This window comes from Emericellopsis cladophorae (assembly GCF_022114955.1).
Source record: "Emericellopsis cladophorae strain MUM 19.33 chromosome Unknown NODE_4_length_1054762_cov_117_872525, whole genome shotgun sequence".
Taxonomy (NCBI): domain Eukaryota; kingdom Fungi; phylum Ascomycota; class Sordariomycetes; order Hypocreales; family Bionectriaceae; genus Emericellopsis; species Emericellopsis cladophorae.
In genome coordinates, this window is record NW_026250929.1 from 60,728 (window position 1) to 592,403 (window position 531,676).

The 531,676-nt window shown below is 55.5% G+C and overlaps 176 protein-coding genes across 176 annotated transcripts; 84 read left to right on the forward strand and 92 right to left on the reverse strand.

The window, feature by feature from the left end:
• Positions 1 to 1,875: 1,875 nt before the first annotated feature.
• On the reverse strand, positions 1,876 to 4,074 carry J7T54_006382 (uncharacterized protein; the record flags this gene model as incomplete). The annotated part of the gene is made up of 1 exon (XM_051502807.1): positions 1,876 to 4,074. One exon carries the CDS (start codon positions 4,072 to 4,074, stop codon positions 1,876 to 1,878), a length of 2,199 nt encoding a protein of 732 aa, XP_051365193.1.
• Positions 4,075 to 8,278: 4,204 nt separating this feature from the next.
• J7T54_006383 (T-complex protein 1 subunit epsilon) lies at positions 8,279 to 10,154 on the reverse strand (the record flags this gene model as incomplete). The annotated part of the gene is made up of 5 exons (XM_051502808.1): positions 8,279 to 8,740; positions 8,792 to 9,908; positions 9,966 to 10,014; positions 10,071 to 10,088; positions 10,145 to 10,154. 5 exons carry the CDS (start codon positions 10,152 to 10,154, stop codon positions 8,279 to 8,281), a joined length of 1,656 nt encoding a protein of 551 aa, XP_051365194.1.
• A 591-nt stretch (positions 10,155 to 10,745) lies between these two features.
• J7T54_006384 (elongation factor 1 alpha-like protein) lies at positions 10,746 to 13,294 on the forward strand (the record flags this gene model as incomplete). The annotated part of the gene is made up of 4 exons (XM_051502809.1): positions 10,746 to 11,055; positions 11,281 to 11,781; positions 11,832 to 12,035; positions 12,132 to 13,294. 4 exons carry the CDS (start codon positions 10,746 to 10,748, stop codon positions 13,292 to 13,294), a joined length of 2,178 nt encoding a protein of 725 aa, XP_051365195.1.
• Positions 13,295 to 14,128: 834 nt separating this feature from the next.
• Positions 14,129 to 16,349, forward strand: J7T54_006385 (heat shock 70kDa protein 5; the record flags this gene model as incomplete). The annotated part of the gene is made up of 5 exons (XM_051502810.1): positions 14,129 to 14,269; positions 14,331 to 14,515; positions 14,566 to 14,806; positions 14,859 to 16,106; positions 16,158 to 16,349. 5 exons carry the CDS (start codon positions 14,129 to 14,131, stop codon positions 16,347 to 16,349), a joined length of 2,007 nt encoding a protein of 668 aa, XP_051365196.1.
• A 682-nt stretch (positions 16,350 to 17,031) lies between these two features.
• Positions 17,032 to 20,262, forward strand: J7T54_006386 (uncharacterized protein; the record flags this gene model as incomplete). Its single annotated transcript, XM_051502811.1, has 5 exons — positions 17,032 to 18,029; positions 18,105 to 18,424; positions 19,061 to 19,414; positions 19,489 to 19,961; positions 20,017 to 20,262. 5 exons carry the CDS (start codon positions 17,032 to 17,034, stop codon positions 20,260 to 20,262), a joined length of 2,391 nt encoding a protein of 796 aa, XP_051365197.1.
• Positions 20,263 to 20,417: 155 nt separating this feature from the next.
• J7T54_006387 (uncharacterized protein) lies at positions 20,418 to 22,306 on the reverse strand (the record flags this gene model as incomplete). Its single annotated transcript, XM_051502812.1, has 2 exons — positions 20,418 to 21,957; positions 22,014 to 22,306. 2 exons carry the CDS (start codon positions 22,304 to 22,306, stop codon positions 20,418 to 20,420), a joined length of 1,833 nt encoding a protein of 610 aa, XP_051365198.1.
• Positions 22,307 to 23,672: 1,366 nt separating this feature from the next.
• On the reverse strand, positions 23,673 to 24,695 carry J7T54_006388 (Nicotinamide-nucleotide adenylyltransferase-like protein; the record flags this gene model as incomplete). Its single annotated transcript, XM_051502813.1, has 4 exons — positions 23,673 to 23,796; positions 23,854 to 24,370; positions 24,442 to 24,507; positions 24,572 to 24,695. The coding sequence occupies 4 exons, from the start codon at positions 24,693 to 24,695 to the stop codon at positions 23,673 to 23,675; spliced, it is 831 nt and encodes a 276-aa protein (XP_051365199.1).
• A 1,509-nt stretch (positions 24,696 to 26,204) lies between these two features.
• J7T54_006389 (putative vacuolar membrane protein-like protein) lies at positions 26,205 to 28,137 on the reverse strand (the record flags this gene model as incomplete). The annotated part of the gene is made up of 2 exons (XM_051502815.1): positions 26,205 to 27,580; positions 27,645 to 28,137. The coding sequence occupies 2 exons, from the start codon at positions 28,135 to 28,137 to the stop codon at positions 26,205 to 26,207; spliced, it is 1,869 nt and encodes a 622-aa protein (XP_051365200.1).
• Positions 28,138 to 30,209: 2,072 nt separating this feature from the next.
• J7T54_006390 (uncharacterized protein) lies at positions 30,210 to 30,839 on the forward strand (the record flags this gene model as incomplete). Its single annotated transcript, XM_051502816.1, has 1 exon — positions 30,210 to 30,839. One exon carries the CDS (start codon positions 30,210 to 30,212, stop codon positions 30,837 to 30,839), a length of 630 nt encoding a protein of 209 aa, XP_051365201.1.
• A 267-nt stretch (positions 30,840 to 31,106) lies between these two features.
• J7T54_006391 (uncharacterized protein) lies at positions 31,107 to 33,065 on the reverse strand (the record flags this gene model as incomplete). Its single annotated transcript, XM_051502817.1, has 1 exon — positions 31,107 to 33,065. One exon carries the CDS (start codon positions 33,063 to 33,065, stop codon positions 31,107 to 31,109), a length of 1,959 nt encoding a protein of 652 aa, XP_051365202.1.
• A 981-nt stretch (positions 33,066 to 34,046) lies between these two features.
• J7T54_006392 (UBA domain-containing protein-like protein) lies at positions 34,047 to 36,179 on the reverse strand (the record flags this gene model as incomplete). The annotated part of the gene is made up of 3 exons (XM_051502818.1): positions 34,047 to 35,819; positions 35,871 to 35,998; positions 36,065 to 36,179. The coding sequence occupies 3 exons, from the start codon at positions 36,177 to 36,179 to the stop codon at positions 34,047 to 34,049; spliced, it is 2,016 nt and encodes a 671-aa protein (XP_051365203.1).
• A 3,974-nt stretch (positions 36,180 to 40,153) lies between these two features.
• J7T54_006393 (Oxysterol-binding protein-like protein) lies at positions 40,154 to 43,200 on the forward strand (the record flags this gene model as incomplete). Its single annotated transcript, XM_051502819.1, has 3 exons — positions 40,154 to 40,189; positions 40,248 to 40,324; positions 40,377 to 43,200. 3 exons carry the CDS (start codon positions 40,154 to 40,156, stop codon positions 43,198 to 43,200), a joined length of 2,937 nt encoding a protein of 978 aa, XP_051365204.1.
• Positions 43,201 to 45,426: 2,226 nt separating this feature from the next.
• On the forward strand, positions 45,427 to 46,889 carry J7T54_006394 (beta-glucanosyltransferase gel1; the record flags this gene model as incomplete). Its single annotated transcript, XM_051502820.1, has 3 exons — positions 45,427 to 45,556; positions 45,609 to 46,269; positions 46,319 to 46,889. The coding sequence occupies 3 exons, from the start codon at positions 45,427 to 45,429 to the stop codon at positions 46,887 to 46,889; spliced, it is 1,362 nt and encodes a 453-aa protein (XP_051365205.1).
• Positions 46,890 to 47,542: 653 nt separating this feature from the next.
• J7T54_006395 (dienoyl-CoA isomerase-like protein) lies at positions 47,543 to 48,484 on the forward strand (the record flags this gene model as incomplete). Its single annotated transcript, XM_051502821.1, has 2 exons — positions 47,543 to 47,903; positions 47,991 to 48,484. 2 exons carry the CDS (start codon positions 47,543 to 47,545, stop codon positions 48,482 to 48,484), a joined length of 855 nt encoding a protein of 284 aa, XP_051365206.1.
• Positions 48,485 to 48,545: 61 nt separating this feature from the next.
• J7T54_006396 (putative RNA polymerase II transcription factor B subunit 5) lies at positions 48,546 to 48,905 on the reverse strand (the record flags this gene model as incomplete). Its single annotated transcript, XM_051502822.1, has 3 exons — positions 48,546 to 48,590; positions 48,686 to 48,834; positions 48,887 to 48,905. The coding sequence occupies 3 exons, from the start codon at positions 48,903 to 48,905 to the stop codon at positions 48,546 to 48,548; spliced, it is 213 nt and encodes a 70-aa protein (XP_051365207.1).
• Positions 48,906 to 52,817: 3,912 nt separating this feature from the next.
• J7T54_006397 (uncharacterized protein) lies at positions 52,818 to 58,124 on the forward strand (the record flags this gene model as incomplete). Its single annotated transcript, XM_051502823.1, has 2 exons — positions 52,818 to 58,020; positions 58,081 to 58,124. 2 exons carry the CDS (start codon positions 52,818 to 52,820, stop codon positions 58,122 to 58,124), a joined length of 5,247 nt encoding a protein of 1,748 aa, XP_051365208.1.
• A 1,043-nt stretch (positions 58,125 to 59,167) lies between these two features.
• Positions 59,168 to 60,154, forward strand: J7T54_006398 (Mitochondrial substrate carrier family protein L-like protein; the record flags this gene model as incomplete). The annotated part of the gene is made up of 1 exon (XM_051502824.1): positions 59,168 to 60,154. One exon carries the CDS (start codon positions 59,168 to 59,170, stop codon positions 60,152 to 60,154), a length of 987 nt encoding a protein of 328 aa, XP_051365209.1.
• A 293-nt stretch (positions 60,155 to 60,447) lies between these two features.
• On the reverse strand, positions 60,448 to 61,006 carry J7T54_006399 (uncharacterized protein; the record flags this gene model as incomplete). The annotated part of the gene is made up of 3 exons (XM_051502826.1): positions 60,448 to 60,574; positions 60,647 to 60,870; positions 60,992 to 61,006. The coding sequence occupies 3 exons, from the start codon at positions 61,004 to 61,006 to the stop codon at positions 60,448 to 60,450; spliced, it is 366 nt and encodes a 121-aa protein (XP_051365210.1).
• Positions 61,007 to 61,544: 538 nt separating this feature from the next.
• J7T54_006400 (uncharacterized protein) lies at positions 61,545 to 63,947 on the reverse strand (the record flags this gene model as incomplete). Its single annotated transcript, XM_051502827.1, has 1 exon — positions 61,545 to 63,947. One exon carries the CDS (start codon positions 63,945 to 63,947, stop codon positions 61,545 to 61,547), a length of 2,403 nt encoding a protein of 800 aa, XP_051365211.1.
• Positions 63,948 to 64,474: 527 nt separating this feature from the next.
• On the reverse strand, positions 64,475 to 70,658 carry J7T54_006401 (uncharacterized protein; the record flags this gene model as incomplete). The annotated part of the gene is made up of 5 exons (XM_051502828.1): positions 64,475 to 65,698; positions 65,761 to 65,946; positions 66,014 to 70,410; positions 70,485 to 70,533; positions 70,626 to 70,658. The coding sequence occupies 5 exons, from the start codon at positions 70,656 to 70,658 to the stop codon at positions 64,475 to 64,477; spliced, it is 5,889 nt and encodes a 1,962-aa protein (XP_051365212.1).
• A 2,430-nt stretch (positions 70,659 to 73,088) lies between these two features.
• Positions 73,089 to 74,688, reverse strand: J7T54_006402 (ATP-dependent RNA helicase-like protein; the record flags this gene model as incomplete). The annotated part of the gene is made up of 3 exons (XM_051502829.1): positions 73,089 to 73,601; positions 73,652 to 74,375; positions 74,426 to 74,688. 3 exons carry the CDS (start codon positions 74,686 to 74,688, stop codon positions 73,089 to 73,091), a joined length of 1,500 nt encoding a protein of 499 aa, XP_051365213.1.
• Positions 74,689 to 75,235: 547 nt separating this feature from the next.
• On the reverse strand, positions 75,236 to 75,892 carry J7T54_006403 (Succinate dehydrogenase assembly factor-like protein; the record flags this gene model as incomplete). Its single annotated transcript, XM_051502830.1, has 1 exon — positions 75,236 to 75,892. One exon carries the CDS (start codon positions 75,890 to 75,892, stop codon positions 75,236 to 75,238), a length of 657 nt encoding a protein of 218 aa, XP_051365214.1.
• A 367-nt stretch (positions 75,893 to 76,259) lies between these two features.
• J7T54_006404 (Splicing factor 45) lies at positions 76,260 to 77,825 on the forward strand (the record flags this gene model as incomplete). The annotated part of the gene is made up of 3 exons (XM_051502831.1): positions 76,260 to 77,528; positions 77,590 to 77,673; positions 77,730 to 77,825. 3 exons carry the CDS (start codon positions 76,260 to 76,262, stop codon positions 77,823 to 77,825), a joined length of 1,449 nt encoding a protein of 482 aa, XP_051365215.1.
• A 269-nt stretch (positions 77,826 to 78,094) lies between these two features.
• Positions 78,095 to 79,394, reverse strand: J7T54_006405 (GPI-anchored cell wall organization protein Ecm33; the record flags this gene model as incomplete). The annotated part of the gene is made up of 3 exons (XM_051502832.1): positions 78,095 to 78,401; positions 78,455 to 79,289; positions 79,340 to 79,394. The coding sequence occupies 3 exons, from the start codon at positions 79,392 to 79,394 to the stop codon at positions 78,095 to 78,097; spliced, it is 1,197 nt and encodes a 398-aa protein (XP_051365216.1).
• A 2,854-nt stretch (positions 79,395 to 82,248) lies between these two features.
• J7T54_006406 (DNA-3-methyladenine glycosylase-like protein) lies at positions 82,249 to 83,289 on the reverse strand (the record flags this gene model as incomplete). The annotated part of the gene is made up of 1 exon (XM_051502833.1): positions 82,249 to 83,289. The coding sequence occupies one exon, from the start codon at positions 83,287 to 83,289 to the stop codon at positions 82,249 to 82,251; it is 1,041 nt and encodes a 346-aa protein (XP_051365217.1).
• A 1,623-nt stretch (positions 83,290 to 84,912) lies between these two features.
• On the forward strand, positions 84,913 to 86,015 carry J7T54_006407 (mannan polymerase II complex ANP1 subunit; the record flags this gene model as incomplete). Its single annotated transcript, XM_051502834.1, has 3 exons — positions 84,913 to 85,504; positions 85,550 to 85,597; positions 85,651 to 86,015. 3 exons carry the CDS (start codon positions 84,913 to 84,915, stop codon positions 86,013 to 86,015), a joined length of 1,005 nt encoding a protein of 334 aa, XP_051365218.1.
• Positions 86,016 to 86,598: 583 nt separating this feature from the next.
• J7T54_006408 (Vacuolar-sorting protein-like protein) lies at positions 86,599 to 87,428 on the forward strand (the record flags this gene model as incomplete). The annotated part of the gene is made up of 4 exons (XM_051502835.1): positions 86,599 to 86,776; positions 86,828 to 87,032; positions 87,089 to 87,297; positions 87,349 to 87,428. The coding sequence occupies 4 exons, from the start codon at positions 86,599 to 86,601 to the stop codon at positions 87,426 to 87,428; spliced, it is 672 nt and encodes a 223-aa protein (XP_051365219.1).
• A 348-nt stretch (positions 87,429 to 87,776) lies between these two features.
• J7T54_006409 (uncharacterized protein) lies at positions 87,777 to 88,822 on the reverse strand (the record flags this gene model as incomplete). Its single annotated transcript, XM_051502837.1, has 3 exons — positions 87,777 to 88,097; positions 88,166 to 88,491; positions 88,711 to 88,822. 3 exons carry the CDS (start codon positions 88,820 to 88,822, stop codon positions 87,777 to 87,779), a joined length of 759 nt encoding a protein of 252 aa, XP_051365220.1.
• A 1,668-nt stretch (positions 88,823 to 90,490) lies between these two features.
• J7T54_006410 (uncharacterized protein) lies at positions 90,491 to 93,091 on the forward strand (the record flags this gene model as incomplete). The annotated part of the gene is made up of 1 exon (XM_051502838.1): positions 90,491 to 93,091. One exon carries the CDS (start codon positions 90,491 to 90,493, stop codon positions 93,089 to 93,091), a length of 2,601 nt encoding a protein of 866 aa, XP_051365221.1.
• Positions 93,092 to 98,637: 5,546 nt separating this feature from the next.
• Positions 98,638 to 100,715, reverse strand: J7T54_006411 (Dual specificity protein kinase-like protein; the record flags this gene model as incomplete). Its single annotated transcript, XM_051502839.1, has 2 exons — positions 98,638 to 99,735; positions 99,783 to 100,715. 2 exons carry the CDS (start codon positions 100,713 to 100,715, stop codon positions 98,638 to 98,640), a joined length of 2,031 nt encoding a protein of 676 aa, XP_051365222.1.
• A 1,510-nt stretch (positions 100,716 to 102,225) lies between these two features.
• J7T54_006412 (Dual specificity protein kinase-like protein) lies at positions 102,226 to 102,797 on the reverse strand (the record flags this gene model as incomplete). Its single annotated transcript, XM_051502840.1, has 3 exons — positions 102,226 to 102,347; positions 102,417 to 102,496; positions 102,619 to 102,797. 3 exons carry the CDS (start codon positions 102,795 to 102,797, stop codon positions 102,226 to 102,228), a joined length of 381 nt encoding a protein of 126 aa, XP_051365223.1.
• A 1,827-nt stretch (positions 102,798 to 104,624) lies between these two features.
• J7T54_006413 (Peroxisomal membrane protein PEX29) lies at positions 104,625 to 106,142 on the forward strand (the record flags this gene model as incomplete). Its single annotated transcript, XM_051502841.1, has 3 exons — positions 104,625 to 104,836; positions 104,888 to 105,357; positions 105,541 to 106,142. The coding sequence occupies 3 exons, from the start codon at positions 104,625 to 104,627 to the stop codon at positions 106,140 to 106,142; spliced, it is 1,284 nt and encodes a 427-aa protein (XP_051365224.1).
• Positions 106,143 to 106,295: 153 nt separating this feature from the next.
• J7T54_006414 (uncharacterized protein) lies at positions 106,296 to 107,014 on the reverse strand (the record flags this gene model as incomplete). Its single annotated transcript, XM_051502842.1, has 4 exons — positions 106,296 to 106,426; positions 106,476 to 106,586; positions 106,633 to 106,650; positions 106,699 to 107,014. The coding sequence occupies 4 exons, from the start codon at positions 107,012 to 107,014 to the stop codon at positions 106,296 to 106,298; spliced, it is 576 nt and encodes a 191-aa protein (XP_051365225.1).
• An 805-nt stretch (positions 107,015 to 107,819) lies between these two features.
• On the forward strand, positions 107,820 to 109,766 carry J7T54_006415 (Carboxypeptidase; the record flags this gene model as incomplete). The annotated part of the gene is made up of 3 exons (XM_051502843.1): positions 107,820 to 107,977; positions 108,048 to 108,408; positions 108,456 to 109,766. The coding sequence occupies 3 exons, from the start codon at positions 107,820 to 107,822 to the stop codon at positions 109,764 to 109,766; spliced, it is 1,830 nt and encodes a 609-aa protein (XP_051365226.1).
• Positions 109,767 to 111,226: 1,460 nt separating this feature from the next.
• On the forward strand, positions 111,227 to 112,711 carry J7T54_006416 (uncharacterized protein; the record flags this gene model as incomplete). Its single annotated transcript, XM_051502844.1, has 6 exons — positions 111,227 to 111,372; positions 111,435 to 112,108; positions 112,161 to 112,203; positions 112,254 to 112,330; positions 112,379 to 112,474; positions 112,545 to 112,711. The coding sequence occupies 6 exons, from the start codon at positions 111,227 to 111,229 to the stop codon at positions 112,709 to 112,711; spliced, it is 1,203 nt and encodes a 400-aa protein (XP_051365227.1).
• A 2,516-nt stretch (positions 112,712 to 115,227) lies between these two features.
• Positions 115,228 to 117,068, forward strand: J7T54_006417 (Transcription factor-like protein; the record flags this gene model as incomplete). The annotated part of the gene is made up of 3 exons (XM_051502845.1): positions 115,228 to 115,261; positions 115,478 to 116,687; positions 116,738 to 117,068. The coding sequence occupies 3 exons, from the start codon at positions 115,228 to 115,230 to the stop codon at positions 117,066 to 117,068; spliced, it is 1,575 nt and encodes a 524-aa protein (XP_051365228.1).
• A 1,262-nt stretch (positions 117,069 to 118,330) lies between these two features.
• J7T54_006418 (uncharacterized protein) lies at positions 118,331 to 119,846 on the forward strand (the record flags this gene model as incomplete). The annotated part of the gene is made up of 3 exons (XM_051502846.1): positions 118,331 to 119,129; positions 119,183 to 119,348; positions 119,405 to 119,846. The coding sequence occupies 3 exons, from the start codon at positions 118,331 to 118,333 to the stop codon at positions 119,844 to 119,846; spliced, it is 1,407 nt and encodes a 468-aa protein (XP_051365229.1).
• Positions 119,847 to 120,248: 402 nt separating this feature from the next.
• J7T54_006419 (p24 family protein delta-1) lies at positions 120,249 to 121,065 on the reverse strand (the record flags this gene model as incomplete). Its single annotated transcript, XM_051502849.1, has 3 exons — positions 120,249 to 120,571; positions 120,628 to 120,751; positions 120,847 to 121,065. The coding sequence occupies 3 exons, from the start codon at positions 121,063 to 121,065 to the stop codon at positions 120,249 to 120,251; spliced, it is 666 nt and encodes a 221-aa protein (XP_051365230.1).
• Positions 121,066 to 121,755: 690 nt separating this feature from the next.
• J7T54_006420 (U1 small nuclear ribonucleoprotein C) lies at positions 121,756 to 122,564 on the forward strand (the record flags this gene model as incomplete). Its single annotated transcript, XM_051502850.1, has 5 exons — positions 121,756 to 121,765; positions 121,819 to 121,824; positions 121,895 to 121,996; positions 122,077 to 122,244; positions 122,323 to 122,564. 5 exons carry the CDS (start codon positions 121,756 to 121,758, stop codon positions 122,562 to 122,564), a joined length of 528 nt encoding a protein of 175 aa, XP_051365231.1.
• A 563-nt stretch (positions 122,565 to 123,127) lies between these two features.
• On the reverse strand, positions 123,128 to 124,621 carry J7T54_006421 (uncharacterized protein; the record flags this gene model as incomplete). Its single annotated transcript, XM_051502851.1, has 1 exon — positions 123,128 to 124,621. The coding sequence occupies one exon, from the start codon at positions 124,619 to 124,621 to the stop codon at positions 123,128 to 123,130; it is 1,494 nt and encodes a 497-aa protein (XP_051365232.1).
• Positions 124,622 to 126,092: 1,471 nt separating this feature from the next.
• J7T54_006422 (uncharacterized protein) lies at positions 126,093 to 126,412 on the reverse strand (the record flags this gene model as incomplete). The annotated part of the gene is made up of 2 exons (XM_051502852.1): positions 126,093 to 126,228; positions 126,300 to 126,412. 2 exons carry the CDS (start codon positions 126,410 to 126,412, stop codon positions 126,093 to 126,095), a joined length of 249 nt encoding a protein of 82 aa, XP_051365233.1.
• Positions 126,413 to 129,627: 3,215 nt separating this feature from the next.
• J7T54_006423 (uncharacterized protein) lies at positions 129,628 to 130,029 on the forward strand (the record flags this gene model as incomplete). Its single annotated transcript, XM_051502853.1, has 1 exon — positions 129,628 to 130,029. One exon carries the CDS (start codon positions 129,628 to 129,630, stop codon positions 130,027 to 130,029), a length of 402 nt encoding a protein of 133 aa, XP_051365234.1.
• Positions 130,030 to 131,346: 1,317 nt separating this feature from the next.
• Positions 131,347 to 131,982, reverse strand: J7T54_006424 (HD domain-containingprotein; the record flags this gene model as incomplete). Its single annotated transcript, XM_051502854.1, has 1 exon — positions 131,347 to 131,982. One exon carries the CDS (start codon positions 131,980 to 131,982, stop codon positions 131,347 to 131,349), a length of 636 nt encoding a protein of 211 aa, XP_051365235.1.
• Positions 131,983 to 133,603: 1,621 nt separating this feature from the next.
• On the forward strand, positions 133,604 to 134,506 carry J7T54_006425 (GTP-binding protein EsdC; the record flags this gene model as incomplete). Its single annotated transcript, XM_051502855.1, has 1 exon — positions 133,604 to 134,506. One exon carries the CDS (start codon positions 133,604 to 133,606, stop codon positions 134,504 to 134,506), a length of 903 nt encoding a protein of 300 aa, XP_051365236.1.
• Positions 134,507 to 135,580: 1,074 nt separating this feature from the next.
• On the forward strand, positions 135,581 to 136,705 carry J7T54_006426 (L-rhamnono-gamma-lactonase-like protein; the record flags this gene model as incomplete). Its single annotated transcript, XM_051502856.1, has 2 exons — positions 135,581 to 136,235; positions 136,308 to 136,705. 2 exons carry the CDS (start codon positions 135,581 to 135,583, stop codon positions 136,703 to 136,705), a joined length of 1,053 nt encoding a protein of 350 aa, XP_051365237.1.
• A 200-nt stretch (positions 136,706 to 136,905) lies between these two features.
• On the reverse strand, positions 136,906 to 138,969 carry J7T54_006427 (uncharacterized protein; the record flags this gene model as incomplete). Its single annotated transcript, XM_051502857.1, has 1 exon — positions 136,906 to 138,969. The coding sequence occupies one exon, from the start codon at positions 138,967 to 138,969 to the stop codon at positions 136,906 to 136,908; it is 2,064 nt and encodes a 687-aa protein (XP_051365238.1).
• Positions 138,970 to 139,960: 991 nt separating this feature from the next.
• J7T54_006428 (Cell pattern formation-associated protein stuA) lies at positions 139,961 to 142,137 on the reverse strand (the record flags this gene model as incomplete). Its single annotated transcript, XM_051502858.1, has 3 exons — positions 139,961 to 141,287; positions 141,352 to 141,484; positions 141,534 to 142,137. 3 exons carry the CDS (start codon positions 142,135 to 142,137, stop codon positions 139,961 to 139,963), a joined length of 2,064 nt encoding a protein of 687 aa, XP_051365239.1.
• Positions 142,138 to 151,977: 9,840 nt separating this feature from the next.
• On the forward strand, positions 151,978 to 152,850 carry J7T54_006429 (uncharacterized protein; the record flags this gene model as incomplete). Its single annotated transcript, XM_051502860.1, has 2 exons — positions 151,978 to 152,621; positions 152,688 to 152,850. The coding sequence occupies 2 exons, from the start codon at positions 151,978 to 151,980 to the stop codon at positions 152,848 to 152,850; spliced, it is 807 nt and encodes a 268-aa protein (XP_051365240.1).
• Positions 152,851 to 153,719: 869 nt separating this feature from the next.
• On the forward strand, positions 153,720 to 155,046 carry J7T54_006430 (uncharacterized protein; the record flags this gene model as incomplete). The annotated part of the gene is made up of 4 exons (XM_051502861.1): positions 153,720 to 153,907; positions 154,016 to 154,302; positions 154,365 to 154,496; positions 154,571 to 155,046. 4 exons carry the CDS (start codon positions 153,720 to 153,722, stop codon positions 155,044 to 155,046), a joined length of 1,083 nt encoding a protein of 360 aa, XP_051365241.1.
• Positions 155,047 to 155,118: 72 nt separating this feature from the next.
• Positions 155,119 to 157,322, reverse strand: J7T54_006431 (uncharacterized protein; the record flags this gene model as incomplete). The annotated part of the gene is made up of 3 exons (XM_051502862.1): positions 155,119 to 155,546; positions 155,605 to 156,876; positions 156,935 to 157,322. The coding sequence occupies 3 exons, from the start codon at positions 157,320 to 157,322 to the stop codon at positions 155,119 to 155,121; spliced, it is 2,088 nt and encodes a 695-aa protein (XP_051365242.1).
• Positions 157,323 to 158,636: 1,314 nt separating this feature from the next.
• J7T54_006432 (Clock-controlled protein-like protein) lies at positions 158,637 to 159,162 on the reverse strand (the record flags this gene model as incomplete). The annotated part of the gene is made up of 2 exons (XM_051502863.1): positions 158,637 to 158,847; positions 158,915 to 159,162. 2 exons carry the CDS (start codon positions 159,160 to 159,162, stop codon positions 158,637 to 158,639), a joined length of 459 nt encoding a protein of 152 aa, XP_051365243.1.
• Positions 159,163 to 162,801: 3,639 nt separating this feature from the next.
• Positions 162,802 to 163,845, forward strand: J7T54_006433 (Quinone oxidoreductase-like protein; the record flags this gene model as incomplete). The annotated part of the gene is made up of 2 exons (XM_051502864.1): positions 162,802 to 162,814; positions 162,869 to 163,845. The coding sequence occupies 2 exons, from the start codon at positions 162,802 to 162,804 to the stop codon at positions 163,843 to 163,845; spliced, it is 990 nt and encodes a 329-aa protein (XP_051365244.1).
• A 59-nt stretch (positions 163,846 to 163,904) lies between these two features.
• Positions 163,905 to 164,935, reverse strand: J7T54_006434 (uncharacterized protein; the record flags this gene model as incomplete). Its single annotated transcript, XM_051502865.1, has 3 exons — positions 163,905 to 163,999; positions 164,048 to 164,717; positions 164,867 to 164,935. The coding sequence occupies 3 exons, from the start codon at positions 164,933 to 164,935 to the stop codon at positions 163,905 to 163,907; spliced, it is 834 nt and encodes a 277-aa protein (XP_051365245.1).
• A 594-nt stretch (positions 164,936 to 165,529) lies between these two features.
• On the forward strand, positions 165,530 to 167,525 carry J7T54_006435 (Replication factor A protein-like protein; the record flags this gene model as incomplete). Its single annotated transcript, XM_051502866.1, has 4 exons — positions 165,530 to 165,576; positions 165,640 to 165,894; positions 165,945 to 167,375; positions 167,432 to 167,525. 4 exons carry the CDS (start codon positions 165,530 to 165,532, stop codon positions 167,523 to 167,525), a joined length of 1,827 nt encoding a protein of 608 aa, XP_051365246.1.
• Positions 167,526 to 167,711: 186 nt separating this feature from the next.
• J7T54_006436 (gamma-glutamyl phosphate reductase-like protein) lies at positions 167,712 to 169,104 on the reverse strand (the record flags this gene model as incomplete). Its single annotated transcript, XM_051502867.1, has 2 exons — positions 167,712 to 168,748; positions 168,804 to 169,104. 2 exons carry the CDS (start codon positions 169,102 to 169,104, stop codon positions 167,712 to 167,714), a joined length of 1,338 nt encoding a protein of 445 aa, XP_051365247.1.
• Positions 169,105 to 169,804: 700 nt separating this feature from the next.
• J7T54_006437 (uncharacterized protein) lies at positions 169,805 to 171,024 on the reverse strand (the record flags this gene model as incomplete). Its single annotated transcript, XM_051502868.1, has 2 exons — positions 169,805 to 170,637; positions 170,691 to 171,024. The coding sequence occupies 2 exons, from the start codon at positions 171,022 to 171,024 to the stop codon at positions 169,805 to 169,807; spliced, it is 1,167 nt and encodes a 388-aa protein (XP_051365248.1).
• A 548-nt stretch (positions 171,025 to 171,572) lies between these two features.
• On the reverse strand, positions 171,573 to 172,893 carry J7T54_006438 (Ketol-acid reductoisomerase; the record flags this gene model as incomplete). Its single annotated transcript, XM_051502869.1, has 3 exons — positions 171,573 to 172,547; positions 172,601 to 172,632; positions 172,683 to 172,893. The coding sequence occupies 3 exons, from the start codon at positions 172,891 to 172,893 to the stop codon at positions 171,573 to 171,575; spliced, it is 1,218 nt and encodes a 405-aa protein (XP_051365249.1).
• A 1,365-nt stretch (positions 172,894 to 174,258) lies between these two features.
• J7T54_006439 (uncharacterized protein) lies at positions 174,259 to 178,408 on the reverse strand (the record flags this gene model as incomplete). Its single annotated transcript, XM_051502871.1, has 8 exons — positions 174,259 to 174,411; positions 174,466 to 174,755; positions 174,813 to 174,906; positions 174,958 to 175,030; positions 175,542 to 175,675; positions 175,729 to 177,118; positions 177,190 to 178,331; positions 178,382 to 178,408. The coding sequence occupies 8 exons, from the start codon at positions 178,406 to 178,408 to the stop codon at positions 174,259 to 174,261; spliced, it is 3,303 nt and encodes a 1,100-aa protein (XP_051365250.1).
• Positions 178,409 to 181,726: 3,318 nt separating this feature from the next.
• Positions 181,727 to 183,076, forward strand: J7T54_006440 (uncharacterized protein; the record flags this gene model as incomplete). Its single annotated transcript, XM_051502872.1, has 2 exons — positions 181,727 to 181,781; positions 181,833 to 183,076. 2 exons carry the CDS (start codon positions 181,727 to 181,729, stop codon positions 183,074 to 183,076), a joined length of 1,299 nt encoding a protein of 432 aa, XP_051365251.1.
• A 3,792-nt stretch (positions 183,077 to 186,868) lies between these two features.
• Positions 186,869 to 187,711, reverse strand: J7T54_006441 (GTPase; the record flags this gene model as incomplete). The annotated part of the gene is made up of 2 exons (XM_051502873.1): positions 186,869 to 187,465; positions 187,607 to 187,711. 2 exons carry the CDS (start codon positions 187,709 to 187,711, stop codon positions 186,869 to 186,871), a joined length of 702 nt encoding a protein of 233 aa, XP_051365252.1.
• A 5,114-nt stretch (positions 187,712 to 192,825) lies between these two features.
• Positions 192,826 to 194,694, forward strand: J7T54_006442 (Quinidine resistance protein-like protein; the record flags this gene model as incomplete). The annotated part of the gene is made up of 3 exons (XM_051502874.1): positions 192,826 to 193,288; positions 193,347 to 194,383; positions 194,434 to 194,694. The coding sequence occupies 3 exons, from the start codon at positions 192,826 to 192,828 to the stop codon at positions 194,692 to 194,694; spliced, it is 1,761 nt and encodes a 586-aa protein (XP_051365253.1).
• An 85-nt stretch (positions 194,695 to 194,779) lies between these two features.
• J7T54_006443 (haloacid dehalogenase type II) lies at positions 194,780 to 195,580 on the reverse strand (the record flags this gene model as incomplete). Its single annotated transcript, XM_051502875.1, has 1 exon — positions 194,780 to 195,580. The coding sequence occupies one exon, from the start codon at positions 195,578 to 195,580 to the stop codon at positions 194,780 to 194,782; it is 801 nt and encodes a 266-aa protein (XP_051365254.1).
• Positions 195,581 to 198,585: 3,005 nt separating this feature from the next.
• Positions 198,586 to 202,775, forward strand: J7T54_006444 (Nuclear migration protein-like protein; the record flags this gene model as incomplete). The annotated part of the gene is made up of 2 exons (XM_051502876.1): positions 198,586 to 201,673; positions 201,733 to 202,775. 2 exons carry the CDS (start codon positions 198,586 to 198,588, stop codon positions 202,773 to 202,775), a joined length of 4,131 nt encoding a protein of 1,376 aa, XP_051365255.1.
• A 537-nt stretch (positions 202,776 to 203,312) lies between these two features.
• On the forward strand, positions 203,313 to 204,344 carry J7T54_006445 (OTU domain-containing protein-like protein; the record flags this gene model as incomplete). The annotated part of the gene is made up of 1 exon (XM_051502877.1): positions 203,313 to 204,344. One exon carries the CDS (start codon positions 203,313 to 203,315, stop codon positions 204,342 to 204,344), a length of 1,032 nt encoding a protein of 343 aa, XP_051365256.1.
• A 40-nt stretch (positions 204,345 to 204,384) lies between these two features.
• On the reverse strand, positions 204,385 to 205,215 carry J7T54_006446 (thiol methyltransferase-like protein; the record flags this gene model as incomplete). Its single annotated transcript, XM_051502878.1, has 1 exon — positions 204,385 to 205,215. One exon carries the CDS (start codon positions 205,213 to 205,215, stop codon positions 204,385 to 204,387), a length of 831 nt encoding a protein of 276 aa, XP_051365257.1.
• A 615-nt stretch (positions 205,216 to 205,830) lies between these two features.
• J7T54_006447 (Rhamnolipids biosynthesis 3-oxoacyl-[acyl-carrier-protein] reductase-like protein) lies at positions 205,831 to 206,628 on the forward strand (the record flags this gene model as incomplete). Its single annotated transcript, XM_051502879.1, has 1 exon — positions 205,831 to 206,628. The coding sequence occupies one exon, from the start codon at positions 205,831 to 205,833 to the stop codon at positions 206,626 to 206,628; it is 798 nt and encodes a 265-aa protein (XP_051365258.1).
• A 353-nt stretch (positions 206,629 to 206,981) lies between these two features.
• J7T54_006448 (uncharacterized protein) lies at positions 206,982 to 207,206 on the reverse strand (the record flags this gene model as incomplete). The annotated part of the gene is made up of 1 exon (XM_051502880.1): positions 206,982 to 207,206. The coding sequence occupies one exon, from the start codon at positions 207,204 to 207,206 to the stop codon at positions 206,982 to 206,984; it is 225 nt and encodes a 74-aa protein (XP_051365259.1).
• A 1,634-nt stretch (positions 207,207 to 208,840) lies between these two features.
• J7T54_006449 (uncharacterized protein) lies at positions 208,841 to 209,797 on the forward strand (the record flags this gene model as incomplete). Its single annotated transcript, XM_051502882.1, has 2 exons — positions 208,841 to 209,323; positions 209,390 to 209,797. The coding sequence occupies 2 exons, from the start codon at positions 208,841 to 208,843 to the stop codon at positions 209,795 to 209,797; spliced, it is 891 nt and encodes a 296-aa protein (XP_051365260.1).
• Positions 209,798 to 210,140: 343 nt separating this feature from the next.
• On the reverse strand, positions 210,141 to 211,988 carry J7T54_006450 (uncharacterized protein; the record flags this gene model as incomplete). The annotated part of the gene is made up of 2 exons (XM_051502883.1): positions 210,141 to 210,298; positions 210,350 to 211,988. 2 exons carry the CDS (start codon positions 211,986 to 211,988, stop codon positions 210,141 to 210,143), a joined length of 1,797 nt encoding a protein of 598 aa, XP_051365261.1.
• A 1,004-nt stretch (positions 211,989 to 212,992) lies between these two features.
• On the reverse strand, positions 212,993 to 213,812 carry J7T54_006451 (INO80 complex subunit-like protein; the record flags this gene model as incomplete). The annotated part of the gene is made up of 2 exons (XM_051502884.1): positions 212,993 to 213,392; positions 213,451 to 213,812. The coding sequence occupies 2 exons, from the start codon at positions 213,810 to 213,812 to the stop codon at positions 212,993 to 212,995; spliced, it is 762 nt and encodes a 253-aa protein (XP_051365262.1).
• Positions 213,813 to 215,222: 1,410 nt separating this feature from the next.
• On the forward strand, positions 215,223 to 215,899 carry J7T54_006452 (Haloacetate dehalogenase H-like protein; the record flags this gene model as incomplete). The annotated part of the gene is made up of 2 exons (XM_051502885.1): positions 215,223 to 215,314; positions 215,386 to 215,899. 2 exons carry the CDS (start codon positions 215,223 to 215,225, stop codon positions 215,897 to 215,899), a joined length of 606 nt encoding a protein of 201 aa, XP_051365263.1.
• Positions 215,900 to 216,231: 332 nt separating this feature from the next.
• On the forward strand, positions 216,232 to 217,539 carry J7T54_006453 (uncharacterized protein; the record flags this gene model as incomplete). The annotated part of the gene is made up of 2 exons (XM_051502886.1): positions 216,232 to 216,922; positions 216,977 to 217,539. 2 exons carry the CDS (start codon positions 216,232 to 216,234, stop codon positions 217,537 to 217,539), a joined length of 1,254 nt encoding a protein of 417 aa, XP_051365264.1.
• Positions 217,540 to 218,471: 932 nt separating this feature from the next.
• On the forward strand, positions 218,472 to 220,019 carry J7T54_006454 (Indoleamine dioxygenase-like protein; the record flags this gene model as incomplete). The annotated part of the gene is made up of 2 exons (XM_051502887.1): positions 218,472 to 218,920; positions 218,981 to 220,019. 2 exons carry the CDS (start codon positions 218,472 to 218,474, stop codon positions 220,017 to 220,019), a joined length of 1,488 nt encoding a protein of 495 aa, XP_051365265.1.
• A 746-nt stretch (positions 220,020 to 220,765) lies between these two features.
• J7T54_006455 (uncharacterized protein) lies at positions 220,766 to 222,121 on the forward strand (the record flags this gene model as incomplete). The annotated part of the gene is made up of 1 exon (XM_051502888.1): positions 220,766 to 222,121. One exon carries the CDS (start codon positions 220,766 to 220,768, stop codon positions 222,119 to 222,121), a length of 1,356 nt encoding a protein of 451 aa, XP_051365266.1.
• A 266-nt stretch (positions 222,122 to 222,387) lies between these two features.
• J7T54_006456 (cell division cdc14) lies at positions 222,388 to 223,354 on the reverse strand (the record flags this gene model as incomplete). The annotated part of the gene is made up of 2 exons (XM_051502889.1): positions 222,388 to 222,846; positions 222,899 to 223,354. 2 exons carry the CDS (start codon positions 223,352 to 223,354, stop codon positions 222,388 to 222,390), a joined length of 915 nt encoding a protein of 304 aa, XP_051365267.1.
• A 1,216-nt stretch (positions 223,355 to 224,570) lies between these two features.
• Positions 224,571 to 225,824, forward strand: J7T54_006457 (geranylgeranyl pyrophosphate synthase; the record flags this gene model as incomplete). Its single annotated transcript, XM_051502890.1, has 1 exon — positions 224,571 to 225,824. The coding sequence occupies one exon, from the start codon at positions 224,571 to 224,573 to the stop codon at positions 225,822 to 225,824; it is 1,254 nt and encodes a 417-aa protein (XP_051365268.1).
• A 441-nt stretch (positions 225,825 to 226,265) lies between these two features.
• J7T54_006458 (uncharacterized protein) lies at positions 226,266 to 229,091 on the reverse strand (the record flags this gene model as incomplete). Its single annotated transcript, XM_051502891.1, has 3 exons — positions 226,266 to 227,286; positions 227,497 to 228,804; positions 228,859 to 229,091. The coding sequence occupies 3 exons, from the start codon at positions 229,089 to 229,091 to the stop codon at positions 226,266 to 226,268; spliced, it is 2,562 nt and encodes an 853-aa protein (XP_051365269.1).
• A 1,127-nt stretch (positions 229,092 to 230,218) lies between these two features.
• J7T54_006459 (gaf protein) lies at positions 230,219 to 231,096 on the reverse strand (the record flags this gene model as incomplete). Its single annotated transcript, XM_051502893.1, has 4 exons — positions 230,219 to 230,252; positions 230,351 to 230,661; positions 230,944 to 231,048; positions 231,094 to 231,096. 4 exons carry the CDS (start codon positions 231,094 to 231,096, stop codon positions 230,219 to 230,221), a joined length of 453 nt encoding a protein of 150 aa, XP_051365270.1.
• A 445-nt stretch (positions 231,097 to 231,541) lies between these two features.
• J7T54_006460 (uncharacterized protein) lies at positions 231,542 to 232,624 on the forward strand (the record flags this gene model as incomplete). The annotated part of the gene is made up of 2 exons (XM_051502894.1): positions 231,542 to 232,521; positions 232,570 to 232,624. 2 exons carry the CDS (start codon positions 231,542 to 231,544, stop codon positions 232,622 to 232,624), a joined length of 1,035 nt encoding a protein of 344 aa, XP_051365271.1.
• Positions 232,625 to 233,217: 593 nt separating this feature from the next.
• J7T54_006461 (Fatty acid-binding protein-like protein) lies at positions 233,218 to 233,707 on the forward strand (the record flags this gene model as incomplete). The annotated part of the gene is made up of 3 exons (XM_051502895.1): positions 233,218 to 233,233; positions 233,290 to 233,490; positions 233,544 to 233,707. The coding sequence occupies 3 exons, from the start codon at positions 233,218 to 233,220 to the stop codon at positions 233,705 to 233,707; spliced, it is 381 nt and encodes a 126-aa protein (XP_051365272.1).
• Positions 233,708 to 233,828: 121 nt separating this feature from the next.
• J7T54_006462 (Nitronate monooxygenase-like protein) lies at positions 233,829 to 235,153 on the reverse strand (the record flags this gene model as incomplete). The annotated part of the gene is made up of 5 exons (XM_051502896.1): positions 233,829 to 233,937; positions 233,987 to 234,175; positions 234,224 to 234,309; positions 234,553 to 234,968; positions 235,030 to 235,153. 5 exons carry the CDS (start codon positions 235,151 to 235,153, stop codon positions 233,829 to 233,831), a joined length of 924 nt encoding a protein of 307 aa, XP_051365273.1.
• Positions 235,154 to 235,599: 446 nt separating this feature from the next.
• Positions 235,600 to 236,722, reverse strand: J7T54_006463 (voltage-gated potassium channel subunit beta-like protein; the record flags this gene model as incomplete). Its single annotated transcript, XM_051502897.1, has 3 exons — positions 235,600 to 236,367; positions 236,425 to 236,579; positions 236,632 to 236,722. The coding sequence occupies 3 exons, from the start codon at positions 236,720 to 236,722 to the stop codon at positions 235,600 to 235,602; spliced, it is 1,014 nt and encodes a 337-aa protein (XP_051365274.1).
• A 2,374-nt stretch (positions 236,723 to 239,096) lies between these two features.
• J7T54_006464 (CK1 CK1 CK1-G kinase) lies at positions 239,097 to 240,566 on the forward strand (the record flags this gene model as incomplete). Its single annotated transcript, XM_051502898.1, has 3 exons — positions 239,097 to 239,225; positions 239,280 to 239,349; positions 239,401 to 240,566. 3 exons carry the CDS (start codon positions 239,097 to 239,099, stop codon positions 240,564 to 240,566), a joined length of 1,365 nt encoding a protein of 454 aa, XP_051365275.1.
• Positions 240,567 to 241,395: 829 nt separating this feature from the next.
• On the reverse strand, positions 241,396 to 242,177 carry J7T54_006465 (p24 family protein alpha; the record flags this gene model as incomplete). The annotated part of the gene is made up of 3 exons (XM_051502899.1): positions 241,396 to 241,545; positions 241,607 to 241,912; positions 241,974 to 242,177. The coding sequence occupies 3 exons, from the start codon at positions 242,175 to 242,177 to the stop codon at positions 241,396 to 241,398; spliced, it is 660 nt and encodes a 219-aa protein (XP_051365276.1).
• Positions 242,178 to 242,636: 459 nt separating this feature from the next.
• Positions 242,637 to 244,472, forward strand: J7T54_006466 (SWR1-complex protein 4; the record flags this gene model as incomplete). The annotated part of the gene is made up of 1 exon (XM_051502900.1): positions 242,637 to 244,472. One exon carries the CDS (start codon positions 242,637 to 242,639, stop codon positions 244,470 to 244,472), a length of 1,836 nt encoding a protein of 611 aa, XP_051365277.1.
• Positions 244,473 to 250,178: 5,706 nt separating this feature from the next.
• J7T54_006467 (maltose O-acetyltransferase-like protein) lies at positions 250,179 to 252,264 on the forward strand (the record flags this gene model as incomplete). Its single annotated transcript, XM_051502901.1, has 3 exons — positions 250,179 to 250,881; positions 250,934 to 252,132; positions 252,199 to 252,264. 3 exons carry the CDS (start codon positions 250,179 to 250,181, stop codon positions 252,262 to 252,264), a joined length of 1,968 nt encoding a protein of 655 aa, XP_051365278.1.
• Positions 252,265 to 252,831: 567 nt separating this feature from the next.
• J7T54_006468 (Alcohol dehydrogenase-like protein) lies at positions 252,832 to 253,944 on the reverse strand (the record flags this gene model as incomplete). Its single annotated transcript, XM_051502902.1, has 1 exon — positions 252,832 to 253,944. One exon carries the CDS (start codon positions 253,942 to 253,944, stop codon positions 252,832 to 252,834), a length of 1,113 nt encoding a protein of 370 aa, XP_051365279.1.
• Positions 253,945 to 254,348: 404 nt separating this feature from the next.
• Positions 254,349 to 256,487, reverse strand: J7T54_006469 (putative transcriptional regulatory protein-like protein; the record flags this gene model as incomplete). The annotated part of the gene is made up of 1 exon (XM_051502904.1): positions 254,349 to 256,487. The coding sequence occupies one exon, from the start codon at positions 256,485 to 256,487 to the stop codon at positions 254,349 to 254,351; it is 2,139 nt and encodes a 712-aa protein (XP_051365280.1).
• A 372-nt stretch (positions 256,488 to 256,859) lies between these two features.
• Positions 256,860 to 259,010, reverse strand: J7T54_006470 (uncharacterized protein; the record flags this gene model as incomplete). Its single annotated transcript, XM_051502905.1, has 1 exon — positions 256,860 to 259,010. The coding sequence occupies one exon, from the start codon at positions 259,008 to 259,010 to the stop codon at positions 256,860 to 256,862; it is 2,151 nt and encodes a 716-aa protein (XP_051365281.1).
• A 395-nt stretch (positions 259,011 to 259,405) lies between these two features.
• Positions 259,406 to 260,035, forward strand: J7T54_006471 (uncharacterized protein; the record flags this gene model as incomplete). Its single annotated transcript, XM_051502906.1, has 1 exon — positions 259,406 to 260,035. The coding sequence occupies one exon, from the start codon at positions 259,406 to 259,408 to the stop codon at positions 260,033 to 260,035; it is 630 nt and encodes a 209-aa protein (XP_051365282.1).
• A 103-nt stretch (positions 260,036 to 260,138) lies between these two features.
• J7T54_006472 (uncharacterized protein) lies at positions 260,139 to 261,088 on the reverse strand (the record flags this gene model as incomplete). The annotated part of the gene is made up of 4 exons (XM_051502907.1): positions 260,139 to 260,454; positions 260,534 to 260,654; positions 260,702 to 260,752; positions 261,052 to 261,088. The coding sequence occupies 4 exons, from the start codon at positions 261,086 to 261,088 to the stop codon at positions 260,139 to 260,141; spliced, it is 525 nt and encodes a 174-aa protein (XP_051365283.1).
• Positions 261,089 to 262,373: 1,285 nt separating this feature from the next.
• Positions 262,374 to 264,836, forward strand: J7T54_006473 (R3H domain-containing protein-like protein; the record flags this gene model as incomplete). The annotated part of the gene is made up of 5 exons (XM_051502908.1): positions 262,374 to 262,512; positions 262,570 to 263,203; positions 263,254 to 263,595; positions 263,646 to 263,725; positions 263,776 to 264,836. The coding sequence occupies 5 exons, from the start codon at positions 262,374 to 262,376 to the stop codon at positions 264,834 to 264,836; spliced, it is 2,256 nt and encodes a 751-aa protein (XP_051365284.1).
• Positions 264,837 to 265,239: 403 nt separating this feature from the next.
• On the reverse strand, positions 265,240 to 266,378 carry J7T54_006474 (translation initiation factor 3 subunit F; the record flags this gene model as incomplete). The annotated part of the gene is made up of 2 exons (XM_051502909.1): positions 265,240 to 266,214; positions 266,271 to 266,378. The coding sequence occupies 2 exons, from the start codon at positions 266,376 to 266,378 to the stop codon at positions 265,240 to 265,242; spliced, it is 1,083 nt and encodes a 360-aa protein (XP_051365285.1).
• A 306-nt stretch (positions 266,379 to 266,684) lies between these two features.
• On the forward strand, positions 266,685 to 269,151 carry J7T54_006475 (U3 small nucleolar RNA-associated protein 25; the record flags this gene model as incomplete). The annotated part of the gene is made up of 4 exons (XM_051502910.1): positions 266,685 to 266,702; positions 267,012 to 267,024; positions 267,081 to 267,798; positions 267,855 to 269,151. 4 exons carry the CDS (start codon positions 266,685 to 266,687, stop codon positions 269,149 to 269,151), a joined length of 2,046 nt encoding a protein of 681 aa, XP_051365286.1.
• Positions 269,152 to 269,336: 185 nt separating this feature from the next.
• Positions 269,337 to 270,202, reverse strand: J7T54_006476 (54S ribosomal protein L8-like protein; the record flags this gene model as incomplete). Its single annotated transcript, XM_051502911.1, has 2 exons — positions 269,337 to 269,933; positions 269,987 to 270,202. The coding sequence occupies 2 exons, from the start codon at positions 270,200 to 270,202 to the stop codon at positions 269,337 to 269,339; spliced, it is 813 nt and encodes a 270-aa protein (XP_051365287.1).
• Positions 270,203 to 271,028: 826 nt separating this feature from the next.
• On the forward strand, positions 271,029 to 271,926 carry J7T54_006477 (uncharacterized protein; the record flags this gene model as incomplete). Its single annotated transcript, XM_051502912.1, has 2 exons — positions 271,029 to 271,049; positions 271,111 to 271,926. The coding sequence occupies 2 exons, from the start codon at positions 271,029 to 271,031 to the stop codon at positions 271,924 to 271,926; spliced, it is 837 nt and encodes a 278-aa protein (XP_051365288.1).
• Positions 271,927 to 272,598: 672 nt separating this feature from the next.
• On the forward strand, positions 272,599 to 273,824 carry J7T54_006478 (delta-aminolevulinic acid dehydratase; the record flags this gene model as incomplete). The annotated part of the gene is made up of 2 exons (XM_051502913.1): positions 272,599 to 272,859; positions 272,916 to 273,824. The coding sequence occupies 2 exons, from the start codon at positions 272,599 to 272,601 to the stop codon at positions 273,822 to 273,824; spliced, it is 1,170 nt and encodes a 389-aa protein (XP_051365289.1).
• A 1,214-nt stretch (positions 273,825 to 275,038) lies between these two features.
• J7T54_006479 (uncharacterized protein) lies at positions 275,039 to 276,992 on the reverse strand (the record flags this gene model as incomplete). The annotated part of the gene is made up of 2 exons (XM_051502915.1): positions 275,039 to 276,379; positions 276,438 to 276,992. The coding sequence occupies 2 exons, from the start codon at positions 276,990 to 276,992 to the stop codon at positions 275,039 to 275,041; spliced, it is 1,896 nt and encodes a 631-aa protein (XP_051365290.1).
• Positions 276,993 to 277,895: 903 nt separating this feature from the next.
• J7T54_006480 (Tyrosine-protein phosphatase-like protein) lies at positions 277,896 to 278,779 on the forward strand (the record flags this gene model as incomplete). Its single annotated transcript, XM_051502916.1, has 2 exons — positions 277,896 to 278,400; positions 278,451 to 278,779. The coding sequence occupies 2 exons, from the start codon at positions 277,896 to 277,898 to the stop codon at positions 278,777 to 278,779; spliced, it is 834 nt and encodes a 277-aa protein (XP_051365291.1).
• A 106-nt stretch (positions 278,780 to 278,885) lies between these two features.
• Positions 278,886 to 279,279, reverse strand: J7T54_006481 (uncharacterized protein; the record flags this gene model as incomplete). Its single annotated transcript, XM_051502917.1, has 2 exons — positions 278,886 to 278,966; positions 279,019 to 279,279. 2 exons carry the CDS (start codon positions 279,277 to 279,279, stop codon positions 278,886 to 278,888), a joined length of 342 nt encoding a protein of 113 aa, XP_051365292.1.
• A 1,619-nt stretch (positions 279,280 to 280,898) lies between these two features.
• Positions 280,899 to 281,255, forward strand: J7T54_006482 (uncharacterized protein; the record flags this gene model as incomplete). Its single annotated transcript, XM_051502918.1, has 1 exon — positions 280,899 to 281,255. One exon carries the CDS (start codon positions 280,899 to 280,901, stop codon positions 281,253 to 281,255), a length of 357 nt encoding a protein of 118 aa, XP_051365293.1.
• Positions 281,256 to 284,388: 3,133 nt separating this feature from the next.
• On the forward strand, positions 284,389 to 285,321 carry J7T54_006483 (uncharacterized protein; the record flags this gene model as incomplete). The annotated part of the gene is made up of 3 exons (XM_051502919.1): positions 284,389 to 284,824; positions 284,896 to 285,087; positions 285,161 to 285,321. The coding sequence occupies 3 exons, from the start codon at positions 284,389 to 284,391 to the stop codon at positions 285,319 to 285,321; spliced, it is 789 nt and encodes a 262-aa protein (XP_051365294.1).
• A 4,956-nt stretch (positions 285,322 to 290,277) lies between these two features.
• On the forward strand, positions 290,278 to 290,808 carry J7T54_006484 (uncharacterized protein; the record flags this gene model as incomplete). Its single annotated transcript, XM_051502920.1, has 1 exon — positions 290,278 to 290,808. One exon carries the CDS (start codon positions 290,278 to 290,280, stop codon positions 290,806 to 290,808), a length of 531 nt encoding a protein of 176 aa, XP_051365295.1.
• Positions 290,809 to 291,669: 861 nt separating this feature from the next.
• J7T54_006485 (peptide-N4-(N-acetyl-beta-glucosaminyl)asparagine amidase A) lies at positions 291,670 to 293,775 on the forward strand (the record flags this gene model as incomplete). The annotated part of the gene is made up of 1 exon (XM_051502921.1): positions 291,670 to 293,775. The coding sequence occupies one exon, from the start codon at positions 291,670 to 291,672 to the stop codon at positions 293,773 to 293,775; it is 2,106 nt and encodes a 701-aa protein (XP_051365296.1).
• Positions 293,776 to 294,850: 1,075 nt separating this feature from the next.
• J7T54_006486 (periplasmic beta-glucosidase/beta-xylosidase) lies at positions 294,851 to 296,751 on the reverse strand (the record flags this gene model as incomplete). Its single annotated transcript, XM_051502922.1, has 3 exons — positions 294,851 to 295,975; positions 296,041 to 296,217; positions 296,269 to 296,751. The coding sequence occupies 3 exons, from the start codon at positions 296,749 to 296,751 to the stop codon at positions 294,851 to 294,853; spliced, it is 1,785 nt and encodes a 594-aa protein (XP_051365297.1).
• Positions 296,752 to 302,381: 5,630 nt separating this feature from the next.
• On the reverse strand, positions 302,382 to 303,738 carry J7T54_006487 (uncharacterized protein; the record flags this gene model as incomplete). The annotated part of the gene is made up of 4 exons (XM_051502923.1): positions 302,382 to 302,919; positions 302,973 to 303,367; positions 303,427 to 303,531; positions 303,589 to 303,738. The coding sequence occupies 4 exons, from the start codon at positions 303,736 to 303,738 to the stop codon at positions 302,382 to 302,384; spliced, it is 1,188 nt and encodes a 395-aa protein (XP_051365298.1).
• Positions 303,739 to 309,426: 5,688 nt separating this feature from the next.
• On the forward strand, positions 309,427 to 310,693 carry J7T54_006488 (uncharacterized protein; the record flags this gene model as incomplete). The annotated part of the gene is made up of 4 exons (XM_051502924.1): positions 309,427 to 309,641; positions 309,694 to 309,903; positions 309,974 to 310,160; positions 310,220 to 310,693. 4 exons carry the CDS (start codon positions 309,427 to 309,429, stop codon positions 310,691 to 310,693), a joined length of 1,086 nt encoding a protein of 361 aa, XP_051365299.1.
• A 1,268-nt stretch (positions 310,694 to 311,961) lies between these two features.
• Positions 311,962 to 312,486, forward strand: J7T54_006489 (Non-classical export protein 2; the record flags this gene model as incomplete). The annotated part of the gene is made up of 1 exon (XM_051502926.1): positions 311,962 to 312,486. One exon carries the CDS (start codon positions 311,962 to 311,964, stop codon positions 312,484 to 312,486), a length of 525 nt encoding a protein of 174 aa, XP_051365300.1.
• Positions 312,487 to 312,899: 413 nt separating this feature from the next.
• Positions 312,900 to 313,293, reverse strand: J7T54_006490 (uncharacterized protein; the record flags this gene model as incomplete). Its single annotated transcript, XM_051502927.1, has 2 exons — positions 312,900 to 313,003; positions 313,062 to 313,293. The coding sequence occupies 2 exons, from the start codon at positions 313,291 to 313,293 to the stop codon at positions 312,900 to 312,902; spliced, it is 336 nt and encodes a 111-aa protein (XP_051365301.1).
• A 632-nt stretch (positions 313,294 to 313,925) lies between these two features.
• On the forward strand, positions 313,926 to 315,361 carry J7T54_006491 (eukaryotic translation initiation factor 2 subunit beta-like protein; the record flags this gene model as incomplete). Its single annotated transcript, XM_051502928.1, has 3 exons — positions 313,926 to 313,940; positions 314,304 to 315,129; positions 315,192 to 315,361. 3 exons carry the CDS (start codon positions 313,926 to 313,928, stop codon positions 315,359 to 315,361), a joined length of 1,011 nt encoding a protein of 336 aa, XP_051365302.1.
• A 606-nt stretch (positions 315,362 to 315,967) lies between these two features.
• On the reverse strand, positions 315,968 to 320,221 carry J7T54_006492 (Nucleoporin-like protein; the record flags this gene model as incomplete). The annotated part of the gene is made up of 4 exons (XM_051502929.1): positions 315,968 to 316,245; positions 316,294 to 319,707; positions 319,760 to 319,824; positions 320,175 to 320,221. 4 exons carry the CDS (start codon positions 320,219 to 320,221, stop codon positions 315,968 to 315,970), a joined length of 3,804 nt encoding a protein of 1,267 aa, XP_051365303.1.
• Positions 320,222 to 321,118: 897 nt separating this feature from the next.
• Positions 321,119 to 323,062, forward strand: J7T54_006493 (ATPase family; the record flags this gene model as incomplete). Its single annotated transcript, XM_051502930.1, has 1 exon — positions 321,119 to 323,062. One exon carries the CDS (start codon positions 321,119 to 321,121, stop codon positions 323,060 to 323,062), a length of 1,944 nt encoding a protein of 647 aa, XP_051365304.1.
• Positions 323,063 to 323,145: 83 nt separating this feature from the next.
• On the reverse strand, positions 323,146 to 323,753 carry J7T54_006494 (Trafficking protein particle complex subunit 2-like protein; the record flags this gene model as incomplete). Its single annotated transcript, XM_051502931.1, has 2 exons — positions 323,146 to 323,652; positions 323,703 to 323,753. 2 exons carry the CDS (start codon positions 323,751 to 323,753, stop codon positions 323,146 to 323,148), a joined length of 558 nt encoding a protein of 185 aa, XP_051365305.1.
• Positions 323,754 to 324,081: 328 nt separating this feature from the next.
• On the reverse strand, positions 324,082 to 327,421 carry J7T54_006495 (Malonyl CoA-acyl carrier protein transacylase; the record flags this gene model as incomplete). Its single annotated transcript, XM_051502932.1, has 4 exons — positions 324,082 to 325,190; positions 325,795 to 326,846; positions 326,900 to 327,286; positions 327,378 to 327,421. The coding sequence occupies 4 exons, from the start codon at positions 327,419 to 327,421 to the stop codon at positions 324,082 to 324,084; spliced, it is 2,592 nt and encodes an 863-aa protein (XP_051365306.1).
• A 1,429-nt stretch (positions 327,422 to 328,850) lies between these two features.
• On the forward strand, positions 328,851 to 329,949 carry J7T54_006496 (uncharacterized protein; the record flags this gene model as incomplete). The annotated part of the gene is made up of 2 exons (XM_051502933.1): positions 328,851 to 329,062; positions 329,121 to 329,949. The coding sequence occupies 2 exons, from the start codon at positions 328,851 to 328,853 to the stop codon at positions 329,947 to 329,949; spliced, it is 1,041 nt and encodes a 346-aa protein (XP_051365307.1).
• Positions 329,950 to 330,183: 234 nt separating this feature from the next.
• Positions 330,184 to 331,841, reverse strand: J7T54_006497 (Beta-apo-4'-carotenal oxygenase-like protein; the record flags this gene model as incomplete). Its single annotated transcript, XM_051502934.1, has 2 exons — positions 330,184 to 330,602; positions 330,656 to 331,841. 2 exons carry the CDS (start codon positions 331,839 to 331,841, stop codon positions 330,184 to 330,186), a joined length of 1,605 nt encoding a protein of 534 aa, XP_051365308.1.
• A 745-nt stretch (positions 331,842 to 332,586) lies between these two features.
• J7T54_006498 (37S ribosomal protein-like protein) lies at positions 332,587 to 333,911 on the reverse strand (the record flags this gene model as incomplete). The annotated part of the gene is made up of 2 exons (XM_051502935.1): positions 332,587 to 333,194; positions 333,248 to 333,911. 2 exons carry the CDS (start codon positions 333,909 to 333,911, stop codon positions 332,587 to 332,589), a joined length of 1,272 nt encoding a protein of 423 aa, XP_051365309.1.
• Positions 333,912 to 334,159: 248 nt separating this feature from the next.
• J7T54_006499 (uncharacterized protein) lies at positions 334,160 to 334,830 on the forward strand (the record flags this gene model as incomplete). Its single annotated transcript, XM_051502937.1, has 2 exons — positions 334,160 to 334,332; positions 334,614 to 334,830. The coding sequence occupies 2 exons, from the start codon at positions 334,160 to 334,162 to the stop codon at positions 334,828 to 334,830; spliced, it is 390 nt and encodes a 129-aa protein (XP_051365310.1).
• Positions 334,831 to 335,036: 206 nt separating this feature from the next.
• On the reverse strand, positions 335,037 to 336,904 carry J7T54_006500 (putative WD repeat-containing protein-like protein; the record flags this gene model as incomplete). The annotated part of the gene is made up of 2 exons (XM_051502938.1): positions 335,037 to 336,740; positions 336,791 to 336,904. The coding sequence occupies 2 exons, from the start codon at positions 336,902 to 336,904 to the stop codon at positions 335,037 to 335,039; spliced, it is 1,818 nt and encodes a 605-aa protein (XP_051365311.1).
• A 1,077-nt stretch (positions 336,905 to 337,981) lies between these two features.
• On the forward strand, positions 337,982 to 338,572 carry J7T54_006501 (uncharacterized protein; the record flags this gene model as incomplete). Its single annotated transcript, XM_051502939.1, has 3 exons — positions 337,982 to 338,113; positions 338,170 to 338,231; positions 338,284 to 338,572. The coding sequence occupies 3 exons, from the start codon at positions 337,982 to 337,984 to the stop codon at positions 338,570 to 338,572; spliced, it is 483 nt and encodes a 160-aa protein (XP_051365312.1).
• Positions 338,573 to 339,168: 596 nt separating this feature from the next.
• Positions 339,169 to 341,022, reverse strand: J7T54_006502 (uncharacterized protein; the record flags this gene model as incomplete). Its single annotated transcript, XM_051502940.1, has 1 exon — positions 339,169 to 341,022. The coding sequence occupies one exon, from the start codon at positions 341,020 to 341,022 to the stop codon at positions 339,169 to 339,171; it is 1,854 nt and encodes a 617-aa protein (XP_051365313.1).
• Positions 341,023 to 343,695: 2,673 nt separating this feature from the next.
• On the forward strand, positions 343,696 to 344,103 carry J7T54_006503 (uncharacterized protein; the record flags this gene model as incomplete). The annotated part of the gene is made up of 1 exon (XM_051502941.1): positions 343,696 to 344,103. One exon carries the CDS (start codon positions 343,696 to 343,698, stop codon positions 344,101 to 344,103), a length of 408 nt encoding a protein of 135 aa, XP_051365314.1.
• A 306-nt stretch (positions 344,104 to 344,409) lies between these two features.
• On the reverse strand, positions 344,410 to 344,867 carry J7T54_006504 (Vacuolar transporter chaperone-like protein; the record flags this gene model as incomplete). Its single annotated transcript, XM_051502942.1, has 2 exons — positions 344,410 to 344,774; positions 344,834 to 344,867. The coding sequence occupies 2 exons, from the start codon at positions 344,865 to 344,867 to the stop codon at positions 344,410 to 344,412; spliced, it is 399 nt and encodes a 132-aa protein (XP_051365315.1).
• Positions 344,868 to 345,556: 689 nt separating this feature from the next.
• Positions 345,557 to 346,189, forward strand: J7T54_006505 (dynein light chain; the record flags this gene model as incomplete). The annotated part of the gene is made up of 4 exons (XM_051502943.1): positions 345,557 to 345,577; positions 345,627 to 345,665; positions 345,754 to 345,828; positions 345,881 to 346,189. The coding sequence occupies 4 exons, from the start codon at positions 345,557 to 345,559 to the stop codon at positions 346,187 to 346,189; spliced, it is 444 nt and encodes a 147-aa protein (XP_051365316.1).
• Positions 346,190 to 353,148: 6,959 nt separating this feature from the next.
• On the forward strand, positions 353,149 to 354,048 carry J7T54_006506 (uncharacterized protein; the record flags this gene model as incomplete). The annotated part of the gene is made up of 1 exon (XM_051502944.1): positions 353,149 to 354,048. The coding sequence occupies one exon, from the start codon at positions 353,149 to 353,151 to the stop codon at positions 354,046 to 354,048; it is 900 nt and encodes a 299-aa protein (XP_051365317.1).
• A 558-nt stretch (positions 354,049 to 354,606) lies between these two features.
• On the reverse strand, positions 354,607 to 356,301 carry J7T54_006507 (uncharacterized protein; the record flags this gene model as incomplete). The annotated part of the gene is made up of 3 exons (XM_051502945.1): positions 354,607 to 355,155; positions 355,211 to 355,864; positions 355,927 to 356,301. The coding sequence occupies 3 exons, from the start codon at positions 356,299 to 356,301 to the stop codon at positions 354,607 to 354,609; spliced, it is 1,578 nt and encodes a 525-aa protein (XP_051365318.1).
• A 1,924-nt stretch (positions 356,302 to 358,225) lies between these two features.
• Positions 358,226 to 359,050, forward strand: J7T54_006508 (Arabinose 5-phosphate isomerase-like protein; the record flags this gene model as incomplete). Its single annotated transcript, XM_051502946.1, has 1 exon — positions 358,226 to 359,050. The coding sequence occupies one exon, from the start codon at positions 358,226 to 358,228 to the stop codon at positions 359,048 to 359,050; it is 825 nt and encodes a 274-aa protein (XP_051365319.1).
• Positions 359,051 to 361,420: 2,370 nt separating this feature from the next.
• J7T54_006509 (uncharacterized protein) lies at positions 361,421 to 362,992 on the forward strand (the record flags this gene model as incomplete). Its single annotated transcript, XM_051502948.1, has 4 exons — positions 361,421 to 361,472; positions 361,534 to 361,734; positions 361,787 to 361,983; positions 362,039 to 362,992. 4 exons carry the CDS (start codon positions 361,421 to 361,423, stop codon positions 362,990 to 362,992), a joined length of 1,404 nt encoding a protein of 467 aa, XP_051365320.1.
• Positions 362,993 to 363,393: 401 nt separating this feature from the next.
• On the reverse strand, positions 363,394 to 365,186 carry J7T54_006510 (uncharacterized protein; the record flags this gene model as incomplete). The annotated part of the gene is made up of 5 exons (XM_051502949.1): positions 363,394 to 363,485; positions 363,542 to 363,867; positions 363,926 to 364,068; positions 364,207 to 364,294; positions 364,354 to 365,186. The coding sequence occupies 5 exons, from the start codon at positions 365,184 to 365,186 to the stop codon at positions 363,394 to 363,396; spliced, it is 1,482 nt and encodes a 493-aa protein (XP_051365321.1).
• A 1,342-nt stretch (positions 365,187 to 366,528) lies between these two features.
• Positions 366,529 to 367,272, forward strand: J7T54_006511 (Puromycin N-acetyltransferase-like protein; the record flags this gene model as incomplete). Its single annotated transcript, XM_051502950.1, has 2 exons — positions 366,529 to 366,829; positions 366,881 to 367,272. The coding sequence occupies 2 exons, from the start codon at positions 366,529 to 366,531 to the stop codon at positions 367,270 to 367,272; spliced, it is 693 nt and encodes a 230-aa protein (XP_051365322.1).
• An 813-nt stretch (positions 367,273 to 368,085) lies between these two features.
• J7T54_006512 (uncharacterized protein) lies at positions 368,086 to 370,350 on the reverse strand (the record flags this gene model as incomplete). The annotated part of the gene is made up of 4 exons (XM_051502951.1): positions 368,086 to 368,395; positions 368,468 to 368,785; positions 368,846 to 370,262; positions 370,323 to 370,350. The coding sequence occupies 4 exons, from the start codon at positions 370,348 to 370,350 to the stop codon at positions 368,086 to 368,088; spliced, it is 2,073 nt and encodes a 690-aa protein (XP_051365323.1).
• A 6,796-nt stretch (positions 370,351 to 377,146) lies between these two features.
• Positions 377,147 to 378,538, reverse strand: J7T54_006513 (putative mannosyl-oligosaccharide alpha-1; the record flags this gene model as incomplete). The annotated part of the gene is made up of 3 exons (XM_051502952.1): positions 377,147 to 377,712; positions 377,770 to 378,357; positions 378,406 to 378,538. 3 exons carry the CDS (start codon positions 378,536 to 378,538, stop codon positions 377,147 to 377,149), a joined length of 1,287 nt encoding a protein of 428 aa, XP_051365324.1.
• An 802-nt stretch (positions 378,539 to 379,340) lies between these two features.
• Positions 379,341 to 380,927, forward strand: J7T54_006514 (U3 small nucleolar RNA-associated protein 15; the record flags this gene model as incomplete). The annotated part of the gene is made up of 1 exon (XM_051502953.1): positions 379,341 to 380,927. One exon carries the CDS (start codon positions 379,341 to 379,343, stop codon positions 380,925 to 380,927), a length of 1,587 nt encoding a protein of 528 aa, XP_051365325.1.
• A 1,313-nt stretch (positions 380,928 to 382,240) lies between these two features.
• Positions 382,241 to 387,661, forward strand: J7T54_006515 (putative helicase-like protein; the record flags this gene model as incomplete). Its single annotated transcript, XM_051502954.1, has 3 exons — positions 382,241 to 382,409; positions 382,464 to 386,058; positions 386,113 to 387,661. The coding sequence occupies 3 exons, from the start codon at positions 382,241 to 382,243 to the stop codon at positions 387,659 to 387,661; spliced, it is 5,313 nt and encodes a 1,770-aa protein (XP_051365326.1).
• Positions 387,662 to 388,372: 711 nt separating this feature from the next.
• J7T54_006516 (uncharacterized protein) lies at positions 388,373 to 392,044 on the reverse strand (the record flags this gene model as incomplete). The annotated part of the gene is made up of 3 exons (XM_051502955.1): positions 388,373 to 389,426; positions 389,484 to 390,989; positions 391,050 to 392,044. 3 exons carry the CDS (start codon positions 392,042 to 392,044, stop codon positions 388,373 to 388,375), a joined length of 3,555 nt encoding a protein of 1,184 aa, XP_051365327.1.
• A 7,194-nt stretch (positions 392,045 to 399,238) lies between these two features.
• Positions 399,239 to 402,629, reverse strand: J7T54_006517 (NiiA; the record flags this gene model as incomplete). The annotated part of the gene is made up of 2 exons (XM_051502956.1): positions 399,239 to 402,494; positions 402,568 to 402,629. 2 exons carry the CDS (start codon positions 402,627 to 402,629, stop codon positions 399,239 to 399,241), a joined length of 3,318 nt encoding a protein of 1,105 aa, XP_051365328.1.
• An 881-nt stretch (positions 402,630 to 403,510) lies between these two features.
• Positions 403,511 to 404,044, forward strand: J7T54_006518 (Vacuolar protein-sorting-associated protein 25; the record flags this gene model as incomplete). The annotated part of the gene is made up of 1 exon (XM_051502957.1): positions 403,511 to 404,044. One exon carries the CDS (start codon positions 403,511 to 403,513, stop codon positions 404,042 to 404,044), a length of 534 nt encoding a protein of 177 aa, XP_051365329.1.
• Positions 404,045 to 404,138: 94 nt separating this feature from the next.
• J7T54_006519 (BRCT-containing protein-like protein) lies at positions 404,139 to 408,684 on the reverse strand (the record flags this gene model as incomplete). The annotated part of the gene is made up of 5 exons (XM_051502960.1): positions 404,139 to 404,771; positions 404,820 to 406,637; positions 406,690 to 406,824; positions 407,415 to 408,381; positions 408,461 to 408,684. The coding sequence occupies 5 exons, from the start codon at positions 408,682 to 408,684 to the stop codon at positions 404,139 to 404,141; spliced, it is 3,777 nt and encodes a 1,258-aa protein (XP_051365330.1).
• Positions 408,685 to 410,435: 1,751 nt separating this feature from the next.
• Positions 410,436 to 412,691, reverse strand: J7T54_006520 (U2 snRNP-associated SURP motif-containing protein-like protein; the record flags this gene model as incomplete). The annotated part of the gene is made up of 1 exon (XM_051502961.1): positions 410,436 to 412,691. One exon carries the CDS (start codon positions 412,689 to 412,691, stop codon positions 410,436 to 410,438), a length of 2,256 nt encoding a protein of 751 aa, XP_051365331.1.
• Positions 412,692 to 412,946: 255 nt separating this feature from the next.
• Positions 412,947 to 414,356, reverse strand: J7T54_006521 (L-pipecolate oxidase-like protein; the record flags this gene model as incomplete). The annotated part of the gene is made up of 1 exon (XM_051502962.1): positions 412,947 to 414,356. The coding sequence occupies one exon, from the start codon at positions 414,354 to 414,356 to the stop codon at positions 412,947 to 412,949; it is 1,410 nt and encodes a 469-aa protein (XP_051365332.1).
• A 795-nt stretch (positions 414,357 to 415,151) lies between these two features.
• On the reverse strand, positions 415,152 to 416,064 carry J7T54_006522 (TATA-box-binding protein-like protein; the record flags this gene model as incomplete). The annotated part of the gene is made up of 4 exons (XM_051502963.1): positions 415,152 to 415,168; positions 415,220 to 415,634; positions 415,688 to 415,775; positions 415,832 to 416,064. 4 exons carry the CDS (start codon positions 416,062 to 416,064, stop codon positions 415,152 to 415,154), a joined length of 753 nt encoding a protein of 250 aa, XP_051365333.1.
• Positions 416,065 to 418,949: 2,885 nt separating this feature from the next.
• Positions 418,950 to 423,662, reverse strand: J7T54_006523 (uncharacterized protein; the record flags this gene model as incomplete). Its single annotated transcript, XM_051502964.1, has 3 exons — positions 418,950 to 419,049; positions 419,105 to 420,811; positions 421,708 to 423,662. 3 exons carry the CDS (start codon positions 423,660 to 423,662, stop codon positions 418,950 to 418,952), a joined length of 3,762 nt encoding a protein of 1,253 aa, XP_051365334.1.
• A 2,960-nt stretch (positions 423,663 to 426,622) lies between these two features.
• J7T54_006524 (uncharacterized protein) lies at positions 426,623 to 428,964 on the forward strand (the record flags this gene model as incomplete). Its single annotated transcript, XM_051502965.1, has 2 exons — positions 426,623 to 428,796; positions 428,847 to 428,964. 2 exons carry the CDS (start codon positions 426,623 to 426,625, stop codon positions 428,962 to 428,964), a joined length of 2,292 nt encoding a protein of 763 aa, XP_051365335.1.
• Positions 428,965 to 429,508: 544 nt separating this feature from the next.
• J7T54_006525 (uncharacterized protein) lies at positions 429,509 to 431,339 on the reverse strand (the record flags this gene model as incomplete). The annotated part of the gene is made up of 3 exons (XM_051502966.1): positions 429,509 to 430,283; positions 430,361 to 430,808; positions 430,880 to 431,339. The coding sequence occupies 3 exons, from the start codon at positions 431,337 to 431,339 to the stop codon at positions 429,509 to 429,511; spliced, it is 1,683 nt and encodes a 560-aa protein (XP_051365336.1).
• A 1,267-nt stretch (positions 431,340 to 432,606) lies between these two features.
• Positions 432,607 to 434,850, reverse strand: J7T54_006526 (uncharacterized protein; the record flags this gene model as incomplete). The annotated part of the gene is made up of 4 exons (XM_051502967.1): positions 432,607 to 432,778; positions 432,829 to 433,657; positions 433,716 to 434,405; positions 434,457 to 434,850. The coding sequence occupies 4 exons, from the start codon at positions 434,848 to 434,850 to the stop codon at positions 432,607 to 432,609; spliced, it is 2,085 nt and encodes a 694-aa protein (XP_051365337.1).
• A 1,165-nt stretch (positions 434,851 to 436,015) lies between these two features.
• J7T54_006527 (small subunit ribosomal protein S7) lies at positions 436,016 to 438,349 on the reverse strand (the record flags this gene model as incomplete). Its single annotated transcript, XM_051502968.1, has 5 exons — positions 436,016 to 436,468; positions 436,524 to 436,951; positions 438,075 to 438,119; positions 438,181 to 438,240; positions 438,298 to 438,349. The coding sequence occupies 5 exons, from the start codon at positions 438,347 to 438,349 to the stop codon at positions 436,016 to 436,018; spliced, it is 1,038 nt and encodes a 345-aa protein (XP_051365338.1).
• A 3,507-nt stretch (positions 438,350 to 441,856) lies between these two features.
• Positions 441,857 to 444,113, reverse strand: J7T54_006528 (Neutral ceramidase-like protein; the record flags this gene model as incomplete). Its single annotated transcript, XM_051502969.1, has 3 exons — positions 441,857 to 442,960; positions 443,013 to 443,543; positions 443,598 to 444,113. The coding sequence occupies 3 exons, from the start codon at positions 444,111 to 444,113 to the stop codon at positions 441,857 to 441,859; spliced, it is 2,151 nt and encodes a 716-aa protein (XP_051365339.1).
• A 1,288-nt stretch (positions 444,114 to 445,401) lies between these two features.
• J7T54_006529 (ATP-dependent DNA helicase-like protein) lies at positions 445,402 to 448,116 on the reverse strand (the record flags this gene model as incomplete). The annotated part of the gene is made up of 1 exon (XM_051502971.1): positions 445,402 to 448,116. The coding sequence occupies one exon, from the start codon at positions 448,114 to 448,116 to the stop codon at positions 445,402 to 445,404; it is 2,715 nt and encodes a 904-aa protein (XP_051365340.1).
• A 783-nt stretch (positions 448,117 to 448,899) lies between these two features.
• On the forward strand, positions 448,900 to 450,039 carry J7T54_006530 (uncharacterized protein; the record flags this gene model as incomplete). Its single annotated transcript, XM_051502972.1, has 7 exons — positions 448,900 to 448,953; positions 449,011 to 449,029; positions 449,086 to 449,174; positions 449,256 to 449,345; positions 449,396 to 449,448; positions 449,502 to 449,639; positions 449,691 to 450,039. The coding sequence occupies 7 exons, from the start codon at positions 448,900 to 448,902 to the stop codon at positions 450,037 to 450,039; spliced, it is 792 nt and encodes a 263-aa protein (XP_051365341.1).
• Positions 450,040 to 451,150: 1,111 nt separating this feature from the next.
• On the forward strand, positions 451,151 to 451,665 carry J7T54_006531 (putative cytochrome b5; the record flags this gene model as incomplete). The annotated part of the gene is made up of 3 exons (XM_051502973.1): positions 451,151 to 451,263; positions 451,314 to 451,440; positions 451,498 to 451,665. The coding sequence occupies 3 exons, from the start codon at positions 451,151 to 451,153 to the stop codon at positions 451,663 to 451,665; spliced, it is 408 nt and encodes a 135-aa protein (XP_051365342.1).
• A 726-nt stretch (positions 451,666 to 452,391) lies between these two features.
• Positions 452,392 to 453,300, forward strand: J7T54_006532 (transcriptional regulator; the record flags this gene model as incomplete). Its single annotated transcript, XM_051502974.1, has 1 exon — positions 452,392 to 453,300. The coding sequence occupies one exon, from the start codon at positions 452,392 to 452,394 to the stop codon at positions 453,298 to 453,300; it is 909 nt and encodes a 302-aa protein (XP_051365343.1).
• A 451-nt stretch (positions 453,301 to 453,751) lies between these two features.
• On the reverse strand, positions 453,752 to 454,309 carry J7T54_006533 (putative dithiol-disulfide isomerase; the record flags this gene model as incomplete). The annotated part of the gene is made up of 1 exon (XM_051502975.1): positions 453,752 to 454,309. The coding sequence occupies one exon, from the start codon at positions 454,307 to 454,309 to the stop codon at positions 453,752 to 453,754; it is 558 nt and encodes a 185-aa protein (XP_051365344.1).
• Positions 454,310 to 456,071: 1,762 nt separating this feature from the next.
• On the reverse strand, positions 456,072 to 456,740 carry J7T54_006534 (Zinc finger protein; the record flags this gene model as incomplete). The annotated part of the gene is made up of 1 exon (XM_051502976.1): positions 456,072 to 456,740. The coding sequence occupies one exon, from the start codon at positions 456,738 to 456,740 to the stop codon at positions 456,072 to 456,074; it is 669 nt and encodes a 222-aa protein (XP_051365345.1).
• Positions 456,741 to 462,556: 5,816 nt separating this feature from the next.
• On the reverse strand, positions 462,557 to 464,138 carry J7T54_006535 (uncharacterized protein; the record flags this gene model as incomplete). Its single annotated transcript, XM_051502977.1, has 5 exons — positions 462,557 to 462,834; positions 462,888 to 463,044; positions 463,091 to 463,534; positions 463,583 to 463,978; positions 464,121 to 464,138. The coding sequence occupies 5 exons, from the start codon at positions 464,136 to 464,138 to the stop codon at positions 462,557 to 462,559; spliced, it is 1,293 nt and encodes a 430-aa protein (XP_051365346.1).
• An 853-nt stretch (positions 464,139 to 464,991) lies between these two features.
• On the reverse strand, positions 464,992 to 465,772 carry J7T54_006536 (uncharacterized protein; the record flags this gene model as incomplete). The annotated part of the gene is made up of 4 exons (XM_051502978.1): positions 464,992 to 465,494; positions 465,550 to 465,566; positions 465,617 to 465,656; positions 465,712 to 465,772. The coding sequence occupies 4 exons, from the start codon at positions 465,770 to 465,772 to the stop codon at positions 464,992 to 464,994; spliced, it is 621 nt and encodes a 206-aa protein (XP_051365347.1).
• Positions 465,773 to 466,357: 585 nt separating this feature from the next.
• Positions 466,358 to 470,840, reverse strand: J7T54_006537 (Periplasmic beta-glucosidase-like protein; the record flags this gene model as incomplete). The annotated part of the gene is made up of 7 exons (XM_051502979.1): positions 466,358 to 467,313; positions 467,363 to 467,525; positions 468,360 to 469,313; positions 469,372 to 470,022; positions 470,078 to 470,150; positions 470,206 to 470,449; positions 470,498 to 470,840. 7 exons carry the CDS (start codon positions 470,838 to 470,840, stop codon positions 466,358 to 466,360), a joined length of 3,384 nt encoding a protein of 1,127 aa, XP_051365348.1.
• A 1,251-nt stretch (positions 470,841 to 472,091) lies between these two features.
• On the forward strand, positions 472,092 to 474,487 carry J7T54_006538 (Alpha-xylosidase-like protein; the record flags this gene model as incomplete). Its single annotated transcript, XM_051502980.1, has 2 exons — positions 472,092 to 472,265; positions 472,313 to 474,487. 2 exons carry the CDS (start codon positions 472,092 to 472,094, stop codon positions 474,485 to 474,487), a joined length of 2,349 nt encoding a protein of 782 aa, XP_051365349.1.
• Positions 474,488 to 474,649: 162 nt separating this feature from the next.
• On the reverse strand, positions 474,650 to 477,822 carry J7T54_006539 (Beta-hexosaminidase-like protein; the record flags this gene model as incomplete). The annotated part of the gene is made up of 6 exons (XM_051502982.1): positions 474,650 to 474,664; positions 474,715 to 474,801; positions 474,857 to 476,085; positions 476,133 to 477,416; positions 477,470 to 477,588; positions 477,761 to 477,822. The coding sequence occupies 6 exons, from the start codon at positions 477,820 to 477,822 to the stop codon at positions 474,650 to 474,652; spliced, it is 2,796 nt and encodes a 931-aa protein (XP_051365350.1).
• Positions 477,823 to 478,978: 1,156 nt separating this feature from the next.
• Positions 478,979 to 480,389, forward strand: J7T54_006540 (putative N-acetylglucosamine-6-phosphate deacetylase; the record flags this gene model as incomplete). Its single annotated transcript, XM_051502983.1, has 3 exons — positions 478,979 to 479,362; positions 479,420 to 480,090; positions 480,149 to 480,389. 3 exons carry the CDS (start codon positions 478,979 to 478,981, stop codon positions 480,387 to 480,389), a joined length of 1,296 nt encoding a protein of 431 aa, XP_051365351.1.
• A 1,748-nt stretch (positions 480,390 to 482,137) lies between these two features.
• J7T54_006541 (uncharacterized protein) lies at positions 482,138 to 483,800 on the forward strand (the record flags this gene model as incomplete). Its single annotated transcript, XM_051502984.1, has 5 exons — positions 482,138 to 482,205; positions 482,272 to 482,570; positions 482,793 to 483,208; positions 483,266 to 483,630; positions 483,683 to 483,800. 5 exons carry the CDS (start codon positions 482,138 to 482,140, stop codon positions 483,798 to 483,800), a joined length of 1,266 nt encoding a protein of 421 aa, XP_051365352.1.
• A 367-nt stretch (positions 483,801 to 484,167) lies between these two features.
• On the reverse strand, positions 484,168 to 485,373 carry J7T54_006542 (glucosamine-6-phosphate isomerase; the record flags this gene model as incomplete). The annotated part of the gene is made up of 3 exons (XM_051502985.1): positions 484,168 to 484,485; positions 484,554 to 485,132; positions 485,194 to 485,373. The coding sequence occupies 3 exons, from the start codon at positions 485,371 to 485,373 to the stop codon at positions 484,168 to 484,170; spliced, it is 1,077 nt and encodes a 358-aa protein (XP_051365353.1).
• Positions 485,374 to 487,940: 2,567 nt separating this feature from the next.
• Positions 487,941 to 490,998, forward strand: J7T54_006543 (Hexokinase-like protein; the record flags this gene model as incomplete). The annotated part of the gene is made up of 4 exons (XM_051502986.1): positions 487,941 to 488,542; positions 488,596 to 489,656; positions 489,835 to 489,877; positions 490,146 to 490,998. The coding sequence occupies 4 exons, from the start codon at positions 487,941 to 487,943 to the stop codon at positions 490,996 to 490,998; spliced, it is 2,559 nt and encodes an 852-aa protein (XP_051365354.1).
• Positions 490,999 to 491,342: 344 nt separating this feature from the next.
• Positions 491,343 to 492,122, forward strand: J7T54_006544 (putative nicotinamide N-methyltransferase OS; the record flags this gene model as incomplete). Its single annotated transcript, XM_051502987.1, has 1 exon — positions 491,343 to 492,122. One exon carries the CDS (start codon positions 491,343 to 491,345, stop codon positions 492,120 to 492,122), a length of 780 nt encoding a protein of 259 aa, XP_051365355.1.
• A 214-nt stretch (positions 492,123 to 492,336) lies between these two features.
• On the forward strand, positions 492,337 to 493,206 carry J7T54_006545 (uncharacterized protein; the record flags this gene model as incomplete). The annotated part of the gene is made up of 1 exon (XM_051502988.1): positions 492,337 to 493,206. The coding sequence occupies one exon, from the start codon at positions 492,337 to 492,339 to the stop codon at positions 493,204 to 493,206; it is 870 nt and encodes a 289-aa protein (XP_051365356.1).
• A 2,157-nt stretch (positions 493,207 to 495,363) lies between these two features.
• Positions 495,364 to 496,196, forward strand: J7T54_006546 (DNA-binding protein-like protein; the record flags this gene model as incomplete). The annotated part of the gene is made up of 4 exons (XM_051502989.1): positions 495,364 to 495,509; positions 495,566 to 495,661; positions 495,892 to 495,984; positions 496,055 to 496,196. The coding sequence occupies 4 exons, from the start codon at positions 495,364 to 495,366 to the stop codon at positions 496,194 to 496,196; spliced, it is 477 nt and encodes a 158-aa protein (XP_051365357.1).
• A 1,252-nt stretch (positions 496,197 to 497,448) lies between these two features.
• Positions 497,449 to 498,574, forward strand: J7T54_006547 (DNA-binding protein-like protein; the record flags this gene model as incomplete). The annotated part of the gene is made up of 2 exons (XM_051502990.1): positions 497,449 to 498,127; positions 498,177 to 498,574. 2 exons carry the CDS (start codon positions 497,449 to 497,451, stop codon positions 498,572 to 498,574), a joined length of 1,077 nt encoding a protein of 358 aa, XP_051365358.1.
• An 829-nt stretch (positions 498,575 to 499,403) lies between these two features.
• Positions 499,404 to 500,450, forward strand: J7T54_006548 (Nitronate monooxygenase-like protein; the record flags this gene model as incomplete). Its single annotated transcript, XM_051502991.1, has 2 exons — positions 499,404 to 499,446; positions 499,501 to 500,450. 2 exons carry the CDS (start codon positions 499,404 to 499,406, stop codon positions 500,448 to 500,450), a joined length of 993 nt encoding a protein of 330 aa, XP_051365359.1.
• Positions 500,451 to 500,555: 105 nt separating this feature from the next.
• J7T54_006549 (uncharacterized protein) lies at positions 500,556 to 502,376 on the reverse strand (the record flags this gene model as incomplete). The annotated part of the gene is made up of 1 exon (XM_051502993.1): positions 500,556 to 502,376. The coding sequence occupies one exon, from the start codon at positions 502,374 to 502,376 to the stop codon at positions 500,556 to 500,558; it is 1,821 nt and encodes a 606-aa protein (XP_051365360.1).
• Positions 502,377 to 503,073: 697 nt separating this feature from the next.
• On the reverse strand, positions 503,074 to 506,124 carry J7T54_006550 (Mediator of RNA polymerase II transcription subunit-like protein; the record flags this gene model as incomplete). Its single annotated transcript, XM_051502994.1, has 1 exon — positions 503,074 to 506,124. One exon carries the CDS (start codon positions 506,122 to 506,124, stop codon positions 503,074 to 503,076), a length of 3,051 nt encoding a protein of 1,016 aa, XP_051365361.1.
• A 2,342-nt stretch (positions 506,125 to 508,466) lies between these two features.
• Positions 508,467 to 510,404, forward strand: J7T54_006551 (Ribosome biogenesis protein-like protein; the record flags this gene model as incomplete). The annotated part of the gene is made up of 1 exon (XM_051502995.1): positions 508,467 to 510,404. One exon carries the CDS (start codon positions 508,467 to 508,469, stop codon positions 510,402 to 510,404), a length of 1,938 nt encoding a protein of 645 aa, XP_051365362.1.
• Positions 510,405 to 510,572: 168 nt separating this feature from the next.
• Positions 510,573 to 511,055, reverse strand: J7T54_006552 (uncharacterized protein; the record flags this gene model as incomplete). The annotated part of the gene is made up of 2 exons (XM_051502996.1): positions 510,573 to 510,838; positions 510,890 to 511,055. 2 exons carry the CDS (start codon positions 511,053 to 511,055, stop codon positions 510,573 to 510,575), a joined length of 432 nt encoding a protein of 143 aa, XP_051365363.1.
• Positions 511,056 to 513,344: 2,289 nt separating this feature from the next.
• On the forward strand, positions 513,345 to 515,707 carry J7T54_006553 (uncharacterized protein; the record flags this gene model as incomplete). Its single annotated transcript, XM_051502997.1, has 4 exons — positions 513,345 to 513,888; positions 513,946 to 514,171; positions 514,220 to 514,324; positions 514,378 to 515,707. The coding sequence occupies 4 exons, from the start codon at positions 513,345 to 513,347 to the stop codon at positions 515,705 to 515,707; spliced, it is 2,205 nt and encodes a 734-aa protein (XP_051365364.1).
• A 2,375-nt stretch (positions 515,708 to 518,082) lies between these two features.
• On the forward strand, positions 518,083 to 519,581 carry J7T54_006554 (alanine aminotransferase-like protein; the record flags this gene model as incomplete). Its single annotated transcript, XM_051502998.1, has 2 exons — positions 518,083 to 518,476; positions 518,530 to 519,581. The coding sequence occupies 2 exons, from the start codon at positions 518,083 to 518,085 to the stop codon at positions 519,579 to 519,581; spliced, it is 1,446 nt and encodes a 481-aa protein (XP_051365365.1).
• Positions 519,582 to 519,763: 182 nt separating this feature from the next.
• J7T54_006555 (uncharacterized protein) lies at positions 519,764 to 521,345 on the reverse strand (the record flags this gene model as incomplete). Its single annotated transcript, XM_051502999.1, has 3 exons — positions 519,764 to 519,962; positions 520,017 to 520,825; positions 520,887 to 521,345. 3 exons carry the CDS (start codon positions 521,343 to 521,345, stop codon positions 519,764 to 519,766), a joined length of 1,467 nt encoding a protein of 488 aa, XP_051365366.1.
• Positions 521,346 to 524,566: 3,221 nt separating this feature from the next.
• Positions 524,567 to 526,039, reverse strand: J7T54_006556 (L-pipecolate oxidase-like protein; the record flags this gene model as incomplete). Its single annotated transcript, XM_051503000.1, has 3 exons — positions 524,567 to 524,837; positions 524,900 to 525,143; positions 525,211 to 526,039. The coding sequence occupies 3 exons, from the start codon at positions 526,037 to 526,039 to the stop codon at positions 524,567 to 524,569; spliced, it is 1,344 nt and encodes a 447-aa protein (XP_051365367.1).
• A 4,557-nt stretch (positions 526,040 to 530,596) lies between these two features.
• J7T54_006557 (uncharacterized protein) lies at positions 530,597 to 531,490 on the reverse strand (the record flags this gene model as incomplete). Its single annotated transcript, XM_051503001.1, has 3 exons — positions 530,597 to 530,750; positions 530,809 to 530,862; positions 531,057 to 531,490. The coding sequence occupies 3 exons, from the start codon at positions 531,488 to 531,490 to the stop codon at positions 530,597 to 530,599; spliced, it is 642 nt and encodes a 213-aa protein (XP_051365368.1).
• Between the last annotated feature and the right edge of the window lie 186 nt (positions 531,491 to 531,676).

Genomic DNA, 531,676 nt, shown 5'->3' on the forward strand with positions numbered 1-531,676 from the left:
GTCGCGACAGCTACCGAGGTGCCTCGGACAGACGAGCACTCTTTTTTTTTCCTCTTCAGCCTGCAACTCATGTACGCGGCAGAGCGAGAGGATGCCATGTGCAGCCAAGCCCTGCACCCCGGCATGCATGGCCAGAGCCTGTCAACGTAATTTGAATTGATCGATTTGAATTGACTGTCTGTGCGAGGTATGAGGTAGCCGGAGCCAGCACCGCAACGATCCGAGCATTCAATTAGGCAAAAGCAGCCATCCTCGTCACATTGTCAACCCGTTCTTCCCAAAGGGAACGTACATGGATGGGGCAACAATGTGATCTGTCGGCCACGGGGAACTGTCCCGTCGCGGGAGGCGACGAATCGCAAGAAGCGGCAATAGGAAGCGAGCATCACGGCGCAATTATCCATCAATGATAAAGTGGAATTAGCATCTCCGTGCTAGCGGCACGAGCGAGTCCGGGGTCGCGCAAACCGTTCAATATTGACCCCCGGTTTTCCCCCAGAAGCTTGGTTGTATGCAGTGCGTACGGGGTAATTAATACCGCGTGGTGTCATTCTCCCGTAATTACGGATACTATGAATTTAATTAGGCAGCCGGTAGGTTTCTTCTCCAAATTCGTCGTGCAGCCGGTGAGCTACACCCCGGTCAAGCACGTGTCAACAAGTCAGTCAGTCGGCCATCGCGTACCACCTCTTCCCCTCTTTGCGCGCGCCCCTCCTCCCTACCTCCCTCCCTCTCGCCTCTCACAGTCTGCGCCAGCCTGTTGATTTGTCTGTCTGTCAGATGTCAGGTCCCAGATCCGCGGCTGTTGTTGCGCCTAGCAAAGGAACCCGAGTCGTCACCGTGTCACATTCTGGCGAGAAGGGCGTGTGTCAGCCGACCTCTTCGGGATCGACGCCGTCGCGGATGCGTGAGTGTCCTCTTCCGTCCGTCTCGGATCGACAGAACAAGGGCTGGTTTATCCGGGGACGGGAATCTGCTGCTGCTGCTGCCGCTTTCCAGTCCTTCATTCGGCGGTAGATAATTGCTAGGCCAAGGGTCCGTTCACCGCTACTCACGGCCAAGGACTGATTAGTGGTTGGGCCTTTGCTAGAGACATGGATATATAGTACTTGAATCACATCGACTAAGATAAGGGAAATGCGAAAGGTCTACATATCAGTGTGGCTTCGCCGACGGAGTCTGGAAACGTATTCCGGATAGATGGATGGACTCGACGGACCAGCCAGCCTGGATGCTCGATGCGCTGGCCCTTCCCATCACACGACCTCATCCAAAACAACCCACCATCAAACACACGCATACCGTTCGTGTGGTCGGTCGATGTGGGTGGCAAGTCAATGCTTAAACGTGGGGTTTCCCTACACGCCCCCCCCCCTTTCCCTCCAACGTAGTGTCATTGATAAGTGGCATGTATTACATATTTGTATTCGTAGCGTCGCGTTGAAAGTATTGATATTGCATGTGCTTCTACATTTGCATGGTCGTCTACGAAAGCGGGTTGTGCATGGCTGATGTTTGTTTGGCTGGCAAGATTGCCAGACACTAGTATCAAGAGGACTTTAGTATGGCACTGATTGTCCAACTTGTCGACAAGTCACTTGATATCCGGTAACATGTTAGACTGAAGCTCGAGCACTTGGACCTCTCAGCACCACAAGCTCGCCACGATGGACGGAAAAGGATGCTGACCGGCTAAAGATGCCCTGTCCTTCTGACGACGATCCCTTCTTGAATAGTTGTCGTTGTGCGTACTCCCCAAGCCTCTTCCGATCTGCACTGCGATGCACAAAGGGTTGCTGTCATGCAGGGGCGGGGTTCGGTTTGTCGAACATACACCTTGGCACATATCTGGGGATAGCAGGCCGTTGAGATTGATCAATCCTTCTTACTCGCCGCGCCTGTACCTATCCTCTTGTACTTCCGGGGGTCCTTGCGACTCATCAGTCTTTGATCACGCGTGCCTTTGCCGCCCTCCCAGAAGCCTCTGCCCTTCTTCCCAATGACGCTGCGCCCGCAGTAATTGCACGCCTCCGGATTGTAGTTCTGCTCGCGGCTGCACCAGCCGCAGAGCATCCGGTTCGCCCACTCGTTGATGTGGTCCTCCTTTGCGTCGTGGCAGTTGTCGCAAGCATACACCTTGTTGCAGCACGAGAAGCGGAACCAGCGGAACGACTTTTTGTAGTGCGCGCAGGAGCCGCGATCGGGGAGCTGGTCGCCGATGCGCAGGCCGAGACGCTCCTGCTTGCGCTTGGGTATGTCTGGTGGCGGCAGGGAACCGGGCGTGATGAGCAGGAGGCGCACCTCGGGGATCTTGAAGGTGAACTTGGCGTGGCACACGCGGCAGACGTTGGTGATGGACTCGCCGCGGACGGAGACGAGCTCCTGGTTCGCGGACGAGCAGTTTTGGCATGTGGGGATAAAGGGGCTAGGCAGCATGTCAGCTGCTTTGCAGCCCGACAAGTCGATGAACCCAGCTCTCGTCGAATGCTCGTGAATCAATGTTGGTCGGAAGGTGGCAGCATGGGGCGTTGTGCATTTGCGACAGCTCGACTTTCTCTCCTCGTTGGGCTTCAGGCGGTCGAAGTCATTCATCTCCTTGCAGCGCTCGCATTTGACATGCAGACTCAATGCGGTCATCTGCAGGAGCTCGATACCGTAAAGGGCTATGTTGGGGAAATTGAGCATGGTGCCTCGCTCCGGCGTCTCTTCAATCATGGGCGCCGCGGCTTCTTCTTCGGAGAACTCGACGTCCACGCCGCCGTCATCTGTATCCTCGGATTCAGAGGAGAGGGGCTCATCCCCCTGACGAGGTTGGGAATCCCACTCTGGTGGCCTTGCGATGAACTGGACGTGAGGCTTCTCTGCTTTCACACCATACAGCTCCGTATCCTTTTTGTCCACTGCCTTCTCTTCTGCGGACGTCTTGGGCGCCGACACTTGGGGAGCCAGTACTTGTCGCCTGACTGCTTCCACCTTGGCCATTGCCACTTTGTCTGGAAGTTGGTAAAGCCTGCCACATAGGTAGTTGAGGTGACCCATGAGGGTTGCATCTTTCTTCTCCGCGGCAATGTGGGCAAACAACTCCTCGATAGGCTCGGCCACAGCCTCCTCAACCTCATTGAAATGAATCCTGAGGTTCTGCAGGGGATACAGAAGGGGAACAATGAACAGCACAGACTGTACTTGCTTGATAGACAGCGGAAGTCGTTCTCTGTCCTCAATCTGTAGTGGCATGGTGAATACAATGCCGTCCTTGGACCTCGAGTAGCCTGGGACACCTGCCATGCGACTGTCGACCTGTCGAATCTCCTTGGCACGCCGTGCCTTGGCTTCCTCAATCTGCTGTGGCGTGAACCAGGGCTCAGGCTCGAGCGGTCGAAGCGCTGGTCTCGTCGTGTTGGCAGCAGCTGGTCGTTCTGGAAGCGTAGCTGCCGACGAAGGCTGCGCTCGGGGTGCGGGCTTTGTTGGTGACCCGGGCCTCGATGTCTCTGCCTGTGGTGCTGCATCGTTTTGTCCTTGGAAAGATACGAGCTTGATCGTCTCGACTTGCTTCTGTGACAGGAAGCTCTCCATGGACCTGTCAAGCGCATTGATGAGGCTGAGAAGTGTTGCGCCTTTGCCCCTCCTCTCCTCCACCAGGTTATCCCAGCCCTTCTCAACATTCAGACTTGAGCCCTTGGGAATGTTCTTGTTCTTTACCAGCAGAGATGGCTTCTGGTTGGGATACGCTTTCGGCACCCGCAGGTCACACTCGAGATCTGACATTTCAAAAGGAAAGTCAGGGTCCGATGGCTTGAGCTTGAACAAGAGTGATTTTGTCCCATCTGGCAGATTAGTTTCTATGGGTTTGAACCGCCGTCGTATTTGCTCGATACGGTACTCGCGTGGATCCTTGGTTTGTGATGAAGCTTCAGGTTTGCTGACCACCCGGGCAGTGGGCGCTTGGGCAATCGCCTGGTTGCGCAACACAGGTGCGGCACCTGTTCTCCCTCCTCTGGGTCTGGGTCTTCGGCGAGGTGACTGCGCTCCATGCGCTGCATTGGCTTGCTGTGCAGAACCTGTGGACGTCTCCATGTTGAAAGCTGTGTGTGGTGATGCGGTTGTTGTCACCAGGAGGCCGTGTCGCATAATTAGTGGTGACAAAAGGTATGCTTAGTTGCTAGTACAGACAAACAAAAAGCAGAGACGCGTCCAACGGTATATATCGACATTTCATTTTGCAGTGCTTCGGGGCGATAGTGGTTGATGATGATGTGATGTGACAAATGCTCGTGTGGGTCTCCGCAATGTAGAGGGACGTACATAGTAGTAGCTCTAACAAATTCTGAGTCCAAGCAGCGCAGTTGCTGTTAGCACAAACCAAGTCCCGTGATTCATCGTCATAATGGGTCTTGCTCAATCATCCAGGTGTCTTGAATGACCGAGCTGTCCTCAACTACAAGTTAATAATACATATAACATATTTAACATGCACCAGGGGGTATATAGTGGAATATGGCACCGCGAAGTTCAGTTTTGTATTCCGCTGAGCACCATGTCTTCCAGGCTGCATGGACACGCTCGATGGGTCATATCATGGCTCCTCCTCTTCGACCAGCCTCATAGCAATCACCTACCAGTTGACTTGCTGACGGCCAGTCAACTCTATGTTGTATGACACCATATCAGAGCTGCAGGGTGCCCGAAACGCGATATACTCCCTTCGACCCGTAGCATCCTCAGTGACTCACATCCCTTTCTCGCTTCAAAGCCGCAGGAACATCATGCGTTGGCATCTCGCTCACCGTCAGGCTCTCAAGTACAGCCATCATGATAGCCAACGTACTCTTTGATGCCCATAGTCCCTTGTGGGTTGCCTGGTGCGTGATCCCAATGCCATCCCGTGAGTGGTTGCAGCAGGCCAATCTCAGCCGCCCTGGTTCAGAGTGCCATTACCACCGCATCTTTGGGAAAGAAGTGTTCTTGGGACCCTTGGTGGAGGGGCGTGAACATGAGAAGCACATCCAGATGAGTGCGATCTCCTCCTGCACACTGCGGATGAGGCAAGCACAGCTTTGTTGAATACCCTGGTGGCACCCAGTAATACTGCAGTTATCGGCCCCCCGATGTGATGCAGCAGCCGTGGCCGTGACCTTCGGTCCCTTCTTGATCCACCAAGGCTGAAAATAAACATTGCACGGTATTGGTCAATATTACTGCCATGTTTCCTCGTACGCACGAAGGGACAGAGGACGCAGCCATAGGCGGGCCGTCGTTGGCGTCCCGTGGACCAGTAGGTTCCATTGCTTCTGAGGGGTGCGATGGCCGCTGCGTGCTGGCCCGCTTGCCAACGCAGCATTTTGTGTGGCAGATGACCTCTGTTGATATGCAGGCCGCCGGGCGGTGAAGGCGCCTCCACGCCCAGAGGACTATTACCGCCGCGCTGCTGTGATGGTGGTGGTGGCGTCCTCGACGAAGGGGAAGTCAGCCAATAGTTAAATCAATACATTGATTGATTGGTTTTTCGGATGCGGATTGGGATCTCGAGGCGGCAATTGAGCTGCATCGCGTATCCGCGCCGCTGGTGGCCTTTTCGGCATGGGGGTGAGGCGGGATTTCGGGAAGCAAGTCATCATCCCACGTCTCACCTGTCAGGTGCTGGAGGAGCCCATCGTGGATATCGTTGGCCATCGTCAAGTCGTTCGCAATGAGCAACACATGATGCACTATATAATTGTGCGCATTTGGCGTGGCTTCTGCACCAGGACGTGGTCATATCAGTGTTGGACAAAGCAGGATTCGGATAGTGAGCTTGACGAATGTTAAATTGAATTGGGTGTGTGACTTGGGCTGGCTATTATTATGTGGCGCAGTATTGTGCATCGCCTTCTCTCAAATACCATTGCCATCTCACTACCCTAGACGATCCAACCTCCGGCATGGATTTTTATTGTTGGCTCTACGCGCACATCTGCTTCTGATGCCAAAATGTGTTTCTCGAGCCTCTGAGTTTCTCCAAACGCTCACCATGCTATCACTTGCCATTCCGCTCTCGACGCATTACGTTATCTGCTCTTGTCCCTTAACCCCTCAAGTGTTCCGGATTCCTTCTCGCTGAAGTGCCACGAGGAGCTTTTTCAAATATGGCAACTGCTCGGCTGCCAGATTTCAAGGCATACCTTCTAACATGTAAGTTGCTCGTGGGTTCCGTCCGCGAGCTAAGTCAACGTCGTTATGTTATATTTTGCTTTGAGGGCCAGACTCTTCTTCCGGTCACCACTACATTGAAACCCTGACCTATGTCGATGATGATGAGATCTACGAGGGCTGGCCAATACATGCCCTGGGAGCTGAGAACACCCCTACCTAGCTCAGGTCTCAGGAGACCTTCGACCAGCGATGCTCCAAGATCCATTCCGCCTCCAAGTCTCCCAGACAATGGCCGTCGTAGGGCTTTGGGTCAACGAGAGTACGTGAATCATCCCCGGAACTGCGCGAGCCAGTCTAGTAGCTATCTCAATCAACCCTGGGCTGCACACCTATATCCTATCCGAGGCCAAGGCCCTCAAACTTAGCCACGACTGTCGTGCCATCGTGCAGCAGAAAGGGTTTCCAAATCTCATCCCCCTTAGCGAAAGAGAAGGACAACCCATGGGCTTTCTGGTCGCAATGAATACGGGCGACACTTTTCCTCAAGCTCCGAGAACATTTTCGGTATCCACTGAACAGCCATGTTCTTGCGGCTCGCGTAGACGCCTTCCCCATTTGCTGCCTTGCTCATGTGATCGGCACTGGCTACTCCGACTTCCTTGCGGCTGATGACAAACACGACCGTGAGCATGTGCATGACGACCAGTCGAGACACGTGATTCTGAGGGTCGATGAAAGAGTTAAACTCGTCAGTGGTGAGCTGTGCAAGTTTTTCGTAGAGGTAAAAATGTAAAAGGTAGCATAGGTCACTATAAGCACAAATATCAACACCAGGGCGCCGAACGCATAGTGAGTCAAGTCTGTCACGGCCAGCACCGCAGTCTCCTGTACGAGAGCCAGTACTTCCATCTCAGCAAGGCTTTGGCAAAGTGGCGACGCGTCGGGTAATGGCAATGAAGCCCTTCGACACCGCCTCATCTAACGGCTCTGGCTGCTGCCGGGGCGGCATAAGATCTGTGACCGTGTTGACATAGGTTGCCTCGCAAAGCCGTTGAAGAGCGACGTGGACTAATCTCCGCCCATTTCAGGCTCGAGAACGTAGCCTACGCAATGTCAATGCTGAGACTCCGTGGTATTGTTGAGAGGGAGCTACTCTACAGCCTCTGATCATAGTTAAAAGTCCGTAATGCCGTTAGCGATATAGGCGGAGTAGTATATCATGCAGAAAGTAGTCCCCAGTGTGGTGCCCCTGTTGGGAACAGTAGGCGGAGCTCGGCGTAACAGGAACTCATTGATCAGCTTGATCGCCTTGACGCCATGGATGAGAGCACTCTCCCTGTAGACTTGCTCATCTAGCATCCCGAGATGAGAAGCACCAAGCCGAGCATCGCATGGACGAAGAAGTCATACTTGTATAACTGAACCTCCATTCTTCAGCCGGTGTGACATGTTGACGACATACCTGATGCGACATCTGCCCAACCGCTTGCCACGCCTCATCTCCCTGAAGGGGGCAGCGTGCGGTATGCCGTGAGCAGAAAATGCTGGAAGAATCTGAGATCTTGCATTTGCAAAGTTGAAGGTGCTGCACAGCGCGGTTGTGGTTTCGGCGTGCTTTCGTATTGGCAATCCAGCCCTAGGCAGCTGCACTGACCGCATTCAGGGGCGGCCTCGTTGCACTTGGCTTTTCTTCGCTTGCAGGTGAAAGCAACCAGTCCTCGAATTTCTATGCCATTTGCGTGTAATGGGCCGGCACTTGGTGATCTGACGCGTACCGGCGCGGGCGGGGATGGCGATCTCTTGGTCGGGCAGTGTCTCGTTGGTTATGCTGGTTTGTGCTAGATGGCTTCTCCCGGATGGCGTGCGATTGAGTGGTGGGTTTTGTTTCCTTGTGCAAAGGAGTATTGCATAAGATTGACCTTGTATGAGGGGATTGTTTTGATGAATTGGTGATGCATGTCGAGTGTCGATCGAGCTTGGGCCCGAAGAGGGAATGATACCAATACTACATACCACATATGGAGCTTCCAGGGAGCTACTTGCGTGCGTCAACCATCGTCCCTGGTCCAAAGACGAATAAAAGTCGACGAGCTAATATTCATCATGAGATTTTTCGATCTCGGTTTCATTTCACTTGCGTCTACATCGTCTAGAAGTCGTTTTCGTCCGCCCCCGACACAATGACATTATTCACCTTCAGCACCATGCGACACAATTGCGTCGCCAACTGCAACTGCTGCTTCTTGCCAATCAGCGGGTCGATCACGAAAGCGTCCTTCATGTCGTTGTTTCCGCGGCCCATGCAGTCCACTCCCAGCTTTCCACGGCCATCAGGTCCAGCCTTCACCTGCTGACTCTTGACCTCCGCCAGTGTGGAGATGGGGTTGAGGCCGCTGTTCTCCGCCAAAGCCATAGGAACCTGATCGAGCGCTTCGGAGAAGGCGCGCATCGCGTATTGCTCCAGGCCAGGAGTCTTGGTCGCTGCGTCCTCTACCGCCAAGGAGCAGGCAATCTCGGCAGCACCACCGCCGTAGACCACACGGTTGTCGCGCACAAGGTTGCGTACCACACAAAGAGCGTCGTGAAGAGATCGCTTGGCCTCGTCGATGATCTAGAATTTGTCAGCTTCCATCGCCCTCGCTTTCGCCACTCTAATACTCACCATCTTGTTGCTGCCACGTACGAACACGGTGACGGCTCGAGTGTTGGCGCACTCCTCGATGACCAGCATCTTCTCTCGCGTGGTGCCAAAGGTCATCTCCCTGACGGTACCGGCACGGCCAAGCTTTTCGGCGGAGAGGTCCTCGAATCGGGGCACGATCCTGCCGTTGGTCGCAATGGCAATAAGTTCGATTTCGGGGCCGCCAACCCACCGTACGGCGGGGAGCTTGTTCTGTAGTAGCAAGTGGTTGGCCTCGTCGTCGAATCCCCACTGGCAGATGGCCAAGTTGGCGCCGGTTTCCTTGATCTGGTCGATCATCTCAATGAACTTCTCCCGCTCGTAATTCTGGAGCTTCTTGAACTCCTCGACGCTGGTAATATCAAGGTGGTGCTTGGTCTTGGGCTTGGGCGGCTCAAACGCGCAGGTCAAGATGGCAATCTTGGCATCCTTGACCTCGCTGGGCATCTGGGGATGCGAAAAGTCCTTGTCGACAATCACACCCTTGACCAGGAGAGTGTCCTCCAGCGCACCGCCGACCTTGCCGTCAACCTTTATCAGCTCAAAGTCAACGTCTTTGCGCTCAAGATCAGCTACACTCAACACAGCATCGACCGCAATGTTGGCGAATTGGTCGTGAGCTTTTGACACAATCTTGCTGCCCAAACTTGTGCGGGCAACCTTGACGAGGTTGGCCGTGTCCTCCTTGGTGAAGTCGATTACGTCCGAGATCTTGTCGAGTTCTTCGCATGCGATGTCGCAGGCCTGATCGTAGCCGTCGGCAATGCGGATGGGGTGGATGCCTTTGTCGATCAAGTCGGCAGCCTGCTCGAGCATAGCGCCGGCGAGGACTACTACGCCTGTTGTGCCATCACCAATCTCGTCATCCTGGGACTTGGAGAGTTCAACTAGTAGCTTCGCTACGTGGTTGCTGATTTCCATTTGCTGCAAGATCGTGGCACCATCGTTCGTGATCGTGATATCGCCGTCGGGGGAGATGAGAATTTTGTCGAGACCGCGGGGTCCGAGAGAAGTCTTCACAATGTTTGCTACTGTGCGTGCAGATAGAATGTGTGACTTAACGGCCTCGTTTCCGAACTGGCGCTTCTTCTTCCCCTGACTAAAACATAGTCAGTCGCTCGGTCTCGAATGGTTTAATCTCGGTGGGTATTCTTACTCTCTGACGACAATGAAGGGACGTCCCTGCTCATCCTTCATCACCGCCGCTAGGCGAGGTCAGCATCATTCTGTCACGGCCGTCCTGCATGAGGTGGTGCTGTACCATTCGACATGTCGAGATCTGGCCCACGTTAGCTTCAATTGCATCTTCCCCGCCATGAGGATTCTGGAGCTTACTCATGGCCATCTTGACTCTGGACCGTGTTCTTGACGAACACTAGGAATCAATGTAACGAGATAAGTCAGAGATGATAGATTCTCAGGTCTCCTCAGGGCGTTGTGAGGATGCTGGAAGCTTCGAATGGGGGTCTCTGCATCAAACCCGAATTTTTTGAATACAGCGGCAGCGGTGTCTCAGCAGCGCCGCCCGCCATCCATCAGGGGCCGCTGCAGATGCTCGTAGCGGTCGGCGGGAAATGAATAGTCCGGCGGAGTAGCTACGATAAGCCTGAAGATAAGAAATTTGCCCCACCATCAGGCTGTCATGGTGCCTGCCCAGCTTGTGCCCCTCATCGGCGTCACGACTCAAGGCAAGCTCCGTTAAGGGTCACTCGAGCTCGAGCTAGATGTTGACTTTGCAAGATTTTACTTCATCTCCGCCTCAAGGTCTTTTTACACTCCTTTCCGGTTATATCGCAACATATATGAGCTTATAGAAACTCGTCTTTCTTCTACATTTCGACTTTTTTCAAGCCACGTGCAGTTCTTTGCCACCGACGCTAGGGAGCCTGTCGACGGTCGACGAGCTTCAGCGCACCATTATCCACACCTAGCTGAGATGGCTAGCAGTCAGTACGTCGATGAGTTCGACGACGATGGCTACGACGATGAATATGAGGGCGAAGGCTACGGCGAGGAAGGCGAGATGAGTGCCGAGGACCAGGCTGCAATGACGAAGGGCACGGCAGATGTTCGCAAAGCCTTGGGGAAAGACTCGAACAAGGTCACGTTGGCGGTGATTCAAGACGCGTTATGGCACTACTTCTACGACGTAGAGAAGTCTGTGGCATATTTGAGAAAGGAGTTCGTAAACCCACGAACTACCCAGCCAGCCTCTAAGCCTCCTCCACCCAAGAAGGTTCCGGAAGGTACGTCATGTACTATGTTCTTTCCTGCTTCTCCAGAGTCTCCCTGGGCATCATATGGGGCCGAAGCGGGTGGCTACGGGAGTCCGCTTGCTGCAAGTGCGCTGTCAGCTTTGAGAGCTTCAACAGCACCAACACCCGTCTCTCTGGGCGCTTTTGACGACATGCCTTGGTTAAACACGCCACGAGATCGACATGCCATGTTCATGAAACCATGGCAGCCGAAAGGGGGTCTCTTGGGCGGTGGCGAGGCAGGGATGAGCAAGTTGCAAAAGCTTGCCGCAGCTAGGAAGAAGAAGCAAGACGAGAAGGGTGCCGCCGACAACACTGCTCAAGCCGAGAAAGATCTGGGAAAACTATCTCTGTCCGCAGCCCGCCAAGAGGATGAAGTGCCGGTCAATCCGCTCGCAAAGAGACAAAAGCTGTCAAAAGCCGCCGACGTGCAAGTCGGGGTTCCTGAGCAAGCCGAACTCGAAAATGAAGAAGCCGATTCTGAGCCTCCTCAAACCATACCATCGGTTGCTCAAGAAGAATCGGTTGTGGAGCTACCCGAGCCTACGTCCGCACCTTCAGCATTCGCACGCACCTTGCTTGGTCCTACCCAATCGGCCCCCAGAGACCCTCCGAGAGACTTGTTTCCCATACCATACACCCTGTCCTCTCAATACTCTGCGGACACCTTTTCCACACCTAGCCCCGACGACATTGTGTTCGCTGCACAGTCGCAAGGTTCGAATTTTGCGAAGGCAAAATAGTTTGCTAATATTGACCTGGTCTAGCGGGCAAAAAGGCCACAGCACAAGCAAAGGCCTCAGCCAAAAAGAATGAGGGGGCACAGAAGTCCAGCGGCACAGAGCAGGCAGCTTCTGATTTGTCAACCTTGAAGATCAGCGATGCACCTCCCCCAAAGACCAAAGGGCTCAACGTGGTGAAAGAGTTTGAGAATAGCGCTAGCAAGCGTAGCGTTAGTTTTGTTGTCGTGGGTAAGTATTCAGAAGACATCTCACAGACCAATGAACTGACATGTGTAGGGCATGTTGACGCGGGAAAAAGTACTCTAATGGGTCGGCTGTTGACAGAACTCAAGTTTGTCGAGCAACGGACTATTGATAAATACCGTCGACAGGGAGAGAAGATTGGGAAACAGTCTTTTGCTCTGGCTTGGGTCATGGACCAGAGAAGTGACGAACGCGAACGAGGAGTGACAATCGACATTGCGACCAACCACTTTGAGACGGACGTTACAAAGTTCACCATTCTCGACGCACCAGGCCATCAGGATTTTGTGCCCAACATGATCGCCGGTGCAAGTCAGGCCGATTTCGCTGTTTTAGTCATCGATGCCAATACCGGTGCTTACGAGAAGGGGTTGAAAGGCCAGACAAGAGAACACGTGCTTCTTCTGCGCAGTCTGGGTGTCCAGCGACTTGTGGTGGCGATCAACAAGCTTGACATGGTGGACTGGTCTCAGGAACGATTCAACGAAATCCTCTATGAGGTCACCGGCTTCCTCACAGGCCTAGGGTTTCAGGAAAAGCACGTCAGCTTCATACCTATCTCGGGGTTGAATGGTGATAATACTGTGAAGCCCATCGAGAACCCGGCGGCCGCGTGGTACAAGGGCACCACGCTGATTGAAGCTTTGGAGGCGTCCGGGCCCTCAGCAGCTCGTGCTCTGCAGAAGCCCTTGAGAATGGCGATTTCAGAAATCTTCCGGTCACAACAGGGCTCACAGGCCATAGGTGGACGCATAGATACCGGTACGATGCAAGTTGGCGATGTCCTCGTGATTCAGCCAAGTGGAGAAACTGCGCACATCAAGTCCATCTCTGTCGATGGCGAGACAAGAGACTGGGCTGTCGCAGGCTACAACGTCAATTTGTCGTTGACTGACATTGACCCGGTTCATATGAAGGTTGGGGATATTCTATGTCACCCACAGGATGCCATCGCCACAGGTGACTCCTTTATGATGAAGGCAATGGCGTTTGATCACTTGCTGCCATCGCCAATCGACCTGCATCGTGGTCGCCTGCACGCGGCTGGGCAAATACAGAGCATCATCGCGACACTGGATAAAGCTACAGGCGAGGTGATCAAAAAGAAGCCAAAGATCGTGCAGCCAGGTGGTGTCGCGCGTGTTAAAATAAAGCTTGAAACCAAGGTACCTCTCGAAGCTGGCCAGCGGGTCGTCATTCGAAGTGGGGGAGAGACGATTGCAGCTGGATTGATAGAGTCATAGGCCGCTTTATGATCACAAAGACAAGTTAGCAATACATTGCGGGATGCACGTATGCAGATGCTATGAACTTGACACGAGAGCTTTCTGGCGAAAGGTGTGCATCGCGCCGACACTGTGCTCGCATTGAAGGAAGGGAACCCCAATTGTGGTGACGGTTTTGAACCCCACTCCCTCCGTTGCCGTGGTTTGTTTGCACTTTGGATTGCCGGGAATGTTCTCGAATGCCGGACAAGCACTCACTGAGGTCTAACTGGCCAACGTCTACGGATGTATGCGTTTAACACACACAATTGCATCGGATCTGAACGTTTGAGCTATTGACTGCCACAACGTGTCAATTGACCACCGTAGCCGGAAGTAAAGTGTGAGGAGGTCGGGGAAGTCAGGTCGCGGAGTAGCAGAGCACGAATAATTGCACTGTGCTGCTCTCACCGCTGCAGTACTCAACCAGCAAAAAGTGCACAGAGACACCCGCGACCCTGAGGCTTTACAGTGTTGAAAACAGTGTACGACCCTTGTCACTACCACCCCTGTCACGTGGGGCAGCGCCAGGGGGGCAGGTGGCGGCAAGGCCAGTGATGAAATGTGGCCTTTTTGTGCGGGACGTCGTTTGAGGACAGCTCAGCCTTTCGAGATGAGCAGCGCTGTTGGACTTGTACATAAGACACACCTTCTTCTCCCACCAAGCTTCATCTTCCCATCTCCCCCCCAATCAGCCAGATCCGAAGCTTGAGGACCAGGTAGAACCTCGCTTCCGTGCATTTTCCTTCCTCACACTTCCTGATCGAGCTTTTCTTTCCACGTGCTTGATACACATCCCACATTTCTGCCACAATGGCGCGCTCGTCAAGGAGTACGCTGGCCCTAGGCCTGGGCCTCCTTTGTTGGATCGCCCTCCTTTTCTCCCCTCTCGCCATGGTGCAGCCTGCGGCTGCTGCCGATGAGGCAGAGAACCTGGGCACCGTTATCGGTATCGTAAGTGGGCGGCTTCAAGTGCTCGCGGCTTGTCCAAGATCGCTGACCGTACCTTCTACAGGATTTGGGTACCACCTACAGCTGTGTCGGTGTGATGCAAAAAGGCAAAGTCGAGATTCTCGTCAACGACCAGGGTAACCGAATTACTCCTTCATACGTCGCTTTCACAGAGGAAGAGCGTCTCGTTGGTGACTCGGCCAAGAACCAGGCTGCCGGCAACCCCTACAACACCATTTACGATGTCAAGTAAGGACACCTGTGCAGAGGAGAAGAGTCCATATTCTAACATTGCACAGGCGTCTCATCGGTCGCAAGTTCTCGGATAAGGATGTGCAGTCTGATATGAAGCACTTCCCCTACAAGGTCCTAAACAAGGATGACAAGCCTATTGTTCAGGTCGAGGTGAACGGTGCTCAGAAGCAGTTCACCCCCGAGGAAGTCTCTGCTATGATTCTTGGCAAGATGAAGGAGGTTGCGGAGTCGTACTTGGGCAAGAAGGTTACCCACGCCGTCGTGACGGTGCCTGCCTACTTCAACGTACGTACTGAGCCACTGGCACAGGCCTAGAGGCTTGCTAACGAATTTCCAGGACAATCAGCGCCAAGCCACCAAGGACGCCGGTATCATCGCTGGTCTCAACGTCCTCCGTATCGTCAACGAGCCCACGGCTGCCGCTATCGCCTACGGTCTGGACAAGACCGACGCCGAGCGTCAGATCATTGTGTACGATCTCGGTGGTGGTACTTTCGACGTGTCTCTGCTCTCCATTGACCAGGGTATCTTCGAGGTTCTGGCCACCTCTGGTGACACCCACTTGGGTGGTGAGGACTTTGACCAGCGTGTCATCAACTTCTTCGCCAAGTCCTACAACAAGAAGAACAGCGTCGACATCACCAAGGACCTCAAGGCCATGGGTAAGCTCAAGCGTGAGGCCGAAAAGGCCAAGCGCACTCTGTCTTCGCAGATGAGCACCCGCATCGAGATTGAGGCTTTCTTCGAGGGCAACGATTTCTCTGAGACTCTCACTCGCGCCAAGTTCGAGGAACTCAACATGGACCTCTTCAAGAAGACCCTGAAGCCTGTTGAGGATGTCCTCAAGCAGGGCAACGTCAAGAAGAGCGAGATTGACGATATTGTTCTCGTCGGTGGTTCCACCCGTATTCCCAAGGTCCAGTCCCTCATTGAGGAGTACTTCAACGGAAAGAAGGCTTCCAAGGGTATCAACCCTGACGAGGCTGTCGCTTTCGGTGCCGCTGTCCAGGCTGGTGTTCTTTCTGGCGAGGAGGGTACCGAGGAGCTCGTCCTCATGGATGTCAACCCTCTTACCCTCGGTATTGAGACCACTGGTGGTGTCATGACCAAGCTGATCTCCCGCAACACTGCCATCCCTACCCAGAAGAGCCAGATCTTCTCCACCGCCGCCGACAACCAGCCCGTGGTTCTGATCCAGGTGTACGAGGGTGAGCGTGGCATGACCAAGGATAACAACATACTCGGCAAGTTCGAGCTTACCGGCATCCCCCCTGCCCCCCGTGGTGTTCCTCAGATTGAGGTGTCTTTCAACCTCGACGCCAACGGTATTCTCAAGGTCTCTGCCCACGACAAGGGCACCGGCAAGAGCGAGAGCATCACTATCAACAACGACAAGGGCCGTCTCACCCCCGAGGAAATTGAGCGCATGGTTGCTGAGGCCGAGAAGTACGCCGAGGAGGACAAGGCCACTCGTGAGCGCATTGAGGCCCGTAACGGCCTTGAGAACTACGCCTTCAACCTCAAGAACCAGGTCAACGACGATGACGGTCTCGGCAGCAAGATTGACGACGAGGACAAGGAGACTGTAAGTGTAGATTTTGATGGATGATAAGACACAGTGACTAACGAGTGATAGATCCTCGATGCCGTCAAGGAGACTGTCGAGTGGCTCGAGGAGAACAGTGCCGAGGCCACCACCGAGGACTTTGAGGAGCAGAAGGAGAAGCTGTCCAACGTCGCATACCCCATCACCTCCAAGATTTACGGCGGTGCCGGCGGCGAGGGTGCTGATGGCGGCGAGGATGGCGAGTTCCACGACGAGTTGTAAAAGAAGTACAAAACAACGGAATAGATCAGGTCTGTTTTCAAGTAATCAAAGTGTTGAAAGGGGTTGTATTACGAGTAGTACGTACGGAGTACATGCGGTGACATTGTGCGTGGGCGTCTTCAGGGACTCTTGACGAAGATGGGTTATGCCCTGACATGTATTCGGAGTTTATTATAGCATTAAAAGTGCTTGACAGTTACCTGCAGTGAAGTACTTCGTCAACAAGTCTTCTTCGAATTCTTGTCATGAAAATGTGATAATATCCGCTGTCTATGGACACCCGCGTACTGCTGCGCGAGACGAAAGAAAAGGGGCAAACAAGATGGAGGCACTCGCCTTTCATCTGAAGATTCTCTTTTCCTCTTTCTTAATAGGTAGACCACTACTCTCACTGGCTTTTCACCTTAGTTCCGCCTTTGTTCTGTTCTTCTCATCATGCCTTCGCTTCCTCGTGGTCCGCCCTCTCCCTCTCTCCTTGCGACCTACGTTGCCCCAGACCGAGGCGACCACGCATCGGTTAAGGTATTTTCACTCTTTTGCAGCATAGTTATCGGCCTGTTGCTCTTCGCTTCGCCTCTTTGTTTCTTTTCCGTTTGCTGTTGAACTTGTGCTGCTCCAGATATAACCACGCCCACGGCTCCATCCGCATTTGAAAACCAACCAGTCTCGTTCCGCAATCGTCATGAGACCCCCAAAGACGACCACAGCTGGCGATGAGGCTGAGAAGTTCCTGGCCGAGATTGGTGCTTTTATGGCAGAAGCACGCGGGCTGTATCCCAAGAGCCACAACAAACACAAGCTCAGCTATCAGCACGCGAGACAGCAAATTGTCCATCTCCTGGACATGTGCGCGGGTAAAGGTATTGCCAAGGCTTGGGCTGGCCATCAATTCACCCTCTTCACCGGCGTGCAGGCGCAAACCCAGATACGGAGACCGCCGGCTAGTCTAAGGCTCTCTGTGAGCAAGCGCCTTGATCTACAGAGATGTATCAAAGAGCATGTTTTCGTTGAAAAGCTGAGACGCTTTCTCATGGCATCTGAGCAAGATCAGACCAGGATGACTCGCGAGTCCAAAAGAGAACACGACGACCAGGATGACTATTTCAGATCTCGATCCTCCAAGAAGGCCAAGAAGCATCGCCAGCGACCACAACTGGATCCAGATCTGGCTTTGGCGGACGAGGATGACAAAAACAGCGGCGATGAGATCAAGCTGGGGCACAAAATGGGAACGGGATCTTTACCGGGCAAGTCTACGCGAGCTGGCACTAGTGTCGAGCCCCAACACATCATCGACAAAGACATCGATCCGCGAACTACCGCGTCCGCAAGACTAGCCAACGAACTCTTCCCCGAGACCGTGAATCCTCAGCTCATGTTCACGCCGCCTGCCTCTGCGAGTCATGCCAGGGCCGTGGGCCGTGGTCAAGCACAAGACTTCACTACATCCCCCACGTCCAAGAGACGGTCCAAAGCACCATCCACGGAGCCGACGGAACGATGGTCCCCGCCGTTGCTCAGGAATCTCGAGAGCACCGATAGCGAAGATGACGAGACAGCGCACGGCGCGGCTGCCCATGGAGTGAATTCGGTCGAGAAGACGGAGCCGCAGCTCGGCCCAAAAGTGCTGGAGGACTTTCTCACGCTGAAGCAACAGATCCAGAACATCTCGAAGGACTCGTAGGACGAGTACAAGGAGACGCTCATTGGCCATCTGGACGATCTGGGCGCGGGAATGGCTGCCCCCTGCGCCAGTTTTGACCCCCAGCGAAACGGCTCAGCGTTGAGCCGTCTTGAGGCAGCATTCTTGTCCATCACCAAGCTCAACGCGAGGATGCCGGGTGATACGTGGGCAGAGTACCAAGACAAGCTGCGCAAGAATTTCTCCCAGCCCTCGATTCAGGGTATGAACTTTAGCAAGCTACTCAGCCAGATCGGGAGCATTGTCTTCCTCGGCGAGGAATCGACTGTGCTCAATGATGAGCATCACAGGGATTTCGACAGATTGCGCAGGGCGGCGAAGCTATGCGTCTGGCTGGCTGCGAGAACCAAGGACCCAGCAGAGCGAGAGAATGGTGGATTGGCCGAGAAGTGGGCACAGCACAGATTGAGGGACATTGACTATCTTGAAGAGTTGTCAAAAACGGAGGACAGGTTCTCTGCTTTGGAAGCTTTGGAGGAGGAATGAAGCGACTGCTGCTGGGGAGATGGAGACCGCACATACAGAGAAGTGAGCGTGGCTCTGGCACTGCATATCAAGAAAACCAAGGAATATGAACGGAAGACGAGATAGGCAAAAGAATTTCAGAACTACTTACAAAGGTAACTTGGTGTCAGAGTGATGCTCAGCAATTGACCTGGACCGCCACATTGACGCGGTAAATGAACGCACGTGACAGCGCGTCAAGGCACGATGCGCTGTAGCGCGACAGGATCCTTGGTGATGACATCAATGACACATTTTTGCCCCTTGAACCATTGAACCATTGAACCATTGTCTTGTTTTTATAACCTCAGCTCATTTGGGAAGACGCCAGACTACCGCTGGACAGTTGACTGGAAAGAACTTACATTGTCAGACATGGCAGCGGCCAAAAGATCGGCTCCTGAGCCAGCAACTAGCTCACGCCGTCGCTCGGGACGCCTATCGAGCACGCCCAATAAAAGCAACTACTTTGAAGATCACACCGATACCGAGAAACATGAGGCAGCAATTGAGCGGCCCAGCAAGCGTGGACGACCGTCGAAAAAGGACCCTCCCAAGGTCGTCAAGCAGGAGACCGTGACGTCTGAGGACTACCAGGAAAACGAGAACGACAATTCGGCGGAGGATGGGGAGGCCTCTGACGAGGAATACCAAGAGACGGATGGCGATGACGCGGAGCAGGACGAAAAAGATGACGACAATGGGGTCGACGAGGATGCGCCCATGAAAGTGACAATCATCCCACTCGAGCAGCTCCGCGACGAGGGAGGTGTTGCATACGATGATCAAAAGGTCCACAAGAACACGTGTCATTTTCTCTCGGATCTCAAAGCGAACAACAAGCGAGCTTGGCTGAAATGTAATGTCTTTGTGGTCCATTCTCCTCCTTCTCTACTTGCCACGATCAAGTGCTGACAGGGATGGCGCACACAGCACACGACGGCGAATACCGGCGCGCACTAAAGGACTGGAACACATTTGTCGAGGCCATCACCATGACCATCATCGACATTGACGAGACGATCCCAGAGCTGCCCGTCAAGGACGTTAGCTTCCGCATCCACCGCGACATCCGCTTCAGCAAGGACCCGACGCCCTACAAGCCACATTTCTCTGCGGCGTGGTCGCGCACGGGCCGCAAGGGGCCGTATGCGTGCTACTACATACATCTCGAACCCAAACATAGCTTCATCGGGGGCGGTCTGTGGTGTCCGGAGAAGGACAGTCTCGCACGACTCCGGCGGAGCATCGATGCGAGACCGGCTCGGTGGCGGCGCGTGCTGGAGAACCCGACCTTTAAGGACGTTTTCTTTCCCAAGATCAAGACGGGCAAGGGCAAGGAAGATGCCCTGGTTGATGCGTTCTTTGAAAAGAATAAGGAGTATGCGCTCAAGAAGAGGCCACAGGTAAAGAGTTCCTAACAGTGTTTTCCAACGAGAGGGATCGACTGACTTTGCGCAGGGGTACGAGATCACGCATCGGGACATCAAGCTCCTCCGGCTGAAGAGCTTCACAGTGGGCAAGAAAATCGACGAGTCCATGCTCTTAGCAGACAATGCGCAAGAACAGATCGGGGACGTTATCAGAGGCCTCGCCCCCTTTGTTGAGTTTCTGAATACCATTGTCATGCCAGACCCTGGTGCCGATAGTAGCGGTAGCGACGAGGATGGCAACCTGGAAGAGGAGGAGGACGATGATGGACTATGAGCAGAATATGTGATACCCCTCTGATTGGAATTACTTTTAAACTCATCGGCACAGGCTGTCAGATGAAAGCAACCGGGACGATTCTATTCAGTATGCCATGCTGGACACCCATTTATTTACTATGCATTCCAGTCATCACACATACATGTCCCTACTCAAGCTGGGCCGCAACCGCAGACGTTCAGCTTGGCGACACTGGGGTCGTGGTCCGAGACCTGGTCGTCGTAGGTCTGCCACGTGTTGAGATGCAGGTGTTCATACTGCGCCTTGCGGCCGACCGAGGGGCTGATGAACATGTGGTCGAGCGCCTGGCTGTTGGCGTCAAAGAGGTATGTGTACCTCTCGACGGGCTCCATGTCGACAACGTCCTCGAGGTCGAGCATGCCCGAGACCTCCTGGAAGGTCTGGATGGGCTGCACCTGGACAAACTCGTTGAAGTCGCCAGCAATGATGACGGCGGCCGCGGGGTTCTCGGCGAGGATGTCGGCGATGAACTCGGCGGTGATGGTGGCCTGCTGGTTGCGCTTCTCGACACCGTTGTTGATGGGCGGGCGGGCGTCGCCGTGGAGCGTGGAAGAGCCTCCCTTGGAGCCAAAGTGAACGTTGACGGTGAAGAAGGGCTTGCCGTTGCCCTTGACGGCCTTCCACTGGGCGGCCAGGGGCTTGCGACTGTTGCTCCAGGCGTCGTTGGTAGGATCGATGAGACCTGGGTTGAACTTGAGCGTGGGGCCCGCGAGGACCTCGTTGGCGTCGTCGACGCCGCCGGGGTTCAGGTTCATGGGCTCGACAGACTCAGGGCGGTAGAGGTAGGCGACGCGGATGTTGCCACCGGGCACACCGCCGTCCTGCTTGTCTAGGGGCGCGATCTCAATAAAGTCGTAGACGACGCCAGACTGGTTCTCAATCTCGGCAGAGAGCGTGGCGAGGGTGAGGTTCCCACTGACAACACCGTCGTCCGTCTCGCCGGAGCCGTCGAGCACCTCCTGGAGGAAGATGACGTCGGGTGTGAGCATCTTGTCCACAATCTGTGCAGCGATGGCGGGCATGAGCTCCGAGTCCGGGCCCAAGTTGCGCGCATTGTAGTTGGCAAAGGTCAGACCGCGGCAGGTCTTGTCCGACTCAAAGGAGACGGCCTCGTGCTCGGTGCTGGACTCGTTGACCGCGGCGACTGCGGTCAGGGGGAGGATGCGGTAGAACCCAAAGGCCTGGTAGACGAGACCGGTGATGTCGCCGAGGTAGTCGCCCATCTTGGTGTCGTCCGGGTTACGGGAGCCGTCTGTGGGGCTGCCGATGATGATGGCCTCTGGGTTGGCATCAGGGCCGTCGAGGACAGTCAGACCGCCGTGGTCGTTGAGGCCGGTGACATTCCAGTCACCACGGACCCAGACATCGCCATACTGGTTGGGGCGGCCGATCTGGTAGGCGTCCTTGATGGTCACGAGCTGACCGACAAGACTCTCCCAAAAGTCGAGCCCGTACGTCTCAATGTCGAGCTCGGGGTTGGCGGTCGAGAGGCGGGCGACGTCGTTGGGGACGCCAAAGACATCGCCCTCGTCCAGCGAGGAGAACTTCTCGGTGGGAGGGGAAGGGGTATCGACACCGATGACCCAGGGCTTGACCTCATTGTCGGACGACTGCACCTGGACGTTGGTGGGTGACTGAAGCTGGGTCAGGTAAGGGTGCAGGTTGTTGCTCCTGCGCTTGTCAGCGGCCGTTGATCGGGTAGCTCCCAGCTGCAGCTGGCCACATACCTGTACTCTGAGACCGTGCCATCCAGCGTGATAATGTCGCCAACGGCAACCAGGGGCTTTACAGTGCTACCATAGACGAAGAGGCCCTCCGAGGTGGCCGGGTCGTCGTCAGGGTCCGTGGACCGCAAGAAGATGCCATTCTGGTTGATGGCCGTGACGAGGCCCTCGACGTCCGTGACGGACTCGCCTTGGAGAGGCGAGAGGAAGGTCTTGCCATTGATCTCGGCAATGGAGACGGCAGACGCAGCGCCGACCGCTGCAGCGAGTGTCGCGACAACCTTGGAGACAGACATTGCGATGAGGGACCGGGAGGGTGACCTTGGAGCTCAAAGAGTCAGGCAACAGGGGGCGGGCTCCCAGGTCCTTTTTATCGACCATGTGAAATCATTCTGCCTTGTACTCCGTACGAGGACGGTCATGCAACTCGAAGGGTCCCCGCTGAGTGTCCTGACTGCCTGCCCTTGTCGATACATGTTGACCACGTTGATGGAGCAGCGAGACGCAGTTGGCTCGACGTCGATGCTAGCTGGATCTCTGGGCGCTCGGCGACTAGCCGTTGGTGGAAGGTCCCCAAGATGCGCCCAATTCGCCCCGCCGATTGGCCAGATGCCCGCAGAGGGCAGATGAATAAGGGGCCAGCCATCCATGCTTCACGTGCGTGCAGGACCTTCTGAGCCTCTGGGTGCGTCTTGGCTAGATAGGTGATGAGCGCTTCGTCGGAGGTCGCCGTGAGGCTCCCAGTCTGGTGCTCATCACTCTGTCACCGCCAGCGTCTGTTTACCAGATTACCCTGCACCCGAGGCACGCAAGCACGTGGGTCAGAAAGGACGGATATAATACACTCCAGAACGTGTAGCAGAGGCAGGTCAAGGAGAATGGACTTATTTATTACTCAATCGCTATCATTATTTTTCTTCGCTAAATGCTGATCCAAACACGTGGCCAGGAACGGCACGTGCTTATCCGTAGACCGCATTCCATCGCCAAGCCTCACCCACCAACAACAACTCGAGGCGCGGCTGCATCGTAGAGGGTAATGGCTAGAAGTATGCGCGCTCACTGCATAAGTTCCCATAAACTCTCTGCTATTGACCACTGCATACGCTCGGGAATCTTTCCTTCTCTAAGAGCCCTACTCTCTACTCGCACGAGTCAACGCTCGTTTGTCTTCCATGCAACGCTACCCATCATCTAACGCTCTGAGTGGTACAGGTAGTGTCTCGCTAGTACATGTCCTCTCCCCCTCCTGCTGACAGTCATCAAGCCATTGACCTGTTTCGGCTCCGACATGGCCAAGGCCAGGCTCGCCTCGCACCCACTCTGTATGCGCTCTCTACCAGTCCATTATCGCATGTACGTACTCGTCCATGGCTGATGATACCCGTCGCCCATCTCGAATGGCCGCCGGCCCCAGAAATGCAATGCAAAAACGCCAGATAGCTCCAAGACACGAAAGAAATTCCAGTGCCAGCTGTGCAGGTGATAAAGCTGATGTGAGGATCAAAACAAAAGCCTCCTAGGTTTTAGCCGACTGGGGAGCAAAGTGAACGCTGCTCCTGTGCGCGTGAGCGCACCAGTTTTCATGTCGCGTTTGTATTTGGCAGCAGTTGATGCCAGTGTGTTGTAAATCTTCCCCCAGGTATGTCTGGATGTGACGACTCAGCCCTTGCTTGAGCTGGCGACCGCCTCTTGTTTTGGTTTGCCCTTGTCGCCGTCATTGGATTGCTCAAGATCCCGGTATAAATTGTGCTCGTAGATGTAGCTCACGATCTCGTCGGGGATCCTGGGACACAGTGTTAGCCGGTGACATGTCGAGGACCGCAGACAAGCGGACACTCACAAATAGTCTATGCTCATGTCTCGCTTCAGCAGTAGTCGCACTTTGGTGCTGCTGATGTCATTCGTCACCACCTGGCGAATGACGTGGATGTTCTTCTCGTATGCTCGCAGGCTCGCCAGCGCCGAGTCCAGCTCTGTGCCGGTGCGCTCCAGCACGAACACGCCGTATGTGCCCAGGATGTGGTCGATGTCCTTGGGAGCCCAGAGATCGGGGGTGCTGAGAGTCTGGATCAGGTCTGCGCCCGCGAGGAGCACAACCTTGGCCTTCTTGCGCGTGCCGTCCTCGCACTCTACGCCGCCCATCACTTGGTTGATCTCGTAGTCAAAGTGATCAAGAACGTGCGCGGTCGGGATGTAGGTGGGCGACTCGCCCTCCCACGGATCAACCATGAGCCATTTCGAGCCGTGCTCCGTACCCAGCTCGCACATGCGAATGCGGTGGTGAGCGGGCGCGAGGCCCTTCTTTTTGTAAGCGTCAGACACGACTGAGAGATATCCACCGATCACGTCGAAGCCTGCTAGCCGTACTCTTGTCAGCCGGGCCGAAGATACAGGGTAGGTGGGTGTGGGATGTGTTGTGTGGACGAACCTTCATTGCGGGCGTGGTCGCGAGCCATGGGAAACATGCGCAAATGGAGGTACGTGATAGGCGAAACTAGAAACATTCGTCAGAACAGGCCGTCTTCAATAGGGGTCGTAATGGTATTCGGGTGTCGTACAGGAGCCGCACGCGACGAGGACGAGGGGGGTCCGACCGGCCTCGCATGTGCGCTTGAGTCGGTGCGTGGGAAATGTGTAGCCCTCGGGGGTCATCCGCTTGACATATTCGTAGTCGGCAGCCATCGTGGCTGCTGTCGTCGTCGCAGTCGCAGTTGATTGAGAAGAGGAATGCGTACGACTAGGAACGGGTAGAGACGCAGCAAAGTCGTCGTCACGAGGTCGGTTCCTGATGTCGATGACTGATGGCAGCGTCGGCGGCGGCGGCAGCGGTTCGGAGTTTCGGCCGGCTCGAAGGACCTCTAATGTTGCCAATGGTTGCGTGCGTACTGACAGCGGCAGCAGGATGTTGGCGGAGGAGGGACAGACAGGCAGGGGATGGAGGGGTAATTGAGTCGAGTCGGAGCTGTCGAGTTGACGTCGTCGGAAACGGTTGTCCGCGCACGCTGTCAGCGGTGGTCGTCGTAATAGTGCAGAGCGTACTTGTAGCCCAAAATGGAGTCAATTGCCCGGTTGAAAAGATGAGGCCAACAGTTTGGAAAGAGGAGAATTGAAGGAGACCTCGGAAGGGGCAACAAGATTGATTGACTTTGGCGCTGTTCCAGACTGGCTTGCCTACAGGGACCCAGTGCCAGCCTCCAGGCCGGCGAGTTCTTCAGTGGCTGTGCAGGTAAGTGCTGCTGCAAAGGCAGTAAAGTAGTAGAACAGAGGGTCGGTTTACTGCCCACGGGTAAAGACAAGTCGATCGCTGCAAAAGCCGGGGCCCTCAATGCGTAGCAGTGTCCATGTCTTTTATCACTACTGACACGCTGCTGAGACAAGTGAACGTCCTCAACAAAACTCCATTTTCTGTTTTCTATGTGTCCTTGTTTTTTTTTATATTAATCTCACTGCAAGCAGTCAATTGAGGACAAGTCCAGTCTCTCTGTCCTCAAGATGCCTATGCCGATCGCGCACAGCAGGTCTCATTCGGCCAGCACGTTTCTCCCGCAATGACGCGATCTTCGTAGTCCGGTCCTCGGGGGGCGACATGCAGCTATGCTTCCAAGACCACTAGGCCAGGATGCAAAATGCCTCGTGCAGCTTTCATGAAAACCCACCTACGCACTGCACAGGGGCGGCTTGCGTTAGTTTGTGCCATTTCGTACCAGACCCTGGACTCGTGGGCGTTAGTACCACATGCGCACCATACATGCTTGCGTCAGAGAAGCCTGGCCCCTCCGCCGTGCCATCAGTCTGCAGCACTTGGGTGAGACATGCGGCGTTTGGCTGGTGGAATTGGGCAGTAGAACCACAACGTGCATATTGACAAAAGTTTGCTGATCAGGTGACCCCAGTCGGATGTCAGGGCAGTCCAGTTCATTCTTTGCTGCGCCTTGCTTGGACTGTCAATTGACGATTGGGTGGACTTCAATGAAATATCATTCGATAACATCGTGTATCTACAGTAAAGATATGTATCTACTTCTCCACAGAGAGCCTCCCACGTGGCTGAAAAGAAGATGAATCAAAGATCGGTCGTGATCATTTACCCAGCCGGAACGCCTCTATCCCCCTTGAGGTGACTCGAAAACAGTGACCACGTCAGAAAGCTCCAGAATGTCAAACCTATATTCCATCGCTTGTCGTGATGCGTTAGTACCCATACCCGCGATTCTGCTGAGACTCCACGTCGTACCCATTCGACGGGCCGCGTTGGCTTTGTGGCGTTGCAGAGCGACCATATCCTTGAGGAGTCGCTGGCCTCATGCCCTGCTGTGCTCCCGGTCGATTGAAGTAGTCCCTGGACAGGTCCATTGGAGCGGTCATGTTTCTCTGTGGAGGTTGGAAGGGTCCCCGTGGGGGCACCGGCCCTGTGGCGCTTCTCATGGGCATGGGCTGTTGTCGTTGCGCAACAGGCGGGCCTCCATGGTAGGTGCTGACGGAGGGCGCGGGACTTGCACGGCCATCTGCGTTGTACGGGTCGAACCTTGAGCCAGGGCCGGGCCTCTGCTGTGCCTGTGGTGGCGCTGGACCACCTCGGTTCGGATTGTATGCATTGTACAGGTTTGGCCCCGGGCTAGCCCGCATGTGCTCATCGCGGCCGTACATGGGTGCAGGGCTTTCGGCCGCCGGTGTACGCGCTGACGAGGTCGAATTGGTGGCAGCATGACCCATGCCAGCATACGCGCCAAAGGTCCTCGCTGACGCCGGGGTACCTGGGTTGGAAGGTGGAAAGATGTTGCCCGGAGGAGTGACCGCAGGCAGCGAAGGTACGGTTGGCGTGGGAGATGGCGCTCGGCCTTGTCCCATGTCGGCAGCGGAACCGAGGAGAGACGCTTTCGATGTGTAACTGTAATCAGTGGTCGTGGAAGCCATTGTTGCTGAGCGCGATGGCATGAATCTCCGTTGCTGGGCCATGCTGTTCAGCTCGATGCCTCCTGGACTGGCGGGCCGGGAAGAGTACGCTGGTAAAGTCGTTGTCGTCTCGGTGCGGCTGAGCATGGGCATCTGTGGCAGCGAGTCCTCCTTGGACGGCGAGGGTCCGGCTGCGACAATGTTGGGCAGCGTCGGGAGCGTGCCCATGCGTTCGAGAGGCGCCACCTGCCCGCCGTCCTTAGCGGCCTTGAGCTCAGCTTGGAATTGTCGGTGCTGGCCCTTTGCCAGCGCCTTGTTGACTTTCTGGGTCACAATCTGCTTGAGCTTCTTGTTGACCTTGCGCGCACAGTAGCCGGAGAGACCACCATCTGAGCGGGGAATCCAGTGCCACAGGAAGAAAACATAGCACAGCACAGCCGCAATGAAGAAGATGACCGAGATGGCCCAGAGAATGAATGTCCAGCCCATGGCCGTCAATACGAGGGCCTGCTGGTAGTCTTCTTCGTACAAGGCGCCGATCTTCTCGAAGAAACCGATGAAGGATTCGCCGGCATTGCCCGGACTGACAGCTAGCTTACTCTCGTAGACAGCTTTGAAGGTGAAAGCGTTGACAACCTGGCGGGGGCCAGAGAGCAGCAGCACGCGGATCCAAGCTGGACATTTGTTGTTAGCGCTGACTGGCATGACAGACTGCTGGAGACACAAAGGATGACCAACCTTTTAGACTGAAATATGTAAACAAGGCCGTGTACTCAGCACCCTGCTTGGATTTTGTGAGCTCCGCAAAGACCAGAAACCGTTTGAAGCCCTGGCCCTCTCCCATACGAATCGATTCCCAACGCACAGCCAACGGGTCGAGGTAGCATTCGGCCACATTGCCACGCTTCATGACGCGCATCGCGCGCCATGCCTCATAGCCTAGGTTGACGAATGAGAGGAGGATACAAACCGTAAAGATCCATTTCGAGATAGAAAGGTCGATACCCGGCTTGATTGACCCTGACCATTGGTCAAAGATGAGTAAGTTGACGGCGATGAAGCTGTCAAGCCCATAGACAACAATGGAAGAGACAAGCATCACCCACAACCAGAAGTAGGCAAAACCTGGTCCGCATCCTCGCGCTTTGAAGTCGTTCAAACTGATGTACTCCCATTTCTGATCCGTGAACTCCCCCGACGTCTCCTTCTTGCTGTGCTTAAAGAGACCCATTGCAACAATTGATGAAGAAAAGAGAGATATGCCGAGATGTGTCCAATATGTAGCGGCGTGGGTGTGCGATTATTATAAGTGAGCTTAGCGATCGGACCTGCCGTGAGCACCAGTCTTTCTCGCCTGCGAGTAGACGGTGCTGCGCTTCGCCCTTTCAACGGCGCGACTTCGAGCGCGACTTCGACGATTCAGGTGGACTGTCAATCGCCTTGAAACTGTTCGGTCCCGTCTCCTAATGCTGAAGCGAAGTGAATAGAAATGCTATTGTTCAATTCCGCGGTGGCAAAAGAGTGTCGATTGCTGGTTTCGAGAGTCCCCCAAGTCACCAGACGGTCAAGTGATACTGAATGTTGAGTTAAGTCGGCCCTTGGATTTGACGAATACGCGTCGGCAACCAACGACACAATTGTCCAACGAGCGACGCCTGTGTTGTTTGCAGACAATTGTACCAAAGGGTTCGGGGCTTCAGTCGTGCGTGTATCAGCCTGTAGGGAACGGCACATCCATCGGCGGCAGCTGGAGCTTGAAGTATTGTAAAGGAAAGACAAGTCGAGAATAATATGCCGTAGTGGCTGGTAGTTGAAACGAAACGATGAATGAGTGAATGTCGCGGCCCCGGCGACCCAGAGCAAAATGATTGATTGAGACGAGCTCAATCAGCACAACAGACAGAACTGGAATGGAAGCAAGAGGAGGTCGACCAGGCGTGCGACGTCGCGGGTAGGATGCGGGCCACACTGAGATAAGGGGGGCCGCGTCTCACAGACCGCTCTGATTGGACGCCCCAGCTAATCTGAGGGAACCCAGGGGTAGGCGCCCTCCGCAGAAATGGATCGTCGTGAACCGGGTCCACCTCCCAAGTCCAGCCTGCCCTGCGAGCATGTACTCCGTAACTACAAATTGTAGTATATCTTCACGGGGTGTGGCTCATTCAAAATGTCTTGGGTTGATGCTTCGACACCACTCAACCCAAGGTGGAGCGACAAGAAGAAGCCAGGCACGTCAAGTTGTCCAAGGACTGGGGTGGTGCCTTGCAAACGCAGGAACGACATGACTGGCCGTGGGAGGCTCGTTGCTACTGGTGCACGCTGATCCTCTGATTGTCTCAGCCTGCCGATTGGTGCGCAGCATCTTGTAAGTTGTAACGCCTGAGTGAGCGAGCACCTTGCGAAGCAGAGTATACAGCAGCCAGAGGCTTGCAAGTCGCAGTTGCAACAACAAGTCTCGCGCGGCTCCCTTCACCGGTCTCAGGATTCCCAGTCTGTTATGTGCTCAGCGCAGATTGCACTTCCTCGAAAGTGCGAATTATTTGCCAAGCTCGTCGCGCGTATCGCCTTGAGGACTGTTCTCTTGGCCTTGTGGCACCCCAGGTTAATTAGCGCTTGGTCAGGCAATCGAGGACACCCTCAGCCGCCATTGGGCCTGGAGGTTGTACAATCATCACTCGACGTGAACCCTAGATGCAGCCGCAATGACGTGAAACACCTGGAGTAATCCAACGGCCGGCGTTCAATAGCTCGCTGCCATCAATCAAGCCGCATGTCGTTGCAGTGTGCTTTCGCGCCACGTATGTTGTGCTACTGGGCTATGGCAGGCTGGCATGGTCTCGCATTGATCCAGAGCCACTGTTGATAACAACCCTTGCACATCTGGCGCACGGCAAATAGCCCTCCAGGGCAGGTCCTGACCATCCTGCACGGAGCCGAAACGTCAGAAGAACCATATATGTAAATTAGGAATAAATTGGTTATTTGGCATTGTGACAATAAAAGAGGCGTCGAGCGTAAAGATGATGGATCAGGCGTCTTGCTGCAATGACAATCAGATGGCGCCCTGGTCGTCGTGTGGGTGTTTGGCAGTTGCAGGCTGACGCGCGGTTGGGAATCGGGATGTGGCTGCCTTATCTTATCGCTCCCCGCGCCATGACGCTGGCGGGCGGACCCCAAGCTCACATCTATCTCAATACAGTCTCGTTAGTTCCGTGACAGTCAAGGCGGTTGTCTACCACCAACCCGCCCTCCATTGGACCACATACACCACCTCAAAGACACCGCGACGTGTTATCTCCAGCTATGGCCTCCTCGACGCCGCCCCTTCTCCTCACAAAACGCCTAACGGCCTTCCTCTCCGCCAACACATCCCCCTCCCTCCCCAGCCTGCTCATCACCTCACCGACAGGCAAGCTCCTCGCCCACGCGTCACCCCACCCCGTCTCCGTCCTGCGCACGCACGCTACCGTCGCGGCGTCGCTACTTTCGATCCACGCGTCAAATCTCTCGCTAGAGGAGAGCTCTGAAGAGGAGGACGAGGAGGATGCAGAGGAAGTGTCGGCCAAGGAGATCACCAAGCCGCAGACCGTCACTGTACAGACCGACACGGGCGTCGTGTTGATACGGAGGCTCAACTGTGGGCTGCTGTTCGTCTGCATCGGGATACCAACCGAGTCGTCGTCCTCGTCAGCCGAGGATGCGACCGTGCAAGCCCAACTCGACCCCGGCGAGGCATCGACTTCTCTGACAGTCCCACCACCGACCGTCTCGACGAGCCCCAGCGATGCGGGGAGTCACCTGAGCAGCGCCGTCGGTGCGAGTGCCTCTGTTGCCGATGCCATTATAAGGAGACACGCGATCGAGTTGGCAAAGTGGCTGGATGACAAATTGGGCACGTTGACAGTACCGGATGAGGGCGTTGGCGGCGAATAGACCAAGTCTTTGTGTGAAAGAAGGTCGATCATGTTTTCACGGCGTTGGGATTGATACCAAGATGCATCACGGGGCTGAGCGTTCCTTCAGGTATATACATAAAAGAAAGATTGTATTCGGCAAGTAATGATTTCTCGCTCATTTGGGGCCATAATGCTAGCGTTGCTCCGTCCGTTGCTCATCCATCTTAAGAGCAATGGTTAAAAAAAAAAGTCCCAGTCCGCGACAGAACGCCCTTGAAATGCTCGCAAAAAATTCCAGAAACGCCTATTCTATGCTCATCCGCATGAGACCGTCATGCGTATCCGTCATGCCCTGAAACCCGATCCTGCCCTTCCCATTGACACGACTCCCGGCACTATTGCTTCCTGTAGCATTCTGCTGCTGAACACCTGGTGTGCTTCCCGAGTCGCTGGGCGCGCTCTGACTCCCGGCCTTTTCACCGCCGTTACTGCCTGGCCGTGAGCCCCAAGGTGCAACATCGCGTTGCATCGGACTCTGAGGCAGTGGTGAGTTATGTACGCTCAGGCCCGGGCTAACAGCACGGCGCTTGAGGCTCACGGGATCAAAGTCGTCATCGCGACGACGCTTGCTGTTGATGCGACGTGTGATCTCGGTCGCAGTAGGCGGCTGACCCGGATATGTGGTTTGTGCGCTGTCGGATCGTTCCGAGTCGGAGCGCCGCTGCGTGGCAAGCCACTGTAGAGGGCCTCCGCCCGAAGGCGAGTCCATGGACACATCCTCACTGATGCCGGACGATGAGCCACGAGGTAGGCCGCTGTTGGTTGGTGGCGGGGTCCTTTGGCCCGCGACGCTGCTTGTCTCCGAAAATGCCTCCCAGAAGTGTTTGCCCTTCGAGTTGCGCATGGCATGCTGCTTGAAGCTGCTGGACAGCCCGGCCGCAAGATCGCCCATTAGGTCACCCTCGGGAATGTCATCCAGAGTTTCTTGAGCGGGCGACGAGAGAGCTGATACCGGAGCATGACCTCCTGGAGGCGGCACTTCAGGCAGTGGCTGCTGTTGTATGGGGGTTCGCCGAGGCTCGAGGTCGGGTACATCGCTCTCACGCACTTGCTTGACGACCTCGGCTTCACGCCGTGTCTCTGTTTCCGCGGGCGCATTTTCTTCGAAAAGCGCTGCTCTGATCCGGGCAAAGGTCTTCGTCTTGGGCAGCAAGTTGCCTCGTCGGGTGACGGGCCGACGTACAACACTCCTTTGCCCATCGCCCGAGCCATCCGCATCAATAGATTTGCCGTGCTCATCGGCATCCATTCCCGAGATATGAAGCTGTTTTGCCTGCCAGCTAATGCTCTCCCTTCTGGCGGCAGATGCGTGAGGCGGTGGAGATCCCCCACCCTGATGGTTGAACCCCAGCCCTGCTGTACCTCTGCCCTTCTTCTTGATTGGTTTCCTGCCCCGTTGTTGCCGCTGCTGGAAGCTCATCAGGCTCCCCATCGCCGGCGATCCAAAACTACCGGTCGGCGCCGCTGTCTTGGATACTTGAGGCGTTGACACGTATGCCTCGTCTGTATCCTCATCCATGATATCGTCATCGTCGGACGAGCTCGATAGATCCGAGCACATGGCCCGTGTGCTGCCCAGGGAATGGCTGAGGTTGGTCTTTTCTTGGTTCCCCATCATCGACCAGAGGGATGTAGACGTCTGCTCCGGTCCTCTGGAGAAGTTGTCCCGTCGGCCTGGGATAGCCATCGACTTGCCCCCCATCGTAGGGGAAGAGTCCGGAGATGACTGCTCCGCCAGTGTGGAGTGGTGCAAGCTTGTCGCGGCGCGGGAGAAGTCCAGGCCTCTGGATCTTCTGGGTAGAATATTTGTCGGCGAAGCAAACGTATGCGCCTGGTCAAGCTTTGGCGACAGGGGCACAGGTTTGACTGAACCGAGCCCGGTGACTGCAGGCGGCGCCTGCTCTCGTTGTTCTTGTTGTCGTTGGCTTGTCGATGCGACCGGAGGCGTTGCTTGACGCGACAATGGCATGTGAAGAGCAAAGGCGCTATTGGCAGTCGCTTGAGGCCGGCGCGGCGTCACGGGCTGAGCATTGCTGGCCGGGGGAATACTGCTATCGTCCCTCGAGGCGCGGTGGGATGCTTCGATGATAAAGGGCGATGGGGATAGTTTGCTCGGTGTGCTGTTGCTGTCGGATAGGGAACGGGTCTTTGGTTTGGTCAGGGGTGACGGGCTCGCACTTTCCTCGTACATGGCGGTATCCATGCTGATAGATTCAAATCGCAAGGTAAGGTAGGGCTGGCGACGTGAACCAAGACGAGGAGATACTCAAGTTCGGGGACCCAACGCGGGCCCTCGTCGTTAAGAGTCGCGTTGGCGCTTGCGAAGATTGATCTGGGCTGTGGCAATATTGAGATATCGTGGAAGTTCACAGACGGCTGCCGTGGCTCTGAGAACGTCATTGGCGTCGTAAAGGGCACAATGCCTATGGCGAACGTGTTGGCGGCAAAGGTGATGATAAGCTGAAGTCTAGGTCCGGAATTGATGGGTAGAACGGATTGTGCAGGGCCGCTAGCATGGTACATTACCACAATGCCATATCATCACTGCATTTGAGCGCTATGACCATCCACTCTGGTTCGTACGCCTCGCGTGTACTCTAAACATGTAAATTATGGCACATCTCGGGATGATCTCTACTATATCGATGAGATACTACATCAGTATGAATCGCTAGTCATGTGTGTCGGACGGGATGGCTTGCGTTACCCATGCGGGGAAGACTAGCCTCTACATCTGGCCTCACAGTCATCCGTGCTACTTGAATAGCGCTCTAATCAGTGATAGGCTGGCTGTCCGATATTCATTACCATACCCACTAGTACTCAGAGCGCCGCAAAGCTCGTGAGTACGTCGCGCTCTTCCCTGGTAGACTGAGTGAAGAGTTGCAAGGCTGAACAAGCGAATTACGTAGTGTCCCGCTCGCGTTGGACGAAAGCAGCATGGCACGAAAGGTACGTAGTACGTACTGCAAGATGAGATTCATTTTAACAGGCAATGTTTGTACTCCCCCGACTTCAGGTGAGGAGCCTGGGTTAAAATTTGCGTATACAAAGAGGGATAGGATAGCTCCCTCGGTCATGTTCAAAGACTTCCATTCAAGGCGTCAAGTTGACCCTGTGTACATATATATATATACCTGGCAATATATACGTGATGCAAATTTCCATGTCATTGTCATTTCTGTCAACCGTGGCGCGCGCTTAAGCTTGCGAATGCGTCTGGACTGTGCCGCCCATTTGTCCAAGCCATGTCCATGCCCAGATTCACGCTTTCACGACTAATGTGTCGCTGCGACGAAAATGGGTCGCCGGGCGCAGCTGCTGCTGCTGCCGCCGGCTTGGGCATGAATGGGTTGTTGTTGGTAGTCTGCGGAAGAGGCTGGGTCGCGCTCCTCTGTGGCGCTACCTGAGGAAGTGGTTCTTGGTGTTGTTGCTGTGGCACAGGACTGTCCTCAGGGATCGATTGCGACTGAACGGGTGCCGAGTGCGTGGTATCTGTGGACACTGACTGTTGGGGCCCGCCAAGTCCGTAGAGCGCCATGATGGACGCTTTATCTTGCCTGGGCGGCTGATAGTACCCTTGTTGGCCGTACATCTGGGTTGGCGTCTCTGCAGGCTTCGTGAAAAATGGATTGTTTGCCCCCGCTTGAGGTGCCATGGCAGCTGGACTCTGGTAACCTGCACTCTGGTAGGATGTCTGTGTCTGTTCGGGGATCTGACCCAGACCAGTTGGGGAAGCCACTCTCGTAGGCGAACGGGCCGCGAAAGGATTGTTTGTGGGGGTATGTTGTTCTTGTAATAACTGTTGCTGCTGCTGTTGCTGGTACTGATGCTGCTGTGGCACACTTCCAGTGTTGAAGTATTGGTTATGTGCCGGAGGATACTGGTACTGCGACTGGTATGTCTGAGCACTGTTCGGTGTGTAGTTCAGAAATGGATTGTATCCTGTCGCTTGCTGCTGCAAAGGCGCGTGTTGAGAGTAGGACCCGGTCTGGAAGCCCATCTGTTGATATACGTGAGGGCTTGCCGGGGCTGAGGGGGCCATATGTGGTGGAAACTGAGGAGGGTTCACGGCCGAGGGTGTTAGCCCACCTGTCCTGTTGGGAAACAGAGGCTGCGGCTGCTGGGCTGATGAGATGTCAAGCTGTTGAAAGGCTTGCGCGAAATGGTCCGTCTGCTGCTGTGGCGCCTGGGAAGGGTTTAATGACTGTTGATAAGACTGCTGGTACGGGTTGTTGTTTTGCAGATTGCCGGTAGATTGTGCCGTTTGAAGTGGTGCTGGTAGAGACATGGCATCAAAGGGGTTGTTCGACTGTGCCCCTGGTGAGGTGCTGCCATTCCGACCATTAAGAGATAGGCCAACACCTCCGCCCAAGGGTGTCATGGACTTGGATGTGCGCAAAGTGCCATCGTGCGGAGGCGGCACCGGGCCAGGCGATTGACGACCGCCTCCGCCAAGTCGCACCATGGACTCGATTGCGCGCTCCAGGTTGCCATTCACCCCCTTGAGCACGATGGCGTTGCGTTGCGCGTCGTTGAACCCCATGTCGCGCATCTTTGCCAACTTCCTCTCCGTGTCGTCGCCGTCATCGTAGTTGACGGAAGCGCCAAATACACGCGTCACCTTGTCTGCCGAGCCATGCGAGGATGGTCTGTTGTCGACCGTGGGTGAGGATGTGGGGTCCTTTCGTAGTCGCGACGGGAAGATGGACGCAGCCGAGCGGAGGCTGAACTTGGAGGAGTTCTTTGGCGGTAGAGGGGGCGGTACGCATTCATCGGAGAGTGGCCTCGTGTGTTTCCCACCCTGGCTTGTCCCGGCATTGTTGTTCATGTACTTTGCTCGGATGAAGCGCTCCATTGCTGAGTCGGCCTCGTCCACGTCGACTGAAACAGGTGGCTTCTTCCGTTCGGGATTGTAGATCTGGTTCGAAACCACGTTGCCGACCTTGCGCATGTTCTGTGCCCCAAGTCAGTGACCACACGCATTATCCTGGCGCGTTGTGCTTACGTCGACCTGCTCGTTTGACCAGCTGTCCATGCTCAATGACTTGACTTTTGAAATGTGCGTCCCTAGCTTGCGATGGATAGCCGCACATCGCATGCAGAGGAACACTCCTAAACTCCAAGATGCCCAAGCTGCAGTAGGCAGCAAGTCAGCCTCTCAAGTCATTACCACGTGTAGGATCCTGGAACTCTCCGTACCAGGGTTGCGGGCGTGACAGTCAGCGCAAATATTGTTTCCAGCTACATTCTGCACTAGCTCCTTCAATGTCTTCTCGTTGCGCGCCTGCTGACGCTTGCTCAGAGCTGTAGACATGTCGTATCGTGATGCGCTGGCAAAGCGCGCTCGATCGGGTCGGATCAGTATCGTTACACGGCGAGCAAAGGACCTCGGTTATCTGCCGCGACCAGCAGCGCGCGGGCCTGAGAAATGGGTGTGACAACTTCGTGAATGGGCTCGTGTGATTTGTTGCCCCTGATTGCGGCGCGGGTTTTCAAGGCCCTGGGAAAATAGGAACGAAAATGGGTGCGAGCGAGAGCCGACGTTAGACTCTTGGATGATGCAATACAAACAGACTCGCTTATGCTTTCGTCACAGATGCAGTCGCAATGCTATAAGGAGCGAAAGACGTGAAGAAGCAAGAAAAAAGGTCGTCAGCGAACACGGCGGATGAGCGAGTCGAGGGCGGCCAACGTTGGCGTTGGCAGTTGTTAGAAAAGGGGACCGAGTTGGGTTGGATGTTCTGGAAGAATGCGGGTGCACCTGTCTGGCCCAGCCCACGCGCAGGTTCAGTGGAGAAGTCAGCCAATTGCAGTGGCCAGGCAATCAGCTCTCAATAAATTGATTCTGCTCATTATCAGTAGACCTAGATGAAAGTGGAAGTGCAGGACGCACTGGGCCCCTACTGTCGCCACTTGGCAGAAATCATTTCCTTGACGCAGACGCCGTCCGCTATCGAAAACGGGACGACGTGCTAAATCAGAGCCTCCTGTTAGCACGTGCACATAAATCCCACCAGCAGGGCTAACAAGATGGGTAGGTATCCGTACATGAATGAATGCATGTACCCCACATTCGAGCAACCGTGACTGGACTGTGGACTGCTGGCCCATACCTGACCCTCCGAGTCCGAGTCAGTCAGCTCCAACTCTGTAAGTACCTGACTCCGCTTACGACCATCAACCGGAGAAAGAGTCGACACTCTCAATACCTCTGTGCCAGTTCAATCGGAATATCAGTTGCCGCGGGTGAGATGTCTCTAGTCGACCATCGCCAATTCTTGCTTGATGGGCGGTGTCGCAAGAGCCCGCCAGAGCTCAGGGTTCCCACATACAGTGACATACCCTCATCAAGCAGTACTCGTCCGTGATGAAAGACAGCAGATTACCGCGCTGCATCTTGAAGAAAGGTTCTTGAGTTGGGCATCTGCACCGCTACCCTCACTATTATGCCTGATCTTGGGTGTAGTACCTTGGGGACGGACAGTTTAGGGTTCAAGATGGTGTAGCCAACGTGGGCACTTGGTTCGCACAACGGCAGCCCCTCGTAGAATTCCCTACGAACTTTTGCCTTCCCTTTCGCTGCTCCAAACAGAGCTGATACTGTGTCGAACATATGCCCAGCGCTGCCATCTTACCATGATGCCTCGTGGAAACCAGAAGAAAGCCCAACAAGGCCTCTATCGTGGCCATGGATCGACTCAGCATGGAACAAGAACCGGCTGGCAAGACCTCCCTAACGAGCTTCGAATAATGATTCTCTCCATCTTACGCGTATCCGAGCGAATACACATCGCCAACTATGTAACCACTTGTAAGGAATGGCAAAGATGGTTCGAACCAGAGAGCTTTTACACCATTCACCTCGATCAGCACAAGTTGCCTCACATACAAAATGTGATTGGCGACCGCAAACACCGGCAGTTGTACGTCCAGAAGATCAGTTTCATCGCCAAGCTGCCGACATACGACTGCAGCAAGTGCATGGAGCAAGAGGACGAGCGCACTGCATTCACCAACGACCAGATTCTCTTCAGAAGGATGCGTGCTCTATTTGCTGTGCTATCGAGCTGGTCTATCGAGGGACGAGGAGGAATTTGTCTCGAGATCGGGGCCTGGTCACCAAGCGACGCTCAGCATGGGTTTCGAGAGTACCGCTTCGAAAAGTCGTGCCAAATGCAAGGTCCTCAGTCCAAGCAGGTGTACAAGAAGCATCTGAAAAAGGTCCGGGATACTTCTGATGCTTGCCTTTCCTTCCGGCGCCAAACGTAGGGTCCTCTCCACCTTGCTTAGCCCAACGGCGCGCAACTACCCTGTCTTCTTCGAATCACATCAGCGCGTACCTCATCAGTGGTCTCGCTTCCCACGTGTAGAGGTAATCTCTACTCTGCAAGTGCGGAGACATTGTTATCGCCGCATAGCATCTTGCTTCCTCCGAGAGCTCGCTGATGGAGATATGCCCAATCTTAGGACAGTACGGTACAAGAGATGGCATCACCCAATCGACCCTTACCCGACACCACATGCCATGTGGGATCTGAGCTTCATGGTAGACCGCGGTCTGGAGAACTTCTGTGATCACGGTGAGCCGATCAATCAAGAAGCTCGACGCGACAATGGTGTCAGTGTCTTATCAATCGGGCTATCAAGTCCCTACGCACATTACCTTCACAATCTGCCGTCTTCGTCGCGTATGCCTCTCTTTTGTGATAGAGCCGGAAGACTTTTTCTGGGCAGCACGACGGATATGGTCTGCCACGAGGAACAAAGCGGAGCGCTTTCCAAATTTGGAGTCGTTGTCCATGACCTGCGGCGTGTTCTGCTTGAAGAACTCGAGTGCCCGATCGAATATCCTCGCGGGTGCCTCCGATGCATTGTATCTCATGCTGAAACTTAAGAGCGTTACGCTGTGGAACGGTGGGAAGAGATGGGGCAGCTACTTGCACATGGACAACACCGGAGGGTCTGATGGCCTGCGAAAACCTTCCCTAACCTACGCGAGCACCCAAGACGTGCCGACGCCGGCAGTATTGCCGAAATGGTAGGCCAGCTTTGTGAAGAATAGACCTGGGGAGGGGAGCCTCCAAGAGGTGATCGAGAAGCTGGACAAGCATGACATTCAGTGTGCCGCAGACATGTTGGATCGGCTTCCCAATTCGAGCTTGATACTCACCGAGCAGTCAAAGGCCGAAATGCAGTTCGAAGGGACAGCCCGGAATGCGTTTGAAAGAATCGGGTAGGGCCATCGGCCACGGTGCCGGCAATGTTTTGCTAGTTCCCCCATCAGGGTCGGCGCGCCTATTTTCGAAGCTGAGATATTTCTGAGAATATGGCTCCATATGATGCAAATTAATGAGGTTGAATTGAAGGCGCGATACTTCGTGGAAGGAGATATGGCATTCAGCATGCAATTCCATCACGGTCAACACCTGGTCAACACCTTCACACTGGAATCAGGGTCAAGCTAGGGGTAAGGCGATAGCAGAGACTTGTCGATATGAACCATGTGATCTTTTCTACCACAAAGCTCGGCATCCCGAGGTAACCTGTTCACAGTGAGTTCGGCCGTAGCGTCGAAACTGAGGCGTCACCACCTATATGAAGTAATCGTTTGCGACGTGCAGGAAGTTAAAAGGACACCCGTCTCGTACATTTTGGGGGGCTGAAGTTGCTGCACAGTACAAGAAAACAGGTTCAGCTTCCCTACTTGCGCGTATAAGGTACGGAGGCCAACGAGCACCCCATCGGGCCATCGGGCCATCTTGTGGAAGGAGCATAACTGAGAGCAAAGGCAGAGAGGAGTCTAAATATAACAAGTGGCGCATTGCGAGTCCCTGATGCCGCGCGGAGGGACAGGGAGGGGGTTGGAAGCTTGATGCTGACGGCTTAACACGCACTGTGTCAACCTTGTATTTAACCCAACTTTCAGCACCAGGAAGGGTGCTGATGTGGACTTGGCATACAGTGCGAATCTGACTAGAACATGCGCCATCCCCTCATGCCAACAACGACGTACGTAGCTCGGGTTCGTAAGGCAAACAGCGCCCAGCCTCTTGGTAAATCGAGAGGCTCTCTGCCAGGCTGCCTTGCAACACGATCTCGTTCCCGTACTTTTAGGCTGTCTCATCCTCCTACAATCTGCACGCCAAGATACTCCAGACCAGCAGGGTCGACATGGAAACGCCCTAATAAACAGCCCACTGGCCACAGCTTCGACACCCCGAGCACCCCCAAGTTTTCCTGCTGCCATTCCGCCCTTTACGCGCACGCAACCCACCCTGACCTCATACTATGGCGGGCATCGAGCATCTCGAGGTCCATAGCAGGGTATGTCGGGCGCAGCTGGTGGTCTCATGCTACGTTGAGTCGCTAATTGCTGGACTAGTCCTATATCGTGCGCTGGGTGCAGGTCGACGAAGGCAACACGGTGTCATGGAGTGTCCAACCTCATAAGAAGTCAATGTAGGCTCGCTCTGCCCTGCAGAAACGCATATATAGCTGACCAAGGCGCCAGCAACTTTGGCATTGTCAAGCATCCTGGCAACGGTGCCACTGCTTTGCACTCGGCTGCCAGTGTCGGCGAAGTCCCAGATGGCGCGTCTCGAACCCACGGCGAATCCGAAGGCAAGACGAGCCGCATACCGAAACGCGACTCGACCGCGCAAGACTTGCTGGCCAAGAAGGGCTTCATATCAGTCAAGTGGCTGGGCAAGTGTGAGGCGGACAAGGTGTCCATGGGGACGCACGACGTCGGCGTAGGGGACGGCGGCATGTACGGGCTCGTTTTCGACAACACATTCTCAAAACAGACCTCAAAGACGGCTACCTTTGTGGTCCTCACCTATCCAACGGACGCTCCACCGCAGACTGTGAACCATCTGCCGAATCTACAGCTACCGAACTCGATGCAGAGCCAGACGAGCCTCGCGAAATACGTCCCCAACCTCGAAGGAGGCGCCTCCCAGTCCTCGGAGAGTCTTCACAGTCATGGAGGTAGACCAAAATCCGTCTCAGGCCGAAGTGAAGGGGGTTCGGCACCGACAAATTACCACGTTGGCACTCTGTCCAAGAGACGCCGCAAGAAGGGCCAGGGCTACGCCCGCCGCTTCTTCTCGCTCGACTACTCGACGTGCACGCTATCGTACTACTACAATCGGAATTCTTCTGCTTTGCGTGGCGCCATCCCCCTGAGCCTCGCGGCTGTCGCGGCGGACGAGCGCAGGCGGGAGATCAGCATCGACTCGGGCGCAGAAGTCTGGCATTTGCGGGCACCCAACAGCAAGGAGTTTGAAGAGTGGGCAAAGGCCCTGGAAAGGGCGAGCAGGCTCGCTCGGGGAATCGAGACCATGCCGCAGCGCCACAATAGAGCCAGCATGATGAAGCTCGATACGCGCGTGCCTCGTGGGCCTGCACCTACAAGCCAGGACGAGGAGAACGAATGGCATCAGGTTGAGACCTTGGTCAGTCGCGTGGTTGGCACCCGCGACGCCTTGCGCCGGCTGACCAAAGACATAACCGCCCCAGCGTGTCCGCCGTCCGGCCAGTTCTTGTCGCCAAGCGCTTCGGGCGCCATAGATGAGCGAAGTGATGGCTACTTCACCCAACCGGAGAAGAGGCCCTTTTGGAGACGGAAGTCGAGTGCTGCTACCCCAACGTCGGCCCTAGCGCAACAGGCTATAGGCCCAGCAATGGCGATGCCCTCTCCCGGGAGCGGCAATGCGCCCATGAACGGCGCACGAGTGACCAAGGGCAATGCCAAGGGATCAAACGGACAGGCGCAAGAGGAAAGGTCCGTTGAAGACCACTGCCAAGCTCTGCTGACGGACCTGGATTCTGTTGTCCTGGAATTCACGACCCTTATCAACAACAGTAAGCGTCGCCGCATGCAAGCCCCCTTGTCTGCGGGCGGTGCCTCGCGCAAGAGTATCGAGACGGTGTCCACTGCCGACGAATTCTTCGACGCAGAAGATGCCAAATCAGGTGTCGTTAAAGTTCGAGATAGCGAGGACGACGAAGACTCCGATGCCGAGGATGAGAATGACCATTCGTCGGTGTCGTCTGGGGAAGGTGATGAGATGACTGCCATGGGCGACGCAGGCCTCTACCCTGCGAAGCCCAAGAGCCTCATCCCTCTGCCTATCGAGAAGCGCCTGCAACGCCGGACGTCGATACCTCAGGCCACCGTCATGCCACCGAGCCTGATAGCCTTTGTTCGCAAAAATGTGGGCAAGGACTTGAGCACCATTACCATGCCTGTGTCTGCGAACGAACCTATTTCGGTGCTTCAAAAAGTTGCCGAGCAGCTCGAGTATGCAGAACTGCTGGATCAAGCCGTGAAGCAAAAGACGCCCACGGAGCGCCTGCTCTACGTTACCGCCTTTGCCGTCTCGCAGTTCAGCAGCAGTCGCGTCAAGGAGCGTGCTATCCGCAAGCCTTTTACGCCGCTGCTCGGTGAGACCTTTGAACTCCTGCGCACCGAGCACGAGGTCCCTGGTGGTTTCCGATTGCTTGTGGAGAAGGTGTCCCATCGTCCACTGCGACTCGCCATGCACGCCGACTCTGCTAATTGGTCCTTTGCCCAGTCTCCAGCACCGGGCAACAAATTCTGGGGCAAGAGTGCGGAAATTACCATGGAGGGACGGGTGCGCGTCGCCTTACGCTTGCCCGACGGCAACGACGAGTTGTACTCGTGGAATGTTGGCACAATGTTCTTGCGTAACGTGGTCATGGGCGAGAAGTACGTGGAGCCCACCGGCACGATGCACGTCGTGAACGACTCTACCGCGCACAAGGCCACCGTGGAGTTTAAGGGCAAGGGTATGTTTGGGGGCCGCATCGAGGACGTCAATGTGACGACGTTTAGCCCTGACGGCAGCAACACCGGCAGTGGGTTGGTCGGCACATGGACTTCAGGTCTCCGAACCCAAGGGCCAGGCAAGGCGGCTAGCGACGAGATCTGGCAGGTCGGCCCCCTCGTGCGGAACGCGCCGCAGACGTACGGCTTGACCGAATTCGCTGCCGGCTTGAATGAGATTACCAGCATCGAAAAGGATCACATGGCACCGACGGACTGCAGGCTGCGACCGGATCAGCGCCGCGCAGAAGAGGGCGATCTGGACGAGGCCGAGTCACTCAAGCTGCAGCTCGAGGAGGCACAGCGCACACGACGCAAGGAAATGGAAGCCAGAGGCGAAGAACACCAGCCGAGATGGTTTGTGCGGGCAGACAACACGCCTGACGGCGAGGAGCTGTGGAAGATCAAGAGCGGCAAGGACTCGTACTGGGAGGAGCGAGCCCGGGGAAGCTGGACCGGCGTGCAGGACCTTTTCAACGTGTAGCGTAGACAAGCGAGCCATCAGCCAAGCGAGCGACCACTCCGTAGCGAAGGACCAGACGATCCTGTTGTGCACATGATACTTTGCTCGTACACTCCGAAGATTGGGCCTGACGTGGAAATGATGACCGTCGGAGCCTTGGCGATCTTGAATCTCGGTAATGTCACAGTGAGACAGCTAGAAACCTGGCTCTCCCGCCCTTGGCGACCGGGGAGCCATATTTCACCAGACAGTGGCACTAATTAATTACCGTCTACCCACAAGCAGTGGTGTAGCGACGCGCGAGGCCTCAAACACGACAGCGGGGCGGCTTTGAGCCTTTCAGGCGTGTCAATTTCGAACCGCCGACGATCAAGGGCGTTTCGAGTTTTCATATTGGAGCGACAGCGTTGATCGAACGTCTCGAAGCGGCTCGGATGACGGCATGAACGCTTGAAAGTTGACCAGCTCCATCGTCCACTAGTCCGGCATATAAACCATCCTAACCAGGCCCCTGGGCGTTCAGAGGCAGGGGCTGGCATAAATCATCATCCCCTGACGCTCCAGATCGGCTACTGTATGGATACGGGAGCATGAGCTACGAGACGACACTCGCAATGATACCCCTAGTCCACAGCAGACATGGTCATCATGTCAGTGCTTGCAGGCAGATAGCTGTATTACAGAAAGAAATACTCTACGGGGAATCGATTGGGCGATTTGAGACGCGAAGAGTCCAGGCGTCGTTGCAACTCTCCGTGTCGTGGAGTGTGTCTGCTCAGCCGCCGTCCTTACGTGCTTGTTGCTGCACTGGTACAAATAGGTCGAGGCTGAGGCCTCCAAATCGCTTGGCCCGACAAGCGCTCCAGACGATTATACGAGGAAGACCGCTCATGATTAGTGCAGCCGGATCTCACGGCACCATCACGCCGGGACACGGCACTTGGAGTGTGATTTTCTGGGTCTTGTGGACGCAGTCTTCATGCTTCGCCACGAAATCTCAATTTCTGGCGCCGTTAGTGGTGAATAAGGGAAAGTCTTTTACTCTGGCGGGAAGAGACCACGTTCACTGCAAGGCAGCCGATGAGGACAATTGTTGCACATGTGTGAACAGAGACAATGCCAGTCATTAACGCGTCAGACTTCATTTCATTGGATGGGATTGCGATGCGATTTGCGAGTTTGCGACGCTGCAGGGGACCGACTACGGCGCCGACCCATCATCCTGGCAAGGCTGCCGTGAGCCGAAGCGCCAAGCAGGACCAGGTCGGTCGTGTAAGTCCCGATTGAGAGCAGCACTTCACTACCGGTAAACTGCTCTTGAGCAACGTAATACATACTCGAGCGTCGCCCTGTCAAAGTAACAAGCGAGCTGAGAATGTGTACCGGAAGTAGAGACACGCAAGGCATCGACAAAGCGTCGAGTGCATTCCAGGAGAAGGGGGGTGGGTGATGGTGCTGCCAACCTCGTAACGGCACCTCTACGTGTACCTTACATGTAGTCCTCCCTCGCGTCAACTCCAGTCAACGCCTGGCTGCTACTACTGATGCGCCCACGCCGGGCATGCACCCCACACCGTATGTACCATTGTCGTTCCCCATGCCTCCTGTTGGGCCGTTAGGAGGCTGAGGACCGCAAAATGCGATTGAGGAACCTCACAAAAGGTGGTGATCGGTGGAATCTCTCCAATACGTGTGCCATATCCGAGTCCATTGACTCCGTTGACTCCATTCAGTCCAGTCCCCTGGCGCAGTCGCGCCCACCTTTTTGTCCACTGTTGATTGCGATGTGCCTCACTAAAAGAGTCCCGCCTACACACCCGCACTGCTGTGCTAAGCTGTAATGATGATTCGATGGAGTAGATGGAGGATAGTACATATACCTATAGACAGCTTGAGTCTTGAAAGCGGACTGGTGGACCCTTATTAACCGCCACTCCCACTTCAGCATCCATTCCTCTGGACTTTCCGATTGTCTCTCCTTCCCCCATTGTCCTCGCCTGGCTTTCTCTCAACTCGTCCAGGTCTCACTCACTCTTTCCTTCCAGCCATCTCTGCTCCTACCCGCGATTCAACTCCCTCGCTAACGTTGGATCTTTCTTCTTCTAATACCTTTCTCGCCGAATTCTCTTCCTCCTTGGTTCTCTCACTCTCTTGAGAATCTTAGTCCCGCTCTTCACCCACAAGCCACCATTAAATCACGCCCACGCACTCATTTCGATCAAATCGACCTGGCCACGGATACACATCATGAAGGGCTTCACACTCGTCTCAGCCCTCGCGGCTCTGGGCGTCGTCTCTGCCTCTCCTACTCCCACTGAGAAGCAGCCCCCTACCAAGCGTTCCGGTAGTCTGCCCACCGTCACGGCTTCCGGTAACGGTAAGATTCAACATTGTGCTGTGCTCGCGATCCTGTTCTAAAATTTTCATAGCTTTCTGGACTGGCGAGGAACGCTGGTATATGCGAGGCATAGACTACCAGCCCGGCGGCGCCGCGGCAAACATCGACCCTCTGGCTGATTCCGATACCTGCCTTCGTGACATCAAGAAATTCCAGGATCTCGGCGTCAACACTATTCGTGTTTATGCTGTCGACAATAGCAAGAACCATGATGAGTGCATGCAGGCCTTGGACGATGCCGGCATCTACCTCGTCCTGGACGTCAACAACCCCCAGTATTCCATCAACCGAGCCGATCCTCACATGTCGTACAATGCCAAGTACCTCCAGAGCGTCTTTGCCACCATTGACATGTTTGCAAGATACGACAACGTCGCTGCTTTCTTCTCCGGCAACGAGGTCATCAACGATGAGCCGGACACCGACAAGGCTGCTCCTTATGTCAAGGCCACAACCCGTGACATGAAGAACTATCTCGCCTCGCGAGGTCTGCGCCAGGTCCCCGTCGGCTACTCGGCGGCCGATGTCGCTCAGAATCGCATGGAGACCGCAGAGTACTTCAACTGCGGCTCTGATGACATGCGCTCTGACTTCTTCGCCTTCAACGACTACTCTTGGTGCAACACGGACTTCAAGACCTCGGGCTGGGACCAGAAGGTCAAGAACTTCACCGACTACGGCCTGCCTATCTTGTAAGTCCTTCTCAGAGCATACTGAGTGCAAATTAGCTAATTCTCACAGCCTCTCCGAGTACGGCTGCATAAAGAACCGCCCTCGCAAGTTCGAAGAGCTTGGCGCCTTGATGAGCGATGAGATGACCAGCGTCTACTCTGGTGGTTTGATGTACGAGTATTCTCTTGAGGACAACGACTACGGCATTGTCAAGATCAAGAATGGCGAGGTGGACGAACAAAAGGAGTATGACCTGTTCAAGGCTGCTCTCAAGAAATACTCCATGCCCACTGGCGACGGCGGTGCCTCCAAGAAATCACACTCTTCCGACTGCCCGGCCAAGTCATCCAACTGGGAAGTCGATTCCAACATGATCCCCGAAATGCCTAAGGAGGCTCAAAAGTACATGGATTCAGGTGCCGGCGATGGTCCTGGTCTGGACGGCTCCGGCTCGCAGACGGCTGGCGACAGCGGCACAGCTACTGCTAGTGTCAGCCAAGGTCAGGCTTCACCAACGGCTAGCTCTACCGATAGCGATAACTCCGATGGCGACGAGGACGATGCCGCCATGTCGCTACGCGCAGCTGGCGGCGCCATGGCAGTGACGACCTTCGCCATGCTTGGCGCGCTGTTGTTGTAAGGCGGAGCTGGGACACATCGATCTTGGTTTGCATGGTACGCATAGACACTAATTAGAGCAAGTACTGTTGTTTCATCATTCATACGGCGCAAGAGGCGCCTGGCTGTGCGAAGTTGCATGAGGCCGGGGGCTCAATTTCCCTCTGCTTTGACATTTTTCTTCAATCGGTTTACTGCACTGGGCCGCCGTCAGCTCCGCCTAGGGACAGCCACCGTAAATAATTTTTTTTATCTTCTACAAAGTCCATGATCTCGTGTGCCCATGAAGGTGACTCAAATAAAAACACCACGGGGTACACTAGTGAAGACGCCTTAAAGAGTTGTAATCATGTCATCGCTTCTTGTCCTTATTTGTGAAAGTGCATTATAAACTCGTGCAAGGAGAGAGGTTCGGCTCCGGACCATGTGATTTGAGTTGACGCTTCGGCGACGTTGAATGCCGGGCCTCGGCTTCCCCACACAAACGCTTATTAGCTGACCATCTTACCCCAGGGCTCACTTCAGAAGCTACTCCGTAGACAGACACACTCAGCAAACGACTGCTTGGTCTTTCAATTCAGTATAACAAATCCCGATTATCAGTTTAGTCCGTTCCTGGAAATCAGTACTTGTATCGAGCAAGTCAAGAAACATCACGCCAACACAACGCCCAATATGTCGGCGCAAACACCACTGTCGGGGTACACCTACACCTACTTCAATATCTACAGTCCGACCGACGGCGTCGCGCATGTCGAGATCAATCGCCCCAAGAAGCTCAATGCCTTTTCGGAACCCGTCTGGCTGGAATTTGGGCGCATCTTCACAAGACTCAGTGGAGATGAGAACATCCGAGCTGTGGTGCTCAGCGGTAGTGGCGACCGGGCCTTCACAGCGGGACTGGACGTGCAGGCCAGCAGTGAGGGAAGCCAGCTGTTTGTCGAGGGGCCGGACGCTGCGAGGAAGGCCAAGGGATTGAGGAGTCACATTGAGGAGTTTCAAGGCTGCATTGGTGCGGTGGAAAAGTGCGAGAAGCGTAAGTTTTTATCTTGTTCCTCCTTCCCTCCCTTGCTTGTTCTAGCTCCTATGGATCGGCCGCATGTTGACAGTGAGGTTACCACAGCTGTTATTGTCGTGCTCCATGGCGTCGCCCTGGGTCTGGCGATTGACATTGCCTGCTGCGCCGACATTCGCATCGCCGCGTCCAACACGCGCTTCGCCGTCAAGGAGGTGGACATTGGCATCCCTGCGGACATTGGTACCCTGACCCGCCTTCCCAAGATCGTCGGCAACCACTCGTGGGTCAAGGAGGTATGCCTCACCGCCCGCGATTTCTCAGCCGCTGAGGCCAGGGAGGTCGGCTTCGTCGGCTCCGTGCGCGAGTCCAAGGCGGCAGCTCTCCAGGCCGCGCTCGACATGGCCGGTCAACTGGCCAGCAAGAGCCCCGTGGCGGTGCAGGGCACCAAGGAGCTGCTGAACCACGGGCGCGACCATGGGACGGTGGAGAGTCTGCGGTATACGGCGGTATGGAACTCGGTGGCGGTGCAGAGCGAGGATTTCAAGAAGGGAATCGTGAGCGGGCTGAAGAAGACGAAGCCGACCTTTGCCAAATTGTAGCTTGTAGTAGATGAAGACGCGCGTTGCGTTTAGTTTCGGCTGGATGAAAAGAGATATGTATCTATTCGGACCCGGATTCGTCGTCGGGGTGGTTCTCTGCCAGACGCTGTGATGGTATATGTTTAGCATGCTACGCTTGACTACCAGACAAGCATGGTTTGTTGCGACACGGGGGACAAGAAGCAGCTTGGGGAAACAAACCTCTTCGAGCTTCGCCTTGAGGGCGGCGACCATGTTCTCCTTGATCACGACGCGCTCCTCGTCCAGTTCCTCGATGATGTAGTCATGGTTGTCGCTGTCAATGTTGACAATGATCGACTTGATGGCCGGATCGCATTCGACGAGTACACCTTGCTTTCATTTAGCTCCAAGCGCTGGCAACCGTGACGGTCATGAACGAACCTCGGATTGCGCGGGGCATGGTGAGGGTAAGAGAGTATTTCGCTGGTGATGTATAAGAATGCGGTGGTGGTAGAACAGGGACTGTCTGGTCAACACGATTGCAGTAGAAGTGTGCTGTTCTGCGCCGAAAGCCCAGCGGGCACCGTGTGGCTGACCAGCCACGGAGCATCAGATCTCTGCACCGCAGTAGCAAATGGCCACTCCACTAGATAATCTGGCGAGAATAATTCCCGAATATAAATGATTTCTGTTCTTAGGAGATCACGGAGCCTCTATAGTTTGACTTATGAATCATAAGGCAAGGTTCGTACACGATGGTCATAGTGCGACTACAGGGTAGTCGACGACGGCTTTGCCAGGACCCGCGAATTACCTAAGGTGCGGAGTATCAAATTTCGCAAACCGCGATGCTATTCGATGTTGCCTCTACCAGTCAAAGCGATGGTAATCAGCCTGCTTACTAGCTGCGTGTGCCTGATCACCTTGTGTCTGTTGCAAGATCTCGCTATCACGCACAAAGCCAGACGCCACTCTTTGAGGCGATGCCTCAAGAATCGTCACTCCAACGACTGTAGCTGTCATTACATTGGGCTTGGAGCTTGGCGATACTCTTGACTGGTCTGAGGAACTCGAACCCCGGAATCTGCTTACCTGATGCCCCTTTCGCAGCCAAGCAAGCGTGGCATTGCCACACCACATCAAAAGGGTGGCGACAGGCTCCGAGGCGTGCAAGTCGGGCGCAGTTGCCGATCGTCTATGATCACACGATGTAATAATCAGACCTCGAGGGGCTGCGGACAATCTGCCCAGATAGTTTTATTACGGCCATCCTTGCGCTTTCCATACCTTACCTGGGTCGCGACCGATTGTATACCAGGCACGGACACCTTTTCTCGTCAAAGCCGGCATGATTTAGACTTCTGCGTTCATTCCATTACCTGAAGGTCACCTGTTCGCCTACGCTAGTACACCACCATACCTGCCAGCAGTCTGGTCACAGCACGAGATAAAAGTCACACTCCGACCTTTCCGGACTGCTGCTCATCAAGGAGGCAGACCAAAGTCTTTCCTCTAAAAAGCTCGACCGAATTGCGAGAATCTTGATTCATTCATTCTTCGCCCAACGAACGACCTCGCTACACCTCTCACCACCACCGCCACCGTCCGCCGAGTGGTCGTCTCCTCAACACCAATGGCTGACAATGATGATCCAAGACTCTCCAGACGACCCTTTGTGTTTGTCATCTTCCCCCTTGCGATCGTCTTCATCTGCGCTTTCATCGTCGCGATGCTGTATCGCCGACGCCAGAGGAAGAAGTTCGCGGCACTTCACCCACATTGGACGCACGCGGACCCAGTTACACCGGCAAGGCGATTATACCCAAACAGAAACAACGTCGCTAGAAATGGCGGGGGTGCTGGGCGGCGATGGGGTCCTTGGGGCGCGAGGAGCCAAGAAGGCCTCAATGAGCTAGGCGAGGCGCCGCCGCCGTACGATGGAAAGAGAGGGACAGGAGATTCGGGGGATGTTGGTTTGAGGGACTTGGAGGCAGGGCATGGACCGATAAGCCCTGCTGGATTGACGAGTGATCAGCCGCCTGGCTATCCCGCCGAACCAGGACCGGTTGTTGTGAGATGACAGGACCCAGTCCCAAGCCACTGAGGGACTCGTCGCAAATGTTTGCCTGTATTTAAGCGTATTGTTCTGATACCCATTGGTCGTGCTCAAGGCACCCGACGAAGGAAGGAATGAGGAATATACACCGCAATGGCGCGCTGCCAATTTTTCAGAATGAAGAGTTCGAGCACACTTCGGCTGCGTTCTGAATCATAGAAGTCTGATTGTGAGCCGAGGATGACCAACAAGCCGTCATCTTGCCTGAAACTCTGCGCCACGACATCCCTCAACCACGGCGGGCTCGTTGCATGTTGTATCGCGTTGCTGTGGCATCGGCGCTCCGAAAAAGCACCATCGATGAGTTGAGCAAACACAACGCCGAAGCGTGCTCACGTCTCCGTCACTTATGGATTTCTGTGTGTATTGTGCAGCCCGGACACATACAATCACGGAGCTGACCGAGGTTTCGAGCACAGCAATGGTCGAACGGCAGCGAGAAGGGTGGCAGCTCAAGGTTCTGGCATCTATTAATGTAGGAAACTTGTCACACTGGATTGGGTTTCTGCTGTGGGGGTTCACTGTCGTCGACTGTCTTAAACAGCTACAAATGAGCCACCTTTGAGAGCCAATTCGAAGTCTGAAGCTGCTTCAAGTTGTCAAATTTTACTGACTTCTATATAAGTAAACATCCAGGACTAACCGTATGTTGTCCGTCTAATACCTACCTAGCGAGAGGGGTTGCAAGATAAATGCTCGCTCGATAAGTGTCCCATCTCGCGTGTCACAGGTCTGCAGCAGCGGGTCGTGAGCGGACGGCAATAGCGTTCGCCCCTAGACCTTCTCAAAGTCAATGAATGATTCTGCCCTGTGCAAGGTCGCATCAGGCTTTGGCGCAACTTGTCCATCACATCGATCTTACGCGGTGATATCAACAATTTCTGATTCTGCAATTGCTCAGGAGCCACTTTCCCACGGACAATGACGATTGTCGACCCTCCTGGATCCTGGAAGCTGTTTAGCGGTAGCCTTCCCGCAACGGCGCTGTCCGAACCGCCAATTCGCAGTAGAGCCCGGCCATTGCCGTATCCACAACCGTGGGCGAGCGAGACTCAAGAGGGCCGATCCAACGAGGCGGTATCCGTGCTGCGCACTATTTCGTCTTTGCGAGCCCGTGAGGTTTATCTGAAGGTGAGGAAAGGCAGGCTTCAGGTCAAGCTGATGAAAGCCAACGATCTGCCCCGGATCTGGAGCAATGTTGAGAACCCCTGCTTTCTACAACCCCCAACTTCCCCTGCTCTCAGGCTTCATTGGTCAAGCCCATCAGCAGCGCCAACTCATCAAGCACAAGCACTAGCACCAGCAGCACCAATGCACACAGCGTGACCGGCCGTCCTGAGCGCATAAACAATCGCTCAATACCCCCATCGATTCACCAACCTCGTAGGGCCATGCGCATGCCGGCGTGTTGGGCATCACTTGCGAACTAACAAGAGTGCCGCATCGCCCACGAGCAGCTAGCTGCCCAACGTCTCTCACTTTGTGCTTCTGCAGTCCTCTCGTCATTAACCGACGATTCTTGCTCAAGCCACACAATCACGAACAAAACCCAAACAAACCCTCTCTATCTCCTCTAGCAGCTAGCCACTGTCGGCTGATGACTGATTGGACGCCGCCAAAAGCGATAGAGTGGTGATCCTCGGCGAGGCATACCCCTGTCACTCCAGCCCGTTGCTGCGGTTGCGGTCCCTTAGTCCTCTTTTTTTTCTTTTCCGCTGGAGGAAAGAGTGCCTCCTCCCAGCCACCCCAGTTGTTGCCAGTTGGAGTTTGGCAGTCCAGCTCGCCGTTGATCCACACCACCAACACCAGAACCACCACCACCACCACTTCCCTCGAGTGTCTGTCTGTCTTGCACTCATCTCGGCTTCTTTTGAGTCCAGTCTTCACCTCTGGCTTGATTGTGCGGTTCGCTCAATCTCAGCCCGTAGAAGAGTCTCGTCGATTCGTCTTGGATAGATTGCGCTGCATTTGCTTTTCGTTTCCTGCCTTCCAGCATCTGTTGTGTAAGTCCCCATGTGGCGATTGCCTTGAATCTCAGACCGACTTCCTGGTCAACAACCAGCAGCATCTCAACTGACCCTATCGCCGCGCAGTTTTCGTCCCCTTTTCGATTTGAGCCTTTTTATTTGCCCACATGTCTTGACTGCGACATATGCAACAACTGCGCGGCCACCGCGAACACTGAAAGATAATTGGCGTCCTGCAGCGAGCTCGTGCTGCTGCTGCTGAGTCGTTGCTCTGGTCGTCGCATCAATCATGGGCGTCGATTCCAAACGATCTCTCCCCCTTCCCGCTCCGACCGAGACCGACACCAACACTCCCACCGAACTCAGCTCCACCGAGCTGTCCAAACCAGGCGACGAAAGATCGCACTATTCCATCCCAGACGACGGGACGCCGGTCACAATCCGCACCCGCGGCCACAAACCCAATCGCTCACAGACCTCCCTCCTCATAGAGTATTTTGAGGGTAGCCGATCACCGAGCGAGGAGACGGGGTCGAGGAGTGGCCGAAGACCAAGCGTCCGAGTGCGCTTGACACCGTCGCGCAAGGGCAGAGGCGATCATCTCCAAGTCACCGAGAATACACGCAAGACGTCCTTGACGCGGCGCATCCCCCTAGACCAAGGACTCGAGCAGCGACACCTGGAGTATTCTGAAGCCGCTGGCGAGGACGCAAACAGCATGTCCTCCTATGCTTCTGCGACCGAGGAGTCCAATGTCTCCAGAAACCCCATCGACATTGAGATTGATCACCGCAGTCAACGTCGCCGCCGTCCTGCCAGCCCACTGATACCTTCGCACGACAGCTACCAACCCATGGATGCATCGGAGATCTCAGCCATCCCAGCAGATAGCTTCCTGGATGGATCGGGTCCAAGCACCGACCTCAAGCGGTCGTCGAGTCCTTCTAGGGTCAAAGAACTGGCAGCTGCAGCAGGCGCCGGCGCCTTGGCTGGAAGTGCATTGTCAAGTGGGAAGCGTCGCGAAAGAGTTAAGACGACTTCGTCAACAGACAACCCCAGGGAAAAGTCAGACAGGAAACGACGGACTAAAAGCAGGACGAGCAGCATGAGCGAATACCCCGTTGATGACCGGTCGTCACGCCATCGTTCCAGTCGCAGTCATGCCCCGGTGGAATCCGCTGTCTCAGGCGCAGAGGCGTCTGTCTTATCGTCCAATCTCACACCGAGCCAGCGCTCCATGGACACTCAATCTGTACGCACGGGGGCGTCGAGGAATTCCGAGTCAATTAATAACCCAAAATTGCTGGCGACTGTGGAGGACGCTATCCGCCGACTAATACTCCCCGAATTGAGCGCTCTCAAGAGAGAACAAAGCAAGCGCGAGACTCGCAGGGACTCTCTCACCTCTACTGGCACCTCCGTATCGAGGGAAGATCTCACAACAACTCCGGACCGCAGGCGGTCCTCAGGACAGCGCAGCGAGTCTGCCAGAGATGGCAAGCGACGGAATCGCGAAGCACGCCACGACTATGGTGACAGCTCACCGCGGAGCGTCAGCCTCAGCCGAGAGTCCATGCGCGATGACTACCAGGCCGACGATGCCGAATCAACAACACCCAAGCGCAGCGACCGCGGGGATCTCCTCAAGGCCGCAGCCGCTGGCGCTGCTCTCAGCAAAGGACTGTCCGCATACGATGACCACTCCGAAGACAGAAGCCGGAAGGAGCGACGCAAACGTCGAGCAGAGGGCGCAAGGAGCCGGAGTCTTGGCCCTGGAAAGTATGCTGAGGAGTACGACGATTACGAACCGGCTCCGGCACCGCCTATGCCGCTGATGAGCGATATCAACCCCTCTGAGATGACTAGGACGTCGATCTTGTCGGCAGATAGCGATCGACCACAGTCAGCAAGCGAGCAGGCCTACGAAGTCTCGCAAAGCGCCGCGCTCGCACCTCAACGTACACTCGGCACCAGCCATGCGAATGTCTCGCATGGCGACCTCACGGCCTTGCCCAGAGGTGGCACTCAAGAGTTTGAGGAGGAGTATGTGCCAGATGAGTTCGGCGGCAAGATTCCGATGGATAGGCAGGATGACTATTTCGATGATCGAGATCGTGAGCTTTCTGATCCAGGCGACTATCCAGACCGTTACGAGGACGAGTACTACAGCACCCAAGACGTGCCGCCGCCACTTAAATACGTCCCCTATCAAGCTGGTGCTCGTGGTCTTAGTCCTATCCCCAGTGTATCTGGGTACACTGAGAGCGAGGCACCCCAACCACGCAACTCCCAGAACCTGTCCGAGACCTTCCCATCTCCGGAGAAGTCGATGGGGCATTCCGGCTATGGGGGCTCAAACCAGTCGCTGGGGTCGGTTCCTAGCAACATGCGCAGCCGAGAGTTTGACCAAATGTCCATGGACGGCCCTCCCTCCGACCTCGAGAACCGCAATACCATGTACACCGAGGACAGCGAGGTTGGACCTGTGTCATCCTCTGGACAAGCCCTTCGTGGTGTCGGCGCCAACCCCAAATTTGTCCACCCCCCAATGGGTGTCGAATCGGCCGTCGCGTCTCTTGTTGACGGTTCGATGCTCGAGCAGTCAGTTTTGACGAGTGGATCGGGGTATGATCCTGCCGGAATCAGGAGCTCTCAACTCTCTTACGACCAGAGGACGCAGAGTAGCCGGGGCCAGAGCCCCGAGAAGCGTACTATCGAAACCCAGCGTGGCCTGGTTGAGGATCGCCAATCCACGCCTGGTGCTGGCGCCCAGGATCAACCCCGCGAATATTCCGAATATGAGCTCGACGACCAGGGTCGCAAGGTGCCACGCTCAAGGTACCGGCAGTCACCTACTGCGTCCGAGGCTGCTATTACCGGCGGCGCAGTCGGCGCTGCTGTTGCTGCTCTCAAAGCTGCTCAGGAGCGTAAGCAGGCTACAGTTGAAGACGGCTCGGACGAGTGGGTAGGTGCTGGTGTCGGGCGGAACAAGTCCTTCAAGGAGCGCACCATGGAGGGCTATGAGCCAAGAAACACACCTGCGCACAGTATCGACCGCTTCTCATATGACGAGCCCCCGAGGCTCGGCGCCACCGGCCTGCCCGACATGCATGATCCCATGCCGGAGATTGGCTACGTTGACGATGATGCCTTGACAAATCCTTCCCTCGATCTTGAGCACCGCAACGGACAGCATGGCTATGATTACTCAGGACGAGCGACACCCACTCAACGAAGCATGAACGGGTCTGGGTTCCAGACGCCCACCAAAAGGAGCGTGGCGAGTCCTGGCCGAGGTGGCATTGGCCTCACCGAAGCAGCGGGGGCAGCTGCTCTGGGGGCCGCCGCCGGCATGGCAGCTGCTCACAGCCCTGCGCCTAGCCAAGACCAAGATGAATGGCAGCGCACATCGGATGAGCGCAAGCGCGACACCCTTATCACGAACCCCTACGAAGATGCCAGCCCGGTCGCCAATCCGGCTCTAAACGACAACATTCTCGCAGCACGTGCTCTAGACGGTTCCTACAACGCGCCATACCACACGGGCAGCCCGAATTACGGACAGAAGTACGACGAAGGGTACATGTCGAATGGTCCAAATACACGTTCACCAGTCGCCCAGCCCAAGGGACAGTCTTTGTCGTTCACCGACCCATCACAAGCTTTTGGCGAGGAGGATCCTTTCCGAACCACCACACCCAAGGGGAATGGTGCCCGGCAATTGAGCGGCATGTCGCAGGGCATGGGCTCGCCGTTCTATGACGCGGCTACTGGTGCAGGCATTGACAGAATCGAGAATAAGGATATCGTGGCCTTGATGCAGCACCTGATGGTCCGAGATGCCCAGAGAAGTGCCCGCGACACGGAGATCGTCGCGCTGCTGATGAACGCGGCGTTGGAGATGCGCAACTCGTTCAAGGAGATGAAGGACCTGATTCAAGACACGGGCGACGACGTGATCTTCTCCAGCGCCGAGAACACCGACAAGCTGCAGAAAGCCATCAATGGACCCCGCCCGTTCCCCAGCGCGGGATCCCGGTCTATCCAAAGCTCGCAGCCGCCAACGACCATTGACGATGCCGCAGCCAAGAAGAAAAACCTCTGGAAAAGAGCTCTAGCTGGACTCAGCGCCAAGGGCACTAATGACTTGACCCGTATCGAAGATATGCTGAACCAGCTACTCGGCGAGGTCGACGTCCTGAAGACACAAACGGCTGGCCCGGGCTCGGCAGGGCAACCGGGCCACTCCCTCGAGAACCTGCAGCCAGAGGGCCACTATGAACAGGACCGTGGCTACGAGCCAGAAGGTGTCTCGACCGCGAGCCACGCAAGCCAATCCGGACACTTCTCAAACCCGCCACTTTCGCGCGGTCCCGAGGGACGTCACGCAGGAGAGCGGGACTTTGCCGGCAACCGAGTGAGCACTGTACCCGAGCACGAGGACGAGTACCAGTATGACCACCCCAGCCCGATCAACGAGCGCACCCAGCCGCCTATGATGACTGGCGCGGCCGAATACGACGATACTCGACGTGGCGGCTCCTTGCCACCCGACAGCCCGTCACAGCAAGCTTCATCTTCCAACCAGCAGCACGGTTTCAGCGCCGACAACACCCCCAAGACGGAGAAGGCTAAGAAGCACAAGTCCAGCAGCTCGTCGGGCTGGATCCCCAAGATCTCGCGCTGGTCTGAAACGACTGCATCCAGCGTTGGTCGGGCTTTCAGGAGCAGCGGCAACTTCACCAAGAAGGAGCAAAAGTACGACGATCAGCTCCCGCCCTCGCGCTCCGGCTCGAGCCTGGCCTCGTACGATCAATACGAGCACGATCCGTATGGCGAGGACAAACTACGGACGGGATTCTCAGACCCGAACCTGGGTACTACCATTGAGCAGGCCGATGGCCAGCCGCAGTACCAAGGCGCATTGGCGAGCCCAGAGGACCCCAAGTATCGGGCACACCGCAATTCGCTGAACCTGCAACACCCGCAACCCCGACCAGGACAGACAGAGCGCTTCCGCACAGCGCTGGAGACGTCAGCGCAGGAATTCAACGACCCTGCAACACCCCGATCTGCCGACTGGGCTGGCTCCGCGACGAGCCTGAACAGGCTGCCCCAAAACGCCCAGCGATATAGCCACGGCTCATCCAATGGACCTCGCGAGGGAGAATATTGGCCTACGTCTCCTACAAGCGGACAGACCGGAGCTCCTCCCCGGCCCCCAAAGGAGCCGCTCGAAGGCGCGACGGGGCGAACACCGCCGCGAGCCCGTATCTCCAGGCTGGCCAAGGGTAGCCCTCTGCAGAATCAGACATACGAGGACGGCTACGTCTCTGGTCCTGTGAGCCCGGGCCCGGGCAGCCCGAGGCCAGAGAATCGCAACCTGAGCGCCGCTCTGGGGGCTCCCGCCCGCCGTCCCAGCGGACCCCGTGCCATGACACCCATGAGCCCGGAGGATGAGGCGGCCAGAGACGAGAGGCGACGCAAGAGAGGTATGTCCTAATCAGCTGACGTCCTCTGCGCGAGATAGATCAGACGCTGACTATACACAGACACGTTCGGCACCGTCGCCAGCCAAGACACGGATACCTTTTAGGCAGAGGCCGGTCAAGGCGAACAGTACGGCTGGCTGTTCAAGGGCACTAGAGCCCGTTAACGATACGGACTCTTTTCGTGCCGATCTTCAAAAGATATACTGTTGGATCAGGAATCCTCTTCATGAGGACGCTAATCAGGATGGACTGGACCTGGGACAAGAAGGATGGTGCAAACCCGCAGCGCAATGGGGGCACGGTCGGCATAGATGTTTACTGTCTTCCTTTTTTTCTTCTTTTTTTCTCCTTCTCTGCACTTTGCATTACGACGACATGACTTGGCTATTCTGGTTGCACAGCGCAGCATAGGTCCGCTGATCTATTTTGATTTTGGAGGACGACTGGTAGAGGAGGGATCTGGCGACATGTGATCATATCATAACATCATAGCATAGCATAGTTTAAGGGTTGGCGGATGGTGATGACGAAGGTGATTAACCCTGCCACTCTCTTCCCTACCTTGTTCCTGAGCGTCGCTGGTGCTGAGTGAGTTTGCTTGCTGTACCTGCCAAGTCGGCAGCGCCCGAGGCCACGCGCTGATGAAATACGTAGAAACAATATCCAAACGAAAGGGTAAGGTACCTACCTACCTACCTACCTACCTACCTACCTACCCTGTGCTGCTGTGGCTGGCTGGCTGGCTGGCTGGCTTACTAGGATAGAGAAAAACCGATGACGCTGTTATAACTTGCTCCCTCGAGTGTCGGATATTACTCACCCCAATGGAATCCCCACGGCGGCTTCATGCGATTCCATCCTGCCAAAGTGAGGGCCGCGTCTGGGCTGAGGCAGACCTTTGCTCGAGTGACTTGATTATAGCCGCAGTGATTCAGACCGTCCACCTTTCTCGACCTGCCGACCCAATTTCCACGACGTACGTCTCCGACATCGCTCTCGAGGAACCCCAATGTAAATAATCTGCGTCGAGGGCCGGACCTCAGTACATGAGCAGACCAATCCATTGGTATCGAGGAGAAAGCCCGACGAAAACAATAAGATTACTCGCACACACCTTGGCTGGACAGCGCTCGCTCGCTCGAACACCATGGCGCCCTCACTCGCTGTCGCAGCACCGCCGCCCGTGCTCAAGCCCTCCGCCAACGCCCTAGTCGCCCCAGCTGTCGAGCCCGCCCGGACATCGACATCCTCGGCCGGCCATGACTACAAGGGCTTCGTCGCCGGTGTCTTCAGCGGCGTCGCCAAGCTCACCGTCGGCCACCCCTTTGACACGGTCAAGGTGCGCCTGCAGACGACCGACTCGAGCCGCTTCCGGGGCCCGCTCGAGTGTGCGATGCAGACGCTGCGGAACGAGGGCGTCCGGGGTCTGTACAAGGGGGCCACGCCGCCGCTGCTGGGCTGGATGTTTATGGACTCCATCATGATGGGCAGCCTGAACGTGTACCGCCGACTCCTCTCCGACCGCGTCTACGGCGTCGACAAGGCGGCCCTGCCCTCCTCTGGGCACGGCATTGCGGGCATGATGGCCGGCGCGACGGTCAGCTTCATCGCCGCCCCCGTGGAGCACATCAAGGCGCGCCTGCAGATCCAGTACGCGGCCAAAAAAGCCGACAGGCGCTACTCGGGCCCGCTGGACTGCCTGAGCCGCATCTACAAGCATCACGGCGTACAGGGTGTCTTTCACGGGCTGTCGGCGACGCTCGTCTTCCGCGCCTTCTTCTTCTTCTGGTGGAGCTCGTACAACGTCATCTCCAACGCCATGCGGCGGCACACGGCCATGAGCACGCCGGCCATCAACTTTTGGGCCGGCGGCTTGAGTGCCCAGGTCTACTGGCTGACGTGCTACCCGAGTGACGTGGTCAAGCAGAGGATCATGACGGATCCGCTGGGCGGTGGGCTGGGCGACGGGCAGAGGCGTTTCCCGCGCTGGAAGGACGCCGCGAGGACGATTTATCAGGAGCAGGGCATCAAGGGGTACTGGAGGGGCTTCCTGCCGTGCTTCCTCCGGGCGTTCCCTGCGAACGCCATGGCGTTGCTGGTGTGGGAGGCTGTGTTTAGGAGCTTGCCTGGGTGAAGGAAGCAGGATACGGTCAGGAGCGGAAATGGAGACCAGGAATGTACGAAATACACGGCGCAAGCATCATGCAGAGCGAATTATACCACCCCAGTCACGAATACATTGACAAGAATTTGGAGCCCCTCAAATGGTTTGTTTTTTGTATTTGGCAAAAAAGCCGCCGAACATCCACCCGCAGGAGGTGGCCGCTTCCTATATCCCCAATGCCCAAGCCATCCAAGCGCCTGACCGCCGTCCGTGTCCCAATTTTGGAATCATGAAATGCGTGAAAAAGGTCGGAAGCGGCACGTTTACTCGTCGTCCTCCTCGTCGGCGTCGTTGACGACGTTGTAGAACTTGAGCTCGTAGACACCGCGCGAGGTGGAGACGACGCGGAGCCAGTCACGAAGCTGCTGCTTCTTGAGGAACTTCTTGGTCCTGTGCGATACCAGTTAGCCAGTGTGTCCGGGGAGAATCGGTAGAAACAGAATTTCGAGAGGGATAACCTACAAGTACTTGAGGTAGCGACCGGAGAGGTCATTGTGGGCAATGATCTCGATCTTGCCGTCGCCCTTCTGGGAGATCTGGACGTTGTCGCCCAGGTTGTTGGTGCGGCCCTCGACCTTGATGCGGTCCTGGAGGAACTTCTCAAAGGCCGAGACGTCAAAGATCTTGTCGTTGGCGGGCTGCGAAGCGTTGATGACGAACTTCTTCGTCTGCTTCTGCACCTTCTTCTGCATCAAGAGAGATATGATTTTAGCCTACTGCATCTTGCCAGTGCCGTCCGCCCGAAGGGGGGGGGAGGGGGGTTGGTGGCCTGGGCAAACAGCAAAGCGGTGATCATGTTGTACGTACGGTCTGGGGAGCCATTGCTGCGGTATTGAGGGTAGGAAGGGGTTGAGTAGTCGAGTGAGGGTCGCAAAGAAGTCGAATCCTGCGCCGAAGATGGGTTGTCGTGGTGGTTTGGCTTGAGCGTGGACGGACGGGCTTGCTGGCAAATCGCAGTCCTGAAATTTCGCTCGAAATTCGGGTGGGGTGCGCAAAATGGGCGAAATTCTAGGGCTGCATTGGGCCTTGTGCGCGCCGACAATTCGCCGGCGGCAGTGGGGCTCGGCAGGTTCTCACGTGATGAGCTCTGACTTCATGGAGCGCAGACACGGCTCTCCCAGCACGACAAGTCGAGGTGCCAATATTGTGCTGCGATTTCCACTGTCAACTCACGCAATTGACATGATTTCATGACACATGGACTATATTGTCTACCATGATGTGAGTGTGCGCCCAATCTAAACGAAATATCCGCAATCGCAGATGCCTCTCAGGGTGTCTCAAGATGAAGATATCCAGCCACTGTAAGGCGACTGAGCTGCCAGGGTTCATCTTGAGAAGAAGGCATCGTGACCTGCGTCTAGAAATAGCCGGAGGGTTTGCCCTTCACTGCCTGGTACAGCTCGTCGGCCTCCACCAGCTCCAGCAGCCTAAAGTGCTCGAAATCTACACAGGCTTGACCAGCCGCAAAGAGCTCCATGTGCTTCTCCTTCCAGTTGGGGTCTATCTGTACGCCGTTGACCGTGTACGGCGATCCCTGCTTGCCGGTCATCTCGGACTCGCCGCTGGCCACGTCCAGGACCTGCTTTGCCATGCCGCTCATCACTTCGTTCCCTGGGGCTCCAAAACCTATCCGGTCGAGCTCCTTGCCAAATGCCGTCACCTTTAAGCGTTCTCCTGCGCCATGGCGCAGTTCGGCCAGCCGTTGAGCGTTCGCCTCGATCTTCTGGATTCGGAGATTCTCCGCGCCCTTTGGGACATTCCCCTCGCCCTTCTGCTCCTGGGGGGTTTCCTCGACCCTGTGCTCTGGGGGGGTTTCCTTGACCTTGTGCTTTTGGCTGGTTTCCTTGTCCTCCTGCTTTGGAGCGCTCGCCTTGTCTTTTTGCTTTTGGGCATGCTGTTTATCCTTTTTCTTTTGGGCCTTCGATTTGTCCTTCTGCTTTTGAGCGCTCACCTTGTCCTTCTTCTTCTGAGCCTTTTCCTTGACCTTCTGCTTCTGAGAGGTCTCCTGGTCCTCATGATCCTTCTGCCCCTGGGCGTCGTCTATGGCCTTCTGCTTTTCTTCGTTTTCCTTGTCCTGCTTGTTGGCAGCCTTGCTTTCCATCTGCAGAGCACGTAGTTTTCTGAGAATGTCAAGCAGCCTCTTGGCTGCTCTGCCGAAGAAATCCACCACGTTGTCCATGTCCTTCTTGATCGCACCCTCGGCATTACCTTCGTCCTGGCTATTTTCATCCTGGTCGGCCTCTTCCAGGTCCTTGTCAACATCGTCGCGGTCATCTGGCTCTCGGTTTTCCTCGTCCTGGTCCTCGTCCTGGCCCCCCTCGTACAGAGTGCTCGGACCGAGCTCCATCTCCGCTTGCACCTCGTCTTGCTTCTTGGTCCCGTTGGCCGGTGGGACGGGCAGTGGGTTACTCAGCTTCACCACGCCTTCGGCAATCTTGCTCGCCACGCCTCCCGCAAGAGCGGCCGCTCCCAGGATCTTACTACCAGTACCTATCGCAGAGTGACCCTTGGTTGCTGGGCTACTCTCAGCTCCTACAGTTTCGGCGTCTGGAGTGGCGAGGTCGAGGCCAGTGTTTGGGAGATTCTCAGGCCCCTTGCCGGGAACATCGGTGCCTGCAAGCGCTTCAGAAGTAGCGAGACTGTCCGTGTTTCCAAGGGATTCCGTATCAATGACTGCATCCGCAGGATTCCCGACGCCTCCAAGGTTCAGAGCCTCTCCAAGGCTCTCCGTTCCAGGCACTTTGGCCCTTGCAAGCGCCTCACCTCCCACAGCTGCAGTGCCAGGGCCAGAGGCTGCGGCAAGGCCCTCAGGTACGACGCTTGCGGCCCCGAGAACCGCAGCTGCTGGGACGCCCATGCGTGATATGGCAGACCCTGCATCGGACCCCTTACCCATGCCTTTGCCCATATTATCGGATGCGCCTTTCTTCCCGCCATGTTTCGGCCCTTTTCGCCCTTTTGAAGGCTTGGCAGTCTTATGTGCTTTCTTGACTTCCTTGGGTACCTTTTCCTTCTTGTTCGGCTTCGCCTCCTCCGACGCGCTGGCCTCGGCATGTTGGACTTGTTTGTCGCTCGGCTTTTCTGGTTCGTGAGGGTCACCCTTATCAGTCTCATCTTCAGCGATGAATTGTTCCACACTTTGAACTTCAGGCTCCTGAAGCTCTTCAGCGGGCTGAATGTCGGGCTCTTGAGGTCCCACCTCGTCAGAACCCCCATCTTCGCCAGTGGGCTCAACCTCCTTCGACTGCTCGTCAGAAGATGATTCAGAAGGGGATGTATGGCTAGGCTTTGTAGGAGGCTCCACCTCCGGTGTCTTTGGCGGATTCTTCTTCTCAGCGTCCTCCACATATTCGATCCATTTCTCCTTCAGTTCAGGGTGTATGTAATCAGCAGGATCGTCGCCCTCCACAGGATCATCCAACAAGTGCTTGGCGACCTTCACCAGCTGCCCCTCGAGTCTCGCGTGCTTTTTCTCGGGGGTTTCGGGAATGTGATATCTGAAAGGAGGGTTTATCTCGAGATGCAGAGGCTCCTCAGGGGATCTCTTCTCTCTGGTTTCGTGGGGTTTGGTCTGACGGGAGGCGTCCTCGGCGTCCGCGATGGCGGCGATACACTTGCCATGACTCCCGTCGAGTGCGTGTGAGGTCTTGGGCGTACGGCGGGCCAGAGCCAGGTCGGGGGGAATGCTGGAGGAGGCGTCGTGAGGGATGACATGTGCCGCCGCCGCAGCGACAAGGAGGACAACAATACCGGCCTTCATTTTGCTTGATTCCGCGACTCAACTGAGCACATCGATCTCGTGAGCTGGCTGATAGGCGGTGGTTGCAATGTTGAGGTGACCAAGGATCTGAACATTAGCAGTGTTAAGTGGGAACAGCAGAGCGAGCACTTTTTGCTGCTTCCAGGGAAGACACAGTCGCCCTTCCAAGGGCCACAAAGCTTCAAATTACCAAGTTGAACATAAATTTTTACATCAAGTGCTCATTCTTTGCCCGACACAAGTATAGACTCGAGGCGGTGCGGCTCTAAATGCCACTTGCGGAAGTTTGTTTTGAAACCCCTTTGTTGTGGACCCTGGCATGTACTACAGACCCTAGATTCATCGCAGTGCTGTATTGATGGCTTTCTTCTTCTTCTTGTTTTCCATAGTGGTCAAATTCATTGCAAATCCATTCTGATAACTCCCGAGGCGTAGCTGTCGTGATCCGCCCAGGACCTATCTCGTGAAAATCGTAACAGACATTATACATCAAGGTCGTAAACCTTGAGGACACCAGAACAAACCAATCACGAGGCAAAGATCCGCTTGAAGGCGGCCTTAATGCCGGTCGGTTTCTTCTCCTCCTCCTTCGCCCTCCTGCGCTCCTGGTGCCTTGCCTTGCGAGCAGCGTCCTCCGGTGGGGCCCGCGACTTGTGCGACGAGCCAGCGTAGGAATCCTCCCGTGACTTGCTTGACTTTGGGCGCGTCTCGTCGGTCGAGCGCCGACTGGAGCCAGCCTTGGAACGAGACGTTGTATTCCTCCTCGACGACTCCGCCCGGGTGGGTGGTGGGCGGATGTATGGCTCGGTGGTGGGTGCGTGCACCTCTTCTCGAGTCGTCGACACACTTCGCAGTGACCCCGGGCGGATGGTACCGTCGCCATAGACGCCTTCAGCGTTCTTGATATCGAAGAACTTTTTCTCGGGGAGTTGATCGTCATCGGCAATGGGGACGTCCCTGGGCGGCTCGGGTCTGGCTTGATAGCTAGAATGGCTCTGTCGTCGGGAAGATCGGTGTCGACGACGCTCCGTGTCGTCTTGCTCGCGTCGCTGTGCCTCTCTCGACCGGAGGACCTCGCGTCGCTCAGCTTCCTTTTCCCTAGCTTTGCGCTCAGCCCTGCGTCTTTCGCGCGCGTCCTGCTCGTCGGGTAACGTCTCGGCACGCTCTCGATGCCGACGGCCAGTACTGCCGGGACTGTCACCAGAGTAACCACTGTCGCGTCGCCGTGGGGGCGTGCGCGTGCCAGACTCAGGATCCTCTGCACGCCGGCGCTGGCTGCGTTGCGAGCTTATTGAAGGGTGGGCCGTGCCATGCGAGGTGTGCGACGACCGCTTTCGGCTCTCCTTGGGCTCCTCTTCCCCGCGACTTCTGCCAGAGTGTGCCGATTGGTGAGAGTGGCGGCGACTACGACGCTTCTCACGCTCTCTGTCGCTTGGGTCTCTGTGCCTATCGTCTGTATACAAGTCAGCAGCTGACTTTGGAAGACCTTCATCTTCAGTGTAAACAGCTTCCTCTCCATCCTCCGATCCTATGGACCACTGGGGAGCGGCGGCGGTTTCTCTGCAGTTGGGTGGTGAACCATGCTTCAAGGAGACTTCAAAGTTCGGCAAGCCCCCATCACTCCGGGGACTGCTCAAGAGTGGTGGGCTGGAGGGTGGGCTGAGCACTTCGGCAGTGGCAAAGATCACCACGGCAGCAGCTAGCGTATCCTCGGCTGCGCGGACAGACAGCTTCTTCTTGTGCCGAAGGGTCTGCGCACGATGCAAATTGACCATGTCTGAATCGGGCAAGACTACTCCAGGAGTAGGCGCACGAGGCTCAGTCGCAGTAGGCGGCAGTCTGCTGTGGCGGTTGAAAGACTCCTCGTCTGTTTGCGTGCTCGAATGAGCCAGTCTGGGCCGCTGTTCTGCCACAGGTGCTTCGGAGACTCCGCCTTGATGCGCTCGCTCGGATATGCCAGGTGAAGCTTGACTCGCTGCTGCAGGTAATAGCCTTTCGCCTGCATAACCAAAAGTGATAAACTTGTCCATTGTCGTAGCCATCGCGGGTCCAGCGCTCAGACAGACTAGGTCGGATGTGTCGTGCTCGATTCCCCCATCTCGCGCATTGCCGTCGTCCACGTCGCCTTGCACAGTCTGGCTCGAGTCGTCCGTAGTGGCGAGCCCGAAATCAGTTGCGCCCACTGCCTCCCGCCCCGTATCCCCTCGACAAGTCCTCACGACCAGACCAGGCTTATCCTGCTCGTCGCGAATTGCAGAGAGACCGCCAGAACGCAGAGACAGAATGCCATCACCACTCCTTGCCTGGGCGTCAGCTACATTGTCCACCACCACATCCTCCTGCAAGAATTCCAAATGGGTATCATCACGTAATGAAAGGTCTTCTTCCTCACCTTTCCTGGTCCTCTCAACGACCTTGTCCGTCACGGGCTTCAACTTCCCAACCAAGTCGTGCTTCTCCACCTTCTCGGGCCCCTTGGAGGCCTCGCGTTCGGGTGCGGGCTCGGGTGCGGGCGCTGCTCGCTCTTCCGCCTCGGGTTGGGGCTCAACTGCAGAGACAGCGCTGGTGGCGGGAATGCCCTCTGGTTCAGCGGGTTCGACTGGCGCTGCTGGTTCCGCCGGCGCTTGCGCATGTTCAACCGCGTCCGCCCCGGCTTCCTGGGGCTCGACTTCAGGCTGCGCATCAATATCCGACACAGCTTTGGCGCTCGGCTCAACTGCTTCCATAGGCGTCTCTTGGTCAACGATTGGTTCAGCCGGCTCAGCAGCCTGGGGCTCCTCAGAGTCCTGAACTTCCTTTTCTATATCAGTCTCGACGTGCTTTGGCTCGGAGACGTGCGTCTCCAGGTCTGAGGGCTTGACATTATCGTCCACGTCTTCGTCTTGTCCTGGCTCTGGTGCAGGGGTCCGTTCAGAAGATAGCTCAGGAGACATGTCGACAGCCTCAGTAGCCTTGGCTGAGTCGGAAGCACCAGCAGCAGGTGACGCTTCGGCGGCGGCGTCATCTTGTGCTGCGGCTACCGCAACTGCAGCCTCATCGGCAACTTCTCCAGCCTCAGCCTTGGTGGCTCCTGTATCGTCCTCGGCGGCCATTGTGGGGCCTTCCTTAGAATCAGAGGTATCCTCAGTAGGCACTACAGGTGCTTCAGACTCTGCCTCAGGAGCCTCGGCAGCGTCCTGCTCCTTGTCTTCAGCAACGCCGTCTGTCATAGATGACGTATTCATGTTGTCCTGAGTAGGCTCCTCGATGTCTGGCGTGTCCACTGCTGGTTCTGCTATGCTGTCAGCCTTGGGGAGACTCACGGATTCAGTTGTAACAGGCTCTTCGGTCGTCTGAGCAACGACGTCTTTTCTGTTGTCAGAGTCTGCAGTTGCAACTGTGGTATCCGTTGTGTCCTCCGTGGCTTCTGGCCCCTCATCCAAAAGCTCATCGGCTTCAGAAGAAGCCTCGGGCGCTTCCGGAGATTTAGAGCTGGGTGCATCGGCCTCGCGACTATGATCACCAACAAGAGAAGGCTCAGTCGTATCTAGCTCCGGATTGTCCACCGCTGATTCAGGCTTGTCAGCGGCAGCATGGTCGTCGACAGTCGTCTCCTCTACAGTGTCAAGATCCTCGTGCTTCTGCTGATTTGGGCTTTCCTCGACCTTGGCCTCTGAATTACTCAACTCAGACTCGTCTTGTTTAGGAGTGCGATCCTCCAAAGCTGAATCCAGGTTGTCTTCGAGATCTTTGCCAGCTGTAGCCGTGGCGTCAGTGGGCCTAGACTCGGTGTTGTCGATGTCCTCCTCTACGCCCACAGGCGCGGCCTTCTCTTCATCGGCTACCACAGCCACCACGTCTTTATCAGTAGCTTCCTCCGTTACGACTGGCTCTTCCACATTCGCCTCTGTAGTTGGTGCCGGTTCCTGATTTGGAGCATCAAGGGAGTCAGAGGTTTGTCCTGACAACTCTGGCTGCGCCTCTTCCGCGCCTATGTCGACATCGACGGTCGCGTCCTTGAGCTGCGCGTTGACAGCTGCATCATCGTCCTTCGCAACTTCGTCCACTGACTGTTCGGACTCAGTCGCCGCCTTTGCCTCGGAGTCTAAGGGCTCGACGGATTTGGCAGCATCCACGCCGGAGGAGTCAACGTCACCACTGTCGTCTTTCGAGGCTTCTCGAGTTTGGTCATCGGCAGTTGGCGCATCAGGCGTTGTCTCCTTGGGCTCTTCAACCAAGTCCTCCGGATGTTCTTCAACAACCCCAGCATCCGGAACAGCCGTCGAATCGTTGGCGCCTGCTGGCATCGACTCGGCAGTGGCTACCTCTGCGTCGCTCAATGGTTTGTCCGGCGAATCAGGCTCCTGGGCTTTGTCGTCGGGGGGGGCGGCGGTGTTGACGGGCTCATCAGAGGCAGTAGCCTCTTTGGTTGATTCAGAACGTTCAGCATCTTCGGGCAACTCGGAGGCCGCAGCAGCACCTGCGATGTCAGCTGCACCAGCTGGTGTCGCGGCGATCACGAGGTCCTTCCCGTCCACCTCTGAATCTGCCTTCGCAGGTTCTTCAGAAACTTCAACAGCCTTCTCGGCAGCTTTCTTAGCCTGTTTCTTGGCCTTCTTCTTGTCGTTCTTTTTGCTTTTTTTGCTGCCGGTTGGCACAGGCTCCTCAGGTTCATCTTTAGCAGTCTCCCCTGCCTCTTTGGCTTCCTGTTCGGCAGCTTCTTTAGCAGCAGTCTTCTCAGCAGCTTCGGCAGCAGCTTTCTCGGCAGCTTCCTTAGCGGCAGCTTCAGCGGCTTCCTTCTCGGCGGCTTCAGCGGCTTCCTTCTCAGCAGCTTCAGCAGCAGCTTTCTCGGCAGCAGCCTTCTCGGCAGCTTCCTTAGCGGCAGCTTCAGCGGCTTCCTTTTCGGCGGCCTCCTTCTCGGCGGCTTCAGCGGCTTCCTTCTCAGCAGCTTCAGCAGCAGCTTTCTCGGCGGCTTCAGCGGCGGCTTCAGCGGCTTCCTTCTCAGCAGCTTCGGCAGCAGCTTTCTCGGCGGCTTCAGCGGCTTCCTTCTCAGCAGCTTCGGCAGCAGCTTTCTCGGCAGCCTCCTTCTCGGCGGCTTCAGCAGCAGCTTCGGCAGCAGCTTTCTCGGCAGCAGCTTCGGCAGCAGCTTTCTCGGCAGCAGCCTTCTCGGCAGCTTCTTTCTCGGCGGCTTCAGCGGCTTCCTTCTCAGCAGCTTCAGCAGCAGCTTTCTCGGCAGCCTCCTTCTCAGCGGCTTCAGCAGCAGCTTCGGCAGCAGCCTTCTCGGCGGCTTCAGCGGCTTCCTTCTCAGCAGCTTCGGCAGCAGCTTTCTCGGCGGCCTCCTTCTCGGCGGCTTCCTTCTCGGCAGCTTCTTTCTCGGCGGCTTCAGCGGCTTCCTTCTCAGCAGCTTCCTTCTCAGCAGCTTCGGCAGCAGCTTTCTCGGCAGCTTCTTTCTCGGCAGCCTCCTTAGCGGCAGCGGCTTCCTTCTCAGCAGCTTCCTTCTCAGCAGCTTCCTTTTCCGCAGCTTCCTTTTCTGCAGCCTCCTTCTCGGCTGCTTCCTTAGCGGCAGCTTCGGCGGCCTCCTTCTCGGCGGCTTCTTTCTCGGCAGCTTCCTTAGCGGCGGCTTCGGCGGCCTCCTTCTCGGCAGCTTCCTCTGTCGCCTTGGTGGTGTCCTCTGCCGGTGTGGGTGCTGGAGCCTCCTGGGCTATGTCGCCTCCTTTGCCCTTCTTCTTCTTCTTTTTCTTCTTCTTGCCGGAAGAGGTGGCCTCAACCGCTTCTTCCTCGGCGGCAACAGCAGTTGCTGGGTCGGAAGCCGGTTCTGGCGGGGTTGGTGTCGGTTGCTCTAGCTCTTTTGTGGTTTCAGGTGTGGGCTCTGGGTCAGGCTCTGATGATTTTGTCGCTTCCGACGCCTCCTCGGGTTGTGGCTCCGGTTGTGTTGTCGGTTCTGGCTCGACGTCTGCCTTCTGCTCCGGTTCCGCGACGACCTTCGGTTCCGACGCAGTGTCTACCTTTTCTCCAGACTCGACAGCAGGAACGTCATTTTCGGGCGCTACCTCTGTTTCAGGAGGCTGATCAGGTGCTGCGGATGATTCCGCAGGATTGGACTCGGCATCCAGCTTCTCCTCGGGCTGGGCATCTGCTTTACTTTGAGCTGTAGCATCTGCTTTGCCGTCGGACTCAACCATGCCTGCGGCCTCAGGCTCAGCTTCCGCTTTACTCTCGGGCTCAGCGTCCGCCTTGCTCTCGGGCTCAGCTTCAGCGTCGACCTTTACTTCCGGCTCTTGTGCGGGCTCAGATGGGGCCGCCGTCTCGGCCTCGGCATCTGCAGGTGCTGGTGCTGGTGCCGATGCTGGTGTGTCATTCTGCGGTCCTGCAGCCTTCTCTGCCTTCTTCTGCTTCTTCTTGAGCTTCTTCTTGTCTTTCTTGGACAAGGGCCCCTTGGACCCCTCCTCGGCAGGGGCTGCCTCGGCGTCTATTTGTTCACCATCTGAAGTTGCCACGGTGTGGTTAGCTACCAGGCCTTAGTCCGGCATGGGACTTGCTTCGCTCGCGCATGCATACCTTGAGGTTGTTGTGGTTGCTCGTCATCTGATAGTTCAGGCTGAGAGTACTGTACATTGTTAAAATTAGACCACTGAACTGAGGAGAAATCGACGGCACGCCGATAATCGTAGGCCGATGTGCCTGGATCGTAGCTCATACTTTGTTGCCGGCCTTCTTGGCTTTCGACCCCATGAGATCGTCTGAGTGTGGGTGAGCTGGGGACCGTTTATATCAACGGTCTCCGTGCAGCTCTCTTGGTCGAATCGGAATGGGTTGGGGTGGGTTGGGCTCCTCGGGTAGATGCAGTAGGGTGGTCGACGTGAGCTGCGGCGCGGGATGGTGGGATGGATGTGTGCTGCTGTGTGATTGACAATGCAGTGCGCTTTGGGCGTCTGTAAGAAAATCAAATGGCACGCTGGAGGGGGGAGTAAAATGTGAACAAGTGGCTGACTGTGCTCAAGGCAGCATGCAAGTCCAGAAGCCAACTGCGAAGGAGGTGGGTGTGCGTGATGTGCGTTGTGAGGATGCAACAGGAAAGGATGGGATATAGCTCAAGGTCGTGATGTGGTGATGCGATGTGCAGATATGCCGGGGCCCAACAAGTCTGTGAACGAGTGGGAGAACCTGCCAGGTCATACCTCTGACGCCAGACGAGACCGCTTGTTCTTCCTGGTCCGAGTTTTCTTCCCACGTCCCTTGTTTCTTTGAGAGAGAAGCATGAGGATGGGTCCCTAGTGCCCAGTCTAAAGCACGATCCCAGCCTCCGGCTTTCGATCCCAGCCTACTAGCTGCAGCGGTGGTGACCACGTATTGATGCCAGCCCCCCCTCGTTCGGTAGCAGCTGGCATAGAATCCGTTCTGGGGTTCCCATAGAGCACTCGCCGCACGTACGTACGTATAGAAGAGCCCAACAACACATGATTGAGGACCCAACTGCGAATGACACAAGTTCGACTCGACCCAGCATGGACGCCGTCGTGCTTGGCTCTCATTGGCGCATGGACCTATGCAGAAACCACGGGTACCTCAATCGACAGCTGCCACGTAGACAGCGGTTCTCGAGGATCCTCACCATGCGGGTCGTGGCCGGCTGGGACTGAATCAATGAATGGGTACGGATACAGAGCCCTGTGAATCATCTCCCATGTCCAGTTTCGGGAGGCGTTCGCGATAGCGGCAGGGTTGCATGATCATGTCATTCAAAGCAAGCGCGGCTGCCCAGCAGCAGCATATTGTGAGGCGGGGGAAAAGGCATTGGGCCTCGACGCGCGATGCATATGCGCTGGCTGGCTGGCCGCCAGCGCAGCGCAGAGAGACAGGTCGCCATGCAGGTTCACCACCTACCTGCCTGACATGAATGAGCCAGCGAAATGTACGTACTTGCTAGTCTAGTAGTACTCAGTCATGTATTAGCTGCAGCCAGGTCACCAGGTCACGGCTTTGTCCTCGAACTTCGCATCTCAAGAATATACCTCGTACGACGTGGCACACTGTTCTTCTACGGATGCTGATGGCGTTGTTCGGTCGCATGCTGCGTGGGGTAGCTTCCTACAGTACAGTGTCTACCTACGTGGGACATGTAGACATTAGTTGCGGCCTGGATGCAGCTCCGCTAGGACCGCTACCCAACGTCGAGTCGTTGATAGGTCCGCTCAATGTGGACGCCGACCGAGGTCCGACTGACGGGCGATGAGTCGACGTGGGAACGTGGCTAGAGAAGGGCCCGAGCAGTCACCGCAAGTTTGGTCGGTGTTGATCTCTGTTCGCTTGTTGGAGTATTGTTGGAGCGGTGCAGGGGGGAAGGTTGTTCTCGGTAGCGGTGAGAAGGTCACCTGGAGGCTGGCTGGGCTGTCTTGGTGCCAGTAAAGGAAGGGGGGGCCATGGGCGCCTGTGCCGCCTGCAAGTATAACTAAGGTACGTGTGGCTAGGGATCATAGATTTAGCCTAACCTGTAGTCCACCCTTCTTCTGTCGCTTTTGTGAAACATTCTATCATCGTACTAGAGTTCTTGAAAGTTTCTTGTCTCCAAGCAACCTGGGATCATTCGCGGCTCTGGAGTCTGCGATCTAGTGACAGAAGGGCAGCGGTGGACGAACTTTGCGGTGAGTGGCTTGTGCTTCACGTTGGCTGTAGGCTGGCTAACACAGACACTTTAGATGGGATAACTACAAACTTACAGTTGCTTGCTAGGGCATTACATCAACTCGGGTACATCAAGCTTTCCCTGTAAAGTTTGTGGTATCATTTTATGTCTGAATCCTTCACAGACATCTACTATCCCGTGCACTGTTGTGCCGCCGCAATGCAAATAAACGTACATAGGTACGTACAGAGCCAGGACATATACTTCCTCCCCCCATGCTCCCCATAACTCATGTCTTCGTTGTCGTCGCCGACTCATGATAAAAAACAAGCGCTCATCCTGCTCTAAGCAAAAGGTTGATGGGTGCCGCTGTTGACAAACTGACCCCAATGATTGGCAACGGCCCCGGCGGCCTGGCCCAAGGCAGAAGCAGCAACCTGAGCTGGCGCAGGAAAGTTCCAAGCCCCTTGCTGCGGGAAGCCCCAGGTCTGGGGCGAGGCGGAACCTCCACCAGTGTCGCTGCCAGACGTGCCCCAGTTCTAGGAGGTGCTCGCGGCGGCCTGTGCTTGCTTCTGGCTGTCTGTGGCGCTGGGAGCGTAGCTCGCTTGCGCGCGGTTCTTCTTGATGACGTCCTTGACCTTTTCCTCAGCGTCGTCCCAGTCCTCCGTGTCCAGCTTGACCAAGTCAATGCCATAGTGGGTGGCGATCTTATTCAAACCCTGATACGACTTCTTGTCGGAAACGAAGCTAATGGAGACACCGACGCGCCCGAAGCGACCCGTGCGACCAATTCGGTGGAGGTAGGTCTCATGGTCGGGCTCATCGTCGCTACGACCTTTCATGGGGATGTCGTAGTTAATGACCATGGAGACACTAGACACATCAATGCCGCGAGCCAGAACGTTCGTAGTAATCAGGACCTTATTTTCGCCGCTGCGGAACTTGGCGAGAAGCTCGTCACGCTGGGCACCCTCGAAGGCGGCATGAAGTGCGGAGACCTTATGGCCATCGGCGGTCATGCGCTGTTCAATGATGTTTGCGCTCTCGCGAGTCTGTTTCTTGGTTAGCTGGTATTCTCTCACGGGGCTTTTTGGAAACACACCTTGACGAAGATCACGGATTGACCGATCGTCATTAGACCGTATAATCGACACAGGATAGTGTACTTTTCCTCATTGTTGGGGCAGTCGATAAACATCTGAGAGATTCCCTTGACGGTCAATTCGCTGCGTTGCAGCTTGAGGGAATGGGCGTTGGGTGCGAATTTCATGGCGTAATTGAGCACCTTCTCAGGGAAGGTCGCCGAGAACAGGAGCACTTGGATCTCTGGAGGGAGCATGGTGCGGACGCGCATGCATTGGTCGCCAAGACCCTGCTGGTCCAGCATATTGTCAGCCTCATCGAGAACGAGCACCCTCAAGTTGGACACATCGAGCTGCCGCCTGCGGATGATATCCTGCACACGGCCGGGAGTACCGACCACGACCGGCATGCGGACGGGCTCTCCTGGTGCTAGGGCGCCGGGGACTGCTGGGGCAATAGCCAAGTTCTCCACGAAGCGACCAATGGCCTTGATAACACCCTCGATTTGACGGGCGAGCTCACGGCTGGGCGCGAGCACAAGTGCCTGGGGCTTGTCGGGCTGGCTGAAGTCCACGCGCGACAATATAGCGGTGACGAAAGCGGCCGTCTTTCCTGTGCCAGACTGGGACTGGGCGAGCATGTTGCGCGGAGGATCGCTAAGCATCAGAGGCAACGATTTGCCCTGCACCTTGGACGGCTTGAGGAAGTTCAGAGCTTGGAGGCCCTTGAGGAGTTCGGGTTTGCTGTGCACATGGGTTAGCAATAGTGCGGTGTCGGGCGTGGTGCAACCTACAGGTTCAGATCTTCCCAGGTAGTGGCGGAATGGAATGGGGTAGCCTCGTTCTCTTGCAGCGCGCTCAGCGACACCTCAACGTCGTAGTCGGGCTCGTGCAATCCAGGGCCTCCAGCGTCGGCGCTATCGAACTGAGCTTCACCAGAGACAGCTGCGTCGGCGGCGGTGTCGGAAGAGGCCTCCATAGGGGAAGCCTCAACGACTGGAGTGTTCTCGACGGCCGAGCCGTCTGGCTTCGTGATGCGGCTGGCGAGATCAGCCATGATCGCAGTGTGCGGGTGTGGAAGAATAGAGGAAGTGTGCGGGTGTGGAAGAATAGAGGAGTGCACGCTGTCAGAGCCAACGAGAGAAGCACTCTTGTAGCGGCACAGATTCGCAAAGGTCGGGATTGCCGTGAGGTGAAGGTGAAGTGAAGTGAAGGCGAAAGCTCGAAGTGAAGGTCAAGGCAAACTGAGGGTGGAATTGTAGATGTGTAGCTCACAGTTTTGGTGGGGCAAATTTGGAGCTTTAGAGGGGCAATGGTCGCAATTTATACAGATGCACTTGCCGCGAGATCTGGGGTCGCAGCCACAGGCAGTGAAGGAAAACTTTCTCAGCACAGTGAATTTCGCATTGAGCCCCATGGCGATGATTAAATTTTCGCTGCTTGTTTATCAAGGTATCTGACCTAGTGAATTGCGTCTCACGTGCGCGAAGTTTAATAATCATGTCTGAGGGAGGTAAGGTAAGGTACAGATAAGGGTTGATCACTGTGGTGCTTTGACATCGACTGTATTCTACACAGGGTGTTTCCCACCTCTCTATCCATGCTCACTTAGAGTCCAAAGCCGGCATAAACTGCATGCCCGAGCCATCCCTTCCATCAACGCTGCGGTTCCTCACATGCTGCCTGAGCAGCTCCAGGACCTCGCTGTCCCTCCACCGGGCGGGTACGGGCCTGTATGCAGGCCTGTAGTTCCCAACTGTCTGGGCCCATTCTCCGCGAGGAGGTTCTCGCTTGATAATGTCCTCGGCATTGCTAGGATCGGTCGAGCTGGCGCTGCTCTCCGCAACTGCTGGATTGGGCGACGACGGATTCGTAGAGGAGGACGACTCGCGCTGCGTTGCCCAGTAGTAGATGTCCCAGTCATTCTCGTCCAGGAACAAGTCGTACTCGGTGAGTTGTGCTGGTGTCATGGTGGGCAGGTTGGCGGCGGCAAAGGTAGAGAGCAGCAGATCGGACTCGAGCGTGCCGCGCTTGCGCGACTGGTACAGGAGACGAGCGCGCTTGGTGTTGGCATCTTCGCCGGTGCGTCGTAGAGGCTCGATCTTGAACTTGGCACCCTCCAGCTCGCCGACCTCGAGCTCTGGTGTATTGGGGAGATCTTGGTGCCACCGAATCGAAGTCGTGGTCAAAGTTCGCACAGGCACCGCGAACAGGCGGCGCGACGGCCGAAGGAAAGCGCGAGATAGCGACGCAGTTGACATGTTGGTGCTCCTGTTGTTTCGGTTACAGTGTAATCTGCAGTCGATGTGTATTCGAGTGAGAGGGGTGAGGTCTGGTGTAAGTTGATGAAGACGACTACTTGCATGTGTGATTCGGTGGTGACGTTTAGACTTTCTGCGCCGTCGGGACCCCTGGGCCTGGCCAGCGGACGCTGCAGCCGAAGGCGCACATTGCCGACTCGGACACACCGACCGAGCGACCGACTGGACCTTAGCAGCTAGCTTGGCTGACCCATCACATTGCTTCTTAGATCCACGCGCGAGCGCGCATATCACGAAGACGGACGGTTTTGCAGCTTATGTCACTGACGGGTCGCCGCTCTCGAGTCACCACAACCCTCACGCGATCATGACGGGTCCCCCGCGAGGCTTGTCTCTCTACGACAACCTTGCCGACCCCAACGACCCAACAGCCTCCTCCGGCGCAACTATTTCCTCCGCGCCTGTCCTATACAACCAGACTGATGCGAGTACCACAAACCTCGAGAATGCGTCCAAGAAGGCCCTAGATCCAGCGCTTCGATTCCAGCCTATCCGACGTCCACAGGTCAAGCAGCCAACCAAATCAAAGCCTGCGTTTCCAAAGCCTCCGCCGCCTGCCAGCAAACCGACGCCCCCCGAGCAACAGGCACAAGGCGTCACTGCCGCCCTTCCCACCCAACATCAGAAAAGCACGCTCGCCGACTGGACTGCGACAGAGGAGGATGCGTGGATGTACGGGACAGGCGAGAAGCGGCCTCGTGGCGGGCGCAAGGCCAAGAAAAAGAAGAACCGCCAGACGGAGCCAGAAGAGACCAATTGGGACGACATTTATGACCCAGCTCGGCCGACGAACATTGACGAGTACCTGCAAAGTGAAGAAAAGGTGGCCGAAGTGAGAGAATGGAAGGATCTTCTCTACAGACACAGGCGGAAGTCGGAAGATAGCGATCTGTCGGACGATGATGATGGCGATGCGAGACCAGCCATGTCCAGCCAATTCGCGCCCCCGGCTTCATTCAATGCATTCGCACCACCACCTCCATCCCCGCCGTCTATACCACCACCTCCAGCCGACGAAGCTGGAGGGTTACCGCCACCCCCTCCACCACCCCAAGAAGGATCCATCCCGCCGCCTCCGCCGCCTGAACCACCCTCATCTACCATATCCGCCGCACCAGTTCGCTATGCCCAACCTTCTACCGACCGTGATCCTGAAGAAGACCGTCCGCCCGCTCTGGGAGTTCCCGAACCCTCTCAGGATGAAGATCCGCCATCAGAGGACCTGCCGCGATCCTCACGACCAGGTCAGGCTGGGTTCGCCGCCCGTCTCATGTCAAAGTACGGTTGGAAGGCAGGCACAGGTCTTGGCGCCGCCGAGAGCGGCATCGTCAACCCCTTGCGCGTCCAAGTAGAGAAGCGTCGGAAAAAGGCTGACGCCGACGGCGGCGGCTGGGCCGAGCCAGGCGGCAAGGGAAAGATTGTGGGCGGAAACGCCAGGGGCAAAGCGGACACTGGGAAATTCGGTACCATGAGCGAGGTTATTGTCTTGAGGAACATGTTGGAAAACATGGCAGACCTCCAATCCGAAATCGCAGATGGTCTGGGACAGGAAATCGGAGAAGAGTGTGGTGACAAGGTACGTTTGTTGACTGGCCACTACACAGTGAGGTTGCGAATCGGGTCGCTAACAATCTCAGTATGGAACGGTCGAACGACTGCACATTGACCAGGAGGACAGACAGGTCTTCATCAAGTTTACGACTCAAGTGTCGGCGTTGCGGGTATGAATCCTAGACTTTATGCGAAGAAGAGATGGAGCGCTGACCGACGACTGCAGGCTGTCAACGAATTGGAAGGGCGGGTGTTCAATGGCAACACTATCCTGCCCATGTTCTACGATACAGACAAGTTCGAAAGGAGTATTTACAAGTAGGACTCATGGCGCGCGAGGTAATCACGGACAGGAGACAAAACGCAGTCAAAGTGTACTCCATTATTAAGTCTCGAGGTCATAGCCATTCAGGAGTACCAACGTGAAGCCGACTCAAGTTGGCGATCACACAGAGGATGCTAAGTCATGGCTAAAAACGAGATGGTAACATGTGTGCGGGCAGTGAAAAGACGCCGTATTCCGAACCGTGATATCCTTCATCCTGCCAAGGCAGCAGGCAACTAAACAACGCAACTGTCGGTGAAAACCGATTATAGCAGCTGGGCAACACCGGCAATGAGAGCAAGACCCATCAGGGCAGTGTTGACACCAACAATGCCAGCGGCATCCTCGTTGTCGCCGCTGTCGTCGCCGCTGCTGGAAGAGCCATCAGTCTTGCGTCCACCCTCAGTCTCGCCACCTTGGTTAGCGTCCTCGTTGTCGAATGTGCAGTCAGCACCGCCGCGAATAACACCGTCATCGTCGGCCTTCTCGAAGAACTTGCAGAAATCCTCCTCGGTGCTGGTGGTGGACACATCAGCAGTACCGCTGACGCGGTTGAGCTCAGGCATATCGATCCTATTGATGCATGGTTAGTGGCGTTGAGCAATATGCGTTGTCTCCAGACTTACTCTTCGAAGTTACCACCAAAGTTGATGCTGGCAGCGCTCTCAAGCTTGGGGAAGCCGCTGATGTCGGTGAACTCGGTGTTGTTGACGATGCGAAGATCGCCACCAATCTCCGTCAGCTTGGGGAAGCTCACGTTGGAGAGCTGCTCGTTGTTGATGAAGGCCAGAGCGTCGGTGATCTTGGTCAGGTTGGGCGCGCTGAAGGACTCAAGCTTGTCGCACTGATCGAACTTCAGGGAAGCCTTGACGACCGACAGCTTGGGAACCTCGAAAGTCTTGACGTTGCCGATCTGGATCTCACTAGCAGACTCGAGATCGTTCAATGTGATCTCCATGTCACGGCCATTGCTGTTGATCAAAAGCTGACCGGTTACGTTGACGAGAGCAGAGTCAAACTTGGTGAGACGGTCGTTGTTGTTGATGTTGAGATCCTTGACCGAGGTGAGCATCAGACCACTGAGGGAGGACAGGTCGGTATCAGTAATCTCGACACTTTCGGCCTCGGTGACAGAGTCGGAGCCAAAGGTGATGGTCTGGAGAGCAGTGAGCTTCCTCATGACAATCTCCGAAACGCTCTCAAGAGAGCCCATGTCGATGGAGTTGAGGCTGTTCAGCTCCTGGAATTCCAGCCGTCCTCCGATGGAGTTGATGGAGCTGGAAGAAATGGAGAGAATGCTGGATGCGTTATTGATGATCAGGTTGCCCTTGAGCTGCTTGGGGCCCTCAATGCTGAGAGCGCCAGAAACATCCTCATTGACAGTGATATCAGCGTCGACAACATCGCAGTCGATCACAGGCGTGGGCTCGGAGATCTCAATATCCTTGGTGCAGGTCTTGGCTAATGGCACGTTAGTTTCTGCTGCGAGTCAACAGGAGCAACAAACTTACCGACAGCAAGGCCAGCAAAGGCGGCAACGGCCGCAGCGAACTGAGTAGAGCGCATCTTGATCTATGTTGCACTTGTTAGGTCGTTCGTTATGGGTTGCGAATGTGTTGGTTGATGATGACAATGATGTGATGAGATATGTCTTGCTCGGGCAGTGGTAGCGGAGAATGTCATGCAGAGGTTGCTTTCAACTCTCGACGTGTTCGCTTGAACGAGGTGCAGCTGTCCGTTACTCCTGCCGTAGTCGACATTGGGGCAGGGACACGGAGGCTCCTTCTCGCACATAAGCAGCAATAGCGGGCTTGGTCTTCTGGAATCGGATCTTCTCGAGAAGAGACGCGGCTCTTGCGGTTCCAGAGGCCCAATAAATGCGTCGAGCATGCGGGCTCAGCGTGTTTGTTCACGCGCCCGTCCGAGGCCAATGTGCGCCAGATCATTTCGTTGGATGGTCTGGTAACTCTCGAATTCGATAGGGAAGGTGCTTCGCACTCTCTGACATTACTAACCTCAAGTTGTCGTGATGATGAACGGGGAAATGGGAATCGTTCCGGTGCGTTGGGATCGTGGAGGCAAAGGAGGTTGTTTGGCGGTTGACACGGCGTGAGGACCGGAATTAAAAGCAGTAGTGGCGTCTTTTACTTTCTGAGGAAAGTATGAGCAGAGCAAAGCCTTAACGAGCGGCGTGAAGAGAAGAAAGAGCAGCAACGACAGAACGGGAGCTGGTTGGATGGGAAGGTCAAGACAGGATTCAAGAGAGGGAGGAGGAGAGGAAAAGGTTTCAGGAGGGAGCTCGCGGAGGCCAGAGGCAAATGAGGGCCGCCGAGCCTCGTTCCAAGCTCGATTTATGGGTCTATTGGATGCGCCGCGTCTCTTGGAGTGCATTCGGTGCCTTTGATTTGAGACCAGGTTGACCCCTGGCCCGCTCCGCTTTGGTCGCGGCCGATGGCAAGGGGCAGCGTGCTTTTGCTTGATGCACGCCTCTTGCCGGCCCAAAGTGGGTGCTGCAGAAAACTTGGATCTCAGTCATCTCATATTCCACAAGCCAAGGACCGCGGTTGCACAATGGGCAATTCACAGACTATTCAAAGCACTGCCATCGCCACTCGATCAATCTGGATCCAGTATCCGTACTGCCAGGCATTGTAAAAGGTGATGGCTTCCGATGACACGCGACACGGACCATCTGCAATCGGGCTTGGTCCCTGCTGCTGGAGAAATTGGCTTCCTGATGCTCATCTTAGCGGGTGCTTCGGGGCCCCTGCCGGTAGCAGGCCTCCAGTGAACAGCCTCTGATAGTGCACCACTTGCTCTGGCTGGTGAAGCCAGGCATGTTAATAACGACTGGGGCTCTATGCCCGGCTGGCGGCAGACCTGCATCTGGGCCGACGAGTACCCTCCCTAACGCGCAATAAGTAAGTACCATGTACTCCTTACAACGGGGAGACCCGTTCCTCATACCAGGCCCTGTCCACTGGAATGACCTCCTAAGTAGAGACTACCAGGTAATTAACCTGGCAATCACTACTTGATTTAGGTCACCTTGTCGGACGCTAGCACGAGCGTTAACCTGCTTCACAATGGAGCCCGCAGCGATTGTTATCTCCCAGTGCCAGGACTCCACGCCAGTCGTGACGCACAGGCATGCATCTGTCTCTGATGTTCTCACAGGCATTGGGGTGATAATATTGCTCGGTCGACGATCAGCGTTTCTGATCCAGTTCTGTAACATGAGCTGCGAGAGACTTTCGGCCGTGGGCATGACCGAAATCGAAATTGCCAAGCTCCAGAATCGCATCGAGAACTGCAATCGAGGAAAAATACGTACCGGGAGTCATCATGGACTTTTCGTTCCGGCATTCTATGTATCCGTATGTTCGACCATAGAGCCAATGAAGCACAGGACCACGCACACACAAGAGTTCGTGGTGGATGTGGATCGGCATCCTCTACGAACTTCTCACCCTCTGGCTGTATCCGTATATCCGTACGCGGGCCAGATAATAGGTATTTGAAGAAAGAATTGTTAGCATTCATTGTTGTAGGAACCCAGGCTAGGGCACCAAAGCAAACCATCCGGCTCGATTCTTACAAAAGGCCAGAGCCAAGACATGATTCCAGCCCTCGGCAGATTCGCTTCGACTTCCCCACGGATAGCTCCACCGCCATCGAGCATCTCGACGCTGTGGACGGCAATGCAGCATCGCAACGCCGCCACTGTCGTCTCGGCGTGAGGGCTATCAGACTACGCTAGAGCTGAGTCGGCCGCCATGAGTGCTGCACTTGCTCTGGAAACCTTCACGATCTCCTTCGTTGACCACATTTCCGCAAGGTCTGGATGTCAAGACAGTTCGACTTGACGGATCGGAATCAGCACGGAAAACAGCCACAGCGACAGTGCCAAGTACTAAGCGCACCCCTGGCGTCGACCCCAGCAGCCTGGCCTTGCTTCGCCCTGCTGTTCAAAAATATCCATCAATGCCCGCGAAATCCGGTTCGTGTTCAAATTTCACGAACATTCCAGGCACATTGAAAGGTTTGTATCTGTGGCATGCGAAGCTTTATGCGTATCACTACCAACCCTGCATTGATTCCACACAGACGCCATAGTCAATTCGCATCTCGTGTCCTGGCCAGCTCATGTTGGTCTTGTGCAAAGCTCAAACTCTAATATTGTAGCTGCAACCACCTTCAATTAGTTTCGGAACGCGCTTCAACCGCAATTCTCTAATAATCTCCTTTTATACTTTCCTCTTTCCCTCACACCTACAATCATTCAGATCAGTTGATTTAGTAGATGTCGCTGAATTCGGAGAGATCCCAGCTCTGGTATGGGTGCGATAAAGACGTTCCTTTGAGACTCGTAATGTGAGTATCGAGCGATCATGGCTGTTGCTTATAGCTCGACTGGCTCTCACTCCATGGTACTGATATCGGTCTCTTCGACACGCCACATGTACCACATGAACAGACTTCGATAAGGAGCAAACTTCTCCGACAGCTCCAACATCTCCTTTTCCGACATGTACTTCCACTTGCCGCCCTTGTTCTTGAGCTTGGCCACATCTTTGCCCACAAAGGCCGCCATGCCTCTCTGGACACCCAGGTCGCCAAGTGAGAACACGTCCATTCTCTTGAGACCGAAGCAGGCAAACATCTCCACGGACCATTTGCCCAGTCCTCTTACTGCGATCAGCTGTCCGAGGACCTCCTCGTATGGTGCGTCGTTGAGCATTTGCGCGCTGAGTTCTCCTGACACAAACTTCTCCGCGAGTCCTTTGATATACTCTGCTTTTCGTTGCGAAAGCCCAGCGGTGCGGAGCCTCTCGATGGGCAAGGGCGCCACGTCAGAAGGGTGAGGAAATCTTCTGTCGCCCTCAAACAATGCCACAAACTTGGCTTTGATCGACTTGGCAGCTGCCCCCGAGACCTGTTGTGAGATGATGCCACTGGCGAGGCTCTCGAATGGGTCAATGACTTCTGCCAGTCCTTCAGGAGAGAAGACTCGACAAAAGTTGTTCTCCACCAGTGGTCTCATTCGCTCATCGACCTTGATCAAGTGTGTATTGGCCTCCTCGAGCAGCGTAGCCGTAGTGGTGCTTGGCTGGGGAAGTTTTGAAGGTATAGCGGTGACATTCGTGTGCGTAATGACTCTTGAGGTCTCGGGCGACAGCAATGTGGCATTGGTTGTTTGGGGATCCGCCAGTCGGGCTACCATGGGATTCGCAGGCCTCTCCGCCGTCAACGTAGCATGAGCCATCAGACCAACCGCACTGGGAGTCGGAGTTGGGGCTGGCGGGATCGCTGGCCGCTGGCGTTTCTGAGGTGGTGTTGACGGTGTGGCGCCGGGGGATTGCTTGCGTTTACGAGGGTTGGCCGTCTGTCTAGAGCCCGCAGACGATGTTCTTTCTGCGAGGCTGCTAAGCCTGGACGATCGCCTGGTTGCTGTAGCCATGGTTGACAGCGTAGAATTAAAGCGTTTGGGCTTGGGTTCACGGACAGTGAGTACGAGGCACGACAGTCGAAGACATGAGTGAACCGTTGGATCATATGACGTCGTTGCTTTGAGAAATGGGAACTCCAGAACGAGGAAGATGACGAGCCACACCGATGGTGTGAAATGCAAGAGCGCACAGTCTTTGTCCCAACTTCCCAGGGGTCCAGTCTTTTCGAGAGATGGGAAGGGAAACCTCAGGTTCACGTTACGTCCAGAGGTCGTCGTGCACGCCCTTCGTGGCGTATTGGGGTTCATGACAAAGCACTGCAGTATTTTACTAGTAGTTTAGTGCTGTAGGTACCCTAAATTAAGGTGAGGTACCCTAGGAGCCGCACCACGAGACAAACTTTGTATCGTCAGGGAATTGCTGTTCCCGTGAAAGTCTCTGATGAAAAGATTCCCAAACCCAAGTTGCCACTGCCCTCGCAAGGCCTGGCCTGATCTGTGAGAGCTCGTGCAAAGTGGTGGGTGTTCCCCAGTATATGTAGGTACTTTGAGGTTGTGCCTAGTGGGGATGTCGGGGATGAGCAGCTCAACGTGGGGACGAGTTCTCCGAGCAGCGAGTTTGTGGAATTCGTACTTGGCTGTCGGGCGAGTTGTTGATTTCAATCCGAGGCTCATGTTCTAGTCCGCTTCAAAGCAAGTCGAGCTCTCGACGTGGACAACATCGCGACCGGATTGTCAACCCCTGAGAGGCTTTCCAGGTACCCGCCTGTGAGTGACGATCTAATTTACGCAGGATGGCCGACGCCATTTGCCTGCCCCCACCACCACATGTGTACCTGGCGCGTTTCGAAACGGTAGCTCCATGGATCTCGAGTGCATCCACGGAAGCTGCGATATGAATTTTGTGACTACAGACTGAGCTACAACGACTTGACAGTTCTGCTTCTTCAACAACCGGTTCCGATACAAGCACTGTTTACGATAGGTTCCCACGACTCGATCACGTTACGACACGTTTCCTTGAATTCTCAGAAAGCAGCCAGCCATTTGCCGATTCGACTTATACCACGTATCTTCTCCGTACACAGCGACGTACGATATCAGACTGGGAAAGGTCTGATTGATTGGCGGCGTACAACCAGCTCAAGACACCTGGCGTAGCAGCTCGCCCAACGCACATTTGCAGCGACGTCACAATACCTGACCAGGACATTTCGAAGCTGTGCCTGCCCAGCTCAACGAATCGCTTACGGACGAACGGTCTATCCTAGACGAACGGAACGATTCAAGCTTGCGTACGGCGCACAAGTTGTACTGGATTCATCGCAACGCTTCGGCCGCTTTCACCCGCGTCTTGGACAGCTTGCTCTAGTCACAACGCGAGCCATGCTTCTCTCGAAAGGCGGAGGTCCGGCATGGAAGTCTACAAGGGCGCCCAGTAGGGCTTTTTGGACCTCATTGACGCGACCCCGGGCCGTGATAGGGCTTGTCATTTTCTGTATTATGCTGTTGTTGTGGCGCGGCATCCGAAGCTCAACAGATGTACAAGAGTGAGCACTTCGTCTGGTACAGGATGATTCCTCAGCTTATCGCTCCAGTTTCTATTGCTGGGGACCTGCGAAATCCCCCATGGATATGACACAGAACGAGTACGCCCGGTGGAACGCACATTTGCAGACACCGATTGTGTTCAACCACCACAAGCCGGTCGAGATCGAGTCGAAAAGCATACAACGTGTTGACTTGAACCCGATCAAGTCAACACACAAGGCTCTGCTCAATGAGGAGCGCGTCCTCATCCTGACTCCTCTCAAGGATGCCGCACAATATCTCTCGAAATACTTTGAGCTCTTGGCTGAGCTTACCTACCCACATCATCTCATTGACCTAGCATTCTTGGTTGGCGATTCCAGTGACGACACCCTGGCTGTTCTCGCGTCAGAACTCGACCGAATACAAAAACGCCCCGGCGACGTGCCATTCCACAGTGCGACCATTGTCGAGAAGGACCTCCACTTCCAATTGTCGAACGAAGTAAAGGATCGTCACGAGTTTGCTGCACAAGGGCCTCGCCGCAAGGCACTGGGAAAGGCACGGAACTATCTTCTTTCAGCGGCGCTGAGGCCGGAACATTCGTGGGTCTTCTGGCGCGATGTTGATATTGTGGAGAGCCCGCCGAAGATCCTCGAGGATCTGGTGGCACACGATAAGGACATTATTGTTCCCAGTATGTCTTTGTCTACAATCATGTTTTCATGCTGACGCGCGGTAGATATTTGGTTTCACAGAATCGAAGACGGCGTCGACATTGAGGGTCGTTGTAAGTCGCCATGCCCCCGGTCACTAGCAGGGCGTATTAACATAGCCCACTAGTCGACTACAACTCATGGATCGAATCAGAGACAGCTCTCAAGCTAGCTCAAAGACTTGACAAGGATGTTGTACTGGCTGAAGGATACAAAGAGTACAAAACGGATCGAACCTACATGTGCCAGATGGGCGACCGCCACGCGAATCCCGACGAAGAACTGGAACTGGACGGAATAGGTGGCGTGAGCATCTTGGTCAAAGCTGATGTCCATCGATCTGGTATCAACTTCCCAAGCTATGCCTTTGAGAACCAGGCCGAGACGGAGGGTTTCGCGAAGATGGCTAAACGCGCAGGCTACCAGGTCATTGGACTTCCCAACTACGTGGTATGGCACAAGGACACAGAGGAGGAACCCGGCAACGCCTAAGGCGGCGACTTTGAGGGAAGGAACAGTCCTGTCGTCTTCATTCACTCGATCAAATTGTTAGCACCAGCGTTATGTTCCGGAGACAATGTCTCCTGTTATGTTCAACCCGAATGACTACTCAACTCGAATTCCGTGATAAGCTCATGACAGGCCGGTTGCATGCTGACTGTCACATGACTGCGGGAAAATATCGGGTAGCCGGCCGATCCAGCGGTGCCGTCATACGTGGTTCCCGCATGGCAGGCAACGGAGCAGATGACCATCGTCGCGGCTTCAGCCTGGTACTTATCTGCGCACACTCATTAGCGACGCATTCAGATTACGACAGCAGAACTCAATCTGTACCCAGTGTGTGGTATAACGTGCTTGCCTGACGATTTAATCCATTCAAATTGCTGATCATGAGCTAGTCACCACCATCACCCAGCTACTACCACGACCCCACCATCACGCGAACCTCTATTGCTAGCGACGGCTCCTTGGACCGAAAGCATCTCCGCGCCCTTGGTAAATCAAAGGTGTCTGCTGGCCTGCACACAAGAACCTGACTCCTCTCACATCTTCATCTCAAACGCATATCAACATGTGGGGCTGGTTCGGCGGCGGCGGCGCGGCCCAGAAGCGCAAGGACAGCCCCAAGAATGCCATCCTGGGTCTGCGTTCACAGCTCGATATGCTTCAAAAGCGCGAGAAGTACCTACAATCTCAAATCGATGAGCAGGAGAATATTGCGCGGAAGAATGTCAACACAAATAAAACGGGTAGGTGGAAGATGGACATCCTGATGTTACAGTGACTGACGCCCCCGGCAGTCGCCAAAGCGGCGCTGAGACGCAAGAAGACGCACGAGCACTCGATCGAGCAGACCATTGCACAGATCGGAACTCTGGAGCAGCAGATCAACTCGATCGAATCCGCCAATATCAACAGGGAGACACTCGCCGCGATGCAGAAGGCTGGTGATGCGATGAAGCAAATTCACGGCAAGCTCACCCCCGAGAAGGTCGACGAGACAATGTGGGTACCAGAGTGCACCTGTAGTGTGGGTTCATGGACACTGATGACATCGACAGGGAGGTATTGCGCGACCAGAACGCGCTCAGCGAGGAGATTGTGGGAGCCATCGTCGGCAATCAATTCGGGGAGCCTGTGGACGAAGCCGATCTCGAAGAGGATTTGGAACGCTTGCAACAGGAGGCTGTGGACGAGCAAATGCTCAAGGCTGGTACCGTACCCAGCGCCGACGCTGTGAATCGGCTTCCCTCGCCTGCTCAACAAGAGCGTAAGAGCACCCGTCCTGGACGATACGAGCTCGTGCTAACCAACACTGTAGCTGTGTCAAACAGGAAACAAGCGGTGGTGGATGACGAGGAGGCTGAGCTGGAGAAGCTCCGAGCTGAGATGGCCATGTGAAGCAACCCCCACCATTACTCTCGATACTCGAGCGACCCGCAAGCGAAGCATGGGCCGTACACCCAGCTCTGGTGCACGCCCATTCCACTTATGTCATTTCGTGTTGTTCCGTGGCGTTGGCGTATTCGTGTTTCAGCCTTGATGCTTCAACGAGTAGGCGGCTGGGGGGAGATGCCCGATGGGTGGATGTGATGCGGTACGTCTGATGTCTGGGCGGTCTTTTCTCTTCGATGTTTTTCACGGTAGAGACATTTTAGATACTTACAAACAACGAGAAACCTGGAAATGCAGGCCACAAGGAGTCCCATCCGTCAATTCCTTTGTTCTTAACTTCCTTCCTCTAGAACCCTACCATGCGCAGTGGCCTCCATCGACTCGCAAGTCGGCCCCGGTCATGTAACTACTGCCATCTCCCAGGAGGAACAAGATAGGTGCGCGGTACTCATCCGCGTTGCTCAGCCGATACAGCATGGAGTCGCCTACCCATTGCGATTCTATCCCAGGCTTGCGCAGTGCCTCGGCTGTTGCCTCCGTACGGATGTAGCCCGGTGACAGGGTGTTGACTCTGATCAGCGGTACATTGACTCTTGAACCCCACTCCGCCGCCAGAGACCTCGCCAACTGGTGCACAGCAGCTTTGGAGGCGTTGTAGCCAGCTGTGTCTACTCCCTGGATTACGCAGAAAAGAAGACATTAGCTCGGTTCACTCAGTCCCACTTTGGGCGTCGATCACTCACCTTGTTGGAAACGTGCCCGCTCATGCTGGCTACAAACACCATACTGGCACTGAGGCCTGTCTTGATGACTTCCTTGGCGACCAGCTGCGCAGCTGTGAAGGTACCGGTGACGTTAATGTCCAGCAGTCTCTGGAACGACCGGACAGGAAAGTCCGTGGCTGGGCCATTGTCTGACACGCCTGCGCAGGACACAAGGCCTCGGATGGGGCTTTCCAAGAGAGGGAGGAACTGCGCAAAGATGTTGACCATTGCATCTGCGTCTTGAACGTCACACGGATAGTATTGCACATTGCGACCGTGGCGGTCGGCCGCTTCCTGCACTTGCTCTACCACAGGTCAGTCATTTTGTTTCTGTAAGAGCTGCTGGTTGCGACTAACTCCAATATACAGACTGGGGGTTCTGGACCAGATCCAGGCAGACCACATCACCACCGCTCTCGATGATCGTCTTTGCAACGGTTGTGCCCAGGAACCCTCCAGCTCCGGTTACTTCGTGCGAGTCTTAGTCTAGAGGACAATAGAGGCCTAACTTTCGAAGACACTACCTATGATTGTGCGGTTGTCGAGTCTGAAGAGCTGGCTTGTTGGCACCGACGGGGAGCTTTGGGGTTCTTTTGCTTCCCGGTATTTGGGATCGTGGACATTTTCCTCCTTCATTTCTTGAGAACGCCGAGGTTTCTCGGAAGATCTAGGGTGGTTGTATGTTTTGGTTCCTCTCCCAGGAAACTGGCGGAATCGCAATCATGTATGGTACACGTATGATATACTAGCCCCCCCCACGGTCTCCGCATGAGTTATCCCCCGACGCAGTGGGAAACGAAGCCCAGCTTGGCCAGCTCCTCTATGACATGATGAGGGGTTGGCGGCTGAAAGATTAACATTACGCTCCCCATCATTCACTTGCAGACCGTACTTCAGCTCGCCTCAGAACCGAAACGAACGTGCACCATCGCCACTGGTTGTCATACTGCGCGCTGAGTTGCTGTGATCCTCGCTATGCATGCTCCCGCATGCCTTCGACCAAGGTCTTAATTCCCTGTCCGCGGCTTGAAATTTCCCAAGGACACGTCCACTGCCCTCTCGAACGACATAACATTGTTGATCAGCCGGCCACTTGCCCAGGTTCAATGAGCGCGCGTCTCATAAGGTGCGGTTCCATCCAATGTCCGCACCAGACCCTTATTCAAGTAGCTCGCAGACGGCGGACATGACATGGGCACGGCCCGGTTGCCATTGAACGCTTCTTGACATGTCGAGATGATTGTTCTGGCAATGGTCCATTGAATCGCAGACGTTTCAGTGCCGTCATGAGATGCGTGAACCTCCATGCCAATTGTCAAGAGTGTGACATCACGTGACACCCAATGGTTGGTCGTTGCAACGTAGGCGCCCAGCTCGCCGGCGGCTACGCGCTCCTCACCACCAACGCCTGCCAACCAGTCAGCACCCGCATAACCGCCCGAAGCACAGCGGCCATCACGCCCACCGGCCTTTTTGAGATCACGTCGTGCAGGATGGGGGCGATCGTCCATCGGCGTCATGGTCCATGTCGGCTCTGGGGCTGGCGCGTGTCGGCTGCACTTCGATGACCCCGTTTACTAAGTGTGAGATGGGCGCTTCGCTCACGACGGACCCATGGGGGGGTTTTGTCCTGGCGATGGCCGCCTCCTTGGGCCTCTTCTGATCTCGTCCATTTTCCGTCCTTTCTCGTCCTCGTTTCCTAGTGTCGCTTGTTCTGACTCTGAGAGTAGACAGAGGCTGTTGTTTCCTTTGTTGTTTCGAAGTCTTCCATCTCTGGAGACTTGTCCCACGCCAGGCATTATTAGATTTGGTCTCTTTTCTTCCATCTTGTTTCACTGATACATCTGCATGATCTCGTTTCGCCCTCGTTATCATCCGACGTGACGCTGTTGCTGGGATGCTGGCTATCTCGAGGCGGCTGCGATCTGTTTCCTAGGTGAGTTGCGCTCGTCGCAGAGCTTACTTGTACGTGCCAGGGCGATCTCCCTAATGAGTGGCAGATGTGTCTCCTTAGCATGGCCCTGGCGCCACTTACACACTTATTATACATCTTAATATTCGTTACCACGGCCCGCGCGGCATCAGACACTCAACTGTCGCCGGGCGTACTGAGGTTCATACCTACTTGCGCCGAGCGATGCGTCGCGTCCTTTGTGCAGGTCAACTACGAGGGGACAAGTTGCGGAGAGGATGCTTCGCTGCAATGTCTGTGTTCGACACGAGGGAACACCGAGTTCACTCTGGGGGAGGGCGTGGTGCAATGCATCACCACCGAGAGGAGGTTTGGACAATGTTCAGACTTCAATGCAGGTCGTAAGAAGCGCCCATGTCTTCCCCTCGCGAGAAAAATCAACTGACTTCGGCCCTCAAACAGAAGATGTGACGGACAGGGCTTACTTTATGTGCAATGACGAGCTTCGTGCTGTTCAGCCCACACACACCCTCATTACCGCATCTTTGGTGCTGCCGACAACGCGCGGAGGATTCGTGAGCTTTCCGCAAGTCTCTACAAAGACGGAAGAGCCTTGGTCCACGTCGCTGCCATCCACATTGGTTACCGAGACGAGTTCATCGCCCACGGTCCGACCCAGCACTACGCAGACGACTCGTACCAGTGGAGGTCCAACATTGACGACAGTTTCCACCGGCGCGGCGCAGTCAACGAGCGAGGCCACGGCTACGTCGCCTGTTGGGACTCCGGGCCAAGCAGACGAAGATTGGCAAGAGGACGAGGACGAGGACGAGGACGAGGACGAGGACGATGGAGGCGGTCCAGCTCTTGGGACCGGGCAAATCGCGGGCATATCCATTGGCGTGGTAGCCGCCGCTGGGGTGGCCATTGGCGCTATCTTCCTCGCGCGCCGCTGTCGCAAAAAGAGGCACCCGGGTGTCAGCACAGGATTCCTGCCTCGACGTAGCACTTGGGGCTACCTAGGAAACCAGAGGCCCGATATCGCCAGCCTGAGCAGCACACCATCTTCGCCGCGTGTTCCTCCACCCGGCAGTTATTATGCTGCGCCGGTGCCTCCACCCCCTCTGGCGGCCAGGAAAAGCTACAGCCGCACAAGCTGGTACCCAGGTGGCATTGGGATGGCCTTGTCGCCGCCGTTCAAGAAGGACGACACGTCCGAGTCACCCGAACCTCGGCGCATCTCAAAGCTGCTACCGGCAAAGCCAACAATGACACCCATATTGGCAAGATTCTCCTTTCAACGTGGTTCGGAGAAACAGCAGACGAGTGACGCGCCGCCACGACTGCCTCCGTTGACAGGCTTATCCTATCGACACGGGGAAACGACCGAGAAAAGGCTCCCGCAGGCACCGCTCACCCTTCATATTCCCGAGGAGAACACGCTCGCAGTCGCGGCTCCTTCACGGATGCGGGACAGCGCCATGACAGAGTTCGAAGAGGACGGCGGCTCATCGGTCACCTCGCCCCAGGGTCAGGTTTGGCGGCATCCGTCCCAGAACCTGGCGTCATCCTACGTCGCCGACAAGAACGGCAACTGGGTCCTGAGAACCTCGTCCAAGCCGGACCAGGCGTCCTCCTCTTCAGCAGTGCCAATGACGGCGCCCCCGACGCGGAATCCGAATCCCTTCAGAGTGGTCAACGTTCCCGACCTGCCGCCTGCTCGGAGGTCGCTTTCTCAGCACGAGTCGACTCGTGTACCACACCTGGCGCCGGCACCGGTGATTACGCGCGACAGCAATAAAAATCAGTCATACTTTGCGCAACCGCAAGAGTCGCCCACGCCAAAGCCACTATTCTCCACGACGGGACACGGCAACGTCGCAGCCCAGGCCCGGAGCCCCTTTTCACTACAACAAAACAATAAGCAACTGTCCGGTCAACCACAGGTCCCACCAATGCAACGCGACCGCGCATCGTCCCGCAGCAGCGACACAACCATTTTTGAGAGTTCCTCGGACGAGCCCACGCCCCCCGAAGCTCCACCGGGTAGTCTCTCCCCCGTAGTGGAATCGGCCGAATCACCAGCTTCTGCCTCGGTCAATCGCCCACCGGTCATGATGCAACCCAGTCGAGGCAGTCTCAACGTGAACTATGCCCCGCCGCCTCGTCGGCCAAAGATGTACCAACCTCCAGGACAACCCAGCCCAACCCTTGGAATGCCGGCGCAGCAGAACCGACAGCAACCTCCAAGTCAGGGCTTGTCCTCGTACAACATGGCCAGCAAGGGTCGACAACCGACGAGCCATCAGCCAGCGTCCGCCAGAACCGGCTCTCCAATGGTGCGTGTCGTCGAGCCGTCGCCCGAACCCGACGACAGGGGCCTCCTCCCCTCGGCGCGAGGCCATCATCGCCGCGTCTCCTCCGCGTCGCGCCCTCCACACCCACAGGTCAAGCCCTCACCCACGCAGCAACAACACCGCTTCTCGCCAGCCCAGCCGCGTCCTGGTATGCCTCAGCACACCTACCAGCTGCCGCGACAGCAAGACGGTCCTTATCCGCGAAAACCAACCCCTTTCATGCGACCAGCGCAAATCCCAGGGATCGTGCACAGCCAGCATGACCTGCCACAACATTACCGACCCACGCAAAATCGACCACCACCGCCCCCCCTCGCGACAGACCTCCCCTCCGCGCCGGCCGCAGCGGGCCTGACGACGTTCGTCTCGCCCGTCTCGGAGACGTCGACTTCCTCGTCCCTACTCGCCAAGCGTCTCGGCTCCGATCGGGCCGCACAGATGGCCATCCCCACTGATCAACACCACAGCCAGCGCCAGGGAGACGGGAACTGGCGAAGAGATGCTCCTCCTCCTCCTCCGCATACCCCACGGCAGGGGGATGATGGCGGCGACAATGATTTGCCTCGGACACCTGGGTGGATGCCAAAGTTGACGCCCACAAGACGGGGCGGCGATCTCTTTTTGAATGTGCAATGAGAATTTGACAGCAGCTATCGGATGGTTCAGACTTGTTTCCATTGGGACTGGTTTAGCATGCAAAGAGTATGATGGAGTTTGGGCGTGCCCGGGCATGGGACTTTGAACTACCGCTCTCTTGTAATTCCATGTAACATTTCTTCTGCATACTATCTATCAAGAAGAGACATGGATTCAAGAACTCTTTGCACTCTGAATCATGTCTCCATCCAACATGAAAAGAAAAGTGGTACCACGTGTGAGGCTGTGACATAATTCCCACATAAGCGCGCGGTGAGCGACGCAAGCGCTGCATTTAGGCGCGACAAGGCACACTGCCTGTCCACAGACTCCACAGTCCGGCAGATATATGTGGAACCGGCGATCTGCCTCGGCCGAGCATGTACGTAACGACGTCAACGTCAAGCGCGTCTGGCGATCTCCCCGGCGGAAGAGTCAGACGGCGATACATGAAAGTGAGGTGTATAGTTCTATGCTCGTGAGAGTTGGGTACATTGCAGCCAGTGCAATCTAATAGCAATCCTTCCTTTCTCCAACCCAGCGTTTCCCGCAAAGGCCACGCCACCTTGTCCCAGCAAGGCAGCGTGGGATGATGATGCCAGACCAATCATCCGTGGCTCCCAGAGCTATTCATGATAACCAGATCATGTGTTCGTTCGCCTTTGCTGCCGTTGTGCACAGCACAGGGTAGAGCAGACAGTGTAAGACAAGAAAAGACAGTACAAAGAAATCGGGACTCGCCCATGACACGCATAACGCTCTTCCCAAAAACATCCAACTCCAGGAAGTGTCCCACATGGTTCCCACCGCCGAGCCAAGCCAGTTGACTGCTTTGCCCTCGGTAGAGCTCTCCCAAAAACAAAGCAACAAAAAAAAAATAAAAAAAATTCTGCCGCGAGGCAATCGACACCTGCCGAATATAAAACAAAGCATAACCCATGGAAAGTCGTCATCCGTCATTTGCTTCCATCATCCATCAGGCACAAGGGACTGTTGACCCTCGCTGCCCAGATAACCAACCCATAGATCTTGTCGTAGTGTTCTCTGAGTGAAAGAAAGTAAAGAAATCTGAAACAAAAATAAAAAAAGAACAAAAATAAAAATAAAAGTCATCGCGTCGTTCATCATCCTTCTTCATCAGTGCGTTCAGACATCATGTCATCCACACATGATGCAGATGCGTCAATCCGGTCCCTCAGCTGGTCTTTCATAATTCCCAGCGGGACAGATGAATCAGTAGGGCTAAGCCAGTCGCTTCCCTTTCTGCGACATGGTCGGTCTTTCTCTGTGGTGTTGCGTCCTCGTGTCATCAGCGATACCGTGAGGTTGTCCGTCAAGATGATACCAGGTGTCCGGGGGGAAAGGGGCTTCGTTCGCGTCGTCCTCGTGTCGAAGCGGACAGTCGCCCGTTGTATCGGCGCCGAGTGTCCACGATGAGAACGGAAAGCAGAGAGGGATTGCAGGAGTAGAGGTGGGAGACCCAGTCGTTCAAGTCGAAAAGTACAAGTCGAGGTAGCAGGCTCGACGGACAGAGTGCTGTGGAGGACAAGACTCTTCATCGGTATCCCTTGCTTGACTGACTGCTGTAGTAGCCAGAGTCAGAGTAGGTGTGCTTCGACGCGTATTCCTCCGCCCGAGCCGCGTGACGGGAGCAGGCGTAGCCAACGGAGATTGTTCGTTGCTCTATGCCGTGGCCTCTCCTGCCGTAGGATGGGCATCGATCCACGGCATGTTGGTAGTAGAGGCAGCGGCAGGCCGCGTATACTTCGACAAGTTGGTAACACATTGTGTCCAAGGTTGTACTGATGGAGTCGGTGTGTTGGTTCAGTTGGTAGGGCAGTGTGGACTGCGGAAGGGTGCAGGTCGTTGGTTGTCGAACGAACAAACAGACAAAGTGATATGTGGTGTGTGATGTGTGATGTGATGAGATGATGAGGATGACGAGAAGGAAAAGCTCAAACGAGGCGAGCAGGGAAAGATAATAAATCACGGAGCCGGGCCGCACGAAGCCAAGGGAAAGTACAGAAAGGAGCGTTCGACTGCTTCGGCTATGACTCTACAGACTAGGCAAACAGGCAGAGACTGGAGAGTGGAGCAGGTGGTCTTGTGAGAAGACACTGGGCGGACATTGTAGCCTTATAGGACTTGAGACCTAGACTAGCAGCAGTGAGAGACCATGTCCTGTACGACCTGTCTTGTCCTGTCCTCGGACATGGTACACTCACCCGGCAGAGGCCCAGTCGACGTCCCAGGGTCCGCACGTACCCCCGGGGTCGGATTGGACATGCGCAGCAATCAGTAGGCGAGGCATTCTCTGAATGTGTAGATGGGTGGTTCGGGAGGGAGCGAGGGAGGGAGGGAGTGTTGTCGGTGGACGATGTGGGTACGCCAGGCACGGGATCCAGGCAGGCGGGGCGGGCCTGGCGCGGACGGGCCCTGGCTTCCCCCCCGCTGGGCGAGAGATGCCAGTCTACTTGTAGTAGGATGTCATACCGAGCGTCGCCGTCAATTGGGCCCATTGAAGTATGTAGAGATGATGATCAAAGCCATTGGTCTAAACACAGGACAGTGCCGAGGAAGAGAAACAACGGTGGAGGGAATGGGCGTGGTTCCTGTGCTGCGCTGCGCTGCGCTGTGCTGTGCGTGCGGTGCTCCTAGTCTAATAAGGTAGTGTGGCTGCGGCGACGACAGACACCAGGCACCAGGACGACCGTCAACATCTCTGTCCGCCGAACCAGGGTCGGTCCAGGACTGCAAACTAGACTCCGGATGCGTATGACTGACCCGGGCTACTTCAGGTCCAATTGCAATGCTCCCTCGTGAGCATCACGGGTGCGCGGTTCGCAATTGATGCTTCGACGTGTACGCAATTGGGCGCATGCTGGCGCAGGTGTTCGTTCGCCTTGCGAGGGCAATTGCTCGCACGGCACGGTTCGGATCGTTCTCTCGTGAGAGCAGTAGCCGTGGATTGAAGTGACAAAAGTCGGAAACCCTCTCGAGGGTGGCGCAGGGCCGGTAGGGCGGGGCGGAGGCTGAACTGCAGCGAGCAGTGACGGACTACCTTAATGTGAGCATGACATGGATCCATCCACAATGGGTCCAGTCAGCAGAAAGACGTCAGTCAACATCACTGTCCAAACTTCACCGTGGACATCGCGGGCGTGATCCACCCTCGATGACCTGCAGAAGACGAGCCAGGGTCGCAATGCAAGCTGAGCAGGTCAGTCGAGCGATATCTCGCGACTGTCGAACATTCCCTTTCGCAATAGTACGGTAGACTGACTGCAGTCATCTCGCCAAGGGTGGGGTCAATTGGAGTCGCTGCCTGCTGGAGCTCATCAATCAGCTGCAATGCCTCCCTCCAGTCCTCCATTCTTCTCTCTCTTGCACCAATTGCGGCGACATGGACCCTCGACATCTTGTCATCCTGTCTCGGACGGACGCCCTTTTCACTTCAACAACAAGGCTACACTCCAGGTCTATCAATGCACACCCCATCTGTGCGTGTCTTGGCATGTTGTGGTACCTGGTAGTGAAGCGCATCATTGCAGTCAGCGAATCGGCCTCGACGCCAATCCAAGACCCGCCAACAACCTACACGTTCGTTGCGTTGTGAGTCCTACCTCGGTCTGCTTGCTTCAGCCCTACGAGGCTTGGCTCTCTGTTGATGCACCATGGTAGCAGGCACAAGGATCGCCGCCGTGCATTCACACCAATTGGGCGAGTGGCAAGTTGCATTTGGGGGCGGCCACCGACTGCATCTCAGGCCCAGAACGCTTCTGGGGGTGTAATTAGAGTCGTAGACAATGTCCGGAGCCGAATCGTCAACATGTCCATGGGGGTGGCCATTACTTACATGTAGGCATTGCAACCTTCACTCATGCAGCAATCGACTCTACCCCAAGGGCCTGTGACACCCCATGATCAAGTCTCGAGGCCGCATACTGGGTAGCATCGTTCAGACCGAGACTGAATTGCCATGGGCAATATGCATCTCGAGGGTGGCCATGAACCTCACGTGAGTGATGACTCAAGCGCAACCGACGACTGTCTACCTTGCCTACCTACCTAATGTCTCTTCCGTGAGATTGAGGGCACCAAGACGGCAGATGGGGAATTGCCCGACGCTACCGTTCATACGAGACACTGAATTAACATCCGATTCGCTCTTTTACGAGACGGATGACCTTCTGAACATAGAACAGAGGCAGAACAGCACTCGCTCGTCTAGTAGCTACGACAGCGTGAGACAGTCCTTCAGTAAATCTGTCCAGTGCGTGTTTGATGCTCCTGAGATCGAGCGCGTCAGCAAATGACCTCATCTAGGGACTCACCGAGCAGCAGATCTCCCAACGTTCAGCCTTGTGCTAGTCGAAGCCACTGTGGGGAACCCGCACAGTGACTTGCATCCGACACTTGGGAAACATCCCGTCACCAGCCAATCCTGGGCCAGAAATCGCCTAGAGAGCCCCCACCTCTCCCATCGCCCTCGTGATCTTCCTCCCCGGTTCATGTTCTTCTCATCTTGTCGGGCGACGACGACATGGACTGAAAGCTGCGCCCCCAGGACCCGAGCGGACGGAGGTGTGCAGCAAATCTTCGGGGTCGCCGGCCGGTGCCTCGCAGCCTTGGTTGCCCGATTGGGACGGACAGGAACTTGGTGAGACGGAGAGACGATGGATGAGATTACTAGTACATACCGCTAGAGACGCGTGAACCTTGGGGCCAAGCTGCCGAGTCCCACACGGGCTTTGCTTCGTCTTGAAATCACTACCGTCATCAATGCCGACGAGGTGACTCACCCGCCGGCTGCTTTTGCCGCGACTTTTGTGCACTTCTGCCTGTGTTTGCTGCGACCGACGCCTTGATACAGGACATGCGAACCACCGCGCAAATGACTACAAATGCAGCAGGAACGAAACACACCGCGCTTGTGTCCGCAAGATACGTCCCTCTTTCGACTAGGCACCGCAATTGCCGGCGCCTCGGACAGGGTTGTGTTTAGGCTGCCGTCCGTGATCTCACACCAAGTATGGGCGCACCATCATCAAGGACCATGAAACGGTGGTCGCTGTGGAATGATGGAGCGGGGAAAGGCCGTCATTGATCGTCAGGGCATCGGGTGTGTAAAAATAGTAGTGGCCATCATTCTAAACGTACAACTTTGTTTCGTCATGATACCAAGGGACTGACTTTGCGGTTGCCTCACTCTCCACGGCCCCCTTCACGCGGGATGGTTCATGTAGCTGTCAAGGCAATGTCTTTCTATTACGACTGACTCCCTCTAGGCCGCCTGTCTACTACCAGCAACTGCAGGTACATATAAGAACGGGGCTTGCTCCAAAGAGTGGCCCTAGTTGAAGATCAAAGCTTACTGTGCTCGCTCAATGCTTGGTATATCTTGACGTAACGCAGCGCACAAAAAGGGGCCCCGGCCCCTCTACTACTCCCGTGTGGCCCATTCCACCTTCTCTCCAGACACCTCCTGACACCCCCTTCACGCCTCTAATGCATATCATGTCGTCCTCTATGGTGTATCGTATCATTCACACACGTCGACTCATCGCAGCCGTCGCCCCGGCCGCCGCAAGGTCTTGTTTGCCGCTAGCACTGCGACCTGCTGCCCTCGGAAGGCCACTAACTGAACTCCCCACGCCTGCGCCAAGGCTGTTGTTGCCGGTGCTCGTGCGCTTGGCACTGCTGGCTGTTGTCGGGGCCGTAGCCCCTGAGACCCGCCTCGCGCCCCCAGCAACCGGTTTGTGAGGGCTTGGGCCAGTCCTAGGGCCAGCTGCTGGCTTCATGCCTAGCGCTGGTGGCTCTGGCAGCGGGCGCGGCGCAGATACAGTGTTGTGCCGCTTGACGGGCGAAGACTCGCGCGTAGGTTGTCTCTGCGGTGGCGCTATCGTCTTCTTGCCTGTGATGAACTCATGCCGGATGGCTTCCTCGGGTTTCATGCGGCGGTCTGGGTCCCATCGCAGACATCGCGCGAGGAAATCGAGAAATGACTCATCATCGCACTTCAAGGCCTGCTGCAATGTCTTGGAAGACGGGCGGCGGCGGCGACCCTTTGACGAGACCGTCAGTCGAGGCTTGCCCATTGAATCAAAGAAAAGCTTCTTCCGGGTGCTCTTTTCGATCAAGTGTTTCTCTGGTGGTCCAAATACTTCCATGATGCAGGCAAGCTGCTCCTGCTCGTTCTCGCCGGGAAAGATGGGCACGCCCGTGTATAGCTCGGCCAAGATGCAGCCCACGCTCCACATGTCAATTGGCAGCCCGTATGTCATGCCCAGAATGACTTCGGGCGATCGGTAGAAGCGAGATTGGATATACGTGTAGACCTTCTCATTCTCGAAGCAGCTGGATCCGAAATCGATCACTTTGATCTCCGAATGCAGAGGATGGCGCAAAAGGATGTTTTCGGGCTTCAAGTCGCAGTGAATGACGCGTTTCTGCTTAAGAAGGATGAGCGAGCTGAGGATCTGCTTGGTGAAACGTCGAACGATGCGCAGAGAAAAGCCCCGGAACGAATGCGTCTTGATGAACTCGTACAGGTTCATGTCCAGCAACTCAGTCGAGATGCAGAGATGGCCGCGGAAGTAGAAGCTCTGCGTAAAGTTGACCATGCTGTGCTTGTTATGAGGGTCCTGCTGAAAATTAGTACGTGAGACCCCGACAGGCGCTCAAGACTCACCCATTCCCGCAGTTTCTGCAAGATGTCGACCTCGACTAGTGCCTGCTGGTGGAAGCGCTTCTTATTTCTGATGATCTTCACCGCTACCAGAACGCCAAGCTTGTGATCTATGCATCGCACAACCTGTCCAAAACTCCCTTTGCCCAGGATATCGACAATCTCATAGCGAAATGAGAGATGATCGCCCGGGACAATAGTGTAGTCGCCGCGATCATCATCGTAGCCAAAGTTCGGCGCGTCTGACTTCATGTCGCCAACTACCTTGGCCGCGCCCTGTGTACCACAGAAGTATATGTCAGGGTAGTCCACAATCTCGCCGCGCTCGTAAATATTGAGCATCGCCACGCGAATCGCCTCGTGTGGACCGACTCTTTCCTTGCGCGTGGCTCTCTTCCGGAGTGCGTCAATGGTGCGGGCAGCGATTTCCGTTTCCTTGCGGCGAGACCCCATCTTCCGCATCTCATCCTCGGCGCCCAGGTCATCCTTGTCCAGTTCGGTGTACCATGCATCTGGATTCTGTAACGTGCTCGCGGAAGGCTTGGGCTTCAGGAACTTGTTCATGACGGAGGTGTGCCGAGCAGTAGGCATCGTCGACGCATCTGGTGTGTCCTTTTTGCTGCTCCACGGGTCGCTCTTGGTTCGGTCATGAGAAGAATATGCGCTCAAGCTGGCTCCCGAGCTCTTTCGTCGCCTGGACTCAAGATATCCTCCATTGGGTTTAGACGTGGCAGTGTCGGACTGTTTGATGTTCGATAGGGAGTTCACCGTCGCAGAAACCGGTATGCGCGGCGGGGGCATGCTGTCTTGTCTTGTTGGAAGTTGAGGATGGGCAGGCTGCATCGACTTGTCACCGGGTTCGTTCGTGCTGGCGTTGCTGCCCTTGGACTTGTCGCGTTTCCATGTCAGACTCAGCTTCCTCCTGAGAGAACTCATCGAAGAGGGTGTAGTGGGCTCCTCTGGTGCTGGGCACGGCGTGGGCGACTTTGCCACTGTTTTCTCGTCCCGAGGTGCTCGTGGACCCGCTGGCTTTTGATGAGTACGCCCCTCCAACGGAGCTCCTGGCATAGTATGGGTGCCGGCGTCTGTTTGTGTTCTTTTCAAGAAATGGGATTCAAACCCGCTTTTTGGCGCAGACGATGACAGGAAGGGCGAGATGCTTGACTTGTGTTCCTCAAACGGTTCCTTGAGTCCATCAGAAGACACGGATGAATCCTCGTCTGGTGGTGTGGGAGTTGCTCGAGGATTCATGTGAACGGAACTGCTGCTGCGCAAAGACGGGAGTTCCACCGTATTATTGAAATGATGCTTGGAGAAAAATGTGCTCCTGGAGGCTGTCATGGGCGTAGTGGGCGTCTTTGGGATCTGTCGAGATGGCGGTGGGCTTAGGTTCCTATCGACGGGGCCATGCTCCTGACTCGGAGTCTTGGTGAGGTGGGGGATGTTGAGAGGACCCAGGTTGATGGGGGGGAGGCTGAGAGGCTGTAGATTTTTCCTGCTCGAAGGTGTATCAGACTTCTTAGCATCAACAGCTGACTCTGGTTTAGAGAAATTCTGCCGGGCACTAGATTTCCGCACACCTTTTACCGGTTCAGGTTGAACAGGCATGGTGATACTACCCGTGGAATTACTGTGGATACTAAGCGCATCAATACCTAGGCCTGACTTTTTCCTATCGATGAACAGGGCTTCCGCCGGTGACCCCTTTGGCGACTCGTATGCTTTTGGTATCGCTGGTACAGGTGGTACCTCTTCGTCGCTTTCTGCAGGTAGCGGATTATGCACTGTTGTGTGTTTCGGTGCTGGCAAACGAGATGCTGAAGCCGACGCTGGAAGACGCGTTTGGACTGGGCCAGTGGACGTCCTGACGGCCGGGTAGCTTGTACTAGAAGCGATGGATAGCCCTGAGCTGTACGATTTGCGATTGGTGATGTCGGGCGTGGTCCTGGCAGAAGATGGTGTCCCAGAAGCCCTTCTTGGAATCATAGAAGGCGACCGCGAATCAGCGCGATAGTCCATGGATACTGGGGGCGGTGGAGGGACATGGACAATGTGGCTCAGGCTTTGTGACGTAGGCATGGTCGACATGCGTTTCGCTCTCCGAGTGTCTGTAGGACTGATCGTTCTGGCCCCGAGACCTGATGCATGTGATCCGTGATGATTGTTGGGCATCGTGGACATTCTCTTGCTGTTCACTAAGGACGGCATCGACCCTCGTCCTCCAGTACGTGGCGTCTGGGCCGCCAGAGTCGATAAGCGATGTGGCTCGGGTGCCAACGTCTCGCCAGTCGATAAATGTGCCTGAGTCGTCCGAGGTGGTGGCTGAACGGACTTCGCTTTCTGTGTCCTAGTACTACTTATTTGACAAGGTGCATCGGTTGGCGCACCAAATGGTATATCAAGCGTCGTTGTCGTGGCGTCCCCTGCCATTCGCTCAGCCATCAGGCTAGGGCGGCGTCTTTGACCGCTCGTCAACGTCTCCGTAGTCTCTGCCGTAACCCCTGAGCCGATTGACTTTCGCGGCGGTCTGTTCGCCGTTGCAGGGTTTGAGACAGGTGGGTAGTGACTCTGCCGACGACTACGCATAGCCACTGGTGGAGTGTTCGTATCGGTCGTGGTATTCGCCGGCGCACGTACGGAAGATATGCTGGTCTTTCGACTTGATGTACTGGGCCTCCGCAGGATCGAGCCAGACCGTGTCGGGCGCGAGGCCGTAGCTGGGGCGGCATTGTGGGATGTAGCAGCAGAAGCAGCCTGATGTGTCACAGCAGAACGCTCCGGGAGTTTTTGTTCCGACATGGTATGCGACTCCAGGATGCTGCCCTCGCCCGTTGGTGACGGAAATTGGGTCAGAGTGAACTCTGTGGACGCCGATTCAATGCTGGTTTGGAGATCGTCAAAACTCACAGAGGGCAGGAAGTCGTAGGACCCCGTCGCCTGCTCGTCAGTCTGCTTCGATGCCCCATTCCGCCCAAATGAGAAGAGTGAGTGGTTGTTGGACGAGGACGCGCTTAACATCGGAGCCTTGGACGGGAGCGAGACATCAACGAACGTGGTAAGCGGTGGTGGGAGGCTCGAGGTGATTCTTTGTCTGATGCCAGAGTCAATGTCCGCCATACAGAGAGAGGAGCAGACTTACTGTCGAACGGGAGACTTGTTTGCCGCTCGAGGCTCGGCCGAAGTACTATACTCCGGTGGCATGGGATCTGGGGAAGCGAGACCTAAGGCCTGGTCGGAGGCTCACGTCGAACCTGGTGTTCGAGACGGCTCCTACCCAGATGGTCGCCGGAGATGGCACGGTGTCGTGAAACCGTGTGAGCCTCAGTCCTGCCAGGGAGCTGAGAGCATTCAGAGAACTACCTCATTCCGATCGCGCTCTGCCGTCTAGAACGTCGTCGTCGCGATGGTGAGGAGTGATGGGGTGGATTCGACGGCCTGCGGGAGAAATTGTGCTGGTCAGATCCAACCCGGGCACAGGATGTACAGTATTTAGCAGGGCCGGCAGATTGCACAAGGAAGAGAAGCCGGTGATATTGTCGGTGGACGCAGGCAATTGATGGGCTGGATGACAATCCCTTGTCAATCCATGGGGCTCACTCTCGTCGTTTGTTTTTCACCAGGAGGGATTGGATCCGACCGAATCAACTGTCAATCCAACCCCAATCATCGAGCGCAGGTGCAAGCTCCCAGGGGTAGAGGTGGGGCATAGCTCAGCTCTTAACCATCATGATTGGTGCAGTATCAGAGAGCCACGTCGATTATAGCCAATGAGACGCTAGCTAGCAGACCTCAATTCAATGGTACAGGTAAAGTACCATGCTATAGCGGCAGTCTGGCCCTGTAATGAGTACCGCCGTGACCGCAGAGTAGCGACATACTAGTCGGTGACCGTTTCTAGCCGGGAACCCGGCTGTGTGAGGCAGTAGATGCCTTTCACTACGTATATAACTAAGTAGAGTGGCATCCGAGCTGATGTGGACGTGGTGAAGCTAATATTCAGGTTCATCTCAGCAAGACTTGGTGGGGAGGCCAAGAGCCGGCGAAATGAGACCCCTATGTGGCGTACCCACTAAACTCAAGGTCCACTCCCGTCAGCGTCGATGGGAGTTCGTCAACAGGTCATGAATGCCTTGGTGTTTGCAAGTATAATACGTAGTATAGTTAAATTTCTTCATATATGTCGTGTTTATGACCTGAGATACAGGATCTTGGGTTTCAAAAAAATATTAAAAAATTTAGCAGTTAAATTACGAGAGGCACGCTATACAACTACTGCAGCAGAAGTTAAACACACACCTGCCGTTCAAAAGTGTCAATTTCAAGGAGCACAGCTACTACCAAGCTATCAACTGGAAGGAGACAAGCATATACGAGTGTGACATTATTGAGTCATTACATCCAGACCTACCAAAACTCGCACCTGCTACTTTCGCAAAACAAATACTCAGTATCCGCAGCAAGTACTGGCAACGCGGCGTTTTGCTGCTGCAGGGTATGCTATACCACAGCAACACGGCTCATGCTAAGCGAACATGTAGTGGGGAAGTCAAGTTAGGCTCAACCAGATCACTGACAGGTCAGTATCTTCCCAGCAATACGTTCCTGTAGATATGCGTAGGAACGGCCAAGAAGAGATGATCTGATTCAGCGTGATAATGAAATCTACGGCATCTTGAGCCTTGATCTTGAGATCAAGTTGGAACTAGACAATTTATCGCGCTTCAACATCGCATGCGAAGGTGATGTCAGCGGACTGGGACTTCACATGCCTCGGCCCTACTGGATCATCGCAGGCATTTCGACCCGTTACTTCCACCTACTCGGGGAAGACCGACAACCCCACGCATGGCAGACCGCGCAGTCTTCAAAAGCAGAATGGACGAGTTCACTGCAGAGTATCTGGCCAGGGAACAGCATGACGAGGCGCAACGCGAAAAAGAGCAACCTCACCCAATGGTCGATGCCGAGCCGACCACACCAACACCGAAAGCTAGGTTGAGAACCGGGTTTGCTACTTTTCGCGAGAAGGCCAGCGTTCAGGATCGCTTGGTGGAGAAGTACGTCGTATCTTCAATGTGAACTATCACAGAGTGCTGACATCCGTGAAGACTACTGCAGCAAGTCATCCCGACCGACGATGAGGGCAGCGATGTGCCCATCATTGGGGACGACAAGGCGCCTGCCTTTGCGCAGCGACCGAATTTCAACATCACAACCATGTCGAACAACTTCCGTCGATTCAACGCACGAATAGGAGTGGTATTCAAGTTCCAGTCAAAAGCTCTGCGCATCCTCTCTTGGCACCAGCCTTCGCAGACCATGTCATTGCTTGCCGTCTATACGTTCATCTGTCTCGATCCATATCTGCTCTCCGTCGTGCCGATTGCCATACTCGTGGTTGGCGTGCTGATACCAGCTTTCCTGGCGAGGCACCCGGCTCCTCCAAAAGGGACACTGTCCAGCGAACAAGGAGTAGGATACTCCCCGCGAGGGCCACCGTTGGCGCCCGCGCCTACTGTGCGCCCGGTCAAGGAACTCAGCAAAGATTTTTTCCGCAATATGAGAGACCTACAAAATTGTATGGATGATTTCAGCAACGCCCACGATCAAGTAGTGTCGTTGGTTGTTCCAATCACGAACTTCAGTAACGAGGCTCGCTCATCGGCGGTTTTCATGTTTCTCGCTGTCGGTGGTGTCTTCATGACTATCACAGCACACCTCCTACCATGGCGGTTCATCGCGCTGATGACTGGCTGGGCAGGTATTGGCATGGGGCATCCAACCATTGCTCGCCTGCTGGTTGCGACACACGAAGAGCACATACAGCCTCGTAAGGTCCAGGCCAGGACGTGGCTCGACAACTGGATTGCTAACGACGTGATCCTTGACTCTGCGCCAGAAACACGCGAAGTAGAGGTGTTTGAGCTGCAGAGGATGTCAGATGCAGGCGAATGGGAGCCCTGGCTCTTCACGCCATCTCCCTACGACCCTCTGTCACAAGCGCGCATCACAGGCGATCGCCCAAGGGGCGCTAGGTTCTTCGAAGATGTCCTGGCGCCGGAGGGTTGGGAGTGGAGCGAGAAGAAATGGGCTTTAGACCTGTGGAGTCGTGAATGGGTTGAAGAGCGGATCATCACGGGCGTGGAGGTCGAAACGGAGGGTGAACGGTGGGTGTACGACATGCACGATGAGCGAGAAGAGCAGGTGGGTGTTGTCGAAGCCCCCCAGACGAGCAAACTGAAGGTGTTGCCGCAGACTAGTTGGCAAGAGGGCGAGGACGCTGTCGTTCGTCGTGGCGACTGGCGCAGAAGGAGATGGGTGCGATTAGTCAAGAGGCGCGTAACCCCAGCATTCACTGCTTGATTAAATGGACAAATTGTTGAAGTTGACAGTTCCTTTTCTGTGATGTACTGTGACGGAAGCTAGAATAGGTCGTCAAGAGCCTTGTCAGCGTCCTTTTGTATCAGCTCCTTCATTCCCTGGGAATGTATTAGCGTGACCTAGTCTAGCAGTCACTCATGAACTTGCCTCGGGCATGATGGGGTTTCCGTCCTTGTCTGCCACGTATCGGAAGGGCATTTCAGTGCTTTCATGTTGGCTAAACTTCAGCTCTGGGAAGTCTGTGTAAGAGACCTTGTCAAGGGCGACTGTGGCAGGTCAGCGTGCGGAAAGTCTAACGATACCGTAATTCCTTACTCTTATCCTGGACAACCATACGGGTGACTCGCACAGCGGTATCAGTTGTCATCTGTTTGGGTCCCAGCCTGCGTCCTTCGAAACCCTTCTTCCTCAATTCAGAGGTTCGGTCTGCTTGCATTAGCACGAATACACTTCACTTGTGAAGGGAACAAACCCCGTGGAGGATCGTCGCCTGAAGAATGTCAGCGCGTGTGCGGTCACAATGAATGGCTTCACGAACCCAGTATACCGCCAAACAGGAATGCCTCAAAGGCCTCCCCGTCCTCGGGGCATAGGTCTTTAGCCGCAGCAGGATCTAGCAAGCAGACCTTCTCCTTCTTGCCAGCGTATAGCTCCTCTACACCCCTTTTCTCGGCTGTAAAAGCCTCGACGTCCTGCAGTGTGGTGGGCACTCGGAAGCCATCAGGCAGACTGGAAAGAATAAACGCAGTGTTGGTGGCTTGGGATTCTTTGGCAATGGCAATGTATTCAAGCTCCGACCATGGCCCCAGCTCTGGGTCAAGGTGCTCAACGATAAAAGTCTTCTTGCCGGACATTGTGAATGTGCGTTGGAGCTTATTGGCGGAGGAGAAGGGTGGAACTGAATTCGAGCTTTTGAAGCCTTCAATTATAGTGGGATGAAGTTGGCGCTGGGCCGTTCAGCAAGTCACGTAGCTCAATCCTATCATACTGTATACCGGCGTACTCGGTTTAGTGCTCTACCAAAGATCTTCATCAATTAATCAATCCTGCTCAGGTGCAAATTCTGGACCTTTTGATTCATGCCCCCAAGGGGGATGAATGCATCAATGGAGTGAGTGCCTGTGCTTCGAGACGTATTTAAGCCTCTCAGTTCGAGAAACTGCGCCACATCTACTTTCCGCCATCGCAGTCGAACTCGCTCAAAAGGAGTAGGCTACGTAGGCATAGCACAGAGCGTCATGCTGCATGATAGAATCTCCATGCAATACGGATACAAATTTACGAACGACCTCGAGCATGTCTAGTTGAATGCAAGAGGACACGGCGTGGCAGGGGACATGATTCCGTACATCTGGTGTCATCGGGAGGTTCCTGGGCCCCACGCCAAGCCACAGGCTCAGGCCGCAGCTGGACCCGCGCCACAACGGTTGCCCGTCCAGGGTTAAGGTACCTTACCTTGATGAAGGACACGGACCCTCGAACATCTGAGACAGCTTCCCTCCCTGATTTGATCGTCTTTTGAATTTGGACCTCCTGCATCATCCTTTCCTCCAAAAACCTCGATGCTCATCGCATCATTGTATTGATCAGGCGCTTGCGCTTTCTGTTGAACATACCTCCCGTCCGTGTCCAGCCAGGCGCTGCATCGGGCGCGTCATCATGGCTTCCCTCCTGTCCGCCATGCGACAATGGTCGATGCTGCTGCTGCTTGGTCTAGGGCCGGCCACGCTTGTCGCCGGCAAGTCGGCAGCTGACTACTTCGTCACTGACCTTCCTGGTGTCCCCGAAGATGCTGAGCCGATCAAAATGCACGCTGGGTACGTGCTGAGACGTGGTGTCCGCCGACGAGCGCAACAACAGTGGCTGACGTGTCATTGCATCATATAGGCACATCGAAGTTACCGAGGAGCACAACGGCAACCTCTTCTTCTGGCATTTCCAGAACCAACATATCGCGAACAAGCAACGCACTGTCATATGGATCAACGGTGGTCCTGGCTGTAGTTCCGAGGATGGCGCCCTGATGGAAGTTGGGCCATACCGAGTAAACGAGGACGGCACGTTGAGACTCAACGAAGGGTCTTGGAACGAATTTGCGAACCTTTTATTCGTCGACAATCCCGTCGGGACAGGTTTCAGCTACGTCGACACCGATAGTTACATCCACGAGCTTGACGAGATGGCCGACAATTTCGTGACATTCCTCGAGAAATTCTTCGAGATGTTTCCACACTTTGCGCAGGACGACGTTGGTGCCATCCGCAAAGCCCTCCGGACCCTGACTGACATCGGCAGATCTACATCGCAGGCGAGTCCTATGCCGGCCAGCACATACCTTATATCGCACGCGGAATCCTCGACCGAAACAAGAAGGAACAAGACGCGTGGAATTTGGCGGGACTGCTTATCGGAAACGGTTGGATCTCACCGTACGATCAGTACGATTCCTACACAAAGTTTGCCCGCCAGAAAGGCCTCCTTGAGAAGGGCTCCAGCAACGACAAGAAGCTCGAGGAAATGTTGAAGACTTGTCACAAGGTTGTGAGCGACAAACCTGGCCACGTCGACTATGGTGAATGTGAGGACATTCTCTCGAAATTGCTCGAGTATCTGAAGGAAGGGGATGGCGACAATGCCTGTATCAACATGTACGATGTTCGCATGCGGGACTCATACCCGAGCTGCGGAATGAACTGGCCTCCAGACCTCAAGCAGATGACACCATACCTGAGGAAGAAAGAGGTTTTGCAAGCCCTCCATGTCAACGAGCAACGGAATGCCGGATGGCAGGAATGCAATGGAGCTGTGAGCTCATCTTTCAGGGCACAAAAGTCGAAGCCCGCCATAGAACTGCTCCCGGACCTCATCGCAGAGGTACCGACCCTTCTCTTCTCCGGGGCCGAGGATCTCATCTGCAACCACATTGGCACAGAGGACATGATCAACGGAATGGAATGGAACGGCGGCAAGGGCTTCGAGACAAGCGCTGGTAATTGGGCACCTCGACGCAACTGGACCTTTGAGGGGGATGATGCAGGTTTCTGGCAAGAAGCCCGTAACCTGACTTATGTGCTCTTCAACGATGCATCTCACATGGTCCCTTTCGACTACCCTCGTCGTTCCCGAGACATGCTTGATCGATTCATGGGCATCGATGTCAGCAGTATCGGGGGTAAGCCAGTCGACAGCCTGATCGATGGTGAGAAGGGCCCAGACACAGCAGTTGGCGATTCGGATGGGAGTAACGCTGATGAAGATTCCGACGAGGTCCAGAAAGCAAAGTGGCAGGCTTATAGGAGGTCTGGCGGAGTTGTTCTCGTGATTGTGATCATTGCAGCCTCCGCTTGGGGATACTTCGTCTGGAGTGAACGCCGCAAACGGGCTGCATACCATTCTATCGATGGAGAGCCAAGTACCCTGGAAGGGTTTCGCAGGAAGCCAGGCGATGGCGACCTGGAAGCTGCTGCGTTCGATGATGGTGAGTTAGACGACTTACATACTGATACACCCTCTGGACACAACGGCAGCAAATACAGCATCGGCGACGATAGCGACGACGAGCAAGGTGGCAAATCAACTATAGCGAAGGAATCTGGCAGAGCCTGAGAGGCACGCACCACGCAACCTTCGAGTGATTTGGAATGCGGTTAGGTGCATGACTATGGAGCGTTCGTTGCGTTGGGAAATGATAGGAAATGACAAAAGTGGCGCACTTCAATTTGGCAATCATTTTGCGGTCTCCCACTATCTTGCTTGGGCTGACTCGAGTGGACGTTTCTTGCTGGACGGCTGCTGCCCCACGTCATATGTTTAGATGTTGCCGCCCCTTTCTCATCGGCACAGTAGTAGCGCGATTTCGTGAAAACCAGCGAAATCGCTGCCACAGGCCCAGCAAGAGAAAAGCTTGAATTTATCTACAAGTTGTCACATGGGGTTTATTACAGTGTCTTATCCTGTTTCGGTTTGAAAACGCTTTTATCTATCCGTGTCATGTCGGCACTTGCCATACCTGCGCCCCGTTTGCAACAAACGTTGATAGAGACTCGGCAAATCACAATTGTTTCGTCCCCATATCGAGAATCCTTACATAAATATACATTAAGCTAGCTAAAGGGTAGTTCCACGAAGGCTAGATGATGCGGAGATATACATTGAAACGGCGGTCAGATCGAAGGTACTCCAGGTTCATCTTACTCTTTAATCCGGTATTTGACGTTCAGAGACACCAAGTGATGCCACTGCATCAGACAATAGCCCCAGCGACAGCCTGACAAGCAAATGAATGGAACGGAGCCCGAGGACTGCCTCACACTCGTGTGGTCGTCGTTGCTACAGCAAGTGCACCCTAGGCGCGCTCCTGCCTAAAACTGCACGCTCTTCGGAAACTCCAGTCACTGGAATACCACTGAGCGCGCTCCAAGCACTGAACTGCGCACTTCAGATGGAGAGAGAACAGAGAAATGTTCTTACCTGGAAGCCTGGGAGTTGAATAATAAAGTGGCCCTTTTTGCTTCCGCAGTCACTTCCTCATTTCTCCTCAACATCATACTGCCCTTCGCAAACATCTGCCTCTGCCACGCCTCAATTCCCTAACCGCTACAACAGAATCTTTCCAGGAAGGCTCTTCTGACCGAGTAAGTTATCATCATCTACTACCTTGTTGGCTCTACTTCTGCTGGCTATGCATTTGAAAGGCGATATTGATTGCATTGTCACCGATCATCGTTTCCGGGAGGAGCAATTGAGGGGACTCATGAGCTGCCAGCTTCCAATCTCCATTCCCGTTGACAGGAATGCCTTCTACATGATAGTACTCACTTGTGAGGTGAAGCAGCTTCATTGGTCAAGTTCCGCTTGTTGTGAGCCTTCGCCCATCACTGTTTCTCTTAAGGTGATCGAGGGCTTACTTGCCTGCACCAGCGGCGGATAAGAAGCACACCTCTTGAATAGGACTTGTTCCAACTGCAAAACAGCTCATACTAATCCTGGAATTTTATTGACAAGAATACAGACCCCATCGCTCTTTACAAATACTCACGGTCCGGTCGTTGCCAGAAGCTGCGATCATGGTTGACACGTGGAATACCTCGGATGATGCTCAGACCTGGAACACGGGCAATGAAATTGAGGACCAACCCATCAAGTCCGTCGGCGATGCAGAGGAGCAGGTTTTCGACGACAGCAGAGCTTGCTATCACTGCGGCGAGACTGGGTATGAATTTCTGCCTGCATCCTCAGAAATCGAGTCACGGGTATGAACTAACAAGGCAACAGGCACAAAGGTCGAGACTGCCCCACGAAGCCTTCCATGGTCTGTCGCCGATGCAATGAGGAAGGCCACATGGCAAAAGAGTGTCCGGTACCCCAGACGTGCCGCCGCTGTGGCAACGAAGGCCACATGAGCAAAGAGTGCACCATGGTCCCCCCAGTTGACCGCAGTCATATCGCTGATAAGTCCGTTGAGGAGGCTTGGGATGGAATTGAAGAAGCTGTCAAGGAGAAGGACATCGATGACCTCGTGATCGCCTTTCAAGAATACGTCAAGGCGATTCTCGTCGAGTTCCCAGAGACCACCTACCGTAGCCTGCAAAAAGGCTTCAATCAGCGGGGCTTGAGTGTCTTCTTGATCGCCCTGGAGATCGAGGTAGAGCCGTCCTTTACGAATGCTGATCTGCAGGGAAATACCGACAAGAAGTACACGGTCTCAGTTCGACTCTCAGACAAGCCACGTCGGCCCCGCGAGCGCGAGGGCTGGCCCGAGAACATGGACGAAATTCTGCAACGTCTGGATGATGCTGGCGAGCGTGTGCCATCTCATAAACGCCAATGCTTCAACTGCAATGAGTGGGGTCATGGATCCCGAGACTGTCCTGAACCTAAGACCGAGCGCTCCCGCGAGATCATCACATGCCCGAACTGCAACGAGGATGGCCATCGTCTACTATATTGTAGGGGATCACCTTTCCTGTCCGTCAAGCTTTCTTTACTGACGCCACACAGGCAAGCAGCCTCGTGTTGACAAGAACGCCTGTCGCAATTGCGGGTGTGTACCCTCAAACCCCTTTTGTTTCTGTGCTGACCATCTTCCGACAGCGACTCTGGCCACCGCGCCAGTGAGTGCACCGAGCCCCCCAATATGGATAATGTGGAATGTCGCAAGTGTGGTGAAAGTAAGTCAACTCCCCGGTATCATGTGAATGCTTCTAAGACGTTCATAGTGGGCCACTACAGCAAGGCCTGCGAAAAGCCCGAGACATGCCTCAACTGCGGTGAAGAAGGCCACAAATTCTTCGGTTGCCCGAAGCCCAAGGACTGTAGGTTTGATGACTAAAGATGATATGGCAATGCTAATTAGCTCTGCAGATTCTAAAATCACTTGCTCAGTTTGCAAAGAGAAGGGTCACACGAAGGCTCGCTGCCCGCAAGCGGACGGCGAGGCTGGCGGTGACGCACCTGCCTACGACGACGCTGGTGCTATTGACGAGGGCAATGACTTTGCCGGTGGCTCAGCCTTTGATGTCGTCGATGAAGTCGAAGCGGATGGATGGTGAACGCAACATTGTTCGTTGACTCGTTTGGGAGGAGAGGAGTAGAGAGGGGAGTAGGGAGAAAGATTATTCTCTTGTTTTCTAGTCAAAGGGTCCTTTAGCATGAGCCGGCACGCTGGTCGGGCGTAACATGACAACTGCCTTCAACGGATAGCATCACATAAATTTCCCCAATGAAACGGACCCTTCGTTCTTCACTGAGCACTGGCCCTCGCAAACTGCCATCCCACTTCTGTACGCTGATGAACCGAAACCGTTTGGCGACAGGACGAATCTGTGTGTACAGCGATCGGAATCTCGAATGATTCCAGCAATCTGCAGCAAGGTTTTGGAGTTGTTATGCACATTCGCTGCACGATACTGGGATCAACGGATACATCCACTTCGACACTCAGTGGGTGTTGTCGCGAACTACTCGTACAACGTGGGGGACGGCTGAGACGGATACAGGGATACGTCATAGTTACACCTAAAGCCGCGGGGCCCCGTTTTGCATCGTGAGCCTAAGTTAAAGGCGATAGCGCTTGCGAGGCGCCCGGATCGAATAGTATGTTGCAGTGTCGACAGAGGCTCGACGCGCAGATCTCGGAGAGGGTACGGAATCAAAACGATTTGAGCGTAGAGTGTGCTGCGGCGGATGGGAAAGTCCGAGCCACGCGACGCGCTCGAACAAGGAACAGATGTTATCAGCAACCTCCGAGCTTTTCGCCTTGCCGTCAGACATACGTAGTATGTACGCGAATACTCCAGTCGCACGCTGTCGCGATATCGTCAAATCTCTGGACCAATACTTCCGCGTGCAGCGAGCAATCCGAGAGCGGTGCAGAGGTATTGACGAGGTTCTGACGTCATCGAGGGGCTTCTTTATTGCGCTGCTACGAGCTTCATCGAAGAAGTCGAGGTCCAGAATGACACCCTTTCTCCTCAGATTCTAAACATTTTAGAAGCCCCTGAGTCGAATGACCAAAGAATAGATGACCTGACGAAACGGCTAGTCGCATGCAAAACGGCAAAGATTATTGAAGGCTGAAGCAGTCCAAAACGGGAGTACGGCCGAATCCAGTCAGACTCGGCAGAGTTGATTGCGTATCTCCAGTTCGCCACCATAATCGCTGCATTGATAATAATGATTGAACTGTGGAACATTGACATTTGGGCTCCTGCTGTCTAATTAGCGGCTGTTGTGAAGGCACTGGAAGCTCTCTCACCGACAACGTAGAAAACGGTCTCGACCTGGCGTCATCACATGTGGGATGTTCTGCTCCGTTCCTTTGACCTATGACGACGACAAAACCCGGCAGACGCGTGAGGGTGGGCAGGGATGTGTGCTTCGTTGCAGACATATCGTCCAATTAAACGCGGATACTGCTCCTCAGGGTGGGCTCTTTATGAAAGTCCATTCGCACAGTACGAATCCTGCCGCACTGCTTGTCAACATGGGTGGTGGTACTGGCGCGATCTGCCCAGAAGAACCGCTGGGCAGCGAAGACCAGGCGGCGCAATGTCCCGCGACGATCAATGAAGGGACAATCATGATAAGTCTTGTAGTGAGATTATTTGCTGTGAGAGGAGTCGGCGACTGCAAAGGGAGAGCTGGCTTGGGAATGTGCTGGCCAGCCTCTGATGCGACAGGCACACCCTGCTTCGTCCTGATCGTGATCCCCCACCCTCCATCGAGTGAACTGCTGCTTGTAATTACAGCGGACAGTGCCGTTACAGTGTGTAATGAGTTTGTAAGCAGGCATTCGTCCCCTGAAGGCAATAACCCCCGGTCGATCGAGGACGCGGTGGACCAATCCGATGCCAGAATTCCGAGCTCAGACCAGGTAGCATTTCTAGACGGAGAGGAGCGGCCGGCCACACAAGACCAAGATAACCGCCGCCTTCTTATTTTTTCCTGCGACTTTCCCTCGCTGCTGAAAACGTCATCTCTGACGTCTTCCCTCAATCGATGCGTCTACGAACCTCAGCACGTACCGCACTGCACCGCGTTCAGCATTCCCTAGCAGCGACAACCAAGCCCACCGTTTGCGACTGTTGACTTGGCTCGATCCCATACGATCTGTAGTTGCACTTGGCTTCTTTGCGCGCTGCGCAACGCTCGTTGTCGTCGGAACAGGCCATTGTCGCCATTAGTGCCGTTCGGTGAGGGATCGCTGCAATTTTAGCAGATCCACGACAGACCAACCCAGACAATCGCGTCTCAGTCGGTTGGGTGGCAGGATCGCGCTGCGTCGACACAACTCTATCCATACGAGAGGAGGACTCTCGGAGTTTTTTTGCCTTCAAGCCCTCCAGAAACAAAGTCCATGCCACAGGCGGAGAGCAAGAGATTCCTTTTCTACGCTACCTGACCTATCCCAACACTACCATTTGTTTTGCCGCCTGCCCTAGTCTTTCGTCATTAGACTTTCCTCTCCTCCCCAACCCGTTCGCTGCCTCAGCTTTGACTCTTGTCCGCCCTCCCCACCCTTTCCTCCTCTCCATCGTCATACTTGGTAGTATACATCATTGTCGTCATGGGGACTACAGCGATCGACACCTCGAACAGAGGTGAATCCAACACTCCCCCCCAAGCAAACAAACCGCCTCAGCAATCTGGTAAGCCCTAAGTTCCTTCTTGTACTCTTTCGTCATCTCTGTCGCGCCCAAGGGTATGATGCAACAGTGTGCAGCCTCGCTGTCCTCGCCTGCGACTCAGCCTTGGGATACACGAAACACTTACTCATCAACACGCGGACATCCTTGCTAACAGTACGGCTTGTACAGACGCATCTACGGACGCAAAGACGGACGCATCCAACCGTACCGACGGACCAGCCAATGCCGAAGCTGCCAAACCGCTCGCGCCACCTCCGCGACCTGGTCAACAGCAGAATCAACAAGCGAGCGGCAACGCCGACTACTTCTCACAGCAGCCGGGAGGAGGTTCGCTCAGCCTGGAACCGAACCCGTTCGAACAATCATTCAGTGGCGGAGGCAGTAGTGGACAGCCAGAGACACCTGGCGGTACCAAGCTACCTTCTGTCCACACGTTGGCATCGCCAAGTTCCCTTCTACCGCCCGGAAACACGACCCCGTTCAACTGGGGGCCTGGGTCGTCGCTGCGCACAGGACCGCTGAGTCCTGCTATGCTATCGGGTCCAGCCCAAGACTACTTTGGGGACGCTCACCACTTGCGCGGGGGATTCCCTACGCCCAACGAGTCGTCCTTGCGCTCCGGCTTGACTCCAGGCGGTAGTGGGTCTATGTTCCCGACCAACAGCCCCGGCTCGCAGTCTTTCATCGCATCAATCAGCGGAGGCGTGACCCCGAGCACCATTGACTTCCACCGTACTGCCATGAGTGCTGCGGCCAAGAGAGAGCAGCAGAACAACAATAACAACAACAACAAAAACAACAACAACAAGCAAACTCAACAGCAACCTGCACAGCAGGCACAGCAAGGTCAGCAGACGTCCCAGCCGGCTACGACGCAGCCACAAGAGATGTCGAACGGCGCCACCCACATCAAGGCGGAGCCGAAGACCTTTGATCCCCACGATAACGACGCTGCCAACGGTCTCTTCATGCTTGCACATGGTGGCAACGGATCCCAAGGCACAAACCAGTTTGCCGCGACCTCCGCGCCTTCAGTGCACGCGCACACCGCTTCAGCACAAGTTCCCGCCATGAACGGAGGCCCGGGGCGAGGCATGAGCGAGCACAGCATGGGGTCAGACGAAAGCGAGCAGACAAAGCCCACTACTCGTGGCAAGGGAAAGAAGAATAACCAGGCCACCAACGGAAGGAGGAAAGCCGAAGAACCGTTGCCAAAGGCGCCGGCGAACAAGAAGGCCAAAGGCAACAGTGGCAATTCGGTCAATGGCATGAGCGTTGAGCCTTCTGACGACGAAGACGATATGAAAGATGATGGTCATGGTGGTAAGACGAAGATGACTGACGAGGAGAAGCGCAAAAACTTCTTGGAACGCAACCGGTCAGTTGTTCTCAGAGACTGTTCGATTGCATTAGCTAATATTCTCGCAGTGTTGCGGCTCTGAAATGTCGTCAACGGAAGAAGCAGTGGTTGGCCAACTTGCAAAGCAAGGTGGAGATGTTCAGCAATGAGAACGAGGCCTTGTCGGGTCAAATTACCCAGCTTCGCGAGGAAGTCGTCAACCTCAAGACTCTCCTCCTCGCGCACAAAGACTGTCCGGTTACCCAGCAACAAGGCATGCATGGCGCTTTCATGAACCAAGTTGGCCAAGTGCCTCAGCCTGATCCCTTCAACCAGCAGATGAACCCATACCAGATGGCGGGCCCCATGTCCAACCAGCAGGTGATGGCCGGACAGGGTGTGCAACGGCGCTTCTCTTAGCAAGTCACAGCGCTGGAGAATCAAACTGAGCCGCAACTTAATGAAACCGCAATTGCGCTCGGCTATGCGGCAGGTCGTCTAGGCCGGTGAGGGTTATCACTTCGGTAGGCGCTGCCCTTGTGGCAGACAGCGCGAACCTCCTTTGAGATGCCGCCGCGTTTCACATGGCTGTGATCCCCTTCATATCGCCGATTGGATACCTTAGTACCATGTCCAGCCGGCGTGTGGCGTGGCCTTCGGGGATAGCGTCTCGAAAGAGGTGATGGTCTCCCAACGACGAGATACGAGATGATGGCTTGGTGCTTCACAGTGTACATATTTGGGACATTGGACCCTCTGGTGTTTTGGTGTATAGGAGACATGCCTCGGCATGCATGGGTTTGCTTGAAAATGGCGTTCATCCGGGCGCATCAGTACCTGGACTCGGTACATGTATAAAGGTGACTTGGTACACGGGGTAAAGGCAATGTAGCAACAGGCAAAGGCGCTGCATACGGTGGGGGAAGGAACTACGGCCATTGGGAAAAGCACAACAGGCTCGTGACGGGAATCTAGTGCACCGCATGTTTTTATGAGGTGATTTAAAGCTATTTACAATCATCATAGTATACGAGTTAATTACTTCGAATTGAAACAAGGGGTGCCAAGTGTTGAAGCAGGGTGAATACCTAAATGAAAAGCGCAGCTCCCGGTGTATTTATGGCCTGTACACAACCTGAGGACTTGACATGATGCGGCGTCACGTGCTGGGGAGCCGTTCGTCGTCGATGGTGGGGTACATACTCCGTACACATCCAGATCCGGACTAGCGCGCATGCTGCGATGCCTCCGGTGCTCTTGAGATAAACAACAAGAGCCACTCCATTTACGGGAAATATCACCAGCCGACGCGACAACCAGCATCACACCCACCATATGCAACATTCTTTATCGAACCGCGCACATTGGTTGTCGACCGCCATCTTCTTGGTTCGCGCTGACAATTTTCCTCCGCTCTTGCGCCGACTCGAAGCAGTCGCCAACGCGACTGACGCCAACTCTACCATTAGACGCGACGAGCGACACCACTGGGCTTCTGAGGAGACACGCGAGAAACTGGCGCCATCAATGCGTTCCCGACATATACACTCATGACGACGCTTGTGGCAAATCTGAAAACGCTTGATTTAATTAGCATGGGGAATCAGCCGGTGCGCCGGCAAAGCAAGCGCCTGGCGGGTCTGTCTGAACCTGCGTCGCATGTTACAGGGCCGGTGACTGACATGGCAGCAGCCGCGGATGATTATGAACAAGACGACGACTTCCAATTCTTTCGCAAATCGAAACGCCCAAAGACGGATGAGCCTGAGCCGGCCGCAGCACCACCAGCGGTCCCAACGAGCACCACAAAGAAGGCTGGGAGAGGGAGACCACCCAAGGCACGCGCCGCGAAGGCACCGGTGCCAGAACCGATTGCGGAGGATCTCGACGAGCCAGAGCCACCAGCAGTGCTCTCGGTGACCAAAGGCACCGCCAAGGGAAGACCGCCGCGGCGCAAGGCTGGGAAGGAGCCCATCGAGGAAGAGCCGAAATCCAAGGCACCCAAAACAGCACCAGGACGCAGTACGCGTCCAACGCCGGACGAAGCATCACGCGATGAGAGCTCCGCAGCCAATGGCGCGACCCGGGGTGGGAAGAAGGGCAGAGGACGACCGGCGCGTGAAGCCAAAGAATTGCCTCAATCGCCGGCACCGATGATAGAGCAGTCGCAAGCGTCTAAGATTACGTTGCCCATGAGCGACACGCCTGTCATTAACAGGAACAAGGAGATGCGCAAAAAGGGCGGCGCGAACCGGCGAAGTAGTCTGGGGTCACGAGGACGGCGCGCAAGTTCCCTGATTGAGAACGGGTCCTCAGCTCTGCCACATCGTGAGGTGAAACCGGCGGACTTTTACAAGCACATTGAGGCGGAGGGCCTGCCGGAGCCACGGCGGATGAAACAGCTGTTGACCTGGTGCGGAGAGCGAGCACTGTCAGAGAAACCGCCGCATGGCACTCTTAATTCGAGTGTAATACATGGAGGTGAGTCGGCTTACACTGGTGGCTAGAGGCAGCAGGTCGCTAACGAGGAACAGCGCGCGCAATTCAAGAGCAGTTGCTCAAGGACTTTGGGGCCAAATCGGAGTTTTCCAATTGGTTCAGCCGAGACGAAGGCCGAAAGGCGCGAGCTGTCCTGAAGCCTAATCCTCGAAATACTGAGCTTGACGAGAAGCTCGTGCAGTTGGAGGAAAACGTGAAGAGGTGAGCTCATCCAACCGCTCAGCGAAACCCGGGTGACATTCGCTAATCCAACGTAGGCTACAAGAAGAGAAAAAGTCATGGCAGGCGATAAGGAAACCGCCGACGCCGCAACCTGGCTTGCTTTCCGACACGGAGCTCGAGACGGGCGAGATAGAGCTTCCCGACTTCAGTCTCCTAGATGACGACGACGTCAGGATACGCAATCACCTATCCGACTCGGCCCTAAGCTTCGCTGGGATACGAGCCAAGACCGAGGAAAGATTGCGGCAAGTACGAGCGTCACTAGAATTCCAAGTGGACCAGCTCGCAGATAATGTCCATAAACTCGAGCAAAGGGTGCTGGTGGCGGGCGACGAAGCAAGCATGGTTCTCAAATTGAGCGCAGCACGGCTCAAAGAACGCGAGGAGCGCGAGAGGAAGGAAGCTGGGACCAAGGATATGCCGATAATGGAGGTTTTGAGAAGCTTAGGGAGTATCTTGCCGGACACTGGTGGGTGATATGGCTTGGCTTCTGAGGGCTATGAATTCAACGATGAGACGAGGCGTCTGGAACTTCAGTTTTTTGCGTCGTGGTTGGACCATGGGGTCCAACCTTTGTCTTGTTTTGAAACGGAAGCCGGACTCGAGATTGCCAACTGTGGACCGAGCGGCTTGTTAACAAAGGCAACGATGATACCCAAATACAGGACATTGAAATCTGCATGTGTTGTGTTTAGTCATGTGCGATAGCCTGCATTTTCATCATCCCGTGACCATGCTATGTGATCTTGCTTTACAAACGCCATCGTGCCCATATCCTCAAAAGACCTCGTTCTACACAGATGCGCCAGCAGGCCAGCTTGCTTCACTGTTCATTCAGGTCGCCGCCCGCTTTTCCCTCTCACCCTGGCCTAGCATGATCTAGATCAAGTGCTTGGAGCGGAAGTAGCTGCGCAGATACGCAATCTGCCACGCCCATAAGATGACCAGCAGCCAGGTTGTGCCAAAACCGAACCACTTGACGCGGTTGTTTGTGCTTTCATTCGTGTCGCGCAGCTTCTGCTCGCGGGAGCGCAGGTAGTCCATCTCGCGTACGACCTCGGTGGTCAGCTCCTCGATGCGGCGCAGCTCGGCCTCGACGGGCTTGAGCTTCTCGGTGGCCTGGATGGCGGACCAGTCCTTGGCGTCGGCGCCAATGTCAATGTCGAGTTCGATGGAGCGGGTGTTGGGGCTCGGACGCTTGGCTGCACGTTGGCTGTTAGCACCAGGACCAAGGACCGGGAAGGGATGGGGAACGTACAGCTGGTGAAGATGTTCTCGAAGCACACGTCGAACGCGGCATCCGAGTGCGATGTGAAGACAGTCCTCGATTCGCCCGCAACGTCCCTCGGTCGGCCGTACTCATTTCCTTCCATATCACGAATCTATACCCAAAAAATGGCCCGTGTTAGCTGCGCTGTCCTCGTCCTGCTCTCGTCTGAGATTGGCCCGGGGGTGGGGGGAGGGTTTCACTCCTTACGTGAATGTTGACCATCATGCCGTCGCCCTTTGTCCCGCCAACCGTGGCCGTGACGACGACCAGCGTGTCCTTGGCGACAAAGTTGCGGATGCACCTCTCCTTCTTCATGTTCTCCTTGCCCGTGTGCGCGGCGATGTCGAACTTGAGGGCCTGCGCGACGCCGAGGAGGAGCAGCAGGCTGCAGGCGAGCTGCAGGAACGATTGGGGGAACGCCATCATGATGTGCTCAGGGAGGATGGCCGAGGCGAGCTCGTCGATTCGTGAATTTGTCGTGTCTGGGAAGCGACCAGCCTAACAGGGGGCAATAGCTGGCATTCGAGCTAAGGGACTCCGAGTTGCAAGGTGTCCACCAGGACCATTGACAGCTGGGGAAATCGAGGTCACGTGCAGCTTGCAGAGGGAGACTGCCCGTTTGAGCCTGAGCCTCTACTGTCGCAATCTGAGGAAAAGAAGCTGGCTAGGTAGCTTGATTAAGTTTCGAGTTGCTATTCTCTTTTCAGTATTGAAAAGCGTACCTTGCGGTTGATTCCAGCTCATAGTACCCATGCGTTTGCATTGAAGTCGCGTGGTGGCGTTGTCGACGGTTCGTTCCATCTATCCGTCAAGATTCACAAGTATTCCTCTGACATAGTCCTGGACCAACCACAGGTGTAACTTACCAAGATTTACATGTTTGACTATGTCAGAGTAAGAAACAGTCTCCTCTTGCTGTGTCAGCAGACTGATTAGCGGTTCGTCCCTTGATTAGTTATTGACGTTGTGACCATTGGTGATGAACTTCGTGACATGCCGGGTGTAAACCCACCTAATTCGAGATCACGTGCCCACCATGGCCAACATCATGCGACTCGGAACCCAAACCCAGCTTCTTCCATCGAACCACCGCCAACACGTTCCTTCGCCGTCAAGATGCCGAAATGTAAGTCCTCGCTTCAAAGTTCAGTCTAAGCGAATTTTGCTAATTACTCATAGTCTTCTGTAAGCTTCCCTATCCACCGACATGCGACCGCGCGCGCGTGCTCTGATCTTGCGACTAACGACACGACAGGCGACTACTGCGATGTCTACCTCACGCATGACTCCATGTCTGTCCGCCGGGCGCACAACAGCGGAAAGAACCATCTGCGCAATGTAGTCGACTACTATCAACGTGCGTCAATCACCCACCTACCTCGTCTCATGCAAGAGGGAACAGACGCGGAAGAAAATAAGCTGACGAGGATACTACAGAAATCGGACATGAAAAGGCGCAGAGCGTCATAGACTCCATCACAGCCTCCTACACGGCCGAGGGCCAAGCGCATGCGAACCCTATGCTCCCTCAGAACCAACCTGGCCATGGCTTTCCTCCACCATCATTAGGCTTTCCCGTTGGTGGTCCGCCGCCTCCTTTCCCTGGTATGCCAGGACACATGCCTCGTAGGTCTTCGCCGTCCCCTTCCGGCCAGCTTTTTATACTGACGCAGAATGTTACAGCTCCCGGTGGCCGTGGTGTACCTCCGATGCCTCCTTTCCCCGGCGCTCCAAATCTGCCCATGCCCCCGGGCGGTCTCCCATTTCCTCCACCAGGTGGCTTCCCTCCTTTCCCGCCCGGTCAGCAGGGTGGGCCGCCGCTGCCGCACGGTTTCCCTGGGATGCCACCTCCTGGCCCAGGGTTTGGAGGACCGCCACCTCCCGGGTTTGCGCAGGGTCCCCCCCCTGGCCACGATAGGCGATAGAAGACGGGCACGAGTACGCTGAGAGGACGAACAGGAGCAATCGATAATTTACTACTTTGGGTTGGCGTTCAGGAAGGATATACCGAGCGCGCTTCAATGGCCGCCGCATTCGGTGGCCACACTATCATGGTGGAGTCATAGTATGTAGTCGTCACAAAAAGCAACGACAAAAAGCACTGCAAGCCAAAAAGAAAAACCGTCCCAGCGCCTCATTGGTATCATAGCTCATCGTAAATATCTATAGTACACACGCGACGTTCCCATGCATTCGAATGGCGCCTAAATGACACCCGGCTGCGAAGCGCGCCTGCGTCTCGTCGAGCAAATATCATAGCCAAACCAAAATCCCTCCCCTCCCTCTCAAGTCGGCGTGTTTTCGTATGTTCATAGGGCCTGACTTATAGACCGGTGAAACAGAAGTCGAAATCATCGGATGCGTCGCCAGAAAAGCGTAAAATCGTACCTCGTAAAAATCGCAAAAACAAAAAATCAAAGCCCATTCGAGAACCAGTATGTCTGGTAGTTTTCGTATACTAACGTCATTTCCCTCAACGTTGTCCTTATCATATGACGCGATGATATACGCCTGGGTCGTACTCCTCATCGTGTTCCCTTTGGTTGCTGGATCTGATCATTTCCTCAACGCCGTCGCGTACATCTCGAGGGCCACTGATTTTCTGGCGCAGCTCTCGTGTGCGCCTCTCTCGTCGTCTGTCACTCAGCTTCCTGGATAGGTTCTGAATTTCTTCAAACTGGTCGCCAAGAGAGAACCTCCTCCGGCTCTCTGACCTTGTCCGTCCACTCGAGCTTATGCCGCGCCAGAAGCCCCGGCTACGATCCTCTTCGGGCGCTGCCTCAGGCCGGTCTGACTGACTGAAGCGTCGTCGTAGGGATGAGGCGCTGTTGCGACGACGCATCACGCGCAGATTCCCGCTAGGCGTTCGACGAATCGTGCGTCGCTCGGGTCCGTAGACGTCGTCAGCACTGTGCTCCTCGTCGTCCCGGATTGGCATGATGGCGAAAGTGCGCTTCATTTTCTCACTGAAGCGGCGCTTTGGCTTGGATGGTCGGTTGTCGATAGGCGGATACCGCATATGACCTTCATCTTCCTCGTCGTGCTCTTCGTCCCGTCCATCAAACCGATCGTCCCAATCGTCAGAGTCATCATCGTCGAATTGCGAACGCCAGAAGGGATGAAGCTTGTCCTCTTCTGGAGGTGTCATGACTTCCGATGGATACTCCATACTATAGCTCAGGCGATGGTTCGAGGCATTTCTCCTCCGTGAGAGAGAAAAGGCCCTCTTCAGAAGACCTGTTGATCGTGAGGAGTTCGGGGGGTAGGACGTCGAGTCGTTCCGACCACGCTTAAAGGCCCGCCCCACGATGGAACGTCGGCGCTCAGGCGAAGGCATCTCGGCCATGGTGTCAAAGTAGTTGCCGAGCTGCAAAGCCTTATCTGGAGCCGGCGTTGCTCCTGATGGTGTAGCCGAAGTGAAAGTGATGGCAGGTGGCTCGACCGGTGGCTCAGGAGGCGCCCTGGGGTTACGAAGCGGCGAGTCGACATCCTCCAGCAGAAAGGTGGGCTGTGGAGGAGTCATCGGCACGTCGTTTTCTGGGGCCGGCGTGGTCTGGACGGTTTGCGGTTGTATGCTCGGCAAATGAAATCGATCATCCTGTCCTTCCTGGGGGCTATCAGTCGCCTCGGACGGCCGACCCGAGCTGTTGTTGACCATCAACAGCGACGAGTTCTGGTGCGAGTACATGTGCACCGCTTGCGCCTCCGAGACTTCAGGATTGGTTGCATTCGTCTCTAGCGAAGCGATAGAGAACGGTGTGTTCCTGGAAGAGTACTTACGGGAAGACTGACCATCCTCTTGTCGGTCGCTGTCAAAGCGACCATCTGCCTCGCTTTCCGGTTTGGGGGATGCGAAAAGAGGCGAGCCCAGACGGGGAGGTGACAGCACTCGCTTCGAATCTCCCGTCACTACGGGAGCAGTTCCCTTCTCAAGTGGAAGCGTGGAGGTCAGCTTGGGCGTGGGTTTGAAGTAGTCTGTCATCAGGTGTTGTACACCCTTCTTGTGTGACACCACCCCTGGGGGTGTGGTGACAATTGGTGGCCTCGGCTCTGACGTTTGTCGATGCAAAGCATCCCTTGTCTGAGCACTGCCTACTGTCATCGAAGCAGCCCTCGACACGTTTCTGCTAGTGGGTGCTGATAGTGACGATGACCTGACGGGGATCATGGGAGGGAAATCCATCGTTCGGGTATCAGACGCGTCTGATACCGAGTACGTTCGTGAACGGGGGACCAGGCGATCTAGATTTGGTGCGAACTCTTGGCTGAAGGGTGTTTCAAGTGGAGGTGTCTCAGGAGGAGCCGAGCTTACACTCTGCGCCCTCCGCGACCGCCTGCTAGACGTGGATCGAAGAGAGGGCTCCCTCGACTGCGATCTTGATGATCGCCGGTCAGCGACTATGGCCAGAGGAATCCCGCCGTTCTTTGAGACATCGCGTCGGGCTTTCCCGCTTGCCGTAGGGCCCGCTGATGCGGTGGAAGCAAAACTGTCGTGCCTAGTTGCGCGCTCGTGCCGCAGGTTCGCCAGGGGGGGTCTCGAGACAGTAGATCTGCCTCTCTCGACGGCAGGTCCTGCTGCAGCAGCTGCTGCGGGCTGGCCACGAGGCGCGGAGACCAGGTGACGCAAAGAGCTCTGCTTCTGAACATGACGCAAAGTCCTCTGTCGCTGAGGTGGTCGTGGGGCCTCGATGAGAAATGCTTCAACTGTAGACCTGGTTGAGCGGGAGGAAACTCCAGACGATCTTTGATAGCTCGTGGACACCGATGTATCTGATCGTGATGGTCCTGAAGACGACCTCGTTGCGGATCGGCTCTTGGACGAGGAGCCTGGTGACACCTTATCATTGAGTGACATCTGACGAACAGCTTGCGTAGCGTTGTTTGCGCCAAGTGCCAAAGGGTCCTTCACGACGGATCTGCGGCTGCCCGAGGCTGCCACAGCATCTGGTGCAGGTTGCCGTTTCATGACAGTCACGTTCCTTCCCATTCCGGATTCCACTACAGTATTTGATCGTTCAAATCGAGCCTCGTTTTGCCGTTGTGCGGAAGCAGTGAGCTGGGCGAGGGCCAAGTCCAAGGCCTTCGGGTTTGGCATACGGAAGCAGGGCGTATCGGAGGCTTTACGCGAGATCGTTCCTGATGACCCACCTGATGATAAAGCAGGTCGAGCTGTGGAAGTACCGTCCCCCTGGTCCTCGCCTTCGGACGATATTGGGTCCTCTCGCGCAGTTTGGAACGAGTCTGCTCTTGAGTCCACTGTCGTTGCGTGGCTGGCGCCCCTATGCGCCAACGTCAAGCGAGGTGCCTGTAATCGAGTGGCAGGCTGAGGTGGCGTGACATCGGGTGTCAGAGGACTGCGCTGGTCCGGCGGTGTTGCTGGGGCCAGGTCGGATTCATTCTTGGGGGTTTGGAGAGATGACAGGCCAGGACTCAAGCTGACAGCGAGGGTTGGACTAGACGGCAACGCCGATTGACTGCTGGACGACGTGTGTGAATGCGTGGGAGGAGTTGGTGGCAGCTCCGGGCCAGCGCCTATACGTTTCGGCTGATGCTTGAGGGTTCGTGGGCTCGAGGTCTGCGAGGTCGTGCCTGCAACGGATGTGTCGATGGCGAGCTCAGATTGGGACCTCTGTGATCTGTGTGACCGTTTGGAAGGAGACGCGTCTGGACCCTGACTGCGGACGCTACCAGGCCTGGGCAGCACCTTGTGTCTCTTGAGCTGAAGCTGACCCGGGCTTTGGTCAGGGTCAAAGGTGTTGTGTGCAGTTGGCATGACGGGCGCAGCAGGCACGGGGACAGGAGAGGCGGTCGCAAGCATAATGCCCGCCGGAACGGCCAGAGATTGTCGCAGGCTACGTGCAGGAACCGTCAACGTGGCCGCGCTGGTAGCGCATGCTTAAGGCAGGGTTGTCGTGGTCGAGCTCGATGTTGACTGCAACACTGGCAAATTGGCGCACGATGAGTGGTGCGCTCGCTCACTGGCGGTTCAGAGTACGTGGTGATTAGGTGAGCGTGCGGAAACAGCAGGGCACGCACACAGAGAGAAGAGCGATGAGGCGAAATGGTGATGCGAGGGAGATTCCAACGTAGTCTCGGCCAGGGTTCCCTTGGTTGGTGTGGTCGATGTCGAGTCAGACAGAGAGGACTGCCTGTCCGTCCAGCGGCTTGCTCAGCAGGGAGAGAGAGGGAGAAGTGAGAGGCGAGCTCCAGTCCCTCTAACCGTATCAGTTGCTGTATGGATGGTGTGTGCTTACGATAAGCGTGGGAGACCAGAAATAGAGAGGGACGGTGCACATGTCGAACCCGACATAGTCGGCGAGGAGCTATGAGCGACGTCTGTCTGGCGAGTCGATGCGATCTTGGGGAGGAGCGATGATGGGGAACCGATGAGATCAGAGACTGACTTGGATGTGCGAGAGACTGGAGGGCCGGTGATGCGGGCGGGAGGGTGCCGTGCATCCAGTCCTCGCTATGCGGGCTACTGTAGGCTGGTGGCTGGGAAATGGGGCTTCCAGGTGATGGAGGAGTCGACTTCCGCGCTGTGATTGGCCAGTACATGCAGCTGCCTCAAACGTCCAGGCGCTCTAATCCCACTATGGACGGCTCAGGCTTCATAGCCTCCCTCCGTCACGGCCTCTAGGTCCGCCCCGCACCACTAATAAGACGTAATTGCCCACCGCTGGACAGTATTCACGGCGCATGTGGCCGCGTGGTACGTGTCTGTTTAATCTGCCACGGTGCCTTATCTCAGGCCAGGAGCCATTGAACCTTCGATTTGGCTTCCATCGCAGTCCCGAAACTCAAAGGCGGTGATTCCCTGTTTTCTGATTTCTTCCACCACGTTTCGCATCGCCAAAGCCATTCGAAACCGGGGTACAGTACCCTGCTTGGACCTGAGAAAGTGGCAAGGCGAATGGACGATGGCCAGTCCTTCATTATGAGTTTTTGTGACGGACAGTGTGCGATGTTCAGGTAGCTGCTGGGCACGATCGTGTCCGCAGACATGCATGAGAAGCACGGACAAGTGTTAGGTTACCTTTTGGTACACTGATTCCACCAGAAGATATAATGATACACCAAAAGCACTAATCGTACAGCCGGGTTCAAAATCAAGACTTAGCTGGGCAGCAAGTCCTCCGCAAGCGAAACCCTGGGGCTCGACTTACACGAATAGCTCCTGCATCAAGCAAGGAGCCCTGTTGTTATGAGAAATCGTCTTTGGGCCGGCAGAACTGATCTTTTCGTTGCCCACCACATGGCAACAGACCGAGTTTCCACAAGTATTCCAGATCTGACATTCCACAGATCTACGGATCCAGGTAGCTCGGGTCTCGCTCGTACGGCAGGTCAGAAGCACCTGATTTCGCACAGACGCGTTCCGAGGCGATACTCGCAATCGTGTCCCTTTGAACTTAACCGAGAAATACCAAGATGATCGCGGTTGCCATGAATGAGTCTAGTCCTTTGTGATGCCAAGACTACCTAGATGGAGTGGTGTTAGCGGAAACCCTATTCAACTTGATCCTCACATCTCGAGAGCCTACAGAAGGCAACCGTACTAAATATGCTCACATGTTAAGACAGACAGACAGACATGAAATGGCTGTTCCAGTGTTTTGCTCCGACAAGGACAGTCGCAATTTGGTTTGGCAAGCCCCTTATGCTATTCGGTGCGCAACTAATGCCTCAGACTCAAAGAGTCATCAATACGTGAGAGGACCGGCGTCGTTCCCAATACTACGCGTCGACACGAGTCCGCGACGACCATCATCTCGCGTGAATGTCGATCATTCCCAAGTAGACAGTAGGGAAGAGGCAGGGACAAACAAGTTCGCTCGGTTGTTGCGCAGCTGATGAGGCTCGAGTGGCTGAGGGACGGATCTGGGCCTGGTTCCACATTCCAGCCACCACGCGGTCATGAGCCACATGAGCAGCGTTCGTTTCTTTGATGCCAATAATAGCAACCGCAATTCTTTTTTCATCTTCCACGCGGAACCGAAGACACGAGGAGCGCTCATCTGCCCGTTGTGACTCAGCTCCCCTTTCGCAGAATAAAGATCCATTTGTGGGAATGACCTGACTCCTCCAGGAACATCGTATACTGCGAGTACGATCTGTGCCGGTCTTGGCATTTCGCACTGCACGCCTACGTACGCACGTGCAGAATCTTCGAGCAGCGCATGGACACCCAGGGCATACGAATGCGAGATGTCCTCCAAGTCTGCATAATGAAGTTGATCTTGGAGGCCTGGACTGCGCCTCGGTCATGATGTGATATGGCATATTTTCTTTCGATTTTTTCCCCGTCCGACGTCGACGAAGATAGTTACATGCGTAGAACAATGACGTTATGCGCAGGACCCTTACCCAAGCCGGAATTAGCAACGCACCCCTCTTTCCCGTTGTGGTTAGCACGGGAAATCCCTCAATGTCGATTGCCACTCCCCAAAGTCGAACAAGTGCCGGCCAAACATGACTACTGACAAGCATAACGTGAACCAGTCAAACCGACATCTCCAAGGCAAGGCGACCTCGTATCGCGTTTAGCTTCTCCTGCTCACATGGGCTGGGGCAGGCAGATGTGTCTTGAATCGTACCGTCAGTCACTCGCCTATCCGTCGTGGTGGTGGATGGGCTGAACGGGCCCTGACAGAGATATCGGACCGCGCGAGCTGCGGAGGGTGGCGTAGGCCACCCTCTAGCCATCCATTCCGCATCAGGCAGGGCTGAAAGTTTCGACTCATCCATCACCGAGCCACCATGCCTTTGTTTGGCACCTGTGCTAGGTGAAGGCTCTGACCTGTGTAAGTATATAATTGCCGTGATCGTCCGCCCTCCCACCACTTGCCCGTCATTACTCAACACGCATTTATACACGTACATTATATCGCCTGTCCCTCGTTCAAAGGCAATCCTGCGCACATATACTACTACACAAACCACACCGCATCCGCTTCACAACACGAGCAATCAACACTCTCACCCAACATGAAGGCCTCAGCCATCCTCGTTGCTGCCACCGCAACTCTCGCCCAGGCCACCGGCTGGCACCACAACACTACGTATACTCGCACCACCACCGTCAGCCAGACTGCCACCGTCACGGAGTGCTCGTCGGGGTACCCCCACAACCCGACGACCTACACGCCTATCCCCATGCCTACTATGAGCACCCGCATTCCCGGTAACGGCACCATCGTCCCTCCTCCTCATGGGGGCAACGGCACTGTATCCACAAGCACCCGCAGCGGTGGTAACGAGCCCACCAACGTTCCCGTGGCGCCCACAAACGCGGGTGAGCCGAACGTCCCTGGTGCCGCTGCTTTGAACAACGCCGGCAAAGCTGCCCTTGCTGGTGCTGGCTTGGCCGGTGTCTTCTTCCTCCTCTAAGGGCTCGACCTTGGGTTGACCTTGGGTTGACCTGGGGCGATATGGTACAGGACCTGGGAACGGCATCAGCATCAGCATCTTCAATTCTCTTCCGCATTCAACGGGGTACTGGCGTTAGGTGGGACATATATAAACTTGTAATAGCCATTTCAGGGCACACGGGTCCTTTCAGAAATAACATAGATACCAGGTACATGTACTGCAACATGTCAGCACAACATCTTATTATAAGCACACAAATTTCTTGGAATATCATTCTTCACACATGCGGAATATCATTCTGTGTGTTTGAACATACTCCCAGAGTCAAGTTCCCAGGTCGGAACGCCAGAGTCGATCCTGCTACGACATTCCTGTGCCCAAGCAACTATGCTGTCCGTGGATGTACAATCCACATATGGGGTATCTTCTTCTCCGTCCGATAGCTCAAGTATAGCACCCACCGAAACAGCGCCTGTTGCAACGTTCCCGTGGTGACATCCATCCCGCTCACTACTCTCACATCCTCCATCCGCACATCTCTCCCCGGTGCTCTGCCTGTCAACGCAATCCACAACACATTCATAAAATCTGGTAGTAGCGGTACTGATGTAGGTACGGCGCAGTGCGGTGACCAGATCGACCTGGGTCGGCGGGACAGGTCTGCAGATGCTGTCACGATGGTAGACAAGGCTGTCTCGGGATCCAGGAAAGACGCAAGCAGCGAGAAGTCGGGGATTGGGACCAGCGCATGGAAGGATCGCGACACTGTACGTATGGTCTTCATGGTTTGTGGTGGTAGGTAGGTCAGGATCTCGAGGACGAGCTCGGACGGGAGGGTGTCCATCGTCTAAGTGGTTGTTGTGGGCTACAGCTGATGGGCAAGGCTGAGGCTGCTCTCAATAGGCTGCGATCAGACCAAACTCACATATTGTGAAAGAAGGTCGTGTGAAGAAGATGGCGATGAGAAACACCGTATGTAATAGATGGTAGACGCGTGAACGACCAGGGGTGTCCCTCAAGGTGCGCGCCTAAGCCACCACATCCCCAAACATCCAGCGGGCATGGTGATTGGAACGAACCCCCCGATAGGGCGTTGCGAATCCAGTTATCGGACTTGTAACTTGGTGTAATGCAATCTGATCCATAGTGGTCTGCGACATTACCGAACAAGCTCTGACGTGAGATTGGCCTAGTGTGGCACATGTCAGCCGCTGTGCCTCAAACAGACCAAACCGCAAGCTTGGTAATTACCATGCTCGACCAACGTGCTCAGTGTTCCCCACAAGTCTAGTGCTGATGATCCAGAAGCTCAGTCAATTGATCAGTAGCTTCACATTAGTTGGTTTCTATCCCCTGGGTCTCTTCCTTCCACCAGGTCTGCATTAGCCTCAGCCTCTGTGCTCTCTCCACAGCCATTTCCCTTCCCCTGGCCGTCTTCATCATACCCTCGAGTCGCACAAGCTTGTCATCAAAGTGCTCCATGGTGTTGCTCAAGTCACGAGACTTTGCGCCCCCAAAGGTGAACGCGCGCCCGATGCCCACGGCGCCAATGGCGTCGAGCCTGTCCGCGTCCTGCACGACGGCCAGTTCGGGGTGCCGCTCGATCAAGCGTGCCACGTGTGCGGGATCCTTGACCTCGGACGAATAGCTCACGCTCAGGCAGATGGTCTGCACCGTCTGCGCGAGCTCCGAGTCCGCGCCCAGCGACGTCAGTACGGAGGCGACGAGGGTCGACGCATCCTCTTCGGGTTTGAGGTACTTCTTGTCGCCCACATCGTGCATGAGCGCGGCGAGGTGGACGACGGGACGTGATGTTGGTGGCGAAGAGGCATCGGCTTGTATGAGCATGGCGAGATGCACGACGCGCTGGATGTGGCGAAAGTCGTGGGATGGGTCGTAATGTGACATGTACTCCCTGACGTAGGCAGTGACTTCGTCTATCAGGGGATCGTGAACTGCGTTTCTGGTCATACTGGACTGCGGTCTAGGCTTATGTTCGATATGTATTGTGCAGACTGTCTTGTCAAGTTAGCTCGCGAAGACTCTAGATAGGACTGCTCTCCCCGTTGCTGGTTCTTGCCCGGCGCTGGCAGGTGTGCGGAGAGCCAATTACCCGTTGACTCACAGGCCCGACAAAGGCTGCACCAGAAGAATTCTCTTCGTGGTGACTAATAGCGTGAGACTCACAGATATGGATGTTACGTGCGCGTTGCTTCCTGGGGTGGACGCGTTCACAAAGACCCGTATCAGACGGGCGTTCACGTGATGCATTTCACTTGTGGGTATCCTGCATCTGTCTCATCCAGCGCTCTAATTACCAAGTCTTTCACTTCCAACTGCTGTGCTCATATTACCTGAGCACGTCAGCCCATGCTTCTTTCACTGTCAGCACCGCACAGCTGTGGATATTCACTGTGGGCGGCTCGCTTCATCAAGCGGCCGACATGTCTCGCGCCCCGATGCGAATGAGGCATGCCGGACAATGCAGCATGCAGGACTCAGCAGCATGAAGCTGCGTGACCGACCCATGGAGTTGCCATCGTCAATGGGCCCCTCGAGAAGAAAGGTCACACAGCATCGGTCATCAACGGCAGACGGTAAGGTACCAGACGAGAATAGTTGAACAAACCATCGAATGCCGTGCATGATTCATGCAGAGGCAGCCGTTCAAAGGTTGCCATGAGGTCATCTGATTGGTCGCTTGGCGTGGTGACAAGCTGGTAGCCGATTCATACGGCGAGCCAATGGTGTCTGGGGAATAGACGCCTGACGACGGGATATGCCAGCCACTGCAGGCCATCATGTCCACAGTTTGGCATAGTCTGTGTCTATTCTTGGGGGCCGGCGGGGTTTCTGCAGATCGACCAGCTCTCTCTGCAAGTTAACCGCCCGGTTTAGTGGGCGCGGTGTGACCGGCCGTTGTCACTGTGCTTCGATGCCCTCAGTCTCTCCTCAAGCCTTCCATGTCCCTGTGGTGCCTATTGGCCGCGTCTTTGATGGGTGGACGCATCGCAGGACACTAGGCCATGCAACAGCGGACGGCAATGGCATGGTGCGCGACTTTGACTCGGCTCCATCACGCTTGTGGTGAGGATGGATGAGATGAGGGGATCCAAGGCCACGCAGGGACGGGCCCGGGTGGTCGACCATGGTCACGGCCACCCTCATTCCATATATTAGCTGCGCCGCTGCAACCAACAGCCCTTTGTTACTCTCTCTCTCTTCCTTCTCTGGTCAGCAAGCCCTTCAATCTTGGATCTCGGTTTTCGTTGTTTCCCCTTTCCCTCCCCTTGTGCTGTTTCCCCAGAGCTGGTCTCTACTCCTTTTCTTAATACTTCGTCTCTAATATCAACAAACCTCACCATCACCACTTCAAGTTGCCGGTCAGCTTAGAGACGATACTTCTTTTACACAAACTTTATTTGATCAAACTTTGCATTAACAACCCCTTAATAACGGAAACTGGATTTTTCTTGCTCGCCAACTATACCAACAAATCACCAACCTGCTCACTAATTCCACATCATCGCAACTTGTCTTCGCACACCCTTTACGAGGAATCAACCCAAAACAGAAATCAACTTCAGAAATCATGTCGTCCACACAATTGTCCTTCTCTCTCCGCGTGTCCGCCGGCGTCAAGACCGTTCACTTGCTCGGCTCCTGGGACGGCTACGCTGGACAGCTCCCCCTCGCCAAGGACAAGTCTTCCTCCAAGTCCGGATCATGGAAGGGTACCTTCCGCTTCCAGTCGTCGACTCTCGAGCCCGGCCAACGCTACTGGTACTACTACATCATTGACGGCTACCACGTTGCCCACAACCCCAGCGAGGACTCGACCGTCGAGCCCACCACGGGCCGTGAGCTGAACATCCTCGACGTCCCCACCGGCAAGTCGTCCAAGTCGTCGTCCAAGTCGTCGTCCCACAAGTCCAGCAGCAAGTCGTCCTCGCGCCACGCCAAGGAGGAGAAGTCGTCCAAGTCCTCGTCCAAGTCGTCCTCGCGCTCCTCGCGCAAGTCCCTGACCGTCGACATCCCCAAGGGCCGTCCCCTCTCCATCTCCCAGATCCAGGCCCCCAAGCCCATGTCGCCGCACGCCACCAAGCACATCCTCCAGGCCAACTACTACGACGAGGAGGAGATGGACGAGCTCAACGCCCGCCTCGGCTCCGCTGGTCTCGACGACGAGGATGTCCTCACCAACTTCACCACCTCGCCCGTTTCCTCCAACGCGTCGTCCCTGTCCTACCGGTCCGACAGCTCCTCGCCCAACTCCTCCCTGTCCGGCTACAGCACCCCCGGCTCCAACTGCAGCTCATGCACGTGCGAGCGCTACGGCATCACCCGCAAGGGCGACCGTGTCAAGCTGGACTGTGGCGGCTCGCGCTGCGGTGACGACAGCTCCGACTGTTCGAGCACCATCAGCGAGTCCGAGGAGGAAGAGGAGGACTACGAGCCCGTCCGCAGCCGCCGCAACGGCATCGTCGTCTCATGAGGACACGTACGTCGAGAGGCACAGACTTGTGGCCATTGTCCTGTTGTTGTTTCTACTCTCTCGTAATGAACACACGCCCCTTCACCCACATACGCTGGACGGCACGCCCCCTTCCCGGGCTGGACCTTGGGAACGCCGTTCTTGCTGCATGTGTAACGATTGGGTCGGTGCTGCGACCCCTCGTCGAGTTAAGGAGCGTGACGTTTTCCGCCCTTCTCGCGAGTTGTTAGTTCTTTCCACGATCACGTCTGTTGATGATGATTAATGAGCGTTTACCCCACTCTCGCCCCCTTTCTTTGATGGACGTCTTCACGAGTCGTTCTCAAATTCTTTACTGCCGGAGCCCTCCTCCGGCTGTACATAGTCAAGAGATCACGAGCACGTCCTCCCAACTGGACGCCCGTCTCGTGAGACAAGGATGGATTTGGTGCTGGACTCTGTCTGCCATGAGACAGTCCTGTGCTAGCCAGGCAAGTAGCAGCAAATGTCAAGGAAGAGGCTGCAGGTCAACTCAGTAGACAGCCGATCTGAATCTACTCTACTGATACCGAATAATGCGTGCCAAAGTGTAGTTGATCGGAGTGATTGATGTGTTGAGTGATGAAGTGGACTAAAGATATTAACCGACGGGACTGGATAATTGTAAGTAGGCGCCCTGCGATTCGAGCCTTCGGAACATCTCGAGAAAAGTATTGTGGGTCGGCGCCCGCCTGTGAGTTGTCTGTAGCGCTGAGATGGAGGGGCAACATACGCGGGATGGGGTTGATGGCCAACCACCATTGTCCCTTCCTCCATGAATTTTGGAGTAGGAGACCAGTCGTTCTTGCCTCTCGGGCTCCATCTCACCGATAATTGTATCGTTCGCTCTTTCCCACATCATACTTTACCTCAATTCACCCATTACTGCCTCATCCAGGACAGCACACGACACAACTAGGGCCCGCATTAATCAGTGTGCCATTGTCAAGGACCGGACGCATCTTCTCCTGCTTTACCACCGCAACAAACACCGCTCTGCCTCCAGTCACTTCCTGTCGTCGTCGAAGCCTCGACGTTCTTCTGACTGCATCCAAAATGGCCGAATCTCAGGAGCAGCAGCTGGTCCTGCCCATCATTGACTCTCACATTCATCTTTTCCGCGAAGCCGACCTGCCCAACCACAACTGGTACGACCCCACCAAGCCCATCGTCTCAGGGGCGCGGTTTCTACCCGAGTTCAAAGAGGCCGCCAAATCCGCGCCCTCACTGCTCGGCTTTGTATTTGTCGAGGTCGACGTCAAGCATGATCTGGACGCCGGTGAGGAGGGCTGGAAACTGCCGTTGAAGGAGGTCGCCACGCTCAGCCGGGTGGCGCTCGGTGAGCCGAGTGAGGAGGACATTGGCGTGGAAAAGGACGACGCCAAGCTGTGCCTGGGCATCGTCCCCTGGGCGCCTATGCCTTCGGGCGCCGAGGTGCTGGAGAAATACATCGCCAAGGTCAAGGAGACGGCCGGTGAGGCGTGGCCCAAGGTGAAGGGGTTCAGGTACCTCGTGCAAGACAAGCCCCACGGGACAATGGTGCAGGACAAGTTCATTGAGAGTCTCAAGCTGCTTGGTCGAAAGGGTCTCGTGTTCGAGGTAGGTATCGACCACCACCGGCGGGGGCGGCAGCAACTGGATGAACTGCTCGCCATGATTGAGAAGGCCCACGACGGCGTGCCAGAGGAAGAGAGGGTCACCTTCATCTTGAGTGAGTGCAATGACGGACTGAACCAGCCGCGCTGCGGGTTGTGAGAAGAATATTTGCTAAAGGAGACGACAGATCACCTCTGCAAACCAGACTTGGCCATCTACAACATCACATCCGACCCGGCTTTCCACGCCTGGCGCACCGCCATCTACACCCTCTCCACCTGCAGCAAGACGTACATGAAGCTCTCGGGTGCCTTCAACGAGATGCCTGCCAGCCTCCAGACGGCATCGGTATCGCACATTTTCCAGTCCACATTGGGCTGGCTGGGCATCATCCTGGCCACGTTCGGCGCGGACAAGATCATGTTCGGCAGTGACTGGCCCGTGTGCACGTACAACGAGGTCGGTGAGGATGCATGGGCGAAATGGCGTGATGTCGTGGAGAAGATGTGCTGGATGGCGTCCTTGTCAGATGAGGACCGGGCCATGATTTTTGGTGGCACGGCAAAGAAGGCTTACGGGCTGTGATATCAACGGAATGGAATGGAGGGAATTGAGGAAACGTGCCGCATGATCGTGATATCTCATCCTTGTCGGGGACGGGCGTAGAGTTACAAAATCATCGTGATTCATTATAGCAAGAGAGCAGTCATTACTCGTGGCTTTTCCCAAACGCCGGTCATAATCCGTCCAACAGTTCTCCGTCACTTCATCTCAACCACGCACGCCTACTCTCCTCCACGACCTCGGTAACTCCCCATCTTCTCAATCGAATTCATGATGCCACTCCTCGACGAGGCCGTCCCTGGACGCGGCAGTCCACCTGGCGCCCTCAATCCGGAACCAGGAGCACGCAGACCAGATGCCCGATTGTTGGCTTTGAAGCCGTCATGACTAGTCTTGGGCGTCTTGGCTGCGGGTGCCTCGGGGTGAGGCGCCTGCTCCCTCTCGCGCGAGTTTGCCTTTCTCGGCGACCTCTGCGGCGCGGGTGTCTGTTGCTGCTGCTGAGGTTCACCCCGTACGGCATGGTTCGACCCGCCCACGAAGCTCTGCATGCTCATCATCTCCTCGGCCAGCTGCACCAACTCGCCCTTCTCCACGCGCTCCTTCTCCAACATGCCGCGCAGATCGGTATTGTCGCGCTGCACAGTGGACACCACGGCTTCCAGTCGCTGGATATCCGCCTTGAGCTCCGTCATGGAGGCGTTGTCCTTGATAGCCTGCGCCTTCAGCTCGCCAGCCATGGTGCTGTCGTTGTCGATCTTGGTCAGGGTCACGTCCCTCCCAGCCTTCAGCCTCTCATTCTCCTCCGTGAGATCCTCCATCTGCAACTCGAGGTCCTTGATCTTCTTCTGCCAGCGTGTCTCGTACGACTTCTTGAGGGCGGCGACCTTGGTCTCATGCTTGCTCTTGTACAGACCGTGCAGCTCGCGCGCCACGCGCTCGACCGCGAGCTCCACCTCCTGGGCGTTGGACGGATTTGGTTTTTCGGATGATGATGTCGTGGCACTTTCCCGTCCAGCACGCATGCCTGCCATCTTACTCTCCGCCTCTTGGTGTAGCATCTCAGCCGCTTCGCGTCGCTTTTCGCTTTCGTCAAGCTTGCGCTCCAGCTCTTCCCTCTCGTTCTGACTTGTCTCAATGTCACCCCTGGCTCTATGCAGGACGGTCTCCATCTCGCGGCTGCGAGTCTCCCAATCCTCTAGCTCGGCGGCGAGCTGGTCCTTGGCAGACTTCTCCTCGCGGAGTTGCTCGAGGGACTCGCCCACGCGTTTCTCTGCGTCGCCCACAGCCGTCTTGAGCGAGTTGACTTCCGCCTCTTTGCCACTCAGACTAGCCTTGAGTGAGCTGATCTCAGAAAGGAAATTCGATTTCAAAGACTCCAGCTCGCGGGCTGATATAGAGGGGACAGATCGGGGGGTCGGCATGGGGGGGATATCGAAGTCGAGGAGGTTGCTCATCCGTCTGCCGGGCGTACTCAGAGTATTGGAGTTCATCATGCTGTTGACCTTGGCAGGCGAGCGATGCGGGTTGCGCAGTTGCTCCGTGAAATCAATCAAGAGGTTGGTCGTGTTGTCTGATCCCCGCGTGCGAAACGGTCGTGATGTGGCCGACTCTGGCTTGCCGCGGGGGGTTGACGGCCCTGCTGCTGCCGGCGAAGGCTTCCCCGGGCTGGTCCCAAGCCTTGCAAACATATCCATGCTGGGCACCGCAGAGAACGTGCTGAATGTGCTGATCATCGACTCATCCACACCAGCCGCGCTATCCTCTGCTGCTGTGGGCATGGTGTTTTGCGGCTCTCCCCCCTCAGGGATGATGCTGCTATCTTCATCTTCAAAAATCTCAACGGCCTTCGTCAAGCCTTGGTTGTCTCGGAGTATGTCTTCGAAATCTACCTCCCTTTCCTCGGGAATGGGGTTGCTGACTTTAACAGGGAACCTCTTCTCGGGGGACATCTTTCTGGGGCTTCTGGCGGAGGGAGGCGGTGGCATATCGCCGTGCAACGGTGAAGGAGATTTGCGGTCGGCGAGGATTTTGAGTGGTGACATCTCAGCACCAGACCGCACGCGCGGATGTTGTGACCTCTTGGGCGATATGTTCTCCTGGAGAAGGTCGGTGCGATGTTTCGACGGCAATGGGTTCTCTTGGTCATTTTCGATACGCGATATGAATGGCGAAGAATCGCCATCTGTCTCGGGAGACAAGGCTGGCGGCTCTGTGTAGGCTTGGACCTCGTACTGCTCGTTTCGTGGCATTGCGAGGGGTGATGGAGCGATCAACGCCCCGTTCATAGCGGGCGACAGTGGCGTGGCCATCGTTGTTTAGCTATGATGCATGAAGCAGTGAAACAAGACACGAGACCGCTGGTGCGCAGTGATAGAGGTGTCGAAACTTTTCGGGCCAAATAGATGTCGCAGGCGTTGAAGGGAAATTCAATTGTTCATGGCGAAATACGATCACTTTTAGACTGTTTGGGTGCTGCAAGACATATGCACCGTTGCCACGACAACGACCCGACCATACACGTGATCTTTCTTATGCGCGCTCATGCAATGCGACAACTTAATGCTCGCAATAGTTCCAGTCAACCCTCCATTGGATATGAGGATGGAACATCGTAAGACACCTCAATCGGATGCTTCAAGCTACAGGCATGCAAGCTGCACGGCCAGACTTATCAACTACAATGCTTTTATTTGTCTCTCGTAAAGTCGTTACCTGGTAATCAAGTATCCAAACACACCGTCTTTGGCGCTTTTCAGAAGCAAACGTGGTCATAAGGTCGTCATCAGGAGAAATGAAAATGAAAAAAATGAACAGGCAGTTGTCGTAGCCGCTCCCCCCACACATGGCCCGGCCTCTCGGTCCAAATGCCGCCTCCCGTAAAATCAGATCGGCAATGGAGTGATGAGTACCCAAGGAAAATGAGAAAGAAACATGTGGCAAGGAAATAGCAATCGTCTGCTGAGGCCGTCGGAAGTATCGCAAGCCCCTTGATGGTCGTTACAAGGGAGCAAGGACGTTTTCCCGCATGAAACGGCCCGGTGTGTCGATGAAGGCAAATAACGATGATCGCGTGCAGATTGCGCGGGGGGCTGCTTCGTCCCGAATTATACCCTCTTGTGGAAGCGTTCATCTCATTAACCGTGTACATCCTTGGCAAACAAGGCGTGTCTTGCTCGCGAACATGGAAGCAACGGTGGTCGTGGCTCGTCAACGGTTCCGAATTGACTCTCCACTGCCGTCTAGGGGCAATGGGCGGTAGATGCTGAGGTGATGCACCTACCGTGGTCGTGGGTCACTGGGAACGGACGACGCAGGCCGTGGTCCCATCGAGTCGAAGGGGGGAGCCGGGAGAGTCGACTCCATGGTTTTCCGACGCTTGAGGTCCATTCCGGGGAGCTCGCCCATCTGGCGGGGAAGTTCCTCGTCTTCGCGGCCGCGCTTGACACCGCCAACAGGAGCGTTGCTCATGGGTGGCTGGGGCGCGTAGCCTCCATTGGTCATGGAGTTGGACATCTCAGCGGGAGGCGCATAGACATCGCCACCCGTGCTGCCATTCGTGGCCGGACGGTCGCCGTTCACTCCGTTGTAGAAGTGGGACGGGTGTTGTTGCACACGCGGGGAGCTGGCGTAGCCCGACGTATGGGAGTAGTAGGGCTGAGGCTGCGCAGCCGTGCGGGGTGTGGCCCGGCCAGATCCAGGGTGGTGGTTAGGAGATCCCGTCATGCTGGGGTCGACATTGTTGTTGTCGCTGGTCAAGGCGCCTACGCCAGGGGCGGTGTAGCTGTACGAGGGCCGGTTGTGGTCATACGCGCTGCTGTCGTGCGTGTACTCGGCATCATGCTCGTGCTCGCCTTCCTCCTCGCCGTGCGGCTGCTGTGCGTTCTCCGAGGGCAGGATGCCAGTTTTGGAGTCACCCTCGCCCATGGGGCCCGAGCCAGATGGCCTGCTCGCCGGGGGACCCATTTCATGCTTCGGGTAGGCGTGCGCATGGCTGTACAGGCGGTCCTGTGAGCCACTGGTCGACGGCGCGTACGGCGACTGCTGGTTGGGAGCCGTGTTGTAGAGAGAGCGCGAGTTGTCGTAGCCCTGGCCGCCAGAGTGGTAGGGAGGCATCGAGCCGGGTGGGGTGGTGGCTGGTGTGGTTGGCATGGAGCGAGCATGACCAAGGCCATTGTCCATGGCGATAGGGTTGGTACCTTGCGACCCGTTCATACTCTGTCCTTGCCACCCAAAGCTGTCCGAATTGCCCATGTTGGGCATGACGCTAGAGGTGCTCGCAGGGGGTGTTGGGAATGTGTTGGAGCGGTCGAGAGTAGGTCGGCCCATGTTGCTGGATGGCAGCTGGGGCTGCGACCCTGGCATGCCCATGGAATGCGGTGGCTGTATCGAAGGCAGCGAGCCGGAATTGCCCTGGCCAGTGGGTGAACGCAACGCTTGGCCTTGCTCTTGCTTTCTACGCTCAGCAGCGGCCATGACTTGCGTTGTGCGGCTCTGGTTTGTCGGGTGGTAGAGCAGCGCACCGATGTTGTGCACGAACAACGGATACAGGAGCTCGGTGATCTTCTCCTTGTTGGCGAAGTCAAGGGCGCGTTCATAGGGAATCCTGATCATGTCTCAGTAAATGGTTTGGGGAAATGTCTCACAGCGCAATCAAAAGGGGCACATACCAGACACCTTTTAGGTGCATTGGGCCAATTTTGACAACGTGGCGAACCTTCTCGCTCTTTAAAATACCGTCGCGTCGCCCGCGTGTCATGCCAGCCACGTTCAACAGCTTCGTTCCGTTGATCATGTGATTGTCTGCTTTTGGTCAGCCCCGACATGTACACCAGCACGCGAAAACGCTTACCTTCACGACGCGCGACGCAGATACCACGAGCCTCAACTTGAAAGCACAGACTGCCTTCATCCTCCCAGAGTGTCGCTGTGACACGGGGCTTCATGCCTGGAGGGGGGTTCTGGCCTGTCGAATCGAAAGCATAGCCTGGTGGCACGCCACCCTGACCTGGCAGAGGCAGAACGTTCTGGTTCGGCAGACCGCCGGGCATGTGGCCGCCAGATGGCGAGGTCATGCCGTTGCCGTACGCATAAGAGTACGGCGCAGGGCCGCCATTGGAGTACGGCTGGCCATGCTGCATGATCGGAGGCTGGTTTGAGTAGTGACTGATGGGACCCGATGAGACTGGTGGCTGCTGTTGCTGTGCCCCGGACATATGCTGTGGGTAATACATCTCACTGTGCGGTGGGCCGCTGTTCATAGCGTCGTACTTTGAGATGGCGGTGGCCGGTCCAGTGATTGCGTTGACGGGGAGAGAAGGGGGCGTTCGGGGTCCGTTGGAGGAGGCAACAGAGGTGTAGGAGGAATGCGAGCCTAGCCGTGGGGATGAGGACGAAGAGGAGTATGACTGGCTAGATGGCAAGGGGGGAAGCGACGATGTCTGTCCGCTGTTCATACGCACGGAGCAGGGGGAGATGGATAAGGAACAAGGTGCACCAAATTCGCAGTCGCTCTAGTGGTATCGATCACTAGTGGTGTCCAAGCCAGGATATCGAGAGTCGATGAGCCCAGGCAGACCAGTACAGCTAGCGCCTTTGGGAGAGCAAGGACCACGTCAACCAAGAGGAGTAAGCGTTCTGGCGCGTTTGGGTTGGATGCAGGTTTCGCAATGTCGTATAGGTCTGTGTCGTCGAGGGTGAGTGCGCTTTGTACTCAAGGTGTCGATTAAACGTGTATTCCGTGCAAATACGTGTTACTCGTAACAGGACATCAACTCAGTTCGTTGCAATCGTAACACGCCGCGGAAGCTGAACAGGACGAGTGTCGCAACACGAGACCAAGAGACAAACGGTACGAGACTCGAGCGAGTCGTTCAAAGAACGGTGCGACAAAGACAAGCCGGTGCTGCAAGTGCGGTTCGCGATCAAGGAAGCGCTATCGAGAACAGTGGTTTGGTAGCGAATGGATCGACGGAGGTCGTTTGCTTGAAGGATGAGTGCGAATCGCTGCGAGAAACGAGGCCAGGGCCGACGACGACGAGATACGCGGAAACGAAAGACGTGCGGCTACTGAAAGTTTCCTGTGCCTGGCGAGATGAGGTGAGGCGGCGTGGAAGTCAACAAGTGGCCGCTACTGCAATGCATATGGGTGGTTAGCAGCGTGCGTTGAAGATCCAGGAGGATTGAGCTTGAGCAGGACAAGGAGAGGTGAGAGAGGTGTAGTGTAGCTGCGCGCTGCGCGCCTCTGCGAAGCTCTGCTGGTCTTGCAGGCAATCAAGGAGGGGAGGGCCAGGCCAAATGGGAGAGGATGGATGAGAGCGCGCGGGAGGACGCATGAAGCGGAGTAGGCCTGCTTGAAAGCTGCATGAGTGTGGGCTGGGCAATTGTACTCACCAACGCACAGAACTGGGTCAGGTCAGGCAAGCCAGATCAGATCAGATGCCCGTTGTCCTGAAAGCAGAGAGGGGGGAGAGGAGAAAAGACGAGGGCAGGAAGGGCGAGCTTGGGGAGGAAATAAACGAGGTCGGCAGCCCGAGCGAGAATGAGGAGAGGGCGAGGAGGACGAAGTCGTGGGCGAGGACGGACAGGATCAAGAGAAGAGGAGAGGGCGAGCAGCTAGATGAACAGTGCGGGACCGGGGATGGTTTTGTTTGTGGAGGTTGGGCCTGGCTGCTGGCTGGCTGGCTGGCTGATGGGAGACTGGAAGCGAAGCGACCAGCGCGCGAGAACTAATACCCAAAGTGAGCGAACGCTGGAGTGAGTGAAGAGCCTGGCCTGCCCTGGACCTGAGAGTGACTGGAGAGTGACCGGAGTGGGCGAGATGGACTGGGGGGTGTCTGTCGAAACGGTTCCGTCCGTAGCGGAAGACATGAGCAGACTGACTGGACATGGATTGGATAGAATGGGGTTTCTCCCGCTATAATTGGCCTACCATGGACGGGGGTCCCGGCGAGCCCCCTAGAGCACACGCTGTAAGCTCAGGATTGCTCCCGTTAGCGCCTAGAGAGCAAGGTAGCGAGCTTTCTGGCGCTAGCAGCCTACTATCTGGTCTGCTTATCCCACGACATAGTATCTCCTTACGCCCTCACCTTTCCTCACGCTGTCGATCATCCATCTACCACAATCCGCAGGCACCCGTCTTGACTGATTACTTCTTTCTCCTCTGTCCCTGCCGTCTCCATCGACCGACCTGCGACCGACATCCAGACGGTCCACGGCCAGCGAAGAGGAGTGGATGGCGCCCGTGGAGACTCATGAGGCCGTGACAGGGGCTATCAGGCTTGGACCCATGTCAGAGTGGGTCTTGTTTTGCAAAAGTCGCGCTACTTTGTTCTCTCTCACACTGTCTGGACACGGTAGGATAACGAAGCCGGAGGAGGTCAATCGATGCGCCTGCGATGAGTAATAAATGTGTGCTTTTGGGATCACCTTCATAAGGATAGTTGTTTAACGAGGGTCACTTTCGTGGCTGCAATCCGTACCAAGACGCAACCTACAGACTGCTGCATCAGCTGTACTTATGTAGGGTCCTCTGTTCACGTTGTCAACGATGCTCTTCAGCTACAAGTCATGGGACGGGGTCGGAGCATGAAGTTTCGCAAACGGATTCCGTTATACATCAAATGGCCTGCCCGCCTGCCTATATAAAGGTAGATACCAGGACGGTCCGTGTAGAAAAGTCTCACTCGTTCACCCGTGTCTGTTGATGAGACTTGTTAACGTGGTTGGTGATGGCCGTCTTCAGACAATATCCATGACTACGAGCACTATTCTGGTCGGAAGAACCACAGTCCTGCCGGCAAATCAAGCTACTAATGAATATGGGACATACCATAGAGCCTAGCAAATCCAGAAGCCTGGAGTTATGCACTCTATTGCCCTATATGCCGGGCTGCCCAGCAATGCACATGTCATATCCGTACTATGCTATGCTATGCACCCTTTTTGCAGACACACACACACACACAGCCAGCCAAATCGACAATGCGGCAACAGGGCATGTGAATAAACCCTCATTCTCTATGATGACCGCTAGCCTCCTCCTGCTGCTCGCTTATGATGATTTTAGACAACATTTCGTGGCTTCGCACGGCTCGGCTTGTTTGAGCAAGCATCATGATGGCCTCCTCAAAAGGCCCCCCGGCCGAGCTTCTAAAAGCACCTCCAGCCCCCCTCCCCCCTCCTGGTCCAGTGGGCCGTGACCTGATGCCAGGGTGCGTGTGATGACCAGGGTCCAGTCCTCGAGCGCGACCCTTGTCACTAGAGTGGAGCAGCGTCGCACCAGGATCAGTCCAGTCCATCCACCTATCGTCCCGCTTTCTGATGATTGTGCGCTGGCACCAGTTGTCTCTCGACTCCAGTCGGCCGTCCGTCCAGTCGGCAAGAAAAGGATTGAGCGCGACGGCGGGGGGACTGTCCATCCCAAGCGGGGCCTGTGTTGTTCAGCTTCGGATCAGTGATGAACCCGTCCCGTGGCCTAAAGTGGTTATTATGGCAGCGCGTCGTGGCAGCAACTACGCGCTGCTTTATACCTTTGTGATGGATCGCAGCGGCCAGACGCGATACCAGTAGCTAGCTGCTATCGTGCTTCTTCTCCTTACCTGTGGCCAACTCACAGTATCAACAATCAATGTCTCTCGCCATCTCACGATTCTCATCTTACTGTCCTTATCTTGCGGGACTGCGAGCTGCGAGCCGCCCTACGCCCGGGATTCGAGTTTCGTTCGGTCCAGGATCGCTCAGACCTCCTCAACTCAAGCTAACAAGCTTCCCTTCCCCCCACCGTCAACTGCACACGCGATGGATCCAATGCTTGGCAAGTTACCTCCATGTACCCCTGCTGTTGACCGCTGCACTACATCTTGTCCTTCTTCGGCTAGCCCCTCGTCAGCACCTCGACCGGTCAGAGTGATTGTTTTAGATACTGTGCAAGCGCGCAATAACATCACACAGCAAGACATCTTCAGAAAGCGTTCAATTCGCTGTTTGTGAAGTGGCTGGATGTCTTCGGTGGGTATTGAGCCAATCATAACTCCCTGGATTTCACACTGGAAAGTCAATTCGCTGGCTGGTGAGCTAGACTTCTAGTCTAGGCTGCAGATGTTCCGTCAAGCTTCAGAGCTTCGTTCCAGACGATAGCAACAACGAGTTGGAGGCTGATGCACACTGTAATAATGTACGCTCTCCGCGGCGCACTGCACTCCAGACGTCTGTACTCCGTACCTGCTTACATCAATATGCAGCCTAGGAGCAGGCACATGAAGGCTGGAGCTACTCTGACTCCACTACTTGTAGAAGCCTGCCATGCTCGGTGGGAGGAGCCGATGGATGCCATCTCCCAGATCACGGGGACAGACTGACCGTTGCCGTCAGTGTTTCAGAAGACAAGGTTTTCTGAGAGAGACATTGTCTTCCAAGGCCTCGCGTGTTCGTAGCCAGCGCCCGATCTGGTGAGGCATCCAAAGGTCGTAGAAGCGTCAAATACAATGGTTTCCTCACCGCTTGCTTGCTCACATGTCTCAAGAAGCAGAAAATGACGTTGCAAATGGGTGGCATGAGCGTTTTTGGTGCTATTTTTATGACACGAATTGACTTTGGTGGTTGATTGTTAAAGTGCCAGAGCTAAGTCGCCATACGCACACTATACAGCGCATTGCTCTTCGTTGGATATCTCTTGAGCCAGGCATGGCCAGAACCTGTTGTTCTTGTCAGCAGCACGGCTCAGAAGCGCAATCACAAAATCATCGCATTTGCGAACGTGCGTATCTCGAAATTGGAGTTTTGACCTGATGCATTGGTGATCTTCGCAACGCCAGGTGGGGTCTCCAGATGCACGAACGGATGGAGGTTATCCGTACTCCGTACGATGCGCCCCAATGCAAGATTCCGTCCAAGCTAAAAAAGTAGGCTGGCCCATCGTGCCTGCGTGCCCTTGATTAGCGGCCTTGCCTACCTGCACCTGCCAAGCCTTGCCAGCCACTGTGCACGTGATTGTGCATATACAGGCTACGTCCAGCCACTGGCAGTTGCCCTTACCCTTCAAGCCCTTCATGTTGGTGTGGTTTCACCATCGCGCACCAACAGCTAGCTTTGGCTTCGACGACCATCGGAATCAGCAATTGATCGAGGCACAGGAGCATTGCCAGCCTCGTCAATGTTTCGAAAGATGAACCTGACCACGGTCCATTGCGCGCGAGGAACAGGGCCACCCATCTCATTGCCCCGCACAATGCGCGAAATACTTCTCGTCGGACGAACATGGATCTGCTGCCCCCTCGGCTGAACTCGAGGACAGATCGACTGTGAGAGCACCGGGCCTTCATCCTCGCACTGTCATGGTGGGAAGTCGACACGTACCGGCACGGTAGCCAGCCACCTCTATTCCCGCTCTCTTTCTCTCGCGCGCTTTCGGCTTTCCAGAATCCAGAGTCCTTTTCTCCTCAGCGCTCCCGGGATCCACTAATTTCCTACTCTTACAGCAGCTCGCGCCGACGCCAAGCAGCACCAGGAGCTACGCCCCGGTCCCTGTAAAGCTCTCTTGCGCAATCTGGCCGAGGCTAGATTGGAGAGGGTGGTACGGAGTAATATGAGCACGAATCGCCCTTGTTCGACCCCTCGACACTCAAACCGTGACAAAGCGATGTTGGGACGCTACCATACTGGTGAGGGCTGCTTCCCGATTTTGCAAGGTCGGGGTGCAACCAGGCTCGACTCCGCTCGAGATGTCTCACTCTACTCGTGGCTGGGTAGTATGTAGAAGCAATGAGCTTCGCTTGTTTCTAATTGCTGTCCATTGTATTATGCGACACAGGACGGTTTGAGTTATTGCTCATGGCGTTGTGTAATCGACTGCAAGGATGCAGATTGCAATGCACAATTGCCTGGTGGCGAACAACAAGCACTGAGCCCAGCATCCAGACGCATCCTAAAGATTTGCGCATGCAACGCCTCGGCTCGGGACGTTGTAGTGGCTCAGGTTTCCGGTTACCCGCTATGCAGCGGTACGCATGTCTTGAGGCGCGATATGCAGGTCATTGAAACTATGTACGCAAGAAAAAAAAGAAGAAGAAAAATAGGAAAGCGGCTTGTGGTCAGAGACGCTGCAATTCGCGCGTTCATTTGGACTGAGCAGGCTATCGTATGATACTACGCACCTGAAGCACTGGCAGCAACAACCTTTCGGAGTGGCTGGCGCCAGGCGCTTCGCACTGGTCCCTCAAATGCAGCTTGATGGCCTACATTGGAAACCCTACACATGTACGATGGTTTGTGGTTATAGTGGCATCGGCGCGGCACAGGACCCAAGCTTGTCGTACGATTTACGGATACGTCTAATGTTGCATCTCACCATCGGACTCGCTACCTCGAGGCGTTGCTGTTGAGCCAGTCGTGGGAGTCTTCGAAACAATGGTGAAAGGTCCGTCGTCTTCCTCCAAACGTCCTGCACAGCACCGCAGCATCGTTCCGACCAGATCTTGCTGCGTCGAGGGACTCGAGACATGCCAAAGTCCCTGCAGCGCCGTCTCAAAAAGCCAAGCGGGGAATGATCGAGCGGGATGGCCGCCCAAGCCGCACGCCGCACGCACCAAGGGCACGTTGGCTCGAGCACTTGCAGCATATGCACAGCGGCTATGTAGGCCTAAAGCAAAGCCAATCACGGAAACACTAACGGCAAACCCACACGCACTGAGCCAGGGGAGCCCTGCCACAGTGCTAGACGTGTGTGCCCCGTTCAGGTCTTGATCGATTCCGCGGTTATTCTGTCGCTTCATGACGGTAACTCGTAGAGCTCTGGCGTACCTTGGACCTCCGTATCTCATGGCTGTCCTTGATCATATGCAAGCGCCAACGCCGGTGAAAGTCGACCCTCTGATTCGACTGGCGAATCTAGCCCACTGGCAGGACCATGCGCACATGAAAAGAGTCTACAACCTCAACCAACTCGTTGGCTGGTCGTCTGTATACTCTAGCGTCCCAAAGCGATGGCTCAGTATGGTCTTGTGCTTTTGATGATCAATTGTGTTTGAGCTGCAAGGATAACAGGCCAAGCAAGGCTTTGGAGAGCTGTTGGTCCCGTGCTCTGCTCTCTGGGCACCGCCAACGCGGGAAAGTTCGCAACGAGTATGTAGAAGTCCGTGCCAGGCATCGACGCAATTCTCCGAAGAGGCGGCCCATTATGGCGGCCTTCGTGGCGTAATATTGTCAACAAGTCTATGGGGGTCTCGGACAGTCCAATGAACTGCCACCACGTCTCAAGCACACCCACCACCAGCTGGCGAACAAACCCCTCCACGTTGGCTAATAATAACACGGACGCCGTTGTTGTGGACTTTGGCGACGCACACTGCCATACCGCACGACGAAGCCTGCAAAGCTCTTCGTCCCGTAATGAGAGGAAGGTCATACTGGAGCCACGGTTGCACATGGCACTCACTACCTGTATACGTGCCGTACAATAATCATAATCGCCGGCCCGTCATTCTGGTTGGTTCACTAACCCGTCCTGCGTGGGCACCGCTTTGCAGATCTTGGTAACACGCTGAGCACGAAAACCCCAGAAGGCGTGTTGATGCAGCGGTGTGGCGGGCCGCGCAGCTGTCCGGCGCAGCGTACGCATGCGTGAGCTGGTTCCCGCGTCCTGAAAGCCATGGAGAAAGCTCCTGAGCCCGCGTCAGAAACACCGACCAACAAGGCTTCACGGCACGGGATGCAGAATGTCCTTGTGTTGCTTGACAAACAGTGTCTGTCAGTATGATTTCGATGGCACCGGCGTGTCTTGCCTGCTCCACGATCCGGAGACGATCCACGCAAAGCTTGGGCTGCTATTGCTGGCTAGCTTAGTTGGTGCGATCCTACACCGCCTGTTCCAAAGTGGGTGATTCTTGCGTACACGTTCTCCGAGTTGCAACTCACTTGGGGGTAGCCAGCCAACCTCACCGCAGCCACCACTTTCCTTACATGATTGTGCATGACCAGCCTGGCACCCACCAATGGCGCTTCCGAAGACGCACGGCGATCATTGGCAGCAATGGCAGCCAGGAGAAGCAGGTCAAGAACCGCCTCGGATGACAGATCTTGCAGCCCTTACCTCGTTGCAGCACCAAAACGAGCCCTACATACGTACCTACTGAAGCACAGCAGCGCTTTTTGGCGGGGCACAGAATGGACCACCTGTCAGGCCTGCTTGCCGCTGGTGGCTTGCGGCTTGCGGCTGTCGATGGGTTCTGGGCAGGGCTGTTCCACAGCATGGCCTTCAGCACCGTATATGCATGAAGGCATGTGTATCGGGTTCACCTTCGAGCTCTTGGACCGCGAGCTTTGCACGACGTTACACCTGGTCTTGGTCTGAAACACTCCTGGCTCTCAGGCTCAATGGCCGTCCGTGGCCAAGAGCCCTCGGGCTTCAGCAGGTCTTGCTCTTGTCGATTCTCACGAAACCGCCTGGCTACGGCTAGCATCGTCCGCTGACCGGCCAGCGTCCACAGTCTAGGCACCATGCCATGGCTATGCAGCGGCTGCCTGCAACGGGGGACACGGACCAGCTGCAGTGCATGAAGATCTGGCGACAACATCTTTCCACCGTACATTAGCCCTCCCGCCAGGCAGCACACCCACTGGGCACTCGACAGGTCTTGGGTGGCAATTCTCTTTCAGGAGTGGTCGTGCCCATTCTCGCGGTACATCGGGCGGCTGTATGGTTTATCTTGTGGCAATGGATGGCCAGCGACTGCACAAGATCCTGGACGAGGTGTGTCAAGACATGGCCTTACGGTGCACAGGACTGTCCACATAGACGTGACAGAGACAACCAACAGACTACCAACCAGTGCGTCTCCGATGAGGCATGTGCCCGGGTCTTCCAGTTAGCCGTGTCGGCGGCGTACCACAGCGTTTGTGCCAAGGCCAGGGCCCCGATCCATGTCAGCTCCTATTTGTATCCGTGCTATGCATCAGTAGGAGAGGGGTCGAACGAATAGCCGGCGGGGTTGCGAGACCAGCGCCGGGAGGCTGTCTATATTTCGCCAGCAACATCGGTCGTGTCGTAGCGCAGCCCTCGCCTGCCGACGTTCTGGATATGGCACGTACGCATATGCCATGGAACGGCGATCCGGCAATGGGCATATGATCTTCTTATGGGAGCTGCGAACTTTGAAGTGTGCAGTGGCACTCACATGTAGGTATGTTGCGCATATGTGCCTGCCAGAATAGCAGGTCTTGACCGCTGTGAAGCAAGGCAGCACAGCGATTATGCAGCGTCGCCCCCTGCAGACTCCCATCTCCATGGAGGAGGATTTACAGCCCCGGTGATGGGCAAGGCACTGGGACGGATCGGTGATATCCACGGCCCACGAAAAAGCCTTATTCTCTTCGACTCCCTGACGTAATTAAGGAAGAGGTGGCGTACGGGGCCGCCGGGCCCAGCCTCGACCAGGAGGGACATGAATGCGACCTAGCCCCTGGCAGTGGCAGAAAGGGGTAGCATCTGCACCTACCTTATCACGGAACAATGAGCCCTGGCCATGCTCTGGTCCTCAGCGCCGATCTGGGCTGCGGCAAATTTGCATTTCTTCCTCGGCGGATGATCGGCGCGGGCTAGAAAGGTTTTTCTCATCGTTGTGTAAGGGGCTTGAGTGGTCGAGATTTACCGATGTGCTTTGGCGATATGCGAGGGGGAGTAATAGCCCGCAAGCGTAGTGCCCATGCAAACCGCACCGTGGTTCAGGCCTGTCATGGTACAACATCCACCGAAAGCATTCGGGCAAGTTAATGCTTACATTGAATCCAACATTATGAGAGAACAATTGCATGGTGTGCTGTCACACAGGTTGATGGGCTTGGAACATGGTATGCATACGTGTGGGTTGCTGATGTATTACCGGGCAAAAATATCGTTTAGATTGGATGCAGACCGTTTAAAAATCAAGTACTGAGACTCTTTGCAATAGGAAAAGCATCTTTGTATCTCAGCATCTCAGCTGTGGTTATCCGTGTCCTGCGACTTGTCGTGGATGTCGTGGAACAGAGGATCAGTACCCATGATAGGGTAGCTCAATTGCCAACGTGTCGCTGTCAGGTGATTTCGCGCAACAATTGCGTCAATGCTCATGACACGCGCAAACTCCATCGCGTCCCACTCCTAGGCTGCCCCTCCCTTGTCCAAGGGCTATTTCGATGTCATTCTCTTCTCTTTCATACCGAGGAGCTTTGCCTCGCAAAGACGCGCCGGGTGTTTGTCAAGCATACAGTGCATACCTCCTTGCTACTTCGGAACCCATAACTGAGAGCCGGGATCGGAGATGCACCCACCCAAACCAACCATCCCGCCTGCCGCGAAACCTCGCCACGGCAAGAACTTTGACCCTTGGAACTCATCTGGAACCGGTCACCAGCGCCCCGATAACACGCCTGGCGCCAGTACTGGGTGGCGCGAGTCGCGTAGCAGGAAGCTTACCTCTCAATTCCGCGCTGGCGGGACTGGAGGGCAACGGCTGGGCGACACATGGGGTCCTGGAGCGGAGGGGTTCGACAAACGGATTGGGGCAGTTGTAGAGGAACCAAGAGGGAGGAGCGTCATTGACATGCTCATGAGGCCTGCCTCGAGGGAAAGCACACCCAAACCTACTAAGGAAGTGGACAAAGATGAGGTTGCGCGCGAAGGAATCGAAGAGAAAGACGCGAAGAAAGGTATTTTCCAGGGCGTGGTGGTGTATGTCAACGGGAGCACATTCCCTCATATATCCGACCACAAGCTCAAGCAAGTATTGAGCGAGAACGGGGGCCAAATGGCGATCCATCTGGGACGCAGAAAAGTCACGCATGTCATCATAGGAAGACCAAATAGTGCGGGCTACGGTGCTGGGGGTGGGCTGGCAGGAGGTAAACTTGACAAGGAGATACGAAAAATGAGAGGCGTGGGCGTCAAGTTTGTTGGCGTTGAGTGGTACGTTCATCTCATCCCCCATCAGTCAGCGTACTGTGCGAAACCTCCTGACTGACCAGCATACAGGGTACTGGAAAGCCTTAAGGCCTGCAAGCGTTTACCCGAAGCAAGATTTGTCGACTTGAAGGTCGCCCCAAAGTCACAGCGGAGTGTCTACGGACTGTATGCCAAGCAACCTAGCATGGATGACGAGACACATGGAACGACAGTGAAGAAGAAGACGCAATGACCACGATCGTGGGTGACAACGAACCAACAACAAGCGGTCAGGATGTGCCTCTCATTGATATCGTCACGTGGCACGACTGGCCTTCGAAACGGGCGTTCACTCCGGCAGATGGCATTCGCGCAACGTGACCCATCCCCGTGGCCACATCTCCATCAGCGTGCAATATGATGACTTGCCCTGGGATAGGGGACAGACACATACGCATCAGCATCCAGCGGTCGCACACGACCATGGGTTGACATCCTGACGAATCATTGCGACACACCGACATTGCGCAAAAGCTCGTGTCTAGCCAGCCTCACGTCGTTCGTGTACGCTCCCCTTCGGTCCTCCCCAGTCACATTGCAAGAGAACCGGGCTCTTGTGGTAGATGTTTGTGCGACGACTCGGGATTGTGCGACTGGAAGTGTGGCATTGTACGACTACACTCAAGGCCAACGCACGGAGCTCATGGATGGCGAGTCATGCTGCGCACACGCAGCCCTTGGGGAACACGAGTACGCATCATGGCGGAGGCATGGGGTAATGGCGCTCTGATACGTAGTGGCAATGGCTCTGAGTTGGGAGGACTGGAGAGATCAAGGTGGATGGATGACTTGAGTTTCGCCGCCACAGAGCCAGGTTGGAACACCAACGTTTCAAAGCTTGGGGTTTGCCAACACTGAGTTTCTTTGGGCGGTGCGCAATGTGAAGCGCTGTCAATGGAAATGGGTGAGATGATGAGATTTGGGCCATCTGGCGGCGTAGACGGAGTTGGGAATGCGTTGGGGCCAAACCCGCGCATGACAGACTAGGCCACAAACCTCGGGCATCATCACCACTCACTTCCTGAACGTTGCCAACAACAACATCGTCCCACCATCGCAACCATGGCTCCAACCATGCTAGCCATCACAGCCCCCAACTTCGCAGACCCGAGCCAGTATGAACTGTCCACGGTGACGCGACCAACAATTACAGAGCAGACTGATGTCGTCTTCCGCGTCCACGCCGCAAGCATCAATCCCGTAGACGTAAAGAAGGCGGCTGGCGTCTTCAAGCACGCAGTCCAGGAACAGTGAGTGAGCCTCCAGGTCCTAGCTAGCTAGCTACCTACCTACCTACCTACCTACCTGCCGGCTCCGCGCCGTTGGCAGCACGTCTCGAGCTCACGACCCAAATGTAGATTCCCTTATCAGATCGGCTACGACGCAGCAGGCGTGGTGGCAGAGGTCGGGTCAGCAGTCACCCGCGTCAAAGTCGGCGATGAGGTCTACACGCGCCTGCCGGAAGCTAGTCGGGGGTCTTGGAGCGAGTACGCCAAGTGCGCCGAGTCCTTTGTGGCTCTCAAGCCCGCGAGCTTATCCTTCAGTGACGCCGCGTCGATGCCACTGGCGAGTGTCACGGCGCTCCAGGCTCTGAGAAAGTACGAGGGATCTCTGGAGGGCAAGACGGTATTTGTGCCTGCAGGCTGTAAGTATCAAGTAGCCTTGGAGACGACTCAAGAGTCTCGTGCTGACCGAGGCGAACCATAGTGAGCGGCACGGGGCTGTTTGCCTGTCAATTAGCTAAGAATGTCTTTCGAGCCGGCAAGGTGATCACAACCGTCTCGGCCTCCAAGGTCTCTAAAGTCCCTCGACTCTTGGGTGAAGGCGTGGCCGATCAGAGTAAGCATCGGAACCTGCCCTCTTCCCTTCTCACAGCTAGCTTGCTGATCGACGTGCCTCTATCTGCGAAACAGTCATTGACTATACTAAGGAGGATCCAAGAAATGTGATTACGCCACGTTCCGTCGACTTTCTTTTCGACACGACTGGGCAATCCATGGAGTTTCTATCTCTCATGGTCCCCAAGACAGCCTTCATCGTCTCCATTTCCACAACACCGTCTGCGTCCACGCTGCAGGCGTCCAATGTCATGCAACGGCCCGACAATCCACGCATTCCCCTCGTCGGTCGCCTCTTCCTCGACGCCACGGACAGTCTGCGGAAACTGAGAGCGTGGCGCTGGGGCGTCACGTACTTGTACTGGTTCCTGCAGCCCAATGGAGGAGACTTGGACAAGCTGCGAGGCTACGTGGAGGACGGTAAACTTGTGCCCGTGGTCGGGCTGAAGGTGAATCTGCGCGATGTTGAAAAGGTGCGCGATGCATGTCTACAGACGTACAATGGCAAGGGTGGCCTGGGAAAGACAGTATTGGAGGTCATCCAGAGTTGAAATCGAGGAATGCATTCGATTATCCTAAACGTGCAAGCTTACTGAAATTGCTACGAAAGAAAAAGGCTGCCCTCACAACTTGGCCTTGTGCGTCGCCCCCTTTTCCTTGAAGTATTCCTCCACACGGGTCCTTGCCACCTCCACGACGCCCCTATCCTCGACTGTGCTCGGCACACCCACCTCCTTCTTGAACTCGCCCTGCGATCCATTCTCGAGAAGCTCTCGCAGGACCCGTCTGAGTGTCTTGCCGGAGCGCGTGCGTGGGATCATGCCCTTGCCCTGGATGATGCCACCAAGCGTGGCAATTGGACCGACCTGTTTTCTAATGAGATCCTGGATCTCGGCGAATAATTCCGTTGTCGGCATGACAGAGGCTGGGTGTGGCTCCGAGGAGAGTGTGATAAACGCAAACGGTAGCTGACCCTTGAGGGAGTCGGGGATACCGACAACGCAGCACTCGGCCACGGAAGGGTGGCAGGCAATTGCCTGCTCAATGCCTCCTGAGACGCGTTAGCAAGCAAACTGTCCAAAAGCAAAGGCTAGTTATAAAGAACTCACCGCTTGACAGTCGATGCGCGCTGACGTTGAGCACATCGTCGTTGCGACTCATGACATGCACGTAGCCCTCCTCGTCGACATAGCCGCTATCCCCCGTGTCCAGCCACTGACCCCTGAAGCGCTTCAGGTACCCATTGTAGAACCTCGCCTCCTCGCGCCACAGTGTTCGGAAGGCCGTGGGCGGGAGCGGCGTGGCGAGCACAATATTACCCATGGACCCGCGCCCAACCTCGTTCCCCTCGTCGTCGACGGCTCGGATGTCAAAGCCAGGCATGGGCTTGCCGGCACTGCCAGGCTTGAGGGCGATGGGCGGGTGGTCGCGCGTCGCGTGCTGGCGGTGGTGTCCTGTGTGCGGGACGAGGGCGCGTCCCGTCATGGGCGAGCCGGACTCGGTGGACCACCAGTTGTCGACGACATGGGCATCGCGCGCGCCGTGCTTCTCGAGAAGCTCCTGGTACATGGATATGATGGTGGGCTCGGACCGCTCTCCGGCGAGGAAGAGCGCCTTGAGCGACTTGAGGCCGCCTCGCTCGCCGATCTGGTGGAAGTGTTTGTTGTCAGGGTCATCACGCTTGATGGCTCGGAGCGCTGTCGGTGCCGTGAACAGCGCAGAGACCTTGTACTCTTCGACCATGCGCCAGAGCGCCGAAGCATCTGGCGTCCCGACGGGTTTCCCCTCGTAGAGCACCGTCGCAGCGCCCGCGAGCAGTGGTGCGTAGATGATGTACGAGTGGCCGACGACCCACCCAATGTCCGAAGCCGTGAAGATGACATCGCCAGGGCCGTGGATGTTGAAGAGGTACGCGATGGACAGGTGCAGTCCCACTGCGTAGCCACCTGCGTCGCGGACGACACCCTTTGGCGAGCCTGTCGTCCCAGAGGTGTGGATGATATAGACGGGGTCGGTGCCCTTGACGGGCACACACTCCGCCTTGACGCCCCTCGCCTTGGCACCCCTGACGAGCTTCTGCCAGGGCCTCTGGCCTTGTGAACGGTCCACGGGAGCCCATCTGGTTGCGTCTCTCTGCCAGATGATGGTCCGGCTGGGCTTGTGCGTGGCGAGCTGGATAGCCTCCTCGACGAGCGGCCGATACGGTGTCGGGGGTTTGTTACCCTCGATTCCGCAGGACGCCGTCAGCAGGGCAACTGGCTGGCATGCATCGATTCTCTGTGCGAGTGCGTTGGGCGCGAACCCTCCAAAGACGACAGAGTGGACGGCGCCGAGGCGGTTGATGGCTAGAATCCCAACCAAAGCCGATGGGATCATGGGCACTGCCCTGTCAGTATATCAGAGCACATTGGCGTAAATGAGGAGCGCAAGCCTGCTTACTGTACAGCATGACCACGTCGCCTCTCTTGACGCCTTCTTCCCTGAGCGCCCCAGCTAGAGCCTCGACGTCTTCGAGCAGCTGCCGGTACGTGATCTTCTGCTTCGACTTTGTCACGGGGCTGTCCCAGTAAATCGCAGGCTCGTCTCCACGTCCTGCCAGGACGTGTCGATCCACGCAGTTGTAGCATGTCGATATCTCGCCATCTGGGAACCACGCCCATTCCGGGTGGGGAGTGCCGTCTTTGAGGGTCTTTGTGCTCTGCGTCAGCGTCGTGCTGGGCTTTCTGTGCCAGTGGAGGTGCTCGGCCTGGTGAGCCCAGAAGCCCTCAGGGTCTGCTAGGCTTTGTCGGAGGACCTCATCCTGGACGTGAGTGGTTTTGTCACTCATTGCGCACGACAAGTTCAATGAACAGGATCGAGTGTGAGCTACAGCGTGATGACGCAGCGTTGAGATTGGGGACTGTCCAGGTTACGGTAGGAGAAGTGGCGAGGCTCCTTGCGCTGGGAGTAGATATTTTATGCTTGGAGCTTGATTCCAACAAAGCACTTGCAGACGTTTTTAGGTCGGCATGTGTCCCAAGGATTGTCAAGTATAATGTGCTGGGAAAGTTCTGCAATGGCGAGAGGTTCAGTCCATCCATCGACACGGAATCTGGGGTTGGTCGTGGGGAAAGCGGCTCCCCGCATAACCGCACATTGCCGTTCCTTTGCCCCGGAGTCTCTATTGCCGCCACTGCTAAGAAGTCGGACTCACTTCATAAAGCTCATCAAGACGTATTATTGTGTGGCTGTACTCGAGAAGCCAGATGTTCCTCAGGCGTCACGATCGCCCAAGCTGAGACCAGTTGGGACGGGTCTCCCCGTCCGCATTCCTCGCAAGTCATCTGTCCTGTCTTGGATCCGTCGCCATCAACCGAAAGACACGAGTCGCATTCCACCAGGGCCGCCTCGTGCACATTCTTTATTCGATCAAAAACCTCACTGTCAGATGAAAGGAGCGATAGTGTTCATGTGCCGGGCCAAAACTAGCCTCCAGGCAGTGCCATCCTATTTGTACAAGTAGCTACAGATACGACGACACTGATGATAAATTGACCAGAGAACCATAAAAACACCCGACCAGAGTTCATAAAGAGTACAGAGACCGATGAAGCAGACAATCGAGAGGGAATTCTTTGATATTCTCAGGTGTGGACGGCCCGACGAGGTGGCCAACATGAGAGCCAGCTTGGCTTCTATCGCTAGTCACCAAACCCTGCTCGCCATGTTCCCTCGCCCAAGGCAGCCAGACCCGAGAAAAAAGAAGACCACACACACGTAGTTGTCTCGTCCCTCTCGAGTGTGAATTGTTGATTTTCATCGTCTCCCTCCAAAGTACTCCCAAGTCCCTCCTGTTGCGAAGTAAACCACGCCTCCTCCCCATGGAAGAAGCAATTGTCTATGCCATGTGTCCAGTATATATACCCTGCCGATTAAAGTATGTGCTCGTAACCTCCCCCGGTGTAAATCAATGTGACAAGAAATCAACCCCCACAAAATATCTTTGGTCGTTCACTTTGCTGCTCCGGAACGTTGCGCAAAATCAATCGAACAAAGGGAATAGTTGGTTTTGGTGTTTTTCTTTCTGTGAAAGGTCGCAGATTCTGTCGCCTGCCTACTTCAAGACGTGGCGCGACGAAGCGTCGTCAAGAAAGTAGTCGATTTACAGGAAGAAGGCGGCAATACCGGCGAGACCGGCCAGGCCGGAGAGGCCAGCGACCTTGGCAGCGGCGCCAGGGACGGGGGTGACCTCAGGCTCCTCAGGAGTCTCGGGCTCCTCAGGGGTCTCGGGCTCCTCGGGGGTGGTAGGGAGGGAGACGGTGGGCTCGGGAACACCAGGAACGTGGGGAACGGTGGTGTTCTGGTGGGGAGGGCTGCGACGGAGTTAGCATTGGTCTCGAGGCTGGCTGGTCTCCTCAGAGAGCAGTTGGCAGGACTCACCAGTCGTGGCAGACGACAGTGCTGGTGGGGATCACGGGCTTGGTGATGGTGCAAGGGCAGTCGGTGATGGTCAGAGTGGTGGGCTCGGTGACCGTGTAGGTCTTGGTACCCTGGGTGATCTCGGTGGGCTCAGGGCAGTAGGTGACGAAGACGTCAACGACCTCGGTGACGACAGTGCCGTTGTGGTGAGCACCAGCCATGGCGCCAGTGGCGGCGGCGGCGACGATAGCAGCGACGGAGTACTTCATCTTGTCGGTGTTGGGAGGATAACTCGAAAGTTGGGTATTGGGTGGTTTGGTTGGTTGTTTTAACGAAAGTACTTGACTAAAAAGTCAGGGCGTAGTGTAGCAGTATGTACTGAGTGAATGTGTGGGTGAGGAGAGAAGGAGGAGGAGGATGGACAACACCTCGACGGCTGCATCTTTATACGGTCTGTCGCTTGGTTGGCGGTGTCTGTCTGTCTGTCTGTCTGGACTCTGTCCGTCCGTCTGTCAGGGGTTAGGGCATGGGTGGGAGGGGCGTCTCCTGCAGTACGCGTTAGTCAATTCGGGACGACCGTGGGCGTGGGTGTGGGCCCAGCACTGGATGGACGTTGAGGCTCAGGGGGGCCAATTACAGGCCTACCGTCCGAGTCGACACTTTAGTCGACAGGGCACTCACTGCAGCGGCTGATAGGAGAAGATGCTTGATTGATATTAGGGGGAGTGACCCGCCAGGAACATGGCATCCAGGGCGCATGTCCCTGTCGCCGCTGGCACCTTTGCAGTCAATCCATCGGCGCTCGCCTTGTTGGAGTCGGATCGTTCCAGCTTCCAATCTCCATAACAAACGTTCCTTGTATTCCGGGCCAGTCGCTGCTGTCCGTGCTATTTATCACTGCGCCAAGCTGTATTCGGAACCGTGGCTGGATGTACTGCAGCCCTGGTCGTGGCCCTGTCATCACCGTATCTGTGACCCAACCTGGCATGGACAGTGTCTCGGCGGAATGTCTCGCGAGCTGCTGAGGATACTTGGTACAGTGGTGTATCAACAAACCCCTCGCGAGGATATCATCCTTCGTCTCTGGAAGTAGTAATACGTGCCTTTGTTCCTGTACTACGTACGTGGACGGTGCGCACGCGATTCTCATGGAATGAACAACGTTACCGGTAATTGCCTAGCACCACCGCATTGCCCTCAATTTTTGCCCCAGCTGACTGTCCATCGGGACGTTTATGCGCACTACCAACAAGTCTGTAATTATCGGATGATTCTAGACTCAGCAGTGCAGCACTCCCTGTCGATAACTGCTGCGTTGGTTCATACTTTGATGAATCCGGTGCCAGATTGCCACCACATCTCAAACCGTAAAGGGATACGGATGCTATTCCTGGGATGGAGGGACGGAGCTCAGGCACCACTTGCACAGAATCACCCGCTAATGCAGGTACGAGGCGCTCGGCGTCCTTCTACTTCTAGTGCACAGCGGCAGCACCATCACGCCCACTGGAGACTAGAACGGGCGCCTCAGTCAAAGCTGGACGGCATGAGCACCTCGAGAATAGCTTCTATGAGCCAGCGTGGTGCCGCTGCTCTCCGTCTGCAGCCTCCTTTTCTCAGCTCTCAATTGAATGAATTAGTTCTGCAGTTGAAGCGTTCGGTCTGGCGGCAATCGGGCAGAACAAGCGCTATTGGCCGAAGCATCAAAGGCTTACAGGCAGCCACAAGGGCGGCAGGGGGATCCTCGACGAATAATTTGCAGCGGGGCTTCTCATTCGCTCGCGACCAAGGCACGAGTGCAGATGAGGTTAAATTACAGTGCTGCCTGTCCAGATCTCTCGTGCATAATGCAGGAGGTGATTGAGGCTTCCGTTCAAGCACTCGATCACACCTATCTGGTGAACAAGAGACATGATTCGTACCTCATTAATAATTACGGCAAGGTCATCACGTTTCGGAGAATGAATGCCCTCCCTAATTACTGCTTATGGCAGCCAACGAGTGAGTCCAGTCGTCACCCGGGGTCTTTCCTAACCTCACGCGACATCGTCAAGGAAGCACAGTTGCCGTTTGGTTCGAGACTTCAGTGCGTAATTACTTGATCGACCTAAAGTCTTGTATCAATACGAGCTCAATTTCGAATCGTCCGGTTTGACTCGTTTGAGACTACCCCTAACTAGCCCCCGGAGATCAACGACTCAACGAGACTCTCTATCCGTAAACGGCAATACCACTCACCAACCGCCGATTGCAAATCTGGCTGGTGCCGAGATCGCCTGGGCCGGGTGCTGTTTTTGGAGTCAGCAAATGAGTAGTTTAGGCAGCTAGTTGATCGCCCCTTTGTTGGAACACTGCGGAAAATTAAGACTCCCTGCTCTTCAATCCCACGCCTCTTTCAACTGCAGCATTGACAACTTGCTGGCGCTGGCTGAGGTGTGTGTCCTCGTGTTCTCGCCATTTTAACCGACGCCCAAATGCCTACGTACATGATGGACTGAGCTTGCCGCTTTGATTTGTGTTGATAGGCTATAGCTACTGAACTCTAGATCGTAGCGTTCCCAATTAGCCTTGCTAGCTTATCCAATGGCTTATGTACAGAACTTCTACAGGCTAGCGCGAGCCGCCCCGGACGCAAGCCAAAGCGCAATTTCCCACCGCGCATTGTGTGGAGGTGATCAATGACAATCCGCTGATTCGCTCCCACGCGTCGACGGTCGTCTCTCAGGAGCAGCAGCACGCGTCGTGCAGCAACAAGCACCATAAGCGCGCACTGTTGAGCCAGCCTTATCACCTGCTTCCGGTGAGGCTGCGATAGTATTAGGATTCAGCCAACCATGCGGCCACTTCTCCTGCGATCCTCTTGCCTCGCGTGCGCACTGTCGATTGATCCGGCATGCGAGCCGACCTCGCTGGCTCCAGCCAGGAGGTGGGACTCCCTCATTTCCCTGTACGAGGTGCGGCTCGTTCTCATCACAGCAGGACCAATACCAGACGGTGTTCCAAATACTTGTAGACAGATGACGGCTTCATCTTAACGCATGTGAAGCCTTATCGGCGTGGTTACATGTATCATGCGAATGACGGAACGCCCCAGTGCTTGCTTTTCGAGTTTATTAACTGAGATATCCAGGAAATCTCACGCGCACCGTAAAGCCATGAAGTCCGAGTACCTACCTAGCCTTCTTGGTATGCTACCTAGTTACGCGAGCATCCACAGGAGCGTCTCTCGACAACTTTGGATGCGTCCATCAACAGCGTCAACGAGACTCTTCAACGCCTTTTCTGCTCTTTCGAACCATGGTGTCACCATCCTGCCTGAGGCTTCTTCGCGGATGCTGTCGAGTTGGCCTCAGGACCATGTCGTACGCGAGAAGCAGTAGGGTGCGCAACACCACGCTTACTGTGCTGGCACTTTCTGTCCGCCCTTGAGTACTGATGAGCAAACATGCCAGGGAATACTTGTGTAGACACGCGAGATTTCTCGTTTCAAGGATGCCACGATCATTGCATCAATCTTCCATGGCAGACTTCCATGGCATCCATCGTCAACTACTTGCCCGAGTACATGCTGATCAACTTGAGATGGCTCCTTGGCCGCACAAACACAGTATTAATATTTCCCGATGGCCTGAAGACGATAGAAATAGTCGTCATCACCATTACATGTTCTCTGCTACCAAAGGCTTGCGGCAGTGTCGAAGCCGTACTTCCGACGTCGATTGTCCGCAACTCCACTGACGTCATTGTTGGTGGTTGCAACGCTTTACTAATACGTGAACGCTGTAGAGTCGGCGTGTTCAAACCTCGAGCATCTTATTGACAGTCTTTGACCGACATCTGTACCAGTCACTTCAACAGATATACACCGGATCAGTCTCAAACATAACTCCTCCAAGATGGTAGACACGATGAAGGCTGTTGGTAAGATCACCGACTCGAAAAAGGCAACGCACGACGGGCATTAACACGCCTTAGATATCAAGGGTGGCAAGGGCGCGGCGGAGGACCTGTTCATCAACTCCATTGAGAAGCCCAAGCTAACGCCTGGCAATGCCATTGTCAAGATCAAGGCCTTTGGCATCAACCGCATGGACATCATCCAACGTGTGGGCCGCTACCCTCTACCTCCGCAGGCGCCGTCCACACTTGGTGTCGAATTCAGCGGTACCATTGAGTCCGTCGGTGACAATGACCACGGCTTCGAGAATGGGGAGGCCGTCTTTGGTCTCGCCTACGGTGGCGCCTATGCTGAGTACATCAGCGTGAGCACCAAGATGCTCATCAAGAAGCCAGAGGAACTCAGCTGGGAGCAGGCTGCTGCCGTCCCCGAAACTTGGATCACGGCCACACAGGCGCTCCATCTCATCCTCGGCATGGAGAAGGGCAAGAGTGTCCTCTGGCACGCGGGAGCATCGGGCGTGTCTATCGCGGGTATCCAGCTTTCTCACCTGGCAGGAGCATCGGCTGTCTACGCCACCGCCGGAACCGATGAGAAGTGCGACTTTATCAAGAACAAGCTATCCGCCGCCGGTGCTTTCAATTACAAGACACATGACTGGGCCGAAGAGATCAAAAAGGCTACCGACGGCAAGGGGGTCGACTACATTGTTGACTTTGTGGGCGGAAACTACTTCCAGAAGAACCTGGATGTTTGCGCGCGCGATGCGCGTATCGTTCTCCTTGGTACCCTGAGTGGAGGCAAGGTTTCTGATGCCGATATCAGCCAGATCCTGTTCAAGCGAATCCGCATTGAAGGCAGCACCCTCCGCAGCCGCGACGAGGATTACCAGGGCAAGTTGCGGGACCGTCTGGAGCAATATGTTCCGTCCTTTGTGAATGGTGATCTGAAGATCATTCTGGACGAAATCTTCACCTGGGAGAAGATTCAAGAAGCTCACAAGCACATGGAGGACGCAAAGAATTCGGGCAAGATAGTCTGCACCATTCCGTGATAGTGTGTTCATCATTCAGCAATTACAAGAAAAAAGTATCCCAGCTTCTGGGACTTCGGCTAGTGATTCTGCAGCCACTTGAGCATCTGGTCGTACGCTGTCGCTTGCGCATCCTTAATGGACTGGTCCTGGTATTCACCAACCACCGCGAAGCCTGTCATTGTTAGCGATGTAATTATATACTCTCCAAGTGAGAACTAACCGTGAGGAACACCGGGGTACACTTGCACCTCGTGCTCTACGTTTGCGTCTGCCATTTGGTCCTCGCCCGCGGAGCGAACTTCGTCTGGGAACAAAGGATCATTCTCAACACAGACGAAGCTCAGAGGCGCCTTAAGCCCCTTGAAGTCGTCAGGCGCGACACTGGCAGGGTGCGCCAACGCGCCAGCTTTAATCAGGGGCGGCTCCTTTTGCTTCGCCGCCTCTTCGTCGCCATCAGATGTAGCCTCTTGCTCCTGAGCTAGGTGCATGACGAATCGTGCGCCAATGCAGTAGCCGACTGCATAGATGCCGTCCCCGTGCCGGGTTGCTTCAGCATGCTGCTCCCTCGCCGTCTCGATGACCTTGTGCAGCCGAGGCATGACCTTGTCGGGTGTGATTCTCGCCAGCCACATGTCAATCACGAAGCTCTTTGCCATCTCAGCGGCTCGGATCTTGAACTTTTCGAGGAGCGAAGCGGAATCGTCGACCATGGGGGCAGCAGGGGCGGTGTCGCCGCCAAACATGTCGGGCATGAGGACGAGGTAACCTTCACTGGCGAAGCGGTCGGCCTGGATTTGATTGTTGACGGACTTGATGCCAGTACCCCCCGTCAGGAGGAGAAGAAGGCGGGCGGGCGCATGAGGGTAGTCGGAAGGCTTTGAGATGTAGACCTGGGAAGTTTAGCTGGCTGGCTCGAGCGGGCAAAATGTCCCTACATCGATATCGGTTTGGCCGAGCTTGATGATCTCGCCAGTCGAAGAAACGCCGGCAGCTGAAGGTTATAAGCTCGACTACCACAGCGTAGGGCTATCGAACTCACGGGTCGGTCTGTCCGTGACACAGTGCTCTCCCGCCGCCGGTGCTTGTGCTGTGGGCTGCTCTTGAGCATCGCTTTCCGGAGCTCTGGCTGCTACGTCATTGTCGGCCATGATATGCTAATGTTCGCTTTGTATATGACGATGTGCTGGAAACACTTTATCAGAAACACGGACACAGTTCTTCAATCGGATCTTGCAGGTAAATGTGATTGTTTTATTGGAAGGCGCAGATAAGTGGATGTAAGCAGGTGAATGTCGTTTGTACCACCAGACGTGTTGCTACTTGGTTGTCTGACCCGATTTAGCCTCGCACCCAAGTGAAGCGCTTCAGTACGAGCCAAGTAGCTGACCAAATTTAAAATCATCATTATTGATCTTAACCTGACCGCCATTCTCTTGCAAAGATAGACGTAACCGGGCGTTCGACAAGATCTTGCTCTTCACGTAGGGTGGTCCAGTTCGTTCATTACGTCAGCTTATTTGGACCCCGCCATTTCTGCACGCACTTCCACTGAACGCGTTCAGACGCGTCAAGCGTCGACCATGAATCGCCCCTCCATCTCACTTTGTCCACTGGCCGAAAGTCTTTACTCTGAAAGCCAGCTTGTGTTGCCATTTCTCTCTCAAACGCCACTGTCAATCCATAACAAGCCGAAGACATCAGAATGAGCGCCGACGCTGCATCAGGGGCGCTATCGCGCGGCGCGTTAGAGTAAGCTCAATGAACCTACACCGCTGGGGCGACCCAAGCGCGGTGACTGACGTTTGACCATAGAATCATCTTCAACGATGCCAGCAAGGCTAGCAAGCTGTTTCCAGTTCCAGTTCTGCAAGTCCTACAAGTCAAGCAGATGAACCCTTCGGCGCAAGCGGCTGGCGAGCGGTGGAGGCTTGTGGTCTCGGACGGCCAGCACTATGTGCAGAGCATGCTCGCCACGGGCGCGAACAAGGTGATTCACGAGGGCAAGCTTGAGCGAGGGTGCTTGGCGCGCATCAAGCAGTACCAGCCCAATAACTTGAAGGGCAAAAAGTAAGTCCTCACGGCACGTCCACCCTTGTGCCTCGTCTAACAGCTCGAAGCATTCTCGTCATCCTGGACATCGAGGTGTGCGAGGACCTTGGCGTTCACGAGAAGATTGGCGAGCCGACAGCCATGGACGCCGCGCCCCAGCCCGCTCCGGCCGCCGACAATGCGATATCCGGCAACGATTTCTACGGCGCGAAGAAGGAAGAGAGCAAGTCCCAGGTCAAGCAGACCATGGCCTCACGACCAGCCGCTAGCCATGGAGGGGCGACGATACACCCGATCGAGGGCATTTCTCCATTCACACACAAGTGGACTATCAAGGCCCGAGTCACAGTCAAGTCAGATATCAAAACGTGGCACAAGTCAACAGGCGAGGGCAAGCTCTTCAGCGTCAACCTGCTGGATGAGAGTGGCGAGATCAAGGCCACCGGATTCAACGATCAGTGCGACGCCTTCTACGATCTCCTCCAGGAAGGCTCCGTCTACTACATATCCACTCCCTGCCGGGTGCAGCTTGCAAAGAAGCAGTTCAGCAACCTGCCCAACGACTACGAAATTACATTTGAACGTGAGACTGTCATCGAGAAAGCCGATGACCAGTCAAGCGTCCCACAGATGAAGTTCAACTTTTGCAATATACAAGCACTGCAAGATGTGGAGAAGGACAATACTGTCGATGTCATCGGTGTTCTGAAGGAGGTGGGCGAAGTGTCAGAGATCATCTCGAAGAAGGATGGCCGACCGTTCCAGAAGCGAGAGCTCACCCTCGTGGATGATACTGGCTACTCCGTTCGTGTCACAGTCTGGGGCAAGATCGCCAACAATTTTGATGCCCAGCCCGAGTCCGTCGTTGCCTTCAAGGGTACTAAGGTATCCGACTTTGGTGGCAAGAGTCTGAGTCTATTGTCGTCGGGCACCATGTCCTTGGACCCAGATATTCCTGACGCGCACAAGCTGAAGGGCTGGTACGACTCGGCCGGCCGCACCAACACTTTTGCATCCCATCAGAATATGGCGAGTATGGGAGGTGCCACTGGTCGCAAGGACGAGATCTTGACGATCCGCAAGGTCAAGGACGACAACCTTGGGCACGACGAGGCCGCGTACTTCTCCATCAAGGCAACCATTGTCTTTGCAAAGCAAGAAAGCTTCTCGTACCCTGCTTGTCCGGGAGCGAACTGCAACAACAAAAAGGTGACGCCGCTAGGTGACGGCACCTTTCAGTGCGAGAAGTGCAACATTGCACACGAGAAGCCCAACCATCGCTACATCCTCAGCTTGAACGTTGCGGACTTTACCAACCACCAATGGCTGACCTGTTTTGATGAAACGGCCCGCATTGTCATGGGCATGGACGCGAACGAACTAAACGAGATTCGTGAAAACGATGATGTTGCCTTCCAAGAAGTCTTTAATGCGGCCACACTCAAGAAGTTCCACTTCAGGTGTCGGGCCAAGACCGATAATTTTGGCGACACCCCGAGGTACGTGCACATGTGTTACCAGATCTGCTTCCCTTGGACCGTACTAACTTGTGCAGGGTGCGGTACCAGGTTATGAGTGTGACGCCCATCGACTTCAAAGCCGAGGGCGAGAGGCTGAATGGACTCATCCAACAGCTTGAGGCCATGTAGAGGATGAAGACGGATGGTGCCGGTGTTGGGGGTCTATGATTCTGGAATGACATGGTCACACGCCTTTCGGGGGGTTGTTCGCATGTAAGAAGACCATGGTTGAGTATGGTATACTATGATACGTCGCTACGTTAAATCTATGCCCAAGACACAAAAACGCCCAAACTTTTGGCCACCACTCCTGCCTTACAAAGGCAGCTGCTCGTGCTTCCACGGCTTTTGGCCCTCGCCGGTACCGTAGCCAGTGGTGGGCTGATAGTCGCCCCTGATCTTGTACTTGTAGATGGTGAGACCCTCCAGACCGACGGGCCCGCGAGAATGGATCTTGTTTGTGCTGATGCCGACCTCGGTACCGAAACCATAGCGCATGCCGTCGGCCAGACGGGAGGAGGCGTTCCAGTATACGCCGGCCGAGTCGACCTCGTTCATGAAGCGCTCTGCGAGCGCGCTGTCCGAGGTGTAGATGACGTCTGTGTGGTGGCTGCCGTGCGCGTTGATGTGCGAGATGGCCTCGTCTACGCTGGGAACCGTCTTGACTGTGAGGACGAGGGCGAGGTGCTCCGTGTCGTAGTCCTCGGGGGTGGCATCCTGAATGGACTCGGCAGGGATCGAGGAGAGGGCGGCCTTGCTAGCGGGATCGCAGCGCAGTGTGACACCCTTCTCGACGAGGGCCGCGGCAACGCCAGGCAACACCGTGGGCAGCGCCGTGTCCTGGACGAGCAGTGTCTCCAGGGCATTGCACGCCGCGGGATAGCTGGTCTTGGAGTCGACAATGGCACCGATGGCCTTGTCCTTGTCGGCAGAGGCCGTCAGGTAGCCGTGGCAAATGCCGTCGGCATGGCCCAAGACGGGGATCTTGGTCGACTCCTTGATGTACCTCACGAGCTCGTTGCCTCCACGAGGAATAACCAGATCAATGTGGCGATCCTGGCTGAGAAGCTGGGCGATGACGTCGCGGGCGGTGACGAGCTGGATGGCACCGTTGGGAACGGCGGTCTTGTCGAGAGCCGCAGAAATGACCTTTGAGATGGCCACGAAGGACTCGGTGGACTCCTTGCCACCCTTGAGGATGGCTGAGTTGCCCGACTTGATGGCCAGACTGGCAATGTTGGCAATCACCTCGGGACGGGCCTCGAAGATGATGAGCAGCACGCCAATGGGACAGGTCACACGCTCCATCATGAGGTCGTCCGCGAGCTTGCTCCTCATCTGGACCTTGCCGACTGACGTGGGGTTAGTCATGTATCATCTCCCATGAGTGGCCCCGCTCCAACGTACTGGGGTCTTCCAAGTCACGAACGTCCATGATGCCCTTGAGCATGTCGTCGAACTTGCCCTTCCGCCCAAGGTCCAGCCTCGACACTAAGGCGTTGCTGAGCGAGCCATCGGCAGCCGCTTTCCTGGCAAGCTCGAGGTCCTTGGCATTGGCCGCGAGAATGTCGTCCTTGGCCTCCAGGAGGGCGTTGTGAATGGTCTCGAGAGCTGCGTTGCGGTCCTGGACTGACAGGGTGGCCAAGTGGAAAGAGGCCGTCTTGGCGGAAGAGGCAGCCTCCTCGGCGGACGAAGCTGTGAGAGACATGATAGGAAGTGCAAATAAATAAAAATATCACGGGTTGGGCGAAGTAAAGAGAATTGAAAAAAAGGTTCTGTTCTGCTGCGTGTTATTCTGCGGCATAAGATTGTCGAGGATGGTGGGGCAAGACAAAGCTGCCCCGCGGTCGCTGAACCGGAAGCAGTGTGACGTACTGCCGAGAGACGGGAGAATGTTCGCATGGCCAATCCGGACGGAGAGAACACAGACGCAGACGAATCAACGCGGAGGTCGTCAGTGAAATAAGAAATGTGTTGAATTGAGAGTAGTGAGATACTCGCGTGGTTTGGTCCATGTGCTTCATGTTCATCTTTGTAGTTTAGCAATATATATACTCAAGAAATGGTTTGAGGCATAGCAAGTTCGGGAATCCTCGAATAGCATCCCCTGTGGCCCAGCTGGCTAAGGCGTCCGACTGTTAAGCATCCATTGCAACACATCATCGGGAGATCCACAGTTCGATCCTGTGCGGGGGAGGTTCTTCTTTTGCCTTTTTGCAGTCTCAATTTCTTAAGTCACCTATTATTCTTTCCTATGTTCTTTCTTGTTTTAATCTCCTTGCGTCTGACTCAACACTCTGTTGACTGGCTGCTTATCTGATGCAAAGTGCATCGTGAGTCTATGGAATGAAAATGTCGCCTCTATTCCCCATGCTACTTCTTGGACTATCCCTCTATGCACCATCTCTTCATCCAAAAAGCCTGCCAATGGCATCAGCGCCGACATTGCCTCCTGAAAACACCAGTCCAAGGTCCCAACCGTCCTCGCCAGCTTCACGTTCCACCATGGACCGAAAGTCCTCGTCAAAGAGGGCCACGGCCAGGGGCACGCACGCACTTGGCTCCACCACCATCTTGAACCTCTCCAGCACCAGCAACATGGCGGCCTTGATCTCCTCCTCCGTCACGCTGTAGAACCCATTGACCAGCTTCTTTTCGTAGATCACCTCCCAAGGGTACACGCCGAGGTTGGTGCGCAGTCCGTCCGCGATGGTCATGGTCGAGACGCCGGTCACGCGCGTCCCAGACTCGAATCCTCTCTTGGCGTCGTCTGCCCCCTGGAAAGACGGCTCGGCACCAAAGACCTTGATGCCCGTGCCCTCGCAGCTGAGTGCAACGCCGGACAGCATGCCGCCGCCACCGCAGGGCGCGACGACGGCATCGAGGCCCTTCTTTCCCTTGAAGTCGTGTCGCGTGTCCTCTGCCCTGAAGCCGTCCATGGCAGCTCCCTCGCCCTTGGCCATCGCCTCCGCAACCTGCTCCTGCAGTTCGAGACCCAGAGTTCCCTGTCCTAGTATGATATCAGGATGGTCGTAGGGGGGAACGAGCCTGGCACCAGTCTCTCTCATGACCTTGTCGGCCACAACCTCGCGCTCCGCAGCCGTGCTGCCAGAGTCAATCACCTTGGCACCATAGCCCTTGGTCGCGGCCCTCTTCTGGGGTATCGTGATCGCCGGCATGACAATGTACGCAGGTATCCCGTTCTCCTTGGCGGCCAGTGCGAGAGCCTGAGCGTGATTGCCTGGATAGAGGATCAGTATCGCACCCAGCAGCAGCGCCAACAGCAAGACTTACCTGAGCTATGGGTGCAGACACCCTTTTCCATGCCGCCACTCTCAACCCATTGCTTGTCCTGCTTCAGCCTCGCAATTGCATGAAACGCACCACGGGCCTTGAAGGCGCCGATCCTTTGCAGGTTCTCGCACTTGAACCATAGCCTGAACTTGGGTTTGGCAGGCGTGCGTCCTTCCCACCTCGTGCCCTCCAGTGAAGCCTGCGGTGTCGAGGCAATGCTGTTGATTGTGCGGTTCATCATGACCGGTGTCCGGTGGACATGTGGTCTGACCACATCGTGGGCTGCCACGACCGACGAGCGTGTCAATGGGAGGGTTGTTGAAATATCCGCCATATCGAGGGATTGAGGGGGCTTTCGAGTACGAAAGGCTTTAATGAAACTCTACAGAACTGACTGGAAGGCATGAAGCAAACCACGCAACGGAGCCTACACCGTCTACTTAAAGGGCGTGAAGAAGCTGGACGGCAAAACATCCCGACGAACGGTGACTCGCCACTATCCATGCACTGGCGCCGCGGCCGGACCCAGTCCCTGAATCATGAATCCTGATTACGGGGTACCGTAGCCTGAGACCGGCAATACCACGTGACTAGAGTGCCCAGCCCTCGGGGCCTGCCTGTTGAGGCAATAAGCTTATGAGGGGCTGCTTGACTTGGCTGGACTTGGCTGCCGCTGTCGGACGCGAACGCATCTTCTCGGATCCAGAGCCTGTCGATCACATTTACATGAGCTCATGGCGCAGAACGTGTACATGATTGCAATTTTCATTTTCATCATAGTGACCCTAGACTCCAAGTGGTATAGCATAGCTCCTTAAGCCAAATCGCAGTATTTGAACAAGCCCAGATCATATTCCTCCCCATGTCCAATCGTCACACTGTCTATTTTTGGTTCTCGGGACGTAGAGAGCGGACAGCCTTGCCAGCCCTCCAGATCTCGAGACCGCGGATCTCCTCCATCTCCTTCTCAAACTTCTCGCGGTAATCCTTCTGGCCGTTGTATTCGAGCGAGCGCTTGGTCTCTGTGCCGTCGCGGACGGAAGCGTAGAGGTCGTTGAAGACGGGCTTGAGGGCGTCCTTGAACTTGGGGGTCCAGTCAATGGCACCACGACGGGCGGTGGTCGAGCAAGCCTCGAACATCCAGTCCATGCCGTTGGCACCAATGAGGGGGTAGAGAGACTGGGTAGCCTCCTCGACTGTCTCGTTGAAGGCCTCGGAGGGAGAGTGGCCAGCCTCGCGTAGGACCTCGTACTGGGCGAGGAACATACCGTGGATACCACCCATCAGGCAGCCACGCTCACCGTACAGGTCAGAGTAGACCTCCTTCTCAAACGTGGTCTCGTACAGGTAGCCAGAGCCAATGGCGACACCCATGGCGATGGCCTTCTCCTTGGCCTGACCGGTGACGTCCTGGTACACGGCGAAGGAGGAGTTGATGCCACGGCCCTCGCGGAAGAGGGTGCGGACGGTGCGGCCTGAGCCCTTGGGGGCGCAGAGGATGACGTCAATGTCGGTGGGCACATCAACCTTGGTCACGTCCTTGAAGACGGGCGAGAATCCGTGGGAGAAGTAAAGGGTCTTGCCCTTGACGAGCTGCGGCTTGATGGCGGGCCAGGTCTCCGACTGGGCAGCGTCGGAAAGGAGGTTCATGACGATGGTACCGCGGGAGATGGCCTCATCGACATCGAAGAGGTTCTTGCCCTCGACCCAGCCATCCTGCTGGGCGTCCTTCCAGGACTTGCCGTTCTTGCGGACACCGACAATGACGTTGAGGCCGTTGTCGCGGAGGTTGAGACCCTGACCGTGACCCTGCGAGCCGTAGCCGATCAGGGCGAGGGTGTCGTTCTTGAAGTACTCCTGATTAAAAGTCAGATGGGGCGCGCTTGACTCGCTGCGTTGATTTCACTCACCAAAAGCTTCTCCTGAGGCCAATCGGCACGCTCTGTTGAGCATTAGCAACCAGATCCAACGTCGCAACTCGGAAAAACTTACCATAGACGTCCTCCTTGTGGCCAGCAAAGTCCACGGTCTTGACACCGCGGATCTGCTGCTGGGCAGGGCCAGCGACGGCAGCTGGGCGAGCAGCAGTGCCGGCACGAACCAGGTTGCGGGCAGCGACAAAGGTGCGCTGCTGGACGCGAGGAGCGGCCAGCTGGCGGGCCAATGGCGAGCGAACGGACTTGGAGATGGTGCGAGAGGCCATTATGACGGGTTGTGAGGGGAATTGGGGATGTTGGAAGAGAGAGAGAGAGGAAGGAGGATGGAGGATGGCTGGCTTCTTGACCGAAACAAAGTTGAGGCGGGAAGGGCTCGTGGGGTGAGGTAAGCCGACCACCGGACTGGGCAGTGGAGCAATTCTTTTCTACTCACTCTAGTCGAACTCAGGCTACCCCACCAACCCCGAGGCTGGGCTTGCGGCGACCGCGATCTCTCCGCGAACGGAGGCGTGCCTGCCACGAGCTTTACCGTAATTCTGATTGGACATTGTCCCTCAAAAAGCCCCATGAATTACCCGGAGCGGCTAGGAGTGTCTGGAATTCCTGCGAAGCTCTATTGAGGTTGAAGACGTCGACCCCGTGTTGCAGTCTGTAAAATTCGAGCTCGGTTCAGCGCCTACCAAAAGATCGCATACGTCGAATGGAGGTTGTGTTCGCACTTCCGCTCTTACGTGAGGCTTGTTGAGCTCCTGCCGTCGCTGTCCGGAACGGCTCAGCAAGTTCAAGGGACACGGGGAGTGAAAATCCTCACTGTGATTGGATGGGCGGGCGCCTGAGCTGGGGCAAGGGCAGCAGGGGCCTTCAGGCGTCGTTCCGGACTTTTCACTTTCTCCCCGTAAGGCCCCGCAGCAGCCTCAAGCATTGCTCCCCAGACCGGAGCTTCGAGGCTTTCCACAGAAGATAGCCCCCGTGTTACGGATGATAGCAAGCGACGACATCGGAGTGACTCAATTCGAGGAACATCGGGTCATTGAATAGTGTTGTTTCGGAGATTTTGATGACTCGCAAAACTGCGCTTGGTACGGTCCTGAGCGGTAACTTGGCCTAGCGAGGAAATCCTGATTGTTCTGGTCCCCGTCCGCAACGTAGATGGACTTCACCTACCCTGCGCTACATGGTTCGTGAAAACGACAAAAGCAGGAAATGCCAATCCTACAATGACTGGCTTATCATCATGTCATGTCATCAGTTCGGATCCTTGGAACTCTCTCACTTGAGCTGGCCATCACATAGAGGACAAATTCCTCCAGCTCTCTGGCCGCATTTACAATGTCCGGTTCTTACCGCACACATGACCCGAAAGTACTGAAATTCTAGCTTTTCCTCAAACCGATGCGCGAAAATCTGGTAAGAACAAAATAAATTCGTCATATTCGCCGTGAGACAAACCCGTGCGCTCTGGAATAGATGCCCAATATACTGTGGCTTCTTTTCGAAACCGGTGCCATGTGCCCAAATCGTGTCCGCGTAAAGCCCTCCTAGTTCTGTACGTCGATGGACACGAGTTGGCCAAGTCGTTGACTCCCAAATATGCTATACGCTTCTCTCCTTTCCCTTCACATACTCGACGTTCAGGACAAGACACGATCGTATGCGATACCCTTGACGGAGCTACCGGCCATGGCACTCCTCACGTTACGTCGGAACCCGTCCCTGTTATTTCTCAAGTCCTCCGCTGCTTCCTTGTTCAGCGGGTCGGAAGCATTCGGTTCGAGGAATAGGAACTGTTCTCGCCATCAGCTTGACACATCTACTTGCAGCCTCCTGTGGCGGCTCACCTGCATGCCCACAATGACCGCGTTCAGGTTCAGAACGGGCTTCCAATCTTCCCGCAGAATGTTCAGACACACCTTGCCCTCCAGGTCGATGTTGGGGTGGTAGATCTTCTCGCGGCACCGCACCTTGGGCGGGTCGTGGGGAAAGTTCTGGTTGATGTTGAAGTCGAACGTGAACCGCCCGCCTTTGTACATTCCCTCGTCCGGCTCGATCGTGAGGACAAAGTTCAGTATATCGTCGGGGTCGGGAAAGTCGGTCTTCATGGTATCGCCGAGAGACAGCTCCGAGAGATCTGGTACGCTTGTAAGACACCGTCCTGATGAGCCGCACGTGGACCAGCCGACTGTACCTTTTTGCACGCGCAGTTGGGCGGCTGTGATCTTCTTCTTCTTGCCCCCACTGGCATGACCTTCGGCGTTTTCGGCATCCTTCTGCTCCTTTTTCTGTAGAAAGGGTTAGCCATTTAATTGTCTGGAGCCCTCGGAAACACTGACCATTGACCAGATCTTCAACATTGTGATGGCGGGGTGCCACGCGGGGCGGCTCAGTCTTCGTAGGGCGGCGTCGCTGTAGAGGGCAGGATGCGAATGATGACGACCAGACTGAACTGCTATCAGGATTATCGAAATTTTCGTGGATGGTTGAAGGAGGTCGGTCTCTGACCACTCTCTTCTAGGCCGTTTGCTACCTCGAGTGGTCGTTCACGTAAGCGGTTCTACGGGAGACTGGAGCTCAAGCTGATTGACGATAAGATAAGGCCAAATGCCGCCGAGGATCTTCCATCCAGTTCCTCCACGTGCCCAGGAGAAGCGACTGAACAAATATGATGAAGACAGCCGCATTAAGTAAAAATTAAAGACCATTACATAACATGTTGATTGAAATGTTTCACAGCAATTCCGCGGCCTGAAGCTTTCCCAAAGTCGTACACTCAACACCCGAATAGAAACATTACAAAGTTGAGGTACATGAGAAAAGGCCGAATATCTTGTAGATCTGTACACCGCGACACCCAGAGCAGATGGTGTCTTTTGCCTCCCAAATGCATGCTCCTTTCCATACAAAGTGACGAGCTCACCTGCGTGCGAAGCAGCACATGAGACCAGTCTTACCCAAGAACCAAAGGAAACCGATGAAACGGATGAGTGACAGCACGGCAGTCGAGTACAACAGGAATCTGAAGTAGGCGGCGGTGCGGTCCGAGGTGCTCTCCTGTTTCCGTGGTTAGTTACCGTGTCTGCGGTGCTCCGGAACGGGATACTTACTCCGATGCCCATCGAGTCAAAGTTGTCGCTGGTGATGACAATCGCAAGCAGAATGTTGGAGAACAGCCAGGTGACGACCAGACCTGTTCGGAAGGACTTGTAGGAGTCCTCAACGTCGGCCTTCTCGACTTCCTCGAACTCCTTGAAGGGAGCCAGGGCACGTCTGACGGTTTGCTCGAACTGACTGTCAATGTCCTCTTGCTCCTTCTCGATTTCCTCCACCACCTTCTCGTCCTTCTCCCCCTTGGTCACGGTAGCGGCAGGCAAGGCCTCGGCCTTGTCAGAGCCCTTCGTACCCCAGGACACATCGTGCCAGTTGTTGAAGGCGTAAATCATGAGAATGTTGATGTACGTCGACATGAGGACTAGGTACTGGGGGAACGAGTGGAACATGTGCCAAGGGTCGAGGTACATGAATGAGGCGATGAAGTTGAGGCCGTAGATTGTGATCAGCGCAATGATGATAACACCGGCAGCGCCTGACCCCGAGAAAAAACTGCGCACAAAGTCCTCGCCAGAGTCCAATGAGATCTGTTCACCAATGGGCTTCTTAACGAAAGCGTTGACGACCAGGTAGAAGGAAAGGATGATGACGTAGAGCTGGACGATTCCGAAGACCATGAAGGAGCCAATGTACGTGAAGCGCGAACCCTTGGGGCGGTTACCCAAGGCGAGGATGAATTGCAGGATGACGAAGGCCAGGTACAGGTACTTGAGGAAGGCGTTGAAATAGGGCGTGACGGTATCACCAAACGGCCAACCGTGGTTTTCGCTGCTGTTGGATGAGGGGATCGTTGGGTTGCCGACCAGGTCCATGATGACAGTGGTGGTCAGATAGTAAGACGCAAGCGAGAACCAGGCGAAGAGCGTGTTGAGAAAGCTGTAGACCAGCTGAATGTGGAGGAAGAACATGCGAACCAGGTTGTGGCCACTCTTGTACATGCGTCCAAAGTGCATCAGCGAGTACAGAGTAGCGGCAAACGAACCGTTCAGCCAACGACGACGCTGACTGATGAACTCGGCAGCACCCTCAGGCACATCCGTTTCACCTTTTGCGGCCTTGATGTAGCTTAGGTGCCACTTCTGGCCAGCTTTAGCGACAAGCTCGAAACATAAGATTCGATCTTCCGCCAAGAACATATTCTTCTTGAAGATGTTCATACCGTCGATACCCTTCTTACCGAGTACCTTAGACAAGGTGTGATCACCGTGGAAGTATTGCTCGAGGGGGCGTCCCATAATAGCGCGGAAGCGATATGCTGAGAAAGCACCAGGCAACACAGAGACGTAACCGAAAGAACTTTCCAGTGGCTTGTCGAGAATATTGGAGATCTTGTACTCGAAGTTCTGGATGGCTACCAGAGGGTTGAGCAGCTTTTTCCCTGATTTACTGCCCGCATGGTATGGTTAGCAGTTCTCCTTCAACCCTGTGGCAGACTGTAACAAGCGCGGAGAACTTACCCAAGCATAGCATGGATTTCACCGCAAGCACCACCAAGATCCTTGTCGTTGTAGAAGCCCTCCCATAACGCGAGCAAGGAGCGAGGGCTGGGCTTGGTACCGGCATCTAACAGCAGGCAGACTTCAGGGTTCAAGATACGGCCAAACGCGTTGAAAAGCCAGCGATGAGAGTTGATCTTCTTGGTGTTCTTCTGCTTCAAGCAGAAGATGAACTGGACGGGGGGCAAGTTGTTGGGGCCGTCATCCGTCGGCCGGATTAGTTGCTGGTTGGGCGTCACGGAAAGCTGACTTGTGTACTCGAAGATGTGGGCGGCAGTATCCTTGCCATCGACACTCCTCTTGATCACGCCATCTTGGTAGATACCAACAGTGGCCAGAACGTCCAAGGCGTTCTTGTCGGCCTTGTCGATACCATCAAAGACAAGGCACACAACAATCTTCTGCCAGGCAGGGCCACCCTTGTTCCAGAAGGTCGACTTCTTAAGGTTCACAATGTCGCGGATATTCTGCATCACACCGTGCAGGGTTCTGGCCAGCAGTACCTTGTCCTCGTTATAGTAGGTGATGGCGATGAGCAGCTCGGTGTGTCGGTTGTACATGCGAGGGCGCAAATCGTAACCGTTCTTGAGGGTGAAGTCGTTCGGGTCACACGTAGCGGCTGTGTAGCGCATCTTCAAGAATTCCTCGTTGCCACCCTCGACGTCGCGGTATTGGGGTTGCACCGCATTCTTGATAGCACTTGGAACGGGGTAGTCGATACTCAGGACGGAGCCCTGGACAAGCTTGATCTTCCTGGTATTGAAACGCTTCAGACCACTGCGCGAACCCATCTGGTTGGGTTGCTGTTGTCGCTGCATCCAGCTGTCCTCGTCGTCATCGTCGACTGTAGACATGGGACGAGGAGTGTTCCAGCCGCTAGGATCCATGCCATATTGCCCGTAGCCATTGTCGGCGTAGTCTTGTCCCTGCTGTGGGATCTGCGCAGCGTTGGGCGCATACGACTCGGTGAGACTGTAAGCCGAGACAGGTCGATCAGGAGGCGTCGCGGCACCTAGACGGTCCTGGTCGTATCCGTGGGCTGGGGGCTCATGGAGAAGGTAGCGGCCAGCGTCTTCCTCTTGTTCCTGGGGAGGAAGGTGATACTGCACTCGTTAGCCGTTGGTTCAAGATACAGGATTGCATTAGGGCATACAGTGCTGCCGGTTGGCATGTCCTGCATTGGGTGGCCGCCTGCACCGCCATATTCATGGCCTTGCCCCTGGCCGTTGTACGCCATGGTACGACACTATTGTGTTCAATATACTCCGAACTGCCTTTGTCGTAGAGTAAGGCAAGGCAGCGAACGGCCGCGGACTTGGTGCAAAGTCAAAAGGTGAGCTCTAAACCTGGGACCTAACAACGCGTAAAGGTTGTAGTACTGGGGCGTCGGACCCAAGCCAATGATTCTTGCGAAAACCAAAAGCAAACTAATCAATCGAAACCAGGAAGGAGATGTCACGGCGATAATGATCCCCTTAAGGAGATGAGCAGGATGATGAAGGAGGGAAAGTGATTTTGGGGATTACCGTCTCGAAATGTTTTCCCAGCTGTTTCAGCGAGGGCATCCGTAAGGGGTCCACGCTGTGACCTGCTAGTGGCTGGGGCTGCTGGCTGTCATCCAGTCGCTGGCTCAGTCTGACGCTAACGCTGGCTGAGCCACCACCGGTCAACCCCTGAACTCTCACCCCGTCCATGCTCAGCTTAGGCTCTTTTTTTCGTCTAAGGCAGCCTCTGCCACTGGCAGCCTCTGCCTGCGTACCTTAGGTAGGCACGTACCTTACGGTTAGCGAGGTTGCTTCGTATTTCGACGACCTTGATAATGATCTGCACTACGAAAACCCTTTGTTCTCAAGCTACGAGTTATGAGGACCTCGTGTGACCCTCACAGAAGCCGCCAAATAAGATCGAGTGGATCTAATCAGGCCAACGCGACTACTATTATTTCTCGGTACGTACGTACGCCAGTTGCGGCTCCTCAAGACAGACAGGTCGACATGAACATGGTCGTCAATGTCATCAATGCCCCTACGCTGATGCTGTCATTTGCAGTCAAGCTGTTTATGCTTGCCAACAGAGATGACAAGGAGCTCCACCACTGCTGACATCCTGATTGTGGCGCCGACAAGTTCTGCAAAGGCACGCAGTCAGCTTGCAGGCAGTTTAACGACTGATAACTGGTGACAGGGCTGAGCTTTCACGATCATTGTTCGCTTTGCTTCCGTGTCAAGTTGAGCTACTGCACGTACTGGGTAGACAGTGCTCGACAAGCTGGGCTGTGTCTCTTCTTTTCTGCCATTTGTGTTTACTTCGTCGGCCCATGGGCTCGCTCTACTCCGTAGGGAGGCCTGAATGAGCTCTCTTTGTGGGCTGCCGACTGAGGTTGCCAAAAATAGAACTTCGGGATTAGGCGACATCTGGGGCTGGCAGTGTCGAGATACGTACGTACATACTGGTGAGGCGGTGCAGGAGCAAATATCGACCTGGAAATTCCTAAAAACACATTTCGAAATGTCTCTGGTCGCACTGCTATAATTAGCGAGGTGCTCTACTGTAATAGTAAGGCTGCCACTTCAACGAGTATGTGTGGTGTTAAGTACTGTTCCGGAGAAAAGTGTCGTTTGCACAACAATGTACTTACTGCCGTTCGTTAGAAGAGCGCACATCTTTGGTGCTGATTACCTTGCGTATGTACGGCACCGATGTGTCGTACAAGAAGGCAGCGGAAGACGGCATGATTTGTTTGGAATTGAGTGCGCGCAAAGCCCTTTGATCCTCACCAATCCCAGGTCAGGTGGGAAGGGTAGAGGCGGCGACTTGACTCACTGGACTGCGTTCCAGAGTTCAAACCTCAAACGGAACACTCAAGCCCAATTGAAGCATTCTGCGGGCGATCTCGAGTATCGTCCAGAGCTCGGCGGTGCGATCTGGCCCGTGCTGGACCACGTAGACACTGGTCTCGTTGCGCCAGGTCGAAACATGTTCACCGAGCGTAACTGGAATGGAGGCGAGCATCCGGACGCGAGGGTGCTTTCACAGTGACCACGACCTTATCCGCGATGAGGCGCGACAAATAAGACTTTTTGTTGCGCCGCGTTCGATTGTAAACAGGCAGGCCCTATGTACATATATGGCTGGCTGGTTGGGGCCTTGCCTTGGATGCCAGGACGCGCGTTCGGACACACCGCTTGAAATGGGCAAGTTTATTACAGCGTTCAGCGATTGTCGGAAAGATTGTGCAGCTCTTCGATCACAATAACCGTACGGGTAATGGCTGTCATGAAAATGCACGAGGTTCGTACCATCAAGCCATCTTTTGCTTTATTGCCTGTACGGAGCACGGATAGTACTTGCCCATTCAGTCGCAAGTGTGCAGGTGGCTTGTGTCGGACGCTGATTTGATGCCGGCGCAAATTAACAATCCCCGCATCGGGAAGGAACGTTAACGCGTGATATCCAGCCTCTTCGACGCCGTTCGCTTGCGTGTATTGCGTGTTCACAAGAACCGCGTGAGAAGATTCTTTGCGGCGCCGTCTCTGGCCTCATACCGACAAGTGCATTAATTCGGGGGCGACTCGCCCGTCTCGTCGAAGCTTTGAACGGAGGGATCCACGAAAAGGGGCATTCGTCCTGCAGCACCACAGTGCGCTAGGCTTGCATCGCAGTATTGACACGGCTTGCTGCAGGCTGTTCCTGGCACTGCCGTCAGCACGGACCCACCCATCATTACCCTCTCTGGTCTAGTGAGGCCGCCAACAACACCCAAAAGCAAGCTCACTGGCCCCACGAGCTGAACTTCTCACGGCATCAGAAAAGAAACACACTGTGCTCCGCTTGCCCTGATTCGCTAGCCTAGATTCGCTTTAGCGGGCACATTCCCCTGTCATCTAAGGTGCGCTCCATCTGTCGCAGAGGATCCAGACTCCAGTCCTCCTCCACCACCCTCTTTCAGCGCAGGTTCCAGCAGCTGCCGGCTGCCCTCCTCCGCGCCTCTTCCTGCAGCACAGTCCTTTCACACCCAACCACGTCCCCTGCTTCTGTCTCCGTCCGTCTTCCGCGTTGATTCTGTCTCTCCTCGCTGCTTGGTACCGCTCCTCCACTTTCATCTTCATCCAACCTCCATCGACAACGACTTTCGCAACCCCATCATCGCCTCTCGTCGCAATATCAATACCCTCGACAATTGCCCTGGCTGGTTATGTCGTCTGCTTCAATGATCTGAAATCGCATTCTCACCTATCCTTTTCTGCTTGAGCTAGTCTCCATTTACACTCGTTTTCCATTTGACAAAACACCACTCTTTCTATCTCTTACGACGCCGCACTATTGCTTTGAAACGAGCGCTTCCAATCACCAAAGACCTACCAAACATCCTTGTTGCTGGGCGCTCCCAGACTCAAAGCCCACGACGAGCGTCAAGCATCACCGACCTCAGAGAACACCCCACATCGATTGATACATCCCACTGCCGCCGCCATTCACAAAGTATCAGTCGCGCACGATGGAAAGCCACCTGGGTTTCGTGTATGCTAGGGACTTGACAGAGCTTGAAGCAGGTGGGTTATGTTATCGAACCTGGCCGGGAATTTGGATGCTAATTGGGGCAGTCATGAAACTCATCCCTCGTGCAGGTGGATGTGTCAAGTGCGATGCCACCTCGGACCTCGAATGTCCCAACTGTTCTGAGGGCACAGAGTGCCAGTTCACCATTCCTTCCGATTGCACAGAGTGCTCACAAGCGCGATGCGTAGCGGCAAGCGCCGAACCCAGCGAAGGCGACAACTCGGATAACAGTTCTGGGGGTCCAAACATCGGGGCCATCGTGGGAGGCGTTGTTGGAGGCATTGTTCTCATCACAGTCCTAACATACCTGGCTTGGAGATATCTCATCAAGCCCCGTAGGGCTGAGGACATAGCTCGCCATTCGCAATATCACGGAAGCACCGCACCGCAAGATTCAGAGAAGGACAACGAGTCCAGACATGCCCGCCGCTCGTCAACGCACACCGTTCACTCTATTGCGTCCACAGTGTTGACTCGAGCTTCAAACATTATTCAAATCGCATACATTCCCGGAGTCACGAACCGAGCGAACCCTGCCTCCTCGGGCGTCCTCGTGCCTCCAGTCCCACCGATCCCTATGCAGCACTCTGCAAACGACGGCGATGGCGACAACAACGATCAGCACTTCTTCGTGCCGGGTGACCTCCGCGACTCGACATACTCTGGTCTGTCTGGCTACTCGGACCGTACATCTTATGCTACACGCACATCCTACGCCCCTCGCTCTAGCATCGCCTCCACAATTTACGGCAAGCAGGCACAGGTGATGACTCCGGCGTCGACAGGCCTGCGTGCGAAGCCAACCATGGTCAGTGTTAAGTCCATGGGAACCAGCGGGAGCGGCGGAATCACACCTCCAGTGCCCAACATTGATTTCGAAAAGTTCGGCAACGGAAGGCCAAAGAGTGGTGCGAGCACCTTCAGTGTGGGCTCCACGTTCTTGAACACAGCCACGCAGACCCGCGCCCAGGTCGTCAAGGTCGGAGGTCTCAAGAAGGTCGAGATACCTGCCAAGTCCGACGCTTCGAGTCGAGCGACTTCGACGTCTGAAGGCAAAGGGGCAGGATCTGAGGCCACCACGCCTGCTGTTACACCTCCTGCGCTATCCATCAATGGCTCCCCCTTCGTCGATCCTCCAGAGGAGGTGAGCACTCCCGAACCCAAGGCCAACGCACCCAAGCTAGGGGCTGTCATGGAGGACGACGGAGATAGGCCCGACCGTGAATCGAAACCTGCGTCGATAGAACGAGGCAGCAGCCCCTTTGGCGACGAGCACGCGACCAAGTGAAGGACGGACTTCGCGCATTTTGGACACTTTTTGCACTTCGTGTCTTCTATAGACGGCCAGGCCTCGTTGAGGTCTAGCATGTTTTTCTTCGAACTTATCTCCGGGATTTTTATCATTTTTCTACATGGGCTCGGCGTCTTTGGCAAGCTTGCCGATTGGATCGGAATGATGGACTGTGATGTTTGGATAGCAGCTATACTTTGCTCCCCTTCTTGAATAGAGACGACTGGCCGATCCCTTTCGCCCTCACATCTGTATATGTGCATCGCGAACAATACGAAACATAGAGTACGCCTGGATAGGCAAACCCGTCACAGTGCTCATGTAGTTGATAGTCATTACAGATGCGTGTTCCGCACTCCGAGAAAGCCCTATTCCCGGTCACGTCTTTGACCACCTACGGCAGAACCCCCGGCTACTGATTCTTAGTCCTGATTGATGTTAGGCTCACACAGGACCCTACGTTCTTCTCGTCCAGATATACGATAGGGAAGTAATGGCAAGCGAGAACTTGATCCTGCGGGAGAGCGAGGGTTGTGCTCGCACAGGTACAAATTGTCTTGGTTCGGACGTCGGAACGTTTCTATATGTAGTGTCCTCGCACAATGAATGACATTCGTGTTGTTTCTTGTCAGCGATACCATCACTGCATACAACTAGAAGACTACGTATGCCCCTCGTGACTCCGGCTTGAGTTGAGGTCTAAATGAGCGATATGCCAACCATTTGAGTGCCTCTATCACCTGAAGTCCTGCTTCACTTTTGAAGATGTCACTCGAGCACCAGTAGCTGAAAGAGTATTGAAATCGGGAATGCATTGAGATTCTACAATCCCTCGGACATTCTCTATTGCTTCAAATGATTCAACCTGGTCCTCCATTGTCTCCGTACGATCCTAACATCAAAACTCGTTCGTCCTCTGATCGTCCGCTTAACATTCACATTCGCGCGAGATGCTTCCGCGCCTTCTCTCTGATGGGTCCATGTGTGATATTGCGATGTGGCAATATCTCTCGTAGTATTTGAAGCTATCCTGGAGTGTTCAAGGAAGGGAGAGAGGGTCAGACAACATGGGTATTCCCATCATGCTACTGCTGATAGACTCGCTCGCACTGGACACAAAGTTTTCATTACCACCAGCGATACGGTACATTTAGTCTCTTCTCATAGGACATCAGAGAGACACGCAGTTCCAAGAGACGCGGATGTCATATCCAAGTCCATTTGCTTAATGGCATGGGCCCGTCTTGACATCACGTACAGCGTAGTACTCTGGCTGTATGGCCTCGAACAGCCGGGCTGTTCTCACAACAAAATAATTCCCACCCATTGAAGCTACGTCAGTAACCGATACACTTGCCCAAGCGTGCCTGGCTGGCAGGTGCAGGCAGCTTTTGGTAGCCTGTCGCCCTTCCTTTCAGACTCGTGGGGCTACTTGCCTACATGTAAGAGGCCACGGTGAGATAGCGACTGGATGTCGGCCCTGGAGACACACCGAAATTCTTATAGCAGTTTGTACTCATTAACTTGTACTGCGCGTTGCTGAAAGATGCTATTCTCCAGAGCCTCGAGAGTCCAAGGCCAGATGCCACTTGTGCAGCTGCCTCTCGAAGCGCAATGGGCAGCAGATGATCATGAGAAGGCTCTTTCAAAAGTGCCTCAATAGCCTGCCAGATGAGTACGCACCTCGTTGGAGTCATGCCTATCAAACTCCGTACGGAGCCGTACGAAAGGTCTAGTTAATCGAAGCAACAAGTTTCTCTTCAACAAGCCATCCGTCCCGCCAGCATGGCTGCCCATACTCTGCGACCATACCCCGAGACCAGAGGCAGCAAAGCCACAGTCCACGAGTTCCGCCCTGGTTCCTAGCCATCAATCTGACAGGATGCGGAAGTGCACCACCGCTCGAGTACCGCTGGCGCACGAGGAAAACATTGGACACCCGCTGGATGCCGATGAAGACCCGTGCCGCGATGGCGTCCTCAACGGCTCGCACACATTTCCCGGTCCAGGGATGCCGTCGGGGGTCTTAACAGTTCGACAATCCTTGACAGGGTTCCCAGAAATCTACGGACCACCAGGATGGTCGGTCCCTCTCCAAGGCGAACGCTCGGGGACCCCGTGAGCGGATTTTTCTGCAGGAGGTTGGAGCTCGGAAATTGGGCATCAACAAGACTGTCCATCAGATATCACAAAAAGGCAGAGGGAGAAGCCCTGCCCGCTCTGAAGCTAGCGTGATCGCTCCTTGGCAAGACCCCAGGGCAGACTGGCGACGCAATGACCACCGGACATTGACCATGCCCACCATCCATGGCACCGGGAGAGACGCGCAAACGGCGAAAACGTGGTTTAACCCCGTTTCAGGGAAACACTGACAGGCCTGGCCAGCTTCTGCACGAAGAAACACATGTCTCCATAGAGAAGCCCTGCAAAATTGCCGTCGGCGTAAGAGGGGCAAGTGAGTAATACTTTATCAATCCGATGTCACGTTAGTATTGATACGGCAAGCGTGGGAGAAGGCTGGAGGCTGGCATAAATCCCCATTCGGAAAGCATACCGCCGGCTGTGATTTGGAAGACCAAGCCACATATCTTTATCCCTCCTGCCGCACGTCTTCTCTGAGATAAAGACGAAAGCACGTAGACAGGCCTTTTTGAAAGAAAGCAGTTGAGGATTAGACGACGGGGGTCTCGGGGGTGGGAGGTGATGGGCCTCCTCCTCCTCCTCGGCCGGCAAAGTATCTGCTAATTGGCACTCTCTAACATGCCCCAATCAGTTCCCCCACGGCACGACATGGCGCAACCACCGGTCAATGCCACAAACAACGCCGGTTCTTTGGAAAAGTCGGTAGCGAGACTGGCGACACTAGGGCGCGGGTAAGATAGGGGATCCCAGCCCACGACCACCCGCCAGCTTATCGAACCCCTCAGCCGTAGCACCAACGCTAGCCTCCAAGTCGGTGATGGTGCGCGCTCATCGCAGAGCCCCGGCCATCCTGATAAAGAAAGCAGAATAGTACAAGAAACATTGTCGTGCAAGAGGGCGAAACACAGTGTTGAGCTTTGATGAACGGTCGCTATTCGGGTGTGAACATGGTGATCCATGTGGGTACATATACACATTTATCTCCCCTCCTTCCAAATCGTCTCAACTGCACCTGAAGACATCAGGGGATGATATGATGGTAGTAATTTCTTGTGATAAAAAACCGCATCAAGACAGGACAGTCGGCTTGCCATGATCTAGTGCCAGGAGTCGCCGATAGCAGCCGTTGCCTATTTAAGATGCTAAATAATGTGGTCATGTCTTTAATTCATTAGTGCAACAAATCCATGTCCCGGGATATCGTATTCAGTCGCCAACATAGTGATTCATCGATCCTCCCGAGTCCGGCAAGCAGTAAATTGTCATGAAATGGCCGCAAATATGTGCTCAACGACCACTCTGAATGTGTAAGATTCGGTATAGGTGAAAGAGAAGCCCATCCAAGTGTGATATGTACAGACAGTCTCTGTGCGAATTTATCGGCCAAAGGTGACAGTAGGACGCTTTGAGCGTCGAGATTTCGGCGAGGAAGTAGGGGAGGGATTGTTGGTTGACGTCTGTCGCGGTATTGTTTTGATGCTTCGTTAAATAATTCGTCGTGAAAATGAATAAGCGCCCTGAAATGCTTCTTTTGACCTTGCGCCATTCGCCAACGACATCCCAAGCTAATCAGTCGTCTTCAAAGAAGAAGGAGGGGGGGAGGGGGGGGGCAGCGCCCGATAGTGCAACAGTCGAGCTTTGGACCGCTCATAATAGTACACACTTGAGCTTGTCCTTCTTTCCGCGTTTGGGTTCGCCACGCGCGCCGCCGCCGCTGCCACTGCCCGATTTTGGGCCACGACCTGAGGCACCAGAGGGACGCGACGACTGCTGTCGCAGTCGACGGATGATCCGGACGACGTCGTAGAAAGCCTTCTCCACATTTATGCAGTTTTTGGCAGAGGCCTCGACAAACTCGCACCCAAGCTCACGGGCCAGCGCATGACCCTCCTGCGTGGACACCTCTCGCTCTGTCACCCTGTCGCTTTTGTTGCCCACGAGCATGATCGGTGGAGGCGCACCTGAGCCAGGGCTGGCGACAGCCAAGGGTGAGCCAGGGTATGACGGAGACGAGGCGACGGATTCCTTGACGCGCTGGATTTGGTGATGGAAGCGCTTGATGCGCCCAAATGACGACCGTGACGAGATGCTGTAGACCAGGACGAAGCCCTCACCGTCGCGAATCCACTGGTCTCGGAGCGCCGTGTACTCCTCTTGCCCTGCCGTGTCCAGTACTTCGAGCATACATGATTGTCCGTCGATTACGACCTGCTTCCGGTACGAGTCTTCGATTGTCGGATCATACTAGAATGGAAGCACAGTTAATTAGCCCGGGTTCGCCATTGTCACAGGCCACCAATTGGCCGAAGCGCAGAAAGGGGAGGGGCCGCTGGGCAAGACCTCTTCCGACCCTTGGCGGTGGGGGAGCTTTCCAGGTGAACTCACGGTCTCAATGAAGTGCTGCATACACAACTGGATTGTTAAGGCTGTCTTGCCAACGCCACCGTCCCCGAGGACTACGAGCTTGTAGAGCACCATTCGTCCCGCCATCGTGGGCGGTTGAGAGGGAGCGGTTGAGGTCGGGATGGATCAACAAGTCAAGCGACGCAGGCGTAGGCGGACGTGAGATGGTACTCCGAGAGCGAGCCGGGCACAGCGACACTGTAGCTTTGGAATCGACGTATACGTGACAGGAAACTGCACGAAAGGGTCGGTCCTGGTTAAGATGGAATGCTTGACAGACGAGGGGGCAGCTGGCTGGCAAGCTGGCTGACTTGGTCGATTGATGGTTGTTGCGAACAGTCCCCAACCGAACAAAATATCTTAACCTCGGCGGTGCAAAAGAGTTTAGTAGACAGCAACGATGATGATGATGATGGAGGAGGAGGAGGAGGCAGAACGGGACTAAGCAAGCAGCAAACGAACTCACGCAGCACCCGCCAATGTAAGGGGGGGTAGAGGCTGGGTACTAGTAAGTAGGGAGAGAGGTACTTTGCCAGCCAGGATGGGCAAGTAACGAGAGAATGTGGTGGTGGGAAATGGCCGTCCCGGAACCAGCAACGGCGACTGGACCAGACTGGGCTGGAACCTAGCGACCTGTACCTATCTACGGATAGTGCGTATAGAAGGGTCAGTAGGGGATCAGGCAGCCTCGAGTGGTCCCGCCGGGCCCGCTCGACAGTGCGTGTCCAGCGGGACGAGCCAATCACGGCGCGATCTGGCTGCAAATACACCTGCAAGCAGAAGAAACTCTAGTGGCTCGACAGTGCGTGGCGGGGTCCATGTCGCTCTTTCCCTGAGCTGTCATTGCCAGCTACTCTGTAAAACCTTAGGTATTGCTACGTTCTGCGCTGGCTGTTCTGTAGGTCCCTTGGCGGCAAAAGCCTGCCGCAGCATTGGATGGATCCTTCCACGGGTGCCAAGAGAGCTTGGTTTCGCCAGCCAATAACGGCAGCAGAGGCCATGTCGCCCAAGAATTCCATCCAATGCTATGGGTCCATCAACGCGGGCAGCTTCAACAATTGTCTCTCTTCTCTTCTCGAGAAGTCAGTGAGTAGCTCACAAAGTGCAGAACATGACAGACCACCCAAGGCGCATTTGCCGCACGTCACCTCACCAGATCCTCTGCACCATCTCGCATCAGACCTGCACACCCTCTGTGACGACAATGTCAGTCATGCCCTGCCATGCCATGTCATGCAATGCTATGCGATGTAGCTTGTGTTCGCACACGACGCCTCATGGCTTGCGACTTTTCCAGGTCAACAACAACCATGGTCCAAAGTGCCCCTGTCGTCCGCTAATCTACGTATCCACTCACTGGCTTGCTCTTGCGAGGAGTCGCTGCGTAAATACAAATCGAGGCAATATGCCTGCTCGCGCCACAATTGCTGTCGCAAGCCAGGCTTCCAGAGGCCCAGAGCGACAATTCGTGTACACGTCGCTGCGGACCCTCGAGAAGCTGCCGACTCGGCCCCAGTTCCACCTCACACGAGATGGGAGCGCACAGCCGTCGGATCGTCGTCTTGCTGCGCCCTGAAGTCTGGAAATTTTCACTTGCTCATGGCCCAATGCAGACGATTTGTGATGGCCCATGAAAACACGAGTCGTCGCGACGCCGACTGGAGGCCAGCATCCACAGCCCGCGTATATGCACATGGCTAAACCCGGTCGGTGAAGCTCACAGCTCTAGCCTAGTCGTCTCGGCTCATCCCTATCCACAAATAAATGGTGGGGAAACTCACCTTCGGCGATTCAGTACAACAAGAAAGTCACTCAGGAGGAGAAGTTTGACAACTGGACAGGGTGAGTCCATAGCGCAAATGTCAAGCGCAAGATCGATCTTTGCCATTGGACGTCGTCAGTGGCCAAGACTCGGCTGAGATGGCTGATGTACGTGGTTGAGCCTCAATGCGATACGTTGTGGCATCATTGGCCGCATACATGGCGCCCTCGCCCGGAGGAGCAGCCTATGAAGTCCAGCGACACCGATGCAGCCACATCAGCTATCGACAGTCCAGTGGTCGTGTGTACAAAGTAGCGCGGACGCCTCTCCAGCCCCGGACCAGCTGCCGGACCAGTTGATGTCTTGATCAAGCGACTTCCAAGACCTGCCCGCTGTCAAATAGTTAGACCCAGACTTGTTGGCCCCACGATAACCCCAGCTTCAGTCAGTCACCTTGGCGGCAGCTTACATTGCGCTTCGGACTTTGGGTCGGTTCTTACTCGCTCGTGTACTTTGCTTCGCAGAGATCACGTGCAGTGAGCGAAGTCAGCGCTTGCTGAAATCCGTCACTCCGCTGACGATTGAACCTCCGCGATGTGGTACTCGACGGCTACCGCCGCAATATACGACGGGACTCACCATGTCGTCAACAAGAAGAGCCTCGGGTTCCATTGATGGTCAACCTGCCGTCATCTTGGACAGAGGACCTGTTACATTAGACACGTGCTAAGACCAACCAGGTTTCTAGAAACGTGTCAGACGAGAAAGACGGTTGACCGACCTGCCTATACGGGACAACAAATTATATCGCGACGGAATGGGATGCACACAGCTGACTCCGTGGGTGGGTGGCGTTGGAAAGTCTCCCGCGTGGGGGTTGGATGACTCGCTCAAAGCTACGGATACATTGACATGGAGGCTTTCTGGTTATCTCACTCAGCACACGAGTGAGCTTCGTTCCCCAATGGGTGCTCAGCAACAGTTTCTTGTGTTGACCAGTACGCCGTGTTCGTCCATTGCTACGTGACTGGGGAAGTTCAAAGGGTGTCGCTTACTTGGCCTAGGACGAGACAGACCACCCGAAGACTTTGTCAGGTCAATCATTTCGCAGGCCACTCATTCAACGGAACGGACAGAAGTCTTTGCGTTGGGGAGGTAGTGTGGAACAAAATGATCTGCTCTCTGCTTTGGCCAGACGCACCTGGGCCGAGTTAGGAGAAGATTATGAGCGCTCCATGAATCTCCGTGTTGAGCCCCTCTGTTTGCTTGCGATCCTGAAGCAAGCTCTTGGTGGGGATAAAGAGACAGCTTGGAGGTCCTTTTACAACTTCCCAGTCGCAGGAACATTGGGCCAGCCTCCTCCGAAATGTCCACGGAGAACTGCATGCCCTCCAGCATGGCTATGGGTTACCTGGACAAATGCATAGGACGAGACCCAACGATCTGTTACTTGCCGACGTGCCAAAACAAAAACAGATCGCGACAGGCAAGCGGTCCCTGTTGAGTCAACCTTGTACCCGGTCTACGCTGCGCTTGTCAAATCCCACATGCAATCGACAAGGCACAATGACAGGCGCTGCCGCACAGGCCCCTTCCTGCATCATGCCGAGCTGAAGAGAGGGACTCGAAGCTATGGGCTTGATACACGATCCCATAGGAAACGAGAACAGGGGAGCACACACAAGTCCAGAAACACTATAATGTCATTTACACACTAGTGTCTCATTTGTTGGGTCGAGAGGCCCAAGGCGTATGCCTTCAGTGGCAGGTCTTTTGCCCGATTGGCAGGAGACTTTCAAAAGACTACCGCATCAGTCTCACGTGTGTACAATATCGGGCCTGGGCGTTGCGAGTGTCGGTACGCCCCTGAGGCTTTAAGTCCCCTGAGTATACCCCTTTCCGATGACCAGGATGTCTACCTACCGGGACGGCCACTCGAAGATTCGATATCTAGACGGGCCTTGTGGACAGCCAATTAGAGCGCAGACCTCGATTGTCCGGACGAAAGAAACATGTTCAGTGCCTCTTGCACCGTGCTGGTGTGCCCTCACGATTTGTACACTTGATTTCGGGCGTCATCACTTTGTCGGCAACGGGGGCCCTGCTTGTCGGCCTTGCTCCGACCCGGCTGTTGGCTTCGTGAAGTTCTCGATTCGAATCGACACCACTCATAGCGCAGGACTTTTCGGGTTTGCGTTGTCGCCCTATTTTTCAGGCTCGGCTCAGTCCGCTCGATCATCTCATTCGACCCGGGGACTCGAAGATGCAGGTTACGTGTATATGGATTCACTTGGACTACAGTACAAACACAGACACTGAACGGAGTCTTCGTCTTCATGAGATGGGCTCGGCTGACTATGCAGCTGAGAGGCTGTGACGCCAGTCACTACTATCAACCCAAATCTCATGATTAGACTAGGTGACTTGCCTCGACTGCATGCTAGGTGACGCATGACTTTCTAGTCTAGAGATCGCCTTTCTGGGAGCCTGCGCTCTCTGTGGACCTTGTCCTCCCGCAACCACCAAGTCTACGATAGACAAGACAATGCGAGAGGAGAGTAGGTCGTTTCACGCAGGGTGGTATCCTTCTAGTACTATACTGAACGGTCGTGTAAGTATAGGACATAGCGACTGAAGCATTTACTTATCACCCAGCGTGATAGTGCCCTTGTTACTAGCCCAGGACTGTTGTCACACTTATTCATCAGCAGCACGAAAAAGGGCCATAACAGGCCCTGCAGATGGTGTCAATGGTCTTCAAGTCTTGTTTCAACAGGCGTCAGACTCGCGCTATTCATCGTATGCTGCCACGTCTGTTAGTATGGTAGAACGAACGCAAGTCGCTCAAGCCAAGAGCGGCGGGGCTCCAAGGCACTTCGGTCCACGCAAGTACGTACGGTGCTGTAGATGGCATTCCGACGTCGGTAAACCACGTATCTGGGGTTCTGCCGTCGACACCACGCGCTTTTCTCCTTCGTTTCGCAGTTCGCACGAGGCTGCTGCCGTTATATCCGGCTGTGCCCGCTGGCAACCCCAGATCTCGCGAGAACCTTTACGGGCAGGTTTGCAGTAAGTTCAGGCGATGAGCTGGACAACGACCAACAAAGTGCCGAGCCAAATCGGAGTAGCTGCTCGGCTATCAAAAAATCCAGCAACAGGCTCCACTCACTCCATAGCCACTCGAAGGTTACATACTCCGTGCAGTAACTGTGGAAGGGAAGATGGGAACTCTCGCCCTCTCGCCATCCTTAGGGACTTGGGACTGGCTTTGCTATTTCGCGACATTTCTGTTGACCTTTGGATATTTAGCAATATTCCGCGACTAACATGCCCATGCGCTCGTTCATCCGCTCATTCACCACAATCACCGTCCCCACCCTCTGAGATGCGATCGACTCCAGGCCAAGCTCCCATTTGAGAATTACCCGAGACAGTCACCATGAGTGCTGCTCCTGATCCGGAAAAGGGCCATGCTCGACGCAGCTCAGACATTGAGCGACCCCTGTCGCACGGCTCTCATTCCTCACATCACGACGACGACGAAGGAGAGGAAAAGGACAGCACATCCAATCACGAGAAATTCGGCCAGCGAGACGACACCACTGCCGCCCACCAGAACGACCTGATCACGGCCGCGACCTTTGGCGAGCCATCGGGCGACGGCATCTTTGCGTGCGAAGACCAGTGTGCGCCCTGCCGAACTCGGTCCCGCGCCTCGTCACTACGCTCCCGGGTGGCCGTCGTCGTGCCCCGGGCCAAGCGGCGGGGCTTGTTTGGACGATTCGCCCTGATCCCCGAGGTCGAGTCCCCGTATGACTACACGAACTCGACCAAATGGACCATCACGGCGGCTATCGCCATGGCCACGGCAGGCGCCCCCATGGGCTCGTCCGTCTTCTATCGTACGGTCCCCCCCATTTCTATCCTCCTTGGGCTTGTGATGCTGACCAGACTCTATAGCCGCCTTGCCATCTCTGTCCAAGGATCTTGGAACGACACAAACCGTCGCCAACATGTCAGTGGCCCTGTACATGCTGGCCATGTCCATCTTCCCGCTCTGGTGGTCCTCCTTCTCCGAGCAGTTTGGCCGTCGGACCATCTACCTCACCTCCTTCGCCCTCTTTGTCGTCTTTGCCGTCCTCTGCGCCGTGAGCACCAATATGACCATGCTCATTGTCTTCCGCCTCTGCACGGGTGGCGCTTCGGCCAGCGTGCAGGCTGTCGGTGCAGGCACAATCGCCGACATCTGGGAGTCCTTTGAGCGGGGCAAAGCCATGAGTCTGTTCTACCTCGGTCCTCTGCTGGGACCCCTCCTCGCGCCCATCTTTGGTGGTATCCTGGCCCAAGAGCTCGGCTGGCAGTCGACAATGTGGTTCCTCGCCATCTACGGGCTGTGCTGCTTCCTCCTCTTGTTCTTCTGCCTGCCCGAGACGCTGCCCAGGAAACGGGAGGAGCCGGCCTCCCCGCCACCTGCCACACTAGAACGGACAAGCTCGATGGTATCAGCCAAGGTCAAGACGCGCAAGCTGACGGCCGCGCTGAAGCGCTTCTTCATCGACCCGCTGAGCGTCCTCCTGTTCCTGCGCTTCCCGCCCGTCTTGATCACAGTGCTGGTCGCCGCCATTGCCTTTGGCGCTCTGTTCGTCGGCAACATCTCGATCCAGCGCGAATTCTCCAACGCCCCGTACAACTACAGGCAGCTCATCGTGGGCTTTCTGTATGCCCCGCCAGGCTTGGGCTACATCACGGCCTCCTTCTTTGGCGGCAAGTGGATCGACAAAATCATGGCGAGGGAAGCCAAAAAGGCCAACCGGTACGACGAAAAGGGCAAGCTCATACTGCTGCCCGAGGATAGGATGCGGGAGAACATGTGGATTGCCAACTCTGTGTACCCCCTGTCGCTGCTGGGCTTTGGCTGGACGCTGCGGTACGGGATACACTGGGCAGTGCCATCCGTTTTTTTGTACTTTTTTGGTGTGTCGTCCATGCTTGTGTTTGTAAGTGACTTTCCTTCCAATTTGATGGACGTGCTCGCTGACAATGATAGGCCGCTGCCACCACCATGCTCACCGAGTTTGTACGCAAGAAGAGCTCGGCTGGCGTGGCCGTCAACAACTTTGTGCGCAACATTCTCTCGTGTGTGGGGACCGTCGTTGCCAACCCCTGGATCAACGCCGTGCGTGTGGGCTGGGTGTTTACAACCATCTCGCTGTTCTGCCTGGTCGCTGGGTTTCTGGGCATTTGGACGTTGAGGAGGAATGCCCAGAAGTGGCGAGAGGCAATGGACAAGGCGCTGGAGAATATATAGAATATGTTTCCGCCACGCGTCATCCCCGAATACAGCGAGATTATCCTGATGAGACGTTTCCCACTGTGTCAATTTACTGCATACATCACCTCAGCTCTGACAGCAGTCGCGCGACCTCCTCGAAGCCACCCGCATCCTGTGCAACCCACATGTCCACCCATTCCTTGGCCTCCTTGTACCTCTCATCGTCCTCGTTCCATGCCTCTTCTTGTGCCCTCTGCACATAGATGGTCTTCATGCCACAGTCCCTGGCGGCCTTGAGGTCATTGAGATGCGCTGCCACCATGGCCACCTCGCCAACGTCGACCCCAAGCGCTCGGGCTGCACCCTGATAGGTGGCCGGGTTGGGCTTATACGCCTTGAACGTCTCTGCCGACAGCAGATGCTGAAACGGCAGCGACCCAAAGTCCGCAAGATCCTGCAGGAGCGACGTGTTGCCGTTGGACAGCGTGGAGGTGATAATGCGATGACTGTTGAGCGTCTGAAGCCCAGCGGACGAGTCGTCCCACGGCGTGAGTCTGTGCCATACCAGGCTCAGAGACGCAATCTCCGCGTCCGTGTACAGGTCCTCGAGGCGATACTCCCCCAGCAGCTCCACGAGGCTGTCTCGATGGTGCTCGTCCACGGACTTCCAGGTATCCCGCGCCGGGTCGTACCCCTGTGTGAAGCGGCCGTACGCGTCCCGCCATTGCTGTGCGAAGCGCGACCAGTCCACCGACGACAGACGGTCTCGGAGGGGCGCGTCATCCGGTAGGCTGTTGAGTTTGCGATGGGCGCGGAGGCTGAGTTCGTCGACGACGGAGAGGCGCCAGTTGACGACGGTGCCAAAGACGTCGAACGTGAGCGCCTTGATGGACGACAGAGGATGGATGAGGGAGGGTGACATGATGTGTGGACTGGGAAGTAGTCTGATGATCAAGTATCCGATGCTGGCGAGGTTGGAGTCTTGCTAATGGAAGTGTTGATGGGAGGGGGCTCTAGACTTGAGCCGGCTATGGCCAGGTCGGGATTCGGTTGATTATTAGGATGACTTGCTCATTCCATGACTCAGGCACATTTCATAGGTACCTAAGGTAAGGTAAGGTAAGGTAAGGTAGAATGACGTGTGAAATACCCCGTGTCTTAAATTGTTGAAGCAGGCAAGGCGCACTCATACATGTAAGGAGTCGATGTCCTTGCCAACCTACGTATACAAGTCATGGCGGGGGAGATGTCGCCTCACAAGGGTTCATAATGCCTACCCTAGGTAGGAAGACGATGATTCCGGACAACTTTATGGTCCCATTGTAGATTACGTACTTCGATGTCTGATCGTGCAGTCTTCTGATTGGACATTCCTTGCTTCTAAGTACCGCTTGGGCATTGTACACATGCATCTGTCGATGGCGGCGAGGGGCGATTGATGACATGTGGAACTGGATTCTGCTGGAGGCGTTGCTTGATACACCGGCGTGGGAAACTAGCCGTTCTCACAATCTTCGAGCCCCCAGCGCCCCGCCGGCAAGTGCCTGCGCTAATTGAATCCGTCTGGACGGCACGGTGGCGCTGACGGCGCCCGAGATACCCGTGGGGAGTTGCCGTTTCGTGGGACGGGGCACCAGAAATCGAGGTGTTTGTTTCTCGGGGCTTTTGGCTGGGCAATTCAGGTATCGAGCTCGCCGCCCGAGGATCAGGCTCACGAGGCCATGGCCATGATGATGCAGGCGCTGACTTCCTTCAAGCCCGAGAGATGAGGCGCTGCGGTGCTGCCGGTGGCATGGCCATGAACAGGTGGGTAGGAATACTGGATACACCGTTGTCGAGCAGATACGGAGGACTAACGAGGGACGCCTGCAAGTAATTTGAAGACAATGGAATGTACAAAGTCGGGGTGGTTTATATTGCATGTATGTTATGCTTTCGCGGCCAGGCTAATTTATCACATGCTTCTGCCAAGTGCCTATGAGCCGCTGACAAGGAGACTACCGTAGTAGTACTGAACGCTGGCAGTTGACGTGGCGGCAGTTCCAAGCCAAGCTAAGCGATTGATGGATCAGTTGCTTTCCTCTTCTTCATGCGGCGTGCTTAGTACGTACTAGGGGTACTGCTCAGACTCAGAGGCGTCCAGATTGACAGTCGACGCAGGTACTGACTGGGCCTTGCGGTGCGTGATCGTTGTGCATCTGGGGTGCAGCATGTACTCCGTAAGCCCGCAGAGATTCGCCTATCGCAGTATCCACATTGCGCAGATGATACTATCCGCAAGTGTCAGAGATAAGGGCGTGGTGGCCTCCAGCATTGGTTTAATCAGTGATACATTCGGAGGCCAGACAGACACGAGCAATCAAGATCTGTCGACTCTGTTTGTGACCGGCAACTCGAGTGCCCGCCTCAGCAAGATGAGGTGATGAAAGGTGACGAGGTTCCAAGGGGCACATGAAATGATGAGATTGCAGGCACAGGGATTATCCGGCCGCCTCCCAATTGGCTGGTGGCACCTGAGCTAGTCCCTGTCCTTACAGGTCCACACTGGGCTGGCCGCGGCTCACCTTCTGCCACCCACTCCATGTCACCTAACGCGGGCATCCAGCAGCTTCCTGCCCCCTATCCAGTCCGATTCCAGCGGGCAGGAACCTAATCAAGGTAGGTGCCCTCCAGCCATTGATTGCCTGGCTTCGCGCTGCTCCACCCACGTTCAGTCTTCCCTGCAGGGCAGTGGGAGAGGGTTGGTAAAGGCTTTCTGACCGAGCGCAGTACCTCCGCCCTATGCAGTCTGTACGGAGAACCGTGGGCGGCCGTCAAAACGCCTCTTGTTCTTGTTGGTTGCGCCTCTGACCCTTTCATTCTAATAAGCTGATGAAACGTTTCCCGCCCTCAGTGCCCCGGCAGGTGGCTCAACATCCGGAGCCATGCTCTGTGCTCCTCCCGTTCGTTGGAGCTCGAGTCCTCGTCCACGCAGTCCGTCAATTGCGAGCTCGGGCCGTCAAGGGAGCCGCAGCTTACAGGACGATTGATTGGCCCTGAGCATGCATAATTCTGGCCCATGAGAGCTTGATGAACGAACGGTTCCTCGTTATGGAGCAGGGACTGGAAAAAACAAACGACAGGCCGGGCAGGGGTTACAGTTATGACTACGGAGTACGACCACCCCTGATCTGGTTCGGCCTGGCTTGGGCTGGCTGGCAGGCTCTCTCTCTCTCTCCACTTGCTTGCTTTTCACGCGGCCGTTGCCGTTGATCACTCGAGACCTGGAGCCCATCATCTCCCCAAACTCGTCTTCTGCGCGTTTCTTTCCCTTGCCAATTGCTTCTTGTTCGAAGTCGCGTCTGGTGTGAATTGACGGTCATTCTTCTCTTGTCCTTCTTTCTGCGTTTTTTTCTGGCATTTTGACTTTTACACATCAAGAACAGCAGCTTCCTGTCTATATCCACACTTGCGGCGGCAGCGTCCTGTCTTTGCGTATTTTGTAAGTGCTGGCGCAGGACGGTCGTCCGAGGACCAACACAGGCTCCATGGCTGGCACTTTGAAACTGACAGCTTTAGTGAAAAATCCTCAAAATTGTTGACTCACTCTATACCGCCTGCACAGCATTGCCTTTTACTACTTATATCAACTGCGAGCGCCTGACGAACGATACCCATACAACTGAGAACGACGCCTTGGAAACCGTCATTGGAATCGCTACTTCTGGGAGCTTGAGAGAACCATTGCCGGAGTAGACTGGCGGCGATTCGACACTGAATTGGAGATCAGAGCTAGACGATCTGAGCAGTACCAGCCAGAACAAAGGTTGACTGCGCTGAGGCCTCTCGGCTGAAACATGCATGTGGCTCAGTGGTTCTTTCGACCACAGCTGACACAGCGATTTTTTGGCAATACCCGTTCGTTCGGCGGGGTATCTCAAGGTTGTCATGTCTGGCCGGACACAGGACGACAAGGATTCAAGCGAGCAGGCGGCGACATCGCTACCTACTCCTGAGGATACTCCAGCTGGGAAGGCCAACATGTCGCGCAGGTCAATGACGCCTCCTCCCAAGGGGCCTTCGCCGCCGCCGATGCACAGCGAACGGAAGGAGCGGATGGCCAAGCGGGCATCTCGGGACATCACTACGGACGAGACCGTCAGCATCCTCGATCCTCGAAGATTCACGCCTACACTACATGCGAACCTGGTATCGGAGATCCTGGCGCTGCGGAGAGACCAGGAGGAGAAGACCAAGGTGATCGAGAGCCTGGAGGGCATCCTGACAACCTCCAAGGAACAGCAGGACGACATCCAAACGCGACTCAGCGCTGCGAACAAGGAGAACAAGTCACTGAAGCGGCAGCTGGCGCTTCTGGAGGGAGGCACATCATCTGCGCTAGGGGAGCTGTCACGCGAGAGGGACGAGGCGGTCGAGGCATCCGCCGACGTGAAGAAGCGGTTGGAGGCAGTGCAAAAGAAACTGCGCAGCCAGGAAGATAACTCGGAGAGGGTTCATGAACTCTGGGCTCGCGACAAGGACACCTGGGACGAGGAGCGGCGGAAGTTTGAGCGCAAAGTCCACATCGCCGAGAGTCGGCTCAAGTTGGTGCTGGAAGAGGTCGCCGCGTTTCAGGCGGCTCATGCCAACGGCGCTGCACAGAACACAGCGCAAGGCCATGAAAGCGAGGCGGAGGAGAGCGCTAAGGAGAATGATGGGGCTAGTGTGCGATCGATGAGCATGACTAACAGCATCCGCTTCTCCATGACGCATGCCCGCACCGCATCAGGCAAGGCTGGCGGCGCGACGCTGGCCGATGAGCTTGATTTCGACGAGGAGGATGACGACTTCAGTGAGCACGGCGGCCGCGAGAGTGTACAGTCTCGTCGCACGAGTCACGGTCGACACACGCGCACCTTCAGCCGAGACAGTGTAGCGAGCAGGACGCACCGCAGGAACCAGAGCCTGGAGAGTCTGAGGAGGCCGGCCAGTGGCCGGGGGAAGCTCTTTATGAACCAGGCCGTTCTCGAGGCTCTGGAGGGCGAAGATGAGGAGAGTGCGCCCACAGCGCCTCGAGTATCGTATGTCGACACCGGGGTTCAGTTTACGCCGCCTCCGTCGCCAAGGATGGGTGCAGTAACGCCCGAGATAGCCATCACCGAGGCCAAGATGGGTCTTGAAGGCGACTCGCCGCCTGCCTCATCAGCGTCATCAGGGCCGGAGATTGAAGCGAATTCAAGGAGGAAGCGCACTCAGATCAGCTCCCCTGCAGTGCCTGTGCTCAAGGTCGAGGCCATGGTATCCTCGTCTTCGCAGACTGTTGAGGAGCCGCTGAGCCCTCCCAGGACGCCCACGACGCGAGCTGAAACACCGCCCCCCGAAATCAGGCTGCCGACCATGGCGACCTCATCCACCCAAACGGAAGAGGCGCCCGCCATGCACAAGGGTCGCCTGTCGCCCTCGCCCTCATCTGAACCGCCACTGGTCCCGAGCATCAGCATCCAACCACCGACCAGCCGGCCGACGACCCCCAAGGAGCCAAGGTTGCCGCCGCACTTCAAGCACTTTGGCTGCCAAGTGAACATTCTGGCCTCACCGGCGGACAGCAACGATGCAGGTGTCCAGACGGAGGGCATACAGGTGGACAAGCGAATTGCTCGCCTGCCGCCTCACCTGCAGCCCTCTCACATCTCCTCCAGGCCGAGCTCACCCAAACCAGCTCCCACGGGCGCAGACATGGACAAGAGCTTCACACCACTGCCGGGGAACCTGCCACCACGGAACCCTCGCCGAGTGCAGGACACACCCCAGATGGAGATTCCCTCGTCACCGCTGTTCTCGCCGGACCATGACGAGCTTCACGATGCATACCCCGGGAACAACGACGACGGGCCGCTGTCCGCCGAGAAGGAGGCGCCCATCAAGCGACCGCACAGGTTCAGCAGCCTCTTTGCCGGCTTTGACACGGCGAGCTCGGAGGAGGAGGACTTTGAGGACGACGATGCGAGTGACACGGAGTACAGGACGGCGCTCACCGCGCCACGACCGCAGTCCATTTCCAGCAAGGCTGGTCGTCAGACCCCCTCGGAGGCGGGGACCACGTCACCCGCGTCCAAGAGGCGGAGCAACCGAAGCACGCTGAACAGCATGAAGCCCCTGGGCACGCATGTGTACAACTCGTTCAGCCTGGCGGACAAGGAGGGGGAGCAGCGGCTGGGCAAGTCTCCCGTGAGGTACGAGAAGCCAGCAGCGACGATCTTGCCAGGACCCGGGAACCGCGCCGGCGTCATGCGTAAGGCAGCCATGATCCAGAGCGGGATCGCGACCCATGGGAGCCGGTCGAGGAGCCCAAGCCTCCCCGAGGCCCGCAACCCGCCCTTTCCCATCCCGCAGCGCACGACATCGAGGAAGATCAGCGCAAGCGCCCCGCCGAGCGAGGGGCAGAGGTCGCCCACGCGGCTGGATGGGTGGAGGAGGCCGCCGCGGACGGGGGCGTACCGAACCAACAATATCCGCAAGACGCGGTCGGCGGTCGCGCTCCCCCGTCACCAGCGACACAGGCAGGGAAGCCGCTCGCCGCCGCCGCTGTCCCCGTCGACGGAAGCGGCGGAGAGCCCAGGGCTGCCACCGCTGCCCCGGAACGACATTACGACGCCGCGGCATCGTGGGCGCGGCAGCAGCAGCGCGTACCGACGGCACAAGTACCAGCCGTCCACCAACACGGAAAGGACGACGAACACGCAGCAAACGCAGAACACACTGCAAACCAACATTACGGACCCGGCGTCGGTGGCGAGCGCCGGACATACGACGGGCGTTGTGGACGCCATTGCGCAGACCATGATTGGCGAGTGGATGTTCAAGTATGTGCGGCGCAGAAAGTCGTTTACCGTGCCGGAGTCGGGTGGGAAGGACGATGTCGGCAACGACCGCCACAAGAGGTGGGTTTGGCTGGCGCCGTACGAGCGCTCGATCCTGTGGAGTAGTAAGCAGCCGGCCTCGGGCAGCGCCTTGATGGGCAAGACGGGACGCAAACGTAAGTGCGAGCGAAGACGGTGTGCGCGAGTGGATGTTGGTGCTAACAAGAGCAACTAGTGGTGATCCAGTCGGTGCTAGACGTCAAGGACGAGAACCCGGTACCCAAGGGCGAGACGGGGACGGTATTCAACCGGTCGATCCTGATCCTGACACCGCAGCGGGCGCTCAAGTTCACGGCCACGTCGGCGGAGCGGCACTATGTGTGGCTCACAGCGTTGTCATTCCTGGCGCACTCGCAGCAGGCGGTGCCAGAGATTGTGCACGCGCCGGAGCAGCATCTGAAGCCCCAGCCGATGCCAGACTACGCGCCGCCGCCGCCGCCAGCGGCCAAGATCAAAAGGGGCGGTATACGAGACTCGATCCGGCTGGCCAAGGGCAGGGCGATGCCGGCCAAGGCAGCGGCGGCGCCGAGCGTACCAAGCCTACCCAGCGCGCCCGCCCCTCAAGCGGACGATGCGACGACGAGCTTCGGGATCCCCGAGTATGCGATGGGCGCCGTGTCGAGCAACCACGCGCGTGAGCAGTCGGAGGATGCCGCAGAGCCGCCTCTGATCCCGCGGTTCCACGACCGCGGACCGCCCCCGGCGCACGGCAGGAAGAGGAGCAACACGGGGGGACTAGGGGGGCCCCCTCTGTCGTTCCGGGGCTTCTCGGGGCCGACGAGCACGGGGAGTGGACACAACCCGACGAGCAGCACGGCGGGGGACAGCATCAACACGGCTGGCTCGTCAGACTACTACAACCAGTCGCAGGGGTCGGGGAACACGGGCTGGGGGATGAGCCAGACGGCGTCGCAGAGGACGTCGGAGGCGTCGTCGCGGCCGAGCAACTTCTTTGACGCGATCGGGACGGTGCGGATGGAGGCGTTTATCAGCCCGCTCTCGCTGCAGCAGTTCAGCGAGCACCCGGACGAGGAGGACGAGTTCCGTCCGGTGATGCGGCGGCGGAGTCGGGAGGTGAGGCGGAGGCAGAGCCGGCGCAGCAGCCGGGCCAAGGACAGCTGGGGGGGTTACGGCCGCGGGTCGGACGATCGGTACACGGGGAGCAGGACGGCGGGGGAGGAGGACTACTTTAGGGATGATCCTTTCAGAGGGTTCTAGGTTTATGCTGGAGGGGGTGTATAATTCGTAGAGGGCTGACCTCGGGGTCGCATTTCTTGTAGGTATCTTGTTTGGAGGAGGCGCTGCCTAGGGAGGGCACTTGTGAGGATAGCTGTATAGCGTAGGAGTGCAAGGAAGGGGGTTTTCCACAATCGTGTCCAAGTCATTGTTTGTTGTATGATCTAAGACAGAGGACAGGACTAGACTAGACTGGACTGGACTGGACTGGAGGGAGACAGACAAGACCCTCAGCAGTCCCTTGTCCTTGTCCTTCCTTTGTCCCTGACGCCCCCACATGCGTCATTCTGCCCGCCCGCCTGCCTGATTAAATTGATTGATTGACTGATTGACTGACTGACTTGCTTGCCGGCCCTCCTCCATCTCTGCTGCCCCTCCATCTCCATCTCCAACTCCAACCCCAAGTTCCACCAACAACGCAAAAAGTCGAGTCCACGACACGACCCTACATCCTCTTCCCCGAGGCGCAGCTCTCTCAGCATTCACTCTTTCGCATCCACACCCACACCCGCCGCCACCATGGACGCGCCCGGCGAGACGGTCGAGCAGATGCAGGCGCGGCACCGTCGCGAGGCCAAGGAGCTGCAGGGCCGGATCACGTCCAAGAAGAAGAACGCGAGCAAGAAGACGCGCAAGGGGGTCAACGACGAGTGCGAGGGGATGGAGCGCGACATGCGGCAGCGGCAGGCCGAGGAGCTCGCGGCGCTGCAGGCGCCGCGAGGAGAACCCTCTGGCGGGTCGTCGTCGTCGTCGGACGACGACGAGGCCCCGAGCCGCGTGGAGAGGATGGAGAACAAGGTCGAGGAGAAGCTGGAAAAGGCCGTGCACAAGCTGCACCTCGGCAGCCCTACAGGCAGTCCTACAGGCAGCCCTACGGACACGACCAATGCGCGCAAAGCCACGACCAACGCACACCAGGCCACCCCCAACGGAGACGACCCCCTTCAAGGCAAGAAGCGAAACAGACAGCGGGAGCGGCTGGCCAGGCGGGCGGCGGAGCAGGAGGCGGCGGCGGCGCGGGCCGAGGAGGAGGCGTCGACCATGACGGACGACCGGGCGCGCGAGGGCGAGTACATGGACAAGATGTTTGCGACGTACGACCTGGCGGAGAAGGAGATTGCGCCGGACGGGCACTGCCTGTTCAGCGCGGTGGCGGACCAGCTGGCGCAGGAGGGCGTGCCGCTGTCGGATCCTCCGGAGACTGCCAGCAAGGGCAAGGACAAGGGCAAGGGGGAGGAGGAGCCCTACAAGACGGTGCGGCGCGCGGCGGCGGCGTACATGCTCGCGCACGCGGACGACTTTGCGCCCTTTCTCGAGGGCGACCTGGGCGCGTACGCGGCGCAGATCCGGGACACGGCCGAGTGGGGCGGGCAGCTGGAGCTCATGGCGCTCGCGCGGCGGTACAATGTCGAGATTCGCGTCGTGCAGGACGGGCGGACGGAGAAGATTGGGGAGCGCGAGGGCGGCGACAGCGGGCGGGTGCTGTGGCTGGCGTACTACAGGCACGGGTACGGGCTGGGCGAGCACTACAACTCGCTGCGCAGGCGATGATGGTCCTAGGTATCTTTCATGTCCCTATCCTCTATCCTATCTACCGCGACCACACAGACACAAAGTCCCGCACCGTGCCGTCCTCGTAGTAGCCGGCCTTGTGCGTCCGCAGGGGCTTGATGAGGCTCAGGCGGTGCAGCGCGTCGTCCCGGGGCTTGGGGCTCGGGGCGCTGACGACGGTGCCGTCGCCCCGGGCGTCGTAGTGCAGCGGCTCGCCGGGCGTGGCGAGCAGGGCCTCGTAGACCTCGGGGTTGAGGCCCCAGGGCGGGCCGATGTCGCGGTGCGGCTTACCCACGGGGAACTCGAGGCAGACGAGGCGGCCCCGCGGCGCGAGGAGGTGGGTGACCTGCTTGGCCCAGCGTGGCCGGAGGTCGAGCGGCAGGGCGCAGAGAAAGGTGTAGTCAAAGATGAGGTCAAAGGGGCCGCCCGCGCCAGCAGCCCAGTCGTCGGCAAAGAAGTCGCCCCGGACCCAGTGCACGCGGCCCCGCTCGTGGCCCTCGCGCACGGGGTACTGCTCGTAGCCCTCGTCCCGCTGGGCCTGCTCGTTCCGCCGGGCCATGGCGAGGCCCGTCTCGCTCACGTCCAGGCCCCAGGCGTCGTAGCCCAGGCTGGCGAGGAGGAGGGCGTCGTGGCCGAGGCCGCAGCCGGGGACGAGGGCGGTGGCGCCGGGGCTGGGCGGCGGGACGAGGTCGGGACGCTGGAGGAGGAGGTCCTTGAGGGCGAGGGAGGGACCGGCGCGGTCCCAGGGGTGGTGGGCTTGCTCGTAGAAGGCGTTCCACTGCTCGGGGTGGGCGTCGGCGGGGAGGTCCTTGAAGGCGGTGGCCAGGGGGCCGAGCTGCTCAGGCTGCTCAGACTGCTCAGGCTGGGGCATTGTAGAGGCGAGGGGGTGACACTAGAGCTCTCTGCGATGGAATGGACTCGCTGTCTGGCGTGTAGGAGGATGGGATGGAGGTGGGTGGGTGTTGAGAGGTTAGTACTGTTTTACGTAGGTGTATCCGTACTGGAGACAGACATGGCATGACGTGCGTGGGGTCAAGCCGCTCCGCATACCGTAGAGCCGAGAGAGAGAGATGGCACGCGAGCGACAGACAGACAGACAGACTGACTGGCTGGCTGGCTGGGCTCGGTCATCTGCGGTGCAGCATCCGGGGAGGATGGCATTGAATTGAATTGAATTGAATTCCACTGAGTTTCTAGATGGGATATGTTTCTTGCTCATGCCAGGACACGCTGAGCCTGCTGCGAAGGCGCCCTCGTGAATCGACAGGGTTGGGTGGTGCTAGTCTAGATGTGCTGTGTGCACCCCATCCCCATCCCCATCCTCATGGGCCGAGGTCCAACTCATTGCTTGCCAGGACTCCATCACCATCCATCGACTCTCCTCTCTCACCTCATCCTTCACCTCGTCCTGAATCCTGACCAGCCTTGTGAGCCCCTCCCACCGCCAAGCACCTCCCCCCCCCCCCGCCGCCGCCCCCCAGACAACATGGACGCCTCCCAACTCTTCGACGTCGCCGACAAGGTCGTCCTCGTCACGGGCGGCGCCAAGGGCATCGGCGCCATGATCGCCCAGGGCTTCGTCGCCAACCACGCAAAGGTCTACCTCACCGGCCGCGACGCCGCCGCCATCACCGCCACCGTCGAGGCCCTGTCCGCCAGCAGCCCGCGCCACACGCCCGTCGGCCTGCCCGCCAACCTCCAGAGCCTCGACGAGTGCCGCCGCCTCGTCGACGCCGTCGCCCAGCGCGAGCCAGGGGGCCTCCACGTCCTCGTCAACAACGCCGGCGCCACCTGGGGCGCCGACATTGACGCGTACCCGGACGAGGCCTGGTCCAAGGTCCTCACCCTCAACCTCCACCGCGCCTTCACCCTCACCCAGCTCACCCTGCCGCTGCTCGAGAAGGCGGCTCGTCCCGGCAGCGACCCGGCGCGCGTCATCCACATTGGCTCCATTGACGGCCTCCGCGTCCCCGCCCTCTCCTCCTTTGCCTACTCGGCCTCCAAGGCCGGCCTGCACCACCTGTCCCGCCACCTCGCCCGCGAGCTCGGGCCCCGCGGTGTCACCAGCAACGTCCTCGCCTGCGGGCCCTTTGAGACACGCATGATGAAGGCCACCCTCGAGACCATGGGCGACGCCATCCGCGAGCAGAACCCCCTCGGCCGCATCGGTGCCCCCGACGACGTCGCTGGCGCCTCGCTCTTCCTCGCCAGTCGCGCCGGCGGCTTTGTCAACGGCGCCGTCATCCGCCTCGACGGCGGGCTGTCACTCGTGTCCAAGATGTAGGGGCAGTCGGGGGGGGGGGAGGAGGAGGAGAGGGAACATTGAAGTTTGTGAGTATTGAGATGCGGGTATCTAGCGCCCATGTAAGAACGTGAAAGAGGAAGAAGAAGAAGAAGAAGAAGAAGAAGCAAAAAAAGAAAAGAGCGAAAGATAAAATGGAAAATAGCCATCCTCCCGTGCTGCATGCAAGTAGTTTGCATATCTCTGTGGTAGAAACCAAACCCCCCTCCCCCCCCGCCCCCAAAACGACCATAAATCAAGTGAAATGTCCCGTGTCCTGTGCTCCTGTACGCCAGCCAGATGATGATCATAAACCCCAGAAAAATCCAACGCTCATTCTCCTTCTTCCTCTCCCCTCATAGCGCGCAGTCCTCAAAGTCGCGCACCATGACGGCCACCTGCGCTCGCTTCGCCGCCTCGGCCAGGAGCGTAAAGTCCTGGAGATAGGGGTCTGTCGACCCGGTGGTGCCCTGCTGTGTCGGGGCCACGGCTGCGACGGGCTGCTGCGACGGGCTCGTGTGCTGGTGTGTTGTCGAGGCGGACGAGGACCCCGATGTCTGGTTTGTGGTTGGGGCGTTCATTGTGTGTGTGCGTGTGTGTGTTTGTTTGTGATGTATGATGTGTAGTCATTTGCTTCTCTGTCGTGTAGCGACAGTGCGGCCAACGAGAGAGGCGGCCAAGTAAGTGCACGAGGAGAATGGTAGTTCTTCAAACGAGGGAATGAACGCCCAGTCTGCGACAAGTCCCCCACGATGAAGAGAGGAGGAGAAAAGTGTGAAGTTGCCAGATGAGTTCTTCCGCGTCGCTGCCGTGTCCCAGATCGTCAGTCGTATGTGCGCACCGGATGCAATCGAGTCGCTTGCCCGCTCTCGCGTGTCGATTCCCCCGCTGGATCCCGATGTCTGGGGAAGCACGGATATACTACGTACGTCAAAGGAGCCGTCAAGAATGTGGGAGCCTAGGCTTTGGAATTGCTTGACGCAAGTTGACGGGCTGTCTTGGAACGTGGGGGCGGCTAGGGAAAGTACGGTAGCACTATGTCAGCCAAGGTGGTGATGTTTAGCCGCGCGAAGGAGGTTGCGAGCTGGTCCGGGGGTGGGGGATGGGCGTTCGTTGGAAGTGAAGGTTGGCGAGAGAGAAAAGTCCACGACGAGATCCAAGGTAATCTACTCCGTACTCATCATCATCCCAAGCAACTGCCGAGATAGGCGCTTGCAAAACATCACCATCCATCAGACCCACGATGTGACTGCGACGGGCAAACACTAACACTGAGAACGACCGAGATGTCGCCAAGCAGGTCGCATGTCATCCTCCAACAAGTGGGCTATCTGTCGCAAGCAGATCCACCGCATCATCACCAGGCCCGCCAGGCCCTGCGGACACTGCCATCGCCTACATGTACCTGTCTACTATCGCCTGATGAGCACGTCCTCAACTGTGATCGCATCGCATCATCACGCCTCGACTGCGAGCCTCGGCAGATAATTCTCCACGAGCCCAAGACAGCCTCGTCCGAGACTGCCCCGACGAGAGCGAGCGAGCCCCATATCTGCCCTCGGTGTTTTGCCCGTCTTCTCCGTCCAGGCTGTATTCATCTCCAACGCCGCAACGCCGCCTTGGCGACACGAGTCGTCGACTCGTCCTGTCCTGTCCTGACGGGCAATGTCGGAATCGCGCTGCTTATCTCTCTGCCAAGACCCTGTCTGGTGCATTTACCCGGTGCAGCGCAGGACCCTGGATCGCTCCTCCTTTTGGTCGCCGCCAAGCTAAGCTATTATACCACGTTACCCCCCCCCCCCCCCCGAACAAGGTAGGTAGCCTTTGATCCTCGGACGAGTGAAGCGCCTTGCCAGCGTTGGCTCACCATGAGTGTCTCTCTCCTCTGTTGACAATGTCAGCAAGAATCTGCGATACCAGTACATGTGGAGCGCTGTCAGACTGTACGTGTACGTACGGACTACGGAGTAGCCGTACCTACATGTAGACACCCCACTCTAATGGACTGACTCTTAAAGCCGGAGTAATCCCGCCGCTAGTGACCCATCGGCCCGACATCTTCCCGAACCCCGACCGACGTCAAGTCTGTCTCGTAGACGTACGTGCGTGCGTGTAGAATTCCATCCTCCAACGCCGCGTCTCGACGCGCCGCCTGCGAGCTCCGTCATCGCATCCCACCTCACCACCAGGCCAGATATAAGAGCCAGCCACCACCATGGCCACCACATCTTCCACCCCCTCGCCCCCGACCCAGACCCCGACCCCACGGCTTCTCGCCATCCCCCAGCCTCTCCGCCGTCTCTTCAACGCCTTCCCCCTCCAGACCCTCCCGCCCAACGCCCTCCCCCATCGCGCCCCGCCATCCACCACCACCACCACCACCACCTCCTCCTCCTCGATACCACGTCTCTACATCTTCACAGACAATGCCGACGATGGACGGCCGAGCTACAACCCCTCCTGCCTCAAGGCGCAGGCCGCCCTGCGGATAGCCGGTGTCCACGTCCACGTCGAGCCCTCCAACAACCACGCCTCCCCCTCGGGCGCCCTGCCCTTCCTCCTCACCGAGACGGGCCAGGTCCTCGCCGGCGGCAAGATCTTTGACCTCGCACGGGCGCGAGGCGCCCTCCCCACCGTCAAGGACGCCAAGATTCAGGCCTACCGCGCGTTGCTGGACAATGCGGTCCGGCCAGCATGGGTACGTTTTACTCTTCTCAACGCATACAGTTCTGGACTGACCAGCCAACCCCCCCCTCCCCTATAGCTCTACGCCTTGTACCTCAACCCTCGAAATGCCACGCTCCTCGCACGCCTCTATCTCCCCAGCAACCCCCTCCTCGCCGTCCCGACCTCTACGACCCTCACGCAGGCCGCCTCGGCCGAGATCCTCAAGACCACACGCACAGCCCTCATCAACCCGCTCCATCTCCTCTCGTCGTACAGAGAGGCCCTCGACGCCTTGAGCACATTGCTGGGCGAGCATGACTGGTTCTTTGGCGACGCCGTCGGCCTGTTTGACGCAGAGGTCTTTGCGTACACCTGGCTCGTCGGCAGTCTTGCCTGGGACGACGGCGCCATGGAGGAGGTTCTGCAGGAGTTTGGGAACCTGGTCAGGCATCGAGAGCGCCTATACCAGCGGTGCTGGGGTCACGTTGGGGAAAAGGTGTCATGAGCAGCCTTTGATCAGGGTCTGGCATCTATCTACTGGACATGATGGTCAATGGATGGATGCCATGTGTAACTATATGTATAATCGGCAGTGATATCATCACATAATCCTCGTCCATTGACTACGCCGTCGTCTGAGCGATCCAGCGCGCCAGTGTACGGCCCCTCGACTAAGAAAAGAGTCCCATGCACCACATACCAATGAGCCACTAATCCAATCATACAGAAATAAAAGAAAAAGGAAAGGAAGAAAACAAAAACAAAAGTGTGTTCCCTCGCCATACGCCTCGACGCCGATTCCCATGCTATGTCTGTCCATGATCTGGCCCACGACGCAGTCGCTCCATCTACGAACTCGGGCTCGGTCCCAAATTGATGTCTTCAAGAATGTCGTTGACCGAGACAAAGGCACCCTCGCCTCCTCCACGACGCGTTTCGTCCAACAGCACGCTCGTCTGCGAATATACAGTCTCAATCGCAGCGTGGGACGACTTGCCCTGGTGCACTACCCCGTCGTTAGTACTCGAGATTGCCACCAAACGACAACAAGACTCACCCAGGATAGCTTCGTTGAGCTCCTCTGCCACCTCCGTGCGGCCGTCCAGGCCCACCAGGTGCTGCAGATGCGGCTCGTCGAGCGGGTTGTTGTACGCCAGCAGCGACCAAATGTCCGACTTGCGGTTGCTCTCCTCGTACATGGGATCGTTCGCGTAGTCCTTATGCAGCTCCCTGCCATACACAATCGTCTCCGCCTCGAGGTCCATCAGCTTCGTAGACTGGATCTGGTCGTCCTCGCTCACGAGCTCGGCGCCCCCGTTGCCATTGTCGATATCCATGTCGCCCGGGTCGACGTCCTGGAGTGTCTTGGCCTGTCGCGCCACGGCGATTGCCCTCTTGATCTCCGCCGATTTTCGAATGAGCTCAATGAACTTGCGGCACCGCAGCTTGTACATGACCATGTTGCTCTCCTCCAACAGGGTCGGGTAGAATTGCCGCGTGTACCGGAAGACGCTGTCCATGTCCCCTTCGAGGACGGCTTTGCGGATGCGCTGCCGTCGGGTGGCATCGCCCTTATGCTCGAACCCTCGATCGGCAGCGTTGGCAGCATCCGGACTCGAGACCGAGTCCTGCCCTTTTGTTTCTTCCCAGAACGCAGTCGCCGTGTCCACATGACCTTCCGTGAGCAGGAATTGCATTACCAGGTTCTGCACCAAGGCCGTCTCCGACGTCGCGCTCTTCAGCCCCTTGGTGTCCGTCTTCCGGATAGATTTCCAGATCTTGCCCCGCACCCCATGCACCATGGACTCGATATCGTAGACAAATGGCCTTTCGCCAAAGTTGGCCAGGGTCCTCTCGCCGTTGCGCTTCATGCTGACCGCAGGGAACAGCCGCCAGTGGGGCTTGATCATGTCGTGAAAAGCCGGGCCTAGGTTGATGCCGTTCTTGGTAAAGAAGATGCAGTTGGCCAAAAAGTCAACACCACACCCAATGACGTCGTTCATGTTGTAGCCCTCCGAGTATCTCTTACCCACCGTCTGGGCACAAAAGACCCTGCCGTCGTCACCGTGGTAGCCAAAGGACTCAGGCTCCCACCCGACGGGCCGCGACATGGCGGCCTTGCTCGTGCAGACGCCCATACCAATGGATGCATCGTCCTGCTTCGTTTCTAAGATGGTAATCTCGAAATAATAGATGCCGCATTGAGGCGATATGGGGTGGTTGGCCCGTATGGCGGCCGCTTCCAGTCCGTCCTGTCGACTCCTCTCCTCGCCGGACGGCTTGGCCGACGAGTATCGAACCTCGTTGCAATAATTGATCGACAGACCGGAGTAGGCACTTTTGCCCCAGCGGGTGGGTAGTGGTTCGAGTATCTCGTCGTCGCTGGGCGTTGGCGAGGGCCGCTCCACGACCGTGTGGGCCATGCCCCGATGGGAGCCAGGCGGTAACGACGGATCATCCTCATCCCCCATCGTGCCCGAGGCCTTGGCCGTCTTCGCCTCCTGTCGCCTCATGTGGTCTCGTTCCAGGCGTTGCACGTAGGGCGAGTGCTCGAGGTACTGTGGGGTGAACCACCGGTCGTCATCGTCGGATAGGGTAGGGTTAAGGATGTCGTCGAGGGGGCGACGGTGAGTTCCTCGCCTTCGTCGCGGCGGCGAGTTGTCCGGACGGTGGAGGGGATGCGAGCTATAGTCCATGATGAATTTTGCGTGTTTGGGAGCTCTCAGCGCTCGAGCTGCGAGTGGTGGTGGTGGTGGTGGTGGTTGTTGATGGGGGAGCTACCCCAGTGTCAGCCAGTCAAGGTCGCAGCACTCGGCCTGAACGCTTCGGGAGCTCCGTTGGACTAGGCGTGAAACAGCGTGCGAGTATGGTGGGCAAGTGCAAGCAACAGTCAGACCAGGCCTCATCGCCCAACGTATCGTAACTAGAATGCAAAAGGAAAGGGTACAGCAGCGGCAGCTCCAGCACCGACGAGCGTTTCCTGGCAAGACCCGCCGCGATTACCGCATCGGCCGTGGGGATGAGAACCTTCAGGGTGGCCGAATTCGGCTTAGTGGGTCTTTCCTTGACTTGGTCGACGATTGATAGCCCGTGATGAAAGCCAAAAGATCTCCGAAACAAGCCAAAGTTAGCTGAGTCCGCGCAGAGTAGGCCGATGGCCCAGATCATCACTTCAGTGCATCTCAGCCAAGCCTCGTCAGTGCCACCAAGGTGAGCCGCCTCAGCAGAGGGGGAGACCCACCGCCTACCTCACGAGGACAGCGTCACGCCTCCATCATGAAGCATGAGAAGAAAAGCTGGAAACATTACAGGTGACACAGGTTGCCGCAAGCACCCGAACCATGTAGCACAATGGACGGAATGAAAATGCTCTTGATTGCTCTCACCGCAACTTGCCACCAATGGCTGGCTATGAACGGGCGTCCCACGCCCTCCCACCCATCAATCCATCTATTACCCGACATTCTTACACTGAAAATCTAGCATGCCTGACAACCGAAACTCCTTGCGTGTAATGCGAGATGCGTAGTCCGCCGCGACCAATCCTGAACGCCAGCAACCATAAACCGGAAGCATCAAAATGCTCCAAAGTGAGAGCGTGATGTAGTATGAACATGGGGTCGGAGCATGAATCAACTCCTGTAGAGAACTAACGATGATACGTCTGCAAGGCAGCACAGGCCTGCACGGAAGCCCCGTTCTAGGAGGCCGCCGTGATGGTCATGGGCGCCGGCGACGAGGCGTGGTTGCTCGGGGGCGCGCTGGGCATCTCGGCGTCGACGCCACTGTTGCTGTTGGCAGCACTCGTCTCGCCGGCAGCGTTCTCCTTGTTCTCCTTGGTGCTGCTGTCGGCTGCCGACGCCGCGGCGGAGTCTTCCGTCGTCGACTCGGGGGCTTTCTTGGGGGGTGCCTCCCAGCGAGGAATCTCCCACATGACGCCGGTGAAGCTCTTGAGCTTGAAGCCACCCTTTTGCCACCGGCGGCACGGCTTGCCTGTGCGGTCAAGGGCGCGTAGGCCGGCGTTGATGGCGCCCTGGTTGGCCTTGGGGCCGAGCTTGTGCGCGGCGGGTTTGGCCGCGTGGTCGATGGTTCCATCCTCACTGTGAAACGAGGTTAGCAAATCTAGAAGAACATGCAGTGGAAGGGAATGGCACGTACAGGCGCGGCTTCTTCTTAGGGCCCGGCTTGCCCTTTTGCTTCTGTGACAAGTCGACATTGGCCTGCGCACCACGCTTCACACCCTTCTTCTTGGGGCCGTCGCCAGGAGGGCCCATGGCGCCAGGCTGAGGCGTGCCATCAGGTTGCGGCGTCGCGGTGTTCGACTCAATCTCGACAGGCTGGAGTGGCTTGCTGTCGGTGGACGAGGCCGGGGACTGCTTGACCTCGTCGGCAGGGGGCGTCGTCGTGTCGCTGGCGGGAAGAATGTCGCGTAGCTTGTCGGCATTGACCCTCAGCGTGACGACGAGCGTCTTGCCGCTGGACTTCCGCCGACCGTCGGCTGGTTTAGTAGACGGGGCCATGGTAGAGGGAAAAGTCGACAATGGAGTCCTCGTCGAGATGGGTCAGGGAAAAGTGAAGATGCCGACGACGACGGCAAGCTGACGGATACTGCGGAATGTTGTACGCAGTACGGTTGGTTCAGGCGGGCAGAGGTGGCTCTGCTGGCCAAGCCGGCTAGTGACTGAGAGTCGAGCAAAGTGACTGATGCGAAGTATTGGTGTTCTGTATCCGTAGATCCAGGGGTGGGTACTCGTGGCCTTTCTCGCAGAAAAGGGCGAGGGCAGTGAGTCTGGGTGGTGATGGGTGATGATGGTGATGGTAATGGGGGCAAGGGAATTTCAGGGAATGGAGGGAGCGAAGGGGATTGATGACGGGGGCATCATTTTGGGTTGGCGGCGAGGCCATGGTGGTCTCAGGCTCATCCTCATTTTGAGCGCACAATCAATGGGAACGAAGTCCCGCGGTGCGGTGGGTGGAAAAGGTTGGGCTTGTTTCTGCCTCTCCAGTCCTGCCAGTGCCTGCCCACGGAGTGCGCGCTGCGCCAAAAGGCTGCACGGGCACGCGCATCCCCAGCCGGGATTGAGTTATGCAGTCCCGATCTTGCCCGGATAGGCCTAGCACTCGAGTTGTGCATGCCCTGTGCCTCCCGCACGCTTTCGTGCCTGCCTTCATCCTGTGTTCCCGCCATTCTGCCTGAGGCATGACGATGCCGTGCCATCGCGCCTTCCGGCTCTTTGTCCGCCAGTTTGCCTTGCCCCCCTGTTTCGCGCAGCGCTGGTCGCCCTTGCCTTGTGTTTGCCCTGGTCCAGTCGTTGGAGAAAGGATTGCATTGCATAGTATTGGGATTGCGACTGAGCAAATGCCACTTCCACCAGCTCAGCACACTTCACGATGATCCAGAGTAAACGCGATGCACGAAGCGTCCAGCCGGTACGGAGTACGGAGTAGTGCGGCAGCAACTAGGCCCACACGACACCTGTCTGACCGTTGACGTACTATGTATGTACAGGCCTGAGCAGACAGACGCAATTCGTGACGAGTCGCTTCACACTGTCTGCCTCTTCTCGGCCAGGGGAGCAGGGGGCTCCAGTCGTGTGAAGGCAGCTCACGTACACCTTTCGAGTATCAAGCAGCAGCCGTCGGGAACAGCCTTATTTTTCGATCAAGATTGGTACACCATACTTTTTAAGGGTCACCAAATTCTGGCGGTCGCAAAGGTAGCTTCTAACAGAGTTATTTGGAAACCGAGACACATCCCGACTCCTACTTCTTGACAATCAAACGGGCCCAAGAGCCGTCGTCTGTTGCTCCGGTTTGCGGCTATTGAGTGTGCTCGATGGTATCACTGGTAGTCTTTTTCAGCTTCGTATAAGTACCCTTCGCCGCTTACACTCTAGTCCTTGATTACCTCACCATCCACATACGCCATCATGTCTTCTACGGCCGCCCTCATTGATGCTGACTGGCAGCCCAAAGCCATCGTCTTCGACCTCCTGACGGCTCTCCTCGACTCGTGGACACTGTAGGACGCGTCCGCTCCGTCCGGCACCTCGGAAGAGGTCGGCGCCACCGCTATCTCGAGCTCACCTTCAGCCTCCCCAGAGGAACCTACATGCCATACGAGGACTGCGTCCGGCAGGCCGCCCAAGACGTTGGCCTTCCTGCATCGGCACCCGACGCCCTCATCCGCGACTGGGCTAACCTGAGAGCTTGGCCCGAGGTTGCCCGCGTCTTGCCGCAGCTCAGGAGAAAGGGCTACAAGCTGGGCGTCGTGACCAACTGTTCCCTGAGGCTGGGCACCATTGCGACACAGTGTGCCGAAGCAACGGCCAGTACAGGTGTTCGAGGTCGTTTCACGTTCGACTCTACCATGGCCGCCGAGGAGAGCGGCTTCTACAAGCCGACGCGGGCAGCGTATTACGCATTGTTGTCCAAGATGGGCCTGGAAGCGAGCAATGTGCTGTTTGTGGCCGGCAGCGCTGGCGCTGTGCAGGGTGCAACAGATGCTGGCATGAGAGTTGTCTGGCACAACAAGGTCGGGTTGCCGAAGAAGGGCTCGGCCGATCCGGTCAAGGAGGCTGCAGCGTTGCAAGAACGCGCTCAGTGATTTCCTACGAGGTTTGTCGCGCGGGATGTCCGCGTTCGCATGCACCCATCCAGGGCGACGTCCTTCCAGATTCAATTTACCAGGGCAACGAGAGACTGTACAATAGTTGGAATGCAAAGCCCACACAATATTGGCTTGTCTGTTCAGCAAAGTGAGACATTGTGACGAACTGGCCCAGACCGAGTGGCATGGCATTGCACCCCGCCAACGGAGCAGCCCATTGTATAAGTTGCGCGTAGCCCTGCTGTTGCAAGAATTCTCTGAGCCTTGGTCACAGCCTCGTGCCCTGTTCTTCTTTTCTACTGACAGCATTCATATATATCGAATCGACAATGAGCCTCCTCAATCTTGGCAACCTTCTCAGCGTTTCGGCGCCACCTCTCGGGCTCAACATCTCTGTCAACATTGGGCGATCACTCAGGGCCAACCCGCCCAGTCTTCATCGAGATGCCCACCCGATCCTTGGTCGTGATGAAACAGAGAGTCCTACCTCCCATGTTGGAGGCCCTGCAAATGAAATCGTCAAGAGCTCTCTGAGTCCGGCGATCGAGATTCGAGACACCGTGCCAGCAGGCGATGACACGGTAGAGGTGCCTGAGAGCGAACTCGTGGATATCCTCGATCAGCTGGCTGATCTAGAGAACCAAGTGGAGGGCCTGATGGGGCAGGATGACGGGGAGGACGCTGCGGGTATCGAAGAGGCCCAAGATGACAGTACAGATGCAGGCAGTGGCATTGATGGAGTTGGCAATGTCGCGGGCCAAGATCCTCAGACAATCTCGGGCGCAACTAACGACGGTGAGATCCCCAGTCCTGAGATTGCTGATGGTGGTGAAGGGTCGTCTACCAGCATGCCTGCCGGCAGCATCGCGGTGCCAGCGCCTACGGCTTCGGGGCTCCCCACAAACAAAGCAGATGATAAGAACAGCGACGACGCTGTGACAAACAACTTTGCCGACGTGGATGATGGCGACAAAATAGAGGAGGAAGACGATGCTGAAGGCGCTGACGGTGGTCAGGCTGGTAAATCCCCAGTTTTCGCAAACCATCGGAACAAACATTTGCTGACACTCTCAGGCGATTCCCTCCCGGGCGACGGTGTGTTTAAGGAAGAGGAGATTTTTGAGACAGTGGTCTCTACCATGGACTCTACCCAGACGACGACAATGACCAGAACGATCACAACGACAGTGACTGTCTGGCCGTCCAACGAGCTCACCGCCACATCGTCTGCGGCTATGCGCCAGCCGGAAACCAGTGCACCCTCTGCGACAGTCCCGGTCGCCAATGTTCGACTCGGTCTCGGTGGGCAATTCAAAGAAGTCGACAGCACATCCTCGTTTTCCTGGGCCAACTCTACATTCACCTCGGTAGCAGCCCGCCTAGACCCCAGTGCCCGTCTTGGCGGCCAATTCATGGAGGCTGAGGAGTCGCTCTCTTCTTCTCCTGTTGCCAGCCTGCCTGCCACTTCTTCCGCAGCCATGCCCGAGTCGGTCAGCCTGGAGAGCCAAACCACGACACCGGCTGCAACTTTGGCGCCTTTGGATCTGGGGAGTCCGTTCAGGGAGCTCTACAAGGCTTCGGCTGCCTACGCCAACACGACTACGAGCGCAGGATTCAAGACTGTTGTGCGCCCCTGAACGGCCGCTTGATTTCCATTGATGCGCAACGATACCTATCGCACGAGAAACTATTTGGGGAGGACTTTGCCTTTGCTATGATAATGATGGGACATGTTAGTCGTCAGACATGGGGCGTACGTGGACAGCTGCTTCCAATTGAACATTACTCGCTCTCGACTCATGCCCTAGTCAACGTGACCACGCCCTTCCGCGGGGCATCCTGGATCCACCAGCAGAGAGCGTCGACACCTCCCTCCGGGGCCGGTGGTGATGCTCGAGGCCGGAATTTGGTTCCGGCCACTGTCCCACATTTGGGCCGGGCATCATCGGAGGTGCCGCCCCACCCGCGCGAGGCCTGCGGCGCTTCACCCTCTCGACTCTTGACACTCGACATTTATAAAGGCCACGATGCAAATGTGCAGCTTAGGAGGAATTGATCACTGAATTCGCATACGTGAGCTCTGCACGATCCACGGCCAGAAATATGCCAAAGAAAAGCTAAGCTTTGCAAACATACATATAAGAGTACATCCTCAGGGGCACATGAGCATCATCACCAGATGCATCATGTCCTACTCGGGGCTTGAGGCGCTGTTTCTTTTACGTTTCTATCACTTAATGGGAATCGTCGAGACGTGCGCCCTCTGTGTGGCCGCTAATGATCGTGCAGGACACACAAAGACCTCTCCAACCCTATTATCATCCCCCCGCCCAGAGGCCGGAATATGTTCCGGCCTCCTGGGTATATAGGCGCACGAGCGAAGCCAGAGGTAGAGAAGAAGAACCTTGACCGCTTGTCATTGCAGAGAGCATCGGGCACGCACTGTGAGAATTTTCCCGCCTCTTGTCAGTGGAAATCCGGCAGACGATCTTGTGTTTACCTTGTTGCCCCTTATCCTCACCACATACACACACACAAGCACACCCCTGCCCCAAGACCACATTCCACCATGGGCTCCCTTGACAGTACCACGACATTCCCCATCCTCCACGACACTCGTCCAGACGATGTCTCCCTCCCCGCGTTCATGGTGTCCACCACCCGAGGCTTCCTCCCCAGGGCCGACCCCATCGTGACCCTGCCCACCGAGTTCCAGCCTCTCGAGTCCATCCTGCAGCGCATGCCCATCACCACCCTCGAGGGAACGCCAGGTCTCCTGGCCAAGGGTACACTCGGCGACGAGGTCGACAGCCGCTTCCCCAACCTGGCGGGGGAGATGGACAAGTACAGCCACGACCTGCCCATGATGAACGCCCTCTACAGGGACTACTCGTTCCTCGCCTCGGCCTATCTCCTGGAGCCCTGCCATCAGCGCTTCGTCAAGGGAGAGCCATATGGTCTTGGCCGTCAGGTCCTGCCTGCCAATATCTCGCACCCCATCGCCCGGTGTGCTGAAATGTACGTGCTTCTACTTCCACCACCCCCCCTTCTCATGCACAATTCTGACACCGACTACAGCTGCGGTTTCAAGCCCTTTATGGAATACGCGGGCTCCTACGCCCTCTACAACTATCGCCTCGAAGACCCAAAGAAGGGCATGGAGTACTCCAACCTCCGCCTGATCCGCGCCTTTGAGAACGGACTGGACCCGACCTCGTCCGAGGCAGGCTTCGTACTCGTACACATTGACATGGTCCGGAACTCGGGCCCCCTCGTCGACGGCGTGACAAAGTGCCTGGACATTGCCGGGTCGACGACGTCGTCGTCCGCGCGCGGGACCACGGACGAGAGGACGCGGTTCAACGAGGGCCTGACGTCGGTCCTGACCGCGCTGCAGAAGATCAACGCGGTCATGGAGACCATGTGGTCCAAGTCGTCGCCCATGGCGTACACGTCATTCCGCACATTTATCTTTGGCATCACGTCGCAGAGCATGTTCCCGGAGGGCGTCGTCTACGAGGGCCTCAACGACGGCCAGCCGCTCTCGTTCCGGGGCGAGAGCGGCGCCAACGACAGCATGGTCCCGCTCATGGACAATATGCTCCAGGTGCCCATGCCCGAGACGCCCCTGACGGAGATCCTGAGCGACTTTCGCGAGTACCGCCCCTCGAACCACAAGGCTTTTCTGCTGTACGTCAAGGAGCGCTCGCAGGCCGTGGGGCTCAAGGACTTTGCCCTCGGTCTGACCACCCCGTCGGATACGGACGAGGACGAGGACGAGGACGGGAGCCTGCTGCGCGAGTCGAGGAGCCTGTGGATCCAGATCCTCAACCAGGTGCGCGACTTTCGCTGGCGGCACTGGTGCTTTGCGCGCGAGTACATCCTCAAGAGGACGAGTCACCCCACGGCGACGGGCGGCAGTCCCATTGTCACCTGGCTGCCGAACCAGCTCGAGGCGGTGCTGGAGGAGATGGCGACCCTCTACGAGAAGACAAGGGGCGACAATGGGCTGGGCCGCGTGGCGGAGACTGTGATGGACGGGGCGATGCGGCAGAGGGAGACGTTGAGAAAAGAGGTTGACAAGTACTGCCAGGAGAGGGGAGTCAGCAGGCCGTGAGGAGGGGAGGACGGTAGGGTCGAGAGTGAGGAGGCTGTAGCGGGGAGAGGCAGATCACAGATCGTGAGTGAATCAGACACCGCGTAGTCTGCTGCGAGTCGTCCTCCCTCCTCCCTGCATGCTCTTGTGTGTAGCTTCAGTCTGCTTCATGTGAGAAATTGAAAGGTAGACACTGCCATCGTTCATCTGCCCACCACACAGGCAAACCGTCCATCGTGAGGGAAGTCGGGAACAGGAGCCAGCCTCTCATGCAAACGAGGATCGGCCCCCCATTCTCAAAAGGGCATCTTTGTCTGCATCTCACACACCATGCATGCATGCTTGCATGCTTGCATACATGTCCACCCCTTCTTGCAGACTCAGCCTGATCAGCCTGTTGGTTGGTCTCGATGAAGGCGAGAGCAGTGACCACCACTATCACCATCAAATGATGTACGTGCGTTGTTGCGTGTGTGCGCCGGAGCCGTCAATAAAAGCGACGTTTCCCGATCAGCCGCCCTCTGCGTCGCACGGATCACAACGCTCTCAGTGCAGATCGCAGTCCTCTCCGTGCAGGCTGCAGGTGAGATGAGCGCACCGGTCGGCCCCCCGTGTCCAGTCGCATTCAGTTCATCATGGCCGTCCCTCTCGCAAGCAAATGCGGTCGTTGTCTAGCCCTTTGTTGCTCTGCTCCCCCATCTCCATGCCTGCTCCTCGCTCACTGGACCCACGGACGTCGCGCGCGTTTCGACGGGAACCGAACGGGAATGATGCGACGCACATCGTCGACGCCTTCATCTAGGCTTCTCCTCTTCCTGCTGCTCCTACACACCTTGACCCTGGCGTCAGCTGCCTCGGATCTCGCTGCCCACCGCCGCCGCCGCTACGCTACCATCCCACTCGACCAGTCGCCCAACAACACCGCCCTCCTCCTCCTCCTCCCTCGCTTCCTCCTCGACGCCTCGCTGCCTGTGCTCCGCGCGCGCGCAGATGCCTGCGGCGACGACCGCCACGCGTGCGAGGAGATTGGCCATCCGGACACCTGCTGCGCCAACGACCGGTACTGCTACGTCAACCGCGACCGCGACCCAAAGTGCTGCCCCATCGGCTCCAACTGCGCCGGCGACTCGCCCTGCTCCAGCGATGCCTGGTACTGCACGCGCACGCAGGCCATCACCACCGCGTGGGACAGCGGCGAGGCAACGCCCGTCCCCGTCGCTGGCTGTTGTCCACGCAAGTGTCCCGCCACGAGCCGCTACCTCTGCCCCGAGGACCAGGGCGGGAAATGCTGCCCGTACGATTCCGAGTGCCGCGCGGGCAACTGCGTCGAGACGGCCAAGCCGAGCGCCAGCCGTTTCCTGACGCCCATCCAGGAAGGCTGCACCACGCGGCAGTACAAGTGCAAGGATGGCCAGGGGTGCTGCGACGACGACCAGCGCTGCACGGCGGTCGATGGCACGGGGTACTGCGCGCCGGGTCTTCCTACGCAGAGCGGCATCGTGATTATCGGTGAAGGGGACGATGATGACGGCCTGTCGGATAGCGCGACGGCTGGCATAGCCGCTGGCGTCGTCATCGGCGCGGCTCTCGCCGTGGGCGTCATGGCGTGGGTGTGTATCCGTAAACGCAGAGAGCGCAGAGCACGCACGCTCCAGGGCGACAGTGGCCCTCGGGACGGCACCGACATGTCGGAGACCACGGCAGCAGCGGCCGTGAGACCTGGGCACAACAGCAACAACCATGGGCCGACGCAGGAGTATTTTGGCTCACATCCGGCGGCCGGCCCCTATACAGAGGAAGGCCTGCAGGACCAGACGCCAGGATCGCAGGCGGCGTCACCGCCGCTGGCACCGCAGTCCGCAGTGCCTAGGCAGCCCCAGGAGCCTGGGGACATGGCTGCGCCGGTGGAGATGGACTCGGAGACGACGAGCGACGCGACGCGGTCACCGGTGTTTGGGGCCCGCCCAACAACATACTATGGGCAGCACCACGAGGGCGAGCAGACCATTGATGGGAGGTTCGAGCTCTATGGCTCCTACGAGCCAGAGCCACCCCCTCCCAGGTCACCGTCCATCATGGCCACACCGGTAGGCTACAAGCCGCGCAAGTACGATGAGCATTGATGTTCGTAATAAATGACAAGTCTATATGGGCAGCATATCGATCAAGAACCAGACGCCCAGCTTGCGTTGATGAAAAGAAGGAAACCCCTCGTGCCACTTGGTATCTGCGTGACGTGGCAGCAAGACAAACTCCTGCGAAAGATAACCATGCCGACAAAGACATATTCCCCAGCGCCAGCATGTGACAGAAATAGCATCGCGTCCGGCCCAAAAAAAGAACGAGCAAACAGGCAAGGTAGGGTATGAGGCGCTCCCAGAAATCACCATCAAGAGACAACACCTCCAAATGGCGCCGAGGTCCTCAGGTCCTTGACGAGGTCCTCCACGCTGCTCAGGTGTCGTCCTAGTAGTTCTTGTTTCTCCGCCGTGCTCAGCTCAAGGCCGACGACGTCCGTATCAAATCGACTGCCCCTCCTCTGGGAGTCTCCGTTAAAGGCGCTCGCGAGCTTGCTGGGGCTTCTCTGCAGCACGTCGCGTGTGGCGCCGGCGCGGGCAATGGAGGGTGTCTCGGGCATGAGGTAAAAGTACAGAAACTCGACGAGCTTGAGCTTCACCTCGCGCGCCGTGCTGCGCGACTTGAAGAGCGAGGTGACGGTCAGCAGGCCGTCCAGCGCTTCAAACGCACGGGTGTTTCGCGGCGTGTCGATGAGCGCGGTGACGAGGGTCAGGAGCGTGGCGGACTGGATGGCGGGACAGTTGTACGGTTCGAGGAGATCGAGTAATAGCTGTAGATGGTCAGCACCCGTGCAGCAGGGCAGGGAAAAGGGAGGAGCTCACATTCATGTTCTGCTCGCGCGAGAACAGTGTCTTGCTGGGGGGGTGCAACAGAAGTAGTCCCTGGATGAGGTCCAGCGCGCTCAGGATGAGAAGATCATTCTGGCCGTCGCTTCCGCCAGCAAGCAGGCGATCCAGCGTGCTGATCAGTCGTGATGCGACGTTCCACTCGAACCCTTCCTGCAGCTTGAAGAACTCCCGGAACGCAGGGTCCCGCGTGAGCTCTGCCAGGTCCTTTCGAGGAGCCTCGCTCTCTTTGCCACTGCCACTGCTGGTGTTGTCCTCGGTCTGCTTGGTGGGGGAGCCGTTCTTCGTGGGCGACGACGATGCTGACCGCGGCGGGTCGGTCGAGAGGCAGATCTGCGCGAGAAGGCCTTCAACCTGGCGCAAGCCCTTGCGGACCTTGGGCCCATCGTAGGAAGAGAGGTTGTCGAAGGCTGTGGAGAGTAGAGCCTCCATTGTGTGGTGGTGGTGGCTGGTGGCTGGTGACTGGTGTCTGGTGTCTGGTGTCTGTGGGTGGTGTCGGTTGGACAAGTGATGGAGGCAGGCAACAAAAAAAGGTGCGACAAAGCGCAGGAGGAGAATGTTAATACAGATTGGCGAAGAAGAAATGCATTTGGGAGGTATCGTGATGGAGGAGCTGGACCTGAGCAAAGGGAGTGATGTCGCAATGCGACGCGCCATGTTGATCGAGACGATGCATTGATGATGGAACAGCGATAAGGCCAACTGATTGTTGTCCCGACAACGAGCAGCCAAAAGGCGGGTCCTCAGCCTCAAAGTGGCTCCAGCCCCGGATCGGGAGAATCGAGCGCCAATGCCATCATCGCCAGAAACAACCGACCGCATTTGTCGAGAATGCCATGCTGGTTGGACTGAGCTCAGGCTCTGACAGAAGCAACACCATTCTTCTTCTCCCTTGCCTTGTAATTCGCCGTCCGCCCACCTCACTCCCAACGTTTGCTAGCATTGGCTTGGCATTGTCGTTGTCCCGAAGCCCTCATCAAGTCTATGATGTAACAAGCGATCCATGTGAGATCAACGACAACTATTTCACCAACCAACAGCGACACCCGGCACTTTGAGCGTCTCCGAGTGCGAGACCGAAGGTTGAAGGCCCATCCATCGCATCGCAGATCTCAGGATTCGTCCCTTTCTGCCTCATTCTGCGCGCGGACAACTTGGTTTTGTCCGAATTCCGTGTTGTTGTCATCCCACCCGAGATCCATGACGCTTGCATTCTGCTGGCGGAATCCACACCACGTGAAGCCATCGTCGTCGTCGTCATTTTGAGCCAGTCGTTGGTTGCGGATCGAGACACCAGTCAGGCACAGGCACCAAAGCAAGTCAGACCCGGGCTGCCAGATCCTCCTCCACGGTAGCCTAAGCTGTCATTTGCTGCATGCCCGACTTCATCTCCATCTCCAGGCGTCATTGAAGGTGGGGTCCCACAACACGTACAGCTTCGCATAGCTCTTCCGTCTCGACTCGTTGCGCCTGACTCTCCGACGCGACGACTGGAGCTTCACAGACACACACATATTAGGCTGCCACCCCTCTGGTCACGCTTGCCATGGCTCCTTCCTCTCCTCCTCCATCTTCATCGACCATATTGGCGCCTGCCTCCACTCCTCCTCCATCAAAACCAAGCAACTCATCAGCAGCCCCCGCCAACATGCTGGCCTCACCCAACGCCATCCCTCCGCGAACTTCCTCCTCGGGCCTCCACAGCCACTCAAGCTCTCTCTCCTACACGACACCACGTCCCATCCTCAAGCCCGTCGCCGAAGCAGACTGGCTCGCACAAAAACAGGCGCAGGCCGAGGTGGCCGAGCTCAAGAGGCGACGTAATTCTCCCGATGGTCTCGCCCAGAAACCCCACCACAGGCATCACTCGTCCTCCTTTGGCGCCTCCCCCAGCGCAGAGGCCTACTACCACTCTCCAACCATGCACCCTGTCCAGCCGGCGACCTCGGCGCCTCCGCCGCCTGATCCCACTCGCTACATGGATCACGATCTCGACTTCCGTCCAGAGCGCTCCTGGAACGCCGACAAGGAGCGCATCGTGAGGGGGCCTTTTGACTATGTCATCTCCCATCCCGGCAAGGACTTCCGCTCCCAGCTCATCGGCTCCTTCAACGCCTGGCTCGACGTCCCGGCCCCCAGCCTCGCCATCATCACCCGCGTCGTCGGCATGCTCCACGAGTCGAGTCTGCTCGTCGACGACGTCCAGGACAACTCGGAACTGCGCCGCGGCTTCCCCGTGGCGCACAACATCTTTGGCGTCGCCCAGACCATCAACTCGGCCAACTACATCTACTTTGCCGCCCTGCAGGAGCTGCAGCAGCTCAACAACCCCAACGCCATCGCCATGTTTGCCGAGGAGCTGGTTAACCTGCACAGAGGTCAGGGCATGGACCTCTTCTGGCGCGACACCCTCACCTGCCCCACCGAGGAGGACTACCTCGAGATGGTCGGCAACAAGACGGGCGGCCTGTTCCGTCTCGGCATCAAGCTTATGCAGGCCGAGTCCGGCACCGACATTGACTGCTCCCACCTCGTCAACCTCATCGGTCTCATCTTTCAGATCCGCGACGACTACATGAACCTGTCCTCCCAGGAGTACTCCAACAACAAGGGCATGTGCGAGGACCTCACCGAGGGCAAGTTTTCCTTCCCCGTCATCCACGCCGTTCGCGCCGACCCCACCAACCTCCAGCTCATCAACATCCTCAAGCAAAAGACCACCGATCTCCAGGTCAAGCGCTACGCCGTCCAATACATGGAGAACATGGGCAGCTTCGAGTACACCCGCAAGGTGCTCACCGTCTTGATTGAGCGCGCGAGAAAGACTGCCGAGCAGATTGACGCCGGCTCGGGTCGCATGGCCGGCATACAAAAGATCTTGAACAAAATGGTCGTCGAGTAATGCTGTGGCCGATTAGGGCACAGCGATTGTGGATGAAAGAAAGAACATGCCTTTATTTAGCGAGTGCACGATACCAGGCGTCAGGCTCTTCCTTGGTCAGCATCAGTGGGCTGGCACCCGGTCATGGGATATAGGGAATGTACAATACGTTAGCAACTTGGCCACGGAGACCTCTGTCACAGTTGGATACACATGTCGGATGGATTGTAACTCTTGGAAAACCTTTTTATTTGAATTGGTCTCAATTTGTTCCTCTACATCAAGCTCATCTAACTCGTGTCGCTGCTGTCCCGCCCCAGCGCGGCTGATATTACTCCGTTTCTAAAAATTCAGAAATCCAAACAACGCCATGGCATGTGTATTGTCCAGCCAGCCCCTTCAATTTCCCGTTCCTGGTGGTCCTCATCATGATACACATGAAAACATTATTACATCGTCAAATCAATATCCTCCCCGTCGACGTGAACGGCCCGTCCCAAGGTCAATGTTCTGCATCTCATGCATCAGCGCCATGTCTGCGCCATTGGCACCGCTCATCATGGCGCCCCCCGACTGATGCATAGGCACCTTTGCTGGGATGGGCGGCCCCGCACTGTACTGGTTCTCATTGGGATAGTCGTAGTGATGAGGCGGTCGTTGAGAGCCTCGGGTGGGCGTGTAGGGGCTGTGCCTGTCCTGGTGATTCTCCATCAGAGCCAAGGGGCTTGAGCCCATGGCGGCGGGAGAATGGGCTGTAGAAGACCTCGTCTTCTTGTGCAGGCGGTTCCGACCTGTCGTCGTCGGAGGCGTGTGGGGCTCCTGTGGTCCGTAGGACGGGTGAGGAGGCGCCGCTGCCGGTTGCGGGGCCGGACGCGCGGCGATCCGGAGCTGACGCCTGCCGCTGGTGGGCATGGGTTGCGCACCGTTCGGCGCAGGCCGGGAGCGAGGCTCAGGTGAGGCTTGCTGCGGCTTCTGCTCGGGCTCGGGCGCCCATGACTCTACCGGAAGGTGGTCCGATGGGTCGACCTCCCTGCCATCGTGCATCACGATCTTCGCATTGGGATCTGGGCCTGCCGCCTCCTCGCGCGAGTTGTCAATCGTCGTGTTGAACGCGTCGAACGAGTCTGGCCCAAACGGAACGTCCGACTTCCTCCTTGCGTCGGATGGTGGAGGAGCAGGGCTCACTGACTTGCGCTTGATAACATGGTGCGATGTCCCAGGCGGACTAGGCGAGGGCCTGTGCACCATGCGCTGCTCTTGCACATTACTGTAGGTAACATCCGACCCGTGTCTTCGATCGGGAGATGGTTGTGAAGGATGGCTGTAGCCGTGAGGGACCATCACGTCATTGCCGTATGCTTGGGTAGGCGGTGGCGGCTCTGACCCATAGCGGCCTCGGGGTGGTATTCCCGACACTTGAGTGGTATATCGTCGATCTTGGCGGCGGTCCTCTTGAATACGATCCGCCAGTTCCAACGCGAGGCTGGGATCTACACCACCTGGTATCAGTGACGCGGGGGGCTCATGCAAGCCGTTGTTGCTGGGTCGTCGCATATGGTGGGAAAATTCGTCATCGTAAGGAGGGTATTGAGCCTGCTGGCTTGCAGGCTGGTGTGAAGGTTGGTAATATAGGTCTCTTCCCGGACTCGTTGAAAGCTCCTGACTCGCCGCGGGCGATCTAGCAGACTGATACCGTGGATCGTCGTAGTCTGGACGGCCGGGGGACTGATGCATAGGCGAGGGCCCGGGTGAGCGACTCAAGTTCAGGGGCGCAGGGCTTGATGCAGGGTCGTAATTGGAGTCCTCGGGTCTCGCCCGGCTGCTACGGCGGTATCCTTGACCGTAATTGGGAGATTCGGGCACATCTTCCACACTTGCTTGCATCGAGCGCGGACGCGTGTCGTAGCTCGCATCGTAAGACTGATGCCTTGCCTGCACTTCTTCATAAGCCGGTGCAGCAGGCAGCTGAATAGCGTTGGTGGCAGGTGCCGAATCATATGGTCTGAAGACCGGGCGAGAGACAGGCTGAGCGGCAATGGAATGGCGATGGGCCTCGTTCCTCAGGACATCGTGTCTCATCTCCATAAGAGATCCTCTCTGTCCAGGCGCTTCAAAGCTGCGGCTGTGCACCATCTCATGTCCGCCAGGGAAGGCTGAGCGATGCGCCGGCGGCGGTGGAGGGCGATCGTATTCCGCGGGGGCTGACTGGTGCCGATGGTCATCTCGAGCAGATGGCAAAAAGTCGTAGTGCTCCGGTAGAGGTTGTCCCCGAGGGCTGTGGTCCCTCTCGTCGTATTGGCGCTGTGGTTGACGCAGGGGCTCGACTCGAGAGCTTGAGTGATGGTGCGCGTACTGATCAGGGTGCTGATACCGAGGTGCCGGCGGTGGCGTCTGATACTCGACGCTCTGCAGTGGGGAGTTATTGGCCACGTACCCCGAGTGCGATACATGTTTCGCGTGCGTGCGAGGAGGCGTATGGTACTGTTCTTGGGTCGGTGGTGCCATTGGAGCAGGCACTTGTGGTGGTGGCGCGGATGCCGGTGCTTGCACAGGTGGTGCAACTGGCGCAGGAGGTGGTGCAACTGGCGCAGGAGGTGGTGCAACTGGCGCAGGAAGCGGTGCACTGGCTGCTGGTTGCGGCGGCGCCTCGCCAGTTACGGGGTCTGAGGGCAACGGACGTCGCTTCACGGGGCCCCTCTGCCTCGCAGACCCATTCTCTCCCTCTGCCGACGCTTGCTGCGCGCGTGGTTTGGCTACGAGTTTCTCTGGTTTCGGCCTGGTGTCGTAGTACGTGATCTCCAGTCTGATCTCTCCGGCATACTTCTGCCTGCAAGTCAATGTTTGCCAGATATCGCCCTGGCCGCCGCCAGGCACAATGATGTCCTTGAGGTCGATCCATGCTTCGCCAATCAAGTCTGTTCGCTTGTCGTCTGTAAAGACGGAGATTTTAAGCTGCAGATAGTCTGGGCCCTCGTGGACTTTAAAGCGTAGCTCTTGGTCCCTACCACCGGTCGTTAGCCTTGTCCGTTAGGTGATGCTGACGACCATAGCTTACCATTTGGGGGTCTGTCCGCCTCGTATGTCCGTTGCTGTTTTCTTGGCCTCCTTGCCCAAGCGCGCTGCACAATAGGGATCTTGCTTGCCGATGGTTTTCCGGTTGGGCAGGTTCTTTGCGCGGTCGACAATCGCAACTAGTGTGCCAATGTCAGGGCCGTCGATGGACAGGTCGGCATAGATGCCCGCGGTATGAGGAGCGTTGAGCGGATTGTGTTTCGTCTTCGTCGCCATACTGGGCCAATGCTGTAGTGGAACAAGGCAATATTGAGGTCAAGTGCAGACTGTGGGTGGTGGATGGAGAAGCGTTGCGAGCGAGGCGGCGGTTGTTGTGAAGCAATCGGGCTATGGTGGGGTGAAAGGAGCGTAAACAATGGAACGAACGACTTCAGCGGAGCATTGAAACTACCAGATTATCCGTTGACCGCAATTGTCAACTACGGAGACTGAATGCGAGAAGTCTGACGGCCTGAGGATAATAAGATGGGGTTGATGAAAGGAATGAAGGGAAAAGGGTTGGGAAGAGAAGGTGACGCAAAGTGTTTTGCATGGCATTGCATGCCAATATCGGCCGCCGGTTGGCGTAGCCATCTGAACGCGTGGTTGGGAAAGCCCCATCCACGTCCGGGACGTGTCGCACCTGCCCACTCTCACGCCCTAGCAGTCAGCAGCACCCAACTTCCAACAAGAACCAAGAAATTGGGCGCGGCTGCTTGGCGGTGGCTGGAGATAAAGAGATACTGGACAGGGATAGGGGCTTCACGAGCACTCGAGGCGGGCAGCCGCTGGAGGTGGTACACCAATCATTCACGTCAGCCACACTTTTTACTACTGGAAAGTCGGAGGCTGGGTGAGAAGTGCCCCGCTGCATCGTCGCCGACAGGGGTCTAAATCGACCACTGGGGTTGTGATGCAAGATCGATGCCAGGGGCTTTCTTCGCATAGTCTTGGATATTGATCAGAAATAAGACCATCCGAGCAGCACCTCGTATCTGTACACGGATAGCGCTTGGGCAGCATGCAAACCATCTTGCCTGAAACTGCCTCGCAGCGGTCTAGGACATATGTAACTGATGCAGGTACGCACGCACGTAGACCCGATACTCAGCCACGATCGAGTCACGATTTGTAAGGATACGCGGCCCAAGCATGATACTCAAACTCGCATCAATGCTGGCTGAGTCCAGCGCAAGCAAACGAAGAGCGGGACATGCAACATGGTGATCAGTTTCATATTGGATTTGGGGCAGACTTCCAGCCCTTCTTGGCCAAGACGGAGGGACATTGCCTTGAGACATGCTTTCGTCAGGTCTCACCACACCCGACTCGCCTGATTCTACTTCTGTCTTCAAGAACCGTTGCTACAGGTACAGCTCTAGGATCTGAACCACGAGCCTGCCGAGTCTCGGGACAATTCTCTGCAGCGACTCAGAAACTACGACATTGCTCCTCCAGCCGCCCGCGTCACCAGCACCAGGCCACCCCGGACTCACCAGTCGCAGCTGCGAGCCAGCAGAGCTGCCAACTCCTCCAAATGCTTCTGATCGACCTCGTCGAAGCAGTCTAGTTCGGCACAGTCGATATCAATGATAGCCACCACCTTTTCCTGTCCGTCTTTGGCTGTGGCCACGATGGGTACGACAATCTCGCTCTTGCTGTCGCCATCACAAGCAATGTGGCCCGGAAACGATTCAACGTCTTTCACCAGCTGCGTCTTTCGCGTCTCTGCAGCCGTACCGCAGACTCCGCGGCCGAAGAGGATGGTTTGGCAGGCCACTTTCCCTTGGAAAGGCCCGAGGATGAGCTGTGGCTTGCTCACAGACGGGTCAAGAACGTAGAAGCCTTGTGGTTTAGTATTGCTTCGCGTGCATAGGACTTTGCCTCGCTTACCGGCCCAATTGACTGCAGCACTTGGGGCTGGCAAAGACTTGTATGCATGCCATAGTAGTGAGGCTACATTGGCCAAGTTGCTTTGGCGTTTAGCCACTGGGTTCCAGTCCTTACTAGCCTCCCATGGAATCTTACCAAACCTATCGACTATTGTCAGCACAACTAATCATACTTAGTCACACCTTAATTGGCTTACCCAGTTCCTTTGATCGGTCAGAAGACCCTCAGCTTGGAGCAGGACTTGCTCATAGGCGTCTTCTTTTGTAATGTCAGAAGCGAAATTTGAGGCGTCGGCGTGAACCTGTCGTTGTTAGTCAAGCCCCAGTAGGCGACAAGGGAATATGACCATTTTGGAGGTGGTATAAAAGTTCGATAAAGACTATTGAACAGTATTAGGTGTGTAGTGCGTCGAGTTTTCAGGACGGATAGCATCGGCAGGTGCTGGATATTTTTGGTGTTTAACTTAATTTTGGAGTGGATGTCGACATCTGATACTGGTCACCCACGCAAGCAAGCACAGCATTCGCCTGGAAACTAAAAGGTAAAACATCAGCCTAAAAGCAATTGACTTTGTCTATGGTTAACTCTCGCATTGGTTCCTCTGGCCACTCTACAATAGATCTTAGACAGATTTTCATTGTTGGCACAGGTGGGCTAAACATAATGAACCAATCATAGCGTATGAATGGTAGCCAGAGTGGATACCACAGACCCTGCAGCGACTGATCTGAAGGCTGAAGCTTCGAATCCAAGAAAGCCAGTTTAGTCACCAACCACTCGGTATACTCAGAACGATGAGCTCTCGCGCACCATGGCGATGCTGCGCGCCTATGAGGAGCCACACCTATGCTAATCCACGCATACACTCGGCACACCAGGCCAAGCACACCCTTGCTCGCCCCGTTCGGAAGCCAGTCGCTCGTCAGGAAAAGAAGCCCGCCGTGCATAACGAAATCATAAACCCACCGCGATCGACGCGACCGCCTTTACTGGTTAACCCGTCGCGCGAGCAGTTCGAGTCATACTGGAAATATCTGTTTGAAGTCGGCAAAGGGTATGTGACATTCTACAAGGAGGGTCTCAAGGCTACGCTGGCCAACCGCAAGCTGGTGAAAGCGAAGCTCGAACGCACACCAAAGGACGACCTACCATCAATATGGAACCCGAATTTCGTGCCCAAGACATTCTCGCGAGCGGATTGGGTGCTTCTGTGGCGGAACCGACATGATCTGGCACGACTACCTATCTTCGGGCTGATGGTGATTGTCATTGGGGAATTCACGCCACTGGTGGTGATGCTCTTTGATGGGCTGGTACCCTACACATGCCGCATACCGTCTCAATTGCTGCATTCCCAGGAAAGGGCGGAGACGCGTCGTGGCTTGGTGTTCAATGAATTCGATGCGCGATACCCAGGCGGCGTCTTCGACCCGAAACTGTCCCCTTACGCCGCACGCAACCAGGTCCTGCGGACGCTCTACTTGTCTGGCGACATGTGGGAGAAATTGCGCATCGTGCCGCCGGGTATGTGGCACATCAAGGGCAAATTGCGCCTGGCCTTCCTGGAGGGCGACGACAAGAACCTCATCAAAGACGGCGGGCCCATGGACCTTGTCAATGAAGAGCTGCGCATTGCATGCGCCGAGCGTGGCATCAATATCCTGGGCAAAAGCGAGACGGAGCTACGAGGCTGGCTCTCCGACTGGTTGAGGCTGACTGCTGCCGAGGATGGCGTGGAGAGAAGGCGCCGCATGACAGTGCTGCTCTTAACGCGGTACGTGGACCTCTTCACAGGGAGAACCAAATGCTGACCAAGTTACAGACCCGAGCAGTGGCCCCAGACCCGCGATTTCCCAGTCCCCGAGTGGACTTTATGAGTAGCTGACTTGTCATGTATAAAAGCTGTAACAACAGGTGGCGAGGCACGTAGAAGACATGGCGTACATTTCATTTCCATAAAGATATATCACAGTCTGCCCCACAAGCAGCAAATCAATGTGCATGGACTGCTTCTAAGTGTGCTTTCTACATCTCCTGGGTTAGTTGTGTTGCGTTCCAGCTGTATGTACTCTATCAAAGAGGGGCCTGAATCAGCTAGAAATTGCCCCAAACTTCGTTGCTATGTCGATCCTCCGAACTACTGCCAGTCGCCTCGTGAGGTGCTTACACGGACTAGTTAAACTCGCAAAGTCAACATCAGTGCGGAAGTTCCGAGGTTGGAGAACGAGCGTCGACCACTCGTTGGTGTGGGGGTAAGGCCGGGGTACGGCGCGCACATGATGACGAGCTACGGACGGACGGTCCATCACAAAATGCGCCTGACGCCGAGGCTCGCGTCACATGCTATTGTACAAGAGGACACCAAATTGTCCACACTTCGCCCTTTACCTTTCCTACACGACACGACCACAGTCAATTATACCATACCTAGTCCTTCCAAACTGATTATCGCCAATTCGAAATCGCCAGAATGTCCCTCAAGAATGGTAAGACAGACAAGAATGACCTTTGCGCGACCAGACGGATCTGACCAGCGCGACAGACAAGTTCCCTGCTTCGGCCGCGTTCGACACCATCAACGAGGCCCTGAACGCTACCGACGCTGACCGCAAGGACGCCATCAAGCAGGGTAATGGCATCTACGCTTTCACACTGAAGAACAAATCCGGCGAGACGGAGAGCTGGCACATCGACCTGAAGGAGACAGGCAAGGTTGGCAACGGCCTTGGCACGAAGCCCAATGGTGAGTCTCTCCCACAGCAACATACCGATTTTGAGACGCTAACGAGTGCGCAGTCACACTGGCTCTCGCCGAGGATGATTTCGCCAACCTGGTCACGGGCAAGGCCAATGCCCAGCGCCTGTTCATGTCGGGCAAGCTGAAGATCAAGGGCGACGTGATGAAGGCTACCAAGCTGGAGCCCATCTTCAAGAAGGCCCAGGGCAAGGCGAAGCTGTAGAGAAGTGGATTGGAAGCAGTCGATGAGGTGTGGTGTGTAGAGTGGCCACATGTGAGCATATACCTGAACACAGAATGATCCATCAACCCCGTGCCCTTATACCGAACCACACCCAAGGGTGTCAAATAAGCTCGGTCGCTCGCTTCAAAGTCTCAACAGCCTCTTTTCGTACCTCACGGACAATCTCGGCAGCTGGCTGTGTCTTTTCGACTAGTCCTACACCGGTACCACTGGATACGTCAGCTTCAGCCTCAGTCGCATTGGCGCCTTTGTACGTACGCCCATGTGCTGATGATCTTCTTCGCCTCTTCCTCTGTGTACTCTGTGCGCAGCGCCTCCTGGCATTCTTCAAGCGAGGAGCCGCTCATGAACCTCTCGTGGAGAGGTCCAATGATAGCACGACCATCATAGGTATGACTGATGTGCGCCCAGATAGGATTGTTGTTGATGCGGTCATTGAATGAAGACCTGGACATGAGCGTCAGTGAACAGTCGAACAATGTGGAAAGGGCTTACTTTAAGGTTTGTGTGCCGCCATCTGTGGTCTTGAGTACCATTTCTTTGCGGAACTCGGGATAGACAGATTCGTGCGCGACAGTAAACTGAGACTGTTAGCCGAAGAGCCTTCTCCTAGAAGTTGGTGAACCTGCCCGTGTACCCATTACAGCGCCGGCAGTTCCTTTATTATTAGTATGATATCGCTTTGGAAGCTGGGTCCACTTACCCATCATCATGGTCGCTGCGACTGAATCTCCCGTGGAGATGCCTCCGGCTGCAAGCAGCATCACTTCCTTGTCGGGAAACTCTTTCTCGATCATTCTCCGGACACTCGGCACCAGACTCACCACGCCAGAGCCCCTCACGTATTGATGACCGCCAGCGTCGCTGCCTTGGCACACAACGACGTCTGCACCGTCCCTGACAGCCTCCCGGGCGGCAGTGAGATGGCCGACTTGAACGAACACTACAGGCGGAGTCTCGAGACCCTTCAACGCGGCAATGATCTCAGCGTGTGGCTTGATCGATTCTTGGGGCGCAAAGAGCCATACTGCCAGCGGCTTATGGGCTTTGACGATGGGCAATGCGGTCTCCTTGAACAAGCCAATGGACTTGTGACTGGAGAGGAAGCTAATGCCGATGGGTAGCCGAGAGATCAGGTCGATATGGTTCCTCAGAAGCTCGCGGCACTCCTGGATGTCCTCTTCAAGCTTTGAAAGCTGCTCCGAGCCGGCTGACACGTCGACAACAGACGCAATGAATCCTAGGAAGCACGATGAACCACAGGAACATGAGTGACAGGACAGAGGCATCAGGGGGCTAACCTAGACCACCAGCTTTGCTAACCTCAGCCGCCAGTGCCGGGCAGGCAGCGCCTATCATAGGTCCATTTGCTACCAGAGGGAACTGAGCATGAGGGACGATGCTTCTTAGCTTTGATCGGAGCATCTTTGGCTATCGTTTCGGGTGAGGAGAGTATATGTGGTAACGAAGTGGAACGTGGGAGACGCGGCGGGTGATCGGGGGCGATTTAAGTGCTCGGGTGGCAAGCGGCATTTGCGGGCATGCGGATTTATGTGCTTTTCCCCAACAACAACGTCCGCAGATTGAAATGGTCACATGCAAGAAGAAATAATAGTCACAATTCTCTTTGAATGATAGACCGCTCAATGACATGCACTGTGAGTTGGGCCGACTATTGATCACCTACACTCCTGCAAGCTTGAGCCATCCTCGGTACATGTACGTTGCGTTCGCCTATCCATACACATGTAGCTACCGAAGCGTCATGTGGCCAATGTAGTTTACAATGGCGATCTAGAAGTGTATGTATTCGTATTCTCTACAATGAGTCTATTCGTTGCTGACCACGGCACTCGGGTTGGTTGATTGCTCTAGAACCTCTGCGTTATTTCAGCTGGCTTATTGCCCAGTAGCTCATCGATCTCCTTCAGAATCTCCGGCGTCAACTTCTCCACAGCCGACAGAGCGTTCACATTCTGGTAGATCTGCTCAGGCCTGCTGGCTCCGATAATGGCGGAACTGACATTCGGGTTGGCTAGAACCCAAGCCAAGGCCAATGTGCCCTGGCTGATGCCCAGCTTCTCAGCGATAGGCTCCAGCGAATTGACCTGGCGGATGACAGGATCCCATTTCTCCTTTGGGTTCTTGCTCAGAAAGTCCTTGATAAAGGGCACGTCAGTCTGAGCGAAGCGGGAGTCGTCGGGGATGCCGTTCTTGTATTTTCCCGTCAGGAGGCCCTTGTTCAGCGGAGAAAACGTTGTGAGCCCCAGACCAGTCTCGCGGTATAGATGAGCGTACTCCAACTCAACCTTCTCGCGGTTCAGCATGTTGTATGCAGGCTGCTCCATCAGGGGCCCGATGAGCCCAAGCTTATCGGCGTACCGCCATGCCTGGGCAATCTCGTCTGCATTCCACTCGGAGGTACCCCAGTACAAAGCCTGGCCCGTGGTGATGAGATGATTGAAAGCACGGACTGTCTCCTCGATGGGGGTTTGACGATCAGGTCGGTGGGCGAAGACAAGATCAACGTATTCGAGGTCCAGACGCTTGAGCGATGCAGCCATGCCTTCCAGGACGTGCTTCCTCGAAAGACCTTTGTTGTTGACAATATTGTCGCCAAATGCGCCTCCCCAGTAAAGCTATTATTCAATCAGCATCACCAGCCTTGCTTGCAGTACCTGGGTAAGGGGACACACCTTAGTGGAAACCACCAGATCGTTCCGCTTCCAGCCGAAATGTTTAATGGCTTTTCCCATGACGATCTCAGACTTGCCATCGGCGTACCCCTCGGCGCAGTCGAAGAAGTTGATGCCGCAGTCGTATGCTGCCTTCATGCAGGCAAAGGTTCCCTCTGTGCACTTGTCAGGGCAGGTATTCCTCCTCCAAGGACGGGCTCAACGCACCATCGTCAACATGGCCACCGGCCGTTAGCCAACCGCCAAGCGAGATGGCAGAGACCTGAAGTCCTGATCGACCCAGGAATCGATACTGCATTGGTGGCAAATTGTCCGCACCTGCCATTGTGAAGGGAGGCCGAGCTGATAACGTTTTGTCAAGAAGGCTGCCGCAGTGAGGGTGTCCTAGTGGATCTTCTGGGCACTCGAGGCAATAGGTCGTGATAGAAACTTCTTTCTTCTCCGGGAGAAGGGGAAGGCTTTACATATCTAGCTCAAGCGATTAAAAGGACTCTTTTGCTGCCCCGTCCACGTAGTGGTAGAAGTGTTGATGCGGTGATTTAAATCATCGAGGCCAATACCCCGCGGATGGTATCGTCGAATTATTAATACTATTCCTCTGCACCTACGTCAACGGTAAGAGCTTCGATCTATTAGCTGTCGGGCACCTAGATCCGGGATTCGCTTTGCGGGCGCTGCTTCTCATGCTTATGCGGGGGCCATTGACTGTGGTGATACGTAGTAGCAGCCGCAACCAAATGAACGTCACTGGTGCTTCAGTATTCTGTTCAAGAGCTCACAACACGCTGATGAACTGAAATGCGGGCTCAGGCAAAGGTTGGCTCGTTCAACCTGGCGGCACGGGGAGTGGACAGCCCGTAAAGCATGAATGGAAATAAAACCATGAGCCGGGGTTCAGTGATTTGATGCTGTCTATGCCCCTAACAGCTGAATAAAGGTCAAATCGCCAGTTTGGAATAATAAGTTAGGAATCAATCACATCGGCTACTCGTAGTCGGCGTAGTGTCGTGTGATGTTTTGCGCAGACGCGAGCATACAGTCTTTTCTTCGTGTTTCGGCAGCATGGCAAGTTGTTGCTGGTGAAAGCAGGAATTAATAAATCTTGATCTGTCTGCGCTCAGAGGGCTGGATTCCAGACCCTGAGCGCCAAGGCAGGAACGGTGTGGCCCATATACCGAGCAATAGCTGAGAAATTAGGTGCGGACACAAGTACCTTCTTTGTTATGGGTCCGGGCGTCGTACCTGGCGTACCTGCCTGTGCTCAGATGCTCCAAAGCGCGCCAAGACCGGACCGCACCCGATGCTCACTTTCATTGGATTCGACGGCGCCTGGTCAACAATTAATTACTCGTGCCGGTCCCAGAGTGCTAATCAAACCGAACTTAATCAGGGCATTCGGACTGTAGGTATGCTGTGTCGCTCCTCAGGACTGCGATTGAAAAGGTTCCGACGACGCAATCGTAAATTTCATGTTCAACAAGTCGCGCGTTTCGCTGCGTCCGACAGGATTTACAGGTGGTGTGCACCTCACTTCACCGTATGTCTGTCAGTCAGTGGGCGTAGGGGAAGAGGGCCGCTGTAGCGTTGGCGTTGGCACCTGCATCAACCAAAGTAATAGCCCCAGGCGAGGGCCGGAATCGTCACAGACCAATCACGGTCTGCTCTCCAAGGCCCTACCCACCCTAGCTTTTTCGAGACCGCTGTCCACCTGTTTAACTCAATCCGCAGGCTGGGGGCGCTCTGATGCTGCCACTGGAGGAAACCAGGCTCTCATGTCCAGTCCCACCGTCCGGTTCCCCTTTGCCTTTGCCGTCCCGTCCCATCGTCTCCTTTCCTTCCCTCTCCTTCCCTCATTGCTCACCAGGCACCGATCACTCGCCCTCGTCAAGCGCCTTTTGCAAGGCTCAGCCATCGCGCTCTGCTCCCGTCGACAATTAGACTGGGTGGCCGACTTCAAAAGTGGTCTCTCCCCAGCCTCGACACACGAGCATCGCATCCGCCCGATTCAGCAAACAAGCCGTGCCGAATCGATCCCTCGAACCGTAGCCATTTCCCGCGAGCCCACGACATCAATCCTACGATAGACTTTTGACAATAACGGTTATATCCTGAGGGTACGTGAAGAACAGTCAGACGTGCATCGTATTTGTCGCGTGGAATTAGGTGCACAGCATCACATACGCATCACCCGCTGAATTTGCATTTGTCCCTTTGGGCTCCCCTGTTCTCGCCGACACCTGGTTCGCCCGATCATGTCCAGGACCGAGCGTAGTTGCCAGGCATACACATATCATCAGCAATTGCGCACAGGCAAGGACATCTTCGTTGATTGTCACGGCCCCTTCTCAGCCAGCAGCCACCAGACGTTGCGTGGCTGTGGAGCAATGTCCGGTGTGCCTTAGCAGCCTGTCCGCCCTGGCTGCACTTGTGTTCGGCCTAAGCCTCCTCATGGGCATTGTTTTGTTGTCGTCGGATTGACCCTACTCTCCAGCTGTTTGCGGCTACCGGACGCCATGAACTTTTACTTTTGCTCAAGGTCGCTGACAGCAACTCTCATCCTTTAGGTACCAGCGCGCTTCTTTGAGTCGAGTCGACCTCTGTCTTCCACAAACAACCGATATTGTGCATACTATCAGCCTTGAGTGATCACTGATACCTCATATCCTTTCGAGATGGCATCCTCCTCCTCCAACGTTGTCGGCGTTCACTACCGAGTTGGGAAGAAGATTGGCGAGGGCTCTTTTGGTGTTATTTTCGAGGGCACCAACCTCCTGAATAACCAGCAAGTCGCCATCAAATTCGTAGGTGCTTCCACAATATCAATCGTTTGTTATGGGGACTGATGAATGAGTTAGGAGCCTCGCAAGAGCGACGCCCCCCAGCTTCGCGATGAATACCGAACATACAAGATTCTCGTCGGCTGCCGTAAGAAAAAACGTTACTCTACCAGACATCAGGTCGCTGACTTCAAGGTAGCCGGCATACCAAATGTCTACTACTTCGGCCAGGAAGGTCTTCACAACATCCTGGTAATTGACCTTCTCGGACCGTCCTTGGAGGACCTCTTCGATCACTGCGGACGCCGATTTTCCATCAAGACCGTTGTCATGGTGGCCAAGCAAATGCTTTCGAGGGTGCAAACAATCCACGAAAAGAACTTGATTTACCGCGACATCAAGCCCGACAACTTCCTCATTGGCCGCCCTGGCACCAAGGCCTCTAACGTCATCCACGTAGTAGATTTCGGCATGGCCAAGCAATACCGCGACCCCAAGACGAAGCAGCACATTCCTTACAGAGAACGCAAATCTCTGTCTGGTACTGCGCGTTACATGAGTATCAACACCCATCTGGGCCGCGAGCAGTCACGAAGAGACGACTTGGAAGCATTGGGTCACGTTTTCATGTACTTCCTGCGGGGAGGTCTCCCCTGGCAGGGTCTCAAGGCTGCCACCAACAAGCAAAAGTATGAGGAGATAGGCAAGAAAAAGCAGACCACCGCGATCAAGGACCTCTGCGACGGCTTCCCCGACGAGTTTGGCAAGTACTTGACCTACGTTCGCAACTTGGGCTTCGAGGATACCCCTGACTACGACTACCTGCGTGAGCTCTTCACGCAGGCGCTCAAGGGTGTTAACGAAGTCGAGGACGGCGAGTATGATTGGATGAAGGTGTCCAAGGATTCGGGAAAGGGCTGGGACAACAAGGGGCACAGCAATGCACATCTGCACAACCCAAACGCGCGCCTCGGAGCGTCTCAAATGGAGCTGCACAGCGGGATTCGTCCCGGGAATACCAACTCTCACCAGCAAGCACACAACCTTACTGTCGGCCGTTTAAACGCCGCGCAACCCCCACCTCCGTCACCGATCAAGCAGACTGGGAAGCAGAGAGATCGGCAAAACGCCCCAGGCGCTATCCCAGCGCAACGGAGCAGCGCGATGGGTCTCCGAGGCGACGCAGCAACACCGGCTGGCTCGACGCAAGCCCAGTTCCAGAACAGTGCTCAGAACTTGTCTCAGGGGAGGGGCCCGCAGCAAACTCAGGCTTCGCAGCCAACACAGGCTAGCGCTCGTCCGGCTGAGGCTCAGCCGCAACCCAGCGGATTCCAGAAGTTGATGAAGACAATCTGCTGTGGTTAGTGACACAGACTTGGGTTCAGTCGACAAAGATCTCGCAAGGATAGCTGCTTGAGCCTCGCTGGTCGGCATCCATATCATCTGGGCGATTCCTGTCCTATGTTACGCGTCGGGAAAATCCCAGCTTGGCGGGGGTCCCTATCCCCTACCTCACGGCTCATACAGCGTTCTTTCATCTGTCTGTCCTCGGTGTCATCAATCGCGCACATTCTGAGAGCTTCGGCTACTGGGAAGGAAGAAAGCATGTATAAGCTAGCGAACAGAAAAGCCTTGGGTTTGAATTTGTTTTCATTGGAGCCTGGCATTCCTCACGACAACCCTACACCAAGCGGTTGACGTGTAGCGCAGCAGGGCGCAGCAGGTTGATACTGGCAGCATTGGGTCGGTTCCGGTGTTATTCTCCTTTCTTATCTTACACCGCTCTCATCGTTTATAATATGTTTCCTAGGTCGTCACGTCGTTGAAGCGGAAGAGCAGCATGATTGGGGATGTAGTAAAGAGCACTGCAACGACGTGGAGGGTCGCTGCTTGAGGAGAGATGGTTTTCAGCGATGACAAAGGTTCTTGGTGACTATTAGTTCTCATGAGATCGGAGCTGCAAATTAGGCTGCAAGCATTGATTGTCACATTGTAATGAAAGAAGGCGTTCATAGACAAATACAGTACTCTTTCCGTTCATGCTCTGCGTTCTGTGACCCAACCGGCGAGCCCATTTTTGCCCCAGATGATTGCTACATTGAAAAGCCGCCCAACTCTGTGGTTGCGCATGCCGTACCATGCTTTGAACCCCAACGCTTACCGACCAGAACTCCCAAAACAATCCAGCCATCTTTTACGTGAGCTTTTGCTTGATGAAGAAGGAGCGCAAGTTGGACAGCTGCCACACGCAGGTGATACCCATCACAACAAGCTGGATCAGGATCCAGCGAATGACACGGCTGTTGGTCGACTCGGACTGATCTCTGAACTCGGCTTCGCGTTCCTGGAACTGTGTCAATGTTGCTGCTGCTGCCGGACGTGTAACTGGTGGTACTGCTGCTTACCCTCTGGAAGACCTGCTCCCTCCTCACGTCCTTCAGCCGAGCGTTCAGATCCTTGACACGCGAGGCAATGTCCTGGAGCTTGTTCTTGTCGGTGCTCTCAATCTCGTTCGTCTCGCCGATGACAAGATCCAGCTGGAGCTTGATGCCCCCGTTCGGGTTGCTGGTGCTTAGCCAGCCGCTGCGGCCGGAGCTGGAGTTTGGGGTGAAGCAGATCTTGTGGTTGCCGGCCTCATGGGCGGTGAAGTGGAACTTGCCGGACGACGAGCCCTTTTGCGAAACAACGCGGTGGTCGTTATCAAAGACCTCCTGTTGGCGAGTTCATTAGCCCATGCTTCCGGGTCGGCGCGAGGGAGAGAGATCAACTCACGTCCACAGAGATGTAGATGGAAATGCCGGCATGTTGCTGCCACGAATTCGCCCTGTCGTCCCATTCTTCAGCTCCATAGTGACCCACGACGAGGGTGTCCTTGGGCAGATCCTCGAAGAAGCACTTTGGGGTCGCGGCGTCGATGAAGAAGTACAAGGCGTGGGCGGCGGAGGCCAGCATTAGGAGCGAGATGAGAACCCTCATCTTGAGGCAGTCGGGTCTGGAGGAGCAAATCCAGGGTGTAGCTGATGATGGAATGTCCCAAGTCCAGAACAATTGGCGTCGTCGTCGGTGACTTGGGGATCGTGGTGTCGCGACCCCAGGTGGGCTATGGGCCAGGTTGAAGCTGCCACCTGTCAAGGGGCGCTCGGCACGTGACCCTCCGAACGCCAAACTGCAACCCGCGTTGGGGATGAGGATTTTGGTACGGAATTGATTAAACAACGAAACGGACCCCCCGCTGCGCATCAATATTCGTCGTTCTATGCATACGGACCATCCGATACGATATACCCAAGCTTTTCCAGTTATCGCGACGAGACTTCACACCTCGCCCGAGCGGGCGCGACCGCCACGATGAGTTCGAACGATCTACGCGATGTACTCAACCTACCCGACAGCAGCTCCGTATCTGGCGCTCCAGGGGCCAGCCACAGACCATCCATGAAACAGCGCCTATCCGCACCGCGATCGAACCTCAAGGGCCTAGCGCGTGAGGTGCAGAGCTTGGGCGGAGACAACCCGGTTGCGATTGTACCAGAGGTTTCCAGCTTCAAGAAGCGGCGGCTTGCGAATCGAAAGCCCGCTGCCCGATGGGACCTTGCGCCGTTCCGCAACTCGGCGCGCGACGACCCGAGTCTGGTGTTGCGGCACTGGAGGAGGCGAGACGGACAGCATGGACTACAGCAGCAGCAGCAGCAGCAACAACAACAACACGGCGCAAATGGAGACGCAAGCGCGCAACCGACGACGGAGCAGAACGGAGCGCAGGTAAAGCAGGAGGGCGACAGTGTTGTGCCGTCTGTGGAAACGCCCAAGCCAGATGAGATTGAGGACTCGGCGTTTGCAAAGTTCAACGTGCGACCGAGCATACCACATTACACGGATGAGCAATACAAGACACACCTAAAGAGCGACGACTGGTCAAAGGAGGAGACGGACTACCTGATGGAGCTCGTAACCGATTATGACGTGCGATGGCCTCTTATCTGGGACCGGTACGAGTGGAACCCACCAGCCACCAACGGCGTGGCGGATGCTGATGGCGACGAGAGCAAGGCGGTTGTGCCGAAGCAGGAAGCTCGCTCGATGGAGGACCTGAAATTGAGATACTACGAGATTACGGCGAAGATGATGGCGGCCCAAAAACCCATCCACGTCATGTCACAGGCCGAGTTTGAGCTCCACGAAATGATGCTGCATTTCAATGCGCAGCAAGAAAAGGCGCGCAAGGACTTTGCCCTCAACGCTCTGAAGAGATCACGGGAAGAAGCGCGCGAGGAAGAGTCGCTGCTGCTCGAGGTCAAGCGCATACTGGCGCGTAGCGAACGTTTCAACGAAGAGCGTAGGGAGCTATACAATCGCCTTGACTTTCCTCAGTCCGAGCAGGATATCAGCAGCATCAAAACGTCCCAGGGCTTGCAGAACCTGCTGCAACAGCTCATGGCAGCCGACAAGAACAAGAAGCGAAGGTCACTCATGGGCGCGGACAGTGCCCATCCGGCGAACGCAGCGGCGGCTGTCGCCGCAGCCCAGGCTCAAGCTCAGGCACAAGCGCAAGCGCAAGCCCAGGAGAGCAGCCGGCGTGAGAGCACTGTAGCCTCGACGGGCGCGACATCTACGCCTACAGGAGGCAAGAAGAAGGGCAATCAACAAGCCGAGCGACCCAAGCTCACGGAGAAGGAAGAGCAGGTCTATGGCGTATCGCATCACGACCGTCTCACTTCAGGGCCTATCTTCAGGTCCGAGAAGATCAACAAGATGTTCACGCACAAGTCGAATCAGCAGCAACAGAGGATTAACAATGTCCTGCTTGAGCTGGACATTCCTCCCAAGCTCGTCATGCCCACGGTTGCCACCACGCAGCAGTTTGAACAGCTCTTTGCGGCCGTCAATGCGCTCCTGGATGCGCGCAAGGTGGCAGACAAGTTGGATACGGAGCTCAAGCTCGAGCATGCCAAGAAGGCGGAACGAGAGGCCAAAGAATCTTCGAATCAGGCCGAGGAGGACCCAGCCCAGGACAAGTCCGATCCTGACATGACAGTCACCAAGAGCGACGAGTCTGCGTCCAAAGAGGGCAACGCTGAGGCTGGCACGACGAGCGAGGCACAGGAAACGATGGAGCCGGCGGCTGATTCCCACGGCGAGGAGCCTGGTACACAGGACCCAGTGGAAGGCAAAGAAGCGGCCATTGAAGAGAGCAGCGGAGGACCGCACAAGCGGAGTGCGAGTGTCTTGAGCACGACGAGCGACAAAAGTGCCAAGCGCCAGAAGAAGTGAGCCGATCTGTGTCGAGAGTGCGTTGTTGCTGCCGCTCATGCGTCGGACAGCAGCGGTTGCTATTAATATCAGAAACGCTCGTTGTGCACACTGCATGATCAGGGGAGGGGCCACGAGCGTGTGGGGATGTAGCAATAGGAGAAACATGAAACATGTTCACATGGCAATGTCCGTGTGTGTGCAACAATATCGCAAGGCGTGATATCATCGGGCGCTTTCCATAGGCGCTCGGGTGACGTGGGCCACCCGTGGTGATTATATTGCGGCCAGGGGCGGACGGGGAGGTCCATCGGGAGGCAAGCAGTCGGTAACCGCCTACCAAGCCTCATTGCACGTCCAGATAAGAAGGAAGCGCTTCGAGATTTGTTCTGGGGGGGTGTCGTAGTGAAAAAGTGGCAGCTGATAAATATTCAGGAGAGGCATGTCGTTGACTTAAGCAAGCTGCTGCTCATCGGCGGCTGGGTCCCCGGCTGCTGCTGGAAATAGCCAGGGTCACTAAAAATACTTGCCGCTTGGAGGAGGGGCGTGTGCAGGACTCGTGTGTGTGTGCTGCTGGCTGGGAGTCTAGGATAATGTGTTTGGCATCGTTGTCAAAGGGGGAGGGAGTGTTAAGGGCCCTCCCTGGGTGGAAGGCGTGAGACCAGCCTGGCGGTTCCTCGACGGCGACACTGGGGTACATGCTCGTTGGCTGCGCGCGCAGAGCCACCAATGGCGTGTAATACTTGGTCCTGGGTAGCGCCGATGAAGACTGCAAGAGTCCCGAGATGCTGGGAGAAGGGGGCGTTGATGGATTTCGAGGGCGTCAAGACGACGATGCGGATTTGACAAGCGCAGCGTCGCCCCCCCCCTTCTCCCGCTCCTTGGGAGGTGTACGCGGCTAGACGACCCTGAGCACTGGTTCGAGACATTGCCGCCCAGCTCGCGAGATGCGTCCGACGTGCGTGGAGCTCGTGGAAGCGCATGGTGTGCCTTGCAGATATGCACATCTCACACGTCTTCCGAGATATCCTGACGTATTTTGGCGCCGTGCTCGCATGACGCGCAAAAGACTCTTAAAATAGCCAGGTACAGGGAGACAAGGGCGACTAATCTCCTTGAAACAGACTCAAGTGAATGTCTCTGCTCGGCGGTTGGCGGTGGTGAAGGTGTTGTTGTCTTCGTTGCTGCCGTTATTGATGACGTTGGTGTTGAAAGCGCCAGGCGCTTAGTGGGCGGCTATTCGACCCGCAGAGCATCATTGGACAATGCACAGGCGCAGGTCGGGCCTGGTCCTCTCCTGGGGAAATCGTCAGCAAATCTATTTCTGGAAGAACAGAGTGCGCTCGTTATATGTTTCAGACTCCCAACCTGGGGACATGGACGTAGTCAATTTGCTCTGACAGACCGACGTTGTCCTCGACCGCGGCTGTTGCAGGCAAGGTAGGCAAGGCTTGGCGCCGAGTGAACTGATTTCGCGCGCATGTGAACCCGGCGACTCGGCGGCTCAGCGTGCCTTTCTTTCGCTGGGGGAGGACGAACCGAACAACACTGCACTTTGGCATCTTCGCAGTTGTAGCGCGTTGGAAGGCAATGGAATGGATGGAATGCTTGCGTCAAAGATGCCACATGACGTGGTTCACGCCGCCACGAGCAAGTCAATTCTCGTGATCACGATGACCAGTTGAGGGCATGGGGCCCACCGGACATGGAAATGCCGTCCAACGCGCTCCGAAAGACATGGCCATCTGCACCTCCCGTTCTTCTCCCTACAGGCGACCTACCTACCTTATCCTTTCGGCATTCTGCCGTAGGAAGGGGGAAGGGGGAAGGGGTTGTTGCAAGGGCGATCGGCGCCGAGGCATGCTGCATTGGTGCCATGTGTGACGACGCGGGCCACGCTCCAGCAAGCACACGGATGAGACGTTGGCCGGGCTTGCTTGCTTGGTTGAGTCGGTTGCATGCCCTCCCTCGCAGTTCTATCGTTCGACGAAGACATGTCAATTCGTCATGTCTATCCGTGCTTCTGAAGATGAAACGGCCCAACGCATTGCGGACGAAAATAGTATACGTACTCGCGCGGCGGCGGCGGCAAAAGCGCACATGGCCGATCGCGTCTCACCCAAGTACCTCGCCGGTAGATTGCCGCGGGACGTCGACGACGACAAGCGACGCACCGTGCGGTCTCGTCAAGCAACGACTGTGCCCTGCTAGCGCAGGCTGCCCACCGTGGACGAACTGGAAAAACCCAGGGCATCGGCGTTAAACCTGCCCGCAAAATGGGGGCGCTGGCCGTTGCGCGCCGACCGGGCATCTCCACTCTGCCTACTACTCCATTCGAAGCAATGTGAACCAAGGCCTTTGCACGATATACAGCACATTGTTATTGCTGTGTAACATACAGCAGCAGTACACCGCTCCCCAGCTTGTTTCGAGCTTCAACCCGAGGATTGGGGGCGGCCTACCTCTCTAGGCGGTGTGCCGCAGCCAGAACTGGCAACGCTAAGACGCCAGCGCCAGCGCTAACATGTCCATGCTGTCAGCCTGTCACTGCTGTGTGACCTGGCGTCTTGAACAAGCTCTTTCACAGCCCACGGGCCAACATTGTCAGCTTCTTGGCCTGCAATGAATAGCTCCGTATCCGTATATGTACCGTAGCCCAGGCGCGACAATGCGACGGCCCGCCCCAGCTGGGCATGATTAGACTGATCCGTCCGAAGAGTCCCAGGCTGTGGTCATGAGCAAAAACTGAAACAAAAAAAAACCCAACGTTCCTTTGGAGTTTGGAATAATAACCCGCGTCACTCTTTCAATGGCCTTGCTTACCGACTGGGAAGCATCCGATGCTGGATTCACCGCATACCTCTGTCGGTATGAACCTGCATTGATCTTGTTCGTTTGTTAGCGGTTCTCAGGAAAATGGCCGATGCGGGATATGATATTGACAGTTCCATGTATGTCCCCGGCAGTCCGCTAGTATCGTTGCCTGGCAATGCTGAGGGCTCCTGTCAGTGAGGTAGCCGCTTGATGACTGGACAGCAGTTGCGGCATCGTTTGTTATACGTACTAGGAGCACACTGACAATTGTGCTCACGCAGTCTTCGGCTCTCCGTACCAAGAACAAACTACGGTGATCATTTGGGTGCTCGGGATGGAGGTTGGACTGTGGGTGTGGCTCTCCTAGCCGCGGACCGCACGCTTGATAGGGATGGCGCCAGCTCGTGCTTTAAACGCGACCAGGGCAACGCAATGCATTAACACCCCTGTCCGAGACCTGCCATTGGCCCCTCTTGGATTCGTGTGGCTGAATCGATGGCACTGTTGAACGGAGCATCACCGTCCACGTACGCCGTTAACGAACGTTCAGCATTGTGTCCATGGCTCCAGGCTATGGCCTTATTAGCGCGTCATTTAAGGCCTGGGTAGTGATCAGACCCAAGTTCGCAACTTCTTTTTGATGGGCTGTGGGCGGAATGGCTACTCACCACGTACTGCAGTGAAGTGTAACTTGGCCCCCTTGGTTCAGCAACGCTGGGAAAGACCAGTGCAACTAGGGATACGCAGTCGCCTTGGTTGGCCACTGCGCTCATGACTCCAAGCTACACCGGAATTGGTGATAAGCTTCCTGGTCCTGGGAGTCTGGTGAGTCGTGACGTGCGATTCATAGGCAAGTTGAACAAAACAAAATGGCTGCGCTAACGCCGCCGAGAGAGGCGGGCGGGCGGACACACGGGATATCTGCGTGTACGTACGTATCTGGACTGGAGGCGGCACTTTGGCTGCAGAGACGCCCCTTGTCGCCATTTAACGCCGGCACCGCCGTTAGCCCGACCCCCTGGTTTGCGACAAGAGACTTTGGAGGCTCCAGGCATCACGGGACATGCAGACTTTGAATGTCGAACATGTCGGCTGGATCTCCATAACCGTCGTCCGGTGGCGGGTGTGTTGGTCCTAGTCCTGGTGATCGACGTGAGGAACCCGGAAGACCGCAGCAACGACTGGAGACCGGAGCGGTTGTCACTCGCCGATGTACCTGACTTATTACTTATTAGCATTCTATTAAGGCCAGTTTATATTTAGTTGCAGGTGGCTGACCTATTTACGCACTACCATTTGAAGTCTTATGTACATTCCCCTCCCTGACTGAGGCCAGAAAGCGCCAGCCGCGGAAGCGACGCAGCCAGGCAAGCAAGACCAAGGCATTGTCAATCAATGAAGTGCACAGGCTTCAACTGATCTGTTCGTCAACAGCTCCAGCTTCATCGTTCATTACCACCTTGTGAATTCCTCAGTACTTGGAGAGCCCCCGTACGTACTTCAAGTTACATCCGCACTGTCGCTACCGCTGCCGCTGCCGATGTAGTGGCAGGTAGCCCCCAAGTACTCCATAGCTGCACAAGCGCAGCTGCCCTGTTAACCGTCGCGCGGATGCCCTGTCATGTACCCCGCTCCGTGCGAAGAAAACCGACATGAGCTCCAGTCGATGCCGGATGGAGCTTCATGTCAACTAGCGGAACGGAAAGCACGAGCAAGGGTCTTTCTTAATCTTGCCCGCCTGAGAACTCGAGCCACCACCGCGCCGGCCAAGCCAAGCGCCTTGCCGCCTACAACAAATCTCACGAGGGTCCCTCCAGCAGCAACCTGAGCCAGACAACCCCGAGGGACCGCTTGAAAGGAACTTTGACGCCAGCCTCGAGCGCGACTCGACTCCAGTTCTGCCCGCCTCAACCCAGACACGACACAAAGCTCAAACAAGGCCCAAGGCGCTGTAACTGTGACACCCGCCACTACTAGCCCCAGCCCGCCTCGCCGACATAATTTATCACGGTACTGAAAGCTCGATCAAAGACCCGGACTGCACTGGAGACGGTCGATTCGAACCCTCCCTGCTAATCACACCTCACCCACACGGCAACGCAGGTCGAGAGCAAGGAAGCACCACGCCCGCGAGGACCGCGCTTTAATGTATCATCACCACCCAAAACTGTCCGCAAACCCTAGCCAGCCTCTTTTGTGCCTTGCTCAGGCTTTCACTCCTCCTTGTCGTCGTCGGCACATTCGTTCATCGCATATTCGCTCACTCATCAACCACTCTTCGTCAGCTCACCCACGACACTGGCTTCAGCTGGCCTGAACTCAGCACAGCATCACATCGCCCTCTCACGCACGTCTGACGCCGACGCAGACGCCGACGCAGACGCAGACCAGGCCCGTCCCAAACTTGGACGATTCGTCTGTAACAGTGTACCGCAGTCTGTAATTGCGCGTCACCATTGACCAGGCCTAAGCGCGCGCCACCTACTTGACGCCCACCTGGTGAATTGTGTTTGGGACGTTGCCTCCCAAGCTCCCGCATCCGCCTAAACTTACTTGATTGGGAGTCTGTTTCGGTTGCTGAGCCGTAATATCATAACAGGCGCCTCATCGCCATCGGCTGAACACATTGACCTTGAAAATTGTGGCAGCCCACACTTGCAGGTCAACGCCCGGGCAATCCTCTGCAGTGACCTACCTTTGCGGCGATAACCACGGTTTCGACCCTCCCCTAGGCCGCCGGCAAGACCATCGCTGCCACTGCGCTCCATCTGCGTTACTCAATCATTGCGGCTAGCCCAGGCGCACAGAAGAATCGTCACAAAGGTTACGCCGATCGCCGTACATCAGCTTCTTCAGTTGGACAATTCCGCCAGGCGCTGAGCGCCGAAAGTTGCCTCTGGCGTCTTCTCCACCATGTCTGGCTTCAGGGCCCTCAACGTCGGCTCGCCGAGCATCTCGGAAACACCGACTATCAAAGTTGACAATTCGGCAGCGGCAGAGGCTCCTTCAAGCAAGGCATCGCCTCCTTTTCATGCCCCAGATGATGGGTTGAGGAGGAGAGATAGTTCAGATCGCCCTACCATTCAGACAAGCGGCCATGGGATGGACAGGCAAGACTCACACAAGAGGAAGCGCTCTGACTCCGTCGAGCGTCGGCAGGACCACATATTGCAGGAGCGTACGCCTGATACTGCGACCATGCCGCCACATGGTGCTCATCGTGATCCGTTCGGCACACCCCAGCGAGAGGGATATCGTGGTCCATCAGAAAGCCAAGACCGCGAACACCGGACATCTCACCAACAACGGCCGTCATACGAGAGTCGACAACCTGGCACCATGTCGCCGGGACCAAGACAAGGCGACGACCACCTTGGGGATGCGCTGCGAAGGACACACGAACAGTCTGAGATGGGCGATTACCCGAATACGAGCCCTGAGGCGGACGAGGCATCCCACTCGTACTACAGCGGACAGTATAGTCAGGATTCCCGGCAAGATCCCATGCTGCAGCATGATCCCAAGAAACGCAAGCGCAATTTCAGCAATCGGACAAAAACAGGCTGCTTGACATGTAGGAAGAGGAAGAAGAAGTGTGATGAGACGAAGCCTGAATGTGAGTTGATCATGGGCCGCGCTCGGGTGATCAATCGCTAATCAGTAACAAGGTCAAAACTGCGTCAAGGGCGCGTTTGTCTGTGCTGGCTATCCTCCCCAAAGGGGCTCGAGCTGGCAGAAACCCGAAAACAAGTCGCCCACTGTACCATTGGAGTCGAAGGATCCTACCTATGTGCCTCCGGGTGCGTACGGTATGCCGCAGCAAGGCTCGTATGCAAGTCAGCAGCAACCTGTCAAAAGGGAGCCCCTCCCGCACTATCGGGGTCAGGCCCTCAGGATCGACCCGCCCCAAGGCCGGCCTCTGGTCACGGATGATGACCGGCCAACAGCGTCAACAATCCCGAGCGCGTCTGTCACGAGCCCTGATAACAAGCTGTCCGCCATGCCCTACACGCCCGCCAACGCTTTCCCGACACCCATCAGCGCGAACACGCAACCTCCGCCGTTCAGCGACAGGATGGCCAAGGATTACCAGCAGCGCGTACCTTCGCTGCACGAACTGGGCAGGAACGAGCCTGAGACTCCCCATCCAGATCGCCAGCGAGGCCAGTTACCTCAGATTAACCTGCTTCATCCGAACCGCAACAGCAGCCCTGCTCCTCCGTCAGCAGTACAGTCACCGTCAAGCTCTCAGATGGCCGCGCAACTGGCCCTGTCCCAGGCCGCGTACTCGCAGAAGCGCACGCAAAAGGAGCAGATGCTCGTCGGCCGTCCCTTCTACCCCTTCGACAAGGAGCTTGTCCTGGAGAGGGAGCGCTGCGCAGCGGCGTGCTGGAGGTTCAACAACCTGACAACACCGCCAAGTTACGGAGTTTCGCCCGAAGAACGAGCGCGTCTCTTTCTGGAGATTCTGCAACCTCGCGATCCCATCCGACTCTCCCCCGGAGAGGCTTCCCCGATCACCCACGTCGGACACGTGGGACGCTCCGTCACAGTCGAAACCCCGTTCAATTGCGACTATGGCTATAACATTACCATTGGCAACTACGTATCCATCGGGCGCAACTGCACGATCAACGATGTCGGAGAGGTCAAGGTTGGCGACAACACCGTCATCGCGCCGAACGTCAGTATCTACGCGTCGACTCTGCCAGTGGATCCTAAGAGGCGCCAGGGAGGGCAGGGCCCTCAGTCCGGCAAGAACGTGACGATTGGCGACAACTGCTGGATTGCTGGCGGTGTGACGATCCTCGCGGGCATCTCAGTTGGGAAGGGCAGCACCGTGGGGGCCGGTTCTGTTGTCACCAAGGTATGTTTATTTTCATTGCCATCCGCGCTTCACCTCGCGGCCCAGCGCTGACCCTCTTTCCTGCAGGATGTCCCCCCTTTCACTGTCGTGGCCGGGAATCCGGCTCGGGTTTTGCGTGGCATTTCGTCTTGACCTGCATAATTACCATCTTTGGCAGCACACGTTGCGGTCGGCGATGCCATGGCGGTTTAGACACATCTATTCGGGATGTACTGTGGGATAGGTTTAGAGTATGGCATTATGTTTCATGAGCACATGATTGGGAGCGCAGGGTAACGTCAGGAATGTCTGCGCAATGTTATTTATTGGAAAGAGGGAAAAGGGGCTGGGCTTTCGTTTCGAGGCGAGCTCTGGAAGCTGCTATCATACACCTGACGAAGGTCTGCCATCTATAGACAAGGCTACATAAGATACCCAGGCAAACAAATCTAGCGTGGGCAACAACATCAACAACAATAACAACAAGCAAGAGATCGCGATGGTCATGGGCAGGCGGGCAGGTTAAGCCTTTGACGCGATGCGGCGTGGCAGATTCCTTCAGATACTGTCCAGTCAGAAATCTTGATTGAATATTCACTGTTGTCACACGTGGTCGTGCGACCCAAAAGCCAGACCACCCGCGTTGTCAACATGCCCAAGCTCCAAGGGCCCAGCCATCTACGCCCATCTACGCCCATATCCGCGGCCATCTCCGCGCCCTCAAGGCTCGAGCACAATCTGCTCGCCCCAATTCGTTGCCGTCTCCGCCTCCGCGATGGCCTGCTGCCAGTCCTCCATCTTGTACGCCCGTACATTGTGGCCGGCCTCCTTGCCGAGCTTCACGACGCCAGACTCGATCATCTTGACCAGCGCGGCCGTCATCTCACGCGTGAACATGAACTGACCCTTGATGGCGATGTTGCGCGCCATGATGCTCATATAGGGGATGCTGACGTTTTCCATCGCACCTAGGAAGACGACACGGCCATGGCCACAGAGCACCTTCAGGCCAGCGTGTAGGTGCGACGGACTGGCCGCGGCCTCATGCGGCGAGACGTCGATCAGTGCGTCAGCCATGCCCTGTGGACACGCGGCACGGATGGCCTTCGCATCCGCGTCGACATCGCCAGTCAGCTCGACGGGTCTGATCCTGGCGTGCCGTGCGGTGAGCGGCTCGAGTTTGGCAGCGGAGCGGGTGAGCGCGACGACGTGGCAGCCGATCTGGGCGGCGAGCTCGACGACGGCGCCTGAGAAATGCCCCGTGGCAGGACAGACGATGACGGTCTCGCCGGCGCGGAGGGCGGCGGATGAAACGCCGCCGTTGGCGACAGCGAGGCGGTCAATGTACTCGAGCTGGCCCAGGGTGTAGGCCATGGTGCCGCAGAGGAGGGACTCGTTCAGGGGCACGCAGTTCTCCTGGGGCACGGTGGCGACGTCGGCCCAGAGACCGGGCCACGCCTTGAAGAGTTTCTTGGACTGGGAGGCGCCCAGGTCGGAGAAGCCGAGGAGGACCTGGCTGTTGGTGTGGTCGTCTCGCGCGGTGATGAAGCCGCTGACATAGACGAGCTGTCCCTTTGCAAGGGACACGGCGTCCGGGCCCACGTCGATGACGCGTGCTATGGCCGAGTTTCCGGGGACGTAGGGGGCCGTGACAGGCAGGACGCGCTTCCCGGCGAAGCTGGCCTTGTTGTGAGGGCGGGTGGTGGTGGAGAGGATGCGGACGACGGCGCTGCCGTGGGCGGTAGGGGTCTGGATGGGCTCCGACTTGAGGACGAGTGGCTGCTCGGGAGTCTCGAAGACGAGGGCGTGACGAGTGGTGGGCGCCGAAGACATGGTTGCTAGACTATCTCAGTTTGGTCTTGTGGCGAGTGTGTCAATTGTCGTCTTTGTGGATGGGAGCTTCCTCAGGAGTTGAGAAGGAGATCCTAGGCGAGGTAGCAGTGGCCTTTTATATTTCCTGGGGCCGGTCTATTCTGGCAGCCTGCTTGTATATATTGCCACGGTATTCGCGGACTGGACCGGGTCGTTCCAATACACCGCGCGACTTCTCGTGAGTCTGATGACGATAGTCCATCCGGAGCGGCTGAGACGGGGTTGAGTATTTCTCAATCGGGTAATATATGTACGCCTAAGTCCGACCTCACGGGGTTTAGGGAGGACACTCTCTTGCCCATGGTACCGTTTATGGAAATATCTCTCCCATGGTCAGAATCTCCATCGGGTCGTATCGTAGGTAACTATCTATAGAGTTCTGCCGTCATTGTCAATATCTCAGGAAGCTTCATGGGTTCAGCGCCGGGGGGATGGGGGCCTACCCAGTCCAGCCCTTCAACATCGTTGAAGAAGCTCTCCATTGGCAGCGTTGCATCAAATCCGACACTGCCTTCCGGGAACCCGTGGGAACCTGTTGGCAGGACACCGTCAGACCACGGATTCCTCTCGGACGCCTTCTCAGGCTCCTCCTCCTGGGCATGTGTCGTTCGACACAGCGTGTCCGACTCCGACTGCCAGCCTGGAGAATCTACGCAGCGCAGCATGGCTTTCAAGATCCTCTTGACATGCGCAGCATCGGCCGAGGTGTCGCTTCGGGTCTCCCACATCTTCTGCGTGGAACGCAGGACTTGCGTGCAATGTGCCCTCTCTTCCTGACTGGCCCTTTGGCAGCACTCACAAGCCGGGCTTGCGCAGGGGAACACGTACGGCATCTGGTCGTAGTCGTGCAGTTCCAGAACAAGGATCATGGCCGCTATCAGGAAGCTGAACAGGGAAAGGCTGGACACCATGAAACGGTCCTCGTACAGACGCCCGCCAGGCTGCGTCTCGCTATACACGTCCACTTGCATCGCAATCAGCTGCAACGCCGACTCACGGCAAATCGCAAGGGCATGCGTGTAGATGCCGGACTGGCCCCGGCTCGACAGGAACGACCTCATCAGTACACATCGAGAGGTGTGGTACGTCATCTCGAGCATGTTCCTGTGGTAGATGGTGTGGCTGGCGTCGGTGAAGGACGACTCGCGTATGGGCCTGTACTTGAGGCACGCTGGGACATTCTCGTGCCACTTGTCCAGCGCTGTGCCCAACGCTGCCGCGTCGGCTGCCGTTCCGCGTTTGATGCCAAGTGCGTGTCGTACAACGGGATGGAGTATATGCAACAGTCGATACTTTGTAATGTAGGCCAGTATGGGCAGTGGCTCCGTCGCTGGCCGGGGCACTAACTTCATGCTGTTCTCATCAAAGTCTTCGTCGGCCATGTTCAAAGGGAGAGCAGTGTCACAAGTGTCCTCGTGGATCATGGGTGGCATCCCCTGCTGGATGGACCATAGCAGATCGTAGGACATGATGGTGAACCACACCCTGCGCCTCATTTCCGCTTCAAAGAGGCTTATCTTGGCAGAGACCTTGTGTGCTTCTCGATGGTAGCCATGGCGCTGCGCCATCCTGACAACGGTGCCAAACATGGTCCACAAGGTGGCGTCGCTGTCCTGTCCATGAATGTGCCGCGAGTGAACGTGAGCAATGAGGGCTTCCACAGAGTGCGGGCTTCCTTTGAGGTACTGGCCCGTGACGAGGCATTTGGCTGCCATGTTCATGTACAATGAGGCATCCCGGCTCTCTGGGCCCGAGGACAGCGATATAGTCTTGACAAGGGTAATTTTGATTCCACAACTCATGATCGAGAATAGAATACTGATCCAGCACATGCTTATTGAGGTTGGGTCGGCCCAGAACTTGTCGTACTGGCGGCGGAACTGCCCAGGATGGATAAAAGGTATCGACATGAACTTGGCATTCAAGTACGCCGAGATGAGCTTGTCGACATCCGTGCGCGACGGGAGAACCTGCAAGATCTCATCCATCGTCGTCCTGGATGACCCGCACAAAATGTCTGTCACGTCCAAGACATCCGACTCTGGTCCTTGGTCACTATCTTCCGCCTCGAGCGCACTTTGTATGTCGTGGATATTGTCGACCACAGAGGCCCACGACGTCGGCCCTCGATACTCCAACCGCGCCGCGTCCTCTGCCCGAGAGGTATGCACGTCGACATGGCCATCCTGGACGTGCACGCCGTGCCTGGCGCCCGTCTGCTCCTCGGCGAGCTGCTTCACCAGCGCTTCCAGCTTGCTCAGGCGGTCCTGCACCTCGGTGCGGTTTTGCCCTGGGTTGGCGGCGGCGGCAGAGGCGGTTGGGCCGAAATGACAGCTTGGTGCGTCGCCTCTCTTCTCGCACGCGGCGCACGGCTGCCGGCGGTCACATCGCGACTTGCGCTTCTGGCAGGCGGTGCATGACACGGGCTGCCTGTTGCGCTTGATCCGGCGCGGCTCGGAGGCGCGGAAGACCGTCGTGAATTGCGAGAGACCTGGGTCCGGCATGTTTGATAGATGTTATCGTTCACATTTGGGAATCTGCCACAGGAGCGCTTCGGGACATGAGGAACTCGTGCTGCGCAATTTTGCAGGATGACAGGAGTAAGCAGAGGTTGAAGGTCGAGGGGCGGCACCATGAGTCGCTGGCCATCGCGGTGCGACTCTGGCCATCGCGGTGGAACACATGATGCGCTACGAGGGCCGCAATCACGCTGCTGGTCATAGAATGTGGCAGATCTCAATTCGAGCTACTTAATTGGTCTTGTTGGTCCTGCCACTATTGTATCATGAAATATGCTTGTGCCAGGGCTTGTAGCTGGTAGTGTCTACACCAAGTCACAGCGTTCATGGCCACTGCTGTCTGTGGCTCTGTCTAGTCTACACAAAGGTCGGCTTCGGAATCTCTCTCGTCTCAACGAGCTTCTCTGCTTCATCCCGACCCTGCGCCACCTCCGCGTCGGCGACATCGTTCTGCTGGCGAATCTGCTCCACCAAGTCCGCCGCCCGGTTCACGTGCACGTCACCACCGAGGCGCGTAACGGCCTTGGCCGTGTGCGCGTCCGGCACCAGGCCAGCCTCTCCCAGCTCACGGAGAGCGGCAATGGCCTTGGAGTCCTCCTTGCTGGTGGCATAGCGCTTGATCAGCAGGTTGAAGACGGCTGCATTGGGCTTGACCCCGGCCTCCGTCATCACTGCCTTGACCTTGTCGGCAATATCCACGCGCCCTAGCCTGTGCAGCCCGTCGAGGAGGATGGCGTACGTGTGCGCGTTGGGTAGCGCCCTTGGCGTCTTGAGCATGTCGGCGAGGACCTGAAGCGCCGGCCGCAGCAAGACGTCATGAGACAGCATGACCTGAAGGAAAGCATTGTGTACAAGAGGGCCGTGCTCTGCGATCATTTTGAAGGCGAGGCTGCTGGGGTCGTGAAGACTGCCCTTGAAGTGGTAGTAGAATGGCGCGATCTCGGAGCCTTTGCGCAAGGACTTTAGGTAGCCCCTCAGCATGAAGCTCAGACTCCCAACGTCGAGTGGGGAGTATTGGTCTTCTGCTCTGGATTTCGATCCAAAGAGGGTCTCTACCATTCCCGTCAGAGCATGGGCAGAGTGGCCCTGTGGTATACCCTGCCGTTGCCTCTCGGCGGCATCGTGCAGTCTCTGCTGTAGACTGTCATCAGGTATGAAGCGACGGAGTTCCTGCATGGCAAACGTCTTGCCGTAAACGTTGAGCATGAGATCGAATGTCACCGATGACCACGCATTGTGCTCCACGTGGCCGTCCCGGGCTTCAGCCTCCCCAAGGAAGTAGAGCGCGTTCAATGTTTGCTGCGTAACATACAAGTCATCCTTGGTGTGCTGCCGGGCGAGCTCCAGAATGTGCTGTACGTTCTCCACCCTGTGCTTGGTTTTGAGAGCGGCAAAACGCAAAACGCCCAGCGCGACGCGGTCGAAACGGACGCCAATTCGCGAAAATGCCTTGGCGACCTCCAGGACCTCGTCGTACTCGTGCCTGCTCATGAGGTTCTGGAAGAAGGCCGTCAGGGTGATTACATTCGGCTTGTAGCCCCTTTGTACAAAGAACTCGACGGCTTTTGAAGGCAGAAACTCGTCGCCTGGCGTAGGCGCGTCTCTGGGCGTTTGAACCTTGCTCATGGAATTGGTGAGCAGAGCGGTGATGACACTGGCGTACCGAGGCTGGTCAAATTTGACGTTCTTCAGTGCGAGCCCCTTGAGGATATAAAACGCCTTCGCGCTGGTCTCGCCACCTCCGCGTCGAGCGAGACTGCTGGCAAAGTGCAGAGCGGTGTTGGGGTGCGTCCGTACGCCGGCATTCTTGAGAGCCTCCCAGGAGTGCAGAGCTTGTTCCGGCGTGAAGTTGCGAGCCAACTTGCCGAGAACCCTCTGAGGAAGAGCTTGGAACTCGGGAGGCAGGTCTCCGAGGATTGTCATCAAAACCTTGTACCCCTTGTCCCTCATCTCTTTCCAGGTGGCATCTGCTCCTCCAAGCTGCTTGCGATAGCGGGACAAATAGCCGGAAAAGACGTCGAGGGCCTGTGCGACCTCCTGCTGCGGAGGCCATCGCTTCATTGTGGCGTCGAGGACATGGGCAATCGAGCCAGGATCGGCTCTGACTGTCTCCGCCAGCATGGGCGTCCAGTACGCCTCACGCTCGTCATGGCTCAGTGCTGCCCAGTTGTCCCGGAGAAGGTCGAGATCCGGGCTGAACTGGCGCCAGGTCCCCTCAATTTTCTTGTTGGAGGCAGTGAATCGATGCCAGTTTCGCTTCAATCCGCCCTCGTCCGGTTCTTCGAGGAAGCTTTCGTCTTGTGGAGGGACATGCTCGATACGATATTGCTCGGTATCGCGCTGCAGCGCCTCTTGCTTGGCAACGAATTCTTCCGCATCAGACCAGCGGCTTGAGTGTGTGGCGCTGGACGAGGAGGACTGGCGGTTGAGGATCGTAGGGGCACGGCGAGCAACGATCGATGGTGTCGGCAGCCGACGCGCGCAGGTGCGGCATAAAGAGGCAGTCATACTGCTTCAAGTTAAGCATCCACAAGGTGAGATCCTCATATGATCTGGAATTGAATGAATGGAAGCACGGGGGCCAACGATGGAGTCGCTGTAGGTTGATGAACTTCCGCGACAAGATTTCGGGGGTTGAGTTCTCAGGTCCAGTCCGCCTGAAGTGGAGCCGCTGGCCATTAGCGTCTGGGCGCCCAAACACCTGCATCTGGAGGGAGTCCTGGACATCATGACCCACCTTCTTTTTCCAAACATCGAAACACCACCAAAGTCAAGACTGTTCTCGCGATCATAGTCTGAAGCACGCTTTGCGACACTTGCCATTGTCTCACATTCGTCCTTGACAATCTGCAAAGCCCTTTTTATCGATATCAGGATTGTGTCCGCTTGCTGTTGCATCCACAATGTCTTCTCAATCGAATCTGAGCGCCGCTGCCGACGATCGAAAGGCTCGTCTGGCCAACCTGCGCAATCTCAAGCGCAAACAACCCACAGACGAGATTGTCGCCCCCGAGTCGACTCGCTCGCCATCGCCGCCAGCTCCCGAGAAAGACCTGTCGTCGCTGCACCTATCCGGGCGCAACTATGACCCAGAAACCAGAGGGCCCAAACTCGGGTTCGAGGCACCGCCAACATTGGCCGAGGACAAGGCTACGCTCGAGGAGCAAGCAGCACAACTGGAACAGGAGGCGCGTCTGCGCGCAGAAGAAGCGACACGGGACGACAAGGGGATTGATCTCTTCAAGCTACAGCCCAGGAAGCCGAACTGGGATTTAAAACGCGATCTCGAGAAGAAGATGGAAATCCTCAATGTACGGACAGACAACGCCATTGCTCGCTTGGTACGAGAGAGAATCGCAGCCGCCCAGCAGGCAAAAAAGAAAACCAATGGTCTGGAGAAGGAAAAGATGGACGGGGAAGCGGCTGGGGTGGACGGCGTCACACTGGTAGAGGGACTACGTATGAGAGAGAAGGAGGAGGAGGAGGAGGAACGACGAGAAAAGGCCGAGGCCGAAGCGGAGAACGCGGCTTGAGCACTCATGTTTGCCAAATTACTATTGCCCGCGCATATCGTACAAAGGCACCACCGCGCACCGTCCCACCGTCCCACGGCTTATACCGGCACGATCTCTACCCTCAAGGAGCCCTGGACCGGGTCAATGCTACACGTTTGCTGAAGGGGCTCAGGCTACGCTCCCGCTGCTGTCCTGGGCCCTCGAGGCCAGCCCGATTATCTCTCTGCGGCTCAGACTCGCGCTTGTCCTCGCGATAGCGCGGCCTGTTGGCATCTGGCGACCTTGATGTATCTCTGTGACGGGGCCGCGAATCTCTGGATCCTTTGGACACGGAAGAGAACCTTCGTTCCCGGCGCGTGGTCCTATTGCCGTCATATCTTCGAGGAGGCGAGTCATCTCGGGAGCGATAGTTCTCGACGGGCTGCCGTGGCGGAGACCTGCTATTCCTCGAGGATGGTCTCTGTCGCCCAGGGACGGGAGACATGCTGCGATTGGGCCGGTGCTCCACCACTTCACCACGGCGCGGAGACGGTGATCTGGATTGCGAGTCTGATGGACTTCTGCGGCGCGTGCTCCTTGAGCTCCTGGTTGATATAGTCGCGACAGATTCTGAAGATGCCGAGCGCGAGCGTTGCCTCTTCGGTGCAGAGCGCAGCATGTCATCGTCGCTGTCCTCCAACTCACGCTTTCTTGCCCTTTCAGCCTCCAGCTTTGCAATCTCTTCATCCGCGATTCCTTTTCTGTAACACCGTTAGCGAGCCAAACTACGCCTGTAGCCCAATCAACAAGACCGACTTTTTCTCCAAAACTTCAAGCTTGTCACTCTCAAGCTTCGGTGCTAGCTTGGGGTTTCGCAACTGCTGTGAGCGAGATGGCCGCGAAACGTAAGGTCTTTCCTGCGCCGATGCCTTGCACTCGTACGAGTAGTGGCGTTGGTCATGTCAGGCTGTGTGTACTTGTAGATGGACGGATTGGACGGATCATGAACATATCTCGTTTTAGACATTTTTGACACTGAACGCTGGCGGGCGTACCTCTCGAAGGTCCCCCGCGTCCCGTGTAGCCGAACATGGCGAATAATGTGCTGATGGCTCTTTCCAGAGATCGCGTAGTTTGTTATTCTTGGGAAGACAAGTCAGTTCGAGATGAAGTGAGGCAGACGTCGATGTAAATGCCGTCAAACTGATCCCAGGTCTGAGTCGTCCCGAGAACGTGGTACGTAGCAGCATAATCTTCATCACGTGATCAGTGTTACCTTTCGGTTGGAAAGGCTAGAGCGCCTTGATCCTTGGTGCAGGTTCAGCCAGCCTGGGCGGTCTTGCACTGCAATCCAGTGATTCATTAGTCGATCAGAATGAATTGTTGGTCCTCATTAACAGTCACTGCTCAAAAGCTTGTTTCTGGTGTGATTACTAAGCTCGCAAGCAGCAGCAAGGCGACGGGCTGGAACTGAGGCTGATGGTGGGTTCTGCCGGCGCTAGATTCACCACCTTTTGAATTCCGTGAATGTTCCCGACACCAAACTCTCCCACTCTGAAAAGCAACTGGGTTGGGACTCGCTTCAGTACCATCCCCTACAAGTCGACCTCTACTCGGTACCGGAAACAGTCCATCTCTCTGTGGTCTCACATCCGAGCTGGCCCGATGGCCCGCTAATTGATTGACCTTCAGCTCCTTGCATATTGTCGGACGCCTTGCGCTGGAACGCCTCCCCACCATCGACTATCCACGTCGACCTCGCATCCCGCAACATCTTTGTGCGCAGTCGTCGATCAGGGCTGAGACATGGGCGCTTGAAAAAGGTATGCTTTCCATCAAAGTCTTGGTGCCCCTTCCAGAAGCGCTACCCCCTCCTGAGGCTCGTAGCCTAGTCTGGGCAACGACATATACCATTGTGCTTCGATTTGTCCTTTCGCATCATCCCACTGACAATGTCCACAGCATAATCGACATAACGACTTGCGAAGACTCAATGACGACCTATAATATTCAGCATTTGTCTCGACGATGAACCACGCGCTCACGACTTCGTTGTTCCGCCCTGTTTCAACTCCTTTCGCCTACTAATTTGATCACGCCTTTCCATCCTTCATTCTCGTCCGAAAGGCTTTCGTAACACGCTCCCCTGAGATTGTTTGTCTCGATAAATTCCCAGAACCAGTCACTGATTTTTGCCGTGTGGACACGACACTCACACGGGCTCCTTGGTGCGCTTGGATATTATTTGGTTGTCGATCAGACTTAGCTTGCCAATGTCTGCGAAAGCTAACAAGCCGTCATTCGCCCGGGTATGAACTCTGTCTTCCTTTCCGACCATGCGTTTCTAATTCACAAGCAGGTGGCAGCAGCTAAAACAATGGCGGAACCCCCTTCGACTTCGACACCTCAGATCGGCGGGGACGGCAAGGAGAACCGGCCCCCAATGTCAACACAACCTCCCACCGGCCAGACGGTTGACTCGCACAGCGTTCCTGTGGTCGTGAGTGGCACCAGAGGTCGGGACGCGAGTAGTAGACCTATTGAGCAACGGCCTTTGACCGTGGACAATGTAGCAGAGTCTCTGGGCGGTGTCCAACTCAACACGCACCTCCAAGGATGCAAGGAGTCGGTTGACGAAGGGGCAGGCAACATGCATTTGAGCAGGCCAGCGATCGTGAGTCGGGAGAGCGCTCTTTCAGACTGTTCGCAGCGTGCCGATTCTAGTTCCGAACTTGGCACAAAGCCGCCTAGTCTTGACGGGAAAAGTATCACCTCCGGGACCACCTTTGCTCTGGACGAGAAGGAGTCACTGCGGCCTGACGACAGCGCCAGTGTGATGGCAGCAGGTGACGACGATGAGGTCTTTTCTGTCCGGGGGTCGATCTTCGCCGGTTCACGTATGGGATCGGATCTTGCGGCTCGCGCCAGGGGTATTCAGTTAGGCGACATGCCCGATCGCCGGCTCATGCAGGCCACGCCAGCCAGCTCGGGTCCTGGTGTTCTCACACCTCACAGCAACGCTTCTGAGCAGCAGGCGCGCGGCGTACTGCCTCCATTGACAGGTTCTTCGGCGCCTCCTGACGCACTTGATGTCATCTATCGCCAAGCGCCTGACGACAAATTGATTGACGCCATGAGAGACCAAAAGGACAGACTTTACCTGCTCAGGGTCGAGGCTCTTCTGATCAATTTCGTGGAAAACTCCAAGTATGTTGGGTCCACCTCTGCCCGCGACCATCTACTGACTATTTTCGCAGTAAACCGTTTGAAGACGTGGTAGCTGGCAATTCCTTCTACAGAATGTTGGCACACAAGTTGGCCGACTACTACCACATGACGCATTCTTACGAGCCCAGCAAAGACGCTGTGCGCATCTTCCGGACCCCTTTTTGTCGAGTTCCGACTTCACTCGCCAACTGGAACCCTGAGCCCAAGGCGGAAGAGAAGGAAGAGTCGCCCCCGATGATTCTACCCAAGAAGATCATGCGCAGAGGCCAGGAGGATGAGACAGGCACAGGCAGCGCGGCACCGTCCAAGCCAGCTTCGGAATCAGGCACAGATTCGAAAGAGGGCAAAGAAAAGTCCCAGTCCGGCCAAAAGTGAGTGGAAAGCTGTCACAGTAAACTATGCCAGGATACTAATATAGTAGACTGACTCGCGAAGAACGCGAAGAGATTTACAAATTAGCGCGTGAGCGTATCTTCGGATCCGCCGAGGACAGTGCCCAGGGTGAGTCCTATTCTCGGTCTTTGACCCTGTACCTTATTGACACCATCCAGATGCAGACAAGGACAATGGTGTCTCAAGGACCAGCTCGGTCTCGGCCAGCAACAATAAAACAGCCCAAGGCAAGGCTCGTCGCGGTGCAAGGCATCGGCGTGACGACTCTGATGGTTTCGACTCCCGAAACAACTACACGCCGTACTGGTCTCCGCAGCAGGCAGCCTGGGGCACTGGCTATGGTCAGGGTTTGCCATCACACGCCAGCATGCAGCAACTGTACAACTCAGGCATGGCACCAGGCTATGCGCTCAATGTTGCGGGACATCCCAACATGCCAGGGGCAGTACCTGGTATGGCACCTAGTACGCCCCAAGGGGCGCCCGCCGGTCAAGGGTATCCCACCTATCCCGTGGCGCAGGCACAGTACCCGCCGCATGCGCAACCCCAGAGGTTTCCGAGCAGTGGCAGTCCGTACGTCCCATCAACACCGGGAACGCCTCAGCAGCAGCAGCAGCAGCAAGGCTGGGGTCCCGCGCCCTCATCACCTGCGGGCTACCAGCCAAAAGGAGGCAGTCCCAGCATTCCGTATGCTTTTGGCCAGCTCCCTGCGCACATGAATCCTCATGACCCCAAGTCGCAGCATCCTATTCCCGGAAGCTACAACCGGAACCACAGCTTCAACCCCAAAACCCAGTCTTTCGTGCCGGGGAGCGTAGGGATGCCTCCAGGGCCAGGGCCGCAGCCACCGTTCACGGCGCCTACATCGCACCATGGAAGTCCCCAGATAGGGTCCACGGCGCCTGCGTTCCCATACCAGGCAGGGCCTCCACAACCCTACAACGGGGGATATGGCATGGTACGGCAGGCTTCAAACACCTCGGCCCCCGGCTATCAGACAGCCCAAATGCCCCCTATGTATGGCCAATATCAGCAGCCTACGCAGCCCGGCCTTCAGCAGATGCCCTTGCAGCACGTATCCTCAAACCAATTCCCTCATACCTCACGACCGCATGCCTCACAGCAGCCGGCACACCACCCTCCCCCTCCAAACTTCAACCACCTGCCAACATACGGCAACCCGGCAAGCCTTCCACAAAAGCCGGCCAATGGATTCTAGAAAGCATCAGACGGTGTTGGGGCACTTATCATGAGCCGCGTACAGGGCTTTTCATGAAGCATTTTAGCATTTTGGCGTTATCAGGGCGGTGCGGGTGTGGAAAAGAAAAGACGAATTCTGAGAATAAGGAACGCCGTATGGCAAATGTATTCCACAGAGCAGGTACACACATCATCGGCTCGAGGGGTTTACAGAATGAAATCATCATTCCATGAATGACGAGTCTCGCGTATTTTTATTTTTTGACAATCTTTCTTTTTCAATTTTTTTGGCTATAAATCCCAGCGGTCAAAGAATTTTCTCTTTTTGACCTTCCGCAACGCCTAAGTAAGCAGTATAGGAACACTATGCCAATTGAATGCCTGAACCCGCCATTTGTCGTTCTATCGTCAAAGCTAACGCCCTATTCCGCAGGCTCACGTGGCTCCCGGGGCTCACGCTGTTGACCACCTCCCCTGCCTCCACCGCGGCCTCCTCGGCCGCCACGCTTGCCACCGCCGCGCTGACCGTCCTTGTCACCCTCGTTCTTGTTGTCGCCCTCCTTCTCGCCAATCTGGATATTCGCCGTGGCTAACCTCTGCGCGAGATCGATCTGCGTGCGGATGGTGTTGGCCAGGTAGCCGACCATGAGGACGTCCTGGATGTGGTTGTTGAAGTCGTGCTCAATCTGCTCAGGGTCCACCTTGGGCGCCAGGGACAGGGTGCTCATGAGGAACTGAGCCAGCGCAGCGTTGGGCTCCTCGTCCTCGTCCAGCACGCCGTTGACCCATTCGCTGACACGGTCGAGGAGGCCGATGGTTTGCTCGATGGATGCGCCGAGGGCCTCAATGTCCGAAACGAGAGGGGCGTTCCGGTTCTCATTGTCCTTGGCGGCCGAGATGGCGCCCAGGGCAGAGCGCTCCGCGTCGCCGTAGAGCATTTTGTGGGGGACCTGCATGAACAGGCAGCTCTCGGCCGCGCGCTCCGAGTTGACGGCCACGGGGGCGGAGATGTAGCATCGGGTCTCGATGGCGGTGCTGGGGTCGGTCGAGACAGTCAGGTGAATCGCGGGGTGGGGGAAAGTGCCGGTGTCTGGGCTGCCGAAGAAGTTCTGGATGAGGGCGCTGAAACTGTTGAGCTCAAGCGAGGTGGTGTACCAGCCGAGCAGGGCCTCACGCGGGTTGGCCTTGAGGGTTAGGGCGAGCATGTTCTTCTGGTATTCGACGTCCACCTCAACCTGGTCCTCCTCCTCGGTGTGCGGGATGCCAAAGCAAGACCGGACTTCGACTTCGGTGCCGTCCTCGGATCGGGTGCCCACGAGGGCGCCGATGACGCGGCTGGGCTGGGACGCATCACGGACGTCTCGTCGGGTAGCGTGGTCGAGGATCGAGAGGATGGCCTGGGCAATGTGGTCAGAGAAGAACGGCACAGCATCGACTCGAGAGTATAATGTACCTGAGGCTGGATGCTGACACCAAGCGGGGCAATGCTCGACTGAAGCCCGGCCTGTTGAGGACCCAGGGGGCGCGAGAGATGCATGAATCTCTCCGTGACAGCGGCCATGCTGGGCAATAGCGTGGTAGTCGCTGGCTGTGAGGGAGGATTTTAGGTGGTGATGTCGAGTGGTGTGGAGGACGTTTTTGCGGTATGGAGAGGATCTTCTTTTGTTGCGATGGAGGGGCCTGTCTGGGCGTTCCAGGAGCCTGGGGCCCACAGTTTTTCGCGACGACGGCAAGTTACGACTGTTCCCAAGCAACTTGTTGGCAAATTTGTGTGCCGACGTCGCGCCTGCAAAGTCTACCCGGGGGTTGTGCGCGCTAAGATAAGATAAGAGCTGTGGCGCAGGAAAAGTCGAGGCAGCCCCACAGAATGTGGCTGGACTACTCTGTACATCCTTAGCCTGAGCAGGGATCCTGTGAACTTTTCTGTGAGCTTGATGAGAGACCCAGAACTCATTGAACTTTGTACAGCAATCGCTTCTACTTTTTTTTTTTTTTTGGCTTCTGATTCAGATACGGCAGGTCATCAAGTATACCCAGCCAAGCCAAAACATCATGGGACCTCGAGGTAGAGGCGGTGGCTTCCGAGCTCGTGGTTCGCGTGGACGGGGAGGTCGAGGGCGTGGTGCAGGCAGAGGCCGGGGAAAAGTCACAAGCCGATGGGGCCCGAACAGCCGTTTTGACGGGGCTCGTCTAGAAGTACAAGACGAGTAAGTTGAACTCACTGCAGGCATACGCTGGATGGAATTGCTAACTCTGAAAAGAGACGGAACTTCTGGGTCTGAGGATAATGAAGACGCTGCTGGGTCTGTGGACGAGGACATGTTGGAAGATGATGACGATGAAGAGGCTGCGCCAGTGCGACCGTACGTGGCTCTTCTTCAAGGGTTCACGGATGATAATGCTCCAAACGCAAAGCGTCGCAAGCTCGACCACTCATCCTCGAAGGCGGCAAACATCGACATGGAAGCGCCGGAGGACGGGAATGATGACGAGAGCGAAGATGAGGGCAAGACCCAAGATGCAGATGCCGTCGATGAGCCAGAAGATGCCGGGCCGGAGATGGACGAACAACCACTGGAAGATGACTCTTCTGATGGCGAGGAGGAGGCGACGGACCCATTCGACATCCACTTTGCTCGCCCTGACGAGGAGAAGAGTGCAATGTCTGTCAAGGCTGCGAAATCTGGCGAGTGGACAACAAAGCGGGCTCTGTTCAAGCCCTGGAGGGCCACGTTTCAACAGCCGGGGACGGACGCCAACATGGAGATACCATCGCATACAACGAGTCTGGAGCCGTATGGCTTGAAGAAGAAACTCAAGGAAACCGCCGCGAAACATCTGACAAACCTGAGCGAGGTCGAGCAGGGGATTGCACCGATGCTTTTTGGCTATCGGGATATCCTGCATTGCGATCGCACAGTCAAGGATTCACAAGCGCTGCGGCGCATGGTTTGCTTGCACGCGTTAAATCATGTCTTCAAGTGAGTTGCTCTTTTCCCCTGCGTATTATCCTAGTTGCTGACAATCGAAGAACAAGAGACAAGGTCATCAAAAACAATTACAAGCTCGCAAAAGAGAGCGACAATGCGGAGCTCGACCTCCGCGACCAAGGCTTCACACGCCCGAAAGTTCTGTTTTTGCTGCCCACTAGGAATTCGTGTGCTCGTATGATCAACGTGCTGCGCGATCTGTGCGAGCCTGATCAGCAGGAGAACAGGAAGCGGTTCGACGAGTCCTACATTGACAAGCAGAACACGTTCGGCCAGGATCGGCCCATTGACTTTAGAGACTTGTTCGAAGGCAACGACGACGACATGTTCCGCCTGGGCGTCAAGTTTACGCGCAAGACGATGAAGTACTTTGCGCAGTTCTACAATTCCGACATACTCTTTGCGAGTCCCCTGGGACTACGGATGGCCATTGGTTCCGAAGAGGAGAAGAAAAAGGTCGACTACGACTTTCTGAGCTCGATCGAGATGGTGGTTATGGATCAGTCCGACGCCCTCCTGATGCAAAACTGGGAGCACATTGAATTCATTTTCGAGCACCTGAACCTGCAGCCCAAGGACGCACACGACTGTGATTTTAGTCGTGTCCGGAGCTGGTACCTGGAAGACTGGGCCAAGTACTTCCGCCAGACCGTCATCCTGTCGGCATTCAACACCCCTGAACTCACCGAGCTGTTCCGAACCCGCTGCCAGAACTGGCAGGGCAAGGCGCGCCTGCAGCTGGAGTACGCGGGGAACCTGCAGCAACTCGGCGTCAAGGCCAAGCAGACATTTTCGCGGTTCCAGGCTCCGTCGCCAGACAAGGACCCCGATGCCCGGTTCAAGTACTTTACGAGCGCAATCGTGCCGGGCCTCGTCAAGCGGGCCAAGGACGCGACGGGGACGCTGATCTACATCCCATCCTACCTGGACTTTGTGCGCGTGCGCAACTACTTTGCGAATGCGCAGGAGGTCCTGAGCCTGAGCTTTGGCGCCATTTCCGAGTACTCGGACGTTCCCGAGGCATCGCGCGCCAGGTCACACTTCCTCAACGGCAGGCATCGTGTGCTCCTCTACACGGAGAGAGCCCATCACTTCCGCCGGTACCAGCTGCGTGGTGTCCACCGGGTCATCTTCTACGGCCTACCCGACAACCCCATCTTCTACAAGGAGATTGCCGGGGGCTACCTCGGGAAGAGCGAGGAAGATATGAGGATCGAGCCGGGCCAGGGCAGCGTCAGGGTCATGTTCTCCAAGTACGATGTAATGAAGTTGGAGCGGACCGTGGGTTCCAAGAGGGTCGGAAAGATGATACAAGACCGTGGCGATACGTTTGACTTTGTCTAGGTAGCTGGGCTTATCAGCATTTGTTGAGACAGCGACATTGAATATTGCTCGACATGTACAGCTGCGATTGCATTGGGCCTGTCCTGACACCCAAAGACTAACTCGTTGTATCGGGTACATAATTTTGTACATGGGGCCATTGCCTCGCCCTTTCATCTATTGATACATTTCCTTACCCGACATGCTCACGCCATGGACCCCTTGCCTTTCCTGAATGATTTGGGCACGATTTGCTCCGCCCACGCCGCCGTTCTCCGCTTCTCCTCGGCAGCCACCTGCGCGCCCTCGGCCTCCAAGTTCGTCCCTTCGCCGTCGAGGGGGGTGACGGGCTTCTGCGCCCGCAGCGTCGCCCGGGAGACGTACTCTTGTGTGTCCGGGATCTTGAAGGCGGGGGGCCTGGGCGTCACGGACCGGTTGGCGGACTGTGTCTGGTGCAGGATCTTGTCGACGAGGCTGGTCTTGCCCTCGGTGTGCCTCTGGAGGAAGCGCTGCACCATGTCCTCAAAGGGCTGCGTGCCGCGGAACTGGGTGACCTTTTTGACGTTGAGGGCGGTGACGGACGTCGGGGCGCGGCGGAGGAGGCGGTCGCGCGCGACGGTCTTGGCCGTCATCATGAAGCGCGAGTCTTTGGGTCCGTCGACGAATTCGAGAATGGCCGCCTCGGCTTGATCGTCCTTCTTCTTGATCGGCTCGGTGCGCACGACACGGGTGTAGCCTCCTTCGCGGGTGAGATATCGGCTTCGTAGCTCGCCAAAGACTTTGGACATGTATGAGTGTGGTTCCTGTTCTTCGTCAGACCTGGCCGCTAGTATCCGTCTATCTCCTTGGTACGCACGTAGAGCATGGCCTCGACGGATTTCCGGCTCGTCGAATTGTCCTTTTTGCTCAAGGTGATAAGCTTCTCGGCCACGCGCTGGGCCTCCTTGGCCTTGGCGTATGTGGTCTGGAGGTGCTCATGGTGGACGAGCTGTGTGACGAGACCGCGCAGCAGGGCCTGTCGCGCGGACGAGTTTCGACTGAGGTGTCTGTATTTGACTGTGCCACCCGCCATTGTGCTGAATGGTCCGGCGGTTTCTTCGATCGGAGGATGGGGAGGGATGCGGGTTCGTGATGAAGGGGTCGTGGACTATTGTAGAGGTTGAATTTGTTCGCGACGAGCTCCACTAGTGCATATTTGGACTAGCGTATCTACCTGAATCTCTGAAGCTACCTTACCCTGTAGCATCGCCCGCCCACCACCTTGACGATCGCGCCTAATCCTGAATCTTGATAGGCATGCAATGACTGACATGATTATGTTCAGGTTTAAGATGCGCTCTTGGTATCTAAATCATGCCTTGACGTGCTGTCTTATTGTGTGGCTCCAAGAGTGGGAAGGCTGGATAAAAGTCAATAGCACTGTGTAACTATGTCCTGGTCAACCTCCTTTTCTCTTTGTATAATGTCACTTCATATGTTATGTTGGCCAAATGCACATCAGCACGGCGCCAAAAAGTGCTAGAACTCCAATTTTCATCAAGTATACATGTACTTTAATCTAAAGCGACTGTCAACTTGAACGATCTACGTACTGCTACTGGGACAAAGCAAGCGGCATGAGAGATGATACCGGGTAGGCCACCGGCCCAAGCTTCCGGAACTTTTCGTCCACCGAAAGCTGGCTACCTTACGTCAATCCGTGAACAGCCGCCCAACCTTTCTACCGTTGCTACAACGCCCAGGCACAGACTCCAGCAGGCCAATTGAGAGCTGGAACGAACCGAAATACCCAAAGGAGTATTTCGATTGCGAGCGTGTTGCAATCTTCCTCAGACCGCGTCGAACCGCACACAATTACCTCATCGCATCGCTCCCTGCCAACTAACTTTTCGGTCACCATGGGCTTCACCACGGGTTTTGTAAGTTTCGCCCTGTGCCCAGGGTATCCAGGCCAAATAACGGTAGCTAACATGCACGCAGACCGGCGGTGTCGCCCTTACCCTCTCGGTGGCCTACCTCTCCGTCCTGACGCACCAGCGCAACCGCGAACAGCAAGGTGCCGCCCTCCGTGCGCAAGCGTTGGCCCTCCAGTCTCTCGTGGACCCAATCCCCCAACCGCTGCCGCCGACGAGGTCAGAGGTGGCCGCGGAGCAGCGCGCGCACACGGTCGAGGTCGCCAAGGATCGCTGGAATCACGAGATCGAGAACGCAGTGCACTGGGCGCAGAACACAGACTGGGACGGCGTGAGGGAGCGCATCGAGAAGGAATCTACGAGGTTATGGACCAAGCTGACGGGGGAGACGCCGGCTGAGGAGGTCGAATGGGTCAAGGAGACGGCCAAGGTCAAGGCGGCCGATGTCACGGGCGGCGTGGCCGATGCGGCGAGAGCGGCATACAGCAATGCCAAGGCCAAGGGGCTGAGCGTGGAAGAGGCGGCGGAGAACAAGGCGCTCGAGGCGCGACTTAGGTTTGACAAGACGGCGACCAAGGTCGAGTGGGCGGCCGAGGACAAGGCTGTCGAGGCCCGGGGCGCGTTGGCATCGGCGTGGGAGAGCGGCAAGGACAAGGCCACGGAGCTTGCTGACAAGGCAAAGGCAGCCGTCGGTGCCGCCGAGGACAAGATGGAGCCTACAGCTGACGGCAAGATCGTGCCTGGGACCACAGCCGTGGAAAAGGCGCTGCATGAGCGGTACTTGCGACCAGAGGCCAAGGTGAACAAGACGGTCTCGGAGGCGTTGAGCGAGAGGTACATTGCACTGAGCGAGAGGGACAATACGGTGCTCAGGGGCGTTTGAGTGGTTGGGGGGTTCATATTAGAATGTAGCAGTGAACGGCATGGTTCCCTTTGTATCAGGGCATAGATCAATCAATGTACATGTACGCACGACATGCGCTCACTGTTATCAAGACCCCGCGATGACAGTCGAAAAGCATACCTTATCTGGGAGCATGTACCAGCTTCAGATCTCGCTTGGGCTCCCAATTCAAGGCGCGTCCATCAATACCTGAGGAAGATACCCCAACGTTTGAGGTGGTGACGAATCCGAGGATATGCAACAATGACCAAATCGGTGAATTTGATTGGATAACGAAGAATTCGTACGGCGCGGTTGACTCCGAAGCCGCCCCGAGTATAGCAAAATGGCCCGAGGGATGGCGAAGCCGACCGGCCTTCGTTGGTGGTGGCACAATTATGAACGTTTTTCTCGACAGGCGCGAATTCCCATCCTCCATCCTCCATCCTCCATCCTCTATCTGCCATCCTCCACGCATTGCGCCTCCGGCCCATCCTCTCGAATACCGGCATTCAACGCTTCTTCCCACTGCGGCTGTGAAAGTTGAAACCGACGGGACCGATATTGGTGTCTCAGGACAAGCCACCCTCCCGCCACTCAAATCACACTCGAACAGACAGGCCGCCATCTTCCCTCCGGTCATTTCAACCTCCCTCGCTGCCGCCATCCAACATGTCATTCTCCAGCCTCGTCCAAGACCTGAGCCTCCGCGACCGCGATGGTGGTGGTAATGGCCCTGCCCCCCGTCGTCCTGGTGCTCCTTCAGTCGCCTCCACCATCGACGATCGCACATCGCACATCTCGCGCGCCATGTCCTACGCCAGCACCTCCGCCACGAGCGTGAGCATCTCGGGCGACATCTCCAGCCAGCTCCACGGTGGCTACTTCCACCCCCTGGCTCGCTCGTGGCAAGCCGAGCGCCAGCTCACAAAGGTACGGAGCGACACACAGAACAGTAGTCAAAAAGCTGCAATGGCTAACCTGACCAGTCCATGCTCATCTACCCCCTCTTCGTCACCGACGGCGACGACGACATGATCCTCGTCCCCTCCCTGCCCGGCCAGCACCAGCTCAGCGTCAACAAGCTCGTGCCCTTCCTCGAACCCCTCGTCCGCAAGGGCCTCCGCTCCGTCATGCTCTTTGGCGTGCCCATGAAGCCTGGCACCAAGGATGCCCTCGGCAGCGCCGCCGACGACCCCGAGGGCCCCGTCGTCCGCGCCATCCGCCTCATTCGCCGTCGCTTCCCCCAGATCTTCATCTGCACCGACGTCTGCCTCTGCGAGTACACCTCCCACGGCCACTGCGGCATCCTGCGCGACGACGGCAGCTTAAACAACCAGCTCTCCGTCGACCGCATCTCCGACGTGGCGGTGGCCTATGCCAAGGCCGGCGCACACTGCGTTGCCCCCTCCGACATGAATGACGGGCGCATCCGTGCCATCAAGCTCAAGCTGATCGAGGAGGGCATCGCGCACAAGACCGTTCTCATGTCGTACTCGGCCAAGTTCTCCGGATGTCTCTACGGTCCCTTCCGCGACGCGGCTGGCTCTGTGCCTTCGTTCGGCGACCGCAAGTGCTACCAGCTGCCTCCCGGTGGTCGCGGGCTCGCCCGCCGTGCCATTCATCGCGACATTGGCGAGGGTGCCGATATCATCATGGTCAAGCCGGCGAGCCAGTATCTCGACATCATCAGTGACGCCAAGGACATTGGCAAGGATCTGCCTGTCGCGGCGTACCAGGTCAGCGGCGAATTTGCCATGATCCACGCGGGTGCCAAGGCGGGCGTTTTTGACCTGAAGACGATGGCGTTCGAGTCGACAGAGGGTATCCTGCGTGCTGGCGCGACCATTGTCGTCAGTTACTTTACCCCCCAGTTCTTGGACTGGCTCGAGCACTGAGGCAAGGTTGCACGTTATCAAATTTGGAAGCATGGGACGGCGTTTGGTGTCACTGGGCAGCAAAGGAAAGAGTCGAGCACGATTGATACGGATTACGAAGCACGTCTTTGGATTTTACACGCCACTCATTTTCGATAGAAAAGCGGTGTTGGTCTTCAGCATCATGATACCTACTGATTTACAACGCAATACAATCAACACATTTCACGTCCGAGCAGCGACTGCAATGGTCCCACAATGCAGCACTCTTCTGGTCGCTGGGCAAGACAGGATCGCATTCGGATCGTCTTCGGATCGTCTTCTCAAGTGCACCACTGCGATGCATTTTGTAGTAGGCGCACATGTCAGCAAGGCATGCTCTGGGCTTTCAGGCGCTTCTGACAATGCAGATCTTGAGTCTTCCAAGCGAACTCTTATGCTAAGGAACCGCTTATCCTTTTTGAAATCTGCGCAAGGCTGGTTACTCGACCAGAGACCGCACCTATGTGGCTGTATCCTGTGATGTGAGACCGCACCAGTCGTCATATGCCTCGCCTTGAATCCCCCGCGGCAGCCACCGTATTCCTCATCCAAAGGCGAGAGTTGAAGATAGCGATTACTTGAGCAAGGCTTCTGCACATCCATGGCAACGCTGGGCTGGGCCTTGTGGAAGCATGGCTTTGTCTGCTCACCCTACAATGGTATCATTCCTGGTCGCCAACAGGTGAGATGCTCACTGCCGATCAATTCTCGGCGCGTACTGAGTTGGACAACCTCACGCTGGGAAAGCAAATCGAGCTCGAAAGAGAAGAGCCCTCGGTGGCATCGCTGTACCTGCCATGATGCCAGGTTGACATCTAGCTACCAGGTAGTCAGTCGGAGGGAAGAAGGAAATGGCAAGCCTCCACATACATGAACCAGTACTCCTGGGACCAGCAGATGGAAGCCACCTTTGTCCAGATAACTGCCGGCGGACTCCTGAGACATCAAGTTGATGAACAAGTAATGAGCGTAAGAGGGATTCTCTGGAGTTGCTTGAGGTTCAGGGGCTATTTGTTCCTGCCGTTCTCTTCGACGGCACTTGCTCCCCACGTACGATGAACGGCCATGGACAGTCATTTTCATCAGAGCGACAAGGCATTTGAGGTGGCTGGCACCTCTCCATCTGCCAGGTGGGGGGAGCTACTATCATACAATTATTCTGTAATACTGCAAAACGATAAGCTCGCCCTTGCTCATACCCCCGAGACGGATGTCTCTGGCATCTTTCTGTCTTCCTCCACAACCGCTTCCGGGTTGGGCCGTTGGTATACCATCTTGCCATTTACCCACGTCTCAAGGATATGTCTGTCATCAAACTGGTCCATGACCGCCTCTGGATCGTCAATGAGATGCTGGGTGAAGGCATCCTTGTCGATGACCACCCAATCCCCCCAGTTCCCAGGCCTGATCCGACCCGCCTTGTGCTCTAGAAACGAGCCAGCCGCGGGATGCACCGTGATGCCAGCCAGTGCTTGCATCTGCGTCACTGCCTCCTTCTTGAACGGTCGCTCGCCGTCCGCATCGTTGTGGTCACGATTATAGCTCGCCGCCGCGAGGATATCGCGCAACGGACTGGGGGGTGTCACGGGAAAATCTGAGCCGATGATGGGAAGGTTTGCGCGGAGGGAACCATGACGGTAGCCGTATTTCTCATAACGCTCCTTTCCGAGGCGCTCCTCGGCAATGGGAGCATCGGCTACTGCGTGGGAAGGCTGCAGCGACGGGATGATACCCAGGTCTCTCATGCGCACCTGGTCATCTGGGTGTATGATTTGAGCGTGCTCGATGCGGTGGCGCTTCAAGTTCATCTGACACTCTCGCAGCTGTGCTTTCGTCTCCGTCTCGGGACAGGTGTGTCTGAGGGCATTCTCCAAGGCGTCAATGGCGAGGCGGTTGGCGTAGTCGCCGATGGCGTGGATGTTGACCTGGTAGCCCGCCTGCGCCCACTGGAGAGCGACGTCTCGGAGGTCCTCGGGCGGGAGGAGCAGACTGCCGTTGGTGTTGGGGCTGTCGGTGTAGGGTTCGAGCATGGCGCTGCCCCATGAGCCGAGGGCGCCATCGGCAAAAAGCTTGACGGAACGGACGCTGAGCTTCCCGTCCGGCCTCGTGAACTGGGGCACCTGCTCCGCGCAGAAGGTGTTGCGCTCCACGCACTCAATCATGGCGTACACCTTGAGCGTCCAGTCTGGATCTGCTGATGCCAACTCTTCGTAGAGCTGGATGGTGTTGGGGCGGGCCCCTGCGTCGTGCATGCCCACGATGCCCACCCTGTGAAGGGCCTGGATGGCGGTCTTTACCTCTGCGACCAGGTCTGTTCGTGTGGGCTTTGGGCGGAGAGGCGTGATGATGTCCATGGCCTTGTCGCAGAAGACGCCTCGACCGGGGTCGGTGACGATGAGGCCACCCTCGATCTCATCGGGTAGGTCCGGGGGTAGGAGTTTGAGCACAGCGTTTGACACGAGGGCGCAGTGGACGTCTGAGCGGTCGAGCATGATGTAGAGACCCTGCAGCTCAGGATCTTGCTCAAAGTCGTCCTTCCCACTATCAGTGCCAGGTCACAAGAGGCGTACGAGGAGGGTAATGCCAACTTACAGCCATGGGCATACGTCCAATGACACCTTGGTCCCAGCCGACGCCCCTGATCCATTTCTCCGCCGTGCCAATCTTGCTCCCGTGTTCTCGGACGTATTTTTTCACCCTGTTGCGGAGGTCCCGCGGCGAGTCGACATCAAACAGGTCCACCGTGTGTAGGAACTCGCCGTACTGCGCGAGGTGGCCATGTCCATCCCACAAGCCCGGCACGGCAACAGCATTGACTCTCTGTATGTGGTCGAAGGGCTCACCCTGCGAGCCGACATCAAGAAAAATTCCAGTATCTGGATCAACAGTGAAGCACTCGGCCTCACCAAGATCAGGATCCAAGGTGTAGACTTTTCTGTAGCAGTGTGGCTGCGCGGCCTGGCCAGTGCCTTGCTGTGCCTCCCATGGGTATTCGATATGAGGCAGCACGTTGTCGTAGGCGTAGACAGCGTCTTCTGTGCCGGCCTCTTGGGCGTATGTCTGGCAGGCGGTGAGGGCGAGGGCGAGGGCGAGGGCGAGGGCGAGGGCGAGTGCAGCGGCGGCCCAGCCCCGTCTTGAACATATCATGGCCCAGCGATGTCCTGACCGCAATGCCAAGCCAATCAGATGGTGTTGAGGTAGGTAAAGGTGAGAGTCAGGTTATCGGAAAGTCAACGCCCAGGAACGAGGGCTAGACGTGATACAGACTAGAGTGGTACCGATGCTGTGGGCCGATAACGCAGAAAAGCGGTAGATCAGAGCTAGTGAGGATCTGGGGTGCCAATCTGGGCGGATAAAGGGGTTGATTAAACTCACATCCATCATCACGATCCTGTCATGAAGAATCTTCTCGAAGATCATTGCGATCGCTGGGCATCTTGGTCCAACACTGTTTTGAAATGTGGTCATCAACCATTCGTAGCAGCTTTTGGGCGACAGCTTGGAAGGTACCTGATGAGTCAACTTATCTCATTATCAACACGCAAAAAGACATTAGTTGATGAGATGAGAGTGTGATTACTCCTACGTGATTTCCTAGTAACTTCAACGCATTTCTGTGCTTGATCAAAAGGCAGCCTTCATGAGCGTACAGGATACCCAGAACAGTCAATTCCGTCTAGTTAACTACAGTGACAGGCATCCGCGCTTGCAAGCGAACCGGATGTTTCAACATATCCCGCCCCCGACGGCCCCCTCTGCCGGCATTACAGCACTGGAGCCAGGAACGAGGTGACCAAATTCATCATCAAAAGTGTGCATGCTGACATGCCGACATGTGGGCGGATTCGCACGTTCGCAGAGCGGGGATGAGGAGGGGTGCGCATGAAGCAGACGTGATCTGACCCCAGGGCCCGAACAACGCGGTGACCGAGGTAGCTGCCCACCCCTTTGCCCCATGTAAATACCGGCTCCTTCGCGCGTATATGTAGTCTCAATTGTCCGAAACCTATTCCTCTCGTCCCATTGAGGCGCCCAGTTCCAGTCCCCACAATGGCACCATCCCGTGAAGAGATCCTCGCGCTCGCCACCAGCGACGTCCGCAATGCAATTCCCCAGGAGACTCTCCTTCCACTGATCACGACCAGTCCCTTCATCCCCTCCAAATCTCTCTTCAACCTTCGAGATGTCGGCGCGGTGCCCGGCTCCGCGATCCCTGCAGGACGTGTCTTTCGCACGGGTGCCCTCGCCCAAGCCGCGCAAGACCCCGAGGCTCTCACCTGGCTGCAGGCCAATGTCAAGAAGATCTTTGACCTGAGAAGGGGTTCTGAGCGGGAGGCGGCGCCAGATCCGGAGCTGCAAGGCGTGGAGAATGTCTGGTACGCGACCGAAGGGAAGAACCCAGCTCCTGATCTGACGGCCTTCGCCGCCGCCGATGGGGCCGAGGCATGGGCGGACCAGCTCATGATTGTAGCGTCCAGCTACAAGCCTGTGATACGTGAGCTTCTGAGGCACGTACGGGATCATCCCCAGGAACCATTCCTGTTCCACTGCACCGGTAAGGCGACACTGATCGAGGTACGGCCATCGAGTTGCTAACAGGACTAGCTGGTCGTGATAGAACGGGCCTTGTGGCTGGTCTGTTGAACCAGCTGGCTGGCACTGCGCAGGAAGACATCGTCTACGATTACCTCCTCTCGCGACTGGGCACGGAGCCTGTACGCGATAAGCTGGTCAAGATCGCCATGATCAACCTGGGTATCGACGACATTGAGACCCCAGGCTTTGCGAACATTGTCGACTTGCGCGCAGAGTATTGGCTGGCGTTCCACACAGCGCTGCAAGAGGAGTATGGAAGCTGGGATGGTTATGTCACCAAAGGCCTTGGGTTCTCTGCAGAGGACTTGGACACAATCAAGAAGAATCTACGATCGTAGGAGAGTGTGCGTCAGCAATGAGATTGAATTTAGAGTTGTAAGCAGCGCTATGCATCCATATCATGATTCGTCCCAAACATGCTCCTTCTTTAGTGCTCTTTCTCTCTTACTGCTGGTTCTTGTCCGCAGCGGACTGCAGGTTGGCCGACATGGAGCCCTTCTCAGGCTGGCCTCCGATCAGACGAGCCTGTTCTTTGTAAGCTTTGTGTCTTGTCAATCATCTCATGACGCGAACTCACCTCAGCCTTCTGCACCTCGGCGGCATCCTCCTTGGTGATCTGCTCCGCTGGCTTGCGAGCAACATCGCCCGCCTTGTCGAGGAAGTTCTGCTGCTTGTCGTGCACGCTCTGGGCGGTGGCTGCTTTGCCGCCCTTGATGGGACCAGTGCCGGTGAGCTCGGACTCGGTAGAGGCAATGTGGGAGACCTCGTCGGTGGTGACGGGAAGGCCGTGGACAGCACGGTCCTGGATGATGTCCTTGTCGGGGAGTTGGCCAGACATGTTGAGAAGAGTGTGAGTGGTTGTGTGGTGTTTGGTGAGTAGTGAGAAATGCGAGGATCAGTAGCTCAGGGTGTTGAAGGCGAAGGTATGAGTTGAGCAGAGGTCAAATGGCCAGCAAAGGGTTTTGTACCTTGTTTACCTTGAGATCGCGATGGAGGCCCTATGATCTCATAATGGTGCAGTTGTTCGATCTAGTCGATTAGCAAGAGCACCTCACTTAGCAAGCCCCCGAAATGGCATCGGCAAAGGCAACAAGTGTTCCATTTTTTTCAATTTAGCTTCCGGTAATGTGGTTCAAGATGATTTGGACGCCCAATGAGTGCGGCGTTGAGCGTTGTCGTTGTCGGACGCGACCTCCGGGCATCTAAACGCCAAGACTGGATGGCGTGGGAGAAGTAGACTGCTGGAACACGGACCTTGCAATTCGCTACCCCACGCATTTAAAGACACGATTCTATGTTAAAAAGACTGGTTCCTTGGGGGAAAGAATGAGCGGTACTCTGAGCTGGTATCCTGCGGCTAAGTCTCGTGCTTGCGTGGTGGCTGGCAGATGGGACGCACGTCTGAATATGCTAAGAGCCTCATAGTACTTCACCTACGATTCACGCCAGTCAGCCACCAAATTGGCCAGTTTGCCATCAAGTCAGAGGCGACAAATGGTTTGGCAAACTGATGCTCGACTTGATCAGGCGAGTTTGCCAAGATGACTACTACCGGCGAATTGTGCGGCAGCTTCGTGACTTGGTGGGAGTGAGTTGACTTGATGGACTGGATCCCGTTGAGCCCTCATTACAACAAGCCTGCCACGGTCCGGGAGAGGAGTCAACGTCGCGCTGACCCCTCTGTGGTGACGACACGGCAACTTCGATAGGAGCAAGCAGTGACATGGCTGGCCAGCGCAGCGCTTCCCAGGCATTCATTTCGGAACTTGTTTGGGTCCTTGACACGAGTGAACCTTCGAAGGGCTTGGAAGGATCAGCCGGGCGCGACGCCTCCGTCTTGGATAAAGTGTGTCTATTTCCGTCATGGCTGTCACCCGCGGCGATTGTCGCGTGAAGTGACAGGTGTCCTACGATGACATCACCGATCGCGAGCCTCTCAGTCTGCGATTCTGGCCGCTGCTGAGCTCCGCGCTAGTCCGTTTTCGCTCGTCACGCCTGTCAACTCCCGCTACCCTGACCCTGGCCTATGACGTCCGATGGCTGGACCCTTGAACCCCTTTGCCAAGTTTTGCTTCCCAACGACCTCCATACTCCGCTGCCGCATTGCGCAGCGCCTGACACACGCACCGCATCTCTGATCTCTGAATGATCGACAGCTGTAATTAACTGAGATTGGACCCTTGGACCCTTGACAATGGCATCATACCAAAACACAGCCTGGCCTCGTCATCAGGTTTCCTACTCCAGGTTTCGAGCCAGGAAGCAGGACCGTAGAAGAGTATATGTAGACTGTCTTCCTCCGAGATAGAATACTTGTCTCTCTAATACAGTATTACAAATCAACACACTTTCACATCTACCTTGCAGAGCACGAGTTTTAGAAAAGACTTCAGCTACCACCATCCAACAACAACACCTTACAAATATCCACTTGCGAAGACAACAACAAAATTCATCATGCCTTTCACCACCCGCCGCCGCCGTGTCGCTCCCGCTCCCGCCCCCGCGACTACAACCCGTCGCCGCGGCCTCTTCTCCCGCCGTCGCCGCGCTGCGACGCCCACCACAACCTCCACCCGTCACCGCAGCCGCAAGACGGAGGTCCACCACCACCACCATCACCACCACAACCACCTTGGCGGTGGTGCACCCGTCTCCCACCACAAGCGTCACCCTACCATGAAAGACAAGATCAGTGGTGCCATGCTCAAGCTCAAGGGCAGCCTCACCCACCGTCCTGGCCAGAAGGCTGCTGGTACCCGCCGCATGCACGGTACGGACGGCCGCGGCGCCCGCCGTCGCCGCTTCCTCTAAGGCGCGTGTCACATCACTGCCGGATGGACATTTCAAGAGGACGAAGGTTACGTACGACTTTATGGATGATGCTCTTGTTCTGCGCTGGACTTATATACCCATTCCCACCTTGTTCAGATACCGCGCGTTTTGTTTTCGTTGCACCGATACTCCTTTGGATAACTTCCAATACGTTTGTACCATATAGCGAATTAATAATGATTATTCCATCGTCTTGACCCACCTGCCATGCCATGTTCTGTTCAGTGGAACCGTGATGTGGCTAGAGGGGTATCGTGAGTTGCGTTTGGAAAAACGCCCGAGGGGTGAAAATCAAAATAGCTCGTCCATCTCGTCTGCTTGAGCATCATTCGGTCGGAAAAGGTAGATTGGTCTTTTGTCATGTTGCGGTTTGTCGTGTTCATGTGGCTGGAGAACTCCTCGTGGCTTCCTAGGAAGACCTTGCTTGTCTTCGTTGCGTGATTGTTTGCTCGGTCTAGCCCCTGAATGTAAAAGTCGATTGGCGTTTCGTACGGTTAGTGGTCGGGTGGGCGAGTTGAAATTGCTGGCCAGCTCGTCCAGGTCGTCCTTGGCTGCACCGTCCACCTTCATCTTATGGTATTTTTCGAGTGCTTGTTCGAGGCTCTTCAGGAACAGCTTGTCGGGTGATGGGTGTTTCTTCACTCGCTTACATTCACCGGGAGTATCGGCACCCGCGGGATGATGTGTAGTTGCAGGCAGCTGCCCACGCTTGCCGCTGCCCTCGACCCGAGGAGAGTCTGGCTTCTAGCCTATGTCGCTGCGGCCCACGCTCGATTGGAGGAAAAGTGAAAGAACTTCGTCGCTGTCCTCTGAATGTCTTGACCTACGTGCAGGTCTGCCACGGCTGAAGAGGCGTGGTGTTGAGCAGCCCTCGGGAGGTGTGAAAAGAACACCGCAATCAAGATCATCCTCGAAGCCCGCCTCTGTGGAGAATGGGTTAATAAGTATCGGCGCGAACGCCGCATTGCTTTTGCTCCCTCCGACACGCGGAACCCTTTCGCGGCGGGCATCTACCTTATGACCAAGATGCATGTTTTCGATCGGCTTCGTGAGCGACGCCGCCGCAAGGTGTTGATCTAGCGAGACTGTACGCGTGTAAGGAACAAGTGAGAAAGTTGAGGCTGGATCACTCACCATCGTTACCGGCCTCGGCATATCTCGCTCCGAACTTAATGGCACGCGATATACCGTCGACGATGCAAGAGACTTTAAATCCTTGCGAGGGGCTTACTTCCGTAACGGACTCCAGCACCTGGGTGGCAGCTAACATGGGGCTGATTTTGTTGTCGATATACTCAACACCCTGGCTGCGGGTAGAGACAACTTCCGCACTTTTCAAGTTCACATGCGCCGCAGGTTCGGGATAGTTGGTAGTCGGTAGAAAGGAATGCGAGGGTTTCATGTTGGTCGGGTGCATGCGAAAAGGATCGATTGCTGGAGAGGGCGGCACTCGACCGCGGCTGCTATCCCTCTTCGCTTCTGGAGCTCCAGCTAGTCGCAGCCGGGTGCTGAGTGCGCGGCGGAAATTCGATCTCAAATACTTTGAAGCACCTTTGGATCGAGTTTGCGCTTCAGACGTCCGTTTCGAAGGCCTGTGCGAGGCATCATCTCGGAAGATGGTTTTCTTGAGCATGGCAAGCTTCTTTCAACAAGGAGCGATATCACGTTGCTAAAGAGAGTGTCGTGTAGGTGAAGGAAGATGCCGGCAGAAAAGCGATGCCTACTTGTCATGAAGACTGGCGCAAACGATAGAGAGCGCGAGGCCGCACCCATGAGATGTAGAAGTGATCCTCGTGATGTGAAGCACACTCCTTGAGACCCATGTGGCAGAGGTGGGCGAGGACCAGGCGATCAAAAGAAAGCGGTATCGGTTGAGTTTCTGAAGATCGAGTCAGGTAGCTTGTTGCGTACGGCACGAAAGTCTGAGGAAGGGGGCTAGCCGATGCCGGCCGACTTCAGATCAGGCGAAGCGCAATTGTTAGAGGTTGAAGTCTGCTACCGTAGCCAATTGCCTTGGCGTGAGCACTTGCAGCAATTCAGCTTGAATTTCGAAGGCACCTTGATTGAGTGAATGCCGTCAAGGTTCCGTTTCTATTGGGAAGGAACGAGTCATGTGGGCAACTCATCAACCTGAGTCGCAACTGTACCTGCAATTTGGGATCATGGGACCAAGGGAAAGGCTCATTTGAGGGCAGCTTTCCAGTCGCTGGGATCCGAAGTTCATTCAAAGCCTCGGTAGTGGCAGCCAGAGTACATTCGAGCAGGTCGGCGGCATTCACCAAGCTTTGTCTCGATGATGCAAATACTTGGTTGCCTCTCTTGTCCTGGACCAACTCCGACAACCCGCCTCAGACAAATTATGCGCTTGCGATCAAGCCAATCCGCGGAAACATGCTCTAGTTGAAGAGACGACGTGTCGATTGTTGAGTCACATCATGGTCATGGTGGCAGTCAAATCAATGACGGAATGGCAGTTTCAAGAGCGCAATTGCCAACCATGCGGACAGCATTGAATGAGTAAAATAGCGAGAAAATCTTCGCAGTCTGCTTGATAGGTAGCGTCTGCTGAGCACAGCAGTCCACGGGAAAGAAAATAAAGACAGCCCCTGAGGTGAGGCTGTCACGACCAAAACGCTCAGCCGACGACGCCTAGTGGTGATTGGACACGGTCCTCCCCGAGGCCCACTTAGCGACCCGGGCCCTTGCCCGCAGTGCAACGTCGCGTCACCACGGCATTCGGAAATTTTGACATCACGCTTTTTTCCCGGCTTCGCTACGAACAGAAGGTGCGCCATTTCACCCGAGGAATGCTCTGGCCACGGTACGCCCACGGAGGATCACGAACTTGTCAACACACGGAGTTCAGCTCGAGCCGTGAGAGAGTGCTTTGCTGCAACATCTCGTGACCACGGCCTAGGTCGCCACACCATCCGGTTTGCCGACCCCGAAAATCCGCTATCTCCAGTCCAGCCACGTCGGAATAGTTGAAAAGGTAACTCGACCCTGGGGCAAACCTAGGTAGTACGCCAAGCGAAGCAACAAATTCAACAAATTCAAAATTTCATCCGCCGTCGCCGCCGCCGCCCAAAGCAATCGAATTTCGTCCGTCACAATGTTCAAGGCTTGGGTGGGAGCACTGCCTCGCTCGCTGAGGAGAGCTGGCCCAGCGACACAGGCGAGAATATGGGAGGATACGCTGCGTCAGCTGTGGATGGGCCAGGCAAGGACCCTGTCTGCTAAATCGTCGCGAGGCTTGACAAATTCGACCTTGTCGTCGGCGTCGGCGGCGTCTCGGCTTGGAAGGACGCGCCCGGTGCCCTCGGCAGGAAGAACAGCCTTCCAGTCCCAGACAAGGCGAGGCTTCCGCTTCTCGCCGTGGCGGCGTAACACAGGCGGCGAGAAGGTTGAGACTATGTCCATGTCTGCAAAGTTCAAGAAGCTGTCGAGGGAATACGGCAAGGCAGCAGTCGCGGTATACTTTTTGCTGTCTATCCTTGACTATCCTTTTTTCTTTCTCCTTGTGAAGGCGGTTGGCACGGAGCGCGTCGGTACGTATACTATGGGCTGCCTTGATCCATGTCTTGTAAGGCCATGTGACAGAGCTAACCCCAGAACGCAGCTAAGGTCGAGCATGTCGTGGTTGGAGTCATCACCAGCGTTATCCCCGAGCCGATACGCATAGCAATCCGCGGGTACTGGGAATCCGCCAAGGTCACCATGAAGCGGCTATGGAGCAAGGATACCACTGAAAAGGCCGGGATGGTCGGTTGGGGTGTCGAGGAAGCACAGGAGAGACATGAGGAAGCAGCGAGTGCGTCCATCACCCCTCCTTGCCCTAACGGACATTGATTTTACGCGCGAGCCGATTGACTGACACGGTGTAGGTCTAGGGACGCAGATGGCACTGGCCTACGCCATCCACAAGAGCTTTTTCTTTGTGCGCATTCCGCTGACAGCGGCCATCACGCCCAAGGTGGTCAAGAAGCTCCGATCATGGGGTTGGAATATTGGCAAGCCCATGCGCAAGGGCAGCAAATCTGCGTAAGCGCCTTTTTTTTGCCCTAGTCCGGTGCGGTTCAGAGATACTGCCGCCATCGCAGATTCGGCACACGGGCGTGCGCACACGAGCCGACGCCTGTACAGCCGTCAGCCGGTCGAAATGTCTCTGTTACCCGTCCGCTCAGCATCACCGCCGATGGCAACTCCACCGATTGCATCCTACACGGCCTGTGTATGAACGAATCCACAACAACGCACACATGTAAGAGGTGTACTGTACACTACAATTTTGTCTGAGTAAAATGTAATACCGAAGTTACCTACGTATCGCGCCGTCGCTCCAGCCGTTGCGCTAGTGTAGGGCACAACGCATATCCTGTCCAAAAAGTTGCCGTCACCCAACGCCCTCGAGTACAAAACACTTTCTTCAGTTGCATGCGTATAGTACATACACCAGCCGCTGCGCCGTTCAATGCGACGACCATGCGGGCGAGTGAGAGGGATGCGCGTAGAACGCCTCGGGCCCTGTTCGTCGGCCGGCGCTTACTCGCCCTGCTCATCCATCAAATGAGTATGATCTGCTGCAGTGAGGTGGCACACCCCTCCTTCACCGGAACAGTAGTTCGTTACAGGTTATCACCACATTAGCCTGCGTGTGCCGCGATTCGGCCGGTGAGGTTGCAGTCACCAAATCCCTGCACAGTCTGATCACAGTCTACGACTCTGCATAAGTGCCGTTGACACACGTACTGTACTTGTGCGCACATGTAGGGACAGCCGTGGCCTGTGGGGGTGGCGGAATTCACCGCACAACCCAAACGAATATACATGGTAATAATATGGTGTCTAGTATTAATTTTCGGGGTATGTTGATGCACTTGCGGCACGTCTTGTGAGCCGCCCATGTGCGCAAACCCGCTATTAGTCAGAACAAAAAGGAGATAACGGCGATGGAGTCCGGTCGGATAGTCGGTGGCTCCCTGACGGATGGATGGATCACTGCTGGCCAGCGAGACAGCCGCAATTGATGATTCGCAAAAAAAATTATAATAAATAATACACCGCACATTGTGCCTGATGAATCGTCCAGATACCCACAGGGACGAACGCTCCGAGTCAGGCAGATCGAGCCCGTCGGATGATGGAAGCCTCTTTAGGAATGACACCAGCGGAAGTGGTTCCGACCTCGTCTGGTTATGCATAATGCCAGTACCAGGCGCACGTGTACGCCCGCGGTGAGGCAGATCGTGATGATGCTCAACAGTGCCAGCCCGCCAAGTCCTTGACACGAACATGGCTTGCTCCCGTCCGCTTTTGACACATGGGCCGTCCAGCCGTCGAGGTGCATAGTATTTAATACAGGTTTGGGAACTCAATTGGTCCTTTGTACGGTAGGAAGCGCCTGTGGGCAGCTGCGAGCAGCGGCCATGTGGTGGTCATCGCCCCATGCTGTCTTGGCAAATGCATCCTATTAAACTCTATTCTGCACTGCGTCAGGATTGTGGAGCTCGCGCGCTGTCGGGCATCGAGTATCCGTAGGGTAGGCTAGGGACAGACACCGAATAGCAGAGCGTGGTGAAGTCACGCAAAGCGATCCCTTGGGGTTGGAAATTGGGTTGAGAATTGGGTTGTGTGCTTGAACAAGTACTTTAGTACTACTGCAAGTATATCAGCGTACGTTGTCACCGGCGGTGATGAGTACCGTCCTTGTGTCCGGGTAGGACCTTTTACAGGTGTTGCGCAACGAGCACAGAGCACGGCACGGCACCACCAAAAGCGCATGGAAATGACATAGCGCGGTCACACCCGGTTGGGTACATTTAGCGAGAATCGCCGACCATCCGTATTGTCTGCTACTTTCCCCATTGGACGTGTAGACCGTCCAGCAAACATGAAGAGTGATAATCATAGCCGAATGCACGAGACAAACTTTGCGTAGCTCCGCAATGCCAACCCAGAAAAAGAAATAGCTCCCGAAAGCGCTATTGAGACCACGGGCACACGGTCTCATGATTTGACCTTTTGCTGATCAGTGATGAACACTTGTACCCAAGCTCCAGCCGTGGTCTGGTAGGTGGCTCACGACGAGAATAACAAATACTCCGTGCTGCATTGAAGTTGCCAAGAGGCGCTTGTGGGACGTCATGACTGGGGCAGGGATCGCAGTCGGTGGGGAGGGTGTGGTACCAGGCATGATATCGATCGTGTTCCGGGGCTGGACTAAAGCCCGACGACCATGTCGACAGGCGATGCAACCATTAAAGCTTAATTTCCGGAGAGTATGAACAGCCAGAAGGCCGACTTCTTTTCACCTCACCCTCAATAACCTCACCGCCTTTTCACTGTCTACTTCAGCTGCATGTGCGGAATTTACAGTCGTTCGTCCCGTAGTGCTACTCATTAGCACGCTTGCATGCTACAAGCCCATGTCTATAGACTGTGTCCAGTTCGCAACCCCCCTGGTTGAATTTCAGCCTCAACGCTCCAAAGGGGTACAACAGGTACAATGCAAGCGGTATTGCTCCGCTGACCTTTTAGGCTAAACTTTTGGCAGTCCATACTCATAGCGACTCTCCCTCGTTGTCCTGTGCTTGTGCGATCTCCGACGGCGAGCTGCTGGAAGCCTGGGACCCTTAAAGCCAAGGAAGAGTGACGACAGTAGAACCACGTGTCTGGAAGTGACTGGGGGCCGGCATTGTATGCACGGTTCCAACTGGAATGCTGACCAGACGAATTATAAGTCGGACTATTCAAACGCTGGTTGAGGTCCATGGCATCGCTGGTGTGGACCCCGAAGTTTGTTCAATCCCAAGCCGAGACCTTTGGCTTGACTACCTGACTATCATGGGCCAATATCTGCAGCGTCTCGTGTCCCTTCTTGGCCAGTTTGAGCTTGATGCCAGTCAAATGTTTGGCTACATATCAGAACCGTGCGTCAATCCCATTGACAATGTGCGTGCACGCCAGGCTGAAGGCCAGAGGACGAGTAGCTACGCTGAACTAGTGCTTCCAGAACATTTATCGAATTGTTCTTGATGTTTCCGAGTGAGCGGTCCAAGCCACCTCGGTCATTCACCCACATCATGGACCCGCACATTCTACCAGAGCGTCGGACTGTCGGCAGGTACGGACTTAGGAATGCGCCTCCTTGTATTATACTTGAGTAGAAATGGGCCTTCTTGCGACGCCTTCAGCGCCACACTGCCGCCCCAACCAGGGTCTCTGAGTTTCAGTAGGCGAAGATCGATGGATGGTACCTGGTGCGTAGCTGCGATTGAAGTGTGCAGGGTAAGTTGATTTGGGGTCGGAAGCCTCTTTCCAACTCGGTCGTATCCCATCCGACGATCTCGCCAGCGTCCCACCAGACCACTCCAAGGGCCCAAATAGGATCCCTGCATCGGGGATCAAAGTGATTTTACGCCTCCAAACTTTGTTCCTAGGTAGTAGTACTTGGTATGATACTGAATACTCCGTACTGAGCGATAAATGTGTCAGTCGAAGCGGACCTTCGCTGCCGACGTGGCACGATGTATGACTCGTTGAGGAGATGTCTTCAACTCGAAGAGCCCATTGTGGGGACGTCACCGACACTGGATCGTTTGGGTTGAGCCAGGAGCCGAGTCAGGCAAAGTAGGGACGTACGTAGTTAGTCTCACTGGAATAATTCCGTGCCAGCATGTTTGCCGCCGGACCCTGAACTTCTGATTTCGAAATGCGAGAACGCGACGCTGTCGTGGGGCCCATTGCCTCCGAAAGGCTAAATAGGTGAATCGTAGATCACAATAAAACTCAAAATAGCTTTGACGTTTGGTGATTGGAAGTCTGGCTCTTTCTACCACGTCATTTGCACGCTACCGGGAAACGGCAATGGCAAGGTATATTTAATTCACTACACCCTCTCGGTGCGTGAAACTAGAGCCCCGATTTAGAACAACCAACGGTGGAGCGAGCGCTTTGGGCCATCATCCCGCTCCATGCCCGAGGGCATTGGGAACGCATTCCACAGCCTCCCCCAGAAATGTTCGCGTGGCCCTTTCAAGGCCATCGAACGGAACAGTAAATTATACTTGGTAACCCGGTCCTTGGGTCCAGACCCCAATGGGACGAGTGTCTCTCCACAGCGGGATGCTCAGGCTAATTAATTAATTAGCATCAGGACGATCGGTAGCTATACCTAAAATGCCCGCTCGTGTGCGCGCTCAAGTGCATAATCGTGCTCGTCGGCCACGCTCCGGCTCCGATCAAGGCTGGAGGCACTGGTCCACCCTTAGACCCCGACATGAAACATGGCGGCGTTTGCCTGTGCTTCTGGCCGCCATGCTATGGATCGATACGTACACCTCTCGGGACTAATGACAATCTGGCATGACTAGCTGCACTACAGGCGACGCAGGTCATATGCGTGAGTAGACCAGCGCTACGCCTATACTAGACGAAACTCTGTTTCCGAATCCCGCCAAGCGTCCAGGGGACCAGTTCCTTTGCTAGCCACCTTGTATTTTTGTCAACTGCCGGGTAAAGTTTGTTTGTGCAACGCTTTTCTACCCAAACCTTCTCCCGAACTCAAAGGTAGGTATATAATCGACGTTTCTTCCTCTTCGGCCCGCTGCGTCACCAAGTCATCAAGTTGCTCCTCCTCGCCTCAGCCCTCCCACGGTAGTATTATCATTAACATCATCAATCTACTGCAGTTGCCAGTATTCGCTACATACGTCGTCCCCCACACATACCCTGCAAGCCATCATCCGCCAAGTCCTGAAATCCCAGCCCACCGGCATACAATCCCTGTCCTTGCCGTCTCGCTTGCAAGACAAAGTCAGTCAGTCAGATTGACAGGCGCCCGGCCCGTTTGCACACACACCTTTGTCGACTGATTCACTCACGTCGTCTGTCCCGTCCGTGTACTTGCGCATATAGCTGCACAAGTATATACATGACCAGGGCACCTACCTCCTACCTACCACCGCCATCGTCTACCCTTAATTTCTTCTCTCCTCCGACAATGCTCGCCTTGCATCCTCACCACCCACACTACAACATCGGCAACGAGCAGCAACCGCACTTCTATCAAGCTGGTCTCCCACACCGCAGCCATAGCCAGAGCCACTACGCCCAGGCCCAACACCAACATCAACATCAACACCAACATCACAGCCATCAGCACAAAGCCCAGCGCGCTCGCTCCATGCCTCATCGCGTGTACGCTGAACCAGCCCTGACGAGGGCTACCTCGGTCGCCTCGACCGCGTCAAGCGCCACATCCAACACGTCCGTCTCCTACGCCAGCGACCCATCGGTGGTCCAGGCCCTCGAAATTGCCCGCGAGAGCCCAGATGGCGCCTCGGACCCGACCATTGGCAAGATCCTGGACAGCGCCCTCGGCCAAATATGGTCCAGGGTGCAGGCGGCACCCAACACATACGTTATGACCCGCGAGGAGTTCTCTATATTCAACTACTTCCAGCACCGCTTCGTCGGCAACGAGACAGCGGCGCGTGCGCGTGGGCGGTACTGGGACCATGCTCGGGGCTGAATCGACTGAACGGATTGGTGGATGACACGATTCAAACAACAGAAAACAAAAAATTTGGTGACGACGATGCTGGTGGGGATATCACAGTAGCCCGCCTATGGGTACCGTACGAGCCCTCGTCCGTGCATCGGGGTTCTAGCCGCTAGACGGGAATGCTCGGGAATTTGGAGGGGGGCGTGCGCGTTGGGTTCTGATGATACCTTAGACTTGCTGGGGTCACGATGATACCCTGATGGAACAGGAAGTTTCCGCAACATACTAACTTACAACAGACAGTGGGCAAGGGAGTCCCGGTACTTACGATAATGACTGGCATTGAGAGGCGTTCTCAATTACATAAAATACTATTGCCCTTTTTTTTCCATATCGAAATCCTCATATGACGCATGATCGATTTTATGTATCATTTCGAAACTCGGTCCCAACTTGCAAGGACCCAAACTCGCTCCTGCACTGACGTGCCCGTCACGTGCAGGTGGTACCGAGTCCTGACTCTCTGTCAACAACAACGTAGGTTCAATCACTACACGTTATGTTAACATCTACGATATACCTTCATCTGCGCTCCAGTGTCGCATCGATTATATTATCTGTGCATTCTTTCTCCATGTCGCTCGGGCGCGCTGTTGTTTTGACGCTCAATTGAGAGAACACGCCCCTTCCTCTCGTTGCTGACTTCTCGTAGCCTCTAGTTCACTCTGCACGTATACATTTGCTCAGGTAAGCACATATTTCGGGCATTGCGAGTTTGTTCTACTGGCATGCATTTTCTGACTTGGCTAGTCCTTACCCTTGCGAGGGGGTCTATGAGCTCTCCTTCGCTGACAATCCCAATACACGCCGACGTGCTCACACAGCGACATGAAGAGCCGGCTTTGCTTCAGCTTGCTCTGGTTTGCTCACGGTGTGCGCAGTAGCACAATATCGCCTGAAGACGCGCAGAAAAGTGTCGGTGCTACTCTCACGCACGCAGCACGAAATCCGCATTGGCCAGTACAGCACAACGAGACGCTTGAATGTTTTCAGGTTACCCATCCTGTTGAAACGCATCTGGGCCTCGCCATAGGAGACCAGGTTGTGCGAGGGCCAGGTCAGGGCGGTGTTCGCCCTTTCTGCACTCAACAATTGGTCAAGCACACGTTTGGCAACAGCTATGGCCATCCCTTCGTCAGGAAGTTCATGCCGCCCGCATGTGACTTCAACAAGGCTTTTATTAATGTCACAATCAAATCTCAAGGCCACCAATTTGATCGCCTCGCGACCCTGTGGCTTGGAGACATTGAGATCTGGAGGACCTCGACCGCAGAGCCAACATCGCAGCCTGGCATAGCCTGGCATTTTCTCAAAGACATGACGCCATTTGACTCCCTCTGGAGGGAACCTCAGACCGTCATCTTTGACCTAGGAAATCTGGTCAACGATCTTTACACGGGTCTTTACGACGTGACTATCGACGTGACATTTTTCGAGGCAGTTGTCGACCACATGCGGCGCGAACATCGTCCAGCTGACCATATCTTACCCCTGTCAGCCAAAAGAAGTAAGCAAGGCCAGGCCAGTACCTTCGTATTCCCTGAGACAAGTGCTGCGGCGGTGGTCAAGCTTCCCCCAAAGATTGGCCGGGCGATTCTCACCGTGGCCGCCACTGGCCAAGCTGAGGAAGAATTTTGGTGGTCAAACGTGCCCGAGCGCGCCGCGGATTCCTTTCCATCCTCCAAGGCCGCCAGATTGCCCGCGATGGGAAGCATGAGAGAGGTTCGCATATACATTGACGGCCAAGTGGCCGGCCTAGCGTGGCCATTCCCCGTGGTCTTCACTGGAGGCATAGCACCCCCTTTGCATCGGCCGATGGTGGGGCTCCAAGTTTTTGATATGAGGGAGTATGAAGTGGACGTCACGCCATGGTTGGGTTACCTATCTGATGGCGACGAACACACCATCTCGCTTGAGGTGTTTGGAGTCAACAATAGCCACAAAGCGAATCCGGTTTTCGCCCATGTGGGATCCAACTGGGTCCTATCCGGCAAGATCTTTGCGTGGCTAGGCAACGCCGAACTCAAGCCAACGCAAGCGCCCAAGGTGGAAATATCAGAGATAGACTGGATCTCCGAGATAGATGTACTGGATTCCACTGCGATAGACTACAGACAGTCGGCTGGACGACACATCAATGTTCAGGGTGTGGTTGCATCAGTCCACGATGAGCCTCGTACCGCCAACTGGACGCAGACGTTCAGCATGGTCAACGACGGCAAAATGCGCAACACTGCCTACTGGCATCACGTCAACTCCAACTACACTGGCACTAGTGTAGCATACCACGGCTCGACCCCAAGACTAGCATCCCGCTTCGCCTATCCTATAAGTACCACATACGAATACAAAGCGCCTCAGGGGCCGAACACGCTAGAATTGGAAGCCTCTCTGGAGCAGGGTATGGACCTTCGCGTTACAATGGACTCACCCTTTGCCACTGGAATGGAGGCCTTCCTGGACAAGCGACGCTCCTCGTCTGGTGCGGCGCTTAAAGCTACACGAATCGGTCACGCCTTATTCACACAAGGCCCAGATGGTAGCCATGGATCAGGAACCACGAACCAGAGGTACGAGCTATCTGCAATGGATCAGCCCACCGGTGACGACATCACCGGCAGGCCAGCAGCTGCCTTGTACCGACGCACCGTGTCCGTTGTGAATGAGACCATTACCCATGACCAGCAGCGGGTCGCGGATTCAAAACGCAAAGTGCCGACACCAGCGAGAGGACATCTGCACAGCACCACCGTAACCCAACTTTCGGCGGAGTTTGCGCCGTTCCCGCTCATGCGTTTCGGAGGGACAAATGTCTTCCACAGAGGCAACGGCGAAGGACCGGCGAGCCGTATTGCGGAAGGATTCATTGACCAATCGTCGGATTCCAGGTGGAAAAGCCTCCTCCATCATGCGAACAGGCTGCTGTGGGACTAGTAAAGGTAGCCGTAGGGGACTTCTGCGAGTCCAATGATCCGCATAAAGTTGCCGCTTTTGGAGGCTCAACATCGCGCAATTCTAATTCCCAGTGGTCGCGTTCCTGGATTCAAATAGCGGCAGTTTGCACTCCGCAATTAACCCACAGACCGGGGAGCCTCACACCATCCGTGAAGACCGATACACGACTGTGCTGAGCGAGAGAAACCTAGTTACATTACACCATCACAAACGCCCGAGTCATCGTGGCAACATTGTTCTCGTACGGAGGCACTATACGCACGCGGTGTCCCGGGGTTTCATGGTCGGAAGTGACTCTAAGTTCAGCCAACGTTCCAGACCCATGGCACAGCAGAGTACGACGAGTCGCACTGTCTTTTTTAGTTAAGCACTAGCTCCGAACCTTGAAAGTAGCATTACCTAACACGCGTATGAAACACGTTCCTCGGGATCTCCAGAAGCATTGGGGAGGGACCCCCAATCGTGTGGTAGTGGATCGAGCTTTAGCCTTTCGCGAATCGTGACCACGGAGGTTGTCCCTTTTGAAACAAAGTTTGACCCATCCGAAGGCAAGTGGAAGCACCTCCAGCTTCCATCTCCGATCGGCTACATCTTTCTATTAGTGACGCGGCGAGTGTTGCGGAATGCTGAAACGAACAGAGTGGTAATTCTTCGTCGTGCTACTGAAGCTAACATTGTACCCTTTTTGCCCAAACTCCAAGGTGACGAATAGCAATGACAACACCGAGCGAAGTGTCCCTTGGGCCATGATGCGCGATGACAGCCCAAACGTCTCAACATATCCGACACAAATTCTGTCTCTAGATAGGTCTCGTCCCCCTATTACAAAGGACGTTCATGCAGGAGCTCTCATACCTAGTCACTCGACAGCTCGAATCGAACGGAGAGTCGCGCTTTATTCAATGTATCTGACGCTAGGGGCTCTCATTGCTAGCCTTGACCTCATGGCGGGAAACCGCCAACAGAGCCTGACAGGCGGAACAGGCAAGCGCTATCTGACCAGGAGAGAACTATTATACCCTATGGATCTTGGCACCGTCACTGATGACCGTCATCAGGTAGACGCAGGCAAATGATCGGGTCTCGGCCTCGGTTTCGGGATGCAAGGCCTGGTGCCATAACTCAGACCGTCTCCAAATCGGAACACAGGATCCTTCGTGTCGAACTGCAAGTCCTCGAATGATTCCTCCACAGCCTGGTCGGAACGCGGCATATCGAATGGCAACCTCCCCTCGGGCGGCACAATACCAAACACAACGTCAAGGAATGCTTCTGGACTGCTGCCGTAGCTCACAAACAGAGCAGCTGCTTGCTCAGCGACTTCAGGTATGGCAGGGACGCGAACTGCCTTGATGTCAACAATGGTCGGCACGCGAGAGTAGATGGCCGCTTGTCGGGCTCGTTCTGTGGAGTTGAATTCAAGAGTCCCATTGTTGAAGTAGTTGGGATTCGTGGGATGAGGAGTCTCCTTGGGCGAACCCATGCGGAGAAAGGCATAATCTGCCTCGTCAACATGCTCGACGACCGTCAGGCCCCAGGATTCAAGCACGCTGACCGGGATTCCCTCTGCATATATCTTTGCTTTTCGCGCTCTTCGTCCAAGTGGTAGGATGTTGTCGTGATTCGTGAGTAGGGTAAAGGATCTTCGCTGCGTGTCGTTACCAAGAAGACGAAAGTCCTCATTGCCCACAAGCTTTTGTGCCGCTTTCTTATCGACGAGAGGCTGGTCGAAGAGTCCCAGTTCGAATTTCTGTTTCAGAAGCTTCGCCACAGAATGGTCGATACGCGATTCCGCAGTCAGACCGTCCTCCACAAGCTGAACGAGAAGCTCCGTACTCGTCTCGCCGCCAAAAATGTCGCATCCCGCCTCAATCGCGAGTCTGGTCCTGTCCAAGAGTGTCTCATCCTCGACACCCCAAGGCGTCATGGTGAGGATGCCAAAATCGGTCAAGACTATGCCTTCGAACCCCAACTGGTCTTGGAGAAGATCACGAATGACTCCCTTGTTGAAAGCAAATCCAACTTCCTCCCAGTCATTTCCCTTGGGCTGAGAGTAGTATGGCATGATCTGCGGAACACCTGCGGCGATGGCCGCTTCGAAGGGTCGGAGGTGATAGGCCTCGTTGTTGCTTGGGTAGATCTGGTTTCGGCCCCACGAATAGTGAGGATCTGCTCCGTCCTACGAGCGCAAGTCAGCAAATTGGCATTCTAATATGAAGCGGGTGAGCTTGAGCTTGATCTTACCTCTTGTGGACCGCCGCCAGGGAAGTGCTTGACGGTGGCAACAAGTGAACTGTTCGTGACTTGGGAGCCACCCTGTAGGCCTTCGAGCATAGATAGCATCATGCCAGTCGTCAAGTCCGCGTCCTCCCCCATCGTGAGACCCATCCGGCCCCATCTAGGCTCAGTCGCAAGGTCCACCTGTGGATACAAAACCTGTCGCATCCCCACCGCGGCAAGTTCTTGTCTGACAATATCGCCATACTCAAACATCCTCTGCGGAGATCGCATGGCGACAATGCCCATGGGCTCCGGCCACCGTGAGAAGCTCATGCCGGTGTTGGATGCCACGCTATCCTGGGTCCATCCATGCTGCGGATCGGTTGAGATTGTGATGGGAATGCCAAGGGTTGTGTTGTCAATGGCAATCTGCTGTAGCTCATTGTACCAGTCGATGAAAGCGTCCACATCATCCACGCCACCGGTGTACACGAAATGTGTCAAATGCTTTTCAGTGACCTGGGGCCAAATGTCCTTGGGTCTGTTGGGCAGATATCTTGCATGATACATCTGTCCCACCTTCTCGGCCAGTGACATGCGCGAAAGCAGATCGTTGACGCGGTCATTGGAGGATAGCGAGGCGTCCTTATACGGATAGGTGGCCGGCTTTGGCGTGTCTGTCTTGAGCCCGCAGGCTGCGGTGGCGAGCGTTCCAGCTATAATGATTGGCTTCATGTTTCAAACAACAACAGAGGGTGGGCAATGAGAAAGCATGGGCAGTGCATGGTATCAAAGGAAACACGGCGGGTTATGTACAGGCCTATAAATGATGGCGGGGATGAGATCTCGTTTGTTAGAGTTGATAATATGCTTGTTTTTGGCGATATCATCAAAGAGCCACCGACATAACACCGCGCCAAGGTCGAGGTTTGCAGGGCTTTGAAGCCTGGAGTCCGTGGTCTCCCCGGCTCCCTTTTGCGCAGCTTTGACACGCTTTTCCCAACAGGCCTGGTTCTCTATGCTTGGCAAGAATTGGCTCGACCAGGACATTGCTAGAGTGCATGGAAGCGAGGCTATCGTCAACGTGAAAGTGGCTTGCCCCGTGGGGTCTAGGATGGGACTTTTACGGAGTGACTCGCTGAGGACCCCTGCAAGACAACAAATAGCGTCTGCAATGTCTAGCATAATGGAGTCTATTCAGTCGGGCCTTTTAGTGTCCGTACAATGCAGCCAGCTGACATGGGCATGGCGGCGAGGAAACCAAGTATCGTCAACCCCACAACCCACCGTCATCTCCGGACCCCACGTCAAACACTCTAGATCTATCTACCTACGTAATCTGAGCCTGGCGGTCGTCTCCCACATATACTAACGAAGGGACCGAATAGTTATTACAGTAAACCTTCGTTATAACGAATGGTCATGTACACACGGCATTGAACGAACTGAACGCGATTTCGTACTAGCGAAGGTCACGTGTTTGCTTACTTCAGGCCAAAAGCGGTATTTATTTAGTAGGTCCTTGCCGAGGAGTTGGTCGGTCCTTGCTGAAGGAGCCGGCCACGCACGTGGTACTTTGACGAGTTTTGTCTGCATTTATAAGCAAGATTTAACAGATCTCCCCAAGATCGGGGGTTTTCGTTATTTTTATGGGGAAGACCACTGTGTGCAAGCAAAATAGCGAAATAAACCCGAATTCGCTGTGTACCATAATCGTTCTAATAGTGCTCGCCGAGCCACGTTGAGCGGAAACAACATGGAGTTTGGCAACTGTGCAACTTGGACACTGACCCTTCAATGTCTTGGCCCGTGGTATTTTCCAGCTCACTTCACCAACATACTCCGCACTCTACGCTGTGTTCCTCTGGACCAAGCCGTGTTCGATCCGTCAACACGCACACGGAGTTTCCAAAGACCCCCGGAATACCCCGGGGGGGGGGGGGGGGGACATGCTGGCCACTCGGCAGTATTGGGGTACCCGTCTCGCCGTGGATTAGATGAAGGGCGAGATATCGAGCTTCGAGCTTCTGATAGGCTACGAGAAATAGCTCATGTATACCAAGCACTAGCGTCTGTCTTAGCATGGGGCTGATGTGGTGGGGAATCCCTGTCTTCGTCTGAGCCAGCCATGTGCGCAGCAATGGAGCAGGGGTCGCTCGCTGTGCCAGGGCATGATCAGTTCGCAATTTTGATGGCATTGATTCCAATGTGCACGGCGTGAATAAGGAGACACCCATTCCCACTACCTCAATAGGCCACTGGATCCCAAACAGGATGCGCCCCGTCCAAGGACGACTAGACCCTCTCTGAAATCCAAGAAAAGCGGAGGTCTGCCAGGGTTACGAGATATGCGAGGGCCCAAGGCAGGGAGGGGCCCAGTAGCGCTGCTGGAGTGACACTAGCGCGACGGTCGTTCGCTTGTTAAGGGGTGCAAGGTCGACTGATATTGACCGTTTGATAAATTCCAAGCCGTCGAGCAGTACATTCACCAGCCTGGAGCCAAGGAAAGAAGAGTGAGTGAGATCCGACATCGAATCAGTGGCGTACAAGCGCTGTTTTCCGCCATCATGTAGCTTGAGAATGTCCACCTATTCGTCCGGCAAGAGCGCTTTGGCTGATTGAGTTGATGGCATGGTGACTTTGGAATCTGTTGCTGCCTTGTCGAGATCGCGGAGCGTAGTAACACTCGAGAGTCTCTGCCCAATATCTGCACCCTGTCGTAATGTGGCAAGAGAGTTATTCTTCCAGATCGTTTGCTCTCGTGCGTCAGCTGTCGTGCTCAGCATGGTCATGACGCAAAACAGCACTCCGAACGAGACTATCACTCCATGCAACGAGATCCAGTACCACTCTGCTCTGTATATCACACTCGAGACATGGGACACGCCAATCTCAACGTCTTGGTGTTGATCAGGCCCCCCCGTGCCGGTGCTGTAAAGATGGCCATCTCCCGCGTCATTGCGCATCTCAACAGTCATGCCAAGTGCCAGATTGCTGATCCTGTTTCTCATCGATGGCAACTCTTTGGTGTATAACCCTTCCAGCGATGTCGGCTCATAAAAGTTACGGGATCTGGTACGCCCAGTAGGCAACACCAATGCATCAGGGATCAGATCTCTCACAAGACCGAAAGCTTCGGACTCATTCTTCCACGGGAACCGAAATGTATCCTGGAAGTAGGCACTGATCGACATGATAGCAGCGTGGGATAGATTGAACTCGGTCCGTTCTGCTGATTTGTTGCTATAGTCAAGCACGAGGTCGGTCATTTCCATCGCAGCGTACCTGTTGTCAAATTCGAGACTCTTGGGGTTTGGCGGGATGTTTTCTGGTGAAAGGTCCCCCTTGGCTCGAGGTTGCCAAGAGTCGGTCTTTCGCGTAAAGTTTGCGAATTCAACGATGCGCTCAAAAAGCATGTTCATCTCGAATGTCTCTTCGATAGTCTGAACGCAGTAAAACAATGCGCATTCTTCCGCTTGGACGGGGGAATAAGGCCATCTGCTCAGGTCTGTTTGAGAATCTTTCCTGATAGGATCGGTCGAGTCCCGATAGTAGTCATCAAATTCTCCGCCTGGTCCATCCCAGTCGGGCGGAAGATGCCCCCCTCTCCGTTGATCCTCATCCAGGTATAGCGCAGTCATAGACCAGATCATGGTGTCGAGATCTTGCATAGTCAATGTGTGGTTTGGGTTACTCGTTCCATAAAACGATGCCACGTTACTAGGAGCCTCGATTGTGTCGTTTGCTGTCCCTGGCAGTTTGCATCCATCTTCCAGAGCAGACTCTTCCGTGAGACAACCATTGAGATTGGCAAGAAAGTGGCCGTTGGGGAGAGCCACTGCTGTGGCATTCTCCGCTTGAATTTCGATATCTCCGTCGCCAAGATCTTCCATGTATCTGAACATGTCCCCGAAATCTTCGACTCGCCTCAGCTGAGATGCCACATTTTGGCAGCGAGAACACACAGCGAGAGTCTGGAACGGCGACCAAGTACACTTTGAATCTGAGCAATCATGATCAAGCCCTTGCACGATAAGCCTGTCCCATGACGTTAAACTCCTCAATATGGTCCCTGCCATGGACAAGGCTGGTCGCGCCTCCATTTGGACCACCTTGGAATCCGATGTTTCGTTTGCGGGAGAAGTTTCATTGGTCTTGAATAAGTGTCCGCGTCTGTAGCTCATTGCACGAGGAGAGTAGGCAGGTATCCCAGGGTCGCCTTTCTCCCATTGCTCTAGGACCTTCACAACCTTAGTCTCGACTTGAACGAGCTGTTGGGAGAACGGATCCACAGCAAGGGCAAGGACGGTCACGACGGCACCGAGACGGAGCATCCATCTTCGTGCGGTCAGCTCTGAGAATCTTCAAACTCCGAACTTGAACTTACGGCACATTTCTCTGCCAGGAGAGGCATAGACAACCCAGTGGTCCTCGACTCGCTGAATCGATACGCTCAAAGTCTTTGAGGGATCGTTTGCTGCGGCTGAACAAGATCCACTTCCACTGCCCAATGCATTCGGCAATCGGATAGAGCAGAAATGCGCGTAAGATCAAGGAGAGTGTCGAAACAACAGTGTTCAGAGTGATACTCTTCCAGTCGAAGAAAGGTCGGCCGTCAAACACGGCTAATAACGCCACGAGCCCTGCGAATGTGGCGATGACACCGGCGAGAGAAAAAATCTCCCATACCCACGGCGAGGCAAACATTGTCGAGAGGGCAGCAGGTTAACAAAGCACACTTTTTCATATTGTGACAATCGGGGCATCTCTCCTTTATGGTTATCTCACATGTTCCTGCGGGCGCCAGGCATGACGTAGTGTTGGGGGCCATTTACGGCCGTTGGCACGGTTGCATTGCAGTTGGGCTTTTCCCCCCAGAAAGCAAGTTCTTGGCCGGGCAGTGCCTTGCTTTCTAATTATATGTTTTCCTGGCACCGAGCACAGAGGCTGGCCATTTGATGCCAAGTCGACTTGATGGGCTTGAAAGAGTACGGCAAGCGAGGACGAGTCAATACCACGGGTGAAGCGGTTGGGCGCAATTGCCGGGTCCTGTCAGCTTGAACCATCAACTTGACAGCAAAGTATACAGGTACCATGTTCAGGTACATGGTGGATTTTGAAGAGCGATGTGGAGCCTGCAATGGTTGTCAGATGTGTGTTGATATGTATCAAAAGTGTTTGTGGCAGGCCAGTCACAGCCTTGATTGGTCAGGCTGCACATTCGGCCCACAGCTGCCCTCAAAAGGCAACATCTTCGCGGTATCGTGTTCTTCCTCTTTTTCATAGCATCAGCATCTTCTTCAGACAGAGAATTCATCTTCTTCCTTCTCTTCTGATCTATTGATCATCATAAAAAGCATCGAAGGTAGGTCGGGGCGGTTGGTGGCGGTCGGGCCCGTTGAGACTAGAGTTATCGAAGGTTGAGGGGCTTTCGGGGGCCAATTGCTGTCTTCTAGGCTCGCTCAGCTGGCAAAATGCACATTTGTCGGCTCGTCAAATCCATGGTGCCAAGTCTGTGACTGATGGTCGAGTGTAAGTGTGTATGTGTGCCTGAGCCCCGCATAGCAGTGTAGCAGTCGAGAGCTGCATTTCGCGGAGGAGGCGGGGCCCCAATTGAGAAGGACGCAACGTCACCTTGCGGCATCTTTCATTGCACGGCCTGCGGCGTAGAGAAAATACCAGCCCTTCCTTACATGTGTGCGCGTGTTGTGGCAGTTGTTCTTGTCGAGCATGCCTTGGACGGTACCTTAAGATTCCGCGGATCACAACCGCAGGCTTTCGAGGGGCCAACATAGAAGCAGGATGGATGAATGGCCCACAACAGCACGCAACAGCCAAAAAGAAGCCGGATGCATTTCCTATTTCGACATTGATTTGTCGGGGTTCGTGTTGCTGTAAAGTGACCACCACATTGGCTCACTGGAACGAGATCCCTTGCCAGCCTTCCCTCTTGCCATTGGCATTGGCAAGCAGATTTCAGTGTTCACCACCATCGGCGAGGTGGGTAGTCAGTAGTCACGGCGGAAATGGTCCGGTCTCACATCTATTCCCATCATGATGTGTGCGCAGCGGGCCGAGTGTCCCTGTCTGTGAGTCTGCTCAACAAGCTGAGGCTGATGGTGGCTTTTCCAATATGAAGGGTGCTGACAGCCGGGATCCACCGAGGGTCCGAGGCCCCTTCACCGTCCAGGCGGAGAACGCCATTGTCACAGCCGACATGATGCCGGCGATGTCAAGTGGGGGGGTGGCTGGCCCTCAAGTTTGCGCCTACCTCCTGTCGGGCAATCATGTGGTGTGCGGTTGATTTAAGTGGTAATTATGTATCAAAGAGTAAAGGCTTTTTGGTTGATTGCACGAATGCTAGTTTAGCTCCGCGTCTGGACGACGGACTTCTCGACAGTAATGTTCCACGGCTGGTCGACCCGCCTCTTCTGCTCCATGCTGGTGAGATCCTGGTCACTGCCACTCCAATCGTGGGGATCCGAGTCCAGATCGTCCATGCCGGGATTCTTCTGGCTCTCCATGTCGACGTCGCCAAACTGGTCGCCATGCCGGATGACGGTGGTGACCCCGTAGTCCTTGCGCTGGGGATCGTTGTCCCGCAGCTCGTATCCCTCCTGGCCCTTTCTGCTGCTGAGGCCGCGGCCGTAGGCGTCCTTGGGGTGTCCGCTCCCCGTGCGGTGCCAGGGGCCGGCCGAGGGGTCGCCGGGGGTGTCGTGCGCGGAGGAGCCGCCAAAGAAGCGTCGGAGCAGCGGTCGGAGTGTGGCGAAGCCGGCGGCGGTGATGCCCAGGCCCGTCTCGACCGTGGACCAGATGGCCACGTCGGACGTCGAATAGAGAAAGTCGTCGATATCCGTCAAGGAGTGGAGGTACGGGAAACGTACAATCGTGGCCGTCGAGGCGCTGCAAGAGTGTTAACAGGAGGTCAATGACGACAGTCGAGCAAGGAGACGCACATGGTACCGGCGGCCAGAATGAGCACGACGGACAGCTTGACCTTTCTGTTCATCTGGAGGTTCCAGACGACAAACATGGGAAGGATGCTGTAGGTCCAGTCGGTCAGGCAGCTAATGGCCGAGTAGCCGTAAAAGGCGTCGGAAACGACCTTGGCGTCGAGGCAGCTGCCCGAGGGCGGGTTCGCGGTGACGCGGAGCCAGAAGAGCGACGTGGGCCGGCACTGCAGGATGAAGAGGAGGAAGAAGAACAAGCTGTAGATCTCGGTGATGCCCGTCACGGTCCAGATGATGATCTTGTGCACCCTATCCACGCAGATGCGGAGCAGGAAGAGGGCAATGCTCGCCTTGATGAACATGTTGGTCAGGACGTAGAGGGGCTCGCACGTCCACCACATCTGGCCAAAGGTCAGCATGGAGCCTCATTTGAGGACGGTCCCTGTTCCGAGTCACTCACCTGCATCGCCTTGGGAAGGTTCTCTGGCTCAATATCCACGACATGACGGCCTGTCCCGTAGCTGACGCCCGCAAGCTCGTAAGCCGTGAAAACAATAAACAGAATCTGGAGAGTCCAGTCAGTTAAGGACCTCGCTTGACCCATTCCAGGGACTGGACATACCTGAGCAGCCACGGCAAGCCAGTCGTCGAGCGAAAAGGCCTTGATGACCCAAGCTCGGCAGTAGATTCGCAGCAACGTCGCGATAGTCGACAAGACGAGGAACGTGTACGCCACGCCGGCGATTTGGTCGGCACGGCTGCGGATAGCCATTGTCGAGTGTCTGCGCAGCAAGCACAGCGCAATCAAGTGTCTGGCGTGAGAGCTGAGGATTGTACCCCGAAACCTTGGTAGTAGCCGGTCCAAAACGGGCCAGGCAGGGTTATATACGCCGTGACGCCGCAGGCCTCGCGAGAGTCGACGACGATTGTCGGGGACATGGAGACTCTGGTGGCGTTCTCAGTCTCCATGCTCCTAATTAATCTCGGCCGTCACTGTCGAATCCAGAACAGTCCCAAGCCCCGAGACGAGCCTGACGGGTGGTACCAAGTGAATTAGCGTCAGGAGATGAGCAAACTCAGCACTACTAACGCTGCTGCTACGCCCCCTAGCGGCGAAGCAGGCGCTGGCGCCGTGGCAGGCTGTTACTGAATATGGATACTGTCCGGCACTTGCGCTTCTCACGTGCCTGCAGTGTACTCTAATTATCTTTTTCCGGTGACCATGACCCACTACTGACCAACAAGTGGCAGCCACTAGCCACTGACGCACGGTAGCGCCACGAATAGCTTCACGACCTCGGCCGATAAAACCTCCGTGACGCCCCTCCCATACCTTGACTAGTAAGCTCACTAGAAACAGACATACTGCAGCCAACTGAGGCTGAATTGATTCACTTGAATCAAGTCCACGACCCTTCTTGACTCGTGAAACTCGTAGCCGCGCCCCCTTTTTCTTCTTCTTCTTCTTCTTCTTCTTCTTCTCGGCAGCCTGGTACCTGTACGCAGCCCGTGGCAACGACTTGGTCGACGTGGCAGAAGAACTGTTGTTTACTGACTGCAAAGTCCTCAAGACTACTCATTCCACGACTGGACAATTTGCCGCGCGAGCAAGATTCGTTCATGTCATAAAGTACGAGCCTGGTCAATAATATCCGTCATATGTATCGGCAGGTGCTTGCAAGAAACAGGGATCACAGCGACGGGCAAGAAGAATCCCTGTCTAATTCGGGCCAATTGGCAATGGCTTGTCAATCTCATGATAACCCCCACCAGCCAAGGTAACTTTTCTTGAAAGACAATCATTGATCGTACCAGGCAATTGCATCAGATCAGCATAGCCATGTACCTGGATTCTTCATCGAGAGACGCAGGCAACGAACGCCTCTTTCAGGCGCAAAGAAACTTCAACATGTACTATCCATCAAATTTCTTCTCCCCCATCATGCACCCACGCTCTTGCAAAGCCCCGGGTAAACGGTTCCTGCTGATCACCCGAGCTAAGCTAGTGATCCATGTCGTTGAGATATGCCGAGTCAGGCACGTACCTCGTCACATCCCTGGATTTTTCCCGGCATATCAGTCGGCATCCGGTCCTTGGGCTCCAGATCCAAAAAGGAGTCGTGATCACTGATATTTGCCAGGCTTTCTCCGTGTCTCTTACTCGCGGCGATGCTGCCAAGGTCAGCTACGTATTAATAGCAAATTCCCTGCTCGAGCCTCGACCAGGCGCACACCGTTCCCGCCGCTGCCCCAGTCGCCCCATCTGTTGAAGATGGTTTTGAGGGTGGCCTCTGCAGGTTCGCCTATCTTGAACTCGACGAAGCAGTAGTCGTGAGATGGTCTTGGAGCTGGGTCGACATTGTTCGACATGGAACCGGAGCCTGGAGACGGACAGGATGAGAACCTGGTGGTCTGCCCCAGCCGCTGCACCGGTCCGGTCACGCCCCAAAGTGTATCTGTCCTGGTCCATGGCTGTTTCTGATCCAGCGACGCGGATAACATTCTGATGGAGGCGAACAGAGTCCAGTTGTGTGTTTTTCTCGCGTACATGTCTACATGTACTCTGAGCGCCGGGGACGACGGCCTTGCATTACCTTACCCCAAAGTATATGCACGTACTATATTTCACTGTAACCGCCAAATGCATCGCAGCCGGTGCCTCTGCGGAGCGGTTCGTGTAGGTATGAGCCGTCTCTTGGAGCCGCTGGTTGCACACTACATTCAGCTTTCAGGATTTCGCCTGCTGTAGAGCTTCTTGATAACGCCATCCTGATTTTAAGACAAACATATTGCACTTTTCACGAATGATACATTGCGGTATCTCGAAAGGTGCATCCGAGCTCGACAGACTCAAGTAGTAACATGACTCGTCTGAAATTCTGATTCCCTCCAGCCCAAAACTAGGGCACACCATACCAGAGCCAAGCGATGGGATTTGTCTGCCTGTAAATTGAAGTGTGCCTGACACCGATTCTCACGTCGCTCTACTACTCTCCCTCTCGGGCCCGAGGAAGGTGCTTTGCGCTGCCAATATCACCGGTGGAATTCTGCTATAATTCTTCAAGTTGTCTGTCACCTGCTTCCAAGCCTCCCTCTTTGTCGCCAACTTGAACGCCTCCTCGCTGGACCATTCCAAAACTGATACCGCACAGAATGGACCATTTTGCCCAAATCGATACACCCGTCAAGCTACGAGGGAACTATATGATTCACAAGCCATCGGCATGTGGACGTTGACGTAGTACTCCAGATTGAAGTCAGAGTCTCAAGGAGACAGGAGCTGTGTCACACTTTAGGTTAGCTTTCTTCACCCCGAGTCCCTTGGACTAAGAGACAGCTGACCGTTTATGTAGCAGACATTTTACGGCAACGTCGATGTGGTAAAGACCTGTTACGTGGTTATGGGTGACTCTTTGGAATTCGAACAAGATGAAGTATTGTACTGGAAGATGCGATGACTGTTATATTGGCAACAAACATACTCATCACTCTCACCGAAGAACTGGCTCCTGTGGACATTGAAGTAACACATTTCCCCTCAGTCAAGTGCATCTGGGCAAGCCATCCTCCACCTCATGTATGTGGCTTACGCTACTTGGCTAGACCATATGCGGAGGGTAGCGATTACAAAGGGCCATGTGCATAGTTACTGCTGCCGATGACAATATCCACAGAGTTTAAAACTTAGATAACATAGCGCGGACTACAAAAACGAACCCCTGGAAGAATTCGGATCTTTGCATATAGCTGGCTTATGCGCTACCATTAGCCTGTCCCATTGGTCAGGATGTTGCCAAACTCAATTGCGTGACTTGACTCCTGAGCTGCTTCCAGTCTGCGTTGCAGATGAACAATAAATTGCATTTACCGGAGATTAGAGCAATCGTGACAACGTACCCCTTCGCGTGACCTCTTCATTGGGAATTTGGGATCACCAAGATTCAAATATATGAGCGGCCACCCAAAGTTATGCAATCTCAGTATTCTCATCTTACAGCTGCTTCATTCCTCCAGTCAGCATTCTCAAACCTCAAACCATTGAATCATCTCATTACTACTACAATGGAAACCCAGTACGCCGTAATTCATGAGAATCCCCAAGGTCCTGGGGATCTCCGTCCAAAGGCAAAGCAAATCATCGGAAATGAAGGCTTTCAAGGAGAGCTATCTGGAAAGGTTGCCTTCATCACTGGTTGCTCGGCCGGCGTTGGGGTAGAGACCGCCAAAGCTCTCGCTTTAACGGACATGACGCTGTATCTTAAAGCTCGCCTTTTGAAGAAGGCGAGGACTGCGTTCGGAGATCTTGTCAACAGTGACCGGGTGAACTCCTCCGTCTCGACTTGGAATCTTTGGACAGCGTACAATCCTGCGCAGCCGAGTTCCTTCCGGAGAACGAGAGTCTGAACATTTTGATTCGCAATGCTGGTGTGATGCAGCGTCCTCAGGGTCGGGCCAAGGACGGATTCGAAACCGAACTCGGCACCAACCACTTGTCTTATTTCCTTTTTGTTCAACCTTCTTCGACCAGCTCTCGGAGCTACGCCAGATTTCTCGTGCCGGTTTGCGATCCTATTGTCCGTGGGTCATCGGTTTGGGGAGGTCAACTTCGACGATATCAATCTCGACAAAGGGGACGATGATTTGGCTGCGTACAGACCTAGCAAAACAGCCAAACCTGTACACCGCCACCGAGATTGAGCGACGCTACTGCCAGAAGAATCTCCACGCATGGAGTGTTCAGCCAGGTGCTGTCCTCGCTGAACTGATGCGGCACCTGTCGGATGACGCTACCCACGGGAGGGCTTAGTGAGAACCCCTATCTGGCAAGAATCTTCGAAACTCCAGATCAAGGGGCCGCAACCAGTGTCTGGGCTGCTACAGCTGGGGTCCTGGACAAACAAGGCGGGAAATACTTCGAGGATTGCCGATTTGCGAAAGAACGGGATCTTGAGTCGGGCTTTTTCGGGCCGGGTTATGGTCACCACGCATATGATACTGCTAAGGCCGGTGAACTTTGGGAGAAATTCCTGAAATAGGTCGGATTGTAGGAATCCCGCAATCCATACAATATACTAGTCGCATGGAGAAAGTCACTTTTTCTGGCTTTCGCCGTGTGTCTCGACCTATGGGCCGTCATGAAAGCCTGGGTATGATTATGTTGGGAACAGGCCGATTGTCGATGTCGCTGTCGAAGGAGGCGGTATTTGATGCATATATTTGATGCATATGGCAATGAGACTTTACAAGCACATCATCTGCGCACGATTCAACGACCGCCTGGAATTATTCGGGCTACGTATATTACGTGAGCTTCGGGGGACTATCTTCAACACCAGTCCAATAGTATCGTCGGAAGCAGACCCCATTTTCCAGTCCCTCGTGGCGTGTTCCTGGGCCTTGAGCCTCCTTAGGCAACACAAATTGAATAGGTCAGGGGTAGGGAACGCAGCGACGGGCCATTCTCTCCGCATACAGAAAGATGAGGAAGTCTACGAGAGACTCGAGAGGGAGCGGCAGTGGTGCTAGTATCAAGCCACCGGCTCCACACCACCATTATCCGAGACACCAGTGACCAGACACTTGAAGATTTTCCTCAATGGGGCCAATATGCACGTCGCCAAATAGGGGCATTTACAGTCACATACTATAAGGCGGCAGGGGAGGGTGGGGCTCTCCGGGCTTGTGGGCGTTCTATCAGCTGAGGATGCCCAGATTCTTATTCATTTCCACAGAGTGGTTCCACAGAGTGGCAGAGTGGACTCAGTGGACTATGTAACATGTCCGAGACCAGCCACCAAGCCACCACGCAGAAGCAATGTCGGGGACGATGAGCGTTTAGGGGTGCGCCAAACCGGCGTGGCTGCCCACCGAACAAGCTTGGTAGATGGCTTTTATTAGTTCGGACATGATCCAAGAGCGGGACGACCAGCCAGAAAATCTAGTTTCCAACTTTTCAGGCCAGAGCCCAGACCTGCTCTTGGTGCGCCGAGGGACATTGTCACAATGCGTCATGTCAATTGCGTGACGTCCAGGACGTATCCGCGTTCAAACTCCCCACGGCAGCTGCTCGTGGCATCTGTAATTTGGTTCTGGCATGCATGCGCTATGCCAATCAAAATAGTCGTTGCGTACACCGTACACTCAGTACAGTAACTACGTTTCTTGGGACATCTACCAGAAGGGGCTGGATCGCCGGCGCCTCAAACCACCTCGGTATTTTTCGTCTTGAACGGTGCGGCACTGCGGTCTCGTGGCGGACACTAGTTTATTGGAGCTCTTGGCCAAGGTGGAAGGAGACGCGGAACACCACCTCAACGGGTTGACACTTGACAGTTGCGGTGGCCGCTAAAGATTCCAGCCCTGGACGCCACCATGAATAGGAGCCTCCTGCGTTAAAAGTGTTGATATCGCCGTCCCTCCCAAGAATCCGGGACGCCGTCTGTAATCATCTCTGACCGCCATGGCATCCCAAACAGACATCAAAGTTGCCTCTCTGGCGGCCGGCTTCACGCTTGGCTTTGGGTTCCTCACGGTCTGGGAGGCTATCAAGCAGACGCGCAGGAACCGCAACCCCCTGCGCAGCACGTACATCTACATGATGTGGGGCGAGATTCTCGCCAACTTAGCCATTGGCATCATAGGCTGGCTGTTCTTGGATGGAACCTTGGGGCCAACGTATGTGAGGAAGTTGTCGGGAGCAAGGCGAAGGCTGACTACTTTTTAATAGGGTTCCCGTGCTCTTCTTCATTCTCTTCCTCTGGGTCTTTGAGATCCAGCTCCTGATGCAGATCATCATCAACAGAATTGCAGTCATCGCCGAGAACCAGAAAACAATCCAGTGGATGAAATGGGGCACCGCTGTGACCATTACGATTATCAACATTGCCGTCTTTTGTATCTGGATTCCAGCACACACCGTCCCGCCTGTGAGCCAAACGTGAGTCTCTGTGGCTATCGGTGGTCGTGAGTCGACCAGATCTCCTTGTTGCTGACTTTGGGTATTGCAGTTATGTGGAAATCAACAAGTACTGGGATCGCATGTCCAAAGTACTCATCTTGATTGTCGACGCAGGCCTCAATTGGTTCTTTATCCGAACCGTCAAGACCCGACTGTTGCAACAGCACGGGTTGGCCAAGTACAAGCCTTTGGTTGGCTTCAACTCCATGCTGATGATCCTCTCCATCGTCATGGACGTGAGTGACGCCGCGCTGCCAACCTCTCGAGTAGGACAATCGCTAAAAGTTGCACACAGGTCATGCTCATTGGTCTCATGTCACTCCCGAACCAGGTCGTCTATGTCCAGTTCCACCCAGTCGCCTACATGGTCAAGCTGAACATCGAAATGTCCATGGCCTCTCTGATCACGCGGCTGGCAAAGAACCAAGATCCAGAGTTCAGGCTCAACTCCCTCACGTACTCTCAAGATCAACACACGCACACGGGTCACAATCGTGGCCATAAGGACCAGGGCATAGATGCAAAGAGCCACCACCACAAGGCCAGCGTGCAAACGATGCGGTTGGGCAAGGAATCCGAGGCGATGAAAGATGGTACCCCCGGAATTCATAAGAGGTTCGATGTGAACGTTACAGTAGAACGTCCTGGATCTTCCTCAACAAATGAGGGGCAGGGTGACGAGGGGCAAAACACGAGCACCTTTCAAAGAGTCGGCGATGAGGTGCCCCTGACAACGAATGCCTGGTCCCCCACCACCAAGAAGCGCTGAGTTGGAATGTCGCCCGTCCTATCTAGACAACAGGATCATCCTAAGGATAGATGAGATTGAACGATTTGACTCGTCACCTATAAGTGCTGTGGCTAGCCATGATTACCCGTGCCCTTTCCAAACATCAGCCTGTACTAGGTTGTCGCGATTGGGGCGCCGACAAAACACGCCCCTTTTAGATGATGGCGAGTTGATTTACGGGCATCATCCGCGCATACAACTCCACGACCACGCTCGACAGCTAGAAAGCAGATGAGCAGACGCCAGATCTCCGTGTGGCTCCCGAATCCCTGCCGAGGCGTGGACATACTACACAGTTTACGACAACGCAGATATCCGCCCGCTGGCCTTTTTACTTTGAACGGGAGGAAAACGAGCACTTGGCACGGCGCGACTCTCTTTCTGCGCCAGCAACATCGCCAGCTCGGCCTCCAGTTCGGGCCATATATTCTCTGCTGACTTGGAGCGGCGGTGCCGCCAGAAGCTGGGTTCATCAGCTACTCTGCCCTCAGCGGCTCAGCCCCTCGCCCGGGCACGGCCAAGTGAGTGCTGAGATGATGAGTGTTGCATAACGTCGATGCTGCATGGTGTGGACCCGAGGCGGTGTTGGCCGTGATTGATGAATCCTGTCAGGGGAAGAAAGGGAAACGAGCACATCACTGAGCGGTGATGAGAGCCTGAGCAGAGCAGAATGGCGGCGCTGCTGACTAACTAGGCCGGGATCCTGCGGGTTCCCCAGTTTTCGTGGAAGGCACCTGCGGAGGTTTTCCGGTCGACGTGCAGGTCTATCACTTCACGCGCGCTCGAACAATTGAGGGTCCACTTGGAATGAAGCAATCATGTAAGTTCGGATCCAAGGGCTGCTAGCATCATCGAAAGCTGTCAACTAAAGGTGGACTAACGTAGTGAGCATGCTTGCATCCTCTAAATGTGCACAAAGCATTTCCGAAAACTGCGTCATCCGCCTTCCGATTTAGGGATGATAGGCTAGTGAGGTCATCCCGTAGACCTGGCAAGCACTTGCCGAACTGTCCGGTAGAGCAGCTGGTATTTTCGAGGGTACAGTGAGCATCATTGACTCCAGTCCTCTCACTCGTCATCATACTTACTTAAGTATGTAGTTGCTAAAGTTCCCCTCCTTCCGCCCAGACGTGCTTTCCCTTCCCCAAACTCCAAAGTCACCATTTCGAGCACCTCGTCTTGAACTGTGCGCACTCTACAAGCAATATCTAAACTCCCGTGACAGAAAACACACCGTCATCTTCACTATGAACACCGGCTGGCTACATGGCGGACTCAGGGTCCTGGCTCTGCTATGGACCCTGCTCATCACTGCTCTCATTGGGAACGTAATGGCCAACAACATCAACGCGGCCTCCTCTGCCACCCAGGCCATCAACTTCACCATGTTCGTTGCGGCCTGGTCCTGGGTTGCCTGCCTGGCCGGCCTCGCCGCCATCATCGTCACAGCCCTAGCCATCCCCTGGCTTCTCCTCCCCCTCGACATTCTCGCAGTGCTTTTCACTTTGATCAGCGCCATCGTCCTCAGTGCCAAGTTGACAGCCGTGGACTGCGGCGACTATGGCAACAAGTCGAGATCCTGGATTGCGTTTGGCAGCAACGACACCGAGAAGAGGTGTCGTGAGATCCAGGCCAGCACGGTCTTCATGTGGTTCCTCTGGGCTACCTTTATTGGCTGTCTGTTCTTCACGTACAAGCAGGCCAGCGGCCTCATCGGTGGGCGGTCGTTCGGGCGCTCCAAGCCGGGCATGAGCCAGGTCCGCGGCGTCTGAGGGCTGCCTATCGCAGAGGTGGAGAATGGAGGCCGAGGCTGACATGAAATATACCCGTTTGTGAAGGTTGGCAAATCTCGGCGAAGCGTGTGCACGTCATCTTGTATGACGGACGTATGATATGGGGCTATGGGCGGGAGGGGGTGCGATCAGTATAGGAGGGAGGCGTCGACCGAATTTGAATATTGCTCCGCATCGGGCACTTACATTTTGGGCAGTATACACCTAATAATATTATGCTTTGCACAAACTCTCTTGGCAGCAATGAAGTTGGACGCCATGTGTCGGATTCTGGCTGGTCGGATTCTTCACATGGAAAGTTGATTGATGAACAGTTTTGTTCGTATTCCGAAAGCAAAAAGACTCCTGCATATGCCTTCGCGCCGTTATGAGACCCTTCTTTGGTGATGTCTTTACAAGCTCGATGCAGCTTCAATAGCACCAGCCGCTTTGAACGCCTTCTTGTTCGTGAACTTGATGTCAACCCCGTGTAGCCAGTACATGTACTTCCCCCAACCTGCGATCGTGTCAGCATGCTCTCCGAATATCACGACATGGCGAGGGGGCCCACGCACTCCAGTAGGCAAACTTGCGGCCAAAGTATTTCCCCACAAACGGTATGATCATCATGGTCAGCATCAGCTGCAGCTGCTCCAGACTGCGATCCCATTCTTCCTGCGCGTCCGAGTCTGACAGTGACGCGTCGGAGTAGATGTCGCTTGTGGCAATGGAGGGCAAGGAGTCGACCTCATCCTTCTCGTCATCGGCTGGGGAGAGATCGCGCAGGTCGTCGAGAGACGCTGACATGACGGGCCGTTGATTAGGCTGCTGAGGAGCTAACTGGGGTGCTCAACGACGCGATTCGAGAAAACGATGAGAGGCGATGATTGAAAGGGAGGGCGCTTCACATTTCCTCCTCCGAATCCCGGTCGTCACGAACCGAGCTTGAGAATGCCGGGAGTTGTCTCTCGGATCACGATGATGCAGCGACGCGAGCTGGGGTGGGCCCAGTCGATTTGGCCGGCCAGGTCACGTGTCTTTCAAGTGTTGGCCCCGCTGAAGTCTACCAAGGTAAGGTAAGGTACCTCACCAACGCTGTCAGTTGCACCGCGCACTCAACACTGACCAAGCGTGCGTTTATTGTGCCTTAAAGGTCCTCGTCGATTCGGTTCTCTGGGAATCATCTTATTCTCTCCTCGAAATTCCGTCATAGGTTCGTAAGCCAACAGACCCTTGACACGCCGCACTTCAGTCCCCAACGTCGACCTTCATACCAAACGGGCCAGACCGACGATCAGCAGCTGTTAAGCTTAGCAGCCATACTGCACGCAAATACTATCACAAAGACGTCACACACACTGCGCGCGCCACAATAGTGCGAAAGCACACCAAGGAAACCCTGCAGACAACAGACCCAGGAGAAGCCCATAACCGCCATCATGGCTGAAGAAGTAGTAAGTAGTATTTATTCATTATAACATGCACATGATGCAGTGCAACCACCTCAGTCTGGTGCTCCGGTCACTCACCCAACTCACTCACTGTCTGTGGTCAATTGCCCCTCCTCCAGCCCTCTACTCTGCGCTTTAGGTGCACCATATTCTACCTACCTGCGCTTCAATTTTTACCCCACCATCAGTTCTCTCGTACCCGAGCCAGATTCTGAGTCACCACCACGGACCGCCTCTCTACCCCGTCCAACAGTTTCTCGCCTTCGACGTCTACATTGCTTTTCGTCGACCCACACTCCTGACGACGCCTTACAAATCTATACCTCTTTTCCATACACACTAACATTGTCCTCTCATCGTTTGCAGGACACCTCTGAACGCCGATCCCGCAAGTCAGTCGCTTTCACAGACGAACAACTCGTAGTCGACGCCGACGGCTCAGTCTCCGTGATGAGCGCCCCCGAAGAACCCAAGGACTCGGCGCAGTCCCACACGCCTCGTACGCCGCCGCTGTCTGCAGCCCTCGAGTCCTTTACTGATTCCATTTCTCAAGCCGCCGACGCTGATGCCGCCACCACCCCCAACGACGATGGTCTCGATCTCTCCCTCATGAAGAAGAAGAAGAAGAAGGTCAAGAAGACTGAGGACGAGGGTGCCGATGCCGGCGAGGGCGCCGGGCCCGCGGAGGACGGTGGCCTTGACCTCACCATGAAAAAGAAGAAGAAGAAGAAGGTCAAGGCCGAGGCGGGCGCCGATGACGACGAGTTCACCGCCAAGCTCAAGCAGCTCGAGGTCCAGGACGCCGAGGAGCCCGCCGAGGAGCCCGAGGTCGAGGGCGACATGGACGCCGGCACAGGCATCTGGTCCCACGACGAGATCAAGACCCCCGGCTTCAACATGCTCCTCCAGCGCTTCTTCTCCCAGCTCGCCCAGAAGAACCCCGACCACGCCCTGTCGGGGACAAGGAGCTACAAGATCCCCCCGCCCCAGTGCATGCGTGAAGGCAACAGGAAGACCGTCTTTGCCAACATTGCCGACATTTGCAAGCGCATGAAGCGTACCGACGAGCACGTGACGGCGTATCTCTTTGCCGAGTTGGGTACAAACGGTTCCGTCGACGGCAGCAAGCGTCTCGTCATCAAGGGCCGTTTCCAACAGAAGCAGATTGAGAACGTTGTGCGAAAATACATCAGTATGTTCCCCTTCCTCTGCCCTCACTCCCGCCCAGGACTTAGATACTAACTCGAACACCAGTTGAATATGTCACCTGCAAAACCTGCAAATCGCCCGACACAGAGCTCAGCAAGGGCGAGAACCGTCTGTACTTTATCACCTGCAACAACTGCGGTTCGCGTCGCAGTGTGACGGCCATCAAGACTGGTTTCTCGGCCCAGGTCGGCAAGCGCAGGAAGATGAAGGTCTAAGCGGATCTCTCCTTTCTCTGGCGAATTATTGCATGGTTTATTTGTGTGTATTCCGGGCGCTGTGATCATATCTACGTCGCAAATCCCACACGACGGATCTAGAATTCGAGAAAGCATTGGAGCGGAGAAACTTAGGATGCCCCGAGTGTCGCTACAAGGGAAAATGGACATAGGACACTCGTGGTTGGCGTACCGGTTATGTACATGACTAAATGATGAACATCATGTTTAAGCAAATCTTCGTCTCACTGTAATGTGAGTGCATCTTCGCAGTGGCAAGTCTGACTGTCTGAGCGAACATTTTGCTGCTGTGGCACGCGCCGCATGTAATAATTCCTGGCCTCGGTGTATGCACAGATGGATAAGCTATTTCTTCGGTGGGAGTCCAGCGAGAGATCCCGCTCCCCTTCGTCGATCCTTTTGATAAAGTAAGAAAGAGACCTACGCCATGTACAACCGTCTTCATCGCTTCCCGACCAAGAGTCTCTTGCGAGCCATGTACAAGAGCCTATCATACAGGAAATCCCTCCCAAAAGCCACGTTACGTACACCTAACTCCTGTGACCGCCATTCCCTCTGAAGCCATGGATATCAGCTCCTAGGTAACTAAGCGGCGCCGTCCTGTATCAATGCGCCAGCTGCCGTCTGGTCGTCGATATAATTCTGAACCTGCGTTGTGGCCCCGTCAAAGACTGTGCGGAACCACTCCGGCAGGCGATGTTTCTCAATGGCCGTTGTGAGAAGCTTGTCTTCCTGCTTCATAGCCTCGCGGAGTTTGGCCTGGTCGTCGGCGCCGAACTTGGCGAAACGACTGTCAAGCTGCTCCGTGAAGACACCCAGCACATCCTGAGGTCTCGGGGGGTGGAAGGGCTCACGTGCGTCGTCTGCAATATTGTCAGTCGCGTTCCAGCGATCAGATAGTATGGACTTACGTTTGGCGATGCACTGGTACAGACAAGAGTATAGAGCGGTACCCATGAAGCTTGCGGTGACTTCCTCGTCGTTCTTGAGATTCGTGTTATTTAGTTTCGCCCAATCGTCCCGAACCAACAGGCGCCTCCAGATCAGTCGCTTGGCGTCATTCGCAACGTCGCCCGGGCAAGACGACTCTGCAACCTGGAGAGCCATCCAGAAAGGGTCTGCGTATTCTTCGTCGTCCAGATCGGGGTTTGGTGTAAACAATGTTAGGAGATCGATCAGTGTCATGGGATCGACAACATCGTGTTGCAGCAGGCTCTCCAACCCGTGTTCAAAGACCTTCCGCAGCACTTTCTGCTTGCGAGGTATGTTGCTGCCATGCACCTCCATGGCAAAATTTAGTGCAGCAGCGTCGTCGATAGCATTCGCCGTGCTCGGGAGGATTTGCTCATAGAGCATTTCCTGCATCTGCACGGCGACACGCTCTTCCTTGATCATCTGGATATCCTCGGCGCGGCGCTTGGCATCGGTCTGTACGATGAGACTGTCGGGTTTGGCCGCCTCCGCCTCGGCGTCGGCTAGAAGGGCCAAACGTGCCAGGCTAAGCTCGACCTTCTTGTTCCATACTTGCTGCTCCGCAGCGAGGGCGACTCTGAAGAGCGTCTGATATGCGTGCGCCGCATCTTTGTCCTGCTGCACGTCATTGATCCAGGTGATTTTGGAAAGCTCATTCTTCGATCTCAGGTATTGGGATCTCAAGCCTGCGGTATCCAGCTCAAAATCGAGAACCGCTCCGGCCCCATGCTCCTCAATAAGGTAGTCATACAGCGGGAAAGCAAATTTGTGGCCGAATCGAGCCATGTTTGCTCCGATCTCCGTCTTTTTCTTCTCAATGACAGCCTGAACGCGTTGCTTCTCTGCGTCCCCGGCGCCATCTTCCGACAGAACAGCCTCGAGATGGACAATATGGTCGAGAAAAATCGAGGCCAACCCCTTCATTGATCTGTGTTTCTTGGTCAGGTCCGCCGCTGCCTCCCACAGGTCGAATACGTGAGCAAGTAACCTCGGCCGTTCGTACTTGTCCTTGTCGTAGGTGCTTGCGAATTCCTGACCTTGAAGTCTGTGATCGGCACGACCTGAGCTCTCCGCGAAGTGAGCAAACTCGTGGACTGCCGTGAGCATGCTGTCGGTCACGTCCGGCAGGGCACCGACGATTTTGCGCAGCAGCTTCTGGTCGATGGGTTTGGCTATCGAATCAGCATCAGAACGTCCCTTCCTGAGCTGCGACTCGGACCAAGAGGCCGCTAACTCAGCCAGACGCCGTGCACTGTTGGCGGCGAATGACGTGCCAGTCCAGGGCTCACGCAGCCCTTCATAACCGCGGACTAGGATGCCATTGTCAAGTTCCTCACCGGACAGTCCGTAGAAGGCCAGATTGTGTTGTCGAAAACTTGTGGCCATGGAGTGGGAGCAGGTCAAGACTTGCATTGCCTCGAAAAGCATGACAGCGAATTGTTGGTCGGACAGCATACTGCCTTGATACAACACCTTGATCACTTCATATGTCCAGGCAACGAAGAGATCCATGCGGTCAATGTCGTTGATGAACCAGTGCCTGACTGGGTCAACTTCACCGAGTGCGGGCCGCGGCTGGTGCTTGTGTTTCTCGTTGATGAACTCGACAGTATAACCGATGACACTCTTCTTGTCATCGGCAGACCGTTCGGCGGTGAAGGCCTCCTGGCGTTTCCAAAGGAGGGCGGCCACGTGCATCTTCTCCGCATTAAACAAAAGTTGCCATCGTGTTGCCCTGTTCAATTTGGCTTTGGTAGTACGCAGGTAGTCCATAAGACGTTCCAAGGCGTTGGCTCGCGCTCGCAAATTCTCTTCCAGGTGGGCTGGTAAAGTTGCAATGAAAGTTGTGGTGGAGCCCAGAACCTCACGGCTCACTTCAAGGGCAGCTTCGCAGAGCTCCTGGTTGGAAAATGAGACCTCTTGGCGCGCATCAAAGATCAAGGGGTTTTCCTGCTTCACGCCAAAGAACACTGCCTGCTCCATTTTGCTCTTTGCTGTGACAGTCGGCGGCTTTTCGCTCCCAAACTTGTCGATATCCGTGGTTACCAGCCGAATCACACCAGCCCCACGCACAAGCAGCATTGCCGCCGGATTCTTCGTCTTATGGCGCTGGTTTCGGTTCTCTTCGGTAGCGTATGCTGGGGGCAGCTCTTCGAAGCCGGACCCCAGGACCTCGTGGGCGTTATCTTCCCTGAAATCGACAACATCTTCAAATGATGATGGAAGTATATGGCTATCCGACTGCAGTTGCGCCTCCGGGGATTCGGGTTGCATCGCGACGGAAGCGATGACAGCAGCGCGATCAAAGACGACAAAAGCCACAATCGCTGGTCGCGGAAGGTAGAGCCTCGGTTTGGTCGGTCGAGCGACATCCGCATGAGAAATCGGTGTGGAGTAGGACGTGAGCGGGCGGACCATACCAGTATGGCCCTCAGTCGCAGTGAGAATGACCTCCACCAATGCATATCTTGCCGAATGGTTGTTGCTCAAACTAACAAGCAGAAGCAAATGTTGTACATCAGAGTCGTCTAAAGCCATCGCGTCGCTCAGCTTACTGAGTTGCAGGTACTTTGGCTCAAGACCCTTGGGTACGAATACGAGATCCAGAGCTTCAAACGAGTCGGCTGAATAGTCCTCACTTTTCGGATCAGATTCGTACAGAGCCGAGACGATCTGGTCACGCATGTCGATGTCTCCCAAAGGCTCATTGTGACCCCCACGGTGAATTTTCCACGCTTGGATCTTGCCTTTGCTGCCCAATGCGACAATGTTCCTTTCTCCAACTCTGTTCGACCGATCGGCGCGAACGGCCGCAACATCGCCGCGGATGGACAAGTTCGAGAAGGCGTGACGGATACTCCCGAAGAAGCCACTGCCGGACGGTGCAAGGGCGGATCGTAGAAATTGCACAGAAATGGATGGTCGGCCGTGTGCATCACGCACATTCAGGTAGGCGAGGCGGCCGGTGTTGAAAGTCAACACAAAACCAGCGGATTCCGCATTGGTAATCGCATCGACCTTTTCACCGTGTGGCATACCTGAGATGACTGATTCAACGCCGGTGCGCTCCTTCTTGATAAACGCAAATGTTGCCGCGCTCGAGATCGATTCCCAATAGACGATCTTCCCACTGCCAGCCATCACTACAAGCAGGCCCGGCTCTGATGCGGCGGCAGATGGGGAGACAAGGCACCCGACGGGAAGAGGTTCGCCATGTCTCGAGCTCGAAGGGAGGTTGAAGGCAAAGGTCTCTGGCGATTGCGATGTCGATGTGTAAGGCCAGACGATGGCATGGGTGTGGGTGAGGGCGAGGGCGTAGCCAAAACCACAGGCGATTTCACCTTGAAGCTCAACTATGAACAATTAGCCATCGGAAGCCCAGAGCACTCAACCCATTGCACGCACGATTCGAGTCCGAACGTATCCTGTCCGGCAAAGCGGGCAGCTTGCTGACCGTGTAGGCATTGGTGCTTGTCTGTGTTTGTTAGCAAAACGTATGGTATAGCTACAACAAGTGCGTCAGTTATACCAGAACCAAGCTTCCATCGCCTTTATTCGCAGCTCTATCACCATGTTTGGGTTTCTTCGCACGCACGCCAGACTCTCGACGTGGAGTGAGGCGGTGGTTCTCGATCTCCTGATGAGGCAAGGTCTCGGAAACCTGCTTCGACTCAACGGCAGCACTGCTTTCTCGCGATCGCAATTGGCGGTGATGCTTTTGCGGCAGTGGTCGGACCTCTGGGTTCGTATAGGTCTGCTCCGTCAAGGGCAGCCTTTGTCGTTTGGCCTTGGGCTGCGCGACAACATGTTCCGAGCTCACAGGGCGTTGTCGACGGCGTGAACGAGTCGCGGTGGCTGGGCCGCCATCTTTGTTGGTTGGGGAGAACATGACGAACAATAATGTGAGGCTAGAAGACGCCAACGACCTGCTGGAAGATGGCGGAAATGACGCGATAGTGGGTTCGGGTATGTTTGGGTTGCAGATGCAATCGAGAGTATTTGATTTATTCGATGCGCAGCGGCATCTCGATTTGACGAAGAGTTCGCGAAGAAGGATCTGGCGATGAATTTGATGACAAAAGAAGAGATGGTGCAAAGGCGAAGAAATGATGGCCCTGATGACAGCAGTCAAACGGAATGCAGGCTTCGTTGAGCAGCGCTGCGCGGCTTGAAAGAGATCGAAGGTGTGTCGAGCAGGTATTGGCTGAGATGGTGATGGCTAGCTTGGTGATCCATCTGGCAGTCATTCATTCACCTGCCACGGCGTACCTTAATCAGGCCAACCAGCCAGCCAGTAGTAGCAAGCGCTGCGGCCGACCAGACAAAAAAAACAAAAGCATCCGCGGCGGCAGAAAACGTGACCGTTGCTGCACAGCAACAGACCGCCCGACCGAATGGCGTTTGATTGGCTCTCGCCATCTTGCACACTCTCCACACTGAGCGTCCAAGTTCCCTCCGCGGGTACGTACCGAAGCTACTTGTAAAGCGCATCATCGACATGGAACCCAGCGATGCTGTCAGCTCTAGCCTGCGATAACTTCACTGCGCAGCTGACGGCAGGCAGCCATTCGCATATTAGTGCCATGATCTGAACTCTCCAATCCCTTGTTCTCTAACATCGGGTCAAGAAGCCAGGGTATACATGCAGAGCACCATTGGATTCATGCAAGTCTTTATAAGGGTATTATGCTCGACTTCAGGCCAGACTCTGCGTGAGGCAACGCCCAGGTCACTTCTTTAAGTGGATGACGCAACAGGTTCACAATGGCTAGACGCCTCTATTCGACGGCCGTGACCATCACGGATCCTCTCGTCAAATACCAGACCGCTGTAGCTGCGGGAGTCTATGCGCCTGACCCAGCTCAGCATCGCCTCGCGCTTCACCTCCGCAAGATATACCTACGAATCAAAGACTACTCACCGCAGACGGAATATCGAGAGCGGCTACGTCAGGTTGCCAAACTCACGCAAATTGGTTTCACCGAGCCTGAGGATGGTACTGGGGTCCTGGCTAGGAGAAACCACTCCATCTGGAGGAACCCTCTTTTCACGCACCTCCTTACTTCGCCTGAGGGCAGGACCAGCACAGCGTTGACGAGGGTACTCTCCAGCCACGAGACAGCCATAGAGATCAACTCGCCGAAAGGGCTCTTTCTCTCGGGCGAAGTAGGGACCGGTAAATCAATGCTCCTGGACCTGCTAGCAGAAGGTCTACCCACCGAGAAAAAGCGACGATGGCATTTCAACACCTTCATGCTGTATACCTTTTCGCAACTCGATAGTCACCGGAAAATGACACCAGTGGACGAAGACGGAGTGGAATACTCGTTACTGTGGATGGCGAAGAAGCTCGTCGACGAATCTCCGATCCTATTCCTGGACGAGTTCCAGTTGCCAGACCGAGCAGCAAGCAAGATACTCAGTCACCTTTTCATCGCTTTTTTCCAGCTTGGTGGTGTTCTGATCGCATCCTCGAACCGTATGCCCGAGGAACTACAAAAGGCCACTGGGGCGGACTACACGCCAGCCCCCAGTCGAGGCCTCATCCGCAGAATCTTTGGGGACTCAGCTCGGCCAAAGGGCGAGCTGTTTGGTTCCAGTAGCGATTTCGGCAACTTCTTGGAAGTTCTCAAGGCGCGTTGCGACTTCTGGCAAATGGAGGGGGCACGGGACTGGCGGAGGAGGGAGGAAGACGAAATTCTGGCCAAACCTGATGGCGAAGATGCTGCACAGCCACCAAGCGTAAACGAGATCGGTACACCCAGTGAATCCCAAGCCCCCGAAGAAGATATCGCAAGCAGAAAGAAGCCTCGACACTTCTTCCTGGCAAGCGGAGAAGAGGCCGAGAGCTGGGATCGGTGTATCAAAGGGGCTGTCGGCGTGCAGCCAGGGGAAGAAATCCCGTGGGAACCTTCCTCAGTCGTGGTGTACGGACGCAGAGTCAACACACCCATGCACTTCAATGGGTGCGTCTTCTGGAGCTTCAGTGACCTGGTCGAGTCCTTTGGGCCGGCGGACTACATCACCATGGCGTCTACATACCACACCTTCATCATCGACCGTGTCCCTGTTCTTACAATTCTCCAAAAGAACGAGGCCCGGCGCTTCATTACGCTGTTGGACGCGCTATATGAGGCACGTTGTAAACTAGTTGTTCGAGCGGAACAGCCGCCGGACAACTTGTTTTTCCCCGAGAGGAGGCGGCTAGCAAAGAAGGATGCTGACGGCAAAATATCGGACGAGGATGCTACCTATTCTGAGACAATCGCCGAAGTCTATCAGGACACAACCTCACCCTTCAGGCCCAACGTCTCCTACTACGACACACCATCGACGACTTCTCAGTACGATCCAGACCAGGACTCTGACTCTAGTTCGCAGAAGACGCCGGTGGACTTTGGTAACACGAGTGCTTTCACGGGCGAGGATGAACGATTCGCCTACAAGCGAGCCACCTCGCGCCTTTGGGAGCTGTGCGGTGCGCAATGGCATGCACGCACCGGCGACTGGTGGCAGCCCTTGCCCGTCGAGGCGCGCCACTGGGAAGGTGGGCAGCTCTCGTCGCCCAAAAGGGGGATCGAGAGCATGACCAAGCCCAGTGTGGGCGAGGGCATGGGACGAAGCGTCGACATTGAGGAGCCAGCAGGTCTCTCGCGGTGGCGAGTAGAAGATCTGAAACGACAGCAGGAACAGAGCGAGAAGGCATAAATCTTTGTGCAAATAGACCGTGTCAAAAAATCGATGGATATACCCTCTTGGAACGCCAGACACCTTGCCACCCCCCACAATGCTCATAGATTCGTGACTCCTGGCGTCCAGCCTTCGCCTATCCTCTTCATATCTTCTCCAAACTTTCGACTCGTGATGCGCCGTCCGCCATGGCCACCCACAGGGCCCAGATGCTCATCCGGTGCAAAGAAGGGGTTCTGCAGCAACCGCACGTAAGCGCTCTGCATCGCCCGGAACACGGGCTTCATCTCCGCATCTCGTAGACCCGAGCGCACACTGCTCGACCCAACCGCCGCTCGTCGCCCGCGCATGTCCACTACACAGACCATGCGGACACCCGTGTTCGTCTCAAAGCCATACGCCGCGAGGCGGTCGTCGATGGCGTGGAGAAGGCCATAGTCGCCTGTGGCGAGCGGCGTGTTGTTGATGGCGTTGTGCTTGGTGCGGAGATCGAAAATGTCAATAGACGAGGATAGCAGAAGGGAAAATTCGAGAGGTGTTCGTAACGGTGCGAAGGTGTTGGACTGAGGATCGTAGGAAGGGAAGATGCTGATGTGGAGGGGGTTGTTCTGTCCAATATGTTAGCTGGATGTCGCGTACGGTGGGCGGCTGCATTCACATTGCGCCCTATGATGCCTAGGCAGGCGATAGAAGGTATTGCCGTGGTCATGGCAAGATGATGTCGGGGAATTGTTGCTGAGGATGGGCGACGTTGGAACTTCGGAGAGCTGGGAGACTGGCGATCCCGAGCTCAGGGATGCCCCGCCACTCATTTGCGGGAGTGACCAGGAAATTCGTATTCACTCGAGGATGTCGATTTTTGAATACAAATCCTCGTCAGCTTCCAACTATTGACACGAAAGAAACGGATGACCTAGTGGATTTTATTGGTACAGGTAGCATGGTATCATAGGTATTGTGAGTGCTCTCTGCCGCTCGCAATTGTGAAAGCCGCCCAGGGTCAGCCCCTGAACTGTCTACCAGTCATAATACAACCATCAATCACTGAAGAGAACCTCATCCTCCTCATCCATAACGTTGTTCGTGTCTTCGAGCCCGCGGAGCACATCCTCAATCTCGGCAGGGTCGGTAATCGCCCACACACCGCCTCCTTTCACCATGTCTTTGCCACGCATGCCAACCTCTTTTCCAACAAGGTTCCTCCCTACCTTGCCAGGCCCGATGCCGACCCAGCGCCTGACCCTCTCTTCTTGGTCAAGGTATTTGATGCTGTCCCACCAACGCACGGTTTCGAGACAACTCCTTGACACGAGGTCCTTCAGATTGTCCTTGTCGCGGAACGGCCTCCCGGTCACGTTGCTCACGCAGGGTATGCGACCTGGGAAGGTGACCATGTCATCCGATTCCCGGCCTGGCACTCGACTCGTCTGGTTCAACAGGTTCCGCACAACGGCTACCGCAGGCTTCATGATGGGGCTGTGGAACGGCGAATCACTGTGCAGACGCACCGCTCGTGGGTCATGACCCAGGAACTGCCTCACGTGGGCCACCAGAGTCTTAATCCTCTCGATACACCCGCTCAGAACGATCTGGTTCTTGCTGTTGATGTTCGCAATGAGGACCTGCTCGATGGGTGGAACGCTTTCACTGCTCTCGCCCTTGTTCCCCGCGCTGGAGTGCCCGACGAACCCGTAGATGACCTTGATGAGAGGCTCCAGGTACTCTGGCTCCGTGACAATGGCGACCATGCCATATTCGCCTCCGTGGTCCTTAATGACCCGCCGTGTAGCTTCGCTCATGGCCTCGGCACGCTGTTTGACGAGGTAGATGCTGTCCTCAAAGGCAATGTATCCTCCTGCTACCAAAGCCGCGAACTCTCCAAGGGAGTGGCCCAGGGTGTAGTCAAAGTTGTCCGCCACCGTAAAGTTGAACTCCCTTTCGAGGACGCGTAGAATGAGGATCGACGTGGCCATGATAGCCGGCTGCGCATGGTTGGTGAGTGTGAGCTGGCGCGAGGATCCATTCTGAATGATGGATGCGAGATCATAGCCGACATGATGATTGATCTCTTCAATGGTCTCGTTTGCGGTTCGTGGAAAGGCTTCGAGCCACGGCGTAAGCATGCCAACGCGCTGGACTCCTTGGCCTTTGAAATTGTCAGTAACCGCCCCGATTGTCGCAAGTGAGCTGTCCTACCGGGGAAAAAGATGGCCGTCTTGGGCCTCCTCGCCTGGCTGGAGTTGTGTCTGCTCTGGCTGGCTGGGCAGCTTCGTAGAGAGCAGGGCGATGAAAGCCGAGGTTGGACGCACCGACCGCGCCGCGCCGCGCGAGGCGCGATGTGCTTCATGGCCGTTAAAGCCTGTATTGTAAACAAGGCTAAGGCAACGATTCCGACGCAGGCTCCTTCATGCTGCCCAGTCCGTCCTCCAGGTCGATTGTGCAAGTAGCTGTGTGATTGTAGGGGGTGGTTGAGGACCTGAGTCCCGGTCCGGGGAAAGCTGCACGATGACTGACGTCTGCGGGGGTCCGTGCAGGAGATCCCTGTGCCCGAACGCGCTTTCCCCACGCTGTGAATGAAGTCTTTATCCGCGGCCTACGGTTTACAAAGTCACAGACTGTCTTTCAATAGATTATTCAAATATTTTGCAGATATGAGTGAAAATGCTAGCATCGTATCTCGACGCCACCTTTGCTCACTGTCAAGTATTTGACACCTTTATATGGTTTGATCCCCTCACCTAACCCCTTACTCTTCCTCGTGTCGAGCATGATACTCTCCACCTTTAAGCCACTCGCCAGCCATCCCTTCACTGAGAAGGACACAGATGCCGAGCTTGGCATGAGGATTTTGTTCTGGGCGACCTTTTTCGCGTCCTTGTCATCGTTCACAGCGGGTTTCTCAGTGTTCCCGCCACTGACGGCTGGCTCACTTTGGTACGGCTCATTGTAGGAGAAGTCCTTGTGGAAGGCCATGGTGCTAGCATCATCATCAATCGCATCATCATTCTCAGCCGCGAGAGTTCCAACAACAGTGCAGCGCAATCCAAAATATGACGTTGGTTCCGAGATCGCCTTGGACGGGATGTGCCACTCCAGCACCTTGTCGCCCGGGTTGAAGCTGGCATCGCCTTTGCTCGGCCGAATGTCCGAGAGATTCCTGACTTCTGCCGGGAGCGGTACTGTCACTGCCAAGTCCTCGATAGAAGGCGAAGCCTGTGTGCCAGGATGTGATCCCCCAAGTCGCCCTGTGCCACCGCCGGTAGTCCCAGGAATCATGTTGGCCTGTAACCGAACTTCGAATTCGGCACCAGTGGGACCCATTCCTGTCTTGACCTCCAGAGACACAGGCAGTTTCAAGTTGTTCGCACTGATGTTGCCGGTCTTGCCGCTGGTAAAGGGCAGCAAGTCCACCTCGTAGCCCGCAAGTATGAATCGGCCGTCCGGTGGAATGAAGCTGAGCTCCCCTGGTCTCTCTCTCCATCTGTTCAATCGCACGCACGGATGGAAGACTGGTAGCTCCATGATCCCCCCAATGTTATGTTTCCCGGAAGGACTATTGAGCGAAAGGGTGATGTCGGGCACGCCTGACACTTTGGATGTGAACGCAATGCTTCCATTCGCGAAAGCGGCCAGAGGTCTCCCTGAAGGCGCCAGTGTCACCGATAGAGTCTCGATAATGTCTGCATACATCTCGTTTGACGTGTGCCGCACGTTGGACCTGCGCCACGGTAATGCTGGCGCCTGCGCTGAACTCAGCGAGGACATTGCGGTCGCTGGAAGGTTTGGGTTCGATGAGCTGCTTCTATCGTACGTCAGCTGTTGGCTTAAGGAGATCTGATTGTGACTCTGTCTTACCCTGGCAGGTTGATGCTGCCCAGTAGCTTGCCCATCCACCCTTCCACCACTACAACTTCTCTCAAGGCATTCGGCTCTGTGGTGCTGATCATCCCCGCATCGCACATTTCTGTGAGGAGCTGGGCCACGATATCATAGTTTTGTTCAATCTTGATTGCCAGGAGCGGCGCGCCAACAAAGTCCTCGAGGGCATCTATTACTCGGTGCAGGAATTCAAGGACCAGCAATGGTTCGATTTCGGCAGATGACGTGGCCAGATAAAGTTGATTCGCATGAGTCAGACTAAACACCAGTGTCGGCGGATTCGTATTGGGGAGGTAGATCAGGTTCGGTCTCGGGGCTTGGTGCTCGAGGTAGAGTGGGAGAAGCTGTGTCGCGGAGAGGGGCCTGCCAGCGTAGGTGTGGGAAAGGATTGGGTTGCTACCGCGTGTGAGTTCTTTTTCGGATTTTTTTTTTTTTTTTTTTGTTCAGTACGCACCGGTTATCGTCGTAGATATGCACCGCTTCAATGACGCCGTTCATGATGTTGCGCGCCGCCTGTCGAGGCGTTTGTCGTTGTCGATGCGTGCCCATCCCACATGCACCTGGAAGTAGAAACGCGACACCACCTAAATCGAGCTGCATGGCTGTTGATGGGGCTCATGACGGAATCAAATGTTAGTGCAGATGACTAATCTGCTCGCGCATCTTGGAGCTCAGGCTCTCGTCCCGGTGGACTCTGAATCCCGACGATCGCAAATCCGTCCGCAGGCCTCAACCCATTGAACGCCTCGAGAAAGCTGCTGCGCAACATGGCTGGGGACAAGATACCAACGCTGCACTCGCTAGAGCAGCCTGAGAAATTCAATGATGTTCTTAAGCGAGATCGGGGCGACGACTGTCTTGGATGCAAGATTGTTGGCAAGTCGACTTCCGTGACCCTCCCTGAACGCGAGTGATCTAACAATAACTAGGGAGTGGTGTCTTCATGGGTCTCGGTGCCTACAGCTACTTCTCGGGCATGTCGCAGCTTCAACAGCAAGAGGCCAAGGTCCTACAGAGCAAGTCCATGTTTGGTATGAGGAGCCGCAAAGCGGGTATAGTCGGCATATCCGCTACCTTTTTCTTCATGGGCCTTTGGCGAGCGACAAAATGAGCGACCACGGAATTAACACGAGCGATCGACGATATGTGGACTCTGTCGAAATGAATAAGGCCGAATGCCGCAATCTGTCGTCTGGCCAAGAGCTTCGAGCTTGCCTCAATCGATTGTGAATAAGGCTTTGGAAATCTCCGACGTGTGTATAAAGAAGGGAAAGTCGAGCTTTCCGGCTGTACAAGATTCAATTCCGGCGTTTGAAGGACAAGCATTTGCGAGGGCGTGTTGATCTTGCTTCTTCAAGAGGCGCTGTACAAACAATACTATCAACGGGGGCATATATCTCGAAAGTGGCCCTGCAAATTACCTGGTAGTGGAGAGCTGGTGACGATACTCGAGCGCTGTGCGTGTAATACTGCGGCTCGTACCTCAATCATATCATCTCGCCTACGTGTGTTCCACTGTCGAAACGCCATGCTGTACTCAACTGGTAGCTGATATTGAGCGGTTGCGTCTACGCACTGGCGAAACAATAAAGAATGAATCTTTTGCTTCGTTTTTCTTGTGAAATATTCGTGCGAGCTATTTTTGTAGCACGCATTGGGATAATTGTGTAAAGGTGTTGTCGAGGTCGCTCATGATTAGTGACAGGAATTCATTCATTGTACATTGCGCCGGCCCAGTTTATCAACCTCAAACCTCAAAATTCATACATTTTTGCTCAATCAGCCAGCACCAGATCTTCAGAAATAGGGGCGCCTTCAAGTCGACCAGAGTTGCACGCACTTGTTCATCCTGCTGGAACGTTCGCCAAAGTCCTCTCTCGCGCAACCGCAGGGTGTGCAAACTCTTCACATACAAACCGACAACACCATGCCAATCACAATCCACAAGCCACAACCCGCGGCGCCGCCAAGGCTGCCTACAGCTGCGCAAGACTCAGATTCGGAGTCTGATGGCGGCGCCGATGTTCAGGGCGACATTCGCATGCGTGCGTCGAAGCGTGGCCAGCCAGACCATGCCGACCTCATCGATGAGATTCTCACCCCCGGCACGGTCATCACCGACAATGCGCAATGGATGCGGTACGTTTCCTCAGACGCACTCTTTCGTCTCTATAGAGCATTCACTAACCGAATGCAGTGGTCACGGAACATATATCCCTGCAGAGACGACGAACATCACATCCTCCTTGGCTGGCACACTAACCAAAACCAACAAACTGCTCTCAGTCCGCCCTCTCAGAGCTCGATATACCCCCGAGATTGGTGACCTTGTCGTCGGTCGCATCGTCGAGGTGCAGGCTAAGCGCTGGCGTGTCGATGTTGCCGCCTCTCAACTCGCCATCCTTCAGATCTCGGCCATCAACCTGCCAGGCGGCATCCTGCGCAAGAGGACAGAGACGGACGAGCTGCAGATCCGGAGTTTCTTCTCAGAAGGCGACTTGGTGGTCGCAGAGGTGCAGCAGCTCCACCAGGACGGCGCAGCCAGCCTGCACACGCGCAGCTTGAAGTACGGCAAGCTGAGGAACGGTGTGTTTGTCGCCGTCAGCGGCACGGGTGGCGGGGGCGGTGTGGTCCGATCCAAGAGGCAGCTGTGGACGTTGGAGACGGCCAACGCCGGTGGCATGGTTGACGTGCTCCTCGGCGTGAATGGCTACATCTGGATCAGCAAGCACATTGAGGTGGACTTTGCGGCTGACGCGGCGGGGATCAACAAGATGGAGGAGAGCGTCAGCAGCAAGGTGTACTCGAGCCAGAACGATAGCATCGACGTGGCCACGATGAGGGAGATTGCGCGCATCAGGAGCGTGATTCTGGCGCTGGTGGACAGTGGGCTACGGGTGGACGAAGACATGGTGACAAGGGGCTACCAGGAGGCTGTCGATATGGGGAGGGAGTCTGCCGAGGATGACTTATATCTAGGTGGCGAGGCTGGGCAACGGCTGGCCGCCCTGCTCACGAGCAGCTAACATGTCTCCAACAAAATTAATCGAGTTTTGATTGCGACCTTGCCACTAACTATAAGCGAGTGTTGGCTTAGGGAAACATGAAGTAAAGTAACCAAGATCAACTCCAAAAGCAAACTTACCCACCATCGATCAAAAGAGAGGAGATATAACTTGTCCTTACAGTACATGCTGCGCATCATCGCAAGCATCGCGCCTATACCTACAACTCGACAACCTTCGAAGGCGCGTGGTCGTTCAAAGGCCTAGCGTCTTCCTCCTTAGCCCAAGGGACACAGCAACCGTGAGCAGGATCCCCCACCTCACCGCTGCGCCCTTTGCGCTCGACCCGCCCAGGCCGAGGACGAGAGCGATCCAGTAGCCGAGACCACGCGTGACGTTGCCCTGGCGGTCAAAGTTGACCGAGCCAGCCTGCATCTTGCGGAATCGCTCCAGATCCGAGCGCTGGTACGGCATGTAGCGCACGCGCAGCAGCTTGTCGACCCAGGCGGGGACCTTTGCGATGGTCCGCTCGTGGCTGAACGCCTTGAAGGAGTATTTGCCGTGATAGTTGCCCTGGCCGGAGGCGCCGACGCCGCCCAAGGGGGCGACTGTCAGGGAGGCGTGGGTGTAGGAGTCGTTGATGGTCGCTCCGCCCGAGGAGACACAATCCATGACTGCTTCATGTTAGTCTTTGTAATCCCACCGCTGCATCCTGGCAAGCACATACTCTTCTTCGTCTCGGCATCGCTGCCAAACGCAAACATGGACAGCGGTGTAGCGTCGACTTCATTGACAAACTCAATCGCCTTGTCGAGATCATCGTACGGCACGATGGACCAAATGGGCCCAAAGCTCTCATGAATAATCATGCTGTCGTTAATATCATCGACCAACACCACAGTGGGCTCAATGTAGAGGTCATCCGCATCCGTGCGGCCACCCATCACAATCTTGCCGCCGGTGGAATCAAGCATGCCCTTGATGCGGTCGAAGCTGGGCCTGTTGATGATGCGGCAGAAGTCGGGGCTCTTCTGGGCGCCACTGGGGTAGAAGATGCGGTACTGTGCGTTCAGCTCCGCGATGAACTGGTTGAGGACGGAGCGCTCGACCATGGCGTAGTTCTGCGAGAGACAGACCTGGCCTGCGTTGCTGCACTTTCCCCAAAGCAGACGGCGGGCTGCCAGCTTGACGTCTGCATTCTTGGTGACGAAGCCGGGGTTCTGGCCTCCAAGCTCCAGCAGAACAGGCGTCAAGGTCTCGGCCGCCTTCTTGGCGACAATGGTGCCCACAGCACGGGAGCCGGTGAAGGCGATCTTGTCGAACTTGAGGTCCAGAACAGCCTGGGAAACGGGGAGCGCGCCGTTGAGGACGGCATAGCAGTCCGGGTCGACACACTCCAAGAGCTTCTTGATGGCCATGGCAGTGTGAGGCGCGTGCTCGGAGGGCTTCACGATCACAGTGTTGCCAGCGGCAATGGCGCCCAGCATGGGGAGGACGGATAGCATGAACGGGTAGTTGAAGGCTCCTATGACAAGTACGGTTCCGTAAGGCTCCGAGCGGATGCGGTGCTTCATGGCCCAGAAGGTGGCCGGGACATTGTCAATGGGCTGATCCTTGGCAAACTTCTCCAGGTTCTTGATGAAGAAGAGGATCTCATTTTTGCACCAGTCCACCTCGGTCAGGACAGCCTCGTGATGGCACTTGTGGAGATCCTTCCAGAGACTCTGAAATATGACGGATTCGACATCCGTGAGGCCCCAGTAGAGCTTGCGCAACTGCTGGAGACGGAACTGAATGTTCTTCGTCTTTCCTGAACGGTACGATGCCCGAAGTCTGTCATACGTAGGCTGTATGTCCTCGATGGCAGCCTCCTGAAAAGGGATGAGAAGATCTGTGCCGGTTGGCGATGCCATGGTGTCTGATGCTTTGAGGTGGTGTGCCAAGCTATCCCAGTGGTGAATGTCGTCACGAGAGCTTCCTGTCGTCAGATGTAGCTGTGCCAAAGGCTGCGTCGTGTTGCCCCGCCGGTCGCAGGATTGCTAGTTAAGAACAGAAAAGGAGGAGATAATACAGTGCTCAAACCAATTGGAAAGGGAGATTAGGAATGTCGCAGGTGTACAGTCTCTCAGACGTGAAAAGAAGATGATGAATGAATAGGTGAAGCTCGTCATGGAGGCCCGGAGTGCTGTCCCCGCAATTTTAGGACGGCGCCTCGGCCCAGCTTCGTTCTCCAAGCAGCGTGACAGTGCGGAGGCGAAAGTCAAAAAGACTAATTAAACAATTATGGCACCTCATGCTGGGGTCCAGAGCCAAGATGGCCGAGGCCTGCAACGAGCAAGGGTCTCATGTCTCGTTTAGTCCAGGTATGCGAGCTACGTACCCTTTGCGAACTTACTCACTCAGACGTGGCGCGGGATCGACATTTCATCCGGCCGGCGGACATGGACGAATTCTTGAAGCTGAGCCTCCGAAGCCCGACAAGTCGGTACTATTCACAAGAGACGGAATGTATACTTTTCGGTACCTTGGGCTATAGTAATTACAACAGAAGGCCCCAAGCACATCTTGGAGCACACGTTCTCCACCCATGCTTACTCGAACAATAGTGTACACTTTGCGTGGCGCGAAAGGGGAGCTCTCCACGGGCTCCGCGCGCATCTATGTCCTGTTCGCCCTGTCCTTGGGTCCAAGAGATCTCCGCAGCGGTGCCGCCGCACGCACCGGGGCGAAAGACTGCTCCCTGGCCTGGTCCTGCCTTAGCTTCCCCATGAGATGGTTCTCAATCGCAATCTTGCCGTCCACGACCTGATGTGTCTCCTCCCTTTGCGCCTCGATCTGGAAGAACCTCTTCCTCTCCTCCTCGAGTGTCTTCTGCCTTTGCTCGGTCATGAGCCACTCCTTGGGGAAGCGCGCCTTGGTGCTGGTCGATTTGTGGTGCCTCGTGTCGAGAGGAATGTCTTCAAACGTGTCCTTGCCGTTCTTGGCCTCTGCGATGATCTTGTCAATCTGCTCGGCGAGGAAGTGCTTGTTCTGCGCTTGGTTCTGGTAGCTCTCGCAGCTCATCCTGACAACCTCGGTCTCGGGGTTGTAGCGAACGCCGCACAGCTTCTTAACCTTGTCGGTTTGGACCTTTGTGAGGCCGAGGTCGTCGGGCGCGAATTGCACAACGACCTTTTTCTCGGCTGGGTGGTTGTCGCCCATGTAGGTGGTGTATCGCCAGCGTAGGGGTTGCTTGCTCGTCGGAGGCTCAAAGGGCTTTGCGAGTTCTAGAAGCAATCAGTACATGGCCCAATTACACATAGTGGTGCATGTATCTTACTCGAGAGCAGGGGCAGCTCCCAGATCGCAAGGCGCTGGTAGTGCCTCATCTCCTGAACCTCCTGCAACTTTGCATGTGCCATGACCGTCATGTCGTCCTCGTCAAACTCGTCAAACTCCCTCGTATCAGGTTCAGGGTCATCCTGCTCGAACCAGAACGATTTTCGGTCCGGCCTGGGCTCCACAATGGCCATAAAGTCCTTATCGAACTCTCTCTGGCGTGCAGGCAGCTCAGGGCCCTTCTCCGACTCTCCCTCCACGAATGCGTCCCAAGTGGCATATCCGTGCTCCTTGGCCGTGGCGTCCATGACCTGCTCTCCGAAGAGCTCAATGTTGCCAGATTCGGGGGCTGCGGTTGCGAAGGGGGTCGAGGTAGCAGGGTCAGAGCTGGCATCTGCCGACTGCACGGCTTCGGCAGCCTCCTGAACCTTCTGCTCCGTTGCCTCGTTGACTTTCTGCGCCGATCCCTCGCCCTCTGGCTTTGGGGGCTGTTTCGCATCGTCCCATTTCGAAGTTGTGACCGTAAACGCTCGTCTCGCGGCTGGCACGGAGCCTCGCTGCAATTGCTGCAGTCGCGGGTGTGGAAGAGTCGACTGCAGTCTCGGGGCCTGCCGGCAGGCGAGCACGCATAGGCGCGTAGCATGCGATGCCGACGCCGAAGCCATGATGGACGTGGGATTGACTGTACTGGGTGGACAGACGCGCGCAAGAGAAGCGTGAATCTCGAAAATTTGGCGACGCAGTTGGGAGAGTGGAGATTAGCCGGATATCCACCGCCTCACCGAGATCCTCCAGTGCTCTCTCACCGGGAATCGGTGCATACGTCGAGTCGGAGCTTCATCATTCTATCGATCTCCCCAATTTCGTTCCATGCCTACAAAGTAAAAGCAAAGATGCGAACCTGATCTATACAATGGAGAAGAATTGTCTCGTCACGGTCGGCGCCACCGTGGGCTTCCCCGATCTGACTCGTGCGGCTCTCGAGCCTGCATTCTGGGGTCATCTCGCCTCGCGTGGCTTCACGTCTTTGAGGATACAATGTGGTCCAGATATTGACTGGGCAACATCTGATTTGGCCTCAAAAAGGTCTCAAAGTCCTCAAGAATTTAATGTTGACGTGTTCAGGCTCAGTAAAAACCTCATGAGAGAGGAGATGACGCTCTGCATACCAGTCGAAGGAAAGAGAGGCATTGGCCTCATCGTTTCCCACGCAGGTATGTACTTGGTCAGCTACATCCGAAAAGTTTGATGGTTTTGATGATAAACAAAGGTACCGGAACTATCCTCGATGCATGGAAATTAGCTGTGCCCATCATCGTTGTTCCCAACACATCGCTCTTGGATGACCACCAGACCGAATTGGCCAGACATCTCTCGAAGGAAGGCTACGCCATTCACAGCTCCACGAAGCTCGATCATCTCAAAGAAGCAGTCGATAAGATTGACTTGCTGCGGGAGGAGAACCAAACTCGATGGCCACCACACTCGCCCGAGCGCGGAGCTACTGAGCAACCAGTCAGCATATGGAACATCGAGGTCGTGGAGGCGCACAAGGAAGAGGCTTCACAGTTGGCTCAAGGCTAGCTGCTGGGATCAAGAGAGATGCATGAACATGCATATTGGAAGCGCGAATGATGGTGATGAACGGGTGAGTGGATGCCCCGAAAGCAAACTCTCTATGGATTGCTTGCTTCATATGTTCTCATAAAGATTCACTTAGCGTTGGGGAAACAGGAACGGGAACCGGCAGTCTAGCTACTCTATTCACGCAGACTATTGGTCTGCGAACCTCAGGGGAGGTTTTGCACATTCCATACCTTTACCGTGCAATCGCCTCCTGCACTGGCCACCTTGCCGCTATCGACCCAGCGGATGCCATATACGCCATCTTTGTGGGTATTGGGCGCCTTGATGCGCTTGCCGTGGTTCTTCTTTTCCAAGCACCACACGAACACATTGGTGTCCAGGCTGCCGCTCGCTGCGTAGGCGCCAGAAGTGTCCCAGTCGATACAGGTCACTCGCGAAGTGTGTGCCGACCAGCGGTCTACGACCAGATCCCAGCTGTCTGACTTGTAGACATAGATCTTGCCAACGCTGTTACCAGCCGCAAGGTGGGAGCCGGCCCGGGAGAAGGCCAGTGCTGTGATGGTGCCAGTGGGGTTGGTGACTGTCTTCGTCTCCTGGAGGCTGCCGCTTGAGTCTGTCTGGTAGATCTTGACCGAGTTGTTGTCAGCACCAACAGCCACATTTGATCCTGATGTTGCAATGGCGCCAGGTGTGTAATTCAGGCTGTGCTCTTTGACGAGCTTGCCGTCCGCGTATATGGCCACCCCGGTGGCTGTTGCCACGTACAAATTTCCATTTGAAGAGCTAGAGTCCTTCGGTTGACCGGTCAACGGCGTCGACTCGCCCAAGAACGTCTTGGCTGCTTCGTCGACAGTGCGCAGAGTGTCGTCCCAGCCCACGCTGTATGTCTTGCCGTCGCCACTGGCGAATTGAGTGACTTGATTGCTATGCTGTTGCCCATAGACTGTTGTAGATGATCCAGTTTTGACGTCCCAGTGGCAGACGCGACCGTCAAAGCTGCCAGACCACAAAGAGCCGTCTGATCCTCCACCCAGCGCTGTAACGCCTTTGTTGTGGCCCTGTACGACCTTGATCGGTGCGTCTTTGCCTTCGGTTAGATATGACAGTTCGCCATCGAGATTCAAGCTGATAATAAGACCATCAGTGCGACCATGCGGGATGACTACGCCGACTTGTTGGTCTCTGACTGCATCGCCAAACGTCCAAGTCTGGATGACCGTTCCCGCATCAGCGTCCCAAAGTTTGACAGTCCGATCTGCGCTCGCAGTCGTGAATTTCTTCCCATCCTGCGACCAGGCCACAGAAAAAATGCTGCCTGTGTGTTCCCCCTCGCCGATCTGTTTGGTCGGCTCCCCTGTCTTGCCATCGTAAAGCTGTATCCGCTTGTCCGCCCCAACCGACACCAGGATCGAGCCGTCGGGCGAGTATGCTGCACTCAAGGCAAAGCTCTTGTGCGACTCAGTCTTCGAGTGGAATTTGTAGGGTGCACCGTGGTAGAAGACCATGTTTCCATCATCGCCCACTGTTGCTGCCCTGAAGGGACGCTGCGCCTTCATGGCCACCGCGTTGACCGACTTGGAGTGTCCTATGATCTCACCCACAGAGTTTCCGCTGTCGGCCGTAATGCAGCGACCGAATTGTTCCTTGCCGTCACCGACAGCAATAATGCGCTGCGAGTCGCCATCCCATGCAATGTCGTTCAGCCGGCCAGCGATAATGCCATATTCACCACGGGTGCTCTCGATTGTCTCGGGTTCCCAGACATGCAGCATACCAGAGGCATCGCCAGATGCGACCTTGAAGCCATTAGGTGCGAAGCGGGCGACGGTGGTGGCTGCTGTGTGGCCTGTGTACTCTTTGCAATCGACAGGGTTGTCGATCGAGCGAACGAAGATGGATTTGCCGGCCTAAGGAGTCCTGGTGAGTGGGCTGACAGCAATATAATCAAATGTCTTACAGCGTAAGCCAGGCGCTGACCTTTGGAATCAGCTGATATTTGCGTGGGCTGGCCCCTGGTGGTGGCGGGGACAGCTCCAAAGATGCGGTCTATCGTGATAGTGGGCGCAGCCATGGTGAGTGATGCCGTGGATGGTTGCGTTTTCAAGCGAGGAGTACAGGAGGTGGAAAAGGAAGAGCCAGGCAAAAGGTCAAGCTTGCTCACCAAAAAGGGCGCGGGTGATTGCTTGAAGCGAATTATTGCATGAAGCAGCCTGGAATATGTTGGAGGTTTGGAGGGGCAACGGCCAGGCAGGCGGGCGTCAGACTGTGGGGAAGCCTGCCATGACGACGGTGTTGCTATTTTGGTTGCCCCTCGAAAATCAGCGACATTCCCCTTCACATCTCACCCACCTGGTACGAATTATGAGAGTATTCGACTTTGAACTTATCCGCAAGACCGGACTGGACTGGTGATAGTTGACATTGCGAGCGTGCGGCTTGAGCGCCAACGGAGTAATCGCGATGGCAGCCTGCATGTCCGCCGCCACATGTTCACAGACTCGTGCTGGTGTATCTCTCCAGTGCAGTCGCAATGAAGACAAAACCAATTGCCGGGCTTTCTCTTCCACTGATCCTACGGCTATTTGGATGTTTGAGGTAACGTGATAACCTAATTACACGCAAGGGCAATGGGTTGCCCATGCCCCGTGTGCTTGTCTCACCCTCCCTCCCTCCTTCCCCTTACCCAAACTCCCAAACGACCATATGATAATCTCGGTAAAAGCTCAAACCACACCACGTCTTTCACTTGTGCTCAATTTCATTGGAGACCTGGGATCCGCGACTTGCATGGCTCATCCGGCAATCGCGCGTTCGTACCAGCCAGACGCTGTCTACGACTCATGACCATACTCACACTCACAATAAACCCCGACTGCACTGCAGCTGTATGTGAACTGAAAGTTGTTCCAGATCCCCGGGCTTTAATAAGACATCGTGCCGTGTGTCAGCAACCTCGTGCCTTTGGGGATGAACATAGCCATGGCAACTGTACTAGCCCCTTTTTCCCATATAAGAATGCTGGGGAAAGGCCGCCATTATCGCCAGACTACCATGATCAACAATTTTCATCGCACGTACATCTGCTTAAGAACAGCCCAAAAGTCCCTCGTTCATCAACCAAAACCCAAGCTCATCCTTTTTCCTCACCATGCAGTTCTTCCTTGCCCTCGCTGTTCTCACGCTTGGAGTGGCAGCCCAGTCCACGTCAAAAGCTGTCAGCACGGATGGGTGCCTGGCTGACTACATTCTCGAAAGATGCCTCGAGACCGAGGCCCCCAAAGTCAGTGCCTGGAGTTCATACTGAACAAACCCCATGATGCTAACTTGAATGTATAGGCCGAGAACTGCGCCAGCACCGACCTGGAGTGCCTCTGCTACGCCTACCAGGCCATTGCGACGTGAGTGACTGGAAGTGGTCGAGTGATGGAGATCCTCTCTAACAGCTAGTAGCTGCTACAACAACTGTCCCGATGACACTCGTGCTGCCCCTGCGATGAATCAGGTGACGGCATACTGCGCGCAGGTCACCTTGACCACCGCCACCCCTGCCAGCACCGTGGCCCGCCAGACCACTACCGAGGAAGCGATCATGACCCAGACTGAGAGCCGCTACACAAACACTGCGACCTTTGACATGGATATCCCTGGGGAGACTGGCAACGCGGCGGCTGATGTCGCTATTTGGAAGGCAGGAAGCGTTCTTGTTGCACTGGCTGGTGCTGCTGCCGTGGCCATCTAAACCGATGGACTGCCACGCTTGATCAGAATACCATCTCGTAGATATACCATTTAATGTAATTTATCCGAGCCAGACGGTTCAGTCTGTGTGCGGTAGTCGTGAGGTTGCCTCGTAGCATTCGTCTCTTTGCGCAATATTGTATGTACATAACAGAGGCAGGCATCGTACAGATAATCCCCTGGTGCTCATAATCCCTTTCGTCTGTGTTCAGCTCTGGCTCTCTTGCATGCCCCTCCCCGAAGATTGCCTGGAGGGCTGCGACTAACCTGCGCTGCAATAAACAGTCTATCTTCCCTCGCTCCCCATTGCGCCATACAGGTTCCAGGAGTGATGAAATAAAATGCAAACTACACTCCTCCCAAACGCCGGTGTCTCCAAAATTCTTGACACGAAAACACTGCTAGCCTAGCTGTGGCAAGTTCCCCTGCTTGGATTGCCCTTGGTAGGGCATGTCCACATGGACTAGGTTGGAAGAATAAATGTATGAATAAAGCGAGTAGTAGGTAAGGTGTGCTGTCGAAGTGGAGTGATTGTCGATTATATGTGGTATGTTTGTACAGTTTTTGCCAAATTGGTTGCGTGCGCGCTTGATCCGGTCAAGCGTTTCTCTTGCGTTTGGTATCGCGCGTGTTCGCCATTGGACCAACAAAAGCAACATGCTTAGGCTCCTGCCTGCGGAGGCGTACCGCGCTTGAGATACCAGTCGAGGACCGGCGCAACGATCGGTGGCCATGATCCTCATCCATGCTAATGTCGGCAACGTCCGACACTGACTCGGTATCAACAGCCTCGCTGTGACCGCACATGGACGAAGCGTCTTCAGAGTCGTCGTATTCTCCATCGTCGCTAACAAGAGATGGGGCGTTGTTGGACATGTGAGCATTCGGGCTGGGCGAGGGTCCCTCCAGGTCATCATCCACGTCGGCGTGTTGCAAACCTGATTCATTCAGGCCATTGGGATGTACGCCCTTGGTGTACAGCTCGTGCGCATGCGCTTTGTGACTTGAAGTTGCAACTGGGGGATCAGTCGCCCGAACAGGAACGCGCTTAACGACTGGCATGCGAGCATGTGTAAGAGCCTGGTTATCAACAGGTGTCGCCAGGGTTTCGTCTTCAGACTCGAAGTCCAGGGCCATATCTTGGTCAGACAGCTTGGTCTTTGCATCGGCTATCAGGTCATGCAGATTACCAGAAAATTTCCGTTTCTGTAAGAGACGCGACAGATAGGGAGCGTCGCTAGCGGTGTCGGTTGGCTCAGTCATAGTCTCTAGTTTCACCTTGGACGAGGGCTTCGGCAGGTTCTGGCCAGGCTTGTCCATGTTCCACTGCTTCAAAGTCGTCGCTATCCGCATACTCAGAGAAGCGCAAGCTTCCTGATTCGTCATTTCACCACCAGCCAATGCGTTGACTGCGCCTGTTTGGCGGGACACTTCCGCAGCTATTTTGTATGACGGTCGTCGCACCGCTGTCCGATCCACTTGGCTCGACTCGTGGGCATGTGCTGGTGGCGCATTCAGAGACTTTCCTTCTGGTGCCGGATCGTAAGGCTGGCCACAAGCTGCCGCTGCCTCTTCGTGGCTCTTGAAATCCAAGCGATGTGCGATTCTGCAGTGATTTATGAAGCCCTGGGTGCTGTTGAAGTTATCGCGCCCACACTTGATGCACTCAAGTCTGACGGTCTCGCCGTTCGCTTTTGTTATGATGCATGGGCCAGCGCGAGCCTTGACCTGAGGCTTGCCCAGGGAAAGAGCTGGCCTTTTCTGAACAGCATCTACCTGGCGCCCACGAACCAGAGATGATGAGGGCTCTGCGCGACTGTTCCTCGTTGAACGCCCCTCCATCATGTTGGAGTACGAAGCATCCTGCGACGACAGTGGCTCGACTTGAATCCCATCGAAATTTGTATGCGGAATTAGCCACTGCGCGTAGTGACGCGCGTATGGCCCTTCCACAACACCAAACGGAGGAGCATGGCGGGGGACTGGCTGACCAGGTGCCTGCAAAGCATATCCAGACCCGTTGCTAATTTCCACCATCTGCTCAGGCGTGGGACAGTTCATTGGGTACGGGATGAGGTGACATCTTCGGAGTTGCTCGAGCGCGACTTGACACTTCGCCAAATTCTCGTTGATCATCTCCAGTTCCTTGTGCTTGAGTTGAATCTGTGACTGGAACGCAAGCTCAATAAGATCTGCCGCCTCCCCTGTTCTCTCGATGTTGCTTGTCGCCTCGTGGACCTGCTGCCGCATCCCGTCGTTCAGCTTCGGTCGTTTGGTCGTTGGTTCCATAATCGGTGAGTCATCGCAGCTATCCCGTCGCCGCCTCTTGGGCGCCGGCGGGTCGCTCGGAGGGATCTCGACCACAGGAGGTTCTGACTTGAGTGTGATGATTGAATCAGTCGCCTGTGCGCTGGCTTTGCTCCTCGGATCAAGTGAGAAGAATCGCAGCATTTGAAAGTGCTGGTCGGCAGCTTGTGTGCAGGCGATCGAGCGACGGCCGGGGATGATTTGAGCGTCGCGTCGAGTAAGGTTATTTTGTCCGCCGCGATAAATAATGGAGCGACCGACTGTTGTAAGTGGGCAGATGCGACGACGAACAAGCGATGCGACCAGTTAACAAGGTATCCGTATTAAATCTTGGCAGAGCTAGCGGAAGGTTGCTGACGTAACCTTGCTTTTGCCTGCAGGGGGGCGGAGCACTGGGCGTTCAAGTCGGAAAGATGGGTCTTCGGGCTGTGGTCGGTCTGGGCGCTGCAGGCAGGTGCACACGAAGCCAACAGGCTACTGCCAGGGTGGCCTCCTAGGGGTGTATGGCCAGCTAAGTGCAGGCGGAAGGACGAGTGAGGTGGGCAGGAACAGCGAGTGGTATCTGAGTGAGCTTTCAAATTCGTGAGGTCCGGACAAATACGGATCGTGCCACGATAACTTGGACGGGAAAGCGCGAAAATGCCAACGACGAGTGAACGTGTTGGTGTGTGGTTGGGCTTGATCTGAAGCTGCAATCATGTGTCAGCGCACAGCCGGTCGCGGTGGTTGCGAAGGTCAGGAGGGAGGTGTTTGGATGTGGGAGCGTTGAGGGAAAGGCAAAATCCGGGCGATGCGGCACGATCGTTTGAGAAATTCGCAACGTACCTGGAGCAGATGCCACACAAAGGGAAAGTAAAATGGTAAGGTGCGAAGGTGGAAGAAAATACTCGTTGCTCTGTTCTAAACAGAGTAAGCGGGGGGTGAAGTATAATGGTGATGCAAGAGCAAAATCCCAAGCGGGTTGAGTGCAAGTTGCGAGAGGGGAGGAACCCAGAAGAAAGGAGGAAAACACACAATTCCAGTGGTGATTCTGGCGGCCGTCAGCACCTGTCACGAATGCGATGATGTGGTCCGCAAGAACAGAAGCAAGGCCACCGTTATTCTCCCCATGGCCCCCTATAGGCTCAGCACGCTGCACGCCCCTTATTCGAGCCTTTCAGCATGAATGTTGCCATCAAGGGAGGGTTGGTCCGAGCCGGGATTGGTCTGATGGTTGAAGCTTCAACAGGGGCGTGCTGAGTCGCTGCGCCAGTTGGACCTTGTGTTCCTCCCACTGGTTGGTTGGCCCGCGTTCCAGTCCCTATTGAACAACACGGCCGATGCCTGCCTTGGTCGCCACATGCTGAGACAAGTATCGGAACCTAGATCAGCAACTTTTGCCAATACGTAGTACGTTAGTACGTCTCTTGAGCTGGCTCTGATGATGGTGATTTTGGCCATGATTTGGTGTTTCTGGTTTAAACACGACACGCCTCTAGCTCCCACGGTGGCTCCTGGAGCTTACGCTTGAGCTCCACTTGGCTGACCGCGCTGGCGGCGGCCTCCTTGCATCTGTTGGTGCTTCGATCGATTCGCGCAGAATACTCACGAACAGAGTTCAGGGCGCGGGTCACCACCGATAGTCTGCCACCAGCGGCCTGAGCCTATTAGCAAAACTTACCTTGGAACGAGCGGGATACCTAGTTTGCTTATGAAGATGCTTTTTGCTGTTACGCAGATAAGCTGCTACAAATTGTCAAGATGTCTGCGCTTTGTGTCCGTCTACCTATACCTACAGATTGATCCTCACACTGCCTTAGTCCGATCCCTAGCTCCGTTTCACAGGCCCAGACCCGAAATCCCCGACCTCGTGGGCTTGCTGCAGCCGGGATCCAGAGCGGGGAGTGTCCGGAAGTCGAGTTGAATACAGACAGAGGTGCAGCTGTTGTCAAGCTCTCAAAGTCCCAAAGACAAGGCACCGGAGAATCAGAAGGACAATATTCGTAAACGCTTTGGATACCGTAATATGATCTTTGAAGGATTTTCGTGATTTTATTATCATGTACTTGTGTCCATCGCCCCGCGTCTTGTGCATTTTGCTTCGTGCAGTTCCTGCCTACCCTTAACCCCGAGTGCCATCACGGCAGCCTAGTGACCATCAGGCTGCTGCGCGCTTTGGGGTGGAAAAAAGTTCATAGATGATTCTGGTGATCTAGGAAAGTTGATGTACCTCCGAGTTGTTTGTAGGCTTGCACCCGGCTTCCAGTCTCGCAATGCACTAATATCCGGAACAAGACCTGCAAGCATTTGCTGCTTGCACAACGGTTATCCGAGTGTCTGGCACTAGCGTTTCTATGTCAACAAACTAACTAGCGAGATAATCTCTGGGTGCCGTATAACCGTAATGGATCCTTTTCTGGCATCATCTTTGTCATCTTCCCATTGTAGCTACGGTCAGATCGCAGTTGGGCGAGCACTAGCGCGTGATGCTGTTGTACCAGTGGCGATAAGATAAGAACAGGCGCTATCAGCGACCTTCGTGATTTACGATATGCACTTTTACGTCCTACAGATGCACATGTCGCAGTCAACGACCTCAGTATGCCAGACGCTGCCATGGCGCCTGTTGCAAACCTCAATGCCGCAAGGAAGCGCAAACAGCCAGAAGAACAGTCATCTCAAGCGTCAGCCGTGCCGAAACGTCATTGTGCAGAGAAGCCCCCGTCCGAACCAGCAGACCTCTCCCGAGTCCACGAGGGCGTAGTCCTGGAGCTTAGACCGAAATACAATGTCCTCACAATCTCAATCATTTCCTCAGCGAAGATAAGAAAAAGAATCATGTCGACCAACAAGCATCTACTTGACCGGGATAATGGTGTCGTCTTGCTACACGCTCGGCAGCCGGAGGTCGGCAAGCTCATCACTGTGGCGGAGCAGTGCAAGCGGATATTGAAAGAGCAGGGAAGATCGGTGTACCAGTACAATCAGCCTTTTGAGGTGCCGGAAGCTCTGCAGAAGGTGAAGAAGCCCGACATTGTGGAAAAGACCATGCTGGAAGACGAGGTGGACGGAGATGGGGACACAGAGGATGATTACTTCGAGACAATGCAGAGCCGCTTTGAGAAAGCGATTCTTCCGCCAGCGCCAAAGAGACTACCCCGTTCCATGAGGGTCTTTCTCTCGCTGTCTCCGGTTCCCGAGCTAAAAGGGAAAACCAACGTAACGCTACAGCTTACTGAAGCATGATGGCCTGGAAGCTGGGATTCTGATGGGCACTTCTGCATGGACTGGCAGTATGGGCACCGCGGCGCTCGGATTCAGTTACGATATGATGAAAGATACCCCAATGTTGAGCTATACACTATTCTCTGGGAATGCTCGTCGTTAGACTTAGATGTGACGCTAACTTGCCCAAATGCAACCATCGGAAACGCCAGAGAAAACCGAGCCTCGTCACCCAAAGGAATCCTCCAAGATTCGGACGCTATTTGTACGACCCTATGTCCTGCAGCTTTGCCGGCCCTGTCCGCTACATAACCGTGGCGCAGGTACTTACAGCTCGCCGTTGCTCTCCCTCTTGGATCGATCGATGATCCTCAGCACAAAGTTGACAACAACAGCCAACAGCAAAATGATGGCCAGCACCGTTGGGCCAAAGCGGTCATCGAAGCCCGCCTGGCCCCTCATCCTTATAGACTTTGCTCGCCAGTGGTAGGTGACAAGCGCATATATCATGGTCAACATGGCGACGCCGGTGAAGAGAAATGCGGATATGAAGGCCGGACGGTCGCCAAAGTTAAGCATGCCGATGGCGAGGGCGCCGAGAACGACGGTGAAGTTAAGCCACGATAGGAAAGTTCGCTCGTTGGCGAAGAAGACTTTTGGCTCGACGCGAGTCGGGAGCGCAATGCGCTTGCCTAGGGGGTCCATTATCAGCAATTGACTTTGGCGAGACGTATAGATTCCTAAGACATACCTTGGGAGGTCTGGAGAAGAGGCTGGGAAGACATTGTAGCGGTCGTGCGGTCCTAAACCCCTCGTTGCGGCTTGGTTCGGCAGCTACGCTTCGTGCGATTGCACTTGTGAGGTTGGCGGTGGTCGCTTTCGGGGTAGTTGAAACGGGCCTGGGTGACACAATCGAGCGTGCAGAGTGTTTTGGTGAGTGATAAAGACCCAAATTGATGAGAGTTGTACAGAGCGAGGTCCAACGCGAGAAGAATAGTTGGTAAAAACTGAAGAGGCCTGTGACGATAGTATGGCTGCGCGCGACCGGGGCCCCCACTCACTCTCAGCCTCCCGGATTTGGGAGAGCTTTTGACACACGTGGGAGCTGTCTATCACTCCCAGTGGCTGCTTTCACGTGTTAGCAAGTACTGTCAAAATGCCCCGCGAAACCACCTACACAATCACCTTGAGCTGAGAGACATTTGATATATTGAAAGAGGCTGTTCGATTGGGATTGAGTAGCGAGGAATTTGGGGGCCAAATCGTTGACCTATGCGTGTTGTTGTGGGTGTCTTCGTGCTGCAGATGTTAACCGCTGAGATGCCTTGACGTGTAGCGTAGGCGCCTGGTTCCCCTCCGCATCCTCCAGTTTGTTCACCGGTTGTCAACCCGACACGCGCCTGGTTGTTTACTCGACTGTACTACCTCCTCCCACCTCAAACCACCAACAACGATCCGATCACCGTTGCACAACATGGCTGATTTCGCAATCCCGGTATGCGATTCACATGAGAATACGCGACATCAAACTGACAGATGGGTAGCCCATTGCCGAAACGCGTGTCAAGCAGATCGTTGACGATGTACGTCCCGAACCCTACAAACGTTGACACCGGCTCGTAACGTCGCTGCAAGGGAGAGAAGCATGGAAAAACTGACAGCATACTATAGGTGTGCGGCACGGTCTTGGAGTCCGCCGAGTACTACGACCACTCGAAAGTCGCCGACTGGAACTCGACCATAGTTGTCAGTCCGCAGAAACGTTGCACACCAATCTTCCACTAACCCCTCTGACTAGAACTCCACGCTGAAAGCTTTGATCGCCGAGGCGACACCTCAAGATGCACCTGGCCCTGGCTGCAAGTTTGCCTGCAACAGTGTCATTGTGCAACACCTAGTCCCCACGTCTGCCCTCAACAAGCCCCGAGGCGGTACCGATGCTAAAGCCGCGGAGTCAAATTTCACTACCAGCGGCCGCAGGGGTATGCATAGCGCCGTTGGAGCGTACTGGAACGACACGAAAGACGGCATGTGGGTGCATAGGTACACAGGCGGAGAGCGCAAAGGCCTAGATGTCATCGTCACAATGCTTTGGATAGCGCTCTAAAGTCATGTGCTGGCCATACACAAAGGAGGACCTCGAATAATATTATGAGAGATTTGAAATCAGTTGTGGAAATATTTCAAGCAAATCGGCCAGCGGGCATTCTGTGCGTGGATGTACATCTTCATTGATTTTTGAAGTGTGCTCTGTCAAGACCAGCTTCACTATTCGACCAAGGCTGCATCTCTTGAAGATTTGACGGCCTTCCGTTGCAATTCTGCGCCCACACCGCAACAAATGGAGTACCGCCACCGACCGAAAGAGAACTTCAACTAGGCGCGTGATCTTGCAGTGAACACTGAGAAGCGGACATGAGAGCTCTGTTCTCTCGATCGTTGCACGTCTATATTGGGCTCGATGTTCTCGTACTTGACGCGCTGCTTGGTCACTTGAAACCGAGGTGCGCAAGGACCGCGGAATCATCATGTTAGAACCCTAGACGCTGGCATTTGCAGCAATAATAATACACGTAGAAAGAGGGTGCTTCGCCGTGACGCTAATCGCCCGCCCCTAAAGAAGGCGTATCACTGGACTCATTCAAGCCCACGCTATTGTAACCACTGTGGTAAGAAAACGACAACTTTGGAGGTTCTTTTCGAGGCCGGTTTTCCCAGTCGACATTCTTCCCAAAGCTGATGTATAGAGTACCGTCCTCAAAGTGACGTTTTGAGCTCTGACCACCGAGCGGATCCAGCTGTCCATGAGGATGAGAGTACTCTTCAGATGCTTGTCGAAGAATTGCGCTGTTTTCCTGAGTCGACTTATCCTGTTGTTGGCTCATATCTCTCAAGTTCTGATCCGTCTCTTCTATGAAAACCCTGTCAGATGGGGGAAGAGCCTGCTCAACTGCGCTGTCTGACTGTGAAGGTTCTTTCCCCTTCTCAAGGAAACTTCCGTCATCCGGATCGAGGTAGGTTGCTTGCCCCCCCTGATCTCCTTGGCTGTGCTCGTCATCGTTACTGCTGAGGGTCGAGGTTTCGCCAGAAGAGCTGGTCTCATCCTCCTCCTCCTCCTCTTCTTCTTCAACAATCTCAAGTCCCTCAATAGCCATTGGTATGGCTTCTCGTGCAACTTCTCGCAGATGGCCACCCAAATGCGAACGGAATCGCTTGCGGCTGGCAGAATATGTGTCGCCCGAATGATTCCAATTCTCGCAAAAGGGACAGGAATTGTCGGCAAAGTGCTGGATTGATATCTCGCAGAGATCAACTAGATCATTTCTCTGACTATCCAAAATATCGCGTTGATGGTCAGCATCAAACATGAAGTGAGCCCTCATGTTGTCCGCAGTTGCGCAGCGTACGTCACAAAGATGACACTGCCACTGCTTTCGATGTTGGCTCAGCTCATGATGAAACCAGTCATGAGATGTGGCAAAAGCAGGCTCCGAGCATTCTGGAAATGTGCAGATGTATAATGATAAGTCGCTATAAACATGCTCCCTGCGTTGAGGTGACCTTGGTTAACAACGAGGCCTTGGAGTTTACAACGGGGATATACTACTTACTTCCATATTTGCTTGTTTCGAAAGATCTGAGGAGTCCGGCAATATGGGCATTCTACCTGCATATTATACTCCAGCCTTTTTCCATCCAAACGCAGGCTTGTCAGGCTTGGAATGCGGCCAGCAGTGCCACCCGAAGACTTGGCAGTGCTGGCGAAGGACGTGGCATCCGAGTCGAAAGTTCGGATTGAAGATGCCCTCTGCGAGCCGTAGCCTGAGTCTGTTGGCATCCCTTCGCTGTGTGCAATGGATTCTGCGTCTGAGTGGATAACTGAAACTGGAACCTCAAAATCTACGCTATCTTGGCCCCGATAGTTCTGCCGGTAACGTATATGGGCTCGACGTTGAGCAACAAGATTCCCCAGCTTTTCAGCTAGCCAGGGCCGCTGTTTTAGCAGGGGAAATTTGTCGGTCATGTGGGTGATATCAGGACGATCATCGACTTCATAAGGTCCGCGAGACATCCCTGGATCTGTCGCATACTCACTGAGACTTGGACGAGCAAGAGAGGATACCGTTAGAAGGTGGGTGATTGCTGAATGTGCACCGAGTAGCACCTCTGCGAGTTCGGTTGTGTTAGATCTTATACTGAGCACACCCTTTTCATGGTTCGAGTTGTGCAGCTCCGATTTGACAATCTCAGCTGTAAGCTCCGCCAGAGCCGCCGGTGACGCATCTTGTAGAGTGCTGTTGCACCTGTTAGGTCGCTTGTGTTCCACGATCTCGGATGCTGAAATTAGATCAGTATGACAGTCTCGACAGCCTATATTCGTCCAGGAAACATACCTCGCTGCAAAGACACAGACAAGCGCTGCAAACCGAACGACGAGTCTTGTTGGAGGTCGCTTTGCCCGTGCTCATTCGCACTGATGTCTTTCTTGGAACGCTCTTGCGGCAGAGCGGCGGATTTGCCAGCCCATATATGAAATCGAGACCTTTCGTCCAGCAATATGCTGGTAAGCGAGGCGAAGAGAGTGCCGGGAAGCACCCGGCAAAGGTGGTCCAAAGCATCCAAAGAAACTTGGGCTAAAGCTTCGAAAGCACTGGGTTCTTGCGACTTTGTTGAGCTCGTCGCACGGAGTGTTTGCGCGCGGTGACCCCCAGTCTTGTCAGAGCGACCCATGGCCCAAGATATCCCCCTTTTACGGCTCCCACGACAGTTCGTCCGTGTGTATCTTGATCGAGAAGAGCCTCCGAATTACTGCACCGAGATAACACGATCTGTGCCACCCCTCACCATGTCTGATCCACCGTAACGATTGGATGCAACGCTGCATCAGCTCCCAACGGCGGCTGCAGCTCAGCGGCTAATGTTGCACAACATGCAGCAAAACACTTGCCCCCCTCAATTCTGGCTCGAAATGACCTCCATACCTACAAATATGTGCGATGTGAGATCTTGGGCAAGCGCATTGCTGGTCAAGTGTGACAATGTCCGGACTCGAGGTGGCTGGTCTCGTCCTGGGGGCTATCCCGTTGCTGCTGATGACTGCGCGAGGCATCAACGAGGAGCTGGGTAGAGTTCATGACTGGTGGGATTTTGAAGCGACATTCGACAATCTTCTTTTCGCTATTGAGGCGCAGAAGTCACTCTATCGCCAGAATTTGCAGCTTCTCGTCGAACCGTTGAGTCTACCAGAAGCGGACATTGAAGCCCTGCTCGAGGGAACAAAACTCGAAGTATGGAACCAGGCAAATGTTCAGAGTAGTCTGCGGGCAAGGTTTGATGAAGAGGACTACATATTTATGACGCGGAGATTGAGAGCGATGCATCGGACGGTCGTCGCGTTACAGAATCTGTTGCCCCTGGACGAGGTTGGTTGAGTTCCATCTCCAGTACAGCGGATGGCCATATTAACAATCTCAAAAGCTATACGATACAAATCCCATCAAGGCCGAATTCAAACGTGCAGCTGTCAGCTTCACTTCGGATGCAAACAAGAGTATTGCTCGCATCGAATCTATCAATCACGAGCTCAACACCTTCCTCAAAAACGAACGACAGATCGCAAAGTTGAGGCAACGCAAGAAGCTATACTTCCCTCTGGATCAAGTTCAATCTCATGCTGTACTATATCATCAACGACTGCGTGAGTGCTGGAGTTGCTCCTGTCAGCCTGCGCACAGCGTGGGCATAACACTACACCACGAGAAGAACGAGCGTTTCCCGAATCGCAGCAGGAATCATGTCCATACTATTTTCGAACATGATACTGATAAGACGTACTTTGTGGTGAAGACAGATTCTTCTAGACAGGTTTCGACGCAAACTGTGGAAAAAAGAGGTACCCTCGGCGCCTGGGATCTCGCGCTGAGGGAAAAGGCGGAGTACGGCACAAAGCATCCAGACGACCAAGAGCATCCATCTGCACAAAATGGGCAAGCCAAAGACCATGGAGCTGCGGCTGTAGCTACAGGTACAAATCACCCGGACAAGAGCCACCATTCGCTCAAAGTCAAGTTCATCGAGGCCACCAAGACCATGTGGCAGAGCACAACAAGCAGATCAAGATCATCTCGTCGGACGAAACATGGTCATAGTCTGCAAGGCTCACTTCTCGAGCATAAGAGCCATGAAGGTGCGGTCGAATCAGGATCAACTGCGTAAGTGGATTTATTGTTCCGCTCGTCCTTTGCGCAAGATTTCCAGACCCAGAACCGCCACTGACTTCGCAAGACCTACAATCAACAGCAGCCATCCGTCTGTCCAAAACAAAGTTCGCTTTGCAGATACTGAGAGACAAAAGAATGGCTTTGATGAGCACATTGTGCATGCTCGTAGTGAAGTTGTGGTCGCGGATGTCTGCAGCATCAATGGAGCCCTCGGACGATGCGAGCCTGACCAAGTTATTATACACCTCGGCCAGCCATCTGACAACAAGGTGAATCTAATGCCAAAACTTCTACCTAAAACCTATCAAGACCGGACGCAGTCCATTCATGAGTATCTCCGACAGATGGACGCTCGATGTTTTCGCATGGAGCTCGGCCTGCGTCTTACGCTCACACTGCTGAGCTTCATCACGACCCCTTGGCTAATGGGGCGTCTCTGTCAACGCGATCTCTTCGTACTGATGCAACGGAACCCCTATGATCTAGACGAGTGGTCAGGTCCGTATATATCATTCCAGCCAGGACATTCGCCGACCGACGCCCACACAACTGCGCAACCCTGGCGCGTGAGGCAGACAGTATTGCTTTTGGGGGTCATGCTTCTCGAACTTTTTCACGGCCAGCCCATCGAAGAAACGCCCGTCTGGGCTATCAATACTATTCATGGCAAGCCGGTGGGCAGTACCTTGTTCTGCAGTGCTAATCAGTGGCTGGCCAGCTCGGCGGTTGATTTTACGACGTACTTTGGGCCAGACATTGGGAAGGGCATTATGGATGCCATATCCAAGTGCATTCGATACCGGTTCGACAGCGAGAGTGCCGCTGACGAGGCCACCTTGGCTCAAGTGCTCTACCACGAGATCTTCACACCGATGGAGGAGGGAGTGCCACGTAATCGCCAGGATGATGGAATGCTATGATTGTTCTATGGGAAGGCTCTCGTCTAGAAGGAAGATACAATCAATGTCGAGGCTATGTATTGATAGCACCGTGCTCTTCAGCGAGTCAAAGAAACGTGTTCAAGGAACTCGTCGTTCTTTTGGAGAAATGTCGCCCGCAGATGATGGTATAGAAGGAAGGTGGGCAGGTTTGGAGGCATGCAGGCGTTGTAGAATCCTACCTTGCTCACCATGGCCTTGTCTGAAAATGTTGTTGGTAAAAGCGGCCATACCGCCCCTCGTCCTTTATAATTTGGCCATGTCGAACCTTTGGGTGCTGCAGTTATTACAGGTAGATACGAGGTTCCTTCCGCATCGCCTCTAGTTACTCCAGCTGCGTTGCGCAGCCCAGACTACCACAAACGACCTGCCACGATGAAGCCCATCTGAGGCCCCATTTGCACCTCCCTGCCTTCAGGATTGCTCCTCGGTCACAATGCATGAGCTGGGCGTGGGGGGTTCAATGCAGTCTCGCTGTGGCGTTCTGGAACATGCAGCAACTTCAACTTCAGCAAGTCAGCAGCGTCGGACATGCTGCACGAGATCACCGCGCAGCAACCTCCTTCAACGACACGTCCAGACGTCTAGCGTCGCCAGCAGCTGCGAAATGGATAATGCTCCTTCTCAACTAGACGTTGGCAGTCGACTTGGTCAACGCAACCAGCATCGCCATTCGTGATTCACCAACTCGAGTTCAGAGTCCAGGGGTCCTGGGTCCTGACGCCTGGGCTGCGGTCATGTCGTAATGGTGGGGTGACCAGAGACGCATGCGAATATCTGTATCCGCTTATGACGGGCTTTGTGGGTACAACTGGGAATCCTATGCCGCGCTGAGCGACGCTCGAGTCCAATGCACAATGAAGAAAATGAAGGCCAACATCTCCGCTTCAGTTCTGATGCTATCCGGGTGGCCAAGACAAGGTAACTAAGACTGGTGCCGAAGGCGGTCGTTCTCGGCCCTCCGATGATCGCCGAGGGGCAACGAGCTGTTGACCATTCGTCCGACCTCTAAACAAGATTTCTGCTGGCTCTGCAAAACTCCATACCTATCGAGAAGGACTGGACATCATTTTTTCTTTTTGCTCGGCTTGCCCGACGCGCTGGTGGTAAAAGAGTCTTAACACAAGACAAAAGACTTCAACGGGTCCGAGCCATATCCGACGGAAGAATGGCGCCCAAGACCCCGAATTACAAGTACAGGCTACCAGGTGCAAAAAGACTGGGTCATCTCCATCTTCAACGATTCAGCAACGGAGGCCAAGCCAACTAGCCAAGCTACCACAGGATCCCTTGCCACCAGGTTTCGACGTGGCCTCCTCTCGCTCAGTAGGCCAAGGTGAAAGACACGCGAGTCATAACAAGAAAACATCTACCTCAGCCAACCGACACCGGCGCGCAGAAAATAAGGCACCACCCACTGCTCACGAGCCCAAACTGACTATGTTGGCTGAGAGCGCACGGACCTGAATAATGATTTTGACAACGTGCTGCTTCTTCGGGTCTAGGCGTGGTCGCGCAGGAAGAGTGGGCAGGCTTTTCACGATACTATGGGTCCAAAGGCTCCGTTTTCCCCATGGCCGCAGCCGGCATCGTCATTTGGCAAGATTGCGTGGGCCCTAGAATAAAGGCCTGCCTCACCGGCGCGTCTTGGCTTCGGCTGCTTTTCTTCCTGTTCACTATGTAGATCGACCGCCCTCTCATGAAGTCGCTAGTGAGGAATCTCCAATTGCGCCCTCTTTACGACACATCACTCAAAGCAAGATCGTGAGCCTCTATCTGAGCCTTCGCTGCTCACTGCCACTGTGCCCGATCGCTTGGCCCCTTGTCCAGCGCAGACTTCCATAGGCTCGAGCTCGCCCTCGACGATCTTCGCCGTCAACCAAATTTGACGTGGTAGCACCGTAACAATGGTACAGGTTCTGGTTGATCCCGCCTCGCCCATGTCCCACGGACATGTCACGCGATTCGAGAATGCGGAATACTACAAGACTTCCCATGGAGGGCACGAGTCCATGTCTCGGGAGGAGCACGCTCGGCGTATGAAGGAGTTGCTGGCCAAGAGGTCGAAGAGGGCACCACGCCGTGGCTGGACCATGCTGGACTACCCAAGCACACAGGCCGATCAAGCGCCTACACCCCACGCGACATACTTCCACTCCCAAGTCTCCATCCCAGAGAACAGCGTCGTTGTCTCGAGACCAGCCACGCCAGCGGCCACACCAATCATCGAGGACGACTCGGTCCAGCTGGTACAGCGACCAAAGCTTCCGCCGCCTCGCCGGTCGTACTCAGTCACGGACAGGGAGCCTCTGCCGGCGAATCTCCCCAAGCCTTCACACCGCCTACACCTTCTCGATCTTCCCTCGGAACTCCACTACAACATTGTCGACTTCCTCGACCCTATTGACAGCGCCTGCTTTGGCCTTGCCCACCCAGCCCTTTACGACATTCACCGTCGGAAGCACGGCAAGATCCGCCTGTCCGCTCGCTATCAAGGACCCAATGACATGGAGTGGGCATGGCGCGGTGCTGGCTCCCTCAAGCGCGCCGAGACGACCAATCTCACAAGCGAGAGCGAGCTGGCGCACATGCGCGTCCAGGGCCAGGTGTATTGTCGCAAGTGTGGCGTCTCGCGGTGCGAGCTACACCGGCACCTCAAGTCATGGATGGGCGTGGACAAGGAGTACTGCAGCATCAGGGAGACGTTTGGCAAGCCTGCCGGTGAAGATGCGAAGCCGTACTGCTACCTGAGCTCGCCCAAGAACCCGCACCGCTGCGGCCGCCACGGCGGGAAGAAGTTTGCTTGATTACAGCGTAGCGTATTTTGATTTGAAGGACATTGACGGCGGTTGCTTTTTCCATCTCCCCCTCTCCATTCAGACCTGATCTTTGGAGAGGAGTAAATGAAATGACGATAGATGTTAGATGTTAGATGACCAGATATGGAGTTATGGACTTTTTGGACACTCATCCGTTTTGGGCGCTTTACATTGCTGCAGTGAGCCTACACACCAGTCGTCCGGCGCCGACACCGGATAGATGCGAGACAAGGAGCTTCGCCAACATATTGAATGTAGGTTCGTAAAGTTGCTTCATTATGTCACTGGTATAATGATTCGTAATATGCTAATTAGACCTGTATCGAGGCTACCCAGACCAAAACTGTTACGTAAATATGTACGCTGATTAGCAACATCCAGAGCACAGTGGATTTCCTTTTGGCCTGTTTAATAAGAACAATGCTTAAACGATTGTTAACTCAAACGAGCCATCCCAGCTTGCTAGACTCCCAGATGCTGTCCCAAACGCCGTTATGTACTGATGATTTGCCATATTGACTCCGCTCATGTATACAGCAGACGCACTCAGAATGGCTTTCTCCAGTTAGGACCGGAGCATTCTCCTGTCGCGTCTATCCACTGACGGATTCCCTTGACGAAGGCTCCGCTGGTCCATCTGTCCTCTTCAATGGCGCCCCGTCGAGGCTTGCCGAGCTTGAAGCTCTGGCTTGTGCAGCAAGCACCCTGGTGATACCGCCACTGGAAACACGTCCGCCCCCTTTGGAACGCACCGTCGACGTCCTCCTCGATTCGCTGGTCGTACTTCTTGCGGAGATAGTGGCCCTTGTCGACGTCGTTGGGGAGCGCCGCGTACTCGTCCTCGGGTATCACGAGCTTGTCGGCTTCGCACACCTTTGCGCACGCCGCGGGTGATTTGTGTGCTTCCTTCTCCACGGGGTTTTTGTCACGCTCGAGCCTTTGTCGGCTTCTCTCCATATCACCAGCGTACTCCTGGTCTGCTTCATCCGGGCCGATGAAGCACGTGTCTTCTGACAAATTGTCCCAATCGCGGCGAAATTGCGTCAGATGAGGCGCCATGAACGCTTCATACAGGTCCTTGATGAGGAGGGTGTCCTGCGATCCGGTCAGTCCATCTTGCTGACGCATTGTCCGCATGGGATACTCTCACCTTATTTTTCCTCGTCTGCTCAAACTGCCAAATCATGCTCACTTCCTCTGGATTCACGTGGTGCATCGAGATGATGGGTTCGCACCATTGCCCGTGGCCGTAGGGCATGCTCAGCGGTCGTTCGCCGTTGAACATGGGATGCACTTGTTGCACCTTGGTCCCGGCTTCGCCGACCGCCTCGGCAAACAACAGATCACCGCAGCATGATTCTCCTGCGCGCGTGTCGTACTTGGAGGCGAGATCGGTGATGTTGTTGACCATATTCCTCATGAGCTCGCCCGAGACGACGTAGCCGCTGCCACCGTGCGCAAAGGGAAACTCATTGAGCAGCGCCACGCTGCCGAAGTACTGGGGGCCCTTGGGCGCCCTCTCGCGCAGCCACTCCACCATATTGGACCACACAATGTAGGTGTCTGCTTCGGCAAACACGTACCAGTCCATGCCTGGGCGCCTTTCCCACGCGCGATCGACCATGTTGAGGAACTTGTACTTGTCGAGGTTCCAGCCCCCGTCTATCTCCGATGTGCAATCCTGCTGGGATATGGGGCATCGTTTCTGCGCCCTGTACAGTTCGAATTCGGGGTGCTGTTTCATGAGGGCCGGGCTCACGCGGTCGAGGGCATCGTGTAGGTGGTATTTGCCAATCTGCTGTTCCTGCGCATGTTTTAGCCTCGCGGGGCCCTGTTGCGACAAAGGAAGCCTTTGGGCGCACCTACAAGATCGGAGAAAATGAGAAAGTCAGGCAGGCAGGACATTGTCGTGAGCAGATGGACGGGGAGCTTCTGGAAGGCTTCCGAGGCGCCCGTCTTCATGATGAACATAATGTTCGAGGTGTCGGGGAAGCCCTCGCAGGGGGTGCTGAAGTTGTACTGCGCGTGGACGCTGTTCTCGACGCCATTCTGGTAGAGCGTGTTGTTGTAGACCTCTTGTACGTGGGTGAAGTACGAGGTGACGTTGTCGTAGAGGTCTTGGGCCTGCTTGCGATAATAGCCGGTGGACGAATGGCTACTGAGTTGCCAGAGGGGCACCGTCAGCAGCGTGGTCAGCGCCAGTACCAGTGCGACCCTGGAGCTGCGGGTAGGTTTTATCATCGCATGGGCTGCCAAGGACCAAGGTGTCGTCCGTCCTACAACAGGAGAACAGAGGTGAATTTACCGGGCAAAGGTGGAAACCGAGAGTGTGGAAACGAGGAATTGGCTAGGGCGATTTCACCACAAACATTAATGGCATAATTATTAGCACAACGCTGGAGAGAAAGCTTCGATCTGATGCGGCGCCTGCTCGATGCACGCAAAGCAGGATAAGTGCCCGTAGAGCCCGTAGGGGAACCGGGGGATTGACAGGACGCGCAAGCCAGACCACGGAGATCCGCATGAGGACTGGATTATTCTGTCGTTCCCCAGCCCAAGTTCATTGTGAATTTGTGCCAGAACGACAATGCCGTATTATCCTGGGATCTACAATAGGCTCTAGCATCATAATTAAATTGGGCCCTCGAGGGGCGCTTCCGTGATGATGTCGGGAAGTTGAGGGGGCTGCTGTGTGCGCTGATCGCGTTCTCATCATCAGCGATACGCCGTACTATATAACATGCGCTTCCCGTTGATTATGTCGCTGCCAAGTCTACATCTCGGGGTGGAACGCAAGCCAGTACGGCAAGCCCCGGATCCCGTCTGAATCATGCACTTCTGCTTCTCGAGCGAACTCAGATTCTGATCTGAAGCCATATTTCCAGTCCAGGCTAACAAGTACGTAGCGACTATCGAGTGGATGCCGTTGCGGAGTCCGTGCGCCTGTGACGCGAGCCGCGACATGTGTCAGGCATTGATGATAACATGGATAAGGCGAGGTTGCTTGGTCCCTACGAACACTGAAGAACACCTTAATGATAATGTCTGGACTGTGCAACTGGGACTTGACGGCCATCATGTAACATCAGATGGGTGGATGTATCAGTAAGAAATATGAATGGACGTGTGAGTCGGCTTGGCCCGTCACAATGTCTAGGTAGCTTCATTATCAGCCTTTGCGGCGATCAAAAGCAAGTGCTTCCAGACAGAGATTTTGTTAATGACAAACCGCTTCCTCGTCGGCGCGCCTCTGCCATCAGTCAAAGACGCCTGGTTCATTGAATCAAACATCTCAGCTCTCGAACAGCAAGAATGGTGCCCTTCCACCCAGGCAATTGTGCCATAAAAGTCTCGAGCTACAGCGATAGCAGTGCGCAAGCCTGTTGACAGTCGGGCATCCAATCACAGCAGGAGTATTCTTGTATGATAATTCGACTATGAGCAGGGGAACGCAGCTCACCCCTCATGATTTGGCGTACTACTACTACGAACATCCATCCGTTCCGTTCGGGCTTTTGTGTCGGTCTCTAGACCACGAGTAGGTCCTGGGCACTCTATATCTTTTTAGGGTTCAAAGCCAACATTGACTTTTGGCTTCTTCACTCGTCGCATCATCACTTGGCCGGCATGCAGGCAATTGACTCGGATTTTGCACGATTACCTATCCGTACCGTAGTCTAGGCTTGGGTAGCATCAACAGTGTGCCCACTTTTTGAAGCGGATATCTCGCTCGACGGATGCAAGAACGGGCGCGCTATACGGGTCTGAACGAAGCCATGGCAGGATATGCCTCCTCCCCAGGGGTTGATCGATGACGAGTAGATGGGATTTATGGCCGCGATAGATGCAGCTCCTCCTAGGGCTCTGTGTCAGCCCCTGATCGAGCATGGTCATAGACCAGGCATTCCGAAATCATTAAGTAAGTACTTAAACCCTGTGCGCGACATGATGGCCGCCGTTTTGCGCTGCGGATCCAACCGGCTCAAGGCGCTTCGTTAGTTTGTCAGTTGCCGATTCGACGTGTGAGTGACTTCTGCTGGCCACACTTGCTAGAAGCTGCTCGGTTTCATATCCACACGCATCGCTTCGGACAAACCCTGGTGGTTTCTGTTGGCTTATCAATCTGCGCATTGTAGAGCGACAGAATTATACACGCGCACACAACATGACCGACGTCTGCGCCAAGCAACGCGTGCCTGTACAGACCAGTGCAGTCGTCGTTCTCACAGACAATACGCGCCCAGCCATCCCCCCACCGTCACCACCCTCAGACTCGCCCACACGGACCGAGCAGCCTTGCACGCCCATCGAGGATTTCAGCCTCGACGACGGCGATGGCGTGGCCGCGCAGCGCAAGGTACGATTTGCAAATGGGTGGCGCGTGCTAGACGCGGAAGCCGTGGCCCTGCGCAACCTAGCTACTCTGTACGACACAGACGAGTCGGCGCAGGAGCACTTTAGCAATGCTGTCGAGTCCGTCGTCACATCACGACGCAGCGGGGCCAAGCTTGTGGTGACAGGTGTCGGCAAATCTGGCCACATTGGGCGGAAGCTGGTGGCTACATTCCAGAGCCTCGGCATTCCGACAGTCTTTCTGCATCCGACAGAGGCACTCCACGGGGACCTGGGCTTGTTGGAACCGAACGACACAGTCCTTCTCATCAGCTTCTCCGGCAAGAGCCCAGAGCTGCTGCAGCTCATGCCCCATCTCGGCCCCTCGTTGCGTCTGGTCGCGCTGACGTCGCATCGGCGGTCTGAGGACTGCGAGCTCTTACAAGCCCGCCCTGACGGCTTGCTTCTGCCCGCACCCATCCCGGAGCCGGAGAAGGTCGCGCTGGGTGTCTCGGCGCCGACGACATCGACCACGGTCACACTGTCGCTTGGCGATGCCCTTGCCATGGCAGTGGCCAAGGAGTTGCATGCAGACATCTCGACGGTCTTTGCGGCGAACCATCCCGGAGGTGCGATTGGCGCCGCAACGAAGCAATGAGTGTTCGGAGCCCGTTGCTCTCACACAAGTATTTCTTGAGCCACTTGGCACAAGTTATACGACAGCGCGCTGCCAGGTGGACGCCCACTCTTCGCGGCTCTGCCTAAAATGATCTCAAGAAATCGTACCTGTTGATCCACTTTCGCCCAAAACTCCAGCGACGAGTGATTCAGATCCGACATGTGCCATACGGGATCCTGACTCACAACAGCGGGTGCGAAGACGTGGGTCTCACGCAAAGCCCATTCTGGACTGCAAGCGAGCATGCAAGTTGGATGCAGGCGCCAGGAAATGGGACCGAACGACGTGCGGATGGTGGCCCCGGCTGGTTCGGCGTCTTATGCGTGGACAGGCGTCAAGGAATCTGCGATGCTGTAACAACAGCGATATCAGTTGCTCATCACACGAGGTCGACGACTTGGGTTTGTAGACAGCACGACCATTGCGACACAGGCTCCGTCAACGGTGGAAGATAGAGGAAGAGTTTGGGACAGTCTGCCTGGCAATTCAGTACAGTCGGGCGATTGTAAGAGACCCAGATGATGCCGACTGCGCTCCCCGAGACAAGAGGAGCTATGTCCCTGTATGTGGTTATTCAATGTTTAGCCGGCAAACATATGCTGCGTCCTGGCTGCGCTGGCAGCTAACAAGTTTGCCACTTATAATTTTGGGAACCTCACATTGCTGTCATAGCCTGCAGTGTGAACGAGGAGTTGAGAGAACGACTGGACCCTCGGAGAGCAAGTCGGCATGCGAGTGGCTCGGATAATATTAAACACTTGTGAACGCGTGGCCTACCCGCTAATTAAACAATACTGCACAAGTGAGAAATCACAGGCCCCCGTTCGAAGAGGAATCCATCGTTGTCATGGCGGACTCGAAGGAAACTCCACCCAGCGAGCCCAAGCAGCGATTTCAACGCCAGAGGCACTAGTTCAATTAAGCATACTAGGCTGAAGAGGGTGTGATGCATAGCGCTCAAGTCAATTCCAGTCTAGGTATGTCTGCGAAGCGTCTTATCATCATTCATTATTGCAAGTTCACAACCTTCCATTCTGAGCCTGTCGGAGACCTCGATGCAAGTTCAATACGAGGTCCAGTCGGCTTAGTACTCGGTCTCTGACTGCTTCGGTCCAACCACACCAAGCACGCACGTCCAGTCTGTTCGCTTATCATCGACGGCTGGAGGCCAACGGCTACTAGCGCCAACTGTGCCGCCAAAAAAGGGTCTGCGCTATTAATTGCTTCAACACCACGCTGGGGCCGGGACCGGGGCTTTGCCCACCCTCCTGTCACTGTCAGTGTCTATGGACCATATCAGTGTCACTGATCAATGAACAGCCCCGACTGGGGCTTGGCTTTCAGTTCCAGGGTCCAGAAGGCTGGCAGCTGGTCGGCTCAGTTCCGCCTCAACTACTCCACTTGGACGCATCCGCCTTCGTGCAGGCTTGCTGCACGCTGGCGGCTGCACGCCAGAGTTACTGTCCAGCGTCCGTCGCTGATTCTGCAGGCTTTTCTCCGTCGCGCAAGCCATCAGCAGTGTTTGTCGCTCGCAATGCATGTCACTGGCGCACACGTGCGTTCTCTATTGTAGCCTAACAATATCAAAATCATTTTCTGGTGCCTCTTCCTGTCATACTGGCCACCTACATACTTCCAACGACTTCTCATTTCTTCTCGGTCGGTTCTCGATTCCAAGTGCCTGCTTGTTTCCCCAGTGATAACGCCGGCCAAGCGGGGATCCTACATACGCCCCCAGCCCTCTGCGACCCGAAGAGTCAACAGCTGCTGGTCAAGGTGGTAGCTGTGCGAGCAACAAGTCATAAGTAGTACATATTGTCAATCACCTGCGCCCTGTGTGTTACTTATCTTCTCAATTGTTGTGCGTCTCCCGCTCGGCTCCGGCTCCAGGCTCCTCTCAGGCTCTCACTGCAGGTACGGGACGAAGCACAAGACGTCATTCGCACTGCGACGGATGGGCGATTCATCCGTTTCCAACATTGGCCGTCGCCGAACCTTGCTCCTCAAACAACAAGTCAATTCCGAGATTGGACATTCCTCTCCGCCCGGTACATTGTTCAAGTGAGACTCTGATAACCCACGCCACGCCACGCCACGCCCAGCTCTTTGCCAGGGCAGCGTGTCGCTCGTCTGCCCCGCCACCAGCCTGACTGATACCAGTCAACCTCCAGCTTCGTCCATCGCGAGTCGCTACTTTGCTGTGCTCGCTCTGCGGAGCTGCGAAAGCAATAGGTCGGCGGCAACCTTGCCTACGCCAGCACACGTCGGCCATTGGCTCGTACTCACGCGGACGAGCATTGGGACATTTCATTCGCTGTCATCCTTGCAGCTGACTGCCCAGCCGCAACCATGAAGTTTGGGGAACAGTTGGAGAAAGAGTCGGTTCCTAAATGGAACATGTGTAAGGCAAAACCATCATCTCTCGAGATGACTGTATACGTAATTTTGTTGACATGTTCTAGACAACCTCGACTACAACTCTCTGAAGCGCGCAATCAAAGTTCACACGACGCGAGACCAAGCCACAGCCATCGCGATACCCGGCCAGCCCGATAAGTCCCTGCGCGCTTTTGAAGACGGGCTGTTTCTCGAACTATGCAAACAGCATGAGCGTGTGGATCTATTCGTCAAGAGCAAGGCGGGTGAAGTGACTCGAAGACTGGGTATGCTGTCAGGCCACCTCCGGCAGCCGAGTTGAGCTAACCGCCGAGGCAGATATGCTATCTCGCAAGATTGACAAGTGGATTGGCAAATGCCCCGAGAACCCCACGGACAGTACCATCTCGAAGCAGCAAAGAACGGTCATCAAGTACGAGCGACGGCTATTCGAATTGGGCGACGAGATCTCGGCCCTGTCACGGTTCGCCAACGCCCAGATCATCGCCTTCCGTAAGATCATTAAAAAGTACAAGGTTAGCTACGCGCGTATCCGAAACGCAGGGCAGCCCGAACTGACAATGGTGGTAGAAATGGACTCGGTCGACAACACTCTCGGCCCGGTTCAACGAGTACATTGCGGGCAAGCCGTCCAGCTTCACACGCCGAAACTTTGAGCCTCTACAGACGCGACTCGACGACATCCTCGCCACGCTCCGCAATTCGACACCCGCCCTAAGCGAACCAAGCTCCCCGTCGACGACTTCCGAGAACAACGCCAGCCGACCGTCGACAAGCGCGGAGCCACACAGTTTCGAGCCCCTCCCAGAGGCTGCCAAGGAGGAGGCGCAGGCGCCACGCTCCAGGCCACAGGTCACGTATTGGAACGAGTACGATGACGGGAGCGAGTGCGAAGGACCGGAAAACGACTATGCCATCTACATCAACCCAGACGAGGACACATCTTTCGCAGGATTGGGATACGTGCAGGCTGTCCTCGCCATGCCATTCTCCAAAGTGCAACACTGGTTCAAGCTCAAACGGGAAGGCGAAAGGCAACCACTGCTGGGCGAGTCATCCTCCAGGTCCCAGACGTCTAGGCCTGGTACAGCTACGCACGGATACTTCTCGGCCGCATCTGCCGATTCGGATGAGGAGGGCTACGCAAGCTCGGGCGAATTCCCCCACCAGGGCTACGCGGCACACTATTCATTCCCCAGCATCGGCGACCAGAAGATTGTCCATTATAGAGAAAACGTTCTCTTCTGGGTCACTGTTGGCTGCTTCGTCGGGTCCTTTGTACTATTGGCGATATCCGGCCTCTTGATCCTCACCGGCCGGCACAGGCTCCGTGTCGAGGTCGATGCGGGCGTCACCGTCGGCGTGGCCTGCAGTCTGCTGAGTGCCTGCTCTGGCTTGGCCGCCACCATCTACCGACGAGGTCCTCTCACCGTGTCGCATCGCATCATGATATGGAGCACGTTTATAGCCGCCTGTCTGCTCAACGGCATGCTTCTTGTGCTGGTCGTCGGCAATACGCCTTGATGACCCCCTTTTGTTTTTGGAACGTCGCAAAGTGGATCGTGTATAGCACTTTGTGTATTCTTTTGCGTAAATGGACTCTTTTGGCGGTTGGTGCGCTTGGTCCCCGGCCGGCTTGTTGGGGTTGATGTTTCCACTTCACTGGGCCAGCAGTCTCGATAAGATTGCCATGAGCGTTAGGTACCTATAGAAGAGACCTCACAGTCCACATCGGAGTGTATGGCATGGCAACCTTGAGCGTTGATCATTAATCAGAACCATCAGTCAAATTAAGCATGGGTACGATGCACTGAGAGAAATTTGGGATTGCTGTTCAATTCAGCTGCCCTGGGAGATGAGTAGCTTTCTCAGCAGCCTAAAACATACGAAGTCCAACTTGTTGGCAGCCCGCAGGTCGTCAAGGATCACGTCCTAGATAAGAACGAAAAGTCAAGCAAAGGGGCCCCTTCCTCGTCCTTTGTCCCCAGAAACTCCTCAATGCGCTTCACGAGTTGTCCTATCAGCTGTCAGCAGGGTTCTCCGGTGAGGTAGGCATATGCGACTGGCACCCACCTGCTACACCCCACCTCTTTGCGAAGAAGTGAAGGGTGCTGTAGATATCATGGAACCTCGTGTCCGCCTCCCAAATGACGTGCTCAAAGTTGCTCAGCGCGGCAAGACTATGATAGGCCGAATAGGGCGTGACGGGGGAGCAGGTGGCCAGCATCTCCGGCTGGCGCGCAAGATGCTGGTTGAGATCGCGGGTGGTATCGGCGATGATGCGGATGGTGAAGTTGATGCCGGCAATGGCTTTGAGAACCTCCAGGTTGTTGGTGTTTGTGTATACCTCAGAGGGACGGATGGTGCACAGATAGGAGCAGTACAGTAGTAATAGGAGGCTGCGCAGGTGTCAGCTCGCTTGCTTGGGTAGAAAAGGGGATTTCTTTGGCTGCATACCATGTACACGTAGCAAAGCACTCGTAGTATTCGCCCCAGGTAGAAGCTTGTAGGACCATGGCCTCCACGAGCGATCTGGTGGCGACGTCCAGTTCAGCAAAAGATGCGACACTAGGCGGTCTCCCCGAGTGATACGTCTCTGTCTGCCAAACCAGAGCGCGGGTCGACAGTATGGCACACTGACAGTTGCGTTGAAAAGCACCTAATGGGACTGACGGGGATATGCCAGCCGGATGTCGCTGCACGACCCGGACTGGACCTCTTGTTTGTTCATCCCATACATAGTTAGTGGTCGGTAACAGGTCATCCTCGACGGGGGATGGGACATGGAACTCCTTCCACATCAAGCGCCTTTCGAATCGTATGAGGCTGTTGGTGGTCAGTCGGTTTTTGACTTCTGTGCACGTCAAAGGGCTCCGCAGACTCACCGATCGACAATGAGCATTGCCCAGTACAAGTCCCATTTCTCTTCGTCTTCCGGCGGTACGGCCCAGTCCCTCTCTGCCTCTCGATATTTGCCTGGTCGAATCCCCATGGAAGCCGCCGTCGTATAGGCATCTCCCACGGTAACGTAGGCTCTCGGGAAGTCACCGTGACCAAACTCGTAGAGACACAGCAAGGTTGCCGACTGCACAATCTCAATGCTGGGAGCGCCCAGGCCACGGAGTATACTGAAGACCCGCTTTGCCACCACATAGGCCGGTAGGCTCAGCATCTCCTTCCCATCGGGCATGACTGGGCGGCCCGAGTCCGCGTGCTGCGTGACGAGATGCATGCACACGACGAGCAACGCCATCTCAGGCTCCCGGGGCAAGCCATTTCTATCCAGCCTTTCCAGCTTCTGGCGGAAGCGCTGTTCATGGACAGCGGACAACCACATGTTTGTCGTCCGGAAATAAAGCGACACAGCCTCGTGCCACGAGAAGCCCTTGGCATTGAACAGGTTCATGATCATGGCCGACGGCAGCTCTAGATCGGTGTCAAAGATGTTGAAGCGCGCCATGCCCGTCATGTAGTCATGGGGGCTCCCTGCCGAGCCCTGAGTTCCTGGGTCGACAATGGCCGTGGTAGGGGCGGTGAAGATGTAGTCGTAGCTGCATTCCGAGGCAAGCCGTTGACAGCGACTGCATTCGGGCAGCGCCTTGTCGCATTTCTTCTTGGTACGGGTGCATTTTTCGCAAGCTCGGTGAGCGCGCTCCGACGGCCTCTCCATGGGCGATTTGGACGAACCTCCGGGGCTCGACTGAAACGCAGTCACCATGTCGGCTTTGCGCGCGTCCGCCCTACGTCAAGACGTGTGTTCGGGCAGTGGCCCCCATTTATGAGGAGAGCCTCGCCCAGAAATAGCCAGGTTAGAGCGCGGCACCTGATGCAGCTGCGAGCACTTCTGCAATGCCTCAATGGCGATGGAGGGGTCAATGCTAGCCGTCGCTGCTGTTGCTGCTGGCTCTACCTACCCCCTGAAACGGCCCTTTGCGCGACTGAAGCGGGCGGGCCCAATTCTGATGGACGTTTCTTTCTAATGGGTGTCCCCGTGTCGGCGACCTTGTCGATGGAAAGTCTTGGTCTTGCTGAGGCACACGCACACAAGATCAGCATGTTTTCAGGCTGCAGCAGCGAGCGCACGAGGTGATCACGACTCCACCCTGGTCGCCATGCCGGGAGTGGTGTTGGAGAATGGACTTGAGAGCCGACTTGTGGGTCAGCTTCGCGTGAGCGATACGTGTAGGTGAAGCACAAGCCACCGATAAACGTACATGCAGATGCAGGGCCTTGGGGACGCGGTCTTGGCAGACTGGCGTTGTTCAAGTGTATCTTACCTTGCTTGCTTGATGTTGTAACTCGGAGGCACCCACCACAAGAGTGCACCTGACGTGTCGCTGTACTCGTTGAAGGGTGCCGAGATGGCCAGCTTGTGGCTCTGGGTTGGAATAGGCAAGGTTACTGCTTGCTGTGTGAGGTTGGATAGAGGGGGCAGCGATTTGTTGGGGTGGCTTTTGTCCGCGCGGTCCGAAGTAGATCGCGTGCAGTGGTTGGTATCCGTACCTGATAATACTTTAGCCAGACATATAATTATCTCGCAGCACCAAAGTACTACCTACTTGCTTTCTGCAACTCGCCACCAGGCGCAGAAGCCTGCCCAGCGGCCGAATCGTTCAGCAGTGACAGGGAGGCACCAGTCTGTCACAGTATTGGTCGCGTACGGCCACACCCTCGATTGCATGAACATGCCTCTTCCACACGGCATCCAGCAGGCGAGCTCGAGACAACATGCCTCGAGAGCAACTGCGCGCTGCATCTGGTGGAAAGCCAATTCAAGTACCAAGGTCAACACCACCATCGATAAAAACGCTGGAAGCTCTGCTGTCAAAAATGACACAGGTCCATGAGTCCATGTCCATGACCCACCTAAAGCCCCAACTGCACAAGGCGCGCCCTTGCCGGGGAAGAGTCACAAGCCGGATCGGAGCCTCCATTTGCAGATTGAATATAGTTCAGAACCACCTCCTCTATCACTAACCACTAAAGTCGGGTCAGATCGGCCGCAAAAGAACATCTCATCCCCACCAGTCGGGGGCAAGCGACACACTTCAAAGCCAGCCATGGCCACGATGCAAACATATAGCATACGTCCAGGTCGACGCGCCGACTTGCCTCACGCAGTCGATGTCTTCCTTTCGGCTTTTCGCAAGGACAATCTTTTCGACATTCTCTTCCCGAACCGCCACACGCACCCCCACGTCATTCGGGCCCAGGTGTCTCGGCTCTATGCGTCTCGTTACTGGTCGCTCAACTATGATCTGCGCGTGATCGCAGGCAACGACGATGGCCAGATTGTGGGGCTCACCTGGTGGAAGAGGCCAAAGGCGGCCATGTCATTTTGGGAGCGTTGGGTGTCACCTTGTAAGACTGGAGTTGGACGTTGACGGTTTTCTACTGACCCCTCTTGCCCAGATGCGTGGATTGCCCCTTTGATCTCGACTTGGTTCTCTATCAGAGACTGGTTGTTTCCCATCAAGGACCTGGATAAGTATGCGGCTGAAACCTTTGTTCGCGCCTTTGCAACGGTTGAGCCTGCTCTAATCAACACCCCACGGCGCGAGAAAGCGTGGTATCTCTCAACGCTGGCCGTTGACCCGACTGTGCAAAGCAAGGGATTGGGCACCATGCTACTAAGAGACGGGCTCGAGAGGGTAGATCAGGAGGGAACAGCAGCGTGGTTGGTTGCTCTGGAGACTGTAGAGGAGTACTACAAGAAGCATGGCTTCCGAGAGGTCGGCAGGGCGAATGTCGGCGAGTTGCAGGACTGGACCGGTGGCGCCATCATGTTCAGGAACGATGAATGAGCACAGCACAGCACGTTGCGATGGCGACAAAGCTTCTCTCGAATCATCACGTTCTCTTCTTCAACGACCATTGGTATAAAGCGTACCTAGGGCCGCTTGATCGTCTATCAAGGGGACCTAAGTCCACTGTCCATGTTCCATTCACGTGGGGATCGTCGCCCAAGCTGCCTTCCCTATGCGACGCCAATTTTAATGTTGCCACCCCTCGCCACCAAAGTGCAAAGTATTTGCGAGATATGCCCAGCGAGACCTCTGTCGCCTTCTCCAAGAATCTGCCCGCCCAGGCTAACCCAAAACCCCTCCCGGATCAAGAGACTTCTCAAAGGTCCATGCGTCCTGGCCGAGAACCGTATTCCGAAAACAAGAAGAAAAAAGGAGGTTTTCCCTCGTTATCAGAGGGATACATACTGTTGACCGCAAAACGCCTATACGGTCCCTCCTTGGACTGTTTTACAAAACCCCCCGTTCGCGTTGGTATCACGCCTTTTGGTACGTGATTGATTGCCTCCTGTCTCGGCATGTGGGTATCGTCGAAAGCTTCATCGACCTCGATAGTGCAATGAAGACAAAGGAGAGAAAAAAAGGAAACCTGCGTGTGAAATAATGTTATCAACATTGGCAGAGTCCTGATAAGAACAGCCCCAAATAGCAGGAAACCCCTTGGTGAACCCAGAAGAAGAAGAGATCAATGTTGGAAAAGATTCTCGTGTATTGGCGCCGAAGGAATGGCACTTCGGGTAATTTCAGCTTGCAGCGAGAGCTGTGGTGTGAATCATTCTGGCGCTTTATTAGAAGTATCCTCGAAGGAGGGAGCTACTTTTGATGAAAGGGTCCGGTTTCGTACTGCTGGCAGCACTGGTCGTCGTCCCCGTCCGAGTTTGGCTCCTCCTTGACCTCCCCTCGGCGGTGGACAATGTCAGCCAACGTGGGTAGGTGAGCGTTGTTACTGCGCTGCTGACTAGGGGCCATGACGAAAGGATCACGACCAAGCCAGTCAAGACGATTTGAGTGCTCATGGCGAGCCAAGTGTCGCTGGTTGTAGTCCGCCTCCCATGAGTCAAGCTGAGCATGGCTGATGTCAACCAAGTTCTGCGCAGCAACATTGGACTCCGAGACGTCGGTACTGGGGTATGAACCAAACCCACGATAGTCTCGAATCTGACTTGGGTTATGAGGGTCTATGCATCCTCCGTACGAAATTATTGGTGGCTGGCCGTAGGACCGCTGCCTGTACCCGGCAACCTGATCGACGCTGTCGCTGTGCGAAGAGATGGAGCTCGTGCCAGCGTGGTACTGGGAACTCTGAGCGGAATGGTGAGTTGACCTACTCGACGCGGCAGAGGTGTAGTCAGGCGCGCAGTGACCGGCTCCCTCTTCGCTCGGTCCGTCATTTAGCATATCTTGAAATGTCACATAAGACTCAGGCTGGCGATCGGGGGGAAGGAAAATGCCGGACCACAGCTCCTGGGGACCCTGGGACGACATGGCGTACTCAGGAGCCTCTTCATGGGTACTGAGGGGACGAGAAACATAGGCATCGTTCTCTGTGCAGCGCTGATCGTGGTCCTAGGACGAGACAACGTAGCCAGAAGACATGCCATGTCGCGCCAGACCAGGGGCTGTTGGCGCCATGTGAGGCGCTTGTTGGTGGCGAAGCTCGACATCGCGGGTGGACGCGTACATGCTCGTTGGTGTATGCTGCAAGTAGCGAATGTCGGTGTTGGAAGACCCTTGGAAGCTTAGGCTGCGGAAAGCTTGTGGACGAGTATCTAGGGGAAAAGCTGAGTACTCGTGGTACTCATGCTGTTCGCGCAACGGCGCGAGATGAAGTCCATTGGCGTTTGATCCGTACTGCTCATCGTAGAAAGGCCCGCGGGATTCTCGGCGATGCAAGTAGGCGTGGCCGTAGCGGTCATCTTGGGTGGCATAAGAAGGGTTTACTGCAGATTCGATGGGTCGCTGCTCGTAGAACTGACCAGGAGGGCGAGCTGGAACAGCTTGCTGGTAGGGACTGAACCCCTGCGCGTTAGCGAGGTTGGCATAAGCAGCGTGGCTAGTCGTCTGCTGCTGGGCGCCATACGGCAGTGGATTGAGATCCAGCTGATCTTGCATTTCCCCCTTTGGAGAATGGCTCGCGCCGACTCTTGCATCGTAGGCACGCTTCAAACCTTGACGCTTCTTCTGGTTGCGCTTGGGTGCGACGCGCTTCTTGTCGCGGGTGTTGGGCGGAATTTCGCCAGGCTGCGCTCTACTCTCGTCATACTGGGGTAAGAACTCGATTAGAGGAATGTGTTCGTAGTGACGTTCGCGAAGCTCATGCGTGACTCGTTCAATGATCTCAAACAGGTCGTTTGTGGTGAGGCCGCGCCCGCGTCGCGCTGCGAGCCATTGTGGTACCATCGATGCAGAAGAGTGTCTGTCAACCATGTCCTGTTCTTTCTTCTGCAATGCCAGCGTCCAGCCGGTAATGACTAGGCCATGACCCGAGTTGCGGTTGGCTTCAGACCAGGCGTGGAAACGGCCGACCTGCTGTCGCAGAATATCAGCCTGCATCAAGGGGTACGTTGACGCCTGGCGGTAGCGCGTGCGCTGGTAGTGACGGCGACACGCATACAGCCACTCGCGATGAGGCAACATGCGTGTGCACCGCTTGTTACGTCCGAAGTAGTGCGAGACGCATTTGCGCATCTGGACGTCTTCCTGGCAGTCAGCCACGAAATAGCAAGGACCATCGCGCAGGCGTTGAGTATTGCGCGCCCTAGCTGGCTTGACCGGTGCGGTGAGATCAGGATTGTCGGACTCGCCATCGGCGTCCTGCTCCTCCTGTTCCTCCTCCTCTGCATTGTTTTGCTCATCTTCTTCCCATTCCGAGTCGTCACCAGTCGGGGTGGGAGAAGTTGATGGGGGGCTTGACAGCGTTGCCGGCGACTTGATGCGAAGCACATCGGGTGAAGTGGGTGACAGGGATGAACGGCTTCTTCCTGACTGTACTGCACCGTGAGCGTTAGCAGTCCATTTCTCGTTGACATTGTGGCGATTGGTTCACTCACAGCGCGTGCGAGCACGACCAGCCATCATGGGTGATTTATGCTGCGGTTCGTACGGACTGTAACGGCTCGTGACCAACGGGCTACGCGTTGAAATTGGCAGATACGATGCTGAGAGAGCCCTTTGATGCACTGGATGCGTTGAAGCCGAGTCGCGTGGGCTATGCCGGTGTTAGCAAGCTTGGCACTTGATTAGGCTGATGAATCGGATGGCCCAAATCGTGACGGTTGATGGTGGGTTGAGAAACAAAGGGAGAAGCTGCGAGAAGAAGAAAAGAGAATCCAAGTGTGAGATCAGATAGATCTGTATTCTTGGTTGAGGCAATGTAACGTATTTGATGGTGAAAGAAGAGCGGCAGAAGGTGAGGAAAACCTGAGGTTGCACGAGGAGCAACAACAGATCTTGGAAGACCTGGAGCTGCACTTCAACTCTGAGCTGATGCAGGCACAGTGGCCGGAGCAATGATCCGGGTCCGGGTCTTTTCACCTCGAGGTCACTCTCGCTGTTTGTCCGCCTTAGGCAGCAGACGGGGCCTGAGCCATCTGATTTCAGTCCAGGGCTTTTGTCGACAGCGTCGACTGGTTCACACTTGTGATTCAGAGATGATGCTCATAAAGGCCCCCTTGAGTGTCATGCTTTACAGTCAAGCGGTGAATGAGAAGAAAGTAGCAATGCAAACCGAACTCACTCGAGAGATCCTAGCAATGAGACGCTGGTCTTCACAGGAGTGTAGCAAAGCAGCAAAGCAGGGCAGAGGAGAGCCAGGAGTATGGAGCGATATTAACCTGTTGTGATCTTTGCAGGGAGTTTGGGGGAAAAGAAAGTCAAGTTGCGATCGCAAGGCAGAAGAAGCTCGGGGATGCAAAAGGAGTAAACAATAGCAAAGGGGAGGAGAAGTGAGGAAGCCAAAAGACCAGCAGAAGACCCACACTGTTGTCAAAAAAATACACGTACCTTTCGTTGCTCTCGAGTCTTTGCTGCCTTGGTGCTCCCATTGGCATAGCCATATTGACTGTGTTGGCCTCTGAAAGTTGCCTTCGGTGCGCAATCCCTCCTTTTGGACCCTCAATCGGCCCACATCCACCTGTGTATCGCGCATCAACCCATCTCGGGAATTGCGATGCTGTCACCAAGGCTATTCGATGTGCGAACCCTTCTTCGTCGACCGTGGCGAGCTTCGAGTCGATCGAAGCCTCTGAGGATGTTGACACGTAATGCTCGTCACCAAGCGTCGTCACGGACGAGTTGCGCGAATGCGTGCCCGTCTGGGATGATTCGTAGGAGGCCAAGCTGCTCAGGCTGTCCGAAACTCGATGTTGACCGCGATATAGGCTGGCAGCGCAGTGCCCATCCTCTTCGCTAAGCAGACTCGCGCGTCGATTCAGGTCAAGCTCCTTCAACTGCATCATGGGCAATGAGGCACTGCCACTCGATTTCGACAACGACCTGCGCCATCGGTCCTCGTGATGTTGCCCCCAGGGGCTGGAGTCATGTTCGGGGCTGTTGTGTGTCGCAGAGCATGGTGGTGCGTTCCCATGTCTCTCCGCGTCTGGTTCTGTTGCGTTGAGCAACAACGACAAATCCATATTTGTCTCTTCGAAAGGTTTTGTCTGAACTGTTGACAGCCTTCGACTTCCTCCTCGATCAAAGGAGTTGGTTGGGCTGGCAAGACCAGACGTGATATGGGTATACCAGGAGTATCAAAAGATTGACTGATGCGTAGCCTTGATGATGAAGGAGCAGAAAAATCCGGCTCTTGGGTCCGGCCAGCAGAGAGTGGTGCAGTCGGCTGATGTTGGTGATGGATGGTCTTGGAGGCGGGCAGTGCTGCTTCAAACGCAACTATTTGCTTCAGAACTGTTTGCGCTCGAACCGCCTTGAACAGGAGGTAAGCGAATGAATAATTAACCAGAACAAATAGGGATACAGAATAGGTTTACAGCCGAGTTCGTCGAACACCAGTGTTCACAGTTGGTCCACTTGAGCTGCGTCGCTAACACAAGCGTTTGGGACTTCCGAATGAGGGCGATGTGCTATAATTGTATATCGGCCTTTAGTACCCTGAGCAGGGATACAGGGATGCACGGATAGGAGGAAGATCGACGACTGATAGAACGATGCGGAAAGAAACAACGAGCGGAGGAGCTCGACCAGGGATGGCTGTGATTTGCGCGAACTACGCAATGTCGTGAGAGAGGACCAGGGAGACTAGAGGCAATTCAGAAACGACATCAAACTCCCGAGTCTAGCTTGTCCAGGCGTCCGAGGGGATTGTGGGCTGACGGGGCGACTGATGCAGACGCCCGCGAGGGTGTGCTGTATGGACGCTGCACAAACCCCATCCATCATCCACCGCAGTCGAGCTTCGGATGAAACGAGCCAGGACGTGACCGGCTACGAGTCGGCAGCTTTCACTTCCAGCCTGTTTCTCTCCATCCTTCAAGCCTGCCATCTGCCATGGCCCATGATATCGCAGTGACCGCCATAGAGACGTGCTGCTGCCGGGCAAAGTACGCACGTACTGCCATAGCCGGAAGGGTCGATGTTGTGTATCACCACCTGCCGGCCAGCAACTGCCCAAACTTCCGACTGGCTAACGTTTCGGAGGTGGAATAGCGGCCAACTGTCGCAAGTGTACCTAGTCGAGGGCATTACTCGCGGTAGAAATGGAGCATTCCCCATGGCGAGGCACCGGCGCCGACGATGTGACAAGGATACCCTGGCAACCTGGGTGCTGCTGGAGACCAGTGTCCACTCGACAAACACGCCTACTGACATGACGACCACTTTGCATCCTGATGCAGTCATGCCAGAAATTCGCATCATTGTCTTTGAGGATTCTCCTCTGGCAGACGCATGGCTGTTTCGCATCAGAAACGCGACTCGGCCAAAGCAAGGTGAAATTCGACCGACACTACTCAGCTCAACCATGCAAGACGCTTCCAATCCAAAACGCCAACAAGCTTTCTGATGTTAAGTATTTTGATATAAGCGGAATCGGTCGGACTGCAACCCCAGACGTCGACTCGAGTCCTCGACCGTGGGATTACTCGGAAGGATCCACATACCAGTGATGATCTGCTGAACCCTGACTGCCGCAGGTTGGCCGCCGCCTGAGCTAGTCCCTCGCGCGCCTCAAGTATCAAAACGCCTCGACTCGCGGTCTGATCTGACGTACTGCCCAGTGTTAATGCAGAATGCTCCGATCCTCGTCAATCTAAAGTTCTAAACAAGGAATGCGAGAACATTGGCTTGAACGTGGTGTCCCGTCGATAAGTGCTGATAGAGTGAAGCAACACAACATGGTCAAGGTGCATGGCCAGGCTCGAGAACTCATGCTCCGTGGCCCTGGAGTGCCTTGCTGGCAGCACATTTGCTGCACACATGTGTGCATGTCAGGCAGTTCCGCAGACTGCGAAAGAGTGCATCAATGCGCCCCCCATCGGCCAGACATTAGCACAGTGGTCGGCCACATGTGTGTCCGGGGCAGGGCGTACGGTGTTTGTCCAAGAGGCCAAGCCCCAAGATCGCTTGGAATGGCTCCTGTGGCAGTGATGTTCGGTGTCAGGCAGGGTTGCACAGCATGAACAGCACAGCCCTTGCCAGCGGCACGGCAAAGGATAATGATGGTCACTTTTGACATTGTCAACGGGATCCCGATCATTCGCCTAACGTTAGCCATCCGTCCGATGCTGGACTTGGGCAATAGGAGGTCTGGCCGCTCCAATACCAGGTGTCCACTATGTAATGGGCGCGCATAGCAGAGCTCCCCCCAATGCTGGAAAGAGGAGATTCGAGAGAAAGTTAAATTTGTTGGTCCAGACCTGAGCCTGTTGCGACATGCAGCTAAGGACGGTAGCCGTCTCAGTGATTTCATGCAGAACACATCTCTGAGGCAGGGTGATCGGACTCGGTAGCAATTTTAGTGCCTGCGGCACGAGTCGGGTGTTTATGGGGACGCAGCGCGATTGAAGAGCCCTCAGCCCTCTGTGTGAATAAAAAAAATGACTCGGCGAAGCCACCGACGGCGGTGAGCCTTGACTTTGACTCCTTGAGGAACAGTTGTGGACATTGCATATTCCGTAGAGCTGAGAGGACCACTGACTTCTGAGAACGCGAAAGGCTGGCGTTGAGAGTGAGTGCATGATGCTCCATCGACTGTTACCGGGGCTGACGTTTCAGCCAAACCATCGTCGACGGGACCCAGGCTCCCGAGTGCGTGAATGGCGGTTTAGGTTTGTCGTAAACACATGCCTTGCGGGATGGGCACTTCAATCAGAGAAGCAGCTCAGTGTGGGGGCTTCAGCGCCGCAACTGACGTTGATAACTTGGGAGCAAGAAGCAGAACAAGTTGTGGACGATGAGCCGTGTCTGCTAGTCTTCGAGTAGGGGCTGCGTTGCAACGTTGGCGAAGCATTATTGATCCTCAGGCTATAGGCTTCGGGCCAATCGCCTGCCTAAAATCAATGTAGCGACAATTAGGTGGCAGTGACAGTCTGGGCTTAGAGCTGTACGCACATATCAGGGTAAGCTGGGATGTTGTTCGTTGGCAGCTTGAGAAATTGAGGGACTTCTTGATTCATCCAAAAAGTCGCAAGAAAGCATGTGCGGAATTGGTAGGCGCGATGCTCCACATACCGACCCAACCTACCTACCCTAAGCTCGATGAGCACACTGTTTGGTTTGGGTTATTGGTCTGACCACTTCAGATTGTACGTAGTAGAACTTATTTTAATCAATATGTACAATACCTGCTCAGCTCGCTTCAAATGTCTAAGCACATTCTCAGGTGACGAGTTCGACGTTGGCTTGGTTACCCTTTTGGAATGCCTCCTCGCAACCCTGGAAAAGGCTCAACGCCACAACACACCACAGCACTCATGAACAGAACATGAGAGCATCGCTGCTCACGGCTCAATGCAGGTACCACTTCTATAGACTTCGCCCCGATGCGCGCGCCGGAAAGATTATGCATCCTCAACGTCCAGCATTAGAAGCCTTGGCGATCTGTGTCTCCTGAGCTAGATTCCTTGAATCCCACAAAGGGGCAGTGGGCACTGTGCTGAAGCTAGATACGCAAAAAAGCTCCAAAAAGGCGCACTGGGGTCCATTGCGCTACTGTAGCTTCCGTTGTCTAATCTCCTGCGCGGCTTCAGGTGGTATGTGGTATGAGTCTCCCGCATGACGATTGGCCTGCTATTAAAAAGCGTCTCGCGTAGGGCTTGGCCAACCTTTACTACGGAAAAAAGGGGCGAAGGATCAGCCTGGCAGCTCGGGAGTGTTGGCCGAGCGAGTCTAGACTACGGAAGACTCAACTGCTGTCGATCTTAGCATGCCGCCGATAAGTACCCTAGAGCATGTCTTTGGTGTAGCGCGCTGAGACATTTGCTACGCCTGATACAAACGTCTAGCCGCATTGCTTTCGGTTGTTCTTCCGGTCAGTCACTTTGGGGCGCAGATCATGACTCGAAATGCCAAGGCCTGATAGGTGATGCCAGGCGTCACACGAGCCATTGCCCCTGCGGCTTTGGAAAAAAATCCTTCAATAATGCCTGGCACGAGTAAGCTAGCATCAGCCAAGACTCGGGTGCATATAGACGTGGCTCAGGTCTGGTTCTTGACCTCCATTCCTGGAAGAAGTGTCTCGATGCTGCAAGTGCGAAGGTGGCTGGTCCTATATCGGCAAGTTATATGTTGCTTTGCCTACGAAGTCTGCCTTTCAGTGAGCTTGAAATGATAAGCGGAATCGTGAGATATTGGCAGTTGTCTTCGATGTGAAGACTACATTCTATTAGTCTAGGCCGTTACCTGACAGTGACCCTCACCAGACTGGGAAGACACAGCCTTTGGCAGCATACGCATTATAAATGTGTAATTTGTTGATCTATAACCAGTAGTGTGATTCAATTCTGGCATCCGTATCTGAAGGATTTGTTGCAAGGCTTCAGAGTTCCGCGTGGGTGATGAACTGACACTCACCGTTGTGACGCGAGAAATAACTTTATTATTCACCAAAAATTGGTGTTCATTGGAAGTGATGCCTCTATTTTTCGGCGTGTCACTTTCGTGTGAGAAGATTTGTAGCTGGCTCGGTGACCTTCCAGCGAGGTTGTATGCATGCCCTTTGCTGACGATAGGGCATACGAGTAACTGGTACGCCTTCCTCCGAGGTTATAGGATGCGAATGGAATACAAAACACAGTATAATTCTGAGGCTCGTGGTATTTAGGCCTTTTGAGAAATTTCAATCTCAATGCATTATCGAACTATTCGATATGTTGGCTTGTTTGCTACAAGTAGCTGGCGCGCACTGAGGAGTACCGACAAGTGTGACACCTGGCGGAGGGAAGACTAGTGCAGTTGCCTTCGTAGACATAACCTGATTTGTGGACGAACTTTGGAGCACGTAATGGACTCTAAGTTTGGTCATGAACGCTGCATTGTAGTCATCATCATCAGCCCAGAGCAGGTCCATGTACTACACATGCGAGTCAACGCAGTCCTTTCGGATGCACTACTCCATGTCCCTTCCTTTGCCCGTCTTACGAAAGCATCTGAATAGCGGCACCGATCAACTCGGAAACGCACGGTCGGGGGTTTAAGCTGCAATGAGGTAAACTTCTACTCGGGGTCCGGCACAAAATGACGGCTGCTAGACTACGTACCGCACCTCATGAGCGTCATTATGCCTGAGAAAATTGCCAAAATGCTAATCCTATCAAGGCGGAGTTCTCTATTGACGGGAGCTAGATCAAAGGCATCTGGAGACGTGACGCAAGCAGGTTGCCTTCCAACAATATTGGGATACGCTATGATAGTATGCTCATTAGGACCTGTTTCTGACTCTGAGAGGATGCGCCTCTGTGTTGAACACGAACGTGTTGGCCCCCTCCGCCTGGATCTGCACCTCCGACTCGGAACCAAAGATCAGATAGAGATATTTGAGTGTCTCCGCCATCCAGAAGCTTTCCTCGAAATCCGTGAAGCCCCCGCCGGTAGCGGCGTTCACGTCTCTGATGCTAGAGTAGCCGACGCCGGCACGGCAAGCTTTCTTGATATGACCAAAAGCTTCCCAGGCAAGGTCTTGATACTTGGTGTCGCCCGTGACACGATATGCTTGATAGATGCTCTCCATGGTTTCTGGTCGAAGGACGTAGCTTGATGATGTGGGCCAAAAGCCATTCTCATTGTAGAACTTGACCTTGTCTTTCGGAACATCTCCGGTTGGGTGATCGCTGTCAATCCAACGAAAACCCTCCGGACCGATCCTTGTGGCGGTACCACGGTATGTCTCGTAGTGAGAATCAGTAAGTGCGAGGCCAAAGTCAACGTATTTGCGCTCGCCAAGAACGATGCCTCCAAGTATGAAGTTACCTCCAGCAAAGCTGGCCACTAATGATGTAGTTAGCAACCTGTTCATCTGTACGGGGCCGTCAATGTGGCACATACAGTGTCCTGAGCGAGGGAACGTCTCGTTGCCTTCAAAATCAGAGAGAAAAGTCAGCTCTCTCCGTGACGAGGGGTGTGACGCCAGGTGCTCCATGGTTGAGTCGGCTGCCAGCACCCATCGGTCTCGGTACAGTGAATACGCGGCCGGATCATACAGGTACATCTTGATGAGATACTCGTAGAAGCTGTCCCGGCTCGCGCCCCAACTGCCGCTGCTGTCCAAGAACTCCCCAGTCTTGGTGCTGACCTGTTTCCCCAGCAGCCCAGGGAAACCTCCAAGTACGCCCATAGGATCGAGGAGGTATGCTTGAGCGTGCTGCGTCATATTGGCGTATTTTTCGTCCCCGGTGAGATCGCTTAGGTGGGTCCATTCAAGGACGAGTGTACCAAAACCTGCAATCGTATTCTGGCCTTTGGGGAGTTGCACAGGCTTGGGGTTGAGAACAATGTCCCCCTCTGGAATGCCCGTCGGTGTGTCGAAGGCGATGCTCAAGCTATCTGCAAGTGTCTGAGCCTGTTGTAGAAGACACTCAACCGACTCTGGGTCCTTTATCACGTCTTTCATGGGGCCAGTCAGAAGATCATACGCTACTGCTTGTCAGAGAAGATGGCGCGTCCAGGGCGTGGTACTGTCACCTGAAAGCAACCCGCCTATGTAGCGGATGTTTGTCTCAAAAACGGACACCATTTCCTTCAACTTTTTGGTAGTGGTGAATTTAATGGTGGGAACAAGCTCTAGGATCTGCTCGACGGTTTCTGTCTCGCCCATGATGATGGCTGTCGAGAGTGCATCAATCGCTGTCACTCCCCATCCGTTCCTGTTGTCAACGTGTGACATTGAAATTGGCCGCAGACTGTCGTGAGGGAAAGCATGTTGGTAGTACCCTTGCCATGATTCTCTGAAGACTTCCTTGACCGCTGCGGCTCTGTCGAGATCTGGCTTAGGCTGTTCTCGCGATGCCGTGGGCACGCCTCCAAGTACATGCTGCAAAGATAGCAGTCCACTTGTCAGTGAATGAAGCTGTTGATTCCACATGGTATAGATATTGCTCTTAGCTGCTGGGTACTCTCAATGTAATAGGTTAGTGACGGATCACGATGGACCACATTGGATTGAAGTGGTTGGGAACGGCGTGCATCGACTTGGTCGCAGGGATCGCGCGTTGATTGCCTAGATCGGCAGAAACGTCTCAGATGGATGAAGCTGCTCTCACTCAACAAAGTTCACAATTTTTTTTTTTTAGATTCACAGAGTAATCTAATGTAGGGTACGGCAGCTGATCATCGTTCTCGCAAACTCAGTGTAGGTTGCAATTGATGAGGTTGGGAACGACTGATAGTTCTGGTAGGAAATTGAGAATGTTCACAATGCTGAATGCTGATGTCGCTGTGTTGGTGCCTCGACATGGAGGGATGTGGCTGAATGGCGGCTAGCACTAATTCGGCGTGGCGCGCCGCCTTATCTTATCGCCGACCCGGGGAAAAAATGTTCTCAAATCCAACAGGCGAGGCCACCAACACCACCGCAGCCTATTGTCACGTCGCAAATCGCTGCTACCTCAATATAGACAATGGCAGCACAGGTCGGGCCTCTGGCCCAAGTCAAGCTAGCCTCTGGGCCAACGCCCATGACCGCGGAGCAGCGCTACTGGAAGACATTCAAGAACCAGCTGCTCGTGCCATCGCCAACAAGCTATCCGGTCACGCACATCTCTTACAACAGCGATTGTTTCGCCGTCACGACGGGCACCCGTGTCCAACTCTTCTCGAACAAGACGCGCAAGCTCTTGAAGACCATCACGAGATTCAGCGATGTCGCACACAGCGGAGAGCTCAGGAAGGACGGCCGAGTGATGGTGGCGGGTGACGACACAGGCAAGATCCAGGTGTTTGACATCAACTCGCGTGCCATCCTGAGGACCTGGGCACAGCACAAACAACCGACATGGTCGACCAAGTTCTCGCCCACGAACCCCACAACCCTGTTGAGCGCAAGTGATGACCGGACCGTTCGACTCTGGGACCTACCCAGCAGCGATCCTACGACGACCTTTGTGGGCCATAACGACTACGTTCGATGCGCCAATTTCATGCCTGGCACAATGTCCAACATGATCGTCTCTGGAAGTTACGACTCGACAGTCAAATTATGGGATCCTAGGGCAGGGAACAACACGGCTGTCATGACGTTTAAGCATGCCGCACCCGTTGAGGATGTCATTTCCATGCCATCCGGCACGACTGTGCTTGCCGCAGCTGAGAACACCGTCAGTGTGCTGGATATCGTCGCAGCCCGCCCTCTTCACCAGATCACGAATCACCAAAAGACCATCACTTCCTTGAGCCTCGCATCAGGCGGGCGCAGGCTCGTGACTGGCGGTTTGGAAGGCCACGTCAAGGTGTTCGAGACAACTGGCTGGAACGTGGTCTACAGCACAAAGTACCAATCCCCTGTTCTATCCGTCAATGTGATACCCACCACAGACTCCTCCGATTCCGATGATCGCCATCTCGCGGTGGGTATGCAGTCCGGCGTTCTCAGTGTCCGTACTCGCAAGACAGGCGCCGAGGCGGCCAAGGACCGAGAGCGCGAGAAGGAGATGGCTGCTCTTATTGCTGGTTCCATCGATGTCCATGATGCGAAGAACACGAAGCGCAAGAGGCGGGCTGCTGCGGCGAACCGGCTCGACCTCGTTGGCGAGGGGGCCGATGTTGTCATTGCGAACGAACCACGCACACACAAGAAGAAGGAGCGTCCTTGGCAAAACGACCTCCGACACGGCCGATATGCTATTGCCTTGGACCAGGTCCTTGATCGGCAAGCTCCGGATTATGCACCACTCAACGTCTTGACTCTCCTTCTGGCGTTGCGTCACCGAAGTGCCGTCAAGAACGCGCTGGAGAACCGAGATGAGCAGAGCGTGGAGCCTGTTCTGAAATGGGTATGTGGCCACATCTGTGATCCTCGCTATGTCAGCGTATGCGTGGAGGTCGGTTTGCATCTGCTCGATCTGTATGCCGAGTTTGTCGGGGGGTCGGCAGAACTGCACGAGGCGTTCCGGACACTGCATCGCCGGGTGAAGAAAGAAGTGGAGACTGCGCAAATCGCCTGTCAGACAAACGGCATGTTAGAGAGCCTTGCTGCTGGTGTGCTGTGAACAGCGAGCTCAGCTTTAGCGAGAGTGGGTTGGGTCTTCTGCATTGCGTTGGCGTTCCGGTTGCCTTGGATTTGTTGATACCGAAGGAGGGGCGGGATGTGGTTTGTGACTGATGGTCGGGCAGTTAGGTCCTCGCAGGTTTCCACTCAGGATGGTAAGCTTGGTCATGATTAGATAGTCCGTCGTTGAACTGATCTCAATGACCAAAAAAATCCTGTTCACTCACTTGTGTCTCTGAAGTTGGAAACGCGTCCGCCAGCCCAAGAAACTAATTGCGCGATGTGCTCCACGTTATTTTGGCCAGGTCAGGTACCCATTGCCCCTCCCCCTCCTCAGCTACCCCACTATGCCTTGTTCATCCGATGTCAAGCAATTTCGCAACTGTCCAAGCTCACGGCCACGAGTCTAACTGGGAACTGAGGCTATGCGATGTACTATATGTTTGAGGGCGGCTTCTGAATAAGCTCCCAATATCTTGGGAGCGCGCTGACGGTTGAAGGCGACCGCGGTTGTCCACGGGGACTGGAGCTGGGACAGCTTGCCCCTCCAGCGTCACATGCATCCATGCGTCACCTCCCCCAATACCAAACACTGCCCCTACAAGTACCACGCTAAGAGTGACGCACAGCGCTCGCCTTCACCTGTAGACGTCAACTTTAACCCACTGAGTCACTGACCTTTGTTGGCTCTGGCCAATAAGCCGCGGGGGTTAGCAATCCCGGCCCGCCTTTCGCAGCACTGAGCGGTCGGGCGCACTCGCGAAAACTCCAGGCTACTTTTTTCTGCATTGATGATATTTGCCTCCCTCATCTCTCTCTGACTTGCTCTTCAGAGACACGCAAGCCACCTACGCCAGAAGTTCGCTGGACCGACCTGCTCATCGAATCTTGGAGGATCTCTGCGGAAACACACGCCCTGATCTAGCCTAGATCTTGCACAGCCGTTTAGAAACGTAAACACCCTTTCCCGCCAAATACAGCCCAGCCGTGGATTCCCCCAAACGCGAGCAAACCGAACCCAGACTGCGCTGCGTACGACAGACTCTCGCTTCAGCTTCGAGTCCTATTTGCCTCTTGTCTTGCAGCTCAAGAGGTTACACTCTGTACCACCTTTCTCTCCTTTTCAATATTGGAAAACTCCGACGGGTCACGCCAAAGTCGCAAGAACCAGATCAACAATTACCCCTCGGTGCCTAATGTCGCTGAATGATACGTCGATCTTCCCACACATTTAGGTCAACCACTCTCTTCTACGCACAATAGCACCTGGCGCCAAGACAGACGCCAGTGCTATCCCATATCAACACCGCCATCATGGCTTCCTCAGATGTTCAGGAGCGCCAGCAGCTCCTGAACTGGTACGCTAACCTGCGACCTGACACACTCGACATTGTTGGAGAGTTTGCCGGACGTGAGCTTTTTCTCGTCCACGGAGAGTCTCTCATCAGGCACTGCTTGACAGATTCCAAAGTTGACTACAACAGTAAGTTATCCCTCGCATCGCCGCCATGCATCCCTAGTCGTCTAACATTCATAGATGGATTCCAGCTACTCCATGCCATCTTCGCCGTGGAGCAGTTCCTCGACAACCTCGCAAAGCGTGGTTGCAATTTCGACATTCTTTTTTTCAGCGAGTACAACCATCTCTGCCTGCCCGATGGTTGCTCTCCGGCGAACGCCTGGAAATATCAGCTTACTCGAAGCATCCTCATTCGCCACTTGTCGAGGTCTGTACCAGAGGCACCAGATAGCGTCCGGCCTTCGGTTCTAGAATTTGAGGATTTCGAAGACAGTGACTTCCTCGAGTACATGCGCAGCCGCGCCATTCACTTTGCGCTGTGCCATGACGGCGAGGATGCTTCGGAAGAAAACGCGTCGCTTCTGCGGCATTTCATTCATGAGTTCATCTCGCGGAACAAGAACGTTGCCGTGATGAATGCCGTAGAGTGGAAAAGCTCAAAGATATTCGCCCCTCTCATCAGTGGTACCGAGGGTGGTATGAAAGACTTTGAGTATGACCCGAGCGTGCCCGATTTGTTCCAAGTCTCAGAGGCCGGCCAGGTATCCTTTGACAACCTAGAGGAAGAGTTCGACTCTTCGCCTCTGGAGGAGGCTACATCATCACTCCGTGCTAGTGTCTCCGTTGCCATTTGCCAGGCAATTCGAGAGTCGACCGAGGACGAGGACCAAGCCGAAGTAGACGAACGCATCAAGGCCATTCTGCTTCACACAGCTATGCTGGAGACAAGCAGCCTACAAGATCGCCTCTGTCCCGAGCCCAAGGCACCCAATACCGCCCAGGAGAAGGAGGATAGAGGCTTTTTGAGAGAATTTGGCGAGGCTGCTCACTTGATGATCGAAGAAGAACACAACCTGATCCCTGAAGCAGACGATGACGATGAAGACCTGGAATGGGACATGTTCGACTTGATTGACGGTCGCATCTTCTATGACTTTGTCCAGCGTCTCCGCAAGTCCGAGTCCTTTCCTCCCAAGGTCGTTGAGCTAGGCATGGTTTTGATCAAGGCTGCTCTGGGTGACAATGCAGGTGCTGCTCCTGCTACATCTGAACCTTTGGACCTCTCAACCCTTCAGATCGCTGCGCCTGCCGCAACTGCATTCAGTAACCCCGTTTTCGACCCCTTTCTCAAGGGTATCAGCCTTGAAGCCGCGCTCGAGCAACGCGACGACACAGCGAAGGTCGTTTTCGAAGATCTTGCTTCTTGGCACAACTCTAAGCGCATCCCAGTAGTGGTGAAAAGGGAGCCTGCCAAGGTTGACCCCAAGGCGATGAGGCGAAACCAGAGAATGGAACGTGACATGGTGGCGTATTCAGCAAGTTTGACGAATTCACGCGGCAAGCTTATCGACCCGGAGACAATCGTCGCGAATCCCAAAAAGACCACGGCTGCGGGCAAGCAGGAGAAGCCCAAGGCCAACGGTGCCCAGAACGGCCCCAAGGGAGGCGGCAAGAAAGGTGGCAAGAAGGGCGGACCCCCTCAGAAAGGTGGCAGGGCTGCGGCACTTGCTGCTGTCCAAGACGTCCAGAAGCGAAAGGCCGAGGCGAGGACAACTACTGTCGTTCATCATTGGTCCGAGATGTGCGCCGAGTTTGAGAACGACCCGGATCTCATCAGCAGATACCTCAAGGCGGATAAGTTCGCATACGACAAGTCTTCCAAGGATGATGCAGCTGCTCTTGGTTCGGAAATCGAGCTCTACATGTGCCACATTCTGGGCAAGATATGGCGCGATATCCGTGTACGCATAAGCGATGGGCCAAAGGGCTTCTACTTGATGGCCATGATCTTCAACTGGCTGCAGCAATGCACCAAACGCCCCTCGACACCAGCCGTAAATGCCAACATCACCAAGCTCATCGATGTCACCGGCATGCCCCAGCTGCCATTGAACATGGGCTCGCAGCCGCAGGACCTCTCCTTCAAGTTCGACTTCAAGGCTTTCAAACCCGTCAAGGAAATCGTCAAAGACTACCAAGATCTTCAGCTCGAATTTGGCGGACCTTACATGGACCGTCGCTTCGACCCTCAGCCTGACGATCGTGTGCGCTTCGATCCCGATGCCTGGCAACGCGAGGTTCTGGATTCCATTGATGCTAAGCGCTCCCTTCTTGTGATCGCGCCCACGTCTGCTGGTAAAACTTTCATATCTTTCTACGCTATGAAGCAGGTGCTCGAGGAAAGCGATGATGGCGTCATCGTCTACGTCGCGCCCACCAAAGCACTGGTCAACCAAATCGCCGCTGAGATCAATGCACAATTCTCAAAGAAGTACGACGCAAAGGGCGCCAAATCCGTATGGGCCATCTACACCAAGGATGCCCGCGTCCACAACCCAACTGGATGTCAAATTCTCGTAACGGTTCCGGAAATTCTTCAAATCATGCTGCTGAACCCTAACAACGCTGTTGGCACCAATCCATGGTCGAAGAGGGTCAAGCGTATCATTTTCGATGAAGTCCACAGTATCGGACAGGCTGAGGACGGTGTGATCTGGGAGCAGCTCCTTCTCCAGGCCCCTTGCCCCATCATCGCCTTGTCTGCTACCGTGGGAAACCCCGAGGAGTTCAAGGACTGGCTCGCACTATCCCAGTCCAAGAAAGGATACAAGATGGACTTGGTTGTTCACAAGGTCCGATACTCCGAGTTGCGAAAGTTCATCTACGAGCCTACGAACGATGAGGTCGAGTTCAAGGGACTCAAGAAATCTCAGAGATTGCCTGTACCGGGTCTCGATGAGGGTAATACCAAGTCTGAGAATCTGCGCTTTTTGCACCCTCTTGTTGCTATGAATGACCGCAATCGTGGCGCTTTAGGCGACATGAGCTTCGAGTCTCGTGATTGCTTCACGCTCTATAACCAGTTGAAGGATATCCTACCTTCCAAAACACTCAAGGCTTTGGGCATCAAGAGCCCCAAGGAGACCTTCCCCGACGTGATTGCCAAGTCGGATGTGATCAAGTGGGAAGACCAGCTGAAGGCAGCACTTCGCAAGGGCATGGAAGAGGGCGTCCTCGATTTCGAAAAATTGCGGAGTAAGTTTGACACTGGCAACTCAGATGCCCGAAAGATCACCTCCCACATCGACAGCCTCTTCTCCCTGGCCTACGATCTGCACCAGCAGAACGCTTTGCCCGCATTGGCCTTCAACTACGACCGTGGCACCTGTGAGAGAGCTGGTGAGCAGGTCCTCAAGGAGTTGCTGGCCAAGGAGAACGCCTACAAGGAGACGAGCAGTGAGTGGAAGAGCACCATGAGGAAATACGACGAATGGGTCAAGAACAAGGAAAGGTCGACCAAGGACCCTGCTAAGGGCAAGGATGAAGTCCCCTCAAAGCGTGTCAAGGGAGAAGACGGTGATGCCAACCGCATGGATAAGCTTGCGATCATCAAGAACGAGGCCAACGCCGAGGTCAGCAAGTGGGAGAGTTTCGACCCCAATGCTCCCCTGGAGCAGTACAGTTTCGCAGATCACTCTAGGTTGCAGCGCTCTGAGTTTGATGAGATGCTCCGAAAGCTGGAGTGGGAGAAGCTGAGTCCCTGGTTGACCGACGCCCTGCACCGCGGTATCGGTATCCACCACGACGGTCTCAACAGGAGATACCGTCAAACGTAAGTACCTGTAGCCTGCGTATGTTCGCGTTCTCGAGCTGACCCTGTTAACAGTGTCGAAATTTTGTTCCGCAAGGGCTTCCTGCGCCTGGCTGTCGCCACAGGCACCCTCGCTCTTGGTATTAACATGCCCTGTAAGACCGTCATCTTCACAGGTGACTCGACCGCCCTCACTGCGCAAAACTACCGCCAGGCTTCCGGTCGTGCTGGTCGACGTGGCTTCGATCTGTTGGGTAACGTCGTCTTCAACGGCATCCCCAGGGAACGCGTGTACGAAATCATGTCTTCTCGCTTGCCTGATCTCAAGGGACAGTTGCCAGTCACGACTTCCCTGATCCTGCGTCTCTGCACACTTCTCGACGGAACTAAGAATTCTGAGTATGCCGTGGATGCCGTCAAGTCGCTGCTGTCTCAGACCCATCTCTATCTTGGCGGTCCCGAGGCCGAGGAGTCTCTAAAGCACCACCTGCGCTTCTCCATCGAGTACCTCCGTAGACAGAAGCTGTTGTCCGAGACTGGCGCACCTCTCAACTTTGCCAACATGATTGGCCACCTACACTTCACCGAGCACGCTGCGTTCGCTTTCCACGCACTGCTCAAGGGTGGATACTTCCATCGACTGTGCGCAGACATTGACAAGAACCCGGACAAGGTGATGCTTGAGATGATGTTGGTTCTCAGTCACGTGTTCAATCGCCTCCAAGTCAGAAAGACGGAGGACTTTTCTGCCGCTCACGGCAAATCGTCGTCCCTCATCTTCCTCCCTCGTTTGCCCGAGCAGGCGGAGAAGCTGCTCATGGACCACAATGCGGACACACTTGCCACTTACAAAGACTACGTCCGATCTTTCATCAGCCACCAGCTACAAGACAAGCCTGATCGTGTTCTCCCCTTCACCAAGACGGCGGTTGGTGAGGAGAAACCCTCGGTCGGTAACGTCTTTGGCGGCTCGAAGCCCTCGATCAGATCGCCATTCATCGCCCTTTCGGGTCACGATGATGGGATCGACTCCATTCCCGAGCTCTGTGCTACGGCCCGGGGTGACGTCTTCCTCGAGAAGTCTGTTATTCCATATCTACCCATCTGGCCGCACGATACCCCCCTCAAGCTGAACGCCTATCTGTACGACTTCTTCAAACATGGCAGCATGGAGCTCCTGATTGAGGAGAACCACATCAAGCGCAGTGAGGTGTGGTACCACCTCAAGGACTTCACCTTCACTCTGGCCGCCATCATCAAGAGCTTGGAGGGCATCATTCGCGGCGAGGACACGGGCGAAGACATGATCGATCTCCAGCAGGTAGGAGAGAACATCGACGAGACGAAGCAGCTGCAGATGGAGGACGACCGGGAGAAGAGCCAGAAGAACGCCCAGGTGAAGAAGGTCAAGGCCAAGCTCCAGGATGACTGGGACGATGATCTAGAGGAGGAGGAGGACGACAACACGGACGCTGCTACGGACGCCACCGGCCTCGATGCGGAGCGCAAGAACCAGGATCGCCCAGCCTGGCAGCAGGAGGGCGGCGGCCTGCTCAAGGTCTTGCAGGCGTTCGGCAAGCTGAGGGAGGAGTTTGATACCAAGTTCAAGAAGACCTGGGCCTAGTCCACAAAAGCGTCTACTCTTGTTGTTTTGTGTTTTGTGTTGTGTTGTGTTTCTGGTTCTTGGTTTCTGGCATAGGGCATTGCGGTATTATTAGACCGGCGAGATATGTTGACGTAGAGGCTATAGAGAAATGCAATGCATGGGACTTTTCGTATAATATGATCGAGGTCTACACTGAAAGGTGATCAGAACCGTGCTTCAAACAGTTGGATTACGTTCGTTCACTTGAGACTTGGAAGAGAGGGTATTATTGCTGATTATTGCCGCGTGCCAACACACGCGTTGCCCAACCACCTTCGTCGCAGTCTGATGTCTACAACATGCTCTATATAAGAAGAGAGCCGTGACCTGTATCCAAGAGAGAAAGCCTCGCTAATGCAAAATGTTACCCAGAAAATAAGGGGGCCCAGGGTAGATATCAGCATCATGCCTGCGCGCCACCCCGTCGCCGCCGAATGTGGCATAGTGGTATCTCCTCCGCGTTTTCAACGTCCGGCACATGTGTGTACAGATATCCCAGTGAAATTCAGTAGACCACCCAATGATGAGAAATGACCCAATGATAAGAAAACAGCATGTAAATATCCGAGGATAAAAAAAAAAAAAAAGAGAGAAATGACGTGGAGAAAAGCATCGAAGTCATAACGCCGTATATGTGAGTGTGTGGGTGGGTTTGTGTAGATTGCGGAACTTGCCGCTGGCGCAAAACGCTCAATGTCCATCCAAATGTCCCGGTCGAACTGGCTGTGTGGTGTAGTTGACTGCGTATGGTATGTTGCCCATTGTGGGCGTGTGCATGCTCGCATGGCTGGAGGAAAAGCTCGAGCTCGTCTGGGGTTCAGGGATGTAAAAGAGTTCTCGACGCAGCCCTTCCAGAATGTGTAGGTCGGTGCGCAGGGAACTCGAATTGGTGGCAGACTGTCTCAAGAAGCCTATCGTCCGCTCGAACAGAATCTTGAGGAGGTCTTCGTTGATGAACTGCTGCAGCACTGGCTCCCTGAATGCTGCGGAGAGGACCAGGAGGTTGCCCCACTGCGCGTGTGCAGTGCCGAACACGTTGGTGATGATGGGCCGGCCGCCATCAAGGTTGTGGAAGGCCCGCGTGCTCTCCACCAAGGCCTTTATGCCCTTGCTGGCCAGATCGATCAAGGCAGGGTCGATATCGCTCACTGACTTGGCCTCGGGGTCGATCGCCGGGACAGTGGTCCCCTGTAAAACTTCAGGGAACATCAACGGATTAGGACTCGAGGGATGTTGCCGAAGTGCATGCGTGAAATGAAGGATCTGGCGGATGAAGGGTCGGTACGTGATCATTCGCGCTCCCCAGTACTTGGCCCGGAGACGCGCCGCAAGGATATCCGTCGCTGGTGGATCTTCTTCGCTAAATGCGAAATTTGGCGAGACCCAGTGCATGCTAGACACTGCTTCTGCTACCATGGCCACCTTTTTGAACTTATCCTGTGTAGGTTTCTGGGGGTCCTCAGGTGCGTAGAACATGCGATGGATGCTGTTCAGATGCGTCCGGAGATACAGCTGACCCAGATAGCTGTCAAGAATGTACTGGTCGTACCCCCTGACAAGGCTCATGTTAGGATGGGGCATGTCTTCTTCGTACGAAAGCAATCCCGAGGGTGGCATAGGAAGCTCGGCGATAAGGTCGGCCTCTAGTTGCAAACATGTCCAGAAAGCCAGGGCGAGACGGTTGTATCGGGACTGGGTGATCAGCTCGCTACGTTGCTTGAAGCCGCGCAGCTTGTCGAAGCTCCTAAAGCGACGTTAATATTACCTCCATCTTGCGCGGTGAGGGTGTAATGTTACTTACGGGCGCATGATCACTTGCAGTTTGTGCCCAGCACGGTGAATGAAGGAAAAGCTTTCCAGTGGCCGATTCAACTGCCCATAGTAGAGACCGGCGAAAATGTTGGCGTAGACCTCATCCATGCTATTATAGGCACCGTTGAAATTCCCCAAAATGTCAGAGGCATAAGCGAAATATTCCAAGCCTGGGATCATGTCGTAGTTCTTCTTTAGGCTGTATCCAGCCGACCGAGGAATCGAAGTACCATGGAATGAACCGCGCCTGCTGTGAGTGGTCCGGTCGATATGGTCTCTCGGCGAAGGCCTGGTGGAGGAATGCGGTTGCGAGGAGTAGCCTGGAGGCGATGAGAAGGTCGGAGACTGCGGGATGCCATTTCGAACCATGGGGCTGGCGGATGTTCCTGGCTCCGCTTGCGAGGAAAGCACGGCATCAGGAATGGAGTCCCGGTGCTGGCAAATCTTCCCTAGGGCTAAGATGGTTAGGACCAGGGCGTTCTGGATAGACCTCTTGGGCTTTCCAGATCGCCCCGGTGCCGGCGTCGGCGGATCGTCTGGGCCGTCCGGTTCTGGTGTCCTCTTTCTCTTGGATCCCGTGGATTCAGCAGGAGTCTGAGGGTGGGTGGAAATCGCAAAGGATGGTTTCGCAGCATGGGGCTTTGTCGACCGCGGCTGTGCAGGCGGTAGCGATGCCAGGAAGTGAAGGACTTTGTGGTCCACCATGTCCAGGTCCAGAATAGGATGCATGTTGAGTATGTTCGCTTTGAAGCTCGTGATATATGACCAGACCTTACTTTCTGAAAAGTCAGGATTGCCATCAGACCGGAGTACGCCTCCCCTGTACTCGATTGGCTCCGGGGATTGTAAGCCACCCAGATAGCCAAAGTCAGCCGAGTCGGAGGGAGACGCCGCGTCCGACGCATCGTCGGGGACGTCAGCAGCACCACTCTCGGTGGGCTCGCGGCTGTACCGCTGGGCATGGGAGTCTTCGCCGCGACCATAGACAATCAGCGGACCTCGCTGTTGCTCGAGGCCGATGGGGTATTCGCTGACGTACTTGATGCCTTCTCGCTCAACGTGAACCTTGGTCAGGTCTCGAATGGATGGCCACTCGAGTAGAAGCCCAGCCAGCGTAGTGTGGTTGATGGGAATGGCGGGCTCGCCAGGTGGGACAGGAGGGCCTGGCTCAGTCTCGCCCACATCTTCTGCCATCATTCTCATAGCCGCGGCCTGCTCGGGCCCCATGGTCCCATTGCTAGGGTAGTCCTGGGGATAGTACCCAGAAGCTCCATTCGGCAGGCTCGGCGATTGAGGTCGGGTCTTGATGCCTTCGTCATTCGTGGACGAGGCTTTGAACAATGGTGGCGCAGCGCCTTGTGTGAAATTTGTGTCTACCTTGGTCTCTACCTTGACCAAGCGGTTTTCGAAGCTGCTGAACTGCTCGGCAAGCGCCGTCAAGGTGTTGTGGATCGCGTTCACCCCGTCTAATAGATCGGCTTGTGCCTTGTCCGTGCTGTTTCCGGTCAACGCCATCATCACTAAACTTGGTTCAAATCGAAAGTACTGTACTTACGCCTTCGGCATCGGATCTCGGTATTTGCACTCCAGTCCCTTGTCCCTGCATGTCTTACATGGCTTTGTTTCATCACACTTTGCCTTGAGCGTGCGACATTGGTCGCATGCTTGTGAGGCGCGCGTATTCTTCTTCTTGGACGGAACCGAGTACGCTACGTTGTAGACGGCGGGTTCGTATGGATACTGGTTCTGGGATTCGTAGCTACCCTGGGTCGGGATGGGCGTCGTGGTCGGAGGCCCATAGGAGGCCGGCGGCGGCGGCGGCGGCGGCGGTTGTGGTGGTCGATAGCCGCCAGGTGTTGGAGGCATCGACGAGCCGTTGTCATAGCTCAGATGCCGCGGCTGGCCATCGGGATAGTTCGCAGGCGGTGGCAGCGAATGATGGTGATTGGAGGCAGGATGCGATGGGTGCGATATTCCTTCAGGCGCATGGCCCGTCGAGTTTGGTCGATGAGGATCCTCGGCGGGATGCTCGCGCTTTACGCTTGCTGGCTCGCGAGGCGGGTAGGGATGGTAGGCATTGCGCGCCGGCGAGGCAGGAGGATGGTGCGACTGGTGCTGGTGTGCGTGATGCTGATGTTGGTAGTGTTCGTTCATTGGAGCATAAGGCTCTTGGTCATGTTTGCGCCGCTCTGTTGACTCGGGGTGCAAGGGCGGCGCGCCGGCAGAAGGGTGATGAAGAGGTGTGGGCGGCGCAGAAGAGTGAGGCTGTAGCGGTGGCGGTGCTTGCGCCTGTTGCCGTTGTTGCTGATGTTGGTGGTGCTGCTGCTGTGGTGGTGGTGGTGGCGGCGGTGGTTGGTGATGATGATCGACGGGACGATGAGGTGAGTATGGCGGGTAGGCCGTGCTCGGGTGGTGATGGCTCGCGGTGGTTCGGACGGGAGGGAGAGGGTTGGTGGTACTATGAGGTCGCGGTAGAACGTTGCCTTGATGCGAGGCAGTTGACCATGGGCTGATGCGCTGTCGCTTGGAGTCGGGAGGTCCAGGGTCCATGATGTGCGACACGCCGGCACGGTACTTGGTACTATATATGTACAAGCACTGAGCACGGAGTCATAATACCGGGAGGAGAGCGAGAAGAAGGTTGACTTGGTGGAAAACGAGGCAGGGTCCACTGAGAGGCGGTGGCCATGGAGGTTCCGCGATGGCGGGTGTGAGGCTCGGGAGCTATACGTAGTGTATAGTACAAGACGGCACAGTGAGGGAAGCGTCGGCCAGTTGTAGCAGAGTTGACGGGCAAAATTCGGGGAGGGTGAGCAAGTGTGATAGATGGACCCTCCGAGCAAGGATCAGACGCGACTCGGGCGACCTGGTGTCGGAGCAAGATGAGGCTATGATGACATTGGGCCCGGGGGGGTGACAGATGCTGAGGTACCTGGGTGACAGGCAGTATCCGTAGAATGCCACGAAATAACAAGTCCTCGAGCGCCAAGAAACGTGCGAGCACGATCTGTGCCTGGGACTGAGATGAAATGGCCTGGCTGGTCGACGCCGCTGGTAAGGACTGGACCCCGGCGAATGGAGCGCTTGTCTGACAGGCAGATGGCGCGGTCGCGGGTGCCGAGCGTCGGTCAACTTTGATGTTTTGCGATTATACAATTGTCCCCGAGCTCAGCTTCTTGCGGCCGCTGGAGGGTTGTTGACTAGCAGCTGGTACTGCAGGATCACACTGTCTTGTTGGTCTCTTGCGACGTGAGCCGCGATTGCGAAGGCTTTGCACTTTGCGACAATGAGGAGACTCCGTGGCTGAGATGAGCAGAACAGCGTCAGCAGTGAGCGAGCAGCGAGCAGTCAACAGCCTCAGGTCAGGTCAGGTCCCAGGTCCCAGGTCCCAGCACCCGTCCGAGAAAGCTGCCCACAGTGGAGCTCCCGACGTTGCTGTCCGTGCGCACGCATGTGCACACACACACACACGCATGTACGTACGTACCGGTACGCACGCAGGGAGCTGAGCTTTTCGGGGTGATGCAAACTTGGAGCCCGCCTGAATACCTGTGGCGCCCGTTTATCCGCGACGTCTGACTGACTACCGTACTTTGCTTTCCGTGGACGAGTCTCTGTTGCCTTTGTCCTACTGAGCACGAAACGTCACCTTGACTCTGAGTGCAAGGTGGTGGAAAAGTCGGCGCCGGGCTAAAAAAGACGGTAAGGACAACAAAGACAGTGCCAATGCCACGCACGGCTGAATGGTGCGGTCAACAGACGAGCGCAGTGGGGAGAAGCACGCCTCGTGTGGGGATGTTCGTTATTTGGTGGTGGTGTACGCACAGGGATTCCTGTTGTCCGACGACCCAGACCAGACCGGTGTCCCAGACCAAACCCAAGCCAAGCCAGAGCAAGCCGAACCAAGCCTGAATGAGCGTGCTGGACCGCTCACCGTGGCCGCTGACCCCTGCGCGAGTCGTGAATCCGTCGTGATTGCGCGTGGACGGATCGGTGCGGGGGGTGGGAGCGCCAGGGCGGCCTCACCCATAGTCCCAAGCCAGCCAACGGTCAGGCTTCAGCAGCAAAACTCTGACGAGACCACTGAGCAATCACCAGAATCCATGGACATCGCATTTTCGCCAGCTTGATAAAGAATCTGATTGGAGATGGTGGTGAGAACGTCTGCGCCCGCCTGTTCTTGTCGACGATGCCTGGCAAGGCACTGAGTACCCAGGGTAGGCACCTTACCAGGTACAGAAGGACCAGGATGACATCACGTGAGCGCATGTCCCTGTGTCTCATGGGCGTTCTTGCTGTTTCCCTCCCCCAAACGTGCGTCGTTTGCAATGCACGCACCTGCCTCTAGCTGCCACCAGTACCAGTGGCAACGACTACTTTTACCTAGGTACGTGCCTGTAGTAATGAGCAGAGTTTGCCTTCACCTGGTGCTGTTGATCAGGCAGAGAAGGGCGGGGCATTGGGCACCACGATTGATGGCATTGACGGGTTGCGCCACGGCCGTCAAAGCCAACGTTCGTAGCATCAGACCGGACACCAGCAACAAAGCAGCGGTCAACTCTTCGCCGTAAGCTACGTACAATGGTGCATTGACGGATCTTCTTGTCTACGGGTCTGATGACCTACTCCAGTGCTCATGGTTGCAGATCTGGCGCGAAAGGCATGACTGCTACGTAGTGATACAAGCAACAAGCCTCCCCTTGTTAGCTCTTCGATTCAGCGCATTGCATGGACATCATCGCTCACCGCCGTGGCATTGGTTTTGAACACCGCCATCTCATCACAAAAGGCTTATGTAGATACAGATACGATGCTTGTCAATCGAAGCTCACCCAAGAACCAAAAGCTGTGTGATCTAATAGTGGGACATCCATTGCGCGGTCGAATTGCTCCGCGTCCAAGCGGTAGGGTAGGCAATTTCAAGGCCAAGCGAAGTGTCGTTTCACATTGATGCCAGCAGTTGTCCAATCGGTCATTGATGAGGCTGCCACTATTAATTTTGTTACCCACCAACCACGCGGCCTCCCGCACCTTCACCAACAGCTGAGTCGGACGGACCTTTATTTACCGTCACCTTTTGCATCTGCGACTACATACGTAATAATAATAACAGCCTCATTATTGACGTGAAGCGGTCAAAGCATGTCTTGTGACATGGCCACGACACGCGAATAGTCTCTATGCGGCCGCAATGCTGCACCTCGCAGGAAATGTGATTCCGATACGGAGTACAGACGTGAATCATGGTTGCTTCGACGTCAGACTGGCTGCCGGCCCGCATTCCTGAAGGCAACGCTCCGGTCCGCGGACACCGTTTGAACTCTATTCAAGATCCAACCGCGGCATGCCGCAGCTAACAACCGTTTGGCTCGACAGTCACTGTACCGTAGGTACGTATTGCTGATTTGATCCTAGGGGCCCATGGGCTGGCAAGAGGTTAGTTCGAAGGATCTCTGTCAATTCACCACCAAGCCAAACTGCGTTCTTGTTGATGCGAGTTTGCTTCCACGAGAGACAATGGCCTTTCCGAAACGCCCGTCAATGCACCGCGATGGCCCGATGGGCACGGCGTGCCCGCCTGGTGCGGAGATAATTACCCCAGGCCCGTTGTGTCTGGGTATCGGCTCGAGTCATGTTCTTGCTGTACATAGTACATACGTCCGGGTTCTTGGATGTTGATTGTTCACAGTTGACCTTGACCTTGACGTAGAGTTTGGATCTAAGCCATGCAGTGGGTACGTTGCACCGTGCCATTGCAGGTGTCAATTTCATCGTTTGCAGACGATCGTGTCTCAGGCCTGGCATGTTCATATCATAATAGGCTGTAGCTTGCTCTTATTGCCCGTTTCGTGCCTGCACATGCATACGCAACAGGGTCCTGACAATTGAGACGCTACGTATTTTCCCCGTGCGGCCACCAGCACACGTTCTACGTAGAAACAAAGGTTGACAAGGGCGATCTCGCTACAGGGGCGTGAGGCGTGGCATGCCCGTCGGTGTTGGGAGCGAGCGGGCTTATTAACTGCGAAGATGATAATCAACAAGGGCACTCGTATTGTCGAGATGAACGGTGGGAACAGTTCGGTGCCGGGCAAGGGATGGAGAGGCGCACTGTTCGGTGGGTGGCTGTTGCTGCGCCTACGTCAGAGCCACAGGCTAATAATTCTCATCACGTGTTTGATCTGATACAATCGTACAGCCATTGTTCATCAATAGTGTCTTCCACGATTCAGCTGATGAGTGACGGTTGATTATCGTGATTTCTTGTTTGTTCGCCTGCTCATCACCAGGCAGCAGCGCGATTTAAAACAGAAGGAATCGACCAACGACCAATGATCAAGTACAATTGTCTTGTCAACGGGCGTCGCAAGGCCCTACCTGGTCAGCCAAGGCAGGTACTTCAATAAAATAACAAAGATCCGACGCCTTGGTCCCGGGTCACGTCGGCTGGACCTCACAAGCGGCTAAAATCAAGCCGTACCAATTAAGAACGGAGGTAACTGTACGAACGGACTGTACTAGGTAATTACTTGATACAATGTAATCCCTGTCCTACTCTCAGTGGATGGTTCGGTGGGTTCAGCACGCGAGTCACCTGTCATGCCGACATGCCCTTTGCCTCTGTACAGTACTTGTAATTGTTCTGTCCATTTTCCGCGTAGTTGTCGTGATTCTTCTGTCGATGAATCGGCTCTCGCCTTTTATTACCGAGCAATAATGTGAAACAGTCGAGCAGCATCTTTCTTGCAAGATTTGGAATTCGCGTCCCATGGCATCCGCCCAGCGGCTCAGTCGCCTCACTCGTCACCACCTGAGGACATTGGCGACCCGTTGTGGCTGGCAGGGCTGGCAGCTACGTATTGCAGGTATCCGTACTACCTACGGATACCACCAGTCTACTAGTCAGTCAGTCAATCAGTGATTCAGTCACCGCTGGGCAGCGCAGTTTTCAGTCTGCGCGACACAATGATTATCAACAATGACATAATTGTGCCATGGCCAGGCCTCCGACATTTGATGGTGCAACTACATAGTGTACGTGTCGTGACAGTATCCAAAAGTCGGTGGTGTATACTAGGGACGACGGCACGCGCACGACCCTTTCTGCGTCTCGTCTGCGTGGCAGAAATGTGCAAAATAATTTCCGGAGTTACGAACTTACGTATCCAGTGGTCCCAAACACAGGGCAGACGAAATTTGCTGTGGAGTTGAGCGCTAATAACGGACATGGGAAGCGGGACGGACCACGAAGCAGATTGACACGGATCCCCCGAATTCATCCAGGGAACTTAGTCAGTCTGCTGATGCTCATGCTACTTGTAACAATAAGAAGGCTGAAGGGGAAAAGCATTTGCCGGCTGGTAAGCACAGGTGACATGTTGTAGCAATCGACAACTGGAAGATCGACAAGCCGCCGGATTAAATACATCAAGGGACGTACAGCGAGCCGCCGCTTGTCTCAACACGCGAGTCATGTTGCTTGTCAATTTGAGGGTATCGGCGCTTACCACAATAGCAATTCGTCTATCCGTACGGCCCATATGCTTTGCAGACGGACATGTCCGTGGATTGGAGCCAGTCTCAACATGACTCTGTATCCTCTAGCGATGACATGATGCCGCCGCCCGAGCGCTGATGAACCACACTGCGCGAGTCGATGAGTGTTGTTGATCATTGAGTTACATTTCGGCCAGCGGCTCTCGCTGAGAGATTCAGAGTAGTCGGGGTTTCTTTTTCTTTTTTCTTTTTTTTTTCAATGACAGGGACAGGGACGGGACAGCGTAACAGGATAAAACATCAACAGCCTCACTGTCGTTCTCTCCAACTAACAATGGCTTGACTGGGTAGGGGCGCTTGGCTTTGTTCTGTGTTGCGCGTCCGTAGCATTGAGCGAACTGGCGTGCGAGAAGCTAATGTACGGAGGTAGGTGATTGCTACTATACATGCACACATTGCTCGCAAAGTGCTCCTCGTTTAGATGCGAACTGTTGGCTGAATGTCTCAGCTGGGCTGGATGGACGATCATATCTACAGGGTAGTCAATAATTAAGCATGTCAAGAGCCCTCGCAACGGCCATTCGGTGTCTCAGCTGACAGACTGGCCACTGCGCGTGTCCAACGAGGCTCAAGCCTCACGCAGATTCCTGTCACAAAACGCAAAAGCATTACTCGTTCCGAGCCAACCCCAAACGGCTGCAACAGTCCCGAGCCGTACTCATGCACCACTGGCAGTTGCCCAGACATGGATCCAGCAGCGGCATCTGCGAATTGCTGAACCCTGCAGCAGCGGCGTTAAAGATCATACGTACACAACCGATCGAACACTCTCCAGTCCAGTCGACCGTCGACCGTACGCACAACACCTCGAGCACTGTGACCACAAGTACTCCGCGAGGTCATACAAGGTCGGCATGAGTCGGCCATTGACATCGCAACGGCGGCGATCATGGGTAACCTTGGCTTCTCGAACAAAACAAAGTAAAGGACCTAGGGGTTCGACGGACGTTCGAGAACCCACTGATCCAAAGTCCCTGAATAAGTAGGCACTGTGATCTGCGACGCACAGATCCCACCAAGAACCCAAGTTTGCACGCTGCGTCTGCATGCGAGTGGCTGGTGCCACGCCTGGGGAACTTGTCAGTGATGCCCAACGAAAGCCGCACGCTGTTCGGTTGGGCTCAATTACCCATCCTCATCGGATGAGCCGAGCCTCTTTTTCTTCATTGGGCAACGACTAGCAAACACTTGTCGATTGCGGCTCAACATGTGGACAACCTCTGTACCTTTTGAGGGGAAAGGGCTGAATGAAGGAGGCCACGCCCAAAAGTCAAAGCACGAGTGACATTCCACGGCGATAGCGACACGCTCTCCAGAGCCAGCTGACCTCCCGAGTTCGACCACAGATGGAGCCGCTCTATGGAACTCGCCACAATACCACGTTTCACCTTTATCATTTCAGCCGAGCGATATGCGTGGATCAGTAAACAGTTGGAAGTATTTTGCGAGGCGGGAAGATGGCGTGGACTATCGCCGACGTCTGCCCCCTCGGCAGTCGTCCAACGCAACCGGTCAAGAAACAATTCTAGACTAGTGCCTGCTTGCGAGCATGAGTGAGAGGAGAACCCCCCAGACCAACAAGTACCGGAATGTTCATTTTCATGGCAACGTCAAGTTTACACAAGAGCGTCAGAAGCAGTTGAGTTCAACAAGCGCAAAGTTATGTGTGAGTCGTGCACATGTCCAGCAACGTCGCTCCCGACATGCATGCATGCATGTATGTATGTATACACGCGCAGACATGGACGAGCACGTCTCTCAGTAAGCTGCCGGCTGCATAGCGTCTGCAAAGACTCCAAAGCTCGTGACTACATGCCTACGGACACGTCCACGCTCGCTCAGGTATGTGCACGAAGATGTACGTGCCAGACATTTGTCGTCTCCCGTTCTCCGCCCCCGCCCCCCCCAATTCACGCGGCTACCCACGCCAGAGACTGTCGCCAGACCTCGCACTCTTTCCTGCAGGACAGACAGAGGTTGCTGTCTGTCTGTATGTTTGTATTACTACATACACACAAGTCACTGCCCCTCCTCCTGGGGAGACTGACTGTTCACGTCGCACAGCCCCCCATCCAACGGACGCTGCAGCACGAATGGGGGGATACAGCCGCAAACACACACGCACACATCACACAGACACATCACACGATGTTCCGTACTTTTTTTTTTCTCACATTTAGCATACGACTACCAGTCCGGCGCGCTGCCGCAACCACCACCACCACCACCAGCCATGAGTGCCACCGGACGCTGCATACCGGTGGCTGCGTGCGGCATGGCAGACGGCTTCTTGCCTCTGATCCCTTTGAACTGAATCCTGCGATCCAGCTGTGCGTACGGCGACTCGCCCGCCTCGCCCTTTTTGACCATCCACTTCTTGGTGCCCAGTTCCGCGTCCAGCTCCTCCACAGGGGGCAGGTCGAGGTACACCAACCCGTCGTCGCGCACCTGCACGGCAAAGGTCGCAATGGAGAGGCTCTCGTCTGTCTTGCAGGCGCCACTCGACAGGTCAAAGTTGCGCTTGTGGTGAGGGCACGATACCCAGGGCGACTTGGTAGGTCCCGCCTGCGCAGCAGGCTGTGGCGCGCCGCTGCCGCTGTCGTCGTCGCCGCGTGGCTCCTGGCCGAGGAGGCCGTCGGAGAGGATGAAGGCGCGCTTGTGGGGGCACATTTGCTGCGTGGCATAGTACCGGCCCCGGAAGCGCCACAGGGCCAGCTGCGTGTCGCCGCGCTTGATGGTGGCTGAGATGCCATTGGGGCTCTCGTCCGCGCCGTCAAAGTACGACGCCTCAATGACGGGCTGCCACGTCGTGCTCGACCAGCGCTCGCGCAACCCCTTAAAGTCTTCGGCGGCGGCGTCCTTGGCCCAGAACACGGGACGGTCCTGCCCGCGGTCCTGCTCCACCTCCATGTTGTCCACGGTCTCTGGTGTGTTTTGAAACTGCTTAAATTTGGCCGCAATGGCCGGTGTCTTGATGGCCTCGGCCCACTCGTCAAAGAAGCTGTCTACGAGTTCCTGCATTTGCGCCTCGAGTGACGCGCAGATGCCCAGCTTGTCCTCGAGGACGACCTCTTTGAGATACTGGAGCCCCCCCGGCAGGTTCTCCAGCCATCGCGCCGTGCGCTGGAGCTTGTCGGCCGTCCGGATGTAGAACATGAGGTACCTGTCCAGGATGGGCACCACCTCGGACGGCGGCACGTCCTTGGCGAGGAGCTCGGAGTGTCGAGGCTTTGCGCCACCGTTGCCGGCGACAAAGATGTTGAACCCCTTTTCCGTGGCAATGAGGCCAAAGTCCTTGTTCTGCGCTTCGGCGCACTCGCGCACGCAGCCACTGACACCACCCTTGATCTTGTGCGGCGCGCGGATGCTCTTGTAGCGCTCCTCGAGGCGGACGGCCATGCCCACGCTGTCACCGATGCCGAAGCGGCACCACGTCGTCCCGACGCAGCTCTTGACGGTGCGCAGCGACTTTGCGTAGGCGTGGCCGGACTCCATGCCGGCGGCGACGAGCTGGCCCCAAATGTCCAGGAGGTCCTGCTTCTTGGCGCCAAACATGTCGATGCGCTGGCCTCCCGTGATCTTGGTGTAGAGGTTGTACTTTTTGGCCACGGCGCCAATGGCGACGAGCTTGTCCGGCGTAATCTCGCCGCCCGACACGCGCGGGACGACCGAGTAGGTGCCGTTGCGCTGAATGTTGCCCAGGAAGCGATCGTTGGTGTCCTGCAGGCCATGCGTGGGCTTGTCCATGACGTGACGGTTCCAGAGCGAGGCGAACATGCTGCCCACTGTCGGCTTGCACAGCTCGCACCCGAGGCTGTCCCGGTCGTGGCCGGCCTCGCGCATCACCTCCTGGAACTTGGTCAGGCGCTTGACCATGATGATGTTGTAGAGATCGGCGCGGGAGTAGGGAAAGTGCGGGCAGAGGTAGTTCTTGACCTCGTTGCCCATGGACAGCATGGTCTTGTTGAAGATGGTCGTGACGAGAGGCATGCACCCTCCGCAGCCCGTGCCGGCCTTGGTGCATGTCTTGATGCCGGTCAAGTCGGTGCATGTCCCGTCTTTGACAGCGTGCACGACGTCGCCCTTTGTGACGTTGTGGCAGGAGCAGATTTGTGTGTCGTCGTCGAGGTCCTCGTCACCATCGCCGTCCTTTCTGGCCCCAAGGATGAGTTCGCTCGGGGCCACTTCGAGCTCCTTCTGGTTCTTCACCATGGGTACGAGTTTGACGTAGTCAGAGGTATCGCCAATCATCATCCCACCGAGTAGATGTTTGCCGTCTGTGGTGAAGATGTACTTTTTGTACACATTCTGAAAGGGATCCTTGTAGGTCAGAGACTTGACCATGGCGTCCGGGGGCTGCTTGCTGATGTTGCCATTGCCGTTGGCTGTGGCCTTGAGAGCGCGAGTGTACTTGGCTGGGAGATACCGGGGCCCGTCACGGTCCGCAAAGTACTCGCCAAAGCTGGCCACGTCGACGCCCAGGAGCTTCAGCTTGGTGCTCAGATCCGGACGCTTGAATATCCTTGGCGCGTGTAGCCTGGCCTGCGTCAAGTTGAACGCCAAGACGTCCGCCATCTCCACGCCCGGGGCGATGAGTCCAAACGTCTGGTTCTGCCAGCTGGCACATTCGCCAATGGCGTACACATCCGGCACGCTCGTGCTGAGGTCATCGTTGACGAGGATGCCACCGCCCCGTTCGGCGCAGGCGATGCCAGCCTGGACGGCGAGCTCGTCTCTTGCCCGCACACCAATGGCGAAGCAAATGGTCGAGCAGTCCATCTCGTCGCCATCTTCAAAGACGACACCGGTCACGCTGTTCGATTCGTCCGTCTTGATGCTCGCGACTCTTTTGCTGAGGAGGACGTCGAGTCCCAGATTTCGAATCTGCTGCACGACCATGGTCCCCGCGTCACTATCCAGCTGACGACTGAGAACCCATCTGTTCCGCTCGACGAGCTTCACCTGACTGTAGCACTCGAGATCTATCATCGCCTTGGCCGCCTCGAGACCCAGCAGGCCGCCGCCCACCACCGCGCCCACCGAGTCCTTTTTCACGCCGGCAAACTCGATGAGACGTTGTAGGTCCTCGATTGTGCGATAGACAAAAACGCCCGTGGCGTCGTGGCCGGGTGTGTGTCTCGGTAGAATGGCGTCGGAGCCCGTGGCCAGGACCAGGACATTGTACGCCACGACGTTGCCATTCTCACACGTGACTGTCCTCGAGGCCGAGTCAATGGAGACGACTTTGGAGTTGATGTGATAGCCGAGTGCGCCCTCGGGCGCTTGTGTGTACCATTCGGCCGGATTGAGGTACAAGTTTTCCACCTTGCGGTGGCCGAAGAAACTTGTGAGGCCCACGCGGTTGTAGGCCAGATGTGATTCCTCGCCGAGCACTGTGATGTCGTACTCGCGCGTCCGCGCGTCGTATTTGAGCACCTTTTCTCTTGATATGGCATCAGCATCGCTCGATATTTGTCTCCGCGCTACGGCGCTCGAGCGAGTGATGGAGAACTTACATGAAGGCAATGCCAACCATGCCAAGTCCGACGACGACCAGCTTCTTCCGTTGGACGGTCATGTTGCTCTCTTGTCAGTGGAAGCACGTTCAACAACTCTCAGCAATGGTAGAGAGAATGTGCTCTGATCAAGTTCTTGCAAAGAGGGAAAAAAGAGGACAGACATCCCCTTGGACCCTGAGATATTCCACATGTCCAGGACTACAATTCCCTCCACGCGGCACACGCACCGCAAGTGCAATAGTCAGAGACACCTACACCAGATCCAAACATGCATCTCCTATCTTCCCACGGACGGTTGCGCTGTTAGAGCACTTCCGTGGGTTGAGCGCGAGGCGACCTCGATAAGAGCGAATGGTCTTACACGCCAGCCAATCAGGGCGCTTGATCAAGCCGCGGAGAAAGCAACCTCGACACGTGTGGGGCCAAGTAGAGGCTGTCACCCGTTCATCAGGGCAGCGATTATCGCGATAGATAAGGCGGGCGTGGAGCAAGACGAATCAAAGGAGATGGGTTCGAAATGGGAGTTATGTCGACGCATGTTGCAGATGACTACTCAAGCTTTACGCCTCTGGTGGTCATTGGTCATGCGCTTCTCATGAGCAGAAGACCACAAAATTATCTCAGTTATGCGCCTGTAACTATCTCCACAAGCTCCGACGTGTGCAAAGCATGGGGATTCCATTCAAGAGGAGGACGTTCTAACAGCAGTGCTTTGTCACGATCTCCTGGAGTGATTTTCGCAATACTGGCTTGTTCCAGTCACTGCTTTATACAGTGAGGTAGATAGGGTAACCTAATTGAAAATGAACACCCACCCCCCCCCACCACGCGACGTCCGTCCACGCTGTCCCGACTTCTATCTAGACCAACCCCACGTCATGCTTCAATTCCCTCCTCCCCTCCATCCCCATCACCAACTCCTCACCACTCGCACCTCACAATGTCCGCCGCCATCCAGACAGAAGCAGGGGACACATTCCCCTTCCCCAAGGACTACTCCTTCCCCGCCTTCTTCACCCGCCAGCCCAACCTCCAAACCCACCACGCCCAGCTCGAAAAGTGGTCCGCCCTCGTCCTCGCCTACGCCCACCACCACCGCCTCTTCCGCTTCTCGCCCACCCACCCCGTCTTCCACAACAAGAAGCTCGATAGGCGCTTCGCCGAGGCCGACGTCCGCGAGCTGCTCGAGCACATGCGCAAGGACGGCCGCGCCGAGTGGGTTGGCAACGAGGTCTTTGTCTACTGGCGCAGGCCCGAGGACTGGGCCCGCAAGCTCGAGAAGTGGGTGGAGGACACGGCTCAAAAAGGTCATGTCCTGACCCTCTACGAGATTACAGAGGGCGAGGCCACGCTCGGCACCGACTTTCACGGCATGGACGGCGAGGTGCTTCTCAAAGCGCTAAACCACCTCGTCAAACGCGGACGCGCGCAGATATTCGGTCAGGACGATTCGCTGGGTGTCAAATTCTTCTGAGCGCGTTCGATGCTTCATGTGGGATTGCTACTGGACACATGTATACATGCGGCTACCAAGTACCGCCAAGGCGCTGGCCCTGGCTGGACAAGATTCAATTCAGGTCGTCGGCGTAGTACTTCTCCACCAGGAACTTGCTGTCAAACCGGAGCTCCTGCGCCATGGCCACGTCGAGCAACCACTGGGGCGCCACGATCCTCGGCTCCATGTTGCCCTTCTTGGCCATCTCCCGGAACCGAGGCCACAGCTGTCTCTCGGCCGGGTTGGCCGTGCTGAGCAGATACACTGGCTCCGGCGGCGCGCCGCCATCCTCCTCGGCCGTTGTGGGCTTGATGGTTGTCCCACTGCGTGCTCGGTAGACCAGCCATATCGCCCCGTTGGCTTGCGCAATCCTCTGGTACGTCTCGGGACCGTGGCTTATGCTGTCGGTGCAGTACACGGGCAGGCCCCTGAGGAGCCGGCCTTTGTTCGCCTTGGCGCGGATGACAGACTGATCAAGCCTGACCTTGTGCTCCTTCTCGTACTTGGCGTCCTTGAGAATAAAGTCCTTGGGATCAGGCAAGTTTCCTGTTTCGAGGGCCTCCTCAACGAACGCGCTGTTGATGACAATCGGGCCACGGGCGAGAGCTGTGAGGAATTTGACCGTCCGTAACACGTGGGGCGCGGCGAGGTAGTCGCAAGCCTGGTTCTCCTGGACAATCTGGATACCCATGTCTCGGAGTTTGCGCTGCAACTTGTCAGTATGAAGCAACAGCCTCAAACGGCACGTACTCACCCTATCCTGGTCCTCTTTGATCTGTGACCCAACCCATCGCTGAAAGCCCGTGAGCACAACGCGCATCTCCACTTCTGGCAGCGACGGCCGAGCCTTCTTTGCTGGGCGCTTGCGCTCCTCCTCGTCGTCTGCTCCAGGCTCATGTGATGAACGCTGCTGTTTCTCTTGCTCCTTTGACTTTTCGTACTGATCGGTGGCGCGTTTCCCACCAAACGGCGTGCCCTGCTTCCCTGCGCGCTTCCTCTCCTTTTCATAGAGCGCGATATCAGGGGCAATCGTTTGTAGCTTGTCTCTCGCTTTGGCTTTGGCGCTCCGCCCGCCTGTCGAACCAATTTCTGGCGTCTCGTTCTCCTTCTCCGAGGTGGAAGTAGCCCGTTTCCTACGCACGGGCGTAGCAACATCCTTGGGAGTTTTTGAGGGTCTGATGGTCTTTTCAAGGTCTTCGTTACTAGCACTGCCAGCGGACGGCCCTTCGGCCATGCCCAGTGCGTTGTCTGCGGCATCATCGAGGATCTTGCGCTTTCTCTTTGTGCCAGGGGACATCATGTCCTCTCCCCCCGGGTAGTACAGTTCCCGCAGACAACGCTCATTGATGGGAGTCTGTCCAATAACCTCGCCCAGGTTGGTCCGCGGTGGGAAATGGGTATATTTCGGCACGGTAATGGGTGTCTTCTCGCACTTGGCGTAGCTCTCCTCGATCCAAAGATGGTTCACCACATCGACGCCCCATTCTGGTGCTGCCTTGCATTTGACGCTTGTATTCCGGGCTGTAATAAGATGCGTATTGTCCTGCTTCATCGTCTTGGTAAACTCGGCTCCGCATGCTTTGATGAGGTTCTCGAGATAGAGGCGGGCCTCACCCCCATAGTTGGAGACCGTGATCTTGAGATTTCTGAACCCTTCAACTCCGTCCCTTGGGATCGGATAGTGCATCAGGCGCCGCATAGGCGACGAGTAGTCGTTCCGCACGATCAAGGAATAGAGCCATGACAGATTGCCGACCTCTTTGCATCGTTGCGCCGCCTCAACATAGTTTTTGCCGTCTCTGTACTGTCCGATGTACCAGTCGCAGTCCTTGACGGTCTCCACTACCCGACCGCCTCCGAGGCTGATAATGTCACAAACCGCCTTGAGCAGCCGGGTGGTGATGTTGAGGTCGTCCGAGAGCATGATCTTGCGATCCTGAAACACGGTCAATTGGCGGACAACGTCGGAGTCGGGGGGCAGTGGGAGGTAAGTAGGGTGTGCCTCGACCGCGTTGTCAAGGTTATCCGTCTGAGGAAAGTCAATGTGATCATCCTTGGACTTCTTGAGGATCTCGGGATCAGGCAGGGTATATGGCCCCTCGTCTATTCGTTTCCCCAACTTGAAGCAGTCGTCAAAGTAGTGTGGAAGCACAATCTTGCCCTTCCACCCCCTTCTCAGTGCCGCCTCAATCTTGTGGTGATTCATGGAGAGGGAGCAGATGTGCGTCGTCAGCCGAGAAGCCTCCTTGCTCTCCTGGCCGCCCAACGCCATGGCCGCCCCACAGATGCTTTCCTTGTCCATCGTGGGGAGATCGGCGCATGTGATCATGAAATCGCGGAAGATCATGCGTGGGTCTGGCGAGTAAGGCCGTGGACTGGCTTGCTTTCGGCGCGCCAACGAAGCCGCGATCCATTGTGTGGTGACGACCGGGATCATCATCGCCTGCGACTCCGCGAACTGTGGGAAGTCGACGGTGTTGGAGACAATGTGGGTGCATTGCTCGAGCGGTAGAGAACCATCGGATGTTGAATCGAGAACTGTAGCGCCATTCTCGCGCAGTGGTATGGAAAGCTGGACATGGTAAGCTTGGTTCACGCAGGGGTTTGGGTGCTGCTCTGCCTACCTCGGCCGCCTGTTTAGGTGCTAGCAAAGAACATGTATAGAAGCCGATGGCGCACTCGCTGAACAGGCCCTCGGGTGCGTCGCCCATCGTGACAGCCGTTGTATGCGCTTGTCTTGGTCTGACGACAGTGAGGTCCTATCTCATGAAGAGACTGTCAAGATGGTGTTTGGTGGCGGCAGAATGCGACGAGTCGCGCATGCCACTCGTGTTGACTGACGCGGGTCGGGACGTGGCGCGCGGACGCGCAGGCACGTGACTGTTAGGTACAGCTACGCGCTTAGCAGTCGCCGGACGCCGGACGACGAGGTAGCAGAACTTTGGGCCGTGTACCCCACCGGCACGCGACAAAGCACTTTGAGGCAGCAGCGCCACCACTCTCCACTCCACGTCTCTCAGGCCGTACCAGCACAATTGACACGCACGGAATTCTCTGAGTTGAATTGTTTGGCATATACCAAGACCCGGAAGTCATGTGTGCTCAGCTTGATTACTATATGGAGGCTGAGGATGCAGCTATATTCACGATGCCCCCTTTCACCAATCTCTGAAGGCGAAAGTAGCGTCAATCCCTTCCCCTACTTTCAGGGTGCTGCTGGCGGGGGCTCTGGAGATGCACTCGGCAGATCTATGGGTGACCAGGGCAAAGGCGGCATGCACTGACAGTCCTCGACACAGGCACAGCTCGTGCCATCACCTGCACACGGATCACCAAACGGGTAGCTCACGAAGAAGAAGTCATCTGCGGAGAGCGTTTGCTCCTCGGCGCTCAGAGCGGAGGCGGCGTCGGACGGTGTGTGGGGACCGGTGCCGTTGGTGTCGTTCTGATTTGCTTCGTTCTGGGGTGCGTGGTCGTTGGACTGCACTTCTTGTTGCGGCGGCTGCTGCTGCTGCTGCTGCTGCTCGTTGAGCATGGTGGACCAAGCAGAGCGGACGTATTCCTGGGTGGCCTCGTTGTATGGATGGGCTGCGCATCCGATACAGCTGCAGTCCGAACCGCACGAGCAGTGATGTGATGTTCCCGGGACGCTGGGTGTCGCGTCTTGCTGGTGTGTCTGAGCGACGTTTGAGGTTTGAGGGTATGGGGCTGGCGCGGTACTGGGCTGTGCCGGCATGGTGAAACCGTTCACTGCCATGGGCTGGCCGACGAAGCCATGCGCCATCATCTGCCGCCACTGATCAGGCTGTAGTGGATGCCCGAACGTACCATACTGAGGTGGGTAGGTGAATATCCCCGGGTGCGCAAAGAAGGGATACATGCCATTTGGCATGCCCATGGCCGGCGGGAAAGCAGGCATCATGATGCCCGGGTGACCCATGGGCGTCTGTGGCATTGGTATTGCAGCGGGCGTTTGCGCCGCAGGCGTCGCTTTAGAGGAACAGCAGCCCTTGGTTGATCCTGCTCTGTCTCCGTTGCTCTTGATCCGGGGCGATGAACTCGATGTCGTGGAGGGCGTCGGCGCGGGACTGTCGCTCTCCACTGCCTCCTCCTTCGACCCTCCGCAGCAACTTCCCTTGGCTGCTGGGGCCTTGGACATGGCCGAGCCGTTTGTTGTGGACGGCGTGCCATTCGCAGGTACAGGCATCATCCGTTGAGGATGCACGGTGTAGGCTGCCGAATAGCCATTCGTCTCCAGTCCTGGCATGTCGAAGTATTGCTGCATGGGCAACGCACCCAGAGGTGTCCCAGGCGCACTGGTCATTGGTGTCATCTGTTGTGAACCTCCTGCCGACACAAGGTTGAGCTGACCCGCCGCGTCCATCTTTTCCATACCGCTTGGGTTGAAGTTCCTCACTGCGGCACTCGCCCGTCTCGATTTGGATACTCGATAGCCTCCACCGTTGCCGCTGCTGGTGGGTGATGTGCTCTCCTCCTCGAGCCTGGCCTCTGTCGCTGGCGCGGTTGTTGTCGTCGGCGGCGGCGTCGTGGTGCTCCCCTCCCCACAGCTGCATTTCTGCTTTCTCGGTATCGCGGCTGTGACCTGACTGCACGCACATGGCTTTGAGCTTGGATGCGGGCAAGATGACAGTGGACGACCGGGTTTCCGCACAGGTACCATGAGCCGCTCATTGGCGTGCGTACACTTTGTCGAACGATGGCCGCGGATGCATGGCTCGCTGTGGAGTGTTGGGTCAGTACAGGATAAGCAAATGCGACTAAAGAGCGCAAGGTAGAGGTGAGATTACCAGGCCATCTTTTGCCCGTTGATGAGAGGCATGATCAGATACCGAGGTGAGACAGCGGCGCAGAGTCAAGGTAAGATAGAGTAGAGTAAGCGCCTTTAACTGGAGGTTGGCCACGCAGCGACGCCTGCACCCTGCGAACCCTCTCTCCTCTTCTCACTCTGATTGCAGGAGTTGTTATCACGCTGAGGCTCCCATGTGACTGTCGCTCGCACTCGAGCAGCGGACACAAGTTGACTGGCGCAAGGAACAGATATCACCGCAAGTGGAGATTTCACCAGACTTCCAAAGTCCCCAAGTCGCGGGCTGAAACGGCGGGCGCGGATCGCCTAGCGTTGTCGCAACGGACGGGCGGCGTGAGGAGATGCCGACGATAGGAAAGCCGCGGCGTTGGCTCGGTCAAGGAACAGGATATGACTGATTTTTTTTTCACGGATGATGATGATAATAAAGGGTGAACCAGGCCGGCGCAGATGTGAATGAGAGTGCATCCAACGCCTTGGCGAGTCCGTTAATAAAGTGCCCCACGTTGGCGCAGGTGAGGTCGGATGCAGTCGGCAGTACTTGCATGTGGGATGGGCCCGCCTCATTGCTAACACTCGTGGGGTGCCCCAGGGTGTATTCATGTTAGCGTGCTAGCAGATCACGCGGGAGACTTGGTTTCGCCTCAGGGCTGGATCGCTTCAGACTCAGGCGACGACGGACGACCAATTAATGATCTTTGGTGTTCAGGATAGCATGACCATAACCACAGCTACACCTACGAAAACCCTTCTCAATATATAGTCTACGTGTAGCTGGTGTATACAATGCCGTCACTTTCGCCTCCATGAGTGCTGTCATCGCCTGTGGCGGGACCAAGTGAGCATGGCCATGAGGAGATCTGATTTGCAATCAACAAGCCACATCACAGCGGCAAGGACCACCAGAAACAACAAACCAGCCCTTTTGGCGTCGATCAGACCGCTCGCAAGGATAGGATTCATCAATTTGTTTTGTGGGTGGCTTCCAGAGGAGAGGAGCACCCTGGACACCGTGACCAGGCTGAAGTGGTATTGAGCAAGTTTCTATTGGCCCAAAGCGAGCGCCCTCCCTGACAGGGCCTCTGAGCTGTCTACCACTTGACAACAACATCCGCTAACGTCCGCCGTGTGAGGGGAAGCCTATCCATAGATATTTCCATCTCGTCGTACGGGATCGTGGTGCTTATTTTTTGCTGGCGGTCAATGGGTCTTGGTTCCGTGTAGTTCATGGAGTGAGCCATGTGTGCCCCGGATGCCTTGTGAGCGAACCCCTGAACCTCAGCAGTCGCAACAAATTTGACCATATCCGAAGCACCGCCATGCTGGAGACCGACCGACCGACCGACCACCTCGTGATGGCTCACAGAGTTTTCTATCGCCCCACCAGTACGATAGAGGGGCGGCGTGCGTGTTGCATGATGCTGGATAGGCGCGCTGCACATGTGTGCTCTCGAGCTGACGTTTAGTATGCTCGTGAACCCTGCCGATATGCATCATTGCACTCAGCCAAGCGTGGGATGTTTGCCTCTCAAGCATGATATCTCAGGGCTTTTCGCCTCCAGACCCGTCCGAGTCGGCAAACATGTCCACTGCCCGCATCCTGGGCTTCTTGCGGACACCCTTCTCACCCGTGGGCTGCTCCTGCGGCGGCTGATGGCCACCCACCACCTCGTCCTCCCCTGTTGGCTCGCCCTCGACATCTTCGTCTAGAATCGGCTCACCTTCCACATCGTCTTCATCGATAGGTTCGCCCGCAATGTCATCTTCGTCCATGGGCTCGCCCGCGACATCATCGTCTTCGATAGGCTCGCCAGCGATGTCGTCGTCTGCCGGCATCGATCTTCTGGCGCCATGATCGTCTGTGACTCGCGCGTTCTCTGACGATATCTGGACGGTCTTCCACTTGCCCTTCTTCTCCATCTCGTCGTCTTCCATCTTTTCCTCCACCACTTGTAGACTCGGCGGCTTCGCAAAGGTCTTGACAAACATCTCCTGGCTTTCCACAGGGAACATGCAAGCACCTTCCCAGAGATTCAACACCAGGTTCACACTGCGCTGCCACTTGTCCGCGCGCATACGGCCCCAGCCGTACTTTTCTGCCATGCACCCCAGCCGCTCAAAGACGTTCCTATCCCGTAGGGCAGCCTCGAAGAGCTGTCGGAAGCGCCAGGCGTGGCGCACGCCGCTCGTAGAAGAGGCCGATAGAATGTCGCTCACAACGTAGAGGCCAATGAGGTTGGCAGCACTGTTGTCTGTGACCTCGCCGGGCCCGGTTTCGTCGGCTTTCTCTCTGTTGTCGGCCGGACGGTGTGGATTCGCGGCGGTCAGAGCGAATGGCTTTTCAATGTTGCTGACGATCATGTCCACCACTTCGTCGCAACCACGACTGGCGTGCATGAGCGCGAACGCTGCGACCCGGGCAATGTCGCCTTTCCGAAGCCTTGTGAGACTGGTGGGTAGCCGCGCCAGGAGGTGCGTGAGCTTAGCCTTCTCCAGCGGGTTCAGGAATGTCTGCTCTGCTTCCTTCCCTTCGCCGTCCGTGTCTTCCTCATCATCAGAGCTGTAATCCGAGTCTGATACAAACTCATCCAGCCGAGTCGTGTACTCGAATGGCAGTCGCCTCTCGGGTGTCTTCCATGCATGCCCTCCTTCAAAAAGGGGGACAAAGCGACCTTGAGAGCGCCCGTTCTTGGCATCCGTGATCACCTCCCATAAGCGCCATCGATACCATACCCCACCGGCACTTCTCGCATCCCAAAGCCATGCCCATCGCTCCTCTCTCTGAACCTCGGGACGTGACATGAGTAGTGCCTCGTATTCCGGCCCATGTTCGAGCACTCGCTCTATCACCAGGTTGATGAGCTGCAACGTCCGGACGTCGTTTGGGGGCTTGACAGGGACATGCAGTAGCCCTGCTCGACTGACGCCACCCATTGGCTGGTTGTAGCTTGTGGGTGGTGCAAAGCCCCTTTGGAAGCCAGCTTGTGGTCTCGTGTCGTGCGCGCTCGCGGGTTGCTCGACGTGCTTCGCACCAAACGGTCGGCTATCAGCATTGGAGGTAGCCGTCGCACCACTGCCAGCAACCCCGGCCACTGCCGATGACAGATGCCGATGCAAGGACAGATAATGGCCATATCCCAAGTAGCGATTCTGCAGTGCGCTGACGGTGGCCTCAATCTGTACTCCAGGTGTATCTTGCGACAACGTCACGATGGCGGCCGCGCTCTTCCGTTCAAGGCTTCCGTGTCCGCTCGATGACTGGATCTTCACATCCTCGACCGTGAGGTGGCCCTGTACGAGCGCCTTTATCACGGAAGGCGACGTTCCCGGTGGTAGGTTGGTCAGGCGCAGCGTCGGTCGCGCAATAGCCTTCTCCTCTGCCCTCTCGTCCTCGTCATCCTCGTCGCTACCAGCGAACGCCTTCCTCGTGCCTCGCGCAAAGTCCTGAAATGAGAGCTTCTTGCCAAATCCTCCTGGAGGAGGACCCAGGCTGCCCGGCCCGCTCTTCAAGCCCGAGGCTCCGAAATGTCGCTTGGGCGCGCCACCGCCACCGCGTCCTGGAAGCGCCCCAAACGAGCGCGCGTCCCTGTCCCTGCCTCCAGATACGTTATGATCGTCTCCCTCATCGCGATTGAATGACTTGATAAAGTCTTTGTACACCGCTTCGGTCTCGGCAGCTTCGCGTTGTCGTTTGGCTTCGGCGTCAGCTTTCTGCTTGTCAAAGGCGGATTGCTTGCTCGGTTTCTGGAGCTTGGCGGCGACGTCGGGAAACTCTTTGAGGTCCTTTTCGGATGACATGTTGGACAAATATCACGAGGGTATCATAGTGGTTGATGCGGAAGCTCTATTTCGTTGGAGGGAGCCTCAATGGCATGACAGAGCTTCCCAACAATCGGTGCTGCGCTCCAGGCAGATTTGCATAAGCACATATCCCTCGCTATATGCATAGAGATCATCGAAAGGCATGTGAAATGGCTACCTTCATGTTGTACGAATAGAGCTGCATCAATTGTCCCGGGTGTCTATACTGGATGATGTATCTACTCTAAATATCTAAAGCTTTGCTCTGCCGCCCTTCTTAAACTCCTCTGCCAGGATCATTCCTGGCTCGCCACCACGACTCCCGTCCCACGTCAACAGCCCCTTGTATACACCATTCTCATCGACTCGCCCACACGCATCATTGACCACATCCTTCCAGCGCCACTTGTTGGCAAAGTTCCCGCCTTTGCCCTCCAGCACGTCGACAAGCTTGTCGCCAATGACGGGCAGGAACTTGAAACCATGCCCGCTGTCGCCCGTTACGACGAACAGGTTCTCCCAATTGGGGTGCCAGTCCACCAGCCAGTCCGCGTCGCGCGTGTCCGAGTACCAGCAGATCTTCTGCTTTGCCCAGGGCCGCGTCTCTAGTCCCTTGAGGGGACACATGTTTGTCAACGCCTTGCGGAGGTCGGCGTCTGCTTCGGCGGGGAACCCCTCGCCGCCATGGTCCCGTGCTGTCCTGGGGATCGAGGCTACGATCGGCTTCCTATCGTCCTCTGGCGAAAGGGGCAGAGCATTGGGGCAGACCACAGGGTTGAGGTACCCAAAGCCGTGCCGGGCCACCTTGAGGAGTCTGTGCTTTGCGGGAATCACAAAGTGGCCCGTGGCAAAGTTGATCATGATCGGCTTCGTGTCCATAATCTCCTGCTCCTCTTGCGTGATGTCAATGTACCCGAGGACGTGGCCAGTGGCTTCACAGCGTCCCCTGAGATCGATCAGCGCGCCGGTCCACGCGCCGGCAGCGAGGTAGACAATGTCGCCCCGGAGCACGCGGCCGTCCTGCACCCGTGCGCCGACAACCTTCTTCCCCTCGGTCACCAGCTCCTTCACCTCTGCGTCGACAAACTTGACACGATTCGTCCGGCGAACCTGCTCGTACAGCCAACGCATCCCCGCGGCGTTATCAGCCCAGCCGCTCATCTGATTGACATAGCCCCAGGTGCCGGGGTTTCCATCTGTCCCCACAATCTTCTTCAGGTTCTCTCTGCCTTCGATCGTGCGCACCTTGTTGCTGTGACCTTGTCGCTTTGCGATAGACGCCACATTCTCCCACGAGGCCTTGACATACTCCATGCCCGTCTTCTTGTCCTTTTCGCGCCCGTCAATGTCTTCGGCCATGACCACCATGCCGCTCTCGCTGTATCGGCCCTGCCCACCGACTTTGTCGTCGCCTGGCTGGCGCCATTGCGCTTGCGCCTCGGCGGCAAAAGCTGCGTAGTCCGGGTCCGCATAGTCGGCGCGAATGATCCTGGACGTATCGACGCTCGCTGCGTCCTCGGGCGGAAAAGATGTCCCTCGCGAGTGGTCTACGATTGTAATCGTGGTGTTGGCGAACCGAGGACGTTTGGTCAAAGTCCAGGCCGTCGTCAGGCCCATGAGGCCTGAGCCTACGATAAGAATAGAGTCGGGGGTCTGCTGCATCTTCAATTTCGCACAGCAACAAGGCAACGCATGCAAAAAGACTGTATTTCCTACGTGGAGGTTGTTGAACAAACTTCTTTTGGCCCGATGATCGGACATGCAAGAAATGGTCTGCAGCTTGGCGCCTCAGAAAATGACCATCCCCTCTCCGGCTATGTTCCGAAGTCAGCAAACGTGAAGAGCAGTGCATTCGTACATAGTCAAAGGGTCTAATCACGTTCGGATGCGCCAATATTAAGCATAATATGCAGCTTGATGTATGTGAAGCTGTCGTACTGCCATGCGGATGTGGTACTTTGCATGATTACCATCCATCTGGTGACTGACGACACCAACAGCATCTTCACCAAGCAAGATGCCATCCTCTCCATCGCTCCTTTTTTATGCCTTTGGAGTGAAGCAGCTATAGCAGCTCCGTCCGTGGTCATGTCTCATTCTCAGCTTCCGCACGCCCAACCTTTTCTTTCGAAAAGTGTCAAAATGGGATTTTCAGTGCTGATGAGCTGTATTCGCCATTACCGAAAGCCCAGCAATCTATCATGTGTGTCGTGGGAGTAGTAGTCTTGTTGTTGGCCCAGGCCGATTCGTCGCAAAAAAGAAAAAAGCAGAATCCTTCCCCTCCCCTCCAAACGCCGATGCAATGCCAAGAGAAGAAAAAAGGGTCAAAGTGTACAATCGAAAAGAGAACCTCCGTGCTACTATGGCAACGGAGATTTCAAGGTCGAGAAAGCCATGGTGTTGTGAGAATAAACTCTTGCCACAAGAAGTCGCGAAGGGCGACCCGGTGCGTCTTGCTTAGACTTTGCGGAAATCTAATAGAAAGTTAGCCGCCGTTCCGGCGCCACCCAGTAGAACCAACGTACCTTGCAACACAGGGTAGATCATTTCGAACGCCTGGTATATCTCCTCGCGAACTTTGGCACCCGTGAGCACGATTTTGCCGCTGACGAAGATGAGAAGCACAATCTTCGGCTTGATCATGCGGTAAATAAGACCAGGGAACAACTCAGGTTCGTAAGAACTGAAGTTATGATGGCGGGATGCCAGTCCCTCCAAGCGAATGGGGAACTTGATGTCACACGAGCCGACAATGTTCTGGATCTTGAAGTCTGTGAACTTGGCGTTGAAGCCCAGCTTCTGAATGATACGCGCGTACTTGCGCGACGCCAACTTGGAGTCGTCCTCAGACTTTGCACCAGTGACAACCATCTTGCCGGAAGCGAAGATCAGGGCCGTTGTCTTGGGTTCGCGAATGCGCATGATTACAGCGGCGAAACGCTTGACAACATGTTAGCAATTGTTGCATTGTAAACATGAGCAGCACACAGTACCTTGGGATTGTACTCTGCGTTCCTCGCGTGCAGTGCAATCGTCTTGAGGTCCAAACGGCAATCAAGATTGACAGTGGCCACGATATTTCTTAAAGCGTCGTAAGCCTCACTGAGCAAATCAAGAGTACTCAGTGGTATACATACTGCAAGGTAGGTGTAATGCCACTGGGGCCTTGGTTGGCAGCAGGCGTGGCGGCAGGAGTGGCGGGAGTCACCCCATTTCCGTTCGCAACCTGCTGGCCTTGAGGAACTGGCTTTTGCCCGTTCTCGCCGTTCGGCGCCGTCTCGTTCTGGGCTCCGGGGAAGGAGAGTGAGCCAGGCGCCGTGAACGCCTTAGCCTGCGCGGCGTTCGAGGGGTGCGTCTGTATGCCTTCCATGATGGTGATTGGCAGATCCAGGATATGCTACAGAAGTATCCGTGGAGGCGTTGAGCAGATCTAAATGAGATGCACGGTCAGCCTGTTTTCGCGCTACTAGTGGCAGCGTCGTGCAGACAGACTGCCATCAGCCAGAGCGACTGCACGGCTAATAAGTGCGACGCGAGCAGGATGATTGAAGTGCTGTCCAGGGTGGGGAGGCCACCTACCAGTTTGCGGGAGATAAACAAGTGAATGTCTCCCCTACAACGTGATGCTCGAAGGAAATGGATAGTGATGTGAGTCCGACGGAACCCAGCGCACACAAGTGAGTGGTGAGGTTACCGGGTCGGTAAATCAAGAGGGGTGATGGCGATCGTAGTAGAGGTCGCGTGTGAGATTCGTTTGACGACCTGGATGGATCTCTTGCCAATACCGCTCTCTTCACTTCACAGATTTTCTCACGGGGCTTCGACTACGCAGCGCAACGATTTGATTGTTACGATCGGACTTGTGTAACGTCGAAAATCGGTTGCGATTCAAGTGTTGCGAATTCGGAAAGGGAACGTTTTCAGTTCGCTCGACCCGGTGGTTCGCGATGGGATAAATGCGTCGACACTTTTTTTCTCAAATGAGCGATCGCACACGTATGCCACACGTGGATTGTGAGGCACGGGTGTTTAGTTGGAAGAAAGCCGGTTGACAGAGTCAGGGTGGAAGAGAGCGATCCAATGTGGTGGGGTTGGATGACGTTTCGTGAGTGTGAGTGAGGTAAATGTGGTGGAGAAGGAATAAAGTTGTGCCGAAAGGATACCTGGTTGGGGGGCAGGTACGTGACGGCTAATCGGGACAACAAGGCAGAGCGACCAGACGAAACTGGTGGTCCGGAGGGGGAAGGCCGACTCTTTATAATCGCAGCCTGCACAGGGGCAAACAAAGACACCCTAGGCAACCGCACAGGTTGGGGCGCCGCCTGTGGTGGACGGCGCTGCAGGCTAAGGTCCGCGCTAAAAATTTTACAGCCAATCACACCACGTCTACACAGCAGTTTCGTCGATTTGTTCCCCACCGCAGCCCCTGAAGTAGCGCAGGTGGTTGCAGGATGTTCCCTTGCAACACGTTGCAATTCGCACAAAGTGCGGCACAGAAGGGACTGCCAAAGCCCTCATCGAGCCCTCAACCCACTGCTCCTGCTGCTTGTTCGTCATTGACGGGCCAACCTGGCTGTCAGTGCGACGATCATGACATTGTACGCTTGCGAGGCGATTATTTTCACCCGTGTGCTTATGGTTCTGTCCCAAAATAACACACAAGGACACTGGGCGTTCGACCGGGCCTGAGCCAAGAGGTGCTTGACAGACAATGGAGGTAGAGAGGACAAACTCGAAGAGAAGAAGAGGTAAGTTGGAAGAGAGAATGCGGTGGAGGGGGGAAGAAAGAGTCGAGATTGCAACAAAAGAGCTCCGATGCGGGTTGACAGGGAGGGCGATGACGGGTCTCGGTCCTGACGGGCCTTGTTGGCCTTTTTTGTCGGACGCGCTCACACTGCCACAATCCTGACACGCGGACACCCTCACAACCCCCGACCAACACGAAAAAGTCGCGCCCTGAAACACATAATTTTTGCGCGCTTCAGCAATTGCCTCGTTTCCTTGCATTATGCTGTCGCGTCTTCCTTGCTTAGGTATCATGGTCTACCCATCCCGTCAAGTCCTCTTCATGTGCGCCCGATAAGGTCGTTCAGGAGGTATGCGAAGCGGTCTGTGGTCTTCCCTGCCAACTCATTTCCTACCTGCGCGTCACATTACATTAATGACAAGGTCTAGTCGCCTTGCCGTCCCGCCTGGATAGACTGGCAACACCGACTCCCCAAGACATGTTCTTCACGCGCCACGAGTCCGAACGACAAGTGTCACGGTTCATGGTCCTCTTCACTGACAAATGTCGAACATGCCAGACCAGCTGTGTAATTAGGATCGCACCGGACAAAAGCTTGACACCCTCATCGCTGTGTGAGTCATGAACTTTTTGGCCAACTGGCACGCGTAATTTCATAGCGGCCCCAAGCCTGACCGGTTCCGGCTGCTAGTGGCTGAGATGCATTACGTACCGACACTGGACCCACCACTAGGACATGGAGCCCAGCCGTCACTACGTAAACGGCTGGAGCCAGAGGCTACATGTAGAGCACGGATCCGAGCCGCGGCTCTGAGTTTACCATCATCACAAGCAAGCATGATTCCGGACATTCAGAGGCATAAAAAAAAAGGCGAAAGCACAATAATTAGCCACACTATGTGCGCAGACGATGCGCGTGAATACTTGCCCTCAAGGCCAGACGCTCTGCTCAAGAGTCCTGGGAGAAAATAATGAAGTCGCCGTCCGCATACATCACCGTGTACAAGTACCCGCTGCTTCTTATCAATGTACTGCACTAACAATATCTTCTCGCTCACGCTAGCTTGCGATCCGACTTACACCAATGGGGCAAGCCGAGGCGTGCCTCGAGGATTCAGAATGAGACTCCCCGGAGCCGCAAATGGTCTGTTGGTCTTAAACTCGATGTTGTACAAGTGTTAGACGAGTGTCCTCCACCATGGGAAGGGATAAATCTCACAACACCCTTCCTACAAGATCCTCGTGGTACGGACGAACCTTAGGCCAACTGTGAGACATTGCGCGCTACTGTGACTCGCGAACATGAATGCTATTCATCGCCCTTCGCTGGGCTGTGTTGTCTCTGTTTGATGTTGTGCGTACTCCGTAGACAAACATGCATTCATGCAGCCGTTGATACGAGATGAGAATTCTGGAGTAGCCACCTTGTCATTCCTCTACATGCGATGCCAACCGGATTCTTTACAGATTTCGGGAATACAAACAAAGAACTGGTATGACATGTAGTCCTATGTCATGTAGTACTTGGGTCCCTCCCCGCCCTGTGGCACCTGCCAGTTGATATCCTGGTGCGGCGCCTTGATATCGCACGTCTTGCAGTGAATGCAGCTGTTGGTTGCGTCAGTTTCATGGTCAATCAACCCCAGCAAGGTTGCGGACTTACTTCTGGGCGTTGATCTGGAATCGAACGCCATGCTTCTTGGAGGGATCCTCGACGTATTCGTAGACGCCAGCCGGGCAGAAACGGTTCTCCAACCCTTGATAGGGAGGATATGTCTCGTCCTTGTGCTGGTCCCAGTCCCTGACCTGCAGATGCACGGGTTGGTCCTCCTCATGGTTGGTGCCTGTCCGCGACACGCTGGTCAAGATGTCAAATGTAATCTTGCCGTCGGGCTTTTCGTATTCAATCTTGGGGAACTTATCGGCTGGCTTGGTGGAAGCGTGGTCCGGCGTCTTGTGCTTCAAAGTCCATGGCGTTCTGCCCTTTAGGAGATACGCCTCAAGACCAGAGTACAGGATTCCACCGTAGAGGCCGAGGGGGTTGTGGAATGACGGACGCATGTTGCGGACCTCTTTGAGTTCAGACCAGATGGGCGATTTGCGCAGCTTGTCTTCGTAATCGTACAGGAAGACGGTGCCGTCCTCGCTCTTGCCGATGGCGGTCCAGGCTGCCTCGGCGGCCAACATGCCGGATTTCATGGCATTGTGGGTGCCTTTGACCTTAGGCACGTTGACGAAGCCCGCCGAGTCGCCGATCAAGGCGCCACCGGGGAAGGCCACTTTTGGGATCGATTGGAAGCCGCCCTCAATCAGAGCGCGAGCGCCATATGAGATGCACTTCCCTCCTTCCAGGACATTGCGGAACAGGGGATGCATCTTGAGCTTTTGGAACTCTTGGTACGGTGACATCCACGGATTCTGGTAGTCCAGCGACACGACCAGACCCAGCGACACCAGGTTGTCGCCAAAGTGATACATCCACGAGCCGCCGTACACGTCCTTGGATAGAGGATAGCCCATGGAGTGGACAATCGAGCCCTTTTCAAATTTGGCGGGGTCAACCTCCCATACCTCCTTGATTCCTAAGCCGTATGTCTGATGTTGGCTGTCGCTCCGCAAGTCGAACTTCTTGATAACCTGCTTGCTCAGACTGCCGTGGCAGCCCTCGCCAAACATGGTGACCTTGGCGTGGAACTCCATGCCACGCTCAAAGGTATCCTTGGCTTTGCCGTTCCGTGCAATGCCCAGGTCGTTCGTCGCCACGCCCTTGACGGAGCCATCTGTATCGTAGAGGACCTCAGCCGCCGCAAACCCAGGGTATACTTCGACGCCAATCTCCTCTGCCCTCTCGCCTAGCCATTTGACAAACTGGTTCAAGCTCACAATGTAGTTTCCATGGTTGCTCATCTGGGGGGGTGAAGGGATAGGGATCGCCGACGTCTTGGTCAGGAATCGCATCCTGTCCGTCCCTGCTGGTGTCGCATACTCGAATCGGTTCGGGTTGTCTTCGTCCAGCCAGTCTGGGATCAGTTCGTTGATGCTCGAGGGCTGAATCACAGCGCCTGAGACAATGTGTGCGCCCATGTCGCCCGCCTTCTCCAGCACGAGAACCCTAAAGTCCTCGTTGCCGGCCTCGTTCGCGAGCTGCTTCAGCCGAATGGCCGCACTGAGCCCGGCAGGCCCGCCCCCGACAATGCAGACATCCACCTCATCAGATTCGCGCTCGACCGTGGCGGGGTCAATGCTGTCGTCTTCGACGCTCCGCAGTGTCCTTGTCGTGCAGAAATCTCGGCGGCCGAAATGTCGTGGAATGCCAGCGACGGGTCGAGCGGCCTGTATGTTCCGCCTTGAAGTCGAGATGGTGGCGGATCTGGTGACGGCATTACCAGCACACTTTGTCGCGAAACGCGCAGGTAACGCGCGACTGGTGCGCTGAACACACCTTGAGGGAGCCGACATGATCAATGCCTTCAGAGACTCGGCGAGCGTTCCGTATGAGTGGCAGTCACCAGGTGCACAAGAGGTCAAAGACCAGGCCGGGCTGAATATCAAAGACCGGAGTGCATCATGAAGGCCGGGTGGATGCGGCTTGACAATATCAGGATTTTGATTGGCTCACCACGTTATACTGGGAGTTCACAGCCGAATGTGCATGTGCCCCGGGATTGTATAGCCGACTCCAACCGCTCGCTGCGATCTACCTACCTTAATATCGAAGGCATCATTTCATCGGCAAGTCCAATGGCTGAACGGGCCGTGGGGGATGGTTAGGCAAGCGTCGGCCCAAGGACATCCATCCAGATCTGGCATCGGATATGGCTACAATCGAGGAGTCAATCGCTCAAACGACTTACCCGAGGCTACACATGCAGCACTATCAGCGGAATGCCGGTCGAGATCTACCTACCCTACGCTATGTCCATCAATGAGGGGACCAGGACCACAAGGACTGCACAGGAGAGAGTGACTGACAAACATTGTACACAGATTTTATACGTTATCTTTGCATTTGATCTGTACCATCAGGGGTCACTCGCTCATGGTAACAATGCTTAGCTCAAGTCAAACCCTGCCCCTGAGGAAACCGCATACAGCAGTTTCTCTCGCAACGCCTTCCTCGTCTTGTATCTGGGAAGTTTCAACAAATTCACACAGGTACTCGCACTGGGGAGTCTTGTCTCATCCGTGCCAGCGTCTCTGATGCTGAATCTGGGCACCAATTGCGAGAATCCCAACAGTGGAGCTCTCGGCGTCGAGGTAACGTACTTTAGTACGTCTCGTCGTTGTGCATCCGTAAAGTCTTCCTTGAGTACCTTCCAGAAGAGCGCCACTGTAGGGTGCTCGAGCCCATCGTCGCCGATCTCGTATACGCCACTACAGTACGTGTTCCGGCGCAGATCCTCGACATCAATTTCCGTGGAATCGCCGCCAACAAGACGCTGCAGCTCGACTTGGTTGAACATAGACAACCAATGCGGCTTGATGATCTGGCGAAGTCCGCGTAGGAAAGCAGCGGTCTGCGCTGCACCCTGGGCAACGAGGCGATGGCGTGCCACGTACGAGATGTACAACAAGCGGTTGTCCATGGTAACACTGGTTTGATCTCCGTTGGGGATGAGGTTCCTTGTAACTGTCTGAGTCGCCTCTCCTTTGGGTGTGATTTGGTCTTCGATGGTGAAGTTAGTGTCCAGCTCCGAGAAGTCCCCCGAATAATTTTTGAGACGCATGAGTCCCCTGTAAAGGTCCTCGTCCATGTCTTTCAAGTCATTTACACTCCCCTTGTAAGTGTTCTTTTCCCCTGAGGAAGGCCACTGGAGAAGGAAGAATCCCGCAAAAATGAGGTCGACCAGGATGCCCTCATACAGGCATTTGCCGATAATCCGACCCAGAAACTCATATCGTTGTAGCATCTTCTTGAGCACTTGGGCCTGTGAGTCTGCCGGCAGATCATGCTGCTTCATGCTATGACGCAGAACATCAACAGCCGTGGGGTCTGGATACAATAACCCTTTCTCGTTTGAAACAAACATGTTTCCCCGCTCGAATGCTTCCATAGTCACGCTCGTCAAGAACTCCTTTGTGACGCCACCGCCGTCGATTCCTGGCTCAGGCTCCCCGAACTGGTCGACAAACGTGATTCGAATCAAGTCCTTGAGGCCGTCGGCTATGGGATAAAAGCTTTCAAAAGCGTCCTCAAACAGGCTCCCTCGTCTGATCGAAGCATCGTGCTTAGCCTGGAAGCCTCCGACGTCAAAACCACGAGCGTCTACTTGATGTCTTGAAGCTATGTCATTGCGAATGAATTCGCGGAAGATCTCGACACGGGTGTCGAAAGGAACGACAAAGGGTATGTGTCGTAGGACCTCCAGCTTGGGGCCCGATTCCGCAAGACGATGGTCCCTGGCTTTCCGGCGTCTTTCGAGCCGCATGCGTTCAGCGCGTGCATAAGGGTTTGTGAGCACGCGACTAAGATCTGCCTCCCACGCGGAGTCTTCGTCCTCATCGGAGCTTGCATCTTCGGCAGCTCGACGTTGGTCCTCCATGATCACGGCCGCCCTGAGTTCGCCCGGTGGGAGTTGTGTTGGCATGAGCCAGTGCCCTTGGGGTAAGAATTGCTTCCGAGAATCCCTCTCGTAGAGCATCTTGACCGCTGTTGTCACGAGCGTCCTGAGTTCATCGAGATTTACCACTCCTGCTACCGGCGTGGGAAGGCTTTGACTTGGCCGTGATGACTGCAACCTATGGGCGTGGTAGTGTAGAACGTAGCTGGCGTTTTTTAGGAAGGTGGTCAGCGACAGCAAGTCGTCCAAGCCCAAGCTGCTTTTCCTGACCTGGGATAGTGGCTGCGCGTCTTGAAAAGGTGAGGCTTGGATCTGGCTGAAGAAGTCGTCATCATCGCTAATCCGGAGCACGAATATGTAGAGACCCAGGAACATGAGCAAGGATGTCCAGCTATGTTGATCGTCTTTTGACATGTCCTGGTGAGACAACTGGTGCATGACTGTGAGAGTCTCTGCGCCGTGCTGGACCTCAGTGAAGAGCCGTGTTCCGCTCACCTCTCGCCAAAAATACTTTACAATAGAGGACGAAGGGTCGTTTCGGTTGTGGTCGGGCGTTGACAGTAGCAGACGCATGCGAATGTCATCCGCCTGAGATGGGAAGCTCGAGAGCAAGGTTAGCGTGTAGGCCGCAAATGGTGCGGCAGAGTCCTGCGCGCCCATTGATGACGATGCCTCGGACGATATGTCTTTGACAAGCTGATCAATCCCCTTTTGGTCAACTAATGAACATATTCGAGTGTGAATATATGGATCGGGAAATGACCCTTCCTTCACCACCTCGGAGAGCGCTGATAGTTGGAGCTGCAGAGCCCCTAGGATTACCACTTTCTTATCTTCATGAGTACAGTCCAGCAATCCGATTAGGTGAGCCAAGAGCCACAGTCGTCCGTTTTCGGGAAGCGTGGCAGACCCGTAAGTACCGTAGACGGTCGAGCAAAGTCCTGAGACGTTTAAAGTTTGTGCGATTTGCGGTAATTGTGACTGAAATGTATGCGAACTAGGCTGGCTCAAGAGTCGGTATGCCAGGCTTGAGTAAATACATGTTTGATCGGCTGCAAGGTTGTTAGAATCTCCAAGTGTAGCCGCGCACATGGGCATCACTTACCAACTGTCAATGAGTCTGTTACTTGCAGCGGAAGGACAACCATGTCACGCAGCAGCACGTCTGAGTCCGGGTGGATGCCCAGGAGCATGTGAAGGGCTGGGACAAGCGTGTCATAGTAGTCGTCCGTCAAAGTGGTTGGGGCTTGAGGAAGCGAGCCGAACAAGCGGGCCACCAGTCGCAAAAGCCCGGCAAGGCGTTCGAAATCTGAGCCTGATTGAGTCTCAGAACCCTCGCAGCTTTTCTTTATGCCTCCCAGTAGAATCCGTAAGAATCGGAGCAGTCGGTGGGCATCTTGCGGAGCTTGCTTGCTCTGACCAGTTTTGAGGCTGGAAAGTGCGCTGGCCAGCCTGAAGAGCCTGTCGAGATCGTCTGGCCTTCGTATGCTGAAGAATGATAGAAGAAGGATCATCGAGCGGGTAAGACGGTCACTGTCGGTCTGGTCGCTATACGCAGGGAGGTTATCGAACACCGTTCTTCGACTGTCAGCGAGCCGACATCTTGCAACATGGCCCCTCCACACTCTTTGCACGTCTTTCGCAGCTTTGAGTTTTCGGCGCTCTATCTGTCGCCTCTCTCGGTCGGCTTGGGCGTTCGTAACGGTCTTGGTAGCATTCGATGCCGCGGCAGGAGTCCATGATGTATTAGTAAATGGGTTGCCGGCGGCACCGCTCAGATTGACGTTGCGCGGTCGACGCGAATTTCCCGTGAATGTCGAAAACATGGTAATGACACCTTGCTATTCTGTGGCGAGGCGATGGAGGGGAGAGTGCCTTGTAACATAATGTGTGTTGTACGCAGCGCATACAACAGCTCGGGTTATTAGTAGGACTAAAGATGCCTAATAAGTACCAGGTAGCACTGCTCAGGGCCGAAATGTCTGGTGGGGCTATGAGGTCAGGCGTCTGGTGCGGTACAAGAATCCAGGTACCAGAGGACCAGGTCTTTCATGATCATCTACCGCCTCACGTGTCTGCTCTTATCGCGACACTGCTAGTACAAACTATAAGCAGGCGGTAACTTGATAACGACTACTTGTACTGTTCTGGACTTCAAACAGACTTTGAAGACTGTTTCATAGTCTTGAATATACTCATACTGGGCAACGTGTTCACGAAAGTTCAACAAGGGCAATTCAAAACGGGATGTGAAAGGCGTTGGTCACCATGAGATTGACGAAAACGACCAAGGAGAACAATCCATACCATATCGGCTTTCTTTTTTTAATTTTTTTTTTTAAATAAACCCAGCTGTAACAGCTGGCGAGCTCCAGTCGCCTCAAGCGAAAAAGGAATGACAAGCGCAACAGTGGTATCCAGTACCGGGTAGGTTCATGACTTACCCGAGTTTCGACTTGCTTCTACATGCTACAATATTGCAAGTACCAGTATCAGCTCTCGAAGAGCGGATACATCCCCTTGATGATTCCAAAGCATCTTTGCCACGGTCAATCTATAGGATCTAGATGGTTCGTACTCGCTACCTTATGTTTGTTCCTCGTGGGGCGGTGAACCCAAATTGCAATCGCGAGTCGAGTGCAACGCAGTTGCACCTGTAGTGCCTGCTATGCGACGCCCGGACCACTAGAGATAAGCTATTTGAGGAGACCTTCCCAAGTCCGTATGCTGGTATAAGCAGTAACTGTATGTAATTAAATACCCTTGAATTCAGGCCGATCGAGGGCGCTTGATTGGATGCAAACGCACGCTTCTAACGTGCTGTTAAATCTATACGTACAGTCCTCAGCGGTGAAAAAATAACCAATGGCGTTTTCTTTCTAACCGATCGAGGGGTCCTGCCTGTTGGTGAATGCACTTTCCCCAGACACTGCCGGCGAAGAGCCAATCACATGTACTAGCACCCCTCTGAGGTGAACCTTCCGGCTCAAGGTGAGCCAGGTCCCACCTGCATGTGCGCGGCGGGACCGCAAAGGGGGGGCTGCCAATGGCAGCTTCCACCGCTGAGGAAAAAAATGTGCCCATATCACACGAAATTTCTCCTCCACCCAGGCTCTCTCCTCCCTCACCACCCACTCTTATCAACACCGCACGTCAAAACACAAAAAAAAGTCGAGTTGATTTCGAGGGACAGTTCTTGCACTTGTCTCTCCTGGTTGCTCACTTGATTGTTCCAAAAAAAAAACCTCAAAAAAACTTGAAAAATCACAAAAAATTCAAGGCATTGTCTGCCTTAACCCCAGTCCTCGACTGACCAACCAACGACACATCCACGTCGACAAAGAACAACCCTTCGAGCCACCCTTACGTCGGTTCTCGAAGTCATTACCTCTGTCCCTGCCCTCGATATACATCGCGTCGTTGCCAGTCCGTCCACAGGAAACCTCTTCATCGTCCTTCACGATATTGTTGACTCTGGTATGTCTTGCAAACCACCCCGCCAACCGGCGGCGGCTCGCACCCTCAACACATCTGGGCGCCTGTCTGCTGCCCTTTCAAGCGATCGATGAGGCTGACCCTATATATATAGTCACTCCCCAAGTCTTTCCAACAAGTCCAAAATGGCCGCAACCTCTACCTCCGGCGCTGTTGACCAGCTCACCGAGAACATGAATAACACCTCGCTCACCAGCAGCGGCGATGGCAAGGCTGCTCCTGCCATCGATACCAGCGTCTCTGCCACTGACGATGCGTCCGCTCCTACCCCCGGTTCGGCTGCTCCCCACCCCCAGAACTCCGCCTCTCTGTACGTTGGCGAGCTCGACCCCTCCGTCACCGAGGCCATGCTGTTCGAGCTCTTCTCCCAGATTGGCGCCGTTGCCTCGATCCGTGTGTGCCGCGATGCTGTCACCCGTCGCTCGCTCGGCTACGCCTACGTGAACTACAACTCGACCCCCGACGGCGAGAAGGCTCTCGAGGAGCTCAACTACACTCTGATCAAGGGACGCCCCTGCCGCATCATGTGGTCTCAGCGTGACCCCGCCCTGCGCAAGACAGGCCAGGGCAACGTCTTCATCAAGAACCTCGATGTCGCTATTGACAACAAGGCTCTGCACGACACGTTCGCCGCCTTCGGCAACATTCTGAGCTGCAAGGTCGCCCAGGACGAGCACGGCAACTCCAAGGGCTACGGCTTCGTTCACTACGAGACCGATGAGGCTGCTCAGCAAGCTATCAAGCACGTTAACGGCATGCTGCTCAATGAGAAGAAGGTCTTCGTCGGCCCTCACATTCCCAAGAAGGACCGCCAGTCCAAGTTCGAGGAGATGAAGGCCAACTTCACCAACATCTATGTCAAGAACATCAACACTGAGGCTACTGATGACCAGTTCCGTGAGCTGTTCGAGAAGTACGGCGATGTCACCTCGTCATCCCTGGCTCGTGACCCAGAGGGCAAGAGCCGTGGCTTTGGCTTTGTCAACTTCACCACCCACGAGGCTGCCAACAAGGCCGTTGATGAGCTCAACGGCAAGGATTTTCAGGGCCAAGAACTCTATGTCGGCCGCGCACAGAAGAAGCACGAGCGCGAGGAAGAGCTTCGCAAGTCGTACGAGGCCGCTCGCCTTGAGAAGGCTAGTAAGTACCAGGGCGTCAACCTATACATCAAGAATCTCGACGATGATGTCGACGACGAGAAGCTGCGCTCCATGTTCTCCGAGTTCGGCCCGATCACCTCCGCCAAGGTGATGAGGGAGACATTTGCTGAAGGCGAGGGTCCCGACGACGAGAACAAGGACGAGGAGCAGGACGACGAGAAGAAGGATGAAGCCGAGAAGGAAGAGGAGAAGAAGGACACTGAAGAGACCGACGACAGTGCCAAGGAGGACAAGAAGGCTGAGAAGAAGGGAGACAAGAAGCTCGGCAAGAGCAAGGGCTTCGGCTTCGTTTGCTTCAGCAACCCCGACGACGCCACCAAAGCTGTGGCCGAGATGAACCAGCGCATGTTCAACGGCAAGCCTCTATACGTCGCTTTGGCGCAGCGCAAGGATGTTCGCAAGAACCAGCTTGAGGCTAGTATCCAGGCTCGCAATCAGCTCCGCATGCAACACGCTGCCGCCGCCGCCGGCATGCCCAACCAGTACATGCAGCCCCCTGTCTTCTACGCTCCTGGCCAGCAGCCCGGTTTCATGCCTCAGCAGGGTGGCCGTGGTATGCCATTCCCTCAGCCAGGCATGATGCCCCAACAGGGTGGTCGCCCAGGACAATTCCCTGGCTATCCTCAGGGCGGTCGCGGCGGCGTTCCTCAGCAGATGCCCCCTAACATGTACCCCATGCCTGGCCAGTTCCCTCCTCAGTACGGACAGCCCGGCACTCCTCAGTTCATGGCTGCCATGCAGGCTCAACAGGCCGCCATGGCGGGTGGTCGCGGTGGACCTCAGGGTGGCCGTGGAGGCATGCCCGGTGGTCCTCCTGGCGCAGCTGGTATGGGTGGTCCGGGCATGTCTGGCTTCCCTCCCAACAACCGCCCGCAGGGCGGTGCTGGCCGCGGTGCTAACGCCAATGTCGGCCGCAACGGGAACTTCCCCAATCAGACTGGTCAGCAGGGCGCTGCCCGTGGCTCAGACATGAGCCCTACCGCTGCTCTGCAGGCTCAGCTTGCTGCCGCCCAGCCCGCCCAGCAGAAGCAAATCCTCGGTGAGATGCTGTTCCCCAAGATATCGGCCATCAACGCCGAGCTTGCTGGCAAGATCACGGGCATGCTTCTCGAGATGGACAACAACGAGCTGATCAACCTGTGAGTACCAGTTCATACCGCATGTAATGCATCTTGCTAATAATTTCTAGGGCTGAGGATGAGGCTGCTCTCAAGGCTAAGGTCGACGAGGCTCTTGCCGTGTACGACGAGTACATCAAGTCGCAGAGCACTGATGAGCCCAAGAAGGAGGAGGACACCAAGGCTTAAACATGTCTTGTGATGTGATTTCCTCAGCATTTATATGAATTTCCTTTGTTATGATTATGAGGCAGAGCATCTACCGCTCTTACTTACAGTGGCCTCTGGCTGGTGTCTTCTGCTTTACCGGCCAAACTCCGGTCTTTTGCGCGGGTAGACTCTTGCGACTTCTCTTTCACAGGAAGGATGGTGGAAAAGTTGAAATGATTCATTGGTGGACGCGACGATGACGAAGCACGCGCGAATCAAACCACCCGGATGGCGTTGTGGGCAGATGGATTTTGTGAACGTTGCCTGTACTAGGTCGATACCCCCCTCCCCAGAATGACCTTGCATTTTACAGACTACTTGGTGCAGACGTATTTTTATGAGCTACGCGCAATACGAGAGGCATTTATTCCAAGCATTCGGTTGTGTGAAGTGTGATTGTCATGTTATTCAGAATGTATAGTATCATAGCTAAGCCCCCAGATCATCCCAAGGTCATGCCAGCCCAAAGACCGATGATGGCTGCAAATACTCCAATAAATTGCTCGGGGACCTGAGATCTAGTCTAGTTGGTTAGTTCGTCCCTCCTCTCATGGACATCCCATCCCATGTGAGTCGCCTGGCTCGGCATCCGCGCATACAAGTTCTCCATGACCCTCGACTTCTGCTTCAGCCTGATGTCCGTGAGATACCTGTTCACATCGTCTATGCCTTGTATCTGGTCTTGCAAGGTGAGGACCGTCTGGTTGGCCCCCCTCATCCTTGGCGACACCAGGTGGCCCCGTAGTCGATTCAGCGACTGCTGGAGGCTCAGGAGCTGGGTCTTGTGGTGTTCCAGCAGGGCGCGGTTCTGGTTCGTGCTGGCGCGCACATTGGTCAGGAGGCGGTGGTTTTTCTCGTACTTTGAAATGTCGGCCGCGTTGGGACCGAGGATGCGCGCCCACAGGCCGGAGAGGGCGTCGTTGTGGAGGTGGTCCTGGGCGCTGGACTCCTGGGCGACGGTGCGGCCGACGTTGGCCATGTTCTTGTCGACGGCGTCGTAGAGCTGGAACAGGCTGAGGGACTGCTCCAGCTCGCTCGTGATTGACTCGTCGAGCACGGTGATGAACTCGTCAAACATATGCTGGATAAGCCGCTGCTCGCGCTTTGCCTCGGGGAATCCAAAGATGTATGTTGTGACGGCGCCCGCCGAGGTCTGGTGGCCTGCGTCGTCTTCGAGGATGTGCGCGGACGACAGAGCGTCGTAGACGTTGTCGTAGGCGGACGATAGCAGGCCCTGGTGCTTGTTGCTCTGGAACCGGCTGAGGTGCATCTTGGACCAGTCCATGACACTGAGGATGCTGGACGACGAGTCAGCTCGCGGTGGTCTCGGGACGCCGCACTATGCAGAGGGGGAAACAAAATGAGCAAAACTCACCCGTCCATGTCGCTGTCGACCGTGGTCAAGAACCTGGTCACCTCAACCGCGAGCATCCTGAGATCTTCACTCAAACTGTCCAGAGTGACGACCAGCCTGGGCGCATAATCCATGGTGCTCCTGCGCAGCGACTCGCTCAGATCCACGACAGCCATGCTCGTGGACAGCAGGCCCTGTGCCTGGACGTTGGCGTGCTCCGAGTAGTAGATGAGGGGCTCAAAAGAGCGAGCGATCCCCGCGATTTTGACGAGGTCGCCGGCCGGTCGGGACTTGACGGGGGAGAGGACGATTTTGAGGAAGGTAATGCTGAGAATGGCCACGAGGATCGAGGTCATCGTCGATACCCTCGTCCGCGTAGCGGCGCGGTATGGCGTTCGGACCATGTTGACGAGTGTGTCGATGGGTCCGGTGCGTTGTGTCACCTCTGCCCGCCAGGCGAAACGCATGTCTTTACACAGAGGTTAGTCCCAACTCTATTCAAACTCACGTGAAAAGCAGTCCACGGGGCGGCCAACGTACAGGTCTCATTGTCCGTTTCTGCCAATGGCGGCACCTCCCTCGGATCCGATCTAGAGATCTCTGGCGATGATTGTCTGGTCATCGCAGGACTGTGACTCGCTCTGGGCAGTCTCACGGCCGCGGCGTGGGCCAGCACCCGGTCGCTATGCTCAGCGTGATCCTGCACCTCGAACCCATTGGACAAATCAAGCATCATGGGCGGGCGGTGCTCATCTGGCCCTGTCCGATTCTCGTTGTTGCTGCGAGCGGCGCTGTCGTGGTTCCGGCGCCATGCCGGTGGTGAGAATCCACCTGTTGATTCGATCTCGGAAACGGACAGGTGGTGGTGTGGTGCTGGACGGAGACACCTCTCGTCGTCGAAGTGGCCGTCGCTCGAGAGGTCGCTGAGGGAGCGGGAGGGGCTTGGGGACCGACGGTTGAAGTCCCGCAGGGAGTCTGTGTCGTCGGGAGGACTGTTCATGATGGAGAAGTGGTGCGGGTGGTGCTGCTGATGACGAGTGTGATGATGCGAGACTGTGTTTCTTCTTGGACTTTGTATGCTTGTTGAGCGTGTAGTGGACTAAGTCTGGGCGTGCAAGGACCAGTGATTGATCTTGCAAGATGAGTCGACTATCACAGTAGGGGTCCTGGTCGCAATAGTAGGCGTCGTCGCATCCATATGGCGGCGCTGGCAACGCCTTGTCCCGCAATGTCGCTGCTGCTGCTGCTGCTGCTGGCGAGGTGTCGCTCGTCGTCGCCAGCGCGCAAAGTCTTTGGGGGAAGGACAGGAGCCAATTTGGGATCCCTGGCAGTGATCGAGGGATGTAAAGGGCTGCCACGAGGACGATGACGACGACGAGACTAGCAAGAAACGTGCTCGGTGTGACGGTGACGCTGATGAGTGAGAGCGAGACGTTGTTGTTGACAGTGAAGAGGGAATACATCCCTTCTACGCACGTGAGTACGTACCTACTCAAGGACAAGTGGGCGAGGATGGGGAGTCAAAAAGGGCTAAGCACGGTCACAGGAGCCTTTGTTTGGATAAGGACACCAGTGAGAGCGAATCAACGTGAACGTCAAGGTGGTCTGGGCAACGGGCCGCTTTGGGGGTGGGAGGAAATGGAGAGGCTGGAAAAGATCACACTTGTTGAATCGAGACAGATCCACTGCGACACCCTGACAACGCAGCCTCGCAGAGACTAATTGAGTTGGTGGACCATGAAACAGAGAAATGCAGCAATTTGAGCCTTGTTCATGGCATGATGAACTGGCATCCATCCGCGTGAACTGAACGTCTCCAATCATCGCGTCGAGACTGGAGTCGGTCGGTGAGCGACATGGATGATGGAGCAATGCGCGCCCCGCCAGTCCTCCGTCAGTCATGTGCCTCGACTTGAGGGACGACAATCCAGGTACATGGACTTCTCGTTGGTACCCCGCCCAACAGCAAGGTAATAACAGCCACTGATCATGGACAAATGAAATGCCGTCGCGCTGGCTCAAGATCTCGACGACCATGCACGCGACACGCGAGCGACCTGTCCCGCTCTGGACAAGGGTTTAAAGCGAGTATGACGAATAAATACACCAATTCACATGTACGAGAAAGCGGGACGATGATTACTCTAACAAAGTGGACCATTATATGCGCCCTCTCTGTTGATGTATGTATAGCAATGTCGCTTTCCAAGTAACATCTAACCACAAAACGCCCGTCGAACCTCCTCGAGCACACACGCCTGGCCGCATCAGTCAATCTTGGCATTCGCCAGACTGCGAGCCGCCGGGTTGTGCAGATTGTTGACCTGCCGCACGGCTGTCCGCTTATACTTGCTCTGCTTGCGGAGCCTCTTCCTCGCCACCATGACCGGCACGGAGCTCTTGGTCACCAGGTAGTTGGAGAACGACCCCAGAATGACACTGCCGACAGATTAGCAAACACACCGTAGAGCAGAGAAGAGCGGACTTACCCCTTGAGTGCGCTACGTCCTCGGCTTCCTATCACGACGAGCGTAGGGTCGACCAGGTCAATGACCTCTGTGATGAGGTGCTTGGGGTTCTTGCAGTGCATCACCTCCACCACCACCCGCACCTGCAGCTGCGTCTTGCGCAACAGCCGCAAAACTCGGTCCGTAATGTCCTTGACTGCTCGGTGACGGTCCTCCTCGGCCTTGTTCTCGCCCCTGGTCGAGGGCGCAGGAGAGGCGCCCGGTGTGTTCGCCGTCGACTCCCCCCTGAACAGCAGACCGCCGGGAGCCGACTTGGAGCTTGTGATCGTGTTCACAGCAGCAGCTTGCTCACGTGTCGTCTTCGAGTCGTCCGAAGCCCCATCGCCTCCTGGAATGCCGGTCTCTTCATCCACACAGTAGATGGCGATCAGCGTGTCTCCGTCGCGGAGCACCGTGCCAATGGCCCATTCGAGAGCATGCGTCGACTCGTCACTCAGGTCAGTCGCCACCATGTACTTTCGCAGCCGGCGAGACTCCTCGTCAGCCGTTTGCGCGATCCGATTGTACTCGCCACGGTAGATGATTCGAACCGAACGGTGGGCCTCGACGTTGGAAATGATGTTCGTCATTGTGAATGACAATTTCTGTGCCCTCCTGATCTCGTCAAAATCGGCTTCTTCGTCCGAATCCATGACAGACGCCGTCGTTGACCCTGGCGTGTGATCAAAACTCGTGTGCGGGTGGACGGCGTGCTTCCCAGGCTTGACCGTGTCGCCAGATGCGTCGGTCACTTTGATCTCGGGATCGGGGATCAGTGAGCGATACTGATACTTTCCAGCTACGTGTGTGCCTAGAGTTCCACGTTAGTTAGCCGGTCACACAGCCGCCGCGGCACGTTTCACACATACGCTCTTCCTCAGCCGCTGCCAGCAGACTGAGCGTCTTGCGCCCGCCAGACCGTGAGCGCGACCCGCTCAGATGCTTCTCCCCCTTGGCGTCCGGATTCAGCGCCCTAGGCTCCTTCTTTCGCCCACGGGACTCGTCATCGGTCGAGGATGGCTCATCTTCCTCACTAGAGCCTAGATGCTCGCCATCGGGACCGAGGTAGTCCTTCACCAGCCTACCCTCGCCTGGGTCCACAGACTGTTTCCGCATGGGCAGCTGCGCCAAGCTTCCAGAAGAGTACACAAGGTTGGCATCGGACAGGCGCCTGTAAGCATTGTTCATGTCGAACACTTGCCCATCGTTGAGGTATCCTTTGCCTGGAGTCAGCGCCGGGGCGAACGGAGCTGGCGATCGGGAGCGACTGCTGAGGCGGTTGCTGGGCGATTTCGACTTGTTGTTCTGACGACCTCCCCCTCCTCCTAAACGGCTCGGGATTCCACCGCGAGAAGAGCCGTGCCCCAATTCGCCAGGCAGCTGGAGGCTGCTCAAGTCGCTGCCGCGCAGGGCTTCTGCCAGCGACCCGGACCTTGACTGCCCAAACCCGCTGCCTTGACCAGCACGCAGGGGCATCTGTTGCTGATGTGCGCCTCCCAGTGTATTGTAAATGCCCGAGAACTGATGTCCAGAGGCGGGGTCGTTATGGTTTGCACTGGCTGAGCGTCGTGAGTCTAGCCCTACTGCCTTGTAGGGTCCATCAGACTTACCTCTGTTGTAGGATGACTGACTCGGGCTTCTGACCTTTGCGCTCGCATCGGTCGTTAGCACGGGCGAGCTGGACGTCGGGTTGCTGCCGGTCTTGTGCAAAGGTGTCCCGGTATCGAGCATGCTTCGTACGGGGCCTTGGCGGTGCGGGCTCGTGGGTCGGCTCGACGTGCTCGGTTCCTCGTCAATGTCCAACATGCTTCGCACGGGTGACCTCGGCGTCTGGTAGGGGGATGCAGAACGACGCTCGAGCTCGGGCGAAGAATTGGTCGGCGAGCTGTTCTCGAGGAGAGCTAGGACCTCGCGACGCTCCATGTCGAGCATGGCGTCGATGCTCATCGGGCGAGCATCGCTCGACATGGAGGATGGTCTTGACGAGCTCTTGCCTCGGTTCATGTTAGGTGACGCTGAATGTGCTTCACAATTGCCAAGGAAAAGTTCCAGGAAAGGTGGTGTCAGGTTGTCTGTCTGCCTGTGCAAGGTGCTGGATGGGTTTGCCCGTCCCTTCGTTTTTTGTTTGCGACAGAGAGGGTCGGCTTTCAGTGTGATCGAAAGTTTGCCAGTTTGGCAGACAATGGCGAGAGACAAGAGGCGAGGTACGCTTCGATGGTAAGGGCCAGCTGTTTGAATTCCTTGGATTGTCTCCAGGCTAGTCGAAATGTGCGTGGTCTGACGTAGAAGAGGGTGGGATGATTCGAGCTCGACGGGATCTGGCGTAATGATGCGGATTCGGTCGGGAGATTGGCACTGGGCTGATGTGCAGTTCTACTGCAGATCTCTCACACTCTCACCAAGTCTCTCTTCTTGCAAGATAGTGAAGGAGATGACCCGGGTCAGACTCGTAGAATGTGGGGAGGAGATACATGGTCGGAGGCCTGGCTTGGCTTGGAGGTGGGAGGATGGTGGGCGGGATGAAGGACGGACTGGTCACTGGAGAGGGAGGGAGAGGCTCAGACAGAAAAGGTGGGGCGGCAATGCTGAAAACGGCCCCAACGCGCAGCCAGAAGCCCAGCCAATTACCCCAGGCCACAGCTGATCCTGGACCATAATCCAGACCTTAATCGTGACCTTAATTCCGCGCCATCGCTCGCTCCATTGATATACGTAGGGAGGCTGAAGCTGTGGGCGGCCCTTGGGCTTGGGCTTGGGCTTGGCCCGACTGCAGCCTCAAAAGATGAAAGCAAACGCACCATCGACGTCGTGCCGTCGCTCGCGAGCATGGCTGATGGACCCTGATGATGAGAGGTTTCCATAACGTTCATCTTTATCTTACCCTCATTGGTCTCTCGGTGGGTAGCCCAACATCTGCAGCGTGCGTAACGAGATGCCTTGGCAATTTCTTGGTGTCTGCCCAAGTAGCCTTTCACATGTGCGTATCCACCGAAACACAGACGGACGGATATATTCTTTTTCCATGCAGCAACAACCAAGTGCCGTAAATGTTTACAATCAGATAATACAAATCAATACAAAGGGCTTGCTCGTACACTGGCAGCCCGCCCGGGACTCGACTCGAGAAACCGAACGCACGGCTCTTCCCTGTGTACACCAAAAGACGCCCTCACCTGCGCTTTGTATTCTTCTTGGCCGTACCGCCAACATTGACACGGGCCATTGTGCCTTGCTTGTGTACGGCTTTCCTCTTGTCCCACACACCCGAGCGCCCCTCCACCACCGCGACAATCTCCTCAGCCAACCGGTGGCCAAACTGCTTGCGCCCAGACCCCTTGGACGGCCTCTTCTCGACAGCGCTGAGGATCCATTGGAACGCTAACCGTCTGCGCAGTCGGATGGAGGTCGGATGGGGAACCTCGAGGGCGCGGCCACCACCGGCGCCACCGGCAATCTGCTTGATGACCAAGAGCGGCGCGACCGAGTCGACTGCCACTGTGAGGTACAGGACAGGGTTCAGCGGTAGATGCGACGCTGGGGGCGTGCCTGGCAGGAGGGGGAACTTGGGGCTATAGATGGGCGCCGGCGACGTTCGTAGTACGTTCATGGCTGTGGCCAGGTGCTAGCACAGTTAGTCCAGGTCACTCTCCCTGCGGGTACGGCAGTCCCTAGCATACCCTCTGTGCAACGCTGAGCTTTCCGTCCTTCATGATCATGCGGACCAGCAGGTCGATGACGGGATGGTAGCGTTTCTTGTGGTGGTGGTCGGGCGGGTACGGCCTCGCGGGCAGCGCAAACTTGTGGGTGAGCTGCTGCTGTGCCTCCGGAAGAGCCTGCGCCTCCAGCTCGGCAGAGGCAGCGATGGCCTCGGCTTCCTCAGGCACCGGTATCCTACCCGTGTTGTATAGACTCTCCTCTTGAGCCTCTGTCAACCCTGGCTCTCCGTCCTTGGGCGCTATGCGTCCGCCATAGAGTATTTCGTACAGCTTCTCGTCGCCCAACGCATCAATTGGGGATGCAGCTTCATCGGGGAGGGGGCCCGACGCGGAGATCTCTCCTCGCTTTGCCTGCTGGGAGGATTCGGGTACTTTGCTAGCTCTCTCGTCTGCATAGCATCGTCTTGACGGTATTGACGAGAGGAACGTCGTGCTCTGGGATGGTACAGGTCTCGATCGAACGGCTAGCGCCCTGCCTGCGCTCCAAGCTCGTCTTGTCGCAAACATTTCGAAAAGCCTCCGTCAAGGCTCTGGGGTGTAGTGGCCAAAGATTGGGCGTGCGTTTCCCCTTCCTGTGAGCTGCACGCGAGCGTCGCGGTTCCGAGAGCACGCCGCAACGAAATTTCGAGCTTCCCCCCGGCGATCGGCTAAACCTATCGCCGCACTGGGCCAATCTGACTTACATAACCCAAACCAGGTCTTGATGTCTTACTGCGTTAAAAGACGTCTCACTCTCACACCATTTTCACCAACGGTGGTCACTTGAGTTGCGCAACATGCTCGCGAGCATGCGTCATCGCAACATGTCCGTATCAATTGGGCACCAAACGCCATGATGGGCGTTTCCTCACGTGCATTGACACAGTATCGACGCCTCAAAGACACCTCATTCTGGAAAGGAGCTCGCACAGCTCGCCGCTGCAACCTTGCCTCACTTTTGCTGACAATTCCCACGTGCGGCGGCCAACAAGACCGGCGTGATTGAACCTTGCATACTGATTGACCTGTATTATTCAAAGATACGTGTAACTCCCAGCCGATCGTGCCTTTTCGTCATACCGATCTCTGCACATCCAAACGAGCGACGAGGTACCGACAGCGTGCGCGCGATCGTGCAGCCATGAAACGTCTCAATGCCGTCCGACTGGCAAGGGGTATCCTTGCCAATAAGAACGAAACCACCATGATCCAGAGATATGCAGGAGAGATAGCTAGCCTCGCTCACATCCGAGCCTCGGCTCCGACCTTGTCTCTGTACCTGCATCCAGTCCGAAAGAATAGCAAACTACGCTGAAGCCAAAGAAAATCTGACGGGAGAAAGGAGGCTCATTTTGCCATTGTGAAGAGCGGCCAGCTTCACGCCCAAGCAGCTTTGGCCCTCTCACCCATCCTGAGGGGTCGCGATCCCATGATATCATCAGGTTTTCATAAGCCAGTTATAGGCTACTTCGGCAACATCTTCCTTAGCGTTGTTCAAGTATTTGCCATCATACCAATATCGGGCTTCCATACAATGCCCGTCAATTGTCACCTTGCTCGACCACGCGGTCCGGCCTCCTATATCACACGTTAGTGTCAGGTTCATCCTCATTTCTGTGGTGGAAAAGGGCGGGCTCACCACGACGGTCTGAGAACATCTCAAAGTGCGGTTTGCTCATCTGAGCCAGACGACAGCATTCTGCGGGAACCATGGTCAGCGATCAGGACGTCAAGTACACCATGGTTGCAGACGCACCTTCGAGGCGCTCTTGCCAGGTCAGAGAAGAAGCATTGTATGCGGCGGGCATATTGGCGACAGAGGCTGTTTGGGGGGAACAGTGACAGGCAGCAGAAGCAGCTCAATTTCGAGAAGAAAACACCGGGGCGTCCTGCGAAAGATCTGGCAGTGGTGGCAGTTTGAGTATGAGAAGAAGAACCTGGGATCGTGGCCAGATGGCTTCTTCTTATATGTTGGAAGTGAACCAAGATCGACCTGGCGTGCAACAACAAGAGCGGGAGAGAGCAGACACTTTGGATCCCGACTGTCCAATGTGTGAGACGTGGGGAAAATTCCAATCGCCCAGAGAAAGAGGCAGACTTCCGAAGGCGAATTGCGGACTGCGAAACGGACCCAGCTAGTTGGGTTGGTGTTCCGTTGGAGTGTGGTTTTGCGGTGTCCCGAAGCGCAGAACGTAAAGGACTTGCCCACGGTTACAATTGCGGGATGCCTACTGATCAACGGCTATCGTAGTGGTCTCGTCAAAGTCGGTGGACGCTCGTGTCAGTTGTGACAGCTCGTGTGTAGTACAGACTAGCAGTGTATGGAACAAGGAGGTTGAGAGAGTGGGATGTCGCATAAACCAGCTAGTTGGAGAGGATCGAGACAGGACGGAGGTGCATAGGCCAGCATGTGGACAGGACAGAGAGATTGACGGATGTCCATCACAAATGTATGTCGACACAGCGAGGTGAAGCATGGAGGTCAAACCGCCCTTTCTTCTGGACTGGACCAGACTAATTTGGGTTTGCTCATGGGACCATTGGGTTCCCTCTCACTTGGAACGCAGCCTCTCTGGGAAAAAGAAAAGACTCCAGGTGGGATTGACAAGTGAAATGACGATGAAATGGACCAGTGGGATGGATTCCCGTTGCTTCTGCTGGTAGAGGAGGTGTGGGAGGGGCCAGTCAGAGCTAAACTAGTCGGCCGGTCAGTTAAGCCACCCCCGTCTGTCCATCCAGCTGCCAACCGCACCTCTGGTCCGTACATACCATGGTCAGTTAGCTAAATTAGCAGATGTACAACAAAGGGTCCGTGTGTGGATCGTATCGGGACTCTTTGGAGGCGAGCTGTGATGGCAGGTGGTCATGGGCGTGTATTACCCCGGATTCAAGGCGCAAAGCTGGTCCAGAGTTATTCTTGACGGGTAGCAGTCCGGTTGGCCAGGCACGTGCCTCGATTAGCCTTCTTCGACGGCAACGGACAGGCGCACAGATGAGCCCGGGAAATCTAGCGTTGCTCCAGGTCTTCAGAAGGGAATGACTGGTCACTGAAGTGCCTGGGGTCAAGATCCAGAAGACTGGCAGAACTCTATTTGATGTTCAGCCTGTTCAGGACGCCTAACCGGGGTGTGTGCTCACCGGCGCGCGATCAGAGCATGCTGCATATACCCTTGCTGGCTTGGGAGAGCCGGGGCCCACACAGAGGCAGGTCACCAGGTTCGACACCAGCGTCACTCATCATTGACGTTGTGGGTGGGCTCAGTACGAGTTTCCGCGGCTTCCTACCTTACCTGGTACGCAAAATTGAATGGTCAGCACGTGATAAGATGTCCTAGTTAGGCGACTTGGTAGGAGGTTCTACCGTCTACCTATGTTCAACTAACTTGGGTAAAACAAAAGCACACACGTAGAGAGCAACAGACATGCAAGGCTCAGCTAGCTTGTGGCAGCGCAGGGAGACGCACAAGGCATGGAGCTTCCCCTCCCAATGAGGGCACAAACAAGGTGACGCAGATATCAGTGCAAACGAGCGTGAATCTCGTAACCAAGGCGCATTTCGTGGGGGTTGATAACGTCAATACTAGTAGGCCACCATGCGTGAGTAAACCAAAGTCTAGCCGCTGTAGTCGCTGTACAGGCTCTTACCAGTTCTTGACAATGATCTGTCTGACAATTTAGGCGTGTATAATAATCATTTTCGAGGCAATAGGTCCCAGGGGATCTTTCAATATGATACAGAACGCTCGCTGGTGATAATTGGGAGTCAAATATTCGTGCCAGAAGAAGGTACTATGAGTATGCCCTTCACAAGTGGTGGCTTAATTAGTAGCTGTCCGCCCCACTCTCTATCTGGGACACAGCACAACAAATCTCACGCCATCCTCCACCCAACTCCACGTCAACAGGTGCCTTGCGTACATGTACCAGAACCACAGCCTCGCTCACGTCGTATCATTACTGCTCTCACGCCGCGGGCTAAGCTGTCAGGCATCGGTCCCGTGCCGAAGTCGCGTCCTGCAACCATGGTCCGACCCGAGCCCGCCTCTTTGGACCCCAAAGGCTCAAGCTCTGTCTCGATAACTGTCACCGCCCTCAGTGCTCCATTTGATGTTATGCGCTGCTGAGTGCGACGCTCCGCGCCTGGACTCTGGTCGGAGCAAGATGCCGCACGGTACGTACGTAGGTCAGGATCGCTCGTCTCTGTCCGGAGACGACCTCCCGAGCCACTCACGCCCCATCTCGCAGAAGCAAGAGGACAATTGACAGCCTGGTCCACCATATCAACCGCATGTCAAGCTCGCGCCAGCTGGTGAACACAGCTACAGTACTTATCCAGCTGCAGTGTCATCCGTCAGTGCGCACCCTGGTGAACGCACACGTATCGCATTTTATGACACCCTATGACCGCCTGTTAGCTGTGCGAACACTCCCGTGGTGTGGGGTGCACGACTGAGATGCAATAACGATTCCAAACGGCTCTGGCATCAGTGACAAGCTCCAGCAGTAACCAATCAACCTTGGGCTTACCCAATCTGTTTGCTCCCATACCTGGTCTCAGTGAGGCCCTTGTTTTGGCCTTTCTCCGCGACGGGTGCGGCTCGTCCCGTGGCAAATACGACAGTCATGACGAGCCAAAGCCATCGACGTTGCATCGCCGAGACCACAAGGCTACCTCTCACTCCTGCAGCATGCAATAGGGCGCATGACGCGAGTCTCGTGGCTGCTTGGTCCACCAATAGTCCGCTCAGGAGGCACAAGGGCACAAGTGAAGCGCCCGCATGCAGGAATCCTTCCGTTTCTCTCTGCCTTTCTGACATCTGTACTTCGAAGCAATGGCAGCATTAACAGTGCAACCAGCAGCATGGGCTTAGCCGCACGTCAAAAGTTATGAGCACAAAGGACGAGAGCGTGTCACACCGCAGACATCATCGTCGTTCTTGTTGCACCATGCCGCATTCCCGAGCGGAACGCCCGTCTACGAAATACAAGCCATCAGCTTTCGTGTGGTGGTTTGAACGCGGATCAAGCAGGCTGTCAGAATCTACTAGGTACATTGGCGACCGTCGTTCTCTGTGCGTCAAAGACGATTCACAAAAAAGGGACTGCCGCATGAACCGGGCGGCCAAGTGCATGACTTGTCATTGCAGGACCTGTGGTGTCGTGCGCATGTTACATGCAGACAAATCCTGCCATGCGGTATGCGCGGTGCATTCCTCATCAAACTCGCATATTATCGATTTATTCCTTAACCATGCCCTTGTAAATTGACTGACTATCTTATAGAGCTCCTCGCGTCGAAGCATTCAGGCGCTTCCCTAGCTCAACTCAAAACTCCCGCTCGTGCCCTGAAAAGCCGTCATTCTCCCTAGAAGGTTCTTTGCATCGCCATAGTACTTGAACCTGTATGTGCCTGGCTCTGCATTACCACTCGTTTCCCACGTCACGTCCACTTCGCTGTACCCTAGGACAAAGTTCGTCCTCCGCCACGTATACACCAGGAACCAATCGGCGTCATCGCGCACTTGCGTCCAAGTGTTCCCATTTAGGCGCTCAACGGCCACGAAAGTGCCCTCGAGCCGAAGATTGTTGCGCGGGTTGGCACCTTGGAAGGTAGCCTTGACAACGTCGCCCAGATCATAGGAAGATGCCGGCTGTGAACGAACACTGCCAAATTTCTGGCCAATCGGCGCGCCGTCCTTGACTACGCCAGTGATGAACGACAGAGCCTTCTCACGGTTGTCCGGGGGTGGAGGGCCTGGCGCAGGACGCTCTGTCGCGTCCGGGGTCAGATACTGGAGGTTGCTCACAGTCAGGTTGATGTAGGCATCCAGAGAATGGCGACCGTAGAGTGTCGACGCGCCCTCGTACCTCTGGATGTCGTATTCCTCCGGCGTGGTCACGTAATGCGCATACGTGTTCGCAGGGCTTGTCAGCACAACAATTGGTTCCTCGTCCAGGAACTGTTCAGCTTCAGCAGCCACAGCCTCGCGCCATCGGCGGCCTGCCATTGTCCCAACCTCACTGGGACTCGTCACGATGACGAATTGGCCGACTCGGAAGGCTTGAATGTCGACAATGTTGGGACCCCACGCGTAGGGAATGAACATCTCCCCGATATCAAGTAGCACTGGCTTCTCGCCCTGGCATGCCTCTTGCTCGGGACTGGGCGTTCGCAGAATGTTCTTGACAACAGCCCACAGCGGATTGGCATCGGGATCTCCCGAGTCACCTTGCGAAAAGTCGAACATGCCAGGCCAGTCAGAGGTGCCTGCAGCAAAGGAATAGCCCAGTGCCGCAGGGCAGGTCTGCGCTGCTTTTCCATCGGGCAGCGCAAAGTCCCAGAAGCTCATGTTGTGGAAGAAGTGGAAGGACTTGACACTGGAACCAACTATGGGGGTCGACGTCGAGCCAAATGAGTCCTGCTGGTGATTAACAGGCGACCGCTGCGATGCAATAGTTGCCGATACTCACATAGGCCTCTTTGGCTGCAGACGCCAGACGAGTTGCTATCTCGTGGCAGCTAGAAACTCCCAGGTCAAGCGCCTCGAACTTTGGTCCACGCCCGTGACAAGCGTCAACTGCTCCATCGGCACATGTGCTTCGCTCAAAGTCGCACTCCATTCCAGATCCATCGTCGCAAAATGCTCCCAGCACGTTCGGTGAAGTATCTGCATGGTTCGCCTGGCTGAACGCCGCTACAAAGTCGTCTGCCGCATTGTCGTTTTCACCCAGGTCCCGTTCCAGCATCCACGACGCGAGGCCCTTGTTGTCGCCAGCGGCATGGGTACTGTTACCAAGCATCGATGTAGCATGGACGGCGTGCCAGGTCAGCACGCCCATGTCCTTGTTGTCGGACGCTCGCTGGAATCTCAGAACAGTCATCTTGGTGTCGACGCTGTCCGCGTACCGGTTGCGTTCCTCTTCGGGGTTGTTCTGGTACGCGAAGAGAGACCTGTTGATGGCGCCATTGACGACATCAGCTGTCGCTACATCGAGGTAGCCCTGGTCAAACTCATTAACCACCTGCTTTCAGGGTGTCGGCGCTGACATCTTTACCTCTTGCAGACTCTCTTGCGCCCGTTGAATGGACAATATCGCGCCGTCGACGATTGCTTGGTAGCTCTGTTTGTCGAAACCAAACGTTGTGATCTGCGGCAACAAGTAGTTGAACCACGCACCCGGTCCAGCATGGCTATGCGTCCCAGTCACGGCAACGTTGTGCTGGCCATACATGGCATAGTCATCCCCAAGTTCCTCGAGCGCCTCCAGAATGCCGTAGCGCATCGCCGTATCACCAGACTGCACATCCAGGACGAGATACACGAACCTGTCATCAGGGTTGTTGATGTCTCCAACGATGAAGGCGCGGCTGTACAGGCGCTGTCGCAGCCCGCTTCCCGTCTGAGCAAGGTCGGCGTAGCCCGCAAATCCAATCTCAACAACCGGTCCCGTTATGTCTGCTTTGCCCACACCAATGAGGTATTTGTCACCACCAGCCCGTGTCTTGATGCGCGGTCCTGCGGCAGCAGCAACGGCAGCCGCAAGGACGAGGAAGAGTAGCGAGGCGAGCATCGTGGGACAAGATCAGGCACAAGCCACTTGAATAAGCTATGATTGCGACACTTTCAGTGAGCAGAAGCACATCAGCATCAGGAAAGGAAGAGAGGGGATACACGAGTCTCATATGCTGTTTATCACATGCTCGCAGAGGGCGCACCGGTTGCCGTTCACCCATTCCACATCTCCGTCACATTGCTCCCTCCCAGATCCGTTATCAGCAGCACCCAAAGCAGGTTACGATCCGATTCTGCAACCCTCAGATAGACATTGATGCAACCCCGGCTGGGACCTCGTGATGGGACGACCCACGTCGGTCCATAGATGCCCGAGCTGATAGAAAGGAGGGGTTTCCGCCAGGTCAAGCCAATTTATCGTCCATTGCGCACGGGAGGTTATAGATTCCCTTCGATATGTCGCGTGGAAACACTTGCAAGAAATGCGCTGCAACGTCATGGCTTGGCAGTGTAGGTGATGCTTGGGCGGATTGGCTGCTTCCGAGCGGGACGGGGAGGGTGGCAGCGGGCTGAATCGCCATTTGGGCAAGTCCCCGGGCAACTTTGGTCAGCTGTTTGATTTCCAAAGGATCGCGAAAGAAGAGGAGGGTCGGCAGCGGAATGAGAAGCCGCACACATGGGGAATCGCTGCAAATCAGGAATATGGCTGTGATCCATTCGTACGCCGATACGTTCTCTCCGCCTCAGACCTTTCTATGAGTACAAATGTATCGACCAAGACTTTCGTCTACACCCGTACATACAACCCCATTCTGTGTTCTTCGAAGTGCGAACCGTATTTTGAGTGTCCCTCTCGTTCATACCACCGAACCACTTTGGTCCGTACTCGTACAAGAGTACGCTGTCGACGACCACCGTGGTCGCAACTCCAGCGAGGACAAGTCGTCGCCTCTGAGGTGTCAGTACACGCCACCATGTGAATGCTGAGCCAGGTGTGCTTGCTCTCGTGGCGTAGAAGACGTTGCGCCCCATTGCACGCGGCGCGAGAGTTGGGAGGCGTCTGCCACAGGCGTTCATGGCTGTGATAACTGCGGTGATAACTGCGAAGTGGAGCGACTGTAGATGATCGTCGTACTGATGGCTAGAGATGATCACAGCCATGCCTTCACGTCCCACGTATTGCCTGATAACTTTATAGTCGACCAGGTGAAGTTTTCGTTGGCAATCTTTTGACCATGAGGCGTTATGCTTAACAGTCATATATTCCATGACCATAACGCGTGACCCGTTGCCATCCATAACTTCGCCCCATCTCCTGAAATGGTGGCAACACACATCGCTCTATTTTATGGCCTCTCGGGCCCTGAAGGTCTATTAATCGTGAGGGGCTTGAAAGGCTTCCGAAGACGATCCATGCTCGGTGCCGGACCCATGCCCACCGGCCGTCGTACACCCCGCGGTAGCGAACGCACAGCCGTAAAGGTCGTAGCATGGAAGCTTGTCGCTGGCCGGGCGAGCGGCTTCGGATCGTCCCGCGACACTTCTTGCTCGGCCTTTTCCGGAGATGCTGGCTTCGTGGGCGAGCTCGAGAAACAAGCATAACGCTTCCGGTTCTCGTTATCCGGCTGCCGGCCAGACGGTCTCGCAAGTTGATTGCCTACGGGAAGCTTGTGCTGCGGAAGCGTCGAGTTCGTGTTGAGTGGCTCTGAAGCAGTCCAAGCTGCGAATTTGGATGCTGCAGCTTGATAGCGGCTGTAGGATGAGAACGCAGATCGATCTGCTGCACTCGGGGCAGCTTGCTGTGGTCTCGAACCTTGATTCACATAGTTGAGGAGACTTTTTTGATCAGCCGGACGGCGGTTTGTGCCCTTTGTAATGGTGGCCTTGCGGGCAGTCGCCTGCTCCTTTGCCTTGTTCGCAGCCGCTATCGTATGTTGGTGCTGGCTAACCGACACAAAGCCGGGGAGTGAAGACATTGTGAAGGCTGAGGATTGCTCCATCGTGGTTGCGTACTCTCGGTCCCACTGATGTTCATCAACGTATGCTTTACTATTCTCTGAAAGGTCCGTGCGCTGTCGCTTTACTCCGCGCGGCAAGCGTGCGTCCCCTATCTCGTCCGAATTCTTGGGGTCGAAAGGATTTTCGGGAAACCTGTCGTCCTCGACCGAGGTCATGGGCGGGAGCTTCTCGAAAATGACCTTGGACTGGGGAGGATCCCGATCCAAGATCTTGCCAATCGTTTGTATTACAGGTTCGTCGACTGACGGGCCCTTTGACGCAAATGCCACCTCGGCAAAGGGCGCGACAAAGTCAGAGAGCTCAACTTTGTTGCTGAAGCCTTGTGGGCCGTACAAAGGACAGCTGAGGTAGAGCAACGCTTGTGCGCGTGTCATTGCCACATATAGCAACCGTCGCTCCTCGTCAATATCTTCAGCGCGGGAATGAGGCATTGAACCTGTGTACACAGATGGCACAAAAACAATGGGCCACTCGAGGCCTTTGGCGGCATGGATAGTCGAGATGGTGATCATGGAAGACTGGTCCTGCTTGCCGCTGCCTCTTTGTGCGTCGGAAGCCAGCGAAACATTAGCGAGGAACTTGCCTAGCATGCTATCTTGTTCGGACTGCTCGACCTCGTCCACCTCAGGTAGCTCATCATCTTCAGTATTCGTAGAATCTCGCAAATAGTCGGACACAAGGTTGACAAACTCCCGTACGTTTGCCCAGCGGGTTTCGTGATCGTTGGCGTACTCGTCTTCAAGGTACTTTTTGTAATTCAGCTGCGAGATGAGCTGTTCAATCAGATCCACGAGACTGAATGAGCTGCTGGCGGTGATGTCCGCAGCTTTCTGCTGTAGGCCATTAATGATACGCATCAGTTCGCTGCTGAGCCTCTGCTCCATCTTGGCTCGGATGTTGGTAGTCGCTTTTCGGTCGCCTCTGCAGTGCTTTATTATGACAGTCCATACACTCAATTTCTCCAACTCAGCTTCCGCGAGCAGGGATTTGACGGTAGCTTCCCCGATTCCCCGGCGTGGGACGTTGATAATGCGCGCTACCGCATCATTGTTCTCAGGCTGGTAAACGACGCGGAGGTAATCGATGAGCACTTTGATCTCTTTTCTTTCGTAGAACTTATGACCCCCGATCATTCTGTACGATATACCAGCCTTGCCCAGCGCAGACTCGACGTGCCTTGACAGAGCAGCGGAGCGCAAGAGGATGGCTACATCCTCATGCTTGAGCATTCCGCCTAACATGAGTATCAGGCGCTTGATTTCCGAGACTATCCACTCCCCTTCGTTGGAGGAGCTTGTGAGTTTCCTCAACACTGGACGCGTACCCTTAGCATGCACCGGTGTCAGGGCCTTCTGGTAGCGCCTCTTGTCCTCCTGAATGACTCTCAGTGAGATGTCCAGGATAGACTGCGACGAGCGGTAGTTCTCCTCGAGTGATACCTCGTCTGTGCCGGGAAATTCTCGGAGTAAACGGTACAGGTTGCGAACTTCGGCTGATCGCCAACCATAGATACTCTGATCGGGGTCGCCGACGACGGTGATGCGGCCCTGTTTCTGAGCGAATAGTTTCATAAGCTCATATTGGATGCCGTTGGTGTCTTGATATTCATCGATCAACACTGACTGAACATTGGAAACGCATGAGGCATTCTTCTCCAGCAACTCTACGCATCTCACAAGCAAGTCATCGTAGTCAAGCAAGTTTGAGCGTTGTAAATGTTCCTGGTACTCTTCGTAGCATTTGAGGAGATCAGGATGGTCCGCCTTCTTGCCCTTCTGCGACGTCGTTGAATGGTTTCCCTTGGCCTTCCGTTTGCTGATCCACGATTTTGCGTATGAGGGCTCGACAGTAAGCTTTAGTCTTTCGCAGATCCGTTTGATGATCCCTTTCGAATCGCCATCATCGGCAATGCTGAAGTTTGAATCCAGGCCAATGCGTTTTCCGTAGGCAGAGAGGTATCGTCTTGAGATGGAGTGGAAGGTGCCGAGGACAATCTTCTTCTCGACATCTTCTCCCAAAAGCTTGCCAATTCTTTCTCTCATTTCACGCGCTGCCTTCACCGTAAACGTCGCCACGATGATGTCGCATGGTTGATAGCCGACCTCTCGAATGAGCCAAACGACGCGTGAAGTAAGGGTATGTGTCTTTCCACTTCCTGGTCCGGCCAAGATTGCGACTGTGGAAGCTTTGGAGGTAACTGCGCGGCGCTGAGCGTCATTCAATGACTTCAAGATGGCATTGTCGGAGCTGGTCATTGCCTTGAATGAGACGCGTCGGTATCGGCGCGTCGGTAAACAGGCAGTTCAAAGAGTCTATCATCGGATCCTTTGGTGTTTCGCTTGTCAGAGGTTTACGATTGAAGGTTTCTTGCTTTGCCAGATGAAAATTGAACGAAGCGAATCTCAGGCTTGCGCTTTTTCCATCCCATCCCAGGGCGCCCCTGGTCGTGTCTGAAGTGTAGCACGCGACGCCGTCGCGAGGTCAGGTGACTCTCCTGGGAATGACTCAGCACCCTCTCGCCAGCTCCATGCTCGAACGTGAGGGCAGACAACTGCACATCAAATGCGCCAACATGGATCTTGTGTTCTCTCTTACAGTTCAATGCCACTTTGTTTTTGTACATGAGATATGTTTTCACAGGTAGCAATCCCACGGTAACCACTTGGTAACGGTGCTCCAACTCTACCCCACGCACGTCAGATCTGAGGTGCCCCGCCCCTTGACCGAGCTCCACAGGTTCAACGACTCGACCCATCAACATCGCAACGCACCTGACATCTTTCTTCCTCGACCATTGTACACCCTGTAGCTGAGAGACAGTCGCAATGTCGCATCTTGAAGAAGTGTCCGCTTTTATCGAAGGCGCACCTCCGGGTGAGGTAAGTGCTTTTAGGCTTTGGAGGCTATTGATCGCGACATACTGACAGCTCCTCTAGCTAAACGATGTTGTCACGGGTATGGATTCAATGGCGCTTTCGAGTTGGCAGTACGAAACTTACAAGCTCGCCCAGACATCAAAATCTTGACGCAAAACGAACCGGAAATCGTGGACCAGCTCGCACCCGCTTTCGAGAAGTATAATGAGGAGCAATTCGCTACGGTAAAGCTGCCAGGCAGCAGCCAGCCCGTGAGGAACCTTAAAATGCTGGTTTCAGTTCATGTGCTGATGTGGATCCCGTAGGTCGTTATCAGCTCACACAATTCTCTGGGAGGTGGACGCTACTTCGACGTGGAGAGCTCTTCGAGCTTTGATTTCGACCACACAACTCAGGTACGGCCATCACTACGAAGTCTGTGTTCGTCTTGTCTGACGGAACCTAGGCTGCGAGTAATGTTCAGAGCCATGTCTTGGAGGGTGCTCAAGCCGATCTTGTGTAAGGACGTCTTGTGTCTGCGATCACCACAGCTAGCTTACATTTTGTCTCAGGAAGTCGACCTTGAAGAGCATTGGCACGTATGTCAATGAGCACTACCCAAATGCTGCATTTGGCGTTTACCCCATCGAAGTCGACTCCAAAGTGGCAGTCGTCATTGTTGCAAACAAGTACAGCCCCAACAACTTTTGGTGCGCCTGTCTTGACTCTTCCTCTGGATCTTGTTCGCTAATCGGGAACAGGAACGGTCGCTGGCGATCTCTGTACATATATGACCCTTCATCAGGCAGCCTCGAGGGTTCGGTCAAGGTCGATGTGCACTACTATGAAGACGGCAATGTGCGCCTTATCACCAACAAACCAGTTCACGCGAGTATCTCTTCCGGCACTGGCGCCGGAATAGCCAAGGAGATCTCGTCGGCTGAGCGCAAATACCAGGAGGAGCTGAACAAGGGCTTTGTCAGCTTGAGCGAGGGCGCTTTCAAGGGATTGAGGAGGCAATTGCCTGTGACGAGGCAGAAAATTGAGTGGGACAAGGTCACCGGCTACCGTCTAGGCCAAGATCTCGGCGGGGGCAGTTCGAAGAGGTAGATTGTCGCCGGCGGGGTTACATATGAGAGCGTACATTCTTCTGTCCTTGAGCGGGGTTCGCATGTAGAAGCGAGCGTTGCATTCGTCGCAATGGCAGCACTGGAGCAATAACACCTCGGCGAGCGAACAGTGCATGCCTAGCCCCCCAAAACGGTGTGCAGAGGGAACTCAAGCCGTAATCCTACAATTGCTTCCTTTTGCAATGGCAATCGATGTGACTCGACAGCTTGGGACACCGGACTTACGTGATAGCTACTACTATCATAATAGATCCCTCGTTTGGTAATGGGCTGTGATCAGTAGGTGATCAGTAGGTACAAGAGACGTCGGGATCGCTATCTGCCAGCGGATCCTAGGGATAACAATTTCCCCGTAATAGGCCCAATCATGGATCGTCTTCTGTAATTTCGCGTTAGCCCATTGGCCAGATGGCGATTGAATGACTAGTACGGAGTAGGCCGGCCGCCTGGCCGGTTCTTGGGGCACCGACGGGATGCCGCTCGCAAAACATGGCGCTAGAATGGTACCACGAACTGTCCGTTACATAACGCTCCGACACTGGCACCCCTCATCACAGGAGGTGGCTTGTGGAGGATGATACCCTGCCCTTGAACGGAGGAGTTCGGCGTTTTTTGGCTTACTATATCCACAGGGTAAGGTCTATCGTTATCAATAAGTCGAGCGATATCTACACGTAGCTAGCTAACAAGTCACCTCGGTGAAACTGAAGTAGGATGGCACCAGATGAGTAGAGCCAGCGCGTACGGAGTAGAGCAGATCGAGCATACCGGCTGTTAATTCGCGAGTATTGATTCTACGTAAGGATAGTCTTGTGACTTTTAGCAGCGGATAAGATGGAGTGAAAGGGGCTAGTCGATGGTGGGAGAGAATATCCACACAGGGCCGCTCGAATCCTGCGGCGTGCTAATTAGAAAGGACCCCTTGGATCTACGACCAAGAGCGAAATCCCGAATTTCCAACCAGACCGCCGAGGACTACTCCCACCTCTCCACCTCCTCTACAGAACAGCCACGATCTCCCAACCAAGCTCTTCAGCAACAAACGTCAAAACTCCGAGTCCTCGCCTCCTCAACAGACAAAATCGCCCAAGATGTCTAAGGAATTCACCTACCAGGATGTTGCTGAGCACAACACCAAGAAGGACATGTACCTTGTTGTGCACGACAAGGTCTACGATTGCGGTAAATTCGTGGACGAGCATCCGTACGACATGGCCCCCCAACTTTGACAGACCTGCGCTAATGTTCCCGAAGTGGTGGTGAGGAGGTGATGCTCGACGTTGCTGGACAGGATGCCACCGAGGCATTCGAGGATGTTGGCCACAGTGACGAGGCTCGCGAGACACTGGATGCGCTCCTCGTCGGTACACTGAAGCGTGCGGTATGTACACCCGGAAAGAACCTCCTCTTGCGACAACACACTGACAAGAAACAACAGCCCGGCGACCCAACCCCCAAGAGCCCCGCCACCAACACCTCGGCTTCCAACACCAAGAGCGATCAGGTCGGCACTGGCATTGGCGTCTACGCCGCCATCCTCATCGGCGGTGTTGGTGCCTACTTCGCCTACAACTACATGCAGCAGCAGCAGGCCCAGCAGTCGTAAGCTGCGCTGCGGTCGAGCGTGCGGGGGTGGAGATGGTGGACTAGGACGATAGAGCGATGAATTCAAGGACGATAAAGACGAGCGTTTGGGGCTTTGTGAGCCTGCTTCTAGAGTCACGGAAGACACATGATTATAATCGGTCATACAGGAGCATTCGGTTAGGAAAGAAGGCGATGATAACGACAGCAGCGTCCTCTTCGATTGAACTCTACAGCTTTTATACAACGCAGGGAACTTGTAATTAAACGGTCGGCCTTCTATAGTGAGCATTGGTCACGTCGAAGCGAAGAGTACATGTTGTGAAGTTGATTGTTGAGTAGCCTCGGGATGTTAAGTACATGGGCTTGGGTGGATATGCCACGTTGGGCAAGTCTGCCGTCAACACAGGGACCGTGATGGGAAATCGACGCCGCAGTGCCACCGAACGCCATGCATATTGCAAAGCGAATCGCTATTCGCATGAGACCTTCATCTTGGACCCGCGCTTTGATTTGCGAGGTTCATGATTATCAGGTGTTTGGCCGATGTAGCTATGCGAGAGAAAATATTCTAGGTTAGGCTGCACTCTAATTGACAAGGTAAGGTAGCACCTGAAACGTGTGCGCCACAGCATAAGCCACAGTTAACTCACGGAAAGTCAGACAAAGTCATCGCTCTCGCTCACACCCTCACCTCCCAATTCTCCATCCTCAACCTTAGGGAACGTCACCTGTCCCTCGCGTCACGATGCCGTCGTACCTGGACAAGCAGCAGAGCGCTTTTGCGGGCTCACTCGCATCTGCTGCCTCCAAGATCTCAAATCCGACAGTCGCCGCACCTGCCAAAGCCAGCGCAGCGTCTTCGTTAGCACCTCCGTCGCCATCGCCGTCCGCCGCATCAGACACCAACACCACGCCCAAGGCGAAGTCCAAATATGTGCAGGTGTACTCGCAGCCAGAAGCCACGGGGACGGGCACAGAGGTCCGGACGAACATGGCCTACGCAGTGGAGAAGCTCAAAGACAAGGGCACGACGATGACCGCGGAAGAACTCGAGGGGTTCCTGAGCCTGGGACGCTTCTCAGAGCAGCACAAAGAGGATCTGATGGCAGGACTACGGAAGCATCCGCGCGTTGAGTGGAAGGCCGACCCGAAAGTGAGCGAGCAGACGTGGAGGACGGGCACGTACACCTACCTGCCCATCATACCCGGCGTGAAGGACAAGCAGTCGCTCCTAGCGCATCTGCAGAAGAAGAGAGATGCGTCAGGTCTATCGGTCAGGGATCTCAAGGACGGCTGGCCTAAGTGCGACCAGGCGTTGGAAGACTTGGAAAGGATACACAAGATCCTTGTCTTCCGCACCAAGAAGGACAATCTGCCGCGCGCCATCTGGCTGGACGACCCCTCGCTGCACCACCATGTCAACCCGGAATTCGTGACAATGTGGCATCGCACACCAATTCCAAGCATTGACGACATGCACCGCAAGCTCGTCAGCGTCGGTCAGAAGCCTACCAGCGAAGACCCCCGCTTGGCCGCGGCTGCGTCTGCCAAACCAAAGGTGCAGAAGAAGAGGGCCGGCAAGCGCGTTGGCAAGACCACCAACGTGCACATGGCGCATTTGATGAAGGACTACAACACCGGCAGACTGGGCTGAGGCAGGGCGTTGGTTGGTGGGAGTTGTGCGGATTATAATAGCGTGTTTTGAACTAATTAGCATCGGCGTTTATGGGTGCGATCATGTTTCTCGGGCCTCATCCACCAAGGAACGCAGGCAGGCACACACGACGGGGTTGAGATTGGCGACTTGGGCTACACTCCATGAGGGCGTTGGAGACACTTGCATCCTCCATACACACAACCTGCACCGCATACTGTCTTGCGAGACCAGTACAAGAGAACGAGACGCGGCGACGCGAAGCAAAAGAGGAAAACAAAGTTCTTTGGACTCATTTGCTAGCTGATGCATGATATGAACCCGTTTCTATCTGGCTTCGTAAGGTACGCATTATCGTGAACTCATCCAGTCATAATCCAACCCCGTTGCTGTCCTGGTTGTGCCGTGCAAATCAGGAGATTGAGTAAGAAGAGAAGACAGCCTTGTCTCCTCAACTTCCACCATTGGCCCATATACTCTCAAAAAGCTTGCCAAGGACAGCTTCTTCTTGGTACCCGCCGACAGGGTACTTGCCCTGTACTATCACGCAGGGCACTGCCCGGACATCCCGCTGAGGTCCCACAGCCTGCGCTTCGTTGTCGATCTCCTCGCCCGCCTCTTCGCTCCTCAGCGGCCTCCTCACATCGCTCGCTTGCAGCCCACCGTGCGTCGTGCCCACCTTGACGAGCCACTCGTCGTCGGTGACGTTTTCTTCGCCTCTGCAATGACTCAGAAACAGGGCCTCGACCACGCGCGATTGCGCTGACGGCCCTCGTTGCTGGAGCGCCAGCGCAATGAGCGTGTGCGAGTTGCCCGAAAGGCCTGTGCGGCCCATGAGGCAGAGGTCGACGCCGTAGCTAGCGGCTATGGCCCGGATCCGCTGGTTTTTGGCACCAAAGCAGCCGGGGCCTTTTGAGCCATCATATAGTTCCTCTTTGCTGCATCCTGAGGTTGTCAGCCCCTGTGAACGATCGCTATCCAGACAGATCCGCGCCGCATCATATTGCATGACTGCGAGGGAGCAAGCAGTCGTTCGAACGTACCTTCTTGCAGCAATAGGTAAAGATAGAAAGGTCTCCATAGCACCTCAAACTCCATTCCAGGATGCCTTCCCTGAAACCTCTCAACACGGCGTCAGGCACTTCTGCTGGACGTAGCACCATGGACATAGCGTATCACAGTGCACTTCAATCCGGAAGAGCATGCGCTCCGTCGCTGAAGGTACCGCCATGGTTCCTTACTCAATATTTCGACCGAGAGTACGTAGCGCGGGGGCACCAAGTGAGGCGACTGGTGACGGGGGCGGAGAGTACGTATCATGAACAGGCGGACGCGAAGGAAAAACAAGAACAGTCGCAAACAATTGTGATTATTGTCATGTACCGCTCGGCCCGGCTCACCCCAGAGACATAAGCAATCCAAGCTACAAATGAATAGCCCTATCGGTGCCGGGGCCACCGCACAAATCGCACTGGAGGGAATGAGCAAGCCTTGTCCGAACTGCATCCGAAGCCATGAGCGTATGCCGGTCAAAGGATGGAACAGAAGAGCCAATGTGAAAAAATATGGAGACAGCCATTATCCGCTAGTCCGGAAAGAGTGGTATCCAAGGGTTCTGCCCATGGGCTCAGTGAGGGTGGGGGGAGGGGGAAGCAGTTTTCCGTGGCATTGATATGTAAACATCGATTATCCAACATTGGGCTATGAGTTCACATGGACCTAGCATGCTGTACTTTTATTAGCTGCCGGGGGGAAATGGGGAAGCCACTGTAGCCTGTGGGAGGAGAATCTCCCTCAAAGTGGAGGGAGGACAGCATCTCGCTAGGTAACCAATACGTACTAGAGCTATTAGTAGGTAGACTTGAGCTGGGCCTGTGAACATCCCAAGACACACATATGCAGCGACACGACCCCGAAAAACAACGGCCTGAACCCCTGTTCGCTAAGTATGTTCAACTGCTTGAGATTTGCTTTTCATCATAGCAGTGAGATGGTCTGTTCTTGAGGCTTGACCCAAAGAGGTGACAAGAGGAATGAATCGATACAGTACACCACGCTCGACGGGAGTGTCTAGCGCCAGACCTTATCATGAACAAAATGTGCATGGAGACTATACCCGAAATCGTTAAGCGGCTGATTGGGCATGGAGGCATGGAGCAGCATGGTGAATAGTGCGTGACGACTCAGATCTCATAGCACTGGGCTGCATATCAGGAATTCTCGCGAACACGATCATGTCACATTCTGTTCATGCCTAGAATGGCGCGTTTTGAGAAGAAGAAGAAAGGTAGATTGCTCTGTTGTACTCTATGCACGCTACAAGCGTTATGTCTCACTCAATAATGATCAGAACGCCTCGCCATCCCAGTTTCCTTTGGTTGTATCTCGCAAATTTGCTGCCCCCTCGTGTTGCTGTGCCTTCCTCTGGATGTTTATCGTGTTTAATTGGTGACCTAGTCGCGCAGGTGACCATTCTAATTTCGAGTCCCGGAAACCATTCCATAATGTGACATATTCGAGAGGGAAATAACAAGGTGAAAGAAGCCAGGTGAGTGGAAACAAAGGCTCCATGCCAATGCGGCCTGGCTGAATCTGCCCCCTTTTGCCGTGTAATGAATGAATGAACGCCATGTCGAGGTGAAGTAGCTCAACGTCAAGACTTCCGCTCTCTCTAAAACGAGCCAATACAGGAGAGAACACAGGGTATCAAACAAGCAAATGTTCACCCACAGCCACGTCGCTCAGTGTGCGTGTGGGCCTTGGTGCTCTTCCTAAGTCATTGGCACCATTGACTGATTGTCGTCGTGTCGCCGCATCTGCCCAGTGTAGTACATCTGCCCCATGTTTGCTGGATTGGGGGGGTATCCTTCCTGTGCATCCGTGTACACATAGCTGTTGCTGTGCTGCGACTGGGGAGATGGCATGTGGGCAGGTGACTGCCATCCCACATTGCTCATGTGAGGGCTGTTTGCGCCGCTCGGGGAGCCAGAGTGCTGTTGGTGTTCCACGCTGGGCTCCAAGGTCGAGGGAGGCCCGTACCCTGTGGGGTGGGATGTTGGTCGCATGCCCGTATTGTGACTGTAGGCACCGGCCGAGGTCGTTCCGGGACTCCCAACGCGCATGTGTACCGGAAGGGAACCATTCTGCAGATATTGAACTTCGCTGTTGTGGCGGTGCATGCCATCAACGCTGGGGGACATGGACATGGTCCGGTTGCCAGGGGAGGGTGTTGACATGGGCGAGCCGTGATTTGATAATGCTTCGCCATCTTGACGGACCTGCGACATCCCCGTACGGTTCGCAGTCGCAGCTAGTGCTGCCGCGGTGGCCGCCGCCGCCTCTTCCACAGTTCCGGTGTGCTGCTGCTGGTGGCGAGTCAAGGTGGTCCTCCGAGTAAAGGTCTTTTGGCAATCTGCGAAAGGGCACTTGAACGGACGCATGCCCGAATGCGTTCGGCGATGCCGCGCTAGCGAGCTACTGTCGCTGAAACGCTGCGTCTGGTCAGCATCGGAGCAGAAACAACACGCAAAGAAGAGCTTACCTTGGCACAAACTTCGCAGCAATGCGGTTTCTCGCCCGTGTGTGTACGTTGGTGAACAGTCAAGGCTGACCTTTGGATGAAAGGTTTCCCGCAGTCGGGGTAATCGCAGACATGAGGCCTGTCTCCGCTGTGTATGCGTTCTATTCTCACGTTAGCCTCTGTCGATCTCAAATTCTGCAAGTAAACCTACCATGCCGAGCAAGATCGCTTCGTCTCGCAAAAGGTTTGCTGCATGAGCTGCAAGCATACTGTTTGGCTGCAGCCGGTTGAGCCTGGCGCGCCGAGGGCGCAGTCGATACCTCCTGCTGAGGAGGTGGTGTGCTATGCATTGGAATAGGTATGCTGTGTGCTCCTGGCATCCCCATGGGTATTTCCGTGTAGCCTCGAATTTGCATCGAGCTGAGAGGTGAAGGCATGTTGGTCGGCAAAGCCATTTGACCAGCTAGATTAGGCGACGCATAAGATCGAGATAGCTGCGAGAATTGCGAGTGCTCTGACCCATGAGGAGACACAGACCGCTCCATCTCGGACTCGGCTTTAATAAGCGTATAGTGGTTATGCTGTTGATCGCCAAAGTTTCCTGAAAAGTTCCTTCTGCCGTCGAGGAAATCCCCGTTGTGCATGATGTCCGCCGGCACCACAGATCTCACAAGTAAAGCCACTTTGACGGTGCTTCTGATTCTTGCCTTAAAGATCGGTGCGTTGTTCGCTGGGTCGCGTGCGCTGAGGATTTCGCAGGCAAGCCTCCCCGTTAGTCGGCCGAAGGTTTGTGATGCGGGTTGCGGCCTCAAGAAGAGTGATTCCGTTCCTTTTCTTGATCCGCTGGCTGCACTGGTATTTGATGCGTGACTTGAACTCTGGGTTGGTCGAAGCTGGATCGGAGAGGATTATGTATTTCGAATAGCTGGGTGATCTTCGTGTCGATGTTAGCCGCGTCGCGAAGGATTACGGAATGCCAAATGATGCGAACACAGCAGAAAGGTAAAATGAGAGGAATTCGATCAAAAATACAATGCAAAAGAAGGCAAAAAAATATGCAGGATTGCAGAGAAGTTCGGAACTAACGGCCGCCCTCGAGCGACGAGGGACTAGACGTCGGGACCAACTTCTTTTTTATGCTGGAGCCTCAAGCTCAGCGATGACAGGGCAGATCAAAGGGGAAAAAAACTGCACCCCCTGGAAGCAGCGCCAGGGTTCGCCCAATATGGACCTGACAGGGGGATTTGCCGGGACAGCGGACAGAGCGGTGGGCGGGTATGACTGTGTTCTGTACGCGAAAGCTTCTCGACTTACCCTAATTAAGAAGGTTTGGGAATTAAACAAATCCCCAGATTGCGAAGACCGAGAACAGCTTGCACTCGGCGCGCCTCGTTGTGGAAGCGCAGGCGTCGTCAACAATTGTTTTGCTTGCTTCTGCACGTAGAACCCTTTTTGAAGGTTTGATGCTGGATGAAGCTTGGCTTTCGGGGAGCGGAGTCCTGTACTAACAGCCTGGAGCAGTAGCGTGGTAGCGGGACTTGAGGCGGTTGGCGGGCCCGACTAGTGAGGGAGAGATGACGGAGGCGCCTGGCTCGGAGATTTTGCTTCCTAAAAGCAGCTGCAGGTAGGATGATGTTGCTAAAGAGGATGACCGGAGCCTGGAAGCGAGGCAAGTAGGATTTGATGACAGGAACAAATGTGTGTAGGACTCCGTGGGGTATATTGGCGTGGCGTCCGTGCTAGACTGACTGCGATCTGGAAGCTGGTGCTCGTGGTGGTAGGAGATGGTAGAGAGTGAATGTTCTGATCGCAAACGGGTCTGGGAGGAGGGATGCGCAAAGTTATAGTCGCCGGCTCCGAGCCCCCGGATCGCGGGACGCCTGTTGGATGTGTAAGATGGAAGGCAAAACTAGTCTAGTTTAGGACAGCACCATGCGAGAAAGCGACCTTCTCGTCCTTGTTGACAATGTGGTTGTTGGTCGTGTGATGCTCGGGATCAGGGTGAGCAAACGTGAAGACGACAGATGCGAGTGGAGGTACCTTGCACGGTGCAACAGGACAGTGCGTAGAAAACGCTTCGACCCACGCACGACTGGGTCTGTGGCTCCGCCGCTGTCACTCAGACAAGCACGCGCCCAGTGCTTCATTGACGAGTTAAATCTCCCTTGTGGACGATGGAAATAGATACCATTTCGAAGGCTTTGAGTGTTCTCATTTGGATCTGTGCTGATCCTACATTTGCTTTGAGTACCGGCTTTGGAGCTTTCATCACATCGACGGTCCAGGGGACCTCAGTACCTTCTTGCCCCTCTGACAGGTTGTCGCGTTTTCGTACGAAATTAGCACGTCACCCAACCCAACGCGGCTACCATGACGTGGTTTTATAGGCGCGCTGCATCTTACGGTCAACGGTAGCTTGAAACAGATATTGACGCAATGCACTCCGAGCGTTCGACTTGTTGGGATACTCTGTTTTAGAGGCAGCCAATATATGCGTTGCCACACGTTTGGTCGTTGGGTGTCGGGGGGCCTTGCATGAGGCATTACCGTTCCTATCACTCTTTGGTAGCGAACGATCAAGCGAGCGTGTCTCTAGGTCAAACTGTTTACAGAGTCTGTATGGCATGTTCGCCAACAAGCTGCTGCATTTGTTAGAATCTTAGAAAAGACATAGGCCCTGGGAGAAAAGCAACTCGAGACCAATGTTAAGTCAATTTTATCGTGCTCCGCTCCCAGCGCATTCATTCAAGTTGCAAAGTAACTGTTGGCAAAATTGGTGATGGACGTTAAATGTTCTCTCTGCAGCTCTTCCAGAATGACTGGAGTCACGTTCGATCCTGGCTGTAGTCTCGTTGTACGTACCTATGATTATGAGGTGAAGTCGAGTTGTCGTAGATCGCCAAAGCACAGGCCGCAATGCAAGAGTTCGCACTGTACCATATACTTTATTAATGCTCGCGCCTGTGAAGTGCCTGTTGCTAATTACTCCCATGTCGTCAGACTCGATAAGCGCACGCACAGAGTGCTTTCACTCCAGACTGATTGCTTGGGCTGGCACCGATTAGGGCACCCATCACTCGAATGCTCAGAAGCTCAGAGGCTCAAAGGCTAGGTCAGATATCAGGGAGGATCAACATGCAGGGATTCGTTCACGCCGTCTTTGTGTGTGTGTGGACCTTCTGTCGCCGGGGATGTTTTATGGCTCCGACCGCCAAAGGGGCAGGCTTCCAGAAGGTTTCGGGATCTTCTGGGACGGAATCCCAGTGGCTCATTTTTCCAGGTGACCCACTTCGTCAGCCCAGACCCTCGACTCTATTCACTTGTCGCCGACCGACCGCGCTTCGATACATATTTTGTCTGTGCGCCGCCATTTTCCCTTGTGACCGGTTGGCCCGACGAGATTGGTGACTGATATTGTTCTGCGGCCCTTCGATTCACCTTCTAGTGGCTGGGCGGTCTGGGGAACGTGCTCGACTCGCGTGGACAGGGGCCCCTTGGCGACTACCCAGCCAGGTGCCGGGATACGCACTGTACTCATCGGTGATGAGCCGAGTGCTCCATCTTTCTTTGTGCGCGTTCCTGGCGATGCGACATGCACCTTGCGACCCTCACTCGATTATCCTCTCCAGGGTCGTGACGTACCTCGTAGACTGTCCGCTGCCTGAATTGGTGATTATCTCGCGCGTCTCTCTGCCAATCTCATAGGTCCAACAGCTAGCTGCTGTCCTGCTGTGGAGGAGCCCAACACAGTGCTCCTAGATCTGATGATGGAATGCCCGCCTAGCTAGTATTCGGCACCAGCCGTCCGGGCCCCATCGAACAACAAAGGTAAAGTACTCGACAAATTACCCACCCTGCTGGCCTTCTCACGGACCACCAGCATCTCAGGCTAGGAGGCTGTGAGCGTGATTGTGGTGGTCTACTAAACGCTCGTGCCACCGCCTGCCTCCTCAATAGAAAGCAAGGGCCTATACAATGGATTGCTTGGCTCTGCAAGCGGCTCCCGGCTGTATGTGCCATGTCACGACCTACCGTTGCAGCTAGCAACAGCGTCGCAGGAGCCGACGCGGGTCACCGTGTCAGATTGGAACTAATCTCGTCGATGTCTGGAGCTTTTCTCGGGGAGAGCGACTGGAACGCATGCAACTTTGCGTCCGCATGTCTGATAAGGCAATTTATAGTATGATGTTCACCGCGATGGGACTTGTCCTGTGCAATGCTTCGCTTGCAACAGTGTACCCGCTTTGACCAGAATGAAATGGGCCACAGAGATCGCCCTAACGACTAACTTATTAGTCCTTGCTCACGAAAGACTCGACTGGCAGATAATCTGAACGGGCAATATTCAAGCCAAACGCCTTTTTTAACACAGGGTCTTGGATGAACAAGGCGTTACCTACTCAGAAGTCCGTACGATACATACATAGGCACTGCGGATACTCGACCAGCTTTCGAGCGAATGATTTTCACAAGGATCGTGGGTCCTGATTCCTGGGACGCCCGCCCGTCGAACACAAGCTGGCGATTTGGGCTTGGCCAAGAGTCCAAGACATGAACAATGACTCCCGTATCACAGCTCTTCTCCGGCTTTTACTATTGTCAATCCCCCCCCACAGTGGTCCGACCACGCGGTCGTGCGCCAGCGCTAGTAAGGGAATCTAAGCTATGTTGGCAGATGAGATGCATGTCTCCAACTCCCTCCGCATGCTCGCTACCTATTCAGGCCGGTTATTGACGCTCGCATCGAGACAAGCGCCCTCTCCAAGTCGTTTGCGCCAGCCAGTCTTGTCACGATGGAAGCCTTCTGGAAGGTTACCCTTTCCCAACCTCGGCGATCCCGTGAGTCCCTTGACGCCCGTTCACCCGCCCACCATTTCTGTGGAAAGTTTCTGGACGCTGGGATTTGACTTGTTGGGCCTCTTGACGCATTCTTGCATTCAGGTTGCTGTCGGATTGGGAACGTGCGGTGCATGCAGCCTTGCCGCCGTGTCCAAGAATTCCCCGTTGCTTTTTCCGCTCGAGGTCGTGTCCAAATCAGGCGCCCGCAGCCCGCAGCAAGACCGCCCGCAACTTCGTTGTGCTCATGTGGAATGTTGTCGTAAATAGACGCTGCACTGTACGCGGCTCTCGATGCATCCTGGACAAAGTCATGGGCATGTTGCTTCTCGAGCATCGCTGTGCGCTGTCGCATTTGGTATACATGGATTCTGATGTTATGCTATTTGATGGCAGAGGGAGATAGATACCAACAAGCGTCTCGTAACCAGGGCGAACAATTGTACACTGATGTGGTTTCTATCTGTGCAGATCAATCCTCATTACCCGTAGTTCAGGACGAAAGCCCGTCAAACACGGGAGTACCCGCCAGCAGAGGCCTCCTCAACGGGCAATGGCCTCCTGATGGATATCCGTAGTAGGATGGACTACTACGGACAAGCTGCGATCAGTGCCTCCAGTATCCCTTCTCCGCTAGGTACTCATGTCCATAGAATCTGTATGACCTGTGCGGGGAGCAACTTGAAGGCTGGTATACACCAAAAAAAAAGTGAGCTGTAGATTGGAGGTAAGATGCTTCCCCTACATGCTCCCCCTACAGTATCTCCTCGAAAGCTCGCGCCATGCGCCCTGGAGAAATCTGAGATGACGAGAACGGTATTCGCCGTGCGCACGCAGTTTCGGCCAACCCACAAGACAATATGCGATTACCTTCTCACTCCCGTCCTCTTATCTCAGGTATCACCATCTAGGCTCACCCTTTTCAAAGGCAGGAGTCTCCACGACATTCCTATCTCCAAAGGGGTCATTCTCATCCTCGTTCTCATCCTCAGGTTCCGAGTCCGCATCGGGCACCGCTGCAGGGCGAGGCGGCTTGGGCGGCGGTAGCGCGTTCGGCTTCGTCGACGTCGAAGGCACGGGCGGGGCGTGCGCACTGGGTGCGATTGATAGATTTCCTAGGTCAGGAGGCTGGGCTGAAGTAGGAGAACCCGAATCTTCTTTCCTGTTCATGGTCGCCACTGCGGTAGCACGATTAGCGACGGCGTCCTGGTGGAGTGCAAGTCTGACATACTTCGATACAGATGTGCCTGCTCGGCGAGCTCGTCATCCGAATCGCTATCGGCGTCGATCGCGTTGTCCATCTGCTCAAAGGACATGAGCGCGTGCACCAGGGCATCGTTGGCGTTCAGCAAGCTGCCAAGGAAATGCTCATCCTCGACATGATGAATCTGTGCATGTCAGCCAAGCTTTCTGCATTCCGGACGGGCCACCGACATATCGCAGAACGCGTCGGCGCAGTTGCTTGCAGGCCTCAAACTTTTCCACCGCGGAGGGATTGTCTGATATTCGCTCCGTCTCGCGATTGATCGTCTGGAGGGTATTGAGAAGATTTGTCGAGGAGATGGAGGCATCGGCAATGACGGCTTTCATCTGGGGCTTCTCGGCCTCGAGATTGAAAGGCTTCCTCTTTCCCTTGGACTTGTCCTTCTTCTTGTCCTTTGACGAGCTGAAGAAGGACGATCCAGCGCCGGCCTTCTGCATCGCTGCGGCAGAGGCCGTGCTCGACGTGGGCTTGTGCGAAGGACCACTGGCAGAAGCTTTCTGCTGGGCGGCTTCGCGTGCCGCCTCTTCCTCTTCATCACCGAAAGGGTTCGCCTCCGTCTCACGGATGACCTTGGAGCGCTCCTGGGTCACCGCAGCCTTCTTCTTGGGTAGTTCCTGGAAATGTCAGTTTCCGTTCTGCGCGAGGGATCATGGCTGGCGCACCCTATGGAGCGCAGCAATCTTCTGGAGACCAGGAGTGTCTTTGAACGCGGACCATTCCCTGAACAGCTCGCGGCACTTTTTCCGCACGTCTGGATCGGAGAGATCCGATGTACCACAGACGCGAAGACGCTCGAGGAGCGGCTCGTCAGCAAAGGCGCGCTGGAACCGTGGGCCCGCGTTCTGGATGAGTCCGTCAAGAATGACGAGGGCGCGAATTTGGCGATGCACGCTTCCGTACTTGAGCTTCTTTCGTATCGCGCGAGCAGCCTCGGAGGGGCCGGTGGACTGGAGCTTGATCACCTCGACGAGCTCTGGTATACCACTAAAGTCCTCCTCCTCGTAAGACTCGGCAGTGAGATTCTCAATTGTCACAGTGACTGCCGAATACGGCTTTTTCTACTGTTTGTCAGATAAGTTGATCCAGTGAATGGAACGCCCTCGTTCTCGCGGTTCGCGGAGCTCCCGGCTGACAAGCCATTGGCGATCGCAGCTCACTGCTGTCTGCGGTTGGGTCGCCTCAAGAGATGGGCCCACGTACCTGCTGAAACATGCTCATCTTGAACGCTCCGTGCTAGAGCTGAATATGAGGAGGAAATGAGCGCAGCTACCCACAGGTCCTCACGTACGTCCGCCGGAGCCAGAGCTGTCGCAAGGTGTCGCGATGGCGATCCGCAGAGACAAAAGCTGTGATGTTTGACGAAGCACGGTTCTTGACTTTCGTGTAAGCTCCGCGATGCGCTTGAGCTCCTCGCCTTCAGCCTTTGACAAGGGAACCGTAGGCAGAAGTGAGAAGGAAGTTCGTGTGTGGCGCGAAAGAAGCTCTGGTCACAAGCTCATGTCTCCTTTAGTGGCCGGTAGTGGGGGGAAGACGCGGGGCCAGTCACCGGTGGATCCTGAATTCCTGGCCGAGCCGTGGACGCTGCTCCCTGACTTTGTGTGATTCTGGCGAATTGCCTGATAGAGAAGAAGTCTTGTTGCTTATAGTTGGAACAAGCCGACAAGCATGGGTCTCAGATCATGGCAGTGCTGCACATGTCCCGATGTTGGGCTTCCACAACGTTGAGGCTAGTATCAGCTGCCAAACTTCGAAAAAAGGACTTATGACGTAGTGTTAAGCCGCCGGAGATGGGAAAGATAACGGGATTCACGATGATCCAACATTTATCTACCTACGAGATGTCTTACTGTACACAGCTCGCATCTATCTCACTATCAATACCCTTTTATTCTGAAAACATTCACGATCCTGACAGCCTGTTGAACGGGCTTTAGCTTTTCTCAATTCAAAGAACTCCTTGCTGAATGTCGCTTGCAGGTGGCTTCGAATGCACTGTTGAAAATTCACTTTGTTGCCGGCTTGGGAGGCCGAAATCTCAGCAGAGAGGTCGCCTTGTGCAAGCCGACGCCCGTTATTTCTGCTTTTTGCCCGACCTCTCGCGCTCGCGCTTGGCGTAGATTTCGGACGTGAACGGGTCCTCGAAGCGCAGGGCCACGACGTACACGAGGAACACCCAGAAGGTCAGCGCGAGTCCTGCTGGCTTAGCAAAGAGAAGCGCGGTGCCCAGGAAGCTCATGGTGGAGCCCCAGTACATGGGCGCACCGACGACGTTGAATGGGAACCCGGTGACCATCTCGTCCATGAGGATGCCAAAGTAATCGCCCAGGAAGGTGCCGGTGATGCCGAGGCGCCATGTCGACGAGATGACAAATGTGTTTCCGAGGGCGATGAGGGTGTAGGCCGCGGCTTGGGAGTAGACGCTCGTTAGCAATGGGTGCGTGGGTTGCTCGCTAATGGCGGTCTTGTAGAGGAAGTCGCGGAAGAGGCCGAGCGAGAAGATGGTCGCGGCGAGACCGTAGCAGGCTGTGCGGGATCGGCCACCGAACAGGTTCGTCAGAAGCTTGTTGTTGTACTCTGTAACATCAATCCATTAGCCATGGTCGCGTCAAAGCGATGCAAAGAGACGGACCTTGACGAGCGACAATGCTGTTGGAAGTTAGCTCGGTTCATCGCACGGGCCTGGATGGGCCACTCACTTCCAGAAAGTCGGGTTGAAGGCAATTGACGCAGCCGAGACTGACGATGTTAGCTCCAGCTGTCATTACGAGCTCAGCAGCGTGCCAGCACGTACGAAGAAAGCTTGGCTTGGTTGGGTCGACATAGCGGGCGAGATCTTGAAGTGTGGCTGCCATGATGCAAGATGTCCTACAAGGATACGGATCAATGGTAATAAAGTTGGGTGTTGCTTGGTAGAACGCGACTCTGCCTTGAAGGGTCAAGATTGAGTGCAGCTTTGAGCACGTTGGCAGATGCGGGGCGGCGGGTGTGGCATGTGAAGTCATTTATTGATCAGCCGGGAAGATGAGGAGGTACCTCTGCCTCATTAAAGATGGAGGACAGCCGGTTATTACCGCGCTGTGATTTTCCAGCCACGCACATTCATTTCACATCCTAGTAATTAAATTTCTCGACGAGCAAAGTCCCAGACAGCCCGTGAAGCGATCCCCGAGACATCCATAATTCGTCTACGTGCAATACAAGAGTAGTATTCATGCGCCGCTATCCTATCTGCCCTGTCTTCGAATGTTCTTCGAGGGGACTGCACCTGAACCAACAAATCTTCCTCCAAAGAGAACTCCATAACTCCGAGCGCTCGCAACATGTAATAACCGCAATATGTTCGAATCGACCTTTGTCCGCCTGTCCACACGGCCCCGCGCCTTGGTCATTATAGTCGTCAGGGGTATCTTCAACCAAGGGCGCTTTGGCAATTCGTTCTATTGCCTGCGCGCCCTTGTCTTCTTCGCTGTTGTTGTTGTGTCCTCTTCCTCATCGTCCTGCCCCTTCTTGAGATCCTCCGTCAAGCCCCATTCCTCTTTGTCGTACCAGTCCTCGCCATCTGACATGTCCCTATTCGGCCCGCAGTGAGCCTCTGCCTTGGACCAGTGGAGGACGTCTTTGCGGAGACGATGCGCCCGGGTAAGGCCATCATGTAATCTCTGTGCACCGCGACACACCTCTTCCTGTTTCTGCACAAACATCGCTAGGAGCCGTCGAAGGTTGTCCGCTTCATCTTGAGGCACACCCAGATCGCGGTCTGATTGCACCCCTTCCGGGGAGGCGAAGATGGGATGTATGTAGGACGACATGTCAGGCGCACCTTGCTCCTCACTAGGCTCTGCATCGGGGTTCGTTTGGCTTGTTTCTTCGTGGGCACGACGAGGCGCTTCTGCACTGCCATTGGAAAGACGCTGATTGGTCGACTGAGAATGATCGCCGTCGATTTCGCCTCGTGGTTTGTCGCTCCCGGCAAGTCTGACCTCGGAGTTGTCACCCGCATCAGTCATTGACGTGTCCGCATAGGTTGCTGCCGGATCGTATGCCGCAGATCCATCTCCAGGCGCAAGGTCCTTCCCTTTGCCTTTATGGCTGCCCGTAGCATTGCCTGTGCCATTGGGTCGAGTCTTGGACAAGCCGAGTAATTGCTGCGCCACATGATCCTTATTGTATAATTCGACATCATCCGGCCCTATCATGACCTCGCAAGGGGCCCATATGCGATCGCCTAGCAAGGCCGTCCACAAGTGACGTACCTGCCACAGCGATCTGTTTTCTCTGCGCATCAGAGTGCTGCTTTGCTCGGCTAGGTGGGTCAACGTTTGCGCGACAAAGGGTTTCGAAAGTGTCGGGTGAACGGCAAGGTCGGACGCCGAGGTTAAAGGCGCCAGGATGTCTGGGTAGGTTAGCCAGGATGTCTTCGGCGGCAGGGCTCATTCACTGACTCTCGATTCGCACATCCGAATACGGGTCGAGCTCGGCAGCGGAAGCCATCGCTTCTTCAATTCGATCGTCGTCGTCTGCGCTATCGACTTCGTAGCCATCTTGGTCGACGAGGGGGGGATTTCGATGTATGATGGAACGCCGGACACCTGCGTATTCGATGGACTGCGGTTTCCGTTAGCGCACTGGGCGGCTGAACGCATTGGCAGCCGTGACTTGCCTCGTTGTAACCATCGGGTCCTTCTGCTGGGACGAGTCGTCCTTTGTTGGAAAATCTCGCTCTTCTCTGTAGCTTGTGGCCGCGATTGCCGTAGCTCTCAATTTCAGAGTCCGAATCAGAGTCTGGGAGAGCAAACGTGATTAGCGCCCTACCCCGTGCCGCCAGCTACTTTGTATGTAACCATACCGTAAGCCCTTCTTTTGAAAGCTTTCTTCATTCCGGCAATTGTCTCCGCAAAGAGAACCTGTTGCGACGCCATGGCGGGCGCGGAGGCGACTCGCTCGCCGACGGGGATCGTGTCGTGCAATTCTGGCGCCGACCAGGCGGTTCGTTGAGGAAGGCTAGGAGAGGGCAGCACGGGAAATCAACTCAAAAAAAGGTACAGCGAGTCTACGCATATGTCTTGGATGAAGAAGAAAGCATGGGCTTGTCAGGGAGCCGCAGAATCGTGCTACAGTTGAGACATCACTCATGCATGCTAGAGTTGCAGGAGGGCGCCTCGGGACGCGAGCAGAGCAAATGCGGCAGAACGAGGCTGCCCGCCTTACGCATCGACCATGACCGCACTGGGGGAGCTGCAACCAGTCATGGCAGCCCATTCGGTGCTGACATGTTCCGGCGCCGGGTCAAATGGAGAAAGCTTACTAATCACTTCACGAAAGCCTTCACCAGTTCACAGATGAGACACATTGCCAATCAACATTCCTGATCGTCGTTTGCTACATTCAAGCTACGGTAACTGTGACATTCCCGTAGAAGTTCTCGCTGGAATTACCCACGAGAATTTCAAAATCGCCCTTTTCGACAACGTACTCCATCTTGCGGTTCCACAAACCCCAGTCCTGGACTTTGAGATCAATCTCGACAGTCTCCGTCTCACCGGCCTTGATGTTGACCTTCTTGAAGCCCTTGAGGCTGTAGCGAGGCACATCGATGCTGGCCAGGACATCTCTGACGTAGAGCTGGACGACCTCGGCGCCGTCGCGCTTGGATGTGTTGCTCACGTCGACAGATACCGTGATCGTGTCATCAGCGGACGCGGTCTCCGACGATGCCTTGATGTTGTCAAACTCAAAGGTGCTGTACGACTGGCCGTATCCGAACGTGTAGAGTGCGGTTGGGTCGAGCAGGACATAGTTCCTGCCCCATTCAATGGTGCCATTCTCATAGACCTTACCCGGGTTTGGCCAGGTCCGTGCCGAGTTGAGATGGTCATAGTGGATGGGCAGAGCGCCAACGTCGTGCGCGAAGCTGATGGAGAGCTTGCCCGACGGATTGACGTCGCCGTATAGGATGCTCGCCAACGCGTGGCCGCCCATCTCGGACTGGTAGAACTGTTGCACCAGGGCCGCGGCCTCATCTGAGATCCAAGGCTCGGTGATGGGCTTGCCAGAGCTGTAGACGACAACCGTGGGTTTTCCAGTGTCGATGATGGCCTTGACGAGACGCGGCATGGCACCGACAAGGTTCAGGCTGTGCACATCGACGGACTCGCCCGTCGTGGCGTTCAGACCCTGCCAGAGCTCGTTCTGGTCGCGAGACCACGTACCGACGACGACCACGGCGACATCGGCATCCTCGGCAGCGGCGATGGCTTCATCGAAGCCAGAGTCATCGTTGGACCAACGCTCACAGCCTTGCGTAAAGGTGACAGTCCCCTCACTGGCCGCCTCGATGCCGTCGAAGGGAGTGACACCCCTATACTGCGATTTGTAGATGACATAGTCACCGTACTATTGATTGCATATCAGCTACTGCCGCGCTCGTGGGATCCTTTCTCGCTTCACTCACATTGACATAGCCGTGTGCCATGGGGCCGATCACCGCCACATTGGCGTCCTTCTTCAGTGGCAAGACATTGTCGTGGTTCTCCAGGACGACGATGCTCTCCGCGTCTAGTTGCTGGGCGAGCTCCTTGTGTTCGTCCGTGTTGAGATAGTCGTAGATGGCATCATCGGAAACACCTGTCCATGGGTTCTCGAACAACCCTTGCGCGAACTTGGACCGCAATACGCGCGAGACGGCAAGGTCGAGGATCTCCATGTCGAGCTCGCCAGACTCAATCAGGTCAGGGATTGTCTCGAAGCTGTACCGGCCGCCACCCATCTCCACGTCGTTCCCGGCGGGCAACGCCTGCATAGTCACGCACTCATCGTCGCCCTCGGCGCAGATCTTGAAAGGTTCGATCAGGCGAGCGGTGCCGCCAGCATCCGAGATAACGTAGTATTCGTACCCCCACTCGTCACGCAGTATCTCCGTCAGCAGGTGATGGTCAGCAACGGTGGGGATACCATCGTACGAGTTGTACGATGACATGATGGACCAGGTGCCGCCGTCCATGATGGCGCGCTTGAGAGGCGGCAAGTATAGACTGCGCAGCTCTCTCTCGCCGCCACGGACGGGGGCGGTGTTGATACCCTGTTCAGGTGTACCGAAAGCAGCCTTTTTTTTTCAGAGTCAGAAGCGCCGCTGGATATCGGTGAGTGGAAAAACTTACGAAATGCTTGACCTGAGCGCAGACGCCTTCATCCTGGAGACCCTTTGTGTACGCGTAGCCGAGCTCTCCAGCACTACATGGCATGGTTAGTCTTATTCAGACGCCACATTGAAACTGACGTGACTTACAGGAAGGCGTCTTCGCCAAAGGTCTCCTCGACACGGCCGAATCGCTGCTCGCGGGCCAAGTCAACGACAGGGGCGAAGAGTTGGTTTACGCCAAGTGACTTGGCCTCGGTAGCAATGGCCCTTGCCATCTTTTCGACAAGCTCTGGATTGAACGAGCAGCCAATGCCGATGGCAGAGTTGAAGATGGTGGCGTTGACGGCGAGGAAACCGTGGAGACCCTCGCCCTGGATGTAAGTCGGAATTCCTACCCTGGGTTAGAGATCTTCACCACCACGGGACACGGTATTCTCACCATGTTCCGTCTCGTTGACGGCATAGTCCTGGGCAATCTTGGCACCATTCTTCAGCTCCTCGGGCATGATGTACAGGCCAGTCCAGATTGCGTGGGCGCGAGTCGACATGACCCACTCCAGGCCCGTCTGATTAAAGTCGCCGTCGTTGTCAACGTCGAGATAGTCGCGGATATCGCCTTGAATCAGCTGGGCAGCCTTCTCCTCGACACTCATCCGCTTGAGCAAGTCCGAGACCCTGTCGTCCACGGTCGCGTTGGGGTTTTTGTATACGGGTGTGCAGTCGGCAGCTTGGGTGGCCACCGCCAGAGCGGCCACAGCCCCAAGCGTCAAGACTCTCACCATGGCGATATTTTGGGCGCGTGATGAGATGGAGGAGTTCGCAGCTATCCTGGTTCACGGGAATGGCAAAGGACCAGGTTACATTTGGCGGGCGCCCTCTTCATATAGAGGGAGCAGTCCCAAGGCCATCAAGAATACCCGGCGCGGCACACTGTTCAATGGAACTACAAACTCCGTTCACAAGGTTGAATTCAGCAGGCAGAATAAACTTGCAGATCGCAATCACGGAACGATGCGCCGTCACCCTAACCACGGACCAGGGTGGTATCAGGCAAAAGCTATGCAGCCTATGCAGCTGTGCTGGGTTGGTTGAGATCCCGGCACGCCGACAATCTGGGGTAGTAGTGATTTCTGGGCAAGCAATTGGTTCGTTCGATCGGGGAATAAACATCAAGGGCGCCATTGCTCAGTGATACACGACTATGATGGCATTACTTCCTTGAGGATCAACAGGACTGTATTCTGGAGAACACAGGCTCCAGACCCGACCTTCTCTTCTGATGCCTGGCTCTGAGGCTTATGACAGACAGGCAAAAGAGAACCATGAGGTATAGGAGAGTATGCGTCCCTGGAGCATTTGAACATACAGTTTTGCAGTGGGGGCTCCATCGGGTCAACACCCACCGAATACCTTTGACTTTTGAGGAGAAGATGCGGGAAACAGGGGGTAAACATGGGGGTGGATCAAGGACTGGGGAGATGCCTATGGCGGGCTGGGAATTCCGCATCCCGTGCTGGGAATCCCGCATCTCGTGCTTATATTTTCCCGCATCTGCATCATATCTCCAAGTCGCGCCTTGCTCGCTGCATTGTCCGACAAGATGGGGCTCGGATAAAGCGAGACGGAGGAATCGTTCACGGTGGCAGTTCAGGCTGTTCATCTTCTGCGCATGTGACGAAAGCGGCGGACCGGTCCCATCCTGAGCGTCTGACAACCTATGGTATGACCACGGCCTGCTGCCAACTGGTAGCCTGGTCCATCCTTCGAGAGATAGACGTGGGGTCGACGATGAGGGGCACAAACCTTGACGTGATCTGACATGCTGTATTCAGGGTCCACCATACGGATGGGTCGCGCATCGCTTGAGCTCAGGCTAATTCATCCTCGAGCGAAGGATCAAGTTGGTCACAGCTACGAAACGTCAGAGTTCCCAGTTGGGGCCAGGACAACCCTTCTCTGTTCAACATCCAGCTTAGACCTCGCAACCGGACACAAACAAGTGCGAGATAGACGGCTGCCCACGAGATCTCAACATGGTCAAGCTTCGCGATGGCATGTGGCTGCCGGCCGAGGGCGTTCGGACAGAGTATGCGGAAGAGATCTTTAACATCACGCCTCTTGATGGAGAGCAGGGCTTGAGTCTCCTCTGTCCCGTCGGCCAGATTCGTTCTCGTGGCAACACTCTGAACATGCCAACCGTCACTTTGGTAAGTCAATCAATCGCGGGTAGATTATATCAACTTACACCAAGCAGGATGTCAAGGCAGAGTTTGACGGCGTGATTTCGCTCGAGGCTGCCCATTGGCGTGGTGCCCAGAACCACGGCCCTCATTTCGACCTCTACCCCGATGGCAAGCCTTCAGCAGAGGGCAAAATCTCAAAGAACGACAAGAATGCCACGACATTGGCTTCCGGTTCCCTCGCGGTCACCCTCGAGTCTGAGCCTCACCGGTTCGGCCTCAAGTTCCACAGCACTGAAGGCGCCAAGACCCTCACAACACTGGGAAGCCGTAGCGTCGGATTTGCCTACTCGCCGGGGCCCTCGACGCCCATGCAGACGGGCGACATGCGAGACTTCAAGCACTACATGTTCTTCCAGACGGGCCTCTCCGTGGGTGAGTCGGTCCACGGTCTGGGCGAGCGCTTCACAGCTTGGAACAAGGTCGGCCAGTCCGTCTCCCTCTGGAACGCGGACGGCGGTACGTCGAGCGACCAGGCTTATAAGAATGTCTCTTTCTGGATGAGCAATCGTGGCTATGGTATTTTCATCGACAACCCTGGCCGTGTAGATCTCGCGGTCGGCAGCGAACGTACCTCCAGGGTTCAGCATTCCGTCGAGGGGCAACGGCTCAAGTGGTATGTGATCTACGGCCCTACCCCCAAGGAGATCCTGAAAAAGTACTCCATCCTGACCGGCAAGCCTGGAAAGGTGCCTGGATGGAGCCACGGTCTCTGGCTCACCACGAGCTTCACCACAAACTACGACGAGTCCACCGTCACGTCCTTCCTCGAAGGCATGAAAAATCGCAACTCTCCAGTTGACGTCTTTCATTTCGACTGCTTCTGGATGAAGGCCTTCACATGGACCGACTTTGTCTTTGACTCGGAGCGCTTCCCTGACCCCAAGGGACAGATTGCCCGTCTAAAGGAGCAAGGCCTCTGCAAGAAGGTCTGCGTGTGGATCAACCCGTACATTGCCGAGCATGGCGCTGCTTTCAAGTACGCAGCGGAAAAGGGGTACCTCCTCAAGCGCAAGAACGGCGACATCTGGCAGTGGGACCTGTGGCAGGCCGGCATGGGCCTGGTCGACGTGACCAACCCCGAGGCGAGGGCATGGTACACAGAGTGTCTCAATGGCCTGTTCGATCAGGGCGTAGATGCGCTCAAGACAGATTTTGGTGAGCGCATCCCAACCCTGGATGTGCAATGGCACGATAAGACGGTCGATCCCCACAAAATGCACAACTACTACGCCTTCCAGTACAATCAGCTGGTATACGAGGCCCTGCAGAAGCGCCACGGTAATGACGAGGCCGTCCTCTTTGCCAGGGCTGCTTGCGCCGGAGCTCAGCGCTTCCCGCTCGTCTGGGGTGGTGACTGCGAGTCCACGCCCGAGGCCCTCGCCGAGTCGATCCGCGGTGGGCTGTCCATGGGCCTCAGCGGCTTCTCCTACTGGAGCTGCGACATTGGCGGCTTCGAGGGCTCGCCCCCTCCATGGGTATACAAGCGCTGGGTGGCCATGGGTCTCTTGTGCAGTCACAGTCGTCTGCATGGCAGCAGCTCCTATCGCGTGCCATGGACCGTCGACAACGACGACAAGACGGAAGAGGGCTGCTCAAGGACGCTGGCCAAGTGGACGGCCTTGAAGACGAGGCTGATGCCGTACTTTTACGCCCAGGGCATGGAGTCCCGGGAAGGCGGCATTCCTCTGTCGCTACGCACGCTGGCACTTGAGTTCCCCGAGGACCCCACCGCGTGGTTCGTCGACCGTCAGTTCATGGTCGGTTCGCAGATCTTAGCCGCGCCCGTGTTCGAGGAGTGCGGTGAGGTCGAGTTCTACCTCCCCAAGGGCCGGTGGACGTCGTACTTTACCGGCGAGGTTAAGACTGGCCCTGGCTGGTTCAGTGAGAAGCATGCCTTTGGTACACTGCCACTGTACGTCCGCGAGGGTACCATCCTGGTGCTCGGCAACAGGAAAGAGAGTGGCGCTGTGTACGAGTACAGCAAAGACGTGGAGGTTGCACTTTACGAGGTCAAGGCGGGCGACAAGACGACAGCCGTGGATTATGATGGCAATGTGCTGGGCGAGCTCGTCGTCGGGGACGATGGCAAGATCAAAGATACATCGTTCCTGAAGGGCGATATCTCTATTAGCGAGATGGGGAGGGATTTGAACGGCGACCCGCCTGTCGCGATTGAGTCGATTTAAAGAGAGCACGACTCCATAGGTAGTTGAACGACGCTTAGACATCGGAAGATTTTATAGATTGATTATTTGTTCATGCATTTGGTTCTGACATTAGGCAACCATCTATCCCCACTAGGGATATATTTGACCACGTTTGATGCGTTCATCCCCTATCACGGGGCGCTACGCATCGGGGAACTGCGGACAGTCAGTCGCCGACACAATTTGACACGGGAAAGGTGACTTACATAATCTGGAGAATTGCTAATCTCCTCGAAGGATTGCAAAATATCAAACCCCATGGCCTGGAGCGGCTCACACGTTTCGTCGACAGCCTGCTACAGAGTCAGTATGGGTGGATAATCGATAGATCAACAAGTGAGAACGTACCCAACTTAGCACCATACTCGAGGCCTTGCCGCTCTTTATCTGGCGCACGCCCATCAACGCCAACCCCTGGAGTGCCAACGTCGACAAGGAGCTTGGCGGTGCAATGGGCGCGAGCAAACCGCCAATGTCGTCCGATCGTGAAACGAGAGGTGGAATGTGCTGTGCGAGCGGACTGCGCTGGCGACATATGATAATCGTGCCGAGCAGCATGCCGGACGAGTCCTTTGCGCGGACGATACCGCAGTTCGTCTTCTCCGTCAGCGCCGCGCGGTACAGCTCCAGCAACTCTGGGTTCGCGTGCGCACGGACATGGTTCAGGACGCTTTCTGCGTTGTCCAGGCCGTGGATGAGATCGAAGCTGATGTTCGCCCGCTGGATCCTCTGGAGCAAGCCCTCGGGCACGGTCCAGTTCCCAAGGTCAGAGATGATCATGCTGGTAAGGCGGCGAGAGAAGGAGGTATCCCATCCTCCATTGCCAAACCATTCCTTGGTGGTATTGACGCCGCCGTCGCACGGAATGCCCAGGAAAACGCCTGGGAACGACATGCCGAGCTGTATCTTCTTGATCCCTTGCTTCTGCTTGAGTTTCTTGATGGCGCGACGGAGCAGGGACCGGCCGATGGAGACGTTGCGTTTTGTGGGATCGACAACGAGAGCACCAATCATGCCAGTGCCCGACACAAAGTACGTGGCCACGAAGCCGTATAAAGCCTGGGTGCTGCTGTTTCGCACCACATAATGCGCCTCTGCAATATTGTAGTTGTGCAGGGCAAAGGTCCCAGCGGTTGTCGCCTTCAGGAATGACAAGTCGGGCGCGCTGGCGCGGTGTACCGCTCTGAGCAGGTCCTCTAGCCCCGCCCCATCTCGACCGGGGGTGTATTCCTCTACAAGCCAATGCTGCCTTGCCTTGAGGACCTTTTTGCTCTTGCGGAGTGTGCCTGGTAGACTGCCAGAGGGCGTGATGTCCCCAACCAAAGCCCGCACCAGAGCATGCATGGCTGTCTCGGTAAAGTCAAATGTGCAGATATACGTGCCTATCAACTTGTCCATCGCAAAGTCGTAGGGCGAGCTGACGGCGGCCACGATCAGCTGCTTCTTCTGTCCGCGGCTGCGAAGCATGGAACACATCATGTCGACGTGCTTCGTGAAGCCAGCCTGGTACAGGTTCCTGTTGGCATCGGCCGTGACTATGACGATGCAGGATGCCCTGTTGATCAGATTTTCGTGGACTAAGAACATTAGCGAGATGTTTGGCATAATAGCCTCGCTGTCATACCTGGTCTCACACCGTTCGCCGTGTAGCTGGTGTGCAGAAGCTTTCCATTTCTCGAGCGAGCCAACTCCTTTCCAAATTCGCGGAAAACGCCCTCCCCGCTCATGATTGATCCCCTGTCGCGGTCTCTGTGCGCCCAGGTGTCATGGTTTGTAGGCCGAGCTGCTCGGCCGTTGGCCTTGGATTCGAGCAAGCTTTTCGTTAGAGACGAAGCTGGCAATGGCTTCACCAGGGGGGTGAGCAGTAGCAGCTCCTCAGAAGGATGCAGGCTCGCCGAAAGTGGCAGAAGTTTCTCTTTATCCCTGATGACCGTGATAGAGTCATCGTAGGCGCGCCGGGAAAGCGCCAGATGAGACGGATGGAGTTGCGAGAGGAGCGAAACACCCGGTGGGTGGAGCGCTTTGGACCAGGATGTGCAAATAGATTTGAGGTGCAAGACTCTTCGGACTGATGTCAAGAGCCTGTTCCTAGTAATGATGCCATTCTCCACGCCAAGTTTGAGTCCCTTGAGTGCTTCCAATTGCACATCGTATGCTCGGCACAGGAGAATCAGGTCGCAGCCGGCTTCCATAGCCATGCATACTCCGTTCTGCACACCGAGCTCGTGGCTGAGAGCCTCCATCTCCAGACATTCTGAGATGGCCACGCCCTTGAAACCAAGCTCGTTGCGCAAGAGGTCATCGACGACCTGGTCTGACAGGCATGCGTGGCTCACGTTCATCGATGGGTTGGAGATGCCACAGCCACCGACAAACATGGCATCTAGTCTCCCAGAAGCAATGGCATTCCGAAAGGGGATCAACGCACTGAGGTTCAGCTCTTCCAGAGTTTGTGTGATGATGGGAACATCGAGGTTAGAGCCCAGAAAGTCCAGGTTTCCGTAGGAAGGGAAATGTTTGCCACACGACGCCATCCCTGCGTCTTTGATACCCTTGAGGGCTGAGAGGCAGTATTGAGACACCTCTTGGGGATCATCGCCCGTTGCCCTTACGCCTAGAGGCTGGTAGCGCGCATTATTGAGGACATCTAGGACGGGACCTAGCATGAGGTTCACACCACACGCTGAGATCTCGCTCGCTGTCGCCTTGGTCACCTCGTAGGCTAGTTCAGGGTGTCCTGTGGCCGCGACGCCCATGGCACTGGGGAACTGGCAGACATAGTCCTCATCGAACAGACTGTTAACACCGCCATTCTCCTGATCCAACGCGATGAGAAGCGGATAGGGGTGTCCAGCATTCTTTGCAATGGTTTGCAGCTCCTGCACCAGCTTTGCGGTCTGGTGCGCAGCTGTGTCGACGGTCAGCGATGGTCGGGGCGATCGATGCGCACAAAGGACTTACATTTCAGGTTCTTCGCGGTCAGGATAATCGAGCCAAGGTGATGCTCTTCGATCAAGCTCCTGATTTGTGGCGTCACTGCAGTGCCGTCCCATCCCATGATGAGGGACTGCCCTATAGCCCTGCACCATGGCTCTGTCAGCTGTGGTCCGTTGTGACTCTCTAGTTCCAGATCAAGCATCGTCCTCTAGAGTGATCCAGGAGGTTTTCGGCAGTGGCCAAACAGGTTCGGCGTTGCAAGCCCCCCCCGGAGCCATCATCCTAGAGGAACATGAACTGTATTCTTCTACATACCAGTCCGCATCCTGCCACAGTGGGTCCAAATCGGCATGATTGGCATCGTTATTGATAGCCATATTGGCACGCGTGGTCTTGGGGGGCCAACTGAAGCTTAGCGACGCCGTGAATGGTGTGGTCACGTTATCGCAGGCATAGTAGTTGCCAGCTGCTACCCAGGCCGGGGCTACAAGATCCTTGAGCGAGTGGGCTCAGCTCGGAAGTAGCTGGTATCCTTGGTCCGGAGTCGTGCGCATGCGTTAGTGACAGCAGCAGGAGACTGGCAAAATGCGCGGATCGAGGTAACGATGAGCCCTTCAGCGTAATGTTGGGTCACGTCGCTGTACGCCTCGACGACAAGGTGTTCATGTCGTCCCTCTGAGGAAGGCCGTAGGGAACCGTGCGGGTAAGGCCTAATCACTGCGAGTGCCGCCTATCTATCCTGTCGTTAGCACAGTGTTTGCCTGGGCCTCACTGCTGGGCCGTGGACGAATACGGAAGGCGGTGTGGGCGTCGGCTAGGTGCGGCTCGCAGTTCTGATTGGCGCCGAAGCCCCTTCCAGTGATTGCCAGGGTCCATCCAGGGAGGGAAGGCGTAAAGGTGGAGCCAGCCAGTCCATCTGGTCCAGTTCTGACGTCCTGACATCCTGCTGTTCCAACGTTACATGTGGACACTGTCACAGACTGGACCCGACTGCGCACACTGGCATGTGAGGAGCCCTCCTGATTATTCGCGAAGATGTCCAGTCAGCGGACCTGGCTCGAGTGGCACCGACCAAGCCTGAGCAACCGCTCTGTCATGTTGCACACGTTGTGTTCGCTTCTCGCCTCTAGCCGGGTGGGTTCATGTTGTCAGGCTGCTGCTAGCCTGTCTCATCGCCGTGTGTGAGGGTGTGCCGAACATGTCAACTCCGCGCGTGGAATTGTTCTCGACGTCAGTCCTGGAGGCTCCCATGGTACCAGCCAGCTCAACCCTCCATCACCCAATAAGGTTATGCCGGCTTCTTTGCGAGCCAACGTGGGCCAGGCTGTTGGCATCATCATCCACCGTAGGTACCAAGAAATCCTACTAGTACCGCAGTTCTTGCTGCTGCGTCTCTTGGTGTCGCTCTTGTTCTTGCTATGGAGTGACAACAGAACCTCAGTCGGGCGTGCAGTCCTACCAGCCCAAATATCTCATTAATATCAAATCATCCCAAAAGATCTATCTGCCCTGGCAACAGTCCCACCCGCAACAATGCCCATTGCTCTCTCGCCACCAACCCGGCCACAGAACGGCCTCACTAAATTCACCAACTGCCGTCTTTTGCGAGGCGACAAGCTGGTCGATGAGGATCTCTGGGTCAGCTCTATCTCGGGGAAAATTATTCACAGTCAAGCATCTTTCTACGATGAGCTGGTGCTACCCGACAAGACAATCAACCTGGGTGGTCGCATTGTGGCGCCAGGCATGATTGAGTGCCAGCTCAACGGTGCCTTTGGCTTCAACTTTTCCACCTTGCTGGATGACATGAGCCAGTATGGCAAGAAGGTCAAAGAAGTCAACCGCTTGCTAGTACAGACGGGTGTGACGTCGTACCTCCCCACAATCACGAGCCAGCGCCCGGAGCTTTATCAAAAGGTATGCTCACCTTTGAGCGACGCGTACTCTCTCAGACTACTCTGACACTCGAGGCAGGCACTACCGCATCTGGGGCCGTCAGGACGCAGCCGCGTGGCTGAGGATGGAGCTGAATCGCTAGGTGCGCACTGCGAGGGCCCCTTTCTCAGCCCCTCCAAGAATGGCGTTCACAATGTAGACGTGATGAGGGAGGCGCACACCTTTGCCGACCTGGAAGAATGCTATGGAGCTGAGAACCTCAACGCCTGCGGAGAGGGCGGCGTGATACCTGTCAAAATGGTTACGGCGGCGCCGGAGAGAGGCCAGATAATGAACATCATCCCCGAGCTCACATCAAAGGGCATCATCTACTCCATCGGTCATTCCGAAGCTACTTACGAGGAAGCCTCGGCAGCTGTGGGCAAGGGCGCTACCATGATCACACACTTGTTCAACGCCATGCGGCCACTTCATCACCGCAACCCTGGAATCTTTGGTGTCTTGGGCATCGCCGAGAGCCAGGAGAGGCCCTTTTTTGGCATCATCTCGGACGGCATCCACCTGCACCCGACCACAATCAAAATCGCCTTCAATGCCCACCCCGATGGTTTCATACTGGTCACAGATGCAATGCATCTCGTTGGCCTGCCCGACGGGGCGTATCCGTGGACCAACGGCGAGACAGTGTGCAACATTGTAAAGAAGGGATCCACGCTGATGTTGGAGAACTCTGACACCATCGCAGGAAGGTAAGTGCCCGAGCCCTGAAGCAAGCGAGAGAAACACGGGCTAAGACAAGACGTGCAGCTCCATCACTCTGATTGAATGTGTGAATAACTTCCTACGCTGGACCGGCTCAAGTATCCCGTTGGCTTTGAAGGCGGTGACCGCGACGCCAGCGGCCATGCTGGGGCTCGAGGGTGTCAAGGGGTCTCTTGAGCCTGGTGCCGACGCGGATCTTGTCATATTCTCCGAAGAGACCGTTGACGGTTCAAGCCAGCTTTCAGTTGACGAAGTGTGGAAGTTTGGGACCCGCATCATGACATGAAAGAGATTGACGAGTTTGGAAGTTGTCTAGCAGCGGTCGTCATATGCGCGCATATGCACCCCGTCCCTGGAGGAAACATGAGCAGAGTTGACGTTAGACTACGGAAGGAGCATAGACGGCATCCATGCGCTCTCGGTAATCATCTAGAACAGTTTCGTCCCATGCATGAACGCCTCTGTGCTTGCCTGCACCTGCAGACGCCACCAAACTAGTCGAATTACGTTGTATCCGTCGTGTCATCACACCGTGATGTGTCTGTTCCAACACTACGTACTACGTACCAGGTATTAGTCGGCTAGTGTTATCTTTTATCATCAAAGTAGTCACGGAATACTGGGTCTACTTCCGATAAGACGCATTGCCGCGCAGCTTATCTTTTCAGAGCCACATGATTCGAAGAAAGACACAAAGCGAAGGATCCAGAGGTATCTGATAGGGGACGGCCCAGACAACCACCTGATATGGATAACATGTTTCTCAAAATGCAACCCCACTGACACTACCATGACCCTGATCGACAGCGCAAACCGCGGGCAAATGGAAACACCGCGTCTGAAGAGGTTGCAGCCAGTCGGCCGGCCGCTCTACTAGGAAGCTTGTTACGTATGGACTCGCGATCACATCTTTTGGTCGCCTAACTTGGATCATGAGACGATTGCAGTGTCGTGAGCTATTGAGATTTCCATGTCTTCAACCGCACAGACGACTGACTAAGCCGGTTGGTACTTGGTAGTGGAGGACTGTTGGGTAAGTCGTTTGGTTAGCAACGGGCCAGCTGACCGGCGTCTTTCTCGAAGAGGCTGCCAAGGTGTTCCTCCTCGGTGGCCCTGGTGAACAATATCGCTGGCGCGACATGGAGCCGACCAAAGTTCGGCTTGGGGCTTGGAGTTGGAGCGGGACGAGACATGATGGAGTCCATGTCTCATCTGGCGACATGGACGTCCGAGACACTAGCACTAGTCCAGGTGACTAATTACGTAGTGTGCTGAAGAGACCTGTCGCCCGCTGAGCGACCCAGTCTCCAGCTTGCCCACAGGCTACGATACTAAGTACTATCCAAAAGGCCTGTGAGACTGGAACCCCCCTGTAGTTTCGGGCTGTTAGTGCCCTCTTCCCCGCTAATCTATCCCCCGCCTCGTGCTGGAGCGGCCAATCGACTTCCCCATTCTGGGCTCCTTATTAGTGTCCAGTGATGGCACTCCCCCCATCAGGCTGGCCGTGGAGAGTCCATGTCCCTGCTCACCACCTGGACGGCTGGACAGAGCTCACGAGGCTTCTCCAGACTCCAGCCCAGCCAGTCCTTCCATTCATTCTACGACTCATCAGTCGCAATTGATCTAGCTCACGTCCAGCCAGCCTACGTCCTCCATCCACTGCCCGAGACACTTGCGCCTGTCGCCCTTACCTATACATTTTTTGACTTTCTCTTGTCGTTTGTGCCGACTGCTATTCCGCCAGCGACAACACTTCCTGTACGGCCTTGTCGGCAGCACATGTGGTGAGGTGAAGTGGCTTGCCCAGGCCCAAGAATTGTCAGTTTGCCAGTCTCAGCTCCACAGCTGCGCATCACACGCTGGAGCCTCTCGACTGCGACAAGTAGCCATTCTCCAGCGACGCGGTTCGAGCATCAGTAGGGCAGCGGGAGAACGTCGCTCACACGCGACCGCTACGATGCCATGGCAGCCTTCAACTCCATGCCGCCCATGTCTTCTGGCGCTCCTGACGGGATGCACCACCATCAACACCACATGATGACGCACCAGCCCGATCTTAACGGCATGCATTTCGAAGATGCTATCTTTGAGGACGCTTTGCTGTAAGTCATGAAGTCAAGAAGTCAAACCGCACTTGCCCGGCAGCCGTTGCTGAACGATCGAAACAGAGACAGCGGCGCTCTTCCGCACATACCCTTTACACCATCATACGAATTTGACAGCTTTGCAACCACGTTTGAAGATCCCTTTCAATACTCAGCGGCCAAAGCCTTTGAACCGCCCCCAAACCCAGCCAACGTCAACGATGAAGCTTCACCACAGGAGCTCGACAACAAGCTCTTGGGCTTCTCCGAACCCACGGTATCAGCAACAGTACTTGACGAGGTGGGGAACATTGGCGAGACGAGCATGTCTGCCGAATTATACGGCATGTTCTTTGTCGCCGAGGACGTGTTTGGAGCTGAGAGTACGGGTCGACCTCTGGAATTGACATGCTATCGCCGGAACCTGTGGCAATGCACGGGGCAGATAACATTGCCACGAATTATTTCACACATTATTGACGAAAAGGGTCGGCAGATACCGTTGATGGACTTGTCAGCGACTATCACGGCCGTTGAATCTATTGAAGGGAAACCGACGGAAATTATCTCGATCCCTTGGAAGAGTTCCAATCCACAAGCACCAGAAGAATCGAAAGTGGCCGGACCACCACCCAGTCTTCCACTCGACCTAGCCGCTGGCCAGGAGCTAGATGCTAACCGAGTGTCCTTGCCTGTTTCATGGAAGCGTCTCCAGTTCAAGCACGCCACGGCGAACAATGGACGACGCAAAGGCCTGCAGCAGCATTACGTGGTTCAAATCAGTCTTTTGGGGAATACAAAGGCGGGCGACACCATCACCATTGCGGAGATCAGGTCAGGTCCCGTGATTGTGCGTGGGCGAAGCCCAAGGAACTTTGACAGTCGCAAGGATGTTCCTCTGACAGGCGATAAGAGACTCGAGAGAAGGAACACCGCGGGCTCCGCCGATCAGATGGTCAAGACTGAGAGGGATGCCTTCCAGACAAGCCTACACAAGCCACAATCCATGGGAGCGGTGCCGGTGAGTTATGCAGGAAACTTGCTTTCCCAGTCCAATACTGACCAAAAGGCACGGCAGAGCAACGAATGGGTGATGCCGCAGCCTTTCACACAGCCTAGTCAGGGCTCACATCCCGCGAAACGTATGGCTATCTCACCCACAGTAGCGAAACCGCCCGTCCCTGGCTGGTCAAGGGACTCGGCGAGCGCCTTCAAGCAGGGCCCTAATGCAGCACAAGCGATGAAAGCGAAACGGAACAGTACCTCGGCACCTATCAACTTGTCCCTCTCTGACGATGAGAGAAGCCCGAACCGCTCGAGCGCCGAATTACCGAGCCCCCATGCAGGCAAGATCCAAGCCGTACCCGGGCTGGCCCCAGGAAGCAGTCCACCTGAGGAAGAAGACCCCCTCTACGAGTACTTCCCTCTAAGCGTGGACGATTGGTAAGTCGCTCGGTACTACATACATCATCTTGCAGGCGCTAATGTCTCGTAGGATGCCACCGGTTGACGCGGTGTATCGACCTCACGTCGTTCATCATACCATTGTACCGCCTGAGATCAAGGCGCAGCAGATGCAGAGCAAGACAAAGCGATATTTTGTTGTCGAGTGATTCCGAGCTTAGTTATTGTCTTGGCCGGTATGGAGCGAGAAATATGGACTCCACATATACCATACACGCATCAGCGTTGTTTTTTTGAATGGCATGAATGGAGCCATTGTACTGTACAACTGATTATACCCCGGCAGGCAAAGATGGCAGCCTATTTGGTTTCTGGTGAATCTCTAACTGAAGATCTATTCACTACTTCGTTCCGCGATGCGTGCCACTCTTGCTCGCGAGAGGCTGGAAATGTTTGAGTCTTGTAGGCAATTGTCCACAACGGACATGGACAAAGAGTATGTTGACAATTTCTATTTTAAGCTTGTTTCAAACGACTAATGTGCGGTATTGATAATATCCGCTCCTCCTTCAACTCCTAAGCAGCAATGCCCGCCGGCCTCAACACCTGCTGATCAGGGTTGGGTGTCAACCGGTTGTTCAGCGCCGGCTCTGGTATCCTCGAGGCCATCCTGTCGGGCACAAGCTCTGGTGAAACAGACCGCACGGGGTACTCGGTCGCCGGTGTCGCGCGAAGCAAGCACGACGTTGTGGGCTGTGGTGCCAGGATTGTGGGCGACGAGACCTCATCCACACGGGTCTGGGGGACGCTGGCAGCATTACCGGTGCGCACCTTGGAAGGCAGTATTTGCTCGAAACCTTGCTCGAGCGCCACCTTTTCGATGCTTTTGAAGTACTACGTGGAAAAAGTCAGCGCGACCGAACACATTGCGCGAAGGGAGAGGGGTTGGGGTGGAATTCTACCTTGACGGTCTTGACTTGCAGCTCTGCGGTCGCGTCCTCATCCACGACGATCATGGGATGGGGGTGCAGCTGAAGGCTCGACAGTGTCCACATGTGGTTTACCCCTTGCTCGATACATCTCTGCAGCGCCAGCGACTTGCGTTGGCCGAGGATGATGACGACCACCTCGCGTGCCTCGAGCACCGTCTGCACGCCAACGGTCAAGGCCATGCGAGGTACCTTGTTGACATCGTTGTCGAAGAATCTCGAGTTGGCTAGGATTGTGTCGTACGCAAGTGTCTTCACCCGCGTGCGGCTCGCCAAGCTCGAGCCGGGCTCGTTGAAGGCAATGTGGCCGTCGTCACCAATACCAGCAAGGAAGAGGTCAATGCCGCCGACAGCTTTGATGGCCTCCTCGTAGGCAATGCATTCAGCCTCGAGGTTCGGGGCGTTGCCGTTGAGGATGTGCACGTTGGATGGGTGGATGTTGACGTGGGAGAAGAAGTGCTTCCACATAAAGGAGTGGTATGACTCGGGATGGTCGCGCGGGATCCCTACGTACTCGTCCATGTTGAAGGTGACGACATTCTCAAAGGAGATCTACATGCGGTTGTCAGAACATGCGTGGTTGCACATGGGGGCGGGGACCGGCAGAACATACATGACCAGCCTTGTACTTCTCCACGAGCATGCGGTAGACGATGAGAGGGCTTGACCCGGTGGGCAAGCCCAACACAAAGGGGTTCTGAGGAGACGGGTTGAACGCCTTGATACGATCAACGACATACTGTGCGACGTAGGCACTCGACGCCTCGGCATCGTCACGGATGATGAGTCTCATGGTTTCGTCGGTGGTCTTGAAAGAGAGGCTTGTCCTTGTGCGCCTTGAAGAGGACTAGTGTGATATGCAAGCAAGGGAAGAAGTAGAAGGGGGTTATATAATAGGGATAAACGTCACTTATTGTCTGGATGAGATGCTCGAAAGATCGAGGGAGAGGCCAGAAAGACAGTAGTTAGAGGAGCGAGGCGCTGGGTATAATAAGACGTGGACTGCAAGCGTATACGTCACGGAATGGACGGATTTCATAGCAGAGGCCCCATGATCGATACCCCCATAGGCCATCTTACCTCTTCTGGTACGTGTACTATCAGCCACTCCAGACTACTCGTCAAGAATCCTCGAGTCGCTTCGCCAACGTGCGCTGTTGGGGCCCATTTCTCTGGCATGCACAAGTCCATTTGGTATGACAGTGCCAACGTTGATCGCGGCGTGGTGCAAAGTTCACAAGGTGGACGAGCCAAATTCGGAAAGGGGATGGGGGAGATGACGGGGGCGGGATGGAACGTCACTGCACTGAACGTTGGAGGATGGTCCACCTTGCGGAATCCCCTGGGGGTTGCAAAGTAACATATTGCCCGTTCCAGATTTACAGTTCTCCGTCAGATGTTTCGTGCGCTACGATTTGTTCTAGTAGGTATCTTAAATAGGTGAGGTCTCAAGTCGGACTCACGCATCGAAGAGCCTCACCGAAATGGCGAGTTCCGGAAGTTCCGATTTTGGGCAGACCCATCTTTGTTGAGACGTCGTTCTACAGCAACGAGAGTGATTTACTATTGTAATGATGGTGGTGGCCAGGATCTTTCAGAAAGTGTTGCTTCGTGGTCCTGAGCAGCCGTGGCTGTAGCAAATTAGGGCCCCACGTGGCTGGCACAGGAGCACCTTGTACGTAGACTTGGTCACTTGGATTGCGACGCTTGTTTCTCGAGACAGAGGGACGCGCTTATAAAGTCGAGGCTGGAGTATGAACTTGCCTGAATTATTATATATCATGTGTCGACCCTTTGATAAGGCGTCCTCGACCAAATCCTGGCCGAGGTTGATTACGGTTATGGTGGTGAAGCAAGCAGTTAGTTGTCTACGATACCGGGTGTGAGATGTAACCCTATCGGCGGTGGCACAGACACTCATCCATACCTTCTGATCACAAAAATGCTGCTGCTTGAGATTGGCCATGGTATTTTCTGTCTCTTCCGAGTGCCAAGTACGACAAAAAAGGTACTTTATGTTGATGATCTCGTCTGGTGGCAGAGAAAGGATCAATCACCAAGCAGACATAGGCCGTCATTGCACTAACATTTAATTGAATGCTCGGCGGGTCTAGTCATCAGCACAGCCCCACCCTTCCCGCCGCCGCGTTGCGTGCGCGCCTCCGCTTGCCACCACCATCTCGCAACGTTACAACCGCAGCCTCCACTTCTCCCTCTCTCTCTCTTTCTCTGCCGGCCTCCAGTCATTGTGGCGCGTCTGACTCCTCCAGTTGCCGTCCACCTTCTCCACGGTCACTACAGCGCGTCAAAGGCCAGCGCTCGTAGCAAGATGGCTCCCTGGGGTGGTTGAAGCCAGAATCCACAGCGCAGATGTGGGCGTCGTGAGTGGTGCGTCGTCCCCTGAAGTCCACCCCTCAGGCTCTCCGCAGACCGCGTGCGACGTTGAGCTGGATCGACTTTTAACGACGCTAGCATCAGCACCACGAGGACCCCTGGACCAACAAATCTACGCGTGCGGATACTGCGTGCTGTGCGCTTCCACCGCACGCCAGCCAGTCTGTAACGTCGGCTCAGACCGCCAACTGCCTGATTCGCGTCCAGATCTCGCCCCGGCACTGGTCTGATTACCGTCTGCCTTTGCTCTATACTACCTAGCTTAGCTCCCCTGCTTCCCTGCCATCCATCGACTGGCGATTGGAGCCGCCCTGGCGAGAGCTGCGCTGTGCCTTGCTGTGCTGTCGATGCATTCGGGGCATGTTTCATTCTCATCAGGGACCTCGTGTAGAAGCTGATCTTTGCATTTGTCGAGGTTCCTACCCAAGGTGGAGAGACGTTTCGTACCCGTGGATCCGTCAAGCGCCCATCCTGCACCGTTGAGCCTCGCCTCCAAACGCCATATCCTGCCTGCTACCTTGGATCAGGGAGACTCTGTTGTACCAGGTCGTTGGGACGTTCGTTCGCGGATGTTTTCTCTCCATCTCTCTCTCTCTCCCCTTGTCTTCTACACCGTTGCGGTCAATCCCGCCCCTAGTGAGACCACTGTTCATTTACGACCGAAGAAACAACGGGAGGCATACAGCCAACTGCGACCATCAAGCCTTCGCCCATGCTACAACACCATTCAGAGCTTTCCATACGGTAACACCCTTTCTCGGACCTCTTCTGCGAGTCGGTCGTTGGAGTATGCCGTAAGCCGATCGATCTGGGCTTGACACTATTTACTTCCCTATCCTGTCTTCGAGACTCGACTTGAAGTTGGCACTCTGCTTCCGCGCCACGCTTGACTTCATTGCCCCTCCACCCTTTCTCATATCATCGCTGTCAACCTTGTCCGCCAGCTTGCAGCCACTCGTTTCTGCCATGGCGTCGTTTCGGAATGTCGTCCTGGCTGCCATAGTGAAGAGCCTGCTACGGGGCAAGTCACTGATTCAAGCCATATTCGCCTACTGGGTGAGCCCACTGGCGTTTGAAGAGGGTAAAGCGGGCCATATTGGCGCCGCGGGCCATCGCCTATCAACAAAAACCCTGGATGAGTTTCTCAAGGAGGCAGAGGCCGCGCTGTTGGGTCCCATCAGCGGGGACGGCCTCACCCGACTGTCGACAGATCTGAAGAAGCAATTTCTGGAGCGTTTGCAGTCCGACCTGGAGTGTATGCTGCCATCGTATAGCCATCAGCTACCCACCGGCAAGGAGACTGGCCAGTATCTCGCGCTTGATGTTGGTGGCTCAACATTGCGCGTGGCGGTAGTGGAACTCGGCCTAGGTGAGACTGGACAACAAGAGAGTAAGATTCTTCGGTTTCGAAACTTTCGTATCGACAAGCCCATCAAGGACCTGGAGGGGGTGGCTTTCTTTGACTGGATGGCGGCGAGGATAGTGGAAACCGTGGCAACGGATATGAAGCGGGAGCACAGCTCTGATCAGCCTCTACCTATGGCGCTGGCCTGGAGCTTTCCTATCGAGTATGTGTCACTCTTGTCCCTACTGATTCGGCCACATATTGACTCCACAACAGGCAAACATCGTTGGGCGCAGGCAAGCTTCAGGCTATGGGTAAGGGATTCATGGCGAATAAGGGCCTCATTGGCCAAGACCTAGGCGAGATTGTCGAAGCGGCTTGCAAGAATCAGGGTTTGGACGTCGAAGTTGAGGCCATCATCAACGATTCGAGCGCGTGTTTGCTCTCGCAGGCATATACACACCCATCGACACGTTTCGGTCTTATTCTAGGGACAGGTCTAAACGTTGCGGTCTACCTCCCCACCACTCTCATTGGTCGACAAAAGTTTGGCACACGGCCCGTTGGCTGGTTCGATCGAGCGAGCCATGTCATTGTGAATACGGAGTTGGGTATGTTTGGGAAGGATATTCTGCCCATCACGAGGTGGGACCGTCAACTACTTGATGGCCACCCGCGACCAGACTTTCAGCCCGTGGAGCATATGTCAAGCGGCATGTATCTCGGCGAGATTGCGCGCTTTGCCCTGATCGAGGCCATCGAGACCGCGGGTATCTTTGGTGGAGTCGTGCCAGCATCGCTCACGACGCCTTATTCCTTGAGCACAGAGACGCTGTCCATCGTGGAGAGGCATGTATCCCGCCGAGGTTTCAGAGATTCTGTGCTAACAATCATCAGCGACGAGTCCAGCGATCTGTCACACGCGAAACAACTTTTCGCTGAACGACATCCTGCATCACACCAGCCCACGACATCGGATCTCATCGGTCTGCGTGCCTTAGCCTCATACGTGTCCATCCGCTCGAGTGCCCTTGTCGCGACGTGCGTCTACACTCTGTGGGACATTCGATTAGAAAGCCACAAGGCCTACGTCGACAGTCTCCCTGTTGCGTCGCCCGAGCGGACCATTGCCGCGTCAGATCTCCAACTTGGCAAGACCATGGTTGCGTTCAACGGCAGCGTGATCGAACAGTACCCAAACTACCGGGGCAATTGCCAGCGCTTTGCCAACGATCTTGTGCAGGCCAACGGGTGCTCGCAAGCCGGGACAATCGAGCTGGTACCAGCAAAGGAAAGCTCACTCATCGGTGCGGCGGTGGCCTCGGCATGTGTACAAGGTGCTTCATGATGTGACGACTGAATTGGCGTGAAACATATACATACTTTAGCGGCACATGCTTGAACTTTTAGGTTAATTTAAAAACCAAACTAGTATATAAATCATTGGTCAGAAACTTATTCTACACTATGCTTCAATTCTCCCTATGGATCACGCCGCATCTTCAAGACTAACAGGAGGGTCTCAGCTTGAGCCTGAGATCGTGCATGCGGATACACAGTGTGCCGTTGGTATTAAAAACACTGTGTTATTCTGGAGATCTTGTCTCTGTATCCGTAGGCCACCAGTGCTTTATTATAACCTCACCTCAACCCCATCACATTCTCTTCTCCGTTTCAAGCTCCATCAAGATGCCTTATAGAGATGATGCACGTGTGCACCGCCACCGTGATGAGCGTTCCTCGCACCAGGACACAACGCGCTCGTCGACGCGTCGACAACGTGGGAGGCGCTCCCAAAGCCCCAGCTCATCACGACGGCGCTCTAGATCACCACATCGTCGGCCTCAGGCAACCGCGCAGCTCCCTTTCTCCGCGCGGCAGCTTTCCAAGTCAGAGCTTCCCGTGTTCAGGTCATTGTTTGGCTATTATTTGAGCGTGCAGAAACAGATCGAGCTTGAGAACATTGACGAGAGAGAGATCAAGGGAAGGTGGAAGAGCTTCGTCGGCAAATGGAACCGAGGCGAGCTGGCAGAGGGCTGGTATGATCCCGAGATGTTCGCCCGCATCTGCGCCGAACCACGCCAACCTCGGATGAGTGAACCTCAAGACGAAATCAGCGTAATAGCGCCAAAACAAGCATCCCACCAGCCTGCACGCGAGGACGATCAAGGAGACAGCGGGGATGACTATGGGCCGGTGCCTCCCCCTGCAGGACGCGTCGGTCCAGGCGCGCCGTCCCTGCAAGACCTCGAGCACAGAGACGAGTTGTTGGAGGAAGACCGTGCAGACTCGCGCTCCGCATTGCAGTCAGCCAGGAAAGCCGACCGCGCGCTGCAAAAGGAGCGTCTAGATGACATGGCGCCCCGCGCGGACGCAGGCACCCGGGAGCGCAAGCTCGAGAACCGCGCCGCGGTCAACACCAAGATGCGCGAGTTTCGCGATCGCTCCCCGGGCACCATGGAGGCGAACGAGCGGGAGGTCATGGGCGATGATGGCGTGGACGAGTACAAGCGGCTGAAGAAGGAGCAGGAGAGGAAGAAGAGCGAGCGCGAGATTCGACGCGAGGAGATGGACAGGGCGCGCCAGGAGGAGATGGAGGAGAAGCGGAGGAGATGGAGAGAAAGAGAGGAGGGCACGGTCAATATGCTCAAGCAACTGGCCAAGGAGAGGTTTGGTTGAGTCGACGGAAGACCGCCTGCTCCTCCTCAAAGTATGGGACAGTAAATTTGAACTATATCGCACACTGTGCCGTGGGTGGAGATGAGTGCTGCAGCAACAGTGCAAACTTTGACCTCTGGCACCATCATCACCAGGGCATTGCAGCGACGACGCACAGGCGAGTGGAAGCGCACTTATAATACGCCAACGTGAGTGTGCAAGAAAATACCCTTTCAGTCGAGACGCAACAATCAGAGACGTTCTTCGCAAGGCTTCCACTTTCTACATCGCTCTCTTCTCACTGGGTCTCACTTAAGGCCCACTATCTCACACGAAAAAGCTCAGCCACCACCCTGTCTACCAGTATGGAAGACGACGACTACAATACCGGCGGTCTGATGGACGAACCGGAAGGCTACCGGCCTCCTACGCCACCGCCGACCCAACAAGTCTACACCCTCCGCACGGGCAAGGCCATCACATTGCACCTCGTGGGTGCCTCGCCCACAGAAGCTCACGTACTCTGGAACGGCGCCAAAATTATATCCGACTACTTCGAGGATGACCCGACCCGTGTCATAGGCAAGACCATTCTTGAGCTGGGTGCTGCAGCAGGTCTGCCCTGTCTTACAGCAAGCATACTAGGAGCCAAGAGGGCGGTCATGACGGATTACCCGGACATTGACCTCGTCCAGAATATGCAGAAGAACATTGACGAATGCGACGCTGCATTCGAACCGGCTGGACACATTGCAAGCACCATCGTGGCAAAGGGCTTTATCTGGGGCGCAGACCCCACGGCACTGCTTGCCGAGGTACCAGAGGGCGGCTTCGACGTGCTCATCCTGGCAGACCTGCTCTTTCGCCACAAGGAGCACCCGGATCTGGCCAGGACGATCCGCGAGTGTCTGAAGAAGACCCGCTCGGCGAAAGCGTATGTTTTCTTCACGAGCTATCGCCCGTGGAAGAGGGAGCTGGACATGAAATTTTTCGACATTGCGAGGAAGGACGGATTTCTCGTCGAGCAGGTCGAAGAGAGGAAGCTGGAGAAGCCGTTGTTCGAGAACGACCCGGGTGACCTGGACGTGCAGAAGACCGTGAGGGGATTCGTTGTGCGATGGCCCGATAATGTGTGTACGGATTAGTCGAGCCATAATACCGTGAAATGTGTATCTAGCGTGTTGGATCTGCACCGTGCGTATGATTCAGGATTGGAGGGGATAGTCATCGGCTTCTCAGCCGTTTGGTGATACGTTACCTCAGCCTCCTCGAGCTGAAATGATACCCAAGTCCCCACGTACATCCCCTCACTCAGTCCTCGTTCTGCCAACATTCAAACCACACCTACACACGCACAGAATGTCACCAACACCGCACCTCGACGCCCTGAACCGCGACGGCTACGTCCTAATCAAATCTCTGTTCAGCGCGGAACAGGTCTCCCACCTTCAGACCATCGCCTCGCAAGCCACGCAGCTCGCGCGAAGCGGCCAATGGCCCCACATCCGGACCTTTGGCAAGCAGTTTCCCCCATGGCCATCCACGCCGGGCGAGAAGGGAATCTGGGGCGTCCAGCACCTCATGAACCCCTCTCTCCCCGGTGCTGACGAGTTTGCCAAGGTGTACTTTTCGGAGGAGATACTCGGCGTCGTGCGGGAGCTGCTCGGCTGCCGAGACGAGGACCTGGTCATGGAGCTCTTCAACATGCTCGTCCGGCCCGAGGAGGATTTCGAGCTACGCTGGCACCGGGACGATATCCCCGCCACGGCCACGGCGGACGAGGAGATGGTTCGGCTCAAGGAACCGGCGTTCCACGCGCAGTACAACTTTGCGCTGTACGAGGACGCGTCTCTGTTTCTCGTGCCGGGGTCCCATCTGCGCGCGCGGACCGACACGGAGCGCACCGCTTCGCCGTTTGAGAAGAACATTCCGGGTCAGATTGTTGTCACGCTCGAGCCGGGCGATATCGCGTTCTACAACAACAATATCCTGCACAGGGGCGCTTACGACAGCACCAAGGAGAGAATGACGCTGCACGGGTCGGTGGGGCACGTGAAAGGGAGCACGTTGCGGGCCAGGAACGTGCTGCAGCATGGCGTTGGGGAATGGGTCCGTCAGTGTGATCTGAGCAAGCTGGAGGGCCACGAAAGGGAGCGTGCCGAGGCGATGAGGGAGAGGTTGGTGAAGATGGGGTCTGGGGAGGAAGTAGGCTACTCGCTCGATGGTTGATTGATATTAGGCTAGTTGTTGAACTACGTGACCGTCAGCACGATCAATTAGTCTTCTTCTGACTTTTCGGCATCAGGGCTTCTCATTCATCTTGATGTCAACAAGTGCATGACTTATCTGTCTGGTGCTCCTCCAGGGTAAAGTATCTTAGCCGAGGTCAGCGGGGCGACAGGCGCAGGCATGCGGGGTGATTGGAGGAGATTGGGGTCGGCGCCCTACTTCGTTTTCCCTGAGGTCTTGCACTCCCCTCAGCATTGGGACTTGTTCGAGGAGCGGGAAGTTCGCTGTAATTGTTTCAGAAGAAGATTGGAGCCTGAAGTAGGTATTGGGTCGCACAATTCGGTGGGCATTGCCGATTTTGGGGTCGGTATGGGTCAGTGACTGGAGGCAGAGGGAGGGAATTCATGCGCTTCAGCTTTCAACCCATGACGTATCCATACATGGGGGCTGCAGCGAATGGCAGAAGCCCTGCGCGCGAAATCAAATGCCTTGAGTTGTTTATCTGCTCGCGCGCGATCTGGTGTATAAGCGAGGATCGCATGCACAAGTTGGCCATGAGGAAGCGCTCTGCACCGAAATTGATTTCAGCTCACTGAGCCAGCAGCATAAGAATCATCATCTCTCCAATGCGGAGAGTGTGACCCCAGAGTGGAGCGGCTTTGGAGGGATTGGAGGCTTGGAGGGATTGGAGGGAAGGAAGGGGCCAGCCAGAAGCTGCCCCATGGGGGGGGACAATGAGGAAAGCGCTGGCCCCCACACGCAACTCAAAGGCGCTCAAATGATGACTTCAGTTCAGTCGGGCTTCCAGTCCTCCCCACCATTCGCTTCCTTTTCGCGCACCTCCAGTCCAGTCCCGTCCGGGCCGCATGTGCCAATCAGTTGTCCGTATTGCGCCTTGCTCACTGGTGACGGAGCTGGAGCCACTCACGAGCTGTGACACCACTTCAGTAGAAGCATTGAGTTTCAGCAGCAGATTTCTCCGTTCCATTTTCTTCCTGGATTTCGCGCAGTGAGCCTGGTGCGCGCGTACGCATCTCTGCCTGCTCAACTAGACCCTCATATGGGCAGATCTGGGCTGCGAATTGGTCGTGCTTCTAGACCTAGAACGGCGCAGCGAGGCGTTCGCGATAGCCCAGCTTTGCGAGTTCCACGTTCGGTCCGTGCAAAGAGCGCCGTCGCAAGGTATTACTTTTAATGTTTGCTTTCCCCGCTTCTCCTCTCCTCATCTCTCCCTCCACAACCTTGCCTGCCCTGCCTTACCCAACAACAGTCGGAACACGCCTGGGATGGACGCGCGCGCCTCTGTCGTCCTCCACGCGCCCGCACACGTCTGATCGCATTTGTCCTCCTACATATTGCTCACACTCGTCGCAGTCGACCCCTCATCTGAGAGCAAGAGACCAGATACAGCAACTGCGAAAGACCATCCACCGCCAGTCCTCTGCAGCAGGGCACTATTGTCACGATTTGCGCGGCCACACTTCACACTGCACAAAGTACGTATGTTCCGCTGGCTTTGTCGTCGATCCGCTCCCCTGCTTCATGCTTCCCCGGATTCTCCCCCATTACTTGGGACTCCAGCCTAAGCACCCCCGTGGGGCACTCTCCTCTCACGCGACACCTTTGTCACATTCTCTCTCGGACCACGAAGATCATCAGACCCTTGGCACAACTTTCCTAACCTCAGTTTCTCTCAAAAATTGGACATTTCTATCTACCCTTTAGCACTATCCCCACACTGTCTGTCGGGTCGTAGTATTATTGGATGTCATCGTTCCCATCCCATCCTTTCCAGCCTTTCGAGCCACCTCGGACCATGAACCCACTGTCGGCTTCACAAGCCAGTCAAGCTTGGGGATGCATTAGCTCACCAAGCCCGTTATTTCCCTCGCTATATCACATTTTGCCGCTCAGTCGTTCTTCTCGGTTCCTAGTCAGATTTAGGACGACTACAAAGAGGCTCATGAGCTCTCCACAGGGGACATAATAGCCGGCCTCGATTTCCTTTTCCACGACTAGAATTATCCGCTGGGTCTTCCCCGCTCCCCAACTCCCCTCTGAATGTGCCGCCCACAGAAACGGACACAGACTGACCGAAACACAAAAGACCTGTTTGGATCTGATCGACTTGGCCGCGAGAGCCTCCTGCACCCAACCATGCTGTCCGCCCAGTCTCTCGAGGGGTCGCCTCCGCACCCAAGTGGAGGCCCAGGTGCCGCCCTGGCTGCTACCTCGGAATCTGTTGAGAACCGAGGGCAGAAACCAAAGAACCTTCCGTGTCAGTACTGTAACAAATGTTTCAGGTTTGTTCGCCTCCAGTCCCGGTCAAACTGCGGCGTTCAGAAACTGACCTCTCCAGACGAGTCGAGCATGTGCAACGACACGAGAGGACACATACCAAAGAAAAGCCCTTCCAATGTAACTGGGACCGCTGTGGCAAGACCTTTGGACGCCGGTGAGTTTACTAACCTCTTTGGCTGTCTTCAGCCATCTCATCACCGCCTCTCAGGGGAACCACATCTTGCCCCAACCCTTTGAATACGACCTCTTCCCCGCCTTGCACTGTGTGTCGTGCTACGCCCACCTTCCGACCGGTTGATTTAGGGCAGAGACCTCGCTCATTAAATACTCACCGCTTACGCCTCTTCATGCTCTTGACCTGAAATATGCTTACATGGACATCAGTGACTTGCTCGTACGGCACGAAAAGCTCGTCCACCTCAATGACAACAACAAGGACAATGGGCGATCGCGCAAGCTTTCTGGCGCCACGCACCAGTCTTCGTTATCGTCGGACAGCCAGAGCCTCGAGCATGGCCATATGGGAATGCACCGTCCCCTGGCTCAGCAACCGCAACTCTCGCCTCCTCAACCACTACCTCAACATCAACACCCTCAGCAGCAGCAGCTACCTCAACATCAGCAGCCTCAACTGCACGCACAAGACCGACAACAACCCCCACCGCCGCAGTATCACACCAGCCATTTAGCTCCTGTGGGCGGATCCTCATTACCACAGGATGCAAGGTCAGCTCCGAGATCAGCAGCTTGCAATCTTGACCTTTTGTCCGATGCTGCACTAGCAAGCGAAGTCAGCACGATTCCTCCCATATTAGGGGATCGTCATCACAGCAGTCACGCAAGCAACAAGGGTTTTGTCGAAGGACTCGGACAATATGGAGACCGCTCAAGGGAAGAGCACCATGCTCTCTCGTCAGGCTATGGACTGTCTCATCAAGGGCTTAACGATGACTACAACATGTTGATGGACGATTTTGGAGCAGCGCCACACTTTCTCCCTCCTCACTTTGAGCCAGATCAGCAGTTTGGGCTTTTCCCACGGTCGTCTGCGAGCCGGGGACCATCTAAGACTGGTGGTCAATATTCTTCGAGATACGCTTCGCTCGCCCCCGATCACAAGGAACCTCATGATAGTACGCGGTACGACGAAGGCGGACGGGCGGCCCCTCCACGAATATCCATCACAGATCACAATACGATCAAAAACCGGCTTGACGAGTTCTCGTCGGTCCTACCAAATGACTTTGTGTTTCCGTCGCGGCATACTTTGACACGGTTCTTGGAGGGTTACATTACTGGGTTCCACGAGCATCTGCCCTTTCTTCATTTGCCGACGCTCTCGCCGGTGGATATGGCGCCAGAGCTGCTAATGGCCATTGCGGCCGTCGGCGCGCAGTATCGGTTTGAGAGTACTCGAGGCTATGCACTCTGGTACGCGGCCAAAGCGGTGGCCAACGAGCAAATCAGACGGCGGCACAGCTCGGACATGAATGCCCTCTTGCCAACACCCGCGGCGTACAGTCCGCATTCAACAAGACCGTCGCCAAGCATGACATACAGACACTCCTTTGCTTCCGCGCAATCTGAGCGACCAATGACCCAGGACACGCATCGGGAACCCTAGTAAGTTACTCGCTGGCTTTGTCCAACAACCCGACACTAACGACGATGAGTTCTCCGAACACACCGCAAGCACGACTTGAAACCATCCAGGCGGTTCTACTGCTGTTTGCCGTTGGTCTCTGGGGCGCCAAGACTATTTTACATGAATCTCTATCATTGCAGAGCAACCTAGCTGTCCTCATTCGCGAGGAGGGACTGAGAGTCGAGACAAGCCAAGCAGCCATGTCAGACTGGGAAGCATGGGTGCGACTTGAGGGGGCGACAAGAACGAAACTCATCGCCTATTGCTTCTTCAATTTGTGCAGTACAGCGTACAACATGCCGCCTCTCTTGTTGACATCTGAACTCAACTTGTATTTGCCCCTGAGGTCTCGCCTTTGGAGGGCAGAGACTGCTTGGCAGTGGCAAGAGCTTCGACAGTCGACACCCATTGCCGAAATCACAGTGCACGAGGCTTTCTCTCGCCTGTTCGGCCGCACGAACGAGGGTGTCCCGTCGCAATTATCGTCGCTGGGCAACTACGTCTTGATCCATGCGCTGCTCCAACACGTCTACCTGCTCAAGCAAACATCCTTTTCGGCTGGCTCGCCGTACGACATGCACCGCACATTGAAGCCCGACGATGTCGAGGAAGTTGCACAGGCTCTGCGCGTCTGGCAGACCAGCTTTGAGCACCGGCATCAGCTACGGTCGGCCGAGTCCGGGCACTTTGGCGGGACGGAATCGATACCAGGCGGCTCATTGGCGTACAATGCGTCCGCGTTGCTTCGCTTGGCTTATATCAGGCTGTACATTGACCTTCCGCCTGGCCGGGCTCTGGAGACGAGGGACTGGGCGCTCATTGCGTCGAGATTGAGCGCGACACCTCTCCTCATGAGGAGCCTCCGTCTGCACCGTGCTGTGTACCAAGCTGTCCACGCGCTGTCAAGGCTTGTCAAAGCCGGCGTGGCGTACGTTGCGCGCGCAAAGTCCTCTGAATGGAGCATACAGAACTCGCGTAAGTCTTGCCACGTATTTCTTTCGGGAACAAGGCTAATACACAAAAGTGTGCAACTTTGAGTGCGCCATTCTGCTCGCCAACTGGCTGCTCACCCTCGCCTCGATCGGCCCCTCGGACCCGCAGGCATCTCCCGAGGAGAAGAACTTACTCGACACCGTCCGCCGCATGCTTGACGAAACCGAATTCGCCGTGCCTGTCGACCCATCATTGTCCGGCCCTGGGAACACTGGCGGCCACATGGAGATTGCGAACAGCGACAATGCCAAGCTGCGACAGCTGGCTGCTGCCGTCGTGCGACTCTGGGCAGAGACTTTCAAGGGCACGCACATATTTGACATGGTCAAGGTCATGGGCTTGAGTCTAGACGGCTACGCTGATCTGATTGAGAAGCCGCGAGAGCGCACGCCGCTCGGTAGGCTGGCACCCGAGGCGGGCATGAATTGAGTTTGGCTTGGGAGTGGCCGTGTTTCACTTATGACATGCGCGCGAGTATGTACGTGTGGCACTCGGGCTGAGAAGAGCCCTTTGGGCTTGGAGGGCATTGGCTTTTGCATGGCGTTGTACCGATTGGGGGTAGCGAGTGGTGAGCCAGGCATCGTGTCGTGAGAAAAGCTAAGAGTTTCCCTTGGCACTTGCGCTGAGCATTATAGGCTCTGATGAATTCCAAAAACAATACCGTACCACAAGACTGACCCGGTGTATCGGAGTTGCGGACCTCGCCCTGTCTACTACGTACAGCCAGCCAGCCACCTTTGACAAGACTCAGTAGACAGCCGCTTGCTGTGCCCACACTATATTCAGATGGAAAGCCCTATGTAAGGGCATCCGAGCAAGATAAGCAAATTGTGCTACATTTCATTGCACCTACGTGATTCCATTACCTTGACGTCTGGCCCCGTCTAATATCATGTTGAGTCGGCTCACAGTAGGTCGTGGTCACGAATTGCATGTGAGAAGGTGGACGGACCCCCCTGTGGCTCCCCACTGGGCCCCCCTAACGGCGTGGGGAAACGCACTGCAAAGATAATTGCGGGGCCGAGCCGACGTGGGGAAAGTGACGCGATCAACCTCGGCATCGCCTTCGTCTTCTGGTGGCTGCCCTGGCTCCTCCTTCCGTTCCGCCAGACAGCTAGCCGAAATCTGACACCTTTTTTCTTCTATATTTTCACGGTCCTTCCTTCCCTTCGACACCAACATCTGACGCAGCGACGAAGCGAGCGCTCCTTCTCAACTCCTTGCATTCCATTGACTCCAGAGAGAGACGCCGCCCATCATGCCTTTGTCGACAGAACTCACGAAGCGCTTGGGCATCCGCGGTAAGCCAACCTTTTGTGCAATGGAAGCACCGTCCTGACTTTTGTCCCCGACAGTCCCCGTCGTGCAAGGCGGCATGATGCACGTCGGCACCGCCGACCTCGCCTCCGCCGTCTCCAACGCGGGTGGTCTCGGTATCATCACGGCCCTCATCTTCCCCACGCCCGCCGAACTGCGCGCCGAGATCCAGCGCTGCCGCACGCTCACCAAGAAGCCCTTTGCCGTCAACATCACCCTCCTCCCCGCCATGGTGCCCCCGGACTACGGCGCCTTCGCCCAGGCCGTCATTGACGAGGGCATCAACATTGTCGAGACGGCCGGCAACAGCCCCGGCCCCGTCATCGCCCAGCTCAAAAAGGCCGGCGTCACCATCCTCCACAAGTGCACCACCATCCGTCACGCCCAGTCGGCCGTCAAGCTGGGTGTCGACTTTCTCAGCATCGACGGCTTCGAGTGTGCCGGCCACGTCGGCGAGTCGGACATTACAAACTTCATCCTGCTCTCGCGCGCCCGCCAGACCCTCGGCGTGCCGTTCATTGCGAGCGGTGGGTTCGCCGACGGCTGGGGCCTGGCGGCTGCGCTTTGCCTGGGCGCCTGCGGCATCAACATGGGCACGCGCTTCATGTGCACCATTGAGGCGCCCATCCACCAGAACGTCAAGAACGAGATTGTCAAGGCCCAGGAGACCGACACGACCCTCCTTCTCCGTCGCTGGCGCAACACGAGCCGCCTCTACAAGAACAAGGTTGCCGAGGAGGCGCTCAAGATTGAGCAGGAGAGCCCGACGGGCAAGTTTGAGGAGATAGCGCCGCTCGTGAGCGGTAAGAGGGGCAAGGAGGTGTTTGTCAATGGCGACCCCGAGTTTGGCGTCTGGACGACCGGCCAGGTGATTGGGTTGATTCACGACATTCCCTCGTGCAACGACCTTGTGAAGCGCATCGAGAAGGAGGCGGAGGCCGCACTCCAAGAAAGGCTCGGCCTGATCGTGCCCGAGTCGAAGCTGTAGAGGACGTCCATGTGGTCTTTTTGAATAGAAGAGCGTAGATGCGAGAAACACATATACTTATGACCATTTTTTGTCCCCTCTATAAGTTAGTCTATGCCCATGTCGTTAGTCGTAATATGCGGAGTCTAGTCGTCTAGTGTAATCCCGTTTCCTCGCACGTCTATTCTGCTTCTTTAGGCCGAGGAAACCCTGCGTCTCCATCCTCCACTCCGACCTGACGCATGCACCCATACCATCTTCTGACATGGCTATCGTCCCAGAAGGCTTTCCTACTTTCCAACCATCCGGGGCGTCCTTTGACATAAGGCCCTTGGCCGTCACGTCCTCGGCCAGTTTCAGGCCAACTTCAGTCACCGCGCCCTGGGTACCGACAAAGAACGACGAAGCGATATCCGATGTCTTGGCAAGAGAGTAGACATTCCCGACGCTGGCGTCGCCCATGTAAAGGGTGACATCAGGACGATAGACATCTCGACGACTCTGGAAATGGTACGTGCACTTGTGCGAGCCCGAGCAGCGTGCGCGCGGCGTGTAGCCGGGCGAGTGGTCGTACGGCGAGATCGGGGGCGGACATTGGTCGATGCAAGGCAGGGCATCCGCGTAGTGATACGGCTTCGGATTGCGAAAGTCGTAGATGCGCACGTTTGCGGCCGACTTGCCGCCGGCGACGAAACGCTGCGTCCCATAGACGAGGAGCGAGCTTGCGCTGTCGTACGTCTGCCAGCATCGATCGCGATACATCATCACGTAGGACGAGGGTGTGCGGCGATCTGTCAGGCGAAATGTCCCGTCGTCCCAGGCACTCAGTAGAAGCGACTCGCTCGCCCCGTTGCCGACTGTTTCGATGGCGCGAACAGCAGTCTTGCCCTCGGCATCCAAGGAGCCGAAAACGTCCCAAGGCCGCGTATCTGGGCTTTCGGACGTGGTGGGAAATACAAGCCCTGAGGGCGTGATGGTCCCGAAGCGCAAGGGATTCCGCGTGTTGCCGAGTGCGCAGGCAATACTGTTCTTGCCAAGGAATTTTGCGCTCTTCAGGAGCGAGAGCTCGTCGTCCGGACCGCCGGTTGCCATGTCATATTGCGCCACGGACTGGATATACTCGGAATCATGATCGCTTAGGTCGTACAATGTGAGGCTCGAACCTTGACAACTCGCGATCAGGTTGTTTTCGGGGTGCCACTGCGTCGCGGAGATTGCCACTTGTGCTGGGGATCCAATCTTCATCCAAGAGACCCTCGCATGATGCGACTCGACAGTCTGTTCATGGGGCAGAAGCTGCTGCACCAGCTGCCCAAAACCCTCGCCAGCGACTGTGATGAGTCTCATCTGTCCATTCGCCCTGCCGACAAGTGCTTCAGGCCCTGAGCCCCTGTCTAACACGGACAGCGCTGTGATATCGCCAAACCCAGCCGATTGGCCTATGCTCTTCCCCTCGAGACGGCTCCATTGGTGTTGACTAGAGAGACTGCAGGGCGTATACCTCGTGAGGAGGTCTTCACCAGCCCCCCATGCAACCAGCTCGTCGCCTTGACCAACTAGGCCACCATCTAGCACCGGGTAGAAGCCTACAGTCTGCTTGCCCTTCCAACGCCTGCCGGTCCGTGGTGGTGCTGATTCTTTGTATGAATGATAGACGAAGGCTCGTTTTTCCCAGCACATATCCAAATACGTGAGTCGATCGGCCAATATCCTCCCAGGGAATGCTGACGTGCCGTCGAGAGCCAACGAGGGAAAGCTCTGTCGACTGAATTTCTTCCATCCGGCACGCTCCACGATGCTGTGCGCGTATCTGGATGTTTGGCTGAGGTTGGCGATGTGGGAGGCGTGGGGGAGGTGTGTGATAATGTCCAGTGTGAGTTCCTCTGGAAGATCGTTGAGGCTTGTCCTCATGGAGGCATGTGCGAGCGACGTGCTCAACGAGTCCATGCTTGCTGCTGGTTGACTTCAACGAGAGGAGATAGATGGCTCTTCGCAAACTCCTTCAATCGTTTATGAGAGTGGCAACACTACCTTGCGGGCAGTACCGTATGTAATCATGGGCGAAGTGTTGTTGATGAGTCGCGTGTTGACTCCATTTCGTCAACCCTGGCAATGATTTGAGTTTGACGTTCAAGAATGACTCAAAAGATGACTCAAAAGACAACGTGACGATAGCCCACAGCGACCCCAATATCAAAATACACAATGAAAAGTGAGATGCGAAAAGAATATGAACTTTGCAGCCCTATAAGAGTGGCGAAGTTGTTGCTCGCGACTTGAAAGTGACTAAATCTTTGAGAAACATATGCGTCATACCTGTGGCTTTTTTTGTGCGTCTACGGTCTACCTACCCTACATCCTGCATTCACTACAGGTCACCGGTTACAACGTTCATTGAACCTCGTCTACTATCAACCGGGCGGTCATCTGGCAACTTTCTCTACTGCAAGGCAGCTCGGATTGCATAGACTCATACCCTCGTGTTCAATGCTACTTTTCTGTGCTATTCTCCAAAATCATGTTGCTATGCTCGCACACCACATATCATGTCCATGATGAATGCTCAACGCCAAAAAACCGCACCGTCCCGAGCTGCTCTAGTCGTGTTCCGGATCAATGTCGACCCATACCATTAGTACCATATTTACAGTAGCATATACAATGCTCGAACGGCCTTCTCCGCCGCAGCAACGTGCCACGGCCGCACATCCGTAGCCTTGTCCACAACGCCTCTGGATCGCGCCAATGTGTTCAGACCGCGGAAGTTGTTCAGCATCTCCCGCAGCAGTGGTTCGTAAGGCCGACCGGTTCCCTCTGTGTGCACGAGGTTGACCTCCATTACTACAGGAGGCTCCTCCACCTCCTTGCTGGTCTTCTTGATGAGAAAGCCGCTTACCAGGGATGGTTGGAGTTCCAACGGCGTCTGCGAGACGTTGAGCCGATGCCCGACAACGGCACCGAACGTCTGGTCCGTCAAATCCAAAAGTATGGCGTCCGCCTCGGGATCTGTGTTACCGTCTGTTGCAGTGGGCGTGGGCGGCGCCGCCTGGGCGGAGACCTGCTCAGGCGAGACCATGCTGCCCTGTGGCGTCGAAACAGGGGTCGTGTAGAATCCCGCACTGGGCGCGGCCACTTGGACACTTGGGGGGACAAGCTGGAGGCTGGGATTGGTGTCGACTGTCATGAGAATCACCGCTACATGTGCCCTGCTTTCTGTCCTCATAAGATCAGACCAGAAGTCGATTTCGGCATTGTCCATGTTGCCGACTTTAGTGATGATGAGCCGCCAGTGAATCTTGCGAAATGCAATCATGTCCAAGGTAGTTTCCCATATCTCGTGTGCAACCTCATGCATTGTCGTGGACAAGGGGCGTCCCTTGCGACCCAGACAGTAGGAAGCGGTGGATTGTTGGGTACCTCTGTCGTCAGTCCATGCTGCCGACACCCATCGCTCATCCTGGCTGCAAGCGTAGCTGACGTGGAAACACGAGTTTTCGTGTATCAAAGAGGCGGAAGGATTCGACGTGAGCTTGAAATCAATCACTCGAGGTAGTGGTTGCTCGAGTACGATAGCCGGCGCAGGCGATGGCCCTCCCGCGGCTGCGCATCGATCGTACAGCTCTAGACATAGCTTGGCCAATGCAGTGGACGACGGGACAACGAGCGTGGTCGCAGATGAGATTAAATCGATGGACACCAGCTGCAAAGTCAATCCAGGTGGCCCGCCTTCCTTAGCCGCCGCCTGCTTCGCGTATAAATCAGTGAACTGCTGAAACGCTAAGCATGCTTCGACAATGGACGTCGGGTTCCCTGGGGAGTACACCATGAGCACGGCGATGTTGACTTCCGAAGCAGGCAAAGCAGCCAAGGCAGACTGCAGAGCGGTCATGCTGTCGAGAAGAGCCGAGCCATGCCCGGATACGCTCGCGTCTGGCGACGTCGATATCCTATCAACCTCGAATGGAATCATGCCAGGCTCCATGTCGTCCGACAATCTGAGCCTGACGAAGCTGCCAAGTTTGAGAAGCTCATACATGCCTCCCATACTCTCTAGGAATGAGCGCACGTTATCTTGCATGCCTGTCCACCGAGGGAACATGCATAAGGTCTGCACCTCCTTACCTCCAGAAGCTGGTGCGAGCCCTAGACTATCCCAAAATGATACTGCTGTCGGCAGCACGGACAGACTTGTCTCCGCCCTGCGGACTTCAAGGCGATGGTAAGGGATGGGATAGAGACTACTGGGCCTTAGCTGTGCCGCCACGTTGCCGTCCTGTCCACTCGCCGCTTGATTGCGATTGCTCATCCCCATCCGCATTGCTTGTCCACCGAGTGGCACGTCTGGCAGGTCGAGGAGACCCTTGAGGCTGTTGCGAGTCCAACCCGTGAAGCATGCGGGCACCGTTGCGTGCAAGACCTCTAGAGACTCGTGTATCCGACCTGCCAGTGCCCTTCGATGACTTGTTGACAGCGCAGGGTGGACTTGAGATGCGCGCATGTCACCAATGTCGACGAAACCAGTGGATGCCTGTTCTGTCAAGACTTGGGCGACAGCCACGAGTGTCTCGTCAGCCAAGGATAGTTGCGTTCCCATTGGCTCAGGATCGGCAAAGATTCGCGCCAGAGGCAACTCCTCAGGCACTGGCTTCGAAAGACGCGGCAACTCCACCACCAAGTGTTGCTCAGACTCTTCGAACGCCTCAGCGTCCCGCAGAGACGTCACTTGGGAGGCATCGTCGTCCTCCTGAGCCCCTCGCCTAAATGTCGCCTTCGCAGGTGAAAATGCCTCGTCCGATGTGTAGCTTGTATCGTCCTCCTCGGATTGCACGCTGCTGGCGTCTTCGTCGCTGGCTGATCCGCCATCTTGCTTGTTGAAGGGGCTCATGTGTGCTGCTGGTGCTTGGGTAGGCAACTCTTTCAGCTTCCGATTGCGTCGGCTGTGCCTTCGCAAATAGTCGGTTTCGGGCAACGAGCCGATGTGGTGTACATGGTTCTTGGTCAAAGCGACTCCCGGGTCAAATGAGAAGATGCCGCCCTTCTCATACTTTTTGTTAATGACGGGAAGCGCTGGTCCGATGTCCACCTTGTCGAATATACTGCCACGTCGTTGGCCAGGTGGCGGCATCGCAGCAGAGGTCTCTCTCGGTGGTTCCAACGACCCACGCACGCGCTTGAAAACTGCCTCGGGACTGAAAGGACTTCCTTCGCGCTTCGGCGAGGACACTGGCTTGCCGGAGACGGTCTGGGACGTTGCGGGGCTCATGTAGCTTCTAGCGTGCTTCAGCTCCGGCTTCTTGAAGACATCGGCGTCCTGCAGCGCTGGATTCGTTGACATTGGAGTGCCTGCAGGAGTCTCGTGTACTGCTTTGGGGGTGCTGGCCTTAGAAATGTCCCTGGGAGGGCTGACGTCGCTCGTTGGCGCGTAATCAGCAATGCCAAGGTCCATTTCATCGGGTTGCTCATCAAAGAAGCGAAAGTCATCTTCCGTAACGTCATTATCGCCAAAAATATCACCCCCAATGAGCATGTTGTCTTGGTCGCTCAAGACGTTGCTGTCACTCCGCTCTCGGCTAAATTCCGATTGTCCCCAAATGTCAGTCTCTGTGCCGAGACCATCGGTGTTCATTCCGTCCAAGTCCGCTGCTGTTGCCGAGGAAACCAGGTTCTTGGGACTCGAAACGAGGCTATCGAGCATTGGTGCGACGTCACTTGGCGGCTGTACACCGTCGGGGGGCGTAGGGTACATGGTACTGGCGACTGTGGTACCTGGACGAGCAAGGGCAGCTGGTGTCGGAGCCATCGGGGGTGGTCCTGACTGCGGCGCATGCTCATTGTCGCCTGGGGCTGGTATGGCCCTCATGGCCTTGCGTTTCGCGATCTGTCCATCTCGTTCACTGGCGCAAGAGAGCCACCGTCTAGCATTGCCAAGAGGATCATGACTTTCCTCATGTCCGTTCAGTGTATCGTTCGCGAGCCGAGTTCCCGTTGACGTTTTGAGCGTTTTCTGGCGAAAGCAAAGAGGACCCGGCCATGGTATGGAAGTCATGACGGAGCCATCCCTGTGTCGTCGAGGTTCACTCCTCGTGTCACATACCCGCCGCCGTGATACGCTGATACTGACCCAGGTGCACCCTTCGATTGCAGCAGGTGGAATGCCGCGTGATTGTAATGTCTTGATGCAATTCTGTTTCCATTTGCGCTCATCGACATCTGGTAATCCTCGGACACTCAAGGCCTGCGTTGCCGGTGTTTGAGCCAGACTGACAGTGCCTGGGTCAGCAACTGCAGATAGTGGGTTTGTTGCCTGTATGCCGAAGGGTGCTGCTAGTATCGTCTGTCCATATGTAGAGGCGAACACATTATCAAGAGACAACAAGCCATTGCAGAGAGATAGCTGCAAGCTGATGATGAGAGAACCTTGCGTCGTCAAATACGCACTAAAGGTGCCCAGTATTGAAGACCCTTTAAGCAAGTTGTTTGTGTCAGTCTCGTGGGCTCGTTGATCACTTCTCGAAGGCAGTAGCACAGTGCGGTAATTCAGAGGTATTGCGCCTATCACGGGACAAAACCTGGTCGATATTGACAGTAAAACAGCAGCGATGAAAAGCTCGTATGCCATTCTGACTGTCGACTGTGGAGGCTTCACATCGACATCCATTAGGTCCGCTGATCTTGCATCTTGTTCGTGCCCACCTGCCTGAAGTCCCTGTGATAGACTTAAGTTACTGGTGCGAGCAGTGTGATCTTGGGTAGCGCCGGTTGATGACGCGCTGACGGGAGTGTTGATGCTTGAAGGTGCATGGGACCTGGTTCTCTGCAGCTTTGATGGCTCGAAAATTGCCTCTTCGGTCAAGATCAGCGTGAATCCCGCTGTTTTGAGCGTGCGAGGTGGCTCAGCAGCCGCGCTGCTTGTGCCATCCTTTTGCTCAATCCCAAATTGCCATATTGCTCGCCGAGTGGCATCGTAGAAGACAAGATATCCATCGTCTCGGAGTATACATTCGACATCAATGGCCGCTGAAGGAAACGTTTGGTGATGTTCGGGCAAGGGTTCGTAGATTTGGTATGCGACAGACGAAATGTTGCTCTGTCCACAGACGTTAGCTCGAGGTGATCAATTTGGCAATTGCGCTACTTACAACCAACAGGGTATTGGTCCCAAATTCGCCAGTCTCCATGTCGAAGTCCCTTCATCGACGCCACTGCGCGAGCAGCTGTTGTCGTGGATTTCCGAATTTGGGACGCTTTCTTCTGCCGGCCACTGAAGCAGCTGAGCACGACACCTTTCCTCTCACAGATATGACCGGACAGCCCTCAGGACCTTAGCGCCTTTTTCTTTTGATATAGCCCACTGCGTCTCACTGGTCTCCATCTCCACGAGTCGACCGCACGTCCGATTAGCAATAGGACGGGCCAGGACAATGCTAGAGCCCGCTCCAAAGCTGTGAATGAAAACGCCGGAGCCACAGGCAGCAGGGGTCGACGTATACGCTGGTTCGTGGATGAGGCTAAGAAACAAGGCCCGTATCGTGATATATAATAGCTTCGGGGTTCCCGTGTGTCCTAGGGGGCCGGGACTATGTGCGAGGACGGAGGTAATGCTGGGATGAGAAAGCCACCGAACAAAAGTATGGGTGATGGCTATTAGAGCTGGGCTGACTTAAGAGCAGGTCGCGCTCGTCTGTCAGGACACGGCAACCATTTCCGAAGCAGGGAGAACGTCGTCACGGCGCAGCTGTGACTGGAGGAGGTTCGGCTCGGGCTGGACGTGGAGCAGGCGCGCTGACGCTGCCAGTGGCCGAGGGAGTTGAGTCTGTGGACGAACAGTGGAGTTCATCCAGTGGCGCTACTCTAGCTAATATAAGTTAGTCGCGCGCAGGCCTCTTGTCGCATTACCTATCGATAAGCTGGTGGGGGTCCTCTTTTTCCTTCACCTGGACTTTTTTTCTGCCTCCTACCTGCCTACCTGCCTGAATTCCAGCTTTCTCTCGCGTCATTGTCCCGAATCTCCTCACATCTGGGCAGACTGCACAGACGATGAAGCTCGCCAATCCGGGGCAAGTCCCCGTATACACCGTATCCGGTGCCTCCACCGCGCGGCCACTCCCAGACTGGCTCGCCAGACGAAGAAAGCGCAGCTTGAAGAATGATCCCGAATACCAGAATCGCGTCGAGTTACTGCAGGACTTTGAGTTCGAGGAGGCCAGTAGCTGCGTTCGCGTCAGCGCAGATGGCGAATGGATCATGAGCACTGGCACATACAAGCCGCAGATCCATGTTCACAACCTCGATCAACTGTCCCTGTCCTTCGCTCGCCATACCAACTCACTCAACCACTCCTTCGAGCTGCTGTCCAACGACTATTCCAAGTCGATTCATCTCCAGATTGACCGTCGTCTCGAATTCCATACACCCATGGGCTGTCACTACGAAGTCCGACTTCCTCGCTATGGACGTGGCATTGTCTACGATCGTCTCTCAACCGAAGCTCTTGTTCCGTCTGTGGGCCTCGACACCGACGGCAAGGGCGAGGTCTTCCGCCTGAATCTGGAAATGGGAAGGTTCATGCGATCGTACCAAGTCGATGTTGGCGGCGACGATGAACTGACTGGCGGTGGTTTACAAGGTGGCATCGGAGTAGGCAGCGTGAACACGGCAGCTATCGCGGAGGAATCTCATAACCTACTGGCATTTGGCACATCGCTGGGTTCCGTCGAATTCTGGGATCCTCGGTCTAAATCCCGGGTGGCCGTCCTGGCTGGACAAGAGGGTGAGATCACTGCGTTGGACTTCAGCTCGAGCGGCCTTTCCCTAGCGACCGGATCATCTACCGGCATGATGCAGATCTTTGATATGCGACGCCCGACTCCGCTGCTCAGAAAGGATCATGGATACGGCTTCCCCGTCAAGAAGCTGATCCACATGACCACATCCTCCCAGGAAAAGAAGGTACTGTCATCAGATAAGCGCATCATCAAGATCTGGGACGAGGCAGATGGCGAGCCTTGGACTTCGGTTGAACCAGTGGTCGATATCAACGATGTTGCCTGGTGCCGGGATAGCGGCATGATCCTCACAGCCAACGAAGGCAAGCAACAGCACGCCTTCTTCGTGCCTCAGCTGGGCGCTGCCCCCGAGTGGTGCACATTCCTGGACAACTTGGTCGAGGAGATGGCCGAGGAGACACGCACAGAGACATATGACAACTTCAAGTTCCTCACTGTGCCCGAGCTGAAGCAGCTCAGCTTGAGTCATCTCGTCGGCAAGTCCAACCTCCTGCGCCCTTATATGCACGGTTACTTTGTGGATACAAAGCTCTACGACCAAGCCAAGCTCATCGCGAACCCATACATGTTCGAGGAGGACAGGGCGAAGCGTGCCAAGGAGAAGATCGAAAAGGAACGCGCCAGCCGCATCCGTGGCAACAAAAAGGTCAAGGTCAATCAGAAGGTTGTCGACAAGATCCTCAAGAAGCAGGAGAACAGAGACAAGGTCGACACCAATGCTGGTATTCTTGGCGACGATCGTTTCAACAAGATGTTCGAGGACGAGGAGTTCCAGGTCGACGAGAAGAGCCGCGAGTTCCAGGTCCTCAACCCAAGCACCGTGGTGGACAGGTCAGCTGCCGATTCCGGCGCGCCCTCACGCTATCAGGCTCAGTCCTCAGATGATGACGCCTCTTCCGAGAGCGAGGATGAAATCACAGGCCAGCCGAAACGTCGCGACGACGACGTGGTCATGCACGTGTCTTCCACCCAGAACCGGGGAGGACGAACGAGAGACACGGCGCTGGGTTCGCGGGAGCACAAGGCTGCGAAAGAAAAGATCAGGAGGGGCGAGGTGGTTGGCGACAAGCAGGTCACTTTTACGCCGCACACCAAGAGGAATGGCGCTCAGCCAGAAGAAGCGCCACGCTCTCACAAGCCCAAGGGTCAGAGGCGAAGCGCAAGCTCCAACACATTCAGAAAGATGTAAATACTTTGCATTTCCATGGCGTTTGAACTTTGCACTATCCCGGAGCCGCAAGCGCCGAGTCAGGACGAGAATTATCAAGGAGATGTACCGGATGGATCAACCACCCCCAAGGGCACATAGGCACAGCCTACGGCCCGTCCGCCATGCTGTCGAGCCAAGCAAAAAATCTCACTTGCGCCCTCTGCTTTCGATGATAGTCTTGGTCCTGCCTTTCTCCAAATCTTCGGGTCGCAGCCTAGGTGTTGGTGGGACATCGTCGAGCCTCGTGTGCTGTCGTCGACGTGATGATGAGGCATTGCCGTCCTTGAGGTGTGATGGGAACTCGGCACGCCGAGGTGTGAGAGCAGTCTTGACTTTACGGGCCGATCGTCGCAAGGTTTCTCTCATGGTCCACTCACGCTTCTTCGCGATGAAGAACAGGGCGCCCATGGTGGCTGTGCGAATCAGTCATGTCGTACGGCCACGCATTTCCCGATGACACTCACCTCCAACGATAGCCACAACGACGACCACGACCACAATAGCGATTAATCCGCCTGTCGAGATGCCATAGCTTTCAGAGCTTCCCGAGGCGCCAGCCTCCGTGCCTGAGCCAACACCGGGAGCCAGCTGACCTCCATTATTCTCATCGATCTCTCTGGGAATGAACATTTCCGTCTGGTATGTAGCAAATGTTCGGAATTTATGCAGCGAGGAGTTCGGGAAGACCTAAAAGGAAAAAAGTGCGTCTGTATCGATACCAGCGATGTTGTAGAGTACTCGAAAGACACGAACTGGTGTCGTTCTGCACTTCTGGTATATACCAAATCTGAAGCCACAAGTCCCCTATGTGCCCCGCAAACTCTGAAGGCCAATTCAATCGTCTTTACCGCCCATCATACCCAGTCCTGGCGCAAAGATAAGTCATGTCACGAAGCGAGACGTCGGTCACGGCGGGATGATTGGCTTCTGGCCATCTGGAAGCGCCGAGGGCGTCAGGCACGCAGCCAATCAGATGTAAGCGCTCAGATGCTGCACGACTTGACGCCGTGCAGTGTGACGGGGTCATCCACAGTGTTGGGTCCCTCTGCCTCTGCCGGCTGGAGGGCTGGCACTTGAGAGTCGAGACTTTCTGGTCTTGTAAACTAGCCAAGGGTCCATTGCCAGGGGCTGCTGCGTGTGTCATGAGATGTGCCAAGACCAGGCGTAGGTTGGGGGCGGCAAGCACTTAATTAGCAGATGGTCAACATTCACTTACACCAGGTACTCAATTCTGAAGCCTAAATTGACGCCCAAACACACGGATAGAGGCTTTCTTCGCATTGGCGCTTAGGAACCGACTATTTGCGGTTTGAGCCTCGAACAGCGATGTGCGCTCGAGATGACGGAAGTGCAAGCGACACCAGGCTCCAGCAGGGGAACAACACAAGTCAGAAAGTCAAAATAGCATCCCCAGGGTAAACCGGGAAATCTCCATGAGCTCCAGTCGTACGCGAATCCACTCTCCAATTACTCGAATGTTCACTCTCCGAATGCCTACTAGTGCTCATATGCCTGATTAACATATGGGACTCGAACCGTCGCTCCTGCCTTCTGCCTCGCTGGAGGGAAGGAATGCGATGACGGCCATGGTTCCTGCCTGGTACGGCTAGGAAGAAGAATCTGGCAGTCTGCACTTCCCTAAAATGAGCAGCATCTCTTTTTAATCATCATCTGCTCTGCGTCATTCTAAGCCCAACACTTTTGCTGCTTTCCCATAAAGTAGCCCGAGCGCACAGCGTCAGGTTGAGGAATCCTGAGCAACAGGCCTCGTCCGGCATGCCTCCTCAATCACCAGCCGGATACCGGCATGGACCGCCCTTCGACTTTGCCTCCTTCGGCGACGTTGCTCACGGAGAGGTGGGTGGCTTGCCGGGCCATGCTGTAGCCAGAGCAGCACCCAACGACACCAAGAGAACACCCTTCATTAAGAGAGCTCTCCTTTCTCATGAAGACCTCATGCCCGAGGTCGACGCAGCAGACAGCTTCATGTTTGCAAGGAAAGCGCCTCCAAAAGAAGGCCAATACCACGGCACTGCCCCGAAACTTTGCATTGATATGACTCACCAAAATCAAGGACAACAGGAGCCAGACTACTCCCCCCATCAGAATGATGAGCAGAAGAGAACAGTGTCTCCTGAGAGCAATAACCCACAGCATTCTTGGGAACAGGATGGCACACTCGATCTGCCAGAGATGCATTTTGACTTGTTGACAAGCCCCCCTCGTGCATCAGTCAGAAGCCAGCACTGCAACACCGCAGCGCAGTCGCCCAAGGAAGTGGTCGACGTTGGGAAAACAACGCCTCTCTTGACAACTTTCAGCTCCCCACATTTCACCAAACGGGCGGACGATATCATGGAAGGAGTACGCTCATCCATTCGCCACTTCACCGTCACACCTGTAGCCAATGTCAGCAGCCTCCAGAGTAGCATGTTGGACTTGAGCCCAAAAGTAGCGGTGTTGCCAGAGAGTCACGTCTCTAGCAAATCACGCGGATATCGTTGCAAGGAGGAGGTGGTTTACTCACCCAGACACCATCGAGAGCCAAGTGTAAAAATGCACAAAGTATACCGCCCTTCGCAGGAAGCTAGACACGATGGGATGAGGGAGAACACTCAGCCATCCGGCCTACTACGCCACATGCGTTCTGCGAGCAGCAGTCGTTGTCAAATTTCACCCCCAAGCGTCTGTGGAGACCTTGAAGTACCAGTTCACCAAACTCCCGCTCAAACGCGTCCACGCTCATCTATTGAACGCAAAGGCCATCCTGCAACTCGTCACATCCATCATGCACCTCGGAATGCCCGATCAGGACGTGAAGTCGAGACCCGCACGGGTTCTCGGAACAGCAACGTCTCGCGAAAGCGATCTGCGGTCTCCAAGCCATATCTGATGAGACAATCCCGTCCCAAAGAAGACATGATGAGAAAGATGGCTGAGTATTGGAACATCTGTATGCAGATCTGCGAAGACGAGAAGAACCAAGCGGTAGAGCACATCGGGAAGCTTGAGGAAATCCTGATGGAAAGAGAGGTATCTCTACTGGAAGCGCAGGCCGCACTTGTCGACCAGGAGTCTCTTTCACGAGGCCTCAAAGATCAGCTTGAGGAGCTCCAAGTCAAGCGCAACGAGCCATCCGAGCAGGAACAGGCAATGTCTGCTGAAATCAGGAAGCTTCGCGAACAGCTGTCTTTTTCCCAAGTCCGCACTGCCGAAATGTGCGAAAAGTACAAGGGTTGCAAGACCAAGATTAATGAAGCAATCAAGGAACAGCAAGACCTTTATACACGCTCGAATGAACACTGCAAACGCCTGAAAAACGAGCTAGAGAAGGCAGAGTTGGAGCGCAATGAGAAGACCGCTGCTGTAGACAAGGCAGTGCAGTTGAGCCAGCAGAAGCGTGAGGAGATGCGAATTCTTGTCCAGCAGCGATTGGCGGAACTTGAGAAAGAAGCAGACCTCAGTAAGCATGACAGATCCATATCCTGATTGTGGCTTCAGACTGCTGACGACAATTAAGAGGGATGCCAGGTCGCCCGTCTCAGAGAAGAGCTGGATGAACAACGCTGGCTCCTCCAACAGGAGAAGCAAAACGCTGCCCATTTGCAGAATCAGTTCGATGCTGCAGAGCATAGAGAAAAGGACGCGCGCCAGACAATGGCGACACAGCTGGCGCGTCTGACTGACGCTTTTTGCAATGCTGATCTTGACAAGGTCTCAAAGGGTTGGGATAAGATCATTGACCGGTAAAGATTCTCGCCTGTCGAGACGTGCGATGCTGACCTTGATTGTAGTATCAACAACACTACTGGTGCATTGATTACTGCCGTAAAGGACATTCCAACTCAGGAAGCCCTCGAAGTGTTGTTCAGCGGCACAGAGGACAAAATGACATATCGGTGCGCGCACATCCACGCCAATAGCCATGCATGGATAGAGCTAACGTGAGCAGTTTTGAGTCCGCACTGAAGAGGAATATCACGGACCGAGGCCTTCCAGAGAAATGGGGCCAGCAAATTGCCGAGGTCCTCGATGCTTGTCTGCACGAGCAGCTCAGCGCTTCCGGTCAGGTTGACGCCATAGAACGAATGGAAGAGTCTTTGAACCGGATCGAAACAGCCACAGCCGGGGGCGAGCAAGGGTTTAAAGACATCATCAACAAGCTCGATCAGAACAAGTGTGACGAGCTAGAGACCTTTAAGCGCGAGTACTTATCCCGCGAGTGCGAGCAGCATGAAGCATTCGTCGCGCGTTACGAGAAGCTCAACAGCCGCGAGCGCGAGCTCCAACTCCTCATCGAAGACTACTCAGCCAAGATTGCACGCGCGGCTGCAGCGGACGCAAGTGGCACAACTGCCGAGGCAGTAGCCCTTGAGTTCGGTAAGGCCATGGACGTGGCCTTGGAGAAAGAGAGACACTGGACCACGGAAATGTACAACAAGGGCACATGGGCAATCGAAACCATGAGAGCTCGCATCGATGGATTGGCTGAAAATGCGCAACAATCTTGGGACAAAGCGGGGGTCCTGGAGCAGCTGGGTGAGGAGAGGGGTCGTGTCATGCGCCTGACCACGGATATCGCCAGGCTCGAGAAAGAAGCTTCCGAGGCCGGACAGTTGAAGGACAAGTGGGCGAAGGACATCCATCACATTGATGCTTTGCGAGCCCATCTGCGATCGCTGGCCAATACGCGCGTTCCAAGAGTCGAAGAAGCCGCAGCTAAGCTCGGGGCCGTTGCGCGTATGAACCAGATCATCGCTTCCACATCCAGTTACTTGTCCACGGAAAAGACCTGGATAGTATCTCAGCTGGCTGCTTTGAAAGGCAACGCATCTCAAGCAGCACCATCTCTAGTTGAAGGCCATGACCATCCCAAGGGAAATGATGCTGAGCCCCAGGAGATATGCAGCGTGAAAGCAGACCAAACGCTTCTGGTCCCTGGTCCAGAAATGCAGTCAACAGATGACTTGGATGTCGAGAAGTTTGCAAAGCAAGTCAGGGTAAACACCCCTGTCCTTCTCACGCAGCCGTCGTGCGCTCCCGCTGTAGAGCAGGAGCAGCGGCAAAGGCGACAACCCGTCAAGCCCCGATCCATCCTCCGCCGGACGCGGAGCGTGCAGTCAAGCGAGAACGATAAACGTCCAGACAGTAACAGCGTCCGAGCCATTCTCAACCAAACCCAGTACAACCGACTGGTAGTCGCAGAGAACCCTGCCATTGTTTCGAAGGCGCAGATCGCCTTGATTCGTGATGGCTTTCTGTCAACTGAGCAGACCGGATAGGGCCGAGACTTACCAGTTTTGCAAGACTTTGCGCAGGAGCAAACGTCCAAGCATTTTGGGTTGCCAAGCAAACGAAGTCTCTCGATTGAAGACGGCCACAACATCCACGACATCGGCAAGCGATTCAGGAAGGATTCGCAATGGGTGTCGTCTGGGGACCTGACTTCCTTTCCCGTCCATCAGCAACCATCATTCGCAAAGGATCCAAAGAGCCGGCGTCTCAATGTCCTAGGCCAATGTCTGCAGCGCAGCGTAGCGGAGTAGAGTATCCATACCGACTGTCACATCTCTATCAGACAAGGTGTCCATGATCTCAAGAACATTTGCTGCACTGGGGGCATTCTTTTATCCTTACCGACGACGCGATTCGGCACGTCCCCAAGCTTTTTGCTAACATTTTCGTTGCTGCGGCAGGCTCAGAGTACTGAGGAGGTGAACATGATGAAGTAGAGGGATCGAGGTATGCGATGTTGTTGTATTCGTGGGCGCCAACTGTTGTACAAACACATGTACACGCGCGGTGTGCGCGATGCTATTCCCAAACTCCAAACATTTCAATCATAGTATTACACAAGTTCCTCTTCCCGTTAAGAGCGCTCCGTTCGACGGCGTGAGGGAGCCAGCTCATCGATTGTGCCATTCCGTGCTTCGTGAGACACCTTTTATTTCGATCGGTTCTTCGTTTCCAAGAAGAGGACCTTTTTGCGCACTACCAAGGGTCAGTCGAACACGAATGAGTCGCCGACGGTCTGGGGGGGTGATCATACCGATGGGATCGTACTTCATGAGACCCAAAGGCTTTGCCGCACGCGGGCGCTTAAATGTGTAGAAGTAACCCGTCTGTGCCATAGACACCAGTCGCGCCAAGATGATGCGAGACTTCTTTGCCTTGGCCATGGTGAGCGAAAGGCTGCGGGTTGATCGTGATGGATGCGGCTTGTATCGTCGCGGGTAAATTTCAAGGTGAAGTCGGTTGGTTCTGTCGGGGTTCGGCGAAAGGAAAGTCCGGCTACTGCACCTGAGCGCCTTGGCCCACCTCATGAGCCGAGAGGATGGAGCAACAGCGCCATTGGGTATAGCATGGAAATAAAACTATTATTGTCTTCGTTCCACTGAACTGACGATGAATTTGTAATCATATGTTGCGGAGTGAACATGAGCGGGAGACTCGTTGTTGGTAGCGGCAGGGTACCTGTACTAGGTACCTGGAGTTAATAAGAAGCACCAGGGACTCTCATTCAGCTGTGCAGCGGCGGTCAGCGACTGGAGATAAGACCTACGAGCGCAGCAGGGGCGCGTACGCGAGTGCCCCCAAGGTCTCAATCTATCAACGTCTGCCGGAGAATCTGTGTCGTCTCGTTGAGGTCTATCGGTGGCCGATTCTCATTGCACTCTTCAAAGTTCCTGTAAGCCGCCTGCCGCTGACTTTCGGTGTGGTGAGAAACATCTGGCAGCAAGAACCGCGCGGGCGCGCGTCTGCTTTACAGCTCTCGCGGAAAACGAGGACACGATGACCACGCGCAATCTTCAGACCGTAGCGCGAGGCGCCAGAGGAACCACGAGCCTGAGCTCGAATTGTCTCAGCGATGGCGCCTCGACCTTTGTCGGTAAGTCATCATCATTATCTACTCCTACATACCTACCCACCGTGGGGGCGTGGCCGCGTGGGAGACCGGAGCCTCCAATCTTTGCGTACAGTCACAGAGTCGTGTAACACCAAAGCAGTTGCTTTGCTTCTCTATCGCTCTGTCGAGTAGGCCTTTTCTGTCACGTCTCCTTTCCCCTGGTTGATATCCCGTCTGGCTTCTCCCGCGTGCCTACTACGACTGGTGGCGACCGCCGGACCCAGTCCGATCTCGGATGAAGCCGAAGGTGGGATGTCAATGCCATGACGCCCTCACAAGGCGAGAGTTGGAGAGGGCAAGCTTGAAAGCACGAACCTCTTTCTATGACTCTTAGTGTGCATGATCGCCAATCATACACAGGCCTTGCATTTATATATGCAGGAGAAAGCGGTTTATTATTTATTACGAAGCAAGTGCCTCCTGATCCTCCCGACTCTTCACTCCACGATACTAGTCAGGCGTCTCTCCTCTTGACTTGACCATTGCCACAAAAGCCATCATTTTCCAGGCATCACTCCAAAGCAGCGCTTCTCTCTCACTTCTCGTCCAAATCTCGAGCTTCGAGCTTCTGTTGACTTTGTACACATCACTAAACCTGGACGAGGGCACCATTGAAGTACCTTGAAGTCTTAGCTTACAACAGAAACTGTCCTAGGACGACGACCCCTCGCCGCCCCGCCAAAGCGACATTGTCAACAGCACCAACTCTTCGAACCCCACCATCACCGACAATTCTCAACAACGCCCACCATGACGAGATTGACGGTCGACAACATCAACCCGCACGTGCGCGCGGCCAAGTACGCCGTTCGCGGTGAGCTGGCCGTCAAGTCGGAGGAGTTCAAGGCCCTTGTCGCAAAGGGTGAGGCACAGAGCCTCCCCTTTGACAATGTGATCAACGCCAACATTGGCAACCCCCAGCAGCTGGACCAGAAGCCCATCACCTTCTTCCGCCAGGTGGCCAGCATCCTGGAGAACCCGCAGCTCCTCGAGAAGGAGGAGGTCCTCCTCAACGGGCTGGGCTACAAGTCCGATGTCGTCGACAGGGCCAGGTGGTTGCTGAAGCACGTCGGCTCCGTGGGCGCCTACAGCGCGAGCAATGGTGTCCCCGCGATCAAGGAGAGCATCGCCAAGTTCCTCGAGAGTGAGTAGCGCCACCCCAAGAGTTGGAAATGGTCTGCCTAACTAGCGAACCAGGGCGCGACGGCTTTCCCGCCAACCCAGCCAACATCTACCTGTCAGCCGGTGCTTCGTCTGGTGTCAACACCCTCCTGCACACCATCTGCGCCAACCCCAACACCGGTATTCTAGTCCCCATCCCCCAGTACCCTCTCTACACGGCAACGCTCTCCGTCCTCGACGCCACCTGCGTGCCATACTACCTCGACGAGTCCAAGAACTGGGGCACCGACATCAACACGGTTCGCTCCGCATACGAAAAGGCCAAGGCGGACGGGACCGACGTCCGCGCCATTGTCATCATCAACCCCGGCAACCCCACAGGCGCCTCTCTGCCCGAGGAGGACATTCGCCAGATCCTCGACTTCGCCGCCAAGGAGAACCTGGTCGTGATGGCGGATGAGGTGTACCAGACCAACGTCTTTGTGGGCAAGTTCCACAGCTTCAAGGCCGTGCTGCGTAGGATGCAGCAGGAAACCCCGGGCCAGTACGACGGGGTCGAGCTCGCCTCGCTCCACTCCATCTCCAAGGGCATGGTCGGCGAGTGCGGCCACCGCGGCGGCTACTTTGAGCTCTGCGGTTTCGACCCCGAGGTCGAGGCGAACATTTACAAGTTCGTCTCCATCATGCTCTGCGCCCCCGTCATCGGCCAGTGCTTTGTCGAGATGATGGTCAACCCGCCCCGCCAGGGCGACCCCTCGTTCGAGCTGTACGACAAGGAGCACAGCGGCATCTTTGAGGGGTTGCGCCAACGCGCCAACGCCCTGCACAAGGCCTTCTCCGAGATGGAGGGCGTGCAGTGCGGCGAGCCCCAGGGGTCCATGTACCTCTTCCCCACCATCGACCTCCCGCCCAAAGCTGGTGAGGCCGCCGCGGCCGAGGGTCGATCACCCGATGAGTTCTACTGCATCCGCCTGCTGGAGGCGACGGGTATCTGCGTCGTGCCCGGCTCGGGATTTGGTCAGAAGGATGGGTCGCTGCACTTTAGAACAACTTTCCTCGCACCCGGGACAGAGTGGACCGGCAGGATCGTCAAGTTCCACAAGGAGTTCATGGAGAAGTACCGTTAGACAATGCCCATTCAAGGTGAAATGAAAAATAAAAAGAACATTGCCGTTTTTCTTCTGTATGTGAATGCCATGAATGTGGACCGTGGAATGTACTGCCGAGCTGATGTCGACTCAATTCTATTCATCTCGCGTCAAACGGAGTCAACTGGGTTTCAAGTCTAGCTCAAGTGTAAAGACATCCCCTAAGCCCTCTCGCTGCCCCTCAACCGCACAGCCTGACCGTACTTTTGTAGCTTGGTGATCAGCTGGTCACCCTGGCGGACGACGTCCTGGTACTGCTTGTTCTTGTCGTCAGGTCGGTTGGTCTCAATAACACCCTTGCCCGAGACGCGGTCGATTGTGCATGGAATGCGGCCGCCGGCGATGAACTTGGCTAAATCCCTTTTCATTTGGTCAGCATGGTCGCCATGGGAAGCTTACGTAGGGTACACTTACCGGTCCAAAAAGTCTACGGTCACGCCGAAGTCGACTGCCATGGTGTCCAGGCCGACGACGCGATAGCTCTGCAGGAGTTGCTGATACGCGCGGAGGCGCATCTCGCGCACAAACCAATTCTTGTGTTCCGACAGGTACCGATCCTGCGTCAGGAATTGCTCCTCAACCGATGCGAGTGACTGGAAGAAAGTCTTGTAGTTGCCGGTGTACAGGCTGCTAACAAGGAGCGCAAGAGGGCTGAAGTCAATCGCCATCTCCGCCTCGGGCTGGTCGGTGCTACTGCCAAGGGTAGTCAGGTTCACAACGCCGGCCGTGGCAGTCTTGGGGGCATCATTGCCAGAGGTATCGTCAGCACCCGGCCCTGCGCTAAGGGCGCCGCTGAGTGCGAGCAACCTGTCCTCTCCGTCGCCAAGGATAGCCTTGATTTCGGGGGCATCAACTACCTTAGACTTGAAGTCCACACGCTTGAGAGATACGGAGCCCGCCAGGACGGAGTAGATCACCAGATTCGAGTACGTGCAGAGCTCGTAACTGGTAAATGTAGAGAGCGAGTCGAGGAGCAACGGGGCGGCGAGGTTGTACGAGCGGACAGTGAGAAGGTGAAGGCCCTCGTAAGCCTTGAGGCGGTTTCGACGGTCCCAGTCACCACCACTTTCCACGAGAGTCTTGGCACGCTCGACGTGCCTCTTGACGAGAGGCTTGTCGCCGTAGAAGAGGCCCATCCGTATTATGGCCAGGACGAGATCGATCTTGGCACCGAGGATGCCCGTTCCTTCGAAAACACTCTCATAAGCAGCGATTGCTTTGTCCTGGCTTGGTTTCAGCATTCGTCGCACATGATGAGATGATGAGATCGCTGTGACTCCCTACCTTGTCACCAACTCGGGCCCAGAACTCGGCACGCTTGCCTTTAGCTGCTGTCACTTCTGTGTCTCCGGCCTGCTCCACAGCTTCTTCCTCCTCTTTCTGGATCTCCGCTAGCTCCTTCTCGTTGTCCTGCACCAGCCTGTTGTACAATGCCTCGTCCCACGGAAGGTTGACCGTAGTGGCTGATGGCTTCGAGGCCACCATACCCACCAGGCTGGTCCTCCTGCTCAAGGGACGACCTGGAGCACTGGAACTGCTCTCCCCGACGCTGTTGAAAACACCGGTCGTAGGGTGCGCTAGGTAGCGGTAGAAGGGTGCCATCTTGTCCTCAGTAATGGCATCCTGGAGTGCCTTGGCGGCAGCCTCTTGCGCCTTACTGGTGGCGTAGCCGTTGCTGAGCGTGAATACATGCTGCGACAGCGGCAGCAAGGGCCATTTGGCATATTGAGGGTCGGAGCCCATGGTTGCAGCTGTCGCGTGGTGATCGCTTGATGTTGACGTTGACCTGGATTCGATCGAGGACGTGAAACTTGGGCCTAAAAGCAGTCCGCGGGACGAATGCGCCTTCGAATGGGATCGATTATACCTTCCCTTACTGATGCGCAGTACTCGACGATTCGGAGAGTTCACTTTCGTACGAAAAGTCGAATGGTGATGATGGCATCAGAGTCGATCAGATGCGAAGGCAGTGGAATCAGAGGTGGGAAGTGACGCCTGAGCCACAGCTGGAGCTAGGGCATAGTGAACAGACGATTGGCTGCAATCCCTTGGGTGGAGCCACAAGGCTCCGGTGCTGTGACGCGCCTCTGCTGGCCGCTGGCGTCTAGCTCACCTACGTGTATCTCGGGTTAGTCAGCGACGCTTTCGGAGTTTTGAGCTACGAAGCTTGAGCTTTGCTCTCTCATGTATGCAAGCTCACGATAACTCCATCAATGACCTTCATCGAGCTGTCAGCCAACGTTGCGTTGCGGTGACATCTTTCATTTCTTGCTAAGGATCTCTAGACATTTCGTGCCAACTAACATCGACCGCTAGCATCAAGTCATGGCATGTCTCTCTCAGCTGGCTCTGCGCCTTGGAGAATATGGTGTCTTCGAGGCTCTGGTTCGAAGCTCTCAATGATATTGCCTTGAGATACAATGTGAGCTTGGACCTTCGGACGCCTCTAGTTCAGAACGAACCCCAGGTCCTCCAAAAGGTCGAACTTCCATTACCATCCTCAAGAGCGAATGGGCACAAACACGATGGTTGTGTTTGGATCACTTGTTGGAACGAGTAGTCAGCACGACTTTGGACTCTGTGTGCCGGTACGCGCCGTACGTTCACGCCAGATCCCTTCACATGGAATCATGCCTCATTCTCCGCCCAGATCGGAGCTTGAGATCGGGAGAGTGAGTTGGGCAGCTCGATGCCCAACGCAGCCAGACATCTGGTGCACACTGGAACTGCTATCGTGGCAAGTGGTGGCTCGGTGCGGGATCGACCGACATGCAGCATCAATAGTAGTTGAGCTGTGTGCTGCAAGCCCCCCTCAAGGTTGCCAAGTGCGTAACTGCAGGAGATCTGGGATTGGCCAGGACAGCAGACCCCCGGGGGCGTAAATTTCCGTGCTTCTTTACTTTCCCTGAGAGGGTGAGGCCAGCTGCAATCGTGGACAACGGGGGGTTTCCTCGTCCTGGAGAGGCGGGTGTTCCCAGAAGGCGTACAGATCATTCCCAAACAGGCAGAGCACGGCGGAGATGATTCAAACAAACGCAGGCCATCTGCACGATCATCAGCCATGTGACAGAATCGAGTGAGTGGCATGGCCTAGTCAGACTCTCTTCTCATGGTCTTCAGGGGACTGTCGGAGGCTCCCGATGATCTCGAGGGATGGGTTGGGCGCCCATGTACTGGTCAAGTTTATCAGGTATTGAGTATTTGAAAAGCAACATGGGGTGTGTATCTCAGAGGCGATGCGTGCAATATCTCTCATCGCTATTGGCGGGTTTTCTCCTCCGGTGTCCTCGACTTTGCACTGGAACGGATGTGGTTTCGCAACCTTTATCCTTACTTTGGGCAACTATGTAACTACCACCACACCCAACCACTATAAACGCAGGTGTACAAGTGCCATGTTTATAATGTTGGCACTGCAATCGACACACCGGCAGAAAAACACGAGCCCGGCGAAACCTGCTTCACCCTTGTGCAGGCAATGTGTTGACGTGTTGCATCTGTGTGGGAGGACGTTGACGCGGATAGCACAGGGTAGGTTGCGAGCGTACAAGTCACGGAAATGTTCATCCACGATGTGGTAGGTCTGGAGTCTGGACTCTGGAGTGAGTGCTGGGCACAAGATAATAACGCTTCGATAGACAGCCCTTTCTTTCAACATGCCGTAACCATAGATTTGATACGAGCTAAGATCGACTTCTGGAGAATTGTCGCTCCCATGATAATGGCAAAGGCGTAAGGATAAACTTATTAGCCAGCAACGCGCACTGTGCACCAAACATCGCCCACCCCTATCGTCTTCGCTCGGGGTGAAGCCGTAGTAGATGCGGCTCCCTAGGAGCAGTTTTCCCAATCACAATTCTCGCGTGGCCAGGGCGGCACTGGGAACGTAATTACTTATTAGTTGCTCTTGGCCCTCGTCGGCAACGGGCCAAGGCCACCCCCTCAGGTAGAGGGCATTGCCTGTCTGAAATCCACGTGGCTGGCCTCAAAACTGCAAGCCCAAGCACGCCTGGGCTCGATCATTCTCCCCCACTTTCCCACGTACCATTCACTCATGTGACGAGCGGGGATCCGGATCGGACCCGTCTTACGTATCCCGCTCCGACTCGTCCCAGGCAGTCAGTGACAGTCTTCCTTCACCGCCAGGTCCCCGAGGACCCCAACGCTCAACTTGTTGCTGTCCTCGGGGATAAGCCAACCGGTCCAGGCCTGGGCCAACCTTGCGAGGACACACGCAGGACGCTGAGTCATGGCTCTGCCCAACCCAGCAGCTCTAAAGTCAACCAGGAAACTCAAATTCACGGATTTACGTATATTTAGACCTCGTGCCTTGTTCACTTCATATCGGCCGACCAGCGGGCCCCACGATTCCAAGTCGGGGATCGGCAGCGTGTGCGTGGGTACTGGCACAGATCGATCTCACCGTCGCAAGTCGCGAGTCGCGAGACTGCTGTACAGCAGGGATCAGACGTACACGCACATATTGTTTGTATCCATGGTCTCAAATGTGAGACGTTACTGATTACCATCACCTGCGCGATGCATAGACATGTCGTCGTCATCACATCTCTACAGGCCTAGCCGGATCTTTGATTGTCTACGTACAGCCATTGTTAGCCAAGATGCAGGGGCACCAGAAGCATGGAAAGTGCATAGTGTTGATTTTATAGTCTGTGACCAGGATACGAATAGGGAAAGAGACAGCTAATACCCAGCAGATGATGCTAAAAATGCCTCGAGCGAAGAACGACCAATTGACCAAGGCAACCCGAACTCCTCAATGTGAGTGAATGAGGCAATAAACAATACGCTACCTCCCCTAGTAGACAAAAACTCCCGCGCCGATGCTGTAAATGCTAGATGCCAAGTGCGCACGATGTAGCCAGGCGGTGGCGTCGACGACCTGCATGCTGTTCTGCCTCCGCCTGCCCTCCATCCCATGGTTGGTAATCCGTCACGGCGTCCTACGCGTACTCAATGTCATCAGTCCAATCCTGCAAGTCGCCGACGACCTGGTACGTGGGGTTCGCAGAGTGGCCATCACCGCCCTTCTTGTCCCAGGCCCAGCGGTCGGTGAGCTCAGCGCCCAAGGTACCCTCCATTAGCTGGACGATGTAGTCCCCGATGACGGGCAGGAACTTCCAACCGTGGAAGGAGCCACCGGTGGCAATGTAGAGATTTTGGGAGTGAGGGTGCGCCGTGATGAGGAAATCATGAGTCGGCGTGGAAGCATCCCTGGGAACCGAGTCAGTGTCATGCGTCCCGCGAAAAGCAGTAAGCCAGCGCGGGCAACTCACCAGCACATCCGGTACGCATCAATGGGGACATTCTTGACCTCGTCTCCGTACAGCCCGTTGATGGTCATGCGCGCACGTCTCTCGAAGAAGTCGAGAAACTTCCGGTCAGTCCACGTGTTGAAGAAGTTGCTCTCCGGAACCAGAGACATCTTCTCACCCGTGGCAGGCAATGTTTGATAGTTGGTGAAGCACATGTCGCAGTTGAACTTGATTGTCCCGTCTGGGAGGATAGACATGCCCTCACCTGTACACGGACGGTCAGTATCATGAAGCAAGCGCTCGGTAAGTGCCAGGCACGTTGCGGTACGTACCCTTCACCTGTGGCATGCAGTTCTTCAGCACCGGGACAGCTGCAAACTTGTCCTTCTGCGCGCCGTGAAGTTTGGCGTGGAAGCTGACGGCGCCTGTGGCCACCAAGCGGTCACCAATGTGCAGGTCTTTGTTCCCCGGAGCACTCTGCGCGAGGAGGGCAGGTGTCCTCGCGCCCGTGGCCATGAGAATCTGATTGGCATATAGAGTGCGTCCATCCTTCAGATGGATGCCCCTGCATTCTCCCGTAGGACTCAGTGCCAGGGATGACATTTCGCCAATCTCATAGTGGGTGCCTGCGTCGATGGCCGCCTGCACTACGGCACCGAGTGCCTTGTCAGCCTCGGCAAAGCCAACCGTTGGGTTGTACAAGACTTTGCTCAGGCCGTCAAAGTTGGAGGTCGAGTACGCCTCCCAGCGCTCCCGGACTTCCTCCACAGTCATGTAGCGCGAGTCGTTCGCAATGCCAACCTCCCGGTAGGCCTGCATGCTCTTGTCCCCGAAATTCGATGGGTCTGCCCTCAGCATGCCGACCTCGTGATACCACGGGCTGTAGAGCTTATCCTTCCGCCACAACGGCATGGCCTTGCGGAGCAGCTCCATGTAGAGCGTGTCCGGATAGTCATCGCGGACAATCTTGTTGATGTCATGGGAGGCTGCTCTGGGGTTGGGGTAGTGTGCAGTGTCAACCAAGGTCACCGGTGTGCCCTGCTTAGCAAAGTGCAGAGCAGCGGAAGCACCGAAATTGCCAGCTCCCACGATGAGGACTGAGGAGTGTGCTTGAGTGCCACGGCGTGCATCCGCCTGGCTGGCAGGTTTGTTGACCGTCATAGTAAAGTGTGCAGGATACAGTAGAGGGCTCAGGGCGGTTTGGCTGTCAAAAGTGTCTGAGTCTAGGTACTTGGGGAAGCGGAGTTTGGAACTGTGCCAATTGGGATAGGTGAAGTGGCAGTCGTGTGAGCCAAGCGACGATGCAGACAGTTCCGAAGGCTTGAGTGAAATCCTGTGTCGACCTACTCTAGCTTCGTTGATGGGTGTCACTTGCCTTTATACGTGGACGAGATACTAGTTGGAAAGAAGAGAGCAAGGGGTCCGTCTGCCAGGGGGGTGTATCCAGGAAAATAGAATGCAGAGGTAGCGATGAATGCTCTCCGGCCAGGCACCTGGTTACGAATAATAAGTCTGTACATGTCGGCAGGTAACCACTATACATCCCCAGCTTTAGGCCAGCACAAGCCAATCTGGCCGTGGCTGCGCTGGCAGGACTCAGGAAATTGAGAAGGACAGGACCGCGCCACGACAGCGCAGGCATCGGTCAGCGCCGTCTGCGGTCACCCGACTTTCGGGGATTGGCAGGTCGGGTAACAGCAGGGCGATTGTCATGTCATGTTGTCTCAGCAGCCAAAAACGAGAAGAAACGAAAAGTAAAAATAAAAAAAAGGGGGCCCGCGGAACTTCCAGTAGCCTCACTCTCCACGCCGGGCGCGGCGGTCACACTTTCTGAGGAAAGGGCGGTGACTCGATACGGCCAAGGCCATCCAAGTCGTCATTACACACTAATTAGGCATGGATGGGATTGAACAGGCCCGGACTTGAAGCGACTGGTTGCGTCCGCCGCGCGTGAACGATCTCTACCCTTGGCCCCGAGAACTTGTGAGCGTAATCGATGATTTTAAATGCCTGCGAGGGCGAGGAAGGTGCTAACCTCACCCAGGCGTGATGAGACTCGAGTGTGGAGTAAGAATCGACAGAGGGGTCCAGTCTTGGAGAAGGAACACCTGGACTGGCACAGGGGGGCCCGGGACTCTGGTTTCCAGGGGAGATCAACAAATGTGAGTCTCGGCTGATTGGAGCGCGGATCACTTGGGGCAAACACTGGCAGCCATCTTGTTGGAGCCGACGACAACAATCACGACTGAGAATCTGAGATCATGCGTGGCTGCAGATGCGGAGGAAAGGAGACGTGGGGATAGCAATCACCACGCGAATTTTAAGGTACCCTGTAAAGTAGCGACTACTAATCACTCTGTACGGGTGGTCTGGTCAACATCGACACTACTATACCTACCAAAATCAAAGTCTCATGCCATCGACAGGTCACTTTGCGGCATCGCCAGACCACGATCATGGCCCTTGGGATGTTCGCGCGCCATCGTCCCAAGGCATTCGCCCCACCCAAAAGTGAGCCTTCTTCGTGGAAAAGCAACGAGCGCTAAATTAGGTGTCCATGCATATTAGGTCGCCTAGTTGATACATGTTAATATTTTATGACCTCATCATTTGTTTGATTACCTAGCAAACCTTCTTCCGAAACGGCCAGTGACAAGAGCAACTACACCAGGTCCTTTGCAGGTTAAGACTCAATGCTGGCATCCACAAACCCGCGTGCGGCAAGTTGGCCACTGCGTCAAGAGGCGACGCCCCCGCTTCGACATTCGGTACTTTTTATTGACTTCTAGGGAGCTGGAATGGCGGGAGCTGGGCAAGAGAACCTCCAATGACCGACGGGTGCCCGTGTGTGGAATCTGTGGCTGTTTGCTGATCGTCGACAATGGTGTACTGTGCGCTTTGCTTTCGTTGGTTCATTACATTCCCTCGCTGTCTGGTTCAGTGCCACCTGAAACGCATGGAGAGATTGCGAGTGATCGACTTTGCCTTCTTGCTTCTGACAGCTCGCAGTTGAGCCAAGTCCGGATACAGCATTGGAAAAGGCCACAGTCCCTTTTTCTGCGTTCACCCCCACGAGGCCCCCTCGGAGCCTATCAGCTTCTTGCCAGGGGTCCCGGTGCAAGTCCGTCCCCAAATCTGTGTCGCGCCGCCCCACTACAATGTCGTCTCTTCTCTCTTTTCCTCCATCGTTCCCATTTACGGGTCGCCCGAATGCTCCGACGTGACTTGCTGCGCCCAGAGATAAGATGCCGACGACGGATACAATCTGGACGCTTATTATCCCACCTGGTGGATCTGGTCCTTGAGGGCGCCTTAGCCTCTTATGCCCGCACCTACTTGCGGACACGTGCGTGATGCGTGCAAAGGGCACACACACACTGATCAAGCCCACAACTCGAGCTGGAGAAGGACCCTGAATGTGGCTTGATCAGATGTAACCTCGATGAAGAAGTCTTGTCCAGTTGCTGACGCTTCTTCGCACACCCTCTGTCTGCAAAGCGCGGCAGCCTGACATTGCTATTATTCCCTGCGCCACTGCATATCACCACTGCACGTAGCCGAACCTTTACCCTAAAGCCTGCAGCCGAATACCGACTCCCTCCCACCTGGCGATTTCCCCGGCTTCTTTTCATTGGGCAGGAGGGGACGCGCGACCGGTGAGGCTACGTTGAAGACCCTGGCTGTCCATCCCTACACAATCCCAAGGCTAGAACAATGTAGGCATTCAGGGTGCTCTCAAGCCAGATCTCTGTGAGCATCCGGAGAAACCCAGCTTACAGGAGCCTGTATTCGTCATGTAATCAAGCGGAGAAACTGTCGAGTCGTGACATTGTCTTCCTGCGCCTCGTTCACGAACGACACAAGGCTTAGGAATTCGGATAGTACTGCGGCTGGACTGCCGCGTGTTGAAGGGGGAGGTAGTCGCAAGGCCAACGCGAGACTAATTGGGTCATCTGCATGCTGCCGCAGGCCACTTTGAGCTGTAGCACAACATACGGCGATAGTATAATAAGTGTCGAGTATTTTTGGCCACTCCGAATGCAGCTGAGCTGACGCACAATGACGGATCTTGTGCGACGCACCACGAACTCGCTTCCACGGGAGGAACCGGTCAACGGGAGCCCGTTGGTCTCATACCCGCCATTCCTGCTACGTAGTAGTGTCCTCCTGACCTCGGGAAGGCGTTGTAATCTGCTGTGTCGGAACGGGCCGACACTAGGGCAGATTATGCACTTCCGATTCACTTGCCTCGCCCGTGAAACCAATATCCGTCCAATGAATACTTTACAAACGAAAACCCATATTCTCGAGCTAGAGATCCAATGGCACTCTACTGCGCATGGACATCTTCCCGAACGATTGGCATCGACCAGGGTGTAGGTCCAATGACAAGAGCCACGAACTATTTTGACCGACCTAGATCTCAACAGCACGCAAGGCTCCATTGTCCGGTGATAGAAAGCTGGCAGCAAACATGCACCCAGCCGAATGCATGTGCTTAAGGTAGCGGTGCTGCATATGCTGGCGTTTGAAGCCTTGTCCGCTTGTTGCGAGAGGCGGGGGTCCGCGCTGACCGTGCGGGTCTTCCTCGCAACTAGGATGGGGATCATGGGGTATGAACCGTATGTGTACGATAGGGAGCCAAGGAGACATCCCTTCAAACGATCTGTCCTATCTTATATTGGGCGGTCTGCATGGGCCAGAGCATGGATCCGTTCGCGCGCTCGCCCGGAGATTTTGACCCGAACACGTGCGTCCTGGCGGTGTGCGTGGGGGAAGGGTTTGCTTCTGTGTCCCGCATGCGACTGACGTGATGTGACCCTCGCTCGAGTGCTGAATGGGGCACTTATGAGACAAGCACACTGGGGCCCCTGGCTCCAGTCGTCGTAGAATCTAAGAGTCGGGGAGTATTGGAAGAAACTTTTAGGAGGCGTTTCGCAGATGGCAAGAGAAGAAACATGTTAAGCGTCAGGACGCGCTTGCCTTGCATCTATAGCAACTAAGTCAGATGCCCTAGTCAAGGTAAGTACCACCTAGCTATGAAGAAGCACCTCATTCTTGCTATCTGAGGGTAAAATAATGGAACAATTACCGGTGGTCCCAACCCATGTCTGCCTGAGAAAGTAGTGCTTTTGTGATTATGAGCATCATGCCCGGTTGATCTCCAAGCAAACGCCATGTACAATCAATCAAGTATAGGATCCGCCAACAGAATCCTAGTTGCCGCCAAAACCACCATCAAATCCAAAGGTGGGCGGGCACATGCGAATCCAGTCCGCTTTCAGGCGCCCCGATGCTATCAATAAGGACGGTTCATAAGGCAAGCAAAACACTGTAGTAGTGAGCGCCACTATTCATTTGAGCTGGCGGCACTGGTGACGAATCTGACGACCCTGTGCCGCCAGTCCGTCATCTTTTTATGCCTTCCATTTCCGTTGCGAGGTAGAACGTGCCACCGGGCGGTCCAGGCGCCATTGGCGATGCGACACTCGAGCTGCTCGTTGTGGTTTGGCGACGAGACTGCTTCCCTATGTCATGCCTGTGCAGAGTCTTCTGGTGCCTCTCCAAGCCGTCTTTCCGGCCAAATTTTCGTCCGTTGGGAAACTTGGGACAATTTGGCAGTTCGCATCTGAAGGGCTTGCTGTGTTTCCGACAGTGTGTTCTATTTGCAACGTCAGCTCAGCCGTACCACACTTCGTCCTTATCACTGCTTGGGACTCACTTGAACTCAGAATGACGCTCAAAGACCCTCACGACGCCATCAACAACACCGCCCTGTTTACATTTGAGACCCCTCACGCATCTCCATTCGCCCTTGCCGCGCTTGTTGAGTTGCGTCTCGATGGTCTTGTTGAACCAATCTTCAGTCTCACTGTCTGTTTCGCTGGTTCCATCCGAGTCCCCCAGATCAGCGAGTGACTCGTGCGTACCCGGTCCAGCAGTTGATGTTCCACTCATCATTGAGTCTCTGTATGAGCGAGGGTCTTTATTAGGATAAGAGTATGCACTCTGACGGAATTTCAGTTGTGTGCGTTCCGTCTCAATCGGAGGCCCGTAATTCGATGGCAGCCATATTCGTTTCATCTCCTCTGCGTGACGCTGTGTCTCTTCTTTCATTTTCCTAGTTCCTGGGTCAGGTTCAATTCCATAGTTTGGCTTTGAATGGGACGCGGCTCACCTCAACTTGCTTACGCTCGCATTGACTGTCATTGCCGATAAGTCATCCTCCCATAAGCGTTTACGGAGCTCATTAATGGTGTCCGAGAGATATCGTCCTTCGACAAACTCGGCTGTAAGCCTCTCCAGCACCAGAGATGTCCACAATATGTATTCGCCCACCTCTTCCATCTTGTTAAGCTGCTCGTCGTGATAGGATCTTGATCGGCCAGGCAGATTGACTTTGGTCTTCTCCTCCGCCTTGTCGATGGCTGCGCGAAGCTCATCGCTGAAGGGGGACTTACTCGACGTGGTAGCTGTGGTGTCCCACGCCTGGTGAAGGGCCGAGTAAAAGGGACCTTCGACATAGTGGATACTCGGGAGAGAGGTTGATGCTGACGGCAATGGTGGCAGAGGCCCCGCGAAAGGCTTGTGCGGATCAGACATGCTGCTCATACAGCTGATGGGTCCTCAGCGTTCCACTAAGTGACAGCCTGTATCTTGTCAGCGACACGCAGATGGCACCAACATCGCAGTACAACATACTTGCTCAACGGTACTAGAAATTCGGGGTGCTCAGTGTGGGATGGCTTCGGAGCATCAGCCAATGCAGTGAACCAAAAGAAAGCACACCATGAACCG